The sequence below is a fragment of the Temnothorax nylanderi genome, unplaced genomic scaffold (genome assembly GCF_030848795.1).
Source record: "Temnothorax nylanderi isolate EJ_2023f unplaced genomic scaffold, tnyl_v1.0 TNYL_tig0081_pilon, whole genome shotgun sequence".
NCBI classification, from domain to species: Eukaryota; Metazoa; Arthropoda; class Insecta; order Hymenoptera; family Formicidae; genus Temnothorax; species Temnothorax nylanderi.
The window spans coordinates 169562-707500 of NW_027249143.1; the positions used below are offsets into that span (position 1 = coordinate 169562).

At 38.8% G+C, this 537939-nt stretch overlaps 70 protein-coding genes, 10 long non-coding RNA genes, 3 other non-coding genes and 1 pseudogene across 164 annotated transcripts in view; 42 read left to right on the forward strand and 42 right to left on the reverse strand.

Moving 5' to 3' along the window:
• Positions 1–3142: 3142 nt before the first annotated feature.
• LOC139774510 (uncharacterized) lies at positions 3143–19708 on the forward strand. 2 transcript variants are annotated; one of them, XM_071709846.1, is made up of 8 exons: positions 3143–3269; positions 12221–12344; positions 12561–12902; positions 13019–13087; positions 13393–17064; positions 17209–17298; positions 17534–18441; positions 18875–19708. In XM_071709846.1, exons 1-8 carry the CDS (start codon positions 3234–3236, stop codon positions 18995–18997), a joined length of 5364 nt encoding a protein of 1787 aa, XP_071565947.1. In that variant the 5' UTR covers positions 3143–3233; the 3' UTR covers positions 18998–19708. The 2 variants fall into 2 exon arrangements, with proteins under 2 accessions (XP_071565947.1, XP_071565946.1); XM_071709845.1 differs by having other exon boundaries at positions 17534–19708.
• Positions 19709–19986: 278 nt separating this feature from the next.
• LOC139774511 (uncharacterized) lies at positions 19987–23839 on the reverse strand. 2 transcript variants are annotated; one of them, XM_071709849.1, is made up of 5 exons: positions 23558–23837; positions 22926–23085; positions 21485–21707; positions 20552–20700; positions 19987–20476 (listed from the first exon to the last, which is right to left on the reverse strand). In XM_071709849.1, exons 1-5 carry the CDS (start codon positions 23588–23590, stop codon positions 20274–20276), a joined length of 768 nt encoding a protein of 255 aa, XP_071565950.1. In that variant the 5' UTR covers positions 23591–23837; the 3' UTR covers positions 19987–20273. The 2 variants fall into 2 exon arrangements, with proteins under 2 accessions (XP_071565950.1, XP_071565948.1); XM_071709847.1 differs by having other exon boundaries at positions 19987–20700; positions 23558–23839.
• Positions 23840–25049: 1210 nt separating this feature from the next.
• On the reverse strand, positions 25050–34259 carry LOC139774418 (ankyrin repeat domain-containing protein 13C). Of its 3 annotated transcripts, none has more exons than XM_071709653.1 (9): positions 33225–34259; positions 33015–33056; positions 32707–32811; positions 32460–32591; positions 31622–31833; positions 31213–31344; positions 30887–31048; positions 30316–30716; positions 25050–29514 (listed from the first exon to the last, which is right to left on the reverse strand). In XM_071709653.1, the coding sequence occupies exons 1-9, from the start codon at positions 33346–33348 to the stop codon at positions 29499–29501; spliced, it is 1326 nt and encodes a 441-aa protein (XP_071565754.1). In that variant the 5' UTR covers positions 33349–34259; the 3' UTR covers positions 25050–29498. The 3 variants fall into 3 exon arrangements, with proteins under 3 accessions (XP_071565754.1, XP_071565753.1, XP_071565752.1); XM_071709652.1 differs by lacking the exon at positions 25050–29514 and adding an exon at positions 29532–29984 and having other exon boundaries at positions 31634–31833; XM_071709651.1 differs by lacking the exon at positions 25050–29514 and adding an exon at positions 29533–29984.
• A 3657-nt stretch (positions 34260–37916) lies between these two features.
• LOC139774420 (lipase 3-like) lies at positions 37917–47445 on the forward strand. Of its 2 annotated transcripts, none has more exons than XM_071709658.1 (9): positions 37917–38159; positions 41957–42271; positions 42877–43075; positions 44598–44712; positions 45068–45311; positions 45887–46045; positions 46124–46208; positions 46448–46590; positions 46990–47445. In XM_071709658.1, the coding sequence occupies exons 2-9, from the start codon at positions 42068–42070 to the stop codon at positions 47164–47166; spliced, it is 1326 nt and encodes a 441-aa protein (XP_071565759.1). In that variant the 5' UTR covers positions 37917–38159; positions 41957–42067; the 3' UTR covers positions 47167–47445. The 2 variants fall into 2 exon arrangements, with proteins under 2 accessions (XP_071565759.1, XP_071565758.1); XM_071709657.1 differs by lacking the exon at positions 37917–38159 and adding an exon at positions 38166–40208.
• A 480-nt stretch (positions 47446–47925) lies between these two features.
• Positions 47926–66884, reverse strand: Dgo (ankyrin repeat domain containing protein 6 diego). Of its 2 annotated transcripts, none has more exons than XM_071709655.1 (11): positions 66414–66884; positions 64777–65090; positions 59280–59385; positions 57592–57690; positions 51692–51901; positions 51125–51223; positions 50623–50860; positions 49567–50477; positions 49089–49332; positions 48609–48851; positions 47926–48394 (listed from the first exon to the last, which is right to left on the reverse strand). In XM_071709655.1, the coding sequence occupies exons 3-11, from the start codon at positions 59370–59372 to the stop codon at positions 48231–48233; spliced, it is 2301 nt and encodes a 766-aa protein (XP_071565756.1). In that variant the 5' UTR covers positions 59373–59385; positions 64777–65090; positions 66414–66884; the 3' UTR covers positions 47926–48230. The 2 variants fall into 2 exon arrangements, with proteins under 2 accessions (XP_071565756.1, XP_071565755.1); XM_071709654.1 differs by having other exon boundaries at positions 64777–65111.
• Trnal-caa (transfer RNA leucine (anticodon CAA)) lies at positions 54637–54758 on the forward strand. The gene is made up of 2 exons: positions 54637–54674; positions 54714–54758. It is a non-coding gene; the product is annotated as a tRNA-Leu (tRNA).
• On the forward strand, positions 56509–56581 carry Trnar-ucg (transfer RNA arginine (anticodon UCG)). Its single transcript has one exon. It is a non-coding gene; the product is annotated as a tRNA-Arg (tRNA).
• A 918-nt stretch (positions 66885–67802) lies between the features above and the next one.
• LOC139774425 (uncharacterized) lies at positions 67803–71756 on the forward strand. Its single transcript, XM_071709669.1, has 2 exons — positions 67803–69872; positions 70977–71756. The coding sequence occupies exons 1-2, from the start codon at positions 69530–69532 to the stop codon at positions 71738–71740; spliced, it is 1107 nt and encodes a 368-aa protein (XP_071565770.1). The 5' UTR covers positions 67803–69529; the 3' UTR covers positions 71741–71756.
• A 43-nt stretch (positions 71757–71799) lies between these two features.
• Positions 71800–81736, reverse strand: LOC139774421 (nucleolar pre-ribosomal-associated protein 1). Its single transcript, XM_071709659.1, has 10 exons — positions 81645–81736; positions 79719–80328; positions 79058–79646; positions 78416–78709; positions 74968–78328; positions 74621–74748; positions 74348–74557; positions 73894–74114; positions 73074–73470; positions 71800–72491 (listed from the first exon to the last, which is right to left on the reverse strand). The coding sequence occupies exons 2-10, from the start codon at positions 80150–80152 to the stop codon at positions 72198–72200; spliced, it is 5928 nt and encodes a 1975-aa protein (XP_071565760.1). The 5' UTR covers positions 80153–80328; positions 81645–81736; the 3' UTR covers positions 71800–72197.
• Positions 81737–82091: 355 nt separating this feature from the next.
• LOC139774424 (MYG1 exonuclease-like) lies at positions 82092–83912 on the forward strand. Of its 2 annotated transcripts, XM_071709667.1 has the most exons (5): positions 82092–82228; positions 82291–82386; positions 82498–82719; positions 82815–83019; positions 83101–83912. In XM_071709667.1, the coding sequence occupies exons 1-5, from the start codon at positions 82107–82109 to the stop codon at positions 83485–83487; spliced, it is 1032 nt and encodes a 343-aa protein (XP_071565768.1). In that variant the 5' UTR covers positions 82092–82106; the 3' UTR covers positions 83488–83912. The 2 variants fall into 2 exon arrangements, with proteins under 2 accessions (XP_071565768.1, XP_071565769.1); XM_071709668.1 differs by lacking the exon at positions 82498–82719.
• A 2500-nt stretch (positions 83913–86412) lies between these two features.
• Vir (VIR_N domain-containing protein) lies at positions 86413–94124 on the forward strand. Of its 5 annotated transcripts, none has more exons than XM_071709663.1 (7): positions 86413–86542; positions 86957–87152; positions 87234–88462; positions 89042–89154; positions 89263–89629; positions 89919–93534; positions 93702–94124. In XM_071709663.1, exons 3-7 carry the CDS (start codon positions 88409–88411, stop codon positions 93992–93994), a joined length of 4443 nt encoding a protein of 1480 aa, XP_071565764.1. In that variant the 5' UTR covers positions 86413–86542; positions 86957–87152; positions 87234–88408; the 3' UTR covers positions 93995–94124. The 5 variants fall into 5 exon arrangements, with proteins under 5 accessions (XP_071565764.1, XP_071565762.1, XP_071565763.1 ...); XM_071709661.1 differs by having other exon boundaries at positions 86449–86587; XM_071709662.1 differs by having other exon boundaries at positions 86462–86592.
• LOC139774423 (pentatricopeptide repeat-containing protein 1, mitochondrial) lies at positions 93531–96405 on the reverse strand. Its single transcript, XM_071709665.1, has 4 exons — positions 96149–96405; positions 94699–95927; positions 94328–94633; positions 93531–94220 (listed from the first exon to the last, which is right to left on the reverse strand). The coding sequence occupies exons 1-4, from the start codon at positions 96237–96239 to the stop codon at positions 94125–94127; spliced, it is 1722 nt and encodes a 573-aa protein (XP_071565766.1). The 5' UTR covers positions 96240–96405; the 3' UTR covers positions 93531–94124.
• Positions 96406–96728: 323 nt separating this feature from the next.
• Hdac6 (histone deacetylase 6) lies at positions 96729–105891 on the forward strand. Of its 3 annotated transcripts, XM_071709672.1 has the most exons (20): positions 96729–97138; positions 97363–97435; positions 97722–97886; positions 98077–98496; positions 98643–98740; positions 98936–99109; positions 99202–99394; positions 99487–99546; positions 100230–100319; positions 100407–100513; positions 100610–100753; positions 101025–101131; positions 101505–101674; positions 101880–102220; positions 102302–102497; positions 102643–102772; positions 102907–103482; positions 103562–103728; positions 103849–104136; positions 104255–105891. In XM_071709672.1, exons 3-20 carry the CDS (start codon positions 97839–97841, stop codon positions 104345–104347), a joined length of 3402 nt encoding a protein of 1133 aa, XP_071565773.1. In that variant the 5' UTR covers positions 96729–97138; positions 97363–97435; positions 97722–97838; the 3' UTR covers positions 104348–105891. The 3 variants fall into 3 exon arrangements, with proteins under 3 accessions (XP_071565773.1, XP_071565771.1, XP_071565772.1); XM_071709670.1 differs by lacking the exon at positions 97363–97435; XM_071709671.1 differs by lacking the exon at positions 97363–97435 and having other exon boundaries at positions 103565–103728.
• On the reverse strand, positions 104802–109473 carry Pig-z (phosphatidylinositol glycan anchor biosynthesis class Z). The gene is made up of 5 exons (XM_071709673.1): positions 109216–109473; positions 108701–108872; positions 108218–108618; positions 107489–108027; positions 104802–107429 (listed from the first exon to the last, which is right to left on the reverse strand). The coding sequence occupies exons 1-5, from the start codon at positions 109225–109227 to the stop codon at positions 106505–106507; spliced, it is 2049 nt and encodes a 682-aa protein (XP_071565774.1). The 5' UTR covers positions 109228–109473; the 3' UTR covers positions 104802–106504.
• Positions 107983–108543, forward strand: LOC139774428 (uncharacterized). Its single transcript, XR_011718573.1, has 3 exons — positions 107983–108075; positions 108170–108311; positions 108407–108543. It is a non-coding gene; the product is annotated as an uncharacterized lncRNA (long non-coding RNA).
• A 178-nt stretch (positions 109474–109651) lies between the features above and the next one.
• Positions 109652–114024, forward strand: Ythdc1 (YTH domain containing 1). Of its 4 annotated transcripts, none has more exons than XM_071709678.1 (7): positions 109652–110652; positions 110749–111179; positions 111547–111763; positions 111928–112132; positions 112240–112507; positions 112716–112859; positions 113136–114024. In XM_071709678.1, exons 2-7 carry the CDS (start codon positions 110833–110835, stop codon positions 113308–113310), a joined length of 1356 nt encoding a protein of 451 aa, XP_071565779.1. In that variant the 5' UTR covers positions 109652–110652; positions 110749–110832; the 3' UTR covers positions 113311–114024. The 4 variants fall into 4 exon arrangements, with proteins under 4 accessions (XP_071565779.1, XP_071565780.1, XP_071565778.1 ...); XM_071709679.1 differs by having other exon boundaries at positions 109652–109897; positions 110303–111179; XM_071709677.1 differs by having other exon boundaries at positions 109652–109897.
• Positions 114025–114154: 130 nt separating this feature from the next.
• LOC139774431 (carbohydrate sulfotransferase 11) lies at positions 114155–118604 on the forward strand. The gene is made up of 5 exons (XM_071709680.1): positions 114155–116095; positions 116620–116816; positions 117172–117291; positions 117394–117537; positions 117632–118604. Exons 1-5 carry the CDS (start codon positions 115850–115852, stop codon positions 118014–118016), a joined length of 1092 nt encoding a protein of 363 aa, XP_071565781.1. The 5' UTR covers positions 114155–115849; the 3' UTR covers positions 118017–118604.
• On the reverse strand, positions 116187–116258 carry Trnad-guc (transfer RNA aspartic acid (anticodon GUC)). The gene has a single exon. It is a non-coding gene; the product is annotated as a tRNA-Asp (tRNA).
• Positions 118425–122517, reverse strand: Uba2 (Ubiquitin-like activating enzyme 2). Its single transcript, XM_071709675.1, has 8 exons — positions 122330–122517; positions 121474–121628; positions 121099–121386; positions 120844–120911; positions 120400–120618; positions 120068–120325; positions 119155–119750; positions 118425–119076 (listed from the first exon to the last, which is right to left on the reverse strand). The coding sequence occupies exons 1-8, from the start codon at positions 122471–122473 to the stop codon at positions 118846–118848; spliced, it is 1959 nt and encodes a 652-aa protein (XP_071565776.1). The 5' UTR covers positions 122474–122517; the 3' UTR covers positions 118425–118845.
• A 1945-nt stretch (positions 122518–124462) lies between these two features.
• Positions 124463–146549, forward strand: Spn (protein phosphatase 1 regulatory subunit spinophilin). Of its 6 annotated transcripts, none has more exons than XM_071709681.1 (19): positions 124463–124875; positions 128193–128296; positions 128603–128874; positions 129333–131176; positions 132752–133829; positions 134274–134294; positions 134899–135123; positions 135529–135712; positions 135963–136226; positions 136558–136916; positions 137619–137874; positions 138211–138264; positions 139193–139498; positions 139572–139958; positions 140138–140396; positions 140538–140744; positions 140862–141014; positions 141424–141530; positions 141788–146549. In XM_071709681.1, exons 3-19 carry the CDS (start codon positions 128615–128617, stop codon positions 142037–142039), a joined length of 6216 nt encoding a protein of 2071 aa, XP_071565782.1. In that variant the 5' UTR covers positions 124463–124875; positions 128193–128296; positions 128603–128614; the 3' UTR covers positions 142040–146549. The 6 variants fall into 6 exon arrangements, with proteins under 6 accessions (XP_071565782.1, XP_071565786.1, XP_071565787.1 ...); XM_071709685.1 differs by having other exon boundaries at positions 141472–141530; XM_071709682.1 differs by lacking the exon at positions 124463–124875 and adding an exon at positions 124900–125263.
• Positions 146550–146786: 237 nt separating this feature from the next.
• Positions 146787–150314, forward strand: LOC139774434 (dynein axonemal assembly factor 4). The gene is made up of 7 exons (XM_071709690.1): positions 146787–146937; positions 147326–147563; positions 147864–148062; positions 148204–148903; positions 149173–149273; positions 149359–149512; positions 149948–150314. The coding sequence occupies exons 1-7, from the start codon at positions 146818–146820 to the stop codon at positions 150152–150154; spliced, it is 1719 nt and encodes a 572-aa protein (XP_071565791.1). The 5' UTR covers positions 146787–146817; the 3' UTR covers positions 150155–150314.
• Positions 150315–150541: 227 nt separating this feature from the next.
• Positions 150542–153726, reverse strand: LOC139774433 (uncharacterized). The gene is made up of 4 exons (XM_071709689.1): positions 152890–153726; positions 151958–152415; positions 151300–151411; positions 150542–151076 (listed from the first exon to the last, which is right to left on the reverse strand). Exons 3-4 carry the CDS (start codon positions 151365–151367, stop codon positions 150731–150733), a joined length of 414 nt encoding a protein of 137 aa, XP_071565790.1. The 5' UTR covers positions 151368–151411; positions 151958–152415; positions 152890–153726; the 3' UTR covers positions 150542–150730.
• Positions 153727–155462: 1736 nt separating this feature from the next.
• On the forward strand, positions 155463–159382 carry LOC139774509 (F-box/LRR-repeat protein 4-like). Its single transcript, XM_071709844.1, has 4 exons — positions 155463–157063; positions 157152–157515; positions 157599–157917; positions 158072–159382. The coding sequence occupies exons 1-4, from the start codon at positions 157010–157012 to the stop codon at positions 158409–158411; spliced, it is 1077 nt and encodes a 358-aa protein (XP_071565945.1). The 5' UTR covers positions 155463–157009; the 3' UTR covers positions 158412–159382.
• Positions 159383–160767: 1385 nt separating this feature from the next.
• Mgtor (nuclear basket protein megator) lies at positions 160768–176146 on the reverse strand. Of its 3 annotated transcripts, none has more exons than XM_071709694.1 (13): positions 175731–176146; positions 175287–175449; positions 174897–175118; positions 174153–174712; positions 173618–174009; positions 171749–173512; positions 169235–171676; positions 168707–169108; positions 168251–168610; positions 167984–168158; positions 167556–167879; positions 167133–167276; positions 160768–164318 (listed from the first exon to the last, which is right to left on the reverse strand). In XM_071709694.1, exons 1-12 carry the CDS (start codon positions 175900–175902, stop codon positions 167161–167163), a joined length of 7092 nt encoding a protein of 2363 aa, XP_071565795.1. In that variant the 5' UTR covers positions 175903–176146; the 3' UTR covers positions 160768–164318; positions 167133–167160. The 3 variants fall into 3 exon arrangements, with proteins under 3 accessions (XP_071565795.1, XP_071565793.1, XP_071565792.1); XM_071709692.1 differs by lacking the exon at positions 160768–164318 and adding an exon at positions 166784–166932; XM_071709691.1 differs by lacking the exon at positions 160768–164318 and having other exon boundaries at positions 166784–167276.
• On the forward strand, positions 163727–165757 carry LOC139774436 (uncharacterized). The gene has a single exon (XM_071709695.1). It carries the CDS (start codon positions 163727–163729, stop codon positions 164213–164215), a length of 489 nt encoding a protein of 162 aa, XP_071565796.1. The 3' UTR covers positions 164216–165757.
• A 1265-nt stretch (positions 176147–177411) lies between the features above and the next one.
• On the forward strand, positions 177412–195189 carry LOC139774437 (uncharacterized). The gene is made up of 3 exons (XM_071709696.1): positions 177412–177779; positions 180602–181058; positions 181324–195189. The coding sequence occupies exons 1-3, from the start codon at positions 177748–177750 to the stop codon at positions 182962–182964; spliced, it is 2130 nt and encodes a 709-aa protein (XP_071565797.1). The 5' UTR covers positions 177412–177747; the 3' UTR covers positions 182965–195189.
• A 647-nt stretch (positions 195190–195836) lies between these two features.
• Positions 195837–199996, reverse strand: Phb2 (prohibitin 2). Its single transcript, XM_071709697.1, has 6 exons — positions 199776–199996; positions 199043–199305; positions 198393–198710; positions 198032–198109; positions 197764–197860; positions 195837–197048 (listed from the first exon to the last, which is right to left on the reverse strand). Exons 1-6 carry the CDS (start codon positions 199903–199905, stop codon positions 196858–196860), a joined length of 1077 nt encoding a protein of 358 aa, XP_071565798.1. The 5' UTR covers positions 199906–199996; the 3' UTR covers positions 195837–196857.
• A 1631-nt stretch (positions 199997–201627) lies between these two features.
• Positions 201628–209097, forward strand: LOC139774439 (uncharacterized). 2 transcript variants are annotated; one of them, XM_071709699.1, is made up of 6 exons: positions 201628–201923; positions 202274–204082; positions 204238–206009; positions 206371–206686; positions 207157–207376; positions 207576–209097. In XM_071709699.1, the coding sequence occupies exons 2-6, from the start codon at positions 202298–202300 to the stop codon at positions 207770–207772; spliced, it is 4290 nt and encodes a 1429-aa protein (XP_071565800.1). In that variant the 5' UTR covers positions 201628–201923; positions 202274–202297; the 3' UTR covers positions 207773–209097. The 2 variants fall into 2 exon arrangements, with proteins under 2 accessions (XP_071565800.1, XP_071565799.1); XM_071709698.1 differs by having other exon boundaries at positions 201629–202051.
• Positions 209004–210950, reverse strand: Syx18 (syntaxin 18). Its single transcript, XM_071709700.1, has 3 exons — positions 210816–210950; positions 210509–210712; positions 209004–210421 (listed from the first exon to the last, which is right to left on the reverse strand). The coding sequence occupies exon 3, from the start codon at positions 210308–210310 to the stop codon at positions 209324–209326; it is 987 nt and encodes a 328-aa protein (XP_071565801.1). The 5' UTR covers positions 210311–210421; positions 210509–210712; positions 210816–210950; the 3' UTR covers positions 209004–209323.
• Positions 210951–211016: 66 nt separating this feature from the next.
• On the reverse strand, positions 211017–212821 carry LOC139774441 (uncharacterized). The gene is made up of 3 exons (XM_071709702.1): positions 212286–212821; positions 211671–211931; positions 211017–211278 (listed from the first exon to the last, which is right to left on the reverse strand). The coding sequence occupies exons 1-3, from the start codon at positions 212620–212622 to the stop codon at positions 211103–211105; spliced, it is 774 nt and encodes a 257-aa protein (XP_071565803.1). The 5' UTR covers positions 212623–212821; the 3' UTR covers positions 211017–211102.
• LOC139774443 (uncharacterized) lies at positions 211890–213296 on the forward strand. Its single transcript, XR_011718575.1, has 2 exons — positions 211890–211978; positions 212251–213296. It is a non-coding gene; the product is annotated as an uncharacterized lncRNA (long non-coding RNA).
• Positions 213053–214002, reverse strand: LOC139774442 (uncharacterized). The gene is made up of 3 exons (XR_011718574.1): positions 213842–214002; positions 213296–213384; positions 213053–213215 (listed from the first exon to the last, which is right to left on the reverse strand). It is a non-coding gene; the product is annotated as an uncharacterized lncRNA (long non-coding RNA).
• Positions 214003–214430: 428 nt separating this feature from the next.
• On the forward strand, positions 214431–220918 carry LOC139774445 (uncharacterized). Its single transcript, XM_071709705.1, has 13 exons — positions 214431–215100; positions 215314–215373; positions 215584–216555; positions 216740–216945; positions 217082–217222; positions 218357–218499; positions 218606–218676; positions 218752–218892; positions 219014–219181; positions 219274–219359; positions 219498–219620; positions 219695–219835; positions 220220–220918. The coding sequence occupies exons 1-13, from the start codon at positions 214824–214826 to the stop codon at positions 220379–220381; spliced, it is 2691 nt and encodes an 896-aa protein (XP_071565806.1). The 5' UTR covers positions 214431–214823; the 3' UTR covers positions 220382–220918.
• On the reverse strand, positions 215375–215972 carry LOC139774446 (uncharacterized). The gene is made up of 2 exons (XR_011718576.1): positions 215833–215972; positions 215375–215682 (listed from the first exon to the last, which is right to left on the reverse strand). It is a non-coding gene; the product is annotated as an uncharacterized lncRNA (long non-coding RNA).
• Tm9sf4 (transmembrane 9 superfamily protein member 4) lies at positions 220439–225651 on the reverse strand. Of its 2 annotated transcripts, none has more exons than XM_071709704.1 (10): positions 225494–225651; positions 224650–224900; positions 224388–224534; positions 224162–224317; positions 223795–224069; positions 223289–223507; positions 223050–223207; positions 222646–222905; positions 222285–222468; positions 220439–222058 (listed from the first exon to the last, which is right to left on the reverse strand). In XM_071709704.1, the coding sequence occupies exons 1-10, from the start codon at positions 225494–225496 to the stop codon at positions 221819–221821; spliced, it is 1893 nt and encodes a 630-aa protein (XP_071565805.1). In that variant the 5' UTR covers positions 225497–225651; the 3' UTR covers positions 220439–221818. The 2 variants fall into 2 exon arrangements, with proteins under 2 accessions (XP_071565805.1, XP_071565804.1); XM_071709703.1 differs by lacking the exon at positions 225494–225651 and adding an exon at positions 225197–225403.
• Positions 225652–226131: 480 nt separating this feature from the next.
• LOC139774454 (neuroguidin) lies at positions 226132–231783 on the forward strand. Of its 2 annotated transcripts, none has more exons than XM_071709718.1 (4): positions 226132–226347; positions 227001–227538; positions 227683–228033; positions 228114–231783. In XM_071709718.1, exons 1-4 carry the CDS (start codon positions 226339–226341, stop codon positions 228137–228139), a joined length of 924 nt encoding a protein of 307 aa, XP_071565819.1. In that variant the 5' UTR covers positions 226132–226338; the 3' UTR covers positions 228140–231783. The 2 variants fall into 2 exon arrangements, with proteins under 2 accessions (XP_071565819.1, XP_071565820.1); XM_071709719.1 differs by lacking the exon at positions 226132–226347 and adding an exon at positions 226477–226927.
• An 86-nt stretch (positions 231784–231869) lies between these two features.
• LOC139774456 (THAP domain-containing protein 2-like) lies at positions 231870–237523 on the reverse strand. Of its 4 annotated transcripts, none has more exons than XM_071709723.1 (6): positions 237405–237523; positions 232947–233062; positions 232604–232769; positions 232484–232526; positions 232237–232308; positions 232074–232149 (listed from the first exon to the last, which is right to left on the reverse strand). In XM_071709723.1, exons 2-5 carry the CDS (start codon positions 233051–233053, stop codon positions 232304–232306), a joined length of 321 nt encoding a protein of 106 aa, XP_071565824.1. In that variant the 5' UTR covers positions 233054–233062; positions 237405–237523; the 3' UTR covers positions 232074–232149; positions 232237–232303. The 4 variants fall into 4 exon arrangements, with proteins under 4 accessions (XP_071565823.1, XP_071565824.1, XP_071565825.1 ...); XM_071709724.1 differs by lacking the exon at positions 237405–237523 and adding an exon at positions 233216–233328; XM_071709722.1 differs by lacking the exon at positions 237405–237523 and having other exon boundaries at positions 231870–232102; positions 232947–233112.
• Positions 233469–235835, forward strand: LOC139774455 (transmembrane protein 64). Its single transcript, XM_071709720.1, has 4 exons — positions 233469–233832; positions 233929–234547; positions 234647–234808; positions 234880–235835. The coding sequence occupies exons 2-4, from the start codon at positions 234017–234019 to the stop codon at positions 235042–235044; spliced, it is 858 nt and encodes a 285-aa protein (XP_071565821.1). The 5' UTR covers positions 233469–233832; positions 233929–234016; the 3' UTR covers positions 235045–235835.
• On the reverse strand, positions 235837–242091 carry Muskelin (muskelin 1). 3 transcript variants are annotated; one of them, XM_071709706.1, is made up of 12 exons: positions 241634–242091; positions 241385–241454; positions 241179–241321; positions 240899–241103; positions 240635–240827; positions 240321–240556; positions 239567–239847; positions 239262–239430; positions 238942–239148; positions 238594–238785; positions 238207–238449; positions 235837–238088 (listed from the first exon to the last, which is right to left on the reverse strand). In XM_071709706.1, the coding sequence occupies exons 1-12, from the start codon at positions 241957–241959 to the stop codon at positions 237861–237863; spliced, it is 2493 nt and encodes an 830-aa protein (XP_071565807.1). In that variant the 5' UTR covers positions 241960–242091; the 3' UTR covers positions 235837–237860. The 3 variants fall into 3 exon arrangements, with proteins under 3 accessions (XP_071565807.1, XP_071565810.1, XP_071565808.1); XM_071709709.1 differs by having other exon boundaries at positions 241780–241894; XM_071709707.1 differs by having other exon boundaries at positions 241653–241851.
• Positions 242092–242142: 51 nt separating this feature from the next.
• LOC139774451 (RUN domain-containing protein 1) lies at positions 242143–247178 on the forward strand. The gene is made up of 10 exons (XM_071709714.1): positions 242143–242393; positions 242498–242697; positions 242980–243073; positions 243149–243310; positions 243837–244017; positions 244094–244188; positions 244601–245422; positions 245608–245705; positions 245820–245914; positions 245981–247178. The coding sequence occupies exons 1-10, from the start codon at positions 242391–242393 to the stop codon at positions 246085–246087; spliced, it is 1857 nt and encodes a 618-aa protein (XP_071565815.1). The 5' UTR covers positions 242143–242390; the 3' UTR covers positions 246088–247178.
• Positions 247179–247351: 173 nt separating this feature from the next.
• On the reverse strand, positions 247352–253826 carry Nrk (Neurospecific receptor kinase). Its single transcript, XM_071709713.1, has 7 exons — positions 253632–253826; positions 253335–253525; positions 252904–253165; positions 252573–252815; positions 252236–252420; positions 251315–251963; positions 247352–251063 (listed from the first exon to the last, which is right to left on the reverse strand). The coding sequence occupies exons 1-7, from the start codon at positions 253693–253695 to the stop codon at positions 250699–250701; spliced, it is 1959 nt and encodes a 652-aa protein (XP_071565814.1). The 5' UTR covers positions 253696–253826; the 3' UTR covers positions 247352–250698.
• Positions 253827–254676: 850 nt separating this feature from the next.
• On the reverse strand, positions 254677–258577 carry LOC139774448 (uncharacterized). Its single transcript, XM_071709710.1, has 5 exons — positions 258248–258577; positions 256274–257668; positions 255591–256061; positions 255316–255513; positions 254677–255229 (listed from the first exon to the last, which is right to left on the reverse strand). The coding sequence occupies exons 2-5, from the start codon at positions 257664–257666 to the stop codon at positions 254841–254843; spliced, it is 2451 nt and encodes an 816-aa protein (XP_071565811.1). The 5' UTR covers positions 257667–257668; positions 258248–258577; the 3' UTR covers positions 254677–254840.
• An 836-nt stretch (positions 258578–259413) lies between these two features.
• On the reverse strand, positions 259414–264680 carry LOC139774449 (cysteine--tRNA ligase, cytoplasmic-like). Of its 2 annotated transcripts, XM_071709711.1 has the most exons (10): positions 264542–264680; positions 264057–264237; positions 263515–263857; positions 263290–263430; positions 262989–263199; positions 262421–262896; positions 261602–261746; positions 261316–261524; positions 260726–261100; positions 259414–260623 (listed from the first exon to the last, which is right to left on the reverse strand). In XM_071709711.1, the coding sequence occupies exons 2-10, from the start codon at positions 264233–264235 to the stop codon at positions 260447–260449; spliced, it is 2256 nt and encodes a 751-aa protein (XP_071565812.1). In that variant the 5' UTR covers positions 264236–264237; positions 264542–264680; the 3' UTR covers positions 259414–260446. The 2 variants fall into 2 exon arrangements, with proteins under 2 accessions (XP_071565812.1, XP_071565813.1); XM_071709712.1 differs by lacking the exon at positions 264542–264680 and having other exon boundaries at positions 264057–264330.
• A 256-nt stretch (positions 264681–264936) lies between these two features.
• LOC139774453 (tRNA methyltransferase 10 homolog A) lies at positions 264937–266865 on the forward strand. The gene is made up of 5 exons (XM_071709717.1): positions 264937–265076; positions 265372–265681; positions 265755–265901; positions 265987–266092; positions 266330–266865. Exons 1-5 carry the CDS (start codon positions 264937–264939, stop codon positions 266680–266682), a joined length of 1056 nt encoding a protein of 351 aa, XP_071565818.1. The 3' UTR covers positions 266683–266865.
• Positions 266866–267035: 170 nt separating this feature from the next.
• Positions 267036–273432, reverse strand: LOC139774452 (uncharacterized). The gene is made up of 6 exons (XM_071709715.1): positions 272131–273432; positions 269525–269641; positions 269157–269244; positions 268908–269076; positions 268477–268614; positions 267036–268239 (listed from the first exon to the last, which is right to left on the reverse strand). The coding sequence occupies exons 1-6, from the start codon at positions 272508–272510 to the stop codon at positions 267935–267937; spliced, it is 1197 nt and encodes a 398-aa protein (XP_071565816.1). The 5' UTR covers positions 272511–273432; the 3' UTR covers positions 267036–267934.
• A 2640-nt stretch (positions 273433–276072) lies between these two features.
• Positions 276073–283109, reverse strand: Mys (position-specific antigen beta subunit myospheroid). Of its 2 annotated transcripts, none has more exons than XM_071709727.1 (10): positions 282909–283109; positions 282214–282394; positions 281758–282070; positions 281452–281680; positions 281293–281377; positions 280431–281078; positions 279957–280268; positions 279443–279643; positions 278736–279239; positions 276073–278528 (listed from the first exon to the last, which is right to left on the reverse strand). In XM_071709727.1, exons 2-10 carry the CDS (start codon positions 282391–282393, stop codon positions 278463–278465), a joined length of 2538 nt encoding a protein of 845 aa, XP_071565828.1. In that variant the 5' UTR covers position 282394; positions 282909–283109; the 3' UTR covers positions 276073–278462. The 2 variants fall into 2 exon arrangements, with proteins under 2 accessions (XP_071565828.1, XP_071565827.1); XM_071709726.1 differs by lacking the exon at positions 282909–283109 and adding an exon at positions 282636–282782.
• A 1033-nt stretch (positions 283110–284142) lies between these two features.
• Positions 284143–321255, forward strand: Dnalig3 (DNA ligase 3). Of its 4 annotated transcripts, none has more exons than XM_071709742.1 (20): positions 284143–284367; positions 284571–284602; positions 299619–300033; positions 301450–301731; positions 309375–309613; positions 310082–310161; positions 310579–310656; positions 310757–310928; positions 311284–311439; positions 312095–312226; positions 312446–312525; positions 312634–312721; positions 312807–312884; positions 313169–313292; positions 313638–313708; positions 313782–313928; positions 314386–315024; positions 315516–315607; positions 316479–316578; positions 316823–317407. In XM_071709742.1, exons 3-20 carry the CDS (start codon positions 299691–299693, stop codon positions 316967–316969), a joined length of 3048 nt encoding a protein of 1015 aa, XP_071565843.1. In that variant the 5' UTR covers positions 284143–284367; positions 284571–284602; positions 299619–299690; the 3' UTR covers positions 316970–317407. The 4 variants fall into 4 exon arrangements, with proteins under 4 accessions (XP_071565843.1, XP_071565845.1, XP_071565842.1 ...); XM_071709744.1 differs by lacking the exons at positions 284143–284367; positions 284571–284602 and adding exons at positions 284758–285105; positions 320271–321255 and having other exon boundaries at positions 316823–316973; XM_071709741.1 differs by lacking the exons at positions 284143–284367; positions 284571–284602 and adding an exon at positions 284760–285105.
• LOC139774464 (uncharacterized) lies at positions 286128–306328 on the reverse strand. Of its 2 annotated transcripts, none has more exons than XM_071709749.1 (4): positions 305755–306328; positions 294127–294338; positions 293378–293648; positions 286128–290093 (listed from the first exon to the last, which is right to left on the reverse strand). In XM_071709749.1, the coding sequence occupies exons 2-4, from the start codon at positions 294316–294318 to the stop codon at positions 290035–290037; spliced, it is 522 nt and encodes a 173-aa protein (XP_071565850.1). In that variant the 5' UTR covers positions 294319–294338; positions 305755–306328; the 3' UTR covers positions 286128–290034. The 2 variants fall into 2 exon arrangements, with proteins under 2 accessions (XP_071565850.1, XP_071565851.1); XM_071709750.1 differs by lacking the exon at positions 305755–306328 and adding an exon at positions 296343–296418.
• On the reverse strand, positions 318814–324785 carry LOC139774460 (ubiquitin-protein ligase E3C). Its single transcript, XM_071709740.1, has 6 exons — positions 324145–324785; positions 323223–323678; positions 322547–323085; positions 321486–322294; positions 319918–321186; positions 318814–319760 (listed from the first exon to the last, which is right to left on the reverse strand). The coding sequence occupies exons 2-6, from the start codon at positions 323636–323638 to the stop codon at positions 319593–319595; spliced, it is 3201 nt and encodes a 1066-aa protein (XP_071565841.1). The 5' UTR covers positions 323639–323678; positions 324145–324785; the 3' UTR covers positions 318814–319592.
• A 243-nt stretch (positions 324786–325028) lies between these two features.
• Positions 325029–333553, forward strand: LOC139774459 (uncharacterized). 10 transcript variants are annotated; one of them, XM_071709730.1, is made up of 6 exons: positions 325029–325535; positions 326513–326593; positions 326722–326918; positions 329582–329791; positions 329873–330879; positions 331020–333553. In XM_071709730.1, exons 1-6 carry the CDS (start codon positions 325108–325110, stop codon positions 332295–332297), a joined length of 3201 nt encoding a protein of 1066 aa, XP_071565831.1. In that variant the 5' UTR covers positions 325029–325107; the 3' UTR covers positions 332298–333553. The 10 variants fall into 10 exon arrangements, with proteins under 10 accessions (XP_071565831.1, XP_071565832.1, XP_071565833.1 ...); XM_071709731.1 differs by having other exon boundaries at positions 329873–330855; positions 331017–333553; XM_071709732.1 differs by having other exon boundaries at positions 329873–330855.
• LOC139774463 (carbohydrate sulfotransferase 11) lies at positions 327055–329296 on the reverse strand. Its single transcript, XM_071709748.1, has 4 exons — positions 328706–329296; positions 328248–328576; positions 327879–328065; positions 327055–327769 (listed from the first exon to the last, which is right to left on the reverse strand). The coding sequence occupies exons 1-4, from the start codon at positions 328835–328837 to the stop codon at positions 327260–327262; spliced, it is 1158 nt and encodes a 385-aa protein (XP_071565849.1). The 5' UTR covers positions 328838–329296; the 3' UTR covers positions 327055–327259.
• Positions 333554–333660: 107 nt separating the features above from the next.
• On the forward strand, positions 333661–345637 carry Med1 (Mediator complex subunit 1). Its single transcript, XM_071709728.1, has 8 exons — positions 333661–334215; positions 334574–334719; positions 334792–334925; positions 335050–335188; positions 335274–335493; positions 335805–336030; positions 336366–336597; positions 336681–345637. The coding sequence occupies exons 1-8, from the start codon at positions 334185–334187 to the stop codon at positions 341610–341612; spliced, it is 6060 nt and encodes a 2019-aa protein (XP_071565829.1). The 5' UTR covers positions 333661–334184; the 3' UTR covers positions 341613–345637.
• A 78-nt stretch (positions 345638–345715) lies between these two features.
• LOC139774462 (sterol O-acyltransferase 1) lies at positions 345716–353096 on the reverse strand. 2 transcript variants are annotated; one of them, XM_071709747.1, is made up of 10 exons: positions 352635–353096; positions 351652–351722; positions 351289–351425; positions 350364–350531; positions 349683–349831; positions 349205–349344; positions 348615–348778; positions 348069–348342; positions 347198–347647; positions 345716–346663 (listed from the first exon to the last, which is right to left on the reverse strand). In XM_071709747.1, the coding sequence occupies exons 1-9, from the start codon at positions 352708–352710 to the stop codon at positions 347216–347218; spliced, it is 1611 nt and encodes a 536-aa protein (XP_071565848.1). In that variant the 5' UTR covers positions 352711–353096; the 3' UTR covers positions 345716–346663; positions 347198–347215. The 2 variants fall into 2 exon arrangements, with proteins under 2 accessions (XP_071565848.1, XP_071565847.1); XM_071709746.1 differs by having other exon boundaries at positions 345716–347647.
• A 13441-nt stretch (positions 353097–366537) lies between these two features.
• LOC139774404 (uncharacterized) lies at positions 366538–371157 on the reverse strand (annotated as a pseudogene).
• Positions 371158–376759: 5602 nt separating this feature from the next.
• LOC139774468 (uncharacterized) lies at positions 376760–381894 on the reverse strand. The gene is made up of 4 exons (XR_011718578.1): positions 381594–381894; positions 381084–381308; positions 378324–378628; positions 376760–378153 (listed from the first exon to the last, which is right to left on the reverse strand). It is a non-coding gene; the product is annotated as an uncharacterized lncRNA (long non-coding RNA).
• Positions 380424–394273, forward strand: Kkv (hyaluronan synthase-like protein kkv). Its single transcript, XM_071709754.1, has 19 exons — positions 380424–380664; positions 381075–381325; positions 381577–381870; positions 382351–382560; positions 382856–383200; positions 383443–383834; positions 384015–384282; positions 384367–384629; positions 384762–384972; positions 385137–385384; positions 385561–385753; positions 385967–386121; positions 387241–387546; positions 388207–388454; positions 388807–389116; positions 389871–390047; positions 392228–392389; positions 392550–392778; positions 392931–394273. Exons 1-19 carry the CDS (start codon positions 380558–380560, stop codon positions 393275–393277), a joined length of 4716 nt encoding a protein of 1571 aa, XP_071565855.1. The 5' UTR covers positions 380424–380557; the 3' UTR covers positions 393278–394273.
• Positions 381902–394685, reverse strand: LOC139774467 (uncharacterized). The gene is made up of 7 exons (XR_011718577.1): positions 394403–394685; positions 390247–390595; positions 389815–389963; positions 388805–389160; positions 383010–383858; positions 382786–382931; positions 381902–382574 (listed from the first exon to the last, which is right to left on the reverse strand). It is a non-coding gene; the product is annotated as an uncharacterized lncRNA (long non-coding RNA).
• On the forward strand, positions 394673–396554 carry LOC139774465 (mitochondrial coenzyme A diphosphatase NUDT8). 2 transcript variants are annotated; one of them, XM_071709751.1, is made up of 3 exons: positions 394673–394832; positions 395195–395425; positions 395541–396554. In XM_071709751.1, exons 1-3 carry the CDS (start codon positions 394788–394790, stop codon positions 396027–396029), a joined length of 765 nt encoding a protein of 254 aa, XP_071565852.1. In that variant the 5' UTR covers positions 394673–394787; the 3' UTR covers positions 396030–396554. The 2 variants fall into 2 exon arrangements, with proteins under 2 accessions (XP_071565852.1, XP_071565853.1); XM_071709752.1 differs by lacking the exon at positions 394673–394832 and adding an exon at positions 394839–395023.
• A 628-nt stretch (positions 396555–397182) lies between these two features.
• On the forward strand, positions 397183–406819 carry Sf3b3 (splicing factor 3B subunit 3). The gene is made up of 13 exons (XM_071709755.1): positions 397183–397367; positions 397510–398028; positions 398257–398429; positions 398630–399126; positions 399200–399365; positions 399630–399798; positions 400518–400669; positions 401202–401357; positions 401606–401897; positions 402009–402675; positions 402755–402871; positions 403054–403432; positions 403535–406819. Exons 2-13 carry the CDS (start codon positions 397632–397634, stop codon positions 404021–404023), a joined length of 3654 nt encoding a protein of 1217 aa, XP_071565856.1. The 5' UTR covers positions 397183–397367; positions 397510–397631; the 3' UTR covers positions 404024–406819.
• Positions 406820–411334: 4515 nt separating this feature from the next.
• On the forward strand, positions 411335–417259 carry LOC139774470 (uncharacterized). Of its 2 annotated transcripts, XM_071709757.1 has the most exons (6): positions 411335–411677; positions 412140–412825; positions 412998–414078; positions 414255–414409; positions 414629–415756; positions 416120–417259. In XM_071709757.1, exons 1-6 carry the CDS (start codon positions 411675–411677, stop codon positions 416220–416222), a joined length of 3156 nt encoding a protein of 1051 aa, XP_071565858.1. In that variant the 5' UTR covers positions 411335–411674; the 3' UTR covers positions 416223–417259. The 2 variants fall into 2 exon arrangements, with proteins under 2 accessions (XP_071565858.1, XP_071565857.1); XM_071709756.1 differs by lacking the exon at positions 411335–411677 and having other exon boundaries at positions 412074–412825.
• LOC139774473 (uncharacterized) lies at positions 415788–419401 on the reverse strand. The gene is made up of 2 exons (XR_011718579.1): positions 419261–419401; positions 415788–416542 (listed from the first exon to the last, which is right to left on the reverse strand). It is a non-coding gene; the product is annotated as an uncharacterized lncRNA (long non-coding RNA).
• A 307-nt stretch (positions 419402–419708) lies between these two features.
• On the forward strand, positions 419709–421724 carry LOC139774471 (uncharacterized). Its single transcript, XM_071709758.1, has 5 exons — positions 419709–420029; positions 420131–420285; positions 420647–420740; positions 420840–421285; positions 421394–421724. Exons 2-5 carry the CDS (start codon positions 420182–420184, stop codon positions 421569–421571), a joined length of 822 nt encoding a protein of 273 aa, XP_071565859.1. The 5' UTR covers positions 419709–420029; positions 420131–420181; the 3' UTR covers positions 421572–421724.
• Positions 421725–421776: 52 nt separating this feature from the next.
• LOC139774472 (rhodanese domain-containing protein CG4456) lies at positions 421777–423318 on the reverse strand. 2 transcript variants are annotated; one of them, XM_071709761.1, is made up of 4 exons: positions 423158–423318; positions 422382–422582; positions 422081–422243; positions 421777–422001 (listed from the first exon to the last, which is right to left on the reverse strand). In XM_071709761.1, the coding sequence occupies exons 2-4, from the start codon at positions 422509–422511 to the stop codon at positions 421938–421940; spliced, it is 357 nt and encodes a 118-aa protein (XP_071565862.1). In that variant the 5' UTR covers positions 422512–422582; positions 423158–423318; the 3' UTR covers positions 421777–421937. The 2 variants fall into 2 exon arrangements, with proteins under 2 accessions (XP_071565862.1, XP_071565860.1); XM_071709759.1 differs by lacking the exon at positions 423158–423318 and adding an exon at positions 422870–423151.
• Positions 423319–425693: 2375 nt separating this feature from the next.
• LOC139774474 (uncharacterized) lies at positions 425694–435686 on the forward strand. Its single transcript, XM_071709762.1, has 13 exons — positions 425694–425822; positions 426202–426325; positions 426419–426600; positions 426725–426984; positions 427054–427240; positions 427458–427744; positions 427828–428228; positions 428302–428447; positions 428599–428930; positions 429015–429149; positions 429236–429420; positions 429557–429711; positions 430724–435686. Exons 2-13 carry the CDS (start codon positions 426247–426249, stop codon positions 431828–431830), a joined length of 3456 nt encoding a protein of 1151 aa, XP_071565863.1. The 5' UTR covers positions 425694–425822; positions 426202–426246; the 3' UTR covers positions 431831–435686.
• On the reverse strand, positions 435678–439483 carry LOC139774477 (peptidyl-prolyl cis-trans isomerase sig-7). 2 transcript variants are annotated; one of them, XM_071709771.1, is made up of 6 exons: positions 439211–439483; positions 438938–439087; positions 438111–438333; positions 437228–437718; positions 436728–436969; positions 435678–436536 (listed from the first exon to the last, which is right to left on the reverse strand). In XM_071709771.1, the coding sequence occupies exons 3-6, from the start codon at positions 438178–438180 to the stop codon at positions 435807–435809; spliced, it is 1533 nt and encodes a 510-aa protein (XP_071565872.1). In that variant the 5' UTR covers positions 438181–438333; positions 438938–439087; positions 439211–439483; the 3' UTR covers positions 435678–435806. The 2 variants fall into 2 exon arrangements, with proteins under 2 accessions (XP_071565872.1, XP_071565873.1); XM_071709772.1 differs by lacking the exon at positions 438938–439087.
• Positions 439484–439583: 100 nt separating this feature from the next.
• On the forward strand, positions 439584–442090 carry LOC139774482 (nucleoside hydrolase-like). 3 transcript variants are annotated; one of them, XM_071709784.1, is made up of 6 exons: positions 439596–439979; positions 440297–440480; positions 440555–440671; positions 441109–441245; positions 441395–441555; positions 441948–442090. In XM_071709784.1, the coding sequence occupies exons 1-6, from the start codon at positions 439746–439748 to the stop codon at positions 441952–441954; spliced, it is 840 nt and encodes a 279-aa protein (XP_071565885.1). In that variant the 5' UTR covers positions 439596–439745; the 3' UTR covers positions 441955–442090. The 3 variants fall into 3 exon arrangements, with proteins under 3 accessions (XP_071565884.1, XP_071565885.1, XP_071565882.1); XM_071709781.1 differs by having other exon boundaries at positions 439597–439979; positions 441395–441729; positions 441948–442087; XM_071709783.1 differs by lacking the exon at positions 441948–442090 and having other exon boundaries at positions 439584–439979; positions 441395–441788.
• Positions 442023–445899, forward strand: LOC139774487 (potassium/sodium hyperpolarization-activated cyclic nucleotide-gated channel 2). The gene is made up of 9 exons (XM_071709791.1): positions 442023–442073; positions 442658–442896; positions 443007–443222; positions 443569–443728; positions 443813–443946; positions 444225–444412; positions 444780–444985; positions 445252–445461; positions 445530–445899. Exons 1-9 carry the CDS (start codon positions 442023–442025, stop codon positions 445821–445823), a joined length of 1698 nt encoding a protein of 565 aa, XP_071565892.1. The 3' UTR covers positions 445824–445899.
• LOC139774478 (uncharacterized) lies at positions 445865–449678 on the reverse strand. Of its 4 annotated transcripts, XM_071709775.1 has the most exons (5): positions 449538–449678; positions 448244–448348; positions 447904–448113; positions 447165–447653; positions 445865–446678 (listed from the first exon to the last, which is right to left on the reverse strand). In XM_071709775.1, exons 2-5 carry the CDS (start codon positions 448254–448256, stop codon positions 446260–446262), a joined length of 1131 nt encoding a protein of 376 aa, XP_071565876.1. In that variant the 5' UTR covers positions 448257–448348; positions 449538–449678; the 3' UTR covers positions 445865–446259. The 4 variants fall into 4 exon arrangements, 3 of the variants coding, with proteins under 3 accessions (XP_071565876.1, XP_071565875.1, XP_071565874.1); XM_071709774.1 differs by having other exon boundaries at positions 447904–448348; positions 449538–449575; XM_071709773.1 differs by lacking the exon at positions 449538–449678 and having other exon boundaries at positions 447904–449114.
• Positions 449679–449740: 62 nt separating this feature from the next.
• On the forward strand, positions 449741–451652 carry LOC139774483 (ninjurin-A). Its single transcript, XM_071709785.1, has 2 exons — positions 449741–449879; positions 450351–451652. Exon 2 carries the CDS (start codon positions 450389–450391, stop codon positions 451085–451087), a length of 699 nt encoding a protein of 232 aa, XP_071565886.1. The 5' UTR covers positions 449741–449879; positions 450351–450388; the 3' UTR covers positions 451088–451652.
• LOC139774480 (uncharacterized) lies at positions 451631–455585 on the reverse strand. 2 transcript variants are annotated; one of them, XM_071709778.1, is made up of 6 exons: positions 455461–455585; positions 455044–455321; positions 454846–454930; positions 454184–454395; positions 453413–453778; positions 451631–452054 (listed from the first exon to the last, which is right to left on the reverse strand). In XM_071709778.1, the coding sequence occupies exons 2-6, from the start codon at positions 455161–455163 to the stop codon at positions 451707–451709; spliced, it is 1131 nt and encodes a 376-aa protein (XP_071565879.1). In that variant the 5' UTR covers positions 455164–455321; positions 455461–455585; the 3' UTR covers positions 451631–451706. The 2 variants fall into 2 exon arrangements, with proteins under 2 accessions (XP_071565879.1, XP_071565880.1); XM_071709779.1 differs by having other exon boundaries at positions 455412–455461.
• A 374-nt stretch (positions 455586–455959) lies between these two features.
• On the forward strand, positions 455960–460324 carry LOC139774481 (uncharacterized). The gene is made up of 6 exons (XM_071709780.1): positions 455960–456093; positions 457513–457840; positions 458189–458406; positions 458856–458915; positions 459059–459162; positions 459256–460324. The coding sequence occupies exons 1-6, from the start codon at positions 456040–456042 to the stop codon at positions 459524–459526; spliced, it is 1035 nt and encodes a 344-aa protein (XP_071565881.1). The 5' UTR covers positions 455960–456039; the 3' UTR covers positions 459527–460324.
• Spec2 (CDC42 small effector protein Spec2) lies at positions 460128–461909 on the reverse strand. The gene is made up of 2 exons (XM_071709790.1): positions 460950–461909; positions 460128–460740 (listed from the first exon to the last, which is right to left on the reverse strand). The coding sequence occupies exons 1-2, from the start codon at positions 461211–461213 to the stop codon at positions 460732–460734; spliced, it is 273 nt and encodes a 90-aa protein (XP_071565891.1). The 5' UTR covers positions 461214–461909; the 3' UTR covers positions 460128–460731.
• Positions 461910–463619: 1710 nt separating this feature from the next.
• Positions 463620–488616, reverse strand: LOC139774479 (cell growth regulator with RING finger domain protein 1). Of its 2 annotated transcripts, none has more exons than XM_071709777.1 (6): positions 487716–488616; positions 483553–483719; positions 468597–468768; positions 467995–468133; positions 467760–467867; positions 463620–467540 (listed from the first exon to the last, which is right to left on the reverse strand). In XM_071709777.1, exons 1-6 carry the CDS (start codon positions 487811–487813, stop codon positions 467058–467060), a joined length of 1167 nt encoding a protein of 388 aa, XP_071565878.1. In that variant the 5' UTR covers positions 487814–488616; the 3' UTR covers positions 463620–467057. The 2 variants fall into 2 exon arrangements, with proteins under 2 accessions (XP_071565878.1, XP_071565877.1); XM_071709776.1 differs by having other exon boundaries at positions 467995–468136; positions 487716–488615.
• Positions 488617–489464: 848 nt separating this feature from the next.
• LOC139774484 (acylphosphatase-1) lies at positions 489465–493531 on the forward strand. Of its 5 annotated transcripts, none has more exons than XR_011718585.1 (7): positions 489465–489740; positions 489834–489850; positions 490594–490703; positions 490804–490975; positions 491177–491311; positions 491636–491805; positions 493003–493531. XR_011718585.1 is itself a non-coding variant. In XM_071709786.1 (4 exons), exons 1-4 carry the CDS (start codon positions 489545–489547, stop codon positions 490916–490918), a joined length of 438 nt encoding a protein of 145 aa, XP_071565887.1. In that variant the 5' UTR covers positions 489466–489544; the 3' UTR covers positions 490919–491153. The 5 variants fall into 5 exon arrangements, 1 of the variants encoding a protein (XP_071565887.1); XR_011718586.1 differs by having other exon boundaries at positions 491640–491805; XR_011718583.1 differs by having other exon boundaries at positions 491177–491306.
• Positions 491813–498841, forward strand: LOC139774485 (uncharacterized). 2 transcript variants are annotated; one of them, XM_071709788.1, is made up of 3 exons: positions 491813–492265; positions 494878–495061; positions 497942–498841. In XM_071709788.1, the coding sequence occupies exons 2-3, from the start codon at positions 495011–495013 to the stop codon at positions 498293–498295; spliced, it is 405 nt and encodes a 134-aa protein (XP_071565889.1). In that variant the 5' UTR covers positions 491813–492265; positions 494878–495010; the 3' UTR covers positions 498296–498841. The 2 variants fall into 2 exon arrangements, with proteins under 2 accessions (XP_071565889.1, XP_071565888.1); XM_071709787.1 differs by lacking the exon at positions 494878–495061.
• Positions 498842–498850: 9 nt separating this feature from the next.
• Positions 498851–509292, reverse strand: LOC139774476 (uncharacterized). Of its 3 annotated transcripts, none has more exons than XM_071709767.1 (11): positions 509152–509292; positions 507131–507402; positions 506173–506233; positions 505789–506060; positions 505487–505688; positions 505215–505377; positions 505044–505121; positions 504585–504742; positions 504316–504444; positions 504100–504232; positions 498851–502945 (listed from the first exon to the last, which is right to left on the reverse strand). In XM_071709767.1, the coding sequence occupies exons 2-11, from the start codon at positions 507238–507240 to the stop codon at positions 502515–502517; spliced, it is 1737 nt and encodes a 578-aa protein (XP_071565868.1). In that variant the 5' UTR covers positions 507241–507402; positions 509152–509292; the 3' UTR covers positions 498851–502514. The 3 variants fall into 3 exon arrangements, with proteins under 3 accessions (XP_071565868.1, XP_071565867.1, XP_071565871.1); XM_071709766.1 differs by lacking the exon at positions 509152–509292 and adding an exon at positions 508206–508958; XM_071709770.1 differs by lacking the exons at positions 498851–502945; positions 509152–509292 and adding exons at positions 503505–503752; positions 508206–508958.
• On the forward strand, positions 509210–509869 carry LOC139774488 (uncharacterized). Its single transcript, XR_011718587.1, has 2 exons — positions 509210–509349; positions 509441–509869. It is a non-coding gene; the product is annotated as an uncharacterized lncRNA (long non-coding RNA).
• A 1175-nt stretch (positions 509870–511044) lies between these two features.
• On the reverse strand, positions 511045–517171 carry LOC139774475 (uncharacterized). Of its 4 annotated transcripts, none has more exons than XR_011718580.1 (11): positions 516921–517171; positions 516631–516847; positions 515991–516197; positions 515692–515916; positions 515415–515584; positions 514880–515229; positions 513691–514325; positions 512904–513391; positions 512515–512765; positions 511400–512014; positions 511045–511335 (listed from the first exon to the last, which is right to left on the reverse strand). XR_011718580.1 is itself a non-coding variant. In XM_071709765.1 (11 exons), exons 3-10 carry the CDS (start codon positions 516123–516125, stop codon positions 511818–511820), a joined length of 2451 nt encoding a protein of 816 aa, XP_071565866.1. In that variant the 5' UTR covers positions 516126–516197; positions 516631–516847; positions 516921–517171; the 3' UTR covers positions 511045–511548; positions 511795–511817. The 4 variants fall into 4 exon arrangements, 3 of the variants coding, with proteins under 3 accessions (XP_071565866.1, XP_071565864.1, XP_071565865.1); XM_071709765.1 differs by having other exon boundaries at positions 511045–511548; positions 511795–512014; XM_071709763.1 differs by having other exon boundaries at positions 511045–512014.
• Positions 517172–517605: 434 nt separating this feature from the next.
• LOC139774496 (uncharacterized) lies at positions 517606–520173 on the forward strand. Of its 4 annotated transcripts, none has more exons than XR_011718590.1 (6): positions 517606–518096; positions 518164–518465; positions 518570–518814; positions 519236–519520; positions 519772–519812; positions 519920–520173. It is a non-coding gene; the product is annotated as an uncharacterized lncRNA (long non-coding RNA). The 4 variants fall into 4 exon arrangements; XR_011718591.1 differs by having other exon boundaries at positions 517606–518071; XR_011718592.1 differs by having other exon boundaries at positions 517606–518004.
• On the reverse strand, positions 519733–522334 carry LOC139774497 (uncharacterized). 3 transcript variants are annotated; one of them, XR_011718595.1, is made up of 3 exons: positions 521852–522334; positions 520694–520848; positions 519733–520597 (listed from the first exon to the last, which is right to left on the reverse strand). It is a non-coding gene; the product is annotated as an uncharacterized lncRNA (long non-coding RNA). The 3 variants fall into 3 exon arrangements; XR_011718594.1 differs by lacking the exon at positions 521852–522334 and adding an exon at positions 520935–521217; XR_011718593.1 differs by lacking the exon at positions 521852–522334 and having other exon boundaries at positions 520694–521606.
• A 143-nt stretch (positions 522335–522477) lies between these two features.
• Positions 522478–524231, forward strand: Boca (LDLR chaperone boca). Of its 2 annotated transcripts, none has more exons than XM_071709814.1 (6): positions 522478–522638; positions 522933–523172; positions 523271–523345; positions 523480–523640; positions 523738–523876; positions 523969–524231. In XM_071709814.1, exons 2-6 carry the CDS (start codon positions 523017–523019, stop codon positions 524035–524037), a joined length of 600 nt encoding a protein of 199 aa, XP_071565915.1. In that variant the 5' UTR covers positions 522478–522638; positions 522933–523016; the 3' UTR covers positions 524038–524231. The 2 variants fall into 2 exon arrangements, with proteins under 2 accessions (XP_071565915.1, XP_071565916.1); XM_071709815.1 differs by having other exon boundaries at positions 522482–522638; positions 522985–523172.
• Positions 524232–525664: 1433 nt separating this feature from the next.
• LOC139774494 (uncharacterized) lies at positions 525665–527603 on the forward strand. Of its 3 annotated transcripts, none has more exons than XR_011718588.1 (5): positions 525665–525835; positions 526106–526490; positions 526621–526868; positions 527033–527117; positions 527255–527603. XR_011718588.1 is itself a non-coding variant. In XM_071709812.1 (5 exons), the coding sequence occupies exons 2-4, from the start codon at positions 526147–526149 to the stop codon at positions 527089–527091; spliced, it is 606 nt and encodes a 201-aa protein (XP_071565913.1). In that variant the 5' UTR covers positions 525665–525835; positions 526106–526146; the 3' UTR covers positions 527092–527117; positions 527255–527603. The 3 variants fall into 3 exon arrangements, 2 of the variants coding, with proteins under 2 accessions (XP_071565913.1, XP_071565914.1); XM_071709812.1 differs by having other exon boundaries at positions 526621–526823; XM_071709813.1 differs by lacking the exon at positions 527033–527117 and having other exon boundaries at positions 525666–525835; positions 526621–526823.
• Arfgap1 (ADP-ribosylation factor GTPase-activating protein 1) lies at positions 527591–531091 on the reverse strand. Of its 3 annotated transcripts, none has more exons than XM_071709809.1 (9): positions 530887–531090; positions 530245–530352; positions 529810–530091; positions 529525–529733; positions 528917–529031; positions 528752–528841; positions 528374–528433; positions 528042–528223; positions 527591–527909 (listed from the first exon to the last, which is right to left on the reverse strand). In XM_071709809.1, exons 2-9 carry the CDS (start codon positions 530302–530304, stop codon positions 527693–527695), a joined length of 1215 nt encoding a protein of 404 aa, XP_071565910.1. In that variant the 5' UTR covers positions 530305–530352; positions 530887–531090; the 3' UTR covers positions 527591–527692. The 3 variants fall into 3 exon arrangements, with proteins under 3 accessions (XP_071565910.1, XP_071565909.1, XP_071565911.1); XM_071709808.1 differs by having other exon boundaries at positions 530862–531090; XM_071709810.1 differs by lacking the exon at positions 528374–528433 and having other exon boundaries at positions 530862–531091.
• A 2529-nt stretch (positions 531092–533620) lies between these two features.
• Positions 533621–537939, reverse strand: part of LOC139774491 (multiple inositol polyphosphate phosphatase 1-like) — a 10796-nt gene continuing 6477 nt past the window's right edge. For all 4 annotated transcript variants that reach the window (XM_071709803.1, XM_071709804.1, XM_071709805.1 and 1 more), the window contains 6 exons: positions 537236–537429; positions 536774–536884; positions 535982–536135; positions 535484–535694; positions 534972–535181; positions 533621–534331 (listed from right to left, as the gene is read on the reverse strand). In XM_071709803.1, the coding sequence (XP_071565904.1) occupies positions 534085–534331; positions 534972–535181; positions 535484–535694; positions 535982–536135; positions 536774–536884; positions 537236–537429 (1127 nt within the window). In that variant the 3' untranslated portion in view covers positions 533621–534084. The remainder of the gene's footprint in view (positions 534332–534971; positions 535182–535483; positions 535695–535981; positions 536136–536773; positions 536885–537235; positions 537430–537939) is intronic.

Genomic DNA, 537939 nt, shown 5'->3' on the forward strand with positions numbered 1-537939 from the left:
ATCTAATATATAGGCTAATTGTAAGTTGTGGAAAAGTGCCACTTGTTCAAATTGTTGTTATAAAAAATAGATTCTAGATTTATTAAAGTAACGGCTATCAAATTTGATAAAATATTTTAAAATAAAGAAGAAAAATTATATCAATTTTCAAAATTATAATATTACGTTAGTAAATTACTCAAATTTTTACAATAGTTTGTACAAATTTAATAGTTTCTACAAGCGGTCAAAATAGTTATTATAAAAAATGAAGTATTGATTCTGAAAGGTCTCTTAAGTATTTCAAATAAGATCAATGTTAAAAGGTACTTTGTATCCACTATCCAAATCAAAGTATTTTGATTTTGTAAACATTCGTAGATTCAACAAACTGAAATTAATTGTGTATCGCAATGTTTTATAAGGTATTTCGCGCATATTTCGCATTTTATTTTAAGAGCGGTAAAAATTTATTTTAAATGCTAATTCCAGAGAGAATTATTACTTATATTTCCACGATATATCGCAATTATATTATCTACATGCGATATTTCATCTTTTCTACTTAGTGAAACTTTGTTTTCGAATATACACGCTGTAATGATAAATCGATGATCAAAAAATATATTGGAGGCGGAATATTGAATGCTTAACTTTACTCGTTTGAATTTCCAAATTGAGCATATGTTAACAAATTTTCACATTTACTATCTTCTTACGTAGGCAAGCTTCCTTTCGAGCGGTCCTTCCAAATATTCAAGAATTTCATAATAAATCATAACGTAATCTAATCTAATCTAATCTAATAGTCAAATAGTCGCTTCTCGTACGTTCCAAATGACAAATCTAATCCAACCTTAAATCTAAAGTAATGTAATTATCGCAAATTTATGTCTTCACTATAAAGATATCTTTAAGTTCTGCGTATCTGTAACAGTAAAGCAAACAGGAAACGAGTGCACTCCAAACGACACGTAAATATTCATATCAATGCGCTGACATCGTGAAGAACTGCCTTACGCCAGCGGCATGCGAAAAGCATGTATCTGCTACTGGAATGGCAACAAGCGCATTGAAGATTTTTGTGGCGAGACTCAATGTCGTGTCTTTCTCATACCGTATTTGCTATACAAGGTATTCTATATTTAACAAAGTTTTACCCCTCTTATCTTTTTTACAAATTCTTTAATTAATGCAAAATTTCTCTAATAAAATAAACGTTGAAGGTGTAATAATTCTAGCGATTAAACATAGTATTAACGATTGAAAAGCAGGACTTGTTGCAAAATAAAACTTTAGAAATATAAACGGACTATAAATTCTTAACTTCTTCAATTTCAAGTGGGCTTTATTTTAACATACATGCTCGGTCGCAGATGTGACCGGTCTATTCTGTTCTGCGCGAGGGTTATATATTTAATTTTTTTAGACTTACTTAGAATGTTTCCAGATATTATTTCATATAATTCAAAGTGCGTATGGAGATAATTCACTTAAAAAAAATTAAAACGTTTGAAGTTTCGATCATTTTCAAGCGCATCCTCTTAAATCAGGAATACCTATCTTACACATTTGCTAGAGATTAATATCATCTACAAATATGCTAAAACCGCAATACATATCATTCTGCAGTCGAAAAATGTACGCGGCACTTCCGTGGACGAAGTTAGTCGTCTAAATAAATTGTCTCCCAAAAGGACATCGTATACGTCATAATAAGAATTTAAAATCTTGCTCGGTATAAAAGTGACTCATTCTTCGTCCTCATTTTATCATCACTAAAATTAAATTAAAACTCAGCTTCTGTAAAATTTTTTACAATTTTATTAAAAAATTAGATTATAATCTTTTATTAAAGTATATTCGGATTCAAGTGAACATCTTCATATTATATACATATAGTTATATATTTGTTATATTTTATATTATATAATTATTTTTTGTATATAAATACTTATTAAAACTAAAAAATAAATAAAATTATAGGATTTAAATATATTAAAACTGATCTGTGTATTATTTAAATTTTATTCTTGATCGTCATCTTTCGAGTTTCACAACAAGAATGGAAATAACCCTGGCGGATACATATACTACGATGTCTATTGCTCCAATAATGACAAAGCACGTTAGATTTCTAGGGATTATTTCTAAACAGATAAGCCTGTATTATGCGATAAGTCGATTAGAAACAAGATTTCTCTGAAGCTGAGATTATCCAGAATATGCACAAAGCCTTATAAAAGTCACTATGTTTAAACAATCGCATGAAGGACGTTGAAAGTGTTCTAGTGTTCTTCGAATTCAATTAAACGCCATGACCCATGTAGTTAATTGATTCTTGTTAATCATCTTGACATTTGCCAAGAACTCGCGCTAAGAATTCGCGCCACCACCGTTAACCATGTATGGAGCATTTACTGATTTACTTGAATTAATTCGAGATTAATTCATCTGGTTGTTCAGTAAGCGTGGGAGCCATAAACCAAAGAGACCTAAGTGCACTTGCGTAAGAGCGCACCTGAACTACATTTTGAGTAGCGTATTTTTAATCAAGGTCTATTCGCCATTTATTTATCAGAAACTAAAGAGTGCGTAATAATGGCAACAATTCGCCGCAAAAGGTATCGAATATTGATATTAATTTGACCCTTTATTCGGCAGGGATAGAAAATCTAAAAGAATTGTTCTATAAAAACGAAATTAACATTAATAATTAATTTAAGATAATTAAATGTAGCAAATTAATGAAATAATAGAGTTCTAAAATGCTTTTGATATTTTATTACCGTGGTTATTTTATATTAATGCAATCACAATTGATTCTCGTGTTTTATGAAAGACAGGACATTGTAAGCGATGTCCTTTTTAAAGTAAACAATTCAAAATGCTTGCAAACAATAAAGTTGAGAATTAAATAATACATCAAAGTAATTGTATCGGTATCGATAATTGGAATGAATTACGTTCTGCATAAAAAAGAAAGATAAACAAGAGGAAATAAAAGAAAGTATAAGAGCAATTCTCAAGAAATTGAAACGAAGAAGAATAAGGAAAAGAGAAGATAGAGCGAGGATGAGACCTGTTGGGGGGGGGGGGGGTCGGCAATCCCCACCCTGTATAAAAGTCTTTTTCTACCAGCGACGTGTTCAGTTCGAACGACGCGCTGCGTGCGATTATCTCTGAGGATCATCCTCGTCGTCATTATAAAGAGGCTGCGGACAATGCCCTGCTGAAAAAGGATTCTCGTCAAGATGCTGCGGCGTGCCACTGCAGCCCTCTTTATCTTGGTACGTCATCTTCAGTATTTCTCTTTATACATATATCTCAGGGTTTAAGAAACTCATTCAATTATATATTTGCTATTTGAAAAGTCATTAATTTTAAGAAAAGCTGCACTTGATCAAACCCAACTTTTGCAATATATAAAATATTATTATTTAAAATTATTATTAAAAATCACACTTAATTAAATTAGTTGAAAATTTAATATTATTCAGGATGATATATTTTTAACCGTTTGCAATCTTGAGTTCTTCAATCAGCAGATAAAGTAATATACAAAAGTTGAGCTCATATTTGCAAAGCAATTAAAAAGAATGGACAATAAACGAGCAAAATAGGTAATTAGATATTAAAACAATAGCTATTTATTCCCACGTCCTTTCTAGTAGCAGATAAAGATATAATATAATAAAGATATAAGATAACATAATAAAGAGATTATTATATAATTATATATATATATGATTTATAAAATAGAATCATAAAATATGAATCGGTTATTTATCAGAATTTATCAAAATATTATCAAAAATTATCATGTTTTTTTTTAATATTTCTCTCAAAATGACTTTTCCAAAATAAAGTTAATTATTAGTCAGTTTATAAAATTAAGATATTTAATAATTTTATTAGAATAATTTAGTAATAATAATATAAATAAATTTTAAATTGCTCATTTATAATATTAAAAAAATAAGAAGATATTTCTGCAAAGAAAAATAATTTAACAAAATTTTTATAAATAAATAATCAACTAAAATTTAATATTAATATTTTTTATTTAATATTTATCTTTTATTATTTACTATTTGTGTACGATTTTTAAAATATATAATTTATATATACATACATATATTTATCAATTTTTATACATGATATTTTCATAATTTCTGCAATTGAAATCTCCGCTACCGATAAAATCTATTGGAAATTCGATCTAACGATAAGTATTATTGAGATATGTTAATGTAAAATATTCATGAGACATATTAATGTCTCGTAGATGCATACGCTTGCTACCTGTTGCGTGTATTACTACACGTATACTTCATATAAGATATATGATACATTGGATATCTCTTAATATGCGATGCATTTTTTATTATTTACTATTTGATTTCTAATTTTTCATATATAATTTTTTAATATTACATATATATTAATATATCTCATTATTATATTATCTTTATATTATTAAGAATTGTATAAGAAATAGAGTACTATGTTAAAAGTTTAATAAAAGTGTACTTAATTATAAATATGAAAAAGACGTATACAAACGCCACCGATAAATACGTCACTACTATTTTCTATTAATATTAATGATATGGACTAATAATATTAATATTATCAATATGTATTAATACTATTACATAGTAATGTGATAGTATTATTTATGTAATTATAGTACGTAATAGAAAGTGGCACTGATTATAACTTGGTAATAGCTGTGTTTGTCGTGACTCGTTATCTAATCTTCCATTCATATTGACACTCATTCAAGAGAATGCCGTTGCACTACATTTCATTCATAATTTATTTCAATACCGTGGCATTGCAATGATATCGTATAACAATCGTACGTAATACATTATTTTGATTATCCCGAATTTGCAATTTCTCCATTAAATTAACAATTTTTTCCATAAGATGTAAAGCTTCTATTTATTTTTATTCAAAATATTTTTCCTGAAATGAGAAACAAATGAAATAATGTAACATTAAGTAGTTAAATCTATGCGCGTGCACTCACATCCATAAATACAAAGTACGATATCTATAATAATAATCAATCTGTTTAATAAATATATTTTTATTATGCATTTATAGAACAGTTATGTTACACTTTCTTTATATCATATAAATAATAATTAAAAAAAAAAAATATATATATATATAGGTTTTTTACGAATTATATATTATAATTTACATTAATACAAATATATAACAAATTCTTATTTATCATTTAATTAAAAAAGAATTAATTTAAGTAGAAAATTGAAAATTATATTGCAATTACCAAGATATCCAAAATTAAAGAAATAGATTAGATAAAGGAGTACATAAACGAAATTGATATATACGTACTTTAGCTATTTCATATATGTATGGTACTTTAGTCACTCAAAATAACGATTTCTTTGTCTCTTTCACGAGTAATTTATCAATTACAAAATAGCTATACGTTTATGGAAAAGTTCATTGCCAATAGAAGATCGTGTCAAGTTATATCGTCATCCAGTTGTCGCAAGTGTCGTGAATGACACATCTTAAGCGTGCACACGTGTAATCTAAATAAAAATGCTTAAAATAGAAAACGCACATTTCTGTATAATAGATCTTCGTGTCATTGAATTCCTCCTTAAATATCAGATTAAAAATATACATTTATTACATTTTATAATGTAATAAGTAATAAAATAATATGTCAAAAAAGCTTAAAAAAGATGATCGAAAATATTTTTGAGGCCCACATTTTACCAATAAATTTCAAATTATAGCTCTCTTTTTCCTTGCAATCTCATTATTTGAAAAAATATTAGTTAATAAACTTTGATTCTAAAAAAAAATAGCTACGTGGATTATTCGTAATTCGAGATATTGAAAATTGGTAGAATTTCCCAACAGTGAGAAATAAAAAAAAAAGAACAAAAAAGTTGTAACAATAACAAATCCTACTTTGTGCATTCAGTATATACTTCTAATTATTTAAGACATATATTGCTTTAACAAACTTGCTTAATTAATAATTTTTTTAATACAATCGCGATACAAAATGTTGGCATAATTAAAAGCAGCTATTCTAATTTTCCCTATGGTGATTAATTTATCAAAATATTTTTCCAATGCGATCTCACTGATTGTAAGATCGATGCGATTGACATACAATTATGTACCAAAGGCTTCGCCCTAGGCTAAATCACTTGTCCCTTACGCAACTACTTACAGGTGACTTTCACTGGAAGATGATCCGGCCCCTGCGTGTGATTCATAAGGTGATACAGCTTTGGCTGGCCATGCTTTGACTGGCAGATTCGCCACGAGCAATTAAGATATCCGGCTGCATCAAATGCCATCGCGTTTACCTTTAGTCTTGAACGCATATTTTGTATGTTTACAAAATCGATTGATTCTTGATAATCAGATTTGCAAATACTGCAATTTTGCAGATATGCAATTTTAAATACTAGTTATCTGCAATATTATCTCTCTTACTTTTTATAGAAAAAACATATTTATAGAACAAATGTAAATAAAAAGATTAACACAAACAAAAAATATGGCAATTAAAGCAATTAGTATTAAAAATAATATCTGATTAAATTCATTAAAATTTGATTGTTAGACAATTTAATTACAAATTTATTTATAAATTTTTATAACATACTATATGCACATTTTAAATGCAATATGTAATAGAAATTTCACAAAGTAGAAAAGATGGAAAAAATTATTGTTATAATAATATTATATACATTTTTTAAAATTAAATTTTGTCCCTAGATTGTTAAAAATGTTTAATCGGCTGTAAAATATTATAATTTTTATATCAATATTTTAATTATAATAATTTTATTTTATTGTAATAAAAAATAAAATAACTGTAATAATCTCACTTTATCATTATAATTATAATGTAATATAATTCTATTTGCAACAATTCCATCGACATTACGATAACAACAATAAAAATATATAATTAGAAGAATTACATGACATTATAATTACATATTATAATACCGCGGAATTTATACAATTATGCTAAATCAAAATACCGTGAAAGCAATTTGATCTATCAGCATTTTAAAGAAAAGGTTGAATAGTGACTTCTAACACGATAGTATATAAAGATCGCCTTGCACTATTTGCATAATCAAGAATGAGAGTTGCAATCATGTAAGGTTGGTCTTCGATTGAAATGATAGGACAGTTACTTTTTTGATACTCCTGGCAGATTCCTGAACGGAATGCTGATTCCCTCATTCTTTTTTTTTCTTCTCTTTTTTATTCTCTTTCTCTTTTTTTAGATAAAAAAGTTATGATAAGTAAATACGAGATTGATACACTAGAATGATTGTGATAAAGACGAGATGATACACTAGATACAATTAAATTAACTTTGCATCTTTCCAATTTATTTGTCTTCCCAATATTTTGGGAACTACCACAATACACATGAAATAATATCAGCTTGACATCAAAATACTAAATATGGATGCTAAAAATTAAATAATAAATAATTAAGATAAATGAATTAAGATAATGAATTAATTAGAATAAATAAAATAAAATAAGATATATTATAATATAGTAAAAAAAATCAGGTAAAATAAATCAATTAATGAAATTACCATAGATTAAGGGTGGTTCACTAGGTCTGGGACATTCGTGTTATATTAGCTGCGCACATGAATAGTTTGACTTACGACGCGACGTCGCATAAATTAACATATTTTGTCGTATGACTGATGACTCCACATTTCCTTCAAGAGAGAAATTGAAATTAATCTTGATCTAATCTTGATAAGATTATAATAATTTACAATATCGTAATTAAGTGGGATAAAATTTTACTTTAATTGTTATTATTACGAATGTCATTTTTATAAATTAATAAAAATTTTAATTCAATAAGCGCAAATATATCAATTTTAATTTTAGCTTTAAAATGAGTTTAGCTTTTAATATATCTAAATAAATGTACCTAGATAGATATACGGTTATACTTTTGAAAACATAGACATATCCTATGAATAAATCTAATCGGTCCATACTTCATTTATCATTTTAATTTTTAACGACTAATATACGTCTGTGTGCTATATTATTATTAAAATTAATTATTAAAATATTTCTAATGAATAATTACACTAGCGAGTTAGAAATTTAAAGTTTACACTTTATTATTAGAGTTTACAGATTATTCATAGAATCTTTTAAGTGTTAATTTTCTTTAAGTGTTAATTGTAAAAATTGTACAGGAAGTTTGGAATAACATTTTACTTTATCTCTTTGAGTCTAAAGATCACGTTAGAATTGCCTTGAAAAGCAAACAGCCAGCTTGGACGCTATGGTCGCTTTGACTTGAAACGATCTTGCTATTGTCCACTAAAATATCGCGACATAAATACCGTAGGCATTAATCGTCACGGCACCATTTGACGCTGCAAGTGCGCGGTGGAGAAGGGTTTAGGTCGGGAGCTAGCATATATTAACCTTTCGTTATATAGTCTGTCAACCCGGGACTGAAAGAAAGAAGACGACGAAGAGGAGTCCCGCTCGCGTAGCCTTCTTGGAATCGCGACTTTCCCTTCTCGTGGGTGGAACAACGGTTGAGATCATCAATCGCGACCGTGGATCCTGGCCAAACCTAACTTAGTCGATACCAGGATACGTGCCACTTTTGCGCTGTATACGCATGACAGCCGAATGAAATGTGGTATTGGAATACTAATAATTACTAAAATATACTGAAAGATCAAATTTATATGGCATTTAGATGAAATATTAATAATTGTGAAATGACACGCGGAGCCCGAAATATTTTAAGTTAAAATAAAAATAAAAATAAAAATAAAAATAAAAAGAAAAAGTTGGAAAATAATCTATATAAATATATAATACGTAAAAATATTTCTGATAAGTTACAAGTTGTTAAACTATAGTATAAATATGATTATTAGATGTCTATTCAGAGTGCATAATAATATATCAAACTCACTATTTGTAACATTTCTTTCTAATGCTTTGCTTTCCATATTTTTATAAAGATTCCAAGACATTTTCCTCACTCGTACTCATAGACGCATACACATCTCTCTCTCACACACACACACACACACACACCTTTACACATACAATTTAACATATTGTTTTCTAATTAGAATATTCTGTTTAAAAATTTTTGTTATTTCCGACACCGATATAATACGAAATGAGACATTGTGACATAAGAGAAAAAAATGTGTTAATTTGTTATAAAAAATTAGAAGATGGATAAATGGATCAGTCTCGGTTAATCTAATTATTGTGGCAAAAGATTTCTTTATATCTTTCAAGAAATCTCAATTTATACGATCACAAAAGAACTAAATTATTAAGTGTACATTTCATAATTGATTAGAAGACCGGCAAACGAATAAACGCAATAGGGTATGACATTCTTTTGTTTCTTAACGTTCTTATTCTGGTATATTGTGTATTGGAATCTGTGATTATAAACATTCACTGCATCTAAATTTAAATAATTGCAAAGGAGAAACTCTGACATCATATGCTTATCTTGATTTTTGCTCGAACCATATTTGTGAAAGATATATTTTTATCTGTTATGTCGCCATTTAGGGAGGTTGCGGATACGACAACGCGAGTCTTTGACAGATCATCCATTATTTTTTCGAAATGGCAGTCGGCGACATTCTTACAAGAATATAGATGTCCCGTTATTATGAAACCAATAAGGCTTGTCAATGATAGAATAGCAAGATGGGTTGGGCAAGAATTCGAATTTGGTACCAGATATATCAGATTTTATTTCCGAATTAGTTTACCCTAAAACAACGATACTATAGTGTTTACATAACTGTATTATCTGTTCTTATAGTTGCATAATTCAATTCTTATAAAATTATTATTGAGTGTTCGAATAACATGGGCCTTGCAAGTGGTGATATAATAATTTTGTAAATAACAATTAAAGAAAAAAACAATTATTTTGTACAAGAAAATACTGCACACTTTTGAACATAAAAAAATCCATATGATTATAATGAAAGAAAGTAGGTACGAAAATTCGTAATTTCCTAAATAGACAGTGCTGCAAAGGCGTTAAGGCAATTGACTCAATTAAGATATCGATCCTCAGCTAGAGAACAATTATATGGATATATGATGCGTATTTGACGCGAGACAATCTTGATTCCAGCAAATAAAAAACTGTCATTATAAGTTATTATAATATTTGTTATAAGTTTATTTAATTAAATTGTTTGTCGCATTTAAATTAAAAAAGATTTTAATCTACCTTTCTAAATATATATTATCTAGTCAAAAAACAAAAAGCCCTGTAATTATTTTTATAAATCATACTTGTCTATACAGTTAAAAGAATAAATAAAGATATTTAAAGTACTCTAAAGTAGGTTAAATAGATTTTTATTTTTACGTTCAGAATTTAAATAAATTCAGAAGACCGTTATATATTTCGTATGCAGAAAAGGATACGAATACCGTACGAATGTAAACTCCCGAAACGTGAGTGCATACGGCCATTGTTTCGTATTATGCACATGCATGTACACTATATCGCCAACAAAAGGTAAATATGCGAATCACGAATATACTATAAACTTGAAGAAAAGATAAATCTATATATGTATATCAATACTCAATCAAACTCAATCTTAATTAAATTAGAATAATCTTGCATCCAATATTATGCAGTCATTACAAAATTATATCATCACGTTTATATAAATGGATCATACGTACGTAATACTAATACTTAACACATGCGCGCGCGCGATGCATATATGTGTAATATAATATGTATATATGCAAGATTCTTCTAAATTATTATTTGATGCAGATAATTAAAAATTGGATAAGAATTTCTACTGTCAGTAATTAATCGCTTTCGACTTTCGCTTATATAGAATGGATAATTAATTGAGATCAGAAACGACAGAGAGAGCTTTAGTTTGCCTAGCATATCTGAGAAGTGAAAGCATATATTACTTCATCAAAACGCAATAGCAACATGTTAAAAAATGGAAAAAAGACCCCTTATTGATGAATATTCTGCTAAAAGAAATATGCATACATTGATTTTGTTTTAACTTTTAAAATTCAGATTTTTTTCTTTAGTCATAAACATAACAAAAATATGTTTAATATTTTATTATAAGTTTAAATTTAAGACTCATAAATTTATTAAAATTTTATACGTTAGCACATAAATTGTTGAAACAAAATATAAGTATGCATAAATATCTAATATTATTTATTTCAAATATAACTAATTTTTTTAATAAATAATACACACAAAAACAGTAAGAAATTGTATAAAAATGAAACAAAACTTATTAGATTTTTATAAATTTCTCTCTCTCTCTCTCTCTCTCTCTCTCTCTCTCTCTCTCATCCCTCTCTTGGTTTCTTCCTTTTCTTCTTTTTTCTTACATTCAAGTTATAATTTATATTTAAAATACTTTACATACTGCGTGTTACCAGTTGCACAATGTTTGGAAAATTAATAGCTAGAATTATAAATCGCTCTAGCTGCAGAAACTGGAAATGCCGACTCTGATATTTCACGATGCGCGCTTGCAGATCGCATCAAATACTTAATTCTACCGACTGATATTAAAGGCCAACTGTTTTTAAACACAACTCGATAATTATCATCATGCCTCATTGGAAATGTCACGAGCCTTGACAAAGCAAATTATTGCGATTAGCAACTGTTTCTTATTAATAAAAAAATTTCTTGTATAAAAATAACATAATATCTTTGTAAATACAGTTTAAGCAAATTCATAGACATAAACTGCAGTTATAACTTTATAAGTAAATATTGAGAAATATCACTTGTATATAAAACACAAATATCTTCGGATTTTTATCAATCGTAAGGACTTTAGATACTAACTTTTATGGTTGTTAGAATCATTAACGATTTAATGCGACATCATCAGTTCCTGTAGACGCAATATAATTTTTTTCTATTTCTAATTCAAACTTCTATTTGTCTTATCATTCTTGGACGCAGCAAGCCTACAACTATTGATAGTATTCTTTGCTCTTCGTGAAACGTTAGATATAATTTATAAAAAAAAATTAAAATAAAATAAAGAGTGTTAAAAAAGAAATGTTAATAACTATATACATAGCATTGTATATAGATTTGATTTATCTCTGCTTTGTTAAACAGTAAAAACAAACAATTATTTTTTAGGTGATTGCTACTTCCATGTCGCAACTCACTCAGGAATTAACAAACACCAATCGAGATGGCGATGTGATTTTGAGTATCAGCGATGAACAAAAAATTCAGTACTTAAGCCAAAACTTCGAATCAGGCAAGTTAAAAAAATTAAAAAATGATGAAAAGAAGCTCAGACAATAAGAAATTTAATACACAAATAAAATAAGTCTATAATTTTAACATATACGCTCCATTTTAAGAATAAAATTCTATCTAAAATGGGACGTAAAAATTATGGTCTTCTTTCTTTCTTGTGGTAAAGATTTAAATATGAAAAATTGCAATTACAATTGGTTATTGCACTTTATAGATGCATACAAATATGGTTACGACGTCAATCCACATGGTCAATTCCATCATGAAACACGTGGTCCACATGGAATCACCTATGGGTGTTATGGCTACGTCGACCCTTTTGGCAAACTAAAAGCAACGTTTTACATCAGTGACGGATGGGGTTATCGCGTTGTTCAGCCAGGAAGGGACGTGGAACTTTTCCTTCACAAGCATGAACATCATGCAAACGGAGACAAACATGATCACCACGAGCATCATGGTGTAATTACACCATGGCGAGAGTTGTCTTTTCCCGTGGTGTGTGCGCAATATACAAACACGAATGTTCCACCTCTCGCAATACCAAGTGGAGGAAGTGCGTAAATAAGAATATATATATATATATATATATATATATGTGTAGAAAAAATGTACATATATGTATATAAGTGTAACACTGAAATAAATATGTGATTACTTTTTAATAAGCAGCGCCTATCGGAAGTGGATCAACGATTGAAACGATACCGACTCGACCTCCTTACAGGCCTGATTCACCTGGTATAAATTCAAAATAATATACTATATTATTAATATATTATAACGTGTTCAAAATCGTACCGTCAGATATGTATAAAATATAGAGCGATAATATATAAAACTTATTACACTATTATTATACTGTATATATTAGAATAACAGTAATATTTAACATTGTATCTTCTCATAAAAGTTACAATGGAGAGTCAACACGAATCAAATTATCATCTTGATGTTCAAACCTAACGTTAGAAAACGTTATTAAACGAGAAAATATTTTCTTTAATAACTTATTTTAATTAATTAGCATTTGTCACCATTTTCAGGACATCCCAACAAACCTGATATAATCGGTACCCCAGAAAGACCTGGAAAACCAAAACCACCACTATATCCTGGCATACCAGGTATCCCAGGCACACCCGGAATACCAGGAACACCATCATATCCTGGGTATCCAGGAACTCCTGGCATCCCTGGTACACCAGGCACACCAGGAAGACCAGGCACACCATCATATCCTGTGCATCCAGGGACTCCTAGCATTCCTGGCATCCCTGGTACACCAGGAAGACCAGGAACACCATTATATCCTGGCTTCCCTGGCACACCAGGCACACCCGGATTTCCAGGAACACCAGGAAGACCAGGCACACCATCATATCCTGGGCGTCCAGGGACTCCTAGCATTCCTGGCATCCCTGGTACACCAGGAAGACCAGGAATACCATTATATCCTGGGCATCCAGGAACTCCTGGCATCCCTGGTACACCAGGAAGACCAGGAACACCATCATATCCTGAGCATCCAGGGACTCCTAATATCCCTGGTACCCCGGGAAGACCAGGAACACCTTCATATCCTGAACATCCAGGAACACCTGGCATCCCTGGTACACCAGGCACACCCGGATTTCCAGGAACGCCAGGAAGACCAGGAACGCCGTCATATCCCGGACATCCAGAAACTCCTGGTATCCCTGGTACACCAGGAAGACCAGGAACACCTTCATATCCTGAACATCCAGGGACTCCTGGCTTCCCTGGCACACCAGGCACACCTGGATTTCCAGGAACACCGTCACATCCCGGACATCCAGGAACTCCTGGCATCCCTGGTACACCAGGCACACCCGGATTTCCAGGAACACCAGGAAGACCAGGAACGCCGTCATATCCCGGACATCCAGAAACTCCTGGTATCCATGGTACACCAGGAAGACCAGGAACATCTTTATATCCTGAACATCCAGGGACTCCTGGCTTCCCTGGCACACCAGGCACACCCGGATTTCCAGGAACACCGTTACATCCCGGACATCCAGGAACTCCTGGTATCCCTGGTACACCAGGAAGACCAGGAACACCATCATATCCTGGACATCCAGGAATACCTGCCATTTCTGGTACTCCGGGCACACCCGGATTTCCAGGAACACCAGGAAGACCAGGAACACCGTCACATCCCGGACATCCAGGAACTCCTGGCATCCCTGGTACACCAGGAAGACCAGGAACACCATCATATCCTGGGCCTCCAGGGACTCCTGGCACACCCGGATTTCCAGGAACACCATCATATCCGGGGCATCCAGGAACTCCTGGTATCCCTGGTATACCAGGAAAGCCTGGCAAACCAGAAACGCCGTCATATCCTGGGCATCCAGGAACTCCTGGCATCCCTGGTACACCAGGAAAGCCTGGCAAACCAGGAACGCCGTCATATCCTGGACATCCCGAAACACCAGGCATCCCTGGTACACCGGGCACACCCGGATTTCCAGGAACACCTTCATATCCTGGGCATCCAGGAACTCCTGGCATCCCTGGTACACCAGGCACACCCGGATTTCCAGGAACACCATCATATCCGGGGCATCCAGGAACTCCCGGCACCCCTGGTACACCAGGAAAGCCTGGCAAACCAGGAACGCCGTCATATCCTGGACATCCCGGAACACCAGGCATCCCTGGTACACCGGGCACACCCGGATTTCCAGGAACACCTTCATATCCTGGGCATCCAGGAACTCCTGGCATCCCTAGTACACCAGGCACACCCGGATTTCCAGGAACACCATCATATCCGGGGCATCCAGGAACTCCTGGCATCCCTGGTACACCAGGAAAGCCTGGCAAACCAGGAACGCCGTCATATCCTGGACATCCAGGAACACCTGGCATACCCGGCATCCCAGGCACACCCGGAATTCCAGGCAAACCAGGATCGCCATCATATCCTGGATATCCAGGAACTCCTGGCATCCCTAGTACACCAGGCACACCCGGATTTCCAGGAACACCATCATATCCGGGGCATCCAGGAACTCCTGGCACCCCTGGTACACCAGGAAAGCCTGGCAAACCAGGAACGCCGTCATATCCTGGACATCCCGGAACACCAGGCATCCCTGGTACACCGGGCACACCCGGATTTCCAGGAACACCTTCATATCCTGGGCATCCAGGAACTCCTGGCATCCCTGGTACACCAGGCACACCCGGATTTCCAGGAGCACCATCATATCCGGGGCATCCAGGAACTCCTGGCATCCCTGGTACACCAGGAAAGCCTGGCAAACCAGGAACGCCGTCATATCCTGGACATCCCGGAACACCAGGCATCCCTGGTACACCGGGCACACCCGGATTTCCAGGAACACCATCATATCCGGGGCATCCAGGAACTCCTGACATTCCTGGCACACCAGGAAAGCCTGGCAAACCAGGAACGCCGTCATATCCTGGATATCCAGCAACACCTGGCATTCCTGGTACTCCGGGCACACCCGGATTTCCAGGAACACCATCATATCCTGGATATCCAGGAACTTCTGAAATTCCTGGTACACCGGGCACACCCGGATTTCCAGGAGCACCATCATATCCGGGGCATCCAGGAACTCCTGGCATCCCTGGTACACCAGGAAAGCCTGGCAAACCAGGAACGCCGTCATATCCTGGACATCCCGGAACACCAGGCATCTCTGGTACACCGGGCACACCCGGATTTCCAGGAACACCATCATATCCGGAGCATCCAGGAACTCCTGGCATCCCTGGTACACCAGGAAAGCCTGGCAAACCAGGAACGCCGTCATATCCTGGACATCCCGGAACACCAGGCATCCCTGGTACACCGGGCACACCCGGTTTTCCAGGAACACCATCATATCCGGGGCATCCAGGAACTCCTGGCATTCCTGGCACACCAGGAAAGCCTGGCAAACCAGGAACGCCGTCATATCCTGGATATCCAGCAACACCTGGCATTCCTGGTACTCCGGGCACACCCGGATTTCCAGGAACACCATCATATCCTGGATATCCAGGAACTTCTGAAATTCCTGGTACACCGGGCACACCCGGATTTCCAGGAGCACCATCATATCCGGGGCATCCAGGAACTCCTGGCATCCCTGGTACACCAGGAAAGCCTGGCAAACCAGGAACGCCATCATATCCTGGACATCCCGGAACACCAGACATCCCTGGTACACCGGGCACACCCGGATTTCCAGGAACACCATTATATCCGGGGCATCCAGGAACTCCTGGCCTCCCTGGTACACCAGGAAAGCCTGGCAAACCAGGAACGCCGTCATATCCTGGACATCCAGGAACACCTGGAATACCCGGCATCCCAGGCACACCCGGAATTCCAGGCAAACCAGGATTGCCATTATATCCTGGACATCCCGGAACACCAGGCATCCCTGGTACACCGGGCACACCCGGATTTCCAGGAACACCTTCATATCCTGGGCATCCAGGAACTCCTGGTATCCCTGGTACACCAGGAAAGCCTGGCAAACCAGGAACGCCGTCATATCCTGGACATCCAGGAACACCTGGCATACCCGGCATCCCAGGCACACCCGGAATTCCAGGCAAACCAGGATCGCCATCATATCCTGGATATCCAGGAACTCCTGAAATTCCTGGCATTCCAGGAATAGTCGAATTACCATTATATCCAACATATCCTGTTACGCCAGGTACGTCATATTCATCTGATACTTCGGGAACACTAGAAAAACCAGGAATATTATTATATCGATCCGGAACATATAGAAATAATTCCTGGTCAATCATTAGTTTATCTGGCACTTTCGGTACATCAGAGATGTTTAATGTTCCAGGAAAACCAGGAAGGCCGTCATATCCTGGATATCCTATTTATCCCGTCACATCAGAAACGCCTGATGCACCTACACATTCTGGAACGCCAGGTAAACCGGATGATTTATCACATCCCGGGATTAATACACAAATTAAGTAGACCAAGCTTTCCTTTCAAGCCGGGCAAACCAAGTATATTATTAAGATTATTTTAGGAGAACTGATATTCTTGTAATTTTAAATATTTTAAAATGTTCCACTATATGTATACGTTATTTACATTTGCATAAGATTTATAAGAAATTATTATTATTTATTTGTATTGTTTTAATTACATATTTGTAGGTCATCCAGGTTACCCTGCGTATCCAGAATCTACAGAAGATTCAAAGAGCCCAGAAGGTCCAATAGGACCTGAAGGACCAGTTGGAAATGAAGGTCCAATTGGTGGTGTTGGCGGCATAGGAGATATTGGTGGTGTGGGAGATGAAGGGGATGTTGGACCTGATGGTCCTGATGGACCGTGGCCAACCGGTTCCCCAGGTCCCGATGGACCATGGCCTGGTGATCCAGATTACATACCCGGAATAAAACCAACAAGAAGACCTTCGTATAAAGAACCGATAAGAAATTACCATCCTGCGACTTATTCATTTGATACAGATAAATATAACTCCATCTCGCAATATAATTTTAATAACAAAACTGATTCTTCGTATACAGGCTATACTCTAAAAGATATCGAATTATCGAAATTGTCACGTCCAACGAACGTTGATACATCGTTATATTTACATCAGAAACCTCAATATGAAATCCAATCACCAATCTATGGGAAAAAAGAAACCATTTACAACGCAAATAAAATCAACTCGCTGCTACAAACAAGCTCAACACCATCATCATTGAAATACGAAATCGAAGATCATCAATACATAAACGCGTTTAAATTGAATCCGCAACTTTATGATCACCTGATACATACGGAGCCGCAGCAAATAAAAAAACCACTTAAAAATGATTTCAATCAATTTTCTGTGCACGATCAGGATCAGTATCAAAAAACAATATTCTATCCATCTTACAATTCACAACGACAGTCTAAAGTTTCAAACGAATTTAAAAAATTAGAACAAGAAGAGGACGCATTTAATGTGGACGGACAATATAACAATTCTGCCAATGTGGACAGCAAAGCGATTTCTAATGTATCCTTTCAGTCGGATGGACCTTCCTCTGCTCCGGAAAGACAGGTAAATGCACGCCTTGAGCAGACATTCCGGACGAATCCCGCTGTCGACGCTATCGGGGTTCAGCCGCCCAGCTCCATCAACGTCAAGCCCTTTTCGTTACCAATAGGGCCAAATCCACAAACATGTCCTTGTTACTTAGTCGAGCCGAATAACAACACAAACGTAGAAACCAGCTCGACTCTCACCTCTGTCATTGGTCAGTTTGGATTCATTCCTGTTATCTTCGTACCATACTGTCCTGGCAACGAGATGGACAGCGATAAGATGAAAATTATGTTCCCGTCCGCCACTCCTGTTCCATATGCATGCGACACATGTGATACACAAGACAGCAAAATCATTGTAAAACCGCTCGACATAAATCAACTTGGCAATATCGATTATCTCAAAGAAGCATTAAATCAAACCGATCTTGGTTTTTTGAATGTTCCAGTTAAGACTGTCGAGCGAAGAAGAAGCAAAAGCAGAAAGGCGAAATAAGGAATGTAACACTAACTTATTAAGCTTAAGATGTGCTCGTTCTAAAAAGACAAGCTTATCTTCTCCTGGAGAATAGCAATAAATATAGGATATTGGCATTGCCCGTCCGTCAGCTGCTGGTTAGTTGATGGATGGCCAAATTAAAAATATTTGTAATATTTGCCGGAATAACCAAAGTCAATAGAATATACAAAAGCTTTAAACTCAAAATTGAATTAATAGCAAATTTCTTCAGTACTGTTATATCTCTTTGTGAATTAATTAATTATTTATCCATATAAAAGACAGATAAATGGTGATTAATTTGAATTAAAGGTATTACACAATACTTGAAAATTTGTAAAAAATTTGCCTTAAATACGAAATTAAAATAGATTTCTTATATGTTATAGATACAGTTCTCTCAACATTCTTCCTTCGAATTTTATACATATTGCTCAATTTTCTATTATTTAAATATGTTACTCCATATATTATTCTCAAAAATTACAATTTTAAAAATTAATAGAAATTATAAAGCTCATATTAGATTATATTTATTATGATTATTCAATATTTAGTTTCATGCAAAACTAAAGAGAGAGATTTTTCATAAACGCTATTCCTATACTTTATGCGTTTCGACAACAACCAATATCCTAATATTTATTACGATTTATAATAGAGATTTAAAAAATTTCTGTCCTAAAATATTCTATCATTCCGATAGAAGCGAGATTAAATAGTATGTATTAATGTATACATTAGATGTGTAGAGATTATTGTAATAAAACATAAAAATTTTATGTGAATAATTAATTTTCTATTATTATCCTTAGACATTTCATAACATTGCTAATAATTAGCCAATCAATAAACAACATAAATTTTTATTAAATAATAATTCAATAGCACAGCAATAACTAATAAAAATAATTTTAAATTAATCAACAAAAGTAACAGATAATGCTTATTAATATATTAAAAATTAGATATAAAATAAAAAGTTTAATATAGTAACGAAAAATTAATATTTTATTATAAATAGACAAATATATAAATTAAGGACAAGAAGTATCGTAAACATTATAATTATTATCAGTTTTTTATTTCAATATAGAGTATGCATGTTTTGTATGTATGTATGTTATAAAATTATAATATCATGATTTTTCTTTTGTATGTGTTACATCAAAAATATGTTATCATACAGCAATTGTATATTCCAACAAATCTTAGAAATATAGTTAATTGTTTGTTGCTAAAAGTATATATTATATGTTAAGACAAACATATTAATTTATAAAGAAATTTTTGATTGTAACACATTTGTAAGTGTTACGTAAAAATGTATACAAATTACAAAGTCACGTTTATGAATAACCACGATAACCAGATGGATTACTAAGGGAAGTGCCGTAACTATCACTTCGATAACTATATGGAGCATATGGACTCCTCGCTGCATATGTTGTGCCGTAATTTGTACCATATGCGTTTCCATAACCATAATTATCGTATCCATCGTAGCGACCGTAACCACCACGTCCATATCCTAAAGAACCATCGTCGTAACCTCCGACGCTCGTAACACCCCCATATCCCCCATATCCCCCATATCCCCCATATCCCCCACCAGAACCACCGTAACCACCATAACCACCAGGATATCCTCTTCCATAATCTCCATAACCCCCGTATCCTCGATAACCACCATATCCCCCAGATCCTCCATATCCTCCATATCCCCCATATCCGCCAGAGCCAGAATATCCCGGATAGTTTCCTGCGTAACCATATCTGCAACGAAAAATTTTATTTCCCTCTCCTTAATTTATTTCATTCTTAATTAGATGCGTCGCTTAAATATATCGCACCCCGAGAAGAATACTGTCACAACTAAAAAATTCACAATTTTCAGGAGAGAGGAAAAACAAATTTAATTCAATTTTTTTGAATCGTGAGATAACTAACGCAATTGCAATTACGACATTTTGTTATAATGAAGCTTATACTGTTTTTCGAAGACGTCTGCTGTGATTCACTTGTCAATTCACTTATGATTCATTTACACTATTCATCCAACAACCGCAACTTAATCGGTTTATTTAAAAAATAATGACTCTTCTGCTCGCGTGCGGCGAATTTTGCATATAGACTTGTAACACTATTATAGCATGTAGGAAATTAGGTATACTTTTTATGAGTTTAACTTTTTTAGTTGTGACAGTATTCTTCTCGGGGTGCAATATGCTATCTTTTTCTTATCTCTCTTCTTACAATTAGAGCATATTCTTTTTATTTATATACTTTATTCTTTTATATAAATTCCTTTTTTTTTTATTTGGTTATATTTGTCCGTTTGTTTCTTTATAAATGCATTAAAAAACCGGACACTTGTGAGAATTAATATAAACATTAATTTTAATATTAATATGTTAAATAAATACATAGTAGATTCAATATCTACTGAATATTAAGTTCAAAGTATGCGCTTATATTTTAAATAAATACTGTGTATGTTCTCTTTTTCTAAAATAATCATTCTATACATATAAAAAAACGTGATAAAATTAAATCTTACCCAATATAACCGCCACCTGGAATTAGATTGCTACCACGATATGATGTACCAGGATAAACGGATCCAATGATTCCCGTTCCATATCCTCCAGGGTATCCTCCAGCGTAACCTCCGGGATATCCTCCAATTGATCCGGGATATCCTCCAATTGATCCGGGATATCCTCCAATTGATCCGGGATATCCACCAATTGATCCAGGATAACCTTTTGTTATATGAAACGCTAACACGAATATTTTTTGTAAATAAATCACATATCATTAGCATCAAAGATATCAATTAAAAATAAAATAAAAATAGCTTTTTAAAAAGATTTTATGATCTGGAACTTAGAAATTTGCGATTTTTTAACATCTTTTTGAAGTTCTTGACTTTGAGAGCATGTCTATAAAAAGTAAAGTAAAAATTTGAAAAAAAAATAGCGAATTGCATGCAGATATAAATTAAAGTACTTGATTTACGCGAGCTGATATTGAAATCATTTTCTATCAATTAATACTCGATCAGTATTTAATTTCCAAACCGTGTAAAATTAAAGTGATTGACATCACGGCTTAAAATTTAAGTTTGTTGTAGAACAGTCATGTGGCAAACAATGTATCATTCTTCCTCGTTAATTGATAAAGTTTATAAAATGAATAGAATAATTGTTTACCGTGCGTTTATTAAAAATTGCTTGTAAGTTATGGAAATTAAAACGCGCACGAATTACGGAAGTTACGCGCGCAGAATGCAAAATGAAGTTTTGAACGTAATTGGTATAATAATCGATCGCGATTCATATTCACATTGCACGACGTAAGGTAATAGCGCGATGAGTAATCAGCATATTAAGTAAGTGTGTCACTGCCATTCTCACGCTCTGACTTTGAAAGTCGGGCGCTTCCCATTACAAAAGCGGAAAAAACATCACTAGTTGTAATAAGATGCTAATAATATAACAAACTACTCGAAGGACGTACTTGACCTCTCAGGAAGAAATAGAAATGATTCTCACAAGACTTCAAAGAAACTACTTCGAATCAATATGCGTTTCTCGTACTTCCGCGTATACTTTGTGCAACTCTTAAAAGTTTCTAACGCAATGAACTATATGTTTCAGTAATCACAAAATAATTAACGTAATCATGTATGGAATATAATGCCGTTGTACAATAAACCCTATTACGTTATGTAACGAAGGTGCCATTAAATTGTCATATCAAAAAAGTTTGCTAGTAGTCATGCGCTAGCGATCTCCTTGAATTATTCCGCGTTTAATCGTTTATCGTTGCGAGTGAAACTATTCCTTTTTACTCATAAACAAAAATAAGTCCATAATTCCATAAATAATAATAAGAGCATGGAAAAATAAGTAATGAATAAATGTTACGATCACGCATAAAATCATAAATCATATATGTATAAATTATATATAAATAAAATATTATTGTTCTCTTACTTCGATCACTCGCGGATGCAATCAAATCTTTTTGATTATGTGTATTATCCGAATATACAGGCTGTGAACCGATTATTGGCGTTAGTTTTGTCAGCAATTTTGATTCATCCAGAGATTCGTCCGCGCCACGGCATATTGCAATTAGAGCGAAGGTCGGTATCTGTAGAAAATATACATAGAGGATTATATATTATACACACAGATTATACACACATGCACATACAAATATTTATGAATGTGTAAGCGTAATATATATTTTTTAAATGTATGTAAGTATATATATATAATTTATTATGTTATTAATATATAATAATATGTATAATGTATTAATAATTTTAAAAAATGTATATATATATATATTAGCATTTCACGTAATTATAGAATTACTAATATATTATTTAAAAATTAAAAGAATTTTATCAAATTTATAATATTAAATCAAAAAACACTTGAAATTAAGCTGGCGATTTAATGCCAAATTTAACAACTCAATTTACAATCAGTCAGTGTATACCAATTTACTTTTAAGCTAATTATTATTAATTAACTTTTAAGCTGGAAAGTGTTAAGCATTTGATATTTCAATATGCTATAAACCCCTCGGATTCGAAAAAAATATTTAATTTACTTACAACAAAGAAGAACTTCATATTGCTGATGTTCATATCACTGCTTGCATTTTTCGGAGAAACACAGTGTTCGAGACACGGAAAGCTAATCCGTTCTTATGGCAGCGTGCAAAACCTCTATATATCCTCTCCTGTAACATGTCAATATATGCCCCTCTTCATGCTTCAAGGTGGTCTCGGTTGTTTGAGCTTAGGTCGCTCTTAGGAGCCGCCGTGCTGACAAGGACGTTGACAAGAATCGGTAAGACACGCCCAAAGGTATGGAAACTATCTCTCCGCTTTACATTTTTCCGTTCAAATACGCACACACAATGTTTCTGAGGTGCAGGATGTTGTTATGTAAGTATCTCGCAAGTCCTCATATCTGTATGTTCGAGTCAGAGGATTTTGCAATAGTGATTTTTTTCTAAAGAAATTATAATCGCACATGGAAGAAAGCATATGTCGTTTCAGTCACCTTTATTTCGAATATTTCGCAGTTATCTAGCTGTTTATTACATTTAAGAAAATAAAAATGAATAATAAGATATGGGATTTGACTCCAACTTTAATAGAATACCTACATTAAATTTAATTTATGCTTAATTATTGATTTATAAAAAATTAAAATAAGAAAGAGCATCTAATCGGACTGCTTTCAAAGTTTCAAAATTGTTAACTTCAAGATATATTTAAAAAATATACCCTAATTTTCTTTTAATTTTATATATATCATATGCTTAAAAAATTCTTTTTTATATATTTTTAAGTATAATGTTATATAACACTTTTTTGTATGTTAGAAATGTTTCTACACAGTTGTGATCATATCATATTATTATTTTCTTTTATGCTTGCTAGAGAAATTAATTTCTTCTTATCATGCAATTATTTTTAATACTAAAAGTATAAAGGTGTGTTTCACAAATTAAAACGTTTCACCCTTCTTTCTTAGCTTTCCTTTTTCAGTGCGCTTACTTCCTATGGAATTCCATTTCCGTTAATTTCGAGAATAAAAGAGAGCGTGTTGTTCTATCATACTATACTTTTTTTAAAAGATGTCAATCTTACGCAAAACGCACACATGTCGTAAATGTAAAAAAAACAGCGGGAACTTTCGCAATAATCTGAGAGACAACAGACTTTCTCTTCCCGGAAACTTTATCAGGTGCTATGTGTCCATCCTAATTCTGTATTGTACATATATGCACTCTTGCTACGGGGCAAACATTAATGTTTCCCAATCAGAGAACAGTCATATTTCTTTCCTAAGGCAGTTATAATTACGAATAAAAAAAGAGCTGTATTATTTATTTTGTTTCAATAATCTTTATTTCTAATATTTTTCGCAGTTATCTGTTTACTACATTTAAGAAAATACGAATAAATAATAGAATATTATTTAACAGTCATAATTTTTTCAGAATATTAATTTATTGTTATAATATTAATTAATTCGTCATTCCATCGCTTTTTATTTCAGTACATTTTATTTTATATTTAAGAACAAGACACATCACAGATATTATATATTTTATTGTTCAAAACAAAAAATTGCGAAGCAAGACGCATCTGGCGAACGTCAAATACGAGACAATGGGCGTTAAAACTAAAAATCGGCCCAAAAGTTGCAATTAAATCCTATAAGCTTTGTTTTATATCTACATGTAGCAGCACGATATATATCTACATTAATTATTAATCTTTTGTTACATCTCACGCATTGTGATTAACACAAAATTGAAATAAATATATACCAACAATTTTACGTCATGTACACAAGATTTTAGGTATCGCAATATTCCCTTCCTTTAACAATAGAATTACCGATGATTATTTTCTTCTATTTAAGTCTTTTTTTCTTTAAAACTAGAATATTACATTGATGCGCAGATTAATTCCTACTATTTAAGTATATGTATATATTTTTAAAAGGAATGAAGGGAAAATATATTAAACGTATTGTTGTAACAAATCATGGAAAATCTCGGAAGATACACCGTTATAAATTCGAGCAACTTTCATTTTAAAAAAATCAGTCATCTTGACTGCTTAGGTATAGTTCTCATACTTAAAATAGTAATGTCCATCTCTACCAATGCAGATTAACTTTAATCTCGGTTCGACTTATTTTTTATCTTTTTCTAAGTTCTAAGAATTAGATTAAAGTTGATCTACATTGATAGAGATAGACATAAGTGTGTGCTAGGCGTGCGTGTGTTCACGCACGACTCCTCAGTTTCGGCTGCGTCAGCCGCGGAGGGAAGGCCGCAAGTAAAATTGGCCGCAAGTAGTTCAAGATCGCGCAACGCGTAACGCCGCGGCTTACTGCAGGGGATGACCGTGCTCGGATTACGTGGCAATACACGGCAATTAACAGACTCGCGTGTCGAAGTAACACGAAGTAACACGCGTAATGATCCCGCCCGCCCCTTCGTACTCATGCATCGCATTGCGATCGGTACGTGCCCTTTAATTGATCAGTTAATCACGATCTTACAATTAGGAAAGTTACACCATTCATTCTTTTCGATAATTTTTTTTCTGAAATTATAAAATTCACATTTTTAATATAAGCAAAAAAGATTAGACATGTTAAAAAAGAAAAATAAGTTCTAGACGACTATATCATGAACCACTTGTATGGATAACGATATTGAAATAGTCTTCGATCGTTTATCGGCAGTTATCATCGAATATTATGGCGCTATATATACTAGAGAGCCCGTATTAGCTCAAATTAATTCTCGACTAAGAAGCTCATAACGGAATCCCAACCAACACACAGAATACTCTAGTAAAATTGGAGCAACAGTTATATTGCGAGAATCTTACAATATGGCTGTTCTATGTTGGGATTATTCGAGAGAAATGTTTCCAATTGGAACAACTCCATTTTTCGTGAGATGTATTAACATTTAAACATTTAAATATCTGAAAATTTCTTGCAACGTAATGTTACGTACGTGTGCAACGCGTCAATATTTAGAAAGATTAAAGTAAAATATAGGGGGGGATGTTATTCTAAACTTTATTAAAATAACGATACAGCTCGGTAAAATTCATGTTATGAACAGAACTGACAGACCGAGCAAAAATATAGTTACGCGAGCGAATCACTTTCAAATCTTAAGGTTTACCTTTACTTTCTAAAAAGGCAAGATTTTTTTGAAAAACAATAATTATTAGCAATTAAAATGTGTGAGATAAAAGCTAGAGTTTCATTATTCAAAGTTTTAACAGAAAGGAGATACGTAAAACAAACAAGGGATGATATAAAGACAAATATCACCAAATGTTGTCAACATAAATTGCAAGATGGATTTATATATCGAGATACCGCATTAAGCGATGCTTGTTAAGGGAATTGTTTAAAAAAAGACTCATCGAGAAGGATTTAAAAGTACTAGAAATCTCGAAATCCTAAGATGGAAGGTGACGCACGTAACAGCACCCGACATACATACGCAATCTGTATACATTTAAATATCTTTGATACACTCTGATATACCTTTACTAGTGATACTTTATATCTTACTTAATGATCAAGGATTGTAATCGATATCAAAAATACCGATATTGATATTTTGCGTTTTTCTTTTATTTCATATACAATCAACCTAACTGTGAACAAAACGTAATGGAATTTGTACAACTGAATAATAGGCAAGGAAAATCCACTCGTTTATTTCGAAATCTGTGTCTATTATTCGTTGAAAAATCCAGAACATCGCAAAAACATGATCGAGCTAGGTCTCGTCGTGATTGTTCGAGAGAGAGTCATTCGGTAGCGAGGAGGAAAATCAACTCGCACTCATACTTTCGCATTCTTCAAATAATAACGTCCATCTCGCTTATACACAACGCAATATGCACCCGGGGTCATTAATGTCTAAAGTATATACATAAGTTAAGGCGCTTATTAGGGCATATATGGGAAATGGACTCCTGTGTACAAATTCGTGTTTTAAGATGGTCGGATGTCCCCCTCTTTATCACCCTCGTCAAGAACGAGCTGCCGATCGCGCACAACTAAGGCGTGAGACGCTTTGCCTCGGAAGTGATTGTAATGAAGGTCACGATTATAATTATATATAATTCTATGATTATAAGTTAGCTTAATTTTAGACGCGTCCAACGTTTGTCATTAAGATGCGAAGAGGGGACAAGAGGAGTACAAATGGGCACCAACACGAAAATCAGGCTAAAAATTGCATCTAAACACGACCACCGTTTTAGGACATTAATGACCCTATGTAGATATAAAATACTGAAAATCTGCATCTACAAAGAAATTCGAAATTCTGTTGAATATTGAATCGAAATAAACCTTATTCTATTTCAAAGCGCGAAGAAACTTGTAAATGCAGGTATATAGAGAAACTTCTTTTTTTAATTAAATGAAAAATTGAAATCGGTATCATTTTTCGTGAATTAATCCTCATAAATACAAATAAATATTAAATTCTTATTTTTCGTGTAATTTGAAGTGAACTTAAATTATTTATTTCCGCAGTATTTTAATATAATACTCAAGTGTGTCAAGATGTTTATATTAAAAATATGAAAAAACTACGGTAAGAATAGCATGCGATCAAATCTTCATTAAGAGAAAGTTTAATTGATAAAAAAATCTGAAAATGATTTGTGGATATAATCGTGAAATACACTTCGCGTAACTACATTTAGAATTACGTAAACGACAGTTAGTACTGGTCAGTACTGAATGCGGTATGAGTACGAATCGTTATATTTAAAGATGACTTTATGCGTTGATTCATGCAAGGTTAAAAAGCCGTTAAAAACGGTGTTTTGGACTAAAAAAAAAAAGAAAAGTATTAACAATCATTATAGTATAAACTATATAATTGTAAGTCGGTAATACTGAAGAATATATTTTAGACTAATATTCTTTTACATGACCAATTGTGAATGCTATAGTATTTACGAAATTCCGATAGTAAAAATACATATTGCTCGTGAGAGTAGCGAAGAAATAAATATGAACAGTTATCTTCGCTGATTAGAGTAAATAGGTAATTCGCGAAAAGTGTAGAATACAAATATAGCAATATTCGTCATATGATCTATTCTCCTTGATTTTAAGCCCTTTGGCCCATCGCTGCAATCATATTGGATCATGATACAATGAAACATAATACAATGAAAAATCATAAAAACATATTTACTACCGTTTATCAAAGTTATTTGTTTTTTACACCTGTCGCTGCTAACAAGAATTTACGTATGTCACAGAGATAAATCGTGTATAATGATCGTCCTAATCTAACGCGATAATCCAATATGACTGCAGTGACAGATCGAGAATCGTAAAGTCCGTACCAGACCAAGCATCAAAGATCGAGGATTAATTGGAGATTAAATTTTTACCAACAGATAACATTTTAATCTTAAACCACTTTGTTCCGATTGGTTAAACTCTGATCTCCAATTTGCGATTCTTTGTCATCGGTGCGTGATCTGACACGGGTTTAAGAAAGACTCCCTAGTGTGAGAAATCATTGATTCAATTCTCAAACACAGTCAAATAGTGGGAATTCCAAACGTGGTGTTTTTAAACGTCAGATTGTATCACTCATCGTACATAGTATATACTTCTTCGAGTGCAGCACGACATACGAATGATCTTTATCTCTATAAACATTAATAGGATTCGCAAATCATGTAGAGTTAGGTATTAAATAGTATGCAAATTTCTCTGATTCAGTGCAGATTTGTCTTCTGTAGCTTTACTTCCTTATTGAGAACATCCCGTAAATATTCGACACTATTCGCTGTTAGGTGTGATCAAATTATGACAATAAGTTATTCAATGAACAACATAATGGCTCGCGTAGATGCTTTCCAGACTGGCTGAAATCACGAAAGCCAGATTGTCCCTTAGCATAGAAGAAAACAGACCCCGACTAGGCTGGATCTTGATTAATATTAGGATGTCGAAGCGTCATAAGTCTGGAAATCTGCAAAGCAATTGTTAATGATTAGTAAAAAAAAATGTCGTTTATAGTGTAAGTGCAAAATGATATGAGAATTGGACGGATGAGTATATGTACAATGTTAAATTGCATCATACATAACTATACTTTTACTATTCTTAGAATATAATTTTTTTAAGAATGTAAAAAATTAACCCTTTAAATGCCGCAGGCAGTTGTAAAAACTTATGCAAAAGTACCAAGCAAACATAATACACCGACTGTTACACCCGAATTATCAAAAGTTGATTAGCCAAAATATGAACAATTCTATTAGTACTGACATAATTTAATTAAACAAAAAAATCACATAATTTGTTAACGAGACAAAAAATTTGTTAAAAATGATAGACATTTGTGGTAAGGCTTTTTTTTATTTTTATCTTGAAGTTTATCCTCGAGCACATGACGCGGTATGAAGAACCATCATCATAGTTAGGTACGCACCGTAACCTCTGAAATGTATTATTGTGCTTCAGACTTAATATATGTGAAACGAAGCTTTCAATATAATATATATAATTTATTCGTATTATATTCTTAAAAGGTTCGAAATAAAGATCACTGTATATTTTATAGATTTTTTTTACGTGGTCTTAGTCTTTATATAACATCAGTCAAATAAAATTTTTCCAATATGTCGTTATAAGAATTATATTCATAAGACAATTATTCACAAAATGTGATCAATTTTACAAAAATTGTAAACTAGAATTATACCAATCTTTTTTGGACAATCTATAAAATAATACAGTACTTAATCTACTTTATCGTGAGCAAATTTACCTCATTGGATCTTCAAAGTAGTCTGATGGCACTTGAAACAATTCTGGATCTATGTCGTTTCGGAAGGCAAACTCTTGAAAAGTTATTTTAGCAGTGACTGTAGGCAGAATCGGTATGTCGATCTTAACCGGGAATCCGGGGGGCAACTTCATAAGTACGAATTGGCGTAGCTTGCTTAGATGTTTAAACGGCGTGATCACTTCCAGAACATTGAGTAGCATGTCGACGGTGAGAGGGAAATCTGGACTCATTGCCACAGTAGCTTTGAAAGATTTGCTACTTTCCTTGTAAACGAGATTTCTTCCTAGAAGTGGACATTGACCAGGCGGAGCAACAACATATTCATCCCACGTTATATTCGATTCTGGTGGCGGATTCAACGATGCTCTTCTCATAGGCGGCTAAATAGATAAATTTCGAAAGAATAAATTTATTTTGACACATATTGCAAGAATAAAAGATATTGCAAGAAAATATTTAGATAATTTCTCGCTTTACAATTTAATATATAATTGCAAGAAACAGAAACCCTAAAGCAACAATAGATTTTACATTGCAATTAAACTCTTACTTCGCCATTTTTAAATCCTTGAGAGCTGCCTTTAGTAAGGGATTCCATAATAGCTTTATTCTTTTGAAGATCCTCCTCACTTAAATGCTCACGACGTTTTCTACTTTCCAATACCATGCCATTTATTTGGTAAAAATCAGCGTGAAAAGCACCTACCATTTCCTAAATTTTTTAATATTTATTTCAATATTGCTTTATTTATGTTTTATCACATCATTCTTAAGACAACTTTATGATTATAAACTATCTCAGAATTGATTCCTAAATTGTTAAAGGTTTCTGAAGGATTCAAAGAAAACTTCAGTATTATTACAATATGTGCTCACTCTTTTGTCCTCTCTAAAAATCCACCCTGTCTGTGCTCTAGAAAATGTGATACTTTTGGTAGACATTTGAGCTGCCATAATATCACTAGACATGAGAATATCAACTTCATCCTCTATTTCAAGCTCTGTTTCCTAAAGTGTACAAAAAAGATTTCTTTAATATATGATATTAATATAATATTAATGTATAATCTTAATGTATATATGTATATGTGGGATTAATATAACAAAATAAATATAAGAAATGCTAATGGTCGTCTAGAATTCACTTTGTTATTATAGTAAATAAATGTAGTATATTGTGTATATAAATAACAAAATTCATGGATATATACAAAATAGTTTCTTTGTATTCTATATACGTAAAAGAGCATAAATATAAAGAAAATGGATTTAAGTAACTGTTAACCTCATATCTCACTCTTTGGAAAAGTTTGGCTTTATTGTCGAGGACAGTCAGTGAATGGCTAGGCTTTTGGTCACCATTGAAGATGAAAGATATGTCACCCCTCTCCCACCTCATATCATTAAAATCTACAAGAGTCGTGTCCATCCTAATTGAAGCTCCACTTTTATGGATCTTACATATATCTGACGGCAACACTCTTGAAACTAGCGGCACTGAAAACACAAACAAATTTACAAATTTATATTGGCTGACAGACAGAAAAAATATCAAGAATTATGCATAATATTCAGAATAAAAGCTCCGTAAGTTACTTGACCGAATCAGACATTAATAGCAGAATTTTTGACAAACTTAATAAGACATACCTCCTTTTCAAGGGTCTTTTCTTAGCAAGAATATTAACAATTATATACAACTTTTTTTGTTTGCTTATATATTAATTTTTCACAAACATTTAAGTACAATTTTTGATGAAACAAAAAAAATTAAAAATGATAACTATAAGTTATTTATAATGTTAAGTTTTAAATGACAAAAAGATAAATTTGGACATATACTTGTATTTTTTTTATCTTCAGAAAATAAAATATACATAAGTCAACACAAATGGAAAGTGTAAAAGAAATAAAATATTCAGTTCAACATCGTTAATATAAGAAAATCACATGAAAGCGAAAAAACATAAAATTACGAAAGAGTGCTACAAAAAAATTTATGCCATAATCATAGAAACAAATATTCCGATTGTCACTATTCACCTTTCCATGTGCATACACTATGATAAATAACGTGATTCTGCAATGAATGAAAGATCGAAAGAAATGCGTGAGAAACTCACCCCAACTCTGAAAATCCCATTTTAATTCCATATAAAAATCACCCATTTGATGCAACGCAGCAACTAAATTCGGCCTCCTTTCTTCCATTTGCTCTCTCGCTTGTTGCTTCAATTTACGTAATAAAGATGATACTACAAACAAAATTTTAAATGGATCTTCAACTCCTCTTCTTACGATCTGTATAATTCTCATCAAAATAAGTAGCGTATTAAATCCATATTTATAAATTTCATTTTATATACGAACTGGTTTGTCTATCTCCATAACTGATTGCTTCGGCCAATGGACTCCAACCAGCCAGATTCTTCACCTTTACAGATGCCCCATGTGCAAGCAGTAATTGAACACATTCTGCAACGTAACAAAACAAAGTATATGTTTCATCTACTCCAACTGGAAAATTACTTTTAATATTTTGTGTCATTAGTTGTAAACGGAGCACTTGGATAAAGAACTTTTTAACATTTGAATTTTGCAGAAAAGTAATCAGAATATTCTGCACAAATACTTGAAATGCTCTAATGCGATGAAATAAGATAGAGAAGTATCCGTACCTTTCCTTCCTAACATCACAGCTAAATGCAAAGGTGTGTTTCCTGCAACAAAAGGCAGGCAAGAGTTAGTTGTTCAGCTTCGTTATACTTGTCATCCTCAAAGAGTTCCAATAATTCTCATTGTCTTTACTTCTACATGTGAATAAGAGATATTTGGAACGGAATGGAACATATTTGGAATGGAATTAACGCTCCAATTTTAAGGCGAACCTTGTTTATCCTTTTCGGCAATGTCGTGTGTCCAAATCAAGATGTTCAGCGTCTTCACGTCCCCTTGAAATATACATCTGTGAAGCGGATACTTCTCGCTCTCCTGCGCCATGATCATCGGCATCTGGAGATCCCTATGCGTTACAACAACGGAGCAACTGAACCCGAAATTCGACGTTCCGTACTACAGTGGATTCCACGCGTGACATCGACGTGGACCATCGCGTATCGCGCTGACATTACAGGCATCACAGTGCACCAGGCAGGTATCGCCTCCCGGCGAGCTTGCGACTCGACATGTTGACACTCTTGTCGATACTTTTTACATAACTGTCACACTTCCTTCTCTCTCTTTCTCTCTTTATCTTATCTAACTGTATCGGCGCTTCCTCACGTCGAACAACAATACCTCTTTAAGCTCGAACTTCCGTGCCTCCGCGGAACTCGCATTCAACATTATGATCAATTATGACCGTGCTAAGCCGTGCTCGCGCAAAATATATTTATGTACGTATGTGTGTATACTTTGAGGCCTAACCGCTTCCCAGACTTCCCAGGCAGGATTATCAACTTGGCAGCGTATCGCGGCGCGATATGGACGGCTGATCTCGGCTGATCTCGGCTGATCACGGCTGATGACAGATCGCGATCTCAATCGCGAGCCCCGTTACATTCGTTCGCGCGCTGGCGGCACGCATACGCATCCGTCCCGAAGGACGCGCCTGGGAATGGGAAATAGCGAGCGATCGTGCGACCGTGTCGAGGGAACGCGAGTCGCTCAACGGAGAGGTGACTTCCCATCAGGCAAGGTGTTCGGCTCATAATATGGCGTTCACTCACTCAACGTACCGGGGGACGACACGCTCGACGAACATTCGGCATTCGGCATTCGGCGCGCGATAGCGCGATTAACGAGTTTCTGCCTTCCGGGATTCCGGGACGCACGCGAGAGTGGGTTTGTATGTTCGCAGACGGGCCCGTAAACGGCGACCACACACCACACCGGACCGGCATTTGCCGTGGGAGTCGTGGCCCTCGGCCCAGAGATCCCAGGGTCTCGCTTCTCGCTCTCTCTCTCTCTCTCTCTCGGATACGAAAACCCCCCGTCCCCGTTCGATATCGCCGCCTACACTCATTTTAAGACAGACGTACGCCTCTCGGCGCCGTCGGTAAAATTGCTGCTGATGCTGAAGTCGTAATTTCAGCCGTCAAGATTATTACATTTACATGGATTGTTTACATATGTAAATTACTATAAATTGAATGATTAATTGAGTAATTTATTGATTTCTTTAAACTGTATTTTTTTTGCAAACAGTTCTACAAAAATAAAAAGTAATTTTTTAATTATATACTGAGCTCTTTATATATAGTTCACGCTTGCAATAATATGCATAATATTTTTATTTTCTTTTTTCACAGGTGTAAAATAAAAATCTTGAAAACGATTGTTAACTCTTTCGTGGCATCCTAAAAATTGTGCTCAAATTAAATAACAGCAACTAAAAATAAAATTGCAAATAAAACATGATTTCTCAATATTTCTGATGAAATATGAATGTTCGATGATCTCCATATATATAAATATGACATATTAAACATATATAGTTTACATTGTATACATGTGTAGATTATGAAGAGAATAAAGAGGATGAGGATGAGGATGAGGATAATGAGAATAAAGAGGACGAATCACCTATAGAAATATAGATTATTATTCTTCCATGATTGATTTGAACAAAATGCACGTATTGTAAAAGCCGCAATTAACAGTTTTAATTAATTTTCTCGCTTTCAATGTAAACTGCATGAAAGGTAAAAGTGACGATTAAAATATTGTATAGTAAAATATATAGTTTAATAATAATTATTATTATCTTACGGTTTTTGTTACTTACATTATTTAATACAATAATACTTTCTTACAACATTTTATGAGATATATTATCCTATCCTGAACGCATAATCGTAATAGACGTAAAAGAAAAAGTAATTCATATTGCCGCGTGCACAAATGACTTTTACATAGCAATACTTAATAATGGAAAAGTATGAGCTCTCTGTATAATCAAAATAACTCAATATTTGACAGAGATGTGATTTCTTTAAATGTAATTAGGACGTACATGTCTCCACTGGATGTAATGTTGATCGAATGCCTCAATTAAATATGAAATTGTCCAATCCGCGCTCATGAACTTTCTATTAGTCTCCAGCGTCTCCAGCGTCTGTTCAGTTATGTCATCAGGAGTGCGAGGCTACGCGCGATTAAGCGCACGGTTACCCAGCCGGTTATTCATTATGACACACAGGAATTATGACACTAGATCTGTCAAGTGTATTATGAAATTGGATTGCACCGAGATGTTATTACGAATGCTATCTGATGCATACTAATAAATACCAGAAGATCATTACAAACATAATATACAATTATATTATGCCCTTCCGGAAATTGGGAAAAAGATATGATTTTCTTAAACGATAAAATATCAAATATGATAAACTTCTTGCACTGTGAAATTCAATTAATTCACTATAGTAAAAAGCTTTAAATTCAGTTTAATTTTTTTCTGTATTGCTTTGTAGAAACCTGATATATAACGCATTAATTAAGTGATTAAAGAAACGTCAGATTTAGATCTTCTTCGTATAAAAACGATAGATTCGGTGGTTTCGGTATCGTTGCGCAGCTTTTTTACATAATAGTACCTACGCAACGATACCGAAACTGTCGTTAATGAGCTACAGAATCCCGCTACTGGCCCTGTAATATCGGAAATGATGCTAATAATGTCTATTTAAACAGGATAATTATTTTAAGCGGAACGTTTAAATTTTTGTCAAGTGATGGAAATATTTAGTGGAAATATTTTGATGAAAATAATTCGTTTTCTTCCCCAGCCAGAAATGATTAGTCAAATTGACATCGATTTGATATTGATGCATCGAGGAACGGTTGCGTCGAATATTGGTTGATATTTTAATTGCGCAATTAAAGGCTATTGCACGTAACAAATAAAGTTTTAGTTGTAACTATCAGGCTGTAAGAAAATTAACCAATCACAATCGGTTATATTCTCCTTGCGGTCGAAGAATAATAATCGATATAATCGATAAGAATCGATGTAATTGATTTATTTAATTAGTGTGATAAATTTTCTTATGGCCTTACGGTTACGACTAAAACTTTATTACGTGCACTGCAAAACTTTACATAAAAATAATTATAACGATGTCAAAGATGCCAAAAATATATATTAACCAGTATTCGATATCGACTGTTCATCGACACATTGACATCAAATCGACTTCAATTTAACTAATACTATAATTATTTCAGGCTGGGTCTTAAATTGATTTACATATATACAATACTTTTTAGACATTTATAGCTTGCCTGTTCTGTCATGGCTGGCTGTATATGTATTGTGATGCGTAAACAGAAAAAATATATATGTATATGTAAATTTATGTTATATTTAAATAAAGATGTCTCGATAAAGATACAGTATTTGCTTTTCCCAGGTACTTTATGGTCCTTAAGAGCGAATTTCTCGTTGCGTAAGTTCCAACGAGATAAATGATATTTTTTTCTAACGGTGCGGAGATATAACTCATCGCTATATATAAACACGAATTAATAACTCATCAGGTTATTACGTACTTAGCAAAAAAAAAAAAAATATGCTGATACCTCTGAGCAGAATGACGTGCAATCTTCCTAGTATATGTAATACTAAGCATTTGATAAACATTGTAATTAGATGACAAGACAAAAGAAGAGAATAAAAGGATATAAACAGATTTTAATTGCGACGCAGCGCGCTACACAAACCATAGCGCCGTATCAACATATTGTAATAATATAATAGGTACTCGTTTTTTAATATATAGGCTATCACAATCATATTAATTTAAAAATATTATCCAATAGCAATATGTTCTAAAAAGATATATCTCTTTTATTCCATGATACGAGACATGTTCAAATTTAAACGAGACTTTTCTTCTCACTCACAAAGAGACCTTTACTAAAATCTGTAGATATTACATCTTAAAAGATATACAAACAAAAATTGCAAAAAATATCATGTATATAAACCAGTAACGAAAACAAATTTATTTATTTCTGTGGCTAAAAGTTAATTGAAAAAACTAAAATCCAAATTTTTAACACTGCGCAGACACCGTGGGCCTTTTAAGGCACAGTCGATTTTTCGTATTTTACAGTTTTCTCCTGACGTTTTAACACACTTAAAAAAAAATTGCAACAGTTCCGGTCTTATGTAAGTATAGAAATCACTTTTTGAAACCTTAAAGATGATACATGAATTGTTATAGATTTTTTGTAACACAGAACCGCTTTCAAAAATCTTTTTAGATTTAAAAGTCTCAGGGTGTCCAGGTGAGTGCTTCAAAAACACGGTGTCTGCGCAGTGTTAAATTTAAAAATAATAATAGTAATATTAAATTAAAAATAATATCAACGCAGTGTTAAAAATAATAAAATGCTTGTACGAGAAACTTCGATGCATAAACTGTTCTAAAAGTTTTAATCAACTTCGAAATAATTCCATTCTTTTGCTTGCGGCAACAATAAGTGTAGGATTGATACGCCTATGTGTGTTTTAGAGCTTCTATTATACTAAAACGGCCAACGTATTTATTTAGTACTCAGCGAGATGAGAAGGCGCGAGGTTGCGAGTTCGGATTACACAACGTATCATTATCAAGATTTTGTGTGCTCAAAGCGCTTAAATCAGCGGAAATCTTGTGCTGTTTGCAAAATTAGTTTAACAATGAGATATTATATAAAATCTCGAGTGTGTTGTGTGTGTAATCTGATAAATGAGTGAATATAATAATGAAAACATCATTTATATCCATTTATATCCATTTATATTTCTGAAGAAGGAATAAAATGCGAGAGAGGTAGACGCGTTAATTATTATCGTCTGTATAGAAAACAACGCGAATGGAAGTAGACAATGAAAACTTTGAAAAGAAGCAAGAATTTGCGCAACTGATTACTGATTTGTCCAAATAATTTCTGCATAAATGATTCTTTCTTAATATTGGCAACTTATTGTTAGTATAGAGAAATGTGTTTAGGAATCGAAATATAATAGACATGGAAATATTTTGCAGATAAATAAAGTTTCGCAAAGGTTAAACATCACGTATATCCGCATTCCGGATCAGTATTGAAATTAAATATAATTTGATGCATAATTAATTAAACGTGCATAATTAAACATTGTACATCAATATAATATACAAACAATTGTAAAAAATATCTTATATATAAACCAAGCAAACAATGATAAAAACAAATTTGTTTGTTTTTGTGTTTAAGTTAATTAAACGAATCCAGAATGTAAACTGGTTTAACGAGTGGTGTGTTTTTCACATGTAAATTATATGCAAAATGTAGGTCGACTTCGACCAAACTGTGACTCAATCGATTAATATAATCGATAGATTTGCTTAAATCAAAATTTTATTTATATAACTTGTTGTTTCTAATCTAGTTTTCATCTCCATTGAGTTAAACAACAAAAGATTTGTTATTCAATGTTGAAAAATACAGCAAAACAGGTATTGCTTGATGGTTATTTGCCGATTACGCATATCTATTCGTTATACATCTGCAGTAACGAACACAAATACTGGCTAAGTCCATCTACTATTATTTTTTATTTAATTATTTATATTTTATTTAAAGTATATAAATATGAAATAGACAATAAAATACGTATCCTAAAATGCTAGGATTTTATTATAAGTTGATATTTTTTTACTATCTATATTCTATTTATTTTTTGTTAATTTCTTACACATATCATTTTTTACAAAGAAAAATAGCCCCTTTAATTTATTTGATCACACATGCCGCTAATGCACTGAGTATCATTTAGTGCACTGAGTATCATTTAGAGTATCAATGGTACGTGTCATTGTGAAGATCGATGATAAAAAACGTGATACGGATATAAATACACAATGGTACGTGTCATTGTGAAGATTGATAATAAAAACCGTGATACGGATATAAATACACATTTGTACGCATAACATATGCTGTATTTGTTTAAAAAAAATGTTATATCAGATATTAACATTTAATTCCCTGTACTCGAGCAAAAATTAATGTAAAATTGTCGACTTGATGCCGGCATCAAGGCAAACACTGTGCTGATATAACCAATATCTTTTCCCACTCTATTGCAGAAAATCCGTAAAATTCAAAGAAGGACATATAGTTTTTTCTTGTAAATTTAAATATAAAAAAATCGGATAACGTTTAATATCTGAACATCGAAAAATTAATTTTGAGTATCTCCTTCAAATACCAGCCTTCGAATACTCATGCGAGATGTAATAATACCGTAAAATATTACGTAATATATATTACGTACCGTTTAAAAAAAAACAACACAGGTTGTTTGTTTGACCTAAATTTTTAAGGGCCAGTTTCACCAACCTCGATCAACTGCATGTAACCTTCGATTAAACTCACTCTTTATCTCTTTCTAATTGTTCCCCTTAGAAAGAGACGAAGAGTGAGTTTGATCGAAGGTTACACTTAATTCAGAGATGGTGAAATCGGCCCTTAAAATGATGATTCAGTCAATGATCAACTATTACCGGTTTACTTAGTCTTGATAAAAGCCTATTGACTAAATGTGAGATGCAGATGAGCTATCGCAAAACTTTACACGACCCTGAGGATCCATATAAATGTCTGATTAGTAGTAAGACTGAGATATGCCTGCATATATATATATGTCTGAGCTGTTCGTTGCTTACAGTTTCAACTTATCCGCCGTGTGTGACAGTTAACGTTTTTATACTTTAGTAAAATTATAACATATAATTTGCTTTCAGAAATCAAATAATATAAGTAGTACTGAAAATGTGTCTCTCTAGTTTTTGACTGCTAATTTAAAGTGTTTAACATGAATATATACACACACAATAGTAAGTACATTAATATAAAACGTATGTAAAAAATGACGGACTGTATATAAGTCTTAGAAACATACAAAATTACTTGAAATTATTATTTCCTATTTTCAAAATTTGTGATACAAATAGATCGACATTTTTTATATATAATATATAATATAAATATATAAATGTTGTTAATAATTTAATACATAATAAATCTAAACTTTGATATAAATTAAGAGAATTCACTGCTTGGAAGATCAAAAAAATAAGGAAATATCTATTATAAAACCTACAAAAGGACAATAGGATAAAAAATAATAAGACAAGTCTTGCCTTACGGATTTTTGCCTTTAAATTTCATTGTTTGTTTAAAATTTAAATATACTTTTATTTTATAAACGTTACAAAATCAGAAAAATAAAAGTATAAAAAAGTGATACGCGCTCATACACACACACACACACACACACACACACACACATATATGTATATACATCCGCCCACGCAATCAAACCCGTACACATATATATGTTAATATTTTATGTTATTCCGAAATGCGTCACAATAATATATAAAATATTTTTTGAACTATTAATCTTTTTACAACTCTATTTTAGTACTTTTACATGCAAAGCAGCTAAAAAAATCATTTAGAAGAATATCGGTGACATCAATTTTATAAAAAATATATAAAGATGTATTGCACACATTGCATTTTTCTCCTTAAACTGTAAACTTTTATTTAAAACATTTACAAAAAAAATAATTTTTAAGATGATCATGAGATGGTTGCTCTGCATAAATTTTTTTATTTTTAATTTATAATTATGTATTTTCAATATATTATATATTGAAAATTATATATTATATATATAAAATTCAATATATCAATATTGACAAGATATTAACAAACATTAAGATGTAAAAACACAATTGGAAAAAAAATTAATTTTGCAAAAAAGTTGACTCTGCAAATTAACTTGACCTTATTTGATATTTAATTGATCTCATAGACTTTAAATGCTTTATTTAAAAAATTAGATTGAGATCATTTTAATTCAAATCTCATCTGCAAACTTTAAAAATAAACCGCTTCATAAACCGTGCATAATTATACATCGTATTGCGGTTTTGATTGCAGTATATATCTAGCACTTTTCACCTACCTGCTCTCACCTCCCAATTTATCTTCACGCAAATTCCTGTTCTGCATATTAAAATTTCATAACCACGCATAATCCAACAACGATTAAGAAATATAGATTAGGTATCCAGTTATTCATAAAAATTACGTTTTTTTAATGTGAAAATAGGTGGTTCGAGTTGGTGTCCTTGATTACACTTTAAACTGTTTAATAAGCTATTTAAGTACATATACCGAAAATACTTGCAAAACATTTGAGATTAATAATTAATTTTTTAAGTAATCTGTGAAAAAATTATAATCGATAAAAATTTAATGTTAAAATATCGAAATATTAATACATAACTTAGTAATCTAATAGAATAATGAATTAAAAACAAGCCTTTGGTTTTTATAAAGTGATCGAGCTTTAGTCAATCAAACAGATAACAAAACTTTATAATTTCTTTTAAACAAACTTTATAAATTTTATAAACTCTAATTACATTATTAAATTAATTACTAAATATTTGATGTCAAAAATTAAAAAGTAAAACGACTTAACATTTAACAATTTTTTTTGATATATTAAAGAAAGATCAACTAATTGTCAAGTAATTAATGAATAAACTAATATTAATTGCATTTGTAGGTTTCTTGAAATGCAAACGAAGAGATGCCATAGAACTTATATCAAGTAATATTATTTGATATTGTTGGCACTTACAAGTTGTAGTTTACAATCGCGAGTATCAACAATATAATGAGAATGAACGTGAAACTTGTTTTCCTCACACTTATGCTTACTGTAGTAATGCTAGAGGCAAAACTAAGTTGTTGGTTAGATCTACCATTCTCTCGGAAAGCAATAATCAACTATCTATTTCCTAAGGATCCCGGTATAATAAGAGTAAGGAATCCAGATGAAGTCATAACACGAGTGAACAATGTAACCACATTGGATTTTGTAAGTGTATCGAGATTGTCTTTTATATTTTGTCCCATTAAAAACACACTTGAAAAAATAATGGCGTAATTAGAAGGTTAACTTATTTAGAGTATTTAGACGAAAGAATCTTGTTGATACACAAAAATAACTTGCTGTGTTAACGATCGTATATATATAGTTATAACCAATAGCAGTATAGTAGCAGTACAGTTATCAAGATTCTTTTGTTCAAACAACAAAAATATTGAATAAAATAATATACTCTCTACAAAATAAGAAATGTTTCAACTTTATTTTGAATTGTATAGGATGTTTAAAAAACATTTCAAGACCTATTATTAGAGGATTGGTAGTATTTACCAAACTAGTAAGTAAAAAGAAGTTAAATTAACGTAAATCGAAAAATTAATTAATTAAAACATTAATTTCTATGATAGAAAGATAGAAACGATTTTTGTTTTGATAATGTACATTAGTTGTATAAAATATAAATTCTTTTGCATAAATAAATTTCTCTTGTAATTTTATATAACAAATATTACGTGTAAACAAATATTACGATAGAACCGTTTAAAAATCTTGAACTCTTATTTTTTAACGTTCACACATGTCTATATACGCAGATCGGTTTAGTACAAAGATACGGTTACCCTGCCGAGGAGCATTACGTCACAACGGAAGATGGTTATAACTTGGTGATACATAGAATATCAGGAAGTCCTTTATCTAACAGTCAACAAAGAAGAAAAGTTGTGTTCCTACAACATGGTTTTGTGTGTACATCTGATTGCTGGGTGTCGATCGGTGCTGGCAAAGACCTTGGTGAGTGACCGTCAAACTGGCGTCAATATACATAATGTATTACCGATGTCACCATTAAATATGTTAATCAGATTCAGAATTATTTCCTCTAAGTAGCGTGAAACATCTCATATATTTTCCACTTTCTGCGCATCCTAAAATTCGCATGGATCTTCTCGATCGCAGCACACCGAATGATTCTATTTTTGGATGTGCGAAAAGTGAAATACAAATTGACGTAGAAATTAAGAGAATTATCATCTTAACATTATAAGCCGTGGAATTTTCAATATTTGAGTTCACAGTTCTGGACACGGTATGAGATAGCTATGTATATTTACACGCGCGCATACATGTCCATCAAGTTGGGATTGAAGTTGAAGATTACGATCAATATGTTCACCTTGACTTCATTTCTTTATACCTATAATGACAAAAGTAAGACCGCTTAGGCAGTGAAAGTTTTAACGACTATTTATAACTATTTATAACCAAAAAACGGATCAAGAACAACCAGTCGAGACAGAAAATAAAAGTAATTAAAGTTAAAGTAAACAATTTTGCAAGTTCAATTAATCAATCTCATTAGATCAATTTCATTAGAAGAATCTTGTTGTATTATCTTATAAAATTTGACAAATTTTGTTAAATTAAGAAAAATAATAAATGACACTTTATCACATCTTAATAAAGCACGATAAATTTAATAAAAACTAATTAAATAAATCAATGAACTATTTTCTTCAATATTTGTCGATTCACGTAATATCAAAGAATTTATTATCACATGCTCAACAAAAATCTATTTATTATGTTGGCAAGATTATTGTATTAAATCAACTCTATATTTTATTGTATCTTTTTAATATTTTAATTACATATTTTAAAAACAAATTTATTTTATATGAATAAGAGAGTTTTATTAATTGTACGATTTTTTTTTGTTAGAAATTTTTGAAGTAACGAAATACGAGGTGTGATCAAAAAGTTCGTGGAAAAAATTTTTTTCTGCCGACGTGGCAACACTGTAGGCTTCTATGGTGGTTTGGCGTCTAAGGGGAAGCCTTACGAGTCATCAGTGCAAATTTTGTCACAATCGAGTGCATACGTATTTTTCTGTGCCAGTATTTGTGAACGCAGTTTTTTTGCGCGGTCGCAATGGAGCAACCCAAGAAACATATCGCAATCAAAATGGCACAATACTGGCACAAAAAAATACGTATGCACTATGCACTCGATTGTAACCAAATTTGCACTGATGACTCGTAAAAAAGGCTTCCCCTTAGACGCCAAACCACCATAGAAGCCTACAGTGTTGCCACGTCGGCAGAAAAAAAAATTTTCCACGAACTTTTTGATCACACCTCGTATCTTTTCTTTTGGAAAAACTATAATGCTCACCAAAATAAATAAAAAATGTTTAATAGAACATTTAACATTGATATATACCCTGAGGAAAAAAAAGCAATTACGTTTTTATCCGAAAGTATGGCTATTAAGATGATAAGAGAAGATAATTATGCATTATTATTTTGTGTTATAGCATTTTTATTAGCTGATCAAGGATATGATGTATGGGTTGGAAATATCAGGGGAAATTCTTATTGCAGATCACATGTAAAACTGTCTTCACGAAATAAAGACTTTTGGCAATTTAGGTAAAATTTTATTTTATATATAAGAACCATTTTAAAGAAATATTCTTTATTAATTTCAACTTTTTTGTTTATTTAAATAGCTTTCAATTATTTATATTTATTTCTTTTATTTCTTTAATTGTATTAAATTCTAGCCAGATTTCACCTAAAATTTCTAATTAAAATCAATTTTTCCATAATAAAAAATATAAAGATTTATAATATTGTACATAGATACATTAAATATCTCGATATTCTTATTAAGAAAAAATGTATTCTAATTGAATTGAAAAATTTGTAACTAAAAGAATATTTGTTTATTTTGCGATATTAAAAGGTAGTAAAAAAGAAAGTAATATTTAATTTTATTGTCTAGCTATCACGAGGTAGGAACTAGAGATCTACCATCTATGATCGATTATGTACTCAGTCACACAAAACAAAAGACTTTACGCTACGTCGGTCATTCGATGGGAACTACCGTATTATTTGTTTTACTATCTATGAAACCCGAATACAATGCAAAAATAAAATTAGGTATTCTTCTTGCTCCGGTAGCCTTTTGGAAAGAATTATCTCCCGCACTGGAACATATTCGTCCTAAAATACCAAAGTTTAAGGTAAAGCGATATCAAGATCGATCGTGTTTTAAATAAAGTAAAAGTTTTATATAGGTATACATATATAAGTTTTGTATTAACATAAATTATTATAAATAGTTGATTAAATAAAATATTCTTTTTTATAATGTTATGTATTATTTTATCGCAAACTTTTTTTAATAAGTATTCTTTTATACAATTTTTTTATATCATATAATGGCAACTTCTAAGATTTTTACTTTATTGATTATTTATACAATAATTAAAAAGAGTTTTAATTTATACCGAAATGCGAGTAACAAAGTGATTTACATTGATTATGCAAATTAATTATTTCTTGTATAATGCCTGTATTACATAGTTTGTGCATTTTACAATAATATCTGCGTATTAACACTTATTGCTATTATTATTTTACCGTTAATTATACATTTCAGAAGCTGATATATAATTACATCATTATTTTGATATTATGTATTATATATCAGCTTATTTCTTCAGCTCATATTATTATATCCCGTGTATAGTTTTAATTAAATTTCTTTTATGTTTACATCTATTATATTATATTTACATATATATTTGTTTATTAGGAATTTCTCGATTTCAATGAAATATATGAATTAGCTTCCTTATCATCAACAACCATCACCATTGGAAGAACACTGTGCAGAGATGGAGCAATTGCCCAACCTATCTGCATTGCAATATTATTTCTCTTCTCCGGATCCGGTCCAGCACAACTTAACACTGTACATTATATATTTCTAACTTAGCACGATTTTTTTAATATACAACAAAATTGTTTTTAATGAAGTCACTCGTTACAGACGTCATTACCGGAAATATTATCGTATTATCCGAGCGGCGCTTCCGTGAACACGGCTTATCATCTTTACCAAAATATGATTACACGTGAGTATTCCTCCCCTCTTTAGAAGAAAGAGATGTTGGGTTAAATCGTATCTAAAATCTTATTATTATCTTTATTAATAATAAAATAACTATCCCAGTAGTGATTTTTTTAAGCACATTAATCATGACATAATCACTTTACGTTTATCTAAATAAAAATTAAAATTTTTACTTTTTTGCAAATATCTTTTAATTTTAATTACACATTTATGTGAAATAATTTATATTGATTGCTGCAGAGAAATTTCAAACCTTTGATTATGGATACTTCGGTAATTACAAGCACTACGGGCAGCCAATACCCCTACCGTATAATCTTGAAAAAGTTATTGCGCCCTTGGCTTTATTTTACGGCGCTAATGATTTACTTGCTTCAAAAACGGTAAGGTCACTTTTGATTCTTATATAAAAACATTATTTGACTAAAAAATATATATCAAAGAGAAAGAAAGTAAAATTTTATAAATTATACATAGACAAAACTTTATCTATGTCATACGAGCTATTTACTTCGAATTTTTTAATTAAATCGCATGATTTCCTTTTTATAATGTAATACGAAATATCTTTCTCTGCTTTCTCCCTCCCACCTGCTCTTTCTCTCTCTTCCATCCTCTCATTCTCTCTTCTTCTCCTTTCTTTCCCCCTTATTTCTTCAGCTCATATTATTATTTATGTATATACATATATGTAAGCCGAAAACGGCTTTTAAGAGATAATTGCTTATATTTTTCAAATGATTATTATTAATTTTATTGTTTCTCATATTCTCTTTTCTCAGAATGTCCTCGAGACATATAAGCATCTGCCGAACGTTATTCTGCTGGAGGAAAATCCGTATAAAATGTTGACCCATTTCGATTTTCTATGGGCCATTGATGCAAAAGCTCTTATATTCGACCGTATAATAGAAGTATTTCAGGACTTTGATATGTGGCGGACATGGACAAAAGATTAATTATATATCTGATACTTTCTTGTTAAAAAAATTTATTTACTTTCGGATTATAAAGATACCTATCTCGATAGAAAAACTAATATTAAATTACTGGCCAGAAAATGCTACAAATTAATTTTCTTTTCAACATAATAAAAAAGTATCGTTGCATCATCACAGCAACATCATGTACATGTCGAAAGAGTTTTTTTCTAAAGCTGGCAATTATATATATATATATTATATTAACTAAGAAATGTAATTGACTAAAAGATAATATTAAATAAATATTATATTACATTTCTCTCTCTTACTTTATTATGTAAAATTCTGACATGTATACATTATTGTTACTAATTTATTATTGTTACTAATAATTTTTTTTTATTTTGATTGTAGATATATATCTTCAAATGTACTATTGTAAGTATTCGTAAATATTTTTAAATATTGTATCTATTGCGTGAATATTTGTAATCTCATTATTATTCGTTTTGTTATTGAACTTTGTATACCCATTTTATTACAATAAATAAATACTTCTCTGTTTCAATTCCGACTTATGTCACTGCTAATTAATTAGTGTTTGCATTGATTGAAAATTCTAAATTAATAATTGTGAATTAGTTACATTATTAGTGAAAATGTTATATTAACGCATCGGTATAAATAATTAAAATTTATAATTTGTTTTGTTATAATTTACAGTAAACCACATGTGTAAGGACTTTAGTAAAAACTTACAGATTCTAGGAAGAATGACCTGCGGCAGCAATCAAGTTAATTTTCTCAATTGTTTTAATAATCACTTATACATATATCTACCTATACATGTACAATTTGCATATATAATATACAAACAATAAATATTATTGCTCTTTGTTTAGCGTTTATTTTTATTTTTGTGGAATAATGTCATGGCAACGCGAACGGATATGACACTTATATAGTGTCGATATTAACAGTAAAACACAATATCATTACTTCAACATTTCTGGAACGGCGTTATGCATTATGTACAGTGTGACGCGTACAACTATGTTTCAAAAGTTATGTTCCTTTCGATTGAAGCTACAGTCTCAAATCTAAACCAAACTGGCAGTACCGATATTAATGACGACGTTGTCGGCATTTCGCTCGTAAACCGTTAGATCGTGTCGCCTTGGTTGTTCTAATAAGGCAGCGAGTTGTTCCCCACTCGTGAATGATCCTGTCGAAGGTGACAAGATCACGTCACATTCCAGTTGACCTGCACAGAGATGAAACAGAAACGATATTCCATGTAGTATTGTGTTTTTGTTTTAGAAAGAGCGTAGATGTATCAATCTTAAATAACAAGAAAAAATTCCAATTAATTTAGAAATTTTAATCAATTTAGAACCAATCTGTTAAATGAATGTTTGAGATAGATATACGTTTTATCGCTTATCTAAACTACTGCTGCATTGTCTTTTTATATTTACCTGACAACGAGGGCGACGCGCCTTTGCTGGAACCGTACATGCGGGTGCTGTATCCAGAATCATTATGAGTGTCGTGCAGAGGCGGTGTCGGACTGTACACAGGGTTACGTGATCTGTACGGCATTCTCGCAATACTGTCGTAAGGCACGTCTTTGGAAATGGCCTTCCTACAGTTCATCTCTTTGTACGTTTTCGATTGTTCAACGTCGTCATCTTCCCCTTCGCTGCTCTCGCTTTCGTTATCTGCGACATTAATGTCGATTGGGATAGATTATTCGAATCAGGATGCGTCGAATCAAATTGCGCATCAAGAGCAGCGTGAAAAGTCGACATGTGTTAAAAAAAAACATTTTATAATATTTATTTTTTAAATTAAATCACGGTAAATTATTTTTTTCTCGCAGCTGTACCGATCTATGCTCAATTTTTATGACCTCGTTAACTCTAACGTAGTTTGTTATTCAGGAAACGTTACATCACCTTGAGAATGTACCCTCTGATTTTGCGAGCACTTGGTATGTTCATCCAGACCGGCCTGTTCACTGCCTCCGGAGTGAATTCTTCGCCAACCATTATGCATATCAGGTACTTGCTGAAACCGCTTGATCATCTCGTGGACGCTGCGGCGACCGTTCCACTCCGTCATATTCCCGTCGCTAATCTTCTGGATCATATTTTCATCCACGGACATGTTCATGCCGTGCATGTCATACGACACGCAACTCTTAAGAACAAGAGACAAATGGATTTATCTAATATATATATTTTACTTTAAAGATAATTAATAAATTATTAAATGTATTAAAATTATATGTATATTATAAAAGGAAATTTTTATTGTTACAGGGTCTTTTTATTCTAACAGAACTAAACCATTAATGTACAATTATTATTTTATTATTTATTTCATGAAAAAGCAGTAATTATTACAACGAACGATAACATAGTTCAATCTTACTCTTTGTTGACGTCTCCCCTTCACAGGAACTGAGTCTGTCGGCGCTATGTCTAAGGACGAGGTTCCACCGTGCCTAATGGCTCCGTCGAAAGTTTCGTTCAATTTCGGAGGGATGTCCAGCACTCTGAGCGCTGATTTAACTACTCCAGATCCCGAAGGCAGGTCTCTCATGGACGTACTGAGTCTAGGTATAGCCGGTATATCGAGATCATCTAGACTTCCACGATGAACCGGCGTTTCTCCGGGAATCTCGAAGCTGCGATCCTGCGGTCGGTCATCCAACAGATCCTCCAGCGATCTTGTTCTCGTCGGTAGTACCACCTCCGACTGATTGTAATTGGTTTTCGCTGGTCTCTCGCTATATCTACCTCTCCCACCTCGTTGCAGACGTTGCTGAAGATGCGAATACCTCTCGTCGCACCTGGAGCGCTCCTCCTGAACGCACCTAGTCAGCTCCGAGATTTGTCCCCTGGTCCTCCTCTCCAGATTGGCCACTTTCAGGTCCAGCTTCTCGTGAGCCTGATCGATGTGTGCTTTCAACTCGGCCTTGTCCCGTTCCAGCTTCGCCTCCATATGTCGGAAAAATGGGGCGCAATAACACGTATATCCGACGCCCACCGGACCCTTTCTGATATTGCCCGCCAGATCCAAATAGTACTGCTCTCCCCGCCCTAAAGGGTCAGAGGGCAGCGAATCTAGACGGGGTTGAGGGAACGCTTCCGGGTCCGGATAGTAATGGCAGCCATAGGGCGACCATTGCCGGCCCATGATAGCTTTTTCAAACCGGACTTTGTGCTGCTTGCTGTTGGATTTATACTTCTTTCGGTCTTTCTTCGAGCTGCTCCCGCCGCCACCGCTCCCGGTGCCACTTCCGGTCTTTTCTCGCTTTTTATCCGACTTCATTGCCTTACCTGGAAAATTAGCAAAGCAATAAAATATATTAAATAGTTAGTCGGTAATTTCATACAAGCTATACTTAATGCGAACCAGATTCTTTGCAACGCAATCACTAACAATCTATTCTATAATTATTTAATAATTAAACTTTATCCTCACCGTCGTCTATTTTGCCATCTATCGAGTCGCCCTCGCGGCTTTTGCTGCGCGTCCGGCTTTTACCGCGTGCCTTGGAAATAATTTCCAAGATTTCGGTATGATTCTTACGACGGGCAATATCCTTCGCCGTTTCACCTTGTTTATTCCGCAGACTTCGATCGCAACCGGCTTCCAGGAGAATGCGCGTCAATTTCCGGCGACCCATAGCTGCCGCTATGTGCAAAGCGGTGTCACCATTCTAGAAGGGACAAACAAGTGGTGCGGAGAATAAATATACACGTTGTACGAGTGTACAACTAACTGGAAAATTGTGACAACTTATATACAATAAAACTTTTAAGTTGTTCTTATTGAACAACTTAAAAAGGCATAGAGAAAGAGCATAAAGAAGAATGATATTAAGAACAATATTACGATAAAAGAATTGCAATCCGTGATGAGCAACATTTGTAAGGGGAGCAACGAAAAATATATATTATTTAATAAAAAATCTCATACTTACTTTGTTTTGATCTGACACCTTGCACAGAGCTGAGATTAGTATACGCATTACGCCGGCATGGCCATAACGTGCCGAAGTATGAAGCGGAGTATCGCCATACTGAAATGAGTAAATTAAAGATTCAATTTCTTGAAGAATAAATATAATTCGTGGCACCTTATAGAAAGAAAAATATCTTTTCTCTTTTACACTTTTTTATTGATTGTTTCTATAATCAAAATTTCATCGAAATATTATCGCCTGCATGTTACAAACAAATGCCTTGAAAATTTTATTATCGCTGTTAAACTGTTTATCATATTCCATATAATTAGAAATGTACTATCGTTTTATTCTCTGCATATTTATTACCATTTTACATTATTATATCTCTCTATATTTCTATGGAAACGAATTTACAAGACTGTATCACTATACATTCAGTCTCTGTTTTAGTTCCAAAGGTTTAGCTTCGTACAGTATTAACTCTAAATCCCTCGCCTTTTACTCTTATCTTCCGATCCACGCGCCGATAGACGCGATAGAGGAGTTGAAAAAAAAAAGGAAAAGAATCGGTAGATCGCTCACGTTGTTCTGAAGATCGGGATTGCTGCCGGCTAGGAGGAGCTCTCGACAGCTTTGATTATGGCCGTTTTGACAGGCAAGGTGAAGCGGTGCAAATCCGGCGAGATTCCTGGCGTGCAGTGGGGCCCGTTGGGTCCCGAGGGCCTTCGCCAGAACCGCCACGGTCCGACTGTAACCACGCCATGATGCCTCGTGCAGTGCCGAGTTTCCATGCTGAAAACACGCAGACGTATTCATCGACGGACGCTCGGTGCCCGGCCCAAACTACAAGGTGTCTCGGAAGAGGCGCGGATCAATCCCAGACGTGGAATTTACATAACTGTTTATATAATAATCCACGAATTTTTAATCGTAAAACCCCGTGTCAGCACGTTCCTCCGTTCTTCTAGCTATATATATATCTTTCAGAGAAAGAGAGACCTCAAATGGAGATTATTATCTCTATTTCCTATTGCGGAGGATAGATCAAGAGTCACTAAAAGTCTATTCTGGTTATAACTTTCTTATTTTCTACTTTGCTCCTCTTGTTTCCGGAACAAACAAGTTAGGGAAATTTATAAAAATAATTGTACACATTTATTTTTTAAATCTATACATTAAAAAATTGCAATGTACTACCTGTATAATTATACTACTGTATAATCTAATATAATATTAATTTCGAATAAAACTATACTGTTATTTTTTAATGGATTACATTTAGACTGTGTGTATAAAATTGAAATCTCAAAATGTAAATTTTTCTCTCACTGTCTCTCCCCCTTCGCCAACATCTTTCTCTTCATTAATTAGAAACTTTTTAAGTTTAAGGTCGCAGTCGGAACTCAATGAATTTGTAAAATTAACTTTTCTACGACACCCTGTATATCTTGAATACATGTATGAATATCTTCGACTTGTGTTTTACTTCATGTTTTGCGAATAGCAACGTGTAATATCCGTTAATAATGGTCGTTATCATTAGTAACTAGTAGCACGCACACTAGTCAGTCGAGAGTCAGGGCAGAGCAAAAGCGGCGTTAATTTATCTTTAGTATGTTTTCTGGGCATCCTATTATCTTTTTCATCGCAACCTCAACAGTTATCCCCGTCGGATGCTCTCATTTAGCGTTTAAATAGCACGATTTAATCTCAGTTTTTATTTATACAATATAAGACGAACCAAAGATATTTTGTTTTATCTACATTTTTTCTAGTTTACGAATAATCTTTAGGAAGTTGATCTCCATTTTGATTTCGAATGTTGGATTCAAAAAATTGTAAATAAAAAATGTTTTATAACAATATTCATACGAATCAAATAGCTCGGCAAACTCAGAAATTTACAAATTTAAAGAAGCATGCTCGATATGACTATAAAATATTCCATACTGAAGAAATTCTTCAAAAAAAGAAAACATTCTTATTTCATGTTGTGTTTTTATATAACGTTGCATATCACTTTTGTGATATAACATATTATTGTTTAAAAGAAAATAATTCACTATTATAGGATAAAAAGTGATGGTAAATCAAGTACAGCGTTGTTACAGAGACGTCTAAGCTTAAGTCGCGGAATAACGTCTGTACTTAATTTTAAAACTATCTTACGACTTTAAAAACAACTCAATTTTCACCACTATTGTCATAATGTATAATCGAGGCAGCCCTCAATTCGTAATATCGGTTTCTACGAAATTTATCGCGTCGCTAAATAGAAATCCCCATCGCGCATCGGTTCGCCATGCGACTTCACAAAAGTCGCCATGACATGCCGCGCGCACAGCGCGCGGTCGCGCAGCTGGTGCTCACAGAACTGGTGTACGGTACACGGTGTAGCGCAACAAAGGAAAAAGGCGGACGAGGCAAAAGAGGATGACCGAGAGACTTACAACCGCTCGCCCATACTCGGCGAACAGTCGCTGGTCGATGAACCGTGCCATGCCACTCGCGACAGCATCGCCGCACACATTTAACACATACGTGCACAATGCTGCCCGGTATATAGGGTGTCTCGTTGGAAACTTACGAGAACACTTCACGTAACTTGATCGTGCTAATTATTTCGGTCTAAAAAAAGAGAGTAAATTGGATATCAGTAAATAATCAAAATGTCAAGTAAAGTTATATAATTTCTCCTATATGTAAAAAAAATTTGATATCAGAAAAATATTTTACATCTTATTTTAATAACCACACGTAGCTTGAAAAACACGAAAAATGTAGTACTTTCCTAACTTTAGGTAAAAATAATTAAAAAATATATTAGTACGAGTTTCTTGTAGTTTAAATCAAGTTTCAACGGAAGGAGAAAGGTATAACGGGAAAAAAGAGGAAAAAAAGTTTAAAAAAATTCCGAAGATAATTTTTTGTTCTAAAAATGAGTCTTATCTTTCTTCATTCTTCCACAAGAGAGTATCTTATTTCCGTATAGCTCATTTCTTTTCTCCGATTGTACAAAAAAAGATAACGATGAGCTGGCGAAACGCCCGTATGATTCATCGTTAAGAATCTCTGTTACGGATTTAATCTCTTTATGATTTTAAATTGTAACATAAATAAAATTTTTAAATGTGTGTGTCTCTTAATTAAATAATAATAAATTTTACAATATTTATAAAATTATTAATTTTAAATTACTATTTTCAAAATTTTAAAAACTATTTTTAAAATTTATTTTAAATTTAAAATAAAAATGATTCAAAAGACAATCGATTTACTTCTCCACACAAACACACATCTATTGAAGTTTTAAAGTATTTTATATGTATATTAACAAATTATTAAGAAGTTAATTACTTTTATTTTGAAGCTACTTGAGATATTATACATTATGCGCATCGATTTCTACGCGTAATAAATACTAAAAACTAATTGGAACTATTAATTGTAACTATAAATATCGCTGAAAATCATGAAAGCGGCAAGCGTCTATAAGTGAATTTGTTTTTAGCACTTAGATGTCATATGTCAGGATGGCCGAGCGGTCTAAGGCGCCAGACTCAAGGTTATAACCTTACCCGTCCACGACGGGTCTGCCGGAGGCTTCTGGTCCTCTCTGAGGGCGTGGGTTCGAATCCCACTTCTGACAAATTTTTTTATTATTTTTTTTTTCGTTATTTTTACATCGCGTTATCTTGATATCATTATCTTGTCATCCAAACGTCCTATTGTGACGAATAGCAGACAATTTCGAACGGCGTAAGTTCAAATCCCGCTAAGCAATTTTATTTTTTTATTTTATTTTATTTTATATTTCTATAGCTTTCATATTACGCATTACCACATAAGATATCATTACGCTTTCGATTATTTTTCATTGTTATATTTATATCTTTTAAAAAACTACCTTACATTGCGGGAAATCGTATATGTGTGTATCTTCAATATCAATTCTTTCTACGTTTAAATTAAGATAATACACATTCATGTTTTTAAAAAGAAAGAAAGAAGTAATTTAGAAGATACGGCTGAAAAGTTGATTGATGATGGATCCGTTATAAAATGTGAGTTTTTAATCACGCCGGCTAGATAACTGAGTTAAGCACCTAAATCGCTTAATCGCAGCAATACTGTCGGACCATCCTGTTATTTTCCATCGCTTAGAACACGACGAGCATGCAAGTCTGGTCGATAGATATTTAATAACGTCGATATTCAAGTACCACATGGTGAACACCGCTGTTCATTCAAGGTCATGCAGTAATAACGGATATCAAGTATCCAGGTACGAACTACGCCGGTCGTGTGTACACCACGCGGTCGCACATTCGCGGATATAAACGCTTCTCCCACGCGTACGTTCGCCGGGTATATCCGGCGGGACGTTGCCGCGTTGAGGAGCGTTTTAATGTATTCACCCCTCCTATGAGGAGGAGAATCGGACCGGGCATGCTAATTGCCCACGGAACAATAGTGGGATTCCTACGGCCGGGCATGCGATTCCCCGACCAGGTTGTATCGTACATCGGGAATAATTTCGTTTTATTTCAACCCACGTATATGTGTATATGCGCGCAACATGAGCGCGTATTCCCGGTGCTTTTTACGAGTCGTCTCGTGCCTATGTTCGATATCCAGCCGTGACGACCGAACGATAGTCGTACGGCGCGGCGACGTGTACGCGCGAATAAAAGTATAATTTGTTCTATTAAATTACGCCTATGCAATAAATTGTTCACTCGAAGAACATATGTTAATATCACGTGTAATTGTTGTCAATCTGCAATTATTGATTATTAAATAAGAACATTAGAGTGGAAAACAAATGTATAAAAATTTCTTCGTGAGAGTCCATATATGATCAAGGAAAAAGTAATACTTAACTTATATTTGCTTTTGCAAATTGCAAAATAAATGTAGAATATAAAATAGTATACTCATAAAAGATAAACGTCTTAGCAAAAATAATAACAACTTCTAATTATAAATGTAATTATGTCAAAACCATCATTGTCAAAATCATAATTGTGATTTCTTTGCGTTTAATAAAGAAATATTGATTTACCTATATCATCCTGTATAATTAACAATTAACTGATCTAATGCTAGAAAGAAGAGAGATGTGAAATATTCACGTTTTATGAAATTGTTAAATAATCTTTATACCTATTAGATATTTTATCAGTAAAAGTCATTATTCGTGCAACGAACACTTCTCTCCCCGTATAGTTAGTCATTGTTTAGTCATTGCGTAACAAATTATTTTCTCCTTTAATTTTTCTTGCTAAAGTAAGCACGAAGCAGAGATGTTAATGTAAAAATAGATAACTATGTCAGGAATATTGGTTTTCATAAAAGTTGATCATAGGTATTCATGTATAGGGTAGCTACCCCTCACAGACCGTGTGGCCTAACGGATAAGGCGTCGGACTTCGGATCCGAAGATTGCAGGTTCGAATCCTGTCACGGTCGACATCTTTTTTATTTCTTTTTTTTTTTTTTTTAAGAAAGTACGACAAATCATACAAAGACACATATTACAGAGTGATGCGTGAAAATTATATATAAAAGAATAAATATATATTGTACACTGCCCGTCACAATAATTTATTTCCTGAGATAAAGGAGGAACATAGAAGTTCTAGTGATTTTTATAGAAGTATATCAATAGCGTCTCTTATAGACCTCTATGTTCCCCCCTTTACCTCAGGAAAGAAATCATTGACGGGCAGTGTATACTATATACGGAAATCGAGAACGGAAAGAACACGAGTTATATTTTGCGATATCAAATTGATAACAAATGACAAGTAATTATATGAATATATAATATATATAGATTATACATCTTTTAGAACAATCGTACATTTTTTCACAATTACAGAATTTTTAATCTATAAAGGCAATGTAATGTATTCTTTCATAATAAACATTTAACACTGAATTACGATTAATATACCTTAAAGATACAAATATTCGGTAAATTATTACAAGATGATTGTCATGAAAGAATAGAAAAAATGACAAACAAGAAAGATTATGCTAAAGAGAAAATAAAATCGAAATTGGTTAAGAAATACAGTCAATATAATTATCATTAATACAGAGTTATTTTTATTTTAAATTATTGTAATTATTTAAAATTAATTTCAAAATTGTTTAAATGTCGTCTTTCAAAAAACGGCAATAAATCAAGCCGATCGTAACGAGATAAATCTCGGCAGTAATTAATTTCAATTTATTTAATTACCACGATCAATTCAGTTAGCAAACATGTAGATTTACTTGCGTGAAATTATTTTTACGTAAATAATACTCGCTATTTTCTCCTTCTATTCTAGAAATATTCATCCCGGATTATTATATCCCGGAAATTCGATAAATGTTTATTCTTTAACTTTCTAAGCTGAAACTGCTAGTTTCTATATTCTAGAATATACGAAAATATTTAATAAAACCAGAATTTATGCAGCACTACTCACATCGTCAACGGCGCCAACGTCGACGCCCTGCAGCAACAGGATCTCACACACTTCCACATGGCCACCTGCCGCGGCCAGCAATAGGGGCCCCCGGCCATTCTGAAACACGACAAGAATCCTGAATATCTTCGCGCGACCGTGCATGCTCGATAAAACTTACTAATTAAGAGCCGCGCACCGAAAATATTTGAAAATGAATCTCTTCTGATGGTAATGCCTGATAAAATTTCTTAATCAACTATATTTAATCCCTTTAGTACAAATTAACGTTGCACAGAAATTTCTTTTTTAAAGTTAAACCTTTTAATGCAAATTAAGCTTTCACGTAGCGATAATAAATTAACCTTTTCAGTTTTATTTTTATTCTGTATATATATACTTAACAAAAGCTTAGTTTTCTCACCATCTTTTTCATGACTTATTAATTCGCAATAACCATATCTCATTAATCAGAGCTTAAGTTAAAAGATTCTACGAGTTATTTTAAAGTAAAATCTACATACACACACACGCACACAAAGTTATCACAAAAATAAACCTGTGGTAATCTTTTTCCTGGAATCCGGAAAAATAAAGGATTCCGGAAAAAATTATTTATGAACAACTGTGAATTATTAGTCTTAACAAGATCTTTTGCCTATTTTAAATAAATTTATATAAATTTATATCACTGTTTAAAAACACTTTCAAAATTGGTATTATGTGTACCTTTCAGAGAAATAACGGAATAATAAATCAAATCCGATTATGCGATACAAACACGTCTCAAATAGCAAAAAATTTCAATTATTGAAAAATACAATCTTGATAAGCATATAGATCAATCGGGTGGTCCATTCTTTCTTATTCAGATATGCTTTAGACAAATATTATGTATGTCGTGCTGTGAGCGCTTATTTGCATTCTAAATCTAATCTACCCAACGAAGCTACGCTTCAAAGGAAATCGTGCTGCATATGAGAGTGAGGTAATTAATAGACGAAATTAATATATTGCTGCCAGTCGCCCTCGAAGCCGTTAATAAAGTTTTCCAGTCAGCATCGCGAGTAATTATATTACAGGCGGAATTCAATTTAATGCCTCAGGGTAGTCTTAAACTCTCTTAACGATATTAATCAATTTATTGAGAATCGTTTTTCAACTTCGTTCTTTCCATTCCATTTCTTTCTTCCTTCAAGATCTCCGAAATATGATTATATGTATAAACAAAGGTATTAAAAGTGAAGAGTAATTACAAAGTATAGTAATAACAAAGAAAAGCATTTTTGCTTATTGTTAGTCACAATTTTTCGATTATTAAGAAAATAGTGTAGATATTTTTATTCTTAACGAGGAGACTTGTATTATCTTAAAATTTAGATATATTTATAATTAATTTTTCAGAAAATTTTATTTATAAAAATTGCACATTATAAAATATGTAAAATAATTCATTATTTAGAATACTTTTCTGCAACTTTGTAAGAAATTTCTGAATGAAGGGTTACACGATTTCAAAAGATTACAATATATTTAAAAGTCAGTAATACGATTTCTTTTTATATCAGCTTTTTAAGCAAAATTGCATAAAATTATGAAATTATAAAGTTATAAAAAAGTTTCCAGTAAATATGTTAAACGTATCATTTTGTTTATATATAGGTTTATATATTGTATACTTTAAGAATTTGAGAATTAAAGAAACATACTTCATCAGGCAACGGTTTAACGTTTTCGTTGAGCAAGCGTGCAACTCGATCAACGTCACCATGAGCAGCTGCCTCGCGCAACTTTTCTGCCATTCCAATCGCACACCTGGAACCAGAACAATACATATCACTTTAAATATGGCGAGTAACATACTTTTTGAAATTGTTTTGTAATTTTGATTGGCTTAATGTACGCTTAATAACTGCGCTTTACGTACTCCATTTTATAAATAGCAGATCCTCATCGTTCATCTAATTCTAACGAGTTAGATATTAGATTGTTAGATCGTCTCGACATAAAAAAGAATTATAATTCTTTTTGCTTTAAAGTTCATAGACTTAATAATAATATACAAGTGATCCACTTTGAAAATTTGTTATAATATGGTATATTATATTCTTTCGCGTTATCGAGTTTGTGAATTCATCAATTTGGTGTTCGTACGAACGAACAGAACGGCAGGAACACCGAGTATCAGTCAATTTTACATGACGAAAATATATGAGCTATTTGTCGCATTTATGAAGATTTAAGATGATATGCTTGAGATGGTTGCTTGGCTAAATATACTTAAAACGATAATAAGAGATAATTTGAATGGCAAGATTTGAGAAGACGCGCTTTTATACAAAAACAAGAGACTTAAAAATAGTTAAATTTGCTACGTGTGTATTGCCACGTATACATATACTTTCAATGATAACGATAACAGTTTTGTTTTTTGTACATTTAAATATGTATCTAGTAAAATGTATCTTATAAACTTCATAGTTTTCTAAAATTAAACTTATTTTCGGATATCCAGGATGATCTTTAAGTAGACAAAATTTAAATGTAATTTATCTATGAATATAAGTGCGTTAAAGCTTAAGAAGATATAAATTAAGATAACATCCAATAGAATTCTCGTTAAAAAACAATCAATTTCTCTTTCTCTGGAATCAAAAAGAAAATCCGTGGGTGTAGTTTGTAGTATTTCAGTACCTAGTATTTATTTTATTTCCTGTATTCGCGTCGTGTAATCCGTGTAACGTGCGGACAGTAAATTATCTCGATGCCTGGCGTGGTAGTATATAATCTAGGATCCGAAGTGCGTTCGCACTAATGAGATAGACTTACGCTTCGCTGACGGAGCGAGACTCGTCGTCCGTTTGTAACATTAATCTCGGTCGTGGTTATTTCTTTATAGCGACTCTCTATAACGACTCCAGAAATAACGTTGATGTGAACCAATGATAGTGCGCGGCGGGAGAATTTATGAGCGACTCGGGAAAGTACCGTGAGGTGCGAACTAATATGTAATCTAAGTGAAAACTCTCTCTCTCTCCCCCCCCCCTCTCCCCCTTTTTCTCTCTCTCGATAATTTCCGCATTTTTTAAACAAACATATTTAAAAAATATGTACTGAGATATATATATATATATATATATATATATATCTCTTTCTCTCATGACACATTTGTCACAATTGTAGCAATTATAAGATAACGAGCGAGTCGTAAAAACACAGGGACGTGCGAATTGCTAAACCCGATTTGATTTCTATCTTTATTTCAATTTATTAAGATATTCCAGACATATTTTTAGACGTTAATGCTTTTAGGAAATGACGTCGAGGATTAAACACATAAAAATGTTGCAATTAAGTTTGCTATTATATTGTGGTCAGTGGTCCGATTGCGTCTCGTATACTTCCGCGTCCCGCCCTAAGATAATGGGGCGTATCCGGTCCATCCTAACTTATTAATGATGTAATGCCGTTATGCGTCGCGCAATACTGAATTCAAACATCAGACGGCGTATACCGCGGAATCACGCTTCATCGATTCAAATGCAGATGGGCGCGAATTACTGTGTACTTACATGCGTGTACGATGTTTTCCTTATTGACGCAAGTTGTATAATTTTCAAATTTGCTTTAATTGAACCATCTGTATTTAATAAATCGACAGATGTAAATCCGAAACCTCAATTTTTCAAAAGAAAAAGAAGATTCAAAATCATGACCGCGTATTTTCAGGGTATAAATAAGTAAATTGAATGGATAATTGTCGACAATTAAGTCAGATTAGAACTTGTATCAAAAATAATGTAAATTCTTTGCTTTAATAGTTTAATGGCTTCCACTTTTTTAAATATAAATTTTTATTGTGCAAAATCAAAGGAACTTTCTTTTCTTATTCCAACAATCGAATGATCAAAAATCGTTTAATTAACTTATTTATTTCATATACTAGTTTGATATTAAAGTACGCGTGTGCACTGTGCACAGATTATCTCTGTATAGATCGTCTCATTTGATACGAGGTGTAGTATTACACGTAATATTTTAAATATAATGATTACATACATTTATGTCATCCGTTTTTTCTCTAATGCTAAAATTACTGGTATGTGTTTCCTCATACATATATGTATATACGAAAACACGAAGAACGTTTTACAGATGGCGACTACTCCCACTCTATCTTTTTGTTCATATCAAGAATCTGGTATAAATGGCCGTAGTCTTACTCTCGGCATTGAATAAAAAGACGAAGGGGAAAAATACGGTTCTCTCCAATCATCTTGAATCCTCTCCACCCTCTTTTTGTACACGACGGAACCTAACTTCGTCAATAACCGGCGTTGCGCCGGACGAAACCAATAATTTTGTCGTGTTTATTTTATATGTCGATGATGATGCATCTCACGCATCGCAGTGTTTCCTGTGTAGCGGATCACGCCGCGATGTTGCGACAAGCGGGACCGACTTTTGTATTTTGTTTGTACCCTTCTATAAGAGCTTAATAGAGCTACCCCTAAATAGACTCAATATATTAGATAAATATTATCAATATTAGATTAGATCGAATTGCACAGGACGCTGAAAAACTATGCGCGTACAAATTTCATTTACGAATCGCTTTATTCATTTCAAAATCAATTTTTTCTTAGCGAAAATTTGATTAAAAATCACTCTTCTTATACTTCTTTAATTTTTAACGTCAAATATTTTGACAATTTACGCTGAAAACCCATTTAAACAAGCGTGCATTACACTCGTAATTAAACGAAAAGTAAGCATTTATCTAATGGCAACTGTGAAGATTGATTTTTAAAAAACCGTGAGTTTGCTTGTGGTTCAAAGAAAGGAAATTTTTCCAGATCACTATTTATAAAGAGATTTTTATTTTTGATTAAATTCTCAATATCTCAAAAACGGAAAATATATGTTTTGGGTGAAATAAAATATTCTGAAATATTCCTTGCGGTTGGAAGGTATGGAATCTTAACAGCGTTGCTGAACGCGAACTTGTTTAAGAACCGCCCTATTTGCAAGATCATCAACGGCATCGCTTAACGAAATCACTGTCACGTTTCCGATCAAGCTTTCCCGACCAACCTAACAACTTAATATTACGCTAATAGTATCAAGATCGATATTGATTATTATCCTGCACGCAGAAAGCGCGTTGTTGATTAGTCAGACAGAAATTTATAAAGAAATTATGAAAAAAGAAATCGATTTCCGTCCATCGTCGATTACATGTATCCGCCATTTTGATCAAAGAAAAGGGAATAAGAAACATTATACATGTAATATGCAGTTTATTTTGCATTTATCTTCGCCTTTCTTGGGAAATATAATAGCAAGATATGGTATCAACAAAACATATATACCATGTGAGTTTAAATATAAAATACTTGACGAGATAATTACGTGAAAAAAGCGATACCTATTCTCCTAATAATGTGTTTCTCTTCTGAAAACGAAATCACCGCATGAACCGAATAAATAAGTATTTTTTGTCGTCTTCCAGAATCATCTGAATCATACATATAATACTGTGAAATTGGCACACGCAATTAAACCCAATTTAATTGGAAGTTTAAAAGACGAACAATAAAATACAATAAATGTTATAAAAAATAATATTTTTGTAGAAAATTCGACGTTTTCGATTCGCGGATATAATATCTCGTTATTTAGTGCACCGTTGTATTATTTTATTTAAATTACATTCTTTTTATAAAAAATAAAAAACATGATAAAAAGTAAGATTTTTGGTGTTGATTTAAAAAACAATATTTTGACTGTTAATCGCTTAGTTGAAAAAATTTATCATTCTCGCATTTGATTATAAGGCACAATTTTATGCCCACGTGATTATTCCAGAAAAATGCGGCGAGAAAGCAGGACCCGGGCTCACGGCGTTGCGCACATATCCTAACTCGGAAAAATACCTGACAATTATCTACTCACTGCCTTCAACCAAACCGACCGTCCCATCTCGCACATTCCTGCGCATTTCGTCCATTATCCGGCGTTACAAGAAACGACTCCATATCATAATGACGGTGGAGTCGAGTCCACTTCATCAGAGAATTAAATGTACAAATTACACCTGACCTCTCATCACAAAGCGGTTTGCAGCAAAACTAACAGTTTAATCTATAGATAATAGCAACGGTTATGCATATCCAACCATTAAACACATTAAAAAAGAGACAGAAGGTTTAATAAAAATGCTTGCGACGCTTTAAATTCAAGTATTACATTTGTTTAAACATAAGGAAGTTATTCACGAATTTATAATAGATAATTTAATAATATCCATGTAGGGAAAATATTTTATAAATATAAAATAGATATGTTAGGTCCTTGATTTACATTAAATTTAAAAAAAAAAGTTAATAATTTGCGTTTTATTCACGAAGAACAAACGTGTTTCTATCAGTATCGATCACGTATCAATTTACATTTTTTTTCAAAACATATTAACATATAGTCGTACATATACATATTATTTTATATATGACTATTGCATAATTTGTTCGCGGCGCACAGCATTGTTGAACGGGTAGTACCGGCGCGGCGGCGCCGCCACGTGTGGACATGCACACGTACAACCGTGTGTGCGCGCACGAGCAAATACTTGCATCTAACTCGCGCGAAACCGGTATTTGCGCCTTCTAGTAAAACTTTACGAGGATATATAGGGTGCTTCAAACCTTATAAGCGTTAAAGACGAAACTCCGAACGCAGCCGCTGATAAACAACATGTACGAACTCTGAGATTGCGCTGAAGACTCAGAAGTGAATTATACAAGCAATTGAAAATAAACCAACTTTTACAAATCAATGTCTGTGTCTGTAGACAATAGATTAAACTTCCTGTTTTTTTATTTTATTTTAGATGGATTTTGTTTATAAATGGGACTGTAACGCTCGATTACCGAAATATTTTTTGTTCAAAATTAAAGTATAAAAAAATATAAGAAAGCAAATATAAAAGGAGATATAAAAAATTAAAAGAAGATGTTAAAAAATGTGGCACATTCGATTAAATGTTGATGAAGAAAAGCTCATTTATTTATTCAACAACCCTATATTTTGTAGGGCGTCCTCTTATTGTGGAACACCAAGTATAATCAACAAATGGAGCTTCAATACGTACGTTTCTATGATCATTACACACCCTTACCGCATAAAAGGGCTCACAAATACACTTACCGGCCATATACGCTTATCCAGAGGGCGTCACTTGCAAAAGTAATCCTTAATCCGTATTGAAATCCGTTGGACAGTTCGTCTTTTACATAATCTGCCTCCAAGCGAAAAGCACAAAGGCACACATCGCTGTTTTCTTACAACACTTTGAATAAACTATCGCACAAAGACTTGACCTTCTTGCTGATATCACACAGCATAAAAGTCATTGAGCACCAGGTGTAAGGAATCATCGTCAATGATACTTGGTCCAATGGAATTTAATTTCTAACGTGATTATTTATCACAAAATGCATCCCTCGTCGTAAACGTTAGTCCTTTTCAGAAAACAGAATTCCCTGATATAAAATTTTGCATAGAATAAATGTTACCATCCCAGAATTAATCGATTCTTTCAATTTAATAGTCCTAAATTAATTTTTCATTTTCCACGCATTAAAGTTTATTTTTCCTTTTTATTAAATAATCTATGCAGAAAATAATCCATATTTAATCAGATAATTGCAATAATATAAAATGTGGAGCAATTAAACCACTAAAAATTTTTGTACATACAAATATTTTATTTTATTAAAATATATATAATTAATATCATTTATTAGTAATAAACGTATAAAATTTCTTAATATTTTTATCAAATACATTAATATAGATACAAATATTAATATTTATAGTATGAATTATTAATATTTATTAAAATCAGAATTATATACCAAAACTAAAAGCATATATTCCACGCCAGAATATTGTTAAAATTTATTTAATAATTTAAGTATACTTGTTGCTCCATATATGTTGGAAATAATAACAATTTTTATTGAAACGATATTACTAATATTATAATGTTAGATTTTGTCAATTATCCTTCTGCACTCTTTTTTCTTTCCTTCTTTTTTCCTCCCCCTTTTCTAAAAATGTATTCTTATATAAATTAAAAGCTACGTTTAATACAACCAACATTCCAACAAATTATATTTAACACTACTGTTCAGATTCCGTCTGTCTGGTGGAGATTTCAATGCCCGCACGATCAAGTCGATCGCATTAGTCGCCGAACGCTTTTTAGGATCTTGCTAAAGTATTTTGATTTCTCAAAATTTTTCACTTCTTACGCGTAATAATTGGCGAATATATTAAAAATAAAAATTTTTATTTGACAATAAAATAAAACATAGAATATTTTTTCTAACTCATTTTCTGTGCGACGCATACGTGTATAATAGAAATCCCGCGCAATCCGTCGTCCAATAATTCTGTGCTGTTTTCTCGAGCAACAATTAATACGCAACATACAATTTTTTACATAGACCTTATAACAAATGTAGTTTAATTTTCAAATTTTATAATTATTATTATATTTAGCGACACACAAAGAGCACACAAGAGATTTTAAAATTTGTAATTTATATTGATTTTCGCCAAAAAAAACTCTGCTGTATGAAAATATCAGAATTGTTTGAGACTTTTTACTCCTTGAAAAAATTTTAAAACGAGCAACGTTATTCTGGTGCGCGTTTCAAACGTATTGCACATTCCTCCATGATTACAGCAATTATCCTCAGGATTATACAAACAATTCGTTGGGTTTAATGTATCGTGGAAAATTTTCTACGGTTACATTCATGATTCTTCAATCTCACCCTCAATCACTTCCAAATTAGCGTTTCCATTTTCTCCCTCAAATTCCCGACATTTTCAACACAAAGATCACAGATCACTCGAAGCTATTCCACATGCAGGTACATATACACGTATAGGTGCGCGAGCGCGCCACCCCTAATTCTTTCACTTTTAACAATATACACTTGGAATTCGCGACGTATCGACATTTGTTGATACAATTGACTTTTCGGTGCGCACTTTCGTGGACGTGTTCTTTCGATCGGAAGACTCGAAAAGGCGGCCGCACCGAGACTGGTCGCGTCGGGAGAAAGCTGCAACTCGCGAGCGAGTGCCGCGAGTGGTTCTTCAGGAACCCAGTTCAGTACCGTCGCTAGTCGTACCAACTCGATAAGACCCAGATGAAGAACGAAAGGTACTAAAAAATTACATAATCAAACACAACGTCTAGCTAAAGAATCCGATAGGAAACAATAAAAAAAAAACAGATTTAAACTTTATAGAATTTCACTGTAAGTTATCGATACAAACACATCCATTAATATTTGTTTCTCTCGTTTTTAACTGTATTTCAGTTAAATGATTAAATGTATATTTAAATACATATATTTTTCTACGTAATTTATAAATTTTATGCAATTAACGGAATATAATTAGATTCTATGTTAGATCCTAATTAGATCATAAATCTATTTTAATTCTATCAGAGAATATATATTTTTTTACGTTTATATAAATTATATGTATAATATAAATAAAATATATTACATTCTATCGTTCAAAGATACTATTTAACATTTAGATAATTTATAGATCATAATTTAGATAAAAGCGATAAAAATTTGTTAATTTTTTTTTTCATTAATAAAAATTTTTCGGTAAATCAAATTTGAATTATTATCCATAAGACAAACTTACATATATTGTTTAGAATAAGTGAATATTTTCTTTAGATATGGGTAACTAAAAACTTGTTAGCCGACACTGACCCCTACTACCGGAGCAATGTCACCCCTTCCACCGTAACCCTCGCCATCCCGCTACGACAACCGGACTATCCCGACTACTATGAATCTGTTATGTCTCGACCAACAGCATAACTAATGATGGCACTGGAATCAATGTTCATTCGCACGTAAAGAAAAATTTACGTGGCCTCTTCTTTATGGGAATTAAAATAACTGTGTGACATAATTTATATCGTTATCCATATCTTATATGTTAAAAAATACATAATTCTATAGATAAAAAATTGTATTTATAATGTAAATGTATAAATATAGTATGAAGAATATTTATTATTATATAATAACGTTTTTAACAATAAATTTCTTTTATTAAAATGTAGGTATATAAGTATAAGTAACAAAATTGTGATAATGCCATTTATGAGTTTATATTTAAAAAATCACTTTTGATCTTTTAATCTGACAAAGTAACGTTTAATTACTTGATTAATTCTCTGAGATATTTAATATAATTCTTTCACTAATAAACTGAATATTCAACTTGGAAAAATTTGATATTAAATGAAAATATATAGAGATCGATTTCGAAGAAGTATTATAATAATTAGCTCATGTGTGGTGGAAGCTTCCACCATGAATTAAGGTGCCTTTTCACGTTGACGCTCGACTCTCATTTTCAGCAAGCAAAAATCTTCAGAAATAATATCTTTTATTTATACATATATGTATCCATAAAATATTATTACTTGAAGATATTACTTGAAAATAATTAATATTTTACGTATTTCGAAGTCTATGTTTGATTGTACTAGGATGATTAACCACGATTCAACAACGACGCTGAATATTAAACAAATTCAACTTTATTTCTTTGACACTAGCGTCAAAGCGAAACCACCACGTTCACCTTGTTGGCGCTCATTTTCAGCGTCTCATGAATTGGCACCTTTAGCCGTGAAATGCAGCAAATATCAGAAAAACAATTACGGAGCAATGAAAGTTATTTTAGATATCTCGTTATGTCGTCTACTTAAATAAAGAAAATTTTAGTGAAAATCAATTTTTGTAATTAAAAAAGAAAATGTACATTATTTCTAATACAAATCTTTATCAATGTTACGAGATAACATAATGGATTCTTTACAAAACAGCAGATGGGTATGTTAATTTAGATCTCCTTGAATTTTAATAATTTGTGTGACTTTAATCCTCATTCTCGCGCTTTCTCGCTTTCTTCCTTCCTTCATCTTCCTTCTTCCTCTTTTTTATATTACTAAATAATTTATTAATGTAATTCACACTGTAAATATCATAAATGATTGTATATATGTGTGTATATTATTATATTTATATGTGATATTTATAATAAATAATATACATATAGAAAAAAATACATGTATTAAGAAATTAATATAAAATTTCAGTTATAAAAAGATCATTAAAACTTCATCAAATTGATTAGTTATTACTTTATTAGGTTAATTATTTAAATTATATTAATTATATATATGTGTGTGTGTGTGTGTGTGTGTGTGTGTGTGTGTGTGCGTGCGTGCGTGCGTGCGTGCGTATCTACATTTTTAGGCGACAGAAGACACAAACAAGGAAAAATTGCAGTTAAAATGGAAGACAATTAGTTGCTTTATTATGGAAATTTTACAAATCATAAGCTTACTTCTCCCAGCTATTACTAATTTGAGGCCGAATTACTTTGGAACACAACAAACAATGTTATAACACCATGGAAGATGAATGAGTCCCTTGCAATAAAATCAGTGATATAAACTTGTAAGTCAAGATTGCAAAAATACATTTTTCTAATCGCGCAATCTAATTTTTAAGATCAAGGGTTCCCTTAGAAATGATTGACTTTCTTCCCGATAAAGCAACTTCCTTTTATTCTGCTAGCTTCCTTCTAAAATCTATTTCCTTTTTATTAATAATATATATATGTATGTAATCTTTAATCTTTTTTATTATCATTTTTCTCTATTTTCTATATTTGTTCCAGCTATATTTCTGCATTTTTTTATGTTTATAAAGAGAAAACGTATGTTTCACGTGAAATAAACGGAATGAAATAAATTTTATATTATTCCATCTTAGATAGACGTTCAAACTTGAGGAAGATAAAATAAAAATTGCAGCTCCAAAAAACTATTTCAACAATGACACAGCGTCCTTTTAATTCTACTATCGAATCACAAATGGCTGAAGCTCAAAAAATCCGCGATAGAGAGATGCGCGGAATTCGGTCGATCAATTTTATCCAGTGCTATTCTGATCGTAAAAACAAAGACAGAATACAGAAAATTAATAAATACATAAATGACATTATACAAGATTTGGAACGCTATGGGCCAGCTGGTTTGATACATGTCGCCGTTCTGAGTAGCATAATCGAAAGACCCATCAAAATATGGAATGCTAATGGCAGTTTAAACAAAATAATCGGCAGAAGAAAAACGGGACATCATGTTGACATAGAATATCATGCGACCGAAGGAGTAGGTAAGCTCTTAATCAAATAGTTTCCAAAAGAAGTGAACCAAGTTTATGATTTCTAAGGTGTATTTCAAAACGGTTTCACCTTTTTAGTCTAGTTTGGAATAAAACTGGAAAGCGGTAGAGAGAAAAATATACCTTCATGTCCCGGTATAACTTACGTTAAACTTTGTATCTTAATACCTCATTCTTCTCACGTAACAACTCGGTCTAAATATGAAATTTGCATCATGGGTTCTGTAACATCATGCCCGACTTTAACACATTGTGGACGCGTAGATAATTAAATAACTTAACATGCTTCACGGTAAAATATATAAACTATTAACTATATCTTATTGTTCACATCCGTCGCTATACTCGTAGAAAAAGAAAAATTACATATATGCATAGTTTTTTAAATATATTAAGACCATGTTTACACATCACTTTCTATCTCGGGTGACCAAGTATGTGGTGAACAGATTTTGTAAAGTACCTGCTAGAAAATTTGTCAACAAAAAAGCTAAATATTTGAAATAGGATTTATCGCGTATACGTACTGTTGTCGATTTTATATTGGCGGAAATATAGCAAAATTTATCAATAAAATGTAGCAATAAATTAGTAGTAAAGATCAAGGAAATCTGCAACACAGATTCATGTAGATTAACGACGATTATCCGATTTTTTATCGCTAAAATGCCATTCGTATTATATTTGCAAGCTCTACCAAAACTTAATACGGACGTGATCGGTATCAATCTGCTGCAATTTTACGCGAATGTTTTGCATGCTTCATTTTGTTCATAACTTTTTAATAAGCAATGAGAGGTGAATAAAATCTTTTTGAAGATTATTCATGATTTTAACAATGTCAAAGATATTGGAGTTTGAAGCAAATTGAATCCCCTTTTCTATAGTTTTATAATACAGTTTAATATGATATATAATGAGCAATTAGCAGAAGATATAGTTTTCCTTATGAAACCAGCCACTCCATTTTTTTTCTCTTACACTACAATATACGCACATAATTGAAATTTTTTAAAACCGACATTTTTATACATACAAAAATTTCATATACATTTTATCCTATTTCCCGCCCAAACTTTCCTAATCCTTCTCTAGGCCATTGGACCTTAAGAGGTCGCAAAGATCCCGACAATGTTATCACTGATTTAAACAGCTGTCTCTTTTCGGTGATCGGCTTTCAAATTGAGCAGGATCCATTAAAACTTCGTAAATGGACGGTGCTAAAACTGAAGAACAACTTTCAGAATTTGGCCAAATGGATAGACAAGGTCAAGTTGGAGAGAAACGACAAGATGATCTTGATGATTGGCGGGGCTTGCTACAGAGGTACAGAGCCTGCCCATGCTAAAACGATCCTGGACAGATCAGAGAACAGAGAAGGTCACTACAAAACAAGAAGCGGTCATTCCCGCTTTTTTAAAGGTCATGCTAGAGGACACTCCATGAAGATCTGTTCAGAGGATGATCCTTATCAAACAGTCGAGCAATATGCTAGACAGTGTTCTGCAGACAAAGCTGGTTTCCTATCACGAGCTGATCAAGACTTTGTCGCTGATTTGGCATTGCGAACAGAAGCAGCTCAAAGCGCTATGCGCAGACTCAATGATAGAATAAATCCAAGTCATAAAGAAGAAATACTTATATCGGCTGACATTTTAAGGAATATATGCAGCAAGAAGCACTTGCCCCAAATAAAAGTGTGGAATAAAGACGGAAATGAATATCCGTGCAGTTTAGAAGATTTAGAAACGGTGAAATTAGTAATAACTCATCAACTTAACGAATGGTGGACGCGGGAATACGAGGATGTCTTCGTTATTACTTTTTTTCCTGTTGTTAACGCTAGATATCGATACTAGTCGAGTATTTCCGAGACTTTAGGTAAAGTAGGAAACTTTACCATTAATGAATGATACAATTTTTCAACACGTGTTTATTAGTTACTTATTATGATTTTTAATTCTATAATATATGTACATATTTTTCAGTTTATTTACGATTAAAATAAAAAAAAAAGTAAAAATATGGTAATTTTCTCGAGAGTTATAATGGAAAAAAGTAGCGAGGTCCTTTCAACCCCAGTGTATCTACGTATGCGAAAAATACGTGTAAATAGGTGTGTATACCTAGGGTTAAGTAGTGGTAAGAAACAAAAGTTTAAAAAAGAAGGCGAAGAAATTAAATTACAAAAAAAGAAAAAAATTTATTTCAGAACTTATTAAAAACTTAATTTAACTATTCTATACACTTTCTATGCTTTACTTATCTCCCATTTCCATTTTCAAATTTTGAATATACACATATTTTCGAGAATAATTATTTCAAGAAAATATAACTAGCACGAACTTTATGTCTATTCTTTGAATGCACTTGTAATAACAAAAGAATACTAAATAACAGAGTTTTGTAATGACTAATGTCCTGCGCCGAATTATCCAGGGTGTTCAGCAAATTCTCAATTATGGTAATAATGATTCTGATTTCTGCTTCACAAATGTCCAAGTGGTTGACAATCTCGTGCAGCCAAGGAAGCATGCCATATCCTCGTGTGAGAAGTAAAGATGCTTTAGGAATTCTGGTAGTAGAGGCGACGACTTCCAAAATTAATTTCTAGAAGGAAAAAATAAAAAAATGACTAATTTACATCGATAAAGTTTATTAATTTATATAAAATAGATAATATGAAAATTGTATACAGCAATAAAGAAATGTTTTCAGATTATATGAACAGATCATATCTACTCGGTTTGTTTTATTAATACATGTAGAAAACGATCAATTAAATACCAAGATTGCTTCTTGATTTTCATTATAATTGAATTGTTATTCAATACAATCAAATTTCCTTATTTTTACCCCATCCAGTCAAACAAATTCCCTATTTTTATCCTTTTCTCACAATCCTCGTTCTTGTTCCAAAGATGTAAGTACAAAATAAAAACATCATTGTATTGACGATGCTAATAATAAGCAAGATTCAGATGTATATAGATTTCTTTCTTTTTAATTGCTTTTTTACTTTGTGTGTTTATGTGATTATGTAAACATGTATAAAGTAGTAAAAAAGCACCACAAAGAAAACTGTTAAAAATCTGACTATTTAGAGAATTAAAAGAATGTGAAGGTATTAAAATAAGGGCATTGAGAATAAGAATGTTAAACTGTATAATATGAAACAAAGGATTGGCTCACCTTGGTCTTGGTATCCGACAGTGCGCAAGTGTGAAAGTCTAGGAGAATTTTAAACAACACGCATTTCAGGGCCACATTTACATCGTTTTCCTCCTTCATGCCGTCCCGGATGTTCTCCAAGATCCAATGCCGATGCGTGTTGTGCTCCACATGCGAGCTGTGCAACAACTGCAGCAGTTCCGGTATGGTATTTAGGTCCAGCGCGGTTTTGGCCATTAGGAAGGTGTGCAAGGGCGAATAAAGTGGGTGCAGAGGTTGACTGGCGATCAGTGAGGCCCTAGCTAGGAAGGTAGTCATCAGGCAACTCAGCCGGACATCCTTCAATGGACAATTTAAGGAAATGATTCCATTTCGCAAAGCATCAATTAAACGCATCCACAATAACTTTTCCTTAGACCTGGTAAATAAGGAAATTTAGATCATTTTTTTTATCGAACCTTTTTTGCCGAAATATGGATTTGTTAGAGATATAAAAAGTATGCTTCTAATTTATATGGCAATTCATGGGAAAAAGATATCTGCGCTAATATAAAGTTAATATAAAGTTTGGAGAGAACCTCCGAATTGTAAATTGCATTAATTTACAAAAAAGTAGAACAAAAGAAAGACCAATAATAATCAAAGAGAACTAAACAAATTGATTTTAAAATTTGACATTAAAATAACTTGACAATAAATAAGTAATTAAATTACTGATAAATGGACTAAATTATAAATTACGACAAATAATAAAGTTCTATATTATAAAAGACCTATTATTTATCATAATGCAATCTAGTCGTTTCAATCTCTCGCTTAATTACTAAAATTTCTATTGTACTTAGATGCTTCCAAGTGAAAATAGTATCTAGAGATGATGGTATATGCTGTCATCCGAATATCGCTTGAATCACTGCAACATGTAGCAAGCACTAACGCTAATGCACCACTCTGGCTTATTTTGTGACACGCGACGATATTATTTTCTGCTAATAGGGTACACAGCAACGGCAGATAAAATGCTGGATCATATACATTACTATTCTCATGTAACTCATCACTCTGCAAAAAAAACAATAGAATTTTTAATTAATCTCCAAAGAAAAACGACGAATATTTAAGCGATATCAAGTCCTACGAGGTATCTAATTCTCGCCTTTTCCTTGCTGGCAGCTTATACAAAAATTTGAACTTTATTTTTAAAAAAGGTTTATAAAGTAGAGATCAAATATCTCATACTAAAAATTTGTCTAAAATTTTGATATCGTTCTTGCAAAAATATTCGGATTATTTACCTTTATTGCTCTGTGTATGGGATAATTTTTTATCGTCTCGTTGACAATGTCCTTATTGAACAAGTTAAAGATCTCGGAAGTGGAAGGTTGCCTCCACAGAGCAGTATCCGTCTCTCCCTTTACGCTGTAACGTGTTGCTGCGGCGCTTCCCCATAAGTACGGCCAGTACTGTTGGAGCTTAACATTATGAGTTTCATAATACTGAAGAATCTGGAAGAATTAGATATTATAACTTCAATATTCCTTCAACGACGCGATAATCGTGATTCTTACCTGCAAAATGCGCTGATCAACGTGACAAAGGGTGGCATTGTAAGCCGCAAGATAAAGAGGCACGTGCGAGGCAGTCATTACAGAGTGATTCTTTCGAGTGAGTATTCTCAGTAATTCGACCAGGTCGCCTGAAATGTCACAAAATGTCATCAAAGATTAAACTTATTTATGTAACGGTACATTCCTGCAAGATTTTAATACTTTATAGAGTCGCGAATCAAGACTGATTTTTAAATGACGTAATTAGAATTTGTATCACTGGAGAAAAATATCAATTCTTTTTTTGTCGAATAAGCATATTTCCACGTGTTCCCTCTTGATGATAGAACACGCGCGGGCAAGCTCACCTTTAACAGCGGATGACCCAAGCATAATATTAACAAACTCCGAATGGGACGTCGTCATTTCGAATAGCGTCTTCATATATTCATCGTCAACATTATCTCCATAAGCGATATCACATAAATTGCTCAGGGTTTTCAATACGTTCGATTGAGTCTCCTCGTCCTTAGCGTCTTTCAGACCTAATTTTAAGGAAAACCTAGTAAATTGCGGCCACGAGTAACTCTTGCTCAGCGAACTGAAGACAAAATTATCTTCAGTCTTTTTCAAACGAATCACCGCGCTGTTCAGCTTCTCGCATAAAACTTTGATTTTCTCCATGTTCTTCGACTCCTTTTTCAATGTCGAAGTCATTATGTGCAACAATACCTTTATCAGATCCATTAAAGATTTCTCTTTAGCCGTTATCAGACTTTCGTACTTCTTATATACGCTTTCCAGCAATTGCACGAAACAAACGGACACCATATCCAGTTTGTCGCCGTTCTGGGAAATGTTGTTGCAAATTTTCTCACACAGGACAAGATCGAAAGTGCTTTCGATGAGATAGACGATCGCTGCCGCGTTTTCTTCGATCCAGGAAACGGGATTTTGTGGCTCGGTCATATACGCGACGATGTCGCTGCCGTAACGCTCGCAAAGACTTTGAAGAAACTTTTCATTCCATTTATATTTTAAATTGCTGTTCAGTATTGGAAACACAATGTCTTGCTTCACGTTCTCCTTGAGGAAGTATTTCACCAGGGATGGAATCAGTCTGGTATTCTTGGTGATCAAGGTCGTTATCAGCTGGATCGTGAACGCGTTAATACTTTTTGTTAGCAACAATGCAAAAGTATTGGTACTGACACCGGAAACATTGTGCGGAGAGATGGATAAATACTTTGCCAAGGCTTGCTCCCACCTTTCCACGTGATTTATCTTACTGGACTTCAGGTAAACCAAGTGTAAGCTAAACTTTTCTACGAACTGCTCGTTCATCGTGTCGCGCAGTCTTGACTCCTTGCTGCAATACATGTCCAACAATACCGGAACGACGTGTCCGAATATAGACAGATTTTCCTTATCGCTCGAAATAAATACAATCTTCTCCAACTTCATCAAGGCACACAACAAGCTCGCGATATCCTTCGTTCCCAGCTGCAATATTTTCAATAAATCAATGGCAATACCATAATTATTACTGCAGGCTTTCAGCGGATTCCTTTCAATAATATTCCTCAATTGCGTGAGAAACTTGTCTCTAAACGCGAAAAAAATATAGATCCCTGCATCATCATGTTTGTACAAATGCAAAACAGACTTACAGACTTTCAGGATAGTTTCAGTGATCATATATTCCACCGAATCTTTCGAAATTTCTTCACAAAATGGCGAGAAATAATGCAACAGAATAGGATGAGTGAAGATACATCTTGCATTTTCTTCAAGTGTTGCTACGTTATTTTGATTCAGTTCGACAGATTGTCGAATGCTTAATAAAAACGCAAGCATAAGTTTGCAATTTTCGTTTTGGGTCTGTCGTAAGATTTTAGACTGTGCTAACTGTGCTAAATAAAATACAGTCATGTTCAACAAAGTCTTGACATCGTACAAAGATAAGGAGTACTTAATAGTGACTTCCTTGCCGCTGTATTTAAAACAATATGTCGAATGACCATCATTAAACAATTTAGAAAATTCAATCAAATCCATCTTGGAATCTGCCAACAGTATACTACTCAGTTTATGCAATAATCTTAAAGACGGCAACTTATCCTTCAAGGAAATAGGTTGCTTGTTACTTGACCAACTTTGCAAGTATTTATAAACTGGCAGGTTAATCAAATCTGTTGCCATATAAACTAGCAGATCCGGCACGACTTGACAATGTAGAGTATGGACCGTTACATAGGATAAATAAGCCAAGATCGTGGGGGTGCAATTTTTCTCATTTATCTTTTGCAGCGCACAGCATAAAAGTGGTGACACTGCCGTGCACGCTTGCATTCTGCAAGGATTCTCTCTCTTCTCTTTACCGAAATTATTAAAAAGAGTGCCAATCACCTCATTAGTTTTCTTTATATCACAATTAGCAAATTCATTCATTGATGGTGATATTGTTGTAGATGAAATTTTATTCGGCAGACCTTTGTTAAAAGGAAAGCTCTTTAGATTTACCTTATCAAGTAACCGATTAATCGCATCCTCTATCTCCTTTGTATCAAAGTTGGTCACTTGCTCGTTCCTCTGTGTTACACACTTAACAAGTTTAGTATCTTTCGAATTTTCTTGTTTAAATTTATAAAAGCTATCATCAATTGTATCATCCTTCTTCTCGTCAAAACTAAATTGTCCGTTAATTAAAGACGCGCGCGAACCTACTGTAGATAATTCTTCTTGGCAGAGACTAATTTTGTCAGTTTTATCAAACAGTTCATTAATTATATCCTCTGCCGTTTTAACGTTGAGATTAGATATCTGATCGTTTATTACTCCTTCCGCTTGTATTATGATATTTATATACTTGTCAATGTGTTTAATGGCGCTTTTCAGAACAGACATGAACCACTGCGTCAACTGCTCATTCTCTTTGGAATCCGCGACTACTGAAAAGCCATTGATCCAAATATCTAGTTGATCTTCACAGGTTTCAAACAAACCCGTTGCGTTTAGCAGTTTTCTAGTAGCATTGTAGCTGTCCGGTGACGGATCTTTTTGACGAATCAGAGAGATCAAGAAGACAAGAGCTTCCTTGAAAGCCTTTTCTTTTGGCGCAAAAATGGAAGAGTCCAAGGCAAGCAGGAACTGTATTGTCTTGACTTTCATGCAATTTACTTTTTCTATCTTGGTGATTTCTCCATCGTCTCCATCATCTTGGAGACTATTTAAACTCGATAGCAACAAATTCGGCTGTAAATTTGTCGAGATATCTAATAACTCTGGACATATATCTTGATACAAATGAAGAACGCTCAAGATAACATCAAGATGATCCACTAATTCTGGATCCTGAATGCCTTCTGCATTTTCTGAAGCCTTTATGTTAGTGTCATTTTCAAAAGCTCGATTCCACATTCGTAAGATAGTTTCCAAGGTGGGGGTAGTCCTTAGAATAAAATCCGTTATTTGATTTTGAACTATGGATGTCTTATAGAACTCTTTTGCAGCTAAAGAAATAGCTTTCAGCTGATTAGCAATTATTAGGAGAAGAGATAAAGCTTCCTGTCTAACAGAAAGACTATCGTGATCTAATCCTGGTAAGATAGCGATTTTTACAATCGTGCTTGGAACCGCCAGAGAAAGTAATGCACTTATCAAATTGTTCGCTTTCAGTTCCGCAGCGCAAGTTTTGATGCAACTAACTGGATCGACAGATTTTACTATCTGCGAAAAAAAACATATAAGTCAAACTGAAAAGACAGTGCACAAAACAATAATCAATTTAGCAGCACACCTGGAAGTATCTCTCACCTTCCCTATAAATTTGAGAAGACAATTCCATTTGAGTGACACTCTGGGTTCAAGAAACGGTTCGATGGCATTATATTGCGAACGAATAAGATCTGGGCAGGCACCCATTATCCTAACAATCAGATCTGATGGCTTTTCATGTTCCCAAGGCTTCTCCAAGTTCTGAAGAACTGTATGTACCAGTTGATTGTGCTTATTTCGCGAACCACCCAATGTTCGGTCATGGAAAATAACTCCATAACGATGTGACGTTAACAAAGTGATTAAGAACTCATGAACTATGTCACTAATAACCTAAATTAAGGGGGAAGAATAAATAAGAAAAGTAATAACAAGAAACTCGATAGCCGTGAATTAATATCGTAAAAAATTATTAAAAAGTTTATTTTTCACAATATTGCTCCTCAATTAAAGAATATATACTTTAATTTGCTTTTGTCAGAATTACTTCAATAAATCAATATGTAAAATTGTTCTTCGTATACATTTTAATATTAAATAAATTTTTATTCTTCTTGTTATAAAAAGACTGATATTGAAATTAAACTAATTCTTGTCATAAAGTCATATTGTAAATAATAACATACTTTATAATTATTAGAATAAACATCGTAATTTATAATAAAGAGATGGTGACAATACCTCTTTGTCCGCTAGAAAGTTCTCGCTCTCATCGAAAGTGTGAGTTTTGTTTTTGGGCCAGTTGTTCGGGCCTTTCCAGTTGTACAACGATATCAGATTCAACACAGCAGGTATGGAAAATACGTGCATTTTTGTCGTTTTACTTACGCCAGTATTCTCCAGCACGTACGTCTTCACAGTGGTGAGAACCAAGGTGACGACTTCTTTCGAGTCGTACAGCAAATCTGAGAAGATGCAGCAGAGCATATTACGCTTGTCCAAGAGCGTTCTGATCACCAGCGTGTTCCCCTCCACGAGGAAAGCAAGAACAAAGTGAATGAAGCACGTTCTAACACTTTGAGAATCCGTGGGCTTGGTGTGTTGCACTAGGCTCTCTAAAGTTTGCTGCTGCAGCGACAAATGGACGAGCAGCTCCTTGGATAGGCTGCTGTCCAAGGATGCTATCGCCGCTAGCAGCCTCAGCACCACCTTACGCTGCTTACTGCTCTGAGTCGAAAGCATGGAGTGCACGACAGACATGTACGAGTTCAACAGATGACGACAAGCTTCTATCGCGCTACTGTGGTACTGTGGGCACTCCGTCAAGATCCTACAAACAGACAAATGTCCTTGAATGAAGTAAAGGCATGGATTCTCATGCGCGTTGCCTCAATATACGTGCCTCATGAGTAAAATATGGATCGCAGAGAAGACAGTGGTAGCATTGGCAGTGTTCTTCTTGTCGGAAGACTCTAACAGCCTCAGAACTTCGAGAACGCTGCCGCCGGCGAGGAGGTACTCCGCCGCAAGATCCCTCTCCTTGTTCTCGTTGCATATCGTCACGAACTTCCTCAACACAGTCAAGTCGGCGGAGGTGGAAAAAAGCATTCTCAGAGATTGTCCATTAAATATATCCTGCCTGTCGTTGCAAGCAGCCTCGCCCTTCGCGTCATTTTTAACAGAATCTACGTTTTCTCGTGCTACGTCACGTTCGGGTTCAGATACCTCCTTGAGAGAGCCGTTGATCTTTGCCTTTTTCGTCGACGTTTCATCCTCGTTTCTCGAGGTCCGCTTGCGTGCCTTCTTCTTCGGCTTACTAGCCGAATCCATTCTCATGTGTTTACTTGTGTTTATCCGCGCACGTGCTTTATGGGCGCCGCCATACTTCCCCGACTTTCCGCCACGAACTCCTCGAACGAAAAGAAGGCCTGAGATTGGCCATGTCTTTTTTCGGGACCAACCCCCCGTGTGATCCCATCCACTCGCGGCGATTGACGCTTAGGGTTTTTCCACTGGATCAATCAATCGGAAGGTATATTGAATTGGCCAATTAACGAGGACAATTTTCATAGCACATTAATTAATAATTTGGTTTATGTTAATGTGTTTAATAAAAATTAAAAATTTATAGCACTAAAGTCTAGCTCGGCTTATAGCTTCTATTATTTTTTATTTAATTAATAAAAATAATTAGTAATATTATTTAATTATAGAATCAATCCAAAATAATTATATTTATTTGCTTATTACTAATCTTTGAATCTTTGAATGGTTTAATTTCTCTTTCGTCAGACTTGTAGAATGGGGATCCTGCAGTGACAGGCAAACTTCCTCGATGTCGATAATGTCAACCTTTCTAATTTTGTTTTCCCTATATCTGTCTTTGTCGATACTAGAAATTGGTCCGAGTTTCGGTTTAAACCAATCAACTGGCAGCTCTTACAGAAAAGCAGCAGTTTCATTGGCTTAAACCGAAACTCGGACCGATTTCTAGTATCGTATACACAAGGCTTAAGCAATATAATATTTAATCTCACTCGGTCTCTCGTTCAAACGATGGCTCGGCGCAAAAAGACAGGAAATACCACCATGTTTCTTGATCTTTTCGCGATTTTCTGCCGATGTTAAGGCCCATATTCATAGCCAGTTTTATAGATGTTAGCCTTACATTTATAGAAATAAACCTTAAGTCGTAAGCAAATAAACCAATCTTCGATTACTGCAGATGCGGCTTTAATGTAAGATAATTTTTCGGTTTTTTTCGTTTTTAAGACTAATAATAAACCAACAAACGCTAAAATTAGACCAACAATCATCATCAAACGATTACGCATCGATTAAACCGTTTTTTAATTAAAAATGAGATTTTTCCGGCTAACTTAACGCTAATTTTTCTTTTTTAATTTAAAAAAAAATTAAGAACCAACAAACGTTGTAATTAGGCCAACAATCACCAACAAACGACCAACAAACGATTAAAAAAAAAAAAAATTAATAAAGTCGAAGTTGACCGGCTAAAGCCTTGTGTACACGATACTAGAAATCGGTCCGAGTTTCAGTTTAAGCCAATGAAACTGCTGCTTTTCTGTAAGAGCTGCAAGTTGATTGGCTTAAACCGAAACTACTCGGACCGATTTCTAGTATCGTGTACACAAGGCTTTAGCCGGTCAACTTCGACTTTATTAATTTATTTTTTTTTTAATCGTTTGTTGGTCGTTTGTTGGTGATTGTTGGCCTAATTACAACGTTTGTTGGTTCTTAATTTTTTTTTAAATTAAAAAAGAAAAATTAGCGTTAAGTTAGCCGGAAAAATCTCATTTTTAGTTACCGGAGCTACTTCACAGAGGTCGTACGCGGGCTTGAAATCGCAGCACTGGTGCCAACCAAAGGGAAGCAGTTCGACAGGAAGGGAGCACGTGCATTCTCCAGGCATCGAAGCATCGAGGCATCCTTTATAGCCACTTTCAGCTTCTGCTGGAAAACGGTCAGTTTTAGAAGTTACGAAATCCTATGTAAAACGTACGTTCTTCGGCGTGCAACGTTAAGGTATCTAAACACAACTTAAAAGAACTTCTGCATGCAAAAGAGCTTCTGGTGGAACTCATGTTTCGCTACGATCTGTTGATTTGTTAAATAGCGATATATTTACTTAATATAGCATTAAATCTCGTAATTTAATATGATGATCACAGTTTTCAGTTAGATTATATCAAGAAGCGCGCTTTCCGGCGGATTCTCCAACCTTCTCACTTGGTGAGAAGCGTGCTTATTCGACGGAGCTCTTAGAACGATGTCGGGGAAGTCGACCGGCACGAGGATCGGCACGCACGACAAAACTTTTCGTTGTTCTCAGGTCCTTGCCTGCGCACTCTTAAAACTGCTACCACAGTACGAGGATGCGTCTATAGTGAGGTAAGCATCCTGAACTGAAAGCCGTTTTAACATATTTAATGGTAATCGCATTAAATTTTTAGATCTCAAGATCAAAATATCTTAGATACCTGTGATATCGTGGTGGATGTTGGCGGTGTGTATGATCATTTCAGACATCGGTACGATCATCGCATGAGGTAAAATGATGTACTATTTAATTATATACGCCATTAAAGAAAATCTCTCTGTTTTTGCCACATCGTGGCGTTATTCATTTTTTTTTTTTTTTTTTTTTTTTTTGGTATCAGAGATTTCCAAAAATCGGCACGTATTATTATGAAACAAGAATTAGAGTATAATTGGATATTGGACCTGAGCGCTGCGGGACTGATCTACTGCCATTTCGGTCGTGATATATTGAGAAATGTATTTTCGGACGTAACAGCAGCCATTGTTATTGATGAATTTTTCAAGATCGTTTATGTCAGACTAATCAAGGAAATCGATGCTAGAGATAACGGTCCTCAAATGTACGGTGCAGAGCCATTGTAATAAGTGGACGCTTTTGATGTTACATTCTGCCCAGAATACTTTTTCAGAATAATTGCATCTGCATTTGTTTCAGATATTCATCATCATGTACTGATTTAAGTACGCGCATATACAGACTGAATCCATGGTCGGATAGCCGGGATGAGGAAAAAGACCAACAGTTTGAGAAAGCCATGGCTTTGGTTCGAGAAGAATTTTTGGAAGTTGTACAAAACGCGAGACACGTTGACTATCCGCAAACAGGTTTCCTGCAGTACGCTGTGGGGAGTCGATTCGTAGTAAGGAAAATTCTCCCTTTATTTGTTTTTTCTCTTTGGATATATTTTCGATTATCGCTTAATGTAAAATATTCTTGTAAGGTCGATTGGAGCGGAGAGATAATCATATTGCGGGCCAGTGTACCGGCCAGTGTACTGTGTGCGGATTTACTATCTTATATAGAAGAGGATATGAACGTGTCGTCATCAATTAAGTACATTATTTTGGACCCTACTGATTGTAGAAACTACGATTATTACAAGGTTGCGTGTATAGCGTTGAGAAGATACTCAGAAGAGTACAGAATGTTACTCCCTCGAGAGTGGGCCGGTTTGGAGTATGAAGCTCTTGTAGAAGCCTGTGGAGTTGAATGCGCTCTACGTGTAGATCCCGATCGGCGCATCGGTTTTGTCGAAACCCTATATGGCGCAATAGTTATGGCGCGGGAAGCGCTCAAGATTGGGAAAACTGCGCAAAGTGAAGAATGATGATGTCTAGACCATTGATTTTTTGTAGAATTTTTATGACAGTTATTGAACATTTTTTAAAAACTTTTTTCGTAATTAAATGCAACTCATTCATGTACATTTTGTTTTTTTTTTTTTTTTACACTCATGGAATCGCAGTATGCGAAAATCATTTCATCTTTTGAATTGTCGTGCGTCAAATATACTTGTGCATATATTCAATAAGGACGAACTATGTACTGCACACATTAATTCCAGAAATTACTAAAAAAAATAGTTCGTTTATTGTTAAAGTTTTTTCACATCAGATCCATATAACATGGCACAAGTTTTTCCCGCATGTTCTTCTGCGATCGGAAAAAGATAGCTCGATTTTATCGATATGCAGTTTTTCTATGGTAATATATATTCTGCATGAAATCATTAAAAAATATATATATAGTTGATTTCTTATTTTTAATATCTTTTATCTGGCTTAAATTATTCCAATTCTTAGTTTTTTTTTTTTTTTAATAATATATGTTGTTACGCTATTGCACTTTATGGGCATGGGACGGAATCATTGGAACGTATGTGTGATGCCTGCCGGAAATATTCGTGGCTACGTAGTTCAACGTGCACAATTTGTATACATAAACGCGCCACTAGACGGGTTCTACCGTTCGATTTTCCCACCAACAAATTTTGAAAGGGAATTTCGAACCGTAAACTGTATTGATGTAAATACGCCTTAGCAAACCAATATCAACAAGATACTGACCTCTGAAAAGAGGCAGATGCCAAGGGAAGAGGTTCGATTTTTCCGACAGAAAGGGAGCACGTGCATTCTCGGACATCTTTTTGCCATCCTCTGCTGGAAAACGGTCAGTTTAAGAAGTACGAAATCCTATATAAAACGTACATTCTTCGGCGTGCAACGTTAAGGTATCTAAGCACAACTTAAAAGAACTTCTGCATGCAAAAGAGCTTCTGGTGGAACTCATGTTTCGCTACGATCTGTTGATCTGTTAAATAGCGATATATTTACTTAATATAGCATTAAATCTCGTAATTTAATATGATGATCACAGTTTTCAGTCAGATTATATTAAGAAGCGCGCTTTCCGGCGGATTCTCCAACCTTCTCACTTGGTGAGAAACGTGCTTATTTGACGGAGCTCTTAGAACTGATGTCGGGGAAGTCGACCGGCACGAGGATCGGCACGCACGACAAAACTTTTCGTTGTTCTCAGGTCCTTGCCTGCGCACTCTTAAAACTGCTACCACAGTACGAGGATGCGTCTATAGTGAGGTAAGCATCCTTAACTGAAAGCCGAAAGTTTTAACATATTTAATGGTAATCGCATTAAATTTTTAGATCTCAAGATCAAAATATCTTAGATACCTGTGATATCGTGGTGGATGTTGGCGGTGTGTATGATCATTCCAGACATCGGTACGATCATCGCATGAGGTAAAATAATGTACTATTTAATTATATACGCCATTAAAGAAAATCTCTCTGTTTTTGCCACATCGTGGCGTTATTCATTTTTTTTTTTTTTTGGTATCAGAGATTTCCAGAAATCTGCAATCTGCATTATTATAAAACAAGAATTGGAACATGATTGGATATTACACTTGACGGCTGCCGGATTAATCTACTGCCACTTTGGCCGTGATATCTTGAGAAAAGTACTTTCAGACGTAACAGAAGATAGAGTGATTGATGAAATTTTTAAAATCGTTTATGCCAAACTAATAAAAGAAATTGATGATAAAGATAACGGTCCTCAAATGTACGGTGCAGAGTTTGTAATAAGTGGACGCTTGTGATGTTACATTTTGCCCAGAATACTTTTTCAGAATAATTGCATCTGCATTTGTTTCAGGTATTCATCACCATGTACTGATTTAACTGCGCGCGTATACAGTCTGAATCCATGGTCGGATAGCCGGGATGAAGAAAAAGACCAACAGTTTGAGAAAGCCGTGGCTTTGGCTCGGAAGGTATTTCTGGAATTTGTACAAAACGTGAAAAACGTTCACTTACCATATATGGACATCGTGCGACACGCTATGGAAAGTCGAATTAAAGTAAGGAAAATATTTCCTCTGTCTTTTCGTTTTGGATATATTTTCGATTATCGTTTAATGTAAAACATTCTTGTAAGGTCGATTCGAGCGGAGAGATAATAACGTTGTCGGAATCTCTACTACCGTATGAAGAGTATCTGTTTGAAGTGGAAAAGGAGATGCACGTGTCGCTATCAATAAAGTATGTCATTTGGAAGGATGGAAATATTTATAGTATTAGCTGTGTCCAGGAAAGTAGCGTTCACAGAATTTTATTTCCAAAAGCGTGGGGTGGTAAGAGCAATGATACCCTTGAGGAAGCCTGCGAAATTAAAGGCGCTCTATTTGTGTCACCCGATAGGGACTTCGGCAGTCACAAGACCAAAGACGGCGCAATAACTATGGCGCGGAAAGCGCTCGAGTTGGATAAAAAATTAAAGTGATCGGCAGATATAAAGGCTTATATTATTTCTCCGAAATCCTTGCTTGCGCACTCTTACCACTGCGAGAAGAGTACAAAAATGCATCCTTCGATCCGAGGTAATTATTCTCATCTAAGAGTCAAGAATTTTAACATCCTAATTGATATCGAGAAAGGGAATTGACATGGATTATTATATCAGAATTGAATAGGAAATATTCCGTTGCAGAATTTATAGATATACAATTAAATTTTTAGTTTATTACAAAAGGGCTTGTTTGCTTGTAAAATTGTGGATGATAGTTTCGTTAGCCGTGGTACTTACGTTAGCCGTAACATGATGACCTTGAGGTAAAATATATTTGTACTATTTAATTATATGCGCCATCATAAAGAAAAATCTCTGTTTTTGTTACACCGTTATTTATTCTTTTTGATTAGCGAACCGAGTACTAGCACGGTCGCTTTGTTTAAAAAACCAAGGCGGGAGCTAAAACTAAACAGTGCGGGAGTGATCTACCACGATTACGGTCACGAGATATTGAGGAATGTATTTCCGGACATAAAAACGGAGGACACTTTGATTAACGAAATCCACAAGTTCGTTAATGAGAAATTAATCACAGAAATCGATAGCATGACAAGGCATGGTACAACAATAGAAACTGCGCACGAGTACGATACAGAGCCATTGCTTATGACCCAGTGAGAAATGACCCATCAAGTCGACGTCTAGTTGACGTCGAAAGACGTCAATTAGACGTCGTTTGGATGGGTCATTTCTCGCTGGGGATGTTGCATACTGCGGAGTATAAGTGCTGGTCTACAACCTTGCTTTAAAGAGTATTTAAGCTCTAAGCCGTAAGAAATTAACCAATCAGTGGAATGTGAGGAGAATACTCGACTGTGATTGGTCAATTTCTTACGGCTTAGAGTTTAAATACCCTTTAAAGCAATTGGTTGTAGACCAGCACTAATGCTTTACCAAAATTATTTTACCTACATTTGTTTCAGGTATCAAAATAGTAATGTTTTTGTGGCGCGTATGATAAAAATTATATTGTCGTGTCGGGACAAGGACGAAGACGAATGGTTTTGGAAAGCCGTGCCTTTGACTCAGAAGGTATTTGTAGAAATTGTACGAGACGTGAAAAACGTTCACTTACCATTAATACTTAGCATGCGAAGCAGTATGGAGAGTCGATTGGAAGTAAGGAAAATACTTCCTCTATTTGTCTTTTCGCTTTGGATATATTTTCGATTATCGGTTAATGTAAAATATTCTTGTAAGGTCGATTCGAGCGGAGAAATAATAATATTGTCGGCCAGTGTACTGTGTGAGGATCATAAATTATTTTATGTGGAATGGGATATGAATGTGCCGAAATCAATAAAGTACCTACATTATTTTGGGGCCTATTGGGCCTAGAAACCGATATCATTGGCAAATTGCGTGTATACTGTTACCGTGGGGAAGTTACAGAATGTTACTCCCGGAAGCGTGGGGCGGTTTGGAGAATAATGCTCTTGAGGAAGCCTGTGGAATTGAAGGCGCTTTATATGTGTTTTCTACACGGTGCAAAGGGGCTCACAAAACCAAGGACGGCGCGGTTGCCATGGCACGGAAAGCGTTAGAAATTGAAAAACCTTTGCAAAAAATCACCCCCCTGTGTTAAGCAGAATGATCTGATTATGTCTAGACCATTGATTTTTTTATAGAATTTTTATGACGATTATGTATTGAACAATTTTTAAAAACTTGTTTCGTAATTAAATGCAACTCAATCATGTGCAATTTGTTTTTTTTTCCTTCATGGAATCACAGTATGAGAAAATCATTTGTGAGAATCTTCGAGAATCGACTGTGTGAGAATCTTCGCTTTCTCTTTCTCTCATATCCTTCTCTCTCGCAGGATTTTGAGGAAATCGCCTGATAGCCAGACTCGGATTATAGGGTCTCTCTCTCTCTCTCTCTCTCTCTCTCTCTCTCTCTCTCTCTCTCTCTCTCTCTCTCTCTCTCTCTCTCTCTCTCTCTCTCGCAATAATTAATAAATTTCCTACAATCTACTTTCGTAAAAGCAGCAAAAACTGTACTAACTTACAACATAGTGATTTTCGGAACGCAAGTAAGTAATGTCAGTGCTGTCAGTACATTTGGAATAATTGGAATGTGTATGTGTACAATTTAATATTAATAAAAATATAACAAGATACTGTGTAATATTTATTGTAACACGTATTACGAAATATGACGATATGTTATAAAATAAATTACACGAGAAAGCATTTGACATACAGAATGTGCTAGTTTGACGTATATATAACCAAAACGTGTATATATACATACCGATACCGAGTACGGAAAAAATAAACGGATAAAATGAAAAGTAGAATAAATAATCAGTTTTGTATTACAAATTAATTGTTAAGGTATTATGTTATCCGAAAGTTATTTACTCGTGAAACATGGATAACACCGAATTGCTGTTCTTCGATACATTTTCCCACGAAATTTCAGAGGTTTGTTTACATTGATTTAATAACGATTAATTGAATCCGAGGACAAGCTGTTTATTGACGATTTTGTTAAAATTTACCCCGTTGACACATAAAAATAAAAACGGATTGAAAAGATGCTTTTTTTCTATTACTACGCTTAATCACATAATATGCTTTTGAGGTTATGATTGTCACCAGAAAGAATACTTCTCAATTTTGTTGAAATTTATCTTTGTAATTGCCGCACGAAGAGAATACAGATTTGGATAAACGAGACTTTTTACGATAATCGTTATTTATGTTTAAAAATTACTCTTTTAGAGTTAGAATTATTATTCGCCAATTTTGTTATGTTTTTTGTACATTGTGTACTGCATATAGAAAAATGTTAGTTAATTCTTAAAGAGTTTAGTTTGTTTTCTAAGAACGTTTGTATTTAATTTAGAAATAACTGCTCAAAAATTTCTAGATTACCTTGCTCACAACCAAATTTTCTGAAAACACATTACCAACAAATAATTTTTATAATCTTTTCTTTTTCTTGAAAATTTACATGACGTATTGGGCAACATGATGTTTACGTAGAAATCATATTTTCAGGAATTGAATTTGGACCTGGTGCAATTTCCCAAGCCTGTTTATATTAGCGAAGTAAGAATAATTCCTTTGGGTGCCAGAGTACAGGCAGACTTTCCAGGAGGAGTGCGACTTGGGTAATTACGCTTTATTCTTAGCATTGAAAACTACAGGAGCTTCTTTAATAAAGTGATATTAGCGTTCGAACTTCTGAGAAATACAAAGAAATTTATTCTTTCTTTTAGAGCGACCAATCCTTCTCAATTCGAGATCGAGTTTTTCGTGAACGATCTCAGCAAACCTGGAGCCTCCACCTTCGAGTTTTTAGGTGGTTTAGAGTACAAGCAGAACATCCATATCCAACTGGAATGCGAACGGAAACAAATACCAACGGATGGGTTGGTGCTGAGAGGATGGTATACCACCATAACGTTGGCAGTGTACGGTACCCTAACCAAATCACTGAACAATCCCCAGGAAGTCATCAGTTCGGCAGCTGGCTCCACCGCTTGCGTCAGCTCCATAGAAGAAAATCCTGAAACTGCTGTGCAAATTCCTTCCGAGCAGCAGTCTGAATGGTATTACGAGAATCAGCATCAAACGAGTTTATCGGTAAGGAAATCTGCTTGCTGATATTGTAACGCGATGTTCGTTCAAAAGAAACTCCAAACAATAAAAATATCTAAAGGATTATCTAGAAAAAGTACAAGAGACATTGCATATTACTTTAGATGTCTTTCAATTCTGATATAGTTTGTTATTTAATGTGTATTTGATTCTGATAGCATATTGATTCGATAATTGTAGTACAGTTATAATTATACGTTATTATTTTTTTTTATTATCGTCTTAACGATTCAACTTACGTTTAAATTCAACTTTGAGCGCATAACTGTATCAGCAGGAAACATGCGTAACGGCAACTCCATCGCCACAACCGATCCAGGTGGTGGAACCGTCCAGGACGTCTACATCGGACACAGGAAAGACGGAATCGAGACAATGGGAAGAAGAGACGTCCAACGCAGCCGAAAAATCGTCGAAGCGACCTTTGTCTCCACCTCTCGAATCTCTGATCTCTCTGAGTCCCGAGTCCATCTCCGCCGAAGAAGAAGAAGCGGAGCAGCAAGAAGCTAGCGAGCCGGAAACTGGCGAGCCTTTCGAGCCGATATTATCGGACGAGGATATAATAACGGACGATGTTCCGTCTACAGCCGAATTTGAGTGTGAAGCATCGCAGATCGATGAAATCTACGCGATGGTGCCGCCCGATTTGCTAAGTTTGGAAAAGCCGGAGAACTTGGAAAACACTCGCGTGAACCGTGAGACTTTGTTAAAGATCAGAGAGCTTCTACAATCCCTCTCCAAATCGGTCTCGCATTTCCACAATGCGTCCGGTCAGGAAAAGGAAACGTTTGTGCACAACTGCGAGACTTTGTGCGCCATACTGGGTCCATTTGACTCCGACGTAAACGATATCAATGACTTGACTGACATTGTCAATGCCAGTTTAGATATGGAGCTCGCTAGGGCCCAACCACAACCAGCGTATAAAGTGCGTCACGTGAAGGTGGGAGTTCGCTTAGCGGAGGCTCTCTGTCGATTATCGAAGGGCCCGGTAATTCTGTTGAAGGTCGAAGCCCCGTACAAATTGCTATCCCTCTGTATGCGCGAGAATGTGGCGTTACCGGTGAAACTTTCCGCTCTGCGAGCCCTCGATGCCGCATTGATCAGCCCGATAATCGTGCAGGAGTTTCTAAAGAACAATCTGTATAGCAATGCACTAACGATGCTGGACTCGGCAAAGCTGGCCAGACTCAAATACGCCCTCAGCTCACTCTTCCGCAAAGTCCACGTGTACGAGTATCTAGAAGAAATCAAGAATTTCGACGAGTTTGGTTTAGCAGAGCTAATGAACGTTTACGTGTGCGCTCCGACATTGATGGCGCAGCCTAAACGCCAGTTGCCAGCCGGTGCCCAGATGGAATTCGAACGAGAGCACACTCGCAATCCTCGCGCTCATCTGGTGGCTTATTTCGAACATCATAAACTGGCCCATCATCTTCTACTGGCGTTATCTTCTCCGAATTGCGATTTGCAGATGATCAAGTTAATCCGTCGCTTCCTCTTGCATCTCTCCAATACTAAGGAGGGCCTGTTCTACCTGTTGAAGGAAGTCGAAGTAGTTCGACTGATACTGAAAGCTCTGAAACACGAGCTACCAGGCGCCGGGCGCATTCTAGCGTGGCGTCTTCAGGTCGCGCAGTGCCTAATTCGCCTGAGACAAACTTCCGACTGGACGATTTTGAAGAGATTGCACACGTTCCTCATTTTTCCAGACGGTTTGCGTGCCATTCTCACGATTCTGCCTCTGGATGACTTCATAGATATTCTGATCCCTTTTTTGTCGGATTCTAATCTCTGCGAGTTCGCCGCCGAAGTGATCTCCGCAGTTGTTCGTTATTCCGATAGGGTAGAGATCTTCCAGAACCGTGCGGAATTGATACTGGACAAAGCTCGCGAGCATGTCATCCTCAGGGACGTAATATCGTACTTGACAGTCGCGGCCCAAGCTTCTCATTGGGATTACTGCGACGTCTCCCTGTTAGTGACGATTATCAGGAAAAGCGCTGAGAAGGCTGCGTCGCTTCCCGGTCAGTTAATCACCGCCTGTAGAATTCTGCATTATCTCATCTTTCCATCAAATAACGACGTCGATCCTTTGGAGCCGTATGTTGAGCTGAAATACAGGAACGCTCTGACTCAACTATTTGCTGCTGACGGCCTCACCGCTCTGGTTGCCGTAATGGCAAACGTGTCCGAGTTCTATGAACAACCGTTCCTTCATCGTCCTGCCTTGACTGGTCGCAGAGGCATGGCGTTAATTGCCTTATTGCTTCCTTGCGTGAAGCTGACCAGGGCGTTGCTCGAGAGACTTGTTAAGTGCATGGCGACGGACTTCAAAGATCTTACGGCCGTCGTTCCGTTGCTCGGAGTCTATTCCTTGATCGAAGCCATCCCGTCTAACTTAATGGTGCAGACTCTGTCCGAAGAAATTGTGGGAACGCTTCTGGTTTTCACTCAGGCCGTCGATTCCGACGGTTCTGGCAACGTAGCCAAATCACTATGGACTCAGATGCTTGGCGAAGTTCTAAAGATGATCTCCCTCCGTCCTTGCAACTTTGTGCCGGGTCTAAAGCTGCTAGCTCGTCTGCTACCACCTGTCCTAACGCCGAAAGAGACCACTACTGAAGACGCAACGAGAATCCTGGGCATAAGAAAACTCTGGTCAGCACATCTTCAAGCTCAGGCAGCGAATCTCACTGAAACTCTTCGGCTACTCTGCACGAGTTGGAACGGAGACGTCTTACTTCTTTTATCGACAGTTTGCAAGCAACTAAGCGACCTAGCAGCACCGACAGCTCTTTTGGTTGGAAGATGTCTCTTAGATGGTATTTTAGCAGCCACTCTTCTAGAAAACAATATTCCTATTCTCGCTCTAATCAGCGATCTAGCCAGACATGCGCCTATGAAAGCTACTTTACTGACCTTAACCAGCCCGGCGTCCAGAGCGCAAGTAAAGTCCGATCAAAAATATCCGCCAGTTATCGAGATGATGTGCTCTACTCTGAAAAGTAGCAGCGATGTTAACGTACAATACGAGATCCTCAGCATCTTCGAGACTCTGTGTAACTGCAGCCTCAGTCTAGTACAAGAAGACAACGAACCTTTGGAGAAGAGACTGACGCACTCGGTGCCCAGCAAGGAACCTCTTTTATCTATCCTCGCGGCTCTAATCGATATCCTAGCAATCAGCACAAAGTTCCAGTTGGATGTGATAGAAAATACGTTGCACATCCTCTTGTCCCTCAGCAACCACAATTATGGTCTGTATCATGTAAAGAGCTGCCTGGAAAACAACCCTGGAGCCTTGCGCGCGCTCCTAGACCACGCGTCCAGCTTGGAAGAGTCCGAAACAAACCCCGTCGTGGGTTTGACCGTGACTTTCTTAGAGAACCTAATCGCCTCTGACTCGGAAGCGAGGACCTTGCATCTACGCGCGCAGCAATTGGCATTCTTGATATCTTGGGAGAAGAACGATCATCCCTTAGAGAAATTGAAACGCGCAAAAGATCTGACAGAAATTTTGAGAACCGCTGAAGAGAAAGAAGAAAAAGAACCTATCCCGGAGATGTTGGAGCCTCTGTTGCCAACCCCGGAAGCCCTATTGAATCAGTTCTCACAAAGATGTATGATTAATAATAGTTCAGTCCGACCCAAGAAGTTCGCATTCACGGCCAATCAGACACAAACTGAAGATACGGTAGACTTGTTAGCGCTCGCCACTGAATTACTGCCCGCTGACTTTAATCTGTTAGCGGAGGCGCAAAACCTATGTTCTAAAATACCTCCTGATGACGCCACTCAACCTCTGCAATCAAAACCCCAGGATGAAGAACAGGAAAGCAGAACGGAAAAACAGATTTCCCCAATGGCAAAATCAAAACAACCATTTGGTAAGATCATTAAAGATTTGTCAGATGACTTTTATTTCTACATACTTACAAATATTAAGATGTTGAAACGAAATAAAATTAACAATTTTTAATCAACATCATCAAATTCTTATATTAAATTATGTAGTGCTCCTGATTAAAGATTTGACGATTTTCTGTTCTTTTAGTAACACCAGTGCGAGGTCGAACACAGTTCGCCAATTCTCTACGAGGTGGTCCAGTAGGCGGAGGAGTGGGTAGAGGATCCGATCCCTTCCGATCGAGGCCGCCCAATACCTCGAGACCACCGTCTCTTCACGTGGATGAATTCGTGGCGCTGGAAACATGCGGGGCTCAGCCAACCGGTCCTACCGGATACAACAAGCTGAACATCCGTGGAACGTGCCCGTCGCGTGCTATCACCAGCGGTACCAGGAGTCGACCTTGGACCCAAGAAATTCGTCCCACATACCTTCGCTAATTTATTACTGTCTGTCCCCTTTCGTCTCATATATGTGTATATTTACAAAACATATCAATTATATCAACAATATATAAATTTGTCTTGAAAGGCTGTATTTTGCAGAAATAATATTTCGTCTTGTAATGAATTACTGTTTTATCGTCTTTTTCCATTTAGGATACTGCTGTTCGAATTTCTCAATGTTCTCTTCCAAACGCTTCTGTTTTCGAAGTCTGTATTTTCCCTGGAAAAAAATTTTATAAGTGTACATCTATCTTTCATTTATTAAAAGTTAAATGCGTAGGAAAGGATTAATTCTAATAGTAGCCATAGCAAATTTTGTTAACGTACTGTCGGTTTCTCTATCTTCGATAATTCTTTCGAAAACTCCTCTAAGGATTTGACGGTTTGCTCACTGGGTCTCATCTTGTTTTCCATCATATAGTTCATCACAAACAACAAATATTTAAAATCTTTTTTATGGCAAGCTGTTTTGATGAGAGTACCCATGATTACAGAATTGGGTTTATAGCCAAAGGCCTCTATTCCTGCCAGGAACTCTTGGGCTTCTCCGCACTCTTGACAACCAAGCGCCAAGACCCCGAACGTCATTACGTTTGGAGAGAGCCTTTTCTTCTCCGCCATTTTTATGACCTCCTAAGTTATCAAAAATCGTATCAGTACGACATTCGAATGACTAATTAGAAGTCTCTAACACTTACCTTTGCAGCTTTGTAATCGAATCGCATGCTGCGTCTTTTAATGACCATATTAAAGAAATCGATATCCAGTTCAATATTTTTGTCATCTGCAACCTTGATGAGCAGATCTTCAGCGGGTGTCGAGTTCGGAATTAAATCCAGGAGTAGCGTAATGGTTTTGGCGTCGGGCTTAACACCGTCGTTAAACATTCGATCCAGAAATCCTTCTAGACCACCAAATAAAATCAGACGATTATTGATAAACACATCGTTCAAATTTACCGATTTTTTCCGTATATTTGCATCGGTGTCACGTTGCATAATGTTTCGTTCTTCTCCTAACGGTAAAAGTGTGCTCATAACAGGCGGCGAGGCCAGCAGATCTGGCCTCTCGCCTTCCGTTATTGAAATCCTAGTCTGGTCGAATCCTGAGAGAAGGACATCGTCGGGCTTCAAATTTCCCAAATTGGTGTCTCTCATCGCTCTCAAGAGAAGATTATAAGTCGTCAAAGTCGGCTTAATATTCTTCAGGTGCATTAAATGCCACACGATCAGAGCGTGACGCAGGCCGGCCTCCTTGTCAGAAATCGCCCCGTGAAACAGGGAGTTGTAAGTGCTCTCCCCGATGGGAATAGATCTGTCCCTCATCTCGTCCGCCAACTGAAATGCCTCGACGATCTGACCGTGCCAACTGTACGCCTTTACCATAGCGTTGTAGTGCGTTTCGTTCGCTGGAAAATTTTGCTGAGAAAGTGACTTTCGAAAGTTGTTCAAATGTTCCAAAGCTATCTTTTTGTTGTCGGCCAAAGCGCACGCATTGAACAGACTGGTGTAGGTCGCCGCGTTCGGCTGCAATCCACGCTTCCTCGCCTTGGTGTACAGACTGAAGCATCGTTTTATGTCACCCTGCTTGGCAAACGCACGCAACAGAAGATTGTACAAGTACAACGTGGGCTTGTCGTGGTTCTCCTCCATCGAATCGAGCACTTTCAAAGCGGAATTCAAATCGTTTTTAGATATATTTGACTTGATCATCTTAGCGTACTGGCCCATGCTCGGCTTCAGTCGACGTGGAATGCACCCTTCCCTATCCTGAAAATCCTCCTCTTCCTGTTCGCGCTCGTCCATTGGAACGCTCTCGAACTTCCTGCCCGAGATGTCCCCGAAGACATCGGCGCTCTTCGGGAGCTTCTGCGTACAAAAATTGCTGACCGGGAGTAGAGATCTGTGCTGCAAACGCTCATTCTGGTCTGCGCAATAAATATATTATTAAATTTCTCTTCGCATATGATTATATGCTCTTCTATTACTATGTAATATAGCTATTCTTTTATTATTAAATTTTATACATGTATACTTTCTATATATAAAATTAAAAAAAATTTTTTTTCCCAAAAATAATCAGGATAAAGGAGAATCATATATGGTATAAAATACGGAATACTTATTCGTTATTCGTTCTTTCACGTACATTGTTTTGCTACGATAGAGTGATTATATTCACTGACATAACCTATGACGTTTTTTAGTTTGATTGTTGAGCGAAATTTTCGACAAAACATTTTATAAACGGTAGTATTCACATTGAAAAGAGAGTTTATCTTTATCGGAGTATCTGCTTTCGTAATACTGGAACAAAGTGTATTAAACTTTAATGAAATAAACGAGATAAAAACGAGATAAACACATGGCAGCAATATGTACCCAGTAGACCGGTTAAAATTATTTTATCGGCAAATTTTCGAAGCGTGTTGGTTGGCTGTAGGATAGAGAAATTCTCGAGTCTCCAGAAATGGTGCAAATTTATAGGTTTGTTCCTTTTAGATAAAATTCTTGCACCGTTTATCTTTCCTCTTTCTCTCCCTACTTGAAGAGAAAAGGAGAAAAGATAAATAGTGCAAGAAGTTCAGCTAAAAAGAACCTTGTGCGTCGAGGTCGTCGAGGAACTAGTTAGGAACTGTTCGTATTGCTTACTGCACTTTTTGCACTCATAATGCAAGAGCTTCGCTTAAATATTTATCTTTTCAAGGGCAAATATTTGTCGAGATTTCTAGCAACGCGACAAATTTATTTATGATCTCTCTCTTTCTAACATTTAATTACATATCTTACTTCATAACACAGTGCAGATCCAATGAATTGCAATTCACAGTATTCACACCCATCTGTGATTACAGATCACACCATCTCATCATCACGCGACACGCCGCTACCTTCCGTCAGGAATAAATGCATGTCTCGACGGATGTAAACATTGTAAACAAGAGAAATAGGAAAGTGGACGAAGCGACGAAGCGACGCGAATAGATTTAAAGCGCTGCACCCTTGGATCGTTTCAACTCGGTCTCGGCAAGCGATAGTCGATCGAATATGTAATCTGTGTTGTCCGACGTGGTCCGATGAGTGTTTACTTGAGGCGTATCGTTTCGACATCCGCTAAATCCTGCCGATTAAGCAAATGGTAAGGACTCTTATCGTTATAATTAACAACTTTATATCCAGTTGTTCACAATTTTTATCTTATCGCTGACTCTCGAAAACAAGATAACAAACACATGTTGGGGAGGGGTAAATCTCGTATCACGTTCTATACCCATAGAAGGACAGATAGAGCGTATACGTCGCCTGCAGTCTGCACTTCGACCAATAGCTTCTTCGTAACAAGTCTTACGTTTATTGTCATAGATTTTAACGTTGTATACCAAAGGAATCTATCCGGGAGAAGACCAACAGTTTTATTCAACAAAAGTTACAGCAGGTCTATTTGGCTACTTCTTTCTTTATCCACTAGAATTTACCCTTGTCGACTTGCACTGATTGGAGAGCTCAGACTTATCTGGTCGCTGCAGGATAAAGATTTTAGAAACCATTTTTTTAATTAAAAATTATGACATTGAAACAAGTCTTTTTCTTGCTTCTCTTTTCTTGCAGCTGCTGCAACTTTTTCTTTACCTTGAGATTTTTTTTATGACACTAAACTTTATGTGATATTATTTATATTGATTATAACTGACGCTGTATAATTATATCTAACAATTTTATAGACTGAATCTACAGTGAACCTGGATCTGTTTACTGCTGCTAGACAATTAGCAGACAGCGAGATCGAGCTGATAAAAGTGATTGAGAATTCCAGCAAGTGCCAAAGAACTGCTACAAACATGTTCACAAATGCGAAGAAAACGAAGAAGTCTGGGAAGTCGAAAAATGTAAATATTATCTATTATTTAGTGATTGTTAAGAATTATGCACCTTGTAAAAGTCAGCAAAAGTACCAATTTAAGTGTTTGAATGTATAATAGACTGTAATAGTGATTAAAAGCAATGTTTTTTTTAAGTTATTTCAAAATATCTTAAAATTCAAGTAATGTTCTGATGAAAATTCTGATTCTGCGACAGGTTCGTCCGTCAGCTGCATTATTGGCCGCCAAGCAAGAGGCAGCGAAACGACAGCTGCTATCGGAGAGATCCAACAGCACCTTTGTACCAGACATATATCAGAGAGCAATTGATGGGTATAAGACAATGCGAAAAGAGACTGGCCTCGTATTTGACCGAAGCATGGCCGAGCACTCGTGCCTCTGGGATCCAAATTATCCCGAATGCCCAGCCAGATTTACACGAGTTTTACAGAGATGCGAGGAGCTGGGCCTGGTACAGAGGTGTAAATTTATCGAACCGAGACGTGCCACGGAGAACGAGCTCCTAAGTAAACATAGTCAGAAGCAGATTGATATTTTGAAGGCAACGGACGGCTCTATGGATTCTGAGAATTTGGAGTTGCTGTCGTCCAAGTACGATTGTGTCTATATCCACCCGGTATGTAGAAATATAATTCTATTTTTCTTCTAATAAAAAGTAATCAAGTAACTGCCTTACTTTTTGACTAATGTTATTTCTTAAGTATATACAAAAATATTAGACATACCTCGAAAGAGCTTTTAAGATCTGTTTTATTTTTACAGTCTACGTATAGATTGTCTTTACTAGCTGTTGGCTCGACAATTAATCTAGTAGAAAGTATCTGTAAAGGCGAAATACAAAATGGCATGGCTATTATCAGGTAATATATGAAGATCTTTATATAAAATATTGATAAAATATTTAATCTGATTCAATTTTACCTTCAGCAATCTACTTTTATTTAATTTAAAAATAAATTCTGGATTAATTTAATTTAACTTATATTAGTAATAATATAATTATGTAATAAAATTAATATTTGATGATATATTAGTAAATAGTAATATTCTTTCAGGCCACCTGGTCATCATGCAATGAAATCAGAATATTGTGGTTATTGCTTTTTCAACAATGTAGCTCTAGCAGCAGAGAAAGCTCTGAGTTCTGGTTTGGCGAATAGGATTCTAATTGTGGATTGGGATGTTCATCATGGGCAAGCGACGCAACAAATGTTTTACAATGATCCACGGTATACTTTCCCTTTTTTGAATTATTTTATATTAAGACATTGTTTCATTTGTTCGAAAATTAATTAATAATTGCTTTAAAATTTCTTTACAGCGTAGTTTATTTTTCGATACATCGTTATGAACATGGTGAATTCTGGCCCAACTTGAGGGAATCTGATTTTCATTATGTCGGGGAGGACCTCGGAGAGGGTTACAACTTTAATATACCTTTAAATAAAACCGGCATGACTAATGCCGATTACATTGCAATCTTCCAGCAAGTTTTATTGCCAATGGCTTACGAGGTATGTGATACGTTAGCCTTTACTAGTATAAAAATTTACTTATAAAATGATTAATTTAAATTAATCTTTTAATGAAAGTATTAACATTGTAGTTTCAACCGGATTTGATAATAGTATCAGCAGGTTACGATGCGGCTCTGGGTTGTCCAGAGGTAAATTTGCACATATTTATTATTCTTTTTCATTTCTTCTTTAGTTTTGTCCAGACCTCGTCCTTGTTTCTGCTGGTTTTGATGCCGCATTGGGCGATGAAAAGGTTGTAATAGTATTTTTTTATTAGGTTATTAATGTATTGTGCATGCTACTCATGTCACTGTATTTCTTTTTTGTTAACGGCACTTTTATTTAATATAAGTTAAAGAAATTTTTAAAATATATATTTTCTTTTTATTTACATGTTTTACATGTACAGATTTTGTATAATTTAATTAATTTATAAGAATGAAAGAAAAAAAAGTGAAAGAAAGCAAAGAAAAAGGGACAATATGAGGCAATAATAATATTGTTTAGTATCTATATTACTATTTTGTGTATTAATATTAATTATAAATGTCATTTTTATCACTAATATTTGGTATATTATCTAAATTTTATAATAATTTATTCTTGCTAGAAAGTATTTCAGATATATCTTAAAATTCATTAGTTAATTAAGGGCCACTTCGACCAAACTCCGATTAACTTAATCGTTGATTAGTCCATTGGAAATGACCAATCGCATTTGCTCATTAAGCAGATTGGCAAATGCGATTGGTCATTTCCAATGGACTAATCAACGATTAAGTTAACTGGAGTTTGGTCGAAGTAGCCCTAATACTTTCTTGTTAATACACAGGGTGAAATGCTGATAACTCCGGCATGCTATTCGCATTTATTATCGTTGTTATTAAGTTTGGCAAATGGAAAAGTCGCCGTGGTTTTAGAGGTGAAAGAATATATTTCTAAATATATGTTTATATTTTTACTTACGTAGGTACTATATAAATATTAAACGCAATATTTTAACACATAGGGTGGTTATTGCCTGAAATCATTAGCAGAAAGTGCAGCATTGACTTTAAGAACTTTATTAGGCGATCCATGCCCGGTTCTGCAAACACTTGAGTTACCATCATTAAGGTATAACAATCTAATCTATTAAATTATTGTTATCCCGATGTTAAGAATAATATTCTTCTTTTTCACTCTATCTTACGAAGCCTTTTATTGTTCCAGCATACGTGATACTATCCTGAATGCGATCTACGCTCATAAACCATACTGGAAATGTTATCAATACCAAGACACATACAGCATCAATAGTGTAACGCACAATAAAGAGGAGATTGCTAATCGGCACGTAGTTATGGTTACGTATAAGTAAGAAACTACAGACATTTATGTATTACTCAAAAATATAATGATTGATTAGCATAATTTAAAATTTTTCAATTATATGCGTTTTTTATATGTTTCATGAAATAAATTGTGTGTTTCTTTTACTTAAACAAATTATTTCAAACAAATTTATGTTTTAAACCTTAATTATATTAATTTTTATTTTATAATTGTTACTTGTTATAATTATTTAACTTATATCAACGTTATTAACATATTTTACAAATTGCTCGTCTTCTTCCTGCTGTTTCAGAGGCAGTGAAGTTAAACTAGAAAAGTATGAAACTCGAAATTGTTATCCTGTACAAAGCAAAGAAACATTAGAAGCTGTGGAGAAAAAATTGAATGAATTGATACAATGTAAGTATTAAAAAATATTTAAATAAATCACAATGTATGTTTTATTTACTGCTTGTTGCATGTGACATTTAGTGCGAGTTCCGCATCAGTTCTTTGATATTAATCTGACATCCTGTTATTAAATTATATTCTATTCTGATATCTAATGGATTTTTATCATGTTTTAAAGATGTATTAAAGATAAGGGCTATCTTTAATCTTATCAAGAATACGTCGATCGTTAAAGATAATTTCGAACGGATTCAATAAAGATTTTAATAGTAAAAACAGACTATATGATTTATAAAGTTGTTTAAAAAATATATTTTGAAAGTTGATTATTGCTCAATTATTATTATTAAATATTTAATTTATAAAATATTTATTTTTGCAGTAACAAATTTGCGTAAAACACCTCATAAAGTATGTATCGTCTATGATGAAAAGATGCAGAGGCATTGCAACATTTCTGACAATTCTCATCCGGAGAAACCAAGTCGCATCTCCAGCATTTATAAGAATCACGAAGAACATGACTTATTACAACGATGCCATTTATTACAAGTATGACGATACATATACGTATATATTTGATTTATAATGTAAATTTAGTTTGATCTATATAGTGATCAAGATCACTTAAGTTACATAATTATTTTATTTTAAAGAATTCTTAAATTAATAGGAAATCCTAACTTAATATGAATGAAAGTTATAAAGATTTTATTGAGGAAAACAATATAATTCATGATTTCTTTGTATCACAAAGGGAAGGAGTGCAACGGTAGAAGAATTATCTTTGGTCCATTCAATGGACTATATAGACGACATCAAAAGGACATCGACTTTAAAGCTCAAAGAATTACAAAAGCAAGCCTCGGATTACAATTCCGTTTTTCTTCACCCTGAAACATGGTCGAGCGCCTGCTTGTCCACCGGTTCTCTCTTGCAAGTGGTGGATGCAGTTTTAAATGAGGAGTGTCAATCCGGAGTGGCCATCGTAAGGCCGCCTGGACACCATGCTGAAATAGACATTGCGTGTGGTTTTTGTATATTTAATAATGTTGCCGTGGCTGCGATGTACGCTGTACAATTTCATCATGTTAAAAGGTATAACACTAATAATACAACTTTGAAATAGCTATAAGAACAAATTATATTAGAAAAATATAATATATAAATACTTTATAGGGTCTTAATAGTAGATTGGGACGTGCACCATGGAAATGGGACGCAATCTATTTTCGAGGAAGATCCAAGGGTTCTTTACATCTCCGTTCATCGTTATGATAATGGAAGCTTCTTTCCAAATTCTAGGCTCGCTAATTATACAAACGTTGGCTTAAACGCAGGCGAGGGATTTAACGTAAACATACCGTGGAACAAAGTAATACATATGTATATTTGTAGCATTTTAAGAAATATTCTTCACAAACAATCGTTTGACATTAGTATATGAAAGTCTATAGTTTAATGCAATTTGAAATTAATTTAAAAAAATTGCATTACATTTTCTTTTATTACATCTACAGAAGGGTATGGGAGATGCTGAATATATAGCGGCTTTCCAGCAAGTTGTGATGCCCATCGCTTATCAATTTAATCCAGAGTTAGTCCTAATTTCGGCCGGATTCGATGCTTGCATTGGTGATACACTTGGAGGTAAATTTTAGCAAATCAATTATCGTGAAATATTGAAAAAATGTATTAAAAATTTACGAAAAAAACTTATATAAAAACACGTTTTTAATATATTTTAATAATCTATAAAGAAAATTATTTTTTATTTTTGTCAGGTTGTCTCGTAAGTCCAGAACTCTATGGTCATTTAACTCATTGGCTCTCATCCCTAGCCAACGGTCGTATAATCCTAAGTCTCGAAGGAGGTTACAACATCAACTCAATCTCCCATGCGATGACCATGTGTACCAAGGCCCTTCTGGGTGATCCTTTGCCAATGCTGGATCCTAATCTCATTCCTTGCACTAGCGCGATCAATTCCATCAATAATGTACTGAAGACTCACAAGAAATTCTGGTCCAATCTGCAATATGGAATGTCCTTACCGAAAGAGAGACTACTTCCTAAACTTAAGACGATCCCGAATAAACTCAAGGAGCAAGGAAGAAACGCAGATAAATTGAAACAAACGGAATCGAAGATCGCCTTAGAGGTAATCGAGAGCGAGAAATTGGACTTGAATCTGGCGATCGACAAGAACTGCTTGAATCTAGTGACGGACGAGGAGATTTCGAAGCTAACGTGCGAGGTGGAGAATATTAAGATTAAAAATTTGCACGCGATGAAAAGCGAAGCGGTCGAGGCGAGAAGGAATCCCGAGTTGAAGCAGAGCGAAACGAAAAATCTGGATGGTATATATTGAATTCAGGCTTTGATTAATTTTAATAAAAGTAATTATTGTATTCTCTGACTAAGGATATATTTGATTAGCAGTTTCACAAAGTGTACAAAAATGCGTGAACGAAACGAACCAACCGAGAGGCAGCCAACAAGGAAATTCTAACATACGCGAGGATCGCGATGACGAGGGTGCGGCATCGTCACAACGTGAGACACGATCCACAACTCTCTCGGAGTATCTGTCTGACAATCTTCAGGTGAAACTCTTATTATTATAATACAAGTTATTTCTCTCGTCAACGATTTCTGATAAATATATGTTTATTATTTTATATATAGATACAAATCGGTATAACGATATCTTTTCCCCTGTGTAGGCTCTGACGACGGGAGAGATGTTCGCGGTCGTGCCCCTACAGGACTGTCCGCATCTGTTTACAGTTAACGAGGTTCCTTCGGGTGGAATCGATGTAAATTCGCCGTGTGCCGAATGTACCAGCACCGCAGAGAATTGGATTTGCCTGCAGTGTTACACTGTGCACTGCGCCCGCAGTGTTAATCAACACGCGATGCAGCACGCGGAGGAATACGAGCATCCCATCACGCTCAGCTTCAGCGATATCTCTGTCTGGTGCTACGGTTGCGAGGCTTATATCGATAATCCTGTAAGTATCCTTAAAAAATTAAAATTTTAATAAGATAATTTAGGCTTACGATAATGTAAATAATACTTTCAAATTAGAATTTGAATTACAATTTTTACATTGATTGCTGCATTTTTAGCGATTATATGCAGCAAGGAACGCGGCTCATCAAAGCAAGTTCAATGAAGAGCTTCCTTGGACTTATAGCGAAAGTAACTCAAACACACCTTAAATAATCAAAGAAATATATTTTAAATAATTCAATTAAAAATGTCTCTTGGGATTGGGTTTTTAAACTTGATGTGCGATAAAAATCTGAAAGAAGATAACTAATAAATGATCTTACCTAAAAACTTTAATAAATATCATAAAACATAATATTTATCGCAATGTAATTAAAGTCTATGTGTAGATAATTGGTATTAATTACTATCTTTGTGTTTTTAATTTTGGATAAATTAATCAAAAATTTGAGAATATAAAAATTAATTTTGACATTTTGCGATTAACTGAAATGCTCAAGTTTTTTCAGAAATCTAATACGTATAACATATGAGAACAAATAATAATTTTTCATAAATTAAAAATAATGTCCTGTTAAAGACAAAAGAAAGAGGAGAAAAACTCAATCCGATGGATATGTAACGAAACTTGAAATAATCAAAATAATAAAAATGTTAACAATGTACTGAAATAATTTATTTTATTAACGCTTCAATAGAAATTATTAGTTGTACTAAACTAAAAATACCTCGTATATTGACTTGATTGTACAATTATACATAGTGTTCCGAAAAAAATTTAGTCCTCAATAAATAGAAAAAGATTTCTGAGTCTTTGTTTCTCTCGTAAATAATTCATCTATTTAATTGTTTTATAAATATGCAATATTCCTTTACTGAAAATTTTCCGGTACACTATGTATATTATATTTTTATATATAGATATATTTTTCGCGTCCCACACGAGAATGATCTCGGTCTAACAATAGGCCTACTAAAATCACTCACACGACAGAATATAGAATAGTAATAAGACTAAGACTAAACATCACACAAATTATATCAGAGAAAAATTAAATTTTTGTTAATATATGTACTTTATTTGATTTTTAATGTTAGAAAAATACTTATTCCAATTTCAATATTAGTTCTGAAAGGAAAAGAGAGTAAGTGAGAGTGATTGGAAGAAAGAGGGGGGGACGTAAGTTTTTACTTTTTTTAAAGATTTTATTTATGCGCTTCGCTCCACTCTTGGTCTTTCTGTAAAAGGAATCCTCTTGATCACAGATTCAGAGATTAAATATCTATCTTATTAAATACATTAAACCTGTCTTCTTTTTGTATACACAAAGTCTAAGCTCTCAAATCGAACAAAAAAGAAATAATTTTCAGTTACTTAATTATTAGTTAACATTTTATCTTCATCCAATATATATTACTTCTTAGTTAACGTTTCGGTTCTTATAAGATGTCTTATAATTATAAATCATATAATTTATATATCTTACATAGGAATGTGAAACGTGGAAAATTATTCTCATTATCTTACACTTCTTGATTCACTTCTCACTCGCAGTATAGATTGCCTGTTTTTACTTGAGAAAGTTCTCCCCTCTATGTATAATACTATCCTCTGTGTATTTGCTGTAGTAAAACGCTTGCATAGCTAACACTTTAAGTTGTTTTAATAAAATGTATTTATACACGCAGATTATTTTTTTGTCAAAGAAGCTGTACTAATGATTAAAAATAAAAATGTGGAATTTTGTATTTATATCAGTCGTTAATTTACTGTAAATCTCCATTGTAAATATCATTATTTTTAATATACAGTATATACTTTAAATATTATATAATTCAACAGTTTTTAATACATCAGTAACAGATTTATTCATAATTATAGAATTTATCCTTAAACTTTACCGTTAATTAAGTCAATTTAACTTTAATTATTGTTATAAAATTTACTAAATTTATCTTGTTATAGTTAATATATATTATATATAATTTTTACATAAACATCCGATTTGCAGTTTTCCAGATCAAAGGAATTTATTTTTAAATAATTATATTAACTTCTTAATACATGAAAAATATTGTATTTTGTATTTGAATTAATTGTAATTTAAATTTTATTATATACAAATTTGATGTGCTTTCTCTATTAAACGTATAAAAAGTTACAAAGATTAATCGCTAAATAATATTTCTTCGAACTAAAATCTATTTCATTACTGCATTTTTTTCTCTTCTTTCTTTCATTAGTTCCTTTGACTAGTTATTTTATATTTAATATAAATATATATTATAAATAATTATTATTTATGTGTGGATGTAATACAATTTTTTTAAGTTTATTTGTTATATTAGCCATTTTTGAAATTTATTTATTTATTAAGCCTATTTTGCTTCGATTCAGGCACTAAGTATTCGATTTTTAGCAATAATAATCTAAATTGCTCAACGTATTCATAAACATCCTTCGCAGTCGCGACGATACTGCTGAAAATGCCATCGTCCCGAAAACTTAACAAATGTTCCAGTACACCGAATGAACGCAACGATGGCAATTTCTCTATAGAGATGTGAGGATAGAAAGTATTGACTAGGTGGAACCTGAACAAGTGTGAATTATTGCTCGACAACTCCGTGAACTCGTTTATCGCGGAGGCCGGTAACGCGTAATACAGTCTGTAAGGGATCCTGTTGACAACAAAATTCTCCTCGCAATCCTTGATCCTCCTGGCGATGCTATCGAACACCCACGGCAAAGGCTTGGAGCCTTGCTCGTACAAGTGAAAGTCCTGCGTCAGTTTGTATTTGTGATTACTGCTGCTGCGATAGATCCTGCGGGTATTGCGCAGTTGCAGCAACGCTGTGGGCAGCGAGTAACTGTACGAGGTATACAGATGCACGTGAGTGAGATGTGGTTTGGCCTTCAGCTCCGTTGTGATGTGGGACACGAGTGGTAAAACTCCGCCCTGATGCGCGAAAGCGTAGAAGAAGGCCAACAGCAGATTGCTGATGTACCAGAGCATCAATTTCCTGGACTTGTGCTTCGTCGGTTCGACGGGACTGCAGGTCTCGCTATTTCCGTCGTCATTGACATATCTGCGGACGATATCCAGACTGGGGACTTGACTCAGTTCAGGCGCGTAAAGAAACACCAGCGGGAAGAGCACCGGGATTATAAAACGAGGTTCTTGATGAGGAAAGACAGACAACAAGACGACTGGGATGATGAACGTAAATGTCATCAGGCCTACGATACTCTGCAGGCGCGGTAGATGCAGCCATTGTGCCTTCAGCCCGCTGGAAATGAATATTATTGTTGTTTATATGTTTCGTATCAATATATCGGTATGACTCACCTATGTATCATTTTCGCGAACGTCAGTAATCCAATAACTCCCAAAACGTTAAACAGCAGTGGAATGTTGACTAGGAAATGCAGGAAATGAGGATGCAGTCCATGCGACTCCAAATTCTTCGTATTTGCATTGTACTTGAGGAAATTAACTGGCGTCACTACAAAATTGTTGATTCCGATCTCCAACTGGCCTATCTCCGCCATCGTCAGATATCCGAAATAGAAACTGTCGACTAGAATGAAAAATATCGCGGCCGGCAATCCACAGAGAACAAAGACGAACATTCTGATGTGAAAGTCTCTGAAGCCGACGCTTTTCGAGTTCATTCCTCTTAGTAGCCAGAAGAAGATGGGGACGAAGGCAAACGCGACGAACGTCGGCCTGTTAAATATCCCTATTACCGTTATCGTGGCCAGCACAAAGCAGTCGTTCAGAGAATGCGAGGGCAGCAATGCCCTGAGCTTGTAGTACTTGACTCGCTCTACGGCAGTCGCTGCTTCGCTATACTTCTTGGAGAGATAATCATTCTGCAACACCACCTAACATAAAACAATAAAATCGTTAGACCAACGCAAGGTACAAACAAGGTAATTAAAAGTTAAGGTTTCTTAATCAATTAACACAAAACGAAAAGTTGATTCAAAACTGGATTCCCTAAGTCTTAATAAATTTTTTTCTAAGAGCTCATCGATCACTTTTATATCGCATAATCTTTGAAGAAATTGGTACCTTCTCCGAATACGCCATGCACCGGGAAACGAAATACAGCAGTGCGGCAGTCAGCACCAATTCAATAGAATTGGATAGCGTACGGGTAGCGTAGGTGAGCATGACGTAGGAGCTAGCGTACGTAACAAGCCTGACTCTGTAGTTCTGGCCATACATGTAACAGATCTTGTATAGAAAGTAATCCGACAGGAAAGAGAGCGCACACATGAAAAGCCGGGGGAAGAGCACGAAGAAATAAGGTCTCCTCAATGACAATCCGAAGAAGTGAAATGTATACGGAGACAGTCTCTTGAGAATTGCGTAAGGCAAACCAACAACGACTTGAGGCACGAACGTAGAACGTATGGGAAAGGTAGCGTTAAACTCCCATGGTTTGTAAACATCAATATCGAAGTGGTCTCCTATAGAAAGAAAAACAGATATAAATATTAGATATAAAGTAAAATGCTAAAATAATAGCTGGATAGCAGAATGGTGGCATACCAGAGACAACTTCGATGGACTGAAAGAACTCGTCGGGATGAATGTAGCCTGTCTGTGGAGCAAAGGTGAGGACTATTCTCAATGTGGCCAGGATCCAATAAAGACCGATCCTACGTTGCACAGGTGCCGCAGTTTGGTAATCATCGATAGATCTGCGGTATTCGTTTTTATGCTGATAAACAGAAAAATTTTATGTGTGAATATAAACATATAAAAGCAAATAGAAATACATAGAAATAAGATGCAAAATAAAACAGATATGTACATGCAGACTGGACAAAATTCTTTTTTTCAAAAATATAAATAAATATTAAGACATATAAATTTATATAAATACAAATGAATTATCAATGTCTATATATATACATATATAGGTATATTCAAATAAATATAATTATCAAATAAATATATACAGATACTTATGTCAGATATCTACAAACAAGACATATATATATATAAACTTTAAGATAAATTATATAAATATTAATGTTAAGAATATTATGTAAAAAAATTACCTTCAGTGACATGTTTACTGTAGGGATTAGTTCGTCATAACTTAACCTCAATGACAATTCTTGGACAATTATTTAAAAGTAAAAAAATTATGAGGAACTATGAATTACTCTTTTCTATCTTATTGCAACCAAAATTCACAGAAAATCGCATTATAATTGCGATATTCGTAATCAGAAACATCATTTGCGCTGATTTAAACTAATCGGTGAAACCGGCCCATATCCGTGCAGTTTTCTGCCAACTTCACTTTTCTCTGTGTTTTGGAACGCGCCGAACGCGCCGAACGCGCCGAACGCGCGCTGCTCTTTCAAGGGAGCAAAAAGTGCAGGCGCGGTGCAGAAAAAGGTGCAGAAAGTGCAGCAGCGAAAGAACGAGTTTATTGATTCGGAGGGCGCGCTGGCGGCGCTGGGGGCGCGCATCGTCGCTGAAGTACTGTGGAACGTCACAACGTCACAACGATGGCCGACAATGGACGCCGTGACTCGTGAACGATCCGCCGTCCGCGAGCGATTGTTTACCGTCGCCCCGTCGTCGGGAATCGTTTAACGTTGCGGATATATTCGCGCGCAGCGAGGTCGGGAGAACGTGCGTGCCGTGTTGTGTGCGAGCGATCGCGCGTCGGACAAACCCCCGAGCGTGCTCCGGTGTGAAGTGTGTCAGTGAAGGGACAAAGGGTGTCACGTAAGTGTGCGCCGAGCCCTCGGGAGGACTCGTCAGAAAAAAATGCGAACGAAAGATATCGCGAGGACTCCGAGGAAAAAAAAGAGAGAAAGAGAGGGAGATCGAGCGCTGTAAACGCTCCACGGCGAGAATTTACGTATTTAGTGGCTTAATTCGCCTTGCGCGACGAACTTTTCTAGATAATTAACAAGATTTTTAAAAAAGGAAAAGCGGGGCAAAGAAACCCAGTAAACAAAGTCTCCCGACAGACTCTCAATGTGTTTGACGGGCGGGGGTAAAAACGGTTGTACGCTGTATAATATCTGATAAGTAACCTCTGCTTGGGGGAAGGAGTGCGCGTAGAGGATAAATAACTAGAACGAGAGAGGCGATCCGGAAAGATAAAAAGTTTCTCCGTGCTTTCAGAGACTCCGTAGAACGGCCCTTCGTGCGAGCGAGCTATATATGTGCTGTCAAATGCTGTCGAATGCCGTCGCGTAATCTCAAAAGGAACTGTCCGTAAAGCCAGTATAGTTTATATTCCGTCCATGGTCCAGATCTCTCTGGGCAGTCCGTGTTGCCATGTGTCCCCGTTGTCGATTTGTGTTAGGCTTAAGGGAGCTGGGTCAGCCGGGTGCCGCTACGGCGCGCCTACGCGCTTTAAGAAAAAGTACTCCTCGGGACAGTGTGGACTTTCCGCTCGATTCGGAATCCCCGAACTATCCTCCTCGCTGTACACTATATAGTCCCTTGCTACCGCATTATTGTCGTAAGATGTACGAGAAACGTTACGATGCGTCGTTCCTCTTGCCAGAGTGCCCCCGCGCAGCTCGCGACGTGGTAATAAGCTACCTCCCGTCTGTGCGTTGCAGGACGCTTGATCCGACGGCGGCAGCGGCAGCGGCAGCGGCGGCGGCGGCGACGACGACGGTGGCGAGGGACAGTCCTAGTTGACCATGGGCAGCAACACAGACGGCGACAACCTGAATCTCAGCTGTGGCGAGAACGACAACGGCGACGAGCTAAGAATCGCCGCGGACGAGACGTACGATACCCGCAGCGAGGTCTCCTCCAGCAGCTCCAACTCGGACTCTAGCCATCCTACCATCAGCTCGGTAGTCTCCAGCAAGTCCTCGCGCGGCGACAATAAGCGCAGCAAGAGGAACAGGAACAAACGTGGTAGATCCAGGGACTCTAAATCGTCCAGTCCTGAGCCGAAGCGGGCCAGATCCAAGGAAAGCAAGGGCACTACCAAGAGCTATGACTATGCCACCAAGTTGAATTACTTGTTTCGAGACGCAAGGTTCGACGAAGACAATAAATAGCTATTGCAGTCTTTGTATTAATAACAAAATTCTGTTTGAAATATGTTTAAGTGTTAATTTTACACAAGTGTATCAAATTAGAATTTAATTTTAATTAATTATTATAAATTATATAGTATATGGATATATAAAGTTTGCTATAATAAAATAATAAATACTCTGCATTCTCTGTATGTAGCTTGAAATTTTACCAAATTTTATTCTTTTTATATTGAATCAAATAGAATAATTGTAGTTTATAGTAAGCATATTTTACATAATATAGAGAGAATTACTTTTTTTAATTATATATTTTTAATGGATCGTCTAGACTTGGAGTAAATATTTCTAAGTCTTTTTTGCCAGATTTTTCATCATCAAGTCCAATAATGCGGAAAATGTGACACTATCTAAAGCCAAGGGAGTATGGAGCACGTTGCCGCAAAACGAAGCAAATCTAAATCAAGCCTACAGGGAATCGCGAAACGTGTTGCTGGTATTTTCCGTGAAGGAATCAGGGAAGTTTGCTGGTTTTGCAAGACTTAGCACAGAATCGAGAAGAGATGCTGGTCCAGTTTCTTGGGTATGTAGAATGAAATATAATGATATAATAAACAGTTATATTGTATAATAATTAGCAGATTCACAATTAACTGATTGACTTTAATGTCATTTGATTGAATTTTTTTCTTATTAATTAAATAAATCGTCAAAAAAGAGGAAATAATGTTATGAAATGCATTTCAGGTTTTACCACCTGGATTATCAGCAAAGGCCTTAGGTGGCGTATTTAAAGTTGATTGGATCTGCAGAAAGGAATTGCCGTTCACAGCCACATTACATTTGTACAATCCATGGAATGACGGTAAACAAGTCAAGATTGGTCGGGATGGCCAGGAAATCGAGCCCAGAGTTGCTGAAGAATTGTGCAGGTTATTTCCAGAAGACGAAGGTTAATATAAGTATTATGTTATTAGTTAATAAATAATAATCAAATATTTGTTAAATCTTGTTTTATATATTTACTAATATCATGTATATAAATATTTGTGTTTGTAGGAATCGAGATGACACCCATCTTGCGGAAATCCAAGGAAGCAGGAAAACACGTTGTAAAGTCATCGCGTTATCGCGACAAAAGACCTATAGGTAGTTCTAGATTTTTACGAAGAGGTGGACGAGGACGCAAACTATTCTTGACCTCGAGATCACGTTTAGCGTCACTGGCGAGAGGATCTCAAGATGTTACAGGAAATCATAGGAGCTCCAGGGATCATTCGTACCGATACACACCGTGGTTCAATCGAGGCGATTCACCTTACACAAAGTACGATTATCCAATATTGATTATTCGTGGCTTTTAAAGTTGTACGATGGACATACACTTTTGAAATTTAATGTTATGATTTAATGCTGTTAATGACATTACACGTCGCAAATTATTAAATAATTCTTTTAAAAGGCAGATATAAATTCTCATGATACCCGATGTATCTTATATATCGTTTACCTTGTGTAACAATAATTTCTTTTAGGGGTTACGGAACTGGACTGGGTGTCGCCGCAGTTGCAGAGGCTTATGTGGCAGATTATATGCGTACTATGCAACATCAATTGCCTCCATTACCGCCTTACGGCCCACATCCGTACGATTCTCTACCACCACCTCCACCTCCAAGGTAAGAATTTATTCAATACTGCACCAGAAGCGCTTATCTAATACTTTCCAGATCCTACTATTTCGTTCCGCTTTAACATTTATTTTTCACACAGCACAAACTCCATAAAAATACAAATATCCATTCTCTCTCTCTCTGACATTAAATTAAACTAGAAATTAAATATATTTATTAAAATTAAACAATCGTATTGACATTGAACAAATCATATTGACATTAAACAAAAATTATTCTATCATGGGCGTAAGATTGAATGGAAATATCCCTTTTTTTCAGATATTACGATGGTCTACCACTGCCTCCAGATTACAATGCGACAGCATCGGCACTAGAAAAGCGTAGCTACGAGAGGAGTGTCGACGAGTTCCTATGGAGAACGGCTAGTCGTCACAGTCGGCACAGCGATCACCGTTCTTCTCGCGATCATCACAGATATAGAGATCGCAGATAAGGATCTCGACTTTAGTGTTTCCCTTGAAAATCCGTCGGTCCCCATAATCCTTTATTGATAATGATAGAAATGGAGAGGGAATTCTGTTGATGAAAAAATTAAACTAGCATTATTTATTATTTATATTTATTTGAATTTATAGAATATTTCGAGGAATTTAATCCAAAAATATTTAAACATATTTATACATATTAGTAATAATAATATTATATATATTACATATACATGTAATATATATAATATTAATTATAAAATATATTTTATATATTTTTATATTTAAAAAATATATTTTAATATATTTTAATTAACATTTTAATATATAATTAAAATGTTATAAATATGTTTAGATTAAATTTGTATATAAATTGAGTAAAAAGATTTAATTTAATTAAAATATAAAAATATAAATTCTTAAAATTCATGATTAATGGGAATCGGCGGGTTATATAATCATTGTACACCATGGAGGCAATTTTAATCGATGACGTTTAATTGTCATTACTATCAAACGTAACTGCGCAGCGCACTTCCAAACGCATTCTACGCTGTTGTAAAGTAATATATATTAATTAAGTTTTGTATCATTGAGTATTGGTAATTCTTTTACTGAATGTGCAACATTTTTTGCAATCACACAAATAAAATGCAATAATGAAATATTTCGTCAATCAAAAAAAGAAAAGGAAATAAATTCAAATATACGCGATAAAGATATTTGTTCTTTTGTTATTTTTTCTCAAACATTTTATACACTTTATACGACCTCTATTAAGCTGGAGCCCCCACCAGCGCAAATCAAGTTTGCACTAGGTCAAAAATTTAGTACTATTTAGGTGCTAATTAAGTACCCTAGTCCGAATTTTGGTGTTCGAACCGTTCAGCAGGAAATCCAATTGCCGGCAAGCTGGACCCCTCCATATCAGAAAATGGTCCTATATAGAAAACAAGTACACTATAATTTAGTGCTAATTAAGTGCTCTAAAATAACGATAAAATTGACAGATTATAACATTTATTTAAATATACCACTATATATTGAACACAGTACCGTCGCGGTCGACACAAACACTTAAAAAATTAGCTGCATGAATATATTCGTTACTAAAATAATCGAAAACATATATTACCAAAATATTCCCAATTCTGAGTTTATTGCTAACAGTAAAACAATTACGATAATTAACTTAGACTAGCCGTTGGCGCTGAGCACTAAGTTCCGTCACCTGATCGTCTACGAATTAGTTGCTCGCATGATTATAGTATATAAAATAATTCTCAGACATTGTACTTTAAAAAAATATCACGATTCGAATTTAGTGCTAGCTGCATAGCGTTGAAATTAATTAATTAATCAATGGAGCGCGCGCACAGCGCTCTGTAATTCGTTACAGAATCGTCAAAGAATTAGGTGCTCGCGTGATTATGGTGCCGAAATAATCCTGAGACATTGTACTTTAAGAAAATATCACGATTCGAAGCGTGCCGGCAAGCTGGACCCCCCCCCCCCATTTTTTACGCGATTTCCTGCTAAACGGTTCGAGCACCAAAATTCGGACTAGGGCACTTAATTAGCACCTAAATAGCACTAAATTTTTGACCTAGTGCGAACTTGATTTGCGCTGGTGGGGGGTCCAGCTTAATAGAGGTCTTTATACGTCTTATATTTGTGCGAAATAATTCTTTCGAAATGAGCGGATCGATTTAAATCTGGGATCGATCAATTTTTTAATTTAACTTTAGTAGAACTGTACTATTGCTTCTAATTCAGTGATTCCACGTGTCTATCGACTCTTTACTTAATGAAGCTTCATATTTTATTGATCTCTGTTTTAACCTTGCAAAATGATGTTTTCCTCTTGTTCTACTCTTCCACTACCTACTCATGTTGGCCACATTAGAGCGAAAAAAGTAAAGTAAAAAGACCAAACGAGTCACGATATTTTCGTTCTACGTTATTACTATAAGGATGGAGATTAGAATAAGAGGAAGCTTGAAGATAAGAAAGGCGCTCTGATGCCCTGATGATCCACAGTGGAGGGTCGATTGTGTGTGTATGTGTGTGTGTGTGTTTGTACGGAACGATAGTTTCAAGCTATATATTTAACAGTGAAAATTATGAGCAAGTCTTCTCTCTTTCGCGAGATATAGTTGGAAATATAGTTAGAATAAGAGAAACGTGTCTAATAAACGAAATGAAGAATCGACAAGTGATAAGGGATATCACTCACGTACCACCCACACAAAACGGGATATTCCCGAGCGGATACTTCGTCCTGACGAGAGACAGATGTGCGGAAAGATTCTAATGTGCTGCAGCTTCAACGCATCAACATCAGAAATTATCTCTAATTCTTTTCATAAATTTCGATTATTATAAATCTTGAAAGTATTCTCAGATGGTGTTTTAAATAATAAATTTTAACAAAATAAAAAAAATGTGTCAGTTTATGATTATTGTAAAATTGTAAATTATGACTTTCTCCGAGTCAAGAGTCATTTTGTGTGTCGTGCGGTCGATAGTTGCGACGTTTAATTCATTATGTCCCTTAAAGCGCAATTTTTCAAGTACGGTTCGTGCATTGTGTTATATTTTCTCATTTGCATAATTTTAATTAAAACGAGAAGAAGCAATGTAGAAGAAATGACAGGCTCGACGACGACGATCAAGTATCAGCCGCAAACGTTCCACTTCTCGATTTCAGATAGGATAATTAAAAAGGATGTCAAGGGGGAGATCAACATGTTGCGGATGGACGAATTAAAGGGTGGAACTTTCGACCTGCAGGTATATTTAGATGTATGAAAATTAGACAGAAAATATAAAAAGACGTTAAAGATAAATATAAGATAATAACAGATTTAAAAAAAAAATAAACCTCCCCGACGGGGAATCGAACCCCGGTCTCCCGCGTGACAGGCGGGGATACTTACCACTATACTATCGAGGATAAGTTGTAGAGAGATTGAAAGTTAAAATACTAAAGTTATGATAGAAAATGATCTTAATATATGTTTAATTAATACATAATAAAAATCCTAAATTATTTCAAATATTATCAAAAAGTTTTTGAAAATCTTGAATATATTTAATATTAAATGAATATCTTTTTGAAATATGTATATATATATATATATATATATATATATCTTATAATTTTACATGATATTATTCTGGATTCATCTCCATTTTCAACCATTATTTTCATTTTGTGCACAGGCAAAAATTACAATTTTATTTTTACGAATGTTAAATGTCGAGGGTATCTGAATCGACGTATAACTTTCCATTTTACGTATTCCTGTTAACAGAAGAGCGCGAGTCTGCTCCAACAGGTATCGAACGTCTGCGCGAAATACAAGCTGAAGACTCCTCTCGTCAAAAGGCATTTTTTATACAATGTCAAACACAAGTCGCTGTATTGCTGGATCCGCAAAGTCGGGTCTACCAGTTTCACCAAACTGTTTTCCGACATGAGCAACCGCAGAGTCGAGCACAATTTTTACAAGTAACTAATATTAATCATGATCAAACACTTAATGTATTCATTATTATTTATTACTTTGCATATTTATATAATCTTATTAAATACAATTAATAATATAATAATTAATTTGAAAAAATTTACTTTGTTTTTTATTAAGACCCAAATTTTTCTGTCTAATTTTATTACATTAAATTAATTTATTTTATAATAATAAACTTTATTTCAACCATTCAGTTACATATAGTTTGTAACACATTATAACTCTATCTTTTATTTCCTTTATTTATTTTATTTTCGTGAAAATAAACTAATGATATACAACATTAATTGTAACAGGAGTTTATTATATGTTAATGATTCGAGAATGCATTTGTAGAGAAGTGGACGTCCTGTCGCCAGAAAGTTTAGAAAATCTGCAGCGTTTTGCTAACAACAATACCATTTTCAAATTGCTTGTCGTCAGACATCCGTTTACACGGCTGGTCTCGACGTATAGGTAATTAGTCTTATTACACAAAATACAATACTCTGAATCGACAACAAGCTGACATAACTTCGAGACAGCCACGAAAAAATACCGGTACAAAATTATTTATAGAGACCGCATCGAAGACAATAGCAAATACACCGCACAATCCTGGCTCTATACTCGCCAAATTCTTCATCTCTCAAGGCCGGAACTCTTCCGTTTCAACGCGTCGGGCGGCAACATCCTGCAAAGAATATTCTTGGCGGACAGAAGGTACGCATGTGGCAAATGCTTCCATCTAATTTTCTTACTTTACAATTAATTCACGTAACATAGAATACGGATCTCTATCTGCGTTTCTCTGCAGATTGAAGGTGATACCCAGTTTCCGAGAATTCTTGGAATGGTTGCTGAAGCAACCGCCGGATCACAATGACGTCCACTGGGCCCAATATCACACTCACTGCGCGGTCTGTAACGTGAGCTACAACTTCATCCTGAAACTGGACGAATACACGTTCGGGGAAGTCAATTACATCCTGTCGAAGCTGAGATTAGATAAAGATAAGATCTACTTGCCCAGGCTGCAGCGCACTCGTACTGGGGTCACTAACTCTGATATAACGTGTAAATACTTTCACGACCTGACCACCGACATGGTCCTGCGATTGTACGAAAGGTACAAAGTGGACTTTGAGATGTATAACTATAAGCTGGACAAGTATTTGCACTGTGCCAAGAGTAAAAATTGACTCTGACCAGGCAAAAAAATGATGGAGCAGCAATAAGTAATACTTAATTGAAAAAAGATAAAAAGAACACTTTTTGATAAATAACTAAATTTTTTAAAGACGGGATATTTTCTCGTGCCTTTTTTTGTAAACTGGAAAATAGAAAATATATTCTGATTGACTTTTTATGGATGAGTCTTTACATCTCTATAATGACGGAAACGTAAATAAAAATATAAATTTCTTTGGGAAGATTATATCTAGAAAATTATTAAATTATGTAATTATTAGAAATATGTTAATTATGAAAATTATGAATTACTGTGTAGTGGATTTTGGAATTAAATAAAAATTTGAAATCAATGATTACCCATACACGCGCGCACGCACACATACACACATGTGAGAATATTAATCAATAAACCTTAGTATAAGTAAAAATCTTATTTTTCTTTTCTAATGATCAAGATAATGACAATAGTTATGACAATATGATAATACATTACGGCATATGTATATTCGTCAATATACAAAATTAAATTAATTATTGTATCTATAAACCACGGATGTCACTAATAGAAAAGGAATAAAAAAAATGAGACTTTTTCACTTCTCTGTGTAAATCACGCAATGTTAGAAATAACTTTTAAACTAATTTTCACACGAAAATGTTTTTCTTATTTCTTACGTTTTTACTGCATTTCCTCTATTCTCTTCAAAAGCTTTCTTTACTCTTTTCTATCTCTTTACTTTTTATCTCAATTTGAACTTTAAATGTTTTCAAGTCCTTTCGTTTTCCACCTTGAACCGTATCTCTCTTCACTTTGAAGCTCATCTTTTGCTTTCGCAGTTAATCGTCGTCGCACACTATCAAGCAATCAATGTCATCGGAAGGCCTCCGCTTCCTCAACGTTGATTTCTTCAGCTCGGATGAGTTATCATGGCATGTGTCGTTACTGATAATGCAGATATCATCGCTATCATCGCTATTATCAATTTCCACTTTGCGTTTCTTAGCTGCTATCTCATCTTCGGCATCATTTTTACGCTTCTTAGCCACATCCGGCATTTCAGTCACGTTCTACAGAAAATATATTTTTTCAACCAACAAATAACAGATAATAAAGTAATCGAAAGAAATATTTCCCCAAGTACCCACCTGTCCATTGGAGCTGGAAGACTTCTCCGTTTTCTCTTCTTCCTCTTTTTCCTTCGGTTGAAGCGCGTTCTTATCTGCCAGTATTAAAAATTGCGGACTATCGTCCTTCGGACCAGGTTTCTCTCGATAAACTACGAAGACGGTTAGCGAATAGTTCTGCTGGAAGTCGTCGACCTTGAGAATTGCCCCATCCTTGATTCCCAACTCCTCCAATTTCTTGTCATTGTTGCTCTCTGTCTCGCCTTCCTCGCTGCTAATGACGACGGCACCAGTTCCATCGATCATGACGTCGGGGGCGATCATGTTCAGTATGTTCTTGAGCACCAACTCTTCCAGTTCTTTAATAGTCATGCTGGAGGTATCGACCGCGAGCACGGCCTGCGGGGTAGGTGCGCAAACGTAACATTGCGGATTGGGTGGATTCACTGCTTTTTCTGGGACTAGCAGCTGATTACGGTGATTCATCTTTAAGCGCAGATAGACGGATCTGCAGGCTTCTAGATTGTTCTCCAGGACCCGGAAAGCATGAAGGACCACCATGCCCGCGATGATAGTATTGGTGGTGGCGATCGCCGGGATTATGTTGCCAGCCATTGCTAAAGAACGAGAAGAATAACGTAAAGATTAAAATCGAAGGTTTCATGGACAGTAAAATGGAGTAATTTGAATAAATTGTACGTTTAAAATGAGACGCAGATATATTAACTTCGAAGACAGAAAGAACATGCTGGGTAACGCGTGGCTCCGTGCGAGAGCAGTTGACTCATAATCGACGATTCCCAGGTTCGATTCCAACTTATTCCATACCTCGATTTTATAAGAGATTGGAAAGTTGAAGATAATATAAACGGTAACCCATATTTCAAGAACAAGATGCAAAAAGATACAGAACAGATGGAACATTGTTACGAACATTTGATATCAAATCTGCTTTTCTGAGGAATTCCAAAGATGTGCGCGCGTATGTTGGCGCATGCGGCGACAAAATCCATAGAGTGCTGATCATCCTTATCCCAAACCAAATGATTGCCTGGCGATTTTTCTTGAGAGGATTTCAATGTCTGACTCAAACTTTTCATCGATTCTGCAAAGATCGAGCCGCATTTGGAAATACTCCAGCGTTGTTGGTCCTTCAGCCCAGGCTGATTGATCTCTTTACTGCATCCGGCCACTTCAAGAAAATAATACGTTATTTTCACTGACAATGAGACAATGAGGAAGATGTCTGTAGGAACGGCAACAAACCTCCGTCTGGCAATTCCCTCCAATTCAATGGCGTTGGAGGTCGGCGTTTTTTCCACAAATTGTCCATGCTCAGCAGATACTTGATGTCATCGTGAAAAAGCTTTGTGAACAATTTTTCTGGGTCGTAATTGCAGGACTGGGCCCAAACTCGTGTGGAAATCCTGTCGATGTTGCCTTTATCGTTGGATTCCACCTGTAAAGCCCCTTCCCCTGCTGTATCTGCAATATCAAAATACTTTAATTACATCTATTATATTTTGCTATAAACAATAATAATGATAATTATTTGATAAAGTAAAATAAAAATAAATATAATAACGATAACATTAAAAATATTTTTAAAATAAAAATTATCTTAAAAAAATAAAATGTCAATTACACTGTGTTTGTTCGGTATAATTATAAATTATATCGAATATCATAGCATAATAATTTTTGTATTACCAGTTGCTTCAGGATCCGCGGTGTCTGGAGAAACATCCTGATCGGGATCTTCTTCCCCAAATAATTGACTGCAATATTACATTAAAAAATTAATTAAGGATTATTGTTCATAAAATTCATTTATTTATATATATATATATATATATATATATATATATATATATATATAAGTAAAAATTGAACAAAATTTATACAAGTTTAATCAATAGATGATAATATAAAATATCTTAATGCAGATCATGTTGTGATAATTACTTAAAGAGATGTTTAGCCCATACGATGCAGTGAATGGGCTCGCTGGGCGTGTTGCGGATGGTACAACCGGGATAAGTCTTTTGCGCAGCTTTAGGTGTACATTCGTAACATTGGCTCAAGCCTTTCTTGATGAGTTCGACCTGGCCTTCGTAACCCGCGGTACCGGACTCTATTAATGGTACATCTGCTGCTAGACACATACGATTCACATGATTTCTCGCCGCTCTATTGTCAAGAGCGTTTAATACCACAGTGAACCTCTTGAAGAAGGACAAGCCAAATTCCGATCTGCAAACGCACCAGACTTTAGAAACGTCGAATAGATTGCGGCGTCAGCGTTGACTAAGAAAAGCGAATGTGTCAACATCAACTTACGATGTAATACTGTCGTGATAATATATCACTTTGGCATCTGGATTAAATGTTAATGCCGTTTCACACGCTATGCTGGCTTTTGATTTTCCCACATGTTTCTTTTGGAACAGAAATTGTCTGTTTAAATTGCTGACGTCAATCGTATCCAGATCAATCTGAAAAACAAGGAAAAGTTTAATTGAGAACAATCTGAATATAATATTAATCATGTATCTATAAAAACATTACAAGTACACATCAAAACACAGAAAATAAAGTAAAAGTAAATTGATAAAAAACTTAAAATAAAAATTGTGTGAAAGGCAAAATAAAGCACGGCAATCCGAAATAAAATAAATTACTAAAAATAACCAAAATAAAAAACAATTAAATAATTAAATTAAATTAAATCAAGCAGTTATTTAAATAAGAATCAAATAAAATAAATATAAGAATACAACAAACGTAAATAAGAGCCAGAATAAAGAAATTCATTATCAACAAATAGGTCAATTCTAATAGAAAAAAAGAGAAAAGAAAGTAAATCAGCAGAATTATTGTGAGTAATGCGAATACAGATATTTGTACTACTTTCATTATCTAAAACAATAAAGTTAACATTATTATTGGTAACATTAAAGTAAAAAAACAATAGAATATGATGTTTATTAAGGGTGCGTCTACGAAGCGCGCTTAGCGTTATTACATCGTTTTATCCATGTTTAACCTAATGAGGTTAATCAAATGATGTATGAAGATAGAATGCCGCAATAGCCTTAATTTCACGTTCCGTGAATGCACCAAAATTGTTACTGTAAATCTGTAAATCGCTCGAAAGTGAGGTTACGTTAGCTATTACAGAACTGCGTGTACTCACGATTTCGATATCGGCGAACCCGGACATCACCAGGTTCTTGAGAATCTCGCAGCCGATACCGCCGGCACCGACGACGAGCACCTTGCTACGTAAAATCGCATCGCGTAATTCTTCGCGAAACACTCCGTTCACAGTCGTCGCCATCTTGCCAACTCTCGGCCACTCTCGGCAGTCTCGGCAGGGTCAGGCAGGTGAGGCAGGCCGGCATCGCGTTCCGATTCAGCGATCCCGCGATCGCGGCATTTTTCACGCATGCGCAGCAGCGCGGTACGAGTGTCCCTCGATTTTCCACGTCGTCAATTGGTTTAATTTATAACCTAATTTTCTGATTGGTTGATTCGATCAAAAAACCCCAAGCACCGGTCTGTGAGTGGCTGTATTCTGCCGGACGGAAGAAGCGTCCCTTAAGGGTCGGCAGGAGACACGGTGGAGACCTCTGTCGGGTTGGCTTAGCTGCGACTCGCTGCGAGTCCGTATTTTATTTATTATAAATTTTTAAGAGCAAAAATGCAAAATCGGGCTCTTTACCTCCCTGCATTATTATATAAAGAATATATCAAAAAAAATTCACGAATCTATGTAACTTATTTTATGAGAAATCTGGATATTACGAATCCGTAATTCGTAATATCCATATTTCTCATAAAATAAGTTACATAGATTCGTGATTTTTTTTTTATATACTCTTTATATAATAATGCAGGGAGGTAAAGAGCCCGATTTTGCATTTTTGCTCTTAAAAATTTATAATAAATAAAATAGGAGTTAAAGTGCAGTTTAACGTGCACTTAGTGCATAAAGTGCACCTGAGTGTACTTGAGTTTGCCTGGGTCTCCTGCCGACCCTTAAGCCTTGTGTACACGATACTAGAAATCGGTCCGAGTTTCGGTTTAAGCCAATCAACTTGCAGCTTTTCAGAAAAGCAGCAGTTTCATTGGCTTAAACCGAAACTCGGACCGATTTCTAGTATCGTGTACACAAGGCTTTATGCCCGTATCAGACTACGGACTGGGATTGAGATTGCATTGAAATTTGACCAATTAGAGCATAGTTCACTAAACTTGAAGTTAGTTTTCTTTATTCTGATTGATTAAATTTCAATCCAATCTCAATGACTCCGTTTACACGGCACCGTTAATCGGGTTTTATAACATCGGTAGTTGTCAGGAAGACCAATCGTAATCATTCTTCAGAAGAATGGAATAGCTGTGATTGACCGGCCTAAGAACTACCGATGTTATAAAACCCGATTAACGGTGTCATGTAAACACAGTCATAGGCAGCTTTCCAGCAAGTGACACAAGTCGACACAAGTATCGTTTTATCTTTTTAGGCTGAGTTTCCACTGAGCGCGTCACGCGTCGCATCGTCTGTCGTTAACCAATCTAAACATCCCATCACAAATAATGTAATAAAATTGGATGTTTTGATTGGTCGCGACGGATGACGCGATTCGTGACGCGCTCAGTGGAAACTCAGCCATACTCATTGCCAAAAAAGAAAGATAGAACGATGTTTGTGTCGACTTGTGTCGCTTGCTGGAAAGCTCCTGTAATAAAGAATTGAGCACTCACTCAACGGTTGTGCAACAAGTTCAGCTAATAAGGGCCAATTTCACCAACCACGGTTATGCTCGTATCAGACTACGGATTGGGATTGAGATTGGATTGAAATTTGACCAATCAGAGCAAAGTTTACTAAACTTGAGATCAGTTTTCTCTGTTCTGATTGAGGCTCTCTACACCGGACCGTTTGATACGCGTACCAAGTACTATATCCGTATCAAATCTCGGGTTATCCCGGTGTAAACCGAAATTTGATACGAATTTGATACGGATACAGTACTTGGTACGCGTATCAAACGGTCGGTGTAAACTAGGCCATTGATTAAATTTCAATCCAATCTCAATCCCAATTCGTAGTCTGATCACGGCTTAACCGTGGTTGGTGAAATTGGCCCTAAAACGAACAGACCTATGATCGATTAGCAGTACTATTTCAGCAAATTTCGGAACGCATCCAATTTTTAACGGCAACGAACGGAGACTGGGAAAGTCCCTAGATTTTCAACCAACCAACCATCTTGGGCTCATCTGTCGCGCGACGCGCACGGTTGTCAACGCGGTCGGTCGGGCAGTGTCCGTCGGTGTCCGTCGGCTGGTTGGGGTGTTGGGGCATGAGTGAGGGACTGAGGAAGGGGGGCCCGGGGCAGTTCGCGCAAGTTCGCGATATGGAACGGCGCGTCGTGGAACGGTGATCGTTAGGCGTCGCGGATCGGGAACGACGACGCGCCAGCTCCACGCCTCGCCGCTACGGATATGGCGGACGTGGCCGCGCATTAACGTCAACTCCCAGACACCTCGCCCGTGCACTTGCTCGTCGTCCGCGCCGTCCCGTCGTCCCCGTCGTGTCGTGGGAAGTGGGAACGTACGGCGACGCGAGAACCGTAAACTGCCGAGGGCGCCGCAGAGCGGAATCGTGCCAAGTCGTGCGGCTCGCCCGTTTCCAAGAGATGCTCGCGCGCACATGGTGACATCGTCTTCCGGGTCAGTTCGACAGATAATTCCGCGATGGGGATGCAATCGCGGTCGGCGAGCTCCCCGCGTGTCTTCCCCCGGACGACGTCGTCGTCGTCGCCGCCGACGATCGGCAGCGGCGTCCCCGTGGAGGCCCCGGCGAGCTCGGCGAAGCGGCGCGGCGCCTTCATGGGGAACTCCATGGTCTCCATAGGGTGTAATGGCGATCGGGGAGGATGTTTTGTTTCGTGAACGTTGCATTACAATTAGCTCTGCCAATTGTCACTTTACCCGTATCGCTAGCTGACGTCTCTCGAGCTCTTATCGGGAAATTATAAGTTAGACAATTTGCAAGTTATAAAGTCCGCCGGTGACGATTGGGAGTCCGTCCCGTTCGACGGAATTGTAGAATTGTAAAGTTTGTAATTTTTAAATTAGCAGCCCTACTCGCATTTATAATTACACGGTGGCATTAATATTCTAATTAAATTTACATTTTAATTTAGTAACGACGCTTTTGACGCCCCATAACGCGTCGAAGCGCTTATATTGCTTATAATGAAACAGAATTATTTGGGGATTACATTTCACTACTTTGTTAATGTTTGTTTTATTCCATTATCATTGACATTTTAAATAAATGATAAAATCACACGAGATCATTTATAAGCAGTGCTTAACGTGACTGTGAGGAAATTGAATTTTTGAAGATTGTATCTAATTAATTTTTCATATCACCGTACATTTATTTTTACAAATTACGGCTTGTAATTTATTTGTGCTTTACTTTATCGATGAGAAATTAATTAACGATTTTCTATATAGTGCAATTCTGAAAGTATTGCGTTTGATATTCTATAACGATTTTAGGAAAAGTTATGGGATTTTGATTACGTTCAATTAATTTTATCAATTCATGATTTTGACTCGCTACATTTTTATCGAAATATTAATTCAATAGATACTGGAATGTGTCAGATGGTTTATCGATGCTGAATTTGATATTTACTGGTGGTTGAAGCAATATTTGTACAGTAAAACTGAATCAGATTGTGTTATTTTATGATATTATTGGACTAATACTACGTTTACGCGAGCGTTACTTCTGTAGTAACTTACGATAATTCACTCTTTTACGCGGAGTAAATTATCGTAAGTTACTACAATATCCCGTTTACGCGAAGGAATTATCGTAAGTTACTACAGAAGTAACGCTCGCGTAAACGTAGTATAAGATTGATATCGAGTATGAAATATCGGTGGACAATGCATAGACAGACGCACACGTGTGTAATAATTTGGAGTTTACGTCTCACTAATTTGCTAATGTGTGCTTTATTAGATTGTTACTACAGCATTCATGTTGATAACAATATAATATTTTTATTTTTATTTTCAATTTAGCGTTCATTAAACGAATGATAAAATTATACGAAAAAATTTATAAGCCATCCTTAATGGCCACTGTGGGAAAAATGTTATGGATTCACGAGATTCCTGAATTTGAAGATTATATTTCATTAATTTTATCAATGCACATTTATTTTCATCGACATATTAATTAGAGTAATTCTCCATGTGGCGCAACACGAAAGTATCACGTTTAATATTTCTATAACGATTTTGAAAGAATATTTGCAATGTTACGGTATTCTCGATTACGTTCAATTAGTTTTATTAATTTATAAATTTATTACGAAAACATTAATTAAACAGAAATTGAAATATATAGAGCAGTTTACCCCGATATTGAATTTCACATTCAATATTGATTTTTCAGACAAATTTTATAAAAGTTGAACCAGATTGTATTATTTAACGAGATTATCAGATTTAAGAGTGATATGTGATATCAAATATTGGATATCAAATATTGGGTAGATGTATATATACACATGTGATCATATAACTGTAACATTTAACATAACTTTTTTTTACACATATATGATAAACTAACATTTAAAACGCACATAACTTTTTTTACTGCCATTCCAAATATATCACTGAGAAATGATGAGCAGGGAAGAATTAAATTTTTCAAGTTAAACAATTCATAGAGAAAGATAGCTTTATATCTAAATATAGGTCTATTTATTTTCAACACATCTCAAGTACCTAGATTATATGTCTATAGAGACCTAGAATATACTTGGATAGCAAACATTGTGAATGAACTCCCATAACAAACACCACAATACAAACGTACATGATTAATGTACGTGTTTGTGGTCGAGTAAACAATTACATGATCATGTGAACGATGCAAAAGCTCTTTTGCATCTATCTACCATAGGGACAGTATTCAAGTATTGATTGCAGCAACATGGTGTGCTATGGGAGGAGGGTTGAAACCAAGGCATGGCAGACCCACCTATTATATCTTATACCTGTCATTCAGCTTTTGTTTCCATTAACATTTTTCAGAACGCGTAAAGGTATAACGGTTTTGCATAAAAATACGAAAAAAAGTTATATAAAATATAAATTTAAAACAAAAATCTGATTATAGTTTTATTATAAAAAGATGTAAATATTTTAGAATAAATTCATAAATTGTAACAGCATAATTTCCATTTTAATTAATTATATTTATGACGTTATAAAATAATTTTACATTTATTATTATTGTTGTTATTAATATTTGCGAAAGCTACAATTTTACATACATATTAACTATATGTAATTTTATTATACAAAACTAATTTTCAATATTACTGCACGAGATATTATTTTGCATTGCTTTTTTTGTTTTCTTAATTTTTGGTATTTTTGAAGAATATATTTTTATGCATTTGTATTTTATATTTTAATATTTTTTATTTCAGAATGTTTTTAAATATATACGTTATAAAAATAGTAAAATTGGGGGAAGATATACGGGATTAATTCTTTAAGAAGGGTAGATATTCAAATTCTGTAAAGGTCAGAAAATCCAATTGACTGTGTTAATGTGCGATAGCTATAGACAACAATGGCAGAAAATGTGTATGTTCTTTGATATATTGCGAAAGCATGAAATCTAGACAGATTTTACTTACAGAATCGTAAAGTTATTTTAAAATAATTTTTATTTTGTTACAGATTAATTAAATTTATAAATTTAAATTTTATTCCAAAATAGTAAGATAATGGAAGATAAATGGATATAAAGGAAAGCAGGAAAAAGTATTTTAAAGCACACGCAAGATAAGATAGTGATTAATCGTGACTCAGATTTCATTAATTATGACATTTTAATATATAAAATATCAAAGTACTGTACACATATGTATATTTAGATATTTTAATCTTTTATCTTTAATAATTATTGATTAAATTTAATATAGATTTAATGATTTCTTTTATAGGTTGCTGCAATGAAGTATATCAAATGCATATGATTGACAATGGGCTGAAAGACTTAAATGATTAGCACTTATATATAAATATCACTACTTATTGTCAGTTATAGGTAAAGTATATATGTATTAATTAAGTATTTCATCAAGTATTATTAAAGAATCTTTTGTTGAAAAAAACTTTTTTAACATTAAAGAAATTTACTAACATGTTCTTAAAATACAATTTTTATTTAGTATCTATACATTGATATATATATAATTATTTCTCACATATTTCCTGTATTGTGACTTCAAAAAGTTAATAATTGTCAATAATTTATTACAAAAATTATTTTGCATTATAAAATTGGTTTAAATTGTAAGGACAATATGTCTGAATAACTCAAAATATACTAAATATATTTTCTTATGCAAAGCTTGTGCCAGACATGGCAGCGATAGAAGAGAAAAAGCGAGTAGGTGGCTCCAAGGTGTCGGCCATCGCAAATATCTTCCAATCCAAGCCACAACTGGATTTGAGTCACAGAACGAACAATATTCTTTCGGATGGATTTAAGGAACCAGCTGTTCCACTAAAGGAGTCTCCGACGCAAGTGACAGTGGTCAGAACTGAGAGCCATGTGGCACGTTTCAACAATGCGCGAGCCCTCTTCGAGAAACTTGGCGAGGAAAACAAATCGAACAGACCGTAAGCAATTTGAAACGAAAAAATTTATGCTATTTCTTTCAAAATTATATCTATTTAATTTTATTAATTATTAGCTTTTGAAATCTTTTTCATTATATTTTTGTATATATTTTCCTTTAATCTTATTTATTACGCAAATTAATTTATTTCTCAATTATTTTTAATTATATTATTATTTTTAAAAATTTTAGCAATTAGAATTAAAATTACGAAAATTTTTTCAAAAAATATATAATTAATTGGAAACTAAGAAAAGAATCATTCCACTTGTTTATATTGTGTAATTATGAATCAAATTTATCAAAAAATATTTTCACTAAATATGTTACATTTTATTAAGTATAAATATTTATAAAATATCTGAGAGAGCGAAAAATCTAGTGTTTAGTTTGTGCGTACAAAAATAAAATGTTATATAATTACTTTAATATTAATTTACGTGCTCGTTTAATCTACAGGGTGGAGCGAGTCACAAAACCGAACAACCTGCATGGCCTCCGGTCTCGCTCCAGTTCCGCGAACTCAGGTTCTGGATGCACTTCGCCCGCGAGATCACCCCGTCCTCACTCACCCTCTCCTCCGGGCAGCCGTGAACACCTGAGTACATGGAGCGCCAGCGTACCGGCTTTGAACGCGGAGCGGCACTTTGAGAACGGCCACTGCGCACCGGAGCGCACCGGCCGTCCTGGCGTGAGCTTGGGTAAGGTCGAACGGACGGGTAAAGAGAATGACCGTCCAGAGCGGCCGGAAAAGCCTGAACGCCGACCAAATTCAAAGGAGCTCATCGAGAAGCAACGGAATTGGACTAGCCACTTCTCCAAGGCTAGACCGAACCGGTACAATTCCGATCCGAATCGCTCGCTAGTTCAAACTTCTCTGAACTCCCAGAATGCCCAGAGTCAGGCGCAGCAATCGTCATCATCGTTCGTTGATACGTGCCAGAGCGCGGCAGCTGGCGACTCTGCCAGTCCAGCTACCAGATCAGCAAGCTTTTGCTCGGCACGCTCACCTCCACCACCACCTCCACCTGTCAGGAACTCGTCCGCGGCCAGTAGGAGGGAACGACCGGCGAGTATCGCTGCCGCCAGCCCGTCCGAATTACTGGAGAGCCCGGAGTATGCAACGGTGGAGAAGTTCGACGACATCTCGCCGACGATTCCAGAGTATGCTGTTGTGCAGAAGAAGAAACCTCAGAGCAGTCCAAAAGAGAGTAAAAGTGACGGCGATAAGACTCAGGACGCATCGTTGCCAGAGTACGCTGTTGTGCAGAAAAATACTTCAAAAGCGGCTTTGAAAAAGGAGAATTCCAAAGAGACTTCCAAGACACAGAATTTGAAGAGCGCAGCTAGCACAGAGGCAGTTACGGGAAGCAAAATTGTGAGTTCGAGGTCGACGGAAGCCGCCAAAGACGTTTCTAAATCTACTGTGCAGAATTTGGCAAGCCCCACGACTGCAGAACCAATTACAGTTAACAAAACTATAATTTCAAAATCAGTGGAAGATACTAAGGAGATTTCTAAAACTACTACGCAGACTGTGAAAAGCCCATCAGTTGTCGAGGTAGTTCCAGTATGCAAAGATGCAGCTTTAAGGTCAACAGAAAGCTCGAAAGAAACCTTGAAAAGTTCTACATCTATGGAAGAAGCACCAGCATTCAAAGCTATAATTTCTAAACCAACAGAGTTTTTAAAGGAGGAAGCCATGGAGGCTGTGGAAAGACCGAAAGAAGTCACAAAAAGCTCAACGGTTCCAGAATTGAAAACTGCCATCGCAAACGAGTATAGCGACCTTTCCGAGCAGACAAAAGCATCGCCTGTACTGCACTGCGAGGATTCTAGTCCAGTTCGAAGTGCCTCGATGGACAATATTCTGACAAGGAGGGAAAGCGACCTGCTAGGAGCGCCGGAATGCTTTAACTGCCCTTCGAGCCCGATTCACTCACCAGCGAAGACTTCTGAATGGAGGAACGAATGGCTGGCAAGAAACGACGAAATTCTGAAGAGGACTGTGGACTTGAGAGATTTGAAGACCTCGTCGAGGGAGGCTCTGGATGCAGAGTTACGTGGCGACGTGATCAGACCGGATCCAAGACCCGATTGGGCCAGACCAAACGCGAACGCGAAAAGAAAAGAGACTGTGGACGATAAGAAAACCGAGCTGATACGATCACCGGAATCTGAGCTGGGTCTGCCCTCCGCAGGCACTGACAGTGCCTCATCCAGCATGAGTTCACCCAGCTCACCCTCCAAGGATAGCAAGGAGGAAAAAGCGGAGAAGGAGATGTCAGAGAAACATCAGACAGGTAAGCTATTAGATTCGTAGAAAAAGTCTTGTGAGGCCGAAGAACTTTAATCGTAGATGGAAAGAGTGTATTGTGACGTAAATTGATGGCTGTCACAATTAATAAAAATCGCCTTAATGTTGTATAATTTTGTTTCTCAGCTTTAGTTTACAAATAAGACGAGAAAAATAATCGTTGTAGAATTACTAAAATGATTTTTGAAAGAATAATATTAAAAAAAATTAATTTTTATATAAAAAATATATGTGCGTGCAATAATGTTGATTATTAATCTTATATATTGATTTAAATATGCATTTGAATGTATTAAACATCTTTATGGTAAATAGTTTGTTTCAAAAATAAATCTACAATTTTGAGAAGCGTCAGTGAAGCCAGGTGACTTTCGCTGTGTCGTGGGCTGAAATGGCAGTGCGCCAAAATGCCAAAAAGTAAAAGTACCAGACGCACAGGCCCCCTTCTTTCCCCTTTTCTCCTTCCCTTGCTCTTCCACCTCCTCTTTTACCAGTGTGCCACGGTATTATTTATAGAAATCACCGTGCGGCTTGTCCAGCAGCCAAACGCTCGTGCCTCATCGCGTTTACTTTGCAAAAGTGTCTCTGGGGCTCTCCACAGAATTTTAAGATTTGAAAATCGTCAATGTTGTGTTTCAAACGGTTCTAATCAGTACAGTGACTTCTTCGAAGAATGAATTATAATGCGTTTTATAAATGCGAAAAGAGCAAGTTTGTAAAAACACTTTACTTTATAAAATAATATAAATTTCTGAAAATGAAAAATATAAAAATTATTAGTTTATTAATAAACATACATAAGAAAGTTTTTGAATATGTTAATAATTTGAAGTTAATAATTTGGAAAGAAATGTATCTATATATTTGCAAGTAAAATTTTTCAGATTGAAATATTATTTTATATATTATATAAATTAGCAAAATAAAAAATTAAAGTTAAATTGTAGAATCAAAACGAGGAGCAAGTTTATTATGGAGAAATATATGAGCATTTTACAATTCGGTTATTTTTTTATGGTATATAAATTAAGTTAAATTAAAGAATTAAATAAAAGGAAATGTGTAAAACTTTTGCATAAATTATGTAAACATGCAATAAAAGTCTAAACAATCTAAATACGCTTTACTTGCTATTTAAATGTATACAGTTAATTAACAAATAACATAATAAATTACTTTGAAATAAAATTAAAAAATTGCGCTAAATAATATTAAATAATCTTAAAATTTTCCACTGAATGTCGTAGTTTGATTAATTAAGTTAATTGAAGGCCATATTCTACGCGAGTGTGTGATCTTGTATATAATAGTAAATAGAATATACACAAGATTAGTGTTTATATATAACGCTGCACTATATTTTGTATCAATATTTTTATACTTATTGAAGCGCCACGTACTCTCCAGGAAGACATAAAATTATGTGCCTGCGATTACTTTGCATCGATTGCGGAGGTACTTTAGCGTCTGTGTTAGTCCGATAAGCTATTTCAGCGCTTTCTATATACGTCAGTTTCAGTATTTTTAATATTTTTATTATAAATCTATTTTTCAAATTCAGGTCGCAACAGCTATGACTTGGAAGCGGAGGACCAGGATAAGCCAGCCACGTATCAGAGCTGCGTCTCAGGCACGGAGAGCCTCTCCGAGAAGGACCAGTTCAAGTTTAACGAGACAGACACTACCACAGTCATTCGACGTTCCCACGTGCGCCTTGATCTTCAGGCTGCGGGGCTAGGTCCACGTCCACCCTCTGTCATCAGTTCTGACCAAGAATATCCGCCACTGGAACACAAGGAAATTCCTGTGCCCTCGCCGTACGCCAAGAAGTTACAGCAAAGTGAAGAAATTGTTTCGCAAAGTAATATCGAATGCAAAACTCAATCGAAACCAAATACGGAGGCAAAGAATCACGGCAGTACAGAAGCGCTGAAAATCAATACCACGTCCGCGGAAGATACGCTGGAGACAAAAGTGAAGTCTAGCAGCGATGGAGTATGTCAGAAGACGGTCTCGAATGCGAAGAATGATCAAATAAAAATCAGCGTGAGGGAGAAGATTGCGAAGAATAGGGAGGAGGTCTCTGGCAAGCGCTCCAGCTTTGTCGAGGCAGAAAGCAAGGATAATGTGGACAAGGCAGCTATTCGTAGTCAGGAAATGAATAGCTTTGGGCTCATTACGAAGGAGAGCAAAGACGAGGAGAAATATGTAACAGAGGTGGCGAAATCTGAGGTCAGCAGCAGAAAAGAGTGCATCGCAGCGGTGAACAGTGTCCTGAGTAGGAAGATGGAGAAGGAAGTGGACCAGCCGCAGACGACGTGGGAGCAAGAGAAACAAAAGGCTGAATTAGCGAAACTCCGGTTATCGGAAAACAATAATCAGGACTCTTCACCTAGCACGCCTTCGCAAAGACATTCCAACAAAAAATCCAACGATCAATCGTCGGAGAGCAGCCAATTCGAGGACAGTGACTCCAGTGACACGAAGACCGTTACAAATGTGGAATGTGTAGCAAGGGAAATGCAGGACAATTCTGTTAGAATTGCAGAGACAGCTTCGAAGAATAGTGTCAATCATATCACTCCTGTGACGCCGGATACCATGACTCCAGACGAGGCTGAAAATCTGCTGAGTTCTCGGTAAATATATAGCGAGTAAGAGAAGAAAATGGAATTAGAGTGTTAGATTGTGTTTGAAATGATATATATAGAAACAATAAGAATTTTAGAAAGAGGGAAAAAGGAAGAATCACTTTCGTTTTTAAAACATTTAATTTTTACTGATATGACAATTGACAATTAATAATAATTGATAATTAATACCAATAAGAAAACCGAAACTTTTGGAATGATGCTGTTTTTGGGAGCTGCTTTTAGCATATAACTTTTGTATTTTAATACAGCAATTGAATTTTTTATAGCTGTATCTATATTTAATAGTAGATATAAATTTTTTTGCTGCAATGTCTTGATAAATTTTTAATTTGAAGCTTAATATTAATAACTTTGTTTTTCTTTTATTTTGATTCTAATACGTTCGTGTTTATTTGAATGCAAATCTGCTGATTACCATGGTCCATGCAGCATCTTAGAAAAGAAGATTAGGTGAGTACATTTGCAATTCTGTGATTTGATAATGGAAGCAGATATGTATTATCTCATGAGATGATTGCAAAATATTACGTTAATATTTTAATTTAATTTCATCATTTACTTTTTAATATTTGTTTAAAAGAAAGATTTTTCTGAAAAAATTATATCAAAATATTTTTATCATTAAGACCACTTTTTCTGGTTGAGCGTGTTTGTAATGAACACGAAAGACTAGGAAAATATATCTCAATCATGTCTTCTTTTATTATTCTATGAAAGAAAATAATACACAGAAGAGAAAAGATGAATATTTCTTTGTAAAAATATTATATAAAAATATATATATGTATATCTTTATCTATATATTTTTGAATTACGCATTACTCACTTGTTATTCTTTTGGTGAAAAAATTTAGATAATCATTTTTCAAGTCACTTCTAGTATAAAAAAATTCTGAAATTTAAAATAAAATAATAAGAAATATTGAGACATCTCGCGAATGAAACACTGAATAGACATAACTGCTTTTGTCATTTGACCGCAGAATTGATTCGCTATCAGCGATTACGTAATTCGTGCGTAAAGCAAAGTGAATGATTCGTGAACATAAATTAGACAAGGTTCGGCGTTGCTATCGGACGAGGAAGCGCAGGAGATAGCGAGGCTGCTGTCTCCCACCGGTGCCAATGACGCAATAATAGGTGATGGGATTTCTAATGACAAGGATAAGGAAGGACAGGACAGGGATAGGGAGGACCAGGACAACACGCCCGACTGGCTGTCCGATGTCCTGTCTGCTCCTGATTCCAGTCTTATCAATAGTGCCACTCATGATTATAGGTGAACGAGCTTATTTTTTTTATGTCTTTTCGGTTGTGCGTCCTTCCTTGTGTCTTTTTGCAATTTTATTTCTATTCTCTGTCTTTTTTTAAACAATTTTAAGCAAATTTTCAATTTTAATATCGATTATTTGGTGAAATATTGGATTATAGTGTTTTTAAAGTTTTATTTTTTCGGATCTCTGGAGGATTAAAATTTTTTGGAGCTTTGCACTTCTTCAATATTTAAAAATTGCATTTCTTGAATTTTTTAAATCCGGGATAATAGACGCTCGAGTTCTTGTCGATTCTCGGACAACTGGATACCTAAAGATCTTCGGACTTTTGGAATTATACTAAAATTTTGATATTTACACTCTTCTCGAGCTTCTCTATCGACTCTCTGTTAACTTTCTATTTATTTCAGTTTGTCTCATAGATCTCGCAGTGACCTGACAATAGACTCGTTGACGGAAAGCCAAATAGGTTCGGTCACAGGAAGTGAGAGCGGACTGCTAGGTTCGGTCAGCAGCTTAAATGACACTCATGAAACTAACGATGACACCGAAACCGAGCATCAGGATGACTATATTCCAACGCCAGGAAAAATTGTAATATATATATATTATAATTATCACAATTATAACACCATCTTATCAATTTCTTTTCTCTCAGTTGCAATGGAATCAGAAAATATATCTGTGATAAAAAAAATTAGAGAACAAATACAAATTTATCAGACAAAATAAATATATGATTTTTTATGATAGTTTTCAATATAAATTTTTATTTATATTTTTTTTACTGTCTTGATTTAAACAGTTTTGCGGCAACGTTAACTTGGATTATTTGATTAATCAGATACTCGTGGAGAATGGCGTGCATTACTTCGAAGATGGTCACTTTTGGATGGAAGTGGCAGGGATCCCAGAGTCCGACGAAGATGACGAAGACTATCCGTCCACCGTGCCCATCAAGAAGATCTCCAAAGTGTCCTTCGATACCGGTCCCATGCGTGTTTACTCTACGCATTCTGTTAATGAATACGATCGCCGCAATGAAGATGTCGATCCTGTGGCGGCCAGTGCAGAGTACGAGCTGGAAAAACGCGTCGAAAAAATGGAGGTAAGCCTGAGAATAACTCTTCTTTTTTGTAGAATTTCTTAGAATAAAAATAATGATGGCTTCTTAATCTTAAATCTTAATATCGCTGATTTTCCAATGCAATTTCTTCTTACGATTCGATTTTTTAAATCCTTGAACACTTCGTTTCTGTTATATTCCCAATTTATTCTTACTCATAAATGTTTCGTAATTTTATGATTGTTTCAAAAAAAGAGAAGCCTGGGGCATTTTGAGATGCTGAGGGTTTCTTTAACAAGCTTTTATTTTTAATTAAACGCACTTTTTTCTAAGAAAATCCTGCGCTACTAATCTTAAAAAAAAAAAAACTTAGGTATTTCCTGTCGAACTGATGAAAGGCCCGGAAGGCTTGGGCCTCAGCATAATCGGGATGGGCGTGGGCGCGGACGCGGGTCTAGAGAAGTTGGGCATCTTTGTGAAAACTATCACGGAGAAAGGTGCAGCCGCGCGTGAGGGTCGGATTCAGGTGAATGACCAAATCGTCGAGGTTGACGGCAAGAGTTTGGTCGGCGTGACGCAGGCTTATGCCGCTAGTGTGCTGAGGAACACCTCCGGTCTCGTGCGATTTGTCATCGGCAGGGAGAGGGATCCCAAGAATTCGGAGGTGGCAATGTTGATTAGGCAGAGTCTCCAGGCGGATAAAGAGAGAGAACTGGCGAACGCTGCCAATAGGTAAAGTAGCGCATTTGTGTTATTTGATCTCCGAGTAATATTATCATAAGATTGTGATTATAACAATTATTAGTTATTTTTATATTGACAAGTTATATTACAATATGAAATTGACCTGGTAAATTGTAAAATCTATTTTCAAAGAATTAGATATTTTATTATTTAATATTTATATAGTAAATCCATTTTGGTAACAATTACTTGATTAATAATTCGATCCAATAATAATTAACACATTTATATATCGAGACTTAATATCATGAAATTATCACATATTAAAAGATATTTTTTTATTGTGTTTCTTTTGACTCGATTTGAAAACTCTCCGTTTTCTTTTAATTTAAACATTGGATGTCAGTGTGGTCTAGTGGTAAAGCGCCAGACTCGTAACCACGAGAAACCGGGTTTGGATCCACTTGATCACAGGAATTTTAATATTCTAAATTGTACCATCCTATATAACCCAACTTATATCTTACTATTACTTTAATTTAAACACTGTCTCATCTGCGTTCCCAATGATGATTTATCCTTGCTCGCAAAAATTCCGTGACGATACTTTGTGGCCACTCCAATGAGAGCCTGAGGCATCTTGGAGTGCTGAGGGAACTATGTTTTTCATAAGCATAATTTATAGCAATGCAATAAACAAACTGTTAATTTTAACCGGTGTTAAAAAAAAGATTTATTTTCCACGAACAGGAAACTCAACTTCTCCGATGCTTCTCCCGATGGCCAACGAGGAAGCGAGGACATCTCCGTTGGCAGCGGGATGAGTGGGATCCCCGGTTCGCCGGCGATGTCTTCTTGCTCGGAGGGAGAACCGGCACATAGCCCCATCGAGAATTACCTGTCGCCTTCTAGTCGCAGTCGATCTCCGATACTCGGCTCGTCCATGTCACAACACAATGGCACTACGCAGAGCGACGTAGACAGTCTGAGATTGCTCTTGCAAGAGGTATTTTGCGTATTTACATTCTGTGCTTCATGACTCGAATGTATCCCCTTTTCATCCGTTTATTTAAGAATCTTATTTAGCAATGTTTACGCACTCCTGTTTACTTATACGTGTGGTGTTAGTTTTATTTGTCTGTAAATAGTCATTAGAATAATGCATTGTTCAACAATGATGTTTCTATGATACATAGCGCATACATTTGTACATACTCTCGTGTGTGTGTAAATTAAGAGCGTATCACATATGTAAGTTTATCGCAATCGCACAGTGTGTATTTATTGATTTTCTTTGTTTTTGTTTCGCTTATGCGCTATGCGTGTCGTTGGTTGCTTGCAGAGTCAGTATAAACTCTCATTAGCGGACGAGGAAGTGGAAAAGCTCAAGGCGAAGGTAATGTAACATTATAATAGTTACTCAATTAATATTAACTGATCATAATCAAATCAGAGTTATTCAAGTTGCTTGAATTAATAGGAGACTCATTAATATTAATACGGAAAGTTAATGTGTGATGCAAAATTTGTTTTACAGGAATAAAAGACTCATTTTACTTATCCGCATTTATACTTTAGTATGCTTCTCTTATATAATCTTTACAAATTTTTCACGCTTCTCTCTCTCTTTCTCTCTCTCTCTCTCTGTCTGTCTGCACTATATCACAATGCATGAAATATTAAGTGTACATTTATAGCTTACAGCTTGTGTGTTAATGTACATAAATAATAAAAATTCCCCGTTTTTCTATCATAATAAATTGTAGTAATTAACTTTCTAAATGTGAGATTCCATTACACTTTATAAAAAAAATTAAATTTTTTATACGTCCTAATTTTGTGTTTTTTTAAATACAAGGTTTTCCTAAAAATAAGACATTAGCTCGGAATTTCATTGGAAGAAATAAATAAAATAACTTGAAAATGAAGTAGGTAATAAATGAAAATCACATTCTTCGCTTATAATTACAATATTTTATTATAAAAGTTATGAAACAATTTTAGACGATCTCTTTATATCTTTCAGACATTTTCTACACTAATCAACATTTCAGGCTTCTTCCCTGAGCTGTTTCCCAGGCTGTTTCTTTCATACAATTGCATGCTTTCATTACTTTACAGGCAATTCTTCTCTCGTGCCAATCGATGTCGAATAAACTTCACCTTTTAATTTTCATCAAACATGTATATAACGATAAACGGCATAACATTCAAGAAATTATAAGCTGTACAAAGTTTTTTAACTGAACACTGTAATGTTGTGTCATGTATTTTGTAATCTTACAATCAGTCATATTATAAGCTCCATTTTATATTTTGGACAGTTAGTAGAATTGGAAAACAGCGGTGCGGGTAGCGAAGAGTATGCAGCCAAGCTGCGGGAATCAGGATTACGCCTTCACGAATCGGAGAGAGCATTGGGCACCGCCCGGCAGGACCTGTCGACAGCCAGGGAGATGCTGTCACAGGCGACGGCGCAAAACGCAGCTCTGCAACAGAAGTACGCCAGAGCTAGAAGAGCTGCCAGGGAATTGCGTGCGGATATTACGGCTAGGGACGAGTTCTATCAACAATTGTTACAGGAAAAGGACACAGAATACAATGCATTAGTGAAAAGTCTTAAAGATAGAGTACGTATCGAAGGGTTTGACCGATGATATTTGATCTCAGAAAGAACAAGTATTTTTAAAAGATCCATTTCAGGTGATAACACTAGAGGTGGAGCTGACGGAGACCCAGAGGCGATTTGGTTTGCCGGTACGATTACCATACGATAACGCCACTAATAGAATAGTAACACCGCAGCTTTCTCGCAGACAACTGCCACCGCCACCTTCATCAACTAGCTGCCAGCTTTCCGACACGGAGACCTCTGATCTCAGTAGCCCGGATGATGGGGACAAGACTGCAACTGTGGAGAGGAAGCTACCTCTGCCGCTACCGGTGAAGGAAGAATTAGATCGTGCCGTACCAGCCCATCGTCTGCTGGACAATTCTGCTGGCAAGAGCAAGGCAGAGTTGGCCAGCAGAGGCGGCTTAGCCAATCGTCAGTTGCCCAGACGATCCGGAGGCCTCAGCAACAGTAGTTCTGTACGTTATTGAGCTTGCATTAATTCATTAGAAACTAATTAGCAGCATACATTGCTTGTTTGAAGGTTAAAAATGGAACACAATATTTAAAAATAGATAGAATTAGCATATATGCTTTGAAACTCTTTATTTTTTTAATAAATAAAACGAAATTATATGATAAAAAATTCTTATTTTAGGACTACGGATTAGACGAGTCGGGCGACAACACGGACGATGATTCCTCCTCAAAAATGACTTCGCAAGACAGCAGGTCGCCCAACGACTTGACATCCAAGCAGTCCAACTTGAGTTCCTATTCCAGCACTTCATCCATCAGTTCACTTAAGGGAAAATCGCACATGGATCCTATACATCCCACTGCGATCCGGCAGCACAGCACCATCAGCTCGCAAGTTAGGGCGATGACCGAGCAGAGTTGGCCCCAATCGCAGAAAAGTATGCCAATGCGTTTGCTTCGATGCATCAACTGTTGTTATTATTATTATTATTATTATTATAAAGATTTTGTTATTAAAGATATCCCGTAAACTTATTTTTTAAAATACATTAAAAACGAAAAGACTTTTCTCTCTGTAGCTTTGACCGGACCTCCTGCGTCATTGGCAGAACAGCTAAAGCAGGTACTGGCCGAGCGAGAAAAGCGGCTTGGCGGAAACGACTCCTCGAGGGAGAGCTCTGGAGACTTCAGTGATCTCAACAATCCTCATAATAACGATCCAACTATGGTTACGCATCATCTCGTGGAGGAGATACGACAAGCTGTTAACGAGGCTAATCAAAGAGGTAGGTAAAAATACGCACTGAAATGAAATACAATTGAAGAAAGTAATTTATTTATCATCAATTGCAATAACCACAATGTCGGTTTATCATGATAAATTAAACTTGCTGTATTTCTAGTGAAAAAGGTATCGATTCCTCCATCGAATTTGATCGGTAGCGGAAGTGCCCCGTGGCATCATCCAGGAAGTTCTCCTTCGAGTTTGTCTTCCGGCGGTTCTGTGAGTCCTCCCGGTGTTGATCCTAGTCCTTTAAAAGCCGGCGGCGTCGTAGGTACTTGAAAAACTTTACGTGTTAATGTTTATGTGTCAGCACTAACGCTTCGATCACTCGGTCAGGAATTAAGATCAAAAGATTTAGATTGAAATGAAGAATTTTCAAAAACAAATTTCCGTCAATTCCTTTTAATTAGCCCCAGCCCAGTTAATAATAACTTTATCTAATGATCATTTTGCTTTATTTGCTTAAATTTGCTTAAACTTTAAACGCATGATTTTTTATCAGTGTCTTTTTTTATGAAAACGTTAAAACATTTAACAAAATAATTATTTAACAAAATATAAAATATGCTAACATTTATAGTACGGATAATGATTAATTACTGATGGAGTGATTACTAATAGCGTGATAAGATCTTCACACCTTATACTTACTTTCCATCGTGCATGCATTATCAATATAGATTCGAGCACAGTTTGGTTGCCCGCTCACCTAAGCGACTTTGGTTTAGGTGACAAGAAGTCCCACTTTTGGCAGAATGCACCAGTTGCAGATTGGTCCAAGGAACAAGTGAGTATTTCAATTGATTGATCTGAGAAAAGTTAATTTGCAATTTAAAAACTTATTTTTCCACAAATCTTGTTAAACATATATCTTTAAAAGATGAGGATTATATGTCAGAGAGCTTTTGAAATAACTTAATATTAAATTATTTCCTCTGTTTCCATTCCTCGCTACAATAAGAAAAACTTTAAAGACAAAGGCAATTTTTTGCTTTTTTATTTTTAATAGCTCATATTTTTCTAAAAGTAAGACTGTCTTTTCAGGTGTGCCAATGGCTGACGGGAATCGGTTTAGAACACTACTCGTCTCAATTTTTGGATAATGGCATTAACGGAAATAATCTGTTGCGTTTGGATTCGAGAGATTTGAAGACTTTAGGGGTTTACGGCGAGGCTAAGGCTCATCTGAAACGCAAACTGAAGGAGTTAAGAGCGCAGGCTGATCGCGAGCGCAAGGAGCGTAAGGAGCTCGAGCGAATGCGACGGAAAGCAGAGAAAGCCGCGCGGAAAAAGTAGCCTGCAAATAAATTAGATGCGTTCAGTATCATTTAGACCCCCGGTAAGTTAATGCGGATTTTTTGGGCGCGAAGTGTACCGGGTATCTCGAAAGAGGTAAGGAGGAATTAATAATGGGAATTTTATTTGGACTCTATCGGGAAGCCGTCGAGAATATTCATCGAGAAAAATTGAAAAGCAAATTTCCCGTGTGAAGATTAGAAAGAAGTTTGCCAAAGAGATAAATATTGGAACTAGAAATGACGCCGTCCATTTCATACAGGGTGTCGCCTAGAAAACTGTATAAATCCCTAAAATAGGAGTGTCATGTTCTCAAGATGAACGAATTTTATGTAAGCATATCTTCTGAATTATGCTTTCTTTTCACATATACAATTGCTTCTTTGGGCCTTTTTCTCTCTTCTTTTACTATTTTTACTATTTTTAATATATTTAATTAATTTCGGACAATGATAAAAATCATGATTATAAACAATTTTATATTTGTAATTGATATTATAATTATTTCAAATAATTCTTAATGATATTTGTGTGAAATAATAGTATTAAATATATAGTATTAATGAAAAAAATTACTTATGCGTATTTAATTATGATTATGTGAATTATTTGAAATAACTAATAATAACGATCAAATAATGATTCCTCATAAACATTTTAGTATTATTACTAGGAATTAATCTCAATTGAAAGGATTATTGTTTTAATAATTAATTGCTATTTTTGATAAATTTTTAAATTAATTTTAATGAAACGAGTAGCTATTAATCTTACGACTAATTTTTATTATTTTCTAATAATAATTGGGAGCACATAATAACTAAAAGTAACTCCTATAATCGAAGTTATATTATGATTTATTCCTAATACTAATAACTTAAATTGCGCCTCCTTGGGACACCCAGTATATCCTGGCGTTTCCTTCGAGATACTCCGCTTCCGTTCAATTATGATCTGTTTCCTTGAACGAGGCCCATGTATTGCGCCTCCGCATTTACTTGTTGTCGCCATACTTATATTGTCGCTATATTAAGTATTTTTTTCCTCAGTTATTAATACTATTTAAAAGTGTGTGTGCGAGCGAGCGCGTATGTTTGTGCGTGTGTACGAATGCGTGTAAAAATTCTAGCAATTCAGCTAAACGGTCGCGTTCTAACTGTGCGTATAAGTTAGCGGCTGCTCGATTTTCGCTCTAACAAACGCTGTTCTTTTATAGGGCGAGAGGGGGGGGGGGGAATAAAATCGTGAGCCGCTTTACTAATTCTAGATGGATCATCTAGAACGCGAGAAAATGTGTAATAAAACATCGTGTCATTTACGTACACTCTTTTGTAATTGTATATGTACGTATATATAGTATACATAATTTTATATATATATATATATATATATATATATATATATATATATATATATAGGAGCATATAAGGATTATTCCGATATTTATTTCTACGATCGCGTTTAACGGCGCTTTTTCCACGATTAGGGATCGACTTTTCAAGTAGACGTTCAAACGTCTTTTTTGTCGTTTTCTTCAATTTTATATATAAACAATGCGTCGTCAATTATTAATTAATTATTAATTACGCGTTAAAGGTACGTCTCTGATCAATTACGGTGGACTTCTACTGTTGAAACTCTTTAAATTTTTGTAATCGCCAATGTCTAATAGTCATAAACGATTTTATTGTTTGTTGAATAATTATAGCGTTTTTTTTTTATGATTGGGAAAAAATAATGGACCATTCTGTAGAAGTTTAGAGGGTGAAAGTATCCAGTGCGCTTAAGACCACCGAACGGTTTTTATATCCCGCGTACTTTATATCAATAATTATATATACATACAATTTATCGATAAAATATATACAACACACAATATTAACATTTTTTAATAATAGATATTAAATATAAGCATATATCGTTTAATCAATGTTTTTTTTTTTTTAATTAAAGTTGATGTTGAATATGAATTTGAATATTAACAAATGTTTTAATATTGAGTAATAAAGAGTAATATTTGAAATATAATTAATATTTATAATATGAGTATGAAAAATTGCAATTTATAGTAGCAATAGACTATAATATTTTTCTCGTATTCAATACCATATCGTCGTATTCTCTGCGATTAAGATTTTCCATAATAAATATTACGTTGCGTTAAACCAACTGCTGTATCAACTTGAGCCGAAAGGAAGGGACGAAGTTGATCAGAGACAGCCTGTACTTTGCAAACTTGCTATAATTACTTTGTATAAGAGTACACTTCTTCGTAATTTATACTTATTCACTCCAAATTTGCTCAAAGCAAGCAATCCTTCACGCACCGTGTCAGATATATCGAGAGACTTGCATTCTCCGCTCCCTTGTTTCTCACAGAATTTGTCAAACGCTCGCAAAAAGGGATGAGTCCATCGTTGAGCCATCGCGAATCGAGCCGCTGTAAATTCTGCGACAGAATCCAATAACATTCCACATCGGATAGAACGAAAGCCGAGCTACGCTTTCCCACACGAGAGGGAAAGCGAGGATGCAAACGGCTACGAAACGGACGCTCTGCGAAGCCGAGAGCAGAGAGAAAGAGAGCCGCGCTGAACGCGAGGAACGAGCGTACTTATTTATAGTAACGTTGAAACATTTTTTCGCGCTCCATTTTGAACATTTCAAAACGCCTCGTCGCGAGTAGTCGGAAATGTTGAACTTCGGGGCGTGTAGCGTGTAAATATACATATGTACTGAGATATGATTAATAACGATGACTGTAACCGGTGAGACGATTAATACGTATGCGTGTTGTGTATGCGTGCGTTGTGCGAGCTGCGTGAGTCGCGGAGCGACAGAGAGCGATTACAGTGTCATAATGTTACTCCACGAGGCATAGCTCTGAATTTTTATGATCGTAAATCCTTATAGAAGTCCTCCATTAGCTGCATTACTTGACGATCGCGACGCGACACTTGTTGTTTTTGTTGTTACACTCACAACGAACTGCGGGAATGAATCGTCCGTGTTTCTTATAAGAATCGTAATATGATATCAGTTGCTATTGGTGAAACGTCAGTGGAACGATCCTCCTGCACTTCGATTATCCATAGCGAAATCTCTTTTGCTTTTCCTTCCTACGATACTTCCTTAATTATACACTCACTAAAGACTTTTTTTTAGATCTTGAATTTGAGGATTTCTTAAGCGTCGAAAACAGACGCCCCGGGATGTCTGGAATCCGAAAGAATCGGACCTTTTCATCCGCAGATCTGTGTATTTTTAAATTTTCAGTTTTATTTTAAATTTATTGGTTTTTTAGAACAATTGATTTTTTGGAACGTTGGAATTCCACGTTCTTGAGACTGAATTCTTTCTTTTTGGGTTTGCTAATCTTTTTAGTCCTTGAAACTCTACATTTTGTTAACTTGGGATTCTTCGAACTTTGGATCCTTGAATCTCGAAATTTGTGGTATTTTAATTTCTTGTAACTTTAAAAACCAAATTATCCTTTATCTTAAAATATGTAAACTCTTGTTATTTTAAAATGTTTTAGTTGACCAGTGATTTGCTTCAGTCTTGATTGATTACATCCCTTAGTTCTCCAGCTGTTACATTCAGATCGCATCCTTTCACTCTTCGATCTTTGAATCCTCAAGTCCTGGATGTGTTTCCGTTCCTTAAGGACCTTTCACAAAACTGACTGAATTATCATAAGTTATATAGCCAATTTTCAACGAATCACTTAGCCACGTAACTACGAGAAGCGCCTCACACACGATCTGATTAATCGCAGAAATCGAGGTAGAAGCTTTTAAAAAAATCTTGCCATTTCTCCTTGATCATGTTGCTCGATTGTTTGACAGTCCTTAGCAATTGTATAATCAAGAGGATAAAATATTTCTCAATAAAATTAAGAACCACTCGGAATTATTGGTGGTCAAAATGACGAAGTACAAATTGATTATGTTACCTTGCGAAAAATAATCGTAGAGTTATATTTAAAGAGATATTTGAGAGGTTTCGGCCTTCAGACTGAGGCTTTAAAATGCTTTTCTTGAATATCGCTCTATGACAGTTGTTCGCGAGGATATACAAATCTCGTATTTCGTTAAACTTCCTATCGACTTCCAGTGGTACTTCGATTTTGTTGGAGATGTATTTAAACTTGCGTATTGCTAGAGCAATGAATAATTTGACATGATTAGTCGTGAATGGCAAATACGTTTGATTTAATATCACAAGTACTTTAAGCTTCATAATATATTGATAACATTTTTTCCCAAAAACGTTATCATGCACTTTTCGTACTCGCTTTTGTCAGATCGCGTGTGACTTGAGTCATGTACACGTTTCCATTGATTTGGGATTATTGTTCATAAGGGGAAAGACGATTGAAGCGATAGAGAGGTGATCATGGAGGTACATGCGGAATGTGGTGGCAGCTTTTTAATATGTCTACGAAAAGTATTGTCAAACAAATACTCTTGAACGTTTTAATTAAAGGTAATTCGTACAGTACATAAAATTTGAATTTTATTCTTTACCTTTAATATTTAACGTAAGAATAACGCAAATTTTTCGACAATTATTTCGCTCAAAAATATATATTTATCATGTTATTGTTATTAAATTATTATGATCAATCTGCAATCTGCATATGTGTTCTTTGCGGTTGCTTAGATATGTTTGTTTGATCGATATTTTACCTAGCGCTATATAAGAGTTTTACAACGAACAAGAACGGAAGTTGTGTCGATTCGAATGAATTGTTTGTGATAATCTAAATTCAGATTATGGCGATAGTTATTAAAGATTATCAATGGCGACAGACGGAGAAAAGAATAATAATTCACGTGCCTCTAAAAGGTCGCCCTAAAAATGTGGATTTATTCGTTATGGACAACTACGTAAAGGTATTTTTGAATTTTTTTCCCTAACGTTTAAAACAATATTTTTAAACTTGAATAATTTGGATATTTTTCCTTTCCCTTTCCTCTATATCGAATTGTTTAATTTAATCACATTGTATTATATTAATTGATATATTTAAAATACAACACTTACAGTCACAATCAAGGGGAAACCTAAGAAATATTTTTTTACATGTCTTTCTTGTATTATACATATTTTTTGTATTATACATATCTATACATAGGAGGATTTGATGTTCGAAAATAATAATTTTAATAACTTTTGAAAGTTGTACATAATTTTTAATTAAGAAACAATTGATATATTAAAATATTATGCATGAGCATCTGGGGATGCAATACTCGAAATAATAACCGATTTTTATTGAAGATTAGCTTTCCACCCTTTATTTTGGAATTATTTCTGTGGGAAAACGTACTTGAAGAGGAGAGTGAATGTACTTTGACGGATACCGAAGCTGTCTTCTCTTTACAAAAAGTTAGCATGGCTATCGAGTGGCCGAGTCTCGAGATGGAAAACATTAGCAAGAGTGAAAAATGTCATACTAGAAACCGCATTTTAGAAAAAGCACAAAGTGTTTTGGAAAATCGTGCAAAACTTAAAAAGGGTAAGAATTGTTAATAATATGAACACAGATAAGAAAATTTCTGTTTTTAAACTATGAATAGAATAATCAATAAGACGAAAAGGTATAATTATTAATATTTATATTTTATATACATCTAAAATTATATATATACTTGTATAATAATAAAATAATAAAATAATAAAATAAATTATATATATATAACTAATTATATATATAATTTCGTAAGTCAGTGAAATCGCGAGAAGGGTTAAAAATAGAACATTAAAAGACTCCAGTTTTACTTAAAAGATGAAGTTGATACGCATCATTATGCTCTAGAGAAACTTCAACATTTGCAAAAAGAAGCAGTAAAAATACAGGTCAATTTGGATACTGATACGCTGAATAAAATAGAGGCCTTGAGAAACTGTCATCGGAAAGCTGCGATGCAGGATTTCGAAGAATGGCGATCAAATGCAGAAATGCCGATTCTCCAGGATATTTCCGGCAAAGTGCAAGAGAATAGGAAGGCATATAGGTATATTGTTTTAAAGAGAGATAGATGATTAAAGATATTTCGGAGAGAGTACGACAAAAGAATAATATGTCAAAAGAATGTAATTCTGTAGAAAAATTTAATTTGACTATTTTGTGTTTAATCGAAGAATTTTTCTGGAAGGCTTCCACTTAAATGGTTCAAGGATGATCTTGATGTCATACAATCTTGGGAAATTGACAAGAAAGAAGGGAAAGAAGAATCAATTGTTATAGAAGAATTAAAGGAAGATCTAATTGTTAAAGAAAATACGAATAAACACTTAGTTACCGAAAAAAATCTGAAAGAAAAATTGGTTGATGAAAAAAAACTGAAAGAAGAATTAGATATGATAGAAAATCCAGAAAATGTATCAACAATTAAAGAACATCTGAAAACAGAATCAATCGGTCAAACAATGTTAAAGGAAGATACAACTCTCAACGAAAATAACGGAAAAGAAGCGGATGTAAAGATAAAGGAGACAACGAAAAATCTGAGCAACAAAAAATCTGATATTAATTTTGAAGAATGCTCCAGTTGTTCCGAGGATTCCGAATCAGATGACGAACTTACGTCTTCTAAGTCTTCAACAAATTCTTTAGTTAAGGAAATGGATAAGAAATCTCTGCAAAAGTTCTATAGAAAAATGAAGAAGCAAAGACCAGACCAGGATTTGATTGATAGGATACTGAAGGATCGATATCCCAAAATAAATCAAATATTCGATGAACCCACAAAAGCAATTCCACTTCCTAGAAAAAGTGGAACGATCAATGTTACCTTCTCCGAACGGGCTTTTCCCACGCCGGCTAGAGAGAGCGCCTTCGTGGAAGAACAGGAAGTACGTGTATCTTTAATTATAAGTTTTACGATTAATATTTCTTGCTAAGAATTTTACAAAGAATTAATTTTTTTGCGAAAAAAGTGTTTGATAGAAATAAATTTCTTTTCAGTGAAAACTTGCTAGAAATTTATTTCGTCTTACAATTAGAGGAAACTCGATGAGCATTAATTCTTTTTAATTATTTCCAGCTTTGAACTTGAAGTTTTAGATCGATTATATACAATTTTTAATACACATATAATTTCATGTGCAGTTTATTTTTTTAGTGGCTTTCCAAGCAAGCAGAAGCTAGAAGGAAAACGGGATTTGTTGTCGAGAATCTCCGTCCTGAAGAACATGATCCGCAATGGCTGAAAGACAAGGGCGAGTACGTTATCAAAATAAGTACTATTTGTCACATATTTTTCCATGTTTAAATTAATTTTGATTATTAATTATTTGGTATTACACAGTGATTTCTTCAAAGCCGGGAATTATTTAGCTGCCATCAGTGCATATACACATGGTATCAAAATCAGCGATAAAATGGCAGCACTTTATGTGAACAGATCTGCCGCACATTACGCCCTTGGAAATTATTATAGGTGTATTGACGATTGTTCTAAGGTAATGTGTGTGTGGGTGTGTGTGTGTGTGTGTGAGAGAGAGAATTAAAATTAATATGTACATTCTACATATTTTCTAGAAACATTTCCTACGTTTTGAAAGAATTTTAAGAGACAGAAAATATAAGAAAATGTCAAAATAAAAGAAATATATATGTACATAATAGATTAAATATAATAAGAAATCAAAAATTATATATATATTAAATATAATAAGAAATCAAAAATTATATATATAAAATATAAATAATTAAAAATAGATAAAATTAAAAATAAAATAAAAATACAATATAAAATTCATTACATATTATATGAATTAAGTTTTAAAATAAAAGATATAAAATAGAAAAGTTTTTATCTTTAAATATCTGATTGATTTAAATACGAAGTATATGGAAAAGCTACAGCTATTAGAAAAGAGACTTTTTTTCCATAGGTACTGGAGCTAATGGAACCAAAGTGCGAAAGCAACAAAGTATCGCGAGCGAGGTGTCATGCTCGTCGTGGTGCTGCGCTTTGTAAATTATCCGCGCCGCAGCATGGCATCCCCGAACTGGAAGCTGCCCTAAAGTTAGATCCAGATAACAAGAGCATTAAACACGATCTCTATGCCGCTAGACAATATTTTAATATGAAAGAATGAATGAAAGGACGACCGGGATTAATTTTCTAAAATTTTTCCCCTGTAGAAATTTTAGGATAACGTTTCAATTTATATGTTTATTTATTTTCCATTATCCATACCAATAAGTTGATGTATATAAGATACAAGTAATTAAAATACAATAAAATATGCAAAATCATTTCTTAATCTACATAAAAAAAGTATTGCTTCTCATATATTTATCATAATAATTTTTTAAATACGACCTAAACAATACTTTACTAGTGCAATCTAACATAATCTAATCTAATTTAATCGAGATCTACGATTCTAAAATAGAAAATTAAATACGTCCCAAAATATATTTAGAATAAAGATTTGGAATATATATATATGTATAATTTATTTTAGATTTTTCACCAAAACTTGGTGGAATAAGTAGAAATTGATAAGAATTGAAGAAGAAACGGTCATTCTTTCTTCAATTTCGAGAAAGAGGAATTCTCCTTTGAGAAAATAAAATTCTAATCTTCCAAATAAAATTGTCATCATTTTAAGTCAACATTTATCTATATTGGGTTGGTTGGAAAGCTAGATTAAAAGTATTTTTCTTGTTTAAAATCTGGAGTTCTTCATGGGCAGAATTTTATCCATGCAGGCACACTTGGTATGCTCCACAGCATGGATAACTTCATGGTGACGGTCTCGTTGTTGATCAATGCGATGTCTGACCATGAAAACGAGGCTGACGTTCCTGGTCTCGATCGGAGCGCAAATCTGTTTGGGATCAGGACAGCATCCCGATCCAGTGCAGCGTGTCAGAACTGTGGATGCAGGATAAAAAGCTTCGTCAGGCCCAAGACCCATGGTCAAGAGATCTTCTACTGCGATTGCCCTTGGTTGGGGCAACGAACATTGAAATTGATGCACCAGCTGTACGTGGCTCAAAAAATCACTGTCCCTATATTGAACGAGAAGAATGCACAAAAATGAAGGAATGAAAAGAAAGGAAGGATAATGAAATAAAAATTAAGAGCCAAAGGGGAAAACAATGAAAAACAAGAAATTAAGGAACGAAGAACAGAAAAGTAATACAAAATTAAAAATAAGTCAAAAAGAAAAATCTGATGAATGATCGTTTTGTTAACGAAACTGACAAATCTGACTACATATTATTCTCTCACCTGTGATGCCTGCCAACAACAGTTAATGCAAATTGAATGCAGATTATCAACAACAACACTTTCTTCATCTTCGTGACTCTCGAAGTGAGCTTTCACAGGTTGTTTGCCGCAGCTTTTAAATAAATATTAATCAGTAAATTTATCAATAATCACTGTAATATATATATTTGTAAAACAAAACACACTATTATTGAACTGATCAACAAATGTTGCTCGATAAAACTAAATTTTCTTGATTGGTAATCACAGTATTTCGCAAATGCGGTTTAATTTGTCTCATTAATAATTATATATTCTTTCAAGAGAACCGAATAGTTTTATTAGTAAAACAGTCTTTTTTTTAAACGGATTAAAACGGAATACCAGAACTTTAGATATTAGAAGTCCTTGATCTCTGGAACTTTAAAATCTTTTTCACTCTGGATTGAAGAGTGAAAAAAGTAAAGAAAAATCCAAGAAAGTAAAAATATTGAAATTTTCTTCAAATCAAGAAGAGATTTAATCCTTTTTTCAGCCAGTTTCAAATATATTGATCTCAAATAAATTAATCTTCACACTTCCGTCACTCTCTTCTTTCAGCCAACTTCAAATCTTATTTCCAGAAATATCTCTTCTTGTCTTCAGAAACATTTATTAACCATTTTAATAAATTTAATACGTAATTGATTTTCTTCCAAAGGCCAACTTCCTTCGATCTTCTCTTCGAGCTTCACAATGTTTGCACCGAGAAGATCTACTGCCACTACCGCCAAGTTCTGCGATCAGAATTCTTTCATTCTGTGTATATACGTAACTGTTATCCAGCTTTTCCCTCACCCTCGTTCTCCCTTCTCCGATTTCTTCTTTCTCGTTACCACTTGCTCTTCGATTTCTCTCAGCGGAGAGGTCTTCCTCCGGATTCCCGGTAAGAGGAGAGAGAATTTGAGGAGGGATCAATTTATCCGTTCCGAGAAGCTCTTCGAAATAACCGTAATTACTAAGAGTGCTTCGCGTGACTTTTCTCCTTCTTGCTTCATTTCCTTCATCTTCTGAGTGCTTTCTTCTTCCTGTTCTCTTTCCTCTTTATCTGGCCACCTGATTTGAGATGCAGGAGTTCGAGGAGCACCGTGAAACAAACTGAAGAAGTCACGTTTTTAAGTTTAAAGTTAATCAAAGATCTTAAATTATACAGATTTTAAGAATTGATATTGCAATTTACAATCTTAAAGCTGCAAAATTGCATTGCAAATTTTTCAATACATTTTTAACATAAAGTATTAAATAAGACCAAAGTTTCAATAATTAAATTAACGAAACGACTTATTTTACACTGCTTAAAATTATATATCTTATATGTATGCTCATTTTTATGCTGTAGAAAATAAAAATATAAGCAAATATACATTGCAAGAACACATTTTATGTTAAGTATTCCAAAATGTGAAGAAATAAACACATAAAATTCAAGATTGTTTTTTATGTGTGAAAAATAATTTTTTATTATATTTTTATTTAATAAAGGTAAGAAAAAAAGCACACACATTGCTATTCATACGACACAATCACAAAAAGGAACTAAGAATATCATTCATTTCCACGAAAGGGAATTACCTATCGATCGGCGGCTTATGCTGAGATGATCTATTGCAGCAATACGTAAGCGTCTACGTCGCGTCTAGCCGAGCATTATAGAGACTCATTCCTTATTTCCATAACAACTGTACGTAATTTCCCCGCTGTCATTCAATAAGATCGATAAATAAGCAGAAAAATTATAGAAGGTTTTGGCAAATATAATTACAGAGCTTATACTTAATTGATTTTATCATTATACATATATTATATATAAAAAATAAATTTAGTTTAGAAATTTTTGCGATACACAAAACAAATGTATAAATATAAAAATAAATAAATAAACAGTAAATATAAATATAAATATTAAATTATACTATTATGAATAGGTAAAAGCAGAGAATGCGAAATATCCTTAAATATAATTTGCCTCCTACTTATCTGCAAGTAGATATATGTTATAATAAGCTGTGTTTGTAGAAAAAAATTATTAATTATATATTATCTACTATTAAAACTTATAAATTAAACGCATTTATAGTCATACGTTTTGTTTGTCTGCCACAATGTGATTTGTGTGTAAAATATGCGAAACTTGTAAGTTTAACCAAATACGACGATTATCTCAACGAGATGAGTTATTCGTCATCATGCACAATACTCGGACTAAGAAAGTAGATTAAAATTCCTTACGCAAATTAGGCGAGAGATTGGACGAGAGTGGGTCATCGAAAGCCATGACGGAATTCGTACCGCTTTGGCGATCATATATTTCACAGATCGAGTCATCATAGAGAGAGTGAGTCATGGTATAAATTTAATATGATATCTCTATATGCAGTGTAAATCGATATATTTTATTTCTTTCTTTTTTAAATTAAATTTTTTTTTTAAATTATACTTTACTGTATTAAAATATACATCTCGAATAAATTGTAACTAGCAACATTCTTGAGATATATTTCTCGAAGAATAACTATTTTGAAGCATAGAAATTACAAATTATTTTTTTACAAGTAGAAAAAAGAGATAAAAAGTTTAATGGTTAAATTAAACAATAATGTAAAATAATAACTATTTTTGATTGGGCGTAAGGATATTTTTAACATCATCTTTTGTTCTTATTGAAAGGTACATCATAAAAGAGATGATGAAACGGTATCTTTTTTTGATGACTTTTTCCAATAAGCTCAAGAGATGTTTTTCACACATCTGTTCGCTTTGCCAAAAAGATAACTTAAGAAAAACATCTTTTTCGTTATCTTTTAGGCTGTATTCGTCTTGACGCTTTCAGCGCTGAAAGCATCGCTCTATCCTCGTTTGATATTCGATGTGCAACGAAGATAAAATGATGCTGAAAGCGTCAAGACGAACCCATAATAGGGCCGATTTCACAGTCTCCGATTAACTTGATCCTCCGATTAAACTCACTCTTCGTCTCTTTCTAGGGGGACAGTTAGAAAGAGATGCAGAGTGAGTTTGATCGGAGGATCACATTAATCGGAGACTGTGAAATCGGCTAGCCTTTTTTAGTGTTATGTGTTGTCTGGATAGTTTTTCTAGTAGAAAACGCTGCATGTACCTATCTGCGCTTGCGTCCTTCCATACCTCCACCCTCTAGCTAGTCTTTCCTTTGCTTTCCAGTAATTTACCTGAAATCCTGAGTTTCGAGTTTCGATGTAATACTTTTCAGGATCATGTATTTTGTGTGAGTTGGCAGTATATAATATAGATGTGGACCTGCACAGAAGGAGCATTCATTCACTAACCGCATGTCCCAACATTTGTTCTCTTTCATGGTTTTTTTTCATTTTACACAGAGAAGATCAAGTCTGCTTTGTTGATAAACGCAGTAAGTAGTACCTATAACAATTGATAGAAATTAGTTTTTCTGATTAATTTTTTGATTCAGTTCCGAGTTAAATTTCCGGTAATTCTCTTTATTCACTGTGTGATCCTTTGTTTGATTTATCGTTAGGTCGCTGTCCTAATCTGTATCATAAAAGATACATTAAATAAATTAAAAAATACATTTTGAAAGATTTTAGTCACTTAGGCTGCGGTCCACTTGATGCTACAAATGCTTCGAAGCATTCCTCTTCTCTTTTCTTTCAATAAAGAAAGAAGGAGAGGAAGAACGCTTCAAAGCATTTGTAGCGTCAAGTGGACCGCAGCTTTAGTAGCGTAAGTGTAGCGAACGTAAGCAATTTAAATTTTGCAATTTTTTTCTTTAGTGTTCGTACACGCGTGTATGCTGTATGTTTTTCTCCCACGTGGTAAAACACTCTACCATGTGGTGGAACACACTACAACGTGTATCGGAAAATAAAATAAGAGATATATTTTTTTTAAAGCTTATTCTACAATAGCCGTAAGAGTATGCGGTAAGACGTAAGCAGTAAAAATTGATCAACTACATTTTCTTGGATTGTAAAAATCTTATTAGTCAATATATAGCTTACTGCTTACGTCTTACATTTACTCTTACGACTATTGTAGAATGAAACTTTATTGTCATTTAAAAATTAAGCGTAAGTGAAGAAAATGTGGACAATCTGAATTTTGTAATATTTTTGGTTTTTCTTTTGTGCTCGTGCACGTGTGCCATGTGGTGGTAGAAGACCACAGAGCTCGCGATATTTCAGATTTATAAAAAAAACACTTTTCTATATTAAAAAGATTTTTTTAAACTGTTATTTTGTTTAAAATAATTAATTATTTAATAATATACATGCAGACTACGTAATAATGTCAGTACTATAAGCAATGTGAATGGAAGCAGGATAAACTTACAATTAGATCATATAATCTTACGCTATAATTATATAAATATATGATATTACAATACATTGCATATACTACAGCATCTACTACAAAAGCAAGGATTATTATTCTCCATATTTTTTTGTCGTTTTTTAAGGAGAAGTATGACATCCCACAATCAATCTTTATATTGCGAGAGTTGCAGTAGGTACCCCTATGTCGGCAGAGTATCCGTAGGAGAAGAGGATAGTGTTGATTTCATCTATCAATATGGAAAGAAAAGATTTGTTTCCAAAAACTACACCAGTTATAGCATATTTTATACTGCCCCTGACATAATTGGGCCACCTAAATTTCAAAACTATGGAGAACTATTCCCTTTTTAAAAAAAAAAAACGTTGGTATGTGTATTTCCTGATATTATATGTTATATTGTTCCGTAAAAAGTAATCGCAATTTAAACTTACAAGTGTTTGTAGTATTTGACATCTTTTGACTTTTCATTACAGACATATAATAATAATGATATTTCAATATCTCCATGGCAAAACAAAGAATTTGCTGAACAACGATTTTATTTATATGATTTACTTATAGGAGGAGATACGGACGGGGCGCCAAACAAAAATAATTATATTAGTATGTAATATTTAAATTAGCAAATAAGATATTGTTAAAGAAGCTTTTGTTGAGAAGAGAGTATAATTATATTTTCTATTTTGAAGATATCGAGTTTCATGAAGCTGTATATCCAATCAGAGTCTCTATTTATGAAATGCATAATCCTGGAAGCGTAATTCAAATTTGGGCTCAAGATTCTAATAATCAGTGGTTCAAGTTGTGGGATGAATGGTCTCAGATTGTACCGCCGACATCAAGATTATTTTCTCCACCGCTGTCGCATCCGTGTAACTTTAAAACCAAAATGCTCAAACTAGTATTTAAGGACAGTTCACAGTTCTCTTACACAATGCTAGATGCCCTGATGCTCATCGGTACATCAGAATTGATCCTTTCTAGAAATCCTAACGAGAGCTTAACTAATATGTTAAAAAGAATTAACTGCATGTACTCTTCATGCCATGACGATGTTCATAATTTAACAGCAGATGTAAATAGTGCACACTTGGATATAGTTCATCTACAAGAAAATTTTCCTGAATATTGTGTTATTTGCAGAAGGTATTATTATCGTCGACTTTAGATAATATTTAAATCCTTTTTTTGTTAATAATGAAAATAAATTTGTTCCGATAACATTTGCAGCGATACTTATAAGAATGTATTAAAGCACAAAAAGGCATCTCAGGAGATAATACCTTATGTGCAACCTAATGGAGAGAAGAACTCGCGTCATATTTTATTAAAAAGTGATTCAAATTGGACAAAGCAAATGAAACTCTCTTCAGATAAATCCAAGGAGCTTTGCAGTTTGTCTACCCTTCCTGTAAAGTATTCCAAGAAGTCTATTTCTCATAATAATATTTATTGTAATGTCATCTCGAATATTAAAGTTTTATATTTTATTTTTGCAGGATGAAATACTACTAAAGATATTTAAAAACTTGGATTTGATGACGTTGTGCCGCGTAAGTCAAGTAAATTGGTACTTCAATAATTTAATACGGGACCCTGAACTCTATACACGTTTGAACATGCGATGTGGATACATGTCCAATATACCTCGTAGATACATGTGCGATATGTTTTGTTATTTTACACCTAGATGTAAATATTTGCGACAGTTAGATCTTACAAACAGCGAATTTGATGTTAAGGATTTAAGTAAGTTTCTTGATAATTGCGGCATGCGTTTAACGCACTTAAGACTCAAAAGCTGCGAATCTGTTGACAATCAAGCCTTACTTAAAATTTCAGAGATATGCAAAAATTTGAAAGGTATGATATATAGTATACGTATAGTGTATATTATTGTCAAGATTATGGGTAAATTGCATATATCTAATACAAATTTTTCCTAGAATTGGATCTAAGTTATTGTAATCGCATAAACGACGAAGGATTTTCGTACCTCGAGAAGCTGAAAAGTTTGGAACGTTTAAACCTTACTACATCACAAATAAGAACTGAACGTCTTTGCAAAATACTGCAAAAAAATCAACGGATGCGTGAGTTACAATTGGGACCCTTTATAGATGATGCAATTCTAATAGAGTTAGGAAATTCATGTCGTGATTTAGAAGTAATTTTACTGGACACACATCAGTTTAGGCACATAAGTTCTGAGTGTATTAATGCCCTCACTAACTGTAAGAATTTACGAAAAGTGGATCTTTTTCTGTAAGTGTGTGTGCTACATTTTCTTTTAAAATACATATTATTGTATTCTTTATTGAAATTTGTTTGCTTTTCTTGCAAGCATCTTGAAAAAGTTACATGAATTTTATCTTTGCAATTAAAGTACTGTATACTAATTATATCATTTTTGTTACAGAGACTACGAAGACCCAACTACTGAGAGCTTATTTAGACTTCTTTCCTCTTATCAAAACTTGCAAGAGGTTTATTTGTCAAGAGGTTTTATTAACTTAGGTTGGGTGTCTCAATTTTCCCTTACTGGTCACAATTTAGAATTGCTAGCGCAGTGCAAAAACTTGGAAAAGTTATATCTTTACGATGTGAGACTTGATATACGTAATGATAAATATTCCATTATCTTGGAACAATGTCCTAAACTGCAAAAGTTTTATCTCATATGCTGTAAAATAAGCAATCGGTTGGTTAATCAATGGAAGGAAAGGTATCCGCATGTGTCCGTCTATACATTCCGCTAATAATTTAAATGGTTTTTGTTTATTAGTTCAGGACAAATCAATTTACTTTTTATTTGTGTTTACTTTTTATATTTTTATACTTACAAATTTACTTTGTAAAAAATATCTGGTGAATTAGGCTGTAAAAGAAGTTAATGTTTAATAAAAACAAAATATTTATATTTATTTATAATTTTGTTATTTTTGAACAGTTTTATCTTCCTTTTCTTTTTCATAATTTGACTTTCTTCGAGCGATTGTCATTTTTTTTGTTTGAAATAATTGTTCAGCGAAATACTGCAAAAGCTAAATTAGTAACATCGTCAGTAAATTCTTGATATTTCTTTCCACAACCGTATGTCTCTTTCAAGAATTTATTTAGAAATATATCTCTTGTGATACTTTATTTCTAACCACAGTTATTAAAATAAAAACAGTTTCTAAAACAGCTTTCTGTGAAGTTGTAAAAATTGATTTTTATACTGTTCTGAGACTAAACTCATAAAAGCTATTATGAATATTGGCAGAATTTGTCTGCTAATTTTTGGTAAAAATTACACTATAATTTTTGTATACATTTAATTTTTAAATACTCAACCTTGCTTGCGCTCGTTGCAGAGCATATAGTGCGATTTTATAATTTATCTGTATTTTCGAAAATTGGTTTTACCATTATTTGTCCCCCTTGATATCCTACAACTTTTGTCTAAAATGTTTTTCCATAAGTTCCATATTTTTTGAGATATTTGTCTGAGGCATTTTTAAAATGCCACACTCTGTATATTGATTATATTCAACATTATATGCCATTTATACTTTCTTCTTACAAGAGATTTACGAAGAAGACGAGCTACTTGGAGACAGAGCATGGCGCGGCGCCTCAGGCATTAAAAATATATATAAAAAATAGAATTCATTGTATTGTCATAAAATAAAAAATTTGTACTTTTAGAATAAAATAAAGAATAAAATAGCATTATTTTAAAAATTAAAAGAAATATACGTTTTAGTGTAAAAATAACTGTAAAATACATAACTGTTATGATTAATGACCCATAATGAGCCATCAATTAAATCTACGAGTCACTTGCACTTACCATAGAAAAATCTGAATAGGAACTTTTACATTGCGGGTTCATTATAACGCATTAATCATTTCGTGTAATTATAAACTAGGCTTTATCATGTTTTATTTCTGGAATAGGAGCCTAGTCAATGGGTTGCGTAAGCCATAAGGAAGGAATTAAGTTCCGTCTGCGATGAGTATATCGAGTAATTACGTTGGCAAATACGTCATTCTTACGTATAACGAGTAATAATGAATGACTTGGCAATACGAAAACTTGGAATTCTCGTAAAAATTCTAATTGAATGCAAAGTAGTAGACCTCCCTCGGAACAATTTAAGACTCGATCGAGAATAGCGCGAAAGATATTATATACGTCCGTAAATTATATACATCTAAAGAATCTTCAAAAGATTAAAACCTCTTTCTTTATGGTTTAGGTATACCTATCTGTAAAATCTCGAGTTCTCTCTATGTTCGAGATAGCGATAATATAAAAGAAATAAAGTAGACTAATTCAAAACTCGAAAAATTAATTTAAAAATCTACGCGGTATCTAAAGAGACATTTGAAGAATGTTTTAAAAAAATTAAAACGTTTTTTAACCGTCTATTACGTTTACAAATGACTAAAATTTCTAATTCAACAAATTCCTTATCTATAATATTTAACATCTAACATCGATGTGTATTTTTATTGTAAGTGTTCGGCGACATGATTTAAAAGCGATTTGAAAGACAAATGCTTATCTGTTGCAAATGCGTATGTAATAAATGTACAGGATAATATGCAGAAAACCATTCACGTTCTAAATGACGTCAGTAATAAGGGAACTCCCGACGAAGGAAAGAAGGTATCTTCGGCTTGGTGTTCCCACCAGTTCCCATATGCGTCACAGCACGGGCAATGATGTTTAAAACCTTTCACAACGGGTGCAAAATTATCTGGCACTGATGAAATCACAAAACTTGTACATCTGCATTGTACATTGATATTTATGTAAAAAAATAATATATATATATACATATATAATCAACTTATAAATTAAATATATATTTAAATAAGGAATAATATACATATATTAAAATAAAAATACTCATGTGTATATTAAACCTCGATAATACAAAATTAAATAGATACATTTCTCCTATTCTTTAATTATTATCACCTGTTTATAAAAATAATATCAATAAAAATAATAAAATATAACAAATTTTTATTATTATTATCAAATATGAATTGAGTAAAGTTCATTGCCAAAGAATTTGAGAGAGAAAGAGGAAGGAAGAGACAAAGAGAGAAAGAACTATGTACATTTTCAAAATTCTTCAATGATATACATACATAAATTGGTAAAATAACGATGCTGTAGACACATGGCTTGGCACGTGGCCATATAATTTCTGATAGAGGCGCCTGTGCAACAAGAAACTCTTGGGCGCCGCACCGCACACATATAATTAGCCAAGCAATAGAAATCTTGGAGGAACTACGATGACAAGATGATCAGAAATATTAGATTCACTGGAAATACATTGATTTCATCTGAATCATCTATCGAGATTAGTTCCCGAGAAAAAGAAAGAAGGAAAAAGAAGGAATTCTTCAATTGTAAAATAAATTCCAAGATTAGAGATCTCATCGTACAGAAAATTAACTTGAACTTGACTTTAACGTGTGAAATATTGTACAAAAATAACATAACAACTTATAAACATCTATGTAATTTAAACTTGATATAATAATTTGTAAAATAATTTTACATTTAACATACTCACTTATGTAATTTTAGTTATGTAAACATATTAAGTAAGAAGTATAATATTGCTCATTTATTAATGCAGCCTGCAATTTGCATTAATTATGTAATTTGCTTACTTATTAATCCAGTTTTCAAACTACTTCTCCGATACGACCTTGACGGAATCTTGTAGACAAAAGCTGTGTTGCAAAAGACAGATTTAATTGCATGTTGATAGTCGTTAATAGTTGATTTGCGTAAAAAAAAGCTTTTAACATGCAAATATATCATTTGCATTCCGATGTACTAGAAATCATTACTATAAGAAAATAAAACGTGATTAATATTAATATTTCTGCAATTTGGTTATTCACCTTTCAAGATGACGCATGTGGTCGTTATCATGTTCTGATTTCTTGAGAATTTGTATTTTTCTCGTAGAACAAGTTAGCGCATAACCATCTGATTAAAAAAGTCAGAGAGAAAAATCACGTGCAGATAATTTAAAAATTTAAATCAATAAATATTGGAAGAGAGAGAGAGAGAGAGAGAGAGAGAGAGAGAGAGAGAGAGAGAGAGAGAAATAAAAATATTAAGTTTTAAATTAATTTCACCGATGTGATAAGTAAAATTTGCAATCTCCTGTTAAGGAAAATACAATTATGTTACTTACTGTTGACAAATTCTAAGGAACAAAAGCTTAGGAATTATATAGCATTGCAATGTGTTTACTCTGACATTCTAACTCTAGCATAAATAGCAATTTCCACGGAAACAAATAGTTACGCTTTTTCCGTGTGAAACGAAGAAAAGGGCATTTTACGATTCGTAGAAGTCAGCAAATCCGCAACCGAAATAATCGAGATAATCATCGTTCGCGAGATGATAGCTTGTCTTCGTCGCTAGAAACGCTCGGCCGCGAAAACTGACTTTCAGCGTGACCATCCGCGCATAAAAACGCCGCAGTCGTTTAAACGAATCAACGTCGCACGAATAATTCGCCATAGCAATTAATTTCCCGTAATAAATAAATAAAAAATCGAACTTTCCCTTGTTACTTGACTCGTCTATTGTGAAAATGTAAAATCATTCTTTTTTTATGAATTATTATGTTATATCGTCAAATTAACTCACTCTCGTCATCGTGATTGTGACCACTTTATTATCATTTATCATTATTAAAATAATACATTATTGAAACAAATGTTTATATTTTCTTTTCTTTTCAAAATCACACATCCAATAAATCTCAGACATTCATATGTCTCAAATTCACTGGAAGTTCTTTTCATAACAGATTTTCGTCGAGAGTCGATCGTTTTTAAGTTATAAGTGATACAAGTGACTGAAAACAAAAATCTTTCCACAAACTAAATTTTGGAGAATTAAGAAAATTATATTCTTGAGTTAATTTCAAATAAAGTTTATTTTATAAAAGATTTTTAAAATATAATAATAAAAATGTATTACAAAAAAAAATTGGAAAGTTGCAATAAATGGCTATTCTTAATTTTCCTTAAGGAATAAAATATTGATTTAAATTGCGTAGGTAATTTATCATTAAAAGCCATTCAATGGTTTTATAACAAATTTTATAGAAAATATTGACACTAAAAATATCAATTATAGATACCAAAATATTTGCCATCGTTATTTCATTCTCTTATATTATTGCATTATAACAATATTAATACCTGACAATCTCATTACCGGCTGTGACAATTAGCATTCAAACTGCAAAGGGTTAAACAACATACCGGCACAAACGGTTGCACAATAAAGCGGAATCATCGCGGAAGGCACGCGCGAGCCGGACTTTACGCGTGTTCTCGCATGAGGCATGCGTGCAAGCTCTTCGATATATAAATACTCGTGTGTCAGTGGGAAAATCTCAGTCGACCGATACTTGGTGCCTGTATACTTGCTCTTCTTTCCCGTTCACCGAGCTACCTTTATATTCAAAAACCAGAAGTTCGCCACGTGATTTCCTTGCTTCTGAAAAAAAGAAGTTTCAAAAAAAAAAAAAGAGAAAAAGGCACTTTACCTTAAAGGGAATCCGTCAAGTTTATCGTGCCATGGCACATATCCTTTTTCTTTAAAAAAAAAAACGACACGAAGAAAAATTCATAAAGCGAAGAAAATCCAAGAAGATATAGATTGATAAAGCGAAGAAAAAATCTCAAGAAGAGGATTTTTCATCTTTTCGAAAACGTGGCGATTTTATTTTTAAAAAGATCGCCGTCGAAAAGAGAGCACAGCAGGAAGAATTTTTTACCCTTTCTGTGTTATTAATATCTTCAGTTTCACTGAACTAGTGATCCTGTGTAATTTAATTCTTGATCGAAAGATTCAATGAAATCGAGACTTGGCAAGTCTAGTGATCAGTAACGAGTACATTTGTTGCGGCCAGAAATCACTGATCGGTCCAGTGATCGAGTGCGGTTGAGCTTCCGAGTCGGAAATCCCTTTGAGCTTGGGCTTCGAGTCCGCGTGATTTCGCTTTTGGGGAAGACCGGCTAGAACCGAAAAATGACAGGCAGACCGAGGGGGTCGCTTTTAAGGCTCTTAATTCTAATCCTAACGGCAGTGGATCAGACAATGGTTACGGCTCATCACGGCGGTCATCATCATCGGGCCTCGGGGAGGATTCACCTGCCGCGCGCGATGGAGGCCACTAAGAAGTTCCTCTGCAGAGAACCCCAATCGAGGGCCTACAATCTGAGAGACCTGGTGCACAACATGCAGCCGAGTGAGAGCGTGAATCAGCCGGTGTACATCGTGGTGAAGAAATGCGACAGTCACACGGGCTGTTGCGTCAGTCCCGATCTCAGCTGCGCGCCGGTGCGGTCGTCGATCTATCACGAGGATATGGAGGTCGAGGTCTGGAGTCTGCTGACGAACAGCACGAAGAAAGTGTGGATTAGGATCGAGCAGCACGGCAGATGCAGCTGCGAGATCAGTAGCGCTGGTGAGAGACTTATAGAGGACACTCAGCCACCTAATATACAGATCCTTTGATCCTCTGGGTTCTCCCCTTGGATCCTGGATTCAGCATCGAAACAGAAGACTGCAAGTGGATCGGTCAGCAACCGACTGGATTTGCATCTCGATAGACAACGCTCTGCTGGAAGAAGAATAATGCGGAGTGTCAATTAAAGTCGGTTAATCAAGACTGGAACTAATTTTTTAACATTTTTATTTGTACTTTAATTTTTTTAAGATCCGTTAAAGTTGTGCGTCAGGACTAGCGCTGACTTGCCCATCAAGAATTTTTAATACTATATGGTGCAACGTTAGAAGAAAAATTGATATAAAGTGCTGATAAATGTTAGTTGATTGTAGTTGAGACTCGGCTAGATTGGATTAGGACGAAGCCTCTTTAGAACTTCAGTTTCGCCCTATCTACCCTGTTTACGGCTATGTGACTACGACAGCGAAAGACAAGAAGCGATAAAGTGAAATTAGTTAGCAGACATCATACAGACTTTAATATTTGATTATATTACTATGCAAATTATTTTAATTAATAAGCCTAATTAATAAATTAAAAACTGGTGAAAAGCTGACGAAGAAAGACTAACTTCGTTAAGTGATTGTGATCGTGATTGTGAAGAATTATTGTCATGAAGAATACAAAAATCATTATTTGGATGACTGATAAAAAGTGGAAGCAAACCTTCCAGTAGGTAAATTAATAGATTCAAAGATTTAAGGATCCAATTCCGCGTTTAGTTATTATTATATTTTCACTTGCCTCACAAAATGTGATCGTGAATATTTTTAGACACTTAGGCATACTTTTAACTGACATTGTGATAAGATCATATCAATTTGTAGCGATAATAGCAAAGTTTCGAAGTGAGATATATGTAAAACATCAACTATTCCTTACTTACGTTCGGATTTCACGTTTAATTTTCAACGTGATCTTTATACGAAACTAATAACATCACGTAACTAACAGCCACGTTAAATATAACTTCACTATATATTTTGCTAAGTGCGATACTGTTTATGCGTTGAACGCAGAAGTTTACATTAGTTAAACAAAGTCCAGACGCAGCGGAAATAACTGCGTTTGTATGTAGATACAAAGCTCTATATAATAAGCACATGCCGCAAAGTTATAGGCGAGTACTTTAGAATTCGAAAAAAATACTTTTTTGCATCGCAAACGATTTTTTTATATGTCAACTTCTATAGGTGTTAATAGGCAATAAATTTTTATGATCTTTATTTTAATAACACAGTATTTTGATACCAGTTTTAAATTTAGCGCAATTTAAAAAAATCTAACCGTTTATTTATATCATAATTTATTTATTTATTGAACGGACGATTTGTCAAGGTAGAATAAATAATAAGAAAAAATCGCGATCGGTGTAAGTTGACGCATCGAAAGGGTTCGACAGTATTCTTGTAGTACTTAATTAGCAACTAATGACTCGGATTATTTAATTTTTGTATTAATTAATTTATATGTCGACTAATTTATGAAAAGCAAAACGACGAAAATGTTTATATAAAAATAAATTGCAGCTTTGGCTATTTTTATACTAACCCGTAAGATTTATTTCTGTGCTTCTTACCTATTTTTAATCTTTTTAAATGTAAAATTAAGGTTAAATAATTCACTTATTTACTTTCTGTTTTTACTGAATTTTCTCAGATTATTACCATTATCTTCGTAATAAGGAACAACATTGGTTCAACACTTTTTCATCTAAAAAAAAAATAAGTTTAAAGAAAATATATTAAAATATTTTCTAAAATGTAAGATTCGAAAAATCATTATAAACTTCATGATTTTTAAAATTTTTTATTATAAAATCATTATATATATCAATACTAATTCTCTCTATTTCAAAAAATCGACGAGTCCATTTTTCTTTCCACCGATTGGAGAAATGGATGTACAAACAAATGTTGCTGTGCATACATGACTCTTTTCAAAAAGAGACAATTTTTAAAATAAACTCTAAGGACAGTATTCATAATCCGATTTTATATTTGTGGTCGTCTCAAACGATCTCGAAATGCTATACGGTCAATTTATTGACTGGATAGAATCGTAAGAACCGTAAGACGATATTAAATATAAAATTGAACCACAAATACGGACTCAAGCGAATTTTTCTCCGATAATACCTTCAAACAAATTTTTTACTTCACATTTAATTCCAAATAAAATTTCTTGAAAAGCTAGTGTTAATTTTTACGGCAATAATCTCGTTATTAACTGTATCATTTATTCGCCTGTCTGTCTACGAAAGACAAAAATAGCGAAACAATACGTATTCTCGATTTAGCGCGCAGACGTGTGAAAAGAATTGGACTGACGCCCAAATGAAAGCCGGCGGCGCCGTTATGTCAACGATGTTCACGGACACCTGTTCCGCAAAGTCAAAGAAAAAAAGTATCGCGAATCGAAGTTCCTGAATCGCGTACCAATATCGCGTATAAAATTACACAATAATATATTATTTACTGGAAAATGCATTTAATTTTTCGCATGTCCATTTTAAAAACGGACTTTGGGATCTTCGGTTAAAATGGATTTCAAAAGGAACAGTCCAACTCAGAAAAGAAATAGAAATCTAACTTTATTTTCTTAAATATAAAGTTTTTTACTTACTTTCTTATAATACTTAAAAAAAATGACAAAACTTGCAATCTTTTTCGATTCTCAAACCCACATTAAGAAGAAACGAATGTCTCAATCTTCCTTAAAGAATCTGTTGAAAAAATATGAAAAAAAATGATATAACATTTTCTATATATAAGTTGTCTGCACATGTTCAAAAAATGATTAGGAATGTTAAAGCGTTTATTATCTAAATGAATGAATCAGTTTACTGGTGTTTTCCCTTTACTTGCGTTTAACATAAATCGACAATAAAAACTACATAAAATATCTGACGAATAAAAGACGTACATAAGACAGAGAAAATGCTGTGCCGATATTACGAGTATCGGGCATAAGGATATTTCGAGCGCATTCGTCGGCCTCGCGTCCCTCGTCCTCGTCCCCCCTCATTGACGGCTCCTCTAGCCGCGTGTCCTCGCATTACGGGTTGTCCTTCAAAAATAGAGATAACATTTATACACAAAGCATTAGTGGAGAAAGACACAAATTAGACACGTGATATAAATTCATCTATACTAAAGAGAACGGCAAAATATGCTAATCGTACATATACATGCATTGAATATTTGAGTAGTGAATTATTTGTCTTCTAATTGTGTAAGTGAAGCAAATGAAAAAGAAAAGAAAAATTTATTACAATATTCAAATAAAAAATTAATGTAATAAAAGATATGAAACAATTTAAAAACCTAATCGCACTACTCGACTCACCTCTACCCGATGAGCTTTCTCCCCATACGATCGGTGTAGGCCTCGCGCCTCTTGCCGCCCTGAAGGGCGACCTAGGCGATCTTCTCACTGTTACTCCTCTGGCACTGTTGGCGTCACCCGCAGCCGCCAAGCTGGCTGCCATTGCCCTCTGGCGAGTGTTACTAGACGGCGATGCCTCTGCTTCGCGGTTCTCCTCTTCAACCTCGTCTTCAACGAGTTCGCTTCCCGCCTCTTCCGTCGCTTCTACTGTGTCCACGGCATCGTCCTCGCCAGATGCCAAAGCCACTGGTTCTTCTCCTCGCTTCTCACCTTCCGAGCTCACTCCTTCGAAAAAATAAAAAGAAGCGATAGAATTGTCATTCATACTTGTTTCTTGTTTTCTTAAAGACTAACCTCTTTAATGAATTTGATTAGATTTAATGAGATACCTTCGCTTGGAGTTGCACTGGATTCTGTAGCCTCAGTTGAACCGCGTTGCTGTTCATCAGTACCGCTGATACGAATGCTAGGAATGTTAGGATCCTCGACATCGTCTCCAGAAGTGGCCGTTACGGAAACATGCGTCACAGTGTTTTCTTGTTCTTCAGATTGGCTGCTACTAGTCTATTGCAATGAGAATTACAAAAGGAATCGTTGAGTAATAGTATGATTAATGTTTCATAAGAAACTGCAGTGAAAAATAGAATGTTCCTTACCGAAGGAGGTAAATCTGCAGCTGGAGAAACTTGAAGAGGTGTCGTGGGAACGCTTCGACCGGTTCCACTGTCCTCCAGTTGGGCCAAGTCCATTCTGCTGTCGTCCAGACTCTCTTGGACAACCTGAACTACAGCGGAATTGGTTGAATCAAAGATTCTAGTGGTAGAGCCTGTAGGCGTTGTCAGAGATGGTGTCGAGGAAGCTGTTGTAGGTGCCGAGGGGTCTCCAAAAGTAAACCGACCTTGTGGGACCTGCGGAGAGCTCACAGCTTCGCCGAAACCGTCGCGACGAGGAACGAAAAGAGTAGGAGTGCTTGGTACAATGCAGTCGTCGCCGCCATCTTCGTAACCTTGTTGTGGCTTTAAGAAAAAAATATCGATAATTTGTAAAACAATGTAAAGTAAATTTTGTAAAATTTAATAAATAAAAATAGGGGAAATATTTTGAATACCAACCAGAAGAAGATGTTGCTGTTGTTGCTGCCTGGGCATAGGTGCGATTCCTCTGGGCCTTGCTGTGAAGGACGTAGCAGGTTCTCCAGTCGGTCCAGCGCTACTGATAGCTTCAGATTGTTGCTGGTTTGTAGGAATAATGGCTTGACCTTGTCTAGAGATCTCAACACTGGTGGAATCCTCCTCCATAATAATCTCTACCTCATTATTGTCTCGTTCAACCTCAACTTCTACTTCATAGGGCATTTCTTCTTCTTCCTCTATCTCTTCATACGTATCGTTGTCAAATTCCTCTTCTTCCTGTGCTTGATGGTTGCCTCCACCTTCACCCTCATCACAGTCCACCACTACTACGCAACCTTCTTCTACTTCTTCATCTTGATCCCTCTGACTTGACGTGGGCACCTGAATCGTTATCAATATTAGAAAGAGTCAAAATATTATTTTTAAAACTAAATTGTGGATAAATACTCAATTGTAAATTGTAAATTGTTTATTCTTCTTTCTATCTCCCTATCGTACTATCCTCACCTGATACTCCACTTCCGAAGCGCTGGCGCTCGCAGTAGCGCTAATGTCCTGTCTGCTCCTCTTAGTTTTTGGACTCTGCACCTGCTCTTGACGTCCATGGTCCAATCCTTCGACTATCCCGGAGCCGGAGGCGGTTGAATCTAGGCCTCGTGCTCTCTTGAGTCCCGTGGAAGCTTGAGAAGTACTGACTGACTGCGTGGAGCTGCTTGCCACTGTCTGTTGCTGATCGCTGACAGTGATCTGCTGTTGCTGCTGCTGTTGCTCCACTCTAGGACTCACAAGCGCTACTGTTTGTTGCTGCTGTTGCTGCTGCTGCTGACATTGTTGCTGTTGCGGCTGCAAGTTAAGTGTCTCCGCACTTTCTGGGTCTTCTCTCTGTGTCGATTCCGCCGATTCGCTCAATTGGGGTTGTACCACCAGTTGACGAAGACTGCTAGTTTGTGCACTCTGCGAAGAAGTACTAGTACTTGCCGGCTGGAAGTCAGTCAGGCTGCTAGTCGGCGAGCTCGTCTCCGTAGTATGCACTACCTGTTGTTGCTGCATCTGATGTGGCGCAACCATGACCGGCGCACCAGCTGTAGTCGGTAAGACGGCAGCTGTTCGCGACTGCACCACCACGCTCATTGGTCTAATGCTGGCCAGTGGAGTTTCTGCTCTGGCTGACATTGGCTTAATATTCGCTGTCGGTGGTTCCGTGGTCGCGCTTACCCCACTCACTCCTGACAGCTGTCTCTGGAGTTGAGCAACTCGCTGCAAAAGCGCTTCCTTCTCCGCCTGTATCTCCGTCTTCTCGTGCTCCAACCTAGAGATACGACCTTCCATCTGTGATTTTAATGCCACCAATCGTGCGTCGTGCTCCGTATCAGAATCTCCTTGAACTCCGGTACTGCCTCCTACAGAGTCCATTCTATATTTTAGATCCATTAACTCTTTTTCGCAGGTCTTCTTTGCTTCAGTTAACTGCATGATTTTCGTTCTGGCGCCCTTAAGGACCTGTTTTGCCCTGTCTTCCTTCTCTATACTGCTGCGATTCATGGCCTCGATTTCCATTCTTAGATTATCGGCCTCGCTTTGAGCCGCTGCTATTTGGCGAGTTACTTCATCTATCTTCGTCGTGAGCTCAATGTTCACTTGACGAAGTTCCTGGCGACCTTCCTCCCGTAGTTGGTCCTCACGCTCTTGCGTTATCACGCTGGGCGCGTCTTCGTTTCTGGTTTCTTCATTACGGTTCTTCTCTTCCTCGACGGTTCGAGCGAGTTCCTCAAATTGCGTTTTATACTTCTTGGCTATTTTGCGGATCTGAATTTCCTTGTTTCTGATGTCATTAAGAACGACGTCTTTATCGCCTAATTCCTTTCTAAGAGAAACCAAGTCCTTTGCCTTCGAAGAGGAATCGGCTAGTGCCTCGTTGAGCTCCTGACCTAATTTGCGGACTTCTTCCGATGCTCGCGACATTTGTTCATTTTGGGTTTGCATCTGTCTTTGTAACTGCGTCAGTTGCTCCTCGAGTTTCGCCTTCTCTGTTTTCACTTGATTAAATTCATCAGTTCTCTTTGCATGAGTTTCCCTCTCTGACGTTAACAGCTTGCTCAGGTTCTCTCTTTCTGTTTGAAGTCGTCGCCAGTCCTCAGGGCTGGCCTTATTCGATCTTTCCAATAATGTATTCGCTCTTTGTCTCCATCTAGTTGCTTCGCCTTTCAAGCTGGTGTTTTCCTCTGTCAAAGCTTCTGTTTTGGCTGTCAAATCTCTCGATATATCTCGAAGAGGTACAACTTCCTCCGATAAAGCGTTCACTTTGGCCGTGAGTTCGTTAACTTTCGCACTAAGATTATCTCTTTCTTCCCTAAGGATTCGGTTAGAATCCGTGATGGCGTTTAAGGTCTCCACTTTGCGCAATAATTCCGCATGCTTGGATGTGGCCATCACATCAATTTCAGACTTTTCTCGTTCAGAATTCAGCACAGCTTCGGTTTCCTTCAATCGCTTCTCCACCACTTCGGTCTGTGATTTCAACCTAAGATTTTCGGCTCTAAGAACATCGGATTTGGCTAAGGCCAGATCTTTCTCTCTTCTCAAATACTTCATAACTCTTAACAATTGTTCAACGGAATTCGAGTCTTCCTCCAACGAACTGAAACTCTTGTTCAGAGCTTCCATACTAGTATCAGGACTGTCCCTTCCGCTTATCTTGGTCTGCTGACTCTGCATAACGGATACTCGGTCGCCCAACTCCTGAATCTGATTATGCAAAAGTGCATTCTGCGTATCGAGGTCTTTAATTCTCTTCTGGGTTTCTTCGACCTCGTTCACGAGCCTCTGCTCTCTTTGCTTTGAGGCTGATTTCTCAAGTTCCAGAGCTTCCACTGCCGAGTTCCGCTCTTGAGTCAGAATATCAAGTCGTTGTTGAACTTGCTGAGCTTCCTCTTTTAATTTTGCCAAAATCTGCAAAAACAAATATGTAACGAAATAGATAATAATTCTTATATAAACGTATTTCTTCATTGCTAGACTTACCTGCAAATCAGACGAATGCTGCATCATTTCTCTAGTATATTTTTCCTCCGCTTCTTTAGCCGCGATGGAGACAGTTTTCAGATCGCTCTTTAGCAATTCTAACTCACCCTTCAACTCGTCCAGCTCTTCGACCTTTCTTTCAGCCTCAGCTAGTCTATCTCTTAATTCTGAGTCGGTTTCTTGCCTGCCATTTGACATCTTCGCCAGATCATCAGCCAGCTCCTTTACTCTTTTCTGCAACGAAATGATCTCTACACGTGACTCTTTCAGAGCATTCTCCAATTCTTCTTTGCATTTGTTATATTCGGCTGTCAATTCTCTCAACTGCGTTTCAGCGCTCTCAGCAATATCACAATATTGTTGACTTTGCTGTCTAGCTGCCTTCAATTGTTCGGAGAGCGACTTTGCTTCAACCTGAGAGCCATTCAGCTGCGTCTCCAACTCCTTCACTCTCTTTACAAGACCTTCATCTCCTGTCAAGGGCTTAGTAATGGAATGAGCGGCTACTTGTCTCAATTTATTGCTTAACTGATCAATTTTCTGGCTACTTTGAGCCTCAGTTTCTCTTGCTTGATCCAGCTCCGCCTTTAATCTCTCACTCATTTCACGTTCTTCTTTTAATCTCTCTTGAGCGATCGTCAACTGTCTCTCTAAATGAGCTGCCAATTCCCTGAAGCGATCCTGTTCTTCCTGAAGACGACGTCGAAGAGCAGCGCATTCTCTGTTGGCGTCGTCAAGTCTGTGCTCGGCTCTAAGCTGTCCTTCAGCCGTGACTCGCTCCAAACTGGCCTTAATAGACTCCATATCAGCCTTAAGCAGTGATTGAGTCTGTCTTTCTCTTTGGTAGACTTCCCGTTCCTTCAGAAGACGTCCCTCAGAATCCCGCAGAAGTTGACGTTCCTGGCGAAGGTTTTCCAATTGAACTTCCGCCCGGGATAAACGAGTTTGAGCGGAGAGAGTCTCATCTTTTAGCATCATAATACTCTGCTCATGTTTGCTGATGGTGATGTTATAATTGGTGCATTTCTCCTCGAGCGCTTTGATCTGGGACTTGTAAGAAGCGACATTGCCCTGCAAAAGTGTAAATCTCTCATTCGCCGAGTCCAGTTGTGCTCTCAGTCTGCAACACCTCGCCGAATTTGCTTCTGCCTCTTTTCTAAGTCTTTCAACTTCCTCACCTAACATCTTTTCATGGGCGGTTCGTTCTTTTCGATATATCTCATACTCATCCGAAACATGTTTCAATTTATCCTCAGCCTCTTTTAATTTTCTTAACAATTTCTCTTTTTCTTCAACACTTTTCGTTGTCTTCGATTCCTCTTCTGATTTGAATTTGTCCTCTTCGATATCTTTTTCCACATCCTCCTTCTTTTTTTCACTGGAATTCTTCATCTGTTGATACATGTTTTTATACATATCTCTCTGCTTCAAGAGACCGTCCAACATCTTCGACTGCCTATCTTGCGCAGCCTGCATCTCTGTTAACTGTTCCATATAACGGTCCAACTTCTCTTTCATCTCGCCCGAATTTATTTCGTCGGTGGCCCGCTCGATTTCTTCTTGTCTGGATGACAACGCGCGGACAACTGCTAAAAGTTTCTGATTGTTCTCCTGCAGTTCCTCAATATCCTTAAACGTCACCAATTTCTTGCTGATAATCTGCGACGACAAGATGTCATCTGTGTCTACGGAGGAAGGTAGATCTCTAGTTTCCATGCGAGTGCCAGTGCGGCTTTCTTGAACTTCTTTAAGCAAATAACATACCTATAACAATAGAAAAAAAATTAATAATCATATATCATAACGGATTACCTAAATTTATCATTCTTAAATTCTAGTTTGTTATAATGTGTAAGAAACATAACTCACTTGTCTAGCTAAGTCAGCCAATTCAGTTTTCAGCCTTTGGTTTTCTGTAGTGTGATGCTTGGCAAGACGGTTAGCCTCGTCAGCAGTTTCATGAAGACGCTGATTCTCCGCGAGTAGTTCGTCCAGCCTGTTTGTCAGCGTTGTGATATTCGCCATAGCCATTTCATAATCCTGACGTTGTTGTTGCAATAACGGCGCCTTCTGCTCCAACTCACGAAGGATCACATCCATCTGAGATTTCATGCGTTCATTTTCTTCTCGCTCCGAGGTTAATTCATTGGAGACTTCAACTAATTGAGTATAAATCTGTGTGAGACTTAAGCCTCTGCGTAGCACTCGACTGGTTATAGCTGCTGTAGGTGCTAATTGTTCTACAGCTTGGTTCAATTTCTCTACAAAATTTATAAATATAATAAATATACATCTAATTATAAGAAAAATAATTCAAGAATTTAACAATACGTGCAGTCTAAGGATCAAATGTATGCTATCAGCATAATGCATTAAACGAGACAAAGAATTAAGTGCCACTCACCTTGCTTGATGTTCTTCAGTAATTCATTAGCATGTTCTAGCTCTTTTGTCAATTCTTGAATAATCTGCTCCTTGTCATCAACATCCTGCTTGTGCTGGACCAATAATTGATTGTACTTTGTCTCCAAGTTTCCATATTCTTCCGCAGTGCTATCCACTAACTTCTGTAGCTCGCTTGCTGCATTAGAGATTGCCTCGGCCTTTGCATTGGCATCATCCTTCATCGACTCGTATAAGCTGGCTAGATTTTTCTGCGCATTGATTTCTTTTTGGTAGGAATCGTTTATAGCGATTTCATGGGATCGCTGCTGCTCCACTTTCTGAACCAGTTCATCGCATTGCTTTTGAAGCGAGGAAACTGATTCTCGCAATTGAGAATTGGCTTCATTGGTTATTCGCAACTCTTCTTCGCGCTGAGATAGTTTTGTATCGATTAAGAGAGCCCTAGAGGAGGCTTCGGATCTCGCTGTCTGAAGTTCAGAGGTCCTCTTGGATAGTTCTTCCTCGAGGCCTGCCATCTGCTGCGAGAGAAGCACTCGTTCTTGCTCCAGTCGTTTCTCCCTACGTACATGTGATTCAAATTAAGGACATATATTAGTAAGATTAATTAAATTTGTTATGTTATAAATCATACAAAATTAACAAAAATTTAATAACTCTAAATAACAATTAAATGATGTAATTATATGTATATACATTTATGCATGTATTTAAGAAAAAATTGTTTTCTCTCTTCTTAACTCACTTGAAGTCTAAGGTCATTTCTCGACTGCGAATTTCCTCTGTGTCAGCTAGAGTTTGGCACTTGGTGGCAATGGCAGTTTGAAGCTGAGAGCTTAAAGAGGACACTTCGGTACGCATTCTTTCGATTTCGGTATCCCGCCTTTCAACTTGCAGTTGTAATGCATTAGCCTCATCCGTAACTGTGTCTCTCTGTCTACGTAATTCACAATTTTCCTTCTCCAACCTGTAATCCACATTAAATCAAATCTAATTACAAGATATTAAATATTGATAACACTGCATTAAGAATAGTCTCTTGCTATTTTATACAGTAATTATATTATTAGTTATCAAAATATTATAAATTTTTTTTTATATATCGATATTAAAAATTGTAAGAACGTGACATTACCGTTTGACAGATTCCTGTAATCTGTGCACCTCAATTTTCACTTCCTCAAGATTGCTACATACTTCTGTATTATTCTTTTCCGCTAGCTCCAACTTCCCTCTACACTCGTCAAGATCCAACTTCTGCTCTGCAAGTTCCTTCTGTGCCGTCTCTAAATTGTGCTCTGTAAGTCAACATACGATATAAAGTTCTCGGCCTTCCATTTATTTATGCAAAATTCTTTATTTTGAGATAAATTTTGGCCATGAATTATATGGCTTTCGATGTTTGAGACTAAAGAAGTTTACATTGAGTCTCGAGTAAATAACGAAAGTATTGTTAGAAGAGACCTAAATTCGAGAAAGGTAAATAAAAAGCGCCGGCGTTTCAGAAGTATGTAAATAAAGCGAGCGTCCCTCAAATATTCGAAGCTGTTAAAAATTCAAAACGGCGCGTCCAGCTTACCCAAACATTTTCGGCTGGTCTCGAAAACCGCCTTGGCGGTTATGAACTCCTCGAACTTTGCATTAAAATGCGCATTGATCTTCCTCGTTAATTCTCTCGGGATTTGCGCCAGCTCCTCCTCACTCGCGATCTCGCGAAGAACGTTGGGCTCGCTCTCCTCGACCGCTTCCATGTCGATCGGATAATTTCTTCGACGATTGGATCAGTCGAGCTTTACAATCGACGTTTTCAGATTCCAAGGTTGAGGTGTTGAATTTCTCTGAACAGGCACCACATTTGCGTCTCAGTTAATAAACGTTATCACGTTTCTGCAACGGACACGAACGTTTTACCGCTCCTGACCGCTTCGTCGTTCGTCGTCAGCGTCACGTAGCGCAAATTAGTGCAGAGTGTGCAGAGTTGCAGACCCTCCTGCCTCCTGCCACCTGGAGCAAGAATCAAAGCTAGTCAGAATAGCCAACAGTCTGGTTAAATCCAGGGTGACCAGATTATCCGACTGCAAAGGGTTCTATTAGAACAATGCCGTGATTGGTCCGCTGATTCCGCTTCCGCGTAATCTGCTCCATTGGGATGCGCCTTAAAGGCTGCGGTCCACTTGAAGGTAGTCCTTCGGGCCTGAGCAGAATAGCTGACTTATAATTTTAAGACAGTGTTTTATGCTTTAAATCTTTGTTTTTAGCAACGCACAATACTGTCTTGTGTCTCAAGTCTTACAATGTTGACACTTTGTACACTCGTTTAAGACTTGAGACACAAGACAGTATTGTGCGTTGCTAAAAACAAAGATTTAAAGCATAAAACACTGTCTTGAAATTATAAGTCAGCTATTCTGCTCAGACACTTCCTTTTGAGAAAGGATTCCTTGGGCGGTATTCCTTATTTCAAGGTCTTAAGTTGCTAATACGGTCATTTGATTGGCTGGACGGAGTCTTAAGGCCTTGGCACATAGAAAAACTTAAGCAGTAAGGAAATCAACGGTATGGATTCGCTACCGCTTAGGGCCGTGCCTTAAGTTCTTGACTGTGATTGGCTGATTTGCTTACTGCTTAAGTTTTTCTATGTGCCACGGCCTTATGGCTTCTGCACACAGGACGCGGAAACGCTTGCCGCGCGGCAAGAAGCGACGCGGTAGCCAATAAACTTTTGGTTCTTACGGAAAAGCAACACGTTGATTGGCTACCGCGTCGTTTCTTGCCGCGCGGCAAGCGTTTCCGCGTCCTGTGTGCAGAAGCCATTAGTAAATGGTCTAGTTTATACCGATCACTTGATAATCCTGATACGCGTATTAAATCATAAATAACTAGTAAATTAGTTTGATTATTGGCTGATCAGCTCAAATATACTATTTGATACGCGTATCAAGAGATTGCTGTAAACTATAGGCCAATACCTATCGGCCTATAAATATCTGCCTTTGGCCTAGTTTACATCGATCACTTGATACGCGTATTAAATAGTAAATAACTAGTAAATTAGTTTGATTGTTGGCTGATCAGCTCAAATATACTACTTTTAAATACGCGTATCAAGAGATCGATGTAAACTAGGCCTTTAACAGCCTTTAATTGGATAGCATCTTGGATCTTGGCGTATGTATACGTATATATACGTATGCATATATACATATACATGAATAAATGGCATCGCGCTGATCGCGCGACGCGCATGCCCGGGAACCTGGGTCGATGGTCGATGTTGCGCGAACGGGACGTATCTCGATTCTTCTCCCAGTTGGCCGTTTCCGTCCCGTCCGGAGCTTCTCCGCCATAGCTCCAGTTCGCCGGTTCCTGTGGATTGAGTTCGTGGATTCGCTGCCGTGCCGAGTCGTGGCACGTTGCTTGCCCGCGAGTTCAGTTTGGACGCGCGACAGCATAACGGATCGTACGAAGCCCAAGACCCGAAGACCCTCGACATCCAGACTATTCCAGACCGTTGGCGATTGACACCCCTCCTGTGTTCCAGCAACTTCCCAGCCCTTCGCAGCGTATCTCTCCTGCCGACCAAGAACGGCATTGGAATGTATACGAACGGGTACTCGCAAAATCACAAGTACGTCCTTTGACGTCCTTTCGCAATTCGCATTCTAGATTAGCATTCGATCGTCGAAAAAAACGGGCCAAACGGCTTCAATGCAGATTTCGGTCTTGCTTCAGTCTTGCTCTGCTCGACAGCCGCCATTTTAGTCACAAGCTTACTGTTACTCGCTCCATTTTCTATAAAGGTATCCGACGGATTTAAGACTTCTGTGCCCGACGGATTTTACCTAACAGATATTGACAATAAATTTATTAAAATACATGATTATCGTAAAAAAAGAAAATAAGATTATATGGCAAGAAGGTCAGAAGTGACCGAGCCAGAGACTTTTTTTATCAGACCATTATTTTCATTACTAATAAAGAAATTATAAATATTATATTTCGATTTTACAGATAGAGCAATGAAAAAAATCGATATGCATTTTATCGTTTGTTCAGATAATAGATAATTCGTAAAATATCCAGTAAATATGGCCCACGTGTTCGAGATTTTAAGATCCATATTTAAGATTGTTTCAAATACGATTTCGATCGTATTATAATGATCGTAATTTATAATAATATTGGGAACTTTCCAGCGAGCGACACAAGTCGACAATGAGTAACAAAGACAAAACAACACCTGTGTCGACTTGCGTCGCTCGCTGGAAAAGCTCCCAAAGAAAGATTATATCATCAATATATCACTTTGTTAGCTGGAACCTTAAGATTAGATGATCTTCGAAGACTTAGGACGAGCTTGAATATAAGATCGGATTGTGAATGCTACTTATTGTTAGATTGCATATCCCATTAATATCTTGGTCTTTGTCTTTTATTATCCTTAATGTAATTTGGAGTAATATTTTTTCCTGAATATTATTTGTCCTCCGCGTATTAAATCGCGTATTATATTGAAAATAAATTGATACACGTGTCCAAGACTTTGGTGTTTCAAGCGCTAAGTAGGATCCTACGCAGTGTAGGACCCTACCTTGTGAGGGTCTACCCAGACAACTTGCACAGGTGCATAAGCATATGCATAAGGAAATGGATTGATCTATTTCCTTATACATATGTATATAGACAATGAATTTTTTATGCTTATGTTTATGCGCTATGCAAGTTTGTCTGGATAGACTCTAAATAGCACAGTTAGTAAGAAACGTGATTCGAGATATATATTTGAGGATTCAATCTCATTTCAGTACAAATTTCTTTTTTTTTTTGTTCGCAATCTATTGTAATATTAATGTTAGTTTAACATTTAGGTGGATATGTTTGATTATAAATATACATATATATATATATTTTTTTTTATGGAATTATATTTTAATTGCGCAAATAATAAAAATATTTTTAAATGGAGAAATTATTTTCGTGGTTTCTCTTTTTATAAATTATCTGAAAATTTCCTTTGTCAGAGAAATATGTCGGTACATGATGTAAATTGTAAATCGTAAAAGATACACGGTTTGTGTCTCGCTGCGCGTACACTTAGCTCGTGACAGTATATTGTGTTTCTCTTGATAAACGTGTAAAACAAATAATTTCTGTGTAGCACACTTTACAAATACATATTCTTTGCAATCGCATTTCGATTACATGTCCCAGATGGAAAATAAATTAATCCCTTGTGTTATTTCCCTTGTTTGTTATTTCCCTATTCTTTTTTCAGAAATAAACCCATTTATAGATTACGAGTTGTCCTGTATACATATTCGATAATTGGTGTAACGCTTCTCGTGAGCAAGTAGAATGGATTAAACTGGATAGAAAAGCCCTGTGATTTGTGATTGTCGCAATAAATTAATAAGAAATTAATTAGTAAGGATCTACGAATGAGCGCGTGCATTCGCGGTTGCACTATAGGTGTGCAGCGAGGCATTGGGAGGAAGGGCATGTAACGTTAGGCTATCTTTTCTCGCAGCGTTTTACCTAGCGTTTTACTTAGCATATATAGAGCCACTTTTTCCAACGTCTGTTAACGATCGATTAGAGTTAACAGACGTTGGAAAAAGTGGCTCTTAAACTAATGCCAGACTACGCGCAATTCGTAATGATTTACGTTGTTTGATTTCACAAGAGAAATCGCTTCACTGACGAATTGGCGTGAATGGTAAACAACGAGTGCAAGCTCGACAAATATGTCCATTCACCCTATTCGTGAACCTCACACGAACGACGAATCTCCAACTGTTTCGAGACACGAATCGCGTATGGTCTGGCTTTAGATTCGTCGCTGAATCCCTTCCATATGGATAAGAGACTTAAGGGGAGACTTGTACCTCCAGGAAAGAAAAATATTTTTCTTTCCTGGTGCCACGCCCCTTTTTCTTATTAGGAACTCCCAAGAAAAAGAAGGTGTGTCTCTTCAGGTAGCTACGTCAGCAGGGGGTCTAGTGTGTATCTTGAAACGAGGTGAAAATTATGAAAGGGAGGAAATTCACTAGAGTATCTACAATTTCATTTGTTGAAATCTAGTAAATTTGTTCACTTTCTTAATTTTTATCTCATTTTAAGATACACAATTGACCTCGTGAACTTTTATCTTGTTTTAAAATTCAAAAATTGGTACTAAAAGAGAACAGCATTGCGAATTATGTAATCTGCATAAAGGCTCTCAAGTTCAGGGTTGCTAATATGGCTAAATAACATCACTTACTATTGCGAATGCTCATAAAGAGGCAGTCAGAATTTTTAGAACAGGTCAAGATCCACTCAGGATTATAGAGTCAACATTGATTGAATGAACAAATAAAAATATATTTCTATGAAAAGTCATTGAAATCATGAGTCAGCCGAAAAATAATCCTTTTTACGTGCTGCTTTTCAAATGAAGGTTTTAATTAGTTTCAGACCTAAAGGGACTCGAGATCATGCCAACCGCAATGGAGGAGTTGGTGGAACTTATTGGAACAGTCAGCAACAGACTCAAAAGGATTACGGTGTAAAGAAGCAAAATCATAAGAAAACTCCAGGCGATTTACTGAAGAAGCCTAATTGGGACGTGGGAAAATTGCCCGTAATAGCAAAGAATTTATACGTTCCCCACATCAATATCGTGAACAGATCACCTGACGAGATCAACAAATATCATGCGAGCAAGGAGATCACTGTAGCGGGCAATAATACGCCTTCTCCCATTCAAGCCTTCGAAGAGAGCAACTTTCCAGACTATGTGATGGAAGAGATCAGGAAGCAAGGCTTCGCCGAGCCCACTGCGATTCAAGCTCAGGGCTGGCCGATCGCACTCAGCGGACGAGATTTAGTTGGAATCGCTCAAACTGGTTCCGGGAAAACTTTAGCGGTAAGTACAGCATCTTAATTGAATTAATTAGTTGATAAAAATTGATAAAATAATTCGAGTAAAAACTATTTAGAAACTGATCGCTAATCTGAAAGGGAATCGGGAAAGACTGTGATGTACATAAAAAGGCATCTAAATGTTTTAGATTTTTGAAAAATATCTAATTTTCGATAACAAATTATAGAAAATATATAGATATTATTGAAAGATTTAAAAAATTTAAATGCCTCTTTGTTCGCATTACTATTTCCTATATCTATTTTAGTATATCCTTCCGGCAACGGTGCACATCAACCATCAGCCTCGCCTCAGCCGTGGCGACGGACCAATTGTTCTGATTCTCGCTCCCACGCGCGAATTGGCTCAACAAATCCAAACGGTCGCACGTGATTTCGGCTCGTCCTCGTGCATCCGCAACACTTGCATCTTTGGCGGCTCGCCGAAGGGACCTCAAGCTCGGGATCTTGAACGCGGAGTGGAAATCTGTATCGCGACACCCGGTAGACTGATTGATTTCCTCGAGAAAGGTACCACGAATCTGCGTAGGTGCACATATCTGGTTTTGGACGAGGCTGATCGAATGCTGGATATGGGTTTCGAACCACAGATACGCAAAATCATCGAGCAGATTCGACCTGATCGGCAGGTACTCATGTGGTCCGCCACTTGGCCCAAAGAAGTGCAGGCCCTCGCCGAAGACTTTCTCACTGATTATATCCAGATCAATATCGGGTCTCTAACTTTGGCAGCCAACCACAACATTCGGCAAATTATTGAGATCTGTCAGGAACACGAGAAGGAAACGAAATTGTCGCAATTGCTGCGCGAAATTGCATCCGAACGTTGCAACAAGATGATCATTTTCGTGGAGACAAAGAAGAAAGTGGATGATATCACGAAGGCAATTAAACGCGAAGGCTGGTCCGCGATCTCGATTCACGGTGACAAATCGCAGCCGGAGCGCGATTATGTTCTATCAGAATTTCGCAATGGGAAGACTATGATCTTGGTCGCGACAGATGTGGCTGCGCGTGGCTTGGATGTCGAGGACGTCAAGTACGTCATCAATTTTGATTATCCCAACAGCTCCGAGGACTACATCCACAGGATCGGCAGAACCGGTCGCTGCCAGAGCGCAGGTACTGCGTATGCTTACTTTACACCGAACAATGCGAGACAGGCGAAAGAGCTGATCGCAGTGCTGGAGGAGGCCGGTCAAGCTATAAACCCACAATTGGCGGACATGGCAAATTCTATGAGGAACCAATACGGCAAGGGACGGCAACGGTGGAGCCACGTACGAGGCAATAAAGATACCAATTCTCATGGAAGTCCTAGAAACAACATCAGCCCGACGATAAGCAACTGGCAGCATATGTTGCAGACGAACCAACAGCCTGGACATCACAATCAGATGATTCAGGAGAAAAGCGTGGCACGTCATCCTCGCAACAATGGCTATCAAACCAATCGGCAGAACAATTACCAACCACAGCATTCCTATCAGCAACAGCACCAGCAACGACAATCCATTACTGGCTACCAACCGAACAGCTACCAACAAGCGGCTAACAACACATGTCAACAACCCGTGCATCAGGCTACCAGCGCACCCAGGTACCAAGGCAGAACTGGATACCAGGGTAATCGTTTCCAAAGTCGGCAAAACGGCTTCAGCGGCAATCAGAACGGGCCCAATGTCTACTCGATGCCGCCGCCCTTCATGATGCCGTCCGGTGGACACGCGGACTCCGGGATCCAGAATCTCGTCAACAACAAGTTCTTCCAGACCAACCGACCGCCGCCCAACGCTGGTGCCTGTGCCTACCAATCGATGGGCTATGGCCAGTTTCAAGCAGTGCCGCCGTACGGTTACCCGTACCCGCCCACACCGGTGCAGCAGTGACGCCTCCCACGATGTAAGACCATCGGGGTACGGGCTAAATGAAAAGTAAGTATGTCCCGCCTATCGGGCTTTATTTGGATCGCTCTTGCATTGGGTAGTGGATCCAATTTATTATGATAGACTGCCGATAACGGTTAACTGACTCATAAAGATTGCAAAGTTTTATTTTATAATTTTTCTATTAGTTACTCGCACACTTCAATTAATTGCAATCTCAAGATTTTGCTTTGGGAATTTTAACGCCTTCTAAAAAGAAATTAACTTTGCTCAAAAAGAAATTGTTAGGTTTTTTTACGACCATTTTTCGAAAAAGATCTGATTATAGAAATATGCTTTTTGTAAGTAGTCTTGATTTTCAATTTTTCGTCAACACCAACACTTTAACGTATCGGCAGTCTATCTATACTATTCTTAACGTAATACTTGTTCTCATTTTCTTTTTCATTTATTTTTTTCTGGAATTGTGCCCGGTCGACATACAAAATAGTATTTATTTCGAGATGTTAATCACGACGGAGTTATTATCCAAGAAGTCATGTTTTCGATAGAAAAATTAGATTTGTTGTTTAAAGCAAATTATTTAATACTTAACAATTTGAGTTCGATTAACGCGATATTAGGACGCATAATAACTCGTGTAACTGCCAAAAGTTAAAGGCCAAAACACTCAGAAAACTCAAGAGTATCGGTCACACTTTGTCATTTATAAATTTAAATTATAAATTATTAAAAGTACAAATATGCAAAAAAAGTGAAAACTATTAAATTTGAAAAGTTATTAACTTATAAATATATATATATATATATTAAATTTTTTATTTATAAATTATAGATATTAAATTATTTTATTAAATTATCTTATTAAATTATTATTATATTAAAAGTAAAGGAATATTTTTTTAGTGCGGCATGTATAAATATTAATGTATGTTTTTTGGTCGCACTCTCTTTATACATCTTGTTGTCTCTTTACTCGTCTTTTTTGCTTAGTTGAGAAGTCTGACAAGTTAAATGGACTCAAATTGTTAAATCAGCAGAAATAACGGAAGCGGTAATTAATCGAGGCACATTCCAGTTTTCAAATTCTTGATGTAGCATTTAGCACCGTTAGCAATGAGCATTCATGATATAATATCGATCCTAGATGTTAATCATCGTGTTGATGGTTCACGAATCCCTCTACTGATATAATTGAGAATAAATAATAATCCTCTTATGCGAGTATTATTGTAGCTATATTATATAAATGCTTTTTTCCGAAATGCACGAAACATATAGAAGGGGGTGGATTAAGACTATATATCAAATGTACTAATTTATAATTTATTTATATATATAATTCGCGTGATTACACATACGCAGAAGAAAAACCCAGGGGATAAAACGCGCGATATGCTCTATAGGAAGGAAATTTGTAAGGCCTTTTGCATAAAAATTAAGCCGTTTTTTATGTGCCCCGGCATAACGAACAAATTGTCGTGCCCTTTGTTTCGGGAACGGGAAATTAAAAAAAAAGAGAGAAAAAGCAAAGAAACAAGAGGGAGAGAAAGAGAGAGAAAGACAAACTAGAACAACAGGAACATCTATTTATCTATAAAACAGCTTCTCTGACGGGAACTAAACCTATCTTAGGCACTCTGTTTCTCTCTCTTCTCTCTCTCTCTCTTTCTCTTTCACTCTCTCCCCGATACAACTAATCGTAGCGTTAAAAATAAGTATCTCGTGCTCCGATAATCTTATAAAAATTCAAACGAGCTTTGAGGTCTCTGGATTCTTGAAATTCTGAAGTCAGCGGATAATCTGAGACTTGTACTTACAGGACCTCTGAGTCTATCCAGAACTTGGATACTTGGATGCTTTGAGTCTTAAATGTCATTATGTTACATTGAACTTTTTCAACACAATGTATTTAAACTCTAGCTTCTGAAAATTCTCAGAATGTTGGTTTCTCTGGAATCCCTCACTCTAGAAGATTCCTATATGCCTAATTAAAGTTCTGATTCAAGGCTTGGATGTTCTAATTCTCATGTATTTAGAGATCCGTACTTTTTCTTCGAGATTCTCGAATATATCCTTCGTTCTCGCACATTTAAGTTCGTGGATCCTAAATCTTTGGGCATCCTCTGTGAATATTAAATGTTTAACTTCTTGGACTCCCCGACTTTCTAGAAGTCTAGAATCCAGAGATCCTTGGCGGGTTTTGAACGCTGGATCCTTGAAGACATGCAGATGGCTTTTAGAGGACAACGTAAATTAAGCACGTAGTCATGATGGCTGTGTACCTTGATGCAAAGTTTGATACCTTATTTTTATATATATATCGAAAGTGATTTGTTGTTGAACCAACGAATGATTATATGATACATTGTTGTTTGATGTTTATGCAATTGGCCACTGAGTGGTCTTGTCTCTGCGCACCGTGCGCGCAGGCTGGCCGCCATCGATACTAATCTGATTTTTCAGTTGTACCTGCTATTTTAGTTAACAAGCAACCAAATTAGAGTATTAAATGCGCCGTCGTCACCTATCACTCCGGTGAACAATAATAATTATGCTACTTTTCGCTGATGCTTCAACTCTTCAACCAGTGACTTGCTTCTGATTTCGCGGATTAGGCGGACTTGATAAACTTTGAATCTTGAGCTTATTTTTATTCTTTCAACATTACTTTCTAGAACTCAGGATAGACATTCTCTCTTGGGACAGACATTCTAGGACATTCTTGATTTGAAAAAAATCTTCAACGTGGAAAGAATAAAATCCTTAAGAACTTGAATTCATGAATTTTAAATGTTTGGCCCTTAGACAGGGCTGAATTTTCGAATTTAATTGACCTGAAGAACCTATATATTTCGTGGAGTTAGAAGATACTGGTTGAAAGTTGAACCATCTTACGCATAATGAATTAAGGATATAACATATTGTTGTATTCTGAAGCAGCCCTTTGTGGTACCGGAGGACGTTTTTTGATCAACATGCCCGAATTAATTATTAAACTAACGATTGGCGCACGCTGTTGGGGCATGTGATACATTTTATTAGCAGCGTGTAGCAATTTTGCGAGCCTCCAGATTACTCTGCACATACCACCGTATATCATGTAATTATTGAGAAGGAAATAGAAAGAGACAGTGATTTTAAAAACGAAAGAAAAAGAGAGGAAGATAATTCTCTGGTCTCAATCAGGAAAAATAGACGGCTCGTAAAAGATTTCTTTAATTTCTTAAAAAAGCTCATTGATTTCGTTTCTTAATAACATGTAGCTAATCATATACCTTTTTATAATTATTCCGCTTAATTATCTTCGTCATGAAATTTGTGTTTCCTTAAGTTTTTCATTATTTTTTTTTCCGAATATTTCTAATAATCTTAAAATATACGATTAGTTAAGGATTTAGCTCTTTTTATTTAAACTTCCTGAACAGGCCAGAGAATCGATATCGGATAAATAAATGTAGAAACGCTCTCGCGCAGGAACGCTATTAATTAATGATTGTTAATTGTTGCCGCGTGGCGATTATTCACTCGCGACTCGCTTTTATAAAATAATTAACAACTCGTCACGCACACACAGTGCACGAAATGCTGGGACGCAAAGGTGTGTCCTGTTTGCAGAAAAGAAAATCCCATTCGACTCGTTTAGATCCACGTACTCTAGGTACGTACTCGAACATGAGCCGTGGATTGATTTGGGACATCGTTAATTGTCGTAGAATCTCCAGTGTTTTTTACGAAAGAAACATAAACGATAGTCAATAATGTTCAACGAAGTGGGATATTCGTGGTTCCTGGATCGGGATGCTCGTGTTCTCGGATCCTTGCATCTTTGAAGGTTCATATTCCTGATTGCTGATATCTCAGTTTTGTTTTTTCATACATTTCGTGGATGAATTTTAAGAACGAATAAAAAACAGAATTGTTCAAGTCCTGGATTTTTTGCCGCTCTAAATCTTCCCAACTTTAGATTCGTCAATTCCTCGAATATTAGGAACTGAGAGAAGTATTGGTATTTTAATACCCTAAAGATATTCGCGAGTACGAAAAGTTTCGAAACTTTGGTAGCTAGGACTTTCGGAGCTCTAGCACTCTCGAGTTTTGAAACACAAAAGTTTCAAACTTCCACAGCTGTGAACAATCTTGGAATATAATGACTTCGGACAATCGAAACTTTGCGAGTCTGACATCTTTTTGGAATTATATAGGAAACGGAGATTTTAAGCTCTGGGAACGCGCTTGAAAATTACTTTAGAATCTCTTGTCCTTCCTTTTTTTTCTTAAAATCTTACTTCAAGTTGCAGAACACGGGTACTTAATAACCGTGGGAGATATTTAATATTTTAATTGCTTGTTCTTCTTGTCTTCTCCTCAAAGATGTGCACCTCAAAAGGACGTGTTACGTGGTTTTATCTCCGAAAGATTGGATTTTTCTTTGATTGCTGAATCTTCGAATTGGAGGATCCTTGGATTCTAGGATTTTTGATCGACGAATATTAAGCTCGACGCGCCTACTTTGTCAATCTGACTGCGTACGTCGATGAATAGTGATATAATAATAGGAAACGTGTTGCGAGCATGAAAAAAATACTGAATACTCTCGCGCATTGCGTATGCCCGCTATCAAGTCGCGACGATTTCCGATCGAGGCGATCGAAAAAGAAAATAATATAGAGTAATTCGCTATAAAATTAACCGACTAATATTAGTTAATTAGCTAATTTTAAGTTTTCCCGATGAAAAAAGACCATCATCAATATTAATAATTATTGTCAATGCTATCTGCATTTTATTTTGTTCTAAAAAGTGGATTATTTTATACAAACTATTGCATAATAATTTATAAAATAATTATATAATATATGTATATATTATTTTATAATTATTTCATTGAATATTAAAAAAAAAATTTCTTATTTCTTCTTTTCTTTTTTCTCTACTTCCCCTTAAATAAACAGCAATTTTTAAATGAAATAACAATGTAGATAGCGGGTGTACGCGTAGCTCTGTGATATGTAAGGCATAGCATATTTCTAGCTCTACCTATCGTGCATCATGATTAAAGTAAGGGATGTATCTCATCAGTTTTATATGCGGTATCAGTCATCAGATCTTAATGATGCTTAAAGCAGGGTCGTCGATATCTATTTAGCTAACAAGAAAGGAAAGGGAAATGACACCGAACGCAACTTTTCTCTCACTTTCCTAGAATAAACAATATAACGATGGGCTATAGTTGATATATCCAATTAGACTGTGTAAAAAGTTTTTCCCGATAAAACGACAACAAGACGATAACGTTGTCGTAAGATTAATAATATTGTCATTTTTGTTTCATAACACGCATCATTTTGTTCGCAATATAAATACAAATCGACATCTACCAAGTAGTACATCGCTGTCCCGAAATTTTTTGGTTTTCTGAGCAAAGAAATGGTCAAATCGAGATTTTCTCCGGATCTTCAAAATCCAAAAATACTTTTTATCCAATCTAACAATTAATTACTAATTAACTATTACTGAGTTATAGCGTGTTCTCATATATTTTTATTAATCGCGATTATATCCCTGAGAAAAATCTTAAAGTAGGTTTATTAAATTCCATAATTAAAAATTTTAATTTATTTGGATTGTAAGAGTTAATTTATGTACTTTCTTGAGGTATAATAGTGAAATATCAAATAAAAAGTGGCTTTTATTATTAAAAGGATGGGGCCAAGAAGTTCTTCAAGACAGTTTCTTTGTCATATCTTCGCGTTCTGTAAACGTTTGGTGCTTGCGACTATAATGTTTATCCTACATTATCATAGCAAATATTACTTTTCATATTTAATATTTAATATTTTAGCATTCACACGATGATTTAAATGTAAGTTATATTCAAGTGATTAGATTATAGGTGGAATTTTAATTTAGTCTTGCAGGCGTATTAATGAAAATGTACGAGTTTATACATTTTTTGATTGAAATTATACTCCGCGATCGTCATCAAGTAAAATAAAATGGTATATAATTTCAGAATTTAAATATTTTGCTGACACGGAATGCAACTTGTGTCAACGAGTATAGAAACTCGTTGGATTTCTGTCATTCGCGTTTCCGTTTAATGCAAAACTGATTCTTTTGCGTTGAGAATTAGGAGAGCATTGTGGGATAGCAGACTAAGTCGCCATTTTATTTGAATTTTTGTTGATTACTCGTAACTTATTCAAACCTACTCGGTGCAGTGACATCAACGATCGACGCATCCCTATACGATAGAGCCGAGCACTCTCCGTGGAGCCGAGAATCGATGATCGATTGTCCCGCGATGAAACGATAATCGCCGTAATCGCTAATCAGGGGAATACCTTCTTCTACCTTTTTTCTTCTTCTTCGTGATGAACACCGTGATGTCACGTGAATAAACATTTTAATTAATCGCAAGCATGAATATCATAAATATCGTAATGTTATAGAAACTATTCTTTTTTACACACAAAGACTGAATCTCTCGCCAGCTTGTATATGAATTTAGTAAATCCCTCATCCCTTTCATATCTCACCCGGACATGTGTCGATCGATGACGATAGGGTTGCGATATCTTTTCTTTCGATGAGCCTCAGCGTACAGCCGTACACGCGAAAAATCGTTAATCTGTATAGAGTTGTGGTTTAGCGCCAGGATACAAATATAAAGACGAACCTAACAGAATAATCTCTCTTTCTCGTGAGATCGTCCTCGCTTGTTGAAGAGAGAAAAATGTTACAATCTTTTTATCACCGACCGCACACATGCGCTGTGTTGTATAACGAAAAAATACTGTTAATAGTTTGTTTAATCGTTTCGTGTGATTTTACGCCGTCCTTCTTGGACGGCCATGGCCGTACTGTTATTATTAGTTTCAATTGTTCATATTATCCACTTTGTTAAAGAGACATTCGTGAATCTTGTAATACTTTATGGTCGTATAGAGACTATAGAGTTTCGGATTCTTCCTTTCTTCCTCCGAGGCTATCTTACTCTCTTTAGGAATATATGTTTTTCGTATCGTCGAATCTTCATTTGCATCTAGAGTGTTCTAAGAGAATGCATTACAAGGCAGTGTAATGCGATTACATATATAGTTCCAGACATCTTAAATATTTTATTTAAAAACAAATATCTCTATTCTCCTTTAATTGCGTTAATATTCGTTAGCAAGACAGTATTTAAGTCCGAAGTGTTCAGCAATTCTCCGCGTATACATAGCGATGAGTTAAAACGTGTTGAATTAAATTCGTTATATTAAATATATCGATAAACAAAAACTCGTAGGAAGTAATAAAATCCATAAATGAAAGGAACTTTCGTTTAAGGTGGGAGAAAGAATTCGTACGAATTTCTTCATACACGTGGACGTAGATTATGTCCGCTTGTAAACAGTCTTAAAATCCTGGAATGAGACTGCAATATAACACTTTTAATTTAAACGTACTTTTATGATCCAACAAATAATAATTTTTAATTAACTGTATAGATAAAGCCGATTAAGTTGTAGGGCATGTGTAGCTTGTAACGGCAAAATCTCGGCCGTTTCGATCGAACAATCCCCGTCGTTGTACGAAACCTACGGTATAATGGACGAACGATCAAATTGTTCAGCCCACTTTCAGCGTTTCGATTTGCGTTCGTTTTACCCCTCTTCCCCTTCTCTCCCTCTCCCCCTCCCCATCCCCCTCCCCCTCCCCCGCGTCCCGTCTGAACTCGCAATATTATTCTAGGTAATTAGCGCGCGATTAAAACATAAAAGGCCGCCGAACTAAGGAAAACGAGCCACTAAGATATAATCGAACCGAATCGCCGCGAGATTAAGCGAGGTGGAGGAAAAAATAAAAAGTATGTGCCGAAGATGTAACCTGTTGCTCTCAAAAAGTATCGCGTATTATTAATCCTCTTTACTGGCGCACCTAGGAACAGGTGTGTCGAGGAACCTGACCTGTGCTTCATTTTCTTTTTTTTTTTTTTTTCTTGTGGTCCTTCGACGGGTGAATCCTTCAACAACAGTATGGTATAGCGCGTCAATCAGCCCGCATTTCTGGCGCATCTTGGCGCGCCAAACGTTCAAGCCGCCCCGGTTCTCGGGTCGAATCGCAAGATTTAGATTTAAAACTCGCGATCGTTAACGAAGCGAACAAAATTACTCCAAAATTACTCCGGAGTTTCGGGCGGCGCTAAGCGCGCGCGCGCCAGGAATGCGGGGTTCGTTCTAATTCGAATGTTTGATGAACGATGAATTTATTACAAAAGGTGTGATCCGTAGCGATTGATTTCTTTTTTCGTTTTTTTTTTCCCTTTCGTTATCTCATTTCCGTTGACTCGTACGCGTGTATGCGTGTTTTCGTGTATGTGTGTATGTGTGTGTGTGTGTCTTTGCGTGTGCGCTCGCGTGTATGGTTGCGTTATAGTTCGACTGCCGATCGAAGTCGGCTCGCGCGAATTCGTGCAGCGCGAATCTGCTGTGTGTGAGAGAGAAATACACGCGGGAATGCGGGAGAAAAAAGAAGTCTGTATACGTTTCAACGTCGCTTTTGTGTCAGCGTGATTCAATGTAAGACTAATGCGGCATCGTTCCGACACGACGTGCCATCAACAGGAACGTCCTGCGACACGTTGCGAAAGCTCGCTTCGCGAAGCGTGATAATGCGCAGACATCAGAACGTGTAATTTACTCAAGCTCCTGATGTAACCGACGTTATCGCGTAAGACGTAAAGCCTAAGTGATAAGCGAATCGGCCAATCACAGTCGAGAACCGACTGTAATTGGTTTGCTTATTGCTTAAGTGCCACTGGCTGCGTTCGGCCGAAAAAGCAGCTTAGTAAAAACACCTAGTGGTTCTTTGACATGATTGGTTCATACACTTGGAGATCCTTGGAAAAACTCCAAGCAATCTCGCTGTGAGTAGCTGTGCAACGTACCAAAAGGAGCGCAACTATTTAAGAAAATTGATCTTGAATGCAATATCAAATTTATGAATTCTATCTTCAGATATATTGGGTACCAAATCGTTTTTTAATTTAAAAAAAAACGGTTTATTAGAATTCATAATTTGAATAAAATTGTTCTCAGTTGCATACAGCGTCATTATAGATTATGTTTACACAGCCGCTTACAATCCAGTTTAATAACTACCCTATCCAACGCAAAATTCTTTTTCTTTTGATCATTAATCATTTAGATATGAGCCTATTTTGATACTTGAAAACTTTTAGTATATACATATATACTATGTATGTATATATCAAAGATATATTCAAATGTATAGAGTATCAAAATAGGTTCATATTTAAATAATCGTTATAATCAAAAGAAGAAAAATTTTGGGTAGGATAGATACGATATACGGTAGTTATTAAACCGGATTATAACCCGCTATGTAAACGTAGTCTATGACGCTTGTATGCGAAAATGTATGTGAAAATAAATTAAAAATTCTATCTTATTAGACTACACATTATACCGTGAATACTCGCATAGAAACATTAACCGATTATTTACTATCAAAATGTATTACTCTTAAACCAGAATTACGTGCTTGAAACATTTGCTTCGTTCATTCTAGCCATAAGAATGATTCTTAAATCTGCATCTAAAGCCCCTTACACAATGCGAGGCGATAGCGATAGCGATAGCAACAGCGACCAAATTTTCGGAAGTGTATCAATGCCGTGTATCAATGCCGTAGCTTTGTCGGCACTTTTGTCGCTATCACTATCGCCTCGCATTGTGTAAAGGGCTTAACGCTAGAAACTTAGTCGTCTGTATCACGGTCGTCGCATTTTCATCAAAGAATTCAAGACGGTATTCCTCCAGTTCCTGAAAAGGAACTTTCTAAAGGCAAGAACCAAATCATATTAAAGAATTATTGAGCAGCTTTTTCTGCTGAACGCAGCCAATGACCTTACAGGTGTCTACGAGTCACACTCTTTAAAATGGAGCTGAGACAACGGAACAATATCGCGAAACTTTCCATCTCTGAATTATTCATGAAATGCGAAGAATGCTATATAATTTTATCGCAACATTGCGCGATGAACAATTTCGTAATTAACTTAGGTGAGTCTTGTTTTGTGCGCTTTAAATAGAACGCGCCATTAGAGTGGAAAAGAAAGATCTTAAATGTTGCACACCGTATACATACATATTTCTTAAGTGCACAAATTATATTCATATAATTTTCAAAAGCCACTCCTTGGTCGTTTCTGGCTAACGCCCGCCGTTACCGATGATAATTCTCATTAACAGCGTAAAAGACGATCACAAAGTTGTCAGTATCAAAGAATTTCCAAGTTGAAGAGATTTTCATAATTATTTTGTTCTCTAGCATTTTCTAGTGTTGCGATTTTAATTGTTCTACAATTTTTTCATCTTTTTCATTTCTTTTTTGTTATTTTTTTCTCTCACCTTTTTTCGTTTCATATGTATATATATATATTTTATTTTTATTTTTATGCGTGTGAGATATAGCGCAGCGTCATTACAACTTCGCCCATTCTTTTCCTAATTTTGTGCGTAAATGCACAAAAATCCTTCCATTCTCACTGAATTCCTGGAGTTTTTATTCAGACCCTCGAAAAAAAGGCCGCCTATGCTTACGTAACGGGGATATCCTGTTTGTAATTCGTGTGACGTCAACCTTTGTGTAACAAACATTTATACAATAATTTCGCTGTCGCGTTGCAATATAAAAGAAAAATATAAAAGAAAAAAAACCTTTTCAACGTCTAGTCAGAATACATTTGATAATGATGCTCGATAAATCGTGTAATCATGAAATGAAAGCTTTAAACGCGTAAACAAAATCTGCCGTTTTATGGTAGCGAAATTGAATAGAAAGTTTACGAAACAATTTCTAACGTTCTCATGAGGGGACAATCACGAAAATTAAAAAAAAAATGTACCTGCAGAAATGAGCGAGTCAAGAACTATTAGAATCCTTTTTAACTGAGATTCTAGCCTTTAGATGAAATTGTAACTTGAAAAAAATTTATGCGAATTCGAGCTTCTGATCTTGAAGGCCTGGAGCTGCATTCGGGGAGATTAGGAAACCAAATAAATTTAAGTAGTGTAATTCTTGCAAAATGATTGATTCTCGCAGAAACATTATGAGCCATTTTAGCAAGGTTTGCCAGTCATAAATTCACTCCTTCCATCTCGGGGCGATCCTACAACTTTGCTTGACATACAATCAAATTCACTACGAGGATGATATCATTATATATAAACGTAGAGAAAAAAAAAAGAGAATTTATTAATGACACCGTGCGAATCGTGACGATTTCATACCGGGCATATATCAATTTTTATATGTTTTGATAACATTTCGCAATGTATAAAGAGCGTAAGGGTAAAAGAAAGCGTGAGCGGGAGACGCGAGGAGACGAAATTTCCTGAAACGGCCGGCCGTTTTTAACCGCAGTAACCGTTCGATTAGTTCTCACGACCAAAGAGAGGTAACGCGAGAAAAGTGGCTTTTTTTTTTTTATTTTTCCACCATGACATATTTCAGAACGGCAAGTGAATAGTGGTAGCGTGCGTGACTGTATGCGTTTAAATGCGTTGAGTGAGTGAGTGAGGATAAGCGAGGGAGGACGAATCGATTGTCGTCATACGAATCCCTTATATATCGATGCGAAATAACATAACTGACGGGAACTACGTTTGCGTTTGTCGAGGAGTGAATGGGGAAGGATGAATCGATTGTCCTCACGCGAATCGCTTATATCGATCGAAATAAAATTACTGACGGAAACTATCTTTGTTTTTGTTGAGGAGTAAATGTGAGTGAGTGAGTGAGAAAGCGAGGGAGGACGAAATCGGTTGTCGTCGTACGAATCGCTTATAATCTTATATCGATCGAAACAAAAATAAACCGACGGAAACTACCGTTTGCGTTTGTCGAGGAGTAAATGCGTGAGTGAGTGAGGAAGCGAGGGAGGATGAATCGATTGTCGTCGTACGAATCGCTTATATCGATCGAAATAAAAATAACCGACGGAAACTATGTTTGCGTTTGTTGAGGAGGTGAAAAAAAAAAAAGCACACGTTTGTTATATGCGGACACGAGAGCGAAATGCCGCGAGGCGATGTTAAGTGTCTGACTTTATATTCAGATTCTCTTCTGTAGGTTTCATTAAAGTGCATTTCTTGTATGTTATTACAGTATTACAGTAGAACATAAGAAAATAAATGAATGCAATAGTAAAATGTGTTTGCGTGTCTCATTCATGTGCGCTCCCGCGTAAGGGACGTCATACTTCGCCCTCTGCCTCTCAGATAATTGCTTGTTTTTCCACATAAAATACGAATGCGACACATAAGATATATCAACAAAAGTACTCTAGGTAGATGATCCAACAGCTCGTGAAATTGAACGTGACAGAGACGAGAAAAAAAAACCAATTACCGTTCAAGCTGAAGACCGTACAGCGACGAGAACGAGCTCGCTGAGGATTGTCACACGCAAAGAAGGTATAATAAAATATTACATAAGATTTTCATTTGTTAACCCTTAAATGCCACCCGGGGTCCAGCGGACCCCAGACCCTTTAGAATGATATATTTTCAAATGTTCCCGCCAAATATGGAGCTCATATTTATTTATTTATTATTTTTTATTTTTTTGATTTTGGAGCCAACATTTTAACTGTTGGCGATCTTAATTTTTTATACTATGTTGAAATTGAAATTTTAACAATATAAGCATTTTATTCTCTTTTCTAAGCCTTGAACAACATTGAAAATAATTTTCATAACTAAATATTAAAAAATCAATAAGTAAGGAGACATTTTTCCTGCTGGGGTCTTTTAGACCCCATGTGTCATTTACGAGATTCTTGAGAGGTGTGGCATTTAAGGGTTAAATCCTAAGATTTAATCTAAGCCGCTAAAATTTAATTCAAAAACTTTTATAAGCAGCTTTGACGGTGCCTATGCGAACCACAGTAACAATAATTTACTCTGACATTGCATGTTAATATTTTATAATTAATTTCTCTTATTAACACTTAATATTTCCTCTTCACGCCCTTTATATTTTTATTACTATTATTATTCTTTCATGATAAGAATAAACGATAAAATGACTACATCACCAATACTAAACACCTAAAGTCATTGACATTTAACCCTTAAATGCCACACCTCTCAAGAATCACGTAAATGACACATGGGGTCTAAAAGACCCCAGCATGAAAAATGTCTCCTTACTTATTGATTTTTTGATATTTAGTTATGAAAATTATTTTCAATGTTGTTCAAGGCTTAGAAAAAAGAATAAAATGCTTATATTGTTAAAATTTCAATTTCAACATAGTATAAAAAATTAAGATCGTTAACAGTTAAAATGTTGGCTCCAAAATCAAAAAAATAAAAAATAATAAATAAATAAATATGAGCTCCATATTTGGCGGGAACATTTGAAAATATATCATTCTAAAGGGTCTGGGGTCCGCTGGACCCCGGGTGGCATTTAAGGGTTAAATTTAGTGCAATTATAATATATATATATACAATATACAGATTCATAGAAAATTTATAGCTTGAAGAAGAAGAATAAAAAAAGCGACATGAAAATCGTACTCCTCAATTAAAATCGTTTCTTCTAACATCATTTATCTTAATATGTCTATTTATCTCTGCTTTGCATTCCGATCTTATCTTATCCTTTGTCTTTTCTCTCCCGCCTATATTTTATTTTCAAAAAGTGCAGAAAAGTATATTCAAGATGAACATCTCTAACGAGATATCACAATTGTATTACTTATCCTATATCATCAGCAGTCATAAAAACGTATGCAAAAGGGCAATGTTCTTCAACAGGACAGCGGGCAAAGGGGGTCTTGTGTTTGGCGGGGACAAGCTTGCATTGTAAACTCTCTTATCGTAATGGTACTATCAGCTTTGCGCTATCGTCAGCCGATTCCAGAAGGGATGGGACGACGGAAGGTACTGGTGTCTTGATACCGGACCTTTCGGCATTCGGCAGTGCCTGGTGGGAACTGGTACTCAGGCTCCGAACTGCGCGGTCGGCGGCCTCGTCCCAGCTCTTCCAGCTCACTCCCATGTGACCTGAAAAAGCCAGTATTGGGCGTCTATGTGTAGCCTATGCGCGACAAACTCGGAGTACCCGTTACCAATTATTAGATAATTCTCTATGAATTTTATTAGTTTGCCATATGATTGGGTTATATTCCTAATTCATTTTCTGAATCTTAAGTTTATCTCTTTTTATGCGCTCACATTTCTTTCTGCGCGCTAAAAAAATTTTGTTTTCTTTATAGAAAGGTTTCAAAAATTGTCAAAGGGGAGAGCTTGCGAAAAAAAAATAGAAATAATTTTCTGATACAAGGTTTTATTCTTAAATATACCGATCTTGACATTCTGCAAACTGGTAACATTTTCTTAATTTTCATTTACTTGAGATTTTTAACAATCTGGCATAATTATTCAGCATCTCAACGATCTCAATGATTACCTTTTTGACCAAAGAATAATTAATTTTACCCTATTTCGCACAAGATGCCGACATATTCAATTAATTTAGAACATGCAATGGTGAAACTAGCAGATATCTGCGAACATGATCACGAGGACGGCGAAAAGGAGAGCGCAGTGTGATGGGAAAATATATATAATCCGTGCGTTCGAAACACATGATGTATCTTATTCACAGTATTTCAACATAATTATACATAAGCCAATGTTCTCCAGGCTCAATAAAAACTTAACTCGAGAGAAGAGATAAAAAAAAATGACGCGCACTTTGACGATTTTTACTTCTTACTTTTCAGCTTATCCGAGGCCACATCAAACGCAGGATCTTGAATATTTAGCATCAGGCCATTGCCACTGAGGAATACTCTATTCTGGGAGTTAGCGATCTGAAATAAAACGAGCAACAATTATGTATATATAAATATAGTATTGTTTAACAATTTTTCAAGTATATGAAATATTAATCTTGACATGGAATATTACAAAGAACTTCATTACATCTTTTAAAACATCAAGATTGTTTGCACGTTATAACGAAGCCATATGAAGATGCTCACCGTACGAGAGATAGCCTGTGCCGCCCGTATTTTACGCAGCTTCAGGTATCCAGGATTCTCGCCGACAGCTAAGCCAAGGTACACTGCAGTCAAGGCATTTATATATTTCAAACGCAGTATTATCATTGTATTCGTTATTTATAAATTATTAATTTAATCATATACTCAAATCAGTAGTTTACTTGTAAACCTTAACCGTTTGACAATAAGTCTTGTAACAATTACAAAGAAAAGAAAAATTTATAGTTTTAACTGCATTTTTCAATACATTCATAACCGCGGCAATTGTTTCATCCGATTAATAGAACACAATTGATTGCATTATAAATTAACTTAAAAAAAATGTTTCTTTAAAGGATATCATTTTGGCTGCCTCTGCCTCTCCTTCGGCTTGCACGATTTTTTGTTGTCGTTCCTGCTTGGCTCTTTCCACAACAAATGCGGCACGTTGGGCCTCTTGTTGTGCCACTTGTTTAGCTTCGACTGCAGCGGTGTATTCCTTGCCGAAACTAAGCTCCGTTATCGAGACGTCATCCAAAACAATGTTGAAGTCTCGAGCACGTTCCGTTAATTCCTTACGCACCATGTTGGACACCTGCTGTCTTTGCGTAATCAGTTGCGAGGCGTTGAATTTAGCGACAACAGATTTCAGCACCTCATTGCAAATGCTTGGCAGCACCTGGTTTATTAATTTTGATTTAGTTTCAAATCTACGATATCAATTTCATGTTCTAAACTTTGGCGTATAATTTTACTAAATAGAAACTTGAATATATATATATATATATATATATATATATATATATATATATATAGCTTTTGATTGTATTACTTTTGAAAATTTGGAATTAGAACCATGTGCTTGTGGAGAGAAATTATACCACATGAAAGTTAAATATCTAAATCACCTAATTATCTAAAATATCTAAACACCTAAATTTTTATCATATTTAGAGATTTCCTTTTGTACTCGAGAGATCAAAATTTCTTGTATATAGTCGTTCCGAGAACCTTTTCGTCATAATCGAGACCCAGTTGCCGATACATGGAAGGCAGCGTGCTGGCGTCGGGACGTGAGAGAACACGTAGCGAGATATTGACCATTTGCAAGTCTTTAGATCCTGTCGGCGAGGACAGCTTCCTAGGTCTGCTCCTAATATCGTAAATTATCGGGTATTGAAACCACGGAACGCGGAAGTGCAGACCTTCGGTCATGATATCCTTCTGGATACCTCCTAGTCGAGAGAACATGATCGCTCTGTGACCAGCCTCCACTGAAATCCATAAATTTAATTTCTTCTTATAATCCATCCTTTAAAAAAGCCGGATTGTTCTTCACCATTTTAATATCCTTGACTTGTTCAAAATGAGACTCTCTTAGGAGTTTTATGCTGCAAGAAAATTCAGTAACTTTTTTGCGATATAAAGGTAGCTTCGTAAGGATATTAACAATAAAAATACAAAATAAGAATAGTCTCTATTGTATAAAGAAAAAAAGACTAAACAAGTATGTATCGCATAAATGTATTAAATTGCATCAGTTACATCGTAAATTACATAATCAGAAACACTTGTAATGACGACAGAGGGGATATCTGCTGGATTACAAGATAATGTAAATCTGGGGAATATCGTCCGTTGATTGAACTGGCGTTTAAGGTCGTCGTTTATTCAAAAGAGACAATAATGTTTAGCAGTAATTATCACGATTAGCAGTAAAAATGAAAGTAAGATTGAGGTTAACCTGTATACATGGCTTTAGAAACGCTGTAGGCCGCAACGCCCGCGGCGGCGAGAACTTTCAGGCTCATCGGCACTCCATTCGTGCCCTTGCCGAAGCGTGAGGCCATCTCACTGAATTTATTTTGCGCCATTTCGAAAAATCACGCTGCAAAATTACACGCAACAAACCGGCGACGTGATCTAGGGCCCAGGAAGGATGAGCGACGGAGAACGGAGATACTAGAGAGAGGGAGAGATCGAACGCGGCACGAAATATGAAATGGAAAGTCTAGTCTTCAGGTGAGAATGGGCGCGTTCAGCAGACACAACTGTTGCACAACTCTGTTGAGTTCGTCTTATTAACACTCTGCGTTGATTGGTTGGTTCTAAAAGTAAGAGCCAATCACGTTCGACTGCTCACGGCTTGGTCTGCCTGAACGCGACCAATTTCAACGCTGTTCAGACAACTTGTGATTGGTGCTTTGATCGGCCATACGTTTGACAGAGGCGGAAAATTTGAATTACTACTGACAAATATATAAAATGCAATAATAAATTATCTTCTTTAAAATTAACGTGCCAAACGGCGCAACTACAATCTTGAATACAAGATCAGATTTTTAGATTATATCTTTCTCAGGGCCAGTTTCACCAACGTCGATTAACTGTAACCTTCGATTAAACTCACTCTTCATCTCTTTCTAAGGCCCAGTTTCACAGTGGCCAGTTAGCTTAACTAGTAGTTAATTCTCACTCTCCGTCTCTTTCTAACCTTTGAGGTTAGAAAGAGACAGAGAGTGAGAGTTAACTACTAGTTAAGCTAACTGGCCACTGTGAAACTGGGCCTAACTGTCCCCCTAGAAAGAGACGAAGAGTGAGTTTAATCGAAGGTTACAGTTAATCGGAGATGGTGAAACGGCCCTGAGTTTAATCGAAGGTTACAGTTAAGGGTCGACAGGAGTAACACTACCGACCTCTGTCGGGTTGCTTAGCTGCGAGTCCGTATTTTATTTATTATAAATTTTTTAAGAGCCAAAATGGAAAATCCGGCTATGTACCGGGTTGCGGTTGATCTTACTGATTAAAACAAGCATAAGTTTAATGAGATTCGTTAATTAATTTGGCTAAAATTTGGGAAAAACCGTTTCTAAGCAGCTTTGCAAGCCTGAACCTTTGAGCTTAGAAACGGTTTTTCCCAAATTTTAGCCAAATTAATTAACGAATCTCATTAAACTTATGCTCGTTTTAATCAGTAAGATCAGCCGCAACCCGGTACATAGCCGGATTTTCCATTTTGGCTCTTAAAAAATTTATAATAAATAAAATACGGACTCGCAGCTAAGCAACCCGACAGAGGTCGGTAGTGTTACTCCTGTCGACCCTTAGGCCCAGTTCAACAGTGGCCAGTTAGCTTAACTAGTAGTTAACTCTCACTCTCTGTCTCTTTCTAACCTCAAAGGTTAGAAAGAGAAGGAGAGTGAGAGTTAACTACTAGTTAAGCTAACTGGCCACTGTTGAACTGGGCCTTAATCGACGTCGGTGAAACTGGCCCATAGGGACTCTAGCTCACTGAGCGCCGCTAAGGAGCAATAGAATGTGATTGGTTCTTACCTTTGGATCCAACCAATCACACTTAATTAAATGCTACTTTAACCGCTCAGGTGAGCGGTTGTGCTTTTGGATGCACCCATTGGCTGAGTTCAGCAGAAAGAGGAGCGCTCGACAACCGGTCATTGTGCATCAAGGTAGCAGTTAAATATGATTGGTTGGATCCAAAGGTAAGAACCAATCATATTCTAGTGTTACTTAACCGCTCAGTGAACGATCGTGCTATTGGATACTACAAGGGGCCCATTGTAGTACCGAACCGAATGCGCCTGGCTCCAAGGTGCCGACCGCTCGGAGTCGTAACTATGTATAGCTGAATTGTGGTATAATGGTATAATATAAAGCTCGCCGTTCCCGTTCCTGACATTCCTGTTCCTATTTCGCCGCCAAAGATATAATCGCGATCGTCGGGGGGGTCGCCGACTCGAGGCTCGAGGCGACCGGCGGGCGGCGGAAGCGTTCGCTCGCGGCAACGCTGGTTAATGTGATATCTCGCGTCTCGCGTCCGCGACGCAGGTATTCCCGGCTGGCGGGCACGCCACGTCGCACGCGTCGAGTTTCGGTGAGTTTTGCACCTTCGCTCCGCGATCTACGTCGCTCCCGGCTCCGTTCCGTATCGTGAGACGACGTTCCCGCCGTAACCTTTCGTCGCCATTGTAAACACCGCTACACGCACGCGGAATTCACAAGGCATGTATAAACGTTTTAACGTTGCCTCGTCGCAACGCGATCCACAATTGCGAAGTCTTGCATTTCAACTGAGATAATTCAGCGTGTTACTTAATTTTTCAAATTGCCATTTTTTTTTTTTACGCCAGTCACATTTCTGCCGGTTTAACAATATTTTTAGGCATTTATAATTCAAAATTTTTCTCATTTTCGCACATCAGTTTACATTAGTTTTATTTTCAGAGCTCTTATCACGATTCGTCGACAATGTCTAACCCTGAGGAAGTGAGCAGCTGCGTGCTAGACACGCAGGAGACCTATTACGAAGGTGCCAACGAAAGCTTCAAAGTTATCAGCGAAACACAAAGTATGAGCTTGAATGAGAGTCAAGATTTTCACCTCGTTGATTCCGGGGCAGACGAGAGCATGGTGGAAGGGATAAAGCAAACGCAGGATGGAGAGGCTAATCCCCAGGAGTCGGTCGAGCAAATGGATTCGCAACAACAAATCCCGGAAACACCACGATCCGAAGTGGATAACAACGCGATAACTACAAGCGACAAAGAGGACAAAACTGTCACGAATGAAAAAGTAATAGAAAACAAGGCTATCGAAAAGAGTGAAGGAAAGGCATCTGGCGAGCTATGCGAGTCAGAGAAGAAAGACGAGCTTCTTGATGAGGACGAGGTCATTCAAGGTACACCTCCTCAGAGTTACTCGCCATCCAGAAAAGCAGGTAGCGTCAACGTTGCAAGTCTAAAGCGTAAAGCTAAGACTGTCGACGAACTACCTGCTAAGATCGCCCGAACAACATCTGCAGAGGATGCGACAAATGTTAAGAAACAACTCGAGGAGGAGGAAAGTCATCAATCTTATGAATCTGACGATTCGTATCAGGATTTGTTTAAAAACATCGAAAGGAATGTTATAATAGAGGAGACTCAAGATCCAACCAACTTGGAGTTTACTCAGAACTCTCTGAAGATTCCCACGGAGCGTGCGACAGAAACGACGGACAATGACAAGGCTCAGGAGGATACTGAACATACGAATCAACAGCGGGACGAGACATCCGAGAAATGCGACGTGGAGAAAGATGAGAATCTGAATGTTTCGGCAAAATTGACTGACACCAGCGCCAATGACAGCACCGTTGTTATTATGAATTCCACAAACGAAAATGATTCTCAGCTGGATGACAACAATCTGTCGGTCGAAACGAAAGGGGATGTTGCTTCCACGAGCGTTGTGATAGCCGACGAGAAATCTGGGATTGGAACGTTGGACGAGACGGAGTCTGTAAAGAATACAGAAACGGTATTGGATGAAAATAATCAAGTGGAGCAATCAAATGGCACCAAACTCACTGAGAAAATTGTTGACGACAATGATGAGATCCCATCTTCACAGACCAAATCACGAATCAGCGTAGAATTGATATATGAGGGCACAAACCGAGCTGTTGACGAAGGCGAGAGTAGATCGAAGCCGCAAGTGGTGCAGATCGACGACGACGGCGAAAATATTGTATTGGACTCGTCAGCCGAGGTGACGTACGATGGTCGGAGCACGAAAAAAAGACCGGAGGTTGTTCAGATCGACGACTCGCACGAGGATGGTGAGAGGATTGTTCTGGACTCTATAGGGAATAATTTCCAGGTCCAGACTATGGAAAAAAGCAGTTTTGAGAGCAAGAGTGGCCCTGATTTCAGTTACAATTCTGCGGAGAGCATGAAGGAGTCATCCCTGGACTCAAAATTGACAGCGGACAAGAAGCTGGTGAACGGCAACGCTGAGTCCAAGAGGAGCGGCGATACTGACGTGACTCTGAGCTTGGACTCTGATACGTTCTCCGTATGTGATGAGCAAATTCTGCCTGCTTCAGTGATAACTGTTCACGATATGAAGAAGATACACAGCGCCAAGGGTAGCTCTTTTGCGTCTAAGGACGTGGACAATATCGAACTCGTCAGTTTAAGCGACCACGAAACGTCTAATGAGGAGAAGAACAAGTCCGATTTGATGTATAACAGTACAGCTAAGACCGTGCAGGTGAGCAACAGATAGATCGTCTCGTTCGTCTATTGCGTATAAAAAATACATGAATTAATAAATTAGTTAATAAACGTAGGTATAAATGTTTGTTCCATAAAAGTTGCATAAAAGTAAAATTTCTGTGCAGATTCATGAAAATAATACTGTTACAGGTAGAGCGGGAGATCGGCGTGTACGTGAAGCTCAAGTGTCTGATGCATGTGGACGAGAGCACGAAGGAGCCCGTGAGCAAGGAGTTGACTGCAGTGCAGTGCGAGCCCGTGATAATCGAGTCCATGATGAGAAGAGACAGCCAATCCTCGTTGGCAGATATCTCCGACAACAAGGATTCGTCACCCGGTTCCGTGAACAGTAATCCTCAGCTGTATCAGCTGCATCCGTCCCGATATTCCATCATGTCGTCGATCAGCTCGTCCAGCTCGGGGTCCAGCGCTGCTTCTTTGACAGTGAAGGCCTTGAAGAGCGGTGCGCACTTTTTCACGATGCCGGTGGGCCCAGCAAAGCATGCGAAGAAATCCACCCAAGACCAGCTGACGACGGACAAACAGACGTTGGACGAGACTTACGATCGTCTGACGCGCGAGTGGAAGAATCATCGCTTGCTCACAACGACGGTCTTGAATTACGCAAACGCAGAACTAGGCAATATCACGACCCTAGGCAATACCACCGCGGTCACAGGCGCCGCGATAACTGATACTTTCGCGAATGTGAGCAACGAGCGGCTGGACGATCATCATCACTTGGAAAAGAACAGTATGCGCTCCTCAACGCCGTCGGGCGAGCCCATGACGATTTCGAAGATGGAACTAAATGTTACGCCGAAGAGCACGAAGAAAAACAAAACTGTGAAGAGACCAAGGAGCAAAATGACGAGGTTGAACATCGCTCAGATCAACGGCAAGAACGGTACTGATAATATTCCAAACGAGCCGACTCTGCACGCGTCCACCGCGGAGACTGATACATCGCCGAACAGAAAGAAGAGCAAGATAGAGAGCACGCTGCTGGAGGACAAGGAGCTGCTGATAAAGGACGAGGACGTTCTGGCGAATTCGTCGCCGCGAAGCGTTGTGGCCGACGAACTGATCGGTAAAACCGTGTTTGCCAAATGGTCGGACAACAATTACTATCCCGGCACGGTGAGCGATCGGCTGAAGACCAAGTACAAGGTGAACTTTTACGATGGCCAGACCAAGACGCTCATACCCGAATTTGTGATACCGATACCAAAGATTCTGAGGGAGGGTCTGTCCGTGTACGCGACCACAAAGACCAATAGTTACGATTCCTGCGGTATTATCGTCAACGTTCAAACGTCGGACAACGACACATACTACACGGTGGAGACTGACGAGGGCGAGCGACTGCGTGTGCAAATGCACAACATTTCCTTGTCCGCCGATCAGGCACAAGTGCTTAAGGAGGAGGTGGAGTCCGCAGGTAACAGTTCCCTACCGAGCACGCCGAAAGCGCTCGGCCAGATAACCCTGGATAACGTGGTGGAGGGCACACGACGCTCCAAGAGACTTGGCACGCCACTCTTCTCGACACCTAAGTCCAGGAGCAACGCCGCTGGAACGAGCACTTCGGCCAGTAAAATCAAAGCAGAACCCTCGGTGTCCGGCATATCCGCGAAACTGAAGAAGGAGAAAGCGTTATCGGAGAACGAGAGTATGTCGAGCGACTCAAACGTTGCATCGGCTCAGACGGAGGACGAGTATGTTCTGAGAGGCGTGCAGAGGGAGATAACCAACACGCCATACGAGCAGATGAAAGGACTGCAGAGTAAAATCAAAGGCAAGGCACGTAGCAAGAAGAAGGTAGAGGAAATGAATGCGACCCTTGGTCCGATTCCAACAAACCCCATCTTTAAAGGCATATCATTCGTCTTTACTTGCATAGATTCCCGTGAACTGCACAGGTATTTTCTTTTCTCGTTTACTTATTTATTTGATAATTGAGCAGGGCGATCTAAATTCTAGTAAGAATATTGGGACTGCCGAGCATTAGAAAACATTAGCAAAACATTGATTTTAAACATTAATATATAATTTACATTAAATATGAAATTAATACGATATAATAAATAAAGATATTAACACATAAATATTAAATTATAAAATAAAAAGATATAAATACCTTAAAAGGAAAATATTTATATCTCTCTTTTTACTTTATAATTTAATATTTAAGGTACATAAAGTATTGTATCTCCATTCTATTTGAATTTCTTTGTTAAAGGTTCTGTTCAATATCCGCTCACTCATTCGGCGCCATTTCAGGTTTCAGGACGAGAAGATGTCCGCTGCGTCGGGCACGAAAACGGATCTCGAAACCGAGGATGGCACCGAAAAAGAGTCCGAGACCGAATGCGAGGCCGATTGGGGGAACCAACCTTTCGTGCGCACCAGACTGCGCAATCAGATTATAGCGGGCGGCGGAAAAGTCTACGAAGACTTCGGACAGATACCAAAGGATGAGTACAAGAACACGGTGCTCATCACAAACGTGCCGAACTACACGGAAACGAGCGTATTGTGTCTGTCGGTCGACATTCCCGTGTGCAGTCACAAGTGGATCGCCAGATGCTGTGCAGAGGTAGCACGATATTTTTTGTTCAACATTATAATTTTTTAATTGTGCTTAATGTTTTTAATATCTGTAAGGGAAATAGTTCCCAAAACTGATTATCCATTTACCTCATCGTCTCTTTACTTATAATGTTCAATCCCCTTTATGAAATCAAGGTATACTTAATAAATGGGATGACGGTCGGAATTGAACCCGGGACTTGTGTGAACTAAGAAACGATCACTTTCATACAGAGCCACGCGTCATCCCAATATATGTTCTAACATGTTTAGTAACATTTGTTGTGTATATGTATCATATTTGTATATTTATATCTTTTACTATATACATCTTTTCACACAATCTTGTTTTATTGTTTTTTTAATACTTTTTTCATGGCTACATTTATCATGGCCTCATTTATTTATTATTGTACTCATACAATAATAACAATTTGTGTCATGCGTAATATCTTATATTCGATCGTATACTTTTAGGAAAAGTTGGTGAGTAGGGCGGAACATGCTCTTCCAAATGGCTGGAGTTGTCATAAAAAAACCTACGTAGAAAGATACGAGGCAAAGTACAAAAATAAACCATTGTCAAACGTCGTCGTGATAATTCCTAGTCTGGCACACGACGGACAATTTGCTACATTCTGGCGACAAGTTTGCGAGAACGCGGGCGCGTTCACAGTTTTGATCGCGGAGAACTCAGGTATTTATTTCATCGCCGCAGAAGATTCCTTTTTTGAAAGAAAATTTTGAACAATTATTAATATATAATATTAAGATAAAAAAGCACATAGTCTGATATCTTAATATTTATAAAAATTAAAATAAAATTATTTCACACGCTCATATGTTATTTTAAATAAATTACGATTCATGGAAAAGCTTACAAATATTTTTTTCAGGGGCCATGGAGGCGATGGATTTTAAAGATGCAGTGGTCGTGTCTAATCGGAAATGTCCGTCGTGGGCAATAAACAGGGCGGCTCGATTGAAAATTCCAGTGCAGTCCACCATGTGGGTGATTCAGTCTATAATCGAGGGCAAGCGCTGCCCATATAACCAACATCCGTGCTATAAATATAATTATATATCAAATTAGCAAGCTTTCGTTAGAAAGCTGTTGTTTTTACAATCGTGAGTACGTCGCCTATGATCAATGTGGCTGCTACAATATATATTTTTTTTGTTTTCCGAGTCCTTTCTCAAATTTTTTTCGGCCCTCCATGTCGTCTTGCACAAGATGAAAGAATAACTTTACAATCGTTAGCCTTGAGACTTATCGATTTTATCTCTTTTTTGTAACGTTCTACTGTTCTCAATACGCTAGCATTACGCGACATATTGTCTTGTTTCCATTGTATTTTCTGCAGACAGATTCCCAATTATCCTCCCTCTGTTACGTTTGTACGTTCGGATAACGTAAATTATGCATTTTGATATGGCGGTTTATCCTCGCGCGATCACTACGTGTATGCAACAATCTCGATATTCGTTTTACATGCTGCTTCTCGCGCAAGGATACATGCGTAACGATTTACACTTTTGTAAGATTTTGCGTAAAAATGGACGTGCGCGGGTACCGCAGATCAATTTTATACACGAACGTGAATCCTTGTGTATAAAGCGATATCTTTAAGAGATTAACATCTTTGCGATAACTCGTGATCCGCGGGGAACCGCGTTTATACCTCGATAAGGGACGCAAGATTTATTTCAACGCGATCGATATATTCAAAGAAACGATGAGGTTTCATATCAAATATGTTCTGCTTTCGATCGATTTTTTATAAATGGACACATCTACTTTAATCGCCTACTGTAATCAGATCTAATTGGTTTAACGGTATTAAGGCCCCTTTTTTTCTCACCATGTGGAATTGTATCAGAAAAAACTAGAAATAACGTGATTTTTTTCCTCGTAATGATATTAGATTATTAAATTCAAGATAAATTGATTTTTTCGTGGCTATTTAATAATGTATTCACACACATTTCCTCCAGAAATGTAAGACATTTCTGCACATGATAAGCAAGTGCATATGAAAACTAATTTATTTCAAATATAAACGAAGCTTAAACGTATATAAAACGATATTTACATGATCTCCAACTTCTCTGATCTCTTATAATTCATTACCACTACAGCGAGAGGAAACAGGAGCCTTAAGAGAATATTTTTACGAAAGATACAGAGCAAAGAGTACATTGGCGCAATTGACGTTAGCAACGCAGTTGGCAAAACTCAAACTTGTATTAAGGTAAATTACCAAGTAGATGTGTTTTTGTACGTGCATATATGTGGAGAGACGCGATGTATATAAGTAAATATATACTATATACAAATTTTATTATACATATATATTAGTAAGTTATAGCTATTATGTACAATGTCCAGGGATAAAATATAGCATATTTTTTGGCAAATGTTCTCTCTTTCTCTTTTCCGACCTTCCGACACATCTATTCCTTCATTCTTACGAAAGTAACAATTATCGTAAATTGGTACAATAAATATTCGTAAAATTCAATAGTTTAATAACCAGAAGTGCGTTTTTACGAATTGTACCAAATATAAATATCTCCTGTAAGTGTTCCCAACTCCTTGCTTCGCTCGTATCTTGAAATACAACTGCAGGATGTCTGTCGGCTCTTACGGATTATACCAATCGAGGAACAACAGCGAGAACGATATCACCAGAAGGAAGAAGAGGATCCACACCCTGAGACCGGCATTCCGCTGAATCGCTTGTCGTATCTGTTCGTTCGCCTCTTTCACGTTCTCCGTCGACCCGACCACCGTCGTCATCAGCCTGTCCAGATCCTTGTCTTGGTCCAGAACCTTCTCCGTGAAGATCTCCTGAAGCTCGGCGATGTGCACCACTTTGCTCTCGATCTGCTTGACCTCCTCCGTCATGGTGTTCAGCTCGTTGTACAGCTGCTCGTTCTCCGACTCGAACATCTGGACGTCCTCGGCCGACAATTCCTCCTCGTACGTCAACGTATTGACGTCGCCGTTGATCTCCTGAATCTTCATCGGACTCGACTCGCTCGAGTCGTTCCTGGTCTCATGATCGTCCAGGGTTTTCTCCGCCGCGTTGAGCGCCGACTTTTTCACCACCGTCGCTGACGATTGATCGGCTCGTCTGGGATCCGCCTGCAGCCTGGCGATCCTTCGCATCTCCATCGCCCTCTTCACGCGCATCGCCTTCTGCTCCGAGTATATCTTACAGACGTTCTTCAGGTAGTCCTCTATCAGCAGCAGCATAATCTCGCGATGCTCGACGTTCTGCTGGGTGATCTCCGTGGACGCCGCGACCTCCCGCTTCAGGTCCTTGACCAGCTGCGAGCACGTGCCCATTATCCGCTGCGCGCCCAGGTCGATCTCGTCGCGCTCCGCGTCCGTCATGTGCGGCGCGGCGGACAGGTAGTTGGAGAAGTTCAGGTAGGCCTTGCGGTTCTCCAGCAGGAACTCGCGCAGCTTGGAGATCTGCACGACCACCGAGTACGCCTTCGCGCAGAAGGTGCTCTTGCTCCTGGCTCTACGCGGCTGACACTCCGTCGTTGCCGGCGCGCCGAGGTCCTTGTTGCGCAGATTCACTGCCTTCACGCTCGCCTTGAACAACGCGCTCACGTCCATCCCTGCGATTCCCTTGAATCCCTTGTTCGCTTGATCTCCCGGATCTACCGCAGCAGCTCGGAACTCGGAACTTCCAAAGTCTTTGCGATTTTTGCGTGAATAGCAATAATCCTGCAACATCCAGATATATTCGAGGTGTCGATAATGAAAAGTCACGTCTGTTGAGAGCTGAAACGAAGTTGAGATGTTGAAACTTACCTCAGTCTTTCTACTCTTTCTCTGTCAGCGCCTCATTTATTATGTTTATGAATGCGCTGATTATATTAAGTACTGCGACGGCCGTGATATCATTTGTAATTATGCAGCACGATAGTGTGCCTGTGTTTCCTTTTCGAGTAAATTAATAAGATAGCAAACGGATATAATCGTCAATTTTGTAAACACCTGTCACGCATCGAGCCGCTAAAAGCGATTTAAAGTGAGGTTATGTATAGATATGTACGTGTACTTGTTCCAGATGTGTGAAGAATAAGAATAACGCAATCAAGATATAAAAAAAACATACCTTTTTCTTCCATAACTTGAGAAAGAAATGATGTTCATGGTATCATATTCGATATTTTAAAAATATTCCTGTTTCAAAAACCTAACCATATAATTATTGTTTAGAGGCAAATTACGCTTCTATTGTGATAATTTTGATGATTATAGAGCTCGGTAATGTTACATACACGGCAATAATTATGAGAGATACATTGATAATACCTTCATTATTAATTTTATCATTTATTATTTATTTAATTAGACTTAACTAGTTTTAGGATTTGTCACAATAAAGTACACGTGCGCAAATTATTGAGCGTCATCGGCCGGTTGAAGATCAGCTAGGAAGGCGTTATACCGGTCCATGATGTTCAACTCCTCGGATTCGTTGGTCTTGTCGTCGTATTGCGAACCGACCGTCCACAAGGTCTCCAAGTCGTAGTGCTCTCTGGCAGAATGAGAGAAGATGTGCAAAGCGATGTTTCCTGCAACATAAACCGAATTTGATTTTTATAAATTGCTCCAATAAGCTCGAAGTCTGTAGCTGTTAACGCATTCATTGTCCATTCATTTTTAACTCGAATCTTTATGATGTAATAAGTTTCAGGAGCGTATAATATTTATATAAAGTGATTATGTAGAATGATATGCAGAGTAATTCTTAATTATTTTTCAATACCTCGGTATAGGTAAATCAAGATTGAAAAGATCTAATTATATTGCACATTTGTACAATATATAGATATAATTACATTTTATTATGCAATACATATCGTTCTATTGTGTAATTATATATATATATATTGAGAATCGTAAGTCATATAAACATAATATAATTTTCTAATTCAACTATTTCTAATGCAGAAAATGCGTTTACCTAAATCGAGGGCTATCCAATCCTTCGAGTCCGCCCCTTCAATTTTGGGTATCCGCTCAGTCGGATACCTCTTCAGCTTGTAAACCTTGCGTACGAAGGTGGCCAAAGCGTTCATGTGCTTCCACGAATTTCCCGACACGACAACGATGTAGTCCACGTAAGCATACTCCTTGGGAACTGAAGCGGCGAAGATGTTCTTGGCCTTGTCTCGTTCCAGCAGCTCAATAAGCACCTCGATGTCGTATACTCCAGTAACACCATCTAATGTATGCACAATCTGGTCATTATTATAGGTCATTGTTGAATTGGTAAATAATTTTACATGTTTAGTAGATAAAAAACGATTAATTATATAATATTTATATAATATACATTTTACTAACATAAATTATATATTTAATTATATAATTTCTTAAACGTTTTTTGTTTTTTTTCTTAAAAATATAAATGTAATTACGTAAAATTTGTAATAAATTTGAAATATATAATGAATAGAAACACACATTAAATTTGTTACATCAATCATTATCATTACATTTCATTAAATACGTATTTTTTAATTGTTTTATCGTTGTTTCAGCTCCGCTCTGATCAGCACTCGGATCCAGTACTCACGGTTTAGATTTATATCGGCGTAAGGATCGCGAATCTCCTCCTGCTTGTTCAGGTCCTCGAGGAGGATCTTTTGCCCCTCCTCGCTCACATCGAGGATAACGTCCGCGTCTTCGTCGTGAAATATCTTGTATTTCGTATTTATAGCCGTCGCCAGGTTAGAGCCGGTGCCCTTGGTCGCGTCATCGTTCTCATCGCCGCCGTCCTTCCCCACGGTGCTCGAAAACCCCCGCGTCAGCCTCAGTCGCGAGTACGTTAGCGACCGGGCTGCGTGACCGCCGAGAGTCTCGCGCGACAAATGCCGCGCGCGGAGCAAATTCCTCAGGGCGCACAAACGCATGCCGATCTTAAAAAGCTAGGTTAAGCGATGCCAATCAAAATTGCAAATGCTTCTGGGCACGTGTGAGCTTCAACTATATAACTTGTCATTATCTGTACGCCAAATGTTTGTATTTTCGGGGTGACGCGTGGCTCCGCGCTAGCGCGAATGATTCCTAATTGAAAGGTTCAGTTTGGAATCATTCGTACCCATTCGATAGGTACGCATGTCGCGTATTGTTTTCTCATAGTGTACGTACACATTTATAGATTCTTCTGATATGTTACTCGGCGTTTATGCACGCCACTAACAGATAAAATGCAGAAAAAGTATACAACAGACGCGATTGCATCGATAACTCGCATCGGCATGCAATTTATTTCAAAAGATCAAATTACAATCAGAGGAAAACGGAGGAAACGTGCCGGGGGTGATGAAACGAAAGCCTGTATTCTGTCTTGTAGGAGCTGGATGTATTTAATCAAACAAGATTTGCGTGTACAAAATGCTCGGTGCGAGAAACGTGTCCGTTGAAGATTCGTCTCCTCGGGATTCTCAATCTGCTAGGAGCGTTCGTCGAACGGTGAAACGTCGCAGGTCTGCTCTTCCCACGGCTGAAATATTTCCGTAGCGAATAAGAATGGCGTAAGGATAATTGTATATTAATTGCAACTCGAATGAAGCTTACACCTACAGAGGTCTGTGAAAAGGAGCCGCTTATTTGGACCTCGCACGCATCTTCCTCCTCTTGCGCTTTAGCCTGCGCATCCTCTTCTTACGCCACTGCAAATCAAACGTGTCATTAATTTCTGCTGAAACTCCAAGTGTTTCTTTGCAGTTTAACTCTTTACAGGGAAAAACCGAATATTTGACTATTTGAAGCAAATATTTAATTTGTTTTTTTTTTTTTTTTAATTATAATTTTATCAACTACTAGGGACTCCGAATTGCCGCCCGTTCCTTGTTTGGTCGATTTGGTCGAATTCAGGTTATGTTTAATAAAATATGCAGAGAACAAGATAAGACGCACAAAAGTGCCGCTAAAAAATCATGACGAGCTTGAGTTAATTGTCAAGCTCATTATTACAGAAGCTTCATTCATAGCGTCACGTTAATAAAATCGCTTGCCACGCGCAAGCGAGGGTTATCGTCACGACAACTCGTGCATTTCACTCGGCGAAATAATCATATTTGTTCGAAAAACGCGATAATTATCGACGGCAATCGGGGGATGGCTCACCTTAGCTCTCATTTCGCTGTTCGGACGATTCTAAATCGTCCCGGAATCACCGGATCACTCTGGATTTCGACGAGTTTCAAACCAACCTCCTCTGAAAAATTCTCGAGGTAAAGTGAACGATGTGGGAAACGAAGAGGCGGAATCTAGCGGAAGCGGATTGTAAGATCGCCGCATGCATCAACGCCACCAACGTGCGCATTTGTGCAATCGCGCAGTGCATGCGACTTGGTGGTCGGTCTAGTCCCTAGGAAACGGAGCTTCCCATTGGACGCCAGGAGACGCCCCGCAGTCGCGCATTTGGTCTGTTCTTTACAGCTGAACTGGCTGCACTAGTTCAGAGTTCATCCTTTTCCTTCCAATGTGGTGTAAAAAAGATAAACTCTGAACTAGTGCAGCCAGTTCTGCTGCAAAGAACAGACCTATTATCTGCACCCCTACACCTGCACTTTCACTTTACATATGCACTTACACTTTCTGATCGACCCTCTCACGTTCCGACTTCCGCGTTCCGGCGATTCGAGAAACGCCGCCGCGCCGCGCCGCCGCCGTTCCGGACCGACAGCTGGCGCGTTCCGCGTTCCATCTGCCTTCCCGCCCGTTTAAAGCCCATCCCGCCAAAAGTGCAGTCTGCAGCTGGGGCAAACTCACAGTGCGCGGGGATGCGTTTGCCGCGCGGTAAATGACGTGTTTCGTCACAAATTCGGCAGGCGGTAACTAAACGCGTTAAATCGCTGACGTGGACGAATTTTCCGGCGACTCGCTGACAAACGTTTCGAGAACTTTCGATAGACTTTTCACGCGGCAGTGACTCTCGTGCAAGTCACTGCCGAGTCGGAGCTCGTCGGTCTCGGGATCGCGTGGACGAAGAATTTTAGGGTACGTGTAATTCTTCGCCGAATCCGCGGTTTCCCACTTGGAAAGGATTCGTCGACCCCGCGGCACGTTGGTCTGCGCGCTCGGCGATAATTTTGAGTGAAGAACGATGTCGGGTACGCAGACCACTATTTCTTTTCCCGTGCGAAAGAAGTGCGGTTTTTACGGTCGAAAGGAGGAAGTGAAGGAGGATTTCACGAACGCGACGGCGAGAGACACGCCGTCGAGGTACATCCCGGCCGTCAAGAAGATCGTCACCTTGACCAGCAGCGAGTCTGAGTCGGATTCCGATATTGAGAATACGACGAAGAAGCCCGAGGTTTACAGGGACAGGAGGACCGAGGACGCGGGCAACACGCCGAGGCGACGAAAGTGCCACGAGTATGGTAAGTTCGTATAAGATACATTATTTCACTTTATTTAAGAGCAATAATAAAAGAATTGCTTTAAAGATAGATTGTTCCACATATCACAGCGTTTTTGCACTTGGCGATAATTACACAACGTAATTCTGCTTTATGTATCATAATTTATACTGTGGATCTTTCTATTTTACATAAATTTGCCGTCAAAATGTGATAAATTATGTTTTGTTTCAGACAGGAGGGTCGAGAATGCGGGCAACACGCCAAGGCGACGAAAATGGGACGAGTCAGATGGTAGGTTTGCATAAGACACATTACTTTTATTTGTGAAAACAATAGTAAAAGGATTACTTTAAAGACATATTATTTAACATATTACATCTTTCTCGTGCTTTGTGATAGTTACGCAACATAATTTTGCTTTATGCATCATAATTATACTATGGACATTTTTATTTTACATAAATTTGTTGTCAAGACGTAATAAATTACAATTTGTTTCAGAACACACTCCTAGTCCACCCAAACAGAGAAGAGACAAGCCACATCTGCAGTCTCCCTTGACGCCGTCTACTCTTCTCAATAAATTAGTTCTGAAATCCCCTGAAAAAGAAAGCAAATTGACTCCCAAGAAATTATTTGACTCTTGCTTCTCTGAAGAGGAGAGCGAGTTAACTTCTAAGCTAGTATTAGGATCCAACAAATATCAAAACGCGCGAAAATCGTTGCACAGTTCCATAACGGAGGATTTACCTGGAAGGGAAGAAGAATTGACTAGGCTACAGAAATATCTTCTTGAACATTTGGACCAAGAAACGTCAGGGTCCTTGTACATCTCTGGTCCCCCAGGCACCGGCAAAACCGCGTGTCTGTTTAAAATTATGCAGCAGTCGGACATAAGGTCGAAATTCAAGGTGGTCTATATCAATTGCACCAGCATGAAATCTGCGGCTGCCATTTATTCGAAAATAATCCAGGAGCTGTGCATTCCTAGCTCAACAAAGTCGAGGAAGAACAGCAAAGCCGTTATAGAGAAGTATTTAACGTCCAAACACAAGACGCTGCTTCTAGTGCTGGACGAGATAGATCAATTGGAGAGCAGAAAGCAGTCTGTGCTGTATTCCATATTCGAGTGGCCTTCCATACCGGATTCCAAGCTGATCCTCGTCGGAATTGCCAACGCCCTGGACCTGACTGACAGAATATTGCCTAGATTGCAGGCTAGATGTGAACTGAAACCGGCGTTGATGCACTTTGCCCCATATTCCAAGCAACAGATATCTGACATAATATCTGCAAGACTGAACGAGGCGAATGCGGTTAATATTTTCACTTCGTCCGCGATACAATTCCTCGCGGGTAAGGTAGCTGCGATCTCCGGGGATATCAGGAGGGCCTTGGACATCAGCAGAAGAGTGATAGAATTGGCCGAGTCGCATCAAGTGGCGCAAGTACTGCGTCCGACAAACGATAACGGTAATTAATTTTTATGCGATGCAAGAACGTTGTAGTATTAATAAAAAATATTAATATTATCTATATATTATTGTACGATGATATATATTAACGTAAATTATCAAAATAAATATAAATAATTGAATATTATAAATAATTAAAGAATAATGTACGTACAACACTTGATTTTCTATTTTTAATCTAGAAACAAATATAGAGACCTCAAAAAAGGAAACAATAGAGAAGCCGGTTGACTTGAAGGAAGTAGTTACGGTTCTAAATGGAGTCTATGGGGGTACACAGAATCTCAATGAAGAACAGGATACATTTCCTCTTCAACAAAAACTGCTAATTTGCTCTCTATTGCTTATCCTTAATAAAGGGAAGAACAAGGATATAACTGTTGGAAGAGTAAGCTTGTCAAAATCACGCATTACAATTATAATTAAGCGTATAAAATTTTTACTAAACTAAATTTAGTTGTAATATATAATAAGTCATATTATGTTGCAACTTTCTTTTTCAAATGGCGCTCTATTCGTTTCAGTTGTACGAGGTGTACAGAAAGGTTTGCAAGAAGCGCAACATATCCGCCGTCGACAATTCCGACTTCGTGAACATGTGCTCGTTGATAGAGACCAGGGGTATCTTGCGAGTCGTGGGCAAGAAGGAGGCGCGTTTGTGCAAAGTAAACTTGCAGTGGGATCAAGAGGAGTTGGACGCGGCTTTGCAAGACAAACAGATGATGGCCGATATAATCAACGATACAAGTTGTTTATAGAACTATTAGGGAATTTTAATGTTATACCGTTTTGTTACGCCTAATTTATTTTATAGCTCCTTTAATATTTTGTATACATAACGTGACCATCTTGTTACCAATCAAATGTTACATTGTTATCAAGTCGTCGTCATCGTTTTTCTACATATCACTCTTTTAAAAATTTAGCACGAATATTTAGGCGCCGGTATTGTATGAGACTGTACATCGCATGAGACTGATTGTATTTACTGCGCATTTTATATTGTACTGAGGACGTTTGATATCATTGTAGAGAGATATATTTTTGATGATTGCAAATAAAATTTGTTTTAAGTACAAGTAGATTGGGTGTATTAAATAGATCAAAGTCTAATTTTTTTGCTTGTGTTTTTCTATGTTCTTTATTTTATACTTAACAGTATATGAACGCTAAGAAGATAAGAAAAAGTTATATGGCAATAAATTCCATCTTTTGAATGTAATTTCTTTTTGCAGTAAAGTTTAGAGAGGAAATATGCTAAACATTTTTAAAATAACGGTATAAATAAAAAAAAGGGAAGGCGAAAAATATTGTTCCGTTTCTGTTTATGTTTTCTGAGAAGAAATGTCCATCTAAAGGGAACGGGCCCATAATGTTTTACATACGGTCGTGCGAAATTGGATTTCAAGTTATGTTAGGTCAGAATTTAGGTTAGTTTAGGAGATAATTATAGGTTAAGAATTCTCCGCATTGTTTACATGGTGCAGAGGCAGCAAAAAAATGGCATTACCAGAGCTTTACGTATAAGTTAAAGACTTGTACTTAAAAATTTTGTATAAATTTTGAGAAATTTCGAGGATGTATCTTAAGACAGTTAAGACACTTCTCCCCAGGACACTTTTCAACATGAGTTTAGGTTTAGTGTTTGTACTATTCTTCTGCGAATATCTCATATATTACGTGGTGCTTGTACAAGTGAGTCCCCGTGTTACATTCACTGATTTGTCATGTAAGAGCTTAGACTGTTTAGGAACATGTTTCTCCTTAACGAAAATTCAAAAGTCATAATTGGTTCTCAGTGCAAATGGCCCACTTTGGACCCTCGGAAAGAGGACCCTGCTCAACGTGGGGAAGCAACGGACAGGCCTGTCAGAGCTATGTTTATAGCGGACACTCATTTATTAGGTTCCAGAGAAGGTCATTGGTTTGATAAGCTGCGAAGGTTTGTATACAGCCCCAAGGCTGTAATTTCATATATTTCTACTAAATTATATTTTTTTATGTATTGCATTTGCATGTGTACTGAAGACTGACGTATATTGCTCCAGGGAATGGCAAATGTACAGAGCGTTCCAAACTATGATGACGTTACACCGACCGGACGTAGTTTTTGTACTGGGTGAGTAATGCATGTATCATTGTTTGCGATATCTTCTAAAGTTACTTGTTAGTTTCATTATCTCGCGATATTCAGGTGATGTTTTCGACGAGGGACAATGGTGCGGCTCTATGGAATTCGAGTATTATATAAAGAGATTCCATTCCTTGTTTCATGTGCCTAAGGACACACACATCTATGTCGTCGCTGGAAATCACGATATGGGATTTCACTACGGTACGTTGAAGTATATATTCTTTGCGAAGAATCTGTCCCGAATAACGATGAATCCAGTAATAATTCCTGCTTTATACTTGAGTCGAATGTAAATATATATTTTAACAATGTACGCTTTTAGCAATCACGCCGTATCGTAATCAGCGCTTCATTCACGGCCTGAAGAGCCCGAGCGTGCGACGGCTGAGTCTAAGAGACAATCACTTTGTGCTGATCAACAGCATGGCATTGGAAGGAGATGGTTGTTTCCTGTGCCGACCGACCGAGATCGCGGTGAATAAAATAGCTAGTAAGCTATCACCTCTGTGTTCTTGTATTAACGTGCCAAGGTCTTTACGTAATTGATTAATCGTTACACCGTCTGCGTGTGTCATATTTCAGAGGATCTGAAGTGTGCGAGAAAAATTGGCAATGATTGTCGCAACGCAAGCGCGATTTCCAGATACAGCAGGCCTATATTGCTGCAAGTCAGTCTTCCCACCATAATTCGTAAATAAGATATTTTCACAAATAACATAGGAACAGAAATCCTAAAGAATTCCAAGACTAACTTTTAAATATGAGAAAAATTCCGTTTGAAAACAGAAGTATCGTTTCTTCTTCAGCATTATCCGATGTATCGAGAATCGGATGAAATTTGCAACGAATTGGATCAGGCTCCTCAGGAGTTGAAGGCTATCAAGTTTCGGGAGCGATGGGAATGCTTGTCGAAGGAAGCGTCGGAGCAGGTACGTTTGATAACTTCACTAACGGAACAGGCACACATATTCGATACTAACGCAAAGCTCGACTTGTCCCGCAGCTTTTAGATATATTGAATCCGCGACTGATCGTCGACGGTCACACACATCACGGTTGCAGAAGGATACATCGGGACGACGTTCTGGAATTCACGATCCCGTCTTTCAGCTGGCGCAATAAGGTCAACCCATCCCTTCTGATGGTAAATCTTAACTTTAAGATTTTGACGTAAACTCATTAATGGTCAACGTCTCACTTTCGGAAATATTACAAGCTATAGAGCGAAAAAATAAAAATGGAGTAAAGGGGTACAAAAATGTTGCTAATTTAAGGAGTATTATTTATTATTAGCTAAAAATAATATTGGGTAAATAATATTCCTCAAACTCTTTTCGTCTGATTTTCAGGCATGAAATTAATAAATTATTTAATTCTGGTATTAAACTGGGATCTTTATCTTTTAGAAGATAGAAGCATAATATGCTTAACTGGAATTCTTTATAGTCTTAATATTATTATAGCTTTCTCAATGAGTTAATTGTCCCCTGTTGGGACACAATATATCCGCGAATTATTTGTATTTCAGGGTACTTTCACTGCCAGCAATTACTCTGTCTCCAAATGCTACATGCCCGTGGAATCTACTGTGATCACTATTTATAAATGTAGTCTCCCATGCATGCTGATATATCTGATTATAAAACTCAGGCCAAGGCGGCACGCGTACTCGCGTTTGAAAATGCCTTGACTAAATCTATCGTGACACGTTCGAATGCGAACGGGCGTATAATAATTCTATATACAATGCAATTTATGGAGGCTATAATTGTCGAAATTAGGACATATCTGTATACACTTTTCGTACACGCTATCCATCACGTATTATTTACAACAGTAATAGTATAAAATACTTTGTGATATTTCATAATTATAACGATGTCAATCTCGATGTACATAGAATTCTATTATGGAGAACTTGAGACATGTTTACTAAAAGATCATGTAAGTACCAACGAATTTTATATAAGTGCGTTAAAAGAAAAAAATTTACAAATCGAGTCTCAACGGAACTGGACGCACAGAGGTTTGTGATGACATGATCCGAAAGCTGAAGAATGAAAACGTGCACTCGTACGAATGTAAAGTAAATACACAAAACTATGTTATTATTCATATACATTGCATACCGCGCTTATTGTTATTATAATAATAATAATCGGCCGAGACAGTTGCATGTTGTATTCTTACATTAAAGGAAACAATAAACACTTTAGACTGGCGCTCATTTTTATCGGCTATAATACTTTCGCACATTGACTGTTACTAATATCACATTACTTGAATATTTTTACAGAGTCCCTTGGTCTTCGACAAGAAACGTTATTGATATAGCCAACGTCCAACTGTTCGTAGATCAGTTCGATTATTTTCTCGTGTGTATGTATACATATATATGTATGTCGTAAATAATAAGTACTCACGGGAGAAACCTTGCAACTAAGTATTATATAAATAAAATAGATTTATTATACATTGGAGCTCCATATTCGCGCCTTCCCTAAGCGCATATTTCATGTACATTCACAAGTATGAAAAGCTTATTTTCCGCCATAAAAAAAGGAAGTGATAAACAGAAAACTGATTTTTGCAATGTTTTAAAATAAAGATATTAGAAGAACTTCTTTCTCTCTTCGCTGCGATATTTATCTCAAAATAAATAAAATAAAAAAAGTATCAAGAAAGAAAAAAATGTTTTCTTGAAAGGACCTCTAACTTTCAATATATATCTTTTCCCTATTGTCTCTCAATCTTTACATTCGCGATAGTTTTGCAAATCCTAAGCCGTGCGACAAACATGGAGCTTACATTGTACTCATTATGACGGACGCAAGAATAGACACGTAGAAACCTTACGTCAATACATCAAATATGCGTACACATGTCATAAAATCTTGTGCAATGTTCGCAGTTTCAAAATTTCACGTGGAAGATGAGATGCATCCGCTTCGATTCACTTATTGTTCCTACACGATACGAAAACTTCAGCTTTCTGCCTCTCTCTCTCTCTCTCTCTCTCTCTCTCTCTCTCTCTTTCGCTCGCTCCCTTTCTCTCTCCCTTTCTCTCGCTCGGTTAAATTAAAAGTCTAAATTTATTTCGCTTGCATTACTCTAATGATAATTTTGACTAGTCTATTTTGACGGCCGCGTATATTTTCCTGATGAAGGCGTACGCGGCGAAGAAGCCGATCGTGCCGGTCAGCAACCAGAATGTGAGGACCATTAACGCGGTGTAGCCGAAATACATGAGAGTCGGCACCAGCTCGGTGATCTTCAGTTTGGTGACAAAGTAAAAGACGGAATACGCCAGCACGTAGACCGCCGATCCACCGCTTACGATGAAACTGCGCCACCACCACCTATAATCCTGAAATCAAAACATCAAAGCGTAAGAATAAGAATATTACAAAAGCTAGGAAAAAATACGAATCAAGAAGACAGAAAGAGCATTCAAACTGCAAATGATAGAACATAGAAAAACTGAATTCAAAGTCCAAATAAAGATATAAAAATCTTCCTTAAATAAAAATTAAATATGGCATTGAATATTAAATCAAAGAGACCGCTTTTGGTAATTTTCTCGTTGCACTTACTTCGCCGCACAACTGGAAGTAGACCATGACTATTGATATTTGCGAGCACGAGATTACAAGGATACAGAAAACGAGGAATAGAAATCCGAAAAGATAATAAAACTGATTTTCCCAGAGCGCAGTCAGGATGAAGAACAGTTCTATGAATACCGCGCCGAATGGTAAGATTCCAGCCATTAAAGTGCTGCAAAGATTATTTCCTTTATTAATATTTAATAGTAAAAAATTATTTATATATCAATTTAAAATAATATTGTTAATATATAATTGTACAGGCATATTATAAAATATATTTCTACAATTGATATTTATTAATAGCGAAATAGAAAAAAGTGGGTTAAAATTCTCTTCTCAAACTTACCATAATATTGGATTCATATACCATAGCTGGTCAGGAATTTGTCTAGGGATTTGATTCGTTCTAACGGGATGCGTAAAGGGCTGCTTGCGATAGCCAAAGAAGTAACCGAGATAGACGAGAGGTAGTGAGATGCCGAACCAGAGGCACAGCAGGGCCACCATTGTGGTGAAGGGAACCGCACCAGAGCTATGTTTTCCCCATATGAAGAAATTTAGGAAGAAGCATGTCGTGAAGACTATACCTGGATAGAACGTCGCCGTCTGCAGCAATAAATATTAATCCTTATATTAGAAATTACGATATATATGTTTCGTGAATTAATTGTGGAAAATTATACAAGTTAATTATGCAGAAAAACATATTCACGTTATATGAATAACTCATATGTAATCTATGTTTCTTACCAGTAAAGCGGCTCTTCTCCACTCTCGACCCCGCATAGTTTTGTACAATCGAGCCGAGAAATAGCCAGCGATTAAACCAGAAAACACATACAAAAATATCCCGCAGGTGCCCAAGGCTCCTCGACTCGCCGGCGACAGCATTCCCAGCATCGCGAAGACTGCAGGAATACAGACAGGTATAAACAAATATGTAATCGCTGTACTTTACGTTGCATTGCTAGGATTCAATATGTTCCTACATATCGTGATTAAAGCCATGAAAAATATCTGGATGCCGTTGCCGATCACGGCGGCGAATAAGCGCGAGTTGGTCGGCGGTCGGAACACGTCTCCATGAACCAATTTCCAACCGGTCTCCTCGATGGTTTCATCCAGACCTGCCAAACTGTCACTCTCGCCCGCGTTGTAACGGGCTATGTCCCTTCTGAGTGTTCTCACCATGATCATCGTAAGAATTCCTGCAATAAGTACATAATCCAAAAATTAATACCCAAAATTAAATTCTGAAAAAGTACAGGAATTATTAATTGGTTTTTAATTATATATTTTTGCTACTTCGAAAATCGAGGAAATAAAGTTTTTGTATCGACTTTGTCATATTTTATCGAGTAGTCGTAAAATTTGTCCAATGTCGTCGTGCGTCGCGTGATACACTTGCAAATTCGCGTCACGAAATATTGCAGAAACTTGAAATGCGAGAATCTAAAGTTTTTTGCCTAATATCGTAGTCGCTGCTCATTCTCACCAGATAAGAAGAAAACGACAATGAGAGAATTGATGATCGAGAACCAGTGAATTTCGACGTCGCTCATGCCGAGGTACACGTCCCATCTGCTCGCCCAGCTGACGTCCGACTGTTTCCATTCCACCGAGTACAGGAAGAGGAGACGCGTGCTTTTTGGATTGACAAATTGCGGGCTGGCCTCGCTCGGTAGAACGCAAGTGTTCCCGTTGAACTTTAATTGAGTTGTGTCGATGGATCGAGCTTCCACCTCGAATCCAACTACTCTAAATTCATTTCTGTAAAAAAAGAAAAGGTAAAACGATTTTTATCACAATTTCCTCCATCATCTCGGTAAACTCTTTTGCGGACGTATGGAATGGATACTAACTCGCCGTGTTTGTGATAGCTTAACTTTAGCTTAAGATAATTATTGATGTACACTAGATCGTTCATGATTCCACCGAGGCGATACCCTTGATAGACCACCACGTTATTCGTTTCTTTGTGTTTCTTCTTGGTGGCTGCCGGCAGATTATCTATCAACCTGAAAAAGATCCAAGATAGAGACGACGTAAAACGCATCTTCTTGTAACGTATAATAATGAAATTCTAACAGGTGCACGAAATATTCATGCTGGACCATCTGGATGACGTGCTGGGAATTTGCCTCGTCCCAAGTCATCAATTTAGATGGCTTGTGACACAGTAGCCTGCAGGTGATGTCTTCTCCCATTACAACTTCATATGGGGTGTTTACTATCCTGGGAAGCAAAGATAAGAATTATTAGAATTTGCAACGATCAGAAAAATTGGATAATAGCATTAATATAAAGAAATTTCCCTAAATCAAATCGGTGCTTTCTTTTAGGTCTTTACCTGTCACCACGCAACACCTCTCCCAAATTCTCCGACTTATAAATGAAGGTTCCATTCTTGGGTAAGCAAAATGGAAGGGAATAATATTCATATGGTAGTTGCGTGTGGGTGCTGGTCATTTTGACCGCTTTAACGTCGATCTTCTGGCCTTTCTTGAACTCCACTGGAGCGACTCCAGGCACGTAGAAGCCATTTGTCTCTATCAGGAGGCATATTACCACTAGCACGGCACCATTTCTCTGCAATCTTCCCTGCATCGAAAGATTTTACTGATTAACACAAAATTGCGACTATTAACGTCGCAAGATACTGAATCCGATTGCACCGATGCGTGGTGGGAATTTTTTTTCAAAACGTATCGTTTTATCAATGACATTTGTGAAAGCGTTCGATCAACGCTTACGCAATCAATTTATGGTAGTGAAAAGTCTTGTTTGTAAACGAGTAAAAATATTGACAACGACAAATGGTCGTTTTTTTGCATACAAATTTACGACGGACTCGTAAAAATCCGACGACACGCAATCGCGCTACTGTAAACACCTACAACGGAGTGAATCATCCGATCTACGCGGCACGTGCGGAAACGGCGGGGAAAAACGCGCAACGAGCGTCGACCGCCGCGGGCCGCGGGCCGCGATCGCGCAATTGACGTCGCGAGTCGCGAGTCGTCAGCCTCGCCTCGGGAGCGATCTTCTCTGCGGGAAAACGCGGAGAAAAGGAGAGGAGAGCCTCGCGCGAGGCCGTGTCATGCCCGGCCACGTAGCGACTCCGCGCTCCGGACTCCGGGAATCTCTCTCCCGGGGAGGAGGAAGGGTGCCTCGGCGGGAACGATCGCACCTACCATTCTACGCGATTGTTATGACTTTTCGACAAGGATCGCGCGCCACGCTGTCTCTCGGTAGTCTCGCCCTCGGGGTCTCTCGCGTCTCGCGTCTCACCACCACCTCGCGCGCGAGCTCGCCCACCCGACAGCCTCACGTCCAGAGTGAAGTTGCCGCCGCGTGAGCGCCCGCGCGGCCGCGCGCTGAAGCTGGCCGCTGGCCGGCCGCGCCGGCGCGGCGCCGGAGCGGCGCGCCAACGTCGCGCGGGGAGAATCCCTAGCCGCGTCGCGGCGCCCTCGCGCCCTCTCGAGACGAGGACGAGACTGGACGAGACGCGGTAAAAAGAGAAAAGAACAATCGCGGACGGGAAGTCGATCGAATCCGATCGACGGAGGCTCGGGAATATCCGAGGATTCCCGGCGATTTCTCCGTATTTATCGCGAATCGTAAAAATTTGGTCGATCGGTGCCGTCGGTCGCGGCGATGACGGCGATCACGGGCTCCGTCTCGAGGACGGGCGAGCGCGTTTCGAAGATGGCGCCGCTCCTAGCCCTCGTCGCTCGACCGGAAGCGCAGTCTCGTTGAGCCACGAAACGAGATTCTCTCGGCCGACGAACGTCGGGCGTCCGTCATCTCGCGGAGCCGGAAAAATCGCGCGAGGCCGATCGCGCGTGGAGGCGGAGCGGTCCGCGTCGGCACGCGGACCCTAGGAACTCGCGCGACGGTCGCTCGGCTGACCAGACTTTTCCGAGCGAAAAAATATACCCCCCCGAAAAGGAAAATATCGTCCCACGTGGGGACTCGTTTAATTACAAGTTACGTTGTTTGGATATGCGTCTGTCCGGCTGATTTTTCACGCGGAAGCATGGTGCAGGTGAGTGGCGTGCCGTCCGCGCGTTATCGCCGCGTAATTTGGCCGCGCCGCGCGGTATCCGCCGCGTTTTTCTGCCCGTGTCGCCGTCGGGAATTTTTGATTGTTTTTTTTTTTTTTCCCTCCGCTGTCATCCATTAGTAAATAGGAAAGATGGCAGCAGATTATTGCGCTTTTTTCCCCGTGCCTTCGGTCCCGGGCGGACATTTTTCCCGGGGCACCGCAGCGGCCCGGGGCGAGTTTCTCGCCGTAATTACCGTCGAAATCGCCCGTCGAGCGCGTTTCCACGCATGGGATTCGCCGCGCCGACCGTTTTTCTGAATGAAACGCCGCGGTAACCGGGACGTACGCGATACCCGCCGCACTCGCCCACACGGGGCCGCCGCGTACCGCGCGAGACCCGCCGCTCGCGTGGGCGTTACGCGAGGAGAACGTCCCGGCGGTTTCGTCTCCGCTTAACCTATGCGCCTATGCGCGCGGGAACGACCTGCGACAGTGCGACGTAAATAAACGACGCGCGACGCGCTCCGATTCCCCCGCGAGTATCCCGCGCGCCCGCACCCCGACGGGCCCGACGATGATCGTAAGACTCGGAGGGGACTATTGTTATTGTGATTTTTGACTGGTCTTTTTTAACGATTCGTTTCCCCTCGCAGGCTATCGACGAGATGGAGCAGAGGGACCTGCCGCAGGCGTTCCGCCTGCTGGGGGAGATGAACGCCAACGTCCTCCAGGTGAACCAGCTCGTGGACAACATGCTGGTGCGCGTGAAGAACGGCGAGATCTCCACGGACAAGGGCCTCAGCTTCCTAGAGATGAAGTACCACATGCTGCTCTCGTATCTCATCAACCTGACCTACGTCGTCCTGAGAAAATGCTCCGGCGAGCGTATCGAGGGCGACCCGTCGATCGACCGTCTGATCGAGATCAGGACTGTCCTAGAGAAAATCCGACCAATAGACCACAAGCTTAAGTACCAAATAGATAAGCTCGTCAAGACGGCGGTGACCGGCACCATCAACAGCGACGATCCCAGCAACTTCAGGGCGAATCCCGACGCGTTGGTCGCCAAGTTTGACAGCGAGGACTCGGACAGCGATCAGGAGGAGGATGCGGACGGTGTCAAGTCAACGACGCAGCAGTCCAGGAAATCTAACGTTTACGTGCCGCCGAAACTCGCCGCGGTGCATTATGGTCAGTTCCCGATTTTGACAAAATTTTCATAACTTTACATAATTTGTTGACAATTTTTACACATAGCTTACATATGCTTGAATTATTTTTTATCTCTCTTCTCTCGTTTGCTCGTTAATCAATCACAAGTTGTAATTTCTCCAGATGGCGACGAAACAATGGCGGAGAAGATTCGCAAGGCCGGCGAGAGAGCTCGCAGACGCGTCGTGTCAAATACGGTGTTGCGGGAACTGAAGGAGGAGTATCTGGACGCGCCTGTGGAGGACAGCCAAGGTCTGGGCGAGAAGCGAGCGATTCTGGTGCGCGAGGACAAGCGGAAGACCGAGTACGAGGAGAATTACATGACGCGTTTGCCCGTCACCAAGCAGGAGAAGCATAGACGTCGCCAGATGACGACTCTGGGCACTCTCGGCGACGAGATCACCACTTTCGGGGAGTCATCCACCAAGACCGCTAAGAAGAGAAAAGCTCAGAGGAAGGGCAAAGCTAAAAAGAGTAAGAGACCTCTCGCCGTAGTAGCTCTACGCGAATGCGTCGGCGAGACAGGGTGCTAAAATCGAAAATTTACGTTGCAGGTTTCAAGAAAAAACGGCATCACTAAGAGCATGATGAAGAGACGACTCTGGGACTTTGGACGAGACCCCGGGTTTCATTACAGCATTAACGATTAAGGTAAAAAGTAAAAAAAAAGAAAAATAAATTTACTCGACTTCTTCTTCGAAACAAAAGCAGATGCCACTAATAATCGTTATTAAGTTAAGCTAAAGATAACATCGTAACATCTAGTAATAAAAAAAAAATGACAACGTGTGTCGACGGTGGAGTAAAAATAGCACGATGGTAATTTATTACTGTATAAGACATACTAATGGTCGTGTAATTGATAATTCTAGTTAATAATGATTTTAATCTTTAACTGTTGTCTGAGAGATCAATTTTGATCTGTGGAGTTGAGAGACGAGAGATCCATCGAGAAAAAGAAAAACTGTATTCCACGGTGAGCGTGAATGCGGTGAGAAACAACGTCGAGGTAACGATGGCACATACGAGCTTAAATGGAAATTATGTGTCGTAATAGCGTAATATTGTATTGTAATGTTGGATCGAGTAGCGCGGACTTAACGGCTCCAGGATTGAAAATTGTGAATTACACGTAAAAGTTGAAAGCAGAACATTCCTCTGCTTTATTTTGAAATATTCTCCGGCTATATAGAAATGAACGAAGGGAGGAGGAAATCAGTAAACATAGCAGGAGAGACGATATTGAATTAATTGTTAACGAAAAGCGTAAAAATCACAAGACATTCACATAGCAAAAACGCCCGCCGGTCATAAAACTCAAGATTTAAAAAAGAAAGAGAAGGAAACAAAAGAGGAAAAAAAGTTCTTTAGGAAACTGCACGCACTCGGCGCAATCTTTGAAAGCAAGCTTTTCGGAAAACATTTTTGGAAAGAAACAAGCGAAAAAAAGAGGAAAAGAAGCAAAAAACGATATTTCGTCGATATCGCATGTCTTAGGATTTTCTCGCTGTCTTAGAGTAGTGAAGTAGTTACTAGTTTTACTATATTATATGTATGTTTCGTTTGTGTTTTTCCCCTGGTGAAACTGTTGAGGCTATTACAAACATTTTGAATGTGAGTCATGTTTTTACGTTAAGTCTCATTTGTCTTTTATTATTACAATGTACTTGTGCATTGTATATCTGTTGTTTTTGCGTTGGTTTTAAGTCGTTAAACTTATATTGATGGTAATATAAGGATAACACGAGCGTGTCAAAATTCAAAATTGTCGTCATGTTCTCAGATTTCATTTCGATTGATTGTTTGTTTGATTTCTCAGAGGGAGAGAGAGGGGGAGCCTGTGTCATATCGCACACACTAACGGATAGAAAGTGAACGAACGAAGGAACAAACGAACGAACGAACGAACGAAGACTCCGGGCGAAAATCACTTCTGCAAGCCTGATAAATAGGATATATATATATATATATATGTATATATATATATGTATACAATCAAATCGTGTGCGCGCGGGAGGGGGGCTGAGAATCGCATTGTCAGTTGTGGTTTTCTTCCCCTCAAATAGGTTGCATTTTTTTTTTCTTAACGTTGTTAGACGCGGGGCGCCTCGCTTCGTCGCGGCGCTCCCCGGGTGGAAATGTTCCTTTAAAGTAGCGAAGTTGAGCGACACATATTGTTCTATGCAGAGAATACGTACGTTAGATATATGCGTTATATAGCCACATTGCTCATTCCCTGCAGAAGTGATGCCACCCGTCCCTGTTTGCCCTCGCGAGAGGCAACTTAACTCGGTTCGCTGCGTATGCTGGCCAAGGGCTCAACCATCCATAGATATTATATTTTTTACAGAAGTGTTCATAGATTGAGCCAACTTGGCGCGGCGCCGACGGATGTGTTACACGCCTCCCCCTCTCCTCGACGATCTGTGAAGACGATTAATTAAAGGAGAAAAAAAAAAGAAAAAATGTGATAATGATTATTCATGAGATAATAGTTAAAGAGAAACTTAAACAAAATAGCACAATCGCTGGGCATTATTTACAAAGTGCTAGCAAGCCTAATGTCAGCAGCCTTGTCGTATTTGGTATTTAAAAAAAAAAATGAAATTGAAAAACGCCGAATTGCGGACGGATTTTTCGCGGAACATCCAACGCTTTTGAAGAGACACACGCGCGCGTTATTAATACGGGATTGATTTCCCGAGCGCGCGCGCGCAAAAGAGAAAGACAGAGAGAAAAAAAAAAGAAAAGAAAATCGGGATTGAAATGGAATTTGTCCGACGTTCGGCTTCCTCATACTCCATTGCATATAGACGATAATTTTGTGAAGCACACCTATGACCAGCGCGAGCTGCGAGCCCGGAAAAAGATATATCTATATATATACATATGTATACGTCGATCAACGCACCTTCATAATCGCCCAGTAAGATTTCGATTACTGCCGGTACGATATGCCGATAACGATATTTTGCAATAGGCCTCGAAACACTTTGCATTCGTACGCTCCACGAAACAGCATCCTGCGATACACTGGACTTTTTTATACGTAGATTAAACGACACACGGTTTCTTCGGGCTTGCGGCCGCAAGTGTGATAGATGCGCGAAGGAGTATTCATACGACACACAACATATCCACACACGCAACATATAGCAGCAAGGTAATAGGATTACATTGAATACACTACCTCAAATCAATAGTAATATGGATTTACAGTAATACGGGAAAAAAGAGAATAAAAAACTCCGTAGCGGTCGCGCTCGCTCCGTTGTTGTTACGAACTCGGATTCTTTACGCCGACGTTTTTTTACGGAACGTATTTCCACCGAAGACTTTGTTGAAGGATGTATGTACAGTGGATTTATTCGCCTTAGAACACTCTCGCCAATCTATATTAACCCTAGGAGACGCAGGTGTAATTTTACAGTAAATCATAGGACTTCCTTGGACTGCGATCCTGCGATGATCGAAAATTCATTAAAAAAAGAATTGTAGATCTAGAGCGGATCTCCATTCCGTTTTTCATTTTCCGATGATTTGAACGACTTGTAAGAAAGAAATCCAGTTGACGTTTAAAATGTTTCAATCCATCCCAGACCTATTCAGCACGGGATAATGATTGAATTAGAATTTGATGTTTAATTGGTCGTTAACTCGAGCATTTAACTCGATTCCCGTTGGATCCCGTGTTTCCCAGGGTTATAAGGAAAGGACCTACAAATGTACAAATATATATTAGGAAGATATTGCGAGAGCGTTGCCGCTGCGGACTTTTAAAAGAGTAGTCCTTCAAATCCAACAACGCTGCCGAATGCCGAACTGAAAAAAAAGAAAAAAAAGAAAAAGGAAAGAAAGAAAAGTATCAAGAAGTATCTTTGCAGCAGAGACGGAATGATGATAGGGATGACTTATTGACTACATTCATAGTCTTTGAAGAGTAACGACGTTTGATTTATATATTGGTGAATTTTTCTGTAATTTTATGTACACTATATAAATGACAATTCTCAACGTGTGAGCGAGAGAGATTGTGAGAACGGAGAGCGAGAGAGAAATAAAAGGTGAGACAGAGAAAGTTTACCTTGTACATTTAAAAATTGTGGTTATTACGAATGAATTATTATTATTAATTATTATTATTATCACGGATTATACTATGATTATTATTATCATCATGTAGAATGCTTCTTACTGACTGAATAAAATGTTTTCAATGTCTAAGATTACCACCTTTTCGCTATAACACAACTTCTCTAATATATACATATTTCTTATATCGAGGCACTCGAAGATAAGTTATACATTCAGAAGTTTTGTATTAATCATTAATTAAATCTTCTATTTCAAATTCACCCAAAACAGTTTTCATAATCGCAATTTTCTTGTCTTTTCGGCAGATTTGCTGCTTTAACGTTTGTACTCTTCTACGTAAATGTTTAATCTCAAAACTACTCGTCTTCCTAATTGCTTCCATATTCGAAGCGTTCGTATTCCATATTCTTTCAGGCGAGATTCTCGTTCCCTTGTCTTGAGTTGGTTTCTGCAATAAGGAAAGCGAAGTGTTCGTTCCTTTGTCACATTTTGAAACTGGAAATGGAATTTATTCCTTAAATTCTATGCACATAAACCTGTCATAACATTATCAACCAAAAGTATGTAATTTGCGAAACTTACGAACGACAGAATGTTGGTCGAGGTTACTTTCTGTCTTCACTTGAGTGTTTAAAAACTTGGGTAGTGTTCACGCTGAAATAAATCAACATAATTTTATTAGACAAAGATCTGTCGAAAAAAATCTGAAACCATATCAATAGAAAAAAAACAAGTCAAATCCAAGTTAGAAAAAATTGATAAAAGAAATACTTTTGATAATGGTATAATATTTTTAATCGATTATCAAAACATTTTTATTTTGTTTCACCTGTTTCGACTGTATCCATTTTGTCATACATATCCTCAAATATCTGTAATTATGTATATTGATTAAAATTCTCATTTCTTTTTAGTTCTATGGTATTGGTTTTTTTTTTCCAACACTTACATGTGGAACAGCATTTTCTCTCAATCTCACGTACACCAAAGACGTACGATCTATATGTTCTTCCTTGAAATGAAGAGAACACAGACGACTTCTACTGGTAATATTTTTGTTCTCTAGTCTCAATATCCTTATCCATTCTGCTCTTCTGACAGGATCGGAAGGAAATCTGCAAAGTGGCGGTATATCATATAAAAAATATATACGTAATGTTACTTGTTCGTGTTTACATTCAATTATAGAGCAAGAATATTTTTTTTTTAAATGTGATTTATAAAAATTACGAGAATTAGAAAAAGATTACTTTATTTTTCAAGTTACATTAATGTATTAACCTTATACTCACACATGAAAGGTTATTTTCATTACTTTCTCTAATTCAATTTGCGCCACGGGCTTTCTCTTAACATCCATGGTATTTCCACATCCAATAGCGGCGCAACGTACAGGCATCCTTTCCTCCTATAAAAAACGTTCTTTGTTATTTTGTTTACATGACAGATCGCTCTGAAGTATACCGCTAGTCGCGGCCATGCCTGAATAAACAATTTTAGACAAGCCAACAGAAGCCCTATGGCAGCAGGCAGAAACGTGTGTCCTAGGAACTTCAGCTACCGATATTTTCGTTCCCAGAAAGCGACTCTTTCTATTGGACACTGAGTGTTCTGCATCGTGAAATTGCTCCGAACTCCGAAGTGCGCGTCCTTGATTCTTGAATGAACAACGTGCCGCAACCAGCCGCAACTCCGTGAAGTTGCCTTCGAATCAACTTCGCGAATTTGTGTTTGTGCGCGATCTACTGGCTTATTTTCGCACCTCATTCGCAATGCACTCAATGCAGACATTCCTGGACATTCCCATCTTGTGCGATTCTCGTAGTTGACGATCATTTGCCACGCTTCCGAATAATTGTTTACAGCGATCGAATTAATTAATTAAAAGATTGAGATTACACTTTTTCTTCACAGCGAAATGATTAATGACAACTTTATGCGCAGTTAAGCCGATAGTTAAATCGTTACGTTTGCATTTATATTTCTCGCTGGGTTTCCGCAATTTTCGTTTTACGCCTTTTAATAGATTATAGTGCGGTTTGCGGTTGACATGTTGCCAAATAATATGTTTAACAACCGGAATTTTACGTCTCGCGTTCTTCCCAAACAGACTTACGTGCACTTCGCATTATGGGTCGAAGTGTAAAGCGATTCACCTCCTTCGACCGATGTTACAAGGTAAAATTAATCTTCGACTCTGATAAAATCTACTAGAAATGACTCATCTATTGTGTGATCCTTAATCTTTTTTTTTAATTCTCATTTACTTTCAAGAGCACGCTACCGTCAAGGGCTGGTTGCTGGTTGCTCACTGATAAACTTTGGAGAACGTTAGAGACCACGTTAGACGGGTCACTCAAACATGGACCAGCTCATTGACATAGACGATGTTGAGACTGGGATGCGCTCTTCCAAGAATTCGACGATACCCTTTGGTTGCATCAGCTCAAACTCGATATGCTACGTCGCCATCACGATCGCGACCCTGGCCTTCCTAGGCACCATCGTCTTCATCTGCAGAGACTACATAAAGCTGCTCCTGTACTGGATCGAGCATCAGAACGCCTGGATCATCGCCGTGATCTTCATAGGCTTGTTCACAGTGGTGTCATTCCCGATCGTGATCGGTTACCTGTTCCTCATCGTCGCCAGTGGCTACCTGTTCGGCGTGGTGCGCGGCATGGCGATCGTCATACTCTCCGCCAATCTCGGCATAGCTATTGCTCACGTTACTCTGGGCCTGCTCTCCACCAGGCTACCCATAGGTGCCCTCTTACAAAGTGACACGGCGAGGGCGATACTCCGCGTGATATCTGGGCCCCAGGCCTTCAAGATTGTGCTGTTCGCGCGGCTCACCCCGATCCCTTTTGGCCTTCAGAACACTATTTTTGCGGTACGTACCTCGGCGAAACACCTTCGCCGTATACATGGCGTATACTCCCGCACGCGGCTCGCGACAATGTTGTGTACATTTATACGTGTGTATGATTAGGTCAGTAACATAGGTGGTTTTCATTACCACGTAGCCAGCGCGATAGGTTTGCTGCCCGCCCAATTGGTCAACGTTTACCTGGGCAGCAGTCTGAGATCGATGCAGGATGTGCTGGAGGATAGATCCACTGCGGCGACCGGCTATATAGTATTTTGCTTCCAGGTGCGTCATACACCTCTTCAATGTCTTTGCAGGAAGAAGTAATAACCGAATAATTTTTCTCACTGTTATAGATATTAGTAGGAGTCTCGCTGATGGTTTATATTGTACAGAAAGCGCGAAAGGAGCTTCAGTTGACGTTGTTCGAGGCCGATCTCGCGTCCATGGCGAATTCCCCTCATTACGTTCTCGACGGTCTACCAGACTCTAAAATAATCTTGACGAATTTAATTACGTAATTCTTTTTTTCTTTTTTTTTTTTTACTGAATATTATATGCATTTTGACAGTTCGTAATTTTATTACGAGCAACAGCCGACTTCTTTCTCCATAGTTGTTATATTTTTAATATTATTACTTCTCTGTGTATCTTCCAGATATGTATTTCGCTAAGACTTTATCAATGGTGCTTTTGGAAATTTAGGCTTTTGAATACAGGCGTTATACAGGAACTCGTCAGAGATATTTAAGTCTCACCAAAGCTAACGTGATTTTAGTACCAAACAAAGCTCCTAGAGCATGTGATGCGTGCATGTATATTTTGGTAAAAAAAAATGAATGGAACAAGGGGATATGATGGAACTGCAAATTCAATGTAAAAAGCTTCCTTGCAATAAGAGCATATTATAATTTATATATTGCTCATATATATATATGTATATATATATATATATATATATATATATATATATATATATATATATATATTAATGATAGAGACTGAAACTTTACATTTATACCTTTTGCAACGTTATCGATCAATTACTGGTCTCTTTCAGTTCTTTATAGTTCGAAATTTGTTGTTAACGTAATGATATTAATGTGCATTTGTCCGTTGTTTTTTCTCGTGCACTGTATATTCCATTTGTACATTATTATATTATAAAATATAAAGAGATACAATTATATCTGTACGATATAATCCTGGAAGGAGAATGCGTCCCGGTGACGGGAAACAAAGAAAAAAATGTAATAAATTTGTCATTCTTCAACCGAATTTACGCGTGTAAATAAATTCCAAACTCATAGTCCTTTTCTCTCTGCACTGTGTACTTTGTAAACATTTATTATCTGACTAGAACTTCGGATGCATGTATATCGACGTTTCTCGTTTCGCTCACGTCCCGAAGCGCGAAGAAGGGTGTATGTACCTGTTCTTCCAGCTTCGAGACGTCTAATATATCTCGTATATAGGTATATTTAGAGGAATGGCGGCGTCGTCGTCTCGTTCTGTGCCTGTATACATTTTCGTCTCTACTCTTTATATATCTCTTTTTTTCTATGTATACCCTTCATTCATTTTTTCCCCTTTTTTACAATTCCGTTATCTAACTTACTTAACTGGAATCACATTATAAAAATCGTCTCGACGTTCCTTACATCGTCTAATTGTATATGTACAAAGATAATGAGCGACTGGATATTCTTAGTAGCTATTTAGTTTTTGCTTTTCTATGTTTCACACTATACATATAATTGCATCATTCTCGCGTGTGCCTCTCTCTCTCGCTCTCTCTCTCTCTCTTCGGTAACATTTTAAACTCGCGAGAGACTGATTACATATGTACAAGATACATTTCGGTCAACAAACAGTAAAGTATGCGCAGCGCACCGATAATAATTATGACACAGGAATAGATGACTGTCATCGTGGATATTTACATGCTAACGAAAACTCAATTTCTGAAATTTACTCGTGTACGGGTATTCTATACTGTGTATGATTGTTTAGAAGGGAGCTGAAAGCTCCTTTGGGGAAGTCGATTATTAACTCGCGTCATAATAATACACTTTCAGATTTCATATCTTGTCGTTAAAAGGCATTTCCGGTGAATGAACTTATTCTTAGATTATGAACAAAAGATACGGAGCTGTTATATCTAAGATCATTTTACAAGAGAAAATAGATCAACGAACGGGATATTTCATTCAATTTGACTATTTCTGAAACATTTCTGTTCCCTTTGATAATGCGAGAAATACGCAAGGAAGCAATTGTTTTGTTCAGTTGGAAGCAACATTATGGCCGGTACAATAAAACTCTTCTGTATTTAACTAATAATTAATATGTAAATAACGAAATCTCCTCATTTAATTAATTATAATTCGACATCATAATTAATTAAATTAAGTACAACTGATTAAATTAGTTACAATTTAAGATTACAATTAATTAAAGAAGGAAATTCTATATGTAAATTGACCATAATATTTTCTGTCTTTCTTTGTCATTACGTCTCTTGAAGCCAAAAAATTACGCATGTATTTCGCTAAACTCCAGATTAAAAGCTATAATTTGTCGTGTTTAGCGAAAAGCTATATAATAATTTCTTGGCTTACATACTTTTGGTAGAAAATAGCGTACATCGCGGTGACGTCAAGTTGCATGAAACATCTTGCAAGCGTTAAATCGCGACGCTTTACTAGGAGCTTTTTTTAGCGCGCTATCATCTAGCCTTATTTTTCTTCTGTTCATTCGACGAATATATTATTTCAGCAAACATAATAACAACAACAACTTTATGGCCACATTTTAAACACATAGCTATAGAATATAGAAGAGATTATATATATAAAACCGATCTCTCTAGTTTACTTACGTATCAGCTAACCAGTCCGTTAGAAAGCTATCGATATCACAAAGTTCCGAGGGGGTCGATCTCAAATAAGTCGCGTAGGTAAGTATAAATAACACGTAGAGTGCTTTGTCTCGAAGAACTACTTGCGTTTCATAAAAAAAAAGAACTCTAACAATCAAGTTTCTTATTATAACAGTAAAACATATCATAACAAAGATGAAATAAATAGGGTTGCGAGAGACAGTTCTGCTAACGTTGAACCCGAAATACGCTGCAACCAATTCTTTTTCCCAATACGGTATCGAAAATAGAAAAAAATAAATCACACCACAAGCGTGGCGAAGCTCGTCGTAAATCTACAAAAAAAATTAAGATTACTTTACAAATTGCAACAAAGTTATTGTCGAACGAAAGAACCATATAGCGTAAACAGAGAATACTCCGCCGTCGAGATCTCACGACCCGCTCGCTGCGTCATTATAACGGCAGGAGATCGATCAGATTCGCCCGCGGCTGCGTCAACGATTCCGGGAAGAATTCTGCGAGTTTGTTGTAAAGTTCAGTTCGCAAGTTATGTACGTCACGCGCGTTGACGCACTGTTGCGTCGCCACGCCAGTCGTCAGTTCGTTCAAAATCGTTTTCGAATGGGAGGCGTCCTCTAAATTATTCTGTTTCCGGAATAGGATCGACGTCAAGAGTTGGAACTGCGAAGATAGCAACTAGCGATTAGCAAGTGAGGCGACATTACGATTTGGCGAATAAAAGTTACCGCGATGGTACATGTAGAAGTAAATGAATGAAAAAATGTACATGGATATATACCTCTTTCGTTTGTTGCGTGTCACTGTGATCGATTATCTCAAAGATCTTCGTCTGCAGGTATTCGAGGGCCTCTATACTGTTGCTCAGAGCGAGCTCTGTGAACTTGTGTTTTCTAATAATCAGTTTGCATTTTTTCAGAATCTGCTCGGCCGTGGGTCGGCGCAGTTCTAGTTGCCAAAAATCGTCGAGTCTCAAATTTGGAAGGCAAGATCTGCCTGGGTTGCCGCCGAACAGGAAATGAACCTAACGAGGAAATGATTTGTGAAATATTATTGAATCTATCGTCAAACGGTACTCATTTTATTTAATACAGTAATAAAAAGGCACAATTAAAATGAATTTATTTAAATGTCAAATAAAGATTTGTCATAATTTGTCACAACGTACCTTTCTAGTGTGATCGTAAACAAGCTGATGCGCGAATCGTGGGCACGGTTCATAATCTTGCATCTTACTCCAGTATTTTTCACCGACGTTCTCGTTACGATATATACAAGACCATTTGCTGTTTTGAATATTGTACACCCAAAAGGAATTTTGCACATTGTCGTCCCTCTTATCCTTGTCCTTGCTCAAACCCTAAAAAATATTGTTATATATATATATTGTTATATCAAGTTATAATAAATTAATCATTTACAAATAATTCATATAATCGTGAAGATTCCTATAATAATTACAAATTTCACATATTAATTACGCTTCAAATTAAAGATCGCTAAGTGAGATACAAACCGATAGAACGTAAATCTCGCCGAGTTCAGGATCGATGGTCGCTCTCTGCGTGAATCCGGCCGCGGGAACGTGATTAGAATCCTTCGTCGTGCCAAACTCGTTGTAGCTTATATACTCCACGTGCTGCGTATCGACTTCGTAAGTGAAGAAATCGCTCAGATATTCCTTGCCTCTCTGTCCAGCGAATATGTATAGTTTTCTGGACCGCTAAAAGATCCAACAAGATCCCGCTTTTCAAATATCTCTTCACGCGTTTGCCGATTTGTTTATTATTATTTCTCTCGTGTTAAAGAAATAAAGTCGAGCATGAGAATACCAACCGGGTGAAACAACATGGAGTGGCCAGCGCGGGATCTGTAAATCGGCATGTCTCTTGAATACGGTTTATCGGCGATATCACAGGCAAGTCTGACCCAGGTGCCAGTCGGCACGTGATAGGAGTATAGTCCTGAGAAATGCGGCTCCGGTATTAAACCATGTTCGTCGGCACTGCGCAAATTTGAAGAATGATGTCAGAGAAAGGTGGAGGAGGTATAAAAAGTTTCGAAATCATACGTAAAAGTAATATTATTGAAAGGTAGCGCACAAAATCGCTACTTTTCTTTCTCTTTTTAACGTAACTTACCTACTTGGATGAGTCAGTACTCGTCCACCAAAAACGTAGATAGTTCGCTTCTCCACGTCCATTGACATCTGATGGTCAAATACGAGCGGTGGCCCACCCATCGTTCCCGTGTCCTCCGAGATCTGCGTCCACTTATTCGACTCGATATCGTAAACATAAAAGTCGCTCTTCAAATTCTCGCAAGTACGATACTGCGTGTCTAAGTACCTGCCCAATGTAAAGAGCTGCCGTCTCTGCGGGTCTAAGCACATCTTGTGGCATGAACGTGCGCTCGGCCCTCCCTAGGAATTACAGATCGCGATAGGTGTGAAAATAAAATGAGCAGGCATACGTGATCTGACAATTTGTAGACAAAACATTTTAAATTAAATTAAATTACTTATCAAAGATGCGACACGAAAAAATCGTCAAGACACATAAGTGCGGAATTTATTTTATATTTATTTAAAATCTCTTCACATTTTGTAATATATAACTATATATTTTGTATCTTACGATCGTACTTGAAAAAATCCGCTTTATTTATAAAGAAACTCATTAATGATTCTGTTTTCTCAAAATATTACTCGACATCTTCAACAGAGAAGAAATATCGAATAAACAAAACACATTGTTTGCACGCTGTCGGGACGAGATATGTAGTGCAATGTAGTGGAGAGATAAGAGTTCAGTTGCGTATTATTGTGGTATGTCAGGCCACGTCGTAGCGTTGAATTAAATTGATTAAAAACGCATTTATAGAAACACTACCGACCACCGCTTCAGTATCCTTGCATATGAGCGTCCACTTGCCGGCTTCTATATCGTAGGACCATAGGTCAGAGAGATCCTGATTACCGTCCCATCCACCGAAGAGATAAAGTAACTCAGCCGTGGGATCGAGCACCATCTGATGACCGCCCCGCATCCCAGGTTTGGGCTCGCTACACGATAACTTCGTCCAAATTGCTCTATAAGTTTGAGCACTGATATAATCGTTTAAGAGCCCCACTAAAAAGCGGATTCAACAATGTATAAGATTCATGGCTGTAAAACGAGACAAAGGGGAATTTACGTCATCAGACTTACTCGTGAGCGCGTTGCTGATAAAACGTTCCGCCTGCAGGTGATCGCCTTTAATAACCAAAAGATCGTACAGCGTCGACAATCGTGGATCCTCCAGTGGGACTCCGGTGACCCTCTGCAGAGTCTCGACGATTTCGGGCTGTTCCATTTGTCTAAAGTGTTTCATGCACAGTCTTATTATCTCCTTCTGCCGATACTACAATACGAAAGATCCATTAGTTTCACTTCAGAGTGCTTTATATCTCATATGCTCGATGACGCATTTACCATATTGAACCACTCAAGACAAGGCTTTACGATCTTGGGGTCATTGATACCGGTTAATCTAATGTGCCATATAGAAAAGTTGAAGCTGGGACCCCACGACTGCAGCGGAAGAACCTTTATGTATCGGATAGGAAAGTAATTCCCTTCGTTTCCCAAAACATGCTTGAGATCAAAGGTCTCTGGGATGGAATCGTTCCTCAGTCCGCTGAAACGAATGAAACATTCTGGTTAGGTAAAGAACGAAGCAATTGGCTCGTGGAGAGAGCAATCGTCGGCAAACCTTTCGAGGAGTTCCATCATATTCTCGGGTTCCAATCCGCCGAATATCTTGAATTTCTTTATATTACATACATGGGTTTTCTCATATTTGCCAAAAGTAATGTACTTGACGACGGAAGGACTTTGAAGCTTGAGGATGAGAAACTGAAACGCACAATCGGCGAGGTAAGTGACGCGACGAGAGGAGCGGCGATGTGCGATACGTACCTGAGGATGATTGTCGATGTCGGAGGACCAACGCGAGGACTGATCCGATGGTATATCGACGATAATATTTCTGAAAAAGATGTTCGGGGTGTATGAACGGTAACGAATAAACCTCGCTGTCGCGATTTTAACCCGCATATTGTACGCGCGAGGCGGCTTCCGCGGAACGTTCCCGTTTTTAGGTTAGAAAATTGCGGTCGGTCGACGACGGGTTCCCCGACCGTTTCTCGACGATACGAGTGGACTTACGGACGTCGGGGGCACTCACTCGGGTATGTAACAGGAAGAATAACTGGAGCACTTGTAAATCCGATACTCCAACACCTTTTGAAAATCACCACTCTCGCTCGACGCCATGTTACACAATTGACATAACCTTCAACGTTCGGGGATACCTGCGAGCGCTCCGAGTCCGATCTGTCCGATCCGATCCGAGTCTCCAAACTCCAAACTCTCCAACTACTCCAAGCTCCAATTCGATTACTCGAGCTCGAACTCAAGCGGAGATGAAATTTCGGAGGCGCTGATTGGTCGTCAAGCGGTTGTCTTTCTCGCTCTTGGAGAGAGATGCACATTATCTGCTGTCTCTCTCGCTCTCATTTTTACGTTTCCCCCTGCACTGTCCCTGCCCGCTGCCCGGCGCATTGTGCGACGAAGGATTGAAGGAAGTGTCTTATCGCACGTATCTCTGTCTTTTGACGTGTCGTCAGCTGTCCGCGCATGAATGCGCGAGCCCGTGGGCCCCGTGCCAGTCCAGTCCGTGGGTTTGAGCGATCGCGGAGCACGCTCTGCACGCTTTTGCGCGGACCTGTACCACTGACGTCTGACGTCCGTGGCGCGGGCGCGGGCACGGGCGCGGGCGTCTCGGTCGTACACGTGCGCAGGTGGTCAATTAATAATGGTCTAGATATGAGAGAGGAGTCTGGGATTTAGACGCTCGTTCCGGCTCGAATTCGGCAAATCGTACGCTGAACGGCCGCGCGGGCCGTGCCGGGAACCCCTCGTCATGGTACGTACATACGTGGACGACGCGACACAACCACGAGTGTCGCGGCCTCGCGACACGACGGATCCGCAGATCAATATGCCCGTGTATTGTTCCTTGCCGAGCAGGAGGTAGGCGAGTTGGCGTGCGACAACGACAAGGAGACGATGGACGGCGAGCGGCGGCACTGCGAGAGCGACGAGGTCGAGAACTCGGACGAGAGCAGCGAGAGCAGACCGTCCGGGGAGAGGTGGGCCCCGGTCGGCGCCAACGACGGCGACAATGAGTTCGCGGACGAATACAAATACGTCAACGCCAACGTGGAGAAGTACGTCGACCAAGTATCAGTTTCGTCCTTTCGCTCTTTCCTAAGAACATATGTTCTGCGGTAAAGCCCAGTATAAGCCATTCTCACGAGAACATATATTTTGAAAGAATAACATGAGCTTTACTATCATTACATATTGCAATTGCTTCGTATAACAATTTTATCCATTATATTGCTCAATATAAAGATTTTATATTGAGCAAAAAGCAGACACGACTGTATCAAAGCTGCGTTCAATAATTGTCAAACATTATAGATAAGATAATTCTTGTTCTTCGCTAGCCTCGCGTATGACATGGAGAGGGTGAAACTGCTGGAGGAAGAACAGGAGATGCTCAACTCGTCTTTGATAGCGTTAACCACCCACTTTGCTCAGGTGAGACGATCAAAAGTGAAGTTCGCTTTGCAATCGTCACCTCCTTGTTCGTCAATTAATGAAATCCATGTACAGGTTCAGTTTCGTCTTCGACAAATCGTGGATGCGCCGGCCAGCGAGAAGGAGACGTTGCTCAAGGAGTTGGAGGAATTTGCATTTAGGGGAATACCGGACGTTCCGAATAGCTTATTATTAGAGAGCGGATCTGTCACGCCAATCTCCCCCGTATCCTATGATGTAAGCCACATCTAAAAAGCAAATTTTCCGCGCAATTTTTCGGCATAAGCCAATTTTCTATGGTACTCTTGTTGCCTTATGATATCCTTGACATTTTTTTATTGCTTTGTTTGGCAACGTTTTTGTGGCTTTGACGCTTTTTTATCGTTTGCCTTACATCTAGTCATTGTTAAGGCGTTTTTATATTTTATTCTTTTTTTATCTTGTTGTGTTATTTGTTTAAGATCTAAATTATATTTATGTCTTCTGCTCTTTTATACTATCTCTGAATGTGCAATAAAAGTTTTCCACACATTTTTTTCTCTATTTTTTCCATTTTATTTTAATACCTTCACGCATCTGATCCTTTGCTCCATGCGTAGTTAATTTAGATCGTGGATAATAGCTTGTGTTGTTTGTTGCAATTTTCTAAGCTTTTTTTAGCTACAGCGATTACGTAGAGGAGTGTTTTTCCACAGCAATTTATTTAACAGCTGCTCGATTACTCGATAGCTCTTTAATCGCGTCGGATGTAACGTAACTGTAGGTGACTGGTGTAATCACTGACGCGGAAGTCGAATCCAAAATGGCATTGCAACGGACAAAACAGAGAGAACTGATAAGCCAGTTGAAATCTCAGTTGGAGGATCTGGAACAATACGCGTACGAGACGGGCGACGCCGATCTACCACAGAGCGTTATTCTGGAGAGACAAAATATTATAATCAGTAAGTGCTATAAGAAATCAGTAATCAGAAATCTGTATTGCAAGGGAACAGAAAGTAAAACAACCGCTGTTCACAGGTCATTTGAAAGAGAAGTTGAACTTCAACGTCGACGATCTGTGCAAATTACCGGCGGACGATCTTAGGTGGCAAGTCGATTATGCCATAAGTCAAGTACGTTTAAAGCGATCTCGAGATCTACACCCCCAAAACTATTCGATGTCCCTTTGTGTTGATTTGAAACATGAACTTCTCCTTAATCGATAAATATAATTTTCGATTAATTAACGATCGAAAATAAGAAACAAACTATGTTTCCTAGAGGAAAAATAGATTAAACTGTATACTTTAATTGATTTTATAATATGTAGACTTTAATAAGAGTCTAATTCAGAATTCACTTATAGAAATATAATGTCAAAGATTGAAAAAGCGATTCTTCCTACAGAAAAATAATTTTCAAATTAATACTTAATGAACTGTGGTTGTAAGGATCCGGTGCTTTTGGGATAATTTACGTAGCACGCTATTTGTTGTCATCTGAGAGAGAAACAATGCATACATCCATGATATGATTATATGATAGATCGTCAGCCCATTGAAGATGAAGGAGCAGCTGGTCTGCCAACTCAAGACGCAGATCGCCGATCTGGAGCGTTTCATAAACTACCTTCAAGGCGAAGTCAGCACGGAGACTTTAGCGTGTACGTGCGGGTGTCCGGTACACGCTAGCGGTTCCGGCACCTCGTCGGCCACCTTTGGCTCCAAGCGGCGCTTTGACCGTGGGAGACCCATCCAGGATGAAGCAGGTGCCGCCAATCAAACTAGGACCTTGAACACCGTGCGTAAGGTGGTCGCGCTTTTGCACATGTTCCTGATGTCGCAGTTGGGTTGTGGCAGCGAACGGATGCGACGGAACTTTGCCGGTAAGAACCCGGTGCATAATTGGCGCGATCTGCGTACCCGACTGGACATCGCCGTGGAGCACGTGCTCGAGACGATCGCGGAAACGTCGCAGCAACAGCAGCAGAGGCATGCCGACGACGAGGAGGATGTCGATGATATCGACGACAATGAGAACGACTACACGTCCGACTCGGACTCGGCGTCGCACGCGAATGCGAAGCTCACGTCCGCCGTGAGGAAGCATCTTGCCACCTCGGTCAGGGATCTCATGCAGCACGGCCTGACCGCGGATGTGCTGCGTTCCGGGTCCAGCGTGGTGCCGTTTGTCGGCTGCTTCCCGCAGCGCGGTATCACGTCGGCGAATTTCATGCACGCCTGGGAATTGATACTGAAATACTATGAGATCAAAAACGGACGCCGTTACAATTCCAGCCCCGCGCAGAAGCTGTCGCAGAGCTTCAACCTGGACCTCGCGGCCGGGAGAATAGCCTCCTCGAAACAGGTAGACTATTTTCGCCTCCAAGCGAGACATCCAGAATATCTAGGAAACTATAACAGTAGAATTCTGATCGTTGTAATAATTTCCGAAGACCATTCTCCTCTATACAATTTCTTGGACATTCTGCAAACTGAACTGCTATTGTATCTTCGTATGTTTTAATTTTTCTTCTTGTCTTGCCCGTTTAGAGTTTACTGACGACTATAGGTAACATCATCGCTTCTCACAGTCCATACAAACGAAGTTACGACTCGCATTTCAAGGCATTCGTATGTGCAGCTTTGAAGTGAGTAATAACGCGATTGTGTCGCAGTCAAGCTATCAAAATTGATAGCTATATTCGTTATATAGCTGCTAATTATAAGTAACAGCTAATTTGGTGAATAACCGTCATTTTCAGCGCAAATAAACTCGTGATATGGTTAAAGTTGATTCTGCAATGCCAATATCTTCTGGAAAATTATTACCTCTCGTGGAGCTACGTTGTAAAGACAGGTACGTCACAACTAGAATAATTAATACCGCAAAGTGGAATTGCATTTTTCATAACGAAACTTCCAGGTTTCCAAGACGCGTTTCACACCTTGGATCGCCTTACCAGTTACAAATTCGATTTGCCGGTGGACTTGGCGGTGCGACAGTTTCAGAATATAAAGGACGCATTTTGATTGTACAATCTTGTCATTATCGTCTCATGCAAATGACAATGTAGGATGTAAACCGTATATATACTTTCAGTATTTTCTGTAACATAAGCCAATATGTACAAGTGAGGGATAACGGTATGCAAGTAGAGTCACTAAAAATAGAATACTTAATTAGTTCTCTCGAGTTCAGAAACGCGTCGAGAGAGATGTGAAAGTAATTTAAATACAAACGCTCGAATGTGTTGAGCTCTTTCAGAGTTATCGAAGTCTCTAATGAAATAACGTTTCTACTAAATGTAAATTGAATTTTTAAAACCATCTGAATCAATATCTTATAACATTGTCTTGGTACTTTTAATCCAAGAGAAATATTTAAGTGCTCCGTTTTTAGAAACTCACGCTGTATACGAACACGTAAAGAACCGTTTAAAGTATCGATACCGCAAAAACATTTCTTTTCTTAGAGTCCCTAAGTGTTCACTATATCAAATGCATTTAGAGAGTTGAATTGCAATAACTAATAGATGTAATGATTATTTACTTTCTAAGGCATCATCAGTATTTGTATAGATGAGTTGTAAATGTACAAATGTGCTTTTGTTTTTGCTTGTTGAACGATAGGTAATATATACATATAGTTTGCATATTTTAATTAGACCTTAATCGAAATTTATATTGTATCTATCGAGATATTTTCCACCGCAGTACAGATGTAAATGCAACGCGTTGCCTGACGTGTTAAAGATGCAAGAACTGAATCGAAGCTAGTCACTTCGAAAAAGAGCCATTCCATATTTTGCACATTTGCGCCAAGTATCACTATATTTATGATGCATTTATGAAAGGAGGAAGCGTTCCAAAGAGATACGTAATATTATAATCGCAACTAGAGACTTGCACTGAGCACTGTTTATATCGTAAGGCGTATATGTATATGTAAACACGTAAATTAGCGATAATGTAATATGTATATACGAGATGTGCAAACCCTCCAAACCTGCTTTTTATAAAAAAAAATAATGAATTATTTTAAATTTGTTCCATAAGCAGATAGAAAGACGGATAGAGGAAAGCACATATAGTTACAGAAAATATACTTATGATGCAAGGAACGACGTAATTATAACATAATCCCTGGGCAATTTCCCTATTAGAATAATTAATATAACACATTACATATAGTTTTAATTTAAGCGACAATCAATTCCTTCCTAGAATTCTGAAGGATGTTCAGATATCTTATATGCGATACAAGGCGCAATAGAGTGGAGAAAATAATTCGGAGTAATACGAAATTGGTTGTTTATTTCTTGCCAAGGTTGCACACATCGGGATAGAGTTTCATACTTTTTCTCGAGGCGTTCGTAGTACAGTTAGACCGATTATTGGATTTAGCGTGACACAATTAGAGTCTACAACGGAAAGAGCGATCTGAACGGTACAGCTGGTATTATGTAATACAGTAGATAGAAATATAGGTATATAAACGGTATTGTCAGCGGTACAGAGACTCGTGATAGACACGTTATCGATTATTTACAAAAATCATTACACCGATTATCTGCTGGAAGAATTCGCACGAGTTACGTTACGTCGTCGGGTTGCCGTCACATTCACGTCAATCACCGAAGAATGGGGTTCGCGTCGATATCAGCAACTATGTACGAACCCAACAGGTATACATGTAGTGGCAGTAAATTTTTTTTGTTGGTCACGGACGCATACGCGTTTGTCGCACCGATAACATGATTCAGGATTTTCACAAAAAAAAGCATGTACATACATTTCAGAAAGCATATCGGATCGACCGAAAGGCATTTGTTCATTTTTTTCTCTTGTAGTACGATGTTACACTAAGAGAACGATGAACACTCTACCGGCAGGAATGCCTGGACATAATACATATACATGTACATATATGTCATATACATATCAAAATGTCCAGGCATTCCTGCCGGTCAGTGAACATGAATTCGCTGATCGAGATATCGATTTCTAAAGAGTCATTCGTTAAAGACCAAATAAAACAAAAAATTACAGCTTATTGATTGAAGTCTATAAAATAGAATAAGCCATAAGTCCAAGATTAGCGTTGGCTGTTGGAATAATTCTGCGTTTTATTGATAAGAGACTGATATTACGGTATAAGTAGCATCTCAGCTAGACGACCGTCTTGTATACAACTCGTGTTCTTTTTCTTGACACTTTAATAACACCTATAGGTAATTATTTGCTTACTGAAGTGCTCTTTTCTTTTCTTCTTTTTGCGAAAACTCTGAATACCCGCGTACGGTACTACTTACACAGAATACAAATATACAATATAAAAAGGCTTGTGCGTATGTTTGTGTGTGTGTATATGTATATATATATGTGGAAGATCGTCAATCGTCAATCGAGAGACCTGTGTCCAGAACGTCTTGGAGCCTCTTTTGTAGGCAAAAAGCTAGTTTTGTAATACGTGATCTTCTTCGAAGATACATATCCGAGACGTTTTGGAAATGAGCTCTTTAATTTTGTCCTCGGCACGACGACACACGTGGTATCATGAGAAGGGGTCGCGATAGCAGTCTTCATTTCCGGTAGGGGCGAAAATATCTTACTCCCAAACTGACAGAAGCGTACCGTATTTTTTCTCGCTTTCGATGATCAGTTTAAACGCGCGAAACGGCGTTAATATTACTCGCTGAGATAAAAGCGACGAAAACGAAGAGTTATTGTTACGTGCAGTCTACGTATATCCTTAAACACCGGATAGAAAATACTTAAAAAAAAAAACAAAAGAAGAAACGTTCGTTGTATATATTTGCAGCATTGAACGATTCCTCGTAGCATACGCTGCTTAACAATAAATGCTTCCCGGAATGTAATTGCGGCAGTGATGAGGTGGCTATTCAGTCGGTGCGTTTCGCTAAAATCACAGCAGGTAAAACGAAACGGCGAATTATCTTCCTAACAAGGCAGTCAGCGAGTCGAAAATCGCGAGCTACTAAATAAGAGACAACTAAACGGACGCGATTAGCTCTTTCTGTGGGATATTCTCCCGTATGCGTGACGCACTAACACACGTTAATCTCACACACGATTAATCTCCTTTGTACCCTCGCGAGGTACGTGTTAGGCATTAAACAATAGTATATTCAAACAAGATCACGCGCGACGCAAACGCTGGGTGTAACTTAAAATTACGCAAATTCGCAGTAAATCGAGCTTGTGTCTGTAGGAGAAAATCGCGACGCGCCTTTGTTCTTGCTTAATTTACAACAAGTCCGTAGTATACATTCATTCAATGATTCGCTTTCGCTTAACATTCCTCATAATTCTTTTCTCGTTAATCTTAGCACACATTAAATATAGGTATTATTTATGTCTTTTTCCTTTTTTTTTTTTTTTTTGGTACAGCAAACGACCTAACGACCTAACACACGTCTAACAATCAAGGAGCCTCTAAATATAACGTCGCTAAATGCGCTTTTATAGCCACACCGCTTTTATACTATTTGTACAGACTCGACAGTGCTTTACTCGCAAATAAGCGTTACTTGAATTAGGACCGCCACGTTTCCGCGTAATGTCAAGATTACGGAACAATATTAGAAAACAACGAAAGAAAACAATGCATAAAGCAAGCCACGTTTAATGAAAAAAGATTAAACGATTCGCAGACGCGTTTAAAAATATTATATAGATCTTTATAAATTTATGCTAGAGAGAGCAAAAACCAGGAGGATAAGAGTTTCCAAAAACCAGAGAAGTGGCAGCCCTAATTGGGGATAATTGGAAACTAATTGAACAGGGGATCACGTAATTTCACGTAAAAATTTTCACTTTTCTCTCTATCCATTCTGCGTTAACTTTTTTTTATTATCGACGAGATCACGTTTCCACGTTTCGTCCAGTTACATGATCACGAGTTCACGTGAAAATTTTCATTTTTCACGTATCCGTCCTAAGGGAAAAGTTACGCGATCGTTGCCCAGTAAAAACAAGCGTGAAAATCTCCTCGAGCGGTATTCAGAAGATAAATCAGCAGTATTGTACCCCGATAGGGACGTCTTAATTTCTGAAGACGAAATAGAAGATGAAGTTAACGTGTAATATCGCGCCTCCGTTTTATACATTGGTCCTTTTCTCACTTCTCGCAACTGATAATTGATTCAGTATCGAAGCGGATCCAACTAAGAAGGCAGGCATTCCACATCACACTCATGATATACAATATAAAGTTACTTAGCTGGAAAGGTAATAAAAGAGTAAGTAGTAGGTACACACAAAGTGATGTTCCTTACTCTTAATTGATCGTCGCGCAGGGTGAAATTTGTCCGATCCAGAAGAACAACATTCTGTTTAGTTGCACATAAATAAAAGCATAACGTGTAATTCCGCGTATCGATTTCATGATTATTTATACAAAGTATCCGCGTGCTCATATAATAAAAAAGAGCGTGATTTCTTGCGAAGTAATAAGCCGAAGATATAAAAATAAATCCTTCTCATTAAGAGGCATCATTTGCGAGAAAAATAAACAAAAACAATTCTACCTTTCTTGTCTCTCAAATTGTACAAATTTCACGCTATGCGAAAGTGTGAAAGAGAAAGAGAAATATCGATTATTACCCATTATTATTACATTCATACGCGAATGCGTAACAGGACGCTGTCCGACTTACATTCCGCCTCCAAATCCTGCTTGATGCTGTCGAGAGTTTGATAGATCGTGCGGAAGGTAGGCCGATCGGACGGCCGCCTATTCCAGCAGAGCTTCATCAGATCGTAGATCGACTGCGGGGTATTGTCCGGGCAGCGCAGCACGTTGCCCTCCTTGATATACTTTACTACCTCCTCGTGCGTCATCCCGTAGTACGGCTGCAGCGCGAAGCTGAAGATCTCCCAGAGACACACGGCGAACGCCCACACGTCCGACTCGACGGTATACTTGTTGTAGAGTATACTCTCCAGCGGCATCCATCTGACGGGGATGGCGTCCTGCTCGTCCCCTGCATTATTAGAAATATGAGTAATATGACGATTAAAGTTCCAAATTTCCGTGAAAAGAGTACAAGTGGCATTACGTGAAGAGATATGAAACTTGAAAGATAATAATTACAAATTTTGAATATAAAGAAAGTGAAAGAGTGTACTTGAAAATTGGAAGCAACTGTCGAATAAATTTCGAAGCTCGATTGTTTTCTGCCATAAAATCTAAAAATAACATTCTAAACAATAAAAATAAGGAGAAAAAGCCAACCTTTATAATAATCCTGTAAGTATATCTTCTGCGACAGACCGAAGTCGGCGATCTTGACGATCATCTGGTCATTTATCAGGCAGTTGCGCGTTGCTAGATCGCGGTGAACGAACTTCCGGTCGGATAGATACACCATGCCGGATGCCACTTGCACCGCAATGTTGATCAGATCCATGTGCGAGAGCCGCGAGGGCTCGCCCGTCGTCGGGCCACCCTCGTCCGCGCTGGGCACACGGATGACATAATTGCTGGACGAACAAGAGCGCAAAAACTCGTTGAGATCGCCGCGACCCATGTACTCGAACAGCAGGCACATCGGCCGTCCAAGCGCGCACACGCCCAGCAGCTTCACGATGTTCGGATGATCGAACTCGGCGAGTAGGCACGCCTCCCGCTCGAAGTCCCGCAACAGGTCATCCGATGCCTCCTCTTTCAGCATCTTCACGGCGACGTTTGTGAACTCCTCGCCCGCGACCAGTCCCGGCGCTTTCGCCTGGAACACGCGGCCAAACGCCCCCTGACCTAGATCCCGCATGTAGATGATATTGTTCCGCGGGAACTCCAGCTTCTCCAACTTGGGATTCAACTGCGCGCTTGTTTTGTGATACGCTTCGTTGTTCGGCAACTTATCGAGATCGATGTTCACGTCCTGCAAAGAGGAAGAATGTTTGAAAATCGTAACGTCGTCGGACGAAGAATTGGAACAGTAGATAATCAAAATGTAAATATGAATGAAGAAAAAATATATTTAATAGAATAATTTTAAAACAATGAATTTTATATATATTGTAGATAATTTAAAAAGTATTATTATTTAATTATACACAAATATCGATTAAGCTTATATCAAATTGTTCTCAATACTTTTTTCTTGGTAATTTTAAACATCTTTTTTTTACGGTTATCGATTAATAAACGTACTTGATTATCGGTCGGATTGTACCCTCGATGACGTTTGTGCAGTCTTTGACTCAGCAGGATAGACAATAGCGCACCGGCTACAATTACAAATCCCAACGCTGCCAGGATGAGTACCAGTGTGTTATTAAATAGAGTGTCCATCATTATGTCTTTTGGTTCGATTTCCACTTTAGTCGTAACATTATCTGAACAAAAAAAAACACACGTGATATAAATAATTCAATTATATTTTTAAATTGTAATGTATTACCGTTAACGTAAGAGAGAAGAGGAATTATTAAAATTATTAATGTAATTTATATATTAAGAATATTTAGTATATCGTGATTGTACCTACCACATACAGGAATATCGCAATGTTGCCAGCGTATTGAAGGATCGGTTGTGAAGCACCACGGCATCGGCTCGTCGCCGCCCGCATTTCTGCAGTAATTTTCACTCTGACGGATCTGCGGGAAGACGTCGGGCGGCTTATCGTGACTATGCGGTATCTGCACGCTCCACGATTGGCAGTCTAAACCGTATTTGGTCTTGTTGACCTTCCCCATGTAGAATCTACCATTGTCTTTGATGCAATCGTCTACGAAAATCAATCGACATTATCCAATTAATTGATCTTGCAATTCAATTATGTTTTTGGCATTTATCTGAAGAACATGGTAACTTACAAGTGGCGACCTCGTCGTCCATGTCGGTCAGGTGTACGTGTGAACAAGTAGGTGTCTCCTTGTTCACTTTGGGCAAACTCTCGCATTCCGGTAGCACAAAGTGTCCACGTGAGCGAATGTAAATGTCTCTCTGCTTGTTGTCCTCGATAATCGCCCAGTCGTTGAAGCAGAATTGTTGACGTATAGCCATGCAGTCTTCGTAGCAGAGAGGTAGGCCTGTAGATTCGTGGCACAGGGGAAACGCATACATGCAGAGCATTTTCTGCACAAAAAAAAAAGAAAGATGAAAACAATATTTCCCCATGTCAGTTCTGATTTGCTTTTCTAAAGTTATTTCAAAGCTTTCTCAAAAATATTTTAAAACTGTTTTAAAACTTTCTCAAGGTCATTTTAAAAGTATCTTAAAGTTTCCTTTTTTTTAGACATCGCACCTCTGCAGCTGAGCGACATGGCTCCAGTAGCGTCTCTATCAGCTCTTCCCAGAGATTCGCTGTGATCTTCTCGTTCAGCCATCCTCCAGGATTGTCATTGGAGTCGTTAAACCATACCTTCCCGATGCCACTGAGGTACTTCTTGCATATCTTGCCGCTGTATGGGGCGCAGTAACCTTGCGACTCTGGCTCTAGGATGAGATGTAGAAAGATAGGGATATCAAACAAGCTTGTGTCATAAATTTACATTTTTACATCAATTATATATGATGGTTACAGCGACGCAGATATACATACTTGCTTGTAGGGAACCGAAGCGCAGGAATAACGCCAGCGAATAAACAACGGCCCAAAACACCATTATTTACAGTCATCTATATATACATATATGTATATACAACACACATATGCATATGTTTATTTATTTATATATATGTATATGCAGATTTCTTTTTCTCTCTGTGTATATATGCGTGACGTCGCAATGTGAATCCAGAAGAAGGCTCACATGCTTGATAAGGAAACGGCGTTGATACGGTCCCCGTCTTGTGCTTGCTTTAATGGTTAACATCGAGCCATTCTGACCGACTGAAAGGGCTCTCGTATACCGCGACGACCGTATTTCTCGAGCAACGACGTATTATACCATTCCATAACGAGCGACGTAAACAATCGCGCACACGAAGCTCGCCAATCCTTGAATATTGATATCTCGGCGGCGCCGATCAGCGAGTATGGCGGTAAACTCTCGATCTCGATCTGCTCGCCGCTCGGCGAGGTGAGGTTACGACGGCGGACGGAGCTGCCTGCGCACAACTGCGCAGGCCGCAGCCCAGCGCAGCCTGCGCTCTGCGCTTAGGCATATATGTATGTATAACATATATATACTACACACGTACGTATAATTCATGAGATAAAGTTATTAAGTGAAAACGGATGTAAGAGAAATTGCTCACGATGCTGCATTCTAAACATATACGTAAGGTAAATGTCCCTATTCCCGACACCTATAAGGCCGACCCAACAAAAGAATGGCGTTGTCAAGCGTGACGACGTGACGAAAATAAATTTGATAAAGAGTTTCATACTGGTGGATAGCTTCATCCATGCACTTTCCAAAAATCGTAGACTCAATCCATTCCGTCAAGTATTTTTCTAGATAGAGAGGAATAAAGGCGCACCAGTGCGTGCCCCCTCTACCGACCAGCTGTGCCCAATTTCGACCGGGCATGCCCCCATTGCCGACCACCTCTTTTCAGAGCATGCAAGGCGAAGGTTTCAAACGAAAAATAAACATAAAAATGAACATAAATCAATGATAAACATAAAAAATACACATAAATCATGAAAATAGGTATTTTATTTTAATTTTATATCAAATAATCAATATTAGCTTAACTTTCTTTACTTTGACATGTTCTTTTTTTCTAAGGAACTGCTCTTGCCTTTTCTTCTCGTTCCAAGCGTTTCCTTTCTTTTTCAGCTTCGATGATACGTTTCTTTTCTTCAGCAGCTTCGAGTCTTTTTTTTTCTTCTCTTCGGCTTCTCTTTTTTTTTGTTAATACTAGCTAATTCGCGATTTCTCTTTCTTTCTTCGATATCATTACTCTTCTTAATTTTTTCTAATGCTTTCGCTGCATGATATGCCTGCCACTCTTGAGAAGTCACAACGGTCGGAATTTTTTCTTTTTGGCGTCGTTTCTTGTCACCTTTCTCGGTTGACAATGGCCAGAAAAGGGCTTTTTGAAATGGGACGGGAACATTCTGAGGTATACAGAGACCGCTCGTCGTAGGCGGTATCATTTCGCATGCCTGTGAACTGCTTTGTCTGGCATATTCTGATGCTCTCACGAGAACGTCAGAATTAGGAGTCTGTCGCGATACTCTTCTTTCCCCTGAAATATGCATGGTTTATATGCATTCTAAAGAAAAGTTGCATAATTGTTTTGAATTATGCATTCAGTATGTGCATATGTAGTACCTATCGAAAGATCATTTTCGAGATCCACAGTTTGTGGCCCTGGCGCCGTCGACTGTTGTGCGATGAACTCCAAGTCGCTATTCGCCGTCCCAGCGCAGAGGCTGTGATCGCTGTCGGGATGCTGACACGGAAGATCCATCGGTTCATCGAGTTTGGATTGGAGTGTGGAATGTCTCTGCAATGTCCTTTCATCTTCACCTATACAAAAAAAGATTTTACGTTTGAATAAAAATCAACGGGCGCTATAGAAAATCATTCCATGAACATGGATGTACTTTTTGGAGCAGTTTCACGATCAACGAGAGTTGTCGGCTGATGCAGTGAATTGTTCGTCGCGCTTTCCAGTAGAGATGAATCGACATTGAAGATTTGATTATCGCCGGGGTCCTCAATGACTTTTGACAGTGAACCATCATCCTCGACTTCCATTGTTGCCTCGTCTGTAAATGTCTCGATCAAGTCGTCACAATGGATAATTTTTTCTGTAATAGTCGAATCGATAAACAAGTCGTTCTTATTGGAGTCAAGATTTTTCCAATCCTCGAACTCCAATGTAAAACAAGGAATTTCTTTTTCGCCCTGATTATTGACGTCGACAGTTGCATGTTGAACAGAGATTACAGCGACTTCGTGATCCGAGTATTGCTGTTCTTCTCTCTCCAGACTCGCTGTTTCCTGCTCGGTGTTCGGCATACTATTCGTATTATCGTGAGAAGTTGTCGCATCGTCGAGTTGTCTTTTCGAGTCTAGAGAAAACGGGATCGAAAAGGAAAAGTAGATGGAGAAACCAAGCAAAAGTAAGATTCAAAAAAGAACCGGTAAACGCTATATAAAGAAAATGATCAGCAAAATAAAAAACGAAGAAAAGAGTAAAGAAGATGAGGAAAAGCAAGATTGAAAAAAAATGATAGGATAATCGTTATTGAAGCAAATTATTAGCAAAATAAAGTTCCATTACGTTGACGAATAGCACTCCAAACTCGAAAAAGACTCTGATCCTCTAAATCGCCCGTCCACGATTCCAGGTTTTCAGAAGACTTAAAATTCTGCAGCGTAGTCTTAGGGATGTATTTTTCGATGGATGTTAAGAGATTGTCAGGATCAGCCTCAGGAATTTCTCTTGCGCTCTGTTCGTTTGTTTCAACCGTTGATTTCAAACGGGAAATCAGTTTCTGATAATTCACAGCATCTGGATTTAATGGATGCAAACCACAAGCCTCGAATCCTCTACGTAGAATATCGGAACTGCAGAGCTTATCGAGAGCTTGTTGGAGTAGAGGTGCGAAGTGCTCCTTTCTCATTCGTATGCCGTTATGGTTCATCCTCCATTCAGTCGTCGCTTTACGCCAGGCACCTTTTGCTGGTCGAAAGAAGGCAACATCGAGTGGCTGTATTACATGCGTTGCATTGGGGTACAACGCAACGAGTATGATCTTGCGAATTCTACAGAATTCACTAAGCGTCATGGTTAGATGAGATGAGTGCCCGTCCATGTACAGCACGACAGGAAACGAGATATTATTCGCAACCAGCCAGGGATAAAATACGTTCGTGATATACTCAAAAAAACTTTCGCCGGTCATCCACCCGCTCTCGGTTTTTCCTATTTCCCACGAATTGGGGATACTTGCGGATATACTGGCAGGGATCCTCTCGTACGTAAAAAGTATCATCGGCGGTGCCATTGCGCCAGCAGCATTGGCCGTGAACAAGACGGTCAAACATTCTTTATCATCATTATGAATAAAGTTGTACACAGTTTTATCTCCTTTTTTCACCAAAACTTTTTCGCTTTTTGGGCTGAGATAAAACGCTGACTCGTCGCAATTAAAAATCCTTGTCGCATCGAGATCGGCAGCATTTTCCTTATCTAAATGAGTCTTGACTTCAGCAAACCATTTTCGTAAAGCAATTTCGGTGACTGATGATCGCGAGTATGATAAGTTTTGGGCAATTCTCTGAGCCAACTCCGGGTGACGCTTGAGAAATCCATCATACCAGCTGCGGCCTGGGCAATTGTTTGTAAATGGATTCTCTCGATTCAGTTCTTTGATAAGACTTGCCACACTGGAAATGAGGACACTTTTCGTGACCGGAAATCCGCATGCACTCATGTGCATCATCCACCGAACGATTTGTTGCTCTTCTTCGTTGGAAAGCACGGTCGGAGGTCCACCTTTCTTCAGAAGTATTTCAGGCTGAGACATTTTGTCGATGATAGTGGTTTTCGGTACATTATATTGGAGACTGACTGCCCGAAGTCCTCGCCCAGCCTTTGCAGCAGCTACAGCTGCTTTTAAAGTTTCTTCTGTGTATTTCTTTCTTTTCTTCTCCTTCTTAGTCTTCGCCATTTCTATCAAACAAATAAATTTTTTTTTAAAGTAATCATAAATACTATTATTATAATACTATTATTATTATTGTATAATTATTGTTCCCATTTATATTATTATACAATTTTTTCTCATTTCTTTACCGCCAGTCACAAAAATCTATAGATATCTCTGCGTAATGTAATCTGCGTAGCAGGGAATAAATTATTGTCATGTACGCAGACTTCGATCATAAACTCCACAGCATTTATGATCAAACAACAAAATTTATAATATTTTTTACAGATATTTTAGTGTTCGATAATACACTGACGTTTACGTGTACGGTACTGGGGACATGCAGGCGTTTTGCTGTGTCTAATCTCGACCATCAAATAAATAAAAAAAATGACAGTTTTCGACTGATTTTTTTTCCCGAATATGGCAATCAAACTGTAACGAACCATTTAGCGCTCGAATTATTCCTTACAAAAGGATTTTGAACGAAATACGGACTATTTAGGCGACCGACAATTCTTAACCTCACTCTTAAGAATACGCGTGGATGGTGACGTGCGGAAAGAAATGCGAAAAAAAACATATCTAATTATTGTACTTACTCTGCACGTTACAATCCTTTTGTACTGCACGAATTCCGGAATTTTTCCACTCCACTAATAAAGGTGTTGATGAATCAGCAGCCTCGTAAATAACGTTTCACGTCAAAGTGGTCGGTAGAGGGAGCATGGTCGGGCATAGGGACATTTACCTTATATAACTTTACATAATCTTCAGCAAGTCGCAATTAAAATAGACGCCGGTGGCGAATCAATAAAATCGACATTCAAATTTTCGCGCGTTACAAGGTTTCTGTTCGCCAGACGGCGCGAGATAAAACTTGGTTTAGTTCTCAGCATCGTCGCCAAGTGGCGGATTTAACCGATTTAACGACTCGATAGGCTCGATCCGCTCGATTAGAGCTCTAAAGGCCGATATCACAGTCTCCGATTAACGTGATCCTCCGATTAAACTCACTCTGCATCTCTTTCTAACTGTCTTTTCGTCTCTTTCTAGGGGGACAGTTAGAAAGAGATGCAGAGTGAGTTTAATCGGAGAATCACGTTAATCGGAGACTGTGATATCGGCCCTAAGGGCCAGTTTCACCAACGTCGATTAACTGTAACCTTCGATTAAACTCACTCTTCATCTCTTTCTAACTGTCCCCCTAGAAAGAGACGAAGAGTGAGTTTAATCGAAGGTTACAGTTAATCGGAGATGGTGAAACCGGCCCTAAAGCCTTGTGTACACGATACTAGAAATCGGTCCGAGTTTCGGTTTAAGCCAATGAAACTGCTGCTTTTCTGTAAGAGCTGCATGTTGATTGGCTTAAACCGAAACTCGGACCGATTTCTAGTATTGTGTACACAAGGCTTAAAAAAGTAGGTATTCTCGTCCGCCATTTTTCTTCCAACCATATGTGAAAACATAACTTTTCAAGGAACCTTTCCGTAAACGTCAATACGCTTTTCGGTCTCGTATTTTCTGCTTCCAAAATGACTGGCTGCGTTGCAATTATTGCAGTAATAGAAGCTATATATAATATATAATCTCTATATTTATATATAATGTATTTAAAGTTTTAATATCGCGAAATTACCGACAGTAAATTCATATATTTAATGTATGTACGCGTACGATCTCATGATAAACTTTAATATATAAAACTACATATATTCATTGAAATTAGTATATAAAGCTACACAATACGCATTATAAATACACAAAATCTTATAAAATTTATTTATTTTGACAATTACAATATTTTGATAAATTGCAATATTGGAATTCTTATATCCTATATTTCTATATAACCATGGCAAGATGTATCCTTCGGTCAACTGCGGCTGGGTCAGTTTTGACCAAAGAGTAAAGAGAAACAGGAGGGAATGTATCGGTAGTGGGAGATAGGCAAATCGCGGACAAAAGTACGTCAGGCAGTTTTGAGCATCACTTTTTTTGACGTTTATCAGCGCAAAAAATTGTAAATAAGTGTTAATTGTGAGATATAAGAGCATCATGGTGCACTACCATCTACCAGGCCTGTGGTACAACAATAACAGCTCAAATTATGGAATAACGTTTCATCAGTTAATAATTAAAATCATTCAATATTGGCAGCCATCTTAAGCGTCTTCTCATACTGGAATATATAGTCATTTCCGTCCGCTTCGCTAACACTAAAAATGCTCCCTCCTGTTTCTCTTTACTCTTTGGTCTTGACTCATACTCTTTGAAAAAGTCGCTTTGCGTACAAATATAGTACATAAAATAGCAGGAAAAAACAGCAGTTTTCGAGTTTGATTTTTTACACTCTTGCGATATAAAAAAGGGATATACGAGTCAACTTCGAAGACTAATAAATACCGATCAGTTCTCGAGTGATCCAGCCACCGCCAGCCAAGGATTAATTCGAGGCAATAAAATAATAAATAAACTACAAAGAGAGGCAGTCAAAATAATTTGATAAAGAAATAATTGAAATAATTGAAAATACTTAATCGTAGAGAAAAGATACTGATAAGAAATCTAAATTTAATTTCTTAGCCAAAGCTTTTAGAACAAACCTTTAGAGAGAAAGTTTTATATCAGCTAAGATTCAAATATCAAATATGTATTCAGACTGACTTGAAATTATATTAGTAAAACATACAGATCGTCAAAAGTTGCAAAATTTAGATTTTTCAATACTTTTAAACAAGAGAATTATTCTTTGTAATAGTAAAGTGAAAATACAACAAAATTGTTGAAATATAAAACTGCTATCTTCCACTACAGCTTTCTTCACTAGACTTCCTTGTGTGTAAAATCTTACAACCATTTTGCTTGGAAGTTAAGTACTCATTGTATTTCTTTTCCTGTGCTTGCTGTAATTTTTGCAGTTTCTTAAGTAAGCCTTTGCTAATTTCTTTACCTTCGGCATCATGCGTCGGCAATCCCTGCATAGAAATATAGAAAAAATACATGAAAAGAGAATATAAACTTAGATGTAATGTAAATTTTAAATATAATGTTATATGCGAGATGAGTAAGATGTTTACCTTAACGTCAAATTCGGAATATTTGTCTTTCTCCAATCTGAACATATTATTTGGCGATATTCTTTTCTGCGCTTCTTTCACCGCTGCCACAGCAGCAGCCTCTGTTTTTCTTTTTTCCTTTTCTAAGATTTTCTCGAGTTCTAATTTCTTTTTAATTTCTTTCTCCTTCAATAACTCTTCCCTGTTAACTAATTTTACTTTACAAGCGCCTTCATTACTGTCTTCTAATCGCACACCGACGTTTGGCAAAATATCATCGCGCAATCGATCGCACTCTTGCAAAATATCGTCTGCCTTCAAGGTTTTCGCGCAATTTCGAACTTTCTCTCGGAAATTTCCCAGAATTTCAAGATATGGCATAACAGTCTCTTCAACCTGATCGTGAAATATACAAAAAATAGGTATATATATTATAATTACATTATTTTATTTCAAATTGCATTTTAAGGTGTCTATTATCTATGTAAATTTATTTCTTATTTCGAAATAAGCAGATAAGAAGTTAGGCGAGAATTGGAATACGTATGTTTCAAACGCGCAAAAAACCTCATCGAGGTTATCAGGAGAACATATTTCGATATCGATCTTACATTTTTACTGACTGCCTCATCATCAATTGGAAATCCGATTGAGTCATACGAGGAAGGAATAGCCCCAAAAATGATAAACTTATCAGTAATATACACCGCAACATCCTTGAGAAGCATCGTATTTGGATTTTTACTTTGATTCATGTACACATTGCAATTTGCCACGAGCTCCCGTATTAAATCGAGAACAGTCCTCGTATCGATATTGTCTGCAATAAATTTCTTTTTAGTGATACGCATCTAGATCTATCAATGATTAGGAAATAATTGAGATTTAAAGACTTACCGCATAATGCTTTATGTATAGAATCCTTTGCAAGATCAAATTTCTTAGCGAGTTCTACTTCGGAATTGGACCATTTAGGAAAACTGTTATTAGTAGTATTTGCCCCCAAACTTCTGATTCTACATTTTACATTTAAAAAGAATTCCTGGAAAAATCAAGTAATTTTATTTTTCAGATATATAATGTTCAAGATTGCAAATGCTCAAGATCATGAATGTTTTTGAATATTATTATTTTTTAATTTATCGATAGTGTCATTAGTCATGGCGCAAGATGTAACACGATATTTATCGAGGATCGCCGCGGCGTATCAGTTTCACGTTCACGTCTTCATATTAACCGTACTGTATCGCTCTGCTCTTTGTAATTCGCCGACATGGTCTTTTTGACTATCGATTTTCTAAACGAAGATAACTGGCACCGGCATCTTCGTCATTTTATTCCGCCAAGTCTTAAATCTATTATTTCATATGACTGTCGCTATAAGGGCTCGTCACATCTCTGGCGCGTTCTTTGTCGATAGCGATTTCATTTAAGACGCCCGCGTTTTCGATTTCAACCAAAGTTCAAATTACGTTGTTTCTAAATTACGTTGTTCTTTAATTCCGTTATTATTTTTGGTTGTTTAAATAAAATGTTGTGTTATTTCATTGCTTCGGTGTCAGTGGTCTCTCACCCACTTTCCCCCTCCTCACTCACACATGCGCGAACATATAAACTCAAAAATATGTACACAATAAAAAGATTTTAAATATACATCCTTTTAGATGCCTGATATGAAATCAAGATATCATACATACATAAAAATTGTGTACTCACGTTAAGAAATTTTTCGTACTGCACAGCCATATTCATAGTATTATCGCTGTAATCTAAAGTATCTTTCCATGAATGCAGAAGGAAGGCAAGTCTGAGCTGCCTGCTCGAGTGTTTCTTTAAAGCGTCCTGTATCGTCACAAAATTCTTTAGCGACTTTGACATTTTGCAGCCAGCTATAGTCAAGTGGCCAGAGTGCAAGAAATATCTGACCCAATGGGGGTTATCAAAATACGCTTCCGCTTGTGCGAGTTCATTATCATGATGGGGAAATTTAAGATCCACTCCGCCTGTATGAATGTCTAAACTTTTTCCGCAAATTGTGGACGCCATAGCTGAGCATTCGATATGCCATCCTGGACGTCCTTTGCCCCAGGGACTGTCCCACCAGGGTTCACCGGCCTTTGAGCTTTTCCAGAGCGCAAAGTCTGTTACCGACTTCTTCTCAGAGAGCTTATCTGCCGTAATGCTTAAGTCACCTTAGTAAAGAAAAAAGAACATTAGTTAATTTAGTTCTAAAAAATTAATTTAGTTGTAAAAAAACCAAACATGAAAGGTAACTCAAACTTACCTTCTCCCTCTTCCAAACTTGACGTATCGCCATATGCTTCTGGTACAAGCTTAGCATAAAAATGTTTCTCTTGTTTATCAAACTTGCTTACATCAAAATATACTGACCCATTACTTTCATAAGCAAGTCCATTGGCTATTATTCCTTGTACAAACGCTATTATCTCAGGTATATATTCACTAACTCTCGTGAGCACGTTTGGTTTTAATACCTAAAAGATTTGTGGAAAAACAATAATATTAAAAACAAATTTTAAGTTTGTTTTAAAAACAAATAAAAACATTCTACATTTAAATCTTACATTTAAAGCATCCATATCTTTATGATATTCAGCTTCCCAATGCTGCGATAATTTATTAAATATGGAGTGTTCTGTGACTGTGCTACCTTTAATATCATATAACCAATTGGCTAAGGGATCTCTAGCCTCTCTCAATAATGCCTGTATAAAAATTATTATTTACTTTGCATAAAACAATTTAAAAAAATAGATTCTACATCATATGTATCTTAAGTGAAGACTTACTTCTTGAGACTCTGCAATCTTTTTTTCATCCTTCTCTTTCACTGCCTTCTGCAGATCTTTATTAGCTTTCGTTATTCTATGTAACATCTTCTCTAACATGCATTTTTTATCAGCGCAATTTGTAGTTTTTACAACATTCTCAAAATTAGTCATTACTTCTCTGATGTCATCTAATATTCCATTAAGGCTGTGATTTTCTTCTACGTACTTTTCGTACAAGTAATTCTGCCTTGCTCTTTTTATAATCTTATCATCTATATCAGTAATATTCATCACATATAAGACATCATATCTAAAATAGTCTGACATTACACGGCGTAGAATATCAAAAGATATATATGACCTATAAAAAAGTAATATACACATGAATATCTCGTGGATACATCTAGAAAGCCACTTACTTGCATAATATTACGAAAGATAGAATATCAAAAAATATATTAAATAAAACTGTTCCATAAAAAAATCTATTGTATCAAATTGAGCATGACAGCAAAACAGGTGCTTGTCAAAAAGATTGTATTTAGAAATACTGTTAATACCTTGCATGGCCCATATGCGACGCATCGTAAACAGTAGGTCCACAACTGTACCACAAAACGCGATTTCCAAACTGCGGGACAAACACTTCCTTTTCTTTCGTCAGACTGTTGTACAATCGCAGCACGGGGGCGTCCTTCCTATCTGGCAGATGCCATGCTGGTTGTGTCCTCTTTGCCATTTCTAATTCGAATGAAGCATCGTTTTTTCAATTAGAAGTATATTTTTTTCGCAACTCGTACAGGTTACCTGGGTCATGTTCCAAAACTCACTCTAGTTAACTAAAATGCTATAGTGTACGTGACGTAAACCATAGATTTTAGTTACCCAGAGTGAGTTTTGGAACATGACCCTGACGCATATTTCTTTCAATAACCCGAGAGCACCAGGGTTATCAGCGCTTTCTCAAAATATTTAGAAAACCGATTACAGTAAAAAAAATTTTTTTAAAAACATCGATTATTTATTAATTTATGATTTAGTTTACCTTGCAAAGCAGCCTCTTGAAAATCGAGCCAAAGAGAACTTCGAGATTCGAAAAATCTACCCGAGTGGGAAACCGAGCCCGATATCTCACGTCACGTACCTAGGATGTGACACACCGCGCACCGCGCACTCAGTATTTGGTTGGACTTGAGCATGGTGCAACAGACGACGTCTACACGTGACAATTTGAGAAAAGCAAAATTAATATAAATATCAGATACTGCTTAAAATCAATGCTGTCGTAGACATAATTATTAGCTAAATGCGGATTAAAAACTCCGCGCGTTTCCTAGACAGAAATTCGAAAGAAAGAAGCAAAAGAGAGAAAAGTTTAACAAGTTGGATCTAGCACGATTCACGTGGTTCGCGCCGGGGGAAAATTAATTATTTTACGATATGGACGACGTAAATTCTACGGAAGACAAGACGATTGTAGTGGCAGATGAGTTGCCCAAACTACCGACGAGTATGAGCAAGCGTCAATTGAAAAGATTGCAGAGGAGGAAGAAGTGGCTGGAGCAAAGGAGCGAGAAGAGGTTAGGAACTCCTGATGTCACGCGGCAGCGACGTACGAAACTTTATAAATCAGGATGACTTCGTCGCATCTTTTTATTTCCAAGTGTCTGAAATAAATCTCCTTACTTATAAAAAAAAAATCCATATGCAATTTTTACGTCTTTTTTTTGTGCTCGCTTATAACTTGTAAGAAAAAAGATTTAATTCTTTTATTTTAACAATTTTTACATCACATGCTTTTTTACGGAAGACAATTTATTTATGCAATCTTTTCAACAATGTTTTTACATTAACTCGGTATGTTTGTCGATGCAGGTTACGGGAAAGGATTAAAGCGAGGGAGAAGCGTGCGTACGCGCGTGCGAATAACTTGAGCCTAGGTCCGTCCAGAAAATTTTTAAAGAGAAGCACCATGGCAGCGAGTGCCTGTACGCTCACGGTAACCATCGACTTGTCATTCGATGAGCTAATGATCGATAAGGATATCGCTAAGCTAACGAAACAAATATTAAGGTGCTATACCTTGAATAGAAGAGCCGCCGCACCCATGCAATTTTCCCTCACTGGTTTCACCGGTAAATCGCGAGCCAGCATGGAGAAGCACAGCGGATATGAGCACTGGGACGTATGTGATTGCAACCTCTTACTTTTCATGATTAAAAAACAATGACAAACATCTAAATTTCACTAAATTACAGGTCAGCTTTCATACGGAGTCATACATAAACGTTTATCCCAAAGACAAAATCATATACTTAACGAGTGAATCGAAAAACATGATAGAACGTCTGGAACACGATTGCGTATACGTTATAGGTGGTCTTGTTGATCACAACGCACATAAGGTAAGATCTTTTCAGCTAGTCGTCTCTGCAAATCTCTCTCTCTCTCTCTCTCTCTTTCTTTCTCTACTAAAAATTTAAATCATAGGGTATGTGCCACAAATTAGCAGTAGAGGCAGGTGTCAGGCACGGCCGACTACCATTAGATAAGTTCCTACAGATGAAAGCAAGAAAAGTGTTGACCATTGATCACGGTAAGTATTGTCAACTATTAAATTTTTTTCAAAGCAATTATAATATTGCTTTCTATGAGCATCTCCAATGTTTGATTATTTTTTTGACAAACAAGTGATAAATGTGTAAAATTAATAAACGTGTTTTGGTATTTTTGGATTTTGAATAGACATATAAATTGCTTTGAATTAAATTTCGACGATAGATGAGTTACGCGTTGAGATTTACATATTAAAGAAATTATTGGACCTTTCCAGTCTTCGAGATACTACTGAAAATCTCTGAGGGCGATACTTGGCAAGAAGTGTTTCTGAAAGTGTTGCCGGAAAGGAAGAACGCACGACCGATCGTTCCTATACAATCCAAAGAGGATGGATTGCAAGATCCGAAACCTGTTGATGTAAATAGTGCAATGCCGATTGATATAAGCAATACAGTACCAGTTGATGTAAATAATACCGTGTCAATTAATGTAAATAATACAGTGTCGATTGATGTAAATAATACAGTGACGATCGTAAAAGATGCTTGCAATGAGGAGAGCGATAGCAGACCTGAATGTAACGCGGACTCGAAGGAAATCGTAAATGAGAATTCATGTGTAACGTAAATCCCCGCGAACAGTGGTACAATTAATACCAAAAACGCAAGTAAATAGTGTGAGAATTCGCGACGTGCAAAAGGAAAAAAATTTTTGAAAAATATGTATATAATATTTATACAAAAAATCAAAATATAGGACATTTAATGACTGAGATTTTTTATCCAAATATAAATTATAATCTTAATAACATTTCTAAAATGTCTATTTTATCTTGACGTTAATCCTTTTTGCTATTTCGCGAATACTGCAGAGATTAAAGAGTCTATTTTATCGTTTTATTTTTAAGATTGCCGAAAATTTGCAGTTACGCCACTGCGTGCAAGGTAAGATCGTGTACATACATATAAATAACAACAGTATATTTTTGTATCGTCTGTCGTGTATTTTCAAATATACGAGATGCGTAGACAGGAGCAAGACGGCAAACACCAATTATAAACGGGCTACAAAAATGCGTCAGACTCGACAAACATCTCGTCAATATCTTCTCGCGCATTGTTTTTTTTTTACACATCTCAGACACATGTTACAATATAATACATTCTTACACATCTAAAATGTTTGTTTGCGCTACCGGAGTGCAGCTTTTATTGATCGTATTAGGTACCTTTCGCGTCCTTACCGTCATACAACGCCGTTGCAAATTGCTTAATCATAGCAATTAGGTCAAACGAAACTGACTCTTCGGGTTAAAACGTTTGTACACAGGTGCATATTTATTACATTGCAAATGTACATACGCTTATTTATCATCCATGACACTAAATACAATAACCAGTGGTATCATATTGTACATATATATGTATCTACAGTTGAATCCCCTTATTCTCAAATCCCCGCCCATCTACTCTTCGTTACTTCTTTTACAATAGGAGAGTGGCGCAAGATTAGAAGCGGTAGAGAAGGAAGAATACGGGCGTTCGACTGAATTCGTCTAAATAAATAAATTTTGCTTTCATCTTCGCGCTTTCCGACCAAGATCGATACTTTGTACGCGCACGGGTACAACGTTGCGATCGGGAGACAGTAGTGTGACTTAAACGATATATTATCTTATTTATTTCAATTTACCATCACATTCGGCCGAGAAACAATTACAAGTTTCAAGCGAAGTCGCTATTGTTTATCGTAGCTCGATTTAACTTTTTTATTTCATTCGCGGCCGATTGCAGAGATCATAGATGGTTTTCTTCTAGTTTTACATCATAACTTAATCGCACGCGATAATCCCTCATTTTCTTACACCGGTCGAGCTTCATCACATCTCTATCTTGGCTATTTCCTCCTTGTCGATTATCTCGAAGTCACTATCGCCGTTGCTCTCGTCGCTGCTGACCGCGATTATTTTCTTCCCGTCGAAGACTTCCTCCTCGGAAGAAGACGAGGAGCTCTTCTCGAAGTGACCGGCCTGAAACTTTATGCCGTCCTCTTCGGCGTCGTTCTCGCCGACGCTGAGTTCCAACTCCGATAGCTCGACACCGTCGGTGCTACCTTCACCGTGGTAGGGCATATTGAACGCTATCTCCTGGAGACCCTCTATGAAATCCTCGTCGTAAAAAGAATCTGCAAGCAACGCGACGAGATGTAACGGAGAGCATCGCGTGGTGGATGAGAGATCAAACGAGTTTATTCTTTAAATACATAGTTTAAATCGAGCAACAAACAAGGCACTAAATATGGAGGAATGCAGAATCGATTATCTCTCTAAACTCTGAACTCCAAACTCTAAATGTTAAACGAAAACATCCGAACCGCGAATTTACATTTTTAATGAATTTAAAAATAAGTCTGTCTCAATACCGTTCTGAGTGTCCGACCGCACGCTCGTCGGCGTTGGCGAATGATCGCCCGTCTCTCCCACTCGATTCAACACCTGCAGATTCGCCTCTGTCACTACAGGTAAAAATTCATCCTCGATTTCGCTGTCGCATTGCCAGTCTAAAAAAAGAAGTAAAAGGAAGCATAAATATATATCTTCAAAATGTTATACGGCGATGTATCGTCGCATTAAATTATATGTATATAAAAAGATTTTAATACAGATTCGAGTTTGATATCAGTAAAGCTCAGAAAAGAAAGATATAAGATAACTTTCAACAGGTTTAATTTTCGTTAAATTAGATCGTTTCGTTAAAGTTAAATTAGATCTAAATTAAACAGTTTACGTTAATCTTCGAGATATCAGCCTTTTTCTCAGGGGAAATTTTTGATGCTTTCGATTTCGATTATACCTCTCTGCGACATGAAGTACTCCAATACTTTGTCAGGCAGTTCTAGGTGTAATAGGTGTAGTATCAGGATTACCAGTACACCGCCACAATATATCGTGCAAAGCGTTGACACATTGAGGTGACTGAGGAACCATAGGCCGAAGGCCACGAGACAAAGAACGGCGCAATGCTGAAAAATTGTAAATAAAATTCTGAAACTTTTCCTATAAGATTCCTTCCTTGCGAGAGAGACGACAGAAGGATTCTTACCAATCCTGGTTGCTCGCTCCGCATCTTCCGCAGGCTTTTCCACAGCCGGCGAAGACTACTACGCATCCTACCACCAAAGCTACGCTCCCTAAAATGCGTTTATAAAAGCTCGAGATTACTGTTGTTTTTATTATGTAAATTCTTTTCAATCCGAGCTCGAGATTATGTTAAGTACGGAATACGGAATTTTTTTTACTGTCAATAAGCAAACGACGAGATAAAACTACGTCGGGAATAATTTGACGATGGAAATGTTACGCGCGTTATTCAGCGAATTAGCTCGATGATTCGAATTATTATTCAGCGGGATGTACGTAAGTGCGACAACGACGCAATAACGCAAATGTAGTTTTCTTTCGGTAACTTACGCTGCTGGGGCGCCCATGTCCATGAAATAGAAAGCGGTCATTACTTGGATAACATAATACACGTCGAGAAATTTTAATAGTGTCGGCAATGCCAGTATCCCCCACAAGTCGTAGGTCCTGCAACGAGCAACAACGTGTCGTAAGTCGTAGGTACCGCGAAAACAATGGTAACGGTAAACGATCGAGGTACTCCGTTCACTCCCCCGTCCTCCCCGTAGTAAACGTGTAAGGGGCTTTGAGATCTAACAATAAGAATGCTATCTCATTCGTCGTATAACGAATTTTTAGGGAATTTAATTTAATAAGTATTTATTGGCTACAAAATAGAGAATTTCTCTGGAGGAGACTCGACAACTTCCAATCAACAGACTTGAAAAGTTTGTCCTAAGAATTTGTCCAAAAAGAAAATAATAAAATTATATTTCTTTAGAAATCTTCATGAATATAAAATATGAAAAATTCTTAAAAACCTTGGGCAATATTATAAGGATTTTTTTATCCATTATGGAAAACAAAAAAATTTACACCCTTTTAGAGCAAAGTTTAACTGCTTTCACGTTTATCTAAAATTATGGAGAATTTCCTTTATTTTCACCGGTGAAAACAAGTCATAGCATCCCATAAAGGAAGTAGGAATTTTCCATATTTCAAATTTATGAAGATTTCTACACAAAATATCAAATTTCTTCAGATTTCATAAGTTTCCTTCGAAAATTATAGAATGAGAAATCGTAGAATATTCTTATAGAGTTCATATGTATAAAGAATTAATTCTAGAAAAGATGTAGACGCTCTCAATATAATTCTGAAAAGTGTTCCAATTCGCAAAAAATTTGAGAAAGTTTCTAAAGTTAGTAAAATTAAATTAAAATGGTAAAAAATTCCAAGATTTATATAGAAATTCCGAAAAATTATGTGAATTGTAAGAAAAATTTATCCTTCGCACGTCGTTCCCTTCGACAGGATTATCAAGGTTCTGGTTAACCCCACCTGGAAAATTCGCAATTCGCGCGAGAAAAATATCTGAGAGGCAATCCAGTGATAAATTCCGTAAGAAACGCGAAATCAATTCAGTAGTTTACTCGTGCAACAGACACGTTGCGCGTTGCGCATCCATTTCTGTTCTATCCTGGTTGAAAAAGGCGTCTCAGGTTTCCCTGCTGGACTTTGATTTATTTACTAATGATATATTATATTATGTATTACGCACATATTATGTACTCTTGTTATAAAATCATTTTTCACTTGGCGATATCTCGCCGTGCGGACAAATAGCTCGCGACAAGAGATTCTTGTCCTTTCGACGCGCAAAATCGCACGTGTCGCCTGTCGCCTTCGTTTGTACGCGACGCTATTAAAATTTATAAATCGCGCAAGGATGAACAACTCGTCACGCGTCGCTCTTGACGATAATCGGTAGCGTCTGTTAATCGCTCGCTTTGGGCTAATCGTAGTCGAAACCCGATCTCAAGACCGAGAGGCAAGTCAGGTAAGCTAATAACAAAGAAAAACACATGGGGATGAGAATTTCCGTAACGCGCCACGTACCGAAGAGTGCGCGCGGGCGCACGCGCAATGCATAAACAACAGACGTGAAGAATCTCGTCGGGGTTTATCGTTGGTCGAGATATAACGCCGCGCATTTTACGCACTTTACTACAAATAATCGCGCGCGCGCGATTACGACACGCTTATTGATGACTGCGGGTGCGGGTGTACGTGTACGTGTACATTCTTGCGGGTGTGTGCGTGCATGCATATGTGCGTATCGCGCGAGATCCCCACAAGCGTTCGTACGGAAAGGGGGGCCTTGACCTAGAAGGCGAAGTTACTCTTGCACACGAAACGTAAAACAGCTGTAACGCCGCGGCCGGCGGCGCGCAGCGCGCCACTGTCCACTGCGTGCTGCGTGACGTCACGGGCAGCCGGAGGCGCGGCGCGCGGCGCGTCACGTCGCGAAATCCAATGCAATCGTGCTGATCGTGCACAGCAAGATGCAAAAACACGTCAACAAGAGGGGAACTGGGAAGACGCGGTGCGGCGTGGCGCGGCGCGGCGGAGATAACCGTCGCGCAATAATGTAACCGAGATAAAATAAGAAACGCGACAAGAGTCGCGGGAGGAGACTGACTTGGGCAACGACACGTTAATTGTCCTTTAAACGCGCCGGAAGATAGTGCCCTTTAACCGCGGAGCCTTTTAAACGCGAGAGAAGGAGCGGAGAACGCAGTGCGATGTTTCCCGAATCTTCCTTCTTCTTCGAACAGTGGAAGTCTGGAAGTAGTGGAACAGTTCGAACCTTCAACAAAGTAAAAAAAATCACGCTCGATTGTAACGAGAGACAAAGTTGTTCCGATCATCGAGGAACAAAGAAACGTTCGACGCAACGAGTGGAGCACTCGAGAAACATCTGACTGCGCATCCGACGGACGAAAGGCGAGCGCGGGAGTGTCGAAAGAACGGAACGGCCTCTTTTTGTTTTTTTTTTTCCCCCCCCCCCCTTTGTAACGCGGTCGAAGGTCGAAGGAAGCGAAGATTTTGGAAAAACAGGAGGCACACCGTGCCACTGTGGTACTGTGCGCGCGTGCGCACCAGGCCCGACTCACCACCACATCACGTTCAACAGGATCAGGATGTGCAGGCTGGGGGATTTGACGATGACGGTCAAGTTCTCCCAGAGCAGCGTCTTCTCCACGGCGCGGCAGTGGCGGCACATCTCGCTCCGGCAGCCCGCGGTTCCGCCGCGGCACACCGGGTCGGGGCCGCGCGACGCGGACGTCTCCTCCGGGGACAAAGACGTCGACGTCGACGTCGGCGGCGCCGCGTCGCCATCGCCGTTATCGCGTCCGACCGGGCCGGCCGGGCCGACCCCAATTCCCATCGCCCGACGATACATCCAGCAGCACACGTCCCACAGGAGCTCCGTGGCCCGTATCACGACCCGGCGACCGGCCAGGAGTCGGTCCCGCGCCCAGAGTCGCTCCATGCTCCTCGGATCGCGGGCACGTCGCTCGTCGTCGTCGTCGTAGTCGTCGGGGGCGGCGTCGACGGCGGTCGTCCAGCGTGCACGATATGCGCGACGCTCCTTCTCCCTCGTTCTCTAGTGGCGCGTCTCTCTCCTAGCCTCCTCCGGTTCTTCGCCTCGGCTACTCGCCGTCCTGCATGGCAAGCGCTTCCTGCTCCGCTCCGCTCCACACTCGAAAGACGCAAAGACGATCCGTAGACGTGGACGACTGTACACTACACTACGGAGTACGGAGGAGTATATTAATAGCGCGCGTGAGTCGTGTCGTCGTGACAGTCTCTAGTGGTCTCTAGAGCGAATGCGACGACGTATGCTCTGTGGCTCTGTCCAGCTCTGCCGAGGGTCTTCTTCAGCTGCTGCCGCTGCCGGGGGTGGGATAAAGGGAAACGGAGAAAGAATGGAGCGTAGAAGCGAGACGGAGAAAGACCAAGTTGCGGCTACAGCTGTTGGTCGAGGGACGAGGAGCAACACACCCCCGTCACGCCGTCACTAGTGTCCTAGTGGACCACCGATATATACACACTTCGACGATGCTATTCTCCTTTCTTTCTCTCTCCCCCTCTCTCTCTCTCTCTCTCTCTCTCTCTCTCTACTGTTAACAGTCCCCGTCTACCCGTGTACCTGCGCCAGGACGCCCGCACGCAATTCTCTTTGTCTCCGCGCGCCTCGTTCCTCGAGAATATGAGACTGCGTCTCGACGACGGCGACGTCGACGACGATCGCGACGTTGACGCGGTTGACGGCGGCAGGCGGCTCGAGGCCGACACGGATTTCGCGAAGAAGCTGCGGAATGATGCGCTTTGTGCGCCGTTTTGCACGACGCAGCACGACGCAGCACGACCCGACGATGACGCGCGCGCGATGGAGGCCGACTGACGTATAGACGTTAAGCTGAAATTTCACGCAAGCGACGTATACGCTCTAGCATTATTTCGTTTATACATATATATGTGTATATGTGCGTCGCGCTCTTTCCAGCGCCTAGCCTAGCTTCCGTACTCCCACTCTCTCCCTCTCTCCCTCTCCCACTTTTCGTGCGTCCACAACACGTGACAGTTGCACGCGAGTTCGCGCTTGTTACGACACCCCCTACGCATCGCGTGATCCTGCCTTCGAAAAGGAGGGATATCTCCGAGAAATCGGAGAATTTTGGAAAAAGATGGCGAAATCCTCCCTTCAGTCCCTTCTCTCCTTTTCCCGCGCGTACCTACGTGTGGGGTCGTTAATGCCTTAACCTGCGAACTTGTGCACATACCGAAGCGTATATATTTCGTATTATTCGATAAGTGCCTAAATTTACGTTGGAAACATATAATAGCCCCGAGTGTACGCGCGGGATATATTTGTATTTTTGTTTTCGTGACGAGTCAAAAATAGATTTCTCGCGTATGAGAGAAAAACATTTCATAAAATCGACGCGGAACATTTTCTCTTTCTCTTCCCACGCGAATAACGCACCTGCGTAATATCACTTGCTCTACTTGGCTCTTTCTCGGTACTGTTTACTCAGTCTCGTCTCTCGATCATCATTAATTTCTTATTCTTGTTATTTTGCGCTATATTTCTTCATTAACTATTCCGATGCGCCTGTTCGAGTGTTACAAAGTATAGGCATTCTAGCTGGGAAAACATGTTTTTAAAATATCAGTAAAACCAGTTTGCTGTCCCTTTCTTTTTTCGTGTCTGTCTCGAGTTAAAATGTTTCGAGCTGCGACAGGTTCTCCAGCACATTTTCTGAACGAACGCGTCGACTAGCTAATTAATGCGAAATATTCGAACTAAAGTTGCACTGTGGGGAGATAAGAGAGATCAACTAATCGCGGGGGGGGGGAGGGGGGGGGGGGCGAGAAACAACGAATGCCACGCCACTAAATGCCACTAAAATCGCGCGAGCGATTGGTCGATTCCTCCTTGCGTTTTAAACTTCAAGGATTCAGGGGGGGACAGTGGGACAGGTCAGTTTCCCCTCAATTCTTTATAGCGACTTGCCCCCTCTCCCCTATCTCTTTCTGACGCAATCATGAGTTTCATATTATCTTCTTTCTTCAATTTTATGATAGTCTACAAAAGGAAATTTTTTAATACTTAAAAAATGCTACGTATCGCGTTAAATACGTAATAAGAATCGCGCGTTTTTATGTTCGTACATATACCTTTTATGTGTATCTTTTCTCTCTTATCTCCTTATTCCATTTCAAAGAGTTTGAATAGAAATTTTGCTGCTCAAAGTTATCCTTAATCTGTGACAAATATTGGCAGAGAGATTAATTTATTAATTTAATTTATTATTTTATTCAGTTATTGCTGGAGAAATGAGAAATAATAAAGGAGGGATTACTTATTGTTTGTCACGATTGAGCGATTTGCGATAAAGATAATTTTGTTCTCTCTTTTTCTACAATTCCTCAAATAAAAGCGAAATAAGAAACGTGAAACAAAATACAACATGTATTAGTAGTTTGACGTGTTTTCTCAAGTCGTTGATGCAAGGAGAGTCGAGGGTCGAGACTGTCGAGAGTTATCCACGTAATTAAGCCCCATTTTTGCAGTCTTTAAGTCTCGCACTCGTAAGATTTCTTGCTACGAGATTTTCCTACGATTCATCCTGCTCGATGTAAATAATTAATTTTCCTAGCTGCAAAGAAAATCGGCAATATATTTTAGTTTAACATTTAACGCTGTGCCAGGTAAACCGGCCGTCTAACCATGGCATTAATTTACCGCACCGGCGCGGCGGCGTTTATGAAACCGCCGTTGACTTTAATTGTACAAAAAGAGATAAAGCGTATAACTTTCGCACGTCACGCCGAAACACATCGTCCCCGGCTTATCACTCGCATTAACAGAGAACGTAGCACGGCTATGGAAGTAAATATTAAGATGAATCATCGAATACGCATTAAGCATATCTCTCTGTCGGATAAACAGATTTGATGAGATAACGAGAAAAAACATATGACGCAGCTCAGATATTTTTAATATCGCCGATTTAATACCAGCGTGTCTTTCGTTGACAAACACCTATTTCATCGGTTTCCGAATTTAAACCGTTTCGTCGGGACGCTCGTGGTTCCCTCGGGAAGAAAAACGCTAACGACTCTGATAACGCCCCCCGGAAGTGATAATTTCAAGGCGAAGATATCACGTTCCGTATTACGTCCGTGATATCTTCCCCTGCACGGAATTGAGATATTCTCGCGAGGAGGCTCGGCTGGATAGCCGATCGATATGAAAGAAAAGAGAGAGCGCGTACGAGGAGATAATCCAACATGTTTTCTCTCTCTCCTTTCTTCTTTCTCGTTCCCCACGCTCGTGTTTACGCTCGCGTTGCGATACGCACGAATACGCGCGCGGCCGCCGCGCCGGCTGTGAGATGGACATCAGTATTCTTATTAATCTTGCCGTAAATCGATTTTTCATCCTTAGTCCGTGCCCTCCTACTATTCTGACCCACAATGACCCGCAAACATTGTTGGCGGTACTCACGGCTCCTGAGCAACTCCCTGCAAATGAGGAAACTTACTAACTTACTAACACATCGTCTTTATTAGTCCTCGCACAAGGTTTACATATAGTCTATCGAGTCTGCGAACTACATCGCACGTGGAGTAACATCGACTATAATTAATTCTCGTTGAAGTTATATAATATATATATATATATATAAAAGAAAAACGGCGATTTTTTAATAATGTCGTGAGGACGCGGTTAGCTGTACCGTAAAATTAGCCGTTAAAAAATCATAAAAAAGAGAGTAAAACGGTTTAGACAAACAACACGATAATTGTGTATAACGATCGCGCGGCGAGCTCGCGATTTCACGTTCCACCGCGCTATTATTAGTCTCTTTTTCCTCGTGGCACAATGGAGAGAAGGCCACGCTGCACCCCCAAGTCCTTCCGGATCGATCTGGCTCCTCGTGAGATTCACGAATAGAGAGAAGACTGAAATAAATAATTCAGCTGTCACGCACGCAACTGTTTACCTTCGGAATTATTTATACTTCATATATTCCGGAATTCTCGTTACTTCCACTCCTCCTACGTTAGAAATATCGTAACCGATTGACTACGTGACGTACGGGTCAGCCCTTAGTTGTATGTCAATTTACTTACGGGGGAATTTGCAGCTCGAGACGAGACGAACGTTTCACGTTAGGTCGTTCAGGCTTTATTGGCAAATTGAACAAGTCCGCCTTCCGCCGCAATTGTTTCTCTTTCGAAAACAAGAAAGAAAAATGAGATATTTCGTCGACTTTTCAAAAGAGAGTGTGGAAAACTCCAATTCTGAAATACTTTCCAACTTTCGCTTCTTATTTGTCTTCGAAAAATTGCAACGAAAATAGGACGCGCGTTTAGAAATTTTTTTTACTTTATTACGATTCGAAAAATAAAGTTTCATCTGACATCTTTTCTTGCATTGATTCTGAATTCACCCCATAAAGAATTGACATTTAATTAAGGAGCATCCTATGTATGTATATATATATTTTTATATATTTTTTTACGAAATATATATAATACGCGAGTCATAATCGTGCAGTTATTCATCATCGAGCTAACGTTATAACACGGAGTAAACTTACTTCTACTCGGGTCTCGGACAGTACTTTATACATTTATACAATTTCCTATAAACACTTTCGCGTCCTCCTTAGTTGCGTAAAAATACACTTTAACGATTAAAACAATTACGTTACAGAATAAAAAATTCGCAGGTAAATGCAAATTTTCGTCAAATTTCGCTGTGTAAAGTGTATCTTATAGATTGCACTGGTAAATAGTGCGTAAATAGTAAAATCTTCGATAGTTATTCGTTTCTGAATGAAAAAATTAGAACAATGCTTTTTTTCCATGTATAGCAAATATAACATAGTACGAGATGTGATTTAATGTGTGCGATACACTTCGGATTAAATCCCCCACCCTCCCCTAGTGCTGGAGAATAAATAAAAGATTGACATACAGTCTATTTCGCTTCGTCCTGGAATTACAGTCGCTTTCGCATTTCAATAAATCTCGAGCTATTATAACTGTGATTGCCTCGAGACATATATGCTTATATATGCTCAAGTTTCATATCTGTCTTATCATTTTTCTGATTAAAAACAATGTTCGCGAGGCATTCCAGTTTGTTCTCCTGAAAAAACAATACGTAGAATTTGAAATTCTGGTAACTTGTAATTTTCTAATATTTGTTGAATGATTTTCTTTATCTTCAAAGTGATAACGTAAACTTATTCTAATACAGAAATAGTAATACTCAGCATATAATGCGTATAGAAAATAGCTGACGTGACAAAGCGAAATAAATCGTATGGACTTGTTTTTCTCCAGATTCTAAATTATCATCTCTGAATTATATCTCACACATCAAGTAACATCTGGTACGTCATTACGTATATCGTAAGAAACGTAAAAAAAATCAAGAGTTAATGCACGCTTGGTAGTGATATTACCATGATAATGACATTAAAGGCACTTGATTCTCAGAATTAGTCTAACTAGCGTGGTTCTTAAAACGTGATCGCAGTAAAATGTAACATTACGACTTCGTAAACAAATAGCGCGTTTTACGCGCGCGCGCGCGCATTCGAAATGCAGTCTATGTTATATGGCAGTATTAAGTCATTCTTTACAAATATTTCAACAAAAAAATAGAGTATACGTATATATATTTAAATATTAGTTCCTTTAAATAATTATATACGCTAAAACGTTAGCTTTAGATCTCGTTATGCAGTTGAGGTTTCGAGTAATTTAAACTCTTGCTAAATTCGAGACAAGATACCAAATCGCGCGCGATCGGCACTCGCAATTGTTTGCGAATTATTCGCAATCGCGTTATGTCGTAGCGACGATTCGATTCTTTCTTGAAAATCTCACGTTATCTTCTCCTCCGTTTCGAGACACGTTATTTTCCGGCGTAGGTCGGATTTTTAAAGGTGGAAGTCGCTTGTTTATAGATCGGATTTTCTCCCTATAAAGTGAACAAAAGGAAAATGTCATTAAAACAATTAGCATATAAATAATAAATTCTACTTAAGATTTCTCAAGGTACTTCTACTTAAGGTACTCAAGATTTCTTTCTGTTTGTAGTAAAAATTAAGACTAAAGTTTTATTAAAATCAAATTCTTAAAATCTCGATCTGATCATGGTTTGTGATATGAGAAATACAAATCGTACCGTGTCCCACTTCGCCATCATCCTTTCCTTTTCAAATCGGGCGAACTCTCGTCTATCGTGTATAGTCGTCAGTAGTTTCCACAGCAGTAGTAATGCGAGACCGATTAGGACCACCGCCGCGATCACGCCCAACACGATGCCGAGCATGTAGACCTGTGGCGGGCACTCGCGCTCGTTCTGAGCGCGCACCTGCAGGCAGTTTGTCTCATTGTAGTAGTAGACGAAGTTGTACTTGCAGTCATCTTCGTCCGTGCCAAAGCATGGCACCTCGTCGTTGTCCACGTCGACGATCACCGTTTCCACGCCCTCGGGCACGAATTCTTTGCAGTTCCTCGCGCATTCCTCCGGCTCGCTGTAGTTCCCAGTGCCGTACATCTGACACTGCACGCAGGGCTTCAGCTCTTCGCAGCGACTCGGGCAGGTCGGGCACTTATTGCAGTGTTTGCCAGAATATCGAATGTTGCCCTCCTCATGACAGATGCACTCTCCGCAAATACAGTCGCCCTTTATATAGTGAAAAATGAGAGACATCTTGCGTAAAATCTCCTAGCTTTTCTAAATTTGTAACTACATAATTCTCTTTTTTAATTATTAAAACATGTGAACGTGTGTATAACAAATATTACATTTAACTGTACTATACTAAAATTCTGAATATCAGAAAAGAAAGATTAAATGGTAAATGTTGTCTTTTTGCTGTTACTTACATGGCCCGAGCAGAGCACACCATTCGTGGTTCCCGGCGCGATGCAGGAATCATTGGAAGACCTACAGTTGCAGGATGGTCCGGTCCAGCCAGAATTACAGACGCATTGACCACACTCGCAAGTGCCATGATCAGAGCAGAGCTTACCCTGATCACGATCGCAAGAGAAATTGTCGCACTCGCAAAAATGTCCCGATATTATCTGCAAGAGTATAAATTCGTAATGCCGCAAATATTCCTCGCGTAAATATTATTACAACACAACAATTACATTTATTTATATCTGTTCCGTCTTATTTTCATTTTGTTTCATTTATTTCTAATTTTATCCATCTTCCCCTTTCGTTATATTTTCTTAGGCATTTTTTTTAAATCTTTCATTAAATGTAAGTATTGTTGAGATATTAATTAATAAAAAAAAATTTTTGGATTTGATAATAGATGCGCAGGTTAAACGGAAAATAAATATCCGTCATACGAGAACTTATCGATCTGCTAGAGAATTTAGGAAATACCTCGTCCGGATTCTCTCGCTCCTCGCACTCGCATTGGCCGCAGGCGCACGTGCCACGACCGGAACAGTCCACGAGGGTGGTGTTGTCGGGACGGCATGACTGGAAGTGTTTATCGAAGCCAGTTAGCTCCTGGTGTGAGCTACATTCGCAGTGTTTGCCGAAGAATCCGTCGTAGCACTCGCAGACGCCACACTTGAGCGTACCCATGCCGTTGCACTCGGGTGAGTATTCCTCGTACATATGACCTTTACGCTCGCACTCGCAGTCACACAGCATCTCCAGATTCACCGTGAGAGTCTCGTTGATACCGACCTGGAAAACAGTAGCTCGATTGATGTAATGCATTATACAATAAAAAATATATATAAATATTGAAGATAAAAATAAAAATAAAAATAAAAATAAAAATAAAAAAAAACTAACTGGTATATATTTCCGATTGACTGATCATGTTTGCATAATGACGCGATTTACCGGGTAAATGTCAAACTTTTGCTTCCATTCCGATCTGTTGGCCGGACAACTGGTGACCTCGATCTCCGCGATAAATTCCACCTTCGTGCCGACTTTCAGTCCATCACATTTCGACGTCTCGACAGCCGGTCCGGTACCCAAGCAACTCGAGAAGTACTTGACCTTGACCGCGCTGCTGGCAGTGTCTTTCATCTCCACCGAACTGGAGATAGCGTCGTACTGCTCGCGGATCAGTTCCACGACATTGCTGGAATCGTCCGAGAGTTTGCCGGCGAAGGAACCTTCCACATGCTTTGTCAGTCTCTTGTAAACGTTGATCTGTTCCTCGGTGACCGCCCATATGACGTTTATCGCGTTCTGCTTCACCTTCAGGTTGATCTGCGAGATGCTCGGATAGTCTTGCAGAGACGAGTGAGTGTACGTACCACCGATATCCAAGTGGCAGAGGCCGTCATTCGGTTTGATGATACCACCCAGCTTGCCGTCGCCCGCGTAGTGGAAACCAGCGTCTGTTGAGAATACTAACAGTCGGCGCGCCTTCTCGCGCCAACCGATCTGATTTCGACAAACTATCGCCTGCATGATTGCATCGAAACCACCTTCTGGCGCGTCTAGGTTGCCGGACACCGACGCGTTGCGTACTAATCCCTGTAAACAAGAATGTTTCTCTAGAAAAATCAATAGAAGAAGATTTTCGATTAATTTGAATCCAAAATTAATTTAGAAGCTCTTCTGAATCTAGAGAACTAAAATGTAGAATTAATCTCGATTTAGAGATCTTAGTTTCAAAATTAATTAGATTTATACTTAATCTGAAATTTGTACATGTGCTATTTATATTTATCTATGGATATTTTTGTACCGCAAATTTGCTCGTGTCCTGAGAAAGCCTCATGATGTTCCTGTACCCATAAGGCGCCGCACAACCATCACACGGCTCGATAAGACTGAGATTAAAGATAAAAAAAATGAGTATTGGTGACAGCATGATATACTTTGCATGAGAAATCTTGAAACTCACGATTTTGGCACTGTATTGACATACGGCATCACGACTTTGTCAACGAAGCTACCGAAACCCAAACGGAAATTGCTGGTAATCTTACTCATACTCTCGACCAATAATTGGCCCAAATCAGACAGTTTCTTCTTATCGTCCTCCATGGATTTACTCAAGTCCATAAGGTAATAGAGATCAACGGGATAATCTTCCGCTTGGGAATAAGCAAAGGACATTCTGTAAGCTTCATCTGAAAAAAAATTATGTATTAATAAAATAAAACATTCACAATTTTAACTTTATCTTCAAACAGCAACAATAACTTACTTATTCTGAGCTTCAGATTAACTTCTTGCGGCCACATTTGTACAGCTTCTTGCCTTCTACTTCCACTACCGCCCCAACTCTCCTTGTGAGAATGCGAAGACGACGAGCTGGAAGACGAAGAGTTGGAGTGCAAAGTATCGACGGTAACGAATCCTCCTCCTCCTGTGCCGCCAGCGGTGTAACCACCCTTCGTTAAGTTCCGGTGCCGCAGCATGCTGAAGACATTGTCTGGGTTCCATGTGTATTCAGGAGGACACGTTGCAAATATTTTGGTATTGATATTCGGGAGGAAGCACCTCTTCTCTGGAAATTTCTGCAAAAGCAAAACCACTTAAAAATTCATATCGCTCAAACGTCAAATTAAATATGTCAAATATTATCTGAAATTTTTCTCAACTTTCTATCAACAAAAGAGCTACGTAAAGGGAAAAAACAAGAACTTTTGATCAAACTTACTGGTGCTGCGCACCAAGCGCAATGCGGAGTCTGTATGCATTCATGGCATGTCTGTTTACTGATACAAGGATTCATGCCGGTCAACCTCTCTGGAGGAGGTGGATAAATTTGTGCAAACGAGACCAACAGGCTCGCTGCTACCACCCCCAACACAAGGATCCATTTTGAGCTGCCGAACATTCTGCAAAAACGCGGGTAAGCCTATAAATATCTTTTGACCTAGCAAAAAACATTCGCATGGATAAATAATTGAAAAATAATAAAAAAAATAGAAGGAGATAAGAAACTTAAACTAAGAACAGTCAATGCAGCGTTAGAATAGGGAAAAGCAGCTGGACAGACGAGAGAGTTAAGAGAAAAGTCTGCGTCGGATAGAAGAGTTTTCAACGGGCTGATGCAGTAGCGCGACTCGGATTACGTACGATTTTGTTCCCATTTTCCCTCAGGGAACCGTTTCACAACGCGAAACGAGAGAATCGCGATCGGGTCGAACGATCGACCGGGGACTGCCCAGTCGCGCGACGCGCACCCTTCGTGCGAACACCGCCGCTTATTCATATGACGGCGATGCCGTCATCTTTATATTTGCGGAGCATCATCACTCCGATGTCCGTGCGTGCGGACGATAAGCGCGGCGGAGGTTCGTGCCGAGAGAGAGAGAGAGATATGGGGAAAAGCGTGCGACGCGTGCTTACTTATTTGCGCGAGACGAAGCGTCTTTCCTCCTTCGTTTTTTTCCTCCCCCCGTGTTATTCTACAGCATCCCAGGCGTGATGTTTGGTTGATGTTTCCCCGTCGTCACTCGGGATCACCATAAATGGCAATCCATCAAACGGACGCACCGACACCGACGCGCACGCACCACTCCGTACTACTCCGTACTCCGTAGGGAGTGTTCGCACTGTTCGCACTCCCGTCTGTCTCGTCTCTCGCGTCGCGTCGCGTCGCGTCGCGTCGCGCCGCATTCGTCGGATTCGTCCGCCGCGAGTGCGGCTAAGTTCACGCGCGACGCGGATTGGTCGGTCGTTCGTTATGCGATTAGCGCATTCGGCTTTATTGCAAACGCGCCCCGAAGAAAATAAATTCGGATTCTCTCGGATCGTGCTCTTTTCGTTCTCACCGTTCTCACGTTGGCAATTATCAATGCGATTAAAGATAAGATCAACGTCACGCGTCACGCTCTTTAAAGACGACCTGATTAAGCTCCGATTAATTTAATTAGTGATCAACTATAATGTCGTTTTGTTAACAAATAGAATTGATTATTTAATAATTTAAGTGTTTAATAATATATAATTTATCGCGTCAGCGTTTAATACATATTATAATTCTGATTTTGTATTTTCGGATCGTCGCGTTTGAATTGGACTTGTCTTCAGTCTTTAGTCATGTCGCGCGGCATCGGAGTGAAGTTGTCCGTGCCTCTTTCGAATCGGTCGATCAGTAAAGAAAAAAGAAACGTCGCGAGTACAGAACAGATCGAGCGGCGCGGGCCGCGGGCGTCAGGAGTCACGATACATTTAATCAGTAAATACAGCTGTATAATTACAGCCGGGATTTGTCAATCGCGTGACACAAATTCAGTTTGCGCACATCGACGATCTATATCGAGACATGTATCTCGCGAAATTTACTCCATTGCGCGAGTGACGAGCGAGGGAAGGACGGCCGGCATATTTCGCAGTGCTTCGATCAACGTGGGCGTCCTCAATTTTACTTCGTCTGTTCTGTCCATTCATTCTCATTATAACGCGAGATGGCAATTGTTTCGAAAAACACGAGCATATACTACATACAGGGTCCGTTCCGTTTCACGCATTTGCGCGCATTTATCTACAGCATACGTAACGTTTACTATAGAAAATGCGCGCATATGCGTGAAACGGAACCGACCCACTATCTTTCATTCCAAGTGCAGAAAACGCGGGCGAGGCAACCGCGGTGCGTGAATACGACGAGTGATTTTTCATCGATGCTACGTACGATCGTAGTTTCGATGACGCCGCGTGAAGTGCCGATCGGGACTAACCAGATTTTCGAATACGTACTCTGTGTGCTGTTCATGCCATGAAGGAGCGGAGCCAGTGGAGGTGAGAAACAGGAGAGGAGGAGGAGGCCCGGGGAGGTGTCGTGCAACAGCGAAACAACCGCGGGGTAAGTAAATCAGAACTATAATTTCATTTGTAAAATTTTTACTCATTACTTCTGCACATCTATACGTAAGAATCTGATCTTTATTTATCTTAAAACTTAAACGTATAAAAAAAAACCGAGTAGAAATTCAATAAATCGCTTTTTGAAAGATATATCATCTTAGGAACTCCACTGTAATCTGAATACCTATATTTCTGTTTTAGATTGAAACAAAACTTCGCTGCTGCACATATCGGTATGTACGAAATTATCTTGCGTTAGATACGTAGGATTTTCATTAGAAAGCACGGAGCGCGCCGCAGGGCGACCACTACAAAACGTCTTACGTCGGTAAATAGTCCGCGCGAGGCAGCGTGTCAAATTCGTTGTGTAAAGCCCCTTGCACAATGCCCGGCAACAGGCAATAGGAACAGGAAATAACCAAAAAATCGTTAATTACAACCTAAAAAATTCGAATGCTATGATTGTTTGGCAACAGGCAATAGGCACAGAATTTCCAACGTGACGGAAACTCTGTGCCTATTGCCTGTGTCACTGTTTATTCTGCATTTATACATGATTTCTGATTTCTATTCCCTGTTCCTATTGCCTGTTGCCTGGCATTGTGCAAGGGGCTTAAACAGCACGACCGTTTTATATTCGTTATCATAATCATATCGTATCGTGGTGTGCGCAGTCAGCGCAGTCACGTCATCTTGATCCTGTCGAAGGACGGCGGAGAAACCGTGTTTCATTTCGGTGAGTGTTTGTCGCACGTCATTTACGGATTTTTACGGGCAGTACCGCGAAACGCGAGCATTCGAGAGAAGCGGCGCGACCCGCGGACACGTACGTCGCTCGAAGAGGTTATCTTTCCTGACTAGGGAACAACGTTACCCTCAGGTTTCCCGCATTTAGTACTCCAGTTTCTTTTTTTTTGAATATTTTCATAACGCGTTGACAGACAGCAAGTGTTACTGCGAATTTATGTTGCTTTATGTCGTTCTAGATTGTTTTAAATTATTTTATATTATTCTACACATTGGCTCGTGTGTTATATTATTTTATACTCCAAATTACTCGAAAACTCGTCATTTAAGTCTAATGAAAGCTTTTAGTAAAGATAGTGATAATTAATATTGTTACTTATTTTATATATTTTTTTTTATAATATTTCTTATACATATATATTTTTCGCGGATTACGGAGCATCTTCTTCTTTATTTAATTGGCTCCTGCCTCTATTCCGAGGACAATATGGCCAAAATCGGATTACGGAGCAGCGAGCGAAGACTGCAAATACCTCCATCGATGAAGTAGCTACGTATAGTTATCATCCGCTTACCTCTTCCGCTCTTCGTTTTGCTTCCAATCGCTATCGTAGCTATGGCGCGACGATGCACTTTCCGATTTATTTTTGCGCGCTTATTCAATTCTCCAGAGTTTAGCTGCCCGTTTTCCAAACATCATTAGAAACGCTAATTTTATCTATTACGAAATTCGCGATTATTAATTTTAATATCGTTGAAAGAAGAATTGCATCTTTGATTTTCAAGGTGATCACGTTTTCGCCGCAAAACACGTCGCGAGTGTTTGCCGCTACATTTATAATTCCCGACCCCGCATTTCCCGGAAAAACCGCGGCGGCGTCCAAAGCGAGCAAACTCGGCCGTTTCGCTGAAATCATTTTTCACGTTTGAATGAATATACTGTGAGGGAAGATATTTTGAACGGGTTCCCTAGGGGCATGTAAATAAATGGGATAAATAAACGGAGGAGAATTCTGATGATACAGTTTATTATCATTAGCATTGTTTGCGCGAAGTACATGCGCCGATTCGCGCTATTCGTAACGGGACGTTTCCTTTCTCTCCTTTTTTCCCTTTTGTTTTGTTTTGTTTTGTTTGAGCCCGCAAACGAATCGGGCCCGCAAAAGTGTGCTCAATGGACACGCGAAGGCGGGAGGAAAGGAAGCGTCGGCGCGGCGGATTACGAATTAAGCGCAAGAGGGTCGATTAATTCACAGGTGGGAGAAGAAGAGGAGGGAGATAATACCACAAAGCTCCTACGAGATATTCGTTAGTTAAATAAATAAGAAGCGGCACGTCTCTCTCGAAGAAACGGCCCGGCTCGACGATTCATAAATTACGAAGGAACGCGGGGTGCCCTCCTTCATCATCTCCATCGATTTTCGCTTTCGAATTACACTCGAAATATATATTCTACGTACATCGCTAAGGGCAAATTGAAATAATATCGAGTTGTGTGTGGCAAACTATATTAACTACATTAAAACTACGTCGCATAAAACGTGGCGTGATAGTCTCGAGGAAGGATTCGGCACGCGCGTCCCTTCGGCTTAGCTCAACTAAGAAATAAGTAACAATAATGGCGATAATGGTAATAACAATAATAATAATGATAATAATGATAATAATGATGATGATGATGATGATAATAATAATAATAATAATAATAATAATAATAATAATAATAATAATAATAATAATAATAATAATAATAATAAATATAGGCGAGGCGCCGTGTCGATAGCTTTCGTATTCTATAACTTGGATCGCGCGCGATCGAGATCGCCTTTCGGTCGCCTGATTCGTGTCAACAATTTTCCATTTCAGATTCCCGCGTGTTACGTTACGAAACGTAAGTCGTATGTCGCGATATTTCGTCCCTTTGTTGTTCAATTTTCTTACGAAATCTTCGCGCGTAGTCCGTTAGTGCTAGATAAAACTTTTACATACGTCGCAAGAGCGTTCGCGCGACGCAAACGAGGAGAAGAGGCTTTTTCTCGTAATTAGGTTTCTTCTTCCTTTTTTTCTTTCTACTTTTAACAGTCCCATCTTCCGTTGCTGCTTATCATTTGACTATTATAGGCGCGACCGAGAAAGTGGTGTCGATTAAATAATTGGCGCACAGTTCTTGGTCAACTTCTTCTTCCTCTTTTCTTTCTTTTCTTTCATTAATTGGTGTATATATATATCATCCAGTATAGTAGAAATATTATTTTCTCTCAACGGCTTTCCAATGGCGCGATTAATGTTCGAAGAACCGAAGGAATTTTCTGAACAATTTTTCCTTCAAAATTTATTTAATTATAAGTTAATTATGAAAATAATTTCTCGCGAAATAACGCTTACCTTTCTGCGCAAAGTAAGATTTGAAAATTCAAGATATTTTTGTTGGGGATTTTGGGACTCGCCACGATTCTAAATCCATTTCCGTTCTCTTTGGAGATTATCTCTATTTATTTTCAGATATTACATGATGGCTTGCTATGCTGAACAATTTCTACTAATGATAGAGTTTGAGACAGGGAGCCAGATAGCAGAGTGATGTCAATATTAATAATGTCTTAATGACGTCTCCAACGTCAATAATACGTCATTAAGATGTCTTTAAATGTCACGTTACCTGGGGAAGAGAGTTCGGGACCAATGGCTAATGTATCTATCACATTATCAGGAATATTTCAATATTTGATAAACACACAAACCATTTACTTTCGGCATAAATTGTATTTATTTTCATACCTCATAAAATTTCTCAAATCTTTCTATTACAACAATATATACTATATCTTTCGCCGAAAAATAATAACTGCTTACTTAATCGCCCAATTATTGAATCAACACCATTTTTTCAAACGGTCGATATAATTTTGAAAAAAAAGATGAAACTCTAATTACTCGCGTTTTGCCATCGACGAGGTAATATTAAGTAGATTTTGATATTAGTGTTTAAATGGTTATTCGCATAAAACCGATGCTCCTGTATATTTTTCCTTTTTTTCCTTCCGTTTTATAAACAGAAATAACGGAAGTTTCTCTCTCGGAAACCTTCTATTATGAGATCGAGATATCTGTCTCTTAAATCGAGTTATCGAGTTATCGAGCCTCCGAAATTGAGCTGTGATTTCCAAGTTCATTAATCACGCGATATATATGCTTTTCTCGACCCTCCGTTTTCGCCAGGCATTCCACGTATCCGGTCACGTAATCGAAATATAACGAAGATTAATATATTATTAGCTTATGTTTGGGTGCTTTTTTCTCGTCTATTTCTCGCAATCCCGTTTAGATTGAAATCAGCGCAATCGGAATCTTAGGAAGACCTCTCACTCTACTTTCTCTACCTTTCTTCCTTTAGAAATGCGGAATTATATTCGATACGTAAGGAAATGAAGACGATATGGAATCCCGTTACATTTTTTATATCCATCAAGCTAACGTATTTAAGAATTGAAAATGCTACAAAAAATATTATACCGATTACGTGCCGTATTTTTCGGTTTTATACGATAAACGAAATAAAAACCGATTGGTATACTGAACGTATTATTATTACATCAATCAGATGTAGCGTATTCTCGATGTATGTCTCACAAAAAGATAACGAGTATAAGTTCTTTAATTAATTACAATTTTGTGTGTGTCATCATGCACATTAACTTACATACGTCGTTCCTTTCTTGTAATTTCTCTTGTAAAAACGAACATCGAGAAGTACCTACACTACACACTCGATCAATTTATGATGCTGTTGACTCTTAGTAATATAACAGAGTACCGGTATCGATAAAATTATGTATGGTATTGAAAATTTTAGTCCGATGTTCGCCGGACGTCCGATTTTATGTTCATTAATTCTTTTTAACATCTTGGTTTTATAAGAAAATAGAGATACCGCGACGGTACAATCAAAATTATTTCGTTGTTCCTTATTTTCGGATCGCGCATTTCTCGCGCGTATAATTTTTTCGGGTATCGCGCGGTCCTTACTTAACAGTACCTCGTCGTTGGGCTTTCGATATCTCTAGTAGTTTCAACGGTAGTCGGGCAGCTCGCGCAGCTCTCGTCCGAACCAGTCGGACGTTGTGCCTTCGTCCGGCGGCCGAGGTGGTTTCGACATTTCGAACGAAACGTATTTTATCTCCTTTTTTTTGGTCGAATTTTTTTTCTGCACAACCGCGGCTGTTTTGCCCCGCGGTGCCTCGTCGTAAGGGAGGGACTGATGAGGATCGACGTTTGTTAATGGAAACGCTCGTCGAGCGGTCACATTGGCGTATCTCGCGATTCGCGTGATTCACTTTTCGCGCTGTAACTTGTCGCACATAGATCCAACGTGGCGTGTATGTGTATGTGTGTGTGCGCGCGCGCACGCGCGTGTGTAATACTGGTGATAATCATAGTCCCGAAGGGATAGCAAGGAGGAGCGATAACTATTTTTTTTTTACTGACGGATACGTTTCTCTTGTCACAAATTGCACATCTCTTTTTCACCTTTTCTCTACTTTCATATTTTATCGTGCTGTAGAAAAGAATTATTGAATATTTCACTTTATATTTATTGCTATTGAGTTCATATAGGAACGTGTCCAGGACAGCTATTATAGATTTTAGACAAGACAAACTTTTGACTTTTTTTTCTTTCTTTTTTTTAATAAAGAGGTATTTCGAAAGAAAGAGTAAGTGTTAAAACAATTAAAAATCGACCGCTCGTCGTTGCTATCTTCCTCACTTCAATTCTCAATCGACCGTGACAAGCTGTGTTTTATTGATCTTTTACTTAATGTTTTCTTAAAGCACAATGAGGTCTCTCCTCCTAGCTCCTCAGATCCTCGCCGCGTCCGCCGTCTGTTTCGAACTTCTCGCGACTGCCTTTTACGGAGATTTATTTCGATTGCCTCTTACGTCCCATGTTGCAGATCTTGAAGTGGCACAGGGACATGTCTGAAACATGAATCGCGTCCGTTACTCGCCGCTGCCGCAGCCGCATCGCGGTGAACGTTGCATCGTGACTTTTACGAATTCTTTACATATTAATTATAAATCAATAGCTATTAAAATTATTTCAAGCAAATCACTATCGCCCTGTACAAAATATATTAACGTATTTGTGAAAAAGTTGTCGCGTGTTTAAGCAAAGAAACTTAATTTTATCGAACATTACAAGTCTAAATGAGAAGATTGTTCAAAATAATACGAATTATTACCACCCGTTTTAAACACGTTATTTGTGGAAGAGAGCACTCGTGCTTAAGCAAACAAATTTAATTACCAATCTTCACAAGTTAGTTCATCTACTCTCCTTCTGAATTTTTTTATTTGATGCAATTTAACAGAAATAATTTGTCGGGTGACTTGAAGTTGTGTGTTTATTATGGGGAATTTTGATCTAGCAGCTGTTCTAATTTTCAAATTTCTGAGGTTAATCGGGACATAGTTGGTCACTCAAATCAAAATCTCCTTTACGAAATCTTTCGCTTTTTACGTCGTAACTCATATGAGTAATTTCGCCTAGAACAGAACGTGGATTTTCTCGGCTTCAGCCGCATTTTTTAAATTAAAACGCGAACAGAATCATCATCTAATATGTATTTTATCGGCAGCCAACATGTTTACTACTGTCTTTTGAGATGATATTGCTCTACCATGCCACATGGCATATTGTAGGCGAACTGGCACTTCGAGGCCACAGTGAAGAAAATATTTGAACTTCAAATGTTCTCTAAGATTAAAACTAAAATTAGCGAATTGCGCACCTACCCACTTCAAATAAAAGGACTACTCGGAGCAATACGAATTATCATCATGCCTATTAATATTTTTAGAGTTGCGCTCATATTTAAACAAACATACTTAATTTTTAGACGTCACGAAGTATCTCCGCGGTAAATGAAAAGACAAGAAGAAATTGCATTCGTATTTAATGAACGAACGTATAATTGTCAAATACCGCTTGTTACCTAAATTACCTTGTAATCTAAATGAAAAGTCTACGATCGACGATCTCCCTTTGGAGCTCGAGTCGAGGAATCAGTTTCGAAGAATCAATCAAGAAAGATACGCGCGAGAAAGAGAGAAAGAGAAGCGAAAGACACGTAATGCACGGAGAAAATTTTATATTAAATATTACTATGTTTTTTCACTAACTTCGGACCATTAAGGAATTATAAGTTTAAATGCTATGGCCATTGTTTTAAAAACCATAAAGCAACGCAATTTTTACGCTTTCTCATAGTAAAAATTTTTATGTCTCAAAGCAAAAACTTGCTGGATAAAAGTTAGAATTACAAAGAGATGTAAAAAATATGTATCAAATAAATTTTTCCTGTACACCATAGTAAAAATTAACTCTTTCCACTTTAAAACAGCGTTTTCAAGTGGACTTTCCACCAAAGAAATAAGCGTTGCTTGCAAGATCTTGTCGAGCATGAACGATTTTTGTTGAATAAGTAAACGCGGCAGTCAGCTAGAAATGTAATATATGCCATTTGATTTTTAATCATTTTTAACTTTAATTTGATTTATTAAATAAAATCTCCACCTTGTGCGTCCAAGTAGCGCCTTTAGGCGTTCTCGTTATTCTCATTAACTTTATTACATGTTTAATTTTAAAATATATTTAATATTATGTTATATTGTGTTGATATATAAATCTTATTCGTGTATCAACGGCGCTATCTGAACACAAGGTGAAGATTTTATTTAATGAATTAAATCAAAGTTAAAAACGATTAAAAATCAAATGGCGTATATTACGCTTCTAGCTTTGACTGCCGCGTTTAATTATTCGACAAAATCGTTTATGCTCGACAAGATTAGTATTCATTGTATATCACTGTATTGTTGTTGCGTTGTTTTTAATATTTGCTAGTTAATAAATTTCAAGATTTTTGAACACCATAAAGATGTGTTATATACGAATATAAGAAAGAAAGAAGCAGCAGAGTCAGAGGATCGGTGCTAGCGTGTTGGATCATCGAAGTCAAGCGACGCCGGGCGCGGATACTAGTTGGATGAGTGACCGGCTGAGAGAGAGAAAACGGATTTTCGGGTGCTATAGCCTAGCTGTTCGAAAAAGATCGGTAATATTCGTCTGTTAATTTTCAGACGGATATCTGATTATTTTGATGGGAAAAAAACCTGAATTTTTCTCTCAGTGTACGAATTTTTACTATGGCAAATGATAAAATATGTTAAGTAAGTTAAATTTTACTATGTGTACTATAATCTATACTATAAAGTCATGATGGTCCACCGATAATATAAAAAATAGTAAATTGTAATTTAAAATCGTATTATAAATCAATATAAAATTTTCTCCGTGTGCGTCACGCGCCAATTGCTCCAATCAATTGTCATCGATGATCGTCTTCGATCGATCGAACGCGGCGCAGATTGCCATATATACATGTATGCAACACGCACGTTTGTTTCGCCGAGAAGAGTTTATTCGTAAGATTAGTGGTAGCCGAGAAACGCTCTCTCTCTCTCTCTCTCTCTCTCTCTCTTTCTCTGATTTCTTGGGGTCTTTCCCCGAACACCCATCTCGAAATAAAGAGGAATATATTCTCGACCGCCAAAAATGAAAAAGAATTCTCCGCGAGATTTCCCGAAACGTGCGCGGCATAATCTCCCGATCCTCGGGATCTAGTTGTCTAATCCTGGGAGGAGCGATAACGGCCGGGTTTTGTTTAGCGGCTCCGAATCCGAGTCATCCCACGTGACGACGGAAATCCGCGGGAAATACGTTGAAATGATTCCGCGAATGTCCCCTCTTTAAGAGATATCACCGGTATATCTCAACGGGTAATGTTACTAGAATGCTTTCGCGTAAAACTCTTCTCGGGTCCTACTTTTATTTCTTATATCTTTGCTCAACCATTTCGCGGTACATTACTCTTGATTTTTTGCCTCATTATTATAAAGCTCCATAAAACTTCTTGCAAACTGTTAATTTAAGCTTAGGCTATTCTATTTATCATCTCAATCAATTTTAATTTGTACCGAGGCGTCCGGGCGTCCGTGTGATTTATCATTTCTCTTCTTTTGAAAAAGAGATCGTTATCACAAATATCTCGCTCTACGCTTTATTCTCTTTCACGCGAGGCGCGCTGTATCTGAGGGACGTCCCAGCGAGATTCCGCGGGATTTTCTCTCGGGGCTCGACTCTCGAGCCTGCATTTACCCTTTGCAGTGACGAAGAACAAAAAGAGGCGGGAAATACTCACAGCTAACCGCGTTCACGCCGTGTCGTTTGCCCGGGTGTTGTTGATCGTGGATCATGGCCGCGGGCACCGGCAGCGCTTCCGGTTCCGGTTCCCCGGCAGAGTAGTCCGGCGGTTGTTCCATCGACATGGCGCGGTCCCGCTCCCGCTCCCGTTCCCGCGCCTTCGCCTCCAGGATCGCCTGGATCTCGATCTGCTCGTCGGTGATCTCGTGCTCCTGCTCGACCACCCGGTGCTTCTGCTCCATCAGTTGCTTCAGACGGTTCACCAGCATCTGCGCACGATCGAGTAGAATAAGAATCGAGAGATGCGATTTAAAGAAAATTAAAATATGATTTTTATGTAATTCATACACTGTAATATTTTTCTCCATGTAATTTCTTGTGTGCCGATTTAATTTAATGTCCGCGAGTCCAATGCTACGAATGTGCAAGAACCGCGATTTTATGTCAAGCGCATTTTGTTTACTCGCGAATAAGACTCCTTATCGCACGCGTTTAGTATCGGGAAATACTTTCTAGCGGAAAATGTCCACGTGGACACACAGTGTCACGCGATTGGTTATCGAGTAAAAAAGCTTTCGAGATTTCAGGAATTCTCTATTCAATAGGCAATTCTGTTGAACACAAGTGTCTATCTAGGATTCTAAATCATTTTCTTTGCTCGAAAGCATCCTGAGTATATGAACTCAGCGGAATTGTGCCGGTTGTTGACGAAGAAACGTCGCCGCGTGTAGATTACGCTATGCTTACGATATTTTCTGCCTCGTCCGCGGAATCGCCGTAGAAGAAGCCCGGCGGCAGCGGTTCCAGTTGCGGTTGCGGTTGCGGTTGCGGAAACGCGTGGGCCCTGTTGATGCCACTCGTGGCACAGGACAGCACGAGTGCCGCCAGCAGACACAAGCTTGTCCTAGCGGCGGCTCGTCGACTACCTCTTTTCGTCATTCCCTCGTATCTCGTGCTCTCTGCGAAAACGAGAAGAAAAGCGCGCTCGTACAGAAGATAAGAATAATACAGAGAACCAATATATGGATATCGTAAGACGGGATTATTGTTATAAGAATTACGATTGCGTAATGAGGATTGTTAGAGAAATTATATGAATGAGAAAGATGATTTACCTACATATAAGAATTACGGAAGCATTATAGAATGTTCATTACGAGAAATTACGGGTTGGGAGCGTTTTAATTGAATCACCCGAAAAATAGGGGAGTATGTTTCAGGAACGAATCTTTGTCCTTCCAACTGGACACAGCTCCTTCCCGAAATCTCTTTTGTATTCTTAATATGACGAAAATATTTCGCGTTTGTAATGTGTTTTTGCAGGAAGATCAACAAGTTTTCTCCCTTTATGGATACCCCTGCCACGTTTTTACTACTTTCCCTTTTCCGATATTCTTTCTCGCTTTCCGCAGACACGTTTGGAAGTTATGAGACTTCGTGTCCGAAATATCGGAATCCTCGCGAATTAACGGAATTGTTTGCGAAACGGTCATAATACCCGAAAGGAAAGTGAGAAAATATCCTGCCGAGATTCGAGATCGGAAAAGAAATTTTCCTTTTTCGAATAAATTTCGTAATGATAATGATAGCAATAGCCTTTATGAAAAGCAAACTTCCTAAAACCGTAAAAAAGCTGTAAAAAGCAAAAATTGGGAGGCACAAAACGGCACAAGTAAACGCGGAACAAGCGAATGCAAGGAACCGGAAGGAATATGTAAGTACGCGTGCTTTCTCGCACGCGTAGGCATATGTCGCAGTCGCGTTGGTATATCGCGAACGGCGAAGCTTGAGAAAACGGAGAGAAAGCATACAGTCGTGGTGATTGTATTATGTATATCGTAACGTTCCTCTCGTCACCGCGAGACCGAGAGATAAAAAGGTTCTCGCGGGTCATCCCCGCGTTCGCGCGCGGAGGACCCAAGATGCGGGGGGCAAAAGATGCTCGTCGGCGATGGTTTTGCGCTGATATAATTGATTTTTTTGCCTCGTCGCGGAGGACGGGGCACCGAATCTCGAAGATGGAGGTGGGAACGGGCGGGCGATTTGTACGATCCGCGCGAACGAGAGTCTCCCGCGGGGTCATCGCGGATTATCCTTTTGACCGATACGGCGTTATCGCGTGACGGGCCGAGTGTCACGTGGTAACGAAGAAGTAAAATCGAGCGCGAGGGAGCGGAGACTCGCGGCTAAGTTATCGGGCTAAGTTATCACGAAACTGCGCGATATCACGCGTCACATATACAATAACGATAATGGGAAACGATATTGACGATAGTGACAGATGCGCGGACACGTCGCCGTCGCGCGTCACGGCGCGGCGATAATAACACTAACGAGGAAAATAATAATAAATATCCAGAAATCGGTGCAGGCGGACCTGGCGGACGGAGCGATCACTGTTTGGTGATCGGTGAGAGAAACGCGCCGCGCGCTGCGTTTAACAATTATTTATAGATTCTAAATCGATTTCGCCGTTATTCTCGCTGGCCGCGAGAACAAGCGCACCGCGATGAGCTTGTCTCTGTCGCAAACAAAACGATTAGAAACCAATTCTCTCGCACGCAGATTTACTCGCGTTCGACGCAGAAGCTCGCCGCTGGGGATCCGATGATTTACCGAGTGATTTACTAGGAATTGGTGCGGCGATCGACGAATTTTTTAGCTCGGCCGAACAAAGGATGACAGTGAAGGGAGTATTTCGTTTGTCACGTCGGAATTTAATCTATTCGATTGAACTTGATGAAATTGATTAGCAAGAAAAATAAAGAGAGAAATAAAATTGAATGACCGATACAAAGGGATCCACCCGACGACTCCTACAACTCTTTAAAAATATTCGATAAGTCGAGGGTTAACTAAATTAAACCCGTTTCATTTAAACGAGCCAAAGAATCGCCGTTAATGAAATGGCGCGCGTAGAAATTCTGTCGGGACGATCGGGGAATCGCGCGAGCGTAACTTACTTTGGTCGAATCTCGCTGAGAACTCGCGATCTATTTCGTCGACGGTACGACACGCGGTGGTAGAATGAGCGACGAAGGGCTGTTGCACCCTCTATTATACCCGCGCGCAGGTATCCTCCTCCGCACCCGTGTCTCATCCCCGCCCTCCCCGATATGTTTCTCGTAACCGCCCTGTTGTAGTAGGTGTCCGACGCAACGCGGGAAAATAAGAAGGGCTGCCCGACCCCCTGCCTCTCATCATCATTTCTTCGCCGAAACGCGCGATGCCTACCTGCCCCCCCCCCCCGCACGTTTGTTGTTTATACACGGTTCTCCTTGACCGCGCCGTTTAAGCCACCGTCATTCTTGGATTCTGATTTGGAATCCAAGGAAAACCTGATATCGCGCGAACGGAATTGTAAGATGACGTTCTTGCTGCGAACCGACAGATTTTCGATTTTCTTTCCGTTGTTGATCGGGGTGAGACTCTCTTGCATCGAATCACGTAACTTATATGTACGTAATTCTACTTGTAGCGTAAACAATTTTAAAACATGTGCCGCAAACTTTTGTTTGTCTGTTAAAAGATGTCTAATAAATATAAATAAAAAAATTAAGAAGGTAATTAAAGAGAATCTTAGAAATATAAAAGCAATTTTCGGTATAGTAATTTGCCTGCTAAAATCGATTTCTATCGATTATTTCACGTATGACAGAAAGTATTCAGATAAGGTCGTCGAAAAGTAAATATTTTATGAGTGAAGACTTTATATTTCATATTTTTTGTTCGAACATATCGAGATAATATATTTATATCGCGGATGTTTGTATGAAATATTTCATACAAAGTATCCATTTTTTAAGAAATTTAGATGATCTTTCTTTAACAGTTTTGTATGCAGAATGAATGTAAGAATTTACGTAAAAAAATTATTTAAGAGTGCAAGAGCGCAAGCAAATCATCTGTATTATCCAAATCGAAAATTATTGTTATTTTTGATAACATTTATTTTCCATTTTATGTTAATTGAGTGTTTCTTATTCCTCTTTTAGTGAGTACACTGACCGGCAGGAATGCCTGGACGTTTCGATATATATACATATATGTCCAGGCATTTCTGCCGGTTCAGTGCACGTATATTATTAAAGTTTCGAATTCTTTTTTTAAAAGCCTGTGCAAGAATTTTGATATAAAAAATTTTATTATTAAAAGAATCGATCGTCGACTCGAATCAAAGCTTCATAATTTCTTGTTTATGAAAATCAAATTTATTGATATGATATAATTGACTCATCGTCCGCAGAATCCGCGGAAAGTCTCCGATATGCGTATCATATATTTCTTTATTATTTTGTCGAAGATTGCTCGAGAAGCCGATTTGAATACTCCCGTCTGGTGTCGCGCGATTTAATTGCGACGCGCTAATTATTACGACAATGACGAGGAAAATGACGCGCATTATAAAGTTGCCGATAGTATCGACGCGTAATGAAAACAAACCAACGCGCAACGCCAGGCGGGCGGATAGCTCGTCTTCGATGCGCACATTCTCCTCTGAATTCTGTCGAGAAATTTAGACATCTAGGCATTGAGAGGCATTGAGAAATCTACGCGTGGGAGGAGGAGGGTTGCGTTTTTGGATCACGCGGATCGCGCTCTTGCGGCGTCGCGTCGCGTCGCGTCGGTCGCAAGAACACGCGCGCGTCTCCGGTCATAAATTGTGCATTGATGAGCGAATATTTATAATTAGAAATTTAGCAATGTCCGGTCTTACGTCGCGGGCGGGTGGTGACACTCGAGATCGCTTCTTATCGCGACACAGAGGGGAAGAGGGTGGGGACACGCGCGTACGATACGGAGAGGGAGACTGTTATCGAGATTCGATGTCAAGATTCCTCCCTTTATCCTCTCTCCTCTTTCTTCCCCTTTTTCTTCCCTCTCTTCCTCTTCGCGCGAGATCCCGCGCGAAATGATGAAATTGTTAGTTCTGTGAGTAAATAAATCCGAGCATCCTCGATCTCGATCGACCTCGATGGGTGATCGGGACCGCCCGATATCCGTCGGCAGATAAGACGCAGCGGGATCATCCCACTCGATCTTCGCTTATCGCCAACGAAAGGCAGAGAGAGAGAGAGAGAGAGAGAGAGAGAGAGAGAGAGAGAGAGAGAGAGAGAGAGAGAGAGAGAGAGAGAGAGGAATGCTATTTAAAGCATTTCCTAATGCTACTTCGAGGATTATTGTATTCGAATCTCTCACTAATAAGAGCTTAATAACAGATTATTGATACACGAACGCAAACTACGACATTGCGAACTGCGTACAGCAACTTTGTCTATGCAATTCGATATATTTCGCCTACGTCTCGACATTAACGCATTTCAACGAATTTAAATTGTTCGACAGGGGACAAGATAAAGAACGCGGAAGAATCTCATCCTTTCGCGATGAAAATTCGACCGACATTTCAATTGTGGAGTCCCAAGTGAATCCGATTTTGAGGGAGATAAATTGTTCCTGGCGTTACATCGATTTTTTTACATGTTGCCAGTAATGGATAAAAACTGGCGTCTCTTAATTGTAAGTGTAAACTCGGTCGTCGTGTACATCCACGTGTATCAACGGGGAATCCCGCGCCGTGCGCCTGTTTGGGGTTAATTACCTAATACCCATTACACGTGCACGTCATTTACGAGTGTGTAGTGTAGCGGCTTGCGCAACTGCACGCTCGCTTTGTCCGCTCTACCTTTACGAAAGAGCCGCTTAACTTGCACGCGAAATTAATGCAAAGCTAGCTAGGGCGTATAGCATATCCGCGATAGATCCGCAATTGATCCCTGGTTCCTCAGTTACGCGCGTTCGAATGTGTAACGCTCAAAACAGAGGGAGAGAGGAAGGAAGAGAGAGAGAGAGAGAGAGAGAGAGAAAGCCACGCGCGGAAACCTTACGAGAATGCTCGCGAGGTATTTGGTAACGACATGCATATGTATGTGGTAATTTACACGAAGGGCGTTCTGTAATTGGCGGTGTGGGGAAAGCAACGATTCTGTGTGAAGAAACAAGAATATACGTGCGACTTTGTTTTCGAAAAGATTAATTTGAAAATTAAGAATTAGTAATATCTTATTCCAATTTGGTGTATTTTTCTTTGTATATTATAAAATAAATCCTTCGCGCCATTAATGAATTCATTGTACGAATTGTATCGACTGAATCATGCTCGAGCCGCCTAACGTTATATCATTTGTCGAGTTGAATTCAATTCTATTCGAATGAATGAATTTTCTTCTTTTGTTCAGGAATAAGAGTTTTCTCCGTCCGTTATTCGTTATCCCTAAATTCGTTCGAACGCGATAGACGCTTCGAACGTCATGTCCAGTGATGAGGAGGATCAACAGCAGCAGCAACAGCAGGAGGAAGAGAAACCGTTCGCCGTGGAACGCGCGAAAACCGGCCGCGCAAAATGTAAGAAGTGCAAATGTCCGATCGAGAAGGGCGAGATACGGATCGCCAAGTACGTGACGAGCTTCTTCTCGGACGGCAAACTGATGCCGGCCTGGCACCACGTCACCTGTCTGTTTGACGTGTTCGCGAAACAACGTGCCACTACCAAGAAGATCGACGATCCCGCGGAGGACGTGAAGGGTTGGGAGCAATTGTCCGACGACGACAGGAAGGTCATCTTGGACAAGCTGGAGGCATTCGAAAAATCATGTAATTATTCTAAATTTAGAGAAATTACTTCCTTCGTGCGATTTATTTGCGCACTATTGTTGCGCCTAATGACGGATCTCTTTACATTTTCCCGAAAAGTTTCGTCGAATAGAAAACTTTTTGGAATCATTTTTGTCATTTATTTTTTAGCGACAAATCTTTTGAATTTCAAGTCGATTTTTTGTTAGGAAAAGTCGAAAATGTAGGCTATCATTCATCATAATTTTCCAATTCTTACATCACATCGTTTTTTATTCTTATAACTTTCTATGATCTCAGATTAGTCAGATTAAGATTCCGTTATAGTAAACTGCAGATAAAATTAGCTAAAGAACATTATCCATTTGATTCCTTAAAGTTATAGTTTGTGAAAAGTCATTTCTTGCCAATCGCATGTGACTCGTAAATTATCGTTGCATAGCTTTGTTAAGCTATGTTGAAAAATTAATTTCGAATTGTCCAAGGAATGTACCATTAAAAGAACATCTGGTCTCTTTGGGACATGTCTCTTTCTGCATGTTTAAGTTTTGAAACTCGAGCTTCATTAGTCTAGATCTGTAGATCCGCCATTGCGTCTTTCCGATTTCTCGAAATGAATTAACGTTCGCACCTAGTCGAGTGTATTATCCGTCGCATGATCTCGAAGCGAAGTTGCGACATCGCCGATGTTACAGAGAGAATCATTGAAAGGCTTTCCAGCTTTTCTCTTTGAAACTTCCGCGATTTCTAATAGAGTTTCTCCCTTACGACTGGAGCTTTGCAGAAAGTTTCAAAGATGCTCGATGCTTATGAGAGAGATTGCTAGGCTGTTCTCTCGCATAAGGGGGTGGAAAAGTTCATATCGATATTGAGATATAAGATCATAATGTGTTATATTACGCTATTTCTACTACGTAATTCCATCCTGTAATTAGAAATCGTTTTGTGGAGGTGGATACTATATTCTCGATGTACGAACATGTAGGAAGGAAATGCCATTGAGAAATTTCGTCACTCTGACCCACCAACGGTTATCTCCGAGATAAAAATTTCATTAGCATCTCTTATTCATTTTATTACGATTAATATGATCTTATTTGTTAGAAATAAATAATGTGTGAACTTTTTTCAATATTTAAGTTTTAAAAATATATGTCAAAATTTTATTAGAAATATTATAAAACGTCTAGATTATAATATCGTGCCAGTAAGTAAAACATAATGAGCAAAATAAAATACAGTTAATAAATGAAAGCAGTTATGGGGCTTAATCCAACTTCTTCATATTAAAATTATTGAAGTAAAATTATTAATTACTTCATGTTTTATAATAAATAAATAAATACATCATAATAATTAATGTAATAATTACTTCATGTTATAACAAATTAATAACTTTTAATGCTCTGCGTACTAGCTCTTAATTCCCGTTTCTAGTTCCGGCTAAGGGTGCGAAGAAGACCACATCGCCACGTAAAGCGGCCTCTTCTAGTAATTCTTCGGGGAAAACAGTGAAGAAGAATTTAGATCGGAAGAAGGTTGCAACGGATGATAAAGAGAAAGATAAAGAGAAAGATAAGGAGAGAAAGAGCAAAATCCCGTCGAAGGATGATTCCTTTCGCGAATTTCGACGTATATGCAGCAACGTCGCCGACGTCGACGCTTACACCGACAAGACTGCGATTATTAAGAGGATGTTCACAAAAGGATCACTCGGAGGTAAGTACCTGTATCTATTTTTCTATAAGTATATATGCGATATCTCGCGTAATCGCTCAAGCGATCGATCAAACGACTGCTAGCTAAATTAAGGGAACCTTAATTAAAGGGTCGAATATTTTCGACGAGGGAGAAATTGTGCTATTTCTGTAATATATTATTATATTATTTATATACTGACGTCATCTGTTTGTATGCAATGAATATTATGTTCTCCGATATGAAAAGGGATCCGATGATCCACTATTAAAAGTTGAACTGATGTGAGGATTAAATTGGATTAAATTCTAGATTTTTTTTTATGTGAGGATTAATTTTGGATTAAATTCTTTTTGGTCGAGTTGCAGTTTTGTCAGATGGCTTTTTTAAAGACTGAACATTTTAAAAGGTTTTCTGAATATTCTAGATTAAAAATTTTGAATTCTCTAAGTTTTATTTTAATTTTCGATTTATCATTGCGCGCGAGGAATAATTCTTCCCCCTTCTTTCGGTTATGCCACGGGCCACGTTACTTCTGTAGGAACGCTCGATACATATCAACGTTTGTTCGAGAATTGATAGGTAAATAATATATTGCCGAGATTGATGGCGCGTAGTAAGAGTAATCGAGGGTGGCGAGGTTATACAATTTAATCGAGTTCATCTGCATGCATTATTCGGCATGCACATGCGGTAATGTGAGAGAGAGAGAAAAGAGAGAGGTTGCGATAATTTTCGAGATCAGAGATGTTTCGGTGACCTCGATAAGCCGACAGTAGATTGCAAATAATTGGCAAATCTCGTCTCGTTCTCATAACGTTTCTCTCGAAACTTAATTGCTCTCGCCTTTTACAACATTGCAATCGGTCCATCTCTTTTTCTATCGCTATAGAATTATGAAAAGAGACACGCTCACTGCAGCCTATTTTGCTCCTTTCTTAATATATAGAGAAGAAAATGAATACATCCGAGTCCGAAAGGATGAGCGCCTTATTAATCAGAATCCTTATAATATTTTCACAAGGGTGCCGCGGAGGTGTTTATTAACGATTTCTCTTACCGTTCTCACGTTAAAGACGGTTCTTTCGGCAGAGAGGAAGATTTCTGAGGATTTATATACTTCATTGTGATGTGATGGATAGATTGTAGTTAGATAAATAAAGTTTTAGCGGGTAAACAAAATTTGTTTCTCCTGAACTGATTTGAAACACATAAATAAAGAATTGTTGCAAAATTATCGTTGCGAAATGATTTTACACGCATAAAGAATGTATCGTTGCAAAATATGTTTGTGCATCAATACATTGTTTTTATCTGCATTGATATACAGGGGAGTCCAATCTGAATAAAACACTATTCTCTGACACTATTAGGAATAACTAAAATTCTTTTTGGTCTTTTAAAATCCGTTCGGGTCCTTTTTAGAATACCGCTCACGGTCTCTCCAACCCCCTTGTTCCTTTAAATGAAACTATATGTTTCTTTACATAAGTCGATTTCTTTCACTATTCTACATGCATGCAAAAGTATTAAGATGAAGTTATCGAAAAATCATAAAGTTATTTTGATATTTCATGAGACGTTTGATATCTTGGTGATTCTAACATATTTTTATAAAAAAACCTAAAATATTTCGTCTTAAACGAGAAGAATAATTAGGACTCCAAAAAGAATTCCGGCGATTAAATATAAAAAATAAGAATTCGAGGAAAACGAAATATTGAGCTTTATGTTTTTATTGCACGAAATTTGATAATAATTTCTTCTTAACTAAACTTGAATTGTAATAGTAATAGATGCAAACTTGAAAGTTCCCGTAAATTAAAAATTCCCCCATGTCCGGAGTACGGGGCTAAATGGGGGCAGTCAACTCTGTTACTCTGTGGCTCATGTTACTTATCGCGACTTATCGTGAGATATGTAATTTGTGATTTCGACCGGAAATGCAAGTTTACAGTTAGAGTTCGATAGCAGTATCGGATTTATTTTTGGGCAAAAAAAATCCGGATCTCTTTCGAAACCAGTCACGCGACACGAAATATACGATAGCGCCTTTTCCTCAATCAGGTTACTCGTTACGAAAAAAAGCAACTTGCCGTTTGCTCGTATTGCGGTCTGTCGAAAATTGTTCCATCGTTTAGTAGAGACCTGAGGAGGTTTCGACATTTTTATCGATTTTTTTTTCTTTTGCAACACTGAACTCTCTCTTGAGGGGAAAAAATGGAGAAAATAGTAGGACTTGATATGAATTCTTTCTATTACATTGCAATTTAGTTAATTAAAAATATATTACAAAATCATCTGCCGTGGTTAGTAAAAGCTTTGATCAATTTATCACCAATAAGTCACTGATGAATGTACTGAAATGTATCTTAAAAAACTGCAATCTTAATTTACACCAGGATTTGTATTAAATAAAGCTCTTTGTGGCAAAATTTTGTGCAAAATACTTTTGCACGAATACTTTTCTATTCACGTTTATAACTTATTTTCATCTTTTCTTTCCCTCTACCGTGTTTACATCTTCATCATGCCAAAGGGTTGTTCTCTTCTTTAATGAGAAGATTAAAGATCAAAGCTTAAAAAGAAAGAAACGTTTCGTCAGGACTCGAATCCGATCCGTTACGGTCGTTACGCGATACGTTCTCCCTCCGTTTCCTCTGCTTCCACCTTCAAACCAATGCAATGGGTTGCGCTCCTGCTGCTCCTGCTTTACCTAGGTTTGTTTAGGCTGCGGTCCGATTCACGCTCACAGCGCCGTAAACATATCGCTCTATCTTCGTTTGATATTGATTATTGATGTGCAACGAAGACAGAATGATGCTTACAACGCTGTGAGCGTGAATCGGACCGCAGCCTTAGACAAACGGAAAGAGGCAGTAGAGGCACGGGCGGAGGCAGGACGTGACTCGCAAGTCGCACGAGACGGAGGAATAAACCGGAATGAATCACGAGGCCTCGTACGCATAGGTCGCGTGTTACGCGACGCGGCGAAGTTGAAGAAGAAGCAAAACGAGGGCGAAGCGAGCGAGCGAGCGAACCGATGCGGAATTTAACCGATCTCATCAATGGGGATATCGACGAGCGCGGTGACCGGTGCGGCGCGGCGCGGCGCGCTTTTCTCTCCTCCGCGTAAACACCACCACTTCGAGGTCTATCTCGATTTCCCCCGCTACGCTGCCTTCGGAGCCGCGAAGCTCCCCCGCTTTTTGCGCTGCTTTATTTCTCATTCCATTGTGATTCTCTTCCCGCGCTATCGCTCTTCCTCCCGAGAGATCGCCTTCGAGCTTCGTTTCGCGCGGTTTCTCTTTCTCTCTCTTTCCCGCGCACGCTTTTCTCAGAGGCGAAGGGGCGAGACCCGGAGCGGCGCGGCGGTTAATAAAGATGATACCGGAATCGGATACAAGGAAACCATTAATCATCCAAGCGGGCGCGAATGAGACTTGGGCACCGCGAGGGCCGCTAAGTGGAAAATTTTGACGGGGTTATCTGTGGCCGGACGAAAAGAAAGAGAGGTCGCGAAACTTCCTAAAGATCGTCCAAGTTTCGCGAAAAGCTTCATACGAGCCTGTCATCCGAATAGCTTACACAGAAGCAGTCTTCTCCCTTTTTTGCCCCTTTTCGAGACACCGTTGTCGCTCGCGGAGTCGATGTCCTTCGCGACACGTGCGATTAAATAAATCTATGAGTAACAAATGACGAGAGGCGAGACTGGCGAGAGGGACAAAGTTTTAAACGTGAATAAAAATCACTTTTATTTTAAATAAATACTTGGATTATACGAATATATAATATTAGATATTGATATAAATATATTTTGGACATTTTTTTAGTAAAAAATCTTATTAAAAGATATCACACACATATTTGCGAAAACTTATTCAATTACCTTGAGTGTTACGAATTTTACTCCAATAATTAAATTAAATAATCATTGATTTATTCGGCTTGAACACTGTTTGTTTAAGCCGTGTATTAACGGTGATTAATAATATAGGAAAATAGGAAAATATCTCGTTGATGCGATTTCCAAAGGATACTCACTGTCGCTGTCGCAAGGGTTGAGCAGATTCTTCAGGTAGCCAATAACGCCTCGCCAAAATTCCTGCTTCCCTCGAACTTCCTTGCTCGATGATTCGCTCGAGCTTACCGAGCAGCACGCACAGTGGAAAGAAAGATCGGTTTCCTTATATAAATCTATTTTTTTTTTATTTTTTTTATTTATACGTTCGATTCGCGGGTGATCGTGATTACTTTGAGTCAACGTCGAGTCCACCGTTCGTTTATAAATACTTTCCCGTATATCTCTATCTGTCTATCTCTTTCTCTCTCCCTCTTTTTCTCTTCGCGTTTCGCCTTTTCGTGCTTCTCGAATGATCTTACTTGCCCCGCGGTTTTGCGAACTATCGATTCTCGGTCTCTTGCGGCGGGACCCTCGTGTCTTATAAGCACTCGGACGTCCCCACCTCTAATCGCGCGGGGAGCCTCTTCCTCTCCGCGAACGCGATCGGTCGCGCTGCGACGGCGACGACGGCGAGCCCCTTCTCGCGTTAGCCAGCTTGGCTCCAGACTATCGTCTTCTCTCTCACCCTCGTGCTCTCCTTTATCTCCTTCTCCTCCTCCTTCTTCCTCCGCCTTACTTCTCGCGAGTTTCTCTCGGGAGCGTGAGCCCGCGGGCTCTTTATCTCGATTCCGCCCCGTCGTTCTTCGCCGTCGCGCACCGTTGCCCGCCGAAGCTGAATGGTCGCGTTTTTCACGCACTCGGCAATTACGATATCCATTCCCTATAGATATTACGACGTTACAATATCGTGACATGATATTACGACATTTCCTGACACTGACGTGGCTAGACAAGGAGAGAGAGAGAGAGAGAGAGAGAGAGAGAGAGAGAGAGAGAGAGAGAGAGAGAGAGAGAGAGAGAGAGAGACGAGAGGGGGGGCAAGTTTTCGCTATTACACGCATTGGTCAAATTCTTTTATCGAACGACGAGGATTTTGATTTACTTTATAACTTTGGAATTGTACACACTCTGCTCGTTTTACTCTGTCCGTTATATTTTCCTTTGTATATATAATTCTCAGAACTTGAGTATATTTTAAGATGTTGAAGCGAAGAAGTTACGTGTTCTAAGAAATTATAAAAGAATTTATTTACAAATACCTATAAATGATGTCCGGCAAAATCTCGTGCAACTCGTGATGTCGAGGTAATTACCTCGTAAAAGAGGTCAAGAATGCGCGGTCATTTTTTTCGATAGTATGCGAGAAAAAATAATGTGAGGAAAATCTACGCATTAAAAAGAAAAGATATAAAACTACGTAGAATACTGTCATTACGTAAAAATTTGGGTATTTTTTCTTTTTTGCGTATAATATTTTGTCATGAAATAATTACAAAGTATAAGATACTTAATTTACGAAATAGAGAAAAATTTTGTAAATGCAGTATAATATTTCTCAAAAGCAAATTATAAAAATTATTTCAGAAACGGTATAACATGCAATATACAACAATCTTACAGAAAAATAAGCTATGTGATACACTCGAAGATTTTTTCGATGAACGAAAGTGTCATTTCGCTCCTTCACGACAAGGCATGCGGTTCAGGGTTAATTTGTCGACGGTCGAAACGACGCGGACCAATTTATCTTCCGCTCTCTTCGGAGTATTCGCGCAACGTCATACGCACTGACCTGACGCAATCGTGGAGACAAAAAAATCATCGCGTGACTGCCTGAAAGAGAAAGAGAGAAAAAAGAGAGGGGCTTTTGTATCCCGTATCATGTGAAACGATACGCACGATAATGCGCGCGTTTCGGAGCCGATGATTGCGATAAGCAATAATGACGGGTGTCGGATCGCGGGTGCGGATCGATCGACCCGGCGGCGCGGCGCCTACGCGATCGTGGTTGTCGCGCTTTCTGATTGCGACCTGTCGCGTCGGCGGATATATTTCACGGGAGGATCAAAGGAGATCTGAGGCCGTGGCGAGCGGGATGAAACACGGTCTAGCGGAATTGCCGTCCGCGAGACGCGGAATTCGACGCTCGGACGCTCCACCCCCCCCCCGGATGGGTCGGCCCCTCTATTCTTAGGTACCATTATTTACGAATTGCATGCTCGATCATCTCGTCCCGATCGGGACCCCGATGTGCGAGAGCGCACGAGGAATTCGCAATCCGTGGAGAAATTTACCGCCGCGCCGCGCCGCGCGTCTCAAAGGCGCGAAGCGCGCGGAGGATCCGTGTCGGATCAACATCGATAGCGCGCGGTAATGGATCTCGGAACCGTGCCGCGTCGTGCTGTGTGACGGCTTAAAAGCCGCCGTTTTACTTTGTGCTCAAATCTCGCTAGCCGACACGACGGCGGCCGCTCTATTTTCGCCGATGATGAGGAATTCCGCGGACGAGCGCGAATTCTAAACGCGCGCGTCACGCTGCGTACTTCTCGCTTTCGTGCTTCGATTTCGCTCGATTTGTCCTCATTGAGGGGAAGGTGGCTACCTGATGCGAGTTTCACGCGCATTTCAATGGTATCGATTGAGAGTACCGTAGTACAATTGTTACAATCGTACTCGTGCACTTGTTGCACGACACAAATGTTGCATCTTTGCTTCGGCGGCAGTCTTACGTCGATGAAGCTGATCGAGTTACACATAAGTGTTGTTTGAAAGAAAAAACAGGGAAAATTTCATATTCTTACATTTCGATAGGAGATTGTTATGCAACCATTATTTTTGTTGAAAAGTTATATTTTCGTTATATCTCTTATTGATATTAAACGTAAAACATAAGTACGATAAAAGAAAAAAAAAAAGAAAAAAGTAATCAGATTTTTATTATTATTAAGTATTATTTATAAATCGTTACTATTACATTATCTTTTATCGAAGATAAGAGAATAATAATAGACGGAATAATTAATAATGTACGATGGATGAGGTGCAAAATTATAAAATAACAAACGGCTAGTCATCTTATTTCGAAATAATTATCGTCCGCAAATGCGCTTTTAAAAAAATATTCGAGATAAAGTAGACGTTGATGGAACAAAATTAATCAAATTCACAATTTTTTACGTCGAATCTTTAATCTTTTTTCCATTAAGCAACTTTTATCTTTTTCCTGAATCGTGTGCACGCGGATTTGAGTAATATTGAGCTGTTTTCACTAATTAGCTTTATCGGATATCTTATAAGTTTGTATTTTTTAATTTACTTTATTCGCGTTTTATATATCACTCTTTAAACAAAATTTTTATACGCGCAGATAGAAGTATCGAGTGTACACGAGCGAGAAACCGTCTTAATCGTGCAATGTGATTAATCGTTGAAGACCAATTTCAAATTGGTCGATAAAAGGTTCCTGGTGCTCCTTGATTATGCTTTAAAACATTTTTTATCTTAAAAAGATTGCTTCGTATTTTTCTGCTTCTTATTGAAAAATTTTTACGGGATGCTTAAGAAGAAGAGACTGTCCTTGAAATGTGGAAAATTTTTTTATTCGATAACTGAAGTCAGACGTTCCCAATTTTATGGAAAAACAAAAAGATAAAAGTGTCGAATATCGAGCAGTCGTGGATACTAATTTTGAGGAAAGATGATATTACAACAATAATATTTATGCGCAGATTTTTTCTTTTTTATTTCGTTCACTCCGTAGACGGTTTTAAGGGCGACATCGTGCTCTGGTGCAAACTGTTGCTGCCCGGCGCGGTGAAGAGAATTTACAATCTGCAGAGCAAGCAGCTGATAAAATTGTTCGCGCGATTGCTGCTCCAGGACGAGGACGCGATGCTGGAACATCTGGAGCAAGGCGACGTGGCCGAGACGATCAGCGTGTTCTTTGAAAATAGCGCTGCCGTGTCGCCTTGCGCCGCGAGCGTGTTGACAATTCAAGACGTAAGTCGGCGTAATTTCGCGAATTTCGAGAACGAAGAGAAATCATGGTGAGAGAAGCCGGAGAACTAAATGAAAAAGTTAAACAAATTGTTGGACTATAATTATGATCAATTAGTCCGCCAACAATTTATTTAATTCTTTTGATTTACTTCTTCGATTTTTCTCCGTAATTAATTTTAATTGGTTCAACAATTATCCATGATGAAATTAATGATCAAGTTAACTATAGGGTTCAGAAAAATTTGAATTAGGAACTTCAACATAAAGTATTGAAATTTTAATTAAATGGTTTGTTTAACTTGTCTATTTAACTATAATCCGTCTGTAATAAAAAATAATTGGATAATTTTGAGGTAATACATGATGATGAAAGTCCGTAATTTATCCGCAATTTATCCGAAAAAAAACACGCAAATATGCACAGAACGTCGAAGTCTCATGCCTTTATTAATAAGATTTATTAGATAGGTCGATCTCTTTTTGGAAAACTTGTCGCGTTTGACCAAGGAAGAGGAGCAGATCCAGCATTTTCGATCTATCCTTGATAAGTAAGTTCGTTGATCGGCCGTTCTTCTCGTTAACCTTTCAGCTGTGGCATGTGAAGAGGTCTTCTCGGAATATTTATCAATGAAATAAATATCAAACGCACCGCGATTACCGAGGCGATTACGTTGCGTAGCCCCGACTTATCATTTCCATATCCAATTGACATATATAAAATAACGATAAAGCTTTTTTGGCAATTAAAATTGGAGTCTCAATCTCTTGCAGTTTATCACGTATTTATTCCACTTAATATTGCTCCTTATTTCTCTTTCAAAATTTTATTTGCTTCAATTATGCTCGATATAAAAGACGATACGCATAAACACTTGTAGCTGAATGGTTGAATGCCATCTTTCGTTTTGATTTTTTGATTTTTATATTTATTTAAAATCGTTACGAATGCACGATAAAAATTTTAGATGTACCGCCAACGATCTGAAGATGATCGTGCGTCTGATCAAACACGATCTGAGGATCAACGCCGGACCGAAACATATGTGAGTGCGCGCAAGTGTTTCTTTTTCTGTTAGTTTCAAAATCGATTCGAAGACGGTAATTAAAAAAAATATATATATATATTTGCGCTGTCGTACCCAGTCTCGAGGGGCTCCACGCGGATGCGTACAAGGCCTTCCAGATGTTCCGAGATCTGGAAGCGGTAGTGCGACGTTTCCTGCCGAATCTGGAGGATAAACCGCATGCCTCGAGCTCGCCCTTAAGCCGGAAAAAAGTGGCCATTTCGCTGATGACGCCCGTTTTACCGATGCTGGTATATCGAAATAAATCCGCGAAAGTTATCTCTAGTCTTTTAATATAATATATATGTATATAATACACAAAATATATTCTATGTATGATATCAATAATTATTTACGTTTGAATTATTTATGTTATTTAGTAGTTAGTAATTGCATTGTTTATTAATTCACTTGTTAATATTACGAAACATTTTAATAATTACGTTATCTTTAGAGACGATATTAACAAAATGTTTCATAATTATGATACACGTTAATAAGTTTGTTATACACTATATTTGGAGAGCTAAATAATCGTGCATTGTATAATTTACTAATCAACCGGATAGTTAATTAATTAATTAATTGATTGATTGATTAATTAAGGCAGAGGCGTGCACGTCCGTGGAAATGGCGATGCGAAAATGCCCGAACGGAATGTTGTCGGAGGTCAAGTACGACGGCGAGCGCGTGCAGGTGCACAAATGCGGAAACGACTTTCGATACTTCAGCAGATCCCTCAAGCCGGTCCTGCCGCACAAGGTATAGATGATAATTCGCGGAAATGCGTAAACAATTTGCGAAATGAATTAAATTAATGTTGCTTAATGATTCAGAAGGTTTACGCGACGTTATAGATACCGTGCAGAAACAGAAAAGATCAAATTAATATAAAAATGTGATTATTAATATTACGCAAAATTTAACGGAATCGGATACGAAGCCAAAAACGTTTTTTTTGTATTTTTTTGTATTTGAATGTTTTACAGTGACATTGCGAAAATAGCGCCACCAAGAAGCGCGAAGAATGTTGTTAAATTTTGTAAATTACACATACGTAACGCTTTCCCAAGATAATCAATTTAAAGAAATTTTTAGGTTTTTAATAAGAAGTTCCGGCAACTGTAATATATCTATAAAATATTTCTCTTTTTAATTCAAGGTAAAATTGAGCCAAAAACTGTTACTTGAAATACTGTAACTATTTATAAACGATTATCACGTTTTAAGCCGAATTTCTTGAAAGGAGTTAAATACTTTATTTCGTGATAAATTATTCGAGAGTCGTTGATATTTTTTACGTGATGATCTGATAGAATTGAAAAAATAATGAAAACCGAAACGCACGATAACAAAGTGCGACCGCGCGATTCCCAGGCTTAAAGAGCCGACGCGATCGAATAATCTATTTTTCCAGGTGAATCTCTTCAAGGATTATATAGTGCAGGCGTTTCCTGATGGCGACGATCTAATCCTTGATTCTGAGGTTCTCATGGTTGACAATGAGACCGGGCAGCCTTTGCCTTTCGGCACCTTAGGAATTCATAAAGTAAGAGCGACGAGTTTTTTCCCTTGCCGCAAAATTTCTTTTTACTCAATTATCTTTTCTTTGACGATTTTTGGATGGAATATATCTTTGCATCTGTTTATGTGTCATTTAATTCATTATTTTTAATTGTGCAATCGACGAGTTTATAATAATGCAGTGATACTTTAAATAATAATACGATAAGGACATTTTAATATACGTGATCGAGTTTGTTTTCAGAAAGCCGAATTCAAAAACGCCAATGTATGCCTTTTTGTCTTCGACTGCTTATATTACAACAGCGAGATACTTATAGACAAGTAAATATCGAGTTTTTGTAAAAATATACAATAATACTTTATAATAATTATTCTGACGTGACAGTACGTTAAATCTCTTTCTCTTCTCTTTCTCTCTCGTTGCGTTAGATCCATGTTGGAGCGCAGGAACATCTTGAAGGACAGGATGACTGAGATACCGAACAGAATAATGTTGTCGGAGGTTCACGAAGTGCATGTAATGAAATAAAATTTAAAAAAGCGCTCATTACTATTTATTTATGGCGGTATCGTTGATTACGAGATTCGTGTCTGATTTCCAGGATCCACGGGATTTAGCGGAAAGGATTGTTCAAGTGTTGAAACTGGGTCTCGAGGGTTTGGTTCTGAAGGACATCGATGTACGTATCGACTCTTGTAGACACGTGGAGACTTTCCCGTTACGGGAAACCCTCACATTATTATTATATTCCTTCGATAACACGACCGATGAATGATTAAATAATCGTAGACATTATTTATTTACATATTATTAATTATTTATTTACTTCATTATTTTTATATTACAAATGTTTCTCTCGTTTTATCTATCCATAATTTCCAGCGATAAAGTTGATAATATTTGGAGACCTACTTCGTAACACTGTTTGGGTTTTATTCTGTTTCGAAATCTTTGCATTTTCAGAGCAAATACGAGCCGGGCAAGAGGCACTGGTTGAAGGTAAAAAAGGACTATCTGTGTGGTGGTGCGATGGCTGATAGCGCAGATCTCGTCGTACTTGGTGCATGGTACGGCACGGGCAACAAAGGTCCGTATGAACCGCGATGCTTTATCGCGGCGCGGTGCGAAAGATTCGTAAAATTTAACTGTAAACCAGAAATTATCGTGGGAATATAATAGTCAGCGTTGTAATTCCAATGCACCAATTCCGTCTTAAAAAATTTAAATTAACGAAGCTAAGTACGAAATTAAGTACAATAAAGAAATAATGAAATCGACAAAACGGAGTTTATATATCTAATCTTATAAAACGAAACTTATTTCAAACCGTATTTCGTAGAGAAACGATCGATTTTTCGCATCGACTTGATCTTGAGATGTGTTCAACAATTCTAAGTGTTTTTCCTTCCTTTTTTTAAAATTTGTTTTACAGGCGGCATTCTGTCGGTCTTTTTAATGGGCTGCTACGACGAGGAGCGCGGCAAGTGGTTAACCGTTACCAAAGTAAATAAAATGTTTAATGAGTTTTTTAAATGTCAACTCGAATCAGAGTGGGAGATTACGCCTGTCATCGTAGGTACACACTGGACACGACGATGCCACCCTGGCGTTATTACAGGACCAGCTGGACATGGTGAAGATCGGCAAAGACGCAGAGAAGCTACCGAGCTGGTTACTTGCCAAAAAACCCATGGTACCGGATTTCGTGGCGAGAGATCCCAAGGTAATCCAGCGAGTCGGTCCATCGACCAACAACCAGCCTGTTGCTGGGACGGAAATTTTATTATGTCAACAACAAGCAATCTTATGTTGAACTTTTTGGTATCTAATTTCTAAATTTCTTTTTATAAATTATTTTATGACTCAAAATCGGTGTTGCATATGAGATTTCCTTATAGGATATAAAACATGAGTTAATCCTTTATCTTTATATTATAATAATTACCGATCTTCAAGGACTTAAAATATCTCATTTTTATGTTTCTTTCTAAATATACTAATCTCTATCTACTTCTTCCTAATTCCTTATTTAGTCGATTAATTAATATTGATAATCTTCCGCTGTTCTCTTTTCATTCGGATCTCATGCGATTTTCATTTTTAAAACGCAAACTACGGACCCCCATATAATGCCGTAACCGTTAATCGTTATTTTGACGGCGGGTGGAAACCCGACGCAGAAACAGCCAGTATGGGAGATAACGGGAGCCGAGTTTACGAATCAAGGAGTGCATACTGCAGACGGCATCAGCATCCGGTTTCCGCGTGTCACGCGGATCCGCCACGACAAGGACTGGTTGACGGCCACCACCCTGAACGAGTTGCGTCGCCTCTTCCAGAAGAAGCCCGAATCCGCCGATTTCGACCGCTTGCTCGGTACGTTAGCGGATGTCAAGGACGTCTCAAGGAGGAAGAAGCTGCCTGATTCTGCAAACACGTCGCCGAGGAAGAACGAGAGCGTGAAGACAGCTTCGTGGGATGCGCCATCAACGAGTTCCAAGGTCAAGGAGGAGCCGATGGATGTCAAGAAGGAAGTTAAGAGGATACCACTTCCGGAAGAAACCCGAAAAAGACAAAAGGGAGATGAATGCGACGATGGATCATCCGACAAAGTCCGGTCAGAGAAGAAGAAAGCGAAAGTGAAACGCGATATTAAGGACGAAATGAAGGATTTCCCGTCAACAAGGTTCAAGAAAGAGGGGAGATCGGAGATAAAACGGCAAAGGGAGGATTGCATTGATCATTTCGCTAGCGGAACAGAAGGATCTTTCGAGTCTTCGTTCGATGCGAGTGCCTTTGATTCGGACACCGAGGATATCGTAAGTAATGACTAACAATAAGTGACCGTTTTTTTCTTCGATAGCCAGAGAAATTATCTTAATTGATTTCTGTGACCGCAAAATTTTTTATATTTTTACGTTTTTTTTCATACGATATCGCGAATCTTTTAATAAATGCTCCTGTCTTTTTGTCCTCTTTCGATTTATATTTACTCAATTAATTAATTTCATTATTAATCCTGCTGCGTCCGAATAACATTAGCCGCATTGCTCCGATAATGTAATATGTATAATTATATATTGCAATATTATAAAGAATTTTTTATTTTATATATACTTACCATAGACATGTCTACATTGATTTATATTATTTTGTGTTATTTTAATTTTTTTATATAAATTTTTATGTTGCTTTACTTTACCTTCTTTCTTCTTTATGTCACACTGCTTTATGTTTGTATCATTATTATTTGTCTTGGTTACATTATCTCACTCTCTTTCTCTTTTGTCTATCGCAAACTTTCTTTCAGAAATTCAATAATGTGCTGCAAGACATGCGAGTGAGTCTCGCGCCTGATTTCGATACAAGCAGGAGGAAGGACGCACGAAGGATGCTTAAAACGTATCCTTTCTTTCATCATATTATTTTGATAATTCGCGCACCACCATATTTACTGTAATTGCGTTATCTTTACACTTACATTCACAATTTCATAAAAGCTCGATGATTTTATGATGATCGCGCTCGCCCTCGGTAATTTCATAAATTTTTACTGCCTCCCATTCTCCAACGGGAAAGTTGCATTATCGGGATTTGTAACACGTGTTCTCTATTTATGCATTCGGTGCATTCGCAATATAGGTCTCGTATCGACCATCACTAATTTAATTCAATTACATAATAGTGCAATTCAATTATACAATAATTATGATATAATTATATGTATATGTATACATTGTAAATTACTTTAACCCTTATGTCAATACCCGGAATGTGCGACGTTGTTCAATACCCGGGTACCCGGGTACCCACCTGTGCATATATGGGTAAAATTTTTAATGTTTGCATGAAAATTTCTTTATAACCACCCGGATCGTCGCTATTTGAACTTTTTACTATCGAAATATGCAATGAACTTTTTGTTTTAATACCCGGAAGTAAAAAAATTATCGTCTTGAAGTTTACCTACTTGATTCTAATGCCCAGGGTACCTGGGTACCCACTTTTAAAAATATGTAAAAAAATAATTAATTTTCTTATTTTTGATTATATAAACAATTGTTTTTTATTAATTTACCATTCCTATAACCATATTAATTATTTATAAATTAATTTAGTCAATAATTATAATAAAACTCATATTTTTAAAAGTGACCCCAGGTTCACTTTTATCGTTCTTTACGAAACATATCTTCTTCTGGGGGCGAGTTCAAAACCGAGCGTGCTGATGCCCTCGAACTATGATCTTTCCTTGACAATGTTAAAACGTTAGACTCGGCGCCACCATAGTTACGCCGGCGAACGGACACGATTTGACGGCGACTCATGTCATTCATACACGCGCAGAAATTCCGTCCTCAGCCGTCCTCGGGGTAAGTTTGAATGAACTTGAACTAGGTAAACGATATAATATCGGGGACACGCGTCCCCGTACTCCCTGTGAGATTGTAATACGCGATTACACAATTATCATCTCTTGTGTGTCATCTCTTGTGTATCATCTCTGGGTGTGCGTGAAAATCTAGAAATATTTGAGTTAAATAGCATGAAAATCATATCTATCCGATAATACCCGCGTGAGAAAAGATCGTGAAACATTGCTCTTTCATTCGCAAGGACTTTGCGGACTTTCCGCGGACCGTCAAGCATGTGAACGTGTCCTGGCTGGAGGAAACTGCGGCGCGGTCGAGGAGGCAGAATGAGGTCCGGCACGCGGTCCAGCTGACTGGAGATTATTGCGATTGTCCGTGCACGCATCGATAACGCAGCAAGTATACTCTCGCACATGCGATTTATGTATATATGCAAAACAACGCACTTTTACTTCGCAAACGTCTTGGATAAGATTTGTAAATGTTAGGAAACTGTGTAAATTTATATCAAAACAAAGTATAATCGTCTTCTGATGAAAGCAAAAAAAGCATGAGGCAAAAGTAAAGAATACTTTTGCTCGATATACATATTATAAATTACTTTCTTAGTTTACTTCTAATTCTTTCTTCCCTATTTCAAGTAAATCTGTACCCACACGTATAAAGATTAGGCATATACAAATTACACACACAATTGGCTTCGCAATTATATATCTTTATGATAAAAAGAAATATGTAAATGTTAATGAAATATGTAAATCTGTAAAACGAAGCAAAATATAGATGTCTTTTCATGAAAGTAAAAAATAAAGGCAAAGGAAAAAATAAAGGATACTGTTGACAATAAAATTACCTTCTCAGTTCATCCTTAATTCTTTCCTCCCTGTTATTGAGGATTAATGCACAAGGAAATTGTAAATAAGTAACGAGCGCGGAGAACATCCGTACGCTCTTTGTACGATTAAGCGAATTACAAGCAGAAGCAATTCGCTAATTGTAAGTGGCATCTCGACGATTAAATCCGCAAGATCGTAAACAAGTAACGTCACGATGAATTAAATTCACGTATTGCCATACGCGCGTTTTCGTGTTTTCGACAATCGCGGGATTAATCGGCGGATAGGGGAGAGAAATATTTTATGCGATCGAGGAACCAATTACGACAGTTTAATTTTTTATGGAACTCTGTGACATATACAGAAGAGACATATTGATAACAGGCAAATGATGTTACATATTAATTAAACATATATATTTCTACAGATATATTATGTCATACGATATATGTATATGTACGCGTGATGTGGCCAACAGCGTTAGTTGATGGCCGGTTTTAAGATGAAAGAAAAAAATTTTATTCGTGTAGATTGTCTCATACGCGAGGTTCTTCTCGTATTCTCGGAGAATAAATAAATAAATTGTAAAGAAATTCTTTTCGATCTCGATTTTAACTCACAATCAGTTTTCCCTCAGATGTCTGACCATAAAAGTCTTTTTCTACTGACGCCACGCGCGCGTGTCTGCATTGTGATTTCTAAATTTATTTTCCTTTTACACTTTCTGTGATTCTTTTTTGTCTAATTTACATCAACATAATTCGAGATTTGTATCCGTAGAATCCGATACAAATCATTTTTCCTCATAAAGAAGTCTCGTCGCACGGCACAGAAAGTCGAGGGTCTGAAAGTTGCGCGGAAATTGGGAATCGCGAATTTATACCTCGTGTAAACTGGTATTATTACATTCAGGGGAACTTTCTCTGTAAAGCCTGCCAAGTATTATCGAACTTGGTGGAGTTCAGTTCTGAGACTTTTGTAAGATAAAAAAAGGCCATTGAATTTTTCTATTTCTGTTCATACAGAAGTAGAAAAATTGCATAGTCTGATAGACGAAATGTATAAACTGATTAAACTCTGATTGTATAATCTCTGTTCGTATATATATATATATAAGAAAAATAATAATTATAAAAATAACTTTTGCATTTTTTTTTACAAAAAGTAAATTTGCGATTAGATTATACACAATATTTTATATATAATCATATTTTATATGCAACTCGTGCAAGATCGTTAAGATCATTGTCGATTTGAAAAGTAAGTTTAGATATAAGTTCAGAAGATAAGGAAAATATATTATTAAAATTAATTCGGAACGATTGATATTTGCATTGCAAATAAAATAAGGAATTAATACATGTCTACGATTGACTTTTTTAAAAATAATATGTACACATTTTTTTCAACGCTTTAAGGTATTTTATTTACATAACTTAGCAATACTTCATAAATACATACATCTATTCTCTCACGTACATTTGAAGTAAAGTAACAGTCGTTGTGACAAAATACATCACATGGCGAATATAAAACAATAAAAATATACATAATTTATACAATTGTAGGCCAAAGGTGGTAGACAGTAGAGGAAAAATGGAAAGCGAAAAAATATCCGTATGCGCTTTGACACACATTGTACATACACAAACGTCTCATGTCTTCTTTTTTTCTTTACAAACGGCGCGTCGAAGTAACATCGATAATAATCTCCACTGGTAGGTACTATTGTTTAGGTATATGTAGTTGGCCCCTCCTGTTAATATTAATATCTTCGTCGCGTTTCCCCCGTGAAAATCCTTGTACAATTCTAACACTAATTCACGGAAAATTAGGTAAATGTACCAATGTCGGGACACTTAAGACCTATGTCTGGACACCTTTATGATCTTTATCATTTTAGTTTTTAAGTAAATATAACGAGAATTAAAATCAAAGATAAAAATATAATACAAGAAAAATATTTTTATCTTCGATTCTTTGATTTTAATTCGTGTTATAACTTATTTAAAGACTAAAATGATAAAAAGTGTCCAGGCATTGGTACCACACTTACCTTACACTTTACAGCACAAAGTCTCCACGGTATTTTTTCCTCATTACGCCTTATGCAATATACTCGCCAAGTTTTACATTATATTTACATGGTTGGGTAAGTAAAAGTGAAATTAAAAGTCTCTAACTAAGCTCAAAGCCCGCGCCGGCCTGTATCGCGTATAGGAGCTTCTCGCGCAGAGTTTTCTCATCCGGAAACTCGGGAAGTTTCAGTAAGTTCATACAGGTACTCGAGGTTGGCAAACGATCCACAGTACCGGCATGCTGGATACAGAATGGTGGATCGAGTTCCTGTAAACGAAAATGCGCCAAGTGTTGGTGAAATGACGATGAAACAAACATCATAAGCGACATTATTAGGATACTGATTGCTGTTAATTAGATTCTAAGCTGAGTTTGTAATAGCCATTTCATATTACTGTGTACAGCAAACATATTTACGACGTACCTTGAATCCTAGGAGAGGAGGGCGGCTGCAGCTGGTGACGAATTTCAGTAATTGACCTTTCTGCTGATCGTTGAACTCGTTGACGACCTTCCAGAAGGCAGTGATAGTCGGATGATCGGGCGCGTATCCGCCGGTGTAGTTCGTATGTAGCATCAAGTCTGTCACGTCTACAGGGATCTGCGCGCCCGATATGAGGACTTGCAGCTCTTTGTTGTTGAACATTTGCAGCCAATCAAGTGGCACAACACTGCCGATTCCTTGTTTGAACGCGAAACACTGCGCGCGTATCTGCTTGTTCAGTTTATAATCGGCCATCAGATGAATGTACTCAATGCGATTGTGATTTGTTACAGGGATATTGGCGCCGCTCGGTTTCAATTCATCGACCCGTCTCTCGCCAAGCTCGTCGCTGAGCACGGTGAAGTCCAACCCGAGATCCGCCACGTCGCCCTTATAACTCTTCAGATACAGCAGATTGCGATACATGATGGGATCGAGGGAAGCCAGGTGGTGCACGTCCACATCTGACTGGCGTCCAACGATCTTTGATAAGAAGAACTCGGCGAACGGCAACTCCACTAGCAGATTCTCATACAACGCTTTCCCCAAGATCCTGCCAATGAAGTAATAATGTTTCGGGAAATCGTCAACTAGCAATTGCACCGTGGGATTCGGGTACAGCATGTTGTCCTTGGTGAGTTTGAAGAAGCCGCGGTTAGGGTCGAAGCTGGTCTTCAGCAGCTCGGACAAAAATTCCCTGAATAGACCGCCGCCGTCGACACCGGCTTCCTCCAAACCCGCGGTATTGACCAGCTGTACTCGCATTTTCAATCGCAGTTCCGGTTCGTTTTCCGGAGACAACTTTTCGAAAGCGTCCTCGTAGAGGTAGTTTCGTCTCACAGAGATTTGTATCGACGGACCCTGCATAAAGTGTGCGAGTTCGCCCTGCTGTTCCGCTTTGTCCTTGTAGAGCAATGACTGGAACACTACTACGCGATTGTTGAACGGCACAACGAACGGTATTTCGCGCAGCAACGTCAACGTCCGCACTTCCGTCGCCGACAGTGGTGGCCCCTCCTCAAACTCCTCCCTCGTGAAGGCCCTCAGATTCTGAAAGGGAACGTATCCACGTAGCCGGCGTCTGCGGAACGCGAAATCCTGCGGTTTATCGATGGGTATGACGACGTTGGACGCAATCCAATGATCTTCCGGACAGAATTGTCGTCTGAGATCGCGCGTGTGTAATTGTCGTAGAAGACCCACCGTAACCTGTGATAAATTTATAATATACTTAAGTACACAGAAGCAAATTTATAATAAACATGATTTTTATAACAATGTATACTATTACTTAACATAACAATAACACTCTTGATGACTAATTACATGAAAATAATAGGAACTTGGATGTTGAGAAAAAAATCGAATTGATCAGAGAATCTGTCATCAAAAATTAATAGGATGTAGAAAGAATGGAACTCTGTATGTAAAAACTTTAGCTAAATCACACAATCATTGATTAGATTTTAAAGATTTCAAAGTAACATCAAAATAATTAGGTGGGGAACCTTGAACAGGTGCGTCCAGATCTGCGTATCGTGTCGGCCTTGAACAGCGGACGTAGGGCCCAGTACGGCATTTTTATAGTCGTCGCGCACTGTGGGCCGAGTGTCAGGAAATGCGAGCTCCACCAAACCAAGGCAGACACCCTTTAAGTGACCAGATAGTACTGCAAGTTCCGTGATGGTAAACGGCATTGCGTGCTGTTGCCGGTTGTTGGACATATGTTCCGCGGAGGTCTGATCGAGAAAGAACTCGGTGTCGTGTAACGTCGCGATCAGCAGGCTGAATAACGAACAGAACACCGCCAGTAACGGAACTATCCTGTCGGTGTCCTCGGTTGAGAGAGCGATTCCGCGCGATATAATCTGCAAAAGCGATGTCGCAGCACCACCACCGAACAACGATGTCTGACGAATTGACGCTAAACTGGTCCACAGGTGTTTAAGAAACACTGGCTTGAACGCGAGCATATAGAGCAGTTTGTATTTTTGAACGGCCAGCTTATTGGTAATGAGTAGATGATGACATAACCGGCACAGTGGTTGTAACAGCGTGGGGGAGTCTGATTGGCTCTGTTCAATTGCGGACAATATCCCGTTTACGCGCTGTTGCTCGTTTAACATCTCAACGCACTGTCGCAGGATGTCGGCCTGCTCCTGATCGGTTACGCTTCCATTCGATTCGTTGTCTGAATCGTTGTCAGCCTGCTGTCGCTCCGAAACGCTTTGCTCCGCCATCAACGGCACAATGGTCGAGCTTAAGGATGCGAGCACTTGCAGATAGTTCGTCAATGCATCCTCGGATTTACACCATGCTATGAAAAAAAGTGAAATTGCAACGTTAGTTCACCAAAGAATAGAAATTGCAAATCTTTTTGTCATTATAGAATATAAAAAAAGATTACATATATAATTAAAATGAGAGAATAGAGTTAATATGCATTAAGAATATAAAAAAAATGTTATGCTAATGTTATGCTAATTTAATATTATCAAGAAGATTGAACAACATATTTTGTCTGTCTGCTTTAAGATTAAAACTAATAGAGCTTTTTGTTTATACTTACATAACTGATTAGATGAATCTAATGACAGTACACAATAGAGCAAGTTTATCGTAGGTTCCAATTGGAGTCGATTGATACAGGCAATTAACTTGATATATGGAAAGTCTTTGAATTCTGCCAATGCTGGCACAATAAACATGCGAATCGGATCGGACAGTCTGTGCGAGAATATGCTTCCGCACAATTCCTGCAGCACAAGCGTGGAGAAGCTCTCCTTGTGATTTACGTAAGAAATCAAGTCCACGGGTCGCTTGATCATATCCAGTAAACACTTGGAGATCGGTGTAGGCGCAACCGACGTCACTTCCGCCATCGGCGGCACTTTCTCGTCCAGCAGCTTTCTCAGCTGCTCGAAGTAGTTGTGTTGAATCAGGTAGACAAATATACTCTCTAGATGCCGGTAACTGTGCTCACGTAGCACCTTCTCCGTGTCCTCCCGCGTTGTGAATACCTCCAGGACTCGCAACGGTATCGCCAAGGAATATGCTCCATCCGGCAGCGTTTCCGTGTTGTATCGCATACACATACGAAGGATCCACCTGTACCGAATAATGCGCCATTTATTACTTAAAATACGACATATACGAGAAATGATATCGCATAGTGGCTGAGATACCCTCAGAGATATATATCACAACTATGGTTCTTATAGAAACATTCTTTAAATAATGTTTACCGCAGTCTCCACAGCCATTGCGACGAACTTATCGACTTCAATTTGATCTCTCTCTGGTGCTTCAAGAAATGCTGAAGGACCCATATCAGTCTGTTAGCATCCAAGGCATGGTCGTAAAAGAATAATAGTTTTCGTAGGTACGGCACTAGTTCCTCCAGGCTCAGATTCCTGCGTCCAGCTGCCTGTTGCGCTTCGTCAAACTCTTTCCTCTTTTGCGCGTACACCAGCCTCCTGGTGACAAAGCTGCGTATGCGCGCCTGTATCTTCAACGCTGCGTCATGCTTCTTGCGCTGCTGTTCTCTTTTTAGCCTCTCTAACTGCACATGATGCAGAAGATCAGCTCTCTCGTCCCGCTTGCTGGCACCTGATAGATTCTGTTGCGGCTTACGCCTGTACTCTCCCTCAAAGCTATACATGCTGAGTCATGATCAGTTGCCCAACATCTTAAGTTTATCTCTGAAAAATTTGACAACGATGTCATTAATATTTATAATAATAATTATATACATAAAACAAGTAAAGTATGATGTTAAATTGAACCTAATAGCAATATTAGCAATACAAATATTTTTTTCACATATCAAACAATCATTTACATTTTACATATCTAAAACAAAATTATTATTTTGAAGAAATATATCTACATGATATTTATTGATTTACTAAATAGATGATGTATTTTTTCTAAATGATAATTTTGTCTCTGATACATAAACAACTCTTTCTGTGTAAATAAATTATATATTGCTATTACATTAAATATTTTGCTTGTTACATTAATATCACATCAGAAATATATTTAACATTACATATTATTCTTATTATTATGTTAAATATATTACATTTTAAAAATTTAAAGACTTGACAATAACTTGTGCATCCTGCCTAATCATGCTTCCCACTTTTCAGGCTTAGAACTTACCTTCGGCGCAAATCAGAGACAATACTCATATAACAACTATAGAGACAATCGAACAATCTTCATTTCCTCGGAAGAAATTAACGGGGCATTTTCCGTAATTAATGTTCTCATATTCCCCTCTCCTCCGCAAAGTTTCTCCCAGAGCACGTCTGAAAGTTTCGTTAATTTTCAAACTTCGGCTGCTCCTCGAAGGTTAAACGCGATCGAAGGTTCTCGACACAACGTCGGTCTTAACGAACTCCACGACGGCGAATAGGCGATACCACGCGACACTCGGTCGACCGACCACAGTCCATCGCCGGGTCAGCCGGGTGGAGAGTGTGGAGTAGTGTGGAGACAATGACTCGCGACAGTCACGACAGGATCTCGCACGACCATACACCACCGTACACGTCTAGTCCAGTCTAGTCATCGAGACTCGCCATGTTTCAGCCCCTCGGCGAGGCCCAACCGCCCAATACCGTCTGCTCGACTGTGGTCGACCACGACCCACGACCCGCTCGACCGCCTCGACCCCGATGCGCTCGTCTCGTAACGTGGCGTGGTATACTGGTTTGCTCCGCTCGTAATGCACGACATGCACGTGCGTAACCACAACTTGAGCCTCGCTTGATCGGTATCCGTAGCCTGATCCTTATATTTATAAATAAAGAAATGCATCTCTCTCTATGCATTAGTATTTATTTTAATATTTTGTCTCTATTATAATCCAGATAAACATGAAACTTTCAGGAAGAAAAGATTACAAGAGAAAATCTCTCTTCTGACTTCTCTCTTCTACTTCAACAACTCCCCCCTTCGCGGGCATCGCGATGCACCACCGTGCACGCTGCACGCTACGCTCCTGCGATCCAGTCCTACCAATATAAGAATGGGCCTGGCGACTGGCGACTGGGGCGACAGATCGCTGGTTGGACGGAGGCTAGAGGGATTGGGAGAGCGAGGGTGTGTTGCGCGTTGCGCATGTGCGAGGGAGAAGCCGGTCCGCGGATCACGATTCACGATTCACGAAAACGCGGCGCGCGCCCGCCGCCCGGCGCGACGGGCGCGGAGTGGACGGATTCGAGCCATTCGAGCCATTCGAGGTTCGACTGGTTCGAGGGTGTCAAGGATCGCGAATGGCCGGCGCGACGCCGACGCGCCTTGACTGCCGGGGTGCCGGGCGAGGATGCGGGAAGATGGCGGCGGCGGCGACGGCGACGGCGGCGGTGGAGTCGTGCGTCGTCAAGCGCGCTGACGTTCCGCGCGACGTTGAGCCCGTTGAGGTTGAGGTTGAGAACGCGACGGCGGACAGGCCGGGTGAGGCGGACGTGTCGCGCGCGGCCACGCCGCGCCGGCAGCCCGAGCTTTATCAATTTCGCGCCACCGACCTGCTGTACTACGCGTCCTCGGTCAGTTTCTTTTTCGCGGACGTAGCAACAGGTGAACAAAGAGTGCCACATAAGCACACGCATACACGCGCGGCAACGCGCGTGTGCGTGCGACACGGGGTGTCCCGCGATTCCCGATCCCGATCCCGATTGACAGGAATGTGACAGTGACAGGTCCGTTTGCGATACGGTCGAATGGAACGGAGCGGACTTGATTGTTCGATTGCAAAATTCATAACTCAATTACTTTCGATTCTGCTTTGGTAAAATTTTACTTATTGGAGCTTTAACTTTACGAACATAATGACAATTGCAAAAAATCGCGACGAACAAGATTTCGCAAGTTCGCGAAATCTGACACTAAAATTTGAGATCGCGGAACACCCCGTATATACTTACGTCAGCTTTGTTTATGTCAATGGTGTTGATAAAAAAAGTATCGCGATTGCGAATTTTGAACTGAAATTGACTAATTCTTTTCTCTTATTTGGATTACAATAGAAATAAAATAATAAAATAAATACTAATGTATAGAGTTATATTTCTCTATTATATTTATATATAATTTATTTTATTTTATTATTAATATTTTATTTACTATTCTATACTTGCATATTCTTTACTATGCTTAATAGAATACTGTAATTAATAAAATGGTAATAGAAAATTGTGTGTTGTATTGTATTTTATAATTATAATTAAATTTTATAATTAATTATAACGAAAATCGTGATACTTTTCGTTAGCACCTTCAATATGCCTTTTGCACTGAAATGTTGTCACATATAATAGATGTGATAAAATTTGTTTTGCACACTTGCTCAAAGCATGCGCTGGAAAGCTTCTGTCTTCGTAAACCTTCAAACACCTTGTAAGATATTTTTCGCACACACAGACAGCATTGTATGTGTGGAATACCTTTTGCAAGGCCACTCAGCGTGGGGATGCTTTGCAATGGGTTTCACCGTCTTACCCGCTTGTGTTACCCAACTATTTAGTTTGAGATGGCATCGCAGCGACGGTTCCCTGCGGACTGTTCACTGGTTGTTGCACTTCCTGCTACTCGGCTTCTTGCACAGGTACTTTATATTTATTTTTGCGCAATCTCTTCCGCTAGATTGCGTCAGCGACTCACTAAATTAATATATACGCTCATAATATATTCTCTATTAATAATGAATCGTTTACACATTTTTTTTTTTTTCAGGTACTTGACTTTGCTTTACACTGCGGTGTACTCTTTGAGAAATAAGTCCAGCTTCAGCAGGGACAAAAACTGGGTATATCGACAAGAAAGCGATATATGTATGTTGCACTTGTTTGAGTCGTTCATGGGGGCTGCTCCGCAGTTGATATTGCAGCTGTATATCATTGCGAGATTAAACCATGCGCCACTTTGGACGAGTAAGTGTTCTCTTCACCATTCGTAAATGTTATCTTAATTTATACTTTATATATTACAATATGCATTTGAATGTAAATATCTATAAGTATAATGCGATTACACGGGATTTAAAATCTAAGAAAAAGGATATATACGTATTTTTTAACTACATATATTTAACGTATATTTTAACAAGTAAAACGTTTTCTCTAAGAATCTGAAAAAATGAAAAGAATTTAAAAAGTTCTTACGTTACGTCACAAAAGTTTCATCAAGTTTTAACATTTCTTCATCTGTCTGTACGTCATATAAAAATTGAGAGCTGCCTGCATAAATATAATCGACAAATACACCAATAGTATTAGACAACGGACGAATAATTGAACAATTTATAATCGTTCTCGTAAATCTTGTAAACTTCATCGAGAAGCGATTGCGGTATTCCTCGGGTGTACCCGTCGAGTATTTTCCTGGTGGTCACTCCCAGGGGATTAATGTTTCGCGGGTAATCTCTCTCGTACAGGTATCCGCTCAGATTGGCATCCTGAATGAGAAAGTTCTGATCCCTGTCTAGAGTCTCAAACTTGAGAATGTAGTCGTAGTGGATCGTGCAGGGTTCGCAGGTACGATAATACGGCGTCCAGTGCTCGTCGAAGTACTTCTCGCTGACTATAAATCGCAGAAATTCGGCAAACGTCGGTTCCAATCTCGTCGTGTTACCGGATCGACGGTACTTGAGCACGATGCGCCGACCGAAACGTTTGTAGTAATACTCGCGATTCCGCATGTGCTCCAACTTATCCCTGTACGCGGACAAGAGACGCTCCAGCGGATGTCGCACAATTAGGAACTTCTTCGTTCTGCTCATCTTCTAAAAATTGAATGCAAATTCGCGATTTATCTTGTCTCTTTGCTCATATAAACTCTCCAGAAAATTTAGAATTATGTGATTTTATTTATAAAACGTTGTACAACCATACCTTATAGGTTTTATTAAAATCCGCATCCTGTTGAAATTTTTGTCTCACGATATCGCTGACCTGGGTAAGATTGCGACGCACCAAGTCTATAGTAGCATCTGTCAAAGTGCCCTTTAAAACGGCAAAGTAATTCATCCACGTGGAACTCGCCGCCTTGTATATAGGGCACCATGACACGTTGTGCTCCCTTCGAATTAAAATTATTTATTATAAATTGTTAAATTTTTTGTATTATTCAGCTTTTTCCGACGCAAAAATCTGATAAAAATACTTTAATCCTTTTGATTTAAATTTCTGTTTCATATACGATGAGACATATCATTAATGTATATAATTTTTAAAGAACTTTTTAGCATCTCCATCGCTTACGTGTCGATGATGATGTTTGTCAGCGAAGCGTTCCGATGCGATCTTTTCGTGTCGATTGTCTCACACACGTGTGCCACCCACCGCCTCCTCCTGTCCAATTCACGCCTAACATCCTCCATCTGGTCCCGCGAGAGCGGAACTCGCGGCATTATTCCAGACGTGACGGCACGTGCAACAGACACATATTTTGACGATGCATACCTCAGCGATGCGGCCGGCTCTATGTTTGTCTCCGTCTGTGAGGTTTGCGCTAAATTCGCCAGTATCAACAACGTAACAATGCAAATCGTCGCTAACGCCGCGATCGATTCTATCACCGTGACCTGTTTCTACAAATTAATCAAATAATTTTTTTTCCTCCGTGTGAAGAATTGCAAAGAAAGAAACACGGAAAAATCATTTGATGCTTGATTGAAGGAGGAGAATGCGTTTGATACATGCTTGGGATATGTTCCTACCTGCATTAGTAGAAAGAGCTTTTTTGAGAAATAACAAAAGCCGACTTTCAACAATCCCGGGTAAACCGTTGAATTTTTATTATCACTCGACGTTAACATGTCGATCGTTAGTATTTTGTACGACGTATTCATCGTGCCTCCTATCTTGTCACTCGTACAAGTCACTTCAGGTAAAACGCCACTCGATTATGGTTGTATGTTACAGCCGATGTTGAACTCAGGAATATGAATATCTACGAATCCGCGACGAAACAATACAACGAAGTCGGCAAGTCGCATATTATTATTCTTCCGTTTCCTCTTTCGTGTCCCGCCTCCACAGATAACAGGAAGGAGGAAGGAATATCGCTGACAGTTTATCTGTTTCTCCCGAACAATGTGTGGACGCAACGACACAAGTTCCACGAAGCGAGGGACTCTCGTCCTCCTCCACGGTTTTAAATATAAATGCGACGAAGCGCGAAGCATAGCGAAGCGAAGTCGAAGCGTATTCAAAAATAGCCGAAAAGAAGGCACAGTAGCTCGTCGCGGACAATAGCCACGGATAAATATATTAGTGCTTTGGTGCCTTTTATTTTTTTATGTTTATTTTAATTTATGTACGTCCTAACTTTATTTAATGAATAATAATGATAATCTATATATCCTCGATACTGTCAAAGAAATACCTATATATATATATATATTCTCGACATTCCTTTAGCATAGAGAACACACATTCTAATAATTAAGATAATAATACGTATACATCCTCGATATTCTAAAATTAATCCAAATGTATCCAAATTTAAAAAAATATATTTTTATAATAATTTATATTTACAGGCTTAATATTGTTACTCTAATCAAATTAATGTATATGAAATTTTTGTACAGGCGCCTCCGCCGTAGCTTCTTTCTGCTCCCTGACGTGGGCCGTGAGTACATACGTGAGGGCCATGCACAATATCAATCGCGAACGCAGCAACGCGACTTGGGTTGCTCTTGTTCTTCAGGCTCTCTGGCGCAGCGGTATGCTGCTGTCCAGAATCGGAGTTTTGGTACTAGCGGCTGTCTTTCTGAAAACGTGGTTCTTCTTGTTTCTGGGTGAGTTTTACCGAGAAATACTTTTGTAACTAGAACACGGAAGTATTATATTCATATGAAATAATTGTAATTATTTTCCAGGGTTGCATTGGTTATTCATGACGATCTGGGTGATCCTGCAAAAGACAGAGTTCTGTCCTACCATATGGGAGGAGCGCATCTACAATTGCATCATCGGACTAATCTATTGCTTCGACTTCTTCAACCTGCGCGATGGCAGATCGCGCTATCGCGTGCTCGTCTTTTATTCGGTGATCACGGTGCAGAATCTGGTTTTCCTGATCATGTACACATTGCGTTTCAAGGACACTGTCGCGAGCGATACGATGATCGCGATCGCGACCCTGATAATCGGCTGTATGCTCGTCGGTCTGGCGAGCATGTCACTGTATTATGGCAAGTTTCATCCATCAAGAACGGTGACGAGCGTCTCCCGGAATATCAGCGAGCATTGTACAACTACAAAGGTTGACACACCCAGGTCCCTCAAGTTGTTCCATCGCGGCTCCTTGGTGTCGTTGCATCACTCCATTGATATCTCGCCGAGGACCGAGGAGGTACCCACCGACAAGCAATCTTTGCTTACGAATATCGCACAAATTTCCGATTGCGCGGAGGAGGGCATTGTCAATCGCAACTACAGCTCGGAGAACGAATCCAACGCGAGCGCCGTGCGCGTCTCCACTGAGTGCGAGAGGCCGCACAGCCGCGTCGGTGCCAAGCACAAGGAAGAGGTCGCGTTGTCCAACGACAATTCGGACAACGCGCTTACCAGCAGCGCGCCATTGAATTCTCTGTATCCGGGCTTGCCCGACATCGACTCGTCTCGAAAACGCCGCGGCATTTACGAACACGACATCACGCCGCAATTGGACTGGCACGCGCCGGATAAATTGAACATCGATTTGGAGCAGTTCGGCAGTATCGACAACTCCGAGCGGAGCAATTCTCTCACGCTAGATTCCTGCAGTAAAGTGATCGGCGCATTGGACGTTATCAAGAACAGAGAAAAGCTGACGACTCCGACGCCATTGGAGAGCAGCAGGATATTCGATATAGAGAAGGTGTCGAAGGACCTGCAGCAGCAGGTCTAAAAATATGTTATTTAAAATCTATAACTTCTCGCTTTATTTGTTACTTTAAACTCATTACTTTTCGTTATTATTCTTCTTTATGTGATATTACTTATGCTACTTTTCCTTCACGTATATTGTTTTTCTTATAGCAGCGGGACGAGACGATGAGCTGCGTGACGTCGATCCACGACTACGAGAACGTATGCCCGCTGGGAATTGCTCGGCCGCCTTGGTGTATCCGCAGTTGGAAAGGCTACACAGACATCGAGACGTACATCCACGATGATAGCGTGGTGCGCGATCGGCGGCGGGACACTCTGACGAGCACGACCGGCACGACGTACAGCTCGGAATACTCTGACGGCATGATCTCACGAGGGATATTAAAGCAGGACGATTACGCGGATGCTCTGACTTACGATCTGGTGGAATCTAAGGGCAATAAATCGTCTTACAGCGATAGCACGTTTTCCGCGTCCACCGTGGACGATCAGAACGCCAGTCTGTACGTAGCCAAGCCGGTGGTGTTCGACGACCGGGGTGGTATGCTTGCGTTGGACACAATATTGGAAGAGCGCGATGATTCTTCATTGTCGGACGAGAAGTTTCAGCACGGGACAGAACCGTCGCGCGACTCCGCGAGTACCCTAGTGAGCACGATAGATCAGATCAGGCGGTATACAGCGGAGAATTCGCCGCGACATATCTACCACACCACCGGGACTCAGTGGGAAGATCTGAATCCCAAGAACTTGATGGCGCGAGCGCACTTTGCCAAAGTGTTGTTCGACAACGATCTCAGAACCGCCCCGGCGACGACTGGTCCAATCGGTCTGACCACACGGGACGTTGAGAAACGCGAGATAGACGCGATCAGGGAGTTCGTCCGGTGTTGTGCGATAGAATCCATCAAGAAGACGCCCCTGATAGATGCTATTTTGTCGGACTCACCGATTCTGGGCAGCAGGGCGAGCAAAGTCGTGCGACAGGTCACGTTTGCGGATCGTAAGAGCGATTTCGACGCAAACGAGAGCGACTTGTATGTCGAGATGAGTCCCTTGGTGTCCGTCGAGAACGGCGAGAACTCGTGCCAGACCAGGCTCGCCGACGCGAAGACCGCCGAGGCGGAGAGCGTCGCCAAGAGCAGTCTTCCCACAATATCGAAAAAATCGCCGGATAAAGAAAATCTGTCGCCGATCTTGTCGAACAATAACAGGCGGATTAATATTAATAATATACATGATAACAAGGACAATAATGATAGGCACGCTTGGACCATAGAAAGAGACGATAAAAATGACAAGTCGTTGTGCAACATGCGTTTCAATCTGAAGGAGAAGCGACATTTATTTCTCGAGCAGGTTCTCTCGCCGGTTCCAAAACTCTGGAACAAACGTATCTCCTTTCATCCGAGCACCAAAAATTTATAGTGAACGGGCTCTTTAGTTCTCTCACTTGTGTTTCATAGCTAAAAATCGATTCAAAACTCATTTTTTATCGAATATTTTCTAGTATTTACAGCGAATTTTGTTACGTATTGCAGCGTATTTGCAGCGAATTTGATTCACGTTTTACAACTGAACGTGGAACAATTCACTTTCATCGAACCAAAAATTTGTAGCGAAGGACTTTTCGATCTCTTTATACTCGGCACTGTTGTCTTTCACAGATGAGAATTGAGTGGTAGCTCAGTTTTATCTTGCTCAAGTGTATTTTTCATTTATGTTTTATGTAGGAACTCTTTACAAGTTTTTTTAAGGAATTTTCTTTCGCGTAATAAGTCCGACATGCAATAAAAAAGTAATCTTAACCCGTCGTGGTATTGGATATCTTTTACAAAAAGGTAACAATTTTGCTGCGAACGTTATTCGGTTACAAACAAATGAAGAAGATAATTTATTACGGAAAGGGTTAAGAAAAATACACCACAGTACAAATATCGCAATATATATAACATCACTCGTTAATTAGGCACACATCTTAACTTTTATCCATGACTAAGCTGCGCCGCGTTTACCTTTATAAATGCTATATAAAGGTAAACGCGATGTAAGCGTGTGATACGCGCCGTCCGATTGTTATGAGATAAAACTATAACGACTTAAGTTTAGTGTTTTGCGCTTTTGCGATTTGTGTATATAAAATGACTTATTTTACATCTCGTACCGAGATTATTTTTGTACGCAATTTTTATATACAATAAAGATGAGACTCTGTGTAATGAAAAATCCGCAATCAATCATTGGTAATAAATATCATTATGCATTGTACAGCGAAGAAACTATCTCTCGACTTTCTCGTAACTCCATTTTGTAATCTGTAAACACGAAATTTGGAATTGTAAAAGAAAAAGTCGACGGGAGAGGAGCGCTTTCGTAGTTTCGTGTTTGAATATATACAAGTACTTCGGAATCGAAGATATCGCGTATAGATGTATTCGTTAAGGAGCAACATTGTTTCAGAATTGTATCTCATTCAGTTTAAAAGTTTCAAATGTGAAACATTAGAGTCCAAAGAACTTAAAAGTTTCCCTCTCTCTCTTTCTCTCTGCGACATACAATATACAATACATAATATATGCCTTCCTGATGCCAAACGAAAACTGGGGAAAAAGAATTGTGCGGAAAGAAACAGCAAATGTTGCGCTATAATAAATTTAATGCTAATTGCGCATTTATATCCAAGAGATATTGATTTTTTTATTATTGATTGAAAAAAGTATCCTATAAAAAGTGTAGAACTTTGACTATAGAAGTAACGGAAATGTAGAGTATTGTAGAATGTAGCATAGTGAATGGGGTGGTGAATGATGCGCGCGCGCGCGCACACACACACACACACACACATGCAAAACGGAGCAAGTGTCGCCTAGTGCCGCCGGCCGCCGTCTGACGACACCCGAGACGCAAGATGAGGCTAGGTTAGGTTAGACTGGGTGGAAGAATTTGGCGATCAGTCGCGAGACGCGAGACGCGAGACTCGCGAGTCGCGAGAGAAGCGGTGGTAGAATCACGCAGAACGTAGTGGCGACCGGGCGAGTACGAGCCTACGAGCCTGGCGTCCTGACACGACACACGACCCGAGAGACCGCATTCGCAGTTCGCGTTGGTCCCCGTCTATCCTGTACTCACCTGACACCTCAAGTCTCAGTTCTCACCAGTAGTCTGTACCGCCTCAATCGCCTGTACGTCGCCGCTCTGTACTCCGTCATGGTCGATCAAGCTGCCGCGCGTAGCATCGCGACGTCGCGATAGCGGATAGCGTGCTGCATAGGAGCGCAAACGCCGCGAACGCATCTGTGCCAACCACCGAAGCACATGGATGCGACCAACGGACAGAAGCCCCACGGTGAGCAAGATTTTTTTATTCTGGCATAATCCCGATTTATTAGTTTTCTAAATCTTGAAAATCATTTTGTAACATGTGAAATTACGAATCGCTGGTGGATTAATTAATTGACGGAATTTGATATGCCTTATTAATGATGCATCATTAAAGAGGTTTACAGCGTTCAGCCGTGCAATTATATTTTACATACCTAATTTCAATCTCTTCTATTTCTGAATAAATTCTTTAAAATTCTTAATTATTATGATTAAATACGTTATCATTTATTTGTTGTACCTATATCTGTATAAGAGGAATTAATCTGTAGCAAGGTAATTAGTATTGGCAGTGCCTTCTATATCGAAAATTTCTTTTACAGCGGGGCAACCTTTGACCGGAGGAGGATCTGTCTCCGACAAGGGTAAGGAGTGGCAAATGGAGTTATTGATGGAAAAATTACGCTCCAAGGCTTCTACGTTTAAACCTTTAGTGGAGACCGCGAAAAACATGCGTATGGCCATGTTGGTGAGTGACTTCTACTTATTTTGTCATTTCGACACTTATACCAAGGTATAAATACAGCTTCTTGCTACGTAGGACAAGCGATTTGCAATTGACAGCATAGAGAAGACTCAATTGCAAAAGTGTTTGGACACCCTGCAGCATTCTATCAAGGTTACTTCCTTCCAGTCTATGGTAGAACGTTTGGAAAGTTTAGCAAGGCAGTTAGGGTGAGTCATTTGTAAATCTGTCATCTAGTAAATGTAATATTTATTTATTTATTTATTACTTGGTAACTTATATATCATATAAAATAAATTGAGCTTAAATATAAACCATTTTCCCATTACACAGATTAAAGTTCATGATGTCTGGTCCTCCAGGCACGGAAATATTCATATCCTCCGACATGTTCTTCTTGGAAGTTCTATTAGAGCCGTCAGGGCTTGTTAGGGATGTTAAAATCCATCATGAAGGAAAAAGTGAGCAGCAGGTAAGATCCACGGATATAATTGTTATGATTATGTTTTTCTTGTTACGTGTTCTTATCATTAATCCTGAAAATCGCCCTGTTGCAGAGTTGCGAAGCACTCGCATCGGCTTTGTCACGCGGTGACTTCATCGATTTTACCACGCAGCTGGAAGGATTGGCATCGATATATCAGCTGAACGCTGACAAGAAAGTAAAGTGCAAGGCGTTCAGCGCTCTACAATCCCTCGAGGCTGACCTGGGTGTTCTGGCACAGCTGCAAACGTTCATGAAAGAACCGTTCAATCTAGTTCACAAGAGTCCCGTCGGTTAGTGATTTGACATGTATCAGTTTTTACATAATTTGTATTGTATTTTAAGTTGGATGCACAATGAAAAACATAGGCACCAAAAATAGGAAATAACACGGGCAATAGATTTTCAAAATATTGCCTGTATTATTTCCTATTTCTGTTGCCTGTGTTTTTCGTTGTGCATCCAGCTTTACGCATAAGAGTGCTGTTATATCTAGTTTCCACATTATTTATTTATTTACGCACAAGTAGATTTGCATATACATATATGCACTGCTGTTATATATAATAGATGTGCGACTCAACTATACGTTATCGTTATGTAGGAATTCTGGAAAGAAGAAGAGGTGGCCACCCGATGAAATTGACGTATTTCGTCTCACCATACGATTTAATCGACGAAGAGAATCGAACCTATGACACTCTTAATCCTGATACAATCATTAAAAGAAAGATTGGACACTCGGTGACTGTTTGTATGGAAGGTTCGACAGGTCACAAGCTGCCTACTTCTAGTATTATAACTGTAAACCGAAGTCCTACAGGCAAGAGGTGTGCAACATCAAATTTTATCTTTTCATTATTTCTTTATACGTTTCTCATATGTAATTGTTAAAAATCAAACAATTACAATCATATTTCTAATTAAATTTTCGCTAATTGCGCGTATTTTCTATTACTTGGTTATATATATATCTAATCTATAGTTGACCGTTGCTTCCTTTGTCCCCCTTGTACAAAGTTAGCAAAATACATTTTATAGATATAAGAAAGACACAAAGAGAAAGTTGGTTGATCAAAACATGTTTGTCAAGATTTATTTTAAATCAAAACAGTTGCAATAAAAAGAGTTTGTGCTTCTTTACTCCATTGCCTCTCTCTTTCAGCACTCCTTCATATGCTCCATTGACCAGTACAAATTCCTCCATGTTGCCTGCCTGCTTCGTGTTGAAGCTCGGCAAAAAGATGCCCATCTGCATGGAGTTGGTGAAGAGGATACAGAAAGTCACGGAGCTCGAGTGTGGCGATATCTCGGCGCCACATCCGCTTCTCAGTCTGATAATACAGCACGCAAGCGATGGCCAGCTGGATTGTCGAAACAATAGAGGCTTATATGTGGTAAGTGACAAGATTTAAAAAAATGTTTCTTTATATCTTTTATACCCTGAGACACATCGTGCAACTCTCTCTCTTTCTTGTAGACCTTGCCTGATCAGCAGCACTGCTACTTTATGACGGAAAACAAGAACATGGAGGGCGTGCTGGTGTGCAGTATCCCTTTCACACATCCCGCGCACGTGCCGCAAATTCTGGTGTACTTGCGGCAGCAAGCGCTGTTCAATTGCCTGATCGCGAGCTGCGTGCGGCCCATGGCACGCCAAGACCCGGAACATACGACCATACTCGAGGTAAGCGCCCTTTCGTGGCAGCACATCAGCGTGAGCGTGGAGCATCCGTACGAAGAGACAATGGCCACCGCGGAACTGGATCTGACAGACATATCGACGCTTAAATGCCGGTTGTACGGCGTGAGTATGACAACGAACGCGGAACAGACGTCGGATCTCAGCGGTAGGGTGCTGCAACGTTGCCTCAGCATTCCGTTGACCATGCGAATGTTACTGAAAATCTGGGAGGGTCGCTCTTTACCTGCAGTGATGAACAATCTGACCAGCGGCAGCGGCAGTAGTAACGGTAGCTACAATCTCAATCTGGGATCCGGCAGTAAGGATCAGAGTGGACAAAACGCATCTGGCACCGCGTCCGGCATGCCGGACTTTACGAATGGCGAGACAAAAGTGAAGCAAGAACCCGGTTTGAATAACGGCAGTAACGGGTGTATGGGAGGCAGACAAACGCAGCAATCAGCATCGAATCAATTGCAGCAACAACAGCAACAGCAGTCTTTTTTAGATGCCGGAACGGAAAATAGTATCGGTTTTCCGTCGTATTCCGGCCAATCCGATACGACGACGATGACGATGAGCACTACTGGGACGAACAACGCCTCTGCCTCTATGCTAAACCCGTTGCAGCTTGGTGCACTGCTAGGACAGGCAAAAAACTCTCTGACGGGCAACTCAAACACTAATGAGCGCGGCAAAAAGACGCGGAAAAGAAAGACTGGCACAGACAGTCTTTGGCGTAGTCCAAAGCGAAAGAGTGACGGCGGAGACAGTAGCACGGCAACAGAGATCTTGCTGGAGAGCTCGAGCTCGGAGAACTCGACACCACTGGGAACGCCTACGGGCGGCCGCGAGAATCTCACATCGGAGACTAGAACATCTACACCGACTTCGGCCACTAGTTTGACAAGCGGCATAGATTTTTCGAATTTGGACGCTACCGATATACTCGATAAGAGCGCCTCGGATTATGATCTCGACAATTCTGAGAGGGACAGCGAAATCATGGAGGTGCAACACAGCGGTGGGGAACAACAGCAACAACAGCAGCAGCAACAGCAGCAAGATATGGAGGAGTTGATAAAGATACGCGAGTCCTCGTCAACGCGCAAGTCGAAGAAAAATCGAGGTGGCTGTGGTAGCGAAGAGAAAAAGTCGAGCCCAACAAATATATTCGTCGATGAGACGTCGACAACAAGTAGTGGTAACAAAAGTCTACCGGTGCCACCATCAGTAAGTATTACTCCGATTTCATGCGGTAACTTGGATCAAGCGAGCACCACCAACTATAATTCCGTACTAACGGGCATGGGTTTGGAAAGGAGACCTGGCATCGAGATTATACCCATCGCCTCTTCACCATCGCAGACTAATCTACCGAGCTCGATCACCATCACACCGATTGCCGGTCCGGCACCATCGCCAAAGACCAGCGGCTTGACGAGCGCAACGGACGATCGGCAGCGAAGCGAACGGAAGAGTGGCGGTGGAAAGAGCAGTGGTAGCAGTGCTAAAAGCAGCTCCGACGATAACAAGAGCGGCGGGAATAAGCTAGAGAAACGGCGCAAACGTAAACGAGAGGATAGTCCGATGGGTCCACCGGACAAAGTCCCATCAGGCGGTAAGCAACAGCAAGACCCACTCTCGAAGCCGGTATCGGTGAGCATCAAGCCGAGCATTGAGCAATCACCGCCGAGCGGTGGTGGTGCTGGCGTCAGTCTGAGTTGCTCATCTTCACGGCCTACTTCCCCTGCGGCTGTGAGGAAGTTCAGTCCGTCGCCCACTCATTCGAGTTCGCTCGCCACACTTGTAGGTAAATCCAGTCCCACCTTGAAGGCCAGTCAGACGGCAGCAGCGACCTGCAAATCAGTGCAAAGTCCGAAGCACTCACCCGTCTACGGCAGCAGCCCGAAGCACAATGCGCCGAACGTTCCGGTGGTTCCTATGTCGGTCCCGATGTCATTATCCGTGTCCACGGTGCCCAACACAGTAGGCAACGTGCCGTCCGTGGCAGTGTCTGTACCGGTCCCAGTACCTGCTAGTGCGAGTCCGAAACATGGCAATACCTCATCTCCGAAACATGGTAGTTCGGCTGCGAGCAGCGGCAAACCCAGTATGTCAGCCCTGAAATCGGCGGCAAACTCACCGTCTAGTAAGAGCAGCGGCAGCAGCTCTTCCGACACGACAACGACCCCATCCAAAGTTAAGTCCTCCTCTTCGTCCTCCGGTAAGGATTCTTCCGGTCGTGGAGATAAAGAGAGACGAACGTCATCCGTCGGGTCATCCGGCGGTTCGGGCAGTGGCCATCAGAGTCCCAAAACTAAGTCCTCCAGTGGTAAGGTGAAGCAGCTGGAGATGATTCCACCCGGCGGTGGCGAAGCTTCACAGGTCTCCTCTCTACAGGCTTCTGGTGGAAGCACTCCACCATCTGGCCAGGTTGACGCAGCGAGCAAATCTGCGATTGCGGCGCAACAGGCACGGAATCGTAAGAGTTCTCTCAATGCTGTGATCGATAAATTGAAGAACGCGCAGCACTGTACCGAAACCGATGCCTGCGGGAACGGTAGCGGTTCCGTGAAAGGCAGCGGATCCTCAGCAGGTCTCAGCAGTGGTAATACTGGCGGAATGAGCAGCACTGGACAGAAGGAGAAGAGTATCGGCAGCGGTGGCTCATCGTCGTCGAGCGGAGGGAAGACTATCGTCGAAGGTGGAAAGTCCTCTTGCGTCAATAAAAATGCGTCCGTGGAGACGAAGAATCCAGCCGAATACATGGTGAAGCACAGCTCAGACGGAATCAAGATCACTATCAACAAAACTCGTACCAAGGATTCCAAGCAGTCGGCTGCCAACCTGAAGCTATCGTCGGGAATGATGGCAGCTGCGACTTCATCTTCGAGCTCCTTGTCGTCCGTCGCTTCTTCGTCATCGTCATCATCATCCAGCAATGTAATTGCCGGCAGCAATGGCTCACCAAAGACACATACGGGTCTCAAACCTGGCGTAAATTCTGGACCGGCATCGAAGAAACCGCAAACGTTGCAGACTGCACAGAAATTGCTTCCCGCGAAGATGATGTTGGCCACCGCCGGTATAAAGTCCGCCATCTCTTCCTCGGGTGCGACGAATACTGGTGGTGGTGCGAGTATCACTGGCGCGACGGCAACAGGGGGCATCCCCCTATCAAAGGGTGGCTCATCCTCCAAAGCTTCCGGTTCACCCAAGACGAGCTCCGGGGCGACTGATCTTAGTCGAGGCCGAGACAAGCCTAGACTTCCGAAATCTGGTGACAAGGGAATATTCGCGTCGAAGGGTCTCGGCGATGCCAGGAAGTCGAGCCCGTCCGCTCTGCGCGAAGAGAGCGAGAGCGAGCGCGCATTCAAGCTGTTAGCCGCGCACGCGTCTATTTCCAGCCTTCCGGCAAGCCTGCCACCTCAATTAGTGATGGAGGGCTTGAGGAAGCAGCTAGACACTAAATTTCAGATACCGAAGCTGTCGGCGCGCGCGAACGTCGCAGACACCGGCGATAAGAACAAATCATCGGATAAGCTGTCGATCCTGTCCGATTCCGCCAAGCAGACTCTCGACGGTCTGAAACAGGAACAGGGTAAGATCACCGGTCTGTCCAACGTCACTGTGTCGGTGTCCAAGTCGTCGCTACCAGACGACCAATCGAGACGGGACCATTCACAGAATAAACTGGACAATCTGTCAATCGCCACGTCCGCCGCCGGTGCGATATCCTTGAATCTCGTCGGGGAGAACGCTGGGTTGATGCTGCCTCCGCAATCGGCTGCCGATCCAGATGTACCTACAAATCTGTGCATTCAACCGATGGTGGACGAGCCTTCTCGCGACTCTTGCAAGGATTTAGGAATGAGACAAACGTCGACAGGTCAGCAGTTCCTTGGCAAGATCGACGACACAACCGCCAGCGGGATTCTCCCCAAGGGCAACGTTCCCGATCAGTTGGCGTCGTCAGGTGCCAAGTCCTACGCAACGATGACGGGTTCCAGCGCTTCGACCGCGCCGAGCGGCGCCGCCATCGTTGCCGAGAGCCTGAATCTGAGTACGAAGCCCGCCGATCAGGCAGCTTTGCAAACCAAATACAATAAGATCACCGTCGAGGAGAAGAAACAGCAGCAGACGTCATCTTCGTCATCGTCGTCGTCGTCATCGTCGTCGTCGTCGTCGTCGTCATCGTCTTCCTCCACATCATCATCTTCCTCGTCATCATCGTCGTCGATTTTCTCGTCGTTGGGCGGCGTCGCGACTACGTCTGATGGTAATCCGAGCGTCATGACATCCGACAGCGTCGGCGGTGGCGGCAGTGGCAATAGTGGTAGTGGAGAACAGGAGGTAGCGGCAACGGCAGCCGCGGCGGCGGCAGAGATGCTGCTGGACTTCTCCGCGACGAATAAAGATCCAATGACGAAGGGAAGTCACGGTCTGCCGGCCTCCTTGACGCAGCATCACTTGACAACAATCCCGGAGCGGGCGATGACCCAGGCCGCGCCAACGGTGCGTCGCAATACCCCACCTCCACCCCCGCCCCCACCGCCGCTTCCGGCTCCATTCCCGCCTGTCGCGAGTCCGTCCGTCAGCGTGCACATCGTCAAGAGCCCGGCACCGAGCCCCCGGGTGATTCCACCCTCCCCCCATTCATCCGCGTCACCCTGTATCACCGACGACGAGCTCATGGACGAGGCGCTGGTCGGTATGGGCAAATGAAGATTACTCAAACTGTAAGACAAAGAGAGAATACTCGCTTCTTTCATCTACGTTCTAGACCGGGGAAGAGGTCTCATCGGAAACGGGAACACTCCGAACTTTTCTCTTAAAATTGTACAAATTGTACCCATCTTTTTTTTCGAATTTATAAATTATTCGAATGTTCTCTCTCTCTCATTCTCTCCTTCTCTCTACTCTGATGGACCACTCCATATATGTTATTGGCTAGATTTTTTATTGTAGTCTCCGTATTGACCTGTTAAAGCTCATCAATGATCGTATTTCGATAAATCCATTATGTTCGTTATGACCGACTCAGAAAGACTCAAATACCAAGATATATTTCGTATTCCTGGGACGGTCAAGTCGATGTACTTGAAGCTTAAATGCGAGAAGAATGCTAGAGTGTATATCGGTTCTGCTTTCCGTTCGAAGAGATGAATGGAAATGCGTATGCGTAAATATGTGTGCGTGTTACAGAAAAAACAGCGAGAGAGAAACTGCGAAATTGGCGAGCGCGAAAATCCAGTTTCTATCAAGCAGAACCATAGAACTTCAACCGTGTGATGATGATCGATGCAAAATGGATCGATCCAGACTAAACTAAAGGACAAACGAATAAACATGAACGACTGTAGTGAAAGCTTTTTTTTTTTAAAGAAAAGAGATGGAACATGTTTGTCGTCGCAATTGATTCTCGACTCATTTGAATTGCGGCACTGCTCGCATATATTGAAGCAAAGTCATTCATATTTGTTCGCGCTCTTGTCTAGATCTATCTTAAAGTATCGTACATCCTTTCTCGGTCTTTCTGGCGTCGTACGAGTTGATTCACGTTAAAGATTACAGTGGCGGTCCCGTTGCTCTTTGATATTCTTTAATAGAATTTGAATAGATGTGTTCACATTGTCGTTCATGCTTAGCACGAAAAGAATATTAGAGCGAAACTGGACCTTTCTTCATCGATGATGTGAACACTCACTGCTGAAAGCAGATAGTTGGTTTGGATATTTTAAAGGTACACATATTTACTTTAACTCGAGTTTATTACGAGGACTGCATTTCCCAATTTTAAAATAAACAGCGCATTCCTCAAGAATTGGACATCTATTAGGATGTTTTAAAAGATGGATATATAACAACTAACGATTTTGACACTTTCTTAAAAAATAACAGCTTAAGGATACGTCAGGCAAAATGTGTATATTATATTTCTTAATTGAATTATGAAACGTATATGTCCAATTAATGTATTTTGAGAAAGCTGGGACAAGCGCAATTGGAGGATTATTATCTGCAGCGTAAAGTCTAAGCGAATCAGGATCGGTTGCGCCGAGGCGTTCTAAATTTTCAGTCTACAAAGATTGCCGGTCGTCGTCGTAAATCTTCCTTTCTTTTACCGGCAACAGTATCCTTCCATCGTTTCGGTATCCTGTTCCGTCTTCAGGAGATATCGCGCTTCCGGGATACTCGAATGTGATCATTCGAAGTTAGCCAGTTTCTTGACTCGGCGATGATGCGGCAGCTCGTGTCAAGCCGTATTAAGTATTCTCCAACACTGCCAAGTGTATATCGATCGTTTTTTTTAATTCTCCCAAGAAAGATTTCCATTTTCCTTCTTGCGTGATCCCTTTTCACGAGAGATGTTACATTCTGCCAGCGCCTTTCGCAACGGTCCTTTCCTCGAACAATTCTTTAGGAAGGAATTTTGTTTCGTTGTCAATGATGCGAGTGAGAATACCGGCTGCGCGATATGCGCTTCTGATGTCAGTGCGAGCGAGAGTTTTAAAAAAGGCTGTGTATAAAGATAAAGAAAGAATGCGGAGGAGCAGGAGGAGTGTATTGCGACATCTTTTCCTCCTCGTGCCTTCTACGTCTGTTTTTCTCTGAAATTCGGGTGTAGCGTGGAGTGATTTGTAGGAGCAGCGCGTTTCTCTATTCAATCAAATCTACAGAGTGTATGACAAAGAGTTCTTATAGTATAAACTAATGAAATATTCCCCTGCGACTGAAATAAAAACAAATTCCAAGGTAATAGGGTAAAGTACTGCATCCTTTGAAAAACCAAGAAGAATAAAAAAAAATATAGAGAATTGTGACCCAGATGATCGGAAATTCAATGATAAAAAAAAAGAAGAAACATACTATGTCCTTATGGCAAGGTGAATGTCTAAGAAGAAGAGGAAAAGATCTTCAGAATGGTTAATGGAAAATTAAATAAATTGCTAATTCAAACGAGAGTGAGGAAGGAGTAAGGATACTAAGTCTAGTATACATATTTAATAAGCGTACAAAGACGTGAATTAATTTCGCTATTTTCCTGGATTTAGAAGTAATATTATGGAAACCGGTTGAAAGATCAGCGATCTCGTTGATCTCGAAGAAAAAAAACGAGAGAAAATGAAGAGATAAATCTCTATTTATTATTAGGTGCTCTTGAATAAGTGCTGAGAGAAAGAGAGAGAGAAAGAAGCGTTTTTCTATATATTTTGGGTACAAAATTAATTCTTCCAGACAATCGTTCGCGCGCTCGCATCGACGTGGTATCTCGTACGTTGCGAACATCGTCCAGCAAACGGATTCTTTGTATATAGCTGCTTACCTTATCCTAAGGTAAAACGTCGGAGAGCAGGAGCTCATTGTTCCAATTAGTCGTTAATGAATTTTAGAGCAGTGCTGTTGATAAACGTTGCGCTTCCGCGTTTGTTTTCGTCGCACATCTACATATTTCCCGTAATAAACGAAGATCACGTTAAACAATCGTACGTACACGTATGTATATGTGCGATTTCTTTTACTTTAACATCAGTGGAAAGGACATTTCTTCTACTTCAATATTTCCCTTAAGTCCTCATCCTTATTCCAATAGTAGGGGAACGGGGGGTAGCCCCGGACATTATTAAAATTCAATTATACCGTATATCTATGGCCATTGTTTAAACATTCCGCATATGTTGAGATACGCAGAAGGGCGTATTAAGGTGCGATTTCATGGGCGTCAGTTGACGCGCGTCAAGACGATTTTGTGACGTCATGTTGTTTCTGCGTCGACGCTGAAGAAGTTCAGATTTCCCAACTTCTAGCGTCAACTGGCATCTCGACGCGAATTCCAAAAATTGACGCATGAAAACATTTTTCATTGCGCGTCAGAATATCGGCGTCATTATACTAATATAACTTACCCGAACTTGATTTCGAGCGTCAACTGACGCCTATGAAAAATCTTTAGAATGTTTAAACAATGGCCATAGATACGCCGTATACTTGAATTTCAATAATGTCCGGGGCTATCCCCCGTTCCCCTATGTATGAATGAAAATGTCTTCACCCTCTATCTCAGTCACGAGATTTAAATTTAGAAAGAGACAGCTCAGTTAGGAAAGCCTGGAATAGAGGATTGACTTTAGAGAACAAAGGAGATCTGATCTGTAGCTTTCAAGATCGTTAATCGTATTGCATCGCGACGTACTATGCAGTACTATGCGACTGCCTGAGCGGACGAGCGCAAATTTAGGTACAAATGTTTATAAATAAGATATGTACAACCCTATAAATATAAGATATGGTCACCTCCTCTATTTTTTGATCTAGTAGAAATCGGAGAGGAAGAGAGAATGACAGAGATGAAGAGAGACGGTGAGAGAAAGAGCCGAATGTGTCGGCAAAAGAGCGATTCTCGTTGTATAGATTATTTTTGCGGAGAAACTTGACGAAGAAGTAGCTTCGTCGCAGTATCGAGATCGAAAACGGGACTCAAAAGTCGTGTAAAGTTAGGAGAAATCAATGAACTGTGTATTATATGTACGCGTGGACGTGTACTTGTCTCCTATTTTTTCTCATTGAATTTTGTTCTTTGTAAGCGCGAGATAGAGAAGGAAAGGAAGAAAAAGGGAGGAAGCATGAGTTATGTAAATATATATATATATATATATCATAAAGTGAAAAGAAAATAATTATATAAATTATGAAGAGGATTGTATATGCGTATCGACTGTATGAAATAAATTAATTTGTATAGGGCGGAAGATATACGTATACGTCTTCTTCGTTACTATGCGGAAATCGAGAGGGATATGTAAAATTTCAATTATAAAAATTATCCCTTTTTATATAAACTTGCGTTTATTTTTAATGACTCTTGCACATTCCTTTTTACACAAAACTAATTACAATTAATTCGAAATTCAAGATATCGAGCGTCATCATTAAGTCTAAGAGGACTTCCGAGCCCTCTCGATATATCACGTATTTTCTATATACAGATTTTACTTCTATTGATTAAAATATGAGGAGCGTTTAAATATAAATGATAATTTGATTATTACAAAAAAAAACCAAAACCAACACAGGTTTCAGTTACCACCTTCAAGATAGTTTCTCTCTGCTTTGCAATGCAACTTCGCCATCGCGGCATCGGTCCGGTAACTTCCGTATTCCGCGTTAAGAAAAAATTTTTTGACTGCAGACCCACTCTCGAACAGCTACTTCTGTCCTTTGGCTGTTACGGATGGCTGTCAAAATAGCCTAAAAACTCTTTCAGTGGTCCAAAGAGATAGTAATCCGAGTTTTTAGAAGGATCGAAGTTCACCTGTAATGAGGAAGTCATCGCAGCTGTTCGAGAGTGCGTCTGCAGCCAAAAAATGTTTTTTTACGCGATTACAGAAGTTACCGGACCGATGGCGCAATCGCAGTGCATTGCAAAAGAGGGAGACTACCCTGAAAAGTGAGGTAACTGAAACCTGTGCGTTGTTTTTGATTTCTTTTTAATAATCAAATCATTATTATATTTATATTTGGACGCCCCTCGTAGTTGGAAATTATATAACGATTTGCACACAATGATACCGCTTCACCTTGGATAAGTTTTATATATCTTTTTTTATTTTATATCATGCCGTTTATTACAACAGCATTGTTTTCCTTTCTAGTTTCTCTGTGAATAATTCACGAATCCAATCGTAATTTTAAATTTAATGAAATTTAAAATAAGAAAAAGAAGGAGCAACTAGAAACGAAGCTTGGAAGACTTCTTAGGAGGAGAGACACGGAATCTGAAATAATAAATAAATAAACGAATCGATCATAGTCTAGCATCTTCGAAAAATAAGTTGGATTGAGTTTTTCTCCGTACTTTACATCTTCGACTGTAAAGTTAATAATTTTCACTGAGAAACATGAAAGAGCAATATATTATCACTTCGCTTAGTACAATACAGTTTGAAAATCACGCGAGTCAAGAAGGTCATCAGTTATGACAAGCAGGTAGGTTCCAGCAAAAGTGCAAAAAATACTTTCGTCCATTTTGAATTTGAATTAATGTCTCGGCGAAAAAGTTGCAGTTACCTTCATAATCCAAAAATAATTCAAAATTTAAGACCGTGCAATTTCATAGATGAATTACTGTTCATTGACAATTGCGTTTAGACCTCCATTGGTCTTATTATGATTTTATGTCAACGAACTATTCTCCGCTCTAATCAGTTTAACACCAAACTAATTACACAAACTCGTACATAACAGTCTTCATAAACAGTGTCTGATAGCAGAGCACGGGGAATACATCGTCCAATGAAAAGATATTTCACCACTGCGAATAGGACGATCTACGCGTCAAATTGTCCTTGACAGGTCCAGCTTCGCGGTATAAACAGGTCCAAGTAGTAATTGGAATGAGGTGGACAGTTGCACCGGGCGTAGCACTCCATCGGATATAGACTGAACATGATGCCGTTGCCGAGACTCCAGGATAACCACATGAAAACGTTGCTGGTGATGATTTTGCGGACGAAGAACATGGCGAAACCTATGCCGCCGAATAAAATAAACATCACCGGATAGAAGAAGCGGAATGCGAACGCGAGTATGTACTCGTGGACGATGGCGGAGACGAGGAATACGGTGGTTGCTGACAGCGTACGATTGCGTGGTACCACGATCTCATACATATCTTTATAGATATACGTGTATAGCCAGTCGTGCACTACCACGTTCCACGTGCGGTAGTACCTGTGGTAAGTCGTGCAGTTCCACCAATCCTGTAACAAACGACACAATAATTCACAAAGTTGCATTTTACAAAAGTCGACAGTCCATAATAGTGTCTGAAAAATTATCGGAATTGGTACAATATCGGTACAATATCGCGAATTCTCTCGCGTGAGGGAAATATTTATCTCGAATATGCGTCTTTCATGAAATTATGCAAACAAGTTTCGGGAGTCATTTCAAAGCTTCAAAATGTAACCTGAGATGCTTCTGTTATATTGTTATATGATGGTTTGTGTTTCACGGGAACTTCTTACTATTACCTATTACGTATATTGAAGTTATCGTCTATATTGAAGCTATCGCTTATATTAAAACTATACAGTGCGTAAAAGATATTTGCATATCTCTCACATATAATTTTTGCGAGGCAGATTAAGTACTGAAGGGGGGGGGGGTGAGTATATTCACCTTGTAAAACAAACGGTCGGCGAACCGCAGCATTTCCGCCCAAGCGTTCATCCACGCGTGCAGCAGGAGGTATTGTCCGGTAATGAAGTAGAGAGTGCCGGGTAGACTAGACTCGATGATAGTCTTAACGAGCCACTTCTGTTCCAGATGTTGTATGCCGAACGTAACATAGACCGGGTCTACATAGCGCTCAAAGATGAAGGCGAGATAGAAGATCGCTAGGCCGACTTCGGCAAAATTCCAAATCACTACCATCCACCTGATTCTTTTCGTCCTAAGAAAAATCATTCGTGTTTAAATACGCTTTCTTCTAAAGTCTCTTAATATTAATTTATTATCGTCAATTGTATTTTTTTTTGCTTGTACATTTCGCGGACGATCTTCGAAGTTTTCCCTAAAGTTTCTTAAGTCGTTTGGACCCAATACTGCTGAATAACAAATTAAATCTGATAATTATGCGACTAGAGTTATCTCTTTTATCGCACAGTTATAAGATCAGATTGCTATGTCCCCGAAAAAAATCATGAAATATCAAACTGTCTTTACCTGGGATATTCGTCGCGGTACACAAGAGTTGGTGCAAACAGGAAGTACAAATATTGTGAGAACCTGGGGCCGCTCGGTCGTGGAGTTTCGTTATGGGGTTTATACGACAAAAACCTAGGTGCCGCACTCCTGACGAAAGCATGACTCTTCATCATCATGCGTATCTAAAGAAGCAAATATCGTTTCGAATAGAAAGAATCCTTGCTCCAACATCGACAGTAGTCAATATTGAAATAATATATCCAAGATAATTATTACATAAATACTAACTCATTTAAATACGAATTACGTTAATATCTCTTCTACCGAAAACTCTTTTTTTTATTCTCACTAAACGCACGTCCAATTTAATTTCCATACGTTCCACATTTCTAGCAAGAATAAATCTCGTGATTCATCGCACAGTTCTTATTAATTCGCGAATCGGAAAGAAAGTCTTCGACACGTTACCAATTTGTACTATTGAATATAAATGATGCGAGAAAATTGATTTGTTTTGACTTATACTTTGCAAGAAAAATTCACACTTTTTTCGCTTCTAACGTCATTATTCAACACGGCTATAAGTGTAGGTTTCTAAAGATGCGTACTTGTTCTAAAAGAACAATGAAACTGCAACCTATGGACAAATCCTTGTCGAGCAGCACCTTGACAGGAAAAACGATGAAGAGAACTTGATACAATATAAATGTTGATAGCCAGCCGTAATCCCAAAATTTCCGGATGGAGGCTGCAAAAAGGAAAAATCGTTACAATTAAATTTGATCATTTAAATTAAATCAAACAATATTGTCTAATATAAATTTTAATCAATTAAATCTAAAAATCTTTACAATTATTCTGGTCAATTATTTTTACACTATGTTGTTGTGCACTATATCTCAGATCAATTAATCAATCATTATTTTATAATTATTTTTTGACAAAAAATTTGAGATTTTATTTTATATGCATGCTTATTTCAATCAAATTACTCTAATCTTACTTCAAATTTTTCTTAATCGATTTAACTTTCTTAATGATTAAATTAAGTACATTCATCTAAGTTTGAATGGAAGAGATCGTTACATTTTGGCAAGAATCGGAGTCGCTGGTGCGCCCAGAGGGTGAAGGCCACGTAGACACCGAATGTCGAAGCCTGCATGAACGACCAAGTATAGAGGCACGTTGAGAACTTTGCGAAACCAATTCGTAACGTTTTGGTACCAACGCGGACCCTTTAACAATTATATTAATAATTAAAAAAGGGAAATTAGGCGGTAAGAACTAAAGCATAGTTGACATATGTCATAGGAAACATACAATTTACATGAACAACAAATATCTTAAGTCCGACCAAGTTACCCCATAATTAATTCATTAATTAAATTTTTCTATTTTCTTACGGAGATTCATCGCACTTGGAATAAGTGCATAGATATTTTAATTATCGTCTCTTGTCGCGAGTAATTTTCCAGACGCAATAATGAAATGACTGTGCCGTTTACTTCAACCCCGATAACTCGTCATACTTCAGATAAAAAGTGCACAGCTTGATTGATGAGACATTATAAATACAAAATTACGATAGAGTGTAAAATCCACTGCGTAACATCGCAAAATATCTTTTAAAATTTTTAAACTAAAAATATTTAAAAATTTTTAAGACTAAATTTAGAAACGTTTTGACTAAAAATATTTATTTAATTGGCATTATAAATAATAAAAATATATTTTAAATATGTTATGTTTCCCACGTTGCGAACTTACGTTCCCGATTCCATATCAGACGCGACATTGTTGAAAAACATGAGTATGAGGGTCACCATGAACAGATTATAAACCGTGCGAATGTGCGGGATCTCGAAGAGATCGGTGAGCAATGAATTCCTCTCAAGGAACTCCTTAACCGGCAGCGCATCTTTTTTGCTGGATTCCCTGCAGGAATATCAGAGATGTAAACATGATACCCATATTGCAAATACACAATCATATATTTTATCGATACGTCTAATTGTCTAAGTGCAAGTTTGCTAAGTTCACATTCTTGCTTTAACAGAAAAAAATGTGCTTTTAACGTAATGTTAATCCATCATTATGAAATACTGCGGCAACTGTTAAAAATGCATATTCAGGAATTTCTTTTTTAATTCCTTCATCTTCATTCGCAATTTGACTATTTATATAACTTCATTTGCCGATTGACTATTAATGATAAGAAATTAAATCGAGGCTAGACAAGGCTGATTAGTTTTTTAGATATAGATATGAACTTACACACCTTTGAAACTTTACGGCCTAAATATAATGAGAGAAGATACGATGCAAGAGAATTCCAATTATTATCTATCTCTTGTTTATTCTAATATCTACTGCATTATATATTTTCTCGTAGATACATTAAAAATATACCTCGGAATAATTTTTTCGAGATATTCAGCTTCACAATCATGTTATACTTTATTAGATATAACATTTTTAATATCAAAACATGTGGCAAAATTCCAAAGCATGGAAAGAATTATATAGTGTGTATAAATTTTATTATATTCTTTCAAATATTTTTATCTATTTACTGTACTCTATATTTCGTAGATACCTTGCATTTTTTTGCTCTCTCTTTCTCTCTCTCTCTCTCTCTCTCTCTCTCTTCTAATGATTCCGATTTGCACGTAACGAGAATATAATTCCTCACCTTTTGTCGCGATATTTGTCCGTGCTGTACGAAAATTCTCCATTCTTCCCCGATGGTACATCTATTTTCTGCAAAACCTCGGACATCATGTCGTTAATACGGTTGTTAACGTGTCCCAAAACATCCTCTTTTATTTCCTGTGAAGAAATGCATCTTACAACAAAAAACAATAAGCCGGAGAGAGGCACGTTATCTCTTACGAAATCATATCTTATCGGTTAAAAATTTCGAGTGACGGCTCTCTGACACCGTCGCGTTTTTTCAACGATCATTAGCTCGATAAACTTAACGCGAAACTACTTAATTCACATTCCATTAAGTCCAATCACGGATTAAGTCAAGGTCAGTGATATTCTTTCGCACCTGTATTCTTTTTCGTAATACATCGGTGGTCGCCTCACGTAAAACACCCGTGGACGCATTTCCGTTGGCCGCTGAAAAGAGAATAGTACACTGCAGATATGTATATCTACATATACAGATAAAGAAAACACAGATAATAAATATCGGATTGACGCGAGAGTAGATTTATATTTATCAAGAATCTGGAGTTCATGCGCACTAACTGCGCCGAATAACTTTTATGAATCGACATGCTCATGACTTCATTGACTTTTTCTAAAATAAACACTCTCTCTCTCTCTCTCTCTCTCTCTCTCTCTCTCTCTCTCTCTCTCTCTCAATTTCTTGATATATATTAGTATCAACGTTCATTATCAACTTTGAAAAGTTATCACAGTTGTAAGGAGGTCTCCAACCAATACAGACGGCTTAGTATATAAATACACAAAACCTTAGCTCGTCGAACACTCGGTCGTAAACACGTTCATAAATATATTTATAATACATAAAACATGAGACATAAAATTGCGAATAATAAGCTCATTAAAATTCGATGTAAACTTCGCATAGGAGAAATTAATTAAACACGGTTTCCTAACAAAATTATTAAATTAAAATAAAACTGAAATAAGTAAAGAAAATGTTTTCGATAAATTTCAATCAAAAAAGATAATTTCTCTGAAATTTAGTAAATATATCAATCTAATATTAGAAATTAATAAAGGTGCATTAGTAAATATAATTAACTCTTAATAAATATGCATTAATAAAATTTAAAAAGTATATTGATTTACATCTGTCTGTTTTAAATAAAAAGATTAGAAAAACTGAAGACCAAAAATACTAGAAATTATTTTTAAAAATATCTATCGTAAAATTTCAAGTCTCTTGCGGCATTCAACTATCTTAATCAAGATAGTTATAATGATCAAGATAATTAAGAATTTAATTATCTTGAAAATTCGGATTTTTATGCGTCTTACGATTAATAGTCATTTACTTACCATCTTTATTTTTCTCGTGAAGACCGCTCGTGACACCGGAACTTTTAACGTTTAAATTTTCTATAACAGAATTCATGACTGAATGAGGACGGTCCGAGGGTCCGAATTTGAGCGATTTGCGGTCCTATTGCAAAGTCAACGGCTCCGTACCGGTTTATAAGGACAAATCGGAGCCTCTCAGATTCTCAAATGTGCGTGATCGAAGCTCTCCGAACATAATACACTCGTAATCCAGCAATCGCGCACGATACGTTACTATCAATTTTTAATTAGCAATCGTTGATTTTCTTTCAGGATTTCCAAGAGTACAACACGGTTTCGACGATATTTGACGGGCGAGGCGCGATCTGCTCAATCCCGGTCTCGACTATGCACGCTCCGCTTCGTGCACGCGGACTATCTGAATCTAAATGGATTCGATCACGCTTATCACCCCGCCGCGCCATGAGTACAGTACGCACTGATCTAGCTCGAGGGGACATGTGTACTTCGACTGATAGATCCTCGGGATGACTGTGTGACGTCGCGCCGTACACATGTACTTACGTCGATTGTTTTTCGTGCGTCTCCGCGTACCGAGATTAATCTTTCCGAATCAATATTATTCGAATTTAAGAGAAACACGCGCTCTCAAACACGTGCTAATAAAAAACACACACACACACACACACACACATTGTCACTCGATAGATATTTTTCCTCAAAAGCAACAAATTTTGTTATATTTCTTTCGTTTAAAACATGTCTTTAATATTTTATATTATGTTCCGATGTTGTAAGAACATGTTTAAAAGTACGCGTGTCAAACATACGCTGGACATATAATATAATACATAGGATATTTTATTTTTTATATTCGGCGATACATATGTTATGTCCGCATTATATTCTATTTGTTAATGTAATTCCTAGATAAAATTTTAACAATAATAATTATATTTATAACAGTTGTTCTTTTGTGATATTTTGAAAAATAAATTGTATTTTTAAATTCAATAAATTTTGCAATTTTAGAATCTATATGTTGGAAAAATTGAAATTTAAAATAGAAAATATTTTTGAAAGTAAAATTGAAACATATTTTGTGCATACTTATTAATTCAAATACTATTATCATTGTAAGCGTCAATTTTCAAAAATGTTCTGTTTTATTTTCGAATTGCTTTTGACTTTACGTAGAATATCCCGTTTTTCCAGTGCATTTTTCTTTGGCTGATTTAGCATTGATTTTTTTCTCTTAACGAAAATACTGTGCAGGTTATCGCTGTCAAATAATAAATTTATTGAAAATAAGGATCTCTTGACAAATTTTATGAAACAAATACCTGGTTGCAAAATTATACTCTTCAGTTAATCTCAAGCGGACTTTACCTCAACGGAATCTTAATTTGTTGCTTAATTGCAGAGACATACGATAATATAATGAAAGTGAGAAAGTTGCGATAAACCTGATCCCCTCTGACATCTGTTTGATAAGAAAAATTTCGACGTCAATGTCTTTTTTATTTCAAGATGATTGCCGTAGAAACAGGACAATCTAATAACGTTTTATCACGTATTTTCCGTATCTTTGTATTTCTTGACCTTTTTGGCGATAGTCGACTTTTTTTTGCTACTTTGTGCTTAAATTATTATAATTTGCCGTCTCAGATATCGGCCTCGCGCGCGATTATCTCATATTGTCGGATAGTTTTTCGCAAAATGGCTTTATACAAAATATATATAATTTTATATATATACATATATATAAGTCGTAAATATATAGTACATATGCACGATTTGCGACACGACAGCTTCGCCTGTTACTACTTACAATTAGATGATCCGCGCACTAATCCTTATGATTTGCCTGACCTTTAAACCTTCCCCGCGATGCGAGCGTGAGTGATATGTGCATGCACGTATTGTGATAAGCAATAAGGAACACACGTGATATAAATCTCTCAAGTTTTTTTTTCTACCGCCTTCTATTCTTTTTCTCATAATTCTGCCAATCACTGACAAGAGGGAAATAAACAAGTTTCCGCTTTGAAAATTTTATTTATTACACGTTGTGTATCTATGATTATCACACACATACAATTTTACATTTATACGAGGGTCGGTACGAGAGTAATGCCTTCTAATTTTTTTCTTTTGAATCTGTCGCCATAGAAAATTTTGTGTTTCACTGAGTTGTGTTTACTTAAAGTCTCCATGTTGAGTGGTGTTGTGATCATTTACGTGAATGTGTCACACGAGCAGTTCGAACTGGTGTGTGTTTCAGATATGCATAACAGATAAGGGCAGTGGTTGAATTTCTTATAATTACTGTGGAAGAAGTGAGTTCTAGTAGCTGCGTTCAGCGGAGAAAGCAGTTCAATGAGCGCACAATGATTCTTTATTACGATTGATTTCTACACTTGATTCCAAGGAAGAACTAAAGACAAGGTCCAATTATTTAAAAAAAATACTGATTGCTCGCTGAGTTGCTTTTTCTGCTGAAAGACATTGAAATTTATTCGCGTCTCAGAAATGTTTATGATAACACAATTTCTGAAATGCGAATGGATTTCAATAGGACTCACTTCTTTCACGGTAAGAAGTTCAATCACTACCTACTCTTATCTGTTACGCATATCTGAAACACACACCAGTTCGAACTGCTCGTGTGACACACTCACGTAAATAATCATAACACCACTCAACATAGTGCAACTAGAGACTTCAAGTAACAATTTAGTAAAACGCGAATTTTCTATGACGGCAGATTCGAAAGAAAAAAATTTGGAGGAATTTATACTTTCGTACTGACTATCGTATATTATAAGATATATTGATATAAGATACACTGAGAGAAATGCTGAAGAAAGTTTTGTTGAAACAACCAAAATTTTGTTACTGTAACAAAATTTTGGTTAATTTTGGTTGTTTCAACAAAACATTTTTGTTACTGTAACAAAATTTGGTAGTTTCAACAAAACATTTCTCTCAGTGTATACAGAGTTTTTGCAATTGTAAACGTTTACGTAAAAATACATATTTTAAAATGTTTCTCTCTATTCACAAGACAGATGATCCTTGAAGTAGAAATATTAATATTTTTGATACGTGTATGATGCAATAGAGATTATTTCTTAAAATAAGATTATCGCGCGAAGTTATTAAATGTAAAAATACCGCTCTTGAGAAAAAATTAAGTGCTTTCTCAAAACGATATATTAATATCATCGATGCAATTATCACCTAATGCGATATTATCTCGTACGCATATTTACGTACGCTTGAATTTTTTGTACGGAACTAAAAAATGCGTTAATAGAAGTTGTATATTAACGCATGTGTGCGTGAAATATAATGTGTACTGTTGTTGTTTACGCCGAACTAATTTTTTTGTTTGTTTTATTATCAAAATCACAGCCGCAATTCTTGTTTAGGTCGGAAGTCAGGAGAGTTCGAACGACCAACGCGCGCGAGGAATTATATTCTATCATCTGCTTCTTGCGTTGTCGGCGTCAATGTCGGCATTTACTCGATTAACTGCAAAAAATTTGCCGATCCGTGATTTCCTGAAGGAACGCGTTAACGTTTTGACAATCTCGACATGCAGGCATGAATTAAATTACCGTTACATTTAATATCGAATAAAAATATAGTCGGATCACGCGCTCCCTTATAATCGCTCGCAATATCGAGATAATTTGAAATAATTAAAGCAATTGAAACGCGTTCGCCGTAGTCTTTAGAGCTTTTGTATCGCGCGACACACGCTGTTATTATTACTCAACCTTTCTGCCACTAAGCCACTTTAATATCTTAACGCGAAGAGTGATCTGTGATTCTGATGATGTAAATGCATATACGTACACGTACACGTATGTACGCAAGACATATACATATGGGGTGCCCCAGATCTGAGGGCAAATCAATTTTTATACATACGTATGTATATGAACGCATACTATGTATATGTATTTGGATGATTCGTATTATACATATAAATTCATCGATTAACGTGTTGACTTTAATGAAAATCTTATCTCAACGGAACGCGACTTTCCTACACCAAGATAAATTTTCAAAGATTCAAAGCAATTTCCGGATCGTTATCGTGTTTGTCTTTGTCGAATAGACCCTTATTGTTAATCTTAAATTTCGGAGCGACAATCAAAGTAATTTGGAGGCAAAACTGAAGCTGTTACCGCTCATAAATGTAAATCGCAATTTAATCTCGACTTCTTCGAGGACAATTATTTTTCAATATTAATCAATATAATTACAAATTACAATAAATAATAATATATGATATATTTGATGAATGTGTAAAAATAAATAAAATGAAATTCGCTTATTATTGTAAATAAAATTACTTGATTATGATAATAAGTAAAGTAAATTAAACTGTAAAATAAATTAAAATTAAATTCACTTTTTATTTTAAATAAAATTACTTATTGTGAGTTATTGATAGTAAGTGAAGTAAACAAAGCGGAATTAAACGAAGTAAAGATCATGATACTGAAAAAAAGTAATCACTGTTGGGAAAAAATAAACACACATGGAATATTGAAAAACTATATTATTTGTTTTTCACGATGACATTATTTGCATGTGAAATTGCCTTTTTTATTAGCGACGTAAGGGAGACCGGGGCTAGAAGTTACACGGGTAAGTTGTCACAAAGCTTATATCTCACTTAATAAATTGAGTGGAATATTCTTCTTTATAGTGTAGGTTGCTCCTATCGTGTTAGTCGGGTGTATGAAATAGCTCGTTTCAAAAACATTGCATGTAATATTTACGAGCACTTTTTAAAAATTAGAGGTCGTGAGTAAATTTTTCTTGCCTTTATTTTTATTGTTCCGTTGGTTTTTGGAATTACTAGTCGTAATTTCTTTTTGGTCATAAGATCTATTATAGTTTTAGATAATTTTTCCTGTATTTAGTTAACCGTCATTGCAACACAGTTTATAAATATAATCTTCTTTGTTCAAAATGACCGTTCAGGGTAAGTTGTCTCAAATGAGATGGGATTCAAAGTTTATGAGAATTATTATTCTTTTATTTACTCAAAGTTTATGAAAGTATTACAAAGTTTATGAGAATTATTATTCTTTTATTTACTCTAAGTTTATGAGAATTATATTACAAAGTTTATGAAAATTATTAATTTTTCGTTTAATGTTTAATTCATGCTGCAATATATTATTAAGTTTTTACCAAAAACTGGCACTAACTTTAATAAAATATTAAAACAGGAACTATTTGTCGTATGTTTCCTCTACATGAAAGATACATGACAATCAATCCAGAGTCATGTGACAACCAACTCTGGTTATGGGGTAAGTTGTCACATTTGCGCGGTTTTGCTTAGAATTAAATAACTTTTTTGTGTATAAATATATACAAATCTAATATTTTTTCCCTTACACCTAAAGGATGTAGCTACATTATAAAGTAGTATACGATATTATAAAATATTGCTAACATTTTTTTAAAAATCAGTATTTAAAAAGTGTGACAACTAGCCCTGGTCTCCCCTACCTTTGCGATTTTATAAAATACAAGATGCATTTTAGAGAAAATGCCAATAATAAGATGGAACATTTTGTATTCAAAGTAAAATAATTAATCAATAATACACCTTGAGGTCATGAAAACAACTTCTCATTCAATATGACGTATCTTATCTTCTTCGCATAAATACTTTTAAAGCTAACGCGTCATATAAACATTTTTCTAATGCTCTGAGCTTATCAGATAAAACATAAGTTCTGACTAAAATTTAGGAGAAAGAAGAGAGATTATAAGACAATTTGAAAAGGGAATTAAATATCAAACTTTTGAGATTTATGTGTGTACTGTATTTGTAATACGTTTTTATAAAAAAAATTAATCAAGAAAGGACAACGGCATTCGGGAAGATAAAGCAGACGCGAAATTATTTAGACACCACGACATCTTTTGCCAACGAAAGAAGCTTGAGAACCATTCATCGAATAATGAATAATAATCGAGTATCAATAGATGCTTAATGAGCTACGTATAATACCGGCCTTAGAATCGTTCAGCAGAGAATCATAAAACAGTTGCAATACTGTTGCGTTCTGCTGAACGTAGCCAAAATGAGAAATTAATTTATAAAAAAAACAACACAAATCAGGATGCGTCCGTGCGATTCGACGAGAAGCTGCAGCCCAGGCAACGTTCACGTTGTATGTAGGCGCGTGGCGAGGCATTGGGAGGAACGCTAAGTAAATAACAACGGCATGAACGACATTTTTAAGTGTGCAAATTTGGAGTTTGCACATTGCATCATCAACATTTTATTGCGCTTACAAAACTCTTTTTATGAGGAAACTTGTATGCTATTTGATGCATAATTATTAGTATTTATTATTTAGTATAGTTTATTATTTATTGTAGTATAGTATAGTTTGGCTTTCTCACAGAGGAAGTTTTATGAGCGCAATAAAATGTTGATGATGCAATGTGCGAACTCCAAATTTGCACACTTAAAAATGTGCAAATTCCTAATTTGCACACTTCTTTATTTTTATATTTTGATAGAAATTTTACGGGCTTCATCCTGTTCCGAGTGCCGGTGAACTTTACGACCTGGGGGCAGGTCTTTAACAATTTTTTTACTCAATATTAAAAAAAAAAAAAAGAATTTCTTCACCGATTATCGCCAAAATCAATACTTCAATTCAATACTAACCTTTCTTTAACTAACCTTTTAATCGATACTTTATCGATTAAAAAAAAGTCAGTCCGAAATTTCCAAATTTGCGGAAGTTATAAAGCAACCACGGATATTTCTCACTAAATTTCAAATTTTATTAGAAAAGAATCCTTTTATTGATTATCGCCAAATTCAATATCAACTTTCCTTTAATAATACTTTATTAATTAAAAAAGGTACATTTCTTTTTATTAAATGGATTTTCTCCCAATGCTATTGTTACAGCAAATGCTGCTGCAAATACACCACACAAGAATTACCATAAGATGAAGCAGTTCTTTTTCTAGGTATATTATCTTCAGATTGTCTAATCCAGTTCAATACCTTAATACATAGTTTAAGAAATTATAGATAAATATAGTTGAAAAACAAAATTAAATTAGTTTAATCGCAAATTAAACGCATACGAATGATTATTACGAAATCTATGTAATAATTTAATCTTAAATTGCTCCGCGTAATCTGTACACATCTAATTTCTATGCGTGCAAAACGAAATCCTCGTCCGACAACACTCTCAACAGTCACTCGGGATATGAACACGCGAAGGAACATGATTCATCTCACATGATCATTCAATTTGGGCGAAAGTAGAGATTGCCTACTTCTTTTCATCATTCAGCCTGGATGATCGTGCTTTTTGCAGGCGCATTGTTCACGCGAGCTTCTTTCACTCTGCGCACGATGAATTCGGTACGATCGACCGTCAAAAGTGAACGGCCAACGGTAAATTCGCCTTTACCTTTGACACGAGCTCGCGTTTTAGATCGGGAACGAGCAGCCAGTTCTAGAAAAAGTAAGCCGTGCTAGAAGAGATCCCTGACCCGGTTCGAAAAGACTTCAGCTCGTTCTCCTTTAGTGTGAGGGAGGGAGGAGGACTAGGGATGGGTTGACCGGTGTCTTCCTCGTGCGATTCGACGAGTTTTGACAACTGAGGTCAAGGGCGAGTTAGCTTTTTCGCTCGATACCGATCGGCGGAAGTTCGAAGCCGGGGTTAAACCGGATTTCTCATCGGAATCAATACAGCGACGTGAAAAAATTGTATCTGAGGTAGAAGCGAACGAAGGTGATCGGCATTCTTTGTATTTTAATCGTGCGATTCATAATTTCATAGGCGCGTATTAGGTGTCGAGTTGACTTTTGAAAAGGTTTCCGCTCGAATAGTAGCGCGACTTTTGTAACGAAAACGTTTCTATCTCGTGCAGTACACAGTAATTTCCGACGTTGAAAGAAGTGTGATATAGCTGCAGAGTTTTTCATATTCAAAGAATATGCTGCTTTCAATGCCCTCGATGAATAATATACAGCGTATCTTTGAGCTCTCCTTCACAGATTCTCTGGCAAATATAGATAGACAGACTGCATATATATATTCGGGAATACAGTTTCGCAGAATCACAATAAAAGCGAATAGCACACAAATGTACCTGCGTCTACTTAACTTGCAGTACATGCGGTACGCGATACAAGGATTTAACGTTGGGGATAAAAACGTAGGACTCGTCTCGGCGAACAAAGGCGAATCCGATGTTCCACCAGTGTCCTAAGTAGCTTCGACACACGCGCGGCGGTATTCCGTCGTTTTCCTTCGCGGCAAATGCTAGGCTCGGTTGCTTTGTAACTTCTTCAAATATTACATTATTCTAGGTCAGAATATGTGTCTAATATGTGTTCTACTAATAATAATCGGCAAAAATTATTTGTATTCTGCAATTTTCACTAATTTTAAGAAAGAAACATAAATTACGCTTAACGATCGATCGCAGTCACTTATTTATGTGGCAACAGCTTATACGAACTGTCATATGGAACATATTGAAGAGCGATTCTACTTGTATCCCATTAATCACAAAGACCTTATCGTGTTCATACGTTACTTACACGAAAACATAATTGACGAAAAAAATATCTAGGTAATTCTTTGATGTTCAATGTAATAAAATAATTAAATATATTAATAATGCGAAAGATAAACTATCGTTTGACTAGAATCATTTCACGATGGTCGAATACATATACATTCACGAAAGCAATTGCGGAAGACCTTCTCAGAGACGAGAGCGGAGACTATTGCCAGTAGGAATATTTTGACCTGCATTAGGTAACAGAATAATTATAAAAACTAGCAGTTTTATTGTTAAGGAATTTATTAAAGATTTAACGGCGAATGCGAGTCGGGCGCGGAACGTGGTGCGCAAATAAAACTAAAACGTGTATTTAAATGTGATGAACGTTTTGGTTCTTTTTTCGAGCCATCTTCAGCATTTATTAAGTAGTCAAAACTACTGCGACTTTTCAATTTTTGTACTTCTTTGACTGCTGCAGACCTTGAGTGGAAATGCGCCCGACTCGCATTCGCCGTTAAATCTTTGACACTTTCATGAGTCTAATTATATTATTGAATTTATTAAATAACATTTATATTTAATAATTTTCAACTGCTTTGCATAATTATGTGTTGTGAAAGTCTACAATTGTAAAATAATTATAAACAATCGCGGATGTGTGTGTGTGTGTGTGTGTGTGTGTGTGTGTGTGTGTGTGTGTGTGTGTGCGTATGTCGCGTTTAGCAAACAATAAGTTTGATTCATGCGAATCTACATAACAATGAATAATTAAGATATCTTTAAGTTTTTTCTAGCACCAATGAACCACTTGTCGGACGGATAGAGAATATATTTGGGCCACTAGGCCTTATGGTGCCTTCGCTACTTCGAATCACAAGATTTTATCGTTATACTCCCGATTTCGGAACAGATATAGTGCCCGTCGACTTTGCGGTAATTTTTTAATCGCTTATAGTGCGTGGGACGTCTCTAATCGATTCAGGTATGATCAGGTACTTGACCAACATCTCCGTAGCTAATTTACTCTATATTTTATTTCTTCTATTTTGAACATTGTCACCAGATAATGGCATAATAATGGTTCAACCTAATAAATTGTTTAGATTGTTTTTTAGACACTTGTTGTGATTGTTGTGATTTTTATTAAGGAGGTTCCGTCACTACAAAAATATGCAGCCAGTTTTATGAAATTTTAATATGTTGTTCTGGAATGCAAAATAGAATTATGTGAATTTTTTTCAAAACGGGACGGTGAAAAATTCCCAAAAAATTCACATAATTCTATTTTGCATTCCAAAACAACATATTAAAATTTCATGAAACTGGCTGTATTTTTAACATAGGTTCTTATGGGAAATGACATATTGCACACCTTCAGAATGAAATAAGTGCAAGAAAAAATGCAAATGATAAGGAAAAAAAAATATGCATATGTAACTTAATAATTTACAAATAAATGAGTGAAAGAAAGGAGAAGATTACCGCACATTTCGTAGAAAAATTAATTATTAAAGCATAAATTGCTTGATTTTTCGTCTGCTAGACTGCCACGATCGTGAGCAGCTTCACGCACTATATACACACGGCGACCAATCAGAGCAATCCCCTTCATTCCCACTACTTCAAACGCTAGTGCGCTGTTGCCAGAATCCCCGCGTCCCACTACTCCCCCCGATAAAGCAACCGAACCTCCTTAAGGCAAATATGTTTTCAAAGGTCAAAAGTGAAATTTGTTGCGCGTCGAAAATTTTAAATATTTTAAATTTTATTTTCTCCGAATCTCGAGATACGGTTTTATAGTCAATTGCGCCACACGTCACGACACACCCGTGGAGTAATAAAATCCTGTCTCTTTTCGCTATAAATTCTTTACAGTCATTAGACTACTAATTATAAGATCCAAGCTCGGACTATAAATGGCATTTTATACTAATTTGATTAACAAATAAAGTTAACAATGGATAATACGCAATATAATCTCAAATCTATTATATAAATATAAATTCTATATTATAATGTACAATTATTGGGAAATAAATGCATTTAAACAGTTGAAAACTTTTTCTCAAATATAAACGTGAAAGCAATATTATTCCACTCGCGCTGAGAGGGCCACCGGTTATAATCGTAGCCAAAAGTTTCGCGCGCGTTCGGCTGTCTTTCCGTACAGCGCGACCTTCTCTTCACTCCACAATTTTTAGCGTAGACTGTACAGTGTTGCCACTTCTCTATGGCGACACACTTGTGAAGAACTTCAAATTACAATTACACATAAAGTGTACCGCTACGTATCCCCATTTTGTAACATGTCATTCCTAATATTATCATCATGCATCATATATTAGTTCTTTAGCAAAATACATAACCAATTTCTGAGCTGTGTGAAGTTGGTTATGTTAATAACAAGGTTGTAAAAATGCTGGTAATAAAAATATTTGTCTCAAGAAGGGCCTTGACTTTTTATTTCTCCAAACGGGGAAACGGATGTGGTCATAAATCTATAAAACAGACAGTCTTTAATGAAGTCGGAGTAAAGTTCGGAGCGAAGTCAACGTGGCAAGCAGAGAACACCAATAACCTTTTACACCGGAGAGGCGATATTCTACAGGTATTAATCTATTTTTGCTTGCAAATTTCTCAAAATTGCGACATGATAGAATAATTTGGCAAGCGGAATCGTATTCAGCGTTTTTGTTCTTGTGCTTTTTTTATTGAACAGTGTAATATTTTTAATAAGATAATTGATGCTATTTAATGTTTAATATTCTTAAAATATCTTTGAAGCTAATATTTGTCTATTGTTTGTTCTTCATCAGAACAACCGAAAAATATCCTATAGAATTAAGATATCGACAAAATTTAAATTATATTTATTTTAAATATTCCTTGAATTTTCAAACAACATTTTGTGCTATGTCGCACATATACAGGGTGCCATGTAATATGCGGACCAATGTTCGTGAGCAGGTAGAGCGGATAAAACTGATTCGCGAAAAGTCCTTTACGTTTTGTATGTTTCTTAATAATTAATGAAAAATTAATTAATAAAATATGCGAATCGGGATGCGTCCAAATATCCAAAATATCTGTTTATAGTGTTATACGTCGTCTACAATAGCCGTAAGAGTATACAGTAAGACGTAAGCAGTAAGCTATTGACCAACCACAGTCGATTATTCTTGGATTGTAAAAATCCTATTGGTTAAAACAACCTGACCTCGATACGCGGATCTAGCTCGAAGGAGGCGCGGAGGAACAGATGCAAGGCGTGGAGTGGCAAAACGAAGCGTATCTTATGCGACAACAGAAAGTTTATTATAAAGTGATAAAAGTTCGCTATGTACAGAGTCGTGATGCACGCGTATTTACAGGAACGGAAGTTTAGCGTAAAGTAAGAGATACCCGCAGTGTACAGTGTCATAATGCTCGCGTATTTACGAGAGATGAGCCGGCGCGGTACAACAAAAGGCGCGCGTGAGTATAATTCTCGCGGGATGGCACTAGCGGCCGGGTACACTTGTTGTGCGATCGTGACGGACGATGGTCGATTCGTCGCGGGCGGCGCGAGGTAAATATTCCGATGGGCTTATTAGCGCGGTACGTACGGGGTGGAGCCGGTTCTTCGGAAGTTTGTGTGCCGAATCGCGTGACAATCTATTGGTACGGGCGGAGCCGGTTTTTCCAGCGTCGCGGAGCGGGACGCGTGGGAATGGCGCGAAGCGCGGACGCGGCAAATCGGATGAAAATTGTAGAAGTTATGCTGCACGCCGATTTGAAAAATGTCATTTCGAGAAAAACGCGTTTAAAGTTTTACGTAGCAATATTTCGTGTATAAAATTAAAAAATTGAAAAATTACCTTTAGTCTGCGATTATTTTCTAATACTAATATGAATTTTTACAGTTGTGTAGAGCTCGAAACAGATATCAAGATGGGTACGACGAACGCACAAACTAATTTTGGGCACGCACATGCCGAAGTTCACTCAAGGGCATGTTCGATCGAGTGACCTTCGTCATGTGCGTGCCCGAAATCACTATACCACGCGTTCTTCGCCGAGACGGTGATCCTTTTAACCGGCGCCACCGGCTTCTTGGGAAAAGCTCTTCTGGAAAAGCTGCTGCGCTCGTGTCCCCGGGTGGCCACAATTTTCGTTCTGATCCGTCCAAAAAAGGACCAGTCCGTCGAGCAACGTTTTCAAGAACTACTGAACAATCCCGTTCGTATATATACCTATATATGCGTATAATATATGCACTCCCGCGTATATCGCATTTAGAGCTCAGTTATGCATAAACAAATTTTTTCTGTTAGCCAAATAGGAAAATATTATTCGAGTCTATTATCGTCGGAATTATCGGAATAATTGAACTGCTTTAAATCGAGCTAATTTAGACCTACATCGCGTGACATGAAGGGCGCACGCGAGAATTTCTATGGCCTTTAAATTAAGGCACTTTCCCACTACTCGCCATAACACACATATTTATGCGTTGAAGACTATACGAGAATTAAACTCGTTTAAAACGAAAATTTTTATGTTTACTTTGTACATACGTTACAATATTTTCTCTTTCTTACTTGTTCCAAAAAGCTTTAGTCTGAAGAGAATTTAAAAAATATTTGTTTCATATTAGGAACATTCGCTTTTGGATAAGTCTCGGAAATTCTCGATGTACACTCAAAAAAATGTTTTGCTGATGTAGGTAGATTTCTAGGTGTCACAACAAAAATTTATCGCTATTTTTCGTATCTGCTAGAATGTTGTTTGCCACATATAGAATTTATAGCAGCAACATTTGAGTAATATCTTCTTGAAAATTTAGGTCCCATTGCCAAATTTTAATCACTGCATTGAATAAATATGAGTTTCGATACTACTTGTGAAAAATATAGCTGCCGATTATAACTGTAGCATCGAGATAATATATAACAACACATTCTAGATGTCACTAACTTATTTTTGTAGCTGCAGCCATAATAATTATATAGCTTTTTAGGATACCTATACTAAAAAAAAAGAATTATTATTTGCAAGAAAATAGATTTCTTTGAATTTAGTTTCCTTAATTCAAAGAAGTATTAGGTTTCGAGAAAATATTTTAAATTCAGAAAAATGTTTTCTTATTGTTAAATGTACCCAATGCTTCTTTACCAAAGTCGAAGAAATCTATTTTCTTATTTACAAATAATTTTTTTTTTTAGTGATGTGGAATGATAAACGAGTATAATTAATTTAGAAAAAGAGAGGCGCGAGACGGCCAACATAGCTATCTCTTTCTATTCACAAATGATGGAAAAGGTCAAACTACTACGGCTAGAAGCCGGATACGTTCACAACAACACTTTTTTATTTGCAATAATTTTACGAACACATACGCTGTCCACTAACACTGAATGACTGAAGTGACTGATGACCGACGCAGACTTGCACGCGATAACTGCGTAACAGTTGAGCGCGAGATTTTTTAAAAGAGCTAGACATATTGGGCGCATTATACGAACTATGTTATGTGTGAGGTTTATATATTCATTTTGTCTCTCGCCGTTAATCTTTTCTGTGTACCATAGACAAACTTTATAACAAATATGATTATTATACAGTGGCTTTAACATGGATAGGCGACAGAGAAACTTTCTTTCTAAATTTCACAAACAGTTCAGGTATAAATTATGTCTCTGTTATATAGATTGATTAAGGACGTTCACCGGTTCTTATACTAGAGAAAATCGAAATTCTATAGATTTCTTGCAACTGTGAATATACGTTAATTTAGGTATGCTTTATGCGTGGTATGAATTTCAGTACCTCTTGCGGTATAAAAATCGAGATACTGAGCCTCGAAGTTTCAATTTTTACCAAAATTTAGTAAAAGTTGAAACTTTGAGGCTCAGTATCTCGATTTTAAACAACGCCCGAAATCGATTATCGAGGTAAGTCTTCCAATTTTATTTTTATCTTGCAACTTTTAAATTTGCAATGTGCTGTGTGCGGAAGAAATAAGTCGATTGTGTTGCAGGTTGTACTGGATGCATAAGTTTATCAAAATGGTCAGTATAATATTCGCGTTATTAGGATTTATCAAATGCGCCGGTTGGATGATGCCATCGAGAATCTGAATCGCGACACGCGCGATCCGAGAAACTAAGCAAATTTTCTTAAAAAATGCGGGGACATAAATGCATCGTATGTATATCTACAATATGGCGAATAAATATGAATACATTTGCATTTCACATATATATATATTTGTAGTTTGATTTCTATGTGGAATATTAATGTACGAGATATTTTAGAAATATCGATCTTTCGTATGTAGTTTATGTATTGCGTTAGTAGACACTTTGATTTTTGTTTGACGTATAACAAAAATACGTCTTATGTTAGTAATACGGGACACGTTTGTTCGCCAAGCAGCAGGCGATGCGCGCCACCAACAGGAAGACTACCAGAACGGACAGGACGGTACCGGAAACCAGCCAGACCTTGAAGCCGGGTCTCAAGTTGTACCAAGTGTGATATTCCGTGGTGACTGCGAAGTCCTCGTGTCGTATTCTTGATCCTCCATGAACCGCGGCTCGTCGATATGCTGCATGCCGTGATCGATGTTCAGCTTCTGTGAAAAATGCATCCGGCATTATCACACGTTATCATTACAATTTGGAAGATCGATAAATATGTGATGATATTACAGACGAATTGAAAATTATATATATTGCAATATTAAAAGATATTAAACAATTGAAGTATGTAAAAGAAATACTAAGACATATTTCGAAGAACATTATTTCATTTTCGTCTTACCTCATCGTTATCGAGCTCGTTTTTCAACAGAGGATCGGCGTCTTCTACAACATCAACATCCAGAAGAATGTCTTTCGGGCGTATGCCTTTGCCAGGAAGCGATCTGGATGGTGGACCATCGTCGATTCCATCGCAAACTATCTTCGCCAAGTCCGTCCACTGACCGACGTCCATCAAATCCATGTTATCAATATCTTCAATATCATCGAACTTATCACTGGAAAGTCTGTAAAAACAACATGAGAGATTGAGAGAAGTCCTGACATGACATATTTAGCTGGTTTCTGAACTTGAGTACTCACTCAAGTACTTCTGTCGGTGCGACACCATGATCGGTGAGCCATTGCACAGCTTCAGTGAACTCGGAGTCACAATCCAGGGGATTGTGCGACAAATCCAGACTGGCGAGATTTGGCGTGGCCTTAAGTTCCTCGACGGTGATTCGCCGCAGAAGATTACCGCGAACCGACAAGAACCTAAACGGAAACGAAAATGTGAGATACTCTGGTCAACGAATATTTTAACGTCGTAATACACTCATCAATAAATATATAGATGTCACAGAATAATTTTGTTTGTAATTAAAAAAATTTTGCAAAAGCTTCAAATATTATTAGAAGAAAATTCTGAATTTTTTTTCAAATATAATAATAGAGATCATAGTGCAATTTCAATAATTTTGGTTTATTTAGTTTTTTATAATTCTGCATCTGAATATTATTAAAATATAAATTGTGTTTTAAATAACAAATTCTCTCTCTTAATTATTAATAAATTTCCGTAAAATTTCTCACCGAAGACTCTTCAACGGCACTCTAGCTTCGCTCCATACGCGCTCGAGGTTGCACCGGCTCACGTCCAGCTTGAGAAGTCCTGGAATGCTGAGGAACGGCGTCACTTGCAGTGTTCTCAACGGATTGCGGCCAAAAGTTTCACTTTACTCAAAGACACGGCGCCGCGGAACATGTTAGGTGTGAGAGTAGTGATGATATTGTCGGATAGATCCAATTCTCGAAGAGACGAAAGATTATCCAGGAGTCCATCGGGCAGGCCGGTCAGGCGATTCTTCGCGAGCTTCAGCCGAGTCAACGCTGGCATTTCGTCGAACGTGCCTACCTTGATGCTGTCCAGACCACAATTTGCGCACTCGAAACGGATGGTGCTGTTAAATAACGACAATTACTTAATACATAAGTACTAATTTATTTGGTATTTTAAAATAAAGCGGCAAAGTGACACATATCCATCTGAATGTATTGTGCTCCAGGTCGTAAGTTTTGAAAACTGGCAGAACCTGCAAAGCGGGATTGTCGTTCATCAGCAGAACCTGCAGTCTTGGATTAGATTTGAAATGGTGCTCGGTTAACAAGGAGAGCCTGTTGTCGCTGATATCCAGATATTGTAATTGTTCGAGCTTGCTGAAAGCGTGCTGGTGGATTCTCTTCAAATTGTTCGACTTGACATATAATTGGTCCAATAATGGTAAGCCTTCCAGATCCTCCTTGCCGATTATCCTGATCTTGTTTCTGGAGACGTCGAGCATCGTCAGTTTCGAAGAACTTATGGTGGCCAACGTTGATAGATTATTTCCTAGGAAATACAAAATAATTCTTTCTTTATTAATTAGTTTCTAAAATAAGTGTGAAATAACAAAATTTTAGTTTACTTATCAGTATGAGGCATTAAGCAATTAATCAATTAAGTTTGTATTATCTCTGTTAAATTTAATCAAGCATTTACGATTTTTATAATTTTATTATCAAAATTTAAATCAAATTTTAATTAACGAATTCTCTCGCTTAATTATTAATAAATAATATCGTGACGTGTGATACATGTTTCATCGTTCTTACCAGCGATACGAAGAATTTGCACATCTTTGGTAATGAACAGGTCAATGGGGATTTCATTCAGTATATTATCTGAGAGGTCCACTTCTCTCTCTCTCTCTCTCTCTCTCTCTCTCTCTCTCTCTCTCTCTCTCTCTCTCTTTCTCTCTCCATGAGCTGGTCCAGCGAGTCGAAGATCGTGCTGTCGATCTCTCTCAGCCGGTTGCCGCGTAGATTGATGAAATTGAGGCTGTGCATCTTGGAGAAGGCGGTGCGTTTCAACCGTAATATTCTGTTGTTCGAGAAGTCGAGATCGGTGACCGAGGGTGCGTGCAGCAGATAGTGCTTCGTCGGCCTCGAGTCGTGCATGTGCTTAAGCGGATTACCGGAGATCGTGAGCAGGCTGAGCTGCGTGTTGTTCTGGAAGGTGTTCGGATGGATGTCCTGCAGACCGTTGCGTGTCAAGTTCACGGCAAACAGGTACGTGATGCCATTGAAGGCTGTGCGATCTAGCTCGACTATGCGCGTGTCGACGATGGTGATGGACTCCAATTGCTGAAGACCCCGAGCCCGCAGAGTGTTCGGTCCCAATTGTATCTCGCCGGCGTTCTCGATGCGCAGATGAGCGATACTTGACCCAAAGGACTGTTACTCCTACTCCATACTGCACCGTAAAACAGGCCATCTAAAATTTTACGCAACTTCTAATAATTTACATAATACATAAATTAATAGATTGCATTATTTTAAATATTTTAGCGATATAAAGAAAAAAATTAAATTATTAAAGAGAATTTAACATCTATTGTACTAGATCGGATCTAACTACCTGGGAAAAAAAGATTATATATAATTATATATAATTTTTTTTCCCGGGTAATTGGATCTATAACTCCTAAAATAAAATTTATTTTTTAAACAATTTTTAAAATAAAACTTATTATGTCTAATAATCTCTAAATAATAATTTCTTTTTTCCGAAGTAGCTTTGTTAATACATTCACACCTGACATGTTACAAATAATATTCAGATTATTATCAGGAGCTCGAATATGCAGCATCGAGTACAGTTGCTGCAAAAACAGTTCTTATCTGACTAAACAACGCGGGAGACTTTCGATTACATAATCGTGGTATTTGCGATAAAATCAACACATTAACATGCACTTTAAAGAGAGCTTTTAATAGTTTCTTTCTTCTTACACAATTTTTACCTCGAAAGCATATTCCTTGTCGCTTGTGACATTTGCTGTAGTGCTCCGAGCTTTCCCGTGATCCCGTACGCTAGTATAGCTCCTGGATTTCCATGCGCTGGACATCTGCATCTAAAAATTCAGAATAATTTAAAGTTTATATTCCGCGTTTGCCATTAAATTTTTAACACCATTCTATTCCAAAATAAGTCCATTGAGAATCGTTATCGAATTAATGCGCTACCTTTATAATGGATTGACACACGTAGACTCGTCTGACAGATATCGTTATCTTTCCCTCCCCTCATATTTCTTACGTTTCTTATATATTTTTATAAAGCCGATAGAAATTACTTTCACTACTTTAATAATATAAAATAACATTCTAAATATTATATTTATGGCTGCTAATACTAAGATATTATTCTTAGGTAAGTGAAGACATAATCTATTTTCTTAAATAAATTTATTTCTATCATATTTATTAATTTGTGATAGAATTAAATGTGCATTAAAACACTTCGCGATTTATTTGACGACGTCACTATTATATTACTTCTTTTTATATAAAGATTTTTAGACATGCGATAGTTTACTTACGACTGGGATGAAATCACTTGCAGAAGGTCAATGACGCGTCGTCTCGGCAGCATTTTAAATATTTTTTTAGGAGTGATCGTCTAAAAGAAATGGTAAAGTAGCACTGGCTGGAGCGAATTTTAACAGGTCTTTCGACTGAAAATGTTGCGGAATAACTGTTCCGATGTTCCGATGTTCCGATGTTCTCCACGAACTCTCGTGCTTCATTCCTGACTTGATAATCTACAACCGGTTCGTACTCCCCCTCTTTTTACTGCACGTGTTTACTACTTAGGTCTTTGATGAAGTGGCTCCATTATCCATGTGTTCGTATTCATATGTGAGCAGGACTGTATCAATAGAACTTTGTCGAGCTACGTTTAGTGTTGCTCGCTGTTAGTCTCGTTCAGACTAAGAGATAATTTTTTAAATCCCGATTTTTGAAACGAAAAGCTGAACATTTACATTGAATAAAGTGAATCGAATTTGTTACTTAAAAAAAATGTTAAATAAAAAGAGTCACTCATTAATACGAAAAGAAAAATACAATACTTTATTTAATACATATTTTCACGGATGACCTTTTTTTTTAACGTGGGTGAAATCTTCAACTACAGGGATACTCCAGGGCCGTTCCCGCCCCTGAGCCTGCCCTGTAGCCCCCCTGGTCGGGGGGAAGACCCCTCCGCCTCTGGGGGAGAAGCAGAGGGAGTGCCGGATTCCGTGCGCGTGCATCGCGGAAGATACCACGCACATGGCCTACCGGCTAAAACACCCACGAGTCTCTCGCGACGTTTAAAGGGGGGAACCCGGGAATTGCTTTTGGCATACGTCCGGAGAACCCCCCGCGTCTGTTTCCCCACGGGGTTGTTACCAACCCCTTGTCCAAATCCAAATGGTGGACAGCGCTGCTTGTGACGGATCGGGGGGAACTAACCCGCGCGAGCGGCCTGCATCCGATCGAGCAACTCAGCAGTAATGAAGGACGAACGAGCCGATAAAAGAGAACGAGAGGAAAAACCGAGAGGGCAATTGGAGTCGGGCAGCGACGGACATTTCTTGTACATAATAATTGTCAAACAGATTTAATTAAAATATTATTTATTCAAAGTGCCGTGTATAATAATTCCGCCTCCTCCATGGAGCGAAAGAACCCGGTGCCTCTCCTCAAAAAGGGGCACCACAGATTACTTAATGACATCTTAAGATTGTACTTAAGACGGTCTTAAATATAAAAACCGACTATGAATAATTATATGATAAAAATATAAATCACGTAATTAGATTTCTAAGCAGTTTTGTCTAAGCAGAATGTCATTTCTTGTGCGTATAGCTGAAAGTTATTGAGAATGTTTTGTTTTGCATTTATGAATACTGAATAGTGTAATGACTTCGAAGTAACAATAGAGTTCGAAGTGCATCATAGATAATTATACATTAGATAATTTGACAATTATACTCTATAATTAGATAATACTATATTATATAATTATATATTTATATTAGATATTATTATGTTATTTAATATTATTATTAATTATAATTAAAAACTATTACATAGATATTATTTTTATTAATAGGATACGTACGTATAAAATTGTTTTTAACATTAACCGCTTTAGCATATGACGAACCGATGGGAAACGTAAACTGGACAAATTTCAAGTTAAAAGTTTACATTGTCATGCACTAAATAAGAAAGATAAAGTGCAAAGGAGCTTCAGCAAATTACACCGAAATTGACCGCTTAAATATGATTTTTAAGAAAATTCTATTTTAGGAAACCTTTGTTTCATAAATTGACACCTTTCATCGCCGTCATTCATCCGTCATCGCGCAAATAGCTTCGGTTCAAGGGAACCGGCTTGAAGGCGACATTTACGAACAATTATAACATTCCACATTTCTCAGGAATGAAGCGCATTTCCGGAAACTTTCTGCAGTTATGCGTATCCTATCATTCGCCTTGCGGATCGGCAAAATGTTTTGCGCGATCGCAATGCGCGTTGCCAATCCGTAGGCAACATCCTACTTCGACATTCCAAGAGAGAGCTCGCACAGAAGAAGAAAGCGGACATTCGACCCGGTCGACCTGTCGTCTCGAGGAAAAATCTCTAGCGGCTCGAAAAATGAAGAAAACAAGTTGTCGATTTTTCTATGACAGCTCCAAAATCGCGATTTCGCGTTCTAGGATGGTGGATGACGCGCGACGGTGGCCCGCGAGTCTGCGTCCCTCGCGTTGAAATCTCTCACTTTTGCTTCGCCTCGGCTGCTCGGCTCTTGCCTCTCGCTCTCTACCTACTCTCTCGTGAAAGTACTCCACCGATCGGCAGGCGGGGGGAGGCCCTCCTCGAGAACTGCCTCCGGTACCTTGGTAGACGATGCCACGGCAGTCGTCGTTCGGCCGACGTTCACCTCGACTCCGCTTTCACCTGACCGATTCCGGCGATCTTGCGCGATCTCGTCGCCGTCGTCGCCGTCGTCGACGACATCGCGACAATTTTCTCATCGTCCGAAGTACCAGGTGACACCCACCGCTTCACATTGTTCGCGATCGACGTAAACGGATATAGCATAAGTGAGAGAAGAGAGAGAAGGAGAGAGGGAGAGAGCGTGCGAAACTACGGTGGAACGACCAGCCTGGCAGCCTCGTCGATCGACTCGAGCATCCTGGAGAAGTGGATCCAGGAAGCGGATGCGACCCTTCGGTTTCACGCGACGACTATGACCGCCTGCGTCGCGAGGATATCGAGGATAAGGATTCAATAGAAAGCGAATCGTCCGATCAGCAAGTAAGAAATCATTTATTGTCTTTCTTCTATCTTTTCAGCAATTACCGCATCAGCGAGCGCCAACTTTGTGTTTACTAACACTTAAACGTTATCGACAATTAGCAGCTGCTGTTTATTAATCACTAGCGACCAACATTTCCTTTTCAGAAGGAACATTTTATTCCGCGCGATTCTAGTTTATTTTAAATCTTGTTGCTTATTTAGCATTATTATTAAATATTATCATTATCATTATTATTATCATCGCCATCGCTTTGATATTATTTGATTATCTTATTTATCTTATTGGACATAAAATAATTTTAATAACAAATCATCTTTCATTAAACTTATCATCAGGATTCAATAATGCCTGATAATAATAATAAAGTGTTTTTCAAGAAAATAATTGCATTCAATTAAAAACATTTTTTTATGTAATTGAAATTCTGTAAATCGTGATTTTATTTCTTTTTAACGCTTAAGAATTTTTCAAAGATTTCTTAAAGTTCCGAATATCCAAAATTTAAATTATCAACTACTTGATGCTTCAACAGATTAATCCGAAAATTTTTTAGAAAGTAGAAACAGTCGCGATTTAATTAAAATCGTTTATATTATAATTACGGCTCTCTATTCTGGTGGATCGAAAGTCTTACAAGGATTCTACACGCCTTCAAATTTCTAAAATTATTGACGACTTAATTTTAGGATCTAAACCGTGAACTTTCGAAAATATAGAATTATGATTTAATCAAGATCCTTTATGCTATAATCACGGCTTTACTGGGTTAACTTCCTACTTATTAATCGCCGCGAGCAGAAATGAAAGTAGTTTTGTTGCGTGCCCCGTTTACGCTGTTACGCGAGAACTATGCGCCTGAAGTTTCCATACGGGAAGCTTAGGATTCCGAGATTTCGGGATTTCACGCACGTCATGACGCAGAATCCGGCGATCGTGGGGGTACAGTGGGAACTCGAATATTTATGACATACTAAAATAGCATGAATGACGTTCGTGTAGGTCAACTAGAATCTAAAATTTTAGAACTTTGCGCGCTCAAATGTACCTTTGTGTTCAATGTACATAATGAAAAATGTACGTTCATTACAATTGAAATTTCGAGATTTTCAAGATTTTGTATAACAACCTCGAGATATATGAAGAGAAATAAGAATTTAACAAACAGTATAAGAAAGTAGTAGCTGAAAGGATTTGAGAGTAATGGAATTTAAAACAATTATCATTATAATTATTAATATTAGAATAATGTTAACGAAATTTATGTTTATTACGATTAAAATTTCAAGATTTTAAGACCTTATAATGCGACGACGGAATGAGAAGAGATGAGAGTTTGATAAATAATATTAAAAAAATAATAAAGCTAAAAGAAACCGAAGATAATGGAAAACGTAAAGTAAGAATTATTATTGCAGTTATTAATATTAAACCGAGCAAAATTTATACATGCAGATTCCGAGATTTCAAACTCTCGCGAATCTACACGAAGGGTTAAGGAATCTAGCGAACGGTCCAGAAAGTGATAATGACGAAAGGAGTCGGGGGGACGATATACCGTAACGGGAACGTACAGCGCGAACGCGCCGCGCCGCGCCGCGCCGCGCCGCGGCCGTGACGAAACGGTCTCGCATTTACTCCCAGAGCTTCATTGATCGTCTTGGGAGATGAGTAAGGGGGCGGCGTCGCGGCGTGCGAATCCCCCCGTGACGAGACGGTGCATTGCGAGAGATCGCGGCCCCGGGGAGACGATAATTGCATATTTATGCATGGAAACGGCGTGACCTTGCGCCCGTTACTTTCACTATCGCCGATCCGCGTGTAATTGCGCGTGGTGATCCATCGATCCCGCCCGCGTTAGATCCTTGGGTCGTGGCCGATCGTCGCCGATCCGATCTCGCGGTCAATAGCCGTGTATCGGCGACAAAGACGCGCGATAGCGTAACCAGGAAGTGCGTCTTCAACCGTCTTGCAAAATTTTTCGACTTATCCGCGATTGCCATCGAGCGCGCAAGCTCTTTATCGGATGGCCGAGTTCGGTCATCTCGTGAGTCATTGTCAACAATCCGCCGTTTTATTGTCTCTTTAATTGTCTGAAAATTGATTATAAGAGGAAGACGGCGAGAGACATTATCGATATTAACGTGAGGTGAATCCCTAGCGATAAGTCTCTCTTCCGATTTTTCCCACCGTGTATAATATCGAAAGATATATTATCGCGATTTCAAGGCATTAGGCAATTAATCGCGCGCGCGACGATAGGGGTTCCTCATTATAGTCATTGTCAATATCGCCGACATCAGTTACCGGAATCGCGCGGCCGATTCACTGTACGGAAATCCAGCACGCGTTGCAAACCCAAAGGTGTGACATAGATAAAATAGTGGATAATAGATAAAATCGGAGCGGGATTCTCGCGTGCGCGAGGAGAGCGTCGCGGGAAAATCTTTCCTGCGTTTTCACTTTCTGCGTTCTCGCGAATCCGAGACGATCGCATTGCGGGCCAACGGATGGATCGCAGGAGCTGTCTCCGGTCTCGCAGAAATAGATTCCGTTACCGTTACCGCGGGCGGCGTGACACGCAGGGAAGAAGAGAAAGTAAGCGCGTTATGAGGCGGGATACACGCCACCGCCACCGCCACCGTCGAGAGTTTCGCGCGACTTGCACGCAGTGTACACGGAGTTGCGAATGAGCTGCGATTGCGATAGTGAGGGGAATTTAGAAAATAGCGCAACGGAGCTACGTTTTGGCGGAAAATTCATTCGAGAGTTCGATCGCGAATCTTTCGAGAGATTGCGAGGTAAGCCACCCCCTCCGACGCTCGAACCAAATTCAATAATGCTAATTATTGAAACGTATCGTATATGAAAGTAAAACTTGGATAAATAAATCAATACAATTATACTAATCTGTATCGTTAAATTATTAATTATGGTAATATCTACCGAACAATTTAATGAAATACATTTACGCAAAAATCTTTCCGCCGACAGAAAAGTATAATGGCCATTATTTAAAATTAATATAGTATAATATAATTATATCTTTGGATTTTAAATATAATCTAATCCAAAACTGCAGACAACCTAAGTAAAGTACAACAGGACAAACGAAGAAATGCGATTGCACCATTAGAGAATTTTAGCCACGAGAGATATAAGTACAAATCACTCGAGCGATCGACATTCGATACTGATACCGATACCGATCTACGCTTTACGGTGCATCCTGTGTATACACGTAATCGGCGAGAAATCGTGGGTACGTACTCGCGACTCGGTACTCGCTAGGATCCTGCTTCCTCGGTGAAGAAGCAAGCGATGTACAATGTGCGATGAGGCAGACGGTTAGGAATGATCGGAAAAAACGTTGGTTCGCATATATACTACATATACCCACACGATCGAACGATCGGGGACGATGAACTGGATCCGGCTGCCGATCGTCGTAGCGTTAAAATCCATTCTCGAAATATATTCTCCGTGGCAAGGTCGTTCCTTTCCTCGTGACCTCGCGTTCCTCCGAGAACTCTGGCTCTTTTCTGCACATGTGACTCACACTCACACTCGCGGAGCGAAATTCTTTGGCGATCCTCGTCCCGGAGTCCGCTGCATATCCTGTCTCGTCGAAAGTTTGATGAAAGATCGACGAGAGATAAATAAGCCTTTTAACCCGTTGGGTTAATCCTTTTGGTATCGACGAACGGACTTTTCCACTTATCCTTTTCTAATCTCATCTCTATTCTCACCCTGCAATAAGTAGATTTTTATTAGATAATTATCTTCGTTCTCTTTACAAAGTTGTTAGATCCTCTATTGTCCTCAACAAATTGAACTTTGATTTAAGTCTTTCGCTGTCTTTGATAAATGGATCTTTTATTAAACAAACGTTTCATTAGTTTTAACAAAGGAATGCTTACGTCATTCTTGACCAGTCATCCGTCTTTTATCGGATGAATCTTTTGCTACATCTCTCGACGAATAAGACGCAAGATCACGACGCTTGTGTCGTAATTCATGCAGGGTGCAATAATCAGTATAATCTAACTGATTATTAGAAATTTAGCTCTCCACTGCCGGCTGTCTCCGATCAACCGCATTCCCTTTCGCAAGCAATAACAGTTCGTCGCACCCGATCGCGTGCATCGTCCCAGAAACTTATTATTCCGAATTGGTAGCTAACGGTACGCGACTTCCTCAGTTTCGACGCGACTCTGAGAGAATTCTAAAAGAAAAATTTAAAAAATCGGTCAAGAATTGAAGCTTTCAAAATTAGAAAAGTGTCTTTTCTTGATACTTTTTATTGATTGAGAAAAAAATCTAATATACGCGAAGAATTATCTTGACCTCTGGTATCATTGTATAAATTAAATGAATAATTGTACCAAGTAAATGTTTCTTCGTCATTCTGTGAATACAATTTTAAAAAATTGGATATTGTCTATTTATGCTATTATTTATAAACTACTTTCCATAATTTTGTAATGCGTATACAATCTTCATTTTATATATATATGTATATAAAATATAATTCATAAAATACGAATTTGAAATAATCTTGTAGTAAACTTTTCAGATACGCTTCTCTCACGATTTAAGAAAAAGCATAAAAGAAAAATTTTCTACAAAAAATTCACATTTAAACGATATTTATTAAATTAATCAATAATTAATTAGCAATTAAAATTTATGTCAATTGATAATAGATTAATATAAAAGATTTCATCGATAAATAGTACAATAATTATTATATGTAATGTATAATCAATTTAATTAATTATCGGTCAATATAGCCGCGAATTGAAACAAGCATCTCTCTCGCTTCATGGATCTCTTCTCTTCTGCCTCACGAAAACGCATTCCGCGGTTACATCGCGGCGACGAGACGCGTCGTCTCCTTATCGAGAGACGTAGACGAAAAAACGCGAGGACGAAGAGGAAAAGGAGAGAGAGGAGGAGATGAAAGAGCGCGAAAAAGAAAAGGCCAAGAGGAATGCGCACGTAGGAACTAGCTAACATAAGCGGCGCCGACGGATTTTTAGGAACGACGCCGACGGGCGGGTCCGGGTCCGGGGGATGCGCGGAGGAGTGTCCGAGGGATACCGTGGACCGTGGCACGGCCTCGAGGGCGGCAACGGCCGCGGAACGGCGGCGGAGCCGTCGAGTTACAGTGGACGTCCTTGCTACGTTATCTGCCACGTCGTTCGTTTCGTTTCCCTTTCACTTTCAACCGTAGTCCAGGAACCAGAAACCCCGGATCTCTCTCCCGCGGCCCGCGACCCGCGGCTCGCGGGCCCGCACCGAACAAAGATACGCGCGCCGTACCCGGGCCCCGCGGGCCGGGACCCTGTGCGGGGGGACGTGTGCCAGATGCTGAGGAGAGATAATTGCGCGAACGCGCGATGACGCCGTGATAAACGCCAAGTTCGTTAGGTCACCGTACGTTGAAAATTACGAGGTCGGGCCCGCGGATCGCAGCGACTTGGATTGATTAATGATAGATTAGCGATTAATTAACGTTCGCTGGATTACGGTCACGGCTAATAACGCGTAAACGAGGGAAAGAAAAATACTGTTGATTGTTAAAGTGAAATAATAAACTTGTCGTTAAGCAATAAAGCAATAAATAATCTCGCTGATCGTAAACTCAAGGATGAAAGAAGTTAAAGGCCGTACAAGACAAATGGAGGAGCCGCGATAAAAATAAAAAATTTTGTCAACGTCAGAAGAAATATTTTCAATTGAATTTCATTATCAGTTTGCTCTTTATTGTTAATTTGTTTTTGCACCCCTGTAGATCATTATTTATCGAATTTTTTGGCCATATAGTTTGGATAAAAAATTGTATAATTTATAATACCATTTCTCTAGAAGAAATGTAATGAAAATTTGATTAATAATTAATAATTTTTCTCCAAAAGAGGAAAAAATATATCGGCTTTACATATTAAATCTCGATATATATTTTAATACACTCGAGATCTAGATGTTGATGATTTGGTTCCTCCGATTTTCAATTTTTACACTCCCTGAAGGCTCGCAACATAAAAAATATTTTTTATTATTCCTAACAGTCTCAATTATAACAATTGCATTAGTTGTTTAAAAATAAAAGAATTGGAAATATAATTGAGATAAATTATCAATTTGCAGAATGGCGAAGAACCAACATCAGAATGGCGTAATACCGGGAGGTATTACCGGCCCGGATGATTTTTCAGATGGTGAAAGCACTCCTCTGACTCAGGACTATGCCGGCAGGTATGACTATTTCATCATTATTAATTTCTTCTTTCTAAGAACCAAGATTTCAAGGACGAAAAAAATTAAATTAAATTAAAAATCAAAATAAAGGAATTAGAGATGAGAAAAATTGAAAAATAAAGAGAATAAATAATATACATTGGATTATTGGAAGTTAGATTGAATTCCAATTAAAGGTGAGAGTTATTGAAATTAATTAGATGAAGATATATTATTACAATTAAAGCTGAGGTGAGATAATTTAGTTTAAATTACTTTCGATTATTTAAAATAAAAAGATTGAAATCTCTTTCTCTCTTTCTCTCGAGAAGATTTGAATAAATAAAATTGCTGCCTAATGCCAACTAAATTTTTATTTGCTAATCAATGATGTTTTGATTAATAAGCGATTAATTATTGTAACGTAGCCAACGTACGATCGTTGAGACGAAAGGATGGGATGTGTTCCGGAACCCGCCAATGAAGTCCGACTCGAACTCGGGTTCCATGGCAAACCAGAAATGCCTGGAGAGGATGGTGCAGGTGATCAAGGTCTTCGTTTATCTGCTTGTTTTCGTCATAGTGTTGGGAAGCGGCGTGGTCGCCAAGGGCACGATTCTCTTCATGACGTCGCAGCTCCGACAGGACAGAAAAATACTCTACTGCAACAGACAATTGGGTAAGACTAAAATATAAATTTTACCCTGGTGAAAAGTTTACTTGACCCAATCCAATCAAATAAATTCAATTCTGATTAATTCGAACAGCAAAGATTGTGTATTATAAACGAAATAATTTTATTTTTAAATAAACGGTTACAAAGAAATAGAAGGAAAGAGTAAAAAATAATAAATATACATTCATATAAATATCCGACGATTATTTCCAAGTTTCAGTCCTCGATAATTATTATCACGCGTCCTCTTATAGACCGAGAGAACCAATACCTGGTGACGTTGCCCGAGGAGGAAAGAATCGCGTGGATATGGTGCATAATAATCGCGTTCGCGGTGCCGGAGTTCGGCACCCTGGTGCGTAGCATTCGCATGTGCATCTTCAAGTCATGGAAGAAGCCGCAGTTGGCGCACTTTCTCGTAGTTTCCATCATGGAGACGTTCCACGTGGTGGGCTTGGCCTTGATGTTCCTGGCGGTGCTTCCGGAACTGGACGTCGTCAAGGGGGCGATGTTGACTAACTGCGTGTGTTTCGTTCCTGGATTGTTGGGTAATTTGATTCTAATTCAATTTAATTAGGTTCAATTTAATTTTATCTTATTTGAACTTCAAATATGTAAAGAATTATAATGTAGAATAAAATGAGAAACGTGAAAAATATATTTGAAAAGAAATCATAGAAAGGTTTATCCAAGAAAACAAGAGAGTTAAAATACTTATCAAATACAATAAAAATAAATAATTAAATAACGCAATTACCCATGTTAATAAATCTAATTTATTATTTGCAATATTAATTATATATAGTGCGTTAATATAATCGCATTTGCCAAACGGTGCAATATATGATCTAGGATCAATATTTTACATTAAGTGAAAGAAATGCAAACGGATCTGCTTGCTTTCAACCGCGATTGCCCGACTTTCGCGTTCGATTTTTCCATGGTTCCGTATTGCCGAGCGAATAATCATGAAAGTAGTGATCGCGCGAGAATAGGCAAAGTAAGACACACGCTGCGCACATTCGCAGGCCTACTTTCCCGCAACAAAAGTAAAGGCGAGTCCAAACGATTCGTCCTCGTTCTCGTCGATATCGCCGCCCTAGCCGCCCAGGCGACCAGCTTCGTCCTTTGGCCCTTGTTAGACAGCTCGAGGCGATCCTTATGGCTGATTCCTGTTGCACTACTTCTCGTCTCCTGCGGCTGGTGGGAAAATTACGTCTCCACGCAGAGCCGGATTAGTGAGTTTCTGCTCCTTTCAGGACCCAAAATCTTTTTATTTCAAATTAAAATTGAATAGTAGAAGAAATAAAACAAGCTTTTTCATCTTTTTTTTTTCAGAATACTTAGCTTGTTTAATGGATTAAATAATTAATTACATATTTTCCTATGTGTTTTGATGGTAATTTTATTCATGTTTGGATTAATTACAATTTTGAATTAATTCATTAATTCATTAAACTCACGTTATCGTGGTTGACTCAAAACGATTTTACATATCTTCCTTTTTATTTTTTGTCCATTTTCTTCCCTCAGGTTTAATCAGATCTCTCGGCAGAGTGAAGAAGGAGATGCGACTGACGCGTTATTTCACCTATATGCTGGTGTCTGTCTGGAAGATTGTGGCGTTCTTCATCAGCTCGATATTGATACTATATATCAAAGGGGAAAATGTCGGGCATCTCTTTACCATGTTTAGCAGCGCCTTCGGTGACCACAAAATTACAGTCACGTCTATCAAGTCGATAACTAGCGGCAGTTTGCCCGATCTCTCGGAGATTCTGACGGGCGACATCACCGAGGTCGTCAACGCCGACTTCAACACGCCCATCTACGTTCTCCTGCTGCAGATCGCCGGCGCTTACTTCGCCTACGTGTTTGGTAAGCGAATCGCGCGTATTGAAACTAACTTGGAGAATGATTTAAGAATAATACTCATGAAAATAAATAACAATCAAACTTGCGGTATATTATTAATCATAGCTCTTGTAAAATAAGATATATACATATGTTGACTATCCTGGAGAGGGGTATTTTTAATTAACTAAGAGATTTTCAGTTGAATTCTCAATTAAAGATACCTTCTAATTAATTAATTTTTAACATTATTTTGTCATTCGTAGGCAAATTCGCATGCAAGATCCTGATTCAAGGCTTTAGCTACGCGTTTCCGGTAAATCTCACGATACCGGTGTCGATCTCGCTGCTGATCGCCGCGTGCGGTCTCCGCAACAGTGATCCGTGCTTCTTTCACGGTACCATACCGGATTACTTGTTTTACGAGTCGCCGCTGCCTAATTTCCTCAACGAATTCGTGTCGAAGCAGTATGCCTGGGTATGGTTGCTGTGGCTGTTGTCGCAGACCTGGATCACCCTACACATTTGGACGCCGAAATGCGAGCGTCTTGCGGCAACGGAGAAGCTCTTCGTTGTGCCGATGTACAACTCTCTGCTGATCGACCAGTCGATGGGCCTTAACCGGAGAAGGGACGATCAGCCGGAAGTCAAAGTCGAAGTAAGTATCTTCAGAGTCAGACGGCTTTCAATATAATAATGCAAAATAAAATAATGTTAATATTAACTTTTTAACTTCTCAAATCTTAAAATAATTGATTACCCTAAATAAAAATATGAAAACATTACTCTGAGAGAATGTATTGGTTCTTAAATTAATCGACATCGGGTCGATCGATAGGATCTGGCGGAAATAGAAAAGGAGAAGGGTGATGGCGACTATGAGACAATCTACGAACAGACGGACGGATCGACCACACCTCCGTCCGCGGTGAAGAGCAGCGATCACGTAACCAGGATCTACGCTTGCGCTACCATGTGGCATGAGAACAAGGAAGAAATGATGGAATTCCTGAAGAGTATTCTGCGCCTGGACGAGGACCAGAGTGCGCGGCGTGTCGCTCAGAAATATCTCAAGGTCGTCGATCCCGACTATTACGAATTCGAAAGTGAGTAACGTTGTTATTAGCAGCCTAGTAAATATATATATATATATTGTTCGTTGCTTTGTACACGAGAATGTATTCCTCCAGCTCATATATTCTTCGACGACGCGTTTGAATTGGCCGATCACGACGAAAACGAGTCGCAAGTGAACAGATTCGTGAAATTGCTGGTCGGCACGCTGGACGAGGCCGCATCGGATGTGCACAAAACGAGGATGCACGTAAGAGCGCCTAAGAAGTATCCGACTCCGTATGGTGGACGATTGGTTTGGACTCTTCCCGGAAAGACGAAGATGATCGCCCATCTAAAAGACAAGAGCAAGATCCGACACAGGAAGCGATGGAGTCAGGTATCATTCGTTCAGAATAAAAATTTAACTTCAGAAGAAGGAATCTAATCTTTTAACGAAATCAATTACGTAAGTCGTTTTATTAAAAGTGTTAGAGATTGTCTAGTAAACGGATATTCAATTCTCGACTAGGTAATGTACATGTATTACCTGCTGGGACATCGGCTAATGGAATTACCGATCAGCGTCGATCGCAAGGAGGTCATCGCCGAGAATACGTTTTTGTTAACGCTCGACGGCGATATCGACTTTCAACCAGCGGCAGTGAAGCTTCTCGTGGATCTGATGAAGAAGAATAAGAACCTAGGCGCCGCCTGCGGTCGTATTCATCCAGTTGGTTCTGGTAAGTCGTGCCAGCGATTTAACGTTGCTGGTCGCGATCGTAATCAAATCGCACCAAATAACGATAGATGCGATTACATACATTTAAATAAGTAAAAAAGATTGTATTGCATGTATTTATCTAAATATTGCACCCCGATTACAAACGTTTCGCAAATGTTCCAGGACCCATGGTGTGGTATCAGATGTTCGAGTACGCGATCGGTCACTGGCTGCAGAAGGCCACCGAGCACATGATCGGCTGCGTACTCTGCAGTCCCGGATGTTTCTCGCTGTTTCGCGGCAAGGCACTGATGGATGACAACGTGATGAAGAAGTACACGACCAAGTCCGACGAGGCAAGGCACTACGTGCAGTACGATCAGGGAGAGGACCGTTGGCTGTGCACGTTGCTATTGCAACGAGGATACAGGGTATGCACCGATTTCGCTATCGCTAATGACCGTTTTATTCTAGCTGACATTATTACATTTGATTCATTGCATTATAATTGATTTATTATTAATACTTTGTTTTTACGAAAATTTTTATTATATTGATGTAATTGTTTTATTTAAAATTATTTTTAATTTTTTACGATGCACTGTAGGTGGAATATTCCGCAGCGAGCGACGCTTATACCCACGCACCGGAAGGATTTAACGAGTTCTATAACCAACGGCGCCGTTGGGTACCCTCCACCATTGCCAATATTATGGATCTGCTAATGGACGCGAAACGCACGATTAAAATCAACGACAATATCTCGCTGCCTTACATCTCGTATCAAATCCTACTGATGGGCAAGTGCTTCTCTCAATCCACTCAGAAAATTGATTGAATTATAGCATCTTAGATTTGATTTCATGATTAAATAACAAGATTACATTATAATTAAATTAGCATAAAATAAAATTATATATATATATATATATATATATATATAATAATTTAACGTATCAAATTATTGGAATATTTCAATTTTTATATATCTTTTTACTTTGATTTTAAAACAGGTGGTACGATTCTGGGACCCGGCACGATCTTTCTCATGTTGGTGGGTGCCTTTGTGGCGGCTTTCAAAATTGACAACTGGACTAGCTTCTACTACAACATCATTCCCATTTTGCTCTTCATGATCGTCTGTTTCACGTGCAAATCGAACATACAGGTAAGTATCTCTCTTTTGATTCGTCGCGTCTGTGTTTGATTCGTCCGTATCCGCTTTTTTCGCGCATTGTGATCGTCTTTCGCTCGCGGAATTCACTTTCATCAGAACCATAATTCTTAATTATAATATTGTGTAATAATATCGCAAAATAATATATTCTCTCACGCGACGTCGATTCATTTTTCGCACAATGTTCGCGACTTCCGATGTAGTACTCGAATCCGTCCTGAAGATCTCTTGAAACGTGAGCCAGGAAAAAATTAAGAGTGGATGGTTTTCAGCTTTTATGCGCTCAGATCCTGTCGACGGCGTATGCGATGATCATGATGGCGGTGATCGTAGGTACTGCCCTACAGCTCGGCGAGGACGGCATAGGCTCGCCCTCGGCGATCTTCCTAATATCATTGTCGAGTTCATTCTTCATAGCAGCCTGTCTACATCCTCAAGAATTCTGGTGTATCGTGCCTGGCATCATATACTTGTTGTCCATTCCGTCCATGTACTTGCTCCTCATATTGTACTCCATCATCAATCTTAATGTTGTGTCCTGGGGCACCAGGGAGGTCCAAACAAAAAAAACTAAGAAGGTTCGTCAGGGTCGAACATTTTTTAAAATTTATTTTTCATTTTTAGCACTGGTGTAATTAAATGCAAGTGTATCTCAGGTGAACAGGGCTTTGAAAAGGTGAAGGTTGAGGCTGTTGGATCCCGCTTTATCATTTCGATATTTTTTCCTGGAGATGTAACAACGGCGCCGTTACAAAAGATATTTAATATCTCATATCTCGAATTCTTCTTTGCTAAAATCATAATTTACTGTGCGAAGTAACTTTTTTGTAAATAAAAATAACATTTTTATTTGTTTGCCAAATAAATTGAATGTATTATCTCGTGTATTTAATCGCGTGTTGAAACAACTTGAACGTTCTCCAGTGTACGAACCGGATAAGGCTGCGCTTCGGAGATAGGGGGAATAATCCTGTCGAAATTCCTTCGATCAAACCATCTCACAATCATTCGCTTTGTCGTAAGAGTCCATCGCACTTCAGCTTCAGCTTTGTTTAACTCAGAACAGAAGGCGACTTAACGTACACGAAGGTTGGCGGTTCTTGATGACAGATAATAGTAGCTGCCGTGATCAGCACCATGTACGCGATCATGATGACCGCGGTGACCGTCGCGTTCGCGATAAACATCGTGAAAGATACCGTAATGTCGCCGAGCGCGTGGTTCATGTTCCTCGTGGTGGGCGAGTTCGTGATAGCGGGTCTTCTGCATCCCTACGAGGTCAATTGCCTGCTGCACGGTCTAATCTATTATCTAGCGGTGCCCTCGATGTATGTGCTACTAATCATATACTCACTCTGCAATCTCAATAACATCTCATGGGGCACGCGGGAAATTAAGATGAAGAAGAGCTGCGCGGTAATTAATCTCACTTACTTTACTAACTCCAACTAAAATCTGGTCGAGGTACTCCGGCAAATGCTCGGCTTTCGCAATTTTGTTAACATATACAAGAATATTTTATGTTTTTCAATTAACACTCCTTATTGAACACGTCGAGAATTAAGATTCTTCAGAAATTTATTTAATCGGTCTCCAAAGAGAATTAAGAAATAGAAGAAATCAAAAGCTTTTAGAATTTTGTTAATGTGATTAAATTAATTTAAATAATTTGTAGTTGGTTTTATTTCAATTAGAATTAATAATAGTAAATTATAAAAATATCAGATAATCTATATGTTATATAGATTAATTTTGAAATAAAATTTAATATTTTTATTAATTTAGTAATTAGATATGTAATATTGAAATATAATTAAATGTATAAATGTAAAGTTAAATGTATAATATTGTATATTTATAAGTTCTAAAAAAGTTTATTTATTACTAAAATCATTCCGTTCATAATAAAAGTTTTTTCATAAAAGCTGTTAGAAGGTCGTCGCTTTGGTCTATTAATATTCTGTCTGTATTATATGACTTATTTATTTAACTTGAACTCACATTATTTAATGAGGAACACATGGCAAATGAGGATCGTGTTTTCGCGTGTTTATCACAATCGTTGATACGATTCAGGAACTCGAGCAAGAGAAGCGGGAGGCGGAGGAGGCGAAGCGCAAGGCCAAACAGAAATCCCTGCTGGGCTTTCTGCAAAACGGCGCCGGCACCAATGACGATGATCAGGGATCTATCGAGATATCGCTGGCCGGTTTGTTCAAATGCTTGCTGTGCACCCATGGCAAGCCGTCTTCCGAGAAGCAACAGCTCGTGGCGATCGCCGAGTCGCTCGAGCAGCTCGGTAAAAGGCTTGAGACCATCGAAAGGTAGGAAAGAAACGTGTAATAATATCCGGAGTGACAAAAGATTATTGCGAACTGTTATAGATCAAGAGTAAGAATTCCTTACAATTAAAGAGATCTCACAAAAATGTGAGACACTCCGATTTACGAAGCGAAAAAGTTTCGGAATTATGCGAGTAACGTTATGGAAAAGTAGATCGCTAGAAAACGTCAGTTTTCTGTGAAAAGTAGATAACAAATATTTTCTCCTGTTATTTATATAAAAAAAGCGCAGTGTTATTATATATATAGGTATTAACTATTTTAATTTTAACTTAAGCTCAATCAGATCAATTCTCGAAAAAAAAAAAAACAGATTAATTTCTCTTACTTACAGAGCGGTGGATCCTCACAGTCACGCTTCCGGACGAAGGAGAGCCTCTTCCGTGGGTTCGCGCACAGCCGACCACCTGGGTGCCATCGGCGAGGATCCCGAGGACGACGAAGGCAGCGAGACGGAGACGGTGACTAGTCAGAATACCGAAGGTCATCGCGACGGCAGTAACTTCCTCACGCGACCGTACTGGTTGAACGATGACGGTCTGAAGAAGGGAGAGGTGGACGTGTTATCGATGCAGGAGGAGCTATTCTGGAAGGACCTGCTGGAGAAGTATCTCTACCCGATCGACGAGGACAAAACGGAGAAGGTAACATGTCGAAACGTTGGAACTTTATTCAATCCTCTCTGGAACTTGTAAGAAAAACAAGAAAAATTTATTACAATTTATTTTATAAGATTCGGTTTTTTTTTTATTTCGGGGATTCTCAATCAATTTTTACCAGTAACGTTTTTTTTAAGCGTTAAGCGTCACAAAATTTTTTACTTTGTACTTCAACTTAAAATTCTATACATTTTTACAGAGAAATATTAACTAATTATTAACATAATTAATGTAAATTAATTTGATACAATGGAATAAAATGTCGGAATCAGAACATTTTGCACGATACAATCCGCACAATACGTCTTTGTCGCTGCAAGTGTCGATCAAGGATGAAGAAACAAAAATTACTTTTGTCAAGTATTTATATTTGTACTTTAATCAACTTGTTTCAACATTACTTCCTGTTAGATGAAAAAATCTATCCTCCGCTTGTGATCGCGCAGCCAAATAATAAATTAAATTAAAAATTGAAGAAAATCGTCCTTTGACTAAGAATGATTAAATTAAAAAAAGAAAGAATTCTTGATACAATAAAAAATAATTTTATATAAATAAAAATTGGGAAGAATTACCGATGGCTAAAATTTAAATAAAATTGGATCAAAGATTGAAGGCTTGTTCCTCGAAGCAAAGTAATTTTTATGTTTTACAGAAAGTATATATATACATATATTACTTACGCGCATTTTTCATATATTCCAATTCCAATTAATATACGCCATGCTGCCCCAATCAGGCACGAGTCGCCAAAGATTTAAAGGACCTACGCGACCAGAGCGTCTTTGCGTTTTTTATGATGAATGCCCTCTTCGTCCTGATCGTCTTTCTGCTGCAATTGAACAAAGACTTGTTGCACATCAAGTGGCCATTCGGCATCAAGACGAACGTCACGTATGACCATACTACCATGGAGGTAAAACTAGCTCCGTCGGCGCCTCGCATCCTCGATCATGGATTTATCTCGAGCAAAACGTTAACGATAAACTTGTACTCCAATTTGTGCGTGTTAAATTTACGAGAATAAACGCGCAATAAAATTGACGGATCGTTAACCGAGATAACGAAAGATCGACGGATCGATGGACCGATCGACGGAGTTTTCTTATACTTACTATTCTAATCTTGTGTCGTCTCTTTTTTTCTGTTTCTCTCGCATTTACCACGCGCACGCAACAGGCCCGCATCGCCGCCGATCTGATCGAGCTACGCAACAAGAGCGTGTTCGCGTTTCTAATGTTCAATGCGTTGTTCGTTCTGATCGTATTCTTGCTACAGCTGAACAAGGATCAGCTGCACGTTGTCTGGCCGCTCGGTGTCAAGACCAACATCACCTACGTCGAGGAGACCTCGGAGGTATCCGATGATCAAGCATCAGGGGGAAAGGATTAAGTCGGTGCCATGGTGGTGTCCTACACACGGTGTCTCGTTAAAATCGCTCTCGATGCGTCTGGATGCTCATCTCTAGAAGTTTTCATTTATTATTATTATTATTATTATTATTATTATTATTAATTATAAATCTTTCAAATAAGACTTGGCAAAATTATCAAATACTTGATAAGGAAATTAACAAAAATTAATAAAAATGGAAATAATGATAATCAGAGTTTGTTAAAAATTACGACGCTAAAGTTTCCTCGAATCTTTAACGATTCTTTACTTTGAATTTTCAACTTTTAGAAATTTGAGTTCTCAGACTTTTAATATCCACAAAATTTCGAAACCAGTTTATCAAATTATCCGAGCACCCGAATGCGTCGGGGGCGAGCACTTCGGTGATGACATTGCAACCGATTCAATATGTACATATGTTTTTATGTCATTAACCCAACTGGTTCGTTCGACAGCACGTGGATGGTCTCTGATTAATATTCTCACGCACAGGTACCTCACCCTCACCCTGGGTCGAATGGAATGGAATGGAATGAAATGGCGTGGGAGATGATTTTTAGTGACCCTGACTATATAGGAATAACCAGAGATTAATGTCACAATAACATTCTCCCATTTGCTCCTTTTTACCAAAATTAGACAAGATCGATTTATGAAATGAAATTAAGCCTTATTAATTTGATTACATAATCGATGTAAAAGTAGAGACGAATGTCGAGAGACCTGTTTCTCGAAAGACTTGAAGCTAATAATTTTTGGGCAAAAAAATCAATTTTTTAATTTTCAATTTTTTATTCTACGTGATACCTAAAAATTATTAGTATTATTATTATTATAAAAATTATTATCACGTGAAAATTGTTACTATTATTAAAATTAGTATTTTCTAATCAAAATTAAAATTTTTTAATTATTAAAACTAATATTATTCTATAATTAAAATTGCTATTAAAAAATTAACTGAATAGTACTGAAGAGAATATATCTGTCTCTCGACATGAGAATCTTGGGATCGCGAACTCTCAGATCTGAGGCTGTACAGATTCCTGGAGATCTGTGGATCCTCGGATCTGCGTCTCTTCTCTCTTTTGTTGTGTCTAACTTTGACCATGCACCATTATTGCCAGCTGTGGCAACGGACGAGCACCACTAACGTACATAACGCGATAATTGCTTTCAGTGTCTTCTCATCGGGAGTTCAACCGAACTCGTATCGAACTCGTTATCTCATAAGCGTGTGTACATATCTTATGTATGTTTGTCATAAGTGTGTTAATCTTAACACGCACGAAAGTCACCGAATCTTAACATCTAATGACCTATCCTTTTATACTCAATTGTTTTTAATTGATGTACATACTCACGAAGGAATGATTATCGATGGCGATCGATCGGATTATAATTCTTTATTGAATGTAACTTGAAATGAAATTTCTATGAATCGCGAGAAAATAATTCGAAATGTCAAATCTTCTAGGAATAACTTAAAAAATTTAACTTATTATATACTTTAACGATTCAATGATTCAATAACAATTTACATTAACTGATTTTGATCATTTCTATCATTTTTTAAATTAAATTAAGTAGACAGAGGTCCACTCTCTTTAGATTTCGGTCGCTATCGCGAGCGTTGCTTCTTAAAAATAACATTTTGTCGCGTATCGCAACGCATTCTACACACGTATCGCGATTTTACAGGTGCACATCACGAAGGAGTACTTGCAACTCGAACCGATCGGTCTTGTGTTCGTCTTCTTCTTCGCGCTGATATTGGTCATACAATTCACCGCGATGCTGTTCCACCGATTCGGCACCCTGGCCCACATTCTGGCCAGCACCAGTTTAGACTGTTGCAAGAAGGTGCGCATACGTCTCTCTTATAGAATTATACCTATCTTGTCGAATTGTTGTGCAAAATGTTGGTCGTTTTAATCACTTGGACAAATACACGACGGACTTTTTGCTACAACAACTTGATCCGTCCGAGCTGTTTCACGTCAACGCTCAATGATCTTCGCAGACGAAGGATCTCTCCGAGGAAGCCCTGCTGTCGAAACACGCGGTCGACATAGTGCGAGATCTTCAGAGACTAGACGGGATAGAAGGTGACTACGAGGAGGGCAGCGGTAGCGGGCCCGGTAGACGAAAAACGATCAGAAATCTGGAAAAGAGTCGCAGGAAGACGCAGGCGATCAACACGCTCGACGTCGCCTTCAGGCAACGTTTCTTCAGCATGAACGAGGGCGCAGGTAAGGGAGAGACCAAGTATGGTCACGTATGGTCTGCAAAACAAAGATAAAATAGGACAGAAAGGAATTCCGAACGTATAATATTCGATATATCTTTAAAACTAAGTTTACTAAGTGATCGCTTTTCGTAATATCGAATGGAAAATCCCCAGGTCTGTCGAGGAACATGTCGACGCGACGCGAGGCGTTTAAGGCGTTCGAGGGTAGGCGCAACAGCATAATGGCGATGCGCCGGAAGTCGCAGATGCAGACCCTGGGCGCGAACAACATCTACGGCGTGGCGGGCAACCCCCTTGGGATCCAGGGCCGGCCGTCCCGCAGCAGTCAGATATCTGTCAAGGACGTGTTCGAGGGACACCCGGCTGCAACGTCGGCACTGTCGGCAGCGGGGCACGTGAACGCCGGCTACGAGGGCGACGACAGCCCCAGAAACAGTCTGCGGTTGCAGAATCTCGGTGGCAATCAGGTCACGTGGCGAGAGGCAAACTCCAACGTGTGACTGTGACATGCGTTTCTCCCAACTCTTTGTTGTTGCGCTTTGCGCTAGATTAATGAAGAATTTATTTATCGAAGAGCTCATTTTCGAATCGAATCTCTGTAACAGGGCTGAGGGCTGTTTCGTCGAGATTACGTGAATCACTGACACTTCTTGGTAAGTGCGCTGAAAATACAAGTCAAGGTGGTCAAGGTACAAGTTCTTTTCCAATGGGTTTAAAACTATTCGGGAACGAGTTCTTCAAATCAACAGCTGATCGAGAAAATCCGTGCGGTTTTTAATACAAGTACCGTTACAATATGTTTTAATATCTAGGACGCGCTCTGTTAATTGTATTTGTCATGAAATAATTTTTATAAATAGAAAAGATGAGAAAGAGCCGCACGCGAATTTAGCTAACGAAGCACGATCGCATTCTCTTTCACGTTTTCACACACTTTTTTCCTACTTTTATTTTAACTTTCCGCTCATCGTTATTATTCGCACACACATTTTTGATTGCTCGAGATCCATAAAAAATATACACATCTTATATCGTAACGATTTTAACTACGCTTTCTGCATACTTTTCTGCATTTTTCTTCCTTCTTCCAAATCTCGGAAATACAGATTAAAATATATCCCTTTTTTATATTTTATAATATTATATAGATATAAATGCAGAAAATATAACGTAACGCAGTTAAAAGAAACGGACCTAATTTTCGTATTATCACCGCTGGCGCTAAATAAATCGGCGGTGACCGCGATGATTACGCTTACTCGCTCCGTTCTTTTTGCGTATGTGATAAGGCCGATATTTAAAGTAGAAACTTATGTATGGATGCGTAAATGCGTATGTATGTATGTAAATTGCACGTGCATATTTGAGGATTGTATGAAAATTGTATAAGTATAATATAAGAGTATATAATAGTAAAAAAAAACAGTAATAAAATAATAGTAACAATAATGCTCCAGAATTGCGAAAGATTTTGAATAAACTTTATTCAAACAAAATATTGTATCTTATTGTATATATGTATATATTACCTTTGTAATTATATTCTTCATATTTATTATATTATTATAAATTCATATATTATTTATTTACAATAATTTTATATATACAAGGTGTACAAGACTTACCATGATGATGACGTTACCACGACAATCAGGATGATGTAAATTCGTCTTCTTCTTCTGTTAAATAAATGCAAATAAATGGCCCCAAATCTCTACGAGCGAGGTTCGTACGGCCAACGGTCTTCTCAAGGTTGTAGGGTACGTCCGGTGTATAGTAAATGTAAAATGTAAATTCGTCGATTCTCTTTTATTCATCACAAGATTAAAAAAGACTATAGGGGTGACATCTGTAAACCGTTTTCGGAACTTTAGTCGACAAGCAAGTAAAGTGAAGTAAAGCAAGTGGTGGCAAAGTGGTCCGTCAACGGTCGAAGTGTGCGCTCTGCGGTCTCTCGTCGTGGTTACGTTTTACGTTTTACTGATTTATGTCACGACAATCTGCCGATTAATGAAGTTACCCGCGGCGTCGATGCGCCCTTTTCTACGTGCCTTCGTAAGTGTCTCACGATCCGTCGTCGACATTTCGAGAGAATCTCGGATCATGCATTACGCTTACGCATCGCATCGCGGCCATCGCGTTTGCGTCAGACCGCCACCATATGCGCTACTAACCTTTTTCGTAAAATAAGCTCGTAGGATAGGTCAGAGTGCCAATGGTGGGAAATTTGAAATGAAAGATCACTTGTATGTATTAACGTATGTATGTTATGTACATACAATTTATATATTTCATATTAATTTACAATCTTATCTATTAACTTACAAGATTAAACCCAATAAAATATACTAATCAATATGTACTGATCCTATATGAAAATTATATACTGAAAATACTTTTGTTTTAATTATTTCAAGTCCATAGCGCCCGAACATCGTGTTGACATGATCAATTCCACCCTGAAGCCCGAAGTCGTGCTTTCGGAGAGCAATCGTAAGGCTTGCATCGAAAAATTCAAGTCCATCAGGGTGCCAAAGGCGCGCAACGTGGCAGAAGCAGCCGTTTTGGTCCCGTTATGTTTATATAAAGGAGAACTTGGTTTCTTATATACGCTGCGGTCCATGAGGCTCACATCCAATCGAGGACAAGTCAGTTATTTATATTCTTACAATTAGTATCTGTAAATATCTTGAAAGTTATGTGAACAAATGTATATTTTAAGTTTATAAATTTTTGCTCTCTTCTTAAGGATATCTGTTCTAGGTATCTTTCCCGGGTGGCATGCGCGATGAGACTGACGTCGATCTACGGGAAACCGCGTTGCGAGAAACCTGGGAGGAGCTCAAGATCCCTAAGGAGAAGATCGACGTGTGGACCACGGGAAATCTCATCGGCAAGACCAACGTTAACGTAATGCCGGTTCTGGCTTATATCGGCGAGGTAGTGCCGGAAAAGCTGGAGATCAATCATGACGAGGTGGAAGAAGCGTTCGTAGTTAGTTTGCAGAAATTGTGCGATCCTGAGCTAATTCATTTTACGAGTTTCCGCCATCCAGTTGTGACCCTGCCGTGTTACCTGGGTGGAAAGTACCGTGTCTGGGGATTTACCGGCGCTATCACTCACATGGCACTCGAATGCTTGGTGCCACAGGTCTACAAATACAAGTTCTTTTCAGTACGACCGATAAGGAATGATTCTAGCGAGACGGAATTGAATTACTTTGATTATAACGCGACGCATTCGAAGATATAAAGGATAGATTAGAGTAGAAAGAGAGCAGCAGAATTTTAATAAATTCAAATTTCGATGCTGATAGGTTTCCATGTTCATATACGTAATGGTCTAAATTATCGGTAACTGGAAAATCAGAAATATATTTTTTTATTATATTGAAAATTGAATTCATTAAAATTTCGCTCGATTTTAAATCTTGTGTATAAATTTTTGAATGTCAAAATTTAGTTTGAAATTGATCATTCAACTCTAATTCCATAAGTTTTGAATGGAATTGAATTTAGATATTTTCTATGATATACTCAAAACTTGTTACAGATTTCGATCTGTGATTTTAGCGGTTATGGTTATATCGAGGAAATATATAGTATTAATATTTTTTTCTTTTCAATGATTGATAGAAAATGAACTGATAAAAAAGTGATATGGATTTTTTCTTGCTCTTTTTAACGTAATATATATTAATATATGATATTTAAAAAACATTGTGTTCATAACTTTGTACAAAATTAAATTGAATAAAAATGCTTAGTCGAATGCAAATTGACTTTATAAACTTTATATTTTAGTATATTCATAGCTCAGAGCATAAAGAAGAATTGTCAGCTGATTGCGTGTAATTATATTTAGTCGTCATTTTTTTTTCTTTGGCAAAAAATTATCTTCTATTTTAATAAATATTTAATATCATCATATATAGAAGAAACAATCAATAACCATTGGAGTAACTTCGGCAATTCTTCAAGACGTATACAAATTCCAAATCTAATGTGCGATATCCAATAGGAGGAGATTTGTTTATTAAAACAAAAATATCACTAATTACAGTCTCTAGAAAACGCACTTTTTCTCTCTCTCTCTCTCTCTCTCTCTCTCTCTCTCTCTCTCTCTCTCTCTCTATTGCAATAAAAATCTATAACATCAAATTCCTACAAATATGAATATGGATTTCGCGCGCACCGGAAATGATATTCGTCATACTGTCATGAGTCCAATGGATTGAATGGATATTTTCCGAACAAATCGTCGAATCGTCATCTTGTAACAAAACCGACAACCGATACTGATTTGTTGGATCCAATGGTAGTAACCAATCACGTTCGTTTGCGCTTTCGATTGTACGTACGCACTACTCTTGTCTCTGCAGTCAATGACGAGAGACAGACGCGCGTCGTTTCCGGCGGATTACGGGATTACTCGTACTCGTAAAATCCGCGAAACGCGGCGTCCGGCGACAACGGCGTCTGTTCTCTCGTAACTGCTCGTGACGTCCCGACGGCGAGTATACTCGATTCGATCGTGAAAAGAAAATCCGGAGGCATCATCGAGCATTACCACATCGAAAGCTTGATCGAGGTAAGAGAATATCCTTGGAAGTCGTCCGCTTTCATAGCCAACCTTATTTTCGTGCTTAACGATTCCTTTCGACTTAATTTCGGCGTAAGAACGACGGGCCGTGTGTCGTGTTGAATTATTACATATACGCATCTCGTTGCAGAGCATGGACTCTCGGAGACGTTTGTCCGGTTTGTCGAGATTATAAGTCCTCCGTTAATTCATCACTCGGTTGAGAAATCGACGAAGGAATAGAAAAAGCCGACGACAATCTAGCTAGCCAAGATGTATCTGTACAATCTGACCCTCCAACGTGCCACGGGCATCACGCACGCGGTGCACGGCAATTTCTCCGGCAGTAAAATGCAGGAGATTCTCGTCTCCCGCGGCAAATCGTTAGAGCTGCTACGACCGGATCCGAATACAGGAAAAGTCCATACCCTGCTGACCGTAGAAGTTTTCGGCATCATTCGATCCCTCATGGCATTTAGATTGACCGGCGGAACGAAGGATTATATTGTCGTCGGATCAGATTCTGGGCGTATAGTAATATTGGAGTACATTCCTGCTAAGAACAGCTTTGAAAAGGTACATCAAGAGACTTTTGGCAAGAGTGGATGTAGGCGCATCGTTCCTGGCCAATATCTTGCTATCGATCCGAAAGGAAGAGCGGTTATGATAGGTATATATTTTTATCTCATTTTTGCCTTCGGCAGTTTTATGGAATAACAATTTATATTGTTATTCTTGTCGTTAAATACCATGTGATTATTCTTTCCGTGTTTCAACTGATTAACATTGATTACATCTTTATTATTATTATGATGGTATTTTATTGATAACACAATTAATACAATTAATTACTTTGATGTGAATCTAATGTTATATTTTGTTATATTTACTGTTGTAGGTGCTATTGAAAAGCAGAAACTTGTGTACATTCTCAACAGAGACGCTGAGGCCCGTCTTACAATCTCTTCCCCATTGGAAGCTCATAAGAGCAACACTCTGGTGTATCATACTGTTGGCGTCGACGTTGGTTTTGAGAATCCTATGTTTGCGTGTTTAGAGATCGATTACGAGGTAAACTTGTGTAACTTTTGTATCACTTTTTTAGTAACAGATATTGTTGATAGTATCATATGATTATTATACCGTGTTTCAACTGATTAGCATTGATTACATCTATTCATTGTTATGATATACTTATACGATCATATTTGCAGTATTATATTCATATAAAGCGTGTATATTTACTATCTCTTGCAAAAATGTTAATTCAGGAAGCTGACAGCGATCCCACGGGTGACGCGGCAGTGAAAACGCAGCAAACGCTTACGCTATATGAGCTTGATCTCGGTCTAAATCACGTAGTACGGAAGTACAGTGAGCCATTGGAGGAACACGCTAACTTTCTTGTATCTGTGCCCGGTGGCAACGATGGTCCAAGCGGCGTACTCATCTGTTCCGAAAACTATCTCACGTACAAGAACCTCGGGGATCAGCACGACATACGTTGTCCGATTCCGCGACGCCGTAACGACTTGGACGATCCTGAGAGAGGAATGATATTCGTGTGCTCGGCCACGCACAAGACGAAGAGCATGTTCTTCTTTTTGGCGCAGACAGAGCAGGGTGATATTTTCAAAATTACCCTCGAGACGGACGAGGACATGGTCACCGAAATTAAGCTGAAATACTTCGACACGGTACCGGTAGCTGCGAGTATGTGCGTCCTGAAAACGGGATTCCTGTTCGTCGCCTCGGAATTTGGCAACCAGTTAGTACTATAGACCGTATAACTAATGCGTTCGAATTACTGCAAACAGCGCAATTACATTATCCTTTTTTAGTTACCTGTATCAAATAGCGCATCTCGGAGACGACGACGACGAGCCCGAGTTTAGTTCGGCAATGCCACTGGAAGAAGGTGACACTTTCTTCTTCGCCCCTCGACCGCTTCGAAATCTAGTGCTGGTCGACGAGATGGACAGTCTCTCGCCCATAATGGCTTGTCAGGTGATATATCTATTTTATAAGATACCAAGTTTCTTATTCTCGACTACGCACGTCAAGTAGGTAGGAGACGTTACTCGTGCGTCTCTTTCCTGTGGGATACTGTGCAATAACAGAATTCTCTTCGTCGCCTTTGGTTTGTTATTGCAAATTGAAGTGAATACTTGGAGAGACAAGCGTGCACTTGTAATCGCGATATTTTTCTTTTCTTACGGGTCTCTCTTGCAGAAAAGACGAGAAGCTTTATGAGAGATTTTGATTGTATAGGTAGCAGATCTGGCGAACGAAGATACACCGCAATTGTATATCGCTTGCGGACGAGGACCGCGATCCACGTTACGAGTGTTACGCCATGGTCTCGAAGTTTCCGAGATGGCCGTGAGCGAGCTGCCTGGTAATCCAAATGCTGTATGGACTGTGAAGAGAAGAATCGATGGTTAGTCAAATGATATTTCTACATAACAATTGTCTGCATGTTTCCACTTGAATTGCTTATTCGACAGTTGATAAGTTTTAGCTATCATTTCATTGAGAATTTACTTTCCACATGTCTCGTGTCTATCTCTATCCTTTTTAAAATCTTTTTTACGTCAAAGCGACGAGGACTGAAGTATTCTATTCAGTCAGCATTACAAGTATCACAGATACTTCTATGTTTCTTCCATTCTCTTTTTGCGAAAGTGGATCGTAAGTGGCTCAATAGCATAATTCGAACAGATTTGCGTAAAGCTTTGGGGTAAGAACATTAGTACTTGATATAACTTGGAAAAGAAAATTGTAGTTTTGCTTTAAAAAGACAAACGGCATTGGTTTTATAAAACGATATTAATGAACCTGGTGGCTTGATACACTCTTATCAAACACCAGTTCTCTCTTTCAGGATGCCAGCGCGCTATTGGTTGACCCACAGAACTCTGAATGACCGAAAGGTAAGGAACTTCGGCGCGAAATTGGCACGAGTAAGAGTCGATTCGTTCGACAAAAAATTAAAAAAAAAGTAGGCGAAAGCCCGTCGACTCTTTCTGTGCCGCACGAGAGCGTGCGCAGTCGAATGATCGAGGACACCTATATTATATCTCTGTGCAAATTCAAATATTCGATTCGACGACGCATTTTCCTACGTATTGAGGATGAGCTTTGTAATTTTGATTGCAGAGGAATATGATGCATACATCATAGTGTCCTTCGTGAACGCCACACTCGTACTCAGTATCGGCGAGACTGTCGAGGAAGTAACGGACTCGGGTTTTCTCGGTACAACACCGACCTTGAGTTGCTCCGCTTTGGGCGAGGATGCATTGGTGCAGGTACATTGCACATGGAAATTATATTGTATGGTATTCCGTGGACCCCATGCGTGAACCATACATCCCATGTTGTATTAAATTTGAGAGTAATGTAAAATTAAAGTAAGTAAAATTTGATTCGATTATTAAAACATTTTAAAATTAACTTTAGATTAAATTATAAATAACAATCTAAATTAATAGATTGTCTGATCAAAATAATCATATTTTTTTCTTAATTCATATTTTTGGGACAATGGTATATGCATGGGATTGTAGAATTTTTCTCTCGATTGCACTCGGTATCTCCGGCACCTGGTTGACCACGTGCCGGTCGCAAAAAAGTGCTAAAATATTTCGGGCTCACGCATCGTTGGAACGTTCTGGATTTAGTCTAAACTTTCCTGGTATTACAGGCCCAACAATCGTACTACAGAAATCTTTTAATTTTTACAATGATCCACATAATCCAATATATTTTGTTTTATTATTACTAAGTATATGACACGTGAAATATATAATTCAATCATCTGAAATCTCAAATGTCTTTCAGGTATATCCTGACGGCATACGTCACATCCGAGCAGATAAGCGTGTCAACGAATGGAAGGCACCTGGCAAGAAGACCATCGTGAAATGCGCGGTCAATCAACGTCAAGTTGTGATTGCCCTCACTGGAGGGGAACTAGTCTACTTCGAGATGGATCCTGTATGTATTTGCAACAATTCTTAACGCTTCCACGATTATTCCAACGATCGCATTATTTGTTCTCTCTGAGGTGTTTGATTCTTGTTCTCAGAGAAGTAGAGGATGCGAAGAGCATACTACTCATTTCATCTTGCATGACCAACCTAACTGAGCCTATTGCTTAGTGGTTGGAACTGATGGAGAGTGAACAAGACATCGCAAAATTTTTCGTCGGTAATGGCTTTCTATTAATCCGTGTATCTTTTCAGACCGGACAATTGAACGAGTATACGGAAAGGAAAAAGATGCCCTCGGAAGTAATGTGCATGGCCCTTGGAAACGTGGCAGTGGGCGAGCAACGCTCGTGGTTCCTGGCTGTCGGTCTACAGGACAATACCGTGAGGATAATATCGTTGGATCCCTCGGACTGTCTAGCGCCAAGAAGCATGCAGGCATTACCAGCAGCTGCGGAAAGTTTATGCATCGTGGAAATGGGCGCCAAGGAGGCGGACAATTCCGAGGATGCAGCGCCACAGCAGTCCAGTTTGTACCTGAATATAGGTAAATTATATCTCGAAACTTGCATCTATATTTTTTGCTCGTAGTTTTCATTTCTAAAAAAATTGTGTCAAATCGTCTTTAATACGTGTTGTATGTTACTGTTAATTTCAGGTTTGCAAAATGGAGTGCTACTCAGAACTGTGTTGGATCCGATTTCCGGCGATCTCGCAGACACGAGAACTCGCTACCTGGGCTCTCGTCCCGTTAAACTCTTCAGAATACGAATGCAAGGAAATCAGGCGGTGCTGGCGATGAGCAGCCGATCCTGGTTGAGTTACTACCATCAGAATCGTTTTCATCTAACGCCTCTATCGTATGAGAGTCTTGAATTCGCGTCGGGCTTCAGTTCCGAGCAGTGTCCGGAGGGTATTGTCGCCATATCGACCAACACATTGAGGATCCTGGCACTCGAAAAACTTGGCGCCGTGTTCAATCAAGTGAGCTTCCCGTTGGAATACACGCCGAGGAAGTTCGCGATTCACGCCGATTCCGCGCATCTAGTGGTCATTGAGACTGAACACAACGCTTACACAGAAGAGACTAAGCAACAGAGAAGACTGCAGATGGCAGAGGAGATGCAAGAGGCGGCCGGTGCCGAGGAAGCGGCGGTCGCTCGGGAATTGGCAGAGGCATTCCTGTCGGAAGAACCAAACGAGGCGGTTTTCGGTGCTCCGCGGGCAGGCCCGGGACTGTGGGCTTCTATGCTGAGAATAATGGCACCAACTACCGGGCAAACGTTCGAAGTTCATCGTTTCGAACAAAACCTAGCTGCGTTATGGTAAGCAAAAAAGAAAAGAACAATCAAGCTTGATCAAAATCCATGGTTGTCCAATGTTATAAATTTTTTTCCTTCACAGCCTTTGCCTCGTGAAGTTCGCCAATCAAGGTGACCAGCTGTTTCTCATCGTTGGAGTCGCGAAAGAATTTCAATTAAATCCTAGAGTCAGCAATGGCGGTTTTCTTTATACGTACAAGTAAGATATCTCACTTTATTCCTAATGTTCTCTCTGATATTTTCATACTAAAATGATGATTATCAATTTGGATGTCTGTATTTCGATGATGTAGTCCTGCAGTGCTGATTTTTATAGCAACTTTCAACGAACATGATATTTCTCGTGACGAAATAATCAAAAGTGATTGCTTCATGTTCCAGAGTAAATGCGGAGTGTACCAGTATCGAGCTGCTGCACAAATCTCCATTAGATGAGGTACCATTGGCCATTTGTCCGTATCAAGGTCGAGTACTGGTCGGCGTGGGTAGAATGTTACGGCTTTACGACATGGGTAAAAAGAAATTATTGCGTAAATGCGAGAACAAGCATATACCGAACGCTGTCGTATCGATCAACGCGATTGGTCAACGGATCTACGTCAGCGACGTGCAGGAATCCGTGTACGCTGTGAGGTACAAGCGCCAGGAGAATCAGTTAATCGTTTTTGCGGATGACACGCACCCCAGGTGGATCACGACGACGTGCGTGTTAGATTACGATACCGTCGCCACCGCCGATAAATTCGGAAACATAGCTGTGGTGAGTTCTTACCGTGGTCGCCTTATTTTTGTTAGCAATGTGCAATGCGTTTGTATAACAATTAGATACGGTTCGTTATATTCTTGTCTTTCCTCTTTTCAGATACGATTGGCGACTGGGATTAATGACGATGTAGACGAAGATCCTACTGGAAACAAGGCTCTCTGGGACCGAGGATTACTGAATGGTGCGAGCCAGAAAGCGGACACAGTGGCGTGTTTCCACGTCGGCGAGACGGTAATGTCGTTGCAGAAGGCAACTCTCATACCGGGCGGCTCTGAGAGTCTGGTGTACACAACCCTAAGCGGAACGGTAGGTGTGCTCGTACCGTTCACAAGCCACGAGGATCACGATTTCTTCCAGCATCTGGAGATGCACATGCGATCCGAGCATCCTCCTCTATGCGGCAGAGATCATCTGTCCTTCCGGTCGTACTATTACCCTGTAAAAAATGTCATCGACGGCGATCTCTGCGAACAATTCAACTCGATCGAGCCTGCTAAACAGAAGAGCATCTCCGGCGATCTCGAGAGAACGCCATCCGAGGTGTCGAAGAAGTTGGAGGACATACGTACACGTTACGCTTTCTAAATTTTTCAGACGCAAGGACCATGTCCTTCGACGTACTGTTTTTTCAACTCTAGGACTCTGATGTTTCTAATATATAAATGATCTTGAAAAAATCCGCGATGGATGCTATTAATTTTTTTTATTAATCAATCTTTCTTTTTGCATAATATTGGATCAATGTAATACATCTTTTCCGTCGATTTGATCGTGCAAACTAAATTCTGTTGTATACATGATGATTGCGTATAAAAGTTCAAAGCTGTGTAAAAATTCGAGATTTTTTTTATATGTGTGATAGCTTTATATTATATAGACATAAACATAACTTTTAGAATATGTATATGTTAACATCGAGATGTAATGTATATTCAACTTCTCTTAAACAAATTGTCAATAATGGGAAAAAAATAACAGTATTTTAATAGCTTTAGAGACTCGTGTAAGCTTTTTGTATTTCAGTAACAATTATAAACCACTATGAAAATCACGAAACGTTGACTCATAAAAGTGTGAAAGTTATCGGATTTGGCTCTTACGTTATAAATAGGTTTTAATTATATTTATACCACGAGTGTAGATATATAAATGTAATGACGTTGTTCCACCACTATATATACCTATATATACCGAACTAACGCATTGCCATTCGAATTACATCAGCGATTAAGCAATTAATTTCCGTTCATTGTGGTCTTGCAAATTGCACATTAAATCACCTACCAAATCTAACATCAATTCATCACCTAATATTGATTTGTATATCCATCCTCTGTATATCTAAGCATGAATATCTTCGAATATATTTATTAAAGAAGAAATGCTCACCATCTTTCTTTCTATTTTTCAAGAGACAATATCTCGCTATCTCTCTCCAAGTATACTTCATATACTTGTAAATTTTTATATTGTGTATGTATATATGTTTTTTAAGTTTATTGCTCCTAAAACGGGAGTTGCCATCATTGCATGCATTTTCAGTCAAAATATTTTTTTAACTCTTTAATAATCTCCTGTAAACCGTGAGATCGAATCTTGAGATCCTATCGGCTACGAGTCGACCATTCCTCCATAGAGCCACGAGGTGTTCGCCTAAAGTTTTAAAGTAAATTTTCCTATTCGATTTATGAGCATTTTCTCGATGGCGGATTTTCAACGACCATCAGGAATTGCCCCGCTATTACATGGTGCTACAGTTTCTGAAAAAGTAGTCTTAGCCTCTTCAACGAGTCCACTTCATTCCGACTGAAACTTAAAACTCGTTTTTAGTTTCGTTACATTCGCAATTTTTACGGGAAAGTGATATAAGTCACATATTTTCAATCTTCATTGGAGGAAACGGGCTTGGTATGCCACGCCTAGAGAGACCTTTCCTTCCCCATATTTTTCAAATTTGGATGAGAATTATGAGAAATAAAATCCGAAACCTTATCTGCAATGTTATACATCTAATAATGAAACTATATGTTTTCAGTATATTTGAATATAAAATATAAAACAATTCAAGGAAGGATTAAACGACGAGAGATTTCGAGCTCGTCGAATTATTACTCGATTAAACGAAGTCACATTTTCGCAAAGGAGCAAGACTTCGATTTGCAGGGTCTGCAAATAGATTTTGCTATTTAAGGATATCTCACCACTTGAATTAGAACAGTGGAGCGATGAATCTATCTACGTTATGCGCCGTTATGGCATAACTAGGTGAGCATGCATCCCGGCGGTGCATTCATCACTCAATTGCATCTCCCTCCAGTCCCTCTTCTCTTCCCGATACTCATGCATGCACATGATTACTCACACGTACGCGCACACATACAGTCTCCTCAAAACATTCTATAACTTAACGCATGAGTGCACTGCACACCGGCGCGACATTTGGGAAAAACCAATGGGCTTCGTTATACCAATGGAAAATTTTACTATTCTATTCTATTGTTATTTAATACTTGTAATTACTTAACACACGCGCATTATTCGGCAAAAGTAAATGTCATGTTTCGCGGAAACGAGAAAATAATAGAATTTAGGTAGGGTACACCGGGTACACCCCAAATAGCAAAACGCCTGTCATATTTACGTAAACTCGTAACGAGTGTTTGCGTTTGCGTTTGCGTTTGCGCAAATAACGTGTAAAGATGCAGTCGCAAAATGGTCAGCAAAAATATTGAATTTGTTTCAAGCAACGGTTTATTTAACGTTCGTTATTTTTGGCCAGAAAACTCCGGGTGTAATCACTAATCAGTTGTAAATAGTTGGCATATTATTGATGGAAGCAAATGTACATATTCTGACTGCAAACAGTTTGCAGCAGTAATTTACACATCTTTGCCGCAAAAGCACCATTATATAAATATGAATCCTAGATGCTGGATGGAGCTACGATTCATGTTTACGCAATGTTTGTGGCAACAATACATAAATTTATCTTTAGCGTTTGCATAATTTTGATTCAGTATGCACCCTCACGTTTCGCGTGCGTCGGGCACGCACAAGTATTTCACTTAACATTTCAAAATCTAAATTTATGTGAATTTTATGTCATTTCCTGTAACAATTATTTAATTAGTAATTAAGCAAGAATTGAGATATGTATCTTTCGATACCTATGGAAAATCATCAGAATTATTAGATTAGAAGAACATATTTTATCGTATATTCGACGAAATATAGATATTTGTTTAATAAGAGATATGGGTTTAATAAGAGAAAGTACTCATGAACATAAAAGAAAGAGTAACAGGGTTCACTTTTGAACTTTTTTCCATTATTTTGTAAGCTAATATAATAGTTAAAGTTAATAAAAATAATATACAAATATATTTGTTTTGGTTTTTTAACAGATAAAAATTGAAATCATAGATTTTTTAAAATATCGTACAAACGTTCTCCTGGCTACAAAAGCAAACTTTTTTATGAAATATAAATTTTTTTCGGATGACTGTCGATAAACCTATCGTAATTGCATACCCTAATTTCAAACGCAAAATTCATGTTGACTTGTGTAATATATCGATACTGACGCGAAATAAATATATTATGTATACAATAACAGTAATAACACATATATGCGTAATTCCGGCACAATTTTTCGCGTCACGCTCCCGGATTTTCTTCCGTGCAAAAGTGGATTAGCTCGCTGCCTCGACACGCGAGATATCCCCGTCTAATTATAGATACGCGGCTGTTTACCGCACCCTCGCGCGTTCATGCCGCTATCGGATTTACCCCGTGACCGCGTTTCGCGGGAATTAGATATTCTTAATTGGCACGTGCGGCGACGTGCATCGCGCGGACGATGAACCGTTTTGTAATAAGCGGAGATGATAATGAGCGCGCGCGCGCGCGCGCGCGCGAGATCGATAACCGCTTGAAGGAAGAAAAGGAACGACGAGTGGCGACCGCTCGAGTACCGTTGATGCTGCAGATAACGCGATAAAAGAGTGTTACGGTCTCTTCAGAAAGGGAGAGAGAAAGATAGAAAAAGAGGAAAAAAGAGAAAGAGATGTGCGGAAAAGGGTGTGTGCATCCGAGTTCGATATCTCCGTCGTCGGCGTCGTCGCCTCGTCAGGACTCGGGACGCGCGATGCACGCGCCGGTGGCCGCACATATGTCATGTATATGTATATTAGGAGCAACGAAACGTTGTCGAGCGGCGATAACGACGACGTCCTCGACACGCTTCGTCTCGGCGATACGGGTGCACGCGTCTCTCCGCAGGCTCCGAGCTCTGAGAAGCTCGAGAACATCGGGGAGACCTCGAGAGTCGGCCAGTCGGGGGGATGGTTGCGGGTTGCGGTGCACCCTATACCATACCGCGTTTATACAGGATGTTCCACCTATCTCGAGCTCATTTCAAGTTATATCCGCTTCCTCTATCTGTGTCATCGCGGGGAAATGTACGAGGAAAAAATTATATTGTATAATAGGAAGGTCAAGATTGTGTAATGTATAACTTTTACATGCATAATTTTCCTTCTTTGCTTTCGACTGTCAAGCTGCGAAAACGAAAAAAGATAAAAAACGAAGCGAAATTATCGCCGTTTTTTTCATCTAGAAAGCAAGATCGTCGATTTTTTTTTTCCATTCAAAAATAAATTTGGACTTTTAACTTAACATAGAATTTGATAGAGAAACAATGAGAGAGAGAGAGAAAGAGAGAGAGATAGAACTGTCCCCCTTTGCACCAATCAATATAACACGGCGTATTGTTCTTTGTTTGAAAGCTAATATGGATGATCGATTCAGGATGATTTTGACAATCATAATATCCGTCTCTTTGAACAAAATAATTTCACGGAAGATACCGAGAGAACCAAGCTAACAATAAGTGGAACGCTCTATATACCGACGTCAAGAGTCTCGACAGTTGACGATCTCGTGGACAGCAGGGTGAAAAGAGAGACGGCAGCGACGAAATCCACCTACTCGTGTACATACATATACGTATATGTAGATTGTAGATAAATTTCCATGTTAACATCTCTGCAATAAAAATCAATTGTCGTCATCGTGATACCAATGCACTCTGAAAAATTCATATAAAAATCTTTAGTTTTAGTATATCCACCTTTCGATAAAAGTTCCAATTAAAAGAATATAAATAATTATTACTATAAAAATTACGCTCGAAAAAAATCTATATTATTCCAATTAGATATGTTATAGTGTTTCTTTCTATATACACCTGACACCTTTTAGTATACATGCGTGTAAAAGATTATATACGTATATAAAATATACATATATATATATATAGTAATAGGATATATATATATATATATATACTAGTAGATATACTTTTATATGTATATAGTATTTCATCTGATGTGTGTGCTGAAAATAAATACTAATGTTTTCCATTTCCGCTCGAAGATCGGTTACCCATCCCAAACAATCGGGGGCGGGGGGACGCGATTCGGGACTCCTGATATAAGAGCTGTGTGAAGTTGGCCCCCCCCACTACTGAAAATCCAATAATAACTATTACCATTCGTTTGGTGGTCGTTTGGTGGTGTTTGGTAGTCCATTCCCGATGATTGGTAGTCAAAACTGTAACTAATAATGCGAAAAAAAGACATATGCGCGTGAAGTTAGCCCCCCCCCCCCCTCTTGTAAAACTCGGCTTTCCAGACTGCGTATATCGTTATAACTGTAAGCATTCGTTTGGTGGTCGCGTGCTGACGTTTGATAGTTTATTCCCATTTATTGTTAGCTAAAACTGTAATTAATAATACAAAAAAAGACATACGCGCCTGAAGTTAGACGCTCTTTTTATAAAATTTGGCTTTCCAGACTGCATATATTATCAAACCGAACATTTACTTTACCAATAAATAATTAATCTGCATATATTATTATAACTATAAGAATTCGTTTGGTGCATTTAGTAATTAAAAATATAATTGTTAAAGAAGACAATAAAATATATATGTGTGTAACCATGCGTTTTATAGAAATATTCTTGTACGATTGCATGTTTAATTATAATCATTAATATTTATTTAACGAGTATTTTATAATTATATATTTTTTGTAATTATTAAATGTGCATAGTCGTAAAAATTACAAAACATAATTAGTCGTTATTTTAATTACGCTCTACAATTCTAAAAATTAAAAGATTATATATTACTTGACATTTCGAAAAATAACTATGAAATATGACCACAAGAAGAATTAAAAAAACTTTTTATATTATTTTATTGTATCGATTTATTATAGAAAAAGCTTGAAAAAATGTTTTGATGTTAGAAGTGGATTACACCAATTTGATCCATATGTATTTAATTATTAATTATTAATTATTGAAAATTAACTACCAAACATCATAAAATGCTTGTTAAATAAATATTAATGATTATAATTAAACATGCAATCGTACAAGAATATTTCTATGAAACGCATAGTTACACACATATATATTTTATTGTCTTCTTTAACAATTATATTTTTAATTACTAAATGCATCAAACGAATTCTTATAGTTATAATAATATATGCAGGTTAATTATTTATTGGTAAAGTAAATGTTACTTGTTCGGTTTGATAATATATGCAGTCTGGAAAGCCAAATAAAAAAAAGGCGGGTCTAACTTTACGCGCGTATGTCTTTTTTTGTATTATTAATTACAGTTTTAGCTAACAATAAATAGGAATAGACTACCAAACGTCAGCACGCGACCACCAAACGAATGCTTACAATTATAACGATATACGCAGTCTGGAAAGCAGAGTTTTACAAGAGAGGGGGCTATTTTCACGCGCGTATGTCTTTTTTTCGTATTATTGATTACAGTTTTGATTAACAATCAACGGGAATGGACTACCAAACGTCAGCACGCGACCACCAAACGAATGCTTACAGTTATAACGATATACGCAGTCTGGAAAGCCGAGTTTTACAAGAGGGGGGGGGGGGGCTAACTTCACGCGCATATGTCTTTTTTTCGCATTATTAGTTACAGTTTTGACTACCAATCATCGGGAATGGACTACCAAACACCACCAAACGACCACCAAACGAATGGTAATAGTTATTATTGGATTTTCAGAAGTGGGGGGGCCAACTTCACACAGCTTGATATAAGGGACATTTATGTAAATTCAGTTCGTTACATCATATATCATTATGGATTCGATCGGAAGGGAATAGCATATTTTCCTTGAGACACGATCAATGACGCTTAACCGAACCCGGAGGGCGGTTACTAGGGCACAAAAATTCCGATAAGTGAAATCCGAGGAAATGCCGCAGCGAAATCACAATTTGCGGACAGCGAGTCGCGTCGCCCCGTAACTCTCGGATACATTCACCCATAAATCTACATTTTCCAAGTATCGAGAGGTCCTGTTTTATCTTCTACCAGCGCGAGGAGCAGCTAGCTCCTCGTCGGATCGTATTAATTTTACAATCGTGCGGTCCCAATTGATAGATCCACAGGGAGCCGCGTAGATCCGGCAGCTTCCTTCCTCTTCCTCTTTCCTGGCGTTTCGGCCGTCGGCGCCGTCGACTTCGGGGTTTAGGGCGTTATGGACAGAGACGGGGAAAACGAGAGAGAAAGAGGGAGAGGGAGAGGACAGGGATGGCGATGGGGATGGGGATGAGGAGAGAGCGAGAGGCCGATCGATGCATTGAGGCGCCTAGTGGCCAGGCAGGCAAGGCACCAGGCTCTCTCCGCGCGAGCACAGAGAGCTCAGCCCCCGTTCTGTTCACCCCTGCCCCAGTATACATGGCCTGCAGCGGCGGCGCGCGACGCGCGACGCGGCTAGCTTCCCTCTGGGGAAGGTACATCGGTACATGGTAGCGTGCAGTTGCGCATCGACCTCCGGGGCGTGCACGGCGAGTAGCGGGTGGCGGCGCTCCTCGTGAGTGTAACAACGACGACGGCGGTAGCGGTGGCGCGTAGGCGGGGTTCCCGTCGTCGCACTCTCTTCTCCGAGAGGCTGACCCGTGGTCGTCGTCGTTCACTGTCGAGCCGTCGGGGATGTCGTTGTTGGTACCAACGATCACTGCCGATCGCGATTCGTAACTTTAGTCCTCTTCTCTTTCCCGTTATTCCCGTTCGTCTCGTCATCGCGAGCCAGTCATGCTGTCATCATTGTCCAAAGCCAACATCCGAATCGCAACGTCGGAATTGTCCCTGTGATATGCTGGTTTCGCTGGCGAACTATTATGGTAAATCAAACTTGGCTCGTCCTGCTGTTGATTAGATCGTATGTCAGTAGTTGTATATGACATTTATGACGAATAAAACGCTGAGTGGAATTGAATTGGCGCGATCGTGCGCGGATGTTCAGAACACTCGTCGAAACAGGTGTTTACGATGGGGCGTCGCGATACACATATTACCTCTGACTCTGACCGATCGATTTAAATCTCCGAGCCCGATTGAGACGCGGGCTGACACTAATACGATTAGCCCGTGGTCCGCGGAATAGGATACTCGCAGCTCCTGTACCCTGTACATGTACATATTGTCGTGTTATATATCATTAAGAATTGTTAGAAAAAGTTGCTAAAATCACGATTGAACGGTTCTTAAAATTCCGCGATAATCATTACAAATATCAAACATAAATAAAATAGATGAACCCCTTCAAAGATGTATATATCACAGATTGGTTTTTCGCTGAGCAGGAGATAGCTGATGCCGGAGGAGGATCCGACAACAATAACAGACAACAGTATTTTCAATCACCGCATCGTATCGGTATCGTCTCACTGTTGTTGCTGCTGCTGCTGCTGCTGCTGATCGCTGACGCGTCGAACGGCGGCGGCGTCGGGAGCGGCACGGCCGCCGGGGGCGGAGGCGGGGGTAGTAGCAGTAGCAGTAGCAGTAGCAGTAGCAGTAGCAGTAGCAGTAGCAGTAGCAGTGGCAGTGTCAGCATCATCGGCAGTGGCGTTGGTGGTGGCACTTGCGGGTTGGCCGAGTTGACGTGTCGGGACGGCCGCTGCGTGCCGATCGACGCTTACTGCAACGGTGAAGATGATTGCGGCGATGGCAGCGACGAGCCGACGTTGTGCACGCCGTGCAATCGCACGTACCACGGTCGCGAAGGGCACACGTACAAGCTGGACCTGCCGAGGCCCGCTGAGGAACGCCTGCCGTTCCTCTGCCACTTGACGTTTACCGCCGCCGGTCAGGGTTACGGCGAGCTGGTCCAACTGCTGTGGGACGCGTTCAGCGTCGGCCGCGTCGACGCGAATGCCGACAACTACTTCACCAGCTGCCCTGAGGGCTCACTTCAGCTCGCCGAGCTCGGTAGGCACTTCACCGGCGGCTCGTGGTGTGGGGTCAGCGAGGGTCGCGCGTCCTACTACAGGTATTCTCTCTCTCGAGCTCATTCTTATAAGTGCACGTCGTTTACACCCGCAATTGCGCGAATCTTCACCTTTTCCCTGGCTAAATTCAGTTCTGCAAATTTTAAGGGCTTCTCTTATTATCATTATTAATAAGTAGTAATTATCATTAATAATGATTTATTATTAATGCAGCGAAACCAGTACGGTCACTGCCTCTATACGGCTGTTCCATGCACCATCCGCGGTGCCGTTCGAGTTTCGTCTCCGTTACCGCTTTGTCTCGCGCAACGAAGCGGTCGCCCGACTGGGTAAACCAGAACTGCCAATCGAGCGGGGCTCCCCGGTGCCGGGCACCTACTGCTCCCGCAACTTTTACGAATGTCACCTGAAGCAGTGCCGGTTGCAGAGTCCAAACTATCCGGGCGAGTACCCGCGAAACGCAAGCTGCCTGATCACCGTACGCCAGAAAGAGGTACCTACGTGCAAGCACGCCATGATATCCGTCAAGAGCACGCTTGCCGGTCCGGTCGGTCTCAGCGCTACCGTCAACACGAGCCTCAGCGTCTGGCAGGACTGTTCCCCCGAGAGGGACCGTTTGATCTTTCGCGACGGGGCGCGCACGGAGGACCCGGTACTCCTGGTATACTGCGGTGGCCCGCTACCGCAGGTGACCGCGCGCGGACCCGCCATGCAGGTGGAATTCCGCAGCTCGCCAGTCGCGATACCGCTGGGCGCGTCGTCGCTGCGACTGGAGCTTGAGTTACGCGTTATCTACGTCGACTCGGACGGGTTGGATTATGCCAAAGGCCCGCACGGCTGCAACTTTTTCGTGAATGGCACCGGCGTCGGCGGCAAGCGGAGTGGCACGATACGCGCACCTTTACACGCGCTACCACCCGGTTCTAGCTGCACGTGGAACATTAAGGGCGCAACCGGCGATCGCGTATGGATATACTTCTCGTCATATTCACAACGCGATCTCACCGGCAACGGCGAGAACAACGCAAGCGCCGGTCAAGTGACGCCAGATATCTCCGCGGCGTCGGTATGCGCGGTTAAACTCGTCTTCTGGGACGGCGCGCAAAATACGGGCCAGCCAATGGCCACGCTGTGCGACGACACGCCCAAGCTGTGCGCCCATGCGGCTCTTCGTAATGTCACCAGGAGCACGAGGCCGTGTACCGAAGATGAGAGTTACCTGACGACCGCGCCGAGTCTGACCCTGAGTATGGAAACTGTTCTGGGTACCGCTCTCCATCCGATTAACTTCCACGTGAGTATACGGGATGTTGCATCTATATCTTGACCACCTAAAATTTTCCCATTGCCTTTGGTGATTCAATTCAATTGTATATATTGTATGTTTCTTTGTAAGAGAAAAGAGAGCTTTCCTTGGCCCAAATTTAAATAAAATTATTTACTTACAATTAGTTTCCATTCTCGTTCCAGGCGCGATACGAGTTCATCTCCACTGTTCAGACCGGCGAACCCTGGGGCGATGGTATCTGCAGCCGAGTGTGGCGTAAGGTGCACACTGGCGAAGTGATGTCACCGCGCGACGTACGTCTATTCGGGCGAGGTGGTGCCACCAAGCTGGATTGCAGGTAGAGTCGGTAGAGAGTGTAGAGACGGAATCAAATTTCTCGCAAGTAACGATCGATTTAGTCGTTAGAAAAACAAAGAAATACTTGTAAGCAAACGCAAGTCCAAAATTCCAGCGTTGTAATATCTTTTTGCCTTACTTGTGGATACTGGGTTTGTTTGATTGAGAAATCATAAATATATATGTATATTTATCCCGATACCATGCCCGATCTGTGCAGATATCGCGTGGAAGCTGGTAGTGGGGAGCGAGTCCGTTTGACGTTGCATAACGTCAGTCTCGGCGAGTCCACCATGTGCACGAGCGATTCAGATCCACACACCGGTAAACCGCGCTGCGTTCAGGAGGTGGGGTCCAGGGAGGCGCGTCTGGTCATTTACGAGGCTCCATGGCGAGACGTGAAGCTACCCCGGGCGTGTCTGTGCGACAACACGTCACATTTGCCGCTGACATACATCACCTCCGGCCGTGCGCTGGAGATAACATTTTTAGTGGACCAGCAAGCGCCCCACGAAGACTTCGAGACGCTCTTCTTCTACGCCAGCTTCGAGCTCATCCGTGTGCCAGAGTGCCCGAGAAAGCAGAGGATCCGTGGCGAAGGTGGCGAGCTGAGATTCGTCAATCCCCCGCTGTCGAGACCGGACATTTATTGCGAAGGTCTTCCGTGGCTGGTGGAGGCGAGCGAGAACCGCTCGCTCTTCGTCCTGACCTGGGGCTGGTTTCTGCCATTGGAACCGCCGCCGCTCACCGGTCCCGAGACGTCTGGTGGCGTCAGTGGTACAAGCGGCGATCAGATCAAGTGCCCGACCACCAATCGCATCCTCCTCTATTCTGGCTGGCCGCCGAAGTTGTTGAAGATAGTGTGCCCGGCGGAACCGGGCGCACGCGAGTTCACCGTGCACGTGTTCTCACAGGAATGGCTAGGCCCGACGGAAGAGGGCAAGTGGCCGGGTCCGCCGAGACCGCCCGCATTATTGCTGGACTTCGTAGCACGGGAATCCGGCCAGGCAGCTGCCTCCTGGCTGGAGATCTCCAAGAGTCGCGCGGCGCTGCGCCGGCAGCTGCGTCTTCCGGAGAGAATCCCGGGCGCAATGATAGAGAACGAGACAAACGGCGTGCCGTCGTATATCGGCGATTGCCCGCACAAGTGCCCCGAGCTGGGTGCGTGCATCGCCGCCAGTCTCTGGTGCGACGGTCACGCGCACTGCCCATCCGGTCACGATGAGGCCGATTGCGGGAACGGCGCGCGGCTACTCGGACTGCTGCCGCCCATCACATGGCTCGTCGTCGCCGGCGTCGCTGGAATTGTCACTGCCTTCGCGTGCCTATTCACTATTCTTATTAGCAGGTAACTTGAACTAACTGAGAAATAAAAAAAATCAATGTTAATCATCACCTTTATTCACATTAGTTGTCATTATCAACGTAGAACGGTACAGTTATTATTATACATAGCGTTTACTGCTAGACTTATTAAGCTTTCCATCGTTATCGCGTTTTTCCACATCCTTAGATTTTAAAAACCAACAAAATTATTACATACTTATATCTATATTTTATCTCTTACGTATTTTATGTAACGTTGGAAATATATGAGAGCATTCAGATTTCAATCTAGGATAAATACAATTTAAAAAAATATAATGTATTTATTATACGTCAACTTGGTAGAACACTCTCTTTATCTCATCTTATTACTCATCTCTTCTAGATCCAAAGCTCGCACAAAGAGACTTCACTACCAGGGGGCGAAGAAGAGCAAGAAGCCGCGACGTGCACCGACCGAGGAGACGCTTCTCGGAGCGGCATCCTGACAACAGCCGCCCGGTTTCGTGGAGTACATTCACGTGGACCGGGAAACGACTGTCTAGCGACGCTAATTCTGTGCTTCACCGTCCAATGACTAACTCTACTCGACAAATCCTCTCCCGTGGTGCCATATATTATACATATATATAATCGCGCAACGGGTGATGAGATTCCTCAGAACTCCGCCACGCGCTTCTTTCTTCCTTCATTCGTTTTCCTCCTGCGAGAACATGACCTCGTTCGGTCGCGTTCATCCTCGTGTCTGCCTGCGTCGACTCGCGTCGAGTCGAGTCGAGTTGAAAAGGATCTATCCATCGAATGTCTTCTGTTCGCGAGATATATTAGTGATGTACTTATTTGTGATAGTCCTCTATATACATATATATTTCATTACAATTACGCGCTGTGTTACCTCTATGTACACACACACATATATATATACACATTATACACACACATAAAATGCATATGCATGCGCGTGTGCGAATCTCTCGATTTAGGTAGTTTTAAGCGTGTCTCGACGGACGGAAAGTAAATCCCGTGAAGCTATATGCGGCACTCGGGCGAAGTCTACCTTTCAAACGCTATTATTACCTGAAGATATCCTAATTCGCGTGTTCTGACACATATAGTGATAATTATTTTAGAGACTAGAAGAGAGAAAGGGACAGAGGATGAGTCGCGTATCTCTCGTGGGTTATTCTAACAAAAGATAGATATATATATATATAATATATATAATAGATTAGAGCCGAGAACAAAAGTACGTTTTATGAATAAGATCATATATTTCAGAATTATATCGATAATGAGATTAATTGAATGATGTTGAAGTATAAAGTGTGTAGTTAGCGATAAAGATGATAACAGGTCAGGGTTCGTAGAATATAGTATATGTATAGAGTGAGGACGCTCCGCCATGCGAGAACCCGCGGTCTCGTGACGGAACTTAAACAAATATACTGCCTTTTTCGCACGTGGGATTGTTCGGATGTCGATGGAAATTGCATTAAAATCTTTGCGTCTTTTGATTCAACCCCCAGCTATCGTGTATGTAAAGTTCATTTTACCTCCGTATCTTCCAAAAATATACGTAGGCATTTTTACATATTCCTATAAAAATATATACATTATATTTACATATTATTACAAAGTATATTAATGTTACCGATTGTTATTCGGCATTCAAATTGATTTACGATCTCTAGATGAATATTTATTTATTTATTTATTTAATATATATACGCGAGCGATGTTTGTATAATAATATAGACTGTAAGAAAGGAAGAAATGGCACACACAGGAGGAAAGTCTGAAGTCGCATTCGCGCACCGCAATTCAGAAGCAATATTCTAAAGCGGTGAGAGAACGGCTCACTTGATATATACTCTTTGCTCTGCCAGTATTCTGAAATAACAAAATATTATTACGATATCTCTCTTTCGGGAAAAAATGATCTCTGGCTCGATGATCAGCTCGCCCAATTCCGACTTTTGCTCCGACTTTTTCTCAAGTAGTTTCTTGAAGAACCTTGTACATATAATCTCCGATATGCGTATACATGTATATATTTTACAAAGGGTGTTTCAAAGCTTTATTGGCAAGCTTTCAGAGCAGATTTCCGTCGAAGGAAACGTTCTCCGCGTCGCGTCGCCTGCGTTTGCTGTTACTTTTTACACATTATCCACTCAGTCGTTCATCGCAGGAATCGCGAGCGGTTTTCGGCCCGACAACTCCGATGTTGTGGAAGCTTGCCAAGAGATTCTGAATATCTCCTATAATGTTAATTTTATACTATGTATACATAGCGATACACATAATGGAGCGTAACGTTACATGTGCGTAGTGCGTACATACGGGACGGCCCGGACTGGTCTTAGGGCGGCTCCGATTAATTTGATCGGCGATTAATTCAACCGGCAGAATTGCTTAAAGCATAAATTTCTGACTACATAATTCGTCGTCCCTAATCTCTTTTTTTTTTATATGCCGAACAAGAAAAAAATTAATAATTCTACCAACAAGATAACACAAGATATCGCTCGATAAATTAATCGTTAATTAAGTTAATCGAAGTTTAGTCCAAGTCTCCCCGAACTGGCCTGTTGAAAAAATAAGTTTTCCCGGGGTGCCTCGTCGCGGACCACGTGGAATGCGCATTTAAGATCAAGAGGACTAGAGATTGTAGCTCGATGAATCAGGACAGAGCGGACTAAGATGAAAGATATTTAGATATCCGATTGATAAAATTCTAATCTCCAGGTCGCATCTCGCATCGCCCGATGCTGACTGCAAACTCGCGATCACCCGTATCACCCAGCACGATAGAACTTGAAAGACTACTGTACATGTAGCTGTTTAATGGTAAAGACATAATGTAAACATATTTACCGATGAAATAGACAATGTTGTATTTTTAGCGGAATATATATTGGATATTTTACCGGGCAAGTGCTCATATTGCGCCTTTACGTGATCTCTTCATGTACAGTGCGGTGTTCATTAGCGTCAGAATAGATATTTCGTTCTTTGTAGCTGAACTTTTAATACTTCTCATCTCTTAATTCCCTCTTTTTCTTTCTCTTCAACGTCCAATCGCGTGCCTATATATTTCACTTCTTTAAATGCAAAAGGTATATCCGTAGCGCAGCTACAGGAGATAGAACCTCAAGTTTATTCCTTAATTGTAGTTGAATCTTTTGTACTTTCTATTCTTAACGTACCGATTATGTGTTAATTAAATATTCAGTATTGTATTATATATGTATTTCATTTTAAATGCAGAAAATATAATATACCTAGCGCAGCTACAAAGAGCAGAAAGAGAAGACTTACTGCCGCTACCATGCCTGCCGAATTCGTTATGATACGGACTTTCTCTACGTATGTACACAAGTGTATATATGCATATGCATATGCATAATTAAGGTGGATGACAGAGAGAGAGAGAGAGAGAGAGAGAGAGAGAGAGAGAGAGAGAGAGAGAGAGAGAGAGAGAGAGAAAGATGAAAGAAGAGAGAAGTCTATGCACCGGACCACTAACCAGTAGAGAGATCATTAGTAGAAAACTGGAAGCGTCTCGAAGCGTAAAGTCGCTCAAACTCGCTCGTTATTCGAAAATCGCAGAGTGCTGCGGTATTATGCAAAGCACTGTGCCACTCGTGTATACACGCCAATTTCAATAAAAGCGACAACTTTTGTCTTGTAGGAAACATCATCGAGTACGAGTACCATTTACGAGCAGCGTTTACCTTCTATCCCTCTACCGTAGTACCGCACTGTGTTTCGTTTCACTTCAATTTGTAGTGAAGTTCGAAGCGAATGCCTTCGATTCACATCTTTCGATATGATTTTTCTGTATCGCGAGTGAGTTTTCAAAAAGTCTTTCGAGGTTATCCAGGGTTATCGTGCGAACACTGCGAATCTTCGGATATATTAATTGAATGTAGAAGAGAGAAAAGCTTACAAGACATAGAATAAGGAGGATAAAAGTCCTACCTTGTCTCTCATGGGGTCCCAAAGAGACGGACGTTCATTAAAAAAGGGGAAAGAGAAACGGAGCGATTCTGATTCTGTGGAATTTCATTGGTGTAGTAATGTATTTGGGAGCGAACCTAACCTAACCTAACCTCTCGTCGTCATTGTCGTCAACAATAGTCAACGGTCAACAATAACGGACGTGTCGCTCGCGAGGAGGACGGATAGGAAGGTACGGGAGTACCGCTGGGTCTCAATTTTTGTCCGCCGGTCAGATACATCGGATAAAAAAAGAAGAAATTGTCCAGCAACAATAAATCGAATTTATTGAATACGTAATGTATAATTTTGTCCAATTTTGTCGCACCCGTGCGAAGCAAAGAGTGACGCCGTAACGCCGCGTCTTAACACTTAACTTAACACGTCTTAACGACAGCAAATATTCATAAAAGAGGAAAGGAAGATAGAATAAGATACGCGAAGAGAGATGATGAACGAGAAGATGATGGACTCGCGAAGGCGCGAGAGAGAGCTGATAGGCTTACGCGGAGTTTCTGAAGCTTGGACCAGATCCCCGACGCAAATTGAATAGTACGTAGACATCTCCATTAAATAGACTTAAATAATCTTTGACGACGTATCTGGCTCTTTAATTGCTGCCATTCACGCAGATCGTCGAGAAAGAATTTAACTCTGTAAACAATCATCTATAGCCTGTGGCCTGTGAGGTTAGGATTAGTCTTGTTATATGAACTAACTTATCAACTTGAGATCTGTGACTTTTGCACAAGTTATAGGTTCTACACGAGTAAAATTTTGTTATACGATGTATAATCTATTAGCAGTTTGTATTCAAATATACTTGAATTTCGTTCAACAGATTTCCATCAGTCTTCAAAATAGTACAAGTGGCATAGCGCGTTCAAGTCTTGGTTTGTTTTTTCATTTGCAGCAGCTCAAACGAGGAGGATGAAGATCTGAGCAAACACAAGGATAACACTTCACCAAAGGATCGCAAGAGAAAGAGGCACGATGCTAAAAAAAAGGTACTAAATTAATCATGATCAATATTGAATCAAACATGATATTCATTCATGTGTATATAGTATATATGGACAAGTGTTATAATAAAATTGAACATTTAGAAGAGCAAGAAATTGAAGAAGGAAAAGAAAGCGAAGAAGGAGAGAAAGAAGGAGAAAAAGGCGAAGAGAGAAGCAAAGAGAGAAAAGAGGAAGAAGAAGAAAGCAAAAAGAGAAATCGACAGTAGTAGTTCTGACGATAGCGGCAGCAACAACAACAGCGATGAGGAAGTCTGGGTGGAGAAAACCATGGTCACTGATAAGCCGAAACCAAAGAAAGACTCGAGTTCGGACGACAGCGGAGACGACGGGATGGTTGGACCCGCCCCGAAACCCCACGTGACTCTCTCGGCCAAGGATTTCGGCAAGGCGCTGCTACCGGGTGAAGGCGCGGCAATGGCGGCTTATGTCGCCGAAGGGAAGCGCATACCCAGGAGAGGCGAGATCGGTCTCACATCGGAGGAGATCGCGTCGTACGAATCTGTCGGTTACGTCATGAGTGGCAGCAGGTAACTTATATCAAACGTGTAGAAAATTCTTATCTCTATGTATTCCATATATTCCATATCGTGGAAGACAACGACAAGATTTCACAAACGTCTTATCTTTCTCTAAAGGCATCGTCGCATGGAAGCAGTTCGTATCCGAAAGGAGAACCAGATTTATTCTGCCGACGAGAAGCGTGCCTTGGCAATGTTCAGCAAAGAAGAACGACAGAAGAGGGAAAATCTTATATTGGGACAATTTAGAGAGATGATTAACCACAAGAAAATGGCACAGGAGAAAGGGAATTGACGAATTTATCGTGACTAATATTGACACACCTTGTATCTGTATATATTGTATAAATTTTAAGCTTTTGTAAATTTAAGCGAAGGTGATGTACTCGTATATAGAAAATATCAATGTATATACATACTTGAATAAATATAGTAACCATTTTCTCAATTTTCATGCAGTAGTTTGGATAACGGCAATTGAAAAATAATGTGTCCATCCATTACATCAAAATAAAACTTTAGCTTTTATTATTTGCATAATAGAACATCTTAATATCGCTATTAAAAATCAGTGCAACGGTGAAAACATTCTATTAATAACATTGTAATGGTAGTTTCTTTTTTATGTTCAACTACTTTTTTTTCTTCACTGTTACTCTGTTTACTTTCTTTTTCCTGCACTTTTTTCTTCCCACTCCAACCAGCCTCCAGGGTAGTGATGTGCCCTGCAAAATGAATAAATATATAGAGTGTTCTATTATAGAAATCTAATAATTTCAAATCTAATAATTTCAAAAGATATACTGTGTGTATCCTAATTTCTGCATGGTTTGTTGCATAGACATGCTTCTTTTGCCAGACCGGCAGCTAAATATGACTTTTGTGTCTGTAGTTGGCTTAGGCTTGCCATATTTATCCTGAAACTCTTCCTCCGAAAAATTTTCGAATACATTCCTAACGTCACCCACTGAAATAAATAATATATTTAATTACTTGCTACTATATATTATTCACATAATCATATAATATTGTCACTATATAACGTTCAAAAAATTATAAATTTTCCAAAATTTATGCAACAATGTATGCAACAAAAGATTTCTACTTGGTATATGGATGCTTCCTGGTAATGCGCCAGTCTCGCTTATCTCAGAAGGCTCTCTAATGTCAACAATCAAGGTGTTAGGCTCCTTTTGTTCTTCCAATAACTGTTCATAATTGACTTCGAGCGCCATTCCGTTTTCACACAAGGCTGCACTGTCCGTTTCTCGATAAAATATATTCGAAGAATATAAAGTCCGTATCACTGAAAAGAAATTTGTATTATTTTGTTTCGCAAAACATCGATATTTCAAATACTACAACATTAATTTTGTTCTATTCTATTAATTAACACTAATAACATTAATAATGTTCTATTCTAATTCTATAATAAATAACTTTAGTCACTGTGCGTAAATAAAGTAACAAATAAATAAAAGGTAAAAACGAAAAAAGTTCCGAGGAAATTTATAAAAATCTGGATATTTATAGATAGTATAAATTTCTATATAAATCTCCAAATCCTGCTACAATAGAACAGAAGATACGCACGATTGCCCGCACTCGGACGGTTAAGCGCAATTTCAAAAAATCGTTGAGAACTCGGTGACAACGGCGAGACGTATGGGTTTCCGCGAGAACAACCGGCGGAACAACTCGACGATGCGTACGACGTCGACGCTTGATACAGTCGACGAGAAAATCTGGTGTACATAATGAATGTCAATTTTTTTGTTGCTGAGAAACGCGATAACTGTCGCGATGACACCGTGATGCACGATTGTTCATGATACGACATACGACTTGCACTCGTGTTTGGTATAAAGTATAAATACCTACATCTACATCGTTAATAATAATAAGCCGAATAAAGCGACAAAAATTAAGCTGATAGGTCTCGCACTAGAAACAACAAACAACCCGCGTTTTATTTGTTAAAGCCAGTTCAAGCCAAAACGCCAAAAGAAGCCGGTTGCGGCCCTTTAAGCATCATAAAGGTCTATTCAGACAGCTATAGCTATGTTACATACATATGTAGCGTCAAAAGTGCTATTACGCTTAATCATCAGGAAAGAATTAAGCAACATTAATTTGAGCAACGCGAGTGGTGTAGTAAAACAATTGGAAGATATATATATCTTTCGAGACTATAATCCGCGATATCGCGAATCGCGAAGAATAGTTAAGCTCGAGTAGCAAAGTTCACTAAACTTGAGATTAGTTTTCTTTATTCTGATTGATTAAGGCCCGGTTGCACCGAAGTCGCATAATATTTAACCTTATAGCTTAACATTCTTCGTCTCTTTCTAAAGGGACAGTTAAATGCAACCGGGCCCAATTAAATTTCAATCTAATCTTATAAATCCCAATCCGTAGTGTGATACGGGCTTTAGAGTTACCAAGAAATTTGGATAACGGGTAGCGAGAGTTGAAATGCGCGTCTTTCGAAATCCTCGTCGATGCACCCAGATGCACCCGTCCTTTTAGAATGTGCATACGTATGTACATACATTATACATACATACGTGTCAATCAATGAGTGCATCGATTGATGACAATGCACTTTATCACTTCTCGCTACGCATCGACGAATGAACGTGCCAGTACACGCTCCACTTTTATAATAAGCGTTGACCAATGGGCACGTTCAGCAAACACAACTGTTGAGTTCGTCTTATCAACACACTGCGTTGATTGATTGGTTCTAAAAGTAAGAGCCAATCACGTTCGACTGCTACTGAGCGGCTTGGTCTGCTGAACGCGACCAATGACAGCAAATGACAGCGCCGCTACATGCTCATTCGGCATCTTTATCGGTGGGCGTATAAGTGATGACGAATATAGTATATATTATTAATTAATATTTCATTAATATTGCGAAAATCGCAAAAGGGTAGAGAACTTTTTTATTTAGTCTAATCCGCTCTACCTGACCAAGAGAAATTTTACATGATTATCAAGCTTTTTATACTATATGTACTATATATATGTGAGAGCAAACGTGGCGTAGCAGACAGCGCACTGGTCTGCTAAACCAAAGATCTCAGGTTCGAATCCAGTCCTGGTAGAACCAAAATTAATAAAATTGTATCGCTTATTACTATAGTAATATTCTATATACGATTCTATATAGAATCGTAAAATCCGTATTACGGCCAAAATAATGAGAAAATCGCATTTTAACTATGATATTCGTAATCAGCAGCATCGCGTTCAAGCTGCTACAGAGCGATTTTTTGGAAAAATGGTCAAAATAAAATTTTCGTGTTTTTATATATAGAAACTCAAAAATTTATATATATACATTATATAATATATATACATATACATATAGTACAATGGCGCAACAGTCCGAGTCGGACTTTGGGCTTGTCCACTTTCCAAAGGAAAAGATTATATATTTTATCGTCATCCCGCAGATCAAAGACCTTCCTCAAAGTCATGTGCTTGTGGTGCGCACGCAGGTTGTACACAAAGGGTGCGTTCCACTTATCGCTCGCTTAACGCTCGTGGAATCATTTCATCCTTGTTGTTTGTCAAATGTTAAACAAGGACAAAATGATGCTCGCGAGCGTTGTGAGCGATAAGTGGAACGCACCCAAAGCACATGGGCCAAAACTCCCAAGCTCCCCAAGCTTGACGACCAATTTCAAATTTAATGTCTCCTCCGAAAGATAGCCCAGTTTCTCCGCACGAGCCCCACTCGTGCGGGGGGTGCAGTTTGGAATATAAAAATTCCTGTGATCAGGTGGACTCGAAACCCGGTTCCTCGGGGTTACGAGTCTGGCGTTTTACCACAAGACCACACTGCCACCCACGGTACCTCAGCCAGCAGAATTCTTTTAAATCTCAATCGCATATTTATTTTCGTATTCAATTTGTAGTTACCACTCTTAATCACCCATATTAAATTCATTGAAAAATTAATTCTTTTTCTTGCGTTATACGCTAAAATAAAACAAAAGTTTCTTTTTTCGCGTGCTGCTAAATGTTTTACTGGTAGTGCTAATCAGGATTCGAGTCCTTTCTTTTAGCGTTAGAATTCCTCAAGTCAAAAATACCACTTAAATAATTCTTTATATTGTTCCATATATATATGTATGTGTTGTACATACATACATGTTTCAGGCTAACTAGAAATTTATATTTTCTTAATATTTATTTTACAGATTTAATTATAACTGCAATAATAATATTTATATATATAAAATGTTAAATTAAATTCATCTTTTTATTAATAAACTGCAAAGATACAGAAACTGATTGGAATGTTTTTGAAAGGCGCACCATAATCATTTTGTGAAAAATGGCGGACAGTATTCTAATAATTCTTACTTGAGAAACTCTAGATACTAAATAGATGGTCGGTCGTCGGTAGCGCAATCTGACGAGGAATGCGGCAAGCAGCTCTTTTTATTTCTCCTATACGGTCAAGTGGAGTGTACTAATTTATCGAAAATAATCACGGATACGACTCGGCTTCGTTCCCGCAGTTTCACATCGAGTGAGTAAATCGGCAAAGGCTCGAGCTGGGTTTCCCGTCACGTGCCGCCGGCCGCGTTGGCTCGACAGCGCGTTCGCGTTTCGATTTCCACGAGCGTGCATGATTCCTCGCGCGGCCACTGGTTTGTGCTCAGTGCTGGTTTGGCAGATACACCCCGATGACGATACGACGACGATGCGTCCTATTGTTTATTCATACGATTCACGATTCTCCGTCCCCGGAGAACCGTGCAGCTTCCTTTGTCTGAGCAAAATTCAATAGGGATCCCGATTGCACGACCCGCGCGTACGGAACCCCTCTGTTTTCCTCCTGTGTATCTCCCTGTGTGTCCTTCGTCCCTCGCCCATGGATTCTAGATCTCCTGCCCTTTTGTTTTCAGACGAGGTATACAATAATCCACATAAATGAGCCGAACCCTGCGAAAATGAGTTCGCTACAGCAAGGAAACAGGTTCCTGCCATTCTCAAACAACAATTTACAAAGAAAACAATTGTCTATGCAAGGTACAGCTTTGGAAATGTAACATCTATATGCGCACGATAGCCTTTCCCCATCTTAGGTCCATCAAGGTGTCTACTCGGTACATTCTTTTCCAGGGGGCCTCCCTCAAAGTTTGAGCGGTAGCGAGACTGACGTTTCCACATCCAATGAGAATTTGAGCAACGAAGAGAGATATGTCATACGGCATACGGCTCGGCAAGAACCGCAAGGTCAGGAAAATCAGCAACAGAGTCCCTCCAGATCTTCCAGTCACAAAGAAAATATACCAAATATTCAGGTACGTTCAAAACATGTACGCGCAAAACTGTAAAAGTATACCAAACGGTACAACTAATTGCATGAATGCATTCTTTTGTAATTTAGTATTATTATCTAAAGTTAATAAGTTTGTCATGATACAGGGCAACCTACATAATAGGAACAGTCTGAAAGACAGCTTGAACGGGTCTAACAGGAACAGTCTGAAAGAGAGTTTGAACGGCTCCAACCGGAACAGTCTGAAGGACAGCATCAATGGATCCAATCGGAACAGCTTGAAGGACAACTTGAGCAATCGTACCAGTGGTTCCAACAGGAGCAGCCTAGATGTCTCGACGAGTTCTTACAACACGTTAATTATACATAACGCTAACGACGACAGCTCGTGGATACCATCTGGAAGGTAAACACACGTTTATGATTAATTACTCCTAAGGTTATTTTGGATTGCATCTCCTATCTGCGTCAACAGGTTGTCGGGCATAGTGAGGGAACATGGAGATGTGGGTTACTTGTATTGCGACGGAAAGGGTCATTCCAACAGTCCCACGATACAGTCCTTGTCCAATCTGCCGCACGAGGATTACGTCCACGAACAATCTGGTGGTGGTTGCCAAGAAATCACGGATATTCCGGATGATTATCTTAATCAGTCTCAGGTATGTTGGTCTACCAGAACGATTAGCACAACAATTAATTAGTTGAATTATTAATTATTTTGTTGAATTACTTATTAAAAGTAACATCGTAAATAATGTCTCAGGAGTTAAATACATCGTATGTATGATATGTTATAAAGTGATATTAATGATGTTAAATTGATAGTTAATGTATTATTTTTCAAATTTAAGTTTGGTCTACGTATGCGCTTTGCAGGTCTTGAAACATCTAGCGAAAGAGGTAAAAGTGCCGTCGTATTCTAACAGTGGCAGTCTAGAGATGAGATTAGGAGAGATGAGAATAAGAGACGGCGACAGGAGAAAGCAGAACGACCACGAGTACGAAGGCAGGTCGACACCGTGCTACGTATCCACGCTGTTTAAAAGTAAACACAGGCTCTTCGGACCAACGGAGAAGTTAACTGTATCGCGATCACAGCCAGATCTATCGAGGATCAACAAGGCGGACATCGATAATTATAATCTTCGAACAACGTCGCCCCGGTAACGTAATATTTATTATTTTCTACATATTTATACTTTGTGCAAACGCTGCGATATCTAGCTGACAGCTGCATCCTCCATAGACCGCAGACTAAGGGACGGGAAGAGTTGGAAAGGGAGATGGGCGAGTTGTGGCCGTCGTCGGAGATGATTCAGATAATAATCCAAGAGAACAGCGCGTTGAAGCTCGAATTGGATCATTGCTACAGCAAGGTTGCCAAGACACAGAAGCTGGAGCATGAGATAGCGAAGGTGCATCGTGTCCACGAGGAGCTTGCGGCGTCTTGCGAGCGACGGGAGAAACTGGAGCGTGCCGCCCGAATGAGGCTGCAAAACGAATGCCGTCGGTTGACTGAATTAAATCGCGCGTACAGAGACCAGATCGACCTGCTGTCCGCACGTACGGACAGTCCGCCGATCGTCGAGACAATGCGGAAGGAACTAACGCAACGCGAGCTACTCATCGGACAGCTCATCACTCAGAGTACGATTCGTTTCGATCATTCACACGCAAAAATACGATTTCTCTCTGAATTTATTCTTTCGTGTATTTTTAGACAAAGAGTTGACCGCTGCGAAGGAGAGACAGGAGATTGAGCTGGCGGCGCAGCGGGCCACTTTGCAGGAACAACGTACGCACATCGACATTCTGGATACCGCGCTGACGAACGCGCAAGGCAATGTTGTACGACTGGAAGAAGAAGTAAGTTGATTTATTATTATTAATAAATTTGATAAATATAATTTAATTTAAAAAAAAAAGAGAAAGAGACAGCTTTCATAAGTAATTAATTATATTGGTCACAACAATCATATTGATATGGACATGATTAGAATTATTTTCGTTTGTTAAGTGTCGAAAGAAGCAAGTGTACGTGGAGAGAGTGGGCCAGCTTCAGCGGGCCTTGTCTTCGCTTCAAGCGTCTAGCGATAGACGAGAAGAGACCGAGAGACAACTGAGAGGTCAGCTGGAAAGGGAGTTGCGCGAGGGTGGCGGAGGTGGCGGCGGTGGTAACGGCAATGAGCAGAATTCGAACGGCGAGACGATCGCGGATCTGAAACGACGATTACGCGAACGGGACGAGAAGATCATGTCGCTCGAGGGCGATGTCGCAAAGTGGGAACAACGCTACCTCGAGGAAAGCGCATTGAGGCAAGCGGCTATCGATGCTGCCAGCTTGCCAAAGTCAGTATAGTCTCATTCGTTCCCCCCCCCTCCCCCCCATCACGTTCGTCCTTTTTTCTTACGCTTGTTTATCTCTGTGATTAGAGACGCGAAAATCGCCGCTCTGGAAAAGACCAGTCAGGATGCAGAGAAATTAATCGCCGAGGCTCGCTCGGAGAAGATGAGACACATGGACGAGGTGCACGCCGCACAAAAGAAATTGGCCGATCTCGAATCTAGGTAAGAGGAATATATGTCCGACAAATCGCGATTGCTATACTCACGAATCAATCCATTAATGTAATCAATGTTTCTGATTCTAATAGAATGAAGGACTTGGAGTCCAAGCTAGCCGAGAGAGATGCCATGATCAGGGTGCTCCAGAAACACACGTACGACAAAGCCGACAGCAGTAGCAGCAGCGGCGTGGGTAGCTATCCTGCCGCGCACTCGTCTCATTCGAGTACCTCGGTGGATCATCATACCGCGCTGACAAGCACCCCGGAACTTGGTAAAGAGAAACCTTGGCGGATGAGACACAATTTCGATCACGATAATTCTTCTATAAGCTTTTCGATAATCTTTTACAAGTTACTGCATTTATAGTAATACCCTCCTTCTCTCGTTTCTTTTTTTCGCACGAAAAGTGAGCAGCGTACTCGGCGGTGGCAGCGGCTACGGCAGCACCGGCTCTTACGGCGTTTCCGACAGTTATAAGTATAGAAAGCAGGGCAGCTTTGAGCAGACTAATAAGAGTCTCGATGATCAACTGAAAGAGCTAGACTCTCAGCTGCTTAGCAAGGTACGCAGAATATAAGATGAGAATGTAGCGTTCCGCGTATGATCGACTCTCAGAAGCTCTCGAGTCTCATCACGTCATCTTTACGTCGAGTCTCACTTTACTCCGTTGCTCTCGCGTTACGTATTATCTATAAGACTATAACCACGTACGTGCGCCGTCTGATATATTGACATTTACATTTTGTTCACATTAATGTTTACCTGTTTTTTTCTTTCTTTTCATCAATAGAGATACATTAATTTACGGACGATCGTAGTTCTTTAGCAACTCTTTTTAATAGTCGCCGCTGATCATGCAAATATTACAGGTCACACGTTCGAAGGTATCCTTGCGTTGCTGTGTATGGCTCTCTGGAGCACCTTTCGTTAGCTCAGTCGTGTTTTCTTTTTTCTTTTTTTTTTTTTCTTAATTAAGAACTTGTGAGAATAGCTAGCGTGTACGTACGCGGATACGTAGGACGGAGGAGAAATCTCAAGTAGATATTCAATCGCTCTTAAATGGTAAATTCGAAACGAGAAACGTTACATTCTAGCTATTCTCTGGTTGGAGTTATTTTGAAGTTAATCGCATAATATTGTGTGACTTAACACAGTTTAAGATTTTACTTTATTTATATATATATTTTTTATATATATATCGAGAGAACTATGTGTTACTTTTAATATTCTCCGAATGACTTTCGGTGCTTTTATACACATGTGTGTGCCGTAAAATATTGTTTTATTTTTATTTATTTGGTTTTATCGAATATGTGTATATTAACCGTTTGTCAAAATTGTGCTCGAGTAGATTAGCCAAAATAGATCTCACGTTTTACACAGATTAATCTTTCTCTTCTTTTTTTTTTTTCGAATTGTTCCACTAATTCCCCCTGAGGATCCTTACCTTCTCTCCCGTCCGTCCGTTCGTATCCCTGAATGTGCATGTGCGAGCGTTTTATGCGAGCACTAACCCCTTTTCCAGGTCCCGGCCTCCTATCTGCAACCCGTGCGTTCTCTCTTTCTTGTTTCAGCGGGCACTTTGCTGTTTTCCAGGATTCTCTAATCCAGGCACTGCGTCGCGAAAAGGAAAAATACCCAAGCCACTACTGGCGGGTGTAGATAGCACAGGTACCTCGAGCACCGCCTCGAGCAAGAGTCGATTGCTGGACGACTCGTCCGGTAGCGGCGTCGACGTGGTGTCGTCGAGCATAATCGAGTTCGCCAACGCGGCGGCCAGGCTGAAGGGCACTATCTCGCGACTGTCGGACGGCGCCAGCGGCGGCAAGCCGACCGAGGACATGATGCTGCTCGAGAAGCAGGGGAGGAGCTCGCAGCGGCAGCGGATGGCAGTAGAGGTGGGCGGCGAGCCACGTCGCGCTGGGAGCCTGCCGCCCAGCTCGTTACCTCGACCGCCGAGGGCACTCAAGGCGACTAGCGCCAACAACCGCTACTGTCGCCTGAGCGACACGGAGACGCGCAAGAAGTCGGATCCCGGACCGGGGATGCTGGACGCCTCATCCGCGACGAGCGGCGCGAGTGGCGGTGGCGGTGGGAAGATGACGCGCGATTCCACCGGTCATTGTAGCAGCATCGAATATGGTAGATTCGACACCGGCGCCGTCATTGCGAAGACGTCGCGCAGCAAGAAGAAGACTTCCGTGGAGAGTCTAATGGCGAACAGCTCGCCGAAGAAATCGTCGGTCGGCGGCGGCGGCGGCGGCGGTCACGAGTACGAGAGGCTGCAATCCGACACGATCACGATCAGCAGTCGCAAGAAGTCGTTCGGCGGCAACTCTTGCGCGTTGGAGTCGACGGTGAGGCATCGGGAGATGCAGAACCGCTCGTTCATCCCGCCGCCGCCGTCGTCCCGCGCCCGCTTCGGCGAGTACGGCCGCCTGAGCGACGGCGAATCCTCGATAGCGGCGGCAACCGCTGTCCTCAAAGGCGGCGGTAACACCTTGAGGAAGCAGACGGGAGCGAGCGGATCCTCCCGCGGACAGAGCACCGGCAGCACCGTCAGCAGCAAGAGCGGCCGCGATTCCGGTGGAACCGCTAGTAGCGAGGCATCGACGGCTTCCCTACCGCCGACCAAGGCGAGGTCGATACCGCGTCCCAGCAACTACCGCATCCAATTTTGAGTAGCCCCGTATTTATGCGCGACACCTCGGTCGCGGAAACTGGTACAATCTCGAAACGAGCGTGATCACGGTTCTCGAGGCTCGTCGGTCGAATACTCGTTTCGGTATCCCGAATCGACGGTTTTATAATGAAGCGTCTTCATAAACTGCAGCATTGACAATTCGGCGGAATTCTCGTCCAAAGACAATGATTGAATTTCGAAATCGATGTTGCCTAGGATCGATCGCCTTTAATTTCTGTATCACTGTCACTGTATATACGTTCGAAAAGTTGTTGATAACTGATCGCAAACTCTTGATCAACGAAGTAAAATTTCGTAAGACCGGATGAACACGGACAGTTTCGGGGTTTTCATTGGTTTTTAACGTCCAAGAAATCGAAGCGCGGTTGTAACAACGGAATCGTAGAGAAGAAGAACGACGCAGTCTTCTTGGAACTCTAGCCTCTGGTGAATTCGTTTTTCCAACGGTTGATCGGTTTAGGTCTAAATTACTGAAATTTCGGTTTGCACAACGCGGTCTTGACGAATTATCTCTCAAGTTCATATCGCATAATCGCGATTCTCGAGAGAGAACGATTAGACTATTTGATTTTTAAATGAAAGCGTGACGCCGTGACCGAACTACTTCGCGTATTTCGAGATTACTACGTTTCGACGACTAGGCCTCTCGAGTCTGAGCGTGTTTCACGCTCCTAAGAGATTCGAGAGATTCGAGTATAACAACCATAAGTGTGGGGCACGGGAGTCGTTAGCGCGAGTCCGGTGCCGAGCGTCAAGTACAAGTTTTCGCGAGACACAATCGTCGACGTTTCTCGTCGAGTCTCGTTATAACGTAACCACGAGCTTGCGATGCACGTAAGCAACACGATGCGAAGGATGGCCATAACGGGGAAGCGCCTAAGCAGCCTAAGCTGGCGCGTCGCGCCATTACGATTACTATTCATTATTTAGTAAGCCAATCGCCAGGCCATAACGAACACCACGACCTATAACTAACGTAGCGACGTAGTATATGACCTAGTCATTACCAAAGTAACTCTCTCGATAGAATAGGAAAGAAGAATTGTCTTCCCTGATCGCATCTCGCGTGTAACGGCGGCCTTTCAGGAGGATGTACATACCCTCCTGGGTGAAGTGCCTTTCTCGCGGATCGCCTCGCGCGCGATCCATTTCTTGTTGCAAACGCGCGTCTCCGTTTCCCTTTTCCGCGAACGAAAAGAGAAACTGGCGCGAAGGTAATTTTCTATTCCGATGGAAGCACGTTACGATTCCTCAGCTCCGAAAGCTCGATCTTGTAAAGAAGGAGAGACCGAATCGCGAATGGGATATGATACCGCGACGATGCGCTTCCTTCCGTTTGTCGGTCGTTCGGCGATACATTCCCACCCTCGCGCGTCTCTCCTCTCTTTTCTCGGTCGTCGGTTGGTTTCGTCGTCTCGCGGAGACACGCACGCACGCCTTCTTGTTCGATATAGAGACGATACTTCTTTTCGCGTAGCTTTATCATAATGTAACAATCCTTCCCGGAGATCGCGTAGGTATAGAAAATCGGATTATCTCATTTACCTAGCTATTATTTTAACGTTTACTATTTTTTCAGGGCGCGTGACGATTAAGGTAGTCTCCCCGCGCTTAGAAGAAAAAACGAAGCGATAAACGAAGAACGCCAAAGTGTAAAACTTATATATATTATTTCTCTTGCGATATATCTAGATATATTATTACATCTGTGTGTTCTGCCACAATACATGTAATTTGCTGTATTCCGATCGAGAGATATGAAGCAAGAAAAAGATCTTCTACAAGATCGTCAGATGATAAGATCTCTTGTCTAAGATTTGAATAGCTTCGACGTGGCTTTCAAACATGGTATGAACGGCTTTTGTAATTTATTCATTAATTTGTTAATATCTTAAATCAATTTCCTTGATTTACGCGTGTATAGGAGTGCACCGAGCAAATTATTTTATTTAAAAAAAATTATATATATGTATACATATCGCAGAGCAAATTATATATATTTGCATATATATATATATATCTATACTATACAAGGTGATTTTTAACATAAATATTTTAGAGGGTGAAAATTCTTGATTTTTTGATTGTGATATATTTCATCAATTTTTATTCTGAAATTCTTCCAAACTGAAATTCTTTTTCTTCAATCAAAGTTTTCTCTATCATTCTTTTAATATTATCTAATATTGTGTTACGTCTCCTAGAGTTTCCACAGTAACAGTAAAGAAACTGTTTAAAGTGCTTGCGTTTCATTATAATTTATCTCTCTTTCCAGGACAAGTTGGACAGGTGTTTCAGTATTCTCAATCAAAATTCAATCACAAATATAAATATTTTTAAGTGTTATTCGAAAAAAGTAATTGTAATGCAGACACACATACACGATACAGTTTAGAGGCTTTGTAAAAAATTTCCGAGTTACACTAAAGTAAGGAAAATGCTCGGAAAATACAAAATTTAAATAACCTGTGTTCACATGATACTTTTCTTGTTTTACATTTTAAATTCACCCTCTGAAATATAGAATGTTTAATCAGAATCATCCTGTATAGTGTATATCATAAATGTCTCCTAATATAATTCACCGAGTATTTATTTGTGTTACATATTTTGGAATTAGTTATCTAATATATGCACGCGTACGCGCTTAATGTATAGTTCTGTTTTCCTCTCCCCGATTTATATATATATATATATATAAAGCGTTTTATGTAATGCGGCGCAAATAAGCTAAATTTTCTTTCGAACTTGTAACATATGGATACGGACTGATTGTGATGTAGCGAAGTTACAACGCGCGATTAGGCTAGAGCTCTCTATAAAAAAAACGAATAAGCGTTATAAAGTAACTGCGAGACGTATCTCGTGTAGTTTGGAATAGCCGAAAAAAGTCCTTGAATAAAAAGCGGTTTCTTTCTCGAGAGTGATATATAAAACCCGACGAACGAATCGTGAGACAAAATCGCGCATATATATGCTACATGATGCTGTGAGTGTGAAGGTGATGATGCTAATAGATAATCTTGCATTCAATGATACGGAATATTGGCATACACGCTTCGGCCGTATTCCGATTTTTCTTTCTTTCTCTAATCCAATCGCGCAAAATTTGCCAATGTCTTTCCACAGGGCGGAGAGAGACAGGCAAGCGAAACGAGGATATCGCGAGAAACCAATGTGCCTTCCTATATATATATGCAAGAATACCAAATTGCGACGTCACCAAAGAAACAAAAGAGCATCCTGCGAAAGCGAAAGCTCGCGAAATGCGAGCCTGCGTAGCTCATTATCTGCGTGTCCACGTAAATAATTTATCTATCGTTCCTATAATATTCTCGCACGTGCATGCGCCAACTAAAGCGGGACTTGGACTCGAAAGTGCGCGGGGCACTTTCGTGAGAGATTATATTCCTTCTTAAATCGGGCGGCGGTGCTCAGGCATAAAACGTCGTCTGATCGTTTTCGCTCTCTATTTTTAATACGACCGTTCGCTCCGCGACAATCCGTTTCTGATCATTTATCATACCTGTTACGGTGATCATCGATGTCACTCTTGGTCGAGACCACTACTTGTCGAATGAAGTCTGTGGTTTCGATAGCTTTACCGTACGCGCTCCTAGCAATTGTAGAATCCGTAGAGCTTCCCGTGGCCTTGCGAAAATCGCTTCCATCGATCTGCGAAAGAAAGTGCGTGCGTCGATTGACGCCCCGTCTCTTGTAGACCGATTAATAACGAATACCTTTTTCTCAATGTTTTGTACTCGAAAGAACGCCGGCAGTTTTGCTCGATGTAAAAAAAAAAGAAACGTTTGAATTACAGCCCCTCTTGTAAACTGTGCGTTTATTCATTTTGATGTGACAATACAAAGGAAATCGGCAGTAAAACCTCCATTTAGATATATCTTACACTCAAAGCATCTTCAGTTCTTCCATCTCTTGTTTCCTTTTCTTTTTCACCGTTTTCTTTTATGCTTGTGCGACCTGTCCCTGTGTCTCATATCATCCTCATCCTCCGTGGGCCTTTTCCTCTCGTTATCACGATGCCGACGTTCTCGATCGCTGTGTTCGTCCTTTCTACCTCTTCTTTCCGATTTCTCTTCGCTCTGATCTCTTCTTCGGTCGTTGTTTTCATCTTTCTTGCTTCTTCTTTCCGACCTCTCTTCGCTATGGCCCCTTCTCTGATCACTGTTCCTATCCCGTCGTTCTTCTCTTCTTCTTCTATCTTTTCGTTCGCTGTCGTACTTATTTCTCTCGTGATGATCATCATGCGATCTGTCTTCCTTTCTCCTGTCTCTAGCATCTCTGTCTTCTCTTCGGCGCTCGTGCTTTCTGTGTTCGGAGACGCGATCTTTATCGCTCTCCTTTCTTCTTCCTTCCTCTCTATTTTTACTCTCTATTTTGTCATGATCCCTATCGCGCGATGCCTCAGGTTTCTTTGAGGAGGAGTAAATCTCATCACGTTTCTTCATCTTGTCCTCCTCGTCGAAATATCGGATACCTTTTCCCTTGCCACGCCAACGCATCTTGGCGACCGATTGCGAGAAATCCACGTGTATTCTTCGGTCGTCGATCAGAACGTTGTCCATCTTGAAGTATGCGTCCTCGCAGCTTTTGCGATCGGCGAACTCGATGAACGCGTACTGCAAGGAGTCGCCCGTTTGGTGATCTCTTATAACTTCGCAGCTGCAACAGTCAACGAATCATAAGATTTAATAAACGTGTAACACATATCGTAATAAACTGATATATATATATATATATATATATATATATATATGTATATGAAATAAAATAAATGAGGAAATTAATCGAACACGAACTATAATACATAATTATCAGCATAATGAAAACTATAAATATAAATGTTTACATACCCAACAATTTTCCCGAAACGACTAAAGATAATTTCGAGATCGTCGTCGTTCGTGACCGGATTTAACTTGCAGACAAACAAGACGTTTTCCGGCGGGGCAATATCCGCATCCGGTATATCTCCTACAATCTCTAATATTGTGGCTCTCGCTTTTGCTTCCTTCTTCTTCTGTATTTCCATAATCTCTTCCGCGGTCATACCGCCAGTATCGTCGATTGCTTCATCTGCCCCAATTCTATCGCTCTACATATGGACAAACAAAATATACAAAGATGTGTAAAAAGAGTGAAGATATCTTAAATATGTTCAAACTTGTATTTATAATAAGCAAAATTAAATAAATAGGCATAATAAAAAGGCACGGAAAGGAAGGAAAACATCTTTGTTTACAAGCTTATTTATCAAAGGAAAAGAGATGCATAGATGTAAACATACATGGAGCAGGCGTTATCAACGCGTAAAGAAACGAAATTGTAACATTATTTTCTAAATGTGGCATACCATTAGAGCTTCCTTCGTAGGTTCCGGGCTTCTGTCGGGAATCACGAATCCTACAGGATCGTCAAACGGATCCTCCAAGATAACGGTGTGAGATATCCTTATATCTTGATACGGTCTTTGATCTCCATCGCAGATGGTTTCGTTAAATTTGAGGATCACCTCCAATCCCTCTGTGATCTCTCCGAACACGCAGTGTTGGTTGTCCAAGGACTGCAGCTCTGATCCCAGTGTGACGAAGAACTGGGAGCCCAGCATGTTGTTCCCGCAATTCACCATGGATAGCAGACCTATACGGCTATGTTTGATCTTCGGCATCTGCTCGGCTTCGTAGTAACGGGCCTTTTCACCCAGTACAATTCCGTACACGCTCTCTCCGCCTTTCCCGGTGCCAGTGGGATCGCCGGTCTGTGCGATAAAGTTGGTCTGCACCGAGTGAAAGAGGTTCCAGTTGTAGTACTTGAGTTTGCACAGTTTTAGAAAATTCCGCGTGGCTGCAAAGACAAAAGTAATCACGTAGTGCATCATGCAAATGCAAACAAAAGGTCTGTTCCTTATAGCCGCACTGTTTACTTTGTGCACTTCAAATATGGAATAGATAGGTAGGTATATAACTAGGCGTTAAGGAAGCAAAAAGAAGAAAGACAAAAAGTTGAAAGAACAGATCTAAATACAGAGATATAATGTAAATTACGCGTTGTGCAGTAGGTGTTTTAAATATTTAAATTCATAAATTGTAGGATTAATTCATTCTTCTTTATTCTTTTTACGTTAAATATGCAATTTTATAATGCTTAAAATACATCATACTTAATTCAGAATTACTTAAATGATGCGCATAACTGTGCGCGGGGAATTTCCTTGACCATCGTGGAAGGATACTCACTTTGAGGACGCTCCTCGGTGTAGAGATCCACCGTGAAATCTCCTATGGTGGTTTCTACCACCACGGCCATGTTTTCTTCTCGGATTTTTTAACTATCGGACAGCAATCTCAATTTTTCTTACGAGAAATAAAATTTATATTTCGAAACGGAGCTGCCGAGCCACCAGAGCCACTAGCTGTAGGCTGTAGGTTACCTCAGTTCTCAGCAGTTCTCAGTTACCTGCTGAATTATGAACCAGATTAGGTTAGGCTGGATATGCTGGATTAGGTTAGATTGAGGATAGTTCAAGAACAGATATGTAGAGGTCGGCTATTGTAAAAAAACATAATAAATACGCGGTAAACAACATCCCGTATGACGTATGACGTATATGACCCGTATCCCGTTCCCGTTGATCCCGTTATTTCAACTATCAAGTTACAAAGTTACAATCCAACCTACGTTCGATTCTTTTCGACAATTTCGCTAGAACATTATCTCGTTCTTTCCCTTCGGAAATCCCTTTTGGAGCGTGACGCGAGAATTGACGAAAATACCGAGATTGAAGAGATTTCCCTCCCCAGTGACGAGGTTAGAAAAGCCGTTAAGGAATACTTTGCGCAATATTTAATAATAATAATATCTCATATTAATATTGATATATTAAATTATATAACTATAAATTGTACAGAATATAGCATTCTGCATTATATAATATATTAATGATATCAAGATAATGTTACATAATACTGTATTTAATATATGTATTATTAATGTATTAAATGAAAAATGAAATGTTAATATGTTAATAATATTGTACTGTTAATTTTATATTTGATATCCATACTGTGTATTTATATCCTCGAATGCAATATTTTGTGTATCGGAGTTGCGATCCCCCCTTTCTAGTCCCGCGAATTCTCCTGACTCTTGTACTTAATTTTCGCACTCGTGCGAAAATAAAACTCTCGCGTCTTTTTTGAACTCGAAAAGAACGCTGAAATAAGAGCGCAAAATTACTGAATGCGTACACAAGTCGCGATTGCTTTGAGTTTGGGTTTTGAATTAATTTCCACCGAAGACCCGGATAATATTATATGACATTATATGTAGTTCCTACCTGGCGAATACTCTTCACATTTGCGAATAAAATCAATATCTTTTCTTTCTCGTTTGTTCAATCCAAGTGAATCAGGATTCTTTAAAAGTAGTCGAGACTATTCTGAAGTCTGAACCACGGGCAAGTTAGCAAACCGCGATATTTGAGATTCGCCATTTCGCTCGCGACCGGAATTGGCATTAAGAGTGCTGCGGTGCTCTCGTAAAGTAAAACTGTGTAAACTAAGTAGTAAAAACAATTATATCGCCGAGATTTCCCGCTGGGCTTTCTCTGCTTTGTAATTTATGCCAATGCGCGCAACACGCTAGGTTTTATATACTTATTTTTGTTAGTACCCTGCTGACGAGTCTGTGATAAGACTCAACTTTTATCTTCGCAGTGACAAACAAAACGCGTTATCAACGGTACTTTCTTATCAATCCTATAAATACGAGAGTACGTCTCACCCGAGTTGCACTCTAATAATAAATGATAACGTTGCCGGTACCTCACACGACTCACGTGCACGTGCGTTTTCCGCGATAAGAATAAGAAAATGCTATCGGCGGCAAAGTCCGAGATAGATATGCGCGAGGTGAAGGCTCCGAGGAATATTATCGTGGACTGTGACGCCGGTATCGACGACGCTCTGGCCTTGATCGTTCTCTTGGCTGGTCACACGGACGGGAGAATCCACGTTAAAGCCATCACCTGTGTTAACGGTAACACCAAAGTGGACAATGTCGTGAGAAACGTGTTCAGAACGCTCAACGTATGCAACTGCACGGATGTAAGTTAATTATCATTCGTTTACACATCCGGTTTACCGGAGAAGGCGAGAGATTAACAAGATTGGACTATAATATTGTATCTTATGCGCTGAAGTTGTCGAGAGAAAGGACTACAGTCTCAAAGAACATCTCAACATTCTTTTAAATATACATATATATATATATATATATATTATCGAGTCATTTGTAATTTTATAATGGCGAATCAGCTGACCGTACAATTACATAAAAATATACGTAAATTAATCTGATCATCAATCGCGTAATCACAAGGGTGAAGGACTTAAAGCGCTACATGTGAAATTGTTTCATATAGATACCCGTTTATCGAGGAGCGTATTCGCCTCTGCTGGATACTCCAAATGCGAAGGAAACAGCATTGGAGCAGTATCACGGAACTGATGGATTCGGAGATGCGTTTGCCGACGACCCGGACACGAGTAAACTTCAACAAGAGCATGCCGCGTGCGCGTTACACAGAATCACGTCGGAGGATCCAGGTACAACCCAGTACAACCCTCTCTTTTGCTACAATTAGCTTAATTAATTTAATAACAATTGTTTTATAATTAAGGTAACATTTCCGTGGTCTGCATCGGTCCCCTTACGAACGTAGCGATGGCTATGAAACTGTATCCAGAGTTTGCGGACAACGTGAAGGAATTTTTTGTGATGGGTGGAAATTCAACTGGTAATTATTTGTGTTAATTGAATTAGTTCGCAGTCTCGTCATAAATTCCATTGGTAAAGCCTTTAAGCGACACAAAGTTAATAAGATTTGACAAGATTTTACTTGCATGCATTGTTAATCAACTGAGATAATGTAGTTGACAACGTTTGGCTGTGCATAGTTAGTATGTGTATAATTGTGTCACAATTGAATGGGATGATTAGGAAAACTACATTGCTGTAATTGTATTATTTAAAATGGGAATGAGCGCTCGTGATATTTTTAACGAACTGAAAACATTATATAGATATAACTGAGCGATTGGTATATTGCTATATTAAAAAGTTCAGAGGCAAATTATATAATAGAGATAAGAGAAGTGTCTGCAATCAATAAGAAAATGTTATCTATGTGTAAACAAAAGTGTGTAGAGTAACAACAATAAAATGTTTTCAAAGCACAGGGTAACATAACTGCGCAAGCGGAATTTAATTTCTACGCGGACCCGGAAAGCGTGCACATCGTACTCAACAGCAACAACAAGCCTCTGTGGTTGTTACCATGGGAGTCCTGCTTAGAGACCAGAATTACACATGTACCTACAATTTTATTCATAATTATTGTCAATTATTAAAAAATCATCATAAAATAAATATCATATTGTCACTATAGTAATTAATTGTTCAAGTCAACCTTTATTATTAGCACGAAACAATATAGTAACTTTTGAAATAAATTTTTCAGGAATGGCGAAGGGACGTGTTAGGCAAAATAGACAAACCCTGCGTGCATATGATGAATGCAATCGAGGACAGCAGACGCTCACAAGCGAAAAAGCATTTTCCTTATTATACTATGTGCGATGCTTTCTTAGCCGGAATCGTGTTGATACCTCATATGGCCAAGTATGTTGTCGCATGGCACGCGGACATCGAATTGACCGGCAATAGAACTCGGGGCCAAGTTGTTCTCGATCATCTGTTGTCGAACAAACCGAATGTGAATTTGATACACAGTTTTGATTCGGAGATTTTTAAGAAAATTTTACTGGATGCAGTGAACACGATTCGTGATTAACGGTGACTATCATTCTGTGAAATGTAACTGTCATCGATGAATAAAAGGATATAAAAGCGAATATATTGTTTCTATCTTGTGTCTGATTTATTATTTGATTATTATTGAATTAATAGGTTTAAGTTTCCAAATTGTTAATTTTTGCATTAGAAATAAAATAAACTTTTTGTATAATTTCCATGTAACATTTAAATATTAATTTTTTCTTTTTAATTAACAGGGAGTAATAACAAAGGACATGTAGATGAGAAGAGACTAGAGAATTTATTTTCAAGGTCACGTTAAGGAAAACGATATGGATTTAATGGCTCTTGTACCTGATTTTACAACGGCACCAATTATCCAGGTATGCGATCATCATCCAGGAGAAATGCCAAGAAGACAGATTTTTATTCTAATTTCATACTCACTCATTAATATTTACTCGTATGAGTATATAATATAGCAAGGAACTTGTCCAAGTATTAAAATTAGTTTTCGAAATATGTATATACATATTACAATATATTGCAATTAATTTATTTTATTTCGAATTGCATTTTAAAATATATATCGCGTTTATGTAAATTTATCTTTCTTTTTCCTAGATAGAAAATTAGGTGAGAGTGCGGTTTTTAATCGGAGTCGGAACGTGTGTATTCCAACTCTCGCTTAACTTTCTTCTGCCTGATTATTTTAGAAAAAAAGATAAAATTATGAAAGCATAGGTATTTCGAAGTGTTATTCAAAATAAAATAATGTAAATAATTATTTTCTAATAATTATGTTATCGTGTGTCTTTAAAAAAATTTGTTACATAATTTAAAAAAATGTTAATTGTAAAGGAACTGTAAAGGTTTTATATCTTTACGTGGACTGGAATAAAAGAATATTTTGGAGACATCAACAAAAATTGTAATCATTAAATATTAAAGTAAGCGAATTGTATAGCGTGAGCCGCGCGTGGAGCATGTTTGTGAGATGCCGCCGAAGGAGGATTTATTGCTGAAGATAATCCCCGGAAGTTCTCCTTGGTCGAGGCTACGGCGTTGGTTTCTTAGTACACGGATAGCGTCGCGAAAACATCCGTTGACGCTATACTGCCTGAAGAGTACCCAGGCGATCGATTACGAAAACAGTCGACACCTCAAGTCCCATCCCTACATGATCCATCCCTTCAGTTCTTTCAGGTCAGTTGCGAGTTCTTTCCACAAAAAATTACGGATTGAATTAAATAATGAATTAGCTAGATCTATTTCTATCTCGAAGCAAAATTAAACCGCCATAATTTCTTATAAAGAATATGTTGGGAGTCTGCGATGACGCTGTTTATCATAGCGGCTCTGTTGGCCACTCCAGTCTTCCTCGCATTTTATTTTGACGAATATGAAAAATGGTATATCTTTAACCTTGCGATCGACGCTGTATTTATGTGTGACATTGTGATCTGGTTCTTCACCGGTTATTATGATTCTAATACACATTTGATAGTTCTGGACCCGAGAATCGTAGCGAGGTAGGAATGCAATAGAACATACTTGGTTTTAATCAGTAAGATCAGTCTGCAATGGAGAAACTTATAGTTTCCAAATTGTCTTGAATCCATTTTTAAATAAAAGAATGGAGATTAATGTTGCAAAGCTTTCCTCATATAGAAATCATGTGTTGGACTCCATAATTTAATTCTGCGAACTTAAGTCCATATTTTTTTTTTTAAAGTTTACTATGCATTCCGAAATCTCTATAGCTCTTATAGCTTTATGTGACTCCTTTGATCTCCGTTCTTTTTAAAACGCGGATTTGAGAGTTTATTTGGAAAAATGAGGGTTCTTCAATGATTTATAAGGCGATGATCATCGTAGCAAGTATCTACGGGGTTTCTTCATTGTGGACATGTTATCAGTACTACCATTGGAATTTCTCATTGTGCTCTTCGAGTCGATGTGGTACTTGGCATCGTTGAACCTGTTGAAGATACTGTGGATTCGAACCGTCATCACTTATTCACGCAGACTCTATTACGTCAGGATTCGTATCCAATTGTAGCTCACTGCGTAATGGAATTCGAAATCTTGCTCACTTGAATGTTAAACATGATAATTCCAGGTATATCGAGTTAATTTCCATCTGTACAAGGTAGCGGAGATAAGCGTCATCATCGTCGTATGTGTCCACTGGGCCGCTTGCCTGGAGTATTATTTGCCGTTGGCGGTCGCCAAGATAGTCGAGCAAAATGACGCGTTAGTAATCGACAGAATTTACGCATTGTGCTCCAAATGGAAAATTTAAACACTTACATATTATGTTAGCAAAATAATAGCTTATATATATATTTTTTTTTGCCTTGTTTCGTTTTTTCCTTTTATTTTACTATTCAGCTGTGTTAGCTTCTATTTTTTTAAAACGTTCCTGTTGTTCATGTAACACATCTAATGTGTATCAAAGGGATGTTTTCCTCCCGCAATAATCAAATAAAATGCGCGACCAAAAGTATAATAAAAAAACAAAAAATTTGTAGATCATGGATTCGATCGCCTTACATGATGAAAAGGAGAACAAAACTTGCGATCTATCTAACATGTGTTAACAGAGCTGTTATCGCCCTGATCGGATCCACGCATTATTTGTACGTCAGCACCCCAGAGGATATTATATATAATCTAATTCTTTCTGTCCTCGGAGTGCTTGGATTTATTTATCTGCTGGGTACGTTTGTCATGATTAATTGGACCAATTTAAAAGTTTTTCAAAATTAAATATTAATTTAAGTGAAAAATTATATCAATTTAAATACTAATTAATTGAACAAAATACTATAGACATATTTGGATATCAAAACAAGATTTGAAATATTGATTTTTATTTTTATGTTACAATCTTGATAAATTTCCTATCTCTTTCACATACATAATCTTCAGCGTGACTTTAACCTACCCTTCTACGATGTATCCGAAATCATGTCTCTTTTACTTTAATTTTCGCAATCTTTCTCGTTACGAACTTGTTTTAGCCTAAGACTAAGTACTGTGGTTTCACTAATCGATAAGTTTTTCTTCTCAAAACGGTTATGCAGCGCGACTCTCGCAGTTAATGATGGCGTTTCATTCCACCCGCAAGAGACATTTGAAATTAATCCAGCAGCTACAACAGTATATGAGGTACAAGGAATTGCCATATTCATTGCAGCAACGATTGCTGGCCTACTACAATTACCGCAACAAAAAAGGATTCGAGAGGGACAAGATTATTATCAACCACGTATCGCCCTACTTGCGAGAAGTACGTGGTACCTTGAAAAATTTCCCGAGAAATTTATTCCTGAAGAATACAAAAGTAGGACCTCTTATGCGATTACATACCAATGCTTCTGCCAATGATTATCAAATTATTGCAAAACCATGACCGGAAATCATTTAGTCCGCTGTCGCGTTTTGAACGTCGCTCATGAATTTTCTTTATTACTTCATAAAAAAAATAAATGATACATATACGATTTTTCTGAAATTATATATGTTCTTATAGAATTGAATTCTTTATCGTTCCAGAAGCTTCTTTTACACAAGTATCGCCGATTGATGAATACCGTGGAGCTGTTTGGATACCTGCCGCAAACGGTGGTGACACAATTGGTCGGCGCCGTGCGCTCTGAGATTTTTATGCCAAACGACGCGCTGGTCAAAGCCAGTACACGCGGCGATGCTTTGTACTTCGTCGCCTCCGGCACCGTGGCCGTCTACAACAATGTGGGGAAAGAGGTGAAAGATTTATCTGTCTCGAATTGGATTTCAAACTGTTCAACTGATCAACTTTGACGTTTCCGCAGATTTGCCACTTGGAGGACGGGGCATATTTCGGTGAGCTGGCCCTGTTGATGGAAGATGAGCGCTGGATCGCGAGCGTCGTTGCCGCGGAGAATTGCGAGGTTTACGTATTATCGCGCGTCGACTTTCAATACGCTCTGACGCCGTATCCCGATCTCCTTGCACATTTGCAAAAGGTCGCATTGGCGCGTCCGGAGCAGACGCCGCTGCTCGAGAAGGCCCACGAACTGGACTCGCCAACAATCATGTCCGGGAACGTCAATATCAGCAGCATAAAAGTCAAAAGGAGGGACTAAGCTGTCGACGCGAACGTCGTGAAAGCGTATGAGAAACTGTGTATTTTTTATTTTATTCTCTTTATTTGTCTTAACTTGCTTTATTATTATATTAATTGCGTTCATTTTTACAACTTTTCAATAATTTCATTTATTTTACTACTAATTGCGTACAACGGCAGCATTTTATTATTGCTACGGGAAACAGCCTACTGAGAGTTAATTATTTATTTAACGATTAAAACTTGAACAAAATATTATCAAACTCTTTTCGCTGTTGTAACAAATCAACAATTAACAATAATCGCTCGGCACTGAAATGAGAAATCTCATTAGTTTTTTAACCGTTAACGGATAGCAGACCTCGAAGGTTTACGGCGCGAGGACTGCATTTAATTTTTCGACCATGAAAACAAGTTTTATGTTATCCCCTTTATATGGATTATCTCCGGCCTGATCAGAAACGGCGAATCTTTCGTTTTTGTGGGTTCCTGTACGACTGCTGGTACACAGACATGAGCCGCCAGTGCTCGGGGTAATCGGCGTCCCGACAGCCGCTCACCACGCTGAATGGCGGTGCCAAAGTGTCAATGCAGAAGGCGCGTCTCGCGAACGGGGTTCTCGGCCGCGGCACCGTCATCCTCATCGGTGGTAATCCATTCCTGAGCGCCACATCGTCGCCCGTCGTCGACCAGCGTTTTTCCTCGAGACCGAGGGCGGCACCCACCGCAGACCGGATCAGTCTCGGATCCCTTCTTCGCCGCTCGAATTCCGTTTCCGTTTCGCCGTCGCGACAGGCCGCGCATTTGCGTTCGGTGACGCGCGGCACAGAATTCGACCTCGATGGCTTCTCACATCGCCGTTCACCACGGAGTTCTACGATCAAATTTATTATTGTTATTTAATTTCTCGCTTGAAACATGTGTAAAATGCTTTCCTACAGGCATCACAGTAACAAAATATATATATATAATAATATATTATGAATTATAATAAATTCATACATAAATTCAACATTAGCAACAATGTTAAAAAGAGAAATATATTTCTTTATAGATAAATCAATGATTACGTAATATAATATAGTAGTTCAATTTACAATGAATATGATTAATAATTAATAATTTAGTTTTATAGGAAGTTGTAATTAAATTACAATATAAAGATAAATTATAGGTAAATCAACAGAAAGTGCATATAATTAAAGGATAATTTTCTAAAGAGCAAATAAAGTATTACTTGAATCGACTAACCGCGATTGAACATTCTCTCCCTCCAAAACTGTCCGAGAATGCTCGATTACGATCGATCGATTCACTCGCCGTTTAAGTTCTTTCTTTTCCGTGTTCCATTATTCCTCACCGTTGCAGGAACGATCGCAGCAGCATTGATTCCTCCTCGAGTCTGTCTCCGCCTGGTCCCGCCTCGCACAACTGCACTTGTCCTTCTCCCCGCTACAAGACAGAAGCTCGCGATTTTTCGGCACCGGCGTGTGCTGGATCATGGCAAAGATCGCCGGGGCCGTGCCGCCCTCGGAACCGTCGATATGCGTCGGTCTTCGCGGCTCGTACACCGGGTCTCTCGGCGTCTCCCAGCAGATTGCCAGGTCCATTCGGGTTTCCGGCTTCTTGCAGCCGAGCGCGGCTCCGAACAAGCGGTTCTCCATCCTCGTTGCCGTGGGGTTCGCACGATTCGGATTCCACTTTGCGTCCCGTTCGCAGCTGGGTGAACAAACGCGACATCCTTTCCTGAAGACTGAATCGTCCACTCGATCTGGAAGCGGCTGGTGCTGCAGGTTCTCCGCGTGCAATCTCTTCGCCAGGGCGAATTTGTCAACGCAGGAAGTGATCTCTGGAGCGAAAGAAGGTTCTTAAGCCGTTCTTTTATATTAATATTAGAATTACGTTAAAAGAATCACAAATAGGAATACTTGTCTGATATATAACTATTTAATTCTTTATTAATTAATTACATTTAATTGTAATAACTCTAAGCATTGCCATTCAAACAAATCCCGAGCGTTTTGGTCTTTCTACTTCGGATTGTCTTCTATAAGATCTCAGGAGAAAAAGAAGAAAAGAAAAAAAGTCTTATACGTCACCATTCTTCCGTTCGTCTTCCTCGGAGGTCATATGGAACTTGAGACATTCAGGTGTATGTCTTCTCGGAGAGAAGGTCGTCCCCTTTTCCGAGGCATGCTCGGATCGGCAACGTTTGCGGGGGTCGTCGCTCTTACGGACGATCGATTTAGCGCGACAGCGAGCGCAACGCTCGTGCGATTCCATATTTATTCGCCGGTCCACTACTTTATCTTTTACATAACGGACACGCGATTCATTATTAATGAGCAGTTGGGAGGGACAGAGGCGCGTCCCCGAGACACATCTTCCAGCGGGAGTAGCTCGGAAGGAGGCTCGACAGGAATCGCCGTTGCCGCTTACCGTTGTTCTCCATTTTTGGACACTATCCGGAGAATACCTGAGCACCACCATAGGAATGCCTCGATCACGGGATGCTTTACTCCCACTCTCTCGACGCCGGTTTCCCTGACGACATGATAATTCGATAGCAAGTTCGCTATAGTTACTACCGAATACTTGCATATTTGTACTTATTATTATCCTTATCATTGTTGTCAATTAGATAATAATAATTATATCATCCTATTAGTATCTCATAACCGGGATTTATGGACAAGAGGCATGATTGAAGCATTAATTTTCCAAAGCGGAGAGAATGCTTTAAATCCATTTGTTCCGACGTGCGAGGAACAAATGGGATTGCGAGAGTAACTGAAGGAATGATTTCGGAGATTTCAGCTTCATTCCATGGGACCCACAAGCGTGTTCGAAATCGTTAACTCTTGTCTATTCATCACGCATACGCCCGTGCATGAATTCACGTCATGTAAACGTAACGCGGAAAATCGAGAGGCTCTGGGAAACACCGATGACGCCTTCTCGAAATTACGTATTTCTAGATCGATGCGAAATGTTGATCACCCTGTGTTGTGTACCTGCAGACCGAGGATGTGGAAATGCAAAACATCTCATGAATATTATGAATATCATTATCACGCGACGCATATTTTGCAAAAAAGCGCTTCTTGCTTAATTATAGGCACGATTAAAACGGGAGAGCCAATGAAGGACAGACGCGGAATACGTGTTCGTATTTATACCGGCGAATCTGTGAATGCCTGGATCATTGCCATTCTCCCTTCCACTCCGGAAGAAAACCTTGAAGCGCGACTCGAAATCGCCAGCACATAGCTAGTATATAAGTACACGCGACAGTCGTAAACTAATGCTCGTCCGATTCTCTTCCGTTTCTCTATATTACTGATAAAATATTAGTGATGCCACGAAGTAGGATAAACAGCGAGGTGCTACGATTAAATGTCAAGTAAGTATTTTGCGGAAAATTTGAAAATAACTCGGTTACGTTAAATCGTTCTTTCCTTATACCCTCTTTCAAGGAAGAACGATTTTAATGTATGTATGTATGTATGTATACATGATGTATTATTTATTATTATAATGAATTATAATTGAAATTACAGCATTCATCACTTTGATAATAACAAAAATATAGCAAGAGTTAACAATTAGAAATATTAATACACTTGTTCCTTTCTTTCAGGATCAAGATTGCATTCGTTAATATGAAAAACAACTCGTCCAATCATCCCATTAGTTAATCCTAAGTTAATAAATCAGAGTGACTGCAACTTACAAAAAGATTCCAAGAGGAGATAAGAAGAATTCGCCGCGAGTGTTAATAGCTCGCCTGACGGACCGAGCGTGCGTAGCTTTAATTACGGCAACGATCGTACGTTTTCCCAACGCGACACGAAACGGCTGGGACCCATTGGGGAAACCACGCGGCCGTGATAAACGTCGTAGCGGCGATCGTGACGTGAGGAAGGATGAATCAGTTGCGGCCCGCGGCAGCGAGACCACTAAGTAAATCGTCGGAGAACGTCGAGCTACTCGTGCCGGACAGTCCGCATCGCGAATCCTTTGTTTGTTCCGTGAAGACAGAGAGGACACCTGCTCCTAGGTCTTTTTAATTACGGTGAGTGAGTAATACTGAAAGTAAAAGAATAAAAAACTTTGTAAAATTTGACTGCTAAAGGGTGAGCGAGTGACCATGTTCGATTACGTACTTTAAAACACTTGTTGAGCGATCAATGGTAACGGAAAAAAGAATAGAAGCGGTAAAGTATAATTACAAAGGATGTAATTACAAAGAATGCAAGCTAAAAGAGGAAAAAGAAAAAAATTACAAAGTGACATCTTGGATTTAAAAAACACGCGAATTTTACACGACAATCAGTCGCGATTAATGGTAACAGATGTCAGAGATAAATGTGGTAGTGCGATACAACGCGTGAAACGTTCAATCGATTTGAGGTCCATTTGCGGACTTTCGATCGCGATAACGAAGATATTCTTAGATACATATAGAACGGTATTATTGCTCTTTTGAGCAATAATAAAGCGAATGAAAGAACGAAATATGAAAATGTGCACGCTATTTCCATAGGTCTTCTTATCAACCGGGGTCTCCTGTGGTTCACCAACATGAACGGAAGCAAGAAGCCGGACGGCGATGAGATACTGTATCTGGACGAAGTCCACGACGAGGCGTTGAGACCCCTGACATCTACTAACTCGGAGGTAGCAGTTCCGTCCATTGGTCTGCGCGCCGGCTTCGTTTCGGAGACCGATGGAGATCTCGCGGACAGATCGCAATCCCGGAGGCCGTCGTTCGTCGAAACGGAGATCGACGAACATAATGGGAAGCTGGATAAAAAGCCGGTGCCGCCGATCGGCTTCGACAACAGAAACGGACCGGAATTTCTCTCGGAACTACAATCCGGCTGGGCCAGCACAGTCTTGCCATCGCCTGTGACAGCCGTGCAGGTTATTACCCCTGACGTGAACGTCTACCAGCACAAAAAGACTCTGGCCCAAGGTATGATGGATCTGGCGTTGTTGTCCGCAAACGCGAATCAGATGCGCTACGTTCTCCAGACGGACGGCCGGCACCCGTACTTCTATCCGTCGCTCGTCATGATTAGCATGAGTCTGTTCCTGCAGATCGCCGTAGGCATTGGTCTTATATGGAATAGCGTCTACGACGTCAAGGATCACGAACAAATGTGCAAGGCAAACAAGGCCAACAACTGGACGGTCATCGGCATCTTCCTCGTCACGATACTCAACGTCTTCATCTCGTCGTTCGGCGTTGTCGATCAAACAGTTACCGTCACAACATAACAATTTCTTATTTCTCTTTTTGCTTTTGATGCGCTCTCTCCCCCCCCCCTCTCTCTCTCTTAACGATACGCAAAGTGAATGACCAGATAAAAATATCTCCGTTGTTTTTTAAGTAATACCAACACACAAGTTTAATTTTAATTGCATACAGAAACTTTATAACGTGTTTCTGTTCGGTATTCTTAATCATCAGATACCGCATTCGATACCGAAGATTTTAAAATTTTATTTTTACTTTCAGGATTTCCTATTGCAGTCATATTGATTTATTTAAGAAGCGAGAAGCCACGTCAATCTTACACAATTGCTTCTTTAAATATTTTCTCATCGCTAGCATGAAAAACGACGAAGATATTTTCGATTCTTAAGTGGCTCATTCTACACCCTATACGCTTACATCATTGTAAATTATATTCATTTATTTATGTAAAACTCGTCAGACACATAAATAATTTATAGTAATAATTTATTTATGTGTTATATTATAGTAATAATTTTTGTATTTCAAAATAATAATAGGTAATGAAATGTTTACTGCAATAATAAATAATTCTTTTTTACGTGATATTATGCATTTGTAAAATAATAATATAAAATGAGAATACATAATAACATATTGTTAAACGCGAACGACAGATGGTATCAACTTCAACATTCCCTTCAACTCGTCGGCCAATTGCTTTTTGTTTCGTTGGAAATTTTCCTTTTCGCGATCCTGGCGCTCATTCAAATCGTCCAACCAGCTCTGGGCCTCCGCGTTATTACATTGACTTCTGTGCGCGCGAGACGGGCAATTGAAGGCCGAGTTTCTGGAATCACCGTCGTCCACTGTCTTCTCGGATGTAAAAATTCCAAGTTTGTCTCTAATTACGTGACGTAACAGCGAGCTGAACGCGACGAGTTCCCGCATACAGATTACTCTTGGATTCGATTCCATAGATCTTTTGTGCTCCTGAATCACTGTAGCCTGCAATGCACATCGTTGCAGTCATGTCGCAATTAATATAACGTTGCCAGAAGCTTTGTGGTTCACTATATGTATAAAAATAAGTCTATACCTCAGATACTCGCGTCGAGTTAATTTGATCCAGACAATTTTTTTCTGTTTTTTTATCATAAAGAAAATTGGAAAAGATTTTTACAAATATTTTTTTGTGTTCAGGAGATAATTGATATTTTCAACAATAGCGATCTTTTTCTGCGAATCGATTTAAAGCAAGTGTGCAAATATGGAAGTAAAATAAATAAAAATAAATATTTTTGCATTGTTTCTTTTTTTACCAAATAAGAGATGAATAATGCAATTTTTCCTCACTTTCTTATATTTTATTAGAGGAAGAATAAAACAATTTACATCACGATTAATGCGAGGAACTTGTTTTCTGTCTCTTAATTTAACTTGAGACAAATCTCTTCTGTCAAAATTCTCTCTTTCTTTCTCTCTTACTCTCTATGAAGTTCTTCCAGGAAATCTTTACTGTATAATGAATGCTTCTCGAGTGTCTGCGATTGCGATATCTGAGATAAGTTTATAACGGAATCGGAAATATATATAGTTCTGAATATAGAACCCCCCGCTTCGTAATTAAGATAAATAAATCTTTCAAATCCAAGTGAAATGGATAGAAAACATAGATTCTTCGTCTTCGCGATACAAACTTATTTTCGACATCACAATAGATTATATAATATATACCTATTTTATATATATAATATATACCTATTATATATATATAATATATATATAATATATATATATATAGGTATATATATATATATATGGAAGGGTAAAAACCATAGTGGTGTAAGTCAAATTTTTAAAAATATTTTTTTGTGTGCATAGATGCAATTTATATATTGTATAGATTGCGTCTATGCACACAAAAAAAAATTTTAAAAAATTTGACTTACACCACTATGACACTTTTACCCCTCCATATATATATATATATATATATATATATATATATATATATATATATATACCTATAGTGTCTGCGATTGCGATATCTGAGATAAGTTTATAACGGAATCGGGAATATATATAGTTTTGAATATAGAACCTCCCGCTCCGTAATAAATCTTCCAAATTCAAGTGAAATAGATAGAAAACATAGATTTTTCGTCTTCGCGATACAAACTTATTTTCGACATCACAATAGATATATATATACATATATATATATATATATATATATATATATATATATATATATATATATATATAGAGAGAGAGAGAGAGAGAGAAAAAGAGCTTTCGGGAGGACTCGACGCGAGGTACCCGCGTGACTCTTCACTCTACGTCTGAAATCTTTCAAGATTTACCATCCATTCGAAGAATATATGCCGCTTTTGCAACCACTTGGCGCGCATGTCGAGCAGGATCCCGACCTCGCGGAATTCTCGCAACAGTCGCCGATCCTTCTCGAAGCTCCCGCCTCCTCCATCATCGAGGACGCGCGTCCTCGCGAGGCGTTTCGTCAACGCTAATTCGGATACGCTCAAATGTGGCAGACCACTCACGTCGAGGCTCGCCGCGTGCACTTTGGATATCAACTTAGCCCGCTCGCAGGCCAATTCACTGATCTCTCGCAAGTTTAAATTTACCGTGGCGTTTAGGTGCAGGATACTGCCGAATTCGGCGCTCGTTGATAACGGCCGATCGATCGTTACGGTAATTAACGACGGAGACTGAGTAGAACGATCGAAAACAAAAGTAGAATGTAAAAAATACGTTGATGATCAGACAAATATGATTTTATTTGAGGGAAGTAAAATAAGAACGCTCGAATGCATGCACGATGAGTTAATGGTAGATTCAGATCAAGCTAGCAAAGTGAACGAACGAGCACGAACGAACATTTACGAAGGACGACTGAAGCATGCGTTTTTCCTTCAATATACGAATAAATAAATAAAGAAAAAAACGCGCGGAAAAATAATAAGTTATATGAACTGATTTTCTTCAGCTGTACCGCAAAAAATCCCGAAATTTTATTCTACCTTTGATTCGCTATTTTCCATTTCCATCTATCCAGCTTAAAAAATAGATTTATACTCATAATTAGTATTTATGCTAAAAATTTCGATACTAACTTTCGGGGGATCTTCGCGGGAGCATTCAGCACCCAAGACCCCATCGGCTAGTTTCGCTCGAAGAATGGCAGTCAGAACGTCCTGCGTTCCCAGTAACCAAGCTAAAGTTATCAACGCGTCCCTGTTGCGTTCGCCGTCTTGCGACAAGCCGTAAAACTCGATCACCGGGTACTGCAAGAAGGCGAGGTGCAACTTGACCGCCGTCGACGCGTCTGGAAATAAAAAGTATTTTACAAAATCTATTTTTTTTCTACAAAGCACCAATATAAAAGATTGTATAAGTAATTGAAAATATTTTTCTTTCATTGAAATATGTATTTAATATTTTTATTAACTTTGCGCGATGTTTTTCGACAAGCGCGTGTATAGGTAACACCTTCTTTTCTGAAAAAGCACTATACCCTATATGTGCTACGCTAAATTAAGAGATCGCATATCTCTTTTCTTTCTTAAACGCCGACAATAAGAGCAATTTTACTCCTTAATTATAGCAATTACGTAAACATACATATACTATACATACAGTGTTAATCGCAGCACAGACTTTTTGTAACGTGAAATCTAAATAACGTGCATGTTTCTCGTAAAAAGCGAGCAACCCGAACCGCGGATCTCGAGGACGATCTACAGTGCAATCAGGATGCAAATCGGTTGAAACGAACCGTAATCTCGGAAATCTACGTCGCCTCGCTTCTCTCCCGCGGCGTGATAGCTCAGCACGCGCAGGGTATTCCACAGCGTCTCGGCCTACGCACAAAACACGATCTCGCTTGTCAAATTCGTCAGATTAGGTTAGGTTAGGTTAGTGGAAGCGCATTCGAATCTCCGACACCGCTCTGTAGTCCGTAGTCGGTACTCACGACACTCTCGTCCGGAACGTTACGTTTGGCCAGCCTCAGATCCTCGGGCGTTAAACCTACGTTTATCAACGAATTAAGGTATCCACATAACGCCGACAACGCGTCTCTCGCGTCGGACATGACGCCGTCTCGCTCAGCCGTCTGTGGCCGTCTGCCGTTTGCCGCCAGTCACCAGTCACCAGTCGCCACGAGAAAAGACCCGCGCCGCGCGCGCGCGATCGTTAAGGTCGAAGGTCGAAGGGTCCAAATGGTCCAAGTAATGTTGCTTTTACTTCTCACTTTAATAAAATAGAATTTGCTTGATTAAATTAAGATACAATTTGAAAAAAAGAATGAAAAAGGAAAAACTGTTGCATCTTGCCCCGCACTTGGGCACGCCCAAGGGGGACAAGGACAAGGGTCCCCCGGCTCCCCTACCGTCGCGTCGCGGTCGTCGCGTCGTCGCGGATGCGATGGAGACGGAAAAAATGTTTGGTCCCGATATGTACGTCTCGCTTTTCCGCGTCACGGTTCGCGCGGTCGCGATCAGTCGTCAGTGGTCAGTCGCGCGCGCGGTCAGTCCTTACTCCTTCCCCGTTGCTCCTTCATCGTTCCTCTCCGGTCTCCGGTCTCCCTTCCCCGGGGCCCGGAGCCAGCGCGTCGGCCGCCGGAAGCGAGCAAGCGAGTCAGCTTTATCTCCGTCTCTCTCTCTCTCTCTCTCTCTCTTTCTCTCTCTAGCCTGTCGCCTATATCCGCGGCAGAGGCGTTCTGCGTTCTTCGAGGATCTCGAGAGTTAGTCGAGTTGTAGCAGTATACTGCTACAACTGACCGATCAGTCACCGAAGAGTCACGAAGAGTCATTCGGTCGTCGGTCAGTCAGTCAGTGGAGTGCGGGCTACGAGCTGCGAGCTGCGAGCGGTCGCATTAACTCGCACTTCGCACTGCGGATCGTCGTCAATCGTCGAGTGGCGTGGCTCGCGGGAATCTTCATCCGTTGTCCAAGTCTGCGCTTTTGAGATGACATCGAGCGCTCTTCTCTCCAAGTGGATCGTCTATCTGGCGCTCGTTCTGGTGAGGGACTGTCATCAGGGTCACCAGTGTCACCATGCAAATACGACTGCAACCCCGCGGTTGCATTCAAAATTAATCCTGGATTTAGGCCTTTATAGGGATTACATTACATTATTACATTTATTTATTCGCATACATTTCTATACCTTTCTCCGAGAATTCTTAAATCGTTACTCACTGGATGTTTACTCCAGGTTTACTCGATGCATGGGATTTATAAGCGCGTGCGGCGCGTGGGAAGCCGTGTCGCATCGTCGCAAGTCGCATGCCATGTCGGTTGAAAGACGCAGAAACGTGTTCCGCGTATCCGCGGATAACACGATATACATATATGCACACTAAAAGCGAGTGGACAACTTTACTGCGGAGTTTAATATATATCACCCATGTGGTTACATATTATCTCTCTCTCAATCCTATCGCAAAATCGGCGGAATAACCGATCAGTTTTTAAGAATAATATAATATATAATGACAATCGGACATTTCGAAGCTGAATCGTGCGTTGTCGCCTTGTCGTCTTGTCGCCTGCCTTCAGAAAATTCCTTCCCTTCTTCCTCTATTCTATACGAATATTTGTTTCTAAATTCTTCTCTCTCGTGTCTCTTATCACGGATTATCAGTCATCGAGTCATCCACATTTCATTTTTATCTCTTTCACGCGAGCTTCTTTCTTCCTAGAACATAAATTGTTTTACGTTTTTTTCCACTTACTAATCTGACAAGGTTTCCCAACAATGTGCACATTTAAATAACACGTTTCGGAAGCGTCGTGAATTGTGAGTTGTGTTGCGACTTGCGAGTTGTGACACACATGTATCGAATGCACGGGAGTGCGATAATAAAGCGATGACAGGTGGCTGCAGCCACCTGGATATCGCGGTGACCCGCTTCGCTGGTGGGAGGAATCCAATCGCGAATCAATTGATGCGAATATATCGCGAAACTGCGTTACGATATAGTTTTCCACATTTAGAACCGACGGCGCTCTCTCTCTCTCTCCCTCGCGTGCATTTCACGATTTTCGCGGAATTCCCCTTTCGTAAACAGATATCCGGTGATCGATTGTCCAAATGTTTTCGACGGAATCTCCAGTCCACGGCCCGCGCGGAGATTCCCTCGCATTACATAATCTCGTTCGTGCATGTAACAGGATCGCATGCCGCCTCTCAGCCTTGGTATAGAATACAAATAAAATGATTTATCTTTCTCTTATCGCCCTCGCGAACACGCTCGCGCGCAACGCGATTCACATCGCCGCGCCGCGCCGCGCCGCGCCGGGGAGCGAGGAGGACGGGTCTTTCCCAAGCGTGCACGCGCACGCGCGGGCGGATTTCGCGGAAAATGGCTTATTTTTAGAGAAGGAAAAGTCCCCGAGTCGCGATCCGACTCTGTTTTTACTCCTTTTTCATTCGGCAGGTGTACCAGACGGCGCGACTAGTCCAAGGACATCCTCACGTTTCCTCCTCGACGGTATCGTCGAACGCTTTCGCGGAGGTGTCGTCGCCCGGCGGAAGTTCCTCGGCGCAGGACCCGCCGTTTTCGATTTTAAAATTGATCGAGACGGCGTACAAGAACCACGAATTGATAGCACCGCAACAGTGGTCGCAGCGGCCCGACGACGGCGACGACGGCGACGACGGCGACGACCGAGGGGTCGGACGAACGCAATGGCGGGACACCTTGGAGCAGCAAGAGTCTTCGAACGACGGAATGACGCAATATAGAAAAAGGATGTTGCTGCAAGGCATGTTTACCTTGTATAAATATCGACTCCGACTCGCGTGATCAATATTCTTTTTCAGCGACTCTCGGGAAACGAATCGGGGAACAATATTATGTATACTTAATCGTTCGTAATCCGATCGAGACTGGTTAGGTGGTTTTAGAATTTAACGCAATCTGACATTGTAACTTGTAACATATCTACATTTAAAAGTGCGTTTTCCTCCGTGAAACGGCAAACGACTTACGAAATACGAAAACGTCAGCGCGCGTACAATGAATCTCGTGCGGTGAAAGGAGATTTGTCGCCTATTTCTTATTCGTAATAAATATTTCTGATTTTGAAATGAGGTACGTTTCGCTGTTGCAGTGTCGAGCACGACCACGTCGATGCACCGAAACTTGGACGAGATCGTCTTCCCGGACGGTAGAATCCCGACGATGTCGTCGCGAACGGTGGTGCCGGCCGTGACCGCGGCCTGCCGCAAGAGCACGTTCTGCGAAAACGTCGCCGACTACCCTAGGCAACTGGTGAACGCGGCGATAGCGCGGAACGCCAGTTTGAGGTTCTTGGAGAGCGTCGATCCGGTTAGAGATCATTTATAGTCTGTCACGAGAGCGTGAGAGAGAGAAAGATCGTTCTCATATCGTCGTATCATCGCGTCGAAATCAATATTTCTTTTATATTCGACTATAATTGTCCAGCTGTGTGTGTGTGTGTGTGTGTGTGTACGTCAACAGAACAAAGAATCGTGAAACCGACGTAATCGCGGCGAGTTACGTAAACTTCCAATACACGAGACACGCGGAAAAGATATTAAAGCACATTCTGCCGACTCTATTGGATAGTTTCCATGGTATTGTAATTCAGTACGACTACACACACACACACACAAACGATTACACACAATGAGGGATCGGGAGTTTAAATTAAAATCATTATCGTCATCATCAAATTGTGCCGGTTTTAATTTCCGATATATGAGCATTTGTTTATCTCATTTACCAAATTTTTTGATCCGCATGCGTCTTTTCAGATGCCCGACATCGAACAAAGGATAGATGCGACGGACGAATCGTCGCTTTGCCGATCTATCGTGAGTTGATTCGGCTTATTTTTTACTATACATGCTCCTTTAAAGAACTTTTCAATTTCTTTAGATTATCTCTGTATCGTGTAATCTGTAATGAATATTAGTAATATTTGAAATTAAAATATCATTAATCGTCAAATTCGCAGGAACAAGTGAAATATCCGCAGACCGCGCAGAACAAGGAAAATCAATGGTTGTTTATCGTGAATCAGGACGACCTGAAGCAAGGGATACGCACCGAGGTTTGCTTGTAAGAACTTGCAATTCCATTTAGAGAGCAGTAATATGAAAATGGAAATGGAATTTCTTTATCCGTAATGAGCTGTATCTTTTGATTTCGCAGGAACGACGGTCAGGAGTGCAATATGATCGATGGCTTTGCCGAGGGCTACAAGACCATTTGTAAACAAAAGTTCATCTATCGAGAATTGGCGGCGGTGGGAAACGATGGTAACATCGTCAAGGATCAATTTCGCTTTCCGTCGAGCTGCTGCTGTCACGTCAAGTTCATCGGAGATCCTACCGCCAGGCTGGGACTAAGACTAGACCTGCCAGCCAATCGGACACAATACAACAGACCGAACGTCTTCTCCACGTCAACGATGTTCCGATAAGAAAGCTAGGACGAACGAAAAGAGAGCATGAATGACGGTGCGGCTTTTTTTGTCTCATTCGTGCCTATGCGGACGTTCGGGACGCAGTCGTATCTTCGCACGTTAAGATGTTCGACTGGAATGACTGGATGACCAAACTCTGATTAATTAATCAAATAATTATATCAACCAACTCTATCGTTAACCGTTAACGGTAAAATTATTTTGTGTTTCGTACATGGAAAAAAGTTTAGAGAGATTAAGAGCAATGAAATATATAGTTGAAAATTTTGCTGTAAACAATTTCGTCGATTAAATTAATTGTCGAGCTTGGTCGGAGTCGCCAGCGGTTTTGGTTACCCCTTTTTTTCTTTCGTCAGAGAGAAATAAAAACTACTTCCTGTCTTCGTTCTTTTTCTGCGTTCAGACCTCGCGCCGCGCCTCATGCCTTCTATTTATATCTATTTATCTTGCGTCTACGAATCGAAGGACCACCGCCGCGCCGTGCCGAGAGGGCGAAGAAGGAAGTTTGCGCACAAAGAAATTCGCAAGCCGAGAACAATCGGCGATGTTGATTAACGGGAAACGGAACGGAGGTTTCTCCATGAAGGAACTAGGCAGGTTTCATATAAATATCGCCAATGCTCTCTTGTATTATTACGCAAACAATATTTGATAATAGGATAAGAATTACGTGTACAGAATTATATTATCATATGTGATATTATGTGATACGATTACTTATACGCTAATTACTTATCTACATTGTATTTTTTAAATCTTACCAAGTAATTTTACAATAAAGCGATACATTCTTCATTCTTGTACATACTTTTTTTCCGTATGGAACGTCAAATCGCCGACAAAAAGACGCATGATTTTTAGAATACATGTATAGAATGTTTGAACACTATTTTTTTTAGACGCAACGCGTCTTCAGTCAAAAACATAGAGGTGAACTCATGCAATATGATTATTTCTGGCAGTTTCTCATGGAATGGAAGTCAGAGATTTGTCCGTGTACATAAATTTGTCTTAATTCTCTAAGTAATGATCGTACAAAATGCAATCTTGTCCATATGGAAGAAATGCGCTCGTCTATCGGACGAGTAAGGAACATGGATATTGTAAAGAAAATATCTCACTTGTCCTTCCGCCATTTCGTAAAGCTCTCGCTCCGTCTCTGTCGTGTTAAATACCCAGCTGCGACATCGATGAAGCTATCCTCAGCATGTCTGTGACAGAAAGAGCAAAAACAATTCAACCGACCTAGGTAGCTCTGGCAAAGCGATAAAAGAGAAAAGACAATATTTTGCATAACAGGTAAGAAGGGATTGTCAGGAATGAAAAAAAAAAAATAATAATAAAGCTGGGACTCTGAAGAAAGAAAAAGAAAAAAAAATCTGGGGATTGAGGCCCAGGAAGGTTGAGGCTTGAGGCGTACCTTGGCGCCAAAGTCGCCGTCGAAGCCACTCTTCCTCTGCATTTGCGCCTGGAGGTCGGCCAGCTGCGCAATCGACATGTCGATGTCGCCGCTGCTGATGTGCGCCGTGTGCCTGAAGTTCGTGGGCACGCCAATCATGCTCCGGTCTATCCTGAGCCTCTGATGCGGCCTACCGCCGGCGCCGTTCCGCCTGTTGTTCCTCGTCGCCCGTGGAGTCAGGCAGCACGTGAAACACTGCACCCAGAGCTCGTTGTTGCCGGCCATCTCTCCTGCGGCACGTATCCTCACGTATCGTCGTGGGACGAGGGTCGTTCGTCGTTCCCTTCCGTGGACGATCCCTTGACGACCCGAGAAGGAAGCTTGGAGATTTAGAGTCGAGCAGCTCGATGAACGACGGTCCTCGACGTTCACTACGGCTCCGCCTCGCGAGCGAGATAAGCGGATTCGTAGCGTTTCAAGTTAATCTGGGTTGATCTGGGTAAAACCTCGCGGCGATAGAGGTTAGGTCCGCGGACGGTACACGGTGGCGAGAGTCACGAGTCACGACCGTCTTCAGTCCCTGGTCGCGCCGGTCTCATCCAGTCTTCCAGTTTCATCGGCTGACGAGGGCGACGAGCCGAGCAAAACAAACATTTCCGTGGAACGCGCGACTCGCGGCTGCGAAGGACATCGTTCACTCGTTCCTTGCGAGCTCAAACACCGGAGGACGACGAGGATACGCAGGAGCGCAGGACGCAGCCGCAGCGACGATAGAAACAAAGGCTCGGTCGCTTCGGTGCTTCGGTCTCCGTATTCGCGGACGCGACGTTCAACGTTCAACTCGTTCAACCTGACCTGACACGAGCGCTCAGCGCTGTCATTCGCGCGGCCGGCGCAACGCGCAACGCGCAACGCGCAACCCGTTTCACACGATCGCTTCGCGATTCGCCAGTTTCGCCACGGTTCCTTTTACTTTATACACATCCGTTCTTTCTTTGTGCTCCACTAAGTACGTTATTATACTTTCTGCACTTAAAATGGAATAGTATAATATAACTAGGTGTTGGAGAGAAAAGGAGGAGAGATGAACAGTGCAAAGTTCATCTACTATACATTTAAATATTTTATACAAAAGATCTTTCAGTTGCGAAGAACAAACTTTCTCACGTGCCCGATAACTACCAGATTTTATAACATTTCTTTAAGATGTTCTTTTAAAAACGCTTTTTATTTTTTCAAACGATTTTTTCTTAACAATTTCAACACAAAATGCCTATACATATATATATATATATATGTATATGTAATGTACATAATATTTCGATAAACCTTGTCTTTTCTATATCCTGATGAGAAAAAAATTTCTCACATTTTTTATACAAATTGAAACACTTGAGAAATGCTGAGAAATTGTATATCTTTTCTAGAATTCTTTATACCTATATACGAATTTTGAAATATTCTTAAAAAATTTCTCATTCTGTAAAAAACTTGTAAAAATCTGAATAAATAATTTTTTTTAGAAATCTTCATAAATTTAAAATATGAAAAATTCTTAAAAATATTACGAGATATTATATATGAGGCTTTTTTCAGCAAAGTAGCAATTTTAGATTTCTCCTTTCAAAAGAATGACCTTAATCAACTTTTGGTATTAGAATGCGTCGATCCGTTGATTAATTTTCCGAATCGACCAAGCGTTCTCATTGCACGTAATTGTTCGTAATCGCGCGAATTGTAGATCGTGTAAAGTGGGCTTCCGTCTTCCGAGCTCCATATCCGTCCTCCTTGCGCTTTATCTCATTATCTGTGTCCCTACTTGTTCCAATGGAGCGCGAATGTGTTTCGAGTAGCCAAAGTATACTGTTAGAACAAACCAATCTGTACATAATATGCGTTCTAGATTAATATAACATATATTCTTGAGAATCGAGTTTCAGGAGAGAAAGAGAAAGAGAAAGAGAGAGAGAGAGAGAGAGAGAGAGAGAGAATTGTGTGATTGCGAGCGTATCCTCGCCGGTTAATAATAAATAAATAAATATACTAGATAAAATGAACATTATTTTAAACATTAAGTAAGCAAAATGTTAGCAGGATGCTAACGGATTTGAGCAGAATATTGTGATAGATTGGCATCAACGTATTCGCGTCAAGTTCGTTTTTTGCCAGTGGGACCTGCAGATATAAATGGTATAATTCCATAGCGGATTGCTAGCGGAAATCGAGCAGAACCGATTATCTCATAACCATTTAAATGTGATCAATGGAATACATTATTCAAATGATTACGAAAGGATAACGGGAGTAAACTCGGTTTTCGCCATCAATCTCCCGTTATATTCTGTTAGCAGTTTTCATTATATTCTTGGCGACAAGATTTACGTAACAGACATTTTGTAACATCTGTTTTTGTCAGAATTTTTATCTGGAACTCTTTCGTACGTATATGTGAAACGTATATGTTTTAACGCAGGGCATTATAAAGGTCAAATAAAATCAAATATTGAGTCATTAAATCAATGAATCAACGTAGAATAATTTTTAAGGGGACTGTTTAAACCTTAACATTAAATATCATTGTAAAATACAAAAAATTCTTTATGCGAGGTACAAAAGTTCTCTCTGAACCAACCACCAAGGTTCGACGACGATGATTATAAAGAGTATAATGATGGATGGGCGAGAGGTATGTAAAATGCCAGCTAATACATTTTATTTAAATAAATTATGTACACGTGCGTTTCGAGTCGAATCGAGATATTCGATCTACGCCTTCTTTTTATCGCTTAGAACATAAATTAAAGTGTTAATTTCTTTTACGATAAATTGACTGCAAAGGCCTTCGCTCTCTCGTGTCCTTCGATCGAACCATCCTTCCCTCCTCCACCCCAGATAAACATCTTTAGGTCTCTTTCCCAAACGAGTCCCTCCTCTGGTCAACCCGTTCACGAGTCAACGTGTTCACGCAGATGCTGTTAGAAATTATCACAGTCTATCTATTTACAGCGTTAAAACGTAATGGTCCTAATCTAGAGAATTAACATCGCCTCCCTCTCACGCGTCTCGAATACTTCGTGCCGCACATTCGTTGGCGTTTTAACGTTAAAAAACTCGTCAAAAACGCCACATGTGTGCCCGCCCATACACACACACACACACACACACACACACATACCCACTAAACGTATAAGAATTTGCGAAACGGATAATACTTTAACTGTACGTGCAAAGTTCCAAAGAAAATGCTTCTTGCGAGAGCGAGCTCTACTAAAGAAGTAAACTTATGTATTACATAATCGTACATATATATAGATATATCTATCAAGTATCGGACAACTTACCGGCGAATTCGTACAGTTAAGAACAACAATGCTGCCCGGTTTGGATGTAGAACTACATTTGCTCTAGACTTAGACGTAACATGAATAGATGTAGCACGAATAGGATGGTATTTATAGTCCGATTTTATATTCAAAAACGTTGTAAACAATTTTGAGAAATTGTAGAATTATTTCACATTGGCTGGATATAATCTTAATATTATTTGAAACCATCTTAAATACAGAATAAGATCGGGCTATATCGCTCGTAGCATTGGCTTCTTACAGAGGAATGAGATGCCAACGAATTAGGTGGGACTGCGATAGGTGAAGTAATAAATACTTGTGAAAAAATATATTATCGCTGGTCCGCATGCAATCGCGTACTGTACATTTCCGTGGCATTCTTTTATAATACTACTATATCTATTATCAATAATGATGCGTAGTCTAAACAAACAATTCGCGCAGACACTTTGTATGCGCGCATACAAAGTGTCTGCGCGCTTCTTCTTCTCTCTTCTCTGTCATATCCAACTATTCGTTGCATTCAGTTCAGCAAAGCCATACTTCGTCCATTCATACTAGGTATATTGTTTGCATGTCGATTTCAATCTCGCTACACCAAAACTAGACAGCATTTTTGCGCTCTCTCTCTCTCTCTCTCTCTCTCTCTCTCTCTCTCTCTCTCTCTCTCTCTCTCTCTCTCTCTCTCTCTCTCTCTCTCTCTCTCTCTATCTTTCACACACACACACACACACACACACACACACACATATTGTACCATAGATTTCGCTTATCATAGTGTATTTACATTTAACGTACTTACATATACAAAACGTCACGTAGTAAAAATTCCCGGTGTGATCTCCCATATATACATGGTCATTAGGGAAACGTAGTCGCAGTCCTCGAAATTTCGGCATTGCTTAACGTTTAATACGGTTTCTCTATGCGGGTGCTCTTTCAGATAATATAATTCGAAAAGAAAGCGTCAAAAAATGACGATGTACAAAAAACTAGAATTTTGGCATAAAATTAAAACAAAGGAACTTATTATAATCGAATGTAAATAAAAGAAATTGAATAATTTATCTAAATTAAAACGTACAAATTTTTCATTTTAATTTCTCTCAATTATTCAGTTAGGATAGAGTCACGGTGGGAAGGAGAGAGAGGAATAGTGCTTTTTCTTTAAGGAAATTTGTAAATATATCATATTTTCGAATTTAGGCAACTCTACAGATTCCCCTTGGAATAGGCCACCCGATCGTTGGATGAATACACTTGGCGTTACGTCTTTATGTTTGAATTAGACATTCTCAGATCGAGGATATCGCATCTAAGTATTTCTTGTATCAGGAGTAAAAAATCCGCAAAATTGTTTTCATTTAATTAATTTAATATTACGTAACCTAACCTAACCTATATTGTTTGTCATTTAATATTTTATTTAATCCTTTATATGCATCCCAAGTTGTCAAGAATATTTAATTCAAAATCACGGTTGCCTAGAGACGTTCGACTTGCGTTTAGGCTTTCGTGATTCCGAACGAAATGTCTAATTTCATATGCAAAGACATAAATGACGTCGAGTGTACGATGATCCAACTGCATCGCGCGGTATCTGTCTCCTAAACGGAGTGCGGAAGTTCGTTACCATTGTCAGCTTCTTCCTCTAATTGGGTGAGCTGAGATTTGTTCAGATGGGTCAGTTGGCCCACTGACGCGCACAGTAAAGTAGAAGGGAGAATATATACAATGTTTCTAAGTTATAACTTTAAAATCTTTTTTTTCTCGATAAAAATAAAAAGCTTAGTTCTGAAATGTCTCAAATCTACATACATATATTTCAAAAAAATTAACATCGTGTATGTATAAGTAGAGAATATAAAAAATTAGAAAAATTTTTTCCAAATTTATATATTTCCCGAATAGTAAACATACGCGCATGTGTGTGCATATACATATGTCAAAAAATGTTGAATAATCAATGATTGAGACTAAATGATGGTAATTCGATTGTCCAAAAGAGAATGTCTATGACAAAATCGTACATAATTCTCGATTGATTTCACAAGTGGACATCTAAATAATCTTAATTTAAACATTATTTTCTCTCGAAGATACGTGATACAAAAAATTGAAAAAAAATGTGTTAAACAATTTTTTGTAATTACTCTTATTTTGACTAAAAAAAAGAAATAATGCAACTTTTACATTTCCGTTTAATCGAAGAAACTAGTTAAAACGAATGTGTGGTAATTGTGCGACATCTTATGTGAAAATGTGAAAATTATTTGCACGTGTAACATCGAATAAACAACCGGGTGACCATATGACGTCTTTTTCGTGAATACGTCTTTACGAACTTCCGCATCTCCCTTATAATTAAACGCTAAATCAAGATATGGTCAGTGTTAGTATGGTTGATACTTTTTGTTTTGCCGATTGTAAACTCTATGCATTTATTCCAATGTAAATCAGAGATGAAAGTAACAGTTAATAAAGTATCTACTAAATGTAATTTTTTCAAGTTACATAAGAAAAATTAGGACGGACTAAAACTTCATTCTTTAAAAATAACTTGAGCAATAAAGAAGTGAAATACAATACCTCTGTTTTTGTGGAACGCAATCATTACAAGATATTTAATATTTCGCCGCGTCAATAACTGTGTCACCTTGGATTTACATAGGAATAAATCTGCAGAAATAATTTGTACTAAACAAAAAGTCTGGCAACCATTCTGACGCTTGCGTCCATACAGGACGTGTGACCTCAGTGATGACGATAGGAGTGAATACTCCTATCGGGCGAAGCCGAGGAAATCGGTGAGCCGGTCGTTCCAATCGTGGAGCCAATGGGTGGGCCCGTGGCTAGGCTGGCGTTGCTTGCACGGGTTGATCTCCTTCTCCGGCGGCATATATTCCTCGCTGCGTATGCAGAAGTAGCTCTTGATCGGGCTGCGGCACATCGGACATCGGTCGAGCTTGCCGAAGCAGGAGGCGCAAATGCAGGTGTGTCGGCATGGTAGTAGGGCGCGGGATAACGGGAAGTACTGGCAGACGACGCAGAGCTGCTCGCCAGCGGTATTCCAGAGCGAACCGCCTTCCTGGTCGCCACTCTGACCGGACGCCACCAAAGCGCCCCGACCACCGCCGCCACCACTGGCGGTGTCGTTGTTGTTGCACGGTTCAGCAAGTGCCAGGGCTGGCGAGCCCAGACCTGCTGACGACATCGCGTCACTCTCATCGTAGTTGCTCGAGTTGCCCGTAGCCAGGTACAATTGCTGCGAGAAAATAGCGAGCGCGAATTGTCACGGTGCGTTTATCAATGAGCGAGTTTCGAGAGAAATTTCGCGGCTGCCTCTCTTGGTGCACGTTTTCATCTTTATCATTTTTTACACGATAATTATATGTACGGATGATCCGAGTAGGGATATAAATTTCTCGCGTCCTCGAGACGCTCAAGAGATATCGATGATTAATGATAGATAACTTGCGCTCACCTTTAAGCAAGACAGTTGGCCGTTTGCCTGCTTCAAATACTGCGCTAGAATCGAAGTCGGCAACGTACACACGCTGTCCTTAATGTGAACAACGTTCACCAGGGCCACCTTAAACAGAGATCAACGTGGGCGGGAGATGATGTAGTAACAAAATCAATTAATGAGACGGGTTTCTCCTTCTTTTCTTCTTCTTCTTTTACAAAAATGTATAAGATATGGTAAAGAAATTACTCACGGTTTCGTCGGGATGGGGATCCCGGTTGTCTCTTCGAGTGAGGAAGATCACCAGAGGGTAGCAGAGCCGCGGAGGGGTGCCGAGTTCCAGTTCCGGGGCCGGTAATGACAATCTCAACGTTTCTTCACCATGTGGCTGTCTACTGCAGTTTCGGTCAAGGAAAAGTACGTACGAGTAAACAACATAAAAAAAATATACGAGTAGTATGAAAAAAATGTACGTGTAAAAAATGTGAAGAAAAATAAGTAGCGAGCGAGTCGACCAATCGCGATGTCGTGCGTTCTTGAAGATATAAATTAGATCGAGGAAAATATCCGACTGAGAATGACCGTGATCGATCGATTCGTGACTTTTTCTCGCGTGTTCCCGGCTTAACTGGTTTAATATAAACAGTGCGCAATTATATAATAATTTGTCGTTAAATCTTCGGTACGGGAGACCAGCTAGAGCTGATCAGACGTTTTCCAGATCACACGTGATTTAACTGGCCTGCTAGATTACGCGAAATTGCACTTCCTGTTATTTCACGCCTCGGAACTCGCGTAAGATCGCGCGTCCGCGTCCTACCGGGACTTAAAGTCGACGCGGTTCTCGAAGGATACGTTTGCGGTTTTGTGAGGTATTGCGCGTGCCCTTGTAGAAGGGTCCCGTTCAGTGACGCGTCCCGTAACGTGCTCCAAGGCTTCCAGAGCGCTAGATGCAGCTCTCTTATGCTGACGCCCCAGATCGCCTGCAGTGAGTACTCCACTTGGCTGGACACCTCGCACTCCACTTCTAGAGAACAGACGTTTATCTTTAGAGAGCTGGAATTGAGTTTATAGATGTGTAACTTATGAATACACGAATCAAATTCGATAATCAAACGTCGTCTTTCGAATACTACTCCAATACTACAAATTGTAAGAAAAACAATGGTATAATGGAGTGGTGTCAAAATTATTTTGAAAATTCCTCTTTCTTCAGTTCTTAACTGTCTTCTTCTGTCACATATATATGGTCACTCCTTCTGCGTATATCCTTAGGGTGCGCCTTTTTACGCAGAGGACCTACAGTTTAACACCGGTTCCGAACAGCCTCTATAGAGGGTACAGAAGGATGTTGATGGCAAGGTACTGTCAGTAGATTGCCTCTGCCTTCCGAGAGGTGGTGAATCGAATAAAATCTGACGGTTTTTGGGGTTCCCCAGATCTTTAATTCTACTGGAATAGAACAACTCTCTACGCCACGATCCACGATTCTCATCAAATCATTTTGAATATTTGAATTAGGAGTAGTTTGCATATTGTATACTTGAGAAACGATACTGGTCTAAGCGAATTATGTATAAACTCGTGGGTATATCTGCGGGTATATCTATGAGTATATCTGCGGAATTCGAAATGCACTTGCAAATATCTCAAGAAAGAATCGGAAATTTGTTGCGGCTGATGTTCAAGTCTTGAGTCGAAAGGACTGCGATTTCACTGATAAAAAAAATCTCATGAGAGATCCGAGATTACTTCAAATACCAGTAGCCCAATTCTGTAACTTTAACGACAATATCGTTATCGTTATATATATTGTCGTTGCGCAAGTAATCACAAAGCGTTCAAGTTACCTGAGTAGATTCTTTAACCTATGTAAGATATGTAAATATCGTCTCTATATGAGACGAGTATCATTTCGTTTACAACCCAAGAACTTTAAGTGGTGATAATCTCAGGTTTTTATTCATTTTTCGTTAGTGTTGAAAGTGCCATTCTCGCGTTACGTTGTCAAAACTGTCAGAAGTTGCGTTCCGCAAACAGCAATTAAAGAAAGAAAAAAGAAGGAAAGAGCATCATCCGTCGACAAACTACCCATCATCCATCGCTCGACTGTCAAGATATACATATATGGAAACGCCTCGGAATATTACGAACGAATTACAAGCTCGTGGAGATTTACATGAATGTCAAGATCAACGTAATGTTCTCAAGATATCGCTGCAACAACGAACATAATCACAGCTCAAGGAGAGGGGGAGGGGCTGATCAACGCGGAGCGAACAAATATATTTTTGTCGTTATTTCATCGTCATTTCATCCAACCGTTTGTTTAATCGGTAATTATTGCTTTACGAGAGGACGATAAAACAAGCGCGGGTCGATTAGGTGACCATTGATACATAATGCTTTAGTGGCTTTATTAGCTCGATCGCTTTACGCCCCGTTTACGGTCGTGCAATAATTCGGCTCGGATTGTAACGGTACGTGGCGCAATCGAGATATACGAGGCAAAACGCGCGCGCGCGCGCGCGCACTCGTGAGACTTTAACGGGAGACCGGTGTATTACTACGACTACGAAATTTTAGTTTCTTTTCTCAGCGACGTCGGTCGAGACGCTCGCTTAATTGCGCAAACGTGGGATTTTGCAACGCTCCGTAATTCACGATCCTGCAAGAGCCGTCGGTACTTTTTTCCGCCGCCGCGCCGGAGAACGCATCGTCGATCGCATCGCGGATGCGATCTTGCGAGCCCCCTCCTATCCCTCCTACACCCCCACTCCCCCTCCAATTGCCTAATGGTAAATCGCAGTCAAGTACGACGTGGGACGCCGAATTGTGTACATTCGGCATTTTACGAATGCCTCTTTTAGAGATGTGTTCATGCATCGTGCGATTCAAAATATATTAGAATTATGGAATGTATAGGTATATGTATGAATAGAGTGGAATGTGGAATATGGAATATGCGACGGTACAAATATAAACAGATTCCGCTGGAAAATTATGAAAATACTGAAACACAAAAATAACGCGGATATTGCGAGTGAAAAGTACCTAGCAATTACAAAGGCTAAGATATAACGCAAGAGATATAATGAGCGCAAATTGGAGTAGCAGGTAGTTGTTCACTATCAACAAGTTTTTTACTGAATATCTCTGCCAATTTTCGGTAACTTTCCGTTCAGGTCTCGTATGTCACACGCGCCCTACTTGGAGACTAATAGTCTTGCTTGTGACATAATATATCGTATAATATTTACAAGACTACAAATTTATTATTGAGAAAAAGATCTAATGATGTTTCCAGAATGTAATAATCGTACATAATATTTAAGCATTGATATAATGATATATAATTTTATGATTATGTTACATTCAGTAGCGAAATCATCTGCAACATCAAACGATTTGAACGGAAAGTTCAGCGTGAGAGGCGTATGTATCACGTGACAGAAAACGTGTTAAGAACGGACGAAAATATTTAAGTACGGAAGAAGAAGGAATGAGACGAAATAACTTTCCGTGGAAGTCGTTTAATTCCTATAATTTTAATTTTAAAATTTAACATTTTTTCAATTTCGAAAAAATATACTCTTCTTGAAAAAAGACAAAGGAAAATCCATCCACTCGTAAAAAAGCCGTGTAAGAGGTTTTATTGTCGCCGCTTTTCCGCGATGCTGATGATTCTCTCATTGCGCTTACTTCGTCAGCATCTTTGTCTGTCATTGCATATTTTAACTTTTAACAGTTTTGTGTATCAAGGGGTTAATAGTGCGTAATGTAATAGTAAATAGTAATAGTAGTATAATATTAAAGCTAAATAGCGCGCGCGTTTGTGATGTCCGGTTGTGCTAAATTGACCGTGCGTGAACAAAGATGCGTTTGACAATCTGACAGTAAACTATTCGGTGGCGTAACTGTGAGATTTTATTTATATAAAGGTGTTTGTCGTTCTTTAGACGTGACCTATTCAAGTATTTTCCGTTAATAATGATATTTAAACAGTGACGAAAGATGACGTCTTGAATTGTAGAAAGACGCTCTTTCAACTTAATAACGCAATCTCAAGCAATCTCAAGCGTAAACGAGCGCTAACGGTTAAGCGCTTTTTTAATTCATAATTGTACATACGAAATCGGACGCATACGCATGACATTTTCGCCGGACTTACGAAAGGCCGACCTAACCGTGGCTGTACACTGCACGCTGTACGCTGTACGCGCCACGGTGTCTCGTCCTTAGTGCTCGTCGCGACGAGCATCTCGGCGAGAGTTCGAGGTGGGACGGTGGCGGAGGCGGCGGTATTACGGCGCTGTTATTTCACGGCTGGTTACTAAAAATTATTGCGTAAGAAACACGCTTTCGACTTTTATCTTTCTCTCTCCTATCGACACAGTCTCGTTCCGAGAGATGTCTACTGCATAAGGGAACCAAGAGGGTTTCCAGGTCGCGTCACACTTTGCTCCGGCTACCGCGCTCTCCTCTAATCACTTGATGATCTCACGAGAAAGAGAGAGAGAAAGAGACGAAACGTCGGAAACGATTGCACAGTTATTCTCGGACGAGAGAATTACCCCCTTTTAAATTCGATTGAGACAAGATGAATTGGAGTCTAGGTTGCGGTAGCCTCCCGCGACTCACCTCGACTTGAGTCGAATCGAGTCACGGGACTCGCGGGTCGCGAGCCGGACATCGCGTCGCGTCTCGCCGGTAGCTTTCACTTTCGTTCGCCTCTCGCTAAGTACCGCGAAATCTCAAACGCGCGCGCGTTTCGGATTTTCGTGGGCACGAATCCGCGATCCGCTCGTACTCGCGTCTATGATCGAGGAATCATCGCCGATTCTTTTGGAGAGACCCGAAAAGCCGAATATCGCGCGGAGCACGTTTCCGTTTTGCGATCGTAAGAAACCGGTTCGTAAATCACTTCCAATCGTTTCTCGCCTTTGGTCATTTTTATCCAGTGTTTTATGTTTTTTTCCGTCCGTTCTTTGCGATCGGCGAACGTGGGCGAACGTGCCTGCATTTGCTAAGGAACAGATTCCGTCGGTTTTGAGAGGAATGCAACCGTGCAGCGTGCTGCGAATCTAGCGCCATCCTTTTATATATTTTCGCAACAAGATTGTACTCCTTCACAAATTAAGCGACACTAAGCAATTTAAAGCATCAAATTAGAATATATCTATACGTTAAAAAATTTCATAATAAAGTTTTTATTAACAAACGACGCTTCTCTAATCTATGCTCTTTACATCTTTCACATTATATGTACTTAATATAATTAATATCCTATATATTATACTTTGTATAACGAATTATGTTAAATACCTTTTTGTTTGTAATGTATCCGTGTACACGAAAATCGCTCCAGTCTCTTTTCTCCTCCTATCCGACTCGAGTCGTGATTGAATAATCGACGTAACCGTCTAATTGTAAGTCTAAGATACCGTATAATTATTTTCTATTTACTCTGATCCGCGATTCCTCATGCCTAAAAAAAAAATCTGTCCACTGACCGCGAACTTAATCGGACCTAACGTCCATTTCCTCAAGTTTCTTTTCACTGATCTAACTCTTTTGTCCTCTTTTTCATTAACTTGATCTAACTTCTCGTTGCTATTATTAACACAGCCTCGCAAGATATGTTATCATTATATGTTAAACACATCGCTGGTAGAGTATAAATGCCTTTCCGCGATGCAGAGAGAAAGAAGAAAAAAAGTACCTCACCCGGTCTACGTGACTGAGCGGTGGTACCGAGCCGGTTGCCACTGTTGCAGCAGTATATCGATCAAGGCCGTCGCGATCATCAGCAGCCGGCCGAGAGCTATTTACCGATCGTTTACGTGACCTTTTTATACGTGTAAAGATGAATCCAGACCAAACAATGAGCGCGAATAAGCACGAATGAACAATTTGCTTGCAGTGAGTGCGGACGGTGCCGTGCGTTGGCGATTGTTGTTCGCCCTGATCGCAGCAAGTTATTCATTCGTGTTCTATGTCCAACTAGACACATTCGATCTCTTGTATTTCGAAGAAAAAACACTTCCTATATTCTTCCACAAATATTTGTAATCGCTTCTCCTTGTCAGCTTAGTCTACATCCACCTTAAAGCTCGTTCGCAAAGAACGAAGCAAATTCGTTCGTTCCTATTTGTTCGCGCTCGCTTGCTTTGTCTGGATCCGGTTATAAAGGCGTACGTGCGGAATCGCACGTTCCCTTCGTGATCCGGTATTCATTAAGTCGTTATTTACGGCTCGGAATTGTTTCTTTGAAGGAGAATTTTTTTCTGATGATACCGGTTGATCGTATCCTTGATCTAGCGTCAAATATCCGCACGTGGAAAGTCATATGAAACGCCTATATATAGGCCTATACATATACCGGTTATTTCTTTCTCTACGTCAGATGTCAGGTAAAGTTGACATCAATTTTTTAAAATTTGAAAAATCAGCAATAGGAAACGCCTTTATCTCCTTTGTAGACACTTACGAATAGAAATTGAAAGAAGATTAAGGGCGCAGACAGACGAGACACTTTGGGGCCCTACAAATGAGCGCTACACCAAGTCGCTCGTCTGAACGGGCTCGTACAGACGAAATACTTTGTAGGGACACAGAGAAGCGTTACAGACCTAATAAATACGGATCCGTAGCGCTTCTAGCCGACGTCTCGTCACTCGTCAGTCTGTGCTCTAAGGGAAATATTCAAGTCCAAATATATAAAGAAAGGAGATAAAACAGAAAAGTGTAGAAAATTCATGAATAACAATTCACATTTCCATAAATAAAAATTCATAAGAATATATAGAGAACAGTATAGAAGCTGAATATATACGAATACACATCGAACATTCATCTCAATTAATTCCAGGGTCAAATTAATTGGGATTAAATAGACTCGACAGCTATCTGACGTTCCTCGATGTCCGACGCCTTCAGCATCCTCGCTCGTAAGAAATTGACGGAGAAACAAATATATAAAATCCATCCTTTAGTTTTTGATATATTTCCTGACCTGATATGAGACCTGAGAGGGCTGAGAGAGTCGAGGCGGGCGCGCGCCGCGCGGCGGACTGGTTGGGTTCGCAATTCTAACAACCGGCAAACACGCGGGCAGACCGTCGCTGGCGCAACCGTCCACGATTACGTAATGGAATTCGATAATCGAGCGAGCTGACCTATCCGCGTCTGCAAAGAGAGCAGCGTCTACAACGTCTACACAACGGCCTATCAACGTCTATCCGACGACGCTCGGTCTCTCGAGTCTCGAGGACGCCTCCGTACAAAATTCCGAGAAAGGGCCACATTTCTTTCAATCTTTCCGACAATCCACGCGGAACCACGGCCGACTAGTGATCCGATCTATTATACTTATCTAGGCAGTAACAATCGTGCACGAATGTGCACGCGAATTACGCACCAACTGTCCCTTTCACCGACAGCCCGACAGTCTCGCAGCGAACATAGTAATGACGCATCGAAATTTCTATACGCTGCGAACTGGGTTAGATCCTTATTCTTGCGCGTTTTCGTTACTTATAACTTCGAATCGAGATCCTATTAAATCAGACTCCACATTCCACCTGAAAATCGCGTCTTAAAGAACGCGATTTCGTTCGAGCTGCTCGACTCGACTTGAAACTTGACCCGCGAGAAGCCAGCTTCTTTTAATTCCTTCTTGGCTGAAAGAGAGAGACCGACGCACAAGATCGATTGTCGTAGAAAATAATGCACGAGAGATATACTTTGCGTATAATAATTATTTAATTTACGACCGATAAAGTAGCCTAGAATGCCCAGAAAGGATGAATGCGTCAAACAAATTTGCAGCTATAGAAGTGACTGAAAATGACGTTCCCTCATTATCACGTCACCTCGGTTTTCTTACGAGCGCAGCTTACAGATTATCCGCGCGCTCGCTCCCGAAGACGTATGTTGTGTATGTACCATCGCGTATACCGGGTGGGCGGCCGGCGCGGCGCGGCGCGATTAAATGAAAGAGAGAACAGGGAGCCGCGGGAGTTGGAGCGGGGCCCGGGCCCGGGCCCGGGCCCGGACGCCCGGGTCGGCCGACTGGATGGCCATGGAACATGAAAGTGCGTCCCACATTTGTCGTAATCCGCGATCTGATCTTTCGGGCGTGCGACATTTTCATCAAGCTCGTTTTTACGAGCCTGCGTTGCTGCAACTCGCACGTGTCACCCCCCTTTTCTTCCCCTCCTTCTCTTTGATTTTCCCGTCGTCCTTCCGCGAGAAACGCCCGGTACGAGAACGTTCGGCGAGGCGAAATTCAAACTCGGCTATATGCCAATCGGATCACGATTAAATTTTCGAGATCGAGATCATCATTCACTCGCGTCGAACGAGTCAAATCACTGTTCGTGTATAGCAGTACCAGCCGCGATCGCGCAATTTTATCCTCTCAGCCTCAAAATTCAGATGGAAACTTAGAATCCGGACAAAAGAAACACGCGCCTGCCTATAAGTTAATGTAATAAATTAATATTGACTGCGCAATTAAACTTAGCGGGTAAGGTGATATCAAAGTACAATATACATACCTCGAAATGTCACGTTCTGCAATTTTTTTCACTACTTTGCTTCTTTATTATTTAACACGGACGGAAGATATGTCTTGTGACGGTGCTGACGTCACGCATCGCGCACAGATTACTTCGGAAGAGACAAGATAATATAATAATGCTTCTTGTTTTTCTCAGACCGAGATATACATACAATCATAATCTTACTTCCATTTCAAGTAAGTTTGAAGGTAGAAAAGGTTAATAATCAACAATATGCTCGTATATATCAAATTCTCTTTACTAACTCTCATACCTCGTCTCATGCCGATATGATCTTTTGCAAGTGCGGATTTTACGTTACGAGCCGTTTCTATGCGTCACGCCCGCGCCATACCTGTCTCTAAAGTCACGATATCGCGGAACGAGGAACGAGTATGTTATTAGTTATTATATTATACCTTTTCGTGTTTTCGCGAAATTATTATGAAAAAATTTATTTGAAAACTCGTAGGCATTTCCCAATCACCAAGGCGCAATTCTGGCAAATAATTATGTAATGTCGCTCAATATTAGTGGAAGCCGCGTTTGCTTTGCAGAAGCAAAATATTTCAGAATTCGACGCGTTTCCATCGTGCAATCGACGCCGACGGGTAAATACGGAATTGCAATCTGCAATTTTCGATCTCGCCGGTCCAATTGCGAAACCCGAAACCCCTCGCAGGCCTCGCACGAAACGCACGAAACACACACGAGTACACTTAATCGCGCGCGATATACCCCGTCTCTTTTTCTCTCCTATATATTATCGCGCAAACCTTCTCCCTGCTTCTTACGCAGGAAGAGCGGAATTGTGGTCACGTGGTAACGAATTTCAATGTCGCATTCGCCTCGCCGTGCATGATTCAACATTGGAAAGTAAGTAGCCGTAAACCGATTAACTGGAAAGGCATCGATAGCTCACCCGAGCTTTTCTTCATTAATCATTACGATAATAATAACGATAATAATAGCATAATACGCTGGCGCGATCTACTCTCATGTATATAATTTCAATAATATGTATAAAAAATTACTATAAAATAGTCTCACGCAATTACAAGTCTTATTATTGAGCTTTGTCTCATGCATGGGAACGACAACGGCTACGACCTACGACAGATGACGGTAGAACTTTACGATCTATTAAGCATACTTCGTTAATCAGCCCGAGGCCATTTATCACGAACGTCATCGAATTAGCGTTTTCCCGTCGCGCAATCACGTTATATCGTGAAACGACGAGAGAATTAGAAGGAGAAACACCTACTCGCGTCGATCGCGATACCGTTATCAATTATACAATCGCGATTGTTTTTAAATAGATACGATACGCTCGCGCGTATCGTGTGTATCTATTTCTACCCCTACCCCTTCTTTCCCATTCGTTCCCATTCTTTCCCTTTCCTTTCCTTTCCTTTCCTTTCCGCATTAGCGATGCAAATAGACCGCGCCACATTACGCCGCAATTACATTATAAATCTAGCTTTGCCAATCGGGCGTGAATCAATTAATTAGCACGTGTAAATATGCAATTCGAAAGCGAAGAGCATGATTTACGTGTTCAACAGGCGGGTTGTCAATCACGTAAATTCGATCCGCGAGTATATCCGCGATTCGTCCTCGCGATTTGCGCAAGAGTGAAAGAGACTTTAATGTCAATGTTAATGTAATGTACGGGGGGCGGCCGGGGGGGGGGGGCGACGCCGTTTGTTTCGCAAACAACGACGACTGACGCGAGCGACGAAATCGCAAATGACCGATCTCCCGCATCTTTCGGACCGATCCACCTCATCCACCTCATCCACCTGGGGATATCGAGAGATATGTATAGCTCGAGAACGACTCGCTCGTTCACTCACTCGCGCAAATTACGAAAGGCAGCAATCGCGAATGGATCACGCCGCGCCGGAGCGCGCGCGCGAGAGAAAACATCTCGAGCTGTGTGAAGTTAGCCCCCCCACTACTGAAAATCCAATAATAACTATTACCATTCGTTTGGTGGTCGTTTGGTGGTGTTTGGTAGTCCATTCCCGTTGATTGTTAATCAAAACTGTAATCGATAATACAAAAAAGACATACGCGCGTGAAAAAATAGCTCCCTCTCTTGTAAAACTCGGCTTTCCAGACTGCGTATATCGTTATAATTGTAAGCATTCGTTTGGTGGTCGCGTGCTGACGTTTGATAGTTTATTCCCATTTATTGTTAGCTAAAACTGTAATTAATAATACAAAAAAAGACATACGCGCCTGAAGTTAGACCCTCTTTTTATAAAATTTGGCTTTCCAGACTGCATATATTATCAAACCGAACATTTACTTTACCAATAAATAATTAATCTGCATATATTATTATAACTATAAGAATTCGTTTGGTGCATTTAATAATTAAAAATATAATTGTTAAAAAAGACAATAAAATATATATGTGTGTAACCATGCGTTTTATAGAAATATTCTTGTACGATTGCATGTTTAATTATAATCATTAATATTTATTTAACGAGTATTTTATGATTATATATTTTTTGTAATTATTAAATGTGCATAGTCGTAAAAATTACAAAACATAATTAGTCGTTATTTTAATTACGCTCTACAATTCTAAAAATTAAAAGATTATATATTACTTGACATTTCGAAAAATAACTATGAAATATGACTACAAGAAGAATTAAAAAAACTTTTTATATTATTTTATTGTATCGATTTATTATAGAAAAAGCTTGAAAAAATGTTTTGATGTTAGAAGTGGATTACACCAATTTGATCCATATGTATTTAATTATTAATTATTAATTATTGAAAATTAACTACCAAACATCATAAAATGCTTGTTAAATAAATATTAATGATTATAATTAAACATGCAATCGTACAAGAATATTTCTATGAAACGCATAGTTACACACATATATATTTTATTGTCTTCTTTAACAATTATATTTTTAATTACTAAATGCATCAAACGAATTCTTATAGTTATAATAATATATGCAGGTTAATTATTTATTGGTAAAGTAAATGTTACTTGTTCGGTTTGATAATATATGCAGTCTGGAAAGCCAAATAAAAAAAAGGCGGGTCTAACTTTACGCGCGTATGTCTTTTTTTGTATTATTAATTACAGTTTTAGCTAACAATAAATAGAATAGACTACCAAACGTCAGCACGCGACCACCAAACGAATGCTTACAATTATAACGATATACGCAGTTTGGAAAGCCGAGTTTTACAAGAGAGGGGGCTATTTTCACGCGCGTATGTCTTTTTTTCGTATTATTGATTACAGTTTTGATTAACAATCAACGGGAATGGACTACCAAACGTCAGCACACGACCACCAAACGAATGCTTACAGTTATAATGATATACGCAGTCCGGAAAGCCGAGTTTTACAAGAGGGGGGGCTAACTTCACGCCCATATGTCTTTTTTTCGCATTATTAGTTACAGTTTTGACTACCAATCATCGGAAATGGACTACCAAACGTCAGCACGCGACCACCAAACGAATGCTTACAGTTATAACGATATACGCAGTCTGGAAAGCCGAGTTTTACAAGAGGGGGGGGGCTAACTTCACGCGCATATGTCTTTTTTTCGCATTATTAGTTACAGTTTTGACTACCAATCATCGGGAATGGACTACCAAACACCACCAAACGACCACCAAACGAATGGTAATAGTTATTGGCTAGGTTTACACCCTGAATTTAGGCCGCGGCCTATACCTCAAATTCGACCTAAATTATTTAGGCCGCCTGCTGTAAACATTTGATAGGCGGCCGAAACTAGCTTCAGGTCAGACTTTAGGTTGAATTTGAGGTATAGGCCGCGGCCTAAATGTCCCGGTGTACCCGTGCCCATTATTGGATTTTCAGTAGTGGGGGGGCCAACTTCACACAGCTAACATCTCGGGGGCCCGGCAGTTGCGACACGCGCACGCAATTACGCAACTTGCGTAACCTGCGCCGCGACTCGTTCGAGGAACGCCCCATATATTCGCCATATCGCATCGGGGGGGAACTGGCTGGTATGCCGATATTGCCGATTCGAACAGGAGATTCGGTTTTATGTTTAAGTATTTCCTTAAATAAAATCAAATGTTTGGCAAAGTATACAGAACAGTCGAAAAGAGAATTGCGAGGAGATTATCTTCTTCTCTTTGACGAAGATAATATTAGCTTGGAAAAACAAGTATTGCATTAGTAATAAGTATATACATATATGCAGTATATTGTATTCAGGTAAGGTTTGATTGATTTGCACATTGGATGGATAAGGTTTGTTGGATGCATCATTTTAAGCGAGGATATTGGGAATGGTTTGAAATATACCGTTATATACCGCGTTTATATGTATATTATACCTTATACCGTATATATTGTGCATGTACATATGTATATATGTATTCTTAGAGTTTATGTAATAACCAAAATAAAAATCGATTAACACAAAGCGGCGTGACGTCGGCGTCGTGATGTGTATACGCCGGTATATATATGTATGCACAACTTTTCGATAGCACCGATCATTTTATTATTACTGTTATGTTAAGGGAACATTGATATTGTCAAATCAAACGGATTTGTAATCTCACTTCTAAGGCGTATCTTATAAAGGGAAAAATCACGTATGAAAGAAAGTTACATCTTGTAATTTCTTTCGTGAAACACATACATAAAAGTACGAAATTACGAATCTGTCTTATTTTGTCATTATATTGATATTCAAACATAATAGCAGTAATATCGACGAAATCAAAGGTTTATGAAAGCGATTAAAAAGAAAAAAAACCGGAGGTAGACACGACGCACAATCGCGAAATTTCAGGTTTTACAAACTTCAGGGATACTGATTCGAAACGGAATCGTTTATTTACCTATATATCTACCAATGTACATACTTCGAACATTGCATGTCGAATGTCGATGCTTCCATGCACAGAATCGAGCTTCGTACTACGAATCAAGGGCGATCGGCGTTTCGAATTCCGCTCTCGTGGGTGACCGTGAGGGTTACGCCAAGTTCTTTCCTCGACAAAGTCTCGGTTTTTTCTTTTTTCTTTTTCCTTTTTTTTTCTTTTTCGAGGACGCCGCGTAATCCGATTCGGCAAAACGATTCCACTATAGGATTAATCCCTAAATTGACGCAACTGACCCAAATTGTTTTCCTCTCATTTCTCAACATAAAGAAGGACAGAAGAGAGAGAGAGAGAGGAATAGAAATTGAGATAAAAATCTCGCAACTCGAAAAAAGGAAAGGGTCACCTTAAGAAGGTTGGTTGCTCAAATCAATATGATAAGAATTAGTCGAAATTTATGGAGGATATTCGTCTATGGGAATCTGTCGTCCATCCTAAATGACGTTGAAGACAATTGTCCGCATGGTTGTCGAGTAATTAATTATTGAAATTATACTCGATCTCTCTCTTATATACACGGGCATGAGCGACATAGCAAAAATGTTACGACATCTGTAATGTAACTCTCGGAAGCATATTAAAAATGATGAGAATTTAATGAAAATAGATGCAAATAATTCTTTACATATTTAGGAACAACTTTTACGAAGACTGAAATAATTTGTCTACATATAGTTATCAAGAAATTGTAAAAATAAAACAGCATATTGCCACATTACAACGTATTTTTTCATTTTAGTTTCAACTGTACGAACAACGACTTAAAACCTTAAGAAACAGCTAATTAAATGCATTCCACATATTCATTTGCTAAAACTCGGTTATTTCACGCGTCGAAAAATTTGATTCTTTAGAGTCGACAGCCGTCCCCTCTCGCCGCCTGCCCCGTAATGTGTGACGACAATCAACCTCCTTAATGAGAAACGGGAATAAATATGTTTCGAAATACACACTTTATACTTATATAGATAGATGTATAAGATGTGTATACATTTAGTAAACCGCAAAAATATCCTTTTGCCGAACGTGGCTAAATCGCACGTGTCAAGGCATTTGTTGACGTCGATTGAGCAACAGTAGCCCTTCGGTCGAGCACATCGGAGCTCGGGAAGAGAAGAAAAAAAAACGTTGAACAAACAAGAGAGAGAAGCGACAGCGGTCTCGGGAAACGGGAATGGGGCGAGGCAGACTCGCGCGGTAAAGGACGCGATTAATGACGGCCGATAAAAGTCAAGCGACTCGCAGTGACCCGACTGCGACAACGGACAACGGTGAGCGGTCAAGGTGGCGCGTTTCATAATTCAGCCGGTGCGCCGCGCGCCGCGCCGCTCTGTCACCTGGCAATCCTGGCATGCCAATTAGACGCGACGCTCTCGTCTTTTTCTCGTTAGGCGTGCGCGCGCGCGCGCGCTATCGAGATAACCCACTTTCCGCCGCGATCACCGCGACCGGCGCGACCAGGCCGAGGAATTGGCTGGCTGTTCCGCCGTCATCGGCGTCATCTCCTTCTTCCACGACCGATTATTTATCCCTTCAATGTTCAATCTACAGCCGGACCCGCCGATCGCCAGCTGACTCCCGGCTCCTCCGACCTTCACCCATACGCGAAAGAATCTGCTCTTTTGCGCAAACCGAACAATTTTTTTACGTTCTTATTGCCCAATTAGAGAGTTGCGATTTTTTTTTTAATTTTCGGTGAACGTCACGATTGCACAATGTGACGAAATCGTAAATCGTATGAGGTATCGTAGCAAATATTATTTGGAAACGCGTTACTCCGTTAGAACGGTTTCTCTCTTCTAACGCAGAATGCGGAACGAAGATTTCTCAACAGTTTATTATCCAACAATGCGCTCATGATTTTTTACTTGTTAAATTTTCTTTAAACATTTACTTAAAAATAAACTAAAGATAATGTGCGGAAAAAATGTGGAAAAAAGGAGAGACGGAGGGAGATGAAAATTGAGTTTCTTAACTCTTTGTCATATATATTTTTTCACCTATTGTCGATCTTTCTTCGCGCCTGCCATTTCCATGTCGTAGATTTTCGCGGAACGCGCGAGTCCCCGTAACATGAAGAAAACAGCATAAGAAATCTGTTACAAGAGGCGAGGAGTCTTGCGACATGGCGCGCTAAGCCGGCTAAGCAAACAGTTATAAATCACGGGCCACGGGCTACGGGCCACGGGCCACGGGCCTCGCCGTGGTTGACCCAGCCCAGCTAGCGCCATACGTGGGGGATGGGATCAGACATCAGACCTGAGCGATGCCGGACGTGTGGTCGTGTGGTCGTGTGGACGAAAGGCATAAAGCGGAGGACTTACCGGCGTACGTGCTCTTGAAGCTCTCGTGAAGCTTGAAGGTGAAGGGAATATGGACCTTCATCATTTCCATTTGCGGTATGCGCGGCGAATGCGTTATCACGCCGCCGCCGCCGCCGTCGCCGCCGAACATCAGGTCGTCGCCGTGAACGCGTAACACCATCATGTTCCTGTAATAGATGAAATGCACCTTTCAGATCGATCGATCGATTCACCGATGAGGCGACGAGGCGACGAGCCGGAGATCGATCATCTGCACGGCCGAATCTTCGTAATTATGCCAACGCGATTTATCCGTCAATTCAATCGTTTCAATCCGACAAATTGTTAAAAACATTCGACAGCTATTATAGTATTTGTAAATTCGGGACTTTGATCAAGCTATTATCATTTTATGGATTATACACGTGCGTGCGATCTCTCTCTCTCTCTCTCTCTCACACACACACGCACACACACACACACGCACACACACACACACCCACACACACACACACACACACACACACACACACACACACACACACACACACACACACACACACACACACACACACACACACACACACACACACACACACACACACCATAATACACCGACAATAATCTGTTTTTTTCTTCAGATTTCCGCGTACGTTTATTTTAATCATGCGCTGAAGAAAACGAAATTATTATTGTTAAACAGTGTTTTTCACGCTCTGATAATCATTGATAATCGTTCAAAAATAATTCTTATTTCTGATTAGAAATTCCAGAAATTGGAAAAAACAGAAAAACGCAAAAACTCATCGCAATTAGAGTCCCGTTAATCCTTGACAAATAGGTTAATCGAGGAATCGTGAAAAAAAAAGAATTAGATGTAGAGCGGTTTCATCGAAAGGGTACCGATAATTTTGGAATCGGCAAGGCGATCAACGGGATCAGATGCGATGATCGACTAACGTAGCAAAACCTACGACGACAACGACGAGACGTAGAAGAAACTGACACGGAGCAAATATGAAAACGATCGTTCACAGTTAAACGATTAACATGCGATTAATATGCGAACGACCGGCTGTTGCCACCGAGTCGAGTTCGAAACCAAAGCAAGCCGAGCCGAGCCGAGCCGAGCCGAGCCGAGCCGAGCCGAGTCGAGCTGTCACTGTCAGTGACCTTGCGGCCTTGAGACGATGAAGGAGCACGTGCTCTATTGTGACAAAAGTAATTCGACGAAACGGATCACAGACACGGACGGTCAGGATCGAGAGATCGTTCTGACTCGCGATTCGAAACTCGCCATGTTGGGAAACATCGCGCGAATCTAATCGATGACGCCTCACCCCACGATGACATAATTGCCAAGGATAAAATCAAAACAATCTTCGTACCAAAATGCGAAGGATTAAGAAAGAAGAAAATTCGGCTTCGCCGGATGTAAAATTTACATTAATAATCCTTTCCTTTAACGCGATTCTTTCGGTAAACATTAATATATCATTCTCACAATGTATCATATATGTACCCGATGTGTTGAGATTCGAATTTTGCATCGATTCTCTTTAATTCTGCAATAAATCTACCGTGACGCGAAAAATTGCCAACATTTCTTTTCGCTCGACAGAAGCTGTTTTTGTAAAAGAATCGTGTTAATTTAACGTGGTATGTTATAAGTATCCCGCTCTTGTGACACGACACGCAATTTCCCTTCTTACACACGAAAAATTATCGGTGTTAATGGCCTCACGATATTAATGGCAACCATTTTGATGAAGCAATTCAAAGCCTTGCGTTGCGAATTTCGCAGAAAGTCGCAGCAAGATTCGAGTCGAGTCGAGTCGAGTCATAAAATTCGGTTCAACAGCGAAATGTGAGAAGGAGCGTCGAACTTCGAAGGCGTTTCGTGGATTCGAAATAAGTTTGATTCCGTTTGATTGATAAGGAGAGCTCCGTCCTGATTCCTGATTCAACAACGGCAATTCGCGGAAGCCGGAAAAGAGGAAGAGCACGGGATGCCGACGTGGACGATGACAACGACGGCAATGACGAATGACGAGGCTGACGATAACGACGACGGCGGCGAGGCGAGGCGAGTCGAGGCGAGGCGAGGCGAGGCGAGGCGAGGGGAAATTTACTGCTCGCAATTGCGAAGAGTTTCACGATTTACAAACAGTGCGACTTAGCTTTCGAGACTCTTTCGTGCCTACTTTCGAGACCCCGAGCACGAAGCCACGAAAGTGGCTGCGTCACTCGAGAAAATCAGAGATACTTATCGCTCGTTGTGTCGTTGTCTCGTCACCGCGCCGTCGTCTACTCGTCTACTTGTCTCTCGAAGCGCGGAACTCGCCGCGACTCTGTCGACTCTCGAAACCTCTCGCTCTCGGGCTCTCAGCTCTCAGCTGCGTCGCCCGTAAAGAGAGGAGAGAGAGAGAAAATCAAATAAAATAAAAACATGCTTTCTCTCTCTCTCTCTCAATCGCCGTGCGATTCGCTTGTCTCGTGGCGCCGCGAAAAATTCCTCCCCCGTCCCTGTCGCTGCATCGCGTCGGTCCCTTCCCCTCTGACTCTTTTCGAAAATTTTCAAAGTTTACAAACACAACCCCCGGAATCCCGTTTCGCAGAGGAATAAGACGCACGTTCGTTTACGCGTGATTTCATTACACCATTGATACGCTCGTTATCTCGGAGAAAACCTCGCGTTCGCGTAAGTCTTGGCGTTTTCCGCCAAGATCATCAACCGGGCGAAGCGCGCGAGGCTCAAGCTCGAGAGAGAATTTCCGCGGGAGTCGCGGGTCGCGGGACGCTAGATTATCGGAACCCTACGTTAGGAAATAAGGGATGTACGACATCGAACGCGGCCCTTTGCCGACGCATTTCCGCGACCTACGATTTCGATCGCGAGTCGCGACTGTCACGTCGTCGGCTCTCTCTCTCTCTCTCTCGACCGGATCCAAGATCCAAGGCGCAGCTATACATATATGACGTCATTTATCGCTTCCGGAGCTATCCCGAGTGCCGCGGTTAGCTGTTAGCTGTTAGCTGTCAGGCGGCCGTTACGGAAGGTCGGCCATCGAATATTACAAAACACTAAACTAAACAGTAACGGTAACAGGACGGCCTGCAAAACCCCGCTTTAAAAACATTGCGCTTTTAACGCAACGCCGAACCGAAGTCTGTCTTTTTTCCTACGCTACGTCGCGCCGCACCGCGCCGCGCCGCGCCGAGGTTTCCCGCGCGACTCGAGTCTTTCTCTTTTTCTCCAGATCTCCAGAATGAATCGCGAATAAAGTACAATGAATAAATAGATTTTTTTTCTCTTTTTAAAGTCGCGATTTCCTTTTGATTTATCGCACTCGAGTGGCCTCGATTGTTTTCCTTGACGCGTGCTAAGAACATTATAATGCGCATAATACATATTGCTTAATAATGCAATATAACGCATATAAAATATGTTGCGCGACACTCTCGGTCCTTACTCGAGAAGCCGATTCGTCGCCCGCGTCGTCGCGTCGCGAGGAACGAAACTCAAGGTCGCGGGCGCGGGCCGCGGAGACGTCTCCGTCTAACGTCCTAACGTCCTAGCTCCGTGTCTAACGTCAAGCCGCGTGGCCGCGTGGCCGCGTGGCCGCGTGGTCGCGTGGTCGCGTGGTCGCGTGGCCGGTCACGAGTGTTGCGAGTCGCGAGTCGTGACTGTCGTGAGTCACAACTCGCGATCGACGAAGCTGTCTCCGAGGTATTCGTCGAATTGTATCACGCGTCGCGAAAGACGCGCGAGCGTTAACCTCCGCCTCCGGATCGTCGCGACGAACCGAAAATTAGATGACGCGATCGCGCGATTTCTCGAGACTCGAGACTCGAGACTCGAGACTCGAGACCGGCGTGCGAAACGTGACGTCTCTCATCGACTGACGCAACCTCGCGTCAATCTCGTTGCGAAACGTGACGTCACTTGGAAAATAGATCGAGACGGATAGACATAGACGGATACTTATTTCTTTCTCTACGCCCGACGACGCGCACCATCTTCGCCAGCTCGTTATCTCGAGCTGCGACTGACGCGGATGCGCGCGCGAACAGAAGAGCCGACGGCGAGCGAGCGGAGCAGAGCAGAGAGAAAGAGAGAGAGAGAAGGAGAAGGAGAATGAGACGGTCGGGCATCAGGCAAGGTATGCGTATAATACACGTACCTCATGATAAAGAGGAAGACCCCGCAGAAGCATATGAGGACGGCGAGCACGGAGAATATGTTGGAGAGCTCCGCCACGGAGACCAGAATCGCCGTCATCGTGTCGCACGTCCGCGATAATAACCGCCGTCGTCCGTCGCCGTTGTGTCCTCCTCAACCCCGGCTCCGGCTGGCCCGTCGCCCGTACCCGCGCACATGCACGCACACCCGCACACGAGGCCCCACGGCGCCCCACGACCCACAACGACCCACAACGACGATGAGAACGAGGACGAGGAGCTCCTCTCTCTCTCTCTCTCTGTTTCTGTCTCTTCACGCTACTAACGACTGTCAACGTCAACTGTCAACCGCCCTGTCGTCTGCCGCCTTATCGCCTCCGCCTCCACCTCCGCCTCCGCGTTCTCGTTCTCGGCTCGACGCTTCGAGGCGCTTGGCTTCGAGCGCGCCGTCGTCGACACCTCCTTCATCGACGTCCCGTGACGCGCGACGCCGTGTAGCAACTACACGACGAGCTTACGCAATTAGCGCGGCAGACGAGACGTCGCCGGCCGAGAGACGACGCGTCGCGCTCTCAGTCATAGCTCGTAGCCGTCGTCCGCCGACCACCGTCCACCGTCCACCGTCCACCGTCTACCATTCACAGTCGCGAGACCGTTTTGTCGCAATCGGAGCGGAGCAAAGCGAAGTGGAGCGGAGCGGAGCGCAACGCGATCGAAGAATTGTCAATTTGACGTCGGCGTCGTGAGCGTGAGAGAAAGACGGGAAGATTCGCGGCACAAGAGTATACGACCAACATGCGCGAACATTGCCCGACGTGCCAAGTGCCACACGCCACGCCAGTCGACACTCACGAAACTGACTGCGCGAGTGCGCGACCGGCGCGCGGCGCGCCACTTATACGCGTCCGGCGTCGTACGCCGTCGCTGTTGGTTGCCGGGCCGGCCGCGAGCCGCGAGGGCGCCATTCGGCGGATTCGGCCGCGCCAACCAGCGCCAGCCGACAACAAAAGTTCTGTACGGTACTTTTCAGTCGCTCGTCGCTCGCAGTTAAAAAATTAAACAAGTATTTTGTTTAAACGATGCTGGGCGAATCGATTATTTAATTAATATGCTAGATAGCGCGAGAGGAAAAAACTTAACGAGATAATAATTAAAAACTTGGACTAAACTGTGCTTAATATATATAGCTTAATCACAATTAACCGCCGCGAGATTGAGCGTTGATAACGAAAATTTCGTTATCTTTAATCCGACCTCTGCTGTTACCTCACGCGTTAAATGTACGCGACAAAAAAATTTATAATTCTATTTATGTTAAGTAAATAGGATAAACGATTTAAAACGATTACGTCGAGCAACTCGATCAAAGTTTGGTCCAAGTCACGCAACGACGCGACGTACGTCAATAAGTGCAGACACTCGCTCTTTATTAATTAATGGACTAACAATAAAAGCGGTTACGGATATATGGCGTATGTTTAATTTCTTCCCGCATTGTAAATTTGATTTCACATGCAAACATCTCGCGTATAGCTTCACGAACTCGGAACTCTTGGAAAATGGACGCGTCTTTTGGATTCTTCGCGAGCGGAAAATTAGCGCAAAATGTTGCCAAATTTGCCGTGTCGTTTATTTTCGGAATGTAGGATATATTCTGATTCTCCCGTACATACAAATGGTCTAAAATGACCCAAGCACCCAAGTAGCTAAACTGGCGGCGACTGGCGAGTGGCGAGTGGCGAGTGGCGACATCTGGAGCGATGAGCGATCAGTCTCGATCGAATCCTCGACTGGCTCGACTGGCTCGACTGGCTCGACTCCTCGACGCCGAATGATCCGAGTATTCGGAGTAATCGGACTCGTCGGAGTCGGATTTGCCCTTCTCGCTTGTTTGTTGTTTTCGTCGTCGTTTCCCGTCAATCCTGTCAATCCCGTCGAGTTACCGAGATTGGCAGGGGAGGGGACGGAAATGTCAAGGTCGTCAAGGATGCTCGCGGTAGATTTCGAGGTCTTCGGCATCGTGCAAGGTAACGAGACCTATGACCTATATCCGGCGACTCGTTTTCAATTATTTCGATTAATCGTCCGTCTCGTTATATTAACGATCGTGCTTGTCAAAGGTGTCTTCTTCAGGAAGGTGAGTAAACCGTCTGTAAACCGGCGCGCCTCTCGACCAGGGATTCGACGATCGTTTGACGTTTGAGGTCGTTTGAAGCTGTCGAAAATGCCGAAATGCCGGAAACCGGAAAAGCATAACGCAATCGACAATCGACGGACGACGAGTGGCGAGTGGTCGGTCAGTCGGTCAGTGGCGACTGGCGTAGAGGCAGAGGGATCGAGAGGGACGAGGGAGGAGTCCGCGAGGACCTTGAGACTTGTCGCGACATCTCCCGGGTGTTCGGTCGATCGATCTAACCGTTTTTCGCGTTACCTGTTGCACGTGCTTATTGCGCGATCACGTAAAACAAACCGTGCATATTCATTCTAGCTTCTTACCGACGCGACATTGCAGTCTCTTTGCTATCCAACTATCCAACTCGATGCACGAAATTAATTCTGTCAAGTTAAAAGTTTATAACCCTTTATATTTTATAAAAAATATATTGACGCTTACAAAATAGATTTTCAATCTTATTGAAGAACTGTACGAAATTAAAATATCTTCGGGTTAAATTATATATTTACGTTTACACCACGCGTACGCGCGCGCGCGGGCGGTATGCGGTACCAGGTAGTCCAGGTACTTTGACAAATCGCGATGTAGTAAATGCAGTTTTCCATGTTCCATCTGCTATCTTTCGGAGATAAATGTATGTACAATATATCTTTCGTCGCCGGGAAAACTTACAATTAGGCGTCTTGTTTGCTTGCGAATAACAGTACACGCAAAAACGCGGCAAGGAGCTGAAGCTGAAGGGATGGTGCATGAACACCCCGAACGGTACCGTGGTCGGCCACCTGGAGGGGGAGAAGGCGCAGGTCGAGGAGATGTAAGGACGCTTCGATCGATACGATCGACACGCTATCAACGAGTGATCGAGAAAGCCAGATATATCTGTCCTGCTGTCGCTTCTCTGTGTTTTATTTCAGGAAACAGTGGCTTCGCCATACCGGAAGCCCTCAGTCGCGGATCGATAAGGCGGAATTCCGCAACGAGAAGGAAATCTCGCAGCCGTCGTTCTCCAACTTTGAAATCCGGAAGTAGGCCGGAACGAGAACGAGAACGAGAACGAGAACGAGGAGTAACAACATGCGTTGAGGAGTAACGTTTAACAATAAGTCTTAATAAAATTATTTAACTCGCTAAGCGCGCATTTGCTCACTATTATTAAATTTAAATGAGCCGTATTATTTAAATAAATGTAACGAGTTATTAAATTATTACACGCACCCTCTTCTATTTGTAATTTCAGAAATTATATATTATCCAAGTTTTCTTACCCTCCTCTTTTCTTCTACCCAGCTACCAGCTACCTCCATGCAACTACCGCGGTACTCGCCCCATGAGTTATGAATATCAAAGATAAAAACTGCCCAAGAGAGAGAATCATGAAGGAGCCATATACTGATGCATTTTAGATTCTGGAAAAGATGTACGGTAATACGCCTCTCTTATGCTTTTGACATTTACAAGGATAATAGTTCTCTAGATTCTCGTTTCGGATGAAAATCCTCGAGAAAAAAAGAATTTGTTTTTAGGAATGACTAAAATATCTCGCTCCATTTTTTTCAATACCAAGGCAGCGTGACGCGTCCAATTCTTTAAATGGAACGCCGACTTCCCTTTGTCGCGGGGTTAAATTGAATTCACTATTCAGATACGCAAGAATTACAAGTTACAAGAATGCCATGTTCTTCGTGTTCGGCTTAATCGCTTTAGTTTCTCATGCTGGGAATATTCTCAAGCTATTTTTTGATAAAGGCAGGGACGAGAAGGATCGTTTCGACCCGAATCTGGCCGAATCCGTCTCTCGCAAATACGACCGCATCGAGAGGATCCGACACGCCACGCGGAAGCGGCATCGGCGCGACGCGGCGTGGAGGAGTGACTCGCGTCAGCAATCAGCATCTCTCCGCGAGTTGAGACTTGAGGCGAGTTTCTCTCGTTACTCTCGTTAGTCGGGGATCGCGCGGCGAACGGCGTGGTTCTCGCAGTACGATCGCATCTCGTGAGTGTTTTTCTCCTCTTCCTTTTTCTCCCTCTTACTTCTTACTTGCATACGTGTCGGGAACCATCTCTCGAGGTCTTGCGAGGACCATCGCAAATAAGTACAAACTCGCACGAGTCGCGAGAATGCTCCTGAGTTCCGCGCTCCCGGCTCCGCTCCCACTCACGTCTTCGTCGTCGTCGTAATCCGATCTCGGTTTCGTGATCGATCTCGATCGGGTTACGGACGGCGACGAGGAGGAATCGACGATCGAATTCGCGCCGCGATAATGCTATGATCGGCGGGGAAGGGGCGGCGAACGGTGTTGGAGAAACGATCGCATCGGCATGAGGTGTTTCGAGAGCTTCTTCAAACACACCTGGCGGCCGCAGCAGGTGCATCAGGTGAGCGAATGAGCGAAGACGAAACTCTGGCGTTCTCTCTATTTTGCTGTCTTCGCGTCTCCTCTGGTCTCGTCTGGTCTCGTGTCGCGATCGCGATGACCCCGATCCGGCTTTATCGCTCACAATCATAAATGTGTCGATCGACACTTGGAACGTTCGAATCGATATTCCGTTCGGCGATTGCCCCGCCAAACGACGTGTAAGTACGTGTTGTGCGATTGTGCCGAGACGCGCTATCAGGTATGACAAGACGTCGCACGTTTCCCCATCCGCACGTACCAAATCCTCAATCCTTTTCGTTAATTACAGAAAATTAAAGAAAAAAAAGAATCGAATTATTTGCTTTTCAATTTGTACATACTTTTGTTCGATCTTTGTTCGATAATAATATAAACTTTAATAATATTTTATAATAACTTAATACATAATAATTCTTCGATTTACGGTGTTATATGATAGTATTTTAATTAAATACATACACGGAAAAAGAAATAATGTATTGTATTAACTAATTGTATAACAATTATCTTGTTAATTCAATAACAGTATTAATGAAGCAAATACATTACGTTACGCTCTTGTTCTAAAAAAAATGTTATTCGTTTTACTATACTTTTATTGAACAGTAACAGTAAAGAATTAACAAGATTATTTTCAACGAGGCTAATGCCATCGATACATCATCTTTCTTTTTTATCGTGTATAGAATTTCATCTTACAAATCGAAACTGTTTTAGAAAGGGGAAGAAAATTATTAACATTGACTGGAGACTAATGGATACACGATTTCTACGTCGATCGCAAAGGCTTAACGAGACCGTCGATCCTCATCTCGCTGTCAGCTCTTTGATGAAAATGAAAAAAATTTTATCGTAAAATATAGGATATCCTTCAGCCTTCTCTATATCGTTAAAATCGCAATGTAATGTAACAGCGAACGTGTGTGTCGTCAGGAATAGATGATAGATGACAAGTATAAGGTACTACGTTTACGCGAGCGTTAAATATTATCGTACGCAAAACTAAAACGCATAAACATTTTACATTTTACAAGAACGCTTTGTCGTTTTGATTACCGAAGCGTTTAGCACAATTTCCGAACACGTCATATAATGGCTATGATGGTTTCCGCGTCCGGACGAGGACGAAACCTGCTTTTGTATTTTTTGCATTTTTTTTCCTTGCTTCTCGCTCTTGACGTTTTTATTAATCACGAAAAATGTACAAAATATTATATATCTTAATAAAAAAAGTGTTAAAATAAGAGATTCTGTGAAACAATATGACAACAAGATATATATTTCTCAACAATTTTCTGCAATTTTCCAAGTGCTCGCTCGAGTCTCGCTAATTATCCCCGAGCGAATTGGCGATTCGCGCGCTTGTACCCTACTCAACCCTACTGTAGGGCTATCCGCTATAGGGCTGTGCTGGTGCAACAAGCGCAGCGTGCGCAATGCGCATCACGGTTGGCTACGATCGACGAAAAATTCACGCTGCAAAATTTATCGCGCTTATTTACATTTTTCCGATCGGCGATTCGCGACTCGCGGCTTGAACGCGTCCGCGATAAAGATCGATAAAATTATCAAAATGGCCGGGGCGCGAGGCGAGGCGACGGGCGATCGTAGTTTGTAGTCGCGCGGCTTATCAGTCGACGACCGACTTCCCTTCTCGTTGTAACGCGATTATGACGTGGTATCTCGGTATCGCGTTATCGTGACGATCGCCGGGATGGACGCGAGGATCCGGCGAACGATGATCCTCGGGACATGACGCGATTTACGTAATCGTATACCTGTCCTCGCGGAAAATAACAGACGAGAGAACGAGAGAGAGAGAGAGAGAGAGAGAGGGAGTTACGCAAGGTACGATTATACATAGGTATGATGCCCGCGGGTGTCGCAATATTTCCATGGAGATGTACATATGGAGGTATTCGCGTCCTAGACTTTCCTCCAGCATTCTATCGTTGAGCGATGTTTACTACAATTACTACGTGTAGCGTAGTGTAGCGCGTAATGTATAACGCCGCGTAATTTACGCCGCAATCATCGTCCAGGTAGCTAAAAGCAACAACGCAACAACGACTTAGGCTGCGTTCCGATATTCACTGCAAGTACTGAAAATCTATAGTGTACGTTACGTAAACTATAGATTTTCAGTACTTGCAGTGAATATCGGAACGCAGCCTTAATAATGAGTACTGATGGTATATGTGATTAGCTAGATGTTGTTGCAATTAATATTTATGTATACGTAGTTTATAATATATATATATATAAAATACTCGATTACTAAATCGAGTTTGGTTGCAAGTGCAATAAACCGGAGGGGAACGGATGTTTACGCCGCGATCGCCGGGACTTGTCAAGATTTTTGACGGTATAGCCTCGGCAGGAGCTGAAGGTTGAAGGGGGACAGGGGGACAGAGTCGGTTTATTGGCCGGTTGGTCAGGGGTCGCGGTTGATAAGCGCTGATAATGTCTCCCGCTCGGTTTAAACCTAGTCATCAGTCAGTTTGTGCGGCGCGCGGCGATTCGTGCGAGCGAGTTACTGCGCGTCGCGTCGTCGCGCTTCACCGCATCGCGCTCCGAACTCCCGAGTTTCAGGTTTCGGGTTCCGGGTGGACCGGGTGCAAATTAATTTGACGAGAAGAAGGAATCCGGTTCGTGAGGGGACGGCTCTTTTCTTTTCTGGAACTCGGAGGTGCTCCCTCCGAAGCCCGAGATGCGATAGCGAGGTATGAGCAAGGACGATTGCTGCGTCAGCAAGTATGGATACGCGTTCGACAACGTGAGTACCGCCGCACGTCGCACTGTTATCTCATGAGTCGTCTTTGATTAACGTCTAGAATAGAATAAGAAATAGAATGAATGATTGGGTAAGAAAACGTATAGGGAAAAAAAGAGAGAATAAAATATTGAAATTGGAATTAATATTATTTCTTTCTGTCCCAATTAATTCTTCGAAATAATCTACCAGGATCTTTTTTTTTTTAATGGAGCCAAATACACAAGAGACATCATTAACGTTCTGGGAATACGAGATTTTTTTGTAATTACGATTTATTACTTGTTATTAATTATCTGTTTTCGCATTAATTATTGAGCTAGATAATTTTTTATGGAAACGAAGGAAAACGTAAGCTATACGTTGAAATTGGGGGGAGGGGAGAATATATATAGGGGAGGGTCCTGAGTCTCCTGAATAATCGCGTTATCGGCGTTTATTACATCATTTGCCAGTCGTCGCGCCGCGTCGTTTAATTCTGTTCTCGCAATTTAACAATGCCGGCGTCGACACGCGTAACTCGTAAGCAAAGGGGGACCCCATTAAAATCAACGCTGGCGAGCGACACGGTCGATCGCCTCTAATCGGGTCGTTGACTGTCGTTGATCCTCGAACGAACGCGTTAGTTCGTGCGGTGAAAGTCGCGTAACAAGTAACGTTAACAGACCCCGGCCCTCCCTCTCCTTCCGTGCTAAAAAAAGAAGAGATAAAAAGCGATCGCGATTCGGGCCGATCTCCAAGTGCGATTTCAAGAGGCGTCCGGGTCCGAAGGCTCCCCTCAGTCCCCTCTCCAAGACTCATCGACTCCGTCCATCGCGAGATATCCATCGAGCACCTCGAAAACTGCGCACGAGTTTATTTGGAAACACGTTTTATTGCTGTTTTTCAAATTTCTACTCTTTTTCCTTTTATTAAGAAACAATATATTTTACTGAATTTTTACAACACTCAATCGCGCGCGATTTCGCGACCAACTGGACGATATATATGATGTATATTGATACAGCTTTCACCGAGGCACACATGTTGCCTATGTATATATGTTCGCGAAAGTTACTTATTAATAATATACATCAACGAAATTGCGACAGGTGACCATGTCCGGATCGTCCCATATGGGATCGTCCGTTATACGGATCAGCGGCGCAGCGGTGGAACTCCCCCACCCCTCGAAAAGCCAGATTCCTGAAGCACGCGTAATCGCGAACCGTAATCATAACCGCCGCGCGCCGCGCCGCGCCGGCTTGTTTTTCTCCTTTCACTTTCCGAGCCTCGCACTCGCATCCTCGCATGTCATTGAATTCGCTTCGATTACCGTTGCGATGGTAAAAACGAGAGAAAAGAGATAATCTTTTTCTCAAGATCCTATTTCACAGGATTCGTTCTGATTCGTAAGAGGCGCCAATAAGGGCTCTAGAATGAAGAAATAAAAAGAAAAGAGCCAATTAGAGAGTCTAAACGCAGTTAGAAAGAGATACGTGTACAATAAGTTTAAACAAATAATTGCAATAATTTTCAAGTTATACTAATAATTATATAGTATAGATGAGATATACACATATACCATAAATATAATTATTTCAAGACAAGTTTTAAAATGCAGAGGCGACGAGGTTTGCAAAATCTCTAGCAGCGTATAGACCTTATCGGAATTTAGTTAGTAATCTAACCAAATCTAATCTTTACCGCGTGATTTCGTTTTAATTTCATAACGCGTTTAGATATAGGTCGAGCATGAATCCGGAAGTATAAATCGTCGCACCCTGTGTCAACCGATTATCTTTGCAGGATGTTTGAAACCGCTGACAGATAATTTTTATCCAGCAATATATATAAATATCGGTATACCGCAATGTTTTTGCTCGTGCAGTGTTTTTTTTCCATTCTATTCGATATCGTAATGTGTCTGGCTGCGAATAATATTTCGTTCCTCTTGCACGTTTCACGTGAAGCGTCTCATTGCCGAAACAACGGATAAAAAACTTTCTACATCTTTCGCTTGCTTTACGTGTCGAGATAGTTGTATCAATATTTGGCGACTATCGGCAAGTCAACGAAACGATGCATAGGTATGCTTCAATTTAACGAAAATCTTTCTGGATACCTAAATTAAAATAATCTGTTTTTGAACTTGAGTTTCGAGCTTAAAAGAGCTTTTTTTTTTAAGGCTCCTGGTCCCTGAGCCGAGAACTCCGAAGCGACGGTGGCGACGTACCGTCGCGGTAGAAATAAGAACTCTCTCCTCTCACTCTCTCCAATGGAGAATTCTGTCCTTTCAGTCCTTTGTGACATGTTGACAACCTATTTTGTTGTGCGTGCTATTTCTTTATTATTCGCTCTGTGCTTGTGCTCTAACGTTTAACGTATTCGTGAAAGTCGTAAAATTGGCCGAAAAGTAAGATTTGCACGCGGAAGGAACGTTTTCACCTCCTTTCGATAGTCGTTAAACGGCTGTTTTTCCCGTATGTTTAGGCTTCGTTTTATGGTTGTTTGTTTATTGTCGAGGGAAAAGGGTAGTTTTCGGCCAATTTCGGAAGTGTTCTGAAACAATCTATAGTGATGTTTTATTGAAATGTCTTTTTATTTGAAAATGGCACGCACAACAAAATTGGGTGTTTTCCTCGCCTCGATAGTAAGAATCCAATATGGCCGCGGTGACTACCCAGGAGCCTTAAATACCGAATATGATCTTGAAAATGCTCAATTACCCTTCGCGGCGTGTTTTTGGCAAGTTTGTCAAAATTGTAAGCAAGATGAAACATTTTCGCGAAACTATCAAACAGAAAGAAATTATGATAATCAATTTTGTTGTGTTTCTCTTGAATTGACTCGCATCATTCTCGGCCGTGCGATAATGGCAACGATGACGTTTACTTGTTTCAGATGGATTTATCGTCGAAATTCGAGCCGAGGACGAAAAAGACGGCGGCGGAGGTGCATCGTCATCTCGCCGGCCGCGCCGGCGAGACCACGGAGCTGGGCGAGGTGAGGGTGACCGCGCCGAGCAGCAACGTCGCGACGTCGACGCCGTCGACGGCGCATCCTAACGGCAACGACGCGGCGCCCTGCAAGAACGGCGGCTGCAAGGTCTGGAGGAGCAGCCGCGTCGACGGCGGCGAGCTGCGTCCCGAGAGCCCCTGGCATTCGCTCAAGACCGTCTTCTTGGTTTCCGTGATCCTGGCGTTCCTCCTCTGGATCATCGTCTACACTCTGCTCGATCAGTATCGGATCTTGTGACCGTAACAACCCGCTTTTGGATCCTGCTGTGTTCTCGCGGTCGCGAGATGCGCGATTGCGATTTATGAGCGATATCAGATCTCGTAATCTACGATCGGGTCAGCTGATACTCCTGATGTGATCTACGTGACTTGGTGTTTTCCATTATGATCGCGACCTGCGATTGGTACGATCGGGGTCTGCGGTTCACGTGGCGTGTTTCGCGGTTCTCCATGATTTCGTGCTGTTGGATCCACTTTGCGCCTTCCATCATCGGATCCTGCATTTCTGGATTTTGCAGGACGTTATGTTATGTTTATATTACTAATCATATTTACGTTGCGTTGCGTTGCGACGATTGTTCGTTGTGACGAGACGAAATTAACAAATCCGTGGAGAAATTCGAAAGGAACGGCCGAATGGACGTTGAATGGGGAAGACTTCTCCCGGCAGCTTGAGGCTTCCGTAAATCATAAAAGTACCGCAACATTGTATATTTCGTACTGTTTTATAACGTTTGGCTCCTGTAAATATTCGAATAAAATACGACACAGTATATACACAATACACAGTATATTATTAGATTATTCAATCCCTTTATTATCATACTCGAGCAGATTGCGCGCTGAGTCTGGTGTTAAAAAATGAAAAAGTTCGTCGGCAAATCTTTACACAGAGTTGTAAATAATACTGAGAGAGAGACGCGATTTCTTAAGAAAGATCTTGAAAAATTGCGCGGACCTTAGTAAATCTACAAATCGTTAGCATCGATCAAAAAATTCGTTCACCTTCTCTGCTGTATGACTCCTACGCTATTCAGACAAGTGAATGAACGAATGTTTTCATCAAAATAGCTTAATGGTGCTCCGCGGGTTTTGGCCGGGATTGTTATAGGCGAGGATATCTCAAAACGATCGTGATATAGGAGAGAAGGGGAATCTGGGGAATAAATTAGATCCATTTAGATGTCACGAGTTGCGAGAGAATTATACAGACGCTTTGCGTTTTAGTTACAGAATTCTCTCTAATTATTTTTCCTTTTTTTTTGCTCTCAAATCAAATATCAAATCCCCTTCTCCCCTACGCGGCATCGCGATGAAATTATCGTTGGTAAAAAAATATGACTGTGCACGCATGTTCGAGCATGTATCTCGCGAGAGATCAACCACACGGCAACGGTTTCAGTGAATCGAGATCAACGAGACCCGCAGTAGACGAAGACGTTATCGTTATCAGGAACGAGCAGCGGTCTGAAACAACCGGAAGCCAGCACCCCCAGCCTCAGTTGCAACCGCAACTGCAACTGCAACCGCAACCGCGACCGCAATCGCAATCGCAATTGCAACCGCAACTGCAAACACAAACGCAAGCACAGTCGCAACCGCACCCACCGCCACCATCGCCAACGACGACGTCATCGACATACACGCGAGATCGAGAGACAGATCCGATGCGACAGCATCCGAGCACATGGAGATTGCGCGACGACGACAACGACGACGACGGCGGCGACGATGACGATGAGAACGAGGAGGAGCAACCGGACGACAATGTGTGATCTATTTTGTCCATTTTCGTACGTATGCGTTTTCTCGTCAAATGAGCGAGCAATGATTGTGCGTGTTTCAGTTCTCCGCGGCGACGGAAAGACGTGCGCCGCCGAGAGTGATCTTGATTGGTTGGGACAACTTCCGCACGAAGCTGCTGCTATTCCTGATCGCGTGTCTTCTCGTCTGGGCCTGCGTCTTTTTCCCTCTACTCGGCACTTGAATCTTGAATCCCGACTCTTCTTCCTTCTCCTTCATCCTCTTCTTCTTTCGCCCGCAGTCGCGAAGTGACACATCGGGTACATACACTTGATCGACATGACGAATGACGATTCGATGCGGCGACATTCAACACGATCACACATACATACTTTCACGCGTTTACATTTCCATATATTATATATAGATATATAATATATATATACCTATATATTACGTCCAATATATATAATAACTTTACATTTTTGGTATTCAATATTTACACGCTATATATGTTTAATCATAAATATATTAATTTACGTAGTGGCCTTCGCGGAGAAGTAATTAAACAGCTCATCTCCGAACCATCTTAATTCATTTACTTCTTTCGTTCTTCTGTTCTTTTCTTAATAGAAATTGTAATGCTCATTGCAAGATTTTCATAGCTTTAGTCTCTTTCTCTCCCCCTCCTCCTCCCCCCTCCCTCTTTCTCCACGTGCCTTCATAATGCACAATTTTAATATATATATATATATATATATATATATATATATATAAATTACTGATAAACGTGGACTTAAGACGGCTTGAAAATAGCTCTTTGATCGCGAGAGACAGAAGATTTGAACGAATCCGTCTCTGTCACTTTCGCTCAAGTTCCCGTAATATTTCTCCGCAATATTACGTGATTACTATTCTCCTTGGGATCGGTTTAATCAACCGCAATCCTTTGGAAAATTCGCTGCGCGCGCGCGCGACCTCCGTCGATTATGCTACATGTATTTTTATTTACGGAACACTTTCGTTGTGTAGCATGTCGTTATGTATATATGCCGTTCTTTTCTTTTTTTCTTACGTACTTACGGTAGTAAATATCTCTCGTTTCGTAATCGTTTGATCTAAATGAAAGTAATATCAAGTAGCGTCTTATATGGTATAATTTCTATATACAGGGCGAGTCGATAGAAGCGGAGTCTTCAAGTATCTCCCTTGAAGTCGGAGATTTAAAAAAAAGGTGTAGAATGCCACTTAAGTGGTTCTAGATATTTCTTGATATTATATTAAATTCGTTTTGACGTCAATTCGAATGTTTGCCGGTGATAGCAATGTAATTAATTGATTAAGAAAGTATAAGAGTAGAAATATATTAGAAATATATATAATTAAACTGTCAATGTCAATTGTTTCCTTTAACAATGAATTATACATTTTACACACTTTTCTTCAATATTTTCTTCGAATCCAAAAGAGATTACTTCGTTTCACTTCTGTTGACTCGTTCTGTTCACTTCCGTAATCTTATTAACAATTTTCGTAACATACACGTGATAATACGACCATAACATTTCTATAATCGCTGTCTTACTTACTAGTATAGCTTATACATACTATTAATTTGGCATGTAACAACCGTGACGGCGCGTTTATATGCTAAGAACCGCGACCGACGCGTCACAAGGGAATTCGCGTAAATACTTGCAAGATCTTATCAAATCCTCCTTTTTACACACACTATCCCACACGACGTGTCTAATACACTTTATTTATAAATTCTTCAGTGAATAATTTTTATATTAAAGACCCATTTGAATTTAAACGAAGATAACCAGGTCTTATTGTCCTATTGCGTTCTTAAAGCTTGGCTCGCGTGGCTCATATTTAATTCCAAAAAGAATATCCTAGCATTTTCGTTAAGAGAAAACTGACTCTAGATTGCACGAAGAATTCATAAGTCGGACACGTCGTGGAACACCCTGTATACGTTACGCTGTTAGTCACGCGATGATGCTCGATGGGATAAGTTTTCGAGTGTCCAAGTATTTCTTATAGCTTGGAATAAATACAATAGTGGGTGGATTCGTGTGAAAAAACGTGCAATTGAACGAAATTATCGAGTACGCAAATGCGGAAAAAGTTAATTAAAATATCGCGGGGCAAGAGTAAATGCGTCTGGAATGCCACGATAATGTGTCTATTACGCGAGAGTAAATCGGAATCAAACCGGTACGTTTAACGGAATAAAATCAAGAGCCTGTGTATCCTCATGTAACTCTTCTTTCCTCCAGTGTAACTTAATTCATCGACCGATACACGGAAAAAATGATAAAATTTCACGACTATTATCCTTTAAAATAACAAGTAATGTACACCTGAACATAATATGGCGAAAATAAATAAATCTTTATATGTATACGTATGTGCATGTGTCTGTGTGTTATCAAATAGGGAAGATATTCCGAGTTCGATACTCCTGAGCGTCAGTATTAAAATAATAATAATTAAAAAAGAAAAAAAAGAAAGATAAAAGATCGCGCGTGTATATTCGCGAACGGGATAATTTCCTAAACGTCGACATTAGGATAAAATTGTCCAAGTTCCTGCCTATGTATAATATTTAGGGTAACAACAACGCGAAATGTATTTCACGCAAGAAAGATAATACCGTTCCGACATTCCTAAAAACGTCGAGAGATTAATAATAAAATAAAAATCGTTTATATCCGCGGCTTGTACGTCAAAGTAACGTGAAATGTTTTCACATCCATCTCTGTGCAATCTTGCGGGCCAATGACACCGTCGCCGCTAATACGCGATGGCACGCGCGTCTCCTTGCTCGCGTGCTCTTCGAAGATCTCATTGTGGCTGTTGTCCAGCATCTTCTCGGTCGCCGGCTGCTGCTGTTGCTGCTGATCCGCCGCCATCACGCGCACGATCTTCACGGTCTTGATTGTCTCCAGGGAACGCGACTTGGACGCTTCCGTCACCGCCGCTACTGCCGCCGCTGTCGCCGAGCGGCCGGCTCCCTTAGTGCCGTTCTCCTTGTTGCGACGGGAAGAATTGCGATGCCAGCGTTGCTTTTCCCTAGAGGAAGTTCTCCGAAGACTCGGCCGCTTCACCGATTCCGCGCTAGCGCTTAAACCCGTGGCTGTATTCGAAGGAATTTCAATGAGAAAAATTGGACAAAGACTCGAAAGTATAGCATAGGGTTAACTTTCAACGGGCAATTAAACTTACAATATATAAAAAACAAAAAAGGCAGAAAAGAAAAAAGCCATTGCAAGCCAATCGCAAATGATGCGATAAGAAAATTATAAACATAGAGAAGCTTTAACTTGTGTAAATAATTTAATTGGTATCAACAAAGCTTATGCAATAAATAGTATATTACACTACAAGGGCCGAAAGTTGAATTTTCGGCCCTGCGCGTCATGATGCCCCGAGGCGAAGCCGAGGGCATCATGACGAGCAGGACCGAAATTTCAACTTTTGGACCGCGTAGTGTATACGATTTTTCTTCATAGCCGGTCGAAAGTACGTTATTAATTTTACTTTTTTTAACTTTAAATGTTAATAAGCATGTTTTTGATGCCTGCCCCCGACATTTGCGGCACGAGCGAAGCGAGTGCTGCTGGTCGTGGGGGCAGGCATCAAATACATTCGAAGAGTCAAGTCTTGTCATATTTTGTAAAAATAAATTAATTCCATTCTATCAAAAATGTATTTATTTTCATTAGTTTAACAAATTATATTAATTATAATAAAATTTATAAAAAAAAACATATTATAAGCTAAAAACTCTTATTGCTTAACATTTAAAGTTAAAAAAAGTAAAATTAATAACGTACTTTCGACCGGCTATGAAGAAAAATCGTATACACTACGCGGGCCAAAAGTTGAAATCTCGGTCCTGCTCGTCATGATGCATCGAAATTTCGTATAACTTCTTCCTCGTCTACGGATTCATCAGATGACATATTGTTCATTTTTGCTAGATTATTGAATTGACTTTAATAATATTTTAATATTAAATTAACTGACGACAGAACAATATTGATGACTATTTTTAAGGTTAAAGGGCGTTAAGGTTTAAGGTTATAGAGGGAGCGCGTGTACTTCTCACAGGGAGTAAATGTTAAACTTTCGTCCCTGCTATTAGGGACGAAAGTACGTACTTTCGACCGAGGTATGAAGAAAAATGATTTGATTAATGCACAAGAGTAAAGAAATGTCAAGCTCATATCAACCTTGTTTTTTCTGGCTATCAAAGAAAGGAATCTCTAAAATTACGTGGTTGTTTACCGATATTGCCAGAGGAAGACCGATTGGAACCACGTAGAATGTGTATCGCCGTAGGATCACTGTCCGTGGCCACTATAGGCGTGAGAAACCATTCAGATCTAGTTCGCATCCGCGCGGCTTGTCTCTCGTGAACCTGCGATCGCAACGATGGCATATCACATCAATACCAATTGCTTGTTGTTTGTTATCGTCGTTATCGAGACACGATTGTCTTACCTGCGGCAGGTAGCTGAGGCTCTTGGTGCTCTCGGCGTAGCGATTCACCGCGCGAAGCTCTTCCAGCGTCATGCCCGCCGTCACGCGTTTAGAATGTTGACTGCCATTACTCGACGAACGACTGGGCGCCTGTAAAAAAAAAAAAAAAAGTAAAAATAAATAAAATAATCCGTTATACTGCTTTATCTATTTTTTACGTTACGACAATTGCGAGGCAACGCGAAAGCACGATCGCGCATTCCACGCGCTTACGATAGATGGTTTTATACCTGGAACAGGCCGTTTTCTTCTAAGCTAACCGAGAGACGTGTGTAACTCTCGAGTAAAGTATTCTCTGGAATCATGCCTAACGATGATGCCAGATTTATCGTCTCCGGCACGTGGATCAACGCCGGAGTTGACTGCGATTCCTCTTGGTGAGACATACCTATTGTATGAATTAGCAATTATTACAATACTGTACAAAGTGACAGTGATCAAAATCCTTTCACTGCTGCAATATTGGATCGTGTTGTCAGAAATAAAATTATACGAATCTTCCTCTCGCGCTACGCGCGTTTTGATATAAATTACTTTACTTACTTTATTCCTAAAGAAAAGAAAGGTAAAAGAAAATTTTTTTTATCGAACACAAGATTTCTAATATCATAATCCAATGTGACAACAACAATGGTCGGGAAACTTAACGTTCGATTCAATGAGATGTCACAGTTACCCTTATGACTTACATTCTAAATTAAACTTCAATCCCCACTTTTCGCACTCATATTGTAACCATGACTTTTCGGCTTCCAGCGACAGCTGTCCTAAAATTCATACAATTCAGGTCGTACTTGCGCAATTAAGTCGTCGTGATTGGAGGTGCGCGCGCGCACACACACACACACACAAACACTTACTCGACACGAGAGTGTCCGGCGGATATCGGAAACTAAAGATCCAATCTTCCTCCACCTTTAATATCCGACCGGTTATGCGCGCGTAATACTCATAATTATCCCTTCCGAATAAATTGGAAACGCCAAAGTTGTCTATCATGAACTTGGCGATGCGTGTGGCAATCTGGAAACAGGTTGTCGATCCTCACTGACAAATAATGTTAAAATCCTTAACGGACTTTCGATCTTCCTCGAGCGGTTCGGACCGTTGGAGACGGACCCGCGTTAAGTACCTTAAATCTTAGAACATCCTCCATCTTAGCAGTCTTGCCGTCGCTGACGCAGCTATGAAAGAACGAAGGTGCTACGGACACCCCCAGAGCCTCGCTGGTCATCCCAGTGTGCGCTCGCTCGCAATTTACAGCTACTACCCTGAACGTTCCGAACAGCAATACCAGTAACCGTTGTGTGTATATCGGCATAGAAGTAATTAATCTGCGCAACGTAATTTTCTTTGTGAATTTCCTCGATAAAATGATAGATATCGAGAATGTCGTAACGCGTAACGCGGATGTCAATCGTCAGAGATCATCACCTGTGTATCTGGTCCCGTTGTTGTTCTACGCTATCTAGCTGGATTATGGCAAACAGTTGTTGCTCCGCCTCTTTACCGAATATTCCTCCAGGTATCTTGCGCAAAAACTTCTTTAGAACGCTGGCTATCGTGTAAACGCTAAAATTGTCCATATTGACCAGATGTCCAGTTTGCAGAAAGTGTACCAGTTTCTTCATGTTACCCTGGTGGCCAGGCGCCCGAAAGATATCTTTTCTGAGCGGGGCTTCCTTGTTCAATTTCAATATAAGAACCTGGAATAAGGGGACACTATTATTATAGTTAATAAATGAATTATGCCAGATGTTTTAAAATGTACACGTTTGGCGACGAGGGGACGCTATTTCCATTGGATTCGTTATTTACCAGTAATGGGCCAGGAATATCATTCTTGCACACTTCGTTCAAGGGTGCACCAAACTTGACCCTACAAAAGGAAAGCAGAAATTTGCAAACATTACCTTCACAAGTAATGCAAATATCGATTTTCGGATTTCATTCCGACAAAACAATAGCGGGACAATTGCATAAACTTTGAACGCAGTAGTATACCAAAGCGAGTTTCTCTAAGACGGGAGAATACAAATGTTGAATTAGAGGCGTCACGGCGGTGCGTTTCACTGCTTGTTATAAAATTGCGCTATCAAATGTCGCTACTCTGGGATCGCTAAACAGCTCCAACAGCCTTCGATAGCTCAGCACTATTGTAACGCGATGGATCTCCGAGAGTTGTCAATACGCATATTAGTAACATACGATACACGTAATCTTTTCAAACTCTGCGATTACTTACAAGTCTACCATGCACCTCTTCAGAGCATCAAACATAAAACGCAGAGTGCTGACAATATTTGTCCGATATATCGTTAAATATCAATTATCACATCTGTGAAAAAATTTAAGACCTTTATTACCTCACTGTCAGTTAATTTTTATATCGACACACTGTCTCGCTGTGCTTTATCTACATATGTATATATATGTATACATATACTATACTATACTATACATATATACATAATGACCGTCTACGAGAAACTGATGGCCCAACTTATGCAAACAATTAGTTTCAATTCACAATTTATATAAATATATTATAATTATATAATCCGACAATTTATGCATTCTGTTCTTTGCTAAAGATTGCAACCACCTAACCAAGGGTTTTTGAAAATATGTACTTGAATTTAATATATGTCTAAATCACATGTACACAATCATAAAAAATTGGCATCACTTGGGAAAGAAAAATTATTTATTATATAACATATTAATTAAAATGCAACTGAAGAACGAGTATATTATTCTCGAGCGATATACTAACTTTTCCAGGCGTCTTAGGTGAAGAGGCTCTGTTGAGGGATGTCCACAGCTGGTTACAACATTTCCAAACGTAGCGGCGCGTCGATGCATTCTCTCCGTCCAGCTGCTCATTGTACAAAATCTAATGGCATTGGCATGCGAGCCCTAAGATCGCTGTGGGCTCTGGGCTCTGGGCTCTAGGCTCTTGGCCTTCTGAAGGAACGTCACGCTCTCCTCCCAAATTCGAGTTCTCCCCGGTTCTCCGTGGCCTCCCAATGCCTCCTAATCCAGTCGCTGAAAGCACATGGCAAGATTTTTGTCCGTCTTACTCTCGTTTCTAATTTTTGATGCAAATTTCGAAATTTGCTACTTAACTTATTGTTAGGAATTCATTTCCCTGTTGTATTTTTGCATTAATCACGAAGATAACTCTGAGCTAAACTTTCTCTCCTAGATTTATTATTGCCGACTTTCTCGAAACTTGGATTCTTAACTTGCGGAAATAGCCGCAATGTTAGTCAACGTTAGTAAACACGAGAGTACATAAACAAAACACATTTATATGACTCACTAATAAGAAGTCAATAGTCAATAAAGGAGAGTCGAACAAATTAGAGAAATACAATAGTCACATCACATATTATCTATGTTGTCTGCTGTGAAATGCAATGCGTGATAACTAGTAACTGTTAATTGTTAACACGACAAAAAAATAAATGCGATAAAATACCATCTGATTAAATAAGCGTCTGAGAAGATATATTAGATAAAATGTGAAGAATTGCAGTAATCAGTTGAATGCACTTACAAAATGATTTTGACAATTGAATCATAACGATCTAGCGATGACCCACCGATGCAATAGATATATGCAAACGTATAGTCGCAGACAGGAAGGAACGCGAAGATCTGAAAGAACTGTGGAACTGTGGAAGTAGGTGGAGAAAGAGAGACCCGCGCGAGAGCGTCAACAATTCGACAGAGAGAGAAACGAGAGAGCGCAACCCTGAGTTCCGACCAGTTCAGACTCAGTGATGTCAACGTGGTCAACGTCAGAAAGATAGAGAAGAGAGAGAGAGAGAGAGAGAAAAGCTCACCGGGGTGCGGGTGATCCCTTCGTCGTCGAGCGTACCACGTTGAAGTTAACCTAACCTAACCGCGCGCATAGTCGAGCCAGGCGAGCGGATAAGCGGGTGAGCGGGCGACATGACGGCCGACGGGCGACGGGCGACGCGACAACGGCAATGGGAAACTGATGGATGGACGTGGCGGCGGCGACGGCGGCAGCGACGGAGATGCTCGCTTCCCCACGCACCAGCCCAGCCCAGCCCAGCCCAGCCCAGCCCAGCCGCGTCTACGTTTCCATGGAAATGTTGCGGCCGCGGTGCCAAAAGTGCCGAAACTGCCGTAGCGCCGACAGCATCGTCTCGGTCCGCTCGGTCGTGCCACGCCACGCCACGTTACGTTAACGCCTACGTTGCGGCACGTCACGATCAGGACAGGACACACGACATATGACACGATACCGAACCGAGACACCCTCGTCACAGTCGTCACACCACACAGCGTCACAGCTCACAGCGTCACAGCGTCAGACACGCCGTCTACTATATTAACGACGGTCCACGACGGTCGCCAGCGGATCAAGAGGAAAGCATCACTTGTCGCGTAACTACCACGGCCACGGCTACCACGAGGACCACGGCCCGCGCGCACCACCCACCGCCACCGCCCGTAGCAGCAGCGATCATCGCAAAAAATCAATATGATTCCCCACTCCCACTCCCAGTCCCCAGTCCCCATTCCTACATTTCCTACTGACAGCTGACAGGGTGACACTCAGGTTAGGTGACAAGCTGACCCAGACCGACCCAGACCGACCCAGACCCCAGACCCAGGCTGACCAAAGGCCCAAAGGCTCACGCCTCAGCCCGCTCAGCGTTCAGCCTGGCTAGAGTCCCTAAAGATAGTAAGATAGAGTCTGGCCATGCAACGTGTTCCTCCTTATTGGTGGAAACAAAGTTTGGAAAACCATGTACTTACTTTTATTATCAATTTGTAGTCAAACAATAGCAATTTTCTTTTATTGACGCCATGACGCCGTGTGTACGCCAGTGTACGCACTGTACCGTACGCCAGTGTTGGCCAGTGTACGCGAGGTAGGCGAGTAGGGGTGCGAGTAGGGACACCGGACAGGGAGTGAGGGACGAGGGAGTACGCACCACGCACCACCACGCACCTGTGCATATATCTATATAGTATATAGTATATAGTATATAAGTATATACGCAACTTATACAATGGCGGTTGGGTTTCCCTTGTCTCTTTCTAGCACACGCGAAATTGCTCGAAAGACGAAATCACAATGGGCACAATGGCCACAATGAGCAGGCTAGTAGCGTATAGAAGTCTAAATTGCTGTGTGGAGTGTGGACTGTGGAGTGTGGACTTGTGGAGGCCATAATCTCGACGAGTTGCGCGCTTTTTAATACACTTGTTATTGTAAATTGTTACCAGTGTCGCGAATACCAGTGTAACAACATGTTGTGGGCCCCTAGGCCCCTACTGTAACAAATTGACGCTATGTGCGCGACAGCGATCATTCTTTATTCTACATTACAAAACAAATAAAACCTCTTTTGGTAATATAATACAATACAATACATGTAAGAACATGATACGTACGTATTTTTTATGTTTGCGGAAACCGCACACATAAAACTGCCGGTTTGAAAGTCCGGCGTGGTTGCAAACGCGTCAGGTAAGTCAACTTTTCTATTATTACCTTGGCCTAAGCTTGCTCTCATATCTAAATATCTTATTTCAATTCTCTATCTACGTATTCATTAAAGTTGCCACATTTCAAATCTAGTTTCAATTTCTCTATTTCTTTTTAATTTATTTATTTTCTTTATTCACTTTGCCTTGCGCTTTATTCCATTCCAGCGACATTTTATTAATTATCGTTTGTGTTGTATGCTAGGCAAAACCAAGATAAATTCACCCTACTAGGGGATATTAGAGGAAGTTGAAGAGATATTTGTGTATCGACCACCTGGTGGACCACCTTGATGAGATGAATAACAGGAAAAGGGCGATGGAAGATGATGAGGGTAGAGGATTCAAAAGAGGGTTGGAAGCGGATAAAATCCTTGGCTCGGCGGATGACAATGGAGAGTTGATGTACTTGATACAATGGTGAGTGACATGCTCATCTGTAATTCGTAAATGTACATTTGTCGGGAGTACAGAAAAAGAATGCAAGGTAATGTGAGTAATTTGAAAAGAATTGAAGCCAATTGACAACCAACGGAAGTAATTTTGTTTGCATAGGAAAGGAACAGAGGCAGTTGACATGGTATCTGCCAAAGAAGCCAATGCCAAATGTCCTCAGATCGTTATCCAATTTTATGAAGACAGAATAACCTGGAGTAAGGCAAAAGCGTGAAACAGATGCGTTTCCTTGAAAAAGTTAGACTCTCTACATCATTTAAGAAATTGATTTTTATTGCGATCTAAATGTGTAATAAATATCTTTGAAAGGTACGACTCCTATTGTATTCTAAACATGTAATAGGTGGTTTTTTTGGTTTCTTTTTAATATTTATTTAATTTCCCTTAATCTTGATGTACTCGATTCGGTACTTTGGCAGTATATCTGTTCTTTTTACCTGCACATTTTGTACATACTTGCGACATTTTCTATTTCTTTTTTTCTTATCTGTTATCTTTCGGCGAAATAGGAACTTTAATTGCACCAAGTACCGTTCCCGGTAGATTATCCCACAGTTTCCGAGTTTTTTGAAGAAAAATATAGTAGGTACATAAGATAATTTAGAATACGAAGTTAAATCCCCCCCTCTTGCTTTTAATATTTCACAGGAAAAAAAATATAATACGCACAGCAAACTTGTATAGAATCCACGAATTCACAGCCTTGTTTCATCATTTTATTGCATTTTATACAAAGTAAGGGCGAATACAGTGTATATATCGCAACGTTTATACACACGACCTTACGTCTTGTTATTACCAACGTATCCTTATTAATTAGTGTACATCTATATATATACACAAATTGTATCGCCAAACTTCTAACAAACCTACCGCGTGTCATTTTATTTACAAAGATCCGCTGGCACTTAATTGCATGTAGTGGATGTTAATCAGGAATCTCTCAATAAGATCCTGGAGTGTCTATAAGTATCTCGAAGCAACGGATCGTAGCTAGAAATTTTTAGAAAGTAGATTTATTACAATATTCCAAAAGAAATCTTTACTTTCAACTTACGTTATCAATAATTCTCCCCATAAAACAATATTGAAATTAAAATTTCTTAATTTTTCAATAAATGATTTTGAAGTCTCTTGAAAATTTTGCTCATCGCAAAGTACAACCGTAAACAACTCCGGACTGCCCCTAATACGAAGTTAATTGCCCTGCAAAAAAAAAAAAACAAGTTTGGACTTGTAGTCTCTCGATTTCTCGATAAGCGAGTTTCGAACATAAATGGACGAGAGAGATATGTAAACATTGCGGGATTACTTGCTATTTACATTCAAGCTAATGTCTTATCGTAAAAGTGACGTCATCTCTGGTGAAAAAAATGACAGAGCGTTATTTAGAAAAAGGAAACGGATTAACAAATTTCGAGTGATGGTGATGGTATGAGTATAGTATTATACATCGTGCTCGCGAGCGAGAGAGATCAGAACTTCCTCGGTCGACCTCGTTTGCGGGGTGATGCGATTTTACGTGTGCTCGGCCGGGCGCGCAGCTTCCGTCGCAGCATCCTGGACGAGCTGCCAGAGTTGCGCTGGGTATCGTTGTGCATTTTCAAATGTCGCAGAAATAGCAATCTGGACTTGATGAGCTTCTTACAGATGTGGCACTTGCGTAATTGCTCTACAGGTAAAACAACAACGAAAATTAGACAGATAAAATCTACATCGATCTTGGCTCTCATTGCAGTATTTTTTACACGGTGCGGTCTCGCTTCGCGTATACTTGGCGCGAGACACTACCGTGTCTCTTGATTTTTAATTCAATATTTAATTTATTATTCGAAAAAGAGTCAATTAAAACTTATATGTATTAAAATTTGGATTTGTTAAATACACACACATAATTTATTATGAAAATAAGAAGACTCAACTAAAATCTTCGAATTAAATATAAATATAAATATAATTTTTTAAATTCTCTTTTAAATATTCTCTTTCAGAGGTTGTAGTTTATATTTAATTCAAAGCTGGATTCTAATTAAGTCTTACTTTATAGTCTTTATATATATATATATATATATCTCATATAGTCTACATTGTCTCTCTCTCTCTCTCTCTCTCTCCCCCTCTCCCTCCCTCTCCCCCTCTCTAATCATGTTTTTCTTTAATTTCGATATATACCTGATTTCTTAGTGCCATGTTGCAAACTGTGCGCATCTAGTAGAGCGGTACTTGGGAACCACCTGCCGCAGTCCGTGCAATCGAGCTTTTTCGTCTCTAACGGGTACTTATTCCTTTGCTTCCGTTTTCTCTTCACTCTGGTGATCATGCTGAGTTCTCTCCTTGTCGTGTTGTCTTCGTCAACCGATTCCTCCTCTTTCGTTGAAGTCGTTTCCTTCCGTTGAACTGATCTCAAGGATTTGCTCGGAGTTCTGTCAAATAAATGATGAGAGAAATTGTAAAAAAGCTGGATATTAGATTTATGTGAAATAATAAATAATAAAATCTGTGACTTTTGACTGATTTGTATTAGAACGTACGTATATAGAAACAAAAAAAAATTGATTTACATTGCTGGAGAGAGGCTCAACTTGTGCTTCTTCCTCTGCAAGTGCACTAAGCGAACGTGACGCGCCAAGGTAACAGCCACGTCAAACTTCTCCTGGCAGATTTTGCAGGGATACTGCTTTTTGACTTTCTGATTTTCTTTACCCTTTGGTTTTCTCTTGCCGAGATTGAGAGCTTTCGTTGGCGATTTCTGGCACACCAAGAGATGCATTTTGAGAGTACGTCGGTACCGAAAGTTTCTAGAACAATACTCGCAACGTATCACACCATTGAGCTTCGTCAAATGTCCACCGGGCTGCCATTTAGCGTTCGCCTCTTCCTCTTCTTCCTCGTCATCACTGTCATCGGAATCCGAATCCCTCACCATGATAATTTCGTTCTCTTTGTCGCTGGAATACTTGTCCTTGTTATCATCCAGAGTGATCTCCACCACGTTGCGTGTCATTTGTTGCTCTTCTTCGTCGACATCCAGGTCGATCACCTCCACGACCTGAATTTCGACACATTAGAAAACTAATTTAAGGGAACATTCATGATTAGTGCTTAAAGATGTTGACACGTATAATTTTCGACTCTTTGAAAACCTTCAATATCTAATTTTGCAAGTAATTGTAACAGGCGTAATCATTGAGCGACTATAACTGAACAAATATAACTGAACAAATATATTACAAGTATTAAAAAAAATTACAAACATTGGATGAAGATTGCAAAATTGGAAATTGAAATTTTCAAAAACAAAAACGCAACAATTGTAATTTCCCAATCGCTTCTGTGCGAGGCATTTACCTTCCGCCGCTTCGTTCGCTTAATTCGTTTTGTCCGTTTAATTCTCTTTGCTTTGGTTACATCGACACGTATCTGCGATGACAACTGGCGTCGCCGAGTGGTGCGCTTCTTGCCAGTCAGTTCCTCATTCAACATCGATGCCGGCTGTATGATGATCTCTCCGTCATCCCGGTCCACGGAGATCAATTGCTGCTTCCGCGATCGTTTGACCTTTAGTGGCGTCTGCGGAGTGGTCGCCGTTGTCGACGATGGCAAATCGCTCAATGTGTCGATTAATCGCTGCCGATCGTTCTCTGAGACGGAAGTGCATGTTCGGTCGATCGTCGAATGCGATGACACGTAAGATTCAAGTTTATCCGCGTCTTCATTTAACGATGATTTAGCCTTCATCAAAGATGCACAATCTTCCTGGATATTTGACTTATCGTCTTGCAATTTGTCGGACTTTTTGTCGTTCGTTTCCAATGATTTCTTGGGGGAAACCTTCATATTCTGCAATGTCGCCTGGATCTCGTCAAACGTCAACTCTGAGTCAGACTGACGATCAGCTTCTAAGAGGATATATTGTACTGTTGAATGCTCCATCAACTCGTCCTCAAATTCGAGATTATCTTGACATTCATCCGGTTGCTTACCTAAAAAGATCCGCGTTATTCAGACCTTACACATTTATGGAAAAAAAAAGAAAGAAAAACCACATATGTTGTTATCCATGGGAATATGTGTGGTGAAAGTTAGCGTTTTGTACAACAAAGTCTGATTGTACAAACTTAATTAGTTTTTGTAAAATTAAACATATTCTAAAAATTTTAAGCAATAAAAATAAATTTCTTTATATTATCGTGTATATATATATATATATATATATATATATATATATATACACATATATATATATACACATATATACACACACATATATATATATAAGAACAAATACTATTTCTGCCAGTGCTAATTAACGTAACGCGTTATTTGCATATATTGGTATTTACTCATATACATGACATATTTGTAAGATATGATTGGAATTGTTGCCTCAAATTGCTGATAGTTTTAAAATTACACACAAACAATATTTTTTTTCGAGCAGATTGAAATTCTAGAACAAAATAAATTACGCACGATACCTAAATTTAAAAATAGCTTTTATTACTTTTTATGCATTTATCCAATCTTATATACATACCGATATTCACAATATTATCCATATTGTCATCCATCATGAGATATGTAATATCCGATTGTTCGTCGACAGATGCCTGAACACTATCACTAGGCTTTGAACTAATCTTAAAGTTGCTATAGTTTTGGTAAGTTTCATAATCGTGTCCTATTCCGTTCTCTTCCTGTGCAACGGCCTTCTTAGTGTTGACTGATGTGTCGCAGGTATCGCAAGTAGAATTCTTGTCATTTACTTCAGATTCCTCCTTGCGATAAAACATTGGCGGTTGGGCAGTAAACACTCGTTTCTTCATCTGCGATGGTTTCTTCACCGTTCGCACGGCACCCTCACCTATTAGACGTTCCACATCTGCTCTGTAATTACATCCATGGCTGTAGTTCTGGCAACCGACATACAAAACGAAGTAAAAGGAAAAGAAGACCGAAATAGAGATCAGCACTTAATTAAAACTAAGTTTTTTTGTTGCTAAAAAAAGTAGAGTTTAAAAACCAAAGGCTTTAATTGAAGCTAAGTGAGTTTGTTTCTCTCATGGACTTACTTCATAAGAAACTGAAAGTTACTCGGAGGTTCGTCGGACTCGTCGTAAACAGCCACGGCAAATATCTCGTCCGAGTCTTCCACGGCATACAGAGCCAGCTGTTGTCCGGCCGCGGTGACAAAAGTGGCGATTGTCTCCTCGTCATCTTCTTGTTCCTCGGACTCGTTTTCCTGTGCACGACGTATTACATAAATTGTGTAAAATCAATTAACTGCTAAAGTAAATTGACACTTATCGGTTTAAAAATAGATCAAGTGTCCGATTTTCGAACGTTTACCTTCAAAACAGGTGCTTCAACATTTTCAGAATCCCATTTCTCAGCGATCGACGAATTCTCCGACAATGAAACAGTATGTATGGACTCGTCGAATCTGGTGGCCATGTCGTTACAACTTTCGAGACTCTCCTCGAAATACGTAATAGACTCTGTCTGGTGATTGGCTTTGTCTGTCAAACGTCCATTCGTATTCATAATGTGTATGTATATTTCCTCATTGACAATCTACGAAATATAGGAATCTCATCGGTATGTCGGTGATATTGATCCACTTTAACCAACGCTATCCAATTCTTTACCGCACTTTCCCCGATACTCTCTTGCTTTAACAGAGCTGCGCATTGTTCCGATTCGGTCTCCATAAAGTTAGACTTGGCCATTATTTGATGGGACATGACTGCTTCACAAACATCTAGCTCACTGGTAAACGACATACTCAACTCAAGGACGCTTCAATTTGACATTATCGTTGTCGAACACTCATCATGATCACTACAGGTCACCGCCTATAGAAATACACAATAAGAGAACATTTTTATTAAATATTATTAATTTAATATTTACTTGTAAATGTATAATTAATTAAAAGCAATATGTTGACACAAGTATGCTGCTTCAAGTATTTAGATGTTAACATATGAGCAAGGACATTTCTGTATAAATACACACATACGTGTATTAATATAAATTTTAATATTAAAACATGTATCTCTGTTTTGTGATATACATTAGTATAATTTAATAAACACGAGACGCGATAACTCGACATTTCAACTACAACTTTAACTTGAATTGTACAAGTGGCGTTTGCGCCAAAGCGCAAAATAAGCGCTCATCACTTATCAAAATCCTAATTGACTGGTCTGACAGATCTGACTGAAAGGCAAGCACCGTCTGACCGTCATTGCCGTTTTGGACAACGGTTGCTTACGTCCCTACCTATTGCTTCCCGTTCTAAGCGAATAAGCAGACTCGCGGGAATCGCAGGTCGCAGGTCGCAGGTCGCAGGATCGTTGCGCGAGCGTCGCCCCTGAGCGAGAGCGAATCCTTGCTTTCAGAATGACAGAATCCGTGCCGTGCGCCGTGGTTGCGTAAACCGCTCGGAACTCGGAAGAGGAGGTTATGTTCGTCTCACGGTAGTCGCGGTCGCTAAAATCTAACGTCGCTAGTCAGTCAGAAGTAGTCAGAACTCAGAACGCGGGGGAAAGGTTGGATGTTGGTTGCCATACTTGCTCGTGTACGGATAATGTAAATACGCGTACGACAGGCGACAGACGCTTCCGTATCTCTTTGAGAGGTGCGGCGTGTCGCGGCCGCGGCCGGCATACAACATTCACCAAGCTCGCGACGTCGCGAATCGCGATAACAAACGACATAACATCGGGATCGGGGGCGATACAACGGAAACTATTATCCCTAATGTGCGCTGTGCGCGCATAGTTGACCGACGTCTTTCGTCGTCTTTGCTAATTGCTTCGCCAGTTCGCCACCGTTTTCTGTCACCGCGCTCACCGCGTTATGCCCGTATCAGACTACGGATTGGGATTGAGATTGGATTGAAATTAGACCAATCAGAGCAAAGTTTACTAAACTTGAGATCAGTTTTCTCTGTTCTGATTGATTAAATTTCAATCCAATCTCAATCCCAATCCGTAGTCTGATACGGGCTTTACTAATTGCCAATCGCTGATATTCTTCCTAGAGCAAATAGTTGCCGATTCGCCAATCGCTGACCATCTGTCGCGCGGATCTCGCCTGCGATTGGTCGAGCCCTCTGCGCGGCATGCTTTTTCCGTTAAACGCAGCCAATAGGTCTGTTTTCTGTTGCAGCTTGCAGCACTGCTCAACTAGTGCACACTGCTGCACACTCCAGCCAATCAGACGACCTCCCGTAAGTTAGCCGGTCAACTTCGACTTTATTAATTTTTTTTTTTTTAATCGTTTGTTGGTCGTTTGTTGGTGATTGTTGGCCTAATTAGAACGTTTGTTGGTTCTTAATTTTTGTTTAAATTAAAAAAGAAAAATTAGCCTTAAGTTAGCCGGAAAAATTTTATTTTTAATTAAAAAAAAGCCTAATCGATGCGTAATCGTTTGCTGATGATTGTTGGTCTAATTTTAGCGTTTGTTGGTTTATTATTAGTCTTAAAAACGAAAAAAACCGAAAAATTATCTCACATTAAAGTAATCGAAGATTGGTTTATTTGCCTACGACTTAAGGTTTATTTCTATCAATTTAAGGCTAACATCTATAAAACTGGCTATGAATACGGGCCTTAACATCGGCAGAAAATCGCGAAAAGATCAAGAAACATGGTGGTTCCCTTGATTTTATCAGTCGAAATATTTGCATTTTACTTTGAATATTAGAGATTAAATCAGTGTACAACAGCTTTAACGTGCACTGAGTGCGTACCAGCTCTGACAGTGAAAAACGCTATAAAGAGGATTTATATCTTATTTTTTCTTGCATAGATAAACAGAATGTTATCGGAAAGTCATCTAAGCATTTTGAGAAGAATCTTCGGAAAGATGAACGTAGAAACCAATTGTTGCAATTAAGAAGAAAGAAGCGCGAGCAAGTATTTGCGCAGAACAGAAATCTCGGTGGTTTTTCTTCGTCACCTGTTCTTATCTGGGTCATACCGTTGCAAAGTGACGTGGACATTGTTAATTAGTTACAGCAGATACAATTTAAAGAACATTGTATCTGCTGTAACTAACATGGACGAAACTGCTAATGTTGCTACTAGTCCAAATGGCATTATACATATTGGGTACGCTATAAAGCAGGAAAAGAACTTGTTTATTCTATTATTAGTGAGGTAAATTAAAAATTTGTTAATATTATATATATATATATGTATTTGTATTAATTTAGTGTTCCAAGACTGAAACAGTGGTTTTCTATCATCGTACCATCGATGGGTGACGTTTTAGCAACATTAGATGCAGCCAAAGTTGCTACCACGTTACTCTTTGTTACTTCTGTCGCGAGTCAAGCAAACGATGGTACGCAGAGATATTATAGGAGATTGAGACAAGGAAATTATCGTGTCTTGCCTTGCTCAAGGTTTACCTTCTACAATAATTGCAGTGCATAATATTCAAAGACTTCATATTAAGGTAAGTAATGATACGTTTAACACTTTATATAAAATTTACAAAGAGTAAACTCTTCACAATAAAGAATTGATTAATTTCTATATTTGCTCCAAAGATTTATATGTTTTAATATTTTATTGCTTTTCTTATGTCTTAATAAAATTTACATTATTTGTTTAACGTCTTAAATATTTAGTAAAATTATTTTTAATTGGATAAATAAGACCGTCACTCACAAATGGACGACCTTTGCGGAAATTTCTAGCAGATGACACCCAGATATGGGTGACATGGCACTCAAAGTGTTAAAAATCTTAGAATAGAATATAGAAATTAATTCATTCTTTATTGTGAAGAGTTTACTCTTTGTAAATTTTATATTGCGCATGTCAAACGTGTTACTCATCGATTATTGTTTGATACGTTTTAAACGGTAAAATAGAAACGTCAAGAGTATAAACAATCTGTGCAACATGCAATTTCAAAATGGATTTCCGAAGAAAAAGTTCTTGAATTGGACACTGCAGCCAATTGCTTAAATATGTTACGGCGTGCTGGATCACAAAAGCAAAGAAGTTTGTTTTACAAAGATATCTTTTGGCCGAGAAAGTCTCATTTGAATGTGATGGATTACTGGATATTGACTCGCATCTTTATATTTTTGGATTTTCACGTTCATCCATCAGCCGCACAAAGTATTTTAATATTCTTCCTTCAGTTGCAGAAAGTATGTATAAAAAAATAATATATATAGTTTTACATTTTTTTATTAATAAAACTAAAATGTATGCATACATTTAAACGTATATTTTCATTTTTGACAAATATTGAAAATCTTTTTATTATTTATGATATTTGGATTATTTTAATATGTGTGTGTATGCATACTTTTTTTCTATTATTTAGAACTAATATAAACATGCTAATTGCACCTAGAAATATTTTTTGATATATATTCTTTTATAATTTATGTTACAGCTTGCACCTGTTTTACAAAATCTTCAAGGTTCAAATAAAAGGTAAAGTTATATATTTCTTTATAATGCATATTTAGTGTTACTTTGGTTTTACGTGTAGTGTATATATGATATGTTTACATAAGTACAATAAAATAATTGCTTTATAGATTCGACAAAATGCCACGCAAGATTGCCGTGCCACCAGAAGAGAGCATCCCAGTTGTAAAAAGATTTATGAAACAGTTTGAAATTGAACCCTTGCGGAATCTATCGCTGAGCTTTTCTTCATTTTCGATCAGATCGACGATCCACTTCTTGTGTACGTTGTAAAATACAGCCGAGAAATCTTTATTCATCAAATGATCTTGTAATATGCCCTTCTGTTCAGCCTCAGTGCCAATAAAAGATACAGATAACGATACATTTATGGCTAATTGATAGGGTTCATAAAATTGCGGTTCCAAAATCATGATCGAGTCTAGAGCAACTTCCTCAGTGTTGCCGTAGTCAATGTAATTAACATAGGCCATTGTTTCGGTGAGACTAACGATTCTTCCTCTGTACCATTGACCGTCGTCTAAATATTTCGTTGCGCATAATAAATGTACCTCTGGCTCGAGTCTTTGACCAGAATTAGTGTAATACTGTTGAAGATCTTCCGACAGTTTAGTCTCAATATCCACGTCCGAATACCGTTGCAACCAGATATTGGTAGAATGATCCGCATACGACACCGAGACCTTGTGAGTTGAACTTAGAATAGGCATCGGACATACGGGTGGTATCTTCTCCTCAGTATTCATTATCCCATTGCCGGATAGATCGTATAATTTTACGATATAAGTCTATACGAACAAAAGATGGTAATATCCAAGAAAATGTTAATATTTATTTGAAACTTACTTATATATTTGTAACTGCAGCGTAAAATTTATACAAACCTGCTATTATTGACTTCTTCCACATAGACTAACACTTCTTTGCCTTCGAGTTCCTTCAATTGTTTATCTACGTTGGACGACGCTGGCACATCTTGTAGGGAGCATTCTAACGCTTGGTTCTGCATGACTACGAGCTCTCCAGGTAGAGCTAAAGCCTAGATCATTAGATTGTCATATTAATAATGGGAATTAATGAATATCAAAACTACAAGTTTCTTATTTATACATATTCATAATTTACTTATAATTTCAACAGTTCCAATATGACAATTTCGTATTGCAACATGATATATGGCATTAACTCGCATCGTGGAAGCAATAAAACCTGTAGAAATATTTGTAAATATCTGTCTATGTACACTCTCATCATTCAGGATTTCATCGTATGCCCCAGTATCAATGAACTTTACATCAAACCCGACGGACCGTGTACAGTTAATCACCACAGCTCGCTTCCATGTTCCATTTGTATAGACTTGTATAGAATTTGAACGCATAATACTTGTTAATACTATGAGCGAATTAGTTTACGTCACTCTGTCAAGCTTTAATATTAAATTACTAATAATATATCGATATCAGTAGTTTAATAATAATACATTTAAAAGCGTTCAATTTAAAAGCAGGGCAATCCTAATAAACGACTGTAAAAAAATTCAAGATGGAACGCAATTAGCAACTATCGCTTATAGCTATACAGGCTTATAGCCTGTATATTTATTTATTTCAGTATAAAATAATTTTTAAAACGTTTATATTAATTCTGACTGCAGACGGACCTTCGGGAACACTAGCGCCTTCTTCTTTTAACATGAATAACTAAAAATCTATATTTCGGCTATATATAAGGCCAATTCCTTTAGTGACACAAGTCGACACAAGTGTCGTTCTGTCTTGTTATTCATTGAATGCCAAGAAGGATAGAACGATGTTTGTGTCGACTTGTGTCACTAAAAGGAATTGGCCCATAATTACCGAGTTATAAATATTTAATTAAAATTATCTGGGTGACTCACAAACCTTTTTAATCACACTTCATAACTCTTCATACAAAATACAAACGATTCCATATAAAACTTTTATTAATTTATCTATTTCGGCTAAATGCATGGTGTAAAAATAAATAATTAATTACAATTAAACGAATGACTCACAAACCTTTTCAATTGCACTTCAAAAGTCTTCATACGAAATACAAACGATTTCATATAGAGATTCTTTAAAAAGACGTTTATTTCCGGCTAAATACATACGAATGATTTTCTGCCGATGTTAAGGCCCGTATTCATAGCCAGTTTTATAGATGTTAGCCTTAAATTGATAGAAATAAACCTTAAGTCGTAGGCAAATAAACCAATCTTCGATTACTTTAATGTGAGATAATTTTTCGTTTTTTTTCGTTTTTAAGACTAATAATAAACCAACAAACGCTAAAATTAGACCAACAATCATCAGCAAACGATTACGCATCGATTAGGCTTTTTTTAAATTAAAAATAAAATTTTTCCGGCTAACTTAAGGCTAATTTTTCTTTTTTAATTTAAAAAACAATTAAGAACCAACAAACGTTGTAATTAGGCCAACAATCACCAACAAACGACCAACAAACGATTAAAAAAAAAAAAAATTAATAAAGTCGAAGTTGACCGGCTAAGTTACGGGAGGTAATCAGACGTCAGACGTGGTCAGACGTGTCGCCAATTGAATCCCACTAGATTGCTGTTCCAGTCCCAGAAGCTTTTTTTTCTCCTCTAGTCCTCTTTCATTCAGTTGGTAGGTTGGTACGCGGCACTCGTCGCACTCGTGTCATGTGCGTGTCTGGCTGGTCTCGGGGTCGTTCGTCGTTCGTATCGTCGTTCTGTTGGTTTCTGGCAGGTTCTGGCAGTACGATCGTACGATGTTGATTGTCGTGTAATTGTGAGAGGTTTAACTGAAGATTCTGAAGGTAATAGATATCGGCGACATTTCTACTCGCGTTTGTTAAATCTTTTATCGTGCTTTTTGTTTCTTACTAAATTCAAAATTTAATTTTTAAATGCTGCTAAAGCTAAACTCTTTTCTATATTATTCTGAGAAACGTCGGAATCGGCGTAACTTGAAAATTAATTGAAGCATGAATAATTCTGTGACATTCAAAATTCAAATTTTGAGTTCGGTTGATTTCCGATTGTTAAATCAAACCAAGTGGTAACTCCTGTTGTTAATTCGAACTGAACAGAGATCTTCCTTGGATTTTCAGAGATCCGCCTGTAATGGTCGTAGAGTGTCTGACGATAAATTCTTCTTGATAGAGACGTCATTTTTCCCTCCCATTGGTTGCAAAATGGAATCGAGGATTATTGTCCTGAGTTTGTTTGTGCTCTTCGTCACGATGGTGACAACGTCGACCACTAAAGAACGAAAAAAGAAATCGTGGCGCGACAAGGATATACGAGATATGACGGACGCTGATCTGGAACACTTGCTGGAACAGTGGGAAGTATGGCCGTTATGTTCGATTCTCAGATTTAAAAAAAAAAAATTCATTTCTTGTCTCTCTATGAATGTTGTACCTATAAGACAAAAGTAATGTCTTAGGAAAACGATGAACCCCTGGAGCCAGACGAATTGCCAGAACACTTGCGACCCCTTCCAAAGATAGATGTATCCAAGGTAATGTACATATCTCATTTATTGCATTTACATGATAATCTGTGGCTGTCGATTAAGCTGTGGCGTAGGATCAAGGGTGCAAGTTGACTTGTTTTAACACTTTACTTGTTTTAAATGCACGATCCATCGTGCAGCTAGACATAAGGAATCCAGAGAGTATGCTGAAACTGACGAAAAAGGGGAAAGGCGTTATGATGTTCATAGACCTCCAGTCAAACGTCTTGGAGGAGCAAGCCGATATCGCGACGCGTATTTGGCAGACTGGCCTACAAAACAATCATATCACTGCGGAAAGGTAGAACATCGTTACACCTAAAATTTCACACACAGATGCTTTAAGAGCATTCCAGGATGGAGGATTAGTAAAAATTTTCATTATGATTATTGTGCAGATATCCAATCGAAAATAAACGTTATATATTCATGTTCCACGACGGATCTCAGGCTCTCGAAGGTAAAAATTATTTGCTACAGCATCCTGAAGTGGCTCATGTTACTATCGAAGGGCAAACGTATTATCCATCGCTAAAGGTAACGACACGTTCTGACAAAATCCTAATGCGGTAATGCGTTTGTAAATGTTGGTGTGAAAGATTAAAGCGTAAACATTAATCTCTTTCCAGGGACAAAACTTTTTAGTTGACGAGTCATTGAGAAAGCCAAGTGCCAAGACAAAGAAAGGAGAGTTGTAATTTTTCGTACTCGAGACGCGTTACTGCATTTCTGATAAACATTTTCCGTTTATCTATTTTTTTACAAAAAGTATTTTTTCGAGAAATTTTTTTTTCGAGTCGTTTTCAGCAAAAAGTTGTCCATCTTCTATCAAGTGTTAAATCTCTATTGTGCGTTTATTAGTTTGTATAATAAATGAAATATATGCTATCTACATTCGAGACCATTTATTGAACAACGCAAGATAAATTCTGAAATAAATTCTGAGGACAGTGCAACAGCAGCGTTATACTTGGTCGCGTTCACTCGCTGATCTCACGCTAGTCTTGCTGGCGGTCGATTCCAGTTGTGCGTCGTTCATTGCCTTGACTTCTCGTTGAAGTTCCTTCACCACGGTTGCGAGAGCGTGCGGATTCACCCCATTCTCGCACAGTCTGATACAGATGCTCAAAGTAGTCGGATCGAGATTTGTGTTGAGCAGTTTGGAGATCTGATATAAAGTCTGGAACGTCTTACGAGCGGCGTTCACCTGGTGATTCACAGGCTCTGGCATGCTGGCTCGCTTCCAGTCCTTTCTAGAAACAAAGCATACTTGCGTTGCAACAGACGATTCCTTGATTTGCCGCCGTTATTGGAACAAATTTTGATATGCTCAAAAGTCTCTTGGGTCCGGTTGCACCAACGTCGCATAAACTTCAACCTTGGAGAGAGCCTTAGTTCAACTCACTCTTCATCTCTTTCTAAGGGGGACAGTTAAAACGAGACGAAGAGTGAGTTAAGCTGAAGTTGAAGTAATACCATGTTGGTGCAACCGAGCCTTAATAATATAAGTAATCCTCAAGTTATTAAATACATATTTTAAATAATATTTACATTTTTATGTATATATATATATATATATATATATATATTATATAAATTTTTTAAATCATCAAATATTAAGAATATATTCTTAATCAAATGTGTTTCTAAAATTGTACTTTTTATTGTTTGCCTGAAATATCTTATACGCAATGGTTGATATTTCAAAACTGTAGCGGAGTTTCTTTTTTTTTTACAATTCTAACAGTTTAGATTGTTTAGAAGATGAAATGTCCATGGTTCAACAAAGCTCCCTTATAATTTGATGCATGAACAAAACTAGTCTCAAACATAAATCATAATCGGAGATTAGTTCCTCTTAGATTTTTCTTACAACTGAAAACCGTTTACCTATTTAAACAAGACATTCGTTATTCTCGCACTCTCTCTTTCCCTCGCGATTCAAATACTCACTCGTCGAGGTTGGACAGCTTTATAATAACAGGTCACAAACATCCGTTGGAAAAAAGGGATCGGCTCGTTCTGAGAAGCTTGCAAAAAACGACGACGTCTGTCTACATACAGCCGCGATCACGATGTAAACATAACACTTCTATGCCAGTGTATGCCGTATGCGCGCACACTGGCGCACACGAACACGGTTAGGGAAAAAAAAAATAATAATGCTTCATGATGGCCAACATTCCGATTTCAATTATTCCAAATCGTGTCGCGTTTGCGTGTTGCTTCACTAGATCTGTTTGGAACAATCGGGACAAATCGTTGTCCCCATAATACATGGAAAATGATTGGCTACCGCACAATTCTTATCAAAAGCAAAACTCGAGTAAAATTGTTAACGCGACGCGATTGGACGCGATGAGGTAAGGTATGTCATGTCGTACTATCGAAGAAGCAACGATATCTCATAATTATGATTAACACGTAACAACGCATCAGTTGCACGATAATGGGGAAAGTTGAACTACATATTTTAACGCGGTTGTCATCCGAAAGGTACGTTTTGATCTTTAGGAAAAACGCTTCGAATGAATCCTAACCTGGTTAACCTGCGCTACGTTTACGCGAGCGTTCCTTCTGTAGTAACTTACGATAATTCATTCGTTTACACGAAGTTACTACAGAAGTAACGCTCGCGTAAACGTAGTACTTGCCAATGAGAGACGTAAACGTCATTATAATTAATTAACTGATTATTTATTGTCCGGATCTATTTACCAAGACCTTTTTAGTCTCAGAGTAAATTCTCGTACTTATCTCCTGCAGCGTTTCAGAGATCGTTTATCAGAGCAACTATTAGAATTAGAATGGAGAAAAACGACGGTAACGACGGTAAACCGAAGGAAGAAGAACTTCCCTTTGGCGACAAAGAGAACACGATAATGATATTGAACGCTCTCTTCAGACACGGATGTCAGGATCTTCCTTTTAACGTTATCCCGGGCATGTCTATGAAGGAATACCATTCTAAAATGGACTCTGCACTTGAACTGACAGAGACTGCTGTTAAGAACAAACCCTCGATAGTCGATTGGCTGCGTAGTGGTTTATTCAAGGAAGACGAATGCAATGTACCTTTGGCGTTGTTATTCATCGCGTTGTACGAGCAACATCCGTCGCCCGATCGGGAAGATGTAGAATGTAACTTCAGGTATGACGTAGAGAGCATCGCGTCCAAAAGTTCTATTATTTAATTCTCTTCGCTTCATATGTCAGATACTTGAGGTTTTCAATCCATAAAATTGCTAAATAATCGACGATAATTGATGGATGATTTACAGAGAATTATACCACTTTCTTCACAAAGTGACAACGAATCAGCCAGTACCTCAACTCTCGCGTAATTCCGCCAACGTTTTATATAAATTGTTGTCGGAACTAATGGAGGAGGTATGGCCAAACATGCAACCGGAGCTTCTGAATTTTCTAAGTGAAACACATATCTACAGCAGGTCGGCAGTCAGGAGAACGTATTCGGGAAAAGGTTAGAGTTGTCGCTGATCTCCATCTCACTATTATTAATCCTTAGGTACCTTCTTTATGATTTCCTTAGACAGTTCAAATTTTAGAATTTTCTTCATACGTACAATTGTTTTATTTTATTTAAACACGATGGTGCAAATTGCATCCATCTGTATTTAATTGTTATAATTATATGTATTATTGCTTGTATTAAATGTGTTTTTGTTACAGGAAGAATACTTTCGCATTTAAATAAAATTTTATTCAAATTTTTCGCAACTGTTCTATAATATACAGTGCTTACAACATTGTGCCGGTAATGCAATCAGTAATGTAAAAATCTTCAAAAGACTTTGCATTTACAATGTTATGATGTTTTTGACTACTTGAGTATCTAAGGATTAATCTTCATAGAGTTTATGCTGTCCAAATAATAGTTGTCAATTATTTCAGGGATGAGACGCTGAATAAAAAAACAACGGAAAACTTCCTAAATATCGAAGGATTACACTCATTTTGGATTTATAATTTCGAATTCTTCGAGTTCTTTGATTCCAAGACCTTTTGGAGTTTGAGTATTTGGAATCCCAGAAAGGATTATTATCAGACTCGAAAATAAATAATTATCATTTTTGTTTTATATATACATATACGTATATTAGAGGGCTGTTTATATTTAAATTGAAATTAATACGTTAATAACAAATATAGCTTGTCACTTACCGCATTACAAATTACTGAAGAAAATTATACCCTATTTTGTGAGGGTTGCTTCGTAAGAAAGACATCTTGTATAATGTTATCCGTCTTCTCTTTAATTTTCAGTAATATTCTTTAAAATTAACATATACCGATATCCTCATTCCCTAATTCGTGCTAATGATATCAGAGTTAATTATTTAGTATTTCCCAGGCGTCGTCTTCCGCTTTCGAGTTCCAATTCTGTTGTGCCTTATTGTCCGTTTCGAAATTGATCAATGATTCCTCCTTCTTCTCCGCTTTCGATTGCCTCTTCGAAGTTATCGTCTTGCCCGTTTGTCTTGCGTCATTGCCCCAATCCCAATCGCAGTTCGAGATATTGGAGGAATCTCCGGTAGAAATGTTACTTCTGAAATAAGCAAAGGATAAATTTCAATAAATTAATTGTGTTTCACTAGCACGAATTTATTAATAAAATCGATAATCTGATGAACATTTATTTTTATATATGTACATTGCTAAAAGTTTAGAAGGAACGTACTTTGAACTGGAGCTTCTTACGAGAGACGATTTTTCATTGGAGCGATTCGATTGTATTGAATCGCTATTCTGATACGCGTTAGAGGACTGGTATCGGTCCATGGAATCATATTGCCTTTGTTGTTCCGCTGAATTGGTCCCAGCAATGTCACCCCATCCTCCCCGTCTCGTTATATCCCCAACCTGTGCATTAGTCTAAATTAGTCCCTAAATTTCTTGACTCTTAATAAGACATTCACTTATAACTTGTGACAATAACTTCTGACAATTTGATCTTAATGACAATTAAATAATGTCAGCAATAGAACAGAAAGCAAATGAAAGAATTTATACCTTTGTAACCAAATGATTGACCTGAGCTCCTACGTCCTCTAACAATGTGCCGTCACGAACCTAATAATATAATACGAAAAGAAGGGAAAAACAAAATAAAAATATATGTAAAAAATAAAATAATTATAATTTTGACAGAAGTGAAATTAAAGAAAATAAATTTACGAAAGTAGTAATGATAATTGTAACCAATACATCTCGCACATTTGTGATTTTTTGTAATATTATGCATAGTAATTCTAATATCGAAGATAAATGAAACAATAAGCTTTAATCCTATTCTTCAATATTATTTAAGAGAAGGAAGAAATTGTTTTAATCCCTAATTAGTTTGCATGTTCGAATTCTTTTTTCGAAATTTGCCTTTTGCGAACTTGCCTTTTGCGTCGCGAGTCCTCCGATCTTAATTGCGTTCTCGGTAGCTTTGCTCGCTATTTTCGACGCCGAGGAAGAGAACATTGACCAGCCCTGCAACAGTAGGAAATAATAGATTAATTTGTTAATTATAAATTACAAAAGTTGAGCAAATATTAAAAGTCGTACAGTTGCTAATGATGATACTGCGGTGTCGAATAATTCCTGGGACGAACTCTTGGGCGGTGGATCCATTTGATAACCGAAGCCACCGTATTTACCGCCTTGATTAGGTGGGACATTACTAAAAAGATAATATAATTATAACTACTTCTCTCATGTTAAAGCCAGGAACACAATACAAAGGTACAGGGAATAGCAATTGATCACTATTTCATTTGTTCACCCTCTCGTACTTTCCTTTTGTTTGCACATTTAATTGTGTTCAATATTCTACAGCTATACCAATTAGTGATATATACCAAAACCGTGTTACGTGTATCATATTTATCATATTAGAATATAAATATACGGGGTGTCCTAGATCTCCCTCATGGTAAAGAAAGTGAAAATATTCTCGAATGTTAATCCTATTCTCGATACTCGATATTGATATAATTCTATATATATATTTATATTACATTATTTATATTATTTATATGAAAAAATAACAATATATGGTATTATTACTAATCTCACAAGATTCACGTAGTGGATTAACAAATTGCAATGTGCTAATGATTCGAGACTATATAGATGCCCGATATAGAAAAACAGAAGCTAGAATACAGACTTACTCTGGACGAATGGCATTTTCATTCTGTTTCTTCGCAAAGAAGGATTCCGTTTGTACCTTGAGACTACTCGAGTCCATATTTTGATAAGAAGAGGACAAGTCGCTCTGATACGAGTGCTCTTGCTTACTTTTAATGAACGTCGATGACTGAAATTCCTTAACCGTTGAACTGTTTGGACTCCAAGGCTCTCCTCTCGCCAATGTAGCGATCTAAGGAAAAGAAGTAGATATTTAAATAGCTCTTAACGGACCTAGCGATAAAAGTTGACGATAAATCTCGATCCACCTTGTCTCTGTACAATGCCGCCGCCTTAGTATTATAACGCTGCGAGAGGGGCATGGATTCGTCCCAGTCGGGTTGACTCTCAAAGAACTCACGGGCATTTCTATTACCGCCAACCTTCATTTTTGCCAGCTCCACGTCCTTCCACTTGTCCATAGAAACGGAGCGGACGAACGACAAGTGTACACCTAGACCACGATGTTTGCCAGAACACTCGAGACATATCCAAATGCCATATGTCACGGATACCCATTGCGGATTGTGGCTGCCACATTCGAAGCATTTCTACAAAATGCACAAAACATATATAATCTCACAATCGTAGAACAAGTCAATTGTACAAGAGGCCATAATTAGGCATTACTGCATTAATTTCATTTTTGTATGATATATTAATGAAAAATACAAATATGCTATGCGTGTCATTAATAAGCTTACATTGTTCTCGTCCCTTGGCTTCAATTCACTTAGCACTCGTCGTGTCCGTGGACTGGCCATGGTTACGCTGACATCGGTCAGAGTTGTCAAAGGTTGTCAAATAGTCGTCTGAAGCACGAGGATTGAAGTGTGATTGAGTGTGATCAAGTGTCAATGAAAGAAATAGAAATTAGAGCTGAGAGCGTTTTCGGAATTTTCCGGGCAATTTCTTTGCGTCTATAGTCGCGAGGTACTCGACAATCCTCGACATTCGACATTCGCGAGATAAGGAAGATAACAGAAAGTAATAAAGGAACGCGTCGCCTACCTACAGGCTCCAGCATTGACGAAGATACGCGACACATTAAACACATATGCAGATATGCACATGCAGTACCTCGCGGCTGTAACTGTTAGCACTTGCAGGAGTCAGGAGACTGACGTGCGAGAGTTGCGAGACACAGAATGACAGAATTAAAGTGATCGGGGCTATCGGGGCTATCGGGGCCGAGGTTGAAACACTTGAAATCTCGGCATTTCGACAGGGCCCGAAGCCCGAATTTTCAATAATTTCAAGTGTCACGGGGTGAGAATTGACGGGATTACAATTATAATCAGCAATCAGGGAAGACGTTCACCTCGAAACTCGAAACTCAAAACTACCAATTCATTGTAGCGAACGGTTCTTTCTTCCGGGGTGGACGGGAAGATCCAGGCAGATCCAGGCAGATCCAGGCAGATCCAGGCAGATCCAGGAACCAGGAAGATCGTCTCCTACGTCTACGTGGACATATTGCAAAAGTCGGACACAATTTTTACGCCTGGGCCGCCTGGGAATTGGCGTTGCCGCGATTGACGTCACGCCGCGCCGCACGCGTCACGACTCACGCCAAGTATACAGGTTAGGAGCTCGCCTGGCGGGAAATTTCCAATTGCACAGTGCACGATTCTTCAATCTTCATTCCTGATCTTCTAATCCACTCTTGATCAATTTTCTCCGTACGTTACGTAAAAATTAACAATTCCATCTATGCTAAGTCCATCCCGACGAGAGACAGTACGAATAACGAATAACGAATATTGCTTGACAATTAAGTTAATTGTGGATTAAGTTACATATATATTATTCGTAGCTTGCGATTGATTAATTTATTATCAATTAATAATACCTGTTTTCTTTTCTATTTTTTTAAATTTAAAATTTTGTTAATGGACGAATTAGTTCTTTATTGTTGGTTAACATATGGAACAAAGGCGATTAAATTCGAGACGAGGAATTATATACCTAGAAATTAATCGGAGTTACCCTAATTGTAAATTGTAAGCAGTAAGGGCCGATATCACAGTCTCCGATTAACGTGATCCTCCGATTAAACTCACTCTGCATCTCTTTCTAACTGTCCCCCTAGAAAGAGACGAAAAGACAGTTAGAAAGAGATGGAGAGTGAGTTTAATCAGAGAATCACGTTAATCGGAGACTGTGATATCGGCCCTAAGTCTATGTAATGTATGTATGTATGTACATACATACTTGGGTGCAGGGTGCATGAGGGTGCAGGCACCTGGCAGTGCAGGCAGAATAAACGCAGAACTCGACCGCTTCTCGACAGTCTTGATATCTCGATACCTCGATACCTCGACACCTTGAGAGTCGATCGCACTGATTGCAGTGCACACTGTGCAGTGTGCACAGTGTCTCGATCATCGATAGACTCCAAACACGAATACGTCGCGACTCGCGCTCATCGCTATCGGCTATCGGCTATCGGCAATCGGCTGCAGTCAGTGCAGTCTGCATTGAGTATTCTCGTGACGTCGTGTCCGTCGTGACTGTATTATTCTGTCGTCCGAAAGCGAAAGCGTGTCTCAAATTAAATTATCGCTCGAGTGTCTCGTAAAACTCTCAAAGTTCGTCGCAACGAAACATCATGTTACATATGTGTACATGTTATACATGTAATATACATCGTCGTCGCGCGTCCAACAGCATCGTTCAGCATCGTTCTCCCGGCAAAAATTTGTTTCCGTATATGACCGGAATCGAGAATTGAGATTATCGAGTTCGCTGGTTCAGGTTTGGAGGAGGGGGAGAGAGTCTCTCCTTTGCATGTTTACGCTTCTTCGATCTTTTCCCGACGAGATACGTTGCCAGCAGCCAGGTAATATATACACATACGCGTTATCGTTTTCGCCAAGACCAATACGTGGTCCTAGAGTGCTAGCTAGGTTACTACTATATACATGTTGTCATGTATATTTATTATGTTTACGCGAGCGTTACTTCTGTGTGTATAGTAACAGCTACGATAATTCACTCCGCGTAAACGAGTGAATTATCCTAAGTTACTACAGAAGTAACGCTCGCGTAAACATAGTTTACATGGTTCGCCACCGGATATATTATAATATTAGAGAGAGAGAGAGAGACGGCGCGGGCGCAGCGCAATCCGTCAGGCGAACTCCGTGCGATCGTATTACTCGCATGACGGACTTTTCATGAATTGATTATGCGGATGGTACGATGAGTGATATGCGAGATACACCTTAGTGAGTATAGTGACATTTAGTGACTAGTACTACGTTTACGCGAGCTTTACTTCTGTAGTAACTTACGATAATTCCTTCGCGTAAACAGGATTTTTCTTCGCGTAAACGGAATTTTGTATAGTAACTTACGATAATTTACTTCGCGTAAATGATACTACGTTTACGCGAGCGTTACTTCTGTAGTAATTTACGATAATTTACTTGTTTACGCGGAGTAAATTATCGTAAGTTACTACAAAATCCCGTTTACGCGAAGGAAAATCCCGTTTACGCGAAGGAATTATCGTAAGTTACTACAGAAGTAACGCTCGCGTAAACGTAGTATGAGTGATTTATCGTAAGTTACTACAGAATTAACGCTCGCGTAAACGTAGTGACTAGCGGTTCCAAGTATTTTCTACAATCACTCTGATTATTGCTTGTATTGGATCATAATAGTTGTTCCATATTATATACATATACATATATACATGTATATTATTAGATTTGAACCGCGAGATTGTAATTGATGCTGGGATCGCTATTCTTTAAGTACTCGTCTCGTTGCGTCTCCAATTATAACTTTGAGTTATTGTGAATAAATATATAAATAATGAAAATTAACATCATCGGGAATGTTGATGAAAGTATAATATTTGGTTGTATGTAGAGAAGTTACAGCATTTTCAAGTTTCTAAACAATTAGAGAGAGAGAGAGAGAGAGAGAGAGAGAGAGAGAGAGAGAGAGAGAGAGAGAGATTTAAAAAGAAAATGTGATGTATATCTTGATATGCGAGTGACTATATTTTTAGTTATTATTGCGTTATAACTAATTAAAATATTGTAGTAACAGGCGCATATAAATAAAATATAAATATAATAAATATATATTTTAAAATACATATTAGGATATTATATCATAAATTATACAGGAAACATATTATAACAATAATTCTATTAATTCATAGACATAGAATATATAATAAAATTTAGACATAAAACATGTAAAGACAAATTAAATGTCGTTACTTATTGCGTGTTATACTACTCGCATATAGATACATATATAGATTTATATATATGTGTGTGTATTTTATAATGCATTTTCGAGTTGCAAAATTAACAGATCTAAAAGCGATATAATCATCCACAACTTAACGCTTTAATTTTCCGTGCGTTTTTTGCTTTATAGGATTTTTTAGATTATTGAGAGGAGCGTTTCCTATAAATATTAACTTTTAAAATTCCCGAAGATCTGTCTCATTTGTATTTAATATTTTACGATTTAACGTTCGATAATACGGAATATAATACGAAATACAACTAACAGCTTATTTACAATTGTCGGTAGCCAAGGCGGACTAGAACAAAGCACACTAATAATATGGCTATAGAATTTGAAAAGCTGGAAGTTGCTCCACTCGCCTTCCAGCAGACGTCCAGCTTGCAGTTGGACGCCAGCTGGCCGAATTTGCTCTTCAGTAACTCCCAATCGCAAAGGCCCACTTGACAGCCATTGTACCGTATTGGTTTCTCCGCCAGATAAAACATCACTTTATTGCGGTTATTACTGTCGTTGCATCTGCAATAATATTTTTTACAAAAATTAGAATTCATTAATATTAATATTTACATAACATGATTTCCGTTGTGTAGCAATGACTCTGATTGACTTTGGTTATTTTATCAAAGATAACGTAGCATGATTTATATGTATGTTTATAATGTTTAGATATATATTAAAACTAACGTGACTAAAGCGAATTTCAATTGCTAATTAAATTAATTCAACTCATTTAATTTTGCTTTATTTCATTTGTATGAAAAACTATAAGATACCTTGACTTAATTGTTAGTAGTATTTTTTGGAGAAATGCAATTTAAAAACTTTAGATATCAGTAAAAAAAAACGAACACAATTTGTAAGTGAAATCACAGTGAAAATAATGGGATCAGGAAAATCTATATCTAAAAACTAAACGAAAAAAAATTTCAAAACTTGAGAAAATTTGTGATCATAAAAGTGTTAAAATATTAGATACTAGATACTCCAGTTTAAAGCGATTAAACACAATTACTGGCTTAATTATATAATCGATTCCAGATTAAAATCGATCGAATTGAGATAAATAATAATAAATAATTTCCGTATAAAGGATCGAAGTAAAAAGATAATAAAGATAAGAATAGAGGATAAGGATATAAGGGACACATATATTTACTTGTAAAATACTGCGATGAGATTCGCGGCGAAGGACGATATCAGTGACGTGCGCCATTGACGTCTAGCCACGTCTTTGTAATTATAAGCGGTCAGCCGTGTCTGGTCTTCATTTATGCCCATCGTAGTCAGAAGATTTTGCAGGCTGACGATATCACTGAAGTAGAAGATGCCCGCGGGTTCGCCCGACATCTCGTCGCGTGCTATATTCCTGATTAAAATATACACTTATAAATTTCACAAATTTTTTTCTCCTTTTTTCGATCACGAAGCATATAGTACCAGTATTCAAACTGCAAGCGCTATCTTTTACTTAACGCTTTTATAACTGCAACTTTCTCTCCTAAGAAGTTCGAAACAAAAAACTCGACTCAATAGGCTAAATGTCCGATAACTTAAAATAGAAAATTCGATAGGGTAGCTTTAATACATATTATAGAATTCTCGATAAATTGCGGAATGTCAAAAACGAGAAACGCGACGTTTGTAACGGAACTCGCTGCGTTATAATACCAAAAGTGTCGCATCATGTCGTGCAACAGAGGACATCCTAAACGAGTGTTGATATCTCGTCCGTAACCCGCTTTGTAATAGTAATCGAGGTCCTCCCTGTATTCCAAAACGCGGAGTTCCTCCTTGCTGAAGACGGCGCACCAAGGTGAAAGTTCGGTGACAGACCAGGCCTTCTGATATCGACACGCGTCGTACATAGCGTCGACCATATCTAAAAATATTCCAACATCATTGCCGATTGTCTCTAACATGTCTCTACTATTCTCAATAAATATTCAAATTTTTCACATCCGCGAAGGAATTTCCAATAATTATACCTATATATATATATATACATTACGAGTAAATTATTATTAACTGAAGAATTAAAATATATTTCTTTAGTCAAATTTGATTTGATCTGTTTTCAAGAATTTAATTTTTTTATTTAAGATATTTATATCAAACGTAGATTAAGGATAAATATAATTGATGCGTTTACAATAATTGTGTACGTACCAGCGGAAATATTGTACAGAAAACCGAGTCGTCTGCTAACGTTCTTCAAAAGATTCTGGAATTCCGGCCCAACGTCGAATCTGCTGTGTTCCATATTCTCAAACGATCCCTCGTTATTCTCCTCGTTTTTCCACACGCCGCATGTTTTGTACGCCTGCAAGATTAATCAAATCAGACAGACTGATTGTGAGGTAAATTCAAGCCGACTTGGATCGACTTCGATCCTAAATAAAATATAAAGAAATGAAATCAATAGCTAATCTTTTGATATTTAAAATTATTCAGTTTCATAGAAGTATCTGAAATTCGAAAGATTTTCACGAATTTACGTTTATATTTTATCGAACAAAACTTTAGTTTTTATGTTTATTATATTTTTTTACTTAAGTCAGAGAGAGAGAGAGAGCCAGTTAATTTTTTTCTCTTGCCTTCTCTCTCTCTCTCTCTCTCTCTCTCTCTCTCTCTCTCAAAAAGAAACTACGAGACCTTATACATATTCAAAGAAGCCTATTTGTATTAAAAAGTTGATTATTTAATACACAGGATATTTCAATAACTCGTCTTTTTATCTTACATTATTTTTATGCTTAATATAGGAGGTATACACTTAATACACTAAAAAACAATGTCAAACAATTTGATTCCTGGTAGGTATATTGGAATATACCTACATGCATTTATCGCAATATTTTTATTGAGATTTATACTGAGATGAGGTTGGCCTTCTTAAATCATAATATACTACTTGTAAATCTTGAATCTCTTACAGCGCAATAATTAAAACGTACTTACGGTAAGTAAAGTGTCGTTGAGAGAACTTTCTTCCGGAAGTACGGCGGACCTGCTTCCGAACAGTCCTTCCATAAAGGATGTCATACTATCGCGAGCTTCGGTAGCACGGAACTGAAAAATCAATCGCGTACGTTCTATATCGCTACGACCGCTTCGTGATTTATTCGATATTTATCGACATTTGCTTAATCGAATCTAGTTAATTAATTCTATTTATAATAATTTATTAAATACGCCACGTAATGCGAAACACATTTGAAGAATCAGAAACACGCACACGCAAAATAAGTAATGAAATGCACACATATATCAAAATATACGGCGCGGCGTATGAAATTATAAGTGAAAGTTTTATCCTGAAATCTGACGCGAATTGTGGATCGTTCAAAGTGGATTTGAGTCGATGTCGATATCGACACGTTTACATAGTGATCGACATTATAAATAATTATGAAGAGATACCTTGTAATTGGTGGATGTAATGTTGTGGATATTTGGCAGCAACAGCTCCGGGAAATTGCTCTGCAACCTTCTCGCCAGCAGTTTCATGTCCTCCACCCCTTGTGGCGTCAGGACCTCCGCCCGTTGTGAGGACAAATATTCGTCAGGCTTCCATCTTCGCAAGTTTTCCAAATCTCGATTGCACATGTGACCCTCTGCGCGAGAAAGAATACGTTTCAGACGAAGAAAATCGTACGCAAATTGATAGTTTAAGCGCGACGCAACGTAACATATGCCCGTTGGTATTTATCGTCGCATAATTTTCGCGAGTTTCTACGAAAAAACAAACATCGGGTCGCGTTACACGTGACGCGATTACAGAATTCTGAAAGTTTCAATTTAATCGTAACTAACATAAGTCTTATGAGGCGAATGTCTTTTGTGACAATCGAGGATTAGATATATCACATTAAAACGACATTTTTATATACTGATTGTGAGATGCACTTTGGATTTTGCGAAATGCTTGCGAATTTCTAAGCTGCAATCATTTACGGAAACGTAGAGAAAATTTTCGGAAATTCTTAAAACATTAATTCATAATTCAAGATTTAAGGTATACAAGAGACAATTTGCAGCATAATTCCTAAGCATAAGTTTTATGCTCAGAGAAAGTCCATATAAACGTTGAAAAATTTATTAATATATAAAATTTTCAAATTTAT

Excerpts from the sequence above, each read along its gene's own strand:
- LOC139774510 (XM_071709845.1), top strand. The coding sequence starts at position 3,234 with ATGCTGCGGCGTGCCACTGCAGCCCTCTTTATCTTG. Across the intron at positions 3,270-12,220 it reads CTGCAGCCCTCTTTATCTTG|GTGATTGCTACTTCCATGTC; the intron begins GTACGTCATCTT and ends ATTATTTTTTAG. Across the intron at positions 13,088-13,392 it reads TTACAGGCCTGATTCACCTG|GACATCCCAACAAACCTGAT; the intron begins GTATAAATTCAA and ends CACCATTTTCAG.
- LOC139774511 (XM_071709847.1), bottom strand. The coding sequence starts at position 23,590 with ATGAACATCAGCAATATGAAGTTCTTCTTTGTT. Across the intron at positions 23,086-23,557 it reads ATATGAAGTTCTTCTTTGTT|ATACCGACCTTCGCTCTAAT; the intron begins GTAAGTAAATTA and ends TATTTTCTACAG. Across the intron at positions 21,708-22,925 it reads TGCATCCGCGAGTGATCGAA|CGTTTCATATAACAAAAGGT; the intron begins GTAAGAGAACAA and ends TATTCGTGTTAG.
- LOC139774418 (XM_071709651.1), bottom strand. The coding sequence starts at position 33,348 with ATGCCGATGATCATGGCGCAGGAGAGCGAGAAGTATCCGCTTCACAGA. Across the intron at positions 32,592-32,706 it reads TTATGGAGATAGACAAACCA|TATCATCTTTATTACGTAAA; the intron begins GTTCGTATATAA and ends TTTTGTTTGTAG. Across the intron at positions 30,717-30,886 it reads AAGGATTTAAAAATGGCGAA|CCGCCTATGAGAAGAGCATC; the intron begins GTAAGAGTTTAA and ends TTATCTATTTAG.
- LOC139774420 (XM_071709658.1), top strand. The coding sequence starts at position 42,068 with ATGAGAATGAACGTGAAACTTGTTTTCCTCACACTTATGCTTACTGTA. Across the intron at positions 43,076-44,597 it reads CGGTGCTGGCAAAGACCTTG|CATTTTTATTAGCTGATCAA; the intron begins GTGAGTGACCGT and ends TTTGTGTTATAG. Across the intron at positions 46,046-46,123 it reads GTCCAGCACAACTTAACACT|ACGTCATTACCGGAAATATT; the intron begins GTACATTATATA and ends CACTCGTTACAG.
- Dgo (XM_071709655.1), bottom strand. The coding sequence starts at position 59,372 with ATGGCAGAAAAGTTGCGCGAGGCAGCTGCTCATGGTGACGTTGATCGA. Across the intron at positions 50,861-51,124 it reads AGGTGTCAGATCAAAACAAA|AATGGTGACACCGCTTTGCA; the intron begins GTAAGTATGAGA and ends TGTCCCTTCTAG. Across the intron at positions 50,478-50,622 it reads AGATGGCAAAATAGACGACG|GTAAGGCAATGAAGTCGGAT; the intron begins GTGAGGATAAAG and ends CTAATTTTCCAG.
- LOC139774425 (XM_071709669.1), top strand. The coding sequence starts at position 69,530 with ATGACACAGCGTCCTTTTAATTCTACTATCGAATCACAAATGGCTGAA. Across the intron at positions 69,873-70,976 it reads TCATGCGACCGAAGGAGTAG|GCCATTGGACCTTAAGAGGT; the intron begins GTAAGCTCTTAA and ends ATCCTTCTCTAG.
- LOC139774421 (XM_071709659.1), bottom strand. The coding sequence starts at position 80,152 with ATGAGAATGGATTCGGCTAGTAAGCCGAAGAAGAAGGCACGCAAGCGG. Across the intron at positions 74,749-74,967 it reads TGGGTCATCCGCTGTTAAAG|GCGACCTGGTCGAATTACTG; the intron begins GTGAGCTTGCCC and ends GTGACATTTCAG. Across the intron at positions 73,471-73,893 it reads TTTCACTTGGAAGCATCTAA|GTCTAAGGAAAAGTTATTGT; the intron begins GTACAATAGAAA and ends CTTATTTACCAG.
- LOC139774424 (XM_071709667.1), top strand. The coding sequence starts at position 82,107 with ATGTCGGGGAAGTCGACCGGCACGAGGATCGGCACGCACGACAAAACT. Across the intron at positions 82,229-82,290 it reads GAGGATGCGTCTATAGTGAG|ATCTCAAGATCAAAATATCT; the intron begins GTAAGCATCCTG and ends TTAAATTTTTAG. Across the intron at positions 83,020-83,100 it reads CTGTGGGGAGTCGATTCGTA|GTCGATTGGAGCGGAGAGAT; the intron begins GTAAGGAAAATT and ends TATTCTTGTAAG.
- Vir (XM_071709663.1), top strand. The coding sequence starts at position 88,409 with ATGGATAACACCGAATTGCTGTTCTTCGATACATTTTCCCACGAAATT. Across the intron at positions 89,155-89,262 it reads CCAGGAGGAGTGCGACTTGG|AGCGACCAATCCTTCTCAAT; the intron begins GTAATTACGCTT and ends TCTTTCTTTTAG. Across the intron at positions 93,535-93,701 it reads AAAATCAAAACAACCATTTG|TAACACCAGTGCGAGGTCGA; the intron begins GTAAGATCATTA and ends CTGTTCTTTTAG.
- LOC139774423 (XM_071709665.1), bottom strand. The coding sequence starts at position 96,239 with ATGTTTTGTCGAAAATTTCGCTCAACAATCAAACTAAAAAACGTCATA. Across the intron at positions 94,634-94,698 it reads TCGATTACAAAGCTGCAAAG|GAGGTCATAAAAATGGCGGA; the intron begins GTAAGTGTTAGA and ends TTGATAACTTAG. Across the intron at positions 94,221-94,327 it reads CGAAGATAGAGAAACCGACA|GGAAAATACAGACTTCGAAA; the intron begins GTACGTTAACAA and ends ATTTTTTTCCAG.
- Hdac6 (XM_071709670.1), top strand. Across the intron at positions 100,320-100,406 it reads AAGTCGCCGTGGTTTTAGAG|GGTGGTTATTGCCTGAAATC; the intron begins GTGAAAGAATAT and ends TTTAACACATAG. Across the intron at positions 100,754-101,024 it reads GTAGTTATGGTTACGTATAA|AGGCAGTGAAGTTAAACTAG; the intron begins GTAAGAAACTAC and ends CTGCTGTTTCAG.
- Pig-z (XM_071709673.1), bottom strand. Across the intron at positions 108,619-108,700 it reads GTCCATCGAAGTTGTCTCTG|GAGACCACTTCGATATTGAT; the intron begins GTATGCCACCAT and ends TTCTTTCTATAG. Across the intron at positions 108,028-108,217 it reads GCATGGCGTATTCGGAGAAG|GTGGTGTTGCAGAATGATTA; the intron begins GTACCAATTTCT and ends GTTTTATGTTAG.
- Ythdc1 (XM_071709676.1), top strand. The coding sequence starts at position 110,833 with ATGGGCAGCAACACAGACGGCGACAACCTGAATCTCAGCTGTGGCGAG. Across the intron at positions 111,764-111,927 it reads ATGCTGGTCCAGTTTCTTGG|GTTTTACCACCTGGATTATC; the intron begins GTATGTAGAATG and ends AATGCATTTCAG. Across the intron at positions 112,860-113,135 it reads CCACCACCTCCACCTCCAAG|ATATTACGATGGTCTACCAC; the intron begins GTAAGAATTTAT and ends CCTTTTTTTCAG.
- LOC139774431 (XM_071709680.1), top strand. The coding sequence starts at position 115,850 with ATGTCCCTTAAAGCGCAATTTTTCAAGTACGGTTCGTGCATTGTGTTA. Across the intron at positions 116,817-117,171 it reads GTCGAGCACAATTTTTACAA|AGAAGTGGACGTCCTGTCGC; the intron begins GTAACTAATATT and ends ATGCATTTGTAG. Across the intron at positions 117,292-117,393 it reads CGGCTGGTCTCGACGTATAG|AGACCGCATCGAAGACAATA; the intron begins GTAATTAGTCTT and ends AATTATTTATAG.
- Uba2 (XM_071709675.1), bottom strand. The coding sequence starts at position 122,473 with ATGGCGACGACTGTGAACGGAGTGTTTCGCGAAGAATTACGCGATGCG. Across the intron at positions 121,629-122,329 it reads GGTTCGCCGATATCGAAATC|ATTGATCTGGATACGATTGA; the intron begins GTGAGTACACGC and ends CTTGTTTTTCAG. Across the intron at positions 120,326-120,399 it reads GAGGGAATTGCCAGACGGAG|TGGCCGGATGCAGTAAAGAG; the intron begins GTTTGTTGCCGT and ends ATTTTCTTGAAG.
- Spn (XM_071709681.1), top strand. The coding sequence starts at position 128,615 with ATGGCAGCGATAGAAGAGAAAAAGCGAGTAGGTGGCTCCAAGGTGTCG. Across the intron at positions 135,713-135,962 it reads TTCCAACGCCAGGAAAAATT|ATACTCGTGGAGAATGGCGT; the intron begins GTAATATATATA and ends TTGATTAATCAG. Across the intron at positions 136,917-137,618 it reads CTGGCGAACGCTGCCAATAG|GAAACTCAACTTCTCCGATG; the intron begins GTAAAGTAGCGC and ends TTCCACGAACAG.
- LOC139774434 (XM_071709690.1), top strand. The coding sequence starts at position 146,818 with ATGGCGATAGTTATTAAAGATTATCAATGGCGACAGACGGAGAAAAGA. Across the intron at positions 147,564-147,863 it reads TCGTGCAAAACTTAAAAAGG|AGAAACTTCAACATTTGCAA; the intron begins GTAAGAATTGTT and ends ATTATGCTCTAG. Across the intron at positions 149,513-149,947 it reads GTATTGACGATTGTTCTAAG|GTACTGGAGCTAATGGAACC; the intron begins GTAATGTGTGTG and ends TTTTTTCCATAG.
- LOC139774433 (XM_071709689.1), bottom strand. The coding sequence starts at position 151,367 with ATGAAGAAAGTGTTGTTGTTGATAATCTGCATTCAATTTGCATTAACT. Across the intron at positions 151,077-151,299 it reads GTTGTTGGCAGGCATCACAG|GGACAGTGATTTTTTGAGCC; the intron begins GTGAGAGAATAA and ends CGTTCAATATAG.
- LOC139774509 (XM_071709844.1), top strand. The coding sequence starts at position 157,010 with ATGAAACTCTCTTCAGATAAATCCAAGGAGCTTTGCAGTTTGTCTACC. Across the intron at positions 157,064-157,151 it reads GCAGTTTGTCTACCCTTCCT|GATGAAATACTACTAAAGAT; the intron begins GTAAAGTATTCC and ends TTATTTTTGCAG. Across the intron at positions 157,918-158,071 it reads CGAAAAGTGGATCTTTTTCT|AGACTACGAAGACCCAACTA; the intron begins GTAAGTGTGTGT and ends TTTTTGTTACAG.
- LOC139774436 (XM_071709695.1), top strand. The coding sequence starts at position 163,727 with ATGACAGGCAGACCGAGGGGGTCGCTTTTAAGGCTCTTAATTCTAATC.
- Mgtor (XM_071709694.1), bottom strand. The coding sequence starts at position 175,902 with ATGGAAGCGGTCGAGGAGAGCGAGCCCAACGTTCTTCGCGAGATCGCG. Across the intron at positions 168,611-168,706 it reads AACAGCAACATCTTCTTCTG|CCACAACAAGGTTACGAAGA; the intron begins GTTGGTATTCAA and ends TTTTTCTTAAAG. Across the intron at positions 168,159-168,250 it reads CTGCAGATTTACCTCCTTCG|ACTAGTAGCAGCCAATCTGA; the intron begins GTAAGGAACATT and ends TCATTGCAATAG.
- LOC139774437 (XM_071709696.1), top strand. The coding sequence starts at position 177,748 with ATGTATACGAACGGGTACTCGCAAAATCACAA. Across the intron at positions 177,780-180,601 it reads GGGTACTCGCAAAATCACAA|TTTCAGACCTAAAGGGACTC; the intron begins GTACGTCCTTTG and ends GGTTTTAATTAG. Across the intron at positions 181,059-181,323 it reads GTTCCGGGAAAACTTTAGCG|TATATCCTTCCGGCAACGGT; the intron begins GTAAGTACAGCA and ends TATCTATTTTAG.
- Phb2 (XM_071709697.1), bottom strand. The coding sequence starts at position 199,905 with ATGGCGCAAAATAAATTCAGTGAGATGGCCTCACGCTTCGGCAAGGGC. Across the intron at positions 199,306-199,775 it reads TTCTAAAGCCATGTATACAG|TGGAGGCTGGTCACAGAGCG; the intron begins GTTAACCTCAAT and ends TATGGATTTCAG. Across the intron at positions 197,049-197,763 it reads GGCCTCGGATAAGCTGAAAA|GTCACATGGGAGTGAGCTGG; the intron begins GTAAGAAGTAAA and ends TGGCTTTTTCAG.
- LOC139774439 (XM_071709699.1), top strand. The coding sequence starts at position 202,298 with ATGTCTAACCCTGAGGAAGTGAGCAGCTGCGTGCTAGACACGCAGGAG. Across the intron at positions 204,083-204,237 it reads GTACAGCTAAGACCGTGCAG|GTAGAGCGGGAGATCGGCGT; the intron begins GTGAGCAACAGA and ends ATACTGTTACAG. Across the intron at positions 206,687-207,156 it reads TCGCCAGATGCTGTGCAGAG|GAAAAGTTGGTGAGTAGGGC; the intron begins GTAGCACGATAT and ends GTATACTTTTAG.
- Syx18 (XM_071709700.1), bottom strand. The coding sequence starts at position 210,310 with ATGGACGTGAGCGCGTTGTTCAAGGCGAGCGTGAAGGCAGTGAATCTG.
- LOC139774441 (XM_071709702.1), bottom strand. The coding sequence starts at position 212,622 with ATGCGTTTGTGCGCCCTGAGGAATTTGCTCCGCGCGCGGCATTTGTCG. Across the intron at positions 211,932-212,285 it reads CGCCGATATAAATCTAAACC|ATGGTGTTACTGGAGTATAC; the intron begins GTGAGTACTGGA and ends TGCATACATTAG. Across the intron at positions 211,279-211,670 it reads TTGGATAGCCCTCGATTTAG|GAAACATCGCTTTGCACATC; the intron begins GTAAACGCATTT and ends TTTATGTTGCAG.
- LOC139774445 (XM_071709705.1), top strand. The coding sequence starts at position 214,824 with ATGTCGGGTACGCAGACCACTATTTCTTTTCCCGTGCGAAAGAAGTGC. Across the intron at positions 216,556-216,739 it reads GCGTCCGACAAACGATAACG|AAACAAATATAGAGACCTCA; the intron begins GTAATTAATTTT and ends TTTTTAATCTAG. Across the intron at positions 219,621-219,694 it reads CGAAGGAAGCGTCGGAGCAG|CTTTTAGATATATTGAATCC; the intron begins GTACGTTTGATA and ends CTTGTCCCGCAG.
- Tm9sf4 (XM_071709703.1), bottom strand. Across the intron at positions 224,535-224,649 it reads GAGGTGTTGCGTGGTGACAG|GATAGTAAACACCCCATATG; the intron begins GTAAAGACCTAA and ends TTTGCTTCCCAG. Across the intron at positions 223,208-223,288 it reads CATGGCTTTAATCACGATAT|TCTTCGCGATGCTGGGAATG; the intron begins GTAGGAACATAT and ends GTATTCCTGCAG.
- LOC139774454 (XM_071709718.1), top strand. Across the intron at positions 227,539-227,682 it reads ACTCGCCGCGGTGCATTATG|ATGGCGACGAAACAATGGCG; the intron begins GTCAGTTCCCGA and ends TAATTTCTCCAG. Across the intron at positions 228,034-228,113 it reads GAAGGGCAAAGCTAAAAAGA|GTTTCAAGAAAAAACGGCAT; the intron begins GTAAGAGACCTC and ends TTTACGTTGCAG.
- LOC139774456 (XM_071709722.1), bottom strand. The coding sequence starts at position 233,053 with ATGCCTGTACGTTGCGCCGCTATTGGATGTGGAAATACCATGGATGTT. Across the intron at positions 232,770-232,946 it reads ATGAAAATAACCTTTCATGT|ATTTCCTTCCGATCCTGTCA; the intron begins GTGAGTATAAGG and ends GCCACTTTGCAG. Across the intron at positions 232,527-232,603 it reads GAGAAAATGCTGTTCCACAT|ATATTTGAGGATATGTATGA; the intron begins GTAAGTGTTGGA and ends ACATAATTACAG.
- LOC139774455 (XM_071709720.1), top strand. The coding sequence starts at position 234,017 with ATGGACCAGCTCATTGACATAGACGATGTTGAGACTGGGATGCGCTCT. Across the intron at positions 234,548-234,646 it reads TTCAGAACACTATTTTTGCG|GTCAGTAACATAGGTGGTTT; the intron begins GTACGTACCTCG and ends GTGTATGATTAG. Across the intron at positions 234,809-234,879 it reads ATATAGTATTTTGCTTCCAG|ATATTAGTAGGAGTCTCGCT; the intron begins GTGCGTCATACA and ends TCACTGTTATAG.
- Muskelin (XM_071709706.1), bottom strand. The coding sequence starts at position 241,959 with ATGTGCATCTCTCTCCAAGAGCGAGAAAGACAACCGCTTGACGACCAA. Across the intron at positions 241,455-241,633 it reads AGTGAGTGCCCCCGACGTCC|AAATATTATCGTCGATATAC; the intron begins GTAAGTCCACTC and ends CATCTTTTTCAG. Across the intron at positions 238,786-238,941 it reads GCGAGATTTACGTTCTATCG|GGTTTGAGCAAGGACAAGGA; the intron begins GTTTGTATCTCA and ends AATATTTTTTAG.
- LOC139774451 (XM_071709714.1), top strand. Across the intron at positions 243,074-243,148 it reads TAACCACCCACTTTGCTCAG|GTTCAGTTTCGTCTTCGACA; the intron begins GTGAGACGATCA and ends ATCCATGTACAG. Across the intron at positions 245,915-245,980 it reads GAGCTACGTTGTAAAGACAG|GTTTCCAAGACGCGTTTCAC; the intron begins GTACGTCACAAC and ends CGAAACTTCCAG.
- Nrk (XM_071709713.1), bottom strand. The coding sequence starts at position 253,695 with ATGGTGTTTTGGGCCGTTGTTTATTCGCTGGCGTTATTCCTGCGCTTC. Across the intron at positions 252,816-252,903 it reads GGACGACGAGGTCGCCACTT|ACGATTGCATCAAAGACAAT; the intron begins GTAAGTTACCAT and ends TGATTTTCGTAG. Across the intron at positions 251,064-251,314 it reads CTTACAGGATTATTATAAAG|GGGACGAGCAGGACGCCATC; the intron begins GTTGGCTTTTTC and ends CTAATAATGCAG.
- LOC139774448 (XM_071709710.1), bottom strand. The coding sequence starts at position 257,666 with ATGGCGAAGACTAAGAAGGAGAAGAAAAGAAAGAAATACACAGAAGAA. Across the intron at positions 256,062-256,273 it reads TTGGAGTGCTATTCGTCAAC|ACTCGAAAAGACAACTCGAC; the intron begins GTAATGGAACTT and ends CGTTTTCTCTAG. Across the intron at positions 255,514-255,590 it reads TCGTGAAACTGCTCCAAAAA|GTGAAGATGAAAGGACATTG; the intron begins GTACATCCATGT and ends TTTTTTGTATAG.
- LOC139774449 (XM_071709711.1), bottom strand. The coding sequence starts at position 264,235 with ATGGCAAAGAGGACACAACCAGCATGGCATCTGCCAGATAGGAAGGAC. Across the intron at positions 263,431-263,514 it reads AGATTGCAGAGTCTCAAGAA|GCATTATTGAGAGAGGCTAG; the intron begins GTAAGTCTTCAC and ends ATTTTTATACAG. Across the intron at positions 260,624-260,725 it reads ATTCCGAATTTGACGTTAAG|GGATTGCCGACGCATGATGC; the intron begins GTAAACATCTTA and ends ATTTCTATGCAG.
- LOC139774453 (XM_071709717.1), top strand. The coding sequence starts at position 264,937 with ATGGACGACGTAAATTCTACGGAAGACAAGACGATTGTAGTGGCAGAT. Across the intron at positions 265,682-265,754 it reads GCGGATATGAGCACTGGGAC|GTCAGCTTTCATACGGAGTC; the intron begins GTATGTGATTGC and ends ACTAAATTACAG. Across the intron at positions 265,902-265,986 it reads TTGATCACAACGCACATAAG|GGTATGTGCCACAAATTAGC; the intron begins GTAAGATCTTTT and ends TTTAAATCATAG.
- LOC139774452 (XM_071709715.1), bottom strand. The coding sequence starts at position 272,510 with ATGGAGCGACTCTGGGCGCGGGACCGACTCCTGGCCGGTCGCCGGGTC. Across the intron at positions 269,245-269,524 it reads GACATGGGCGCCCCAGCAGC|GGAGCGTAGCTTTGGTGGTA; the intron begins GTAAGTTACCGA and ends AACGCATTTTAG. Across the intron at positions 269,077-269,156 it reads GGAGCGAGCAACCAGGATTG|CATTGCGCCGTTCTTTGTCT; the intron begins GTAAGAATCCTT and ends ACAATTTTTCAG.
- Mys (XM_071709726.1), bottom strand. Across the intron at positions 281,681-281,757 it reads TAATCTGAAGCTCAGAATAA|ATGAAGCTTACAGAATGTCC; the intron begins GTAAGTTATTGT and ends ATTTTTTTTCAG. Across the intron at positions 279,240-279,442 it reads GTGTGCTCTGCTCGGGCCAT|GGCGACTGTATTTGCGGAGA; the intron begins GTAAGTAACAGC and ends CACTATATAAAG.
- LOC139774464 (XM_071709749.1), bottom strand. The coding sequence starts at position 294,318 with ATGACGAAAAGAGGTAGTCGACGAGCCGCCGCTAGGACAAGCTTGTGT. Across the intron at positions 293,649-294,126 it reads CGGACGAGGCAGAAAATATC|ATGCTGGTGAACCGTCTGAA; the intron begins GTAAGCATAGCG and ends GATCGTGCGCAG. Across the intron at positions 290,094-293,377 it reads CGGCGTGAACGCGGTTAGCT|ACATGTCCCTGTGCCACTTC; the intron begins GTGAGTATTTCC and ends TTCATGTTTCAG.
- Dnalig3 (XM_071709742.1), top strand. The coding sequence starts at position 299,691 with ATGTCCAGTGATGAGGAGGATCAACAGCAGCAGCAACAGCAGGAGGAA. Across the intron at positions 313,709-313,781 it reads AGTGGTTAACCGTTACCAAA|GTACACACTGGACACGACGA; the intron begins GTAAATAAAATG and ends CTGTCATCGTAG. Across the intron at positions 316,579-316,822 it reads CGTCCTCAGCCGTCCTCGGG|GACTTTGCGGACTTTCCGCG; the intron begins GTAAGTTTGAAT and ends TTCATTCGCAAG.
- LOC139774460 (XM_071709740.1), bottom strand. The coding sequence starts at position 323,638 with ATGTATAGCTTTGAGGGAGAGTACAGGCGTAAGCCGCAACAGAATCTA. Across the intron at positions 322,295-322,546 it reads AGATTCATCTAATCAGTTAT|CATGGTGTAAATCCGAGGAT; the intron begins GTAAGTATAAAC and ends TTTTTTTCATAG. Across the intron at positions 319,761-319,917 it reads CTCCTCTCCTAGGATTCAAG|GAACTCGATCCACCATTCTG; the intron begins GTACGTCGTAAA and ends TTTCGTTTACAG.
- LOC139774459 (XM_071709729.1), top strand. The coding sequence starts at position 325,108 with ATGTGCGAGGGAGAAGCCGGTCCGCGGATCACGATTCACGATTCACGA. Across the intron at positions 325,536-326,512 it reads TGCTGTACTACGCGTCCTCG|TTTGAGATGGCATCGCAGCG; the intron begins GTCAGTTTCTTT and ends CCAACTATTTAG. Across the intron at positions 326,594-326,721 it reads CTACTCGGCTTCTTGCACAG|GTACTTGACTTTGCTTTACA; the intron begins GTACTTTATATT and ends TTTTTTTTTCAG.
- LOC139774463 (XM_071709748.1), bottom strand. The coding sequence starts at position 328,837 with ATGAATACGTCGTACAAAATACTAACGATCGACATGTTAACGTCGAGT. Across the intron at positions 328,066-328,247 it reads ACAAACATCATCATCGACAC|GGAGCACAACGTGTCATGGT; the intron begins GTAAGCGATGGA and ends TTTAATTCGAAG. Across the intron at positions 327,770-327,878 it reads ATTTTAATAAAACCTATAAG|AAGATGAGCAGAACGAAGAA; the intron begins GTATGGTTGTAC and ends TTCAATTTTTAG.
- Med1 (XM_071709728.1), top strand. The coding sequence starts at position 334,185 with ATGGATGCGACCAACGGACAGAAGCCCCACG. Across the intron at positions 335,494-335,804 it reads AGTTCACAAGAGTCCCGTCG|GAATTCTGGAAAGAAGAAGA; the intron begins GTTAGTGATTTG and ends ATCGTTATGTAG. Across the intron at positions 336,031-336,365 it reads CGAAGTCCTACAGGCAAGAG|CACTCCTTCATATGCTCCAT; the intron begins GTGTGCAACATC and ends TCTCTCTTTCAG.
- LOC139774462 (XM_071709747.1), bottom strand. The coding sequence starts at position 352,710 with ATGAATTCTGTTATAGAAAATTTAAACGTTAAAAGTTCCGGTGTCACG. Across the intron at positions 351,426-351,651 it reads TATTACGAAAAAGAATACAG|GAAATAAAAGAGGATGTTTT; the intron begins GTGCGAAAGAAT and ends ATTTCTTCACAG. Across the intron at positions 349,832-350,363 it reads TCTGATATGGAATCGGGAAC|GGTCCGCGTTGGTACCAAAA; the intron begins GTAAGTTCGCAA and ends TAATTGTTAAAG.
- Kkv (XM_071709754.1), top strand. The coding sequence starts at position 380,558 with ATGGCGAAGAACCAACATCAGAATGGCGTAATACCGGGAGGTATTACC. Across the intron at positions 383,201-383,442 it reads TTACTTCGCCTACGTGTTTG|GCAAATTCGCATGCAAGATC; the intron begins GTAAGCGAATCG and ends TGTCATTCGTAG. Across the intron at positions 392,390-392,549 it reads GTTTAGACTGTTGCAAGAAG|ACGAAGGATCTCTCCGAGGA; the intron begins GTGCGCATACGT and ends TGATCTTCGCAG.
- LOC139774465 (XM_071709751.1), top strand. The coding sequence starts at position 394,788 with ATGAAGTTACCCGCGGCGTCGATGCGCCCTTTTCTACGTGCCTTC. Across the intron at positions 394,833-395,194 it reads GCCCTTTTCTACGTGCCTTC|TCCATAGCGCCCGAACATCG; the intron begins GTAAGTGTCTCA and ends AATTATTTCAAG. Across the intron at positions 395,426-395,540 it reads TCACATCCAATCGAGGACAA|GTATCTTTCCCGGGTGGCAT; the intron begins GTCAGTTATTTA and ends TATCTGTTCTAG.
- Sf3b3 (XM_071709755.1), top strand. The coding sequence starts at position 397,632 with ATGTATCTGTACAATCTGACCCTCCAACGTGCCACGGGCATCACGCAC. Across the intron at positions 399,127-399,199 it reads GCCTCGGAATTTGGCAACCA|TTACCTGTATCAAATAGCGC; the intron begins GTTAGTACTATA and ends ATCCTTTTTTAG. Across the intron at positions 399,366-399,629 it reads CGCCCATAATGGCTTGTCAG|GTAGCAGATCTGGCGAACGA; the intron begins GTGATATATCTA and ends TTGATTGTATAG.
- LOC139774470 (XM_071709756.1), top strand. The coding sequence starts at position 412,089 with ATGAACCCCTTCAAAGATGTATATATCACAGATTGGTTTTTCGCTGAG. Across the intron at positions 412,826-412,997 it reads GGTCGCGCGTCCTACTACAG|CGAAACCAGTACGGTCACTG; the intron begins GTATTCTCTCTC and ends TTATTAATGCAG. Across the intron at positions 414,410-414,628 it reads GCCACCAAGCTGGATTGCAG|ATATCGCGTGGAAGCTGGTA; the intron begins GTAGAGTCGGTA and ends CGATCTGTGCAG.
- LOC139774471 (XM_071709758.1), top strand. The coding sequence starts at position 420,182 with ATGATGAACGAGAAGATGATGGACTCGCGAAGGCGCGAGAGAGAGCTG. Across the intron at positions 420,741-420,839 it reads GGCACGATGCTAAAAAAAAG|AAGAGCAAGAAATTGAAGAA; the intron begins GTACTAAATTAA and ends TTGAACATTTAG. Across the intron at positions 421,286-421,393 it reads TACGTCATGAGTGGCAGCAG|GCATCGTCGCATGGAAGCAG; the intron begins GTAACTTATATC and ends CTTTCTCTAAAG.
- LOC139774472 (XM_071709759.1), bottom strand. The coding sequence starts at position 423,116 with ATGTCGTATCATGAACAATCGTGCATCACGGTGTCATCGCGACAGTTA. Across the intron at positions 422,583-422,869 it reads CCGTCCGAGTGCGGGCAATC|TGATACGGACTTTATATTCT; the intron begins GTGCGTATCTTC and ends ATTTCTTTTCAG. Across the intron at positions 422,002-422,080 it reads CAGAAATTAGGATACACACA|GGCACATCACTACCCTGGAG; the intron begins GTATATCTTTTG and ends TTCATTTTGCAG.
- LOC139774474 (XM_071709762.1), top strand. The coding sequence starts at position 426,247 with ATGAGTTCGCTACAGCAAGGAAACAGGTTCCTGCCATTCTCAAACAAC. Across the intron at positions 426,985-427,053 it reads TCGTGGATACCATCTGGAAG|GTTGTCGGGCATAGTGAGGG; the intron begins GTAAACACACGT and ends CTGCGTCAACAG. Across the intron at positions 429,712-430,723 it reads ACTCTCAGCTGCTTAGCAAG|CGGGCACTTTGCTGTTTTCC; the intron begins GTACGCAGAATA and ends TTCTTGTTTCAG.
- LOC139774477 (XM_071709772.1), bottom strand. The coding sequence starts at position 438,180 with ATGGCCGTGGTGGTAGAAACCACCATAGGAGATTTCACGGTGGATCTC. Across the intron at positions 437,719-438,110 it reads CACCGAGGAGCGTCCTCAAA|CCACGCGGAATTTTCTAAAA; the intron begins GTGAGTATCCTT and ends TTGTCTTTGCAG. Across the intron at positions 436,970-437,227 it reads CTACGAAGGAAGCTCTAATG|AGCGATAGAATTGGGGCAGA; the intron begins GTATGCCACATT and ends GTCCATATGTAG.
- LOC139774482 (XM_071709783.1), top strand. The coding sequence starts at position 439,746 with ATGCTATCGGCGGCAAAGTCCGAGATAGATATGCGCGAGGTGAAGGCT. Across the intron at positions 440,481-440,554 it reads AATCACGTCGGAGGATCCAG|GTAACATTTCCGTGGTCTGC; the intron begins GTACAACCCAGT and ends TTTATAATTAAG. Across the intron at positions 440,672-441,108 it reads GATGGGTGGAAATTCAACTG|CACAGGGTAACATAACTGCG; the intron begins GTAATTATTTGT and ends ATGTTTTCAAAG.
- LOC139774487 (XM_071709791.1), top strand. The coding sequence starts at position 442,023 with ATGGATTTAATGGCTCTTGTACCTGATTTTACAACGGCACCAATTATC. Across the intron at positions 443,223-443,568 it reads GACCCGAGAATCGTAGCGAG|CAAGTATCTACGGGGTTTCT; the intron begins GTAGGAATGCAA and ends TGATCATCGTAG. Across the intron at positions 443,947-444,224 it reads ATAGTCGAGCAAAATGACGC|ATCATGGATTCGATCGCCTT; the intron begins GTTAGTAATCGA and ends AAAAATTTGTAG.
- LOC139774478 (XM_071709773.1), bottom strand. The coding sequence starts at position 448,432 with ATGATAAGGATAATAATAAGTACAAATATGCAAGTATTCGGTAGTAAC. Across the intron at positions 447,654-447,903 it reads GGAAGACGAACGGAAGAATG|AGATCACTTCCTGCGTTGAC; the intron begins GTGACGTATAAG and ends CTTTCGCTCCAG. Across the intron at positions 446,679-447,164 it reads CTGCGATCGTTCCTGCAACG|AACTCCGTGGTGAACGGCGA; the intron begins GTGAGGAATAAT and ends ATTTGATCGTAG.
- LOC139774483 (XM_071709785.1), top strand. The coding sequence starts at position 450,389 with ATGAACGGAAGCAAGAAGCCGGACGGCGATGAGATACTGTATCTGGAC.
- LOC139774480 (XM_071709778.1), bottom strand. The coding sequence starts at position 455,163 with ATGTCCGACGCGAGAGACGCGTTGTCGGCGTTATGTGGATACCTTAAT. Across the intron at positions 454,931-455,043 it reads ACGTTCCGGACGAGAGTGTC|GCCGAGACGCTGTGGAATAC; the intron begins GTGAGTACCGAC and ends TTTTGTGCGTAG. Across the intron at positions 454,396-454,845 it reads CGTAGATTTCCGAGATTACG|ACGCGTCGACGGCGGTCAAG; the intron begins GTTCGTTTCAAC and ends TTTTATTTCCAG.
- LOC139774481 (XM_071709780.1), top strand. The coding sequence starts at position 456,040 with ATGACATCGAGCGCTCTTCTCTCCAAGTGGATCGTCTATCTGGCGCTC. Across the intron at positions 458,407-458,855 it reads TCTTGGAGAGCGTCGATCCG|ATGCCCGACATCGAACAAAG; the intron begins GTTAGAGATCAT and ends GCGTCTTTTCAG. Across the intron at positions 459,163-459,255 it reads ATACGCACCGAGGTTTGCTT|GAACGACGGTCAGGAGTGCA; the intron begins GTAAGAACTTGC and ends TTGATTTCGCAG.
- Spec2 (XM_071709790.1), bottom strand. The coding sequence starts at position 461,213 with ATGGCCGGCAACAACGAGCTCTGGGTGCAGTGTTTCACGTGCTGCCTG.
- LOC139774479 (XM_071709776.1), bottom strand. The coding sequence starts at position 487,813 with ATGACGGCGATTCTGGTCTCCGTGGCGGAGCTCTCCAACATATTCTCC. Across the intron at positions 468,137-468,596 it reads TACCTCACAAAACCGCAAAC|TAGACAGCCACATGGTGAAG; the intron begins GTATCCTTCGAG and ends CCGAAACTGCAG. Across the intron at positions 467,868-467,994 it reads ATCCCCATCCCGACGAAACC|GTGGCCCTGGTGAACGTTGT; the intron begins GTGAGTAATTTC and ends TCTCTGTTTAAG.
- LOC139774484 (XM_071709786.1), top strand. The coding sequence starts at position 489,545 with ATGATCCGAGTATTCGGAGTAATCGGACTCGTCGGAGTCGGATTTGCC. Across the intron at positions 490,704-490,803 it reads AAGGCGCAGGTCGAGGAGAT|GAAACAGTGGCTTCGCCATA; the intron begins GTAAGGACGCTT and ends GTTTTATTTCAG.
- LOC139774485 (XM_071709787.1), top strand. The coding sequence starts at position 492,209 with ATGAGGTGTTTCGAGAGCTTCTTCAAACACACCTGGCGGCCGCAGCAG. Across the intron at positions 492,266-497,941 it reads GGCCGCAGCAGGTGCATCAG|ATGGATTTATCGTCGAAATT; the intron begins GTGAGCGAATGA and ends TACTTGTTTCAG.
- LOC139774476 (XM_071709767.1), bottom strand. The coding sequence starts at position 507,240 with ATGAGCAGCTGGACGGAGAGAATGCATCGACGCGCCGCTACGTTTGGA. Across the intron at positions 504,743-505,043 it reads ATTGAAGTTTAATTTAGAAT|GTATGTCTCACCAAGAGGAA; the intron begins GTAAGTCATAAG and ends TTCATACAATAG. Across the intron at positions 504,233-504,315 it reads GCCTCAGCTACCTGCCGCAG|GTTCACGAGAGACAAGCCGC; the intron begins GTAAGACAATCG and ends TTGCGATCGCAG.
- LOC139774475 (XM_071709765.1), bottom strand. The coding sequence starts at position 516,125 with ATGTCGTTTACCAGTGAGCTAGATGTTTGTGAAGCAGTCATGTCCCAT. Across the intron at positions 514,326-514,879 it reads GGATAATATTGTGAATATCG|GTAAGCAACCGGATGAATGT; the intron begins GTATGTATATAA and ends GGATCTTTTTAG. Across the intron at positions 513,392-513,690 it reads AGCGAACGAAGCGGCGGAAG|GTCGTGGAGGTGATCGACCT; the intron begins GTAAATGCCTCG and ends GTCGAAATTCAG.
- Boca (XM_071709814.1), top strand. The coding sequence starts at position 523,017 with ATGGAATCGAGGATTATTGTCCTGAGTTTGTTTGTGCTCTTCGTCACG. Across the intron at positions 523,346-523,479 it reads CAAAGATAGATGTATCCAAG|CTAGACATAAGGAATCCAGA; the intron begins GTAATGTACATA and ends TCCATCGTGCAG. Across the intron at positions 523,877-523,968 it reads CGTATTATCCATCGCTAAAG|GGACAAAACTTTTTAGTTGA; the intron begins GTAACGACACGT and ends ATCTCTTTCCAG.
- LOC139774494 (XM_071709812.1), top strand. The coding sequence starts at position 526,147 with ATGGAGAAAAACGACGGTAACGACGGTAAACCGAAGGAAGAAGAACTT. Across the intron at positions 526,491-526,620 it reads GATGTAGAATGTAACTTCAG|AGAATTATACCACTTTCTTC; the intron begins GTATGACGTAGA and ends GATGATTTACAG. Across the intron at positions 526,824-527,032 it reads GAGAACGTATTCGGGAAAAG|GAAGAATACTTTCGCATTTA; the intron begins GTTAGAGTTGTC and ends TTTTTGTTACAG.
- Arfgap1 (XM_071709809.1), bottom strand. The coding sequence starts at position 530,304 with ATGGCCAGTCCACGGACACGACGAGTGCTAAGTGAATTGAAGCCAAGG. Across the intron at positions 528,224-528,373 it reads TCAATCATTTGGTTACAAAG|GTTGGGGATATAACGAGACG; the intron begins GTATAAATTCTT and ends ACTAATGCACAG. Across the intron at positions 527,910-528,041 it reads GTAAGAAGCTCCAGTTCAAA|AAGTAACATTTCTACCGGAG; the intron begins GTACGTTCCTTC and ends TGCTTATTTCAG.